Raw genomic sequence first — 576,716 nt, 5'->3', positions numbered from 1 at the left:
ACTAGTACTACAACATACATACTGGCCCTGTGGGCCAAAATACAAGCCATTAAGCCCGTACACACGTGCTACATTAAAAAAAAATGTTTTTCAGTTCATTTTTTAACATGGCACTCTTCTACAGTTCTTCTTCCTCACTCATCCTCTTTCTCCCACTGCCTCCCTCCCCTCTCACAGTGACTAATACCCCCTTCCCTCAGTCTCACATTTATCCCCCATTCACATTTGCAGCATGTTGGTCAATGGTCAGGGCTCAATTATCTAATAATATAATACCTGGCCCACCAGTGACGGTTTGCTCCGTCCTCCTCTGCTGACAGCTACTGGGCCCAGGAAGCCCTGCCTCGTCCCTGCTGGTGTGTGGTTCTGTACGAAGACACAGATCAAATTTCACAGAACAACAGTTAAAATTTAAAAAAAAGGAATTGGAACTGACACAAACAATATTAAACACAAATTCCATTACAATTAATTGAATAATATTTGTGTACTTGTGGAGTATTCTCAAACAGCCTACCAGGCGAAGGACGCGCTAAAGTCAGGCGGACCTCCTCAAGCCAATCACCCTCGTGAAGTCTCAGATGCCGACCTGAGAATTAGAGGTAGAAAGGAAATAGAATAACATTAATTGATTAATAAATTACTTACAAACACAACATGCCCTGCTAGGTTATTTTTTTATGCAATATATAACATTTAGTAATAAAAAAAAAATTAGCTATCTTTTAATGTGGCATTCAAAATTCCCAAATACAAATCACATCATTTCAAAATGATAAATAAATATAAATAAATATAATACACCACTAACATTATCTCTCACCTTTCTTCTTGAGATCTTCGATCTCACGCGGGTAAGAGGCTCTCCGGCAGAACTCCTCCTGGAGAGCCACCCAGGCTGCAGACTCCCTTTGAAGGTTAGGCCTGCTGCCTGAGGGGGTGTAGAGATGCTCCTCATCCAGGAGGAGTAGCCAGGCTAGGAGGTCCACATCTGCCTGTGTGAACCGTGGCTTCCGGGACCTAGCATCACGATCGGCCTTTGAGGAGGACGGTTGGGCTGACTCCCTATCATGATCCATCTACAATGAGAAAATAAAAAAGAAGATGAAAAAAAGTAAGTTCAGAAGCTCAGACTGGAAAGGGCTGAAGTATCCCACCCTTCACATCCCCCACTGCTGGTATATGGGAGAGAGAAGGGGAAGGGGAGGGGGTGGGGGGAGGTGAAGGGGCAAGCAGCCCCACTCCCTGTGAGGGATGGGAAGGGAGAGCCAGCCCCACTCCCTGGGAGGGATAGGAAGGGAGAGACAGCCCCTGAATGCAGGGGCTGTCTCTCCCTTCCCATCCCTCCCCCCCCCCCCCCACCACTCACCCACACACTATTCACTGGCTGGGACATGGGGGAGGGGAGGAGTCAGGGTCAGGCACTGTGTGCAGGAAGATCACAACACCCCTGGTGCCAGGGTTAGGGCACTGTGTGTGCAGGAAGATCACAACACCCCTGGTGCCAGGGTTAGGGCACTGTGTGTGCAGGAAGATCACAACACCCCTGGTGCCAGGGTTAGGGCACTGGGTGCAGGAAGATCACAACACCCCTGGTGCCAGGGTTAGGGCACTGTGTGCAGGAAGATCACAACACCCTGACCCTTGAAAATAAATCCCCCACCCTCCCGAACCCCCCCAAAGTGCCTTAAATTACCTGGGGTCCAATGGGGGGCAGGGCGGGGAAACCGGCACGCTAAAGCAACCCTAAAACCCACCCCGACCCTTGAAAATAAATCCCCCACCCTCCCGAACCCCCCCCAAAGTGCCTTATATTACCTGGGGTCCAGTGGGGGGCAGGGCGGGGAAACCGGCACGCTAAAGCAAACCTAAAACACACCCCGACCCTTAAAAATAAATCCCCCACCCTCCTGCCAGGGTTAGGGCACTGTGTGCAGGAAGATCACAACACCCCGACCCTTGAAAATAAATCCCCCACCCTCCTGCCAGGGTTAGGGCACTGTGTGCAGGAAGATCACAACACCCCGACCCTTGAAAATAAATCCCCCACCCTCCTGCCAGGGTTAGGGCACTGTGTGCAGGAAGATCACAACACCCCGACCCTTGAAAATAAATCCCCCACCCTCCTGCCAGGGTTAGGGCACTGTGTGCAGGAAGATCACAACACCCCGACCCTTGAAAATAAATCCCCCACCCTCCTGCCAGGGTTAGGGCACTGTGTGCAGGAAGATCAAAACACCCTGACCCTTGAAAATAAATCCCCCACCCTCCCGATCCCCCCCAAAGTGCCTTATATTACCTGGGGTCCAGTGGGGGGCAGGGCGGGGAAACCGGCACGCTAAAGCAAACCTAAAACACACCCCGACCCTTTAAAATAAATCCCCCACCCTCCTGCCAGGGTTAGGGCACTGTGTGCAGGAAGATCACAACACCCCGACCCTTGAAAATAAATCCCCCACCCTCCTATCAGGGTTAGGGCACTGTGTGCAGGAAGATCACAACACCCTGACCCTTGAAAATAAATCCCCCACCCTCCCGAACCCCCCCAAAGTGCCTTATATTACCTGGGGTCCAGTGGGGGGCAGGGCGGGGAAACCGGTACGCTAAAGCAAACCTAAAACACACCCCGACCCTTTAAAATAAATCCCCCACCCTCCTGCCAGGGTTAGGGCACTGTGTGCAGGAAGATCACAACACCCCGACCCTTGAAAATAAATCCCCCACCCTCCTGCCAGGGTTAGGGCACTGTGTGCAGGAAGATCACAACACCCTGACCCTTGAAAATAAATCCCCCACCCTCCCGAACCCCCCCAAAGTGCCTTATATTACCTGGGGTCCAGTGGGGGGGAGGGCGGGGAAACCGGCACGCTAAAGCAACCCTAAAACCCACCCTGCTATGGCCGGCGCCATTTTCCTTACGAAAAAACGATTTGCGACAGGAGATCGCTCCCAGACCCCCGCTGGACTCCCAGGGACTTTTGGCCACCTTGGGGGGGCCTCCTGACCCCCACAAGACTTGCCAAAAGCCCAGCGGGGGTCCAGACATTCACCACCACCTAATAATAATGAATTATTAATTCAGTGATATAACAAATCATTTAAAAAAAATTGAGTAGGTTAATATAAGAGATGACTGTAGTAGATTGAATACAGATCTGATGTTTCTGCTCTCCTCACAGCAAAGAAAAGCAACACACAAGCAGAGAAGCCCTTCTTACAAAGCTGAGCTAGTGAGTTAAGTAAGAGGATAAGTAAACATACTGGTGCCAGTGTGGCTACTTAAAAAATACACTTACCAACAATCAATTACATATATTTGAACTGTGTACAGTTCCAGCCAGGACCACCTTTCTAAAATGCACAGTGTTTGGCAAATTCAACATGCACTAGCATTTCAGGTGCCTGCTAACAAAAATAATAAACAAAGAAGTGCTGATCATCACATTACTTTTTTTGTCAAGCTTGCAACTGTTTCCATTTCACATCCCCCCAACCATTACCTCAGTGGAAACCTTGGTAACATCAATAGATAAGAGCACAGCCAGCCAATAGGAATACATATTCATTCCTAAGTGACCTTTACTGACCTGGGAAGTGTCAACACTTTGTTTCATTTTCTGTTGGTGTTCGTGAGTTTCCAGTTCCATTTCCCATCCCCCCAACCATCACCTCAGTGGTAACATCAATAGATAAGAGGGCAGCCAGCCAATAGGAACACATATTCATTCCTAACTGACCTTCAGTGACCTGGAAAGTGTTTATTTGTATCATTTTCAGTTAGTGCGCACTAACTCGAGTTAGTGCGCACTAACGGGGAGTTAGTGCGCACTAACTCGAGTTAGTGCGCACTAATCGGAAAAAACGATTTTTAACGATTTTTCAATGAAATAATCGTGCCTAAGACGATTTTCTTGCCCTGCCACACGATTTCTATCGTTAAGACGATATGGAAAACGATTCACATCCCTAGTCTCCAGGAGCACCTCCTCACTTTTTAGCCATAGAAAGGGAGCACAATTTTCAGACAGCCTTTTCACCTGGGTAAATGGCTTTTGAAACTTGGCTCTTAATGATTTATCTTCAGGAAATAGATTTGGCTGAAGATTATACCCTCCTGTGCCTGAATAAATGTGTGTGCAGGCTTCTATGGTGCACGTGCTTTTACCTGGCTCAGAAAGTGGCATTCCCAAGGGGCGTGTTTAGGGCAGGGGAATGAGATAGTATGCAGGCATTTATCACTATTTTACCTCTCTTCAACTGCCACATAAATAGCACTATAGCAGGTGAAGAGTACGTGGGCTGCTTTCATGGGGTGAACTTTGTCCTTGCTCATTTTCAAAGACAAAGAATGTGCGAGGCTTTCCTTTGAAAACTCGCTGCAATTTATCGGGCCGATTCAGTAAAGTCCGTGGGAGAGCGGACGAACGCCTGCTCTCCCGGCGCGCTCACAGGCCACTCGCCTGTGCGCGCGATTCTGTATTTAAACTAGGTTGTGCGGTAGAAACGGGCAAAAGGAGGCACTAGGGACACTAGCGCATCCCTAGCGCCTCCTTTTGACCCGGAGAGGTGGCTGTCAGCGGGTCTGACAGCCAATGCTCAATTTTGCCGGCGTCGGTTCTCGAGCCCGCTGACAGCCACGGGCTCAGAAACCGGATGCCGGCAAAATTGAGCGTCCAGTTTTCAGCCCGACAGCCGTGATATTAAGTCGGAGGGTGCACAGAAAAGCAGTTTTTAATGCTTTTCTGTGCACTTTCCCGGTGCCGGCAGAAACTAGCGCCTACCTTTGGGTAGGCGCTAATTTCTTAAAGTAAAATGTGCGGCTTGGCTGCACATTTTACTTTCTGTATCGCGCGGGCATACCTAATAGGGCCCTCAACATTCATTTGCATGTTGAGGGCGCTATTAGGTGCCGAGGGTTGGACGCGCATTTTCCGCCCCTTACTGAATAAGGGGTAAGGGAAAACGCGGGTCCAAGAGCAGGTTAACAATGCGCTCCGTCGGAGCGCACTGTACTGTATCGGCCTATATGTGCTCTAAAACTACCCACATACACTGCAAACAATCAGGGTCATTCATCAAAATGTGTTATGGCCCTCGATAAAGCCATAATGCATGTGATATTTATTGCAACTACACATTTTTCAAATTGGTGGGATCAATGAAAACAAGGCCCATTATCACCAGAAATAACTACAACGTTTTTTCCTGGTGTTAAGCCCAGGGTGACTGAAACACAATTCATATTGTAAATTCTGTTTTGGGCATGGGGGGAAGAGGAAGAGGGGGATGGAGCCTCTAGGGTGACACATATAGTTGTCAACTATTTATACTGCTATAGGAGGGCCAGCTATAGGAGGGCCAGCTAGTAACTCGAGGTGAGGTTTTGGTGGTGGTCTAGAGTTTTGGGGCCAGTTTTACATGTAGAGTGAGACATAAGAACAGCACAGTAGTCCTTGGTGAAGATTTGACATGATTTGGTGTGAGGAAAGTCACACAAAGATGAGATTTCTACAATATTCTCGCCCTAGCTTGATGGACTCTCTACCAGGGTGTGAAAACTATAACACAATTTGCAATAAACTACCTAGGCAAAGCACCAAGATAGCATGTGGTAATTCTAAAATTATCATAGCCTTGCTTCTTTTCCTTATCATGGGTGTTATGCATGCGAAAATTATAGCATTTTGATGAATCTAGGGGAATGTGGGCTATTCGAAGCTGTCCTTAAGTACCTACCACACATATAGTAAATGCGTAAACCGCATGACCATTGGTAAACCCAATATATGGTTTTGTCAATTAAAAATGACCTGTATAAGGGGTAGAAATGGAGACAGCATGATAATACTTGTGGTACTGTTTTCCTTCGGTGCCAAAAAAGTTTAGATGCAAGGTTTCCCTTCATACCACCTTGAAATGTAATTTATGATTCATTTGTATGTTCAGACAACACAACACCATCTTTCACTTTAGTCTGGGTCAGATTAAAAATGGTGGTGGTGGGAATTTCCTCTTGGCAGAAATGATCAGAAGGTGTGGGGGTAAAGTCCCTTCCAGCCCCCCACTGAAATCATTGGAGGGTGAGAGAGGAAGGATGGTCCCTCTAAGAAATCACTGAATCACTGCAGGATACAGGGAAGACACTCCCCTCCAAACCCCAGAAATCATCAGGGCAGGGGAGTGGCAACCTCCCAGATCATTTATTTATTTATTTATTTATTTTAAATCACTTATATTCCACTACTTCTGAGAATCTGATCAGTGCAGATTATAAAAAAACAATGATAAAGGCAACACGACACAATCAAAATCATTACATTTACAAACCAAGTAAAAGAAAAAAAACCAGGCATTTAAAACATAACTTTAAAATATGCAAAGAAACCAGGTCGCTCTGCCTCATCCAAATGCCTCTTCAAAAAGCACTGTTTTCAAAGCTTTTCTAAACATTTTTAAGTTCTGCTGCCCTCAAAACTGAACTGGCAATCTATTCCATTCAAAGCTGCTAAAGAAGGCTCTCGCCCTAGTTTGAACCCACCTGTACTTTTTAACTGAAGGGATAACCAACAAGTGAGTGCTCTCTGACTTCAATGCTCGCCCAGGGGTATACAATTCAATCAAATCTCTTAGCATACAGGAGAAGAACTTTTCAATAGTTTAAAGACAATGGTCACTAACCTAAATCTCACCGTCCATTTAACTGGGAGCCAATGCAAATCCCTCAATGGAGTTACATGTTCTCTTCTACATAAACCAGTTAAAACTTGGGCGGCTACATTCTGTGTCATCTACAAAATGTGCATCAACCCATCTGATAATCCAATAAGGAATATGCTACAATAATCCAAGTGGCTCAAAACCAATACCTGAACAACCATACAAAATAAGGAGGAGGTAAAAAGTTTTTTAATGGCCGAACTAATTTAAGTTTATAAAACGCGATTTTTGTGATATGTCTATCCTGTTGCTTCATAGATAGTTGGGAGTCCAAAAAGACTCCCAAACTCTTTAACTCAGATTAAATTGGGACTGCTAAATCTTTTGATAACCATACTTCTTCCTGGTTCTTAGTCTCAAAACATTTTCCTACCCACAAGATCCTGGTTTTCTTTATATTTAAAAACAAATGATCCATCAACCATGCTTGTACTCTGTGAACTATGTCTTGCAACCTGACCTCAGATATATCATCACTAGAACTACTGTTATGGTTTGTGGGTTTCGTGGACCCTTGGGCCGAGGTAAGAGTTGTTACCACCTGTGGGGAGGAGCCCCACAGGTCCACACCGTCGTGGGGTGAGGTCAAGTGCAGCAGGAGCTCTGGAAGAGAATCTGTGGGGAGGCCCTGAGGAGCGGGATGAGAGACACAGCACTGAGGAGCCTCACAGTATGCAGGTTGGGCTGAAGAGCAGTACCTGGGCAGAGACCTCTGAGAGGGTGGTGCCAGACAGGCCCAAGGAGCGGTAAGTGCGAGGCAGGAAGTGCAGGAGTTATACTGGTGAGAGAGCCCTGAGGGGCAGAGCTGCGTAGCGAGGAAGGTACTGATGCGATGATGTAGGCTAACCTGTGGAGTGGGGAAGAATGAGTCGGTCTCCAGGTGATGACGTAAGCAACCCCGAGAAGCGGGGAAGGTGTGGGTACCATCACTGTAGTAAATGAAGGCACAGCCTCGAGGAGAGGGGAATCACCGGTAATCACCGGCGTTGGATGTAGGCACTGCCTCGAGGAGCGGGGAAGCACGGAGAGGTCTCCTAAGTGGTGAGAGCATTCCCAGAGGTAACCTCGAGGAGCAGGGAAGCCGGCGAGTAGGACTCCTGGAAGGCGCAGGGCAAGCCCGAGGAGTGGGGAAGCCAGGAGAGCAAGTCTCCGGAAAGAGCGCAGGCAGGCCCCCGAGGAGCAGGTACCTGAGCCAGGGTCCAGAGTCCAAGGAGGGTCTGAGACAGTCACCACAGGTCCGAGGAGACAGGAGCAGGTAGAGTAGCGATGGAACTCATTGCCAAGTCGGTTTGCTAGGGGCGAAGGTGGTGTTTAAGAACCCTGATCAAGTGATGTCATCAGCCAGGGACGCCCCAGAGGTTCCCACTGTAGCATCTTCAAAAGAGGGCCCAGTGGTGTGCGCACACGCCTAGGAAGGCCCGAAGTTGGCATAGGTGGTGGCAGCAAACCAGCTACCATGAGGAACCTTGAGGTACGAGGTGGTAGAGGTTAGCCCCCACCGCGAGCAGGCCCAGAGAGGGGAGCAGAGCAACACAAGATGTGAGGAGACGCGGTCGTTCGCAGCTGTCTGCGACCGACGGTCATAACAACTACATGGCAAAAGAAATTGAACATCATCAGCATATACAAAATATCTGAAATTCAGTGATTGAAAAATGGCTCCTATGGGTGCCAGATAAATATTAAAAAGCATTGATGATAGTGCCAAACTCTGAGGCACACTCCATCAAATCTTATGCCATGCAGAATATGTCTCACCTACCTGCACTCTTTGAGCCCTATTGGTCAGATAAGATCGAAACCAATTCAAAACAGTGCCTCCTGGGCATAGGCACTCAACCTTTGTAGCAAAGTCTCATAATGTAAAGTGTCAAAGGCTGCAGACAAATCTTATTTATTTATTTATTTATTCATTCATTCATTCATTCATTCATTCATTCATATTTGAAATATATTCTACGAAAAACACTTGAATTTGCAATCCATGAGACAAAATAGGAAAAAAGGAAATTATCCATTTAGCATTGCCTTAACACTAGGAAGTAGGGGCTTTGCTGACATCATTGATTATGTTGTTACTGGTACAATCTGGCTTCTCTCTCAGCAGTAGCAGGAGCCCTTCCAGCTCACAATGGGGCCGATGCATTACAGTGCACTCAGCTGAGCGCACTGTATAACCACACTCGCACGCGGGTTAAATAGGCACTAATCCACCCCAATGCAAAAGGGGGATTAGCACCTATTTAACGTGCGTCCTACGCGGAGTGAATGCAATAGCGCTCATCACATGCAAATGCATATGAATGAGGCTATTAATCATTCACTCCGCATTAAAAAAAAAATTGTGTGTCTCATAAGGATGTGAATCGTTTTTTGACGATTTAAAATATCGTCCGATATATTTTAAATCGTCAAAAATCGTAAATCGGGGGAAGGGGGAGGGCGGGAAAACCAGCACACTAAAACAACCCTAAAACCCACCCCGACTCTTTAAAATAAATCCCCCACCCTCCCGAACACCCCAAAATGCCTTAAATTACCTGGGGTCCAGAGGAAGGGTCCCGGTGTGATCTTTTACTCTCGGACCTCCGTGCGTTGTAGAAATGGCGCCGGCGCTTCATTTGACCTGTCATATGACAGGGCAATCGCGTTGCCGTATGGCCGGTGCCATTTTACGCAAAATGGCACCGGCCGTACGGCAACACGATTCGACTGCAGGAGGTCGTTCCGGACCCCCGCTGGACTTTTGGCAAGTCTTGTGGGGGTCAGGAGGCCCCCCCAAGCTGGCCAAAAGTCCCTGGGGGTCCGGGAGCGATCTCCTACGCTCCTGCCGTCGGGGGACAAAAAAACAAAATGGCGCCGGCGCTACCTTTGCCCTGTCATATGACAGGGCAAAGGTAGCGCCGGCGTTATTTCTACAACGCACGGAGGTCCGAGAGTAAAAGATCACACCGGGACCCTTCCTCTGGACCCCAGGTAATTTAAGGCATTTGGGGGGGGGGGCGGTTCGGGAGGGTGGGGGATTTATTTTAAAGGGTCGGGGTGGGTTTTAGGGTTGTTTTAGTGTGCCGGTTTTCCCGCGCTCCCCCCCCCCACTGGACCCCAGGTAATTTAAGGCATTTTGGGGGGCTTCGGGAGGGTGGGGGATTTATTTTAAAGGGTCGGGGTGGGTTTTAGGGATGTTTTAGTGTGCCGGTTTTCGATTTACACGATATTTAAAAAACCCAAACTGCGACGATCCGATTCCCTCCCCCTCCCAGCTGAAATCGATCGTTAAGACGATTGATCACACGATTCACATCTCTAGTGTCTCAGACACATATTTTGCTCTCAGATATTAACGCCTGCCTGGAGCAGACCGTCGAGTTATAAAGACCGACGCCGGTAAACTCAGCGTCGGTCTTCATAACCAGCAGCCGCGGCGGGGGTCTCGTTAGCAAGGAGGCGCTAAGGTTATGCAAGCGACCCTAGCACCTCCTTACTAGCGCAACCCCCTAATTTGGGTATAGCATGGCGTCCCCCCTTGCGGGCGCCATGCACGCTTTCTGCGCTTTTTATTGCATCGGCCTAAATCTGCTTGGATCTCAAGTTTAGTATCTAGCCAGCAAAGTACTTTTATTTGACTGGACAATATGCCAACTTGAATGTCAAACATAAAAGTTCTCCTTTAAATGCTCTACATGGTATCAGCACCCAACATGTTTAAATTGCCATTTTTCTGAAATAGGTTATTGTGACAATTTGTATCTATTAATTGACTTCCACTACACTGTCCATTTCAGCTCAGTCTGGATGGGAACTACATGACTCTCAATGCTGGTGGTGGGAGTTTTGTATTTCCACTTACCATAGTATTGGGTCAGATTACTTCTGCAGCAATTGTGCTGTTCTGATTCCCCATCAAGCATTTAACTACGCCAACAAAGTAATACGCACAAATGCACATTCAGCATATTTCATGCAGTGTCCTGAATTAAGTTAATTTCAAATGTGTTTTAATTACTAATGCTCTAGGTCAGTGACTTAACAATGTCAACAAGACTATCACATACATTTTAATTATTCTCATTGAGAAATATGCGCAGGTACTTTGACTCCTTTTAAACAGAGCGTGTCACATGTTTTATTTTTTAATGTGTTTTGCTTCAAGTAAATACCTGTAATCTTCCCCTCACTGTAAAAGGAATGACATCAAATGCCTAATCTGCAACTATAAAATACAGGAATTAACTCTTATGTTTAATTAAAACAATCCATAAATCCATTCAGATAGTATGTTTTTAAAATGAATACCATGCAATTGTTTCTTCTTGATTTTGTTTGTCTAAATAATGAAATATTCTTTCTCCTCTGCTAAATGACCATGCTCACTTTTACTTTCATATCTGCATATATTTGTCATATGTCCTTCAAATACTAGCTATCACCATCATTTTCTCACAGAAAGGTTGAGTATGGTGTGCTAGCAATACATTCGTTGACAGTAACACGCACGACTTCTCAATTATCATGCACCCATTCTCAGTGCTAGCTTTCTGGGGGAAAAAAGGTGCAAGTACTCACATTCAGGATGCATGAGTTGTTGGGTTTTTTTTTGTTTTTTTTTTGAGGGGCTACAGGGCAAATCAAGCAGGTGGAAGAAAAAAATATCAGTAGTCAGCACCGGTAAGTACCCACTGAAGAAAGGCCCTTCCTATTCTACATCTAGATTTCCGCAGTGATTCTAGGGGGAGTCAGTGGAAAGACAAGACACAAGAGGTTTGGACACACATGATACTTTCTACAAGCTGCTATCTAACCAAGGCCTGGAACTAGTATTCATTGAAAGAATGAGGAAAGAAACATTTATGTTTGGTATATGCTCTGTGTTTCACACACACTTTGTTTCTTTTCTGTATGGACCCACTGAACCCGTACCAGGAAAATGTGCCCTTACAGAGAGGACTTGTTAGTGAGCGAGATAGGTAGACTGAACCATTCCTCTTCAGCACCCCAATGGAATTTCCCACATTAATTCATTCTTGTGCTTAATATGGTGACCCCCAGAGAGTTCTAAAGGCCCAGTAAATGTCCGAGAGGGTGAAAGATTTTTATCTCTGTTCTTTCTTTCCCCTGCAGGAAGAGGTACCAGCAGTGTGTTATCTGCAGGTGACCTGGAAGGACCGCTTTTCTTAGCAGAACGGGATAGGAACCTGATTCCCTCCCCCACACATATTCTTTGGGATTTTGATGCTTTCACCAAATCAGGAAGGGAGAGTTTTCCCTTGGAGAAAATCCTATTATTATGTTTCCCTGCTTTCCAGTTCTCTAGCATGTGTTCTAGGAACCCCTTTTGGAGGAAGGAGATTTTATTAACTATTCTAGTTAGAGTGCTGGAGCTGGTTTAGTACTTAAGAAAAGGAGAGTGTGCATTAAAGGAGGTACCAGGAAGAGCTGCAAGTGATTGGGATTAAAGGAGTCCAGTACCAAAATGATGTCCTACAGAGCATAGAAATCCTTCGATCCCTTTCCCAAGGGCGTGCTTGTAATGAAGACAAAGAATCTTGATACTGTATCGTAGATCATTGCAATGTTGAGAAGATATGGATTAATCTACTGGAAAATGTGTATTTTGTCAGATTGTCACCACTGGAGAGATTTTGTTTCAGTGAACTTTTATTTTGCTGGAATACCAACACTTGTGTAAAGAATAATTTTTGTGGACACTGTTTGTCCTGTCCCTAAAAGCCTTGAAACTTTGCTTTTCACTTGTTCAGAGCTTACCTCTGGGACTGCAACAAAGCCTGAGAAATCACCTGGATAGAGGCTTCAGACCAGTACATAGTCTAAGCCTTAGGACCAGAAACTGTAGGGAAAGCAAGGGAATTGAATTCAGATGATAGCCAATGCTGGACCCTGACTTTCATGATACTGATATGCAGACATTAGGGCAAAAGTGCAGGACTGCTTCTAAGGCCAAGTCAAAACGTCCATAAGCAAAATACGTTCAAGCAGCATTGTATGAAATATCAAGAAGGCCACTCACCCTATAAAAATGTTGATAGCAGTAATTTTGTTTTAGGCTAGATAGTTGCTTGGTTTTGATAGTTAATATTACTACCATTAACATAAGGTTTGGGGGTAAGTGCACGGAGCAGCAGTTACTACCCTTAACAGAAACATGGAGGTAGCCCACATAGAGTGGCAGACTGGCAGTTACTACCGTAATAAACTTGCTGGGCAGACTGAATGGACCATTTAGTCTTTTTCTGCTGTCATTACTTTGTTACTAAAAACTAGAGATGTGAATCGTGTCCTCGATCATCTTAACGATCGATTTCGGCTGGGAGGGGGAGGGAATCGTATTGTTGCCGTTTGGGGGGGTAAAATATCGTGAAAAATCGTTAAATCGTGAGCCGGCACATTAAAACCTCCTAAAACCCACCCCCGACCCTTTAAATTAAATCTCCCACCCTCCCGAACCCCCCCCCAAATGACTTAAATAACCTGGGTGTCCAGCGGCGGTCCGGAACGGCAGCGGTCCGGAACGGGCTCCTGCTATTGAATCTTGTTGTCTTCAGCCGGCGCCATTTTCCAAAATGGCGCCGAAAAATGGCGGCGGCCATAGAACAACACGATTCCATGGCAGGAGGTCCTTCCAGACCCCCGCTGGACTTTTGGCAAGTCTTGTGGGGGTCAGGAGGCCCCCCCCAAGCTGGCCAAAAGTTCCTGGAGGTCCAGCGGGGGTCAGGCCCCCCCACAAGACTTGCCAAAAGTCCAGCGGGGGTCCGGAAGGACCTCCTGCCATGGAATCGTGTTGTTCTATGGCCGCCGCCATTTTTCGGCGCCATTTTGGAAAATGGCGCCGGCTGAAGACAACAAGATTCAATAGCAGGAGCCCGTTCCGGACCGCTGCCGTTCCGGACCGCCGCTGGACACCCAGGTTATTTAAGTCATTTGGGGGGGGGTTCGGGAGGGTGGGAGATTTAATTTAAAGGGTCGGGGGTGGGTTTTAGGGGGTTTTAGTGTGCCGGCTCACGATTCTAACGATTTATAACGATAAATCGTTAGAATCTCTATTGTATTGTGTTCCATAACGGTTTAAGACGATATTAAAATTATCGGACGATAATTTTAATCGTCGAAAAACGATTCACATCCCTACTAAAAACCCAACTTTCAAACCTGTCTGCTGTACAGCCTTTGCATGCGTAAGTGGACACATAGAGATTAATGCTAGCATTTTATAAACCCTGCTGCACAGTCTATAAAATTCTACATATTTTTTATTTATTGTTAGTTTTTATGTTTCATTGTAAGCTGCCCTAGAGGCATCAGTTTGATTTCACTGTAAACCGGTGCGATATGTATATTATATAGGAACATCGGTATATAAAAATAAAAAATAAATAAATAAATAAATATTTTTGCTTTGAAAGTAAGCATATGTTTTAATATGCATGAATATTTCCAATGCTAGAAAATGCATACATTTTATAAATATACAGTATGGGCCAGATTTTCAAAGGGGTATGCAAGTAAGATACGCATGTACCCCCCCGAAAACCTGCCCGAAGTTCCCCCTGCGCGCGCCGAGCCTATGTTGAGTAGGCTTGGCAGCGCGCGCAAGCCCTGGGACACACGGAAGTCCCGGGGCTTTCCTGGGGGGGGCGTATCGGGAGGCGAGTCGGGGCAGCACGTCATTTGCGGTGGTTCCGGTCCGGGGGCATTCCGGGGGTGTGGCCGAAGCCTCTGAAACGGCTCCCGGGCCTAAGAATTGCGCGCCGATCCCGGATTTTAACAGATACGCGTGGCTATGCGCGTATCTATTAAAATCCCGTGTACTCTTGTTTGCACCTGGTGTGAGAACAAATGTACGCGTGTGCGCAAATTTGTAAAATCTACCCCATATGTGAACATTTTACGACAAAATAGTCATGACACTGTGTGAATAAATACCCAAAATTACAGGCAGATGCAGGTATTTTATAAAGTATGCATGAATACCATTTTGAAAATACTTGCGTACCATACGTGGAACCACCAGTTTGCCGATATCTCCACCAGTTCATCCAGTCTTTCTCCAGTTGACCTAGACTATCTAGCATTTTACTCTGAATTCCCATCTGTGCTCCCAGACTTCTCACCCAAAACTTGCAATTAACAGACAAGTCCGATCTCACTTGTGAGAATTGCTGAGTAGTTGTAAACATGTGCAAATAAGTTTGGTAATGTTTACATGTATTTCACTAATAAAATAGCAACTACCATCTGTACTTCTGAACCCTGCCATACAATGCCCCAGCCCACCCTTTTATCCCCTGGTAAAATATACACAAAAAACTGAAAATATATGCATGCTCTCAATGTTTATAAAGCAGCATATACACACATACATGCTACATATGCACATGCATGCTACATATGTACATATAAGCTATTTGAACATATGAAACCCCTTTGAAATTCACCTTTCAGGATATCTTGCCAGAGAATGGTGCACTGAAGTTATTTCAGAGCACTTTGGAGCAACCATATGACATGGATATCCTGAGAAGCCTAGTAGGAAAAAGTGAAGTGCCTGCATTTTAGGAACCTGGGTAAAAATACCAAGTGATTCAGTCACTGTCTTTCTCTAACCCTCATCTCTCCTCTTCTATCCTCTTCTTGCCCCCCCCCCCCAACATGTTTTAACAGTAACCTCCAAGAGATAAGCATTTTCACTTTTGTCCTCCTACGCATTGAAGTTGTTTCCTGTGTCACTGCAGCTTATGACTATGAAAGCTGAGATTTTGAAGTGAATGGCAGAGAAGCAGCAACAGCTATAATAAGGGTTCTTCCACCAGTTGGCCCAACAGTAACAGCAAACAGAGCAACAATAAGATACTCAGAATCTAATCCAGCAGCTACTAGAACAGCAGGAGAAATGGACCCAGTATAAGAATGCCAGCTAGCTAGATGTGGCCAAATCTGGTGCTGAAGGTTAAGCAGCATTAAGGGTTGAACTAAAGGGTGGCTGAGGCAGCGAGTTTGCTGACGCAGCAATAGCTAATTGATTTAGGCCCATGCTTGATAGGAGGTGCATGGGCTATCTACAGAGCTTTGGAAAACAACCAGGTAAGGGAATGTGAGAAAAGTCAAACCAGCTAGAGAAATATGATCATATTTACAAAGGCCTAAAATCAATCTGGTTGCAGTGTTCTGTATCAGTTGAAGGCACTTCAGCTGATTAGACCCAACAACAAAGAATTAGAGTAAGCATGAACTACTGATTTCAAATCATTTGCTTCCAATAAAGGACAGAGTTTCCTAATATATCTCAATGAGAAAAAAGATTTCCAAACCATAGATGAAATGAAACTATTCATGATGACAGCAGAGTCCAGCTGTACGCCCAATGAAACCACTGTGGACTTTATAGGAATCGATATTCCTGACATCATAGGTAATGCAACCAAAGAAAGAGATTTAGAGCTAGACCAAGCCACCTCAGATTTTGAGGAATTTACTTGCAATCTGTAAGACAATTAGCTATCCTATTTAAATAAATATTAAAAGAAATTAAGTCTATGGCATTCTTCCAATTTAAAAAGGTTGTAATCTGTAAATCATCTGCATAGAACGAAGGATGAAAACCCATATCCTGAATCATCATAGCCAAAGGTGAGACAAAAATATTAAACAGTAAAGGAGACAGAATGGAGCCCTGAGGGATTCAATATGTAAATTTAATCTCAATAGAAATTCTATCATCTCAATTACTTGAAAAGAACATCCTGAAAGAAAAAAGAAAACCAGTTCAGGGCTTTGTCTGCAAAGCCAATTTCACCTAGTCTTGAAATAAGTAACTGATGGTTAACAGCATCAAAAGCCACATTCATATCTAAAAACATTGTCAGGGCAATTTTCGATGTTTCAAAATTAACTCTAATATCATTACCAAGGAAAGAAGAGCAGTTTCAGTACCATGTGCCCTCTGAAAACCTGACTGACAGGGATGAAGAACATTGGTCTTGCAGACAAAGTCATTGAACTGGTTAAAATTACTTTCTTAATTACTTTTGACAAAATAGGAAGATTAGAAACTGGCCTATGGTTTGAAAGCTCTGTAGGATCCAATGTTTCATTTTTTAACCATTGCCTTTTTTAACTGGTGAGGAATGATACCTGTAGTTAATGATGAATTTATAATGACTGCTAATGGAGCTGTCAAATCCAAAATAGGATTTAATATCAGTTTGGAAAGAAAAGGATCTCATTTAGAGGTAGTTAGATGTGGGTATATTTTAAAACAAAATTCACCCCAGCTATAGAAATAGAATTAAATGCCAATAGTTGAGCTACTGAAGTTTGAGCTAACCTACATGATGACCCCGAAAAATTATCAATTTTTTTTAATTTTATGAAAAAAATACAATGAGAATTTCTCAGAAGAACAAAAAAATCAAATTGAAGGTCATGGAGGTACAGGGGGTGATAAGCCATATTAGAAACGAACTGAAATAATTGCCTTGCATGACAATCAGTCTGGTTTCTATAGCAGACTGGCTGGTTCTGTTTTCCGAATTGGTGCATTGGTGTTTTAGAGCCTGGTGTAATAATTGCATTGTTGCCTTTTCATAGGTAGGGTTGTTACTGTTTGAATGCTGGCATTTAGTACTGTTTTGATATGGGAGGTTTACCAAATTGTAATTGTAATTCGGTTTACATATGGCCTTTTGAGAGCCAAGCCCTCATCAAACACTCTTTACAATAGACTTGATACATATGGATTTAAAGTGTCTTTTTTGCAATGTCTTCTAGCTGGTACCGTAGCAGTGCATGTAAAAATAATATGTTGTGATATTTTTACCTCAGAAGACTATGAATGTCCTTTTTCATGTAAAATCTGTTGTTATAAATGCATAACTTTTTAATTATGTATGGTGAAGGCAGGAAGGAAGGGGGTGCATGGTAGTAAAGTTATTTTAGGGCATCTAATACCCTGGCACCAATCTGGAAGGATAAATGCTGGGGAAATGGAGGTAGGTTGAGGGGTTCCTGGGAGTGTGTGGCAGGATTATATTACCATTATCTGCCACGCCTCTGGGAACTCTGACCCCTGCTTTCCCCATTCTGTAGCATTTCAAATCATCAAAAGAGTCAGACTCCAAGGGGACTCTTCCTTGGCCCTCTCAATGATTTGGCTTTTGCTGTAACTTGGGGAGAGGGGGGATCACCATTTCATCCCTCGCCTCAGGCTGCAGATTACCTTGAGCCGCTCCTGCTAGTTGGCTAATAAGAAGTGAAAGGTCAATTGTGTTGAAGACGGCCAATATAACTAGTAATACTAGAACATAATCCTGACCTCCATTGAAACAAACCATACCATACTGCATCAAATATAGATACTAAAATGTTCTCAATGCTACAGTTCCTTCTAAAGACCTATCAAAACTCCATCCTTGGGTTTATCCCTGTGCTCATCCAGTAGCCATCTCCAGGTTTTGGTTTGGGCACAACTGAATAGTCTACCTCAGGTAAAGAAGACAGGTCATGCTGGCTCCATGTGATTAACCAGGATATTCTCTACCCCTCCCATTATAAGGGGAGAAGGCTGCTCTAGAGTTGTGACTTCCACTTCCTTCACTAAATTCTGAAGAAGACATACTGTGGCCCTGCTCCTTAGCTAGATCTAAATATTCCTGTAGGATGTCAGGCTTAGGCAGTAGTAACATTGGATCAGGGACAGTCATCTTCTGTATCCTCATCTGGAAGGAGATCCATCTAACCAATGCTCTTTAAAATCTTGGTCCATTTCTTGATAGTGTTAGCTTTGGCAAGAGTTAAGGTTGGGAGCTGTTTGGTAACCTCTTATTCATAAACCTCTTGCAGCACACTCTGTCCTAGACCAATGGTATGAGGCATGGCCACAGAGGGGAGGTAATTTCCTTACTTCCCTGCCTTCTGATGGTTCTTTGCCAGTGGAGATAGCATCTGAAGACTATGCAGATGGAATCGCACTGAGCAGCTCCTCCTTCATTTTATTGCTTTCTCACATGCACCAACTAATGGTTCTTCCTGGACCCCAGCTGAAACGGGTCCTATTTTGGAGGCCACTTGAGTAGTAATATCATAGGCTGAAAGGAAAAAGGCTGTGACTCCTTCCCTCACTGCAGTAATATTCAAGTCCTTTGGGCTAGATGACCCTTGGTCCGATTTAGTTGGCCCACTATTACTTCCAGATGACATGGATGGATGGGCCTTTTGAATCTACGGCAACAATTCAGTCACTACCACTTGAGGGAAACATCCAGTTGTAGCTGGAAACAACTGCATAGTGGATGATTGATGGTTAGTTTCATCCACAAACAGGGTGACCTGATATCCTTTGCATGTAAGCAATGTCAGAATCCAATGCTGATGCATGTGGCAGCATGTACATTCTATGCTCATATTGAGCATCACTCATTCCAACCCAATCACAAGTGACCAGGCACCCGGTAAGCATTTGGATAGTCAGTTCTTTGTTCAAGACAATATGATACCTGTCAGTAGCATTTTGTAGCACTGTAGATGGCATTGAAACTTTCAGGACTCGATGTCCGCTGACACCTTCCATCCCAATTAGCTTCAGTTACTTTGGTCTCTGCTGCAGTACACACAGTCCCATACTTGGCATCTCAAATGGTCAGTCTCAGCACTGCGGTCCTACTCGGTGAGTTGCAAAACTGATTGCGCAATCTACAACGACCCCCTGTCTTGGGAACAGCAAATCATGGTCCTGTTGCAAGGATCACAAAACATCTTGGGGCAATCTCAAGTGATCCTGTTGTCACTCTGATTGTGAAGACAAGTCCGGTTTGAAGAAAGGTTCTTTTATTCAGTGAAATAGAGCTCAGCATAGCTTGAAAGCACTCCTCACTCTTGTGTCTACAACCGCATCCAGCTCCTCATGCTTTTCACATGCTCAGCTGCAAATGTCACTAGCATAACAAGCGTGACTCTGACACAGCAGGCTGACACTCTGAGATGCGCAGTGCAGATGTCCTTGTGCAGATTTTACGCATTTACTGGCTAATTTTAAAAGGCATGCACGTGCGCCCATAAACATGCGTATTGGTGAGCGAGCAGAAATATGCTGCAATTTTATATTATGCACGCAAGTATGCACGCATCATTTAAAATACCCCTCTGCATGTTTGTGTGCATGTAATCTTAAGAGGCGGCTCGAGTAAATTTCCCTCATGTATTTCTGCTAGGGCTTTAGTGGCTTTTTTGCATTTATGCAGGCGGATTTTAAAACATGCTCATATGAGAGAAAAAACAGTTTTTCCAATTAGTCCATCATGTTCAGTTGTTATTGAGGTTTTTAAGACCCCTCTGATTCTTCATCCTGCAAACCCCCAGTTGACCCCGAATCCTCACTTTGTGCTGAAAGCCCTAAAACTTGAGATCTCCAGACTTGCTCCTCATCAGGTCCAGCGGTAAGGTTACGCAGATAACACACCAATGCGCGCCATGGTCAGCTTTTTTAAAATTCAGAGTTGCTCGTGTAAGTCTTGGTCCCACCTTGAAATGCCCATGCCCCGTCCCTTTTTGCCCCCTTATTCTTGATGTGTGAATGAGAATGTATGCTTGTAAATCGCGGCTTCTTAAAATTCACGTTTCTTGCGTGTAGCCTGCATATGCACGTATGTGACCATTTTTGCCTGAGCAATGCTTTTAAAATCTACCTCTAATGAGAGCTTTCCAAGATGGCGACCTGAACAGTTGTGGCGCGAGGAGCTCCTGATCCTTTTACTTTCTACTCATTACTAATATGCCTCATACAAAGCGTAAAGCCTGGGTGAGGAGTGGAGAGAGTTCTTCCACTCCTTTGGAATCATCACAGCCCAGGATTCAGAGCTTTTTTGCCGCTGTTCCGCTTCTTACACCGGGTGATTTGGTTGCAGGGGAGCGAGCTCTGGAGCGTGAGCGTACCTCCCCAACCGAGACATCTTTAAGCCCTGGTTCACTGACATGGCCGGCGCCTCCAGGACATGATGAGGAAAGGAATTTGGAGTGCCGTGGCCCAACGGAGAGAGTTCAGAGAGAGGCCAGAACATCTGAGCCAGTTGGAAACTTGAAAGGACTTACCATGCAAGAAGACAAGGTAGAACCCAGAGGTGCAGAGGGAGGAACGGGACTAGACCTTGTAGCAGGGATGAGATCCGCCCATCTTGAAAATGGCACTGGCCTAGTAGCAGCGGGAGTGGGCAAAGAAGTGAGCCAGGACTTCTCACAGCAAACAAGGTTACCTTCTGAATCTGAGATATCTCTTAACTCTATTTGGAAAGCTCTTCAGTTGTTAGAAAAAGCGATATTGGGACTAACTATTGAAGTTATTGAAGTAAAACATCAAGTTAAGAATAATGCCATTGAGATTACAACACAAAATAATAAAACTGAGAGAATGGAAAATTGAGTATTAGTAATTGAGAAATCAAATACTGTGTTGATTCAAAGCGATATTGAAGCAAATAAAAGGCTTGAAAAGATTAAGAATGCACTGAGATCACACAACTTAAGATTTCTTCATTTTCCAGTGCTAAGAAACATCTCTCCTATTGACTTATTTAAGTTGTATGTCTCTCAGATTTTAAAAATCCCAGAAGAGGTCAAGCCGGTGGTCTCAAAGGCTTATTACTTATATCCTACAGAAGAGACCCATTAAGTTGCAGAGGAACAGGATATACCTGATTTAACATCTCTTTCGAATTCTTCCCAGGATTTGGTTGTATCTTACTGCAGACCTTTACTAGTCACATTTACATTTCTGATGGATAAAAATAATGGGCCGGATTTTAAATGCCCTGTGCGCGTAAATCCGGCCGGATTTATGCGCGCAGGGCTCTTGTGCACTGGTGCGCCTATTTTGCATAGGCCGCCGGCGCGCGCACAGCCCCGGGACGCGCGTAAGTCCCGGGGCTTCATAAAAGGGGCGGGGAGGGGGGCGTGTCCGGGGTCAGGGGGCGGTTTGGGGCGGGACTGGGGGTGTGGCGATGGACCGGGGGCATGGTCGAGGCCTCCGGACCAGCCCCCGGGTCGGGTGATGGCGTGCCAGCAACCCGCTGGCACGCGCAGATTTACGTCTGCTTTCAGCAGGCGTAAATCTGCCAACAAAAGGTAGGGGGGGGGGTTTAGATAGGGCCGGGGGGGTGGGTTAGGTAGGGGAAGGGAGGGGAAGGTAGGGGGGGGGGGTGGAAAGAAAGTTCCCTCCGAGGCCGCTCCGATGCCGCTCCCCTTGTGCGCGCTGACCCCAGATTTTATAAGATATACGCGGCTACACGTGTATCTTATAAAATCCAGCGTACTTTTGTTCGCGCCTGGTGCGCGAACAAAAGTACGCGCTCGCGCAAAATTATAAAATCTACCCCAATATTTTCAAGCAATACTTTAGGAACAATCAAGCTTTATTTTTTGGACAAAATATTTGGTGTTACCAAGATTTAGTAAAGCAAACGCAATTAAGAAGGAAAACTTTTCTCAATTTAAGGGGAGAAGTTTCCGTGTAAATGTTGTTTGATGTATCAGGGTCAGCGTTAAGTATTTTTTGACCCAATCCAACTGCGAACGTTCATTGACTCACATTCTAGTCCCACATAGGCTTACTGCATTGGTGTATCATGAGAATAGAGGGGAGACTTCAGGTCATCAGATATTTCACTGTTAGATTTTATCTGTTTATCGCTCTATTATAAGCTCTCCTGTTTTGTTTCTTCTATTTTTCTATAATACAGAAGTTTAACTATAAATATACAAATATAATTTTCTTTTCATGTATTACAAAATCTGTATTGTAGGATATTTCATCAGCAAGTGGATGCTTGTAATTGTATAATGCTTAAATAAAAAATTTAAAAAAAAAAGAAATCTACCTCTTGGCACTTCCAAAATGTCCCCATGGTGGGATTGGTGGCCATCTATAACCAGTGTCATAGTTCACAAGAACACAGCGGTTTCACTCCACAACCCAACGAAAACAGTCAAAAAAAACTTGTACACTACAAAATAGTAGAGATGTCCCAAACCAAAAAAAAACAAACCCACCCCGATCCTTCACATTTAATTATTTACAATCCCCCACCCTCCCAACCCCCCCAAAACTTACCTAAAGTCCCTGGTGGTCCAGCAGGGGGTCCCGGGAGCGATCTCCCACTCTTGGGCCATTGGCTGCCAGTAAACAAAATGGCACCGGTGGCCCTTTGCCCTTACCTTGGGACAGGGGCTATCGGTGCCATTGGCCAGCCCTTGTCACATGTTGGGAGCAATGGATGGCCGGCGCCATCTTAAAAAAATGGCACGGGCCTTACGCAGGGATTCCCCAAATCCTCGGTGAAGGAATACCATGAGTCTGACAGGGAAGGTTTCCAAAAATGGATCAAAAAGCACAACACAGCAAAAATTGATCAAACTAGCAAGTTGATCCAATGAGAGCAAATCAGAAATCCTCTGAACTAAGTTAGCAAAAATAATTAACAGAAGGCAGGAACATCCTGGCTTCAGAAAGATTAACCAAAAATCCACAACAGAAATTCACACCCTAAGATTGTGGCAGGGGTTTATATACTACTGCAGCATGGTCATCTTCATCTCCTACTTGAAGTCAAAACCCAAACCTCTCTTCTCTAAATCACTCTGAACCTCCCCAGCTAGTTAATACATTTCTTTTGGTAAGGAAAACAGAGGTTCCTTACACAGGTAGGGTCCACATGTTGTGGAACAATGCATGTACTTTCATCTGTGTAAAGGGAGGCAGTTTTCAGACAGTCTGTTTACCTAGATACATTGATATTTAACCAGGTAAATGGCCTTTAAGAATTGCATTTTATGACCCTTGACCACAAAACAAGGCTATTGTTAAACAGTGTTATAAGAGAACTCTAAAAATAGAAGTCTCTTCACTAACCGTGTACTTAACAGGTCCTTTCCTTTGATCACTAAGGTGTGGTATCTTCATTTCAATGTCCTATGAATTCAATATTAAAGCCACATGACCAGTACACATAAGGGCTGTAAAACTTAAAAAGAGTACTAGCAAGTCTGGTCTTACTAAGAGAGTCTGAACTAACAGCCATCCCCACAAATTATGCAAATATATGCACTTACGTTTCTTATAGTGCCATATCTCAGTTTAATGAGGCCTTGTTGTTCATTGTAAGTTCTCTGCAAATTCCTTATTGTCCAAGTACTTTTTTGTTACTCTCTTCTCATTGTAAGCTGCCCAAGAGGTAGTCCAAGTTATTTATTGTTAGTTTTTATGTTTCATTGTAAGCTGCCCTAGAGGCATCAGTTTGATTTCACTGTAAACCGGTGCGATATGTATATTATACAGGAACATCGGTATATAAAAATAAATAAATAAATAAATAAATAAATAAATAATAAAACAGTAGCAAATCATTCCACTCCTAAGACAAATCCACTCCCAAAGGAAAATAACAAGTGTAGACATTCTTGGGCCTAGTTGACTACTACAGAAAGTTCATCCCTAATTCTGCTGACACAAGGGTCCCACTGACTGACATGATAAAAAGGGATATCCTGGAAAGGGTCATCTAATCAGAAGATTGTGAAATTGAATTTTCAAGTTTGAAGAAATATCTGTAAGATGAACCCATCTTGTGTCGTGTGGATGTGAACAAAAGTTAATTCTTTTAACAGATGCATCTGACTTTGGCCTAGAAGAGGTGCTGTAGCAGAAAATAGTGTTTTACATTAATAGGAAACTCCAAGAGAAAGGAACTATGCAGTGCAAGAAAATGAATGTTTATCTATGAAGTGAGCTATCATCTCTCTCCATTATTACCTTAAGGGGAGAACCTTCATTTTCACTACAGATCACACATCCTTCAATTGGCTCAGCAATACATAGGTCAGTCTTTCTGACCTATCTATGTGAACCATTGAATATGGACTATAAGTTATACACCCCTGAGCTCTTAAAGCTATCCATTGGAAACTTAATTCAATTGTGATTGTTAATACACTTTTACCAACGTACTGTAACTGAGTTAAAACTTGTTTTGTAATCCAACCTGAGACTATTCACAGAAAAAGGTGAAATATCAAATGTCTATAAATAAATAAACATTCGTATCAGCAGGAGTTACATTTCATCACAAGTATACAACTTCGTGATCTTCCGCAGAGCAAAAAAAGTCCACCATAACACAGATTTCCTGTCTAGAGACTGGGGTAGGGGATGAGGGGTGGTACCAGGGATTCTTCTGCATACATATGCATACATGGCAAAAACAAAGAGATATATGATGTGATGGGGTGCATAATCCTATTCAGGAAGATAGAAAACAAACAATAGAAGAATAAGGGCGAACAGAGCAAACCATTCTGTGTATGCTGTTTATGTCATGGCCCCAGGGAAAGAAGGAAAACAGTTAAAAGGGAAAACCTCTATGCTGTAGGCAGAAGGGGGAGGGCCTGGTATCAAAAACCTCATCCCAGGCAGATAGCTCAAAGAGAATGAAATCTCAAGGGAAAAGGGGAAAAGAGGAAGTCAAGAGAGTCAGAACTGCTTCAGATCAGTCTTCCCTGGATCCAGAAGGAAGGGCAGCATGGAAGGATGTTACATTTGGTACGTTCATTGTGTTGATGGTGTTTGCAGAAAACCAGGAGCTTCATGAGAAGCTTTGATTTCAGAAAACCCAAATAGAGTTCAGACCAAGCAAATGATTTGCTTATTTGCTGCTTATAGTTTACTTGCAATTGACTGGCATTGCAGCATGACTCCAGACTTCATCCCACACGAGTCCATCATGTCTGTAGCAAAAAAGAACACAAGGGATTGAGAGCACAGCCGTGGAAATAAAAAAACACAAGTCAAATTCAAGGTTAAGAACTGGAAAGTACACTTTTTTTTTTTTTTTTACATCTAGAGAGTCAGTTTCCTCAAGTAAATGGAATAGTTAACCAGAGAAAACTGCAGAGGTAAAATGAGTGGGTCGATAAGAAAGTAATTAGATACTGTCCTGAAGATACAGTACACTGAAAGGGATGAACCCTGAAACAGAAAGGTTCTTTTTTTCCCCCCAAATTTTCCACTATTTTTAATTTGTACGTGCTGTATTCCTAATTCTGAAAAATGCTTCCAGTTTCACCAGCTGCTATATATTGTAAATCACTCGGCAGCCTAACAAATGTTGACCTCAAGTTAAACTGTTTTACTGAAGCTCATCAGATTATTGTGTGTGCTCTGGATGAGCTATAGCTTCTTTACACTTTCCCTTTGTGCATGTCCCATGCCCTTCACTTGCACTTACTGCAACCAGATAACACTTCAACCACAGAAAAAATGCTTGAGAGAGGACAATTTGGAATTGGGTATTTTGTCTTGGTTGTGCGATTAGATATTATACAAGATACCTATTGTGGACTGCGAGAGATAAAGAAGGCAGTAGCAATTGCATCTGTGAATGGTTTCCAAGCAAGCAGTGGGACATTGTCTGCCAAGTGTTGTATGTGTGATGTGTGTGTGTCTGTGTGTCTGTTGGGGGGGAGGGCAGGGGATAGTTGGAGAGGGGGACAGAGGAAATGCATATTGACAACCAATACCCATTCTCCAAACTAAAAGTGAGTATTCAGGCTAAAATAAATGTTTTTATCCCCCAATGCAGGAAAAATAATGTAAAGAATATTTTTCAAGTGCAAAAATCAGATAGCAGTGTAACAACTTGTACTTTCTGATAAAACTTGTTTTTCTTTTCAACTACAGTAAGAAAGAACATAGTGAAATAAATATGACTGAATTGTCAGAAGTAAAGATGACTGAATTATCAGAAGTTTGAAACTTGTAGGCAGTTATGCGCTATTGTCAAAGCTTCAGTTGTTTCTGTCACAGCAGCTCAGCTCTCATAGGCATTTGGTCCCCACATCTGGCTCACAAACACAGGAGTGGAGGTAGAGAAAGAGCTGCTGGATAATATGAAGACTCATTTTAAAGGTGGAATATTGTGATTCAATGACAATTTTCAATTTCATTACAGTACTGTTGCATTCTGCATAAAGAAGATTTTGGAGAAAGTGTTTTACATTTTGGATGCAGTAGAGAGAATACTTGGGGGATGAGGGAGGAGAGGAGAAGGGGAAAGGGAGAGGGCAGAGGAATGTAAAGAAAAGATGAACAAACCTGGGAAAAAGAGTTTCTAGAGTTTTTAGAATTTAGTTAACTTTGTTTAGATTTTTAGATTGTTCAGGTACAGTTTTTTTTTAAAGTTAATTTTAGATGACTCTCAGATCAAAGAGATATCCTATTCCCTAATGATGCTATATCCTTTAATCTGCAGATTTATGATTTTATGATTCTTCATATACATTATATGTAACCATTCTTCCCTGGCTTTTGTCTTCTTGATCAAACATCCTTCTTTTGCACCCTCCTACATTTTCTCTACCACATTAAAGGCTGAATTTTCAAAAGCATTTATGCACATAAATCGGCTTTTGAAAAATATCTGGGGGGTTTTGGTATGCACAGAAAGGATTTCTTGGGCACTTTTATACACATTAGAAAGAGGCATTCTGGGAGGAAATTGAGTGGGAAAAACATTTATGTGTATGCTTTTGATTTTCAAAATTGTGCACATAAAGGTATGCATACACATTTATACCTGTTCCTCATGCAGAGATATACTCATACCCAATAATTTTCAAAGCTTTGAAAATTTGAAAGCTTTTCAAATTTTCAAAGCTTTGAAAATTTGGGATAAGGTCTACAAGTACTTTCTAAACACAGAATACAGCCTTATGCAAGCTGTTATAAAATTACCCTGTCAAAATGTAACATTCTCCCCTTCCTTCAGAATCTCTTCTCCCTAATCCAGAATGAAATAAAACTCTAATAAAATTAATTCTCTACATTCTGGCTCAATGAGCTCCACCTTTAAAATAAATCTGCACCTTTGATACCTTTTTTTTAGAGATTTCAGCCAGAAGGACTAGGGTGTTACATTAGGTCAAATTACTTGGGATTGGTTTGAGAGAATTCTGCTTTGATCTAGGAATAGAAGAATAAATCAGTAATCCATTTTAGGCCATCTGCAAACTGAAAACAGAACAATAATTAAGTTAATTTGACAGGGAGCTAGATTGGTAATATGTTAATGATTCTTGAGGTAATTATTTTTTGTTTGTCTGAGCTAGGTTGTTCCCTAAGCTTCAAGGTTCTATATGGATTTCACACTAAACAGTACAACTCATAAATACATACATGTATATTGTATTCTGGAAGGAAAAGATAAACCACTCCATACTTCAAAGAAACATGTCAGCAAGCTAACAGGACCACAAATAGAGTGTCTGAGTATGAAGGTAGAAGACCAATTTCACAGAAAATAGGTAAACTAAATTTACTTGCAGGAAATCTGAGGAAAAGGTAGGACTTTGGTAGGTCTTTCTCATTTCTCTCAACAGGTACCAGTACTAGGGATGTGAATCGTTTTAGGACGATTAAAATTATCGTCCGATAATTTTAATATCGTCTTAAACTGTTATGGAACACAATACAATAGAGATTCTAATGATTTATCGTTATAAATCGTTAGAATCGTGAGCCGGCACACTAAAACCCCCTAAAACCCACCCCCGACCCTTTAAATTAAATCCCCCACCCTCCCGAACCCCCCCCAAATGAGTTAAATAACCTGCGGGTCCAGCGGCGGTCCGGAACGGCAGCGGTCCAGAACGGGCTCCTGCTCCTCAATCTTGTTGTCTTCAGCCGGCGCCATTTTCCAAAATGGCGGCGAAAAATGGCGGCGGCCATAGACGAACACGATTGGACAGCAGGAGGTCCTTCCGGACCCCCGCTGGACTTTTGGCAAGTCTCGTGGGGGTCAGGAGGCCCCCCACAAGCTGGCCAAAAGTTCCTGGAGGTCCAGCGGGGGTCAGGGAGCGATTTCCCGCCGCGAATCGTTTTCGTACGGAAAATGGCGCCGGCAGGAGATCGACTGCAGGAGGTTGTTCAGCGAGGCGCCGGAACCCTCGCTGAACGACCTCCTGCAGTCGATCTCCTGCCGGCGCCATTTTCCGTACGAAAACGATTCGCGGCGGGAAATCGCTCCCTGACCCCCGCTGGACCTCCAGGAACTTTTGGCCAGCTTGTGGGGGGCCTCCTGACCCCCACGAGACTTGCCAAAAGTCCAGCGGGGGTCCGGAAGGACCTCCTGCCGTCCAATCGTGTTCGTCTATGGCCGCCGCCATTTTTCGCCGCCATTTTGGAAAATGGCGCCGGCTGAAGACAACAAGATTGAGGAGCAGGAGCCCGTTCCGGACCGCTGCCGTTCCGGACCGCCGCTGGACCCGCAGGTTATTTAAGTCATTTGGGGGGGGTTCGGGAGGGTGGGGGATTTAATTTAAAGGGTCGGGGGTGGGTTTTAGGGGGTTTTAATGTGCCGGTTTTGCGATTTTTCGATTTTTCGATTTTTCACGATTTTTCACGATTTTTCACAATATTTTACCCCCCCAAACGGCAACAATACGATTCCCTCCCCCTCCCAGCCGAAATCGATCGTTAAGACGATCGAGGACACGATTCACATCCCTAACCAGTACTCCTAGTGGAAGAAGGATGGCCAGGAAACATTGTATCAACAAAACTGTCACCTCTGTTACTTCTTCTTCTGCTTCTGTCTAGACAGATATCCTGATCCAAAGTAAGGAAACATTTCAATGCAAAAGATGTCTGAGGGTCAACTTCTTCAGAAAATAGGCTAAGAAGCATCTGGGATAATGAGGACTACATTAACAAAATGTTTATTGAGGCATCAAAGATGGAAAAATAGTCAGTCAGTAAGGCAGCTAGTAAGCAGTAGTTAGTGTGTTTATTTTTAAAAGTCTGTATGGCAACTAGTAAGCAGAACTGAGTGTTTGTATTAAAAAAAAAAAAAAAGTAGCCAGAAGCTAGAAATAAGCTAGGAGCAGTGTATACCTAAGTAAAAAGGTTGAAAAGTTCAGTTCAGTTACTCACCTTGGAAAGGTGTTGAGCTAGTGTGATTTGGTTTGATTAGGTACCAACATTTGATAATCAAGAGAGCAGTGAGTCACTCTGGCTGACTAACTGAAGTTAGACTGTTTGGATTTCCCAACCCTCCCACCCCTTGCCCACCCACCCCTAGCTCATCCTTTAATTTATAGGCAGGTGCCACTTTCACAAAAAAAACCCCAAAAACAAAAAACAAACTTTATTGAGAGTTTGATCAGTCCCTTGTAGGCCACTACCAGACATATAGAGGTAGATCTTCAAAAGATACACGAGCGCATACTTTTGTTCGCGCACCAGGCGCGAACAAAAGTATGCTGACCCCGGATTTTATAAGATATGCGCATAGCTGCGCGTATCTTATAAAATCCGGGGTCGGCGCACGCAAGGGGGTGCACATTTGTGCAACCTGCGCGCGCCGAGCCCAGCGCGAGCTGCATGTTCCCTCCGAGGCCGCTCCGATTTCGGAGCGGCCTCGGAGAGAAGTTTTCTCCACCCTTCCCCCCCTTCCCCCCCTTCCCCTACCAAACCCACCCCTTACCTTTGTCGGCAAAGTTACGCCTGCTAACTTTGCACGCGTCGCCGGCATCCCCGCTCCGTTCTCCGGTCCCGGGGGCTGGTCCGGAGGCCTCGACCATGCCCCCAAGCCGGTGCCACGCCCCCGGGCCTGCCCCCGAAATGCCGCAGGACGCCCCCGGACACGCCCCCTCCTGCCCCTTTTCGAAAGCCCCGGGACTTACGCGCGTCCCAGGGCTTAACACGCGCGCGCGTAAATCCTTCCGGATTTACGCGCGCGGCCCTTTTAAAATCCGCCCCATAGTGAATTCACTAATACATTTAAAGGACGTTAATTAGACACATTCCTACTCCCATAGCAACCTAAAACTTAACTAGGAACTGAATAAAATTGACATGAAGGCAGCAGCCCAGCAGCAAGAGGGGGGCTTCCCAGCCTTTTTTTCATTGAGTGTCACATGTATGATTTTTTACCCGCCTGTGAGAAGTTGTACATGTGCATGTGATGCAAAGAGCTCCTGGCTCTCAGAGAATGAGTCCGATCTCTGAAGGCTAGAGTGGCAGACATGGAGGAGCTGAGGCAGACAGAGAGGTATATAGATGAGACCTTCAGGGACATAGTAGCCATGTCCCAACTTCAGACTGGCAGCCCTGGTGCTGCCTTGGAGGAAGAAGGTCTCATGATTGGAGGGCATCAACCTGGTGCAGCAAGAAAGGATCCTGTAGCAAGGGACCTGCTCTCCAGGTGATGCATTGTCCTTTCGCACTGAGGATATCTCCCCAAGGCCTACTGCCCAGGAGGGAAAGGTTAGGTTGGCCGTCATGGTTGGTGATTCGATTATTAGGAATGTAGATAGCTGGGTGGCTGGTGGGCGTAAGGATCGCCTGGTAACATGCCTACCTGGTGCGAAGATGGCGGACCTCACGCGTCACCTAGATAGGATTTTAGACAGTGCTGGGGAGGAGCCGGCTGTCATGGTACATGTGAGCACCAATGACATATGAAAATGAGGGAGGGAGGTTCTGGAAGCCAAATTTAGGCTCTTAGGTAGAAAGTTTAAATACAGAACCTCCAGGGTAGCATTCTCTGAAATGCTCCCTGTTCCAGGCGCAGGTCACCAGAGGCAGGCAGAGCTCCAGAGTCTCAATGCATGAATGAGATTATGGTGCAAGGAAGAGGGATTCAGTTTTGTTAGGAACTGGGGAACCTTTTGGGGAAGGGGGAGTCTCTTCTGAAGGGATGGGCTCCACCTTAACCAGGGTGGAACCAGACTGCTGGCACTAACCTTTAAAAAGGAGATAGAGCAGCTTTTAAACTAGAACAAAGGGGAAAGCCGACAGTCGCTCAGCAGTGCATGGTTCGGAGAGAAGTATCTTCAAAGGATACTAATGATGCATTAGAATTAGGGCATCCCGACAGTGAGGTTCCAATAATAAGAAAAGTAATCCAAGTGCCTGTAACTAAAAACTCACCTGAGCTAAAAAATTGCAACTTATCCTAATGAATTAAAAAGCAGAATGAAAATACAAACAAAAAACAAACTTTGAAATGTTTGTATGCTAATGCCAGAAGTCTAAGAAGTAAGATGGGAGAATTAGAATGTATAGCAGTGAATGATCACCCAAACTCAAAAGCACCAAAATTTATGGGGAATTATACTATGCTATCAAATTGAAAATCAATGCCCCATTAATATCTTTCATCCACATAATCAGCGCTCACTATATATGCTCAAAAAATGAGTCATACAATGATCTAAATAATTTCACAATAGGCTCTGGAGTCTGTTCTGACTCCTAGTGCTAACATTTATAACAATAACTTTTTTTTGAAAGGATAGAGGAAGGGTTTCATATATTAGAGTTTTAAACCCCCATGGGTGAACTTGTTCTGTGCATAATCTGTGCATAATCTGTGCTTTTTAAATAATTTTTGGCACAAAAATACTTTAAAAGAAAAATATGCAGTTTCACTTATGGTGTATGTGATAATTGACTAAAATATTGGATGGAGGAGGTTTGGTTGATGATTATGCACGAGTTCACCCATGGGGGTTTAATACTCTAATATATGAAACCCTTCCTCTATCCTTTCAAAATTTTTTTTCTTGTTATAAATGTTGGCACTAGGAGTCAGAAGAGACTCCAGAGCCTATTGTGAAATTATTTAGATCATTGTATGACTCATTTTTTGAGCATATATAGCGAACATTGATTATGTGGATGAAAGATATTAATGGTGCATTGATTTTCGATTTGATAGCAGTGAATGATGACATAGACTTAATTGGCATCTCAGAGACATGGTGGAAGGAGGACAACCAATGGGACAGTGCTATACCGGGGTACAAATTATATCACAATAACAGAGAGGAGCACCCGGAAGGCGGTGTGGCGCTTTATGTCCGGGATGACAATAGAGTCCAACAGGATAAACATCTTGCATGAGACTAAATGCAAAGTTGAATTTTTATGGGTAGAAATCCCTTGAGTGTTGGGGAAGACTATAGTGATAGGAGTATACTACTGTCCACCTGGTCAAGATGGTGAGACGGACAGTGAAATGCTAAGAGAAATTAGGGAAGCTAACCAAATTGGTAGTGCGTTAATAATGGGAGACTTCAAATACCCCAATATTTACTGGGTAAATGTATCATCGGGACACGCTAGAGAGATAACATTCCTGGATGGAATAAATGATAGCTTTAAGGAGCAATTGGTTCAGGAACCGACGAGAGAGGGAGCAATTTTAGATCTAATTCTCAGTGGAGCACAGGATTTGGTGAGAGAGGTAACGGTGGTGGGGCTGCTTGGCAATAGTGATCATAATATGATCAAATTTGAATTAATGACTGGAAGAGGAACAGTATGCAAATCCATGGCTCTTGTGCTAAACTTTCAAAAGGGAAACTTTGATAAAATGAGAAAAAATGTTAGAAAAAAACTGAAAGGAGCAGCTACAGAAGTAAAAAGTGTGCAAGAGGCGTGGTCATTGTTAAAAAATACCGTTCTAGAAGCACAGTCCAGATGTATTCCACACATTAAGAAAGGTGGGAAGAAGGCAAAACGATTACCGGCATGGTTAAAAGGGGAGGTGAAAGAAGCTATTTTAGCCAAAAGATCTTCATTCAAAAATTGGAAGAAGGATCCAACAGAAGAAAATAGGATAATGCATAAACGTTGGCAAGTTAAATGTAAGACATTGATAAGACAGGGTAAGAGAAAATTTGAAAAGAGGCAAAAACTCACAGTAAAAACTTTTAAAAATATAGCCGAAGCAGAAAGTCTGTGAGGGAGTCAGTTGGTCTGTTAGATGATCGAGGGGTTAAAGAGGCACTTAGAGAAGATAAGGCCATCAAGGAAAGATTAAATGATTTCTTTGCTTCGGTGTTTACTGAAGAGGATGTTGGGGAGGTACCCGTACTGGAGAAGGTTAATCAAATCACGGTTAACCTAGAAGGTGTGGTAGACCTGATTGACAAACTGAAGAGTAGTAAATCACCTGGACCAGATGGTATACACCCCAGAGTTCTGAAGGTACTCAAAAATTAAATCTCAGACCTATTAGTAAAAATTTGTAACCTATCATTAAAATCATCCATTGTACCTGAAGACTGGAGGATAGGAAATGTAACCCCAATATTTAAAAAGGGCTCCAGGGGCGATCCGGGAAACTACAGACCGGTTAGCCTGACTTCAGTGCCAGGGAAAATAGTGGAAAGTGTTCTAAACATCAAAATCACAGAACATATAGAAAGACATGGTTTAATGGAACAAAGTCAGCATGGCTTTACCCAGGGAAAGTCTTGCCTCACAAATCTGCTTCACTTTTTTGAAGGAGTTAATAAACATGTGGATAAAGTGAACTGGTAGATGTAGTATACTTGGATTTTCAGAAGGCGTTTGACAAAGTTCCTCATGAGAGGCTTCTAGGAAAAGTAAAAAGTCATGGGATAGGTGGCGATGTCCTTTCCTGGATTGCAAACTGGCTAAAAGACAGAAAACAGAGAGTAGGATTAAATGGACAATTTTTCTCAGTGGAAGGGAGTGGGTAGTGGAGTGCCTCAGGGATGTGTATTGGGACCCTTACTTTTCAATATATTTATAAATGATCTGGAAAGAAATACGACAAGCGAGATAATCAAATTTGCAGATGATACAAAATTGTTCAGAGTAGTTAAATCACAAGCAGATTGTGATAAATTGCAGGAAGACCTTGTGAGACTGGAAAATTGGGCATCAAAATGGCAGATGAAATTTAATATGGATAAGTGCAAGGTGATGCATATAGGGAAAAATAACCCATGCTATAGTTACACAATGTTAGGTTCCATATTAGGTGCTACAACCCAAGAAAGAGATCTAGGCGTCATAGTGGATAATACATTGAAATCATCGGTTCAGTGTGCTGTGGCAGTCAAAAAAGCAAACAAATGTTGGGAATTATTAGAAAGGGAATGGTGAATAAAACGGAAAATGTCATAATGCCTCTGTATCGCTCCATGGTGAGACCGCACCTTGAATACTGTGTACAATTCTGGTCGCCGCATCTCAAAAAAGATATAATTGCGATAGAGAAGGTACAGAGGAGGGCTACCAAAATGATAAGGGGAATGGAACAGCTCCCCTATGAGGAAAGACTGAAGGGGTTAGGACTTTTCAGCTTGGAGAAGAGACGGCTGAGGGGGGATATGATAGAGGTGTTTAAAATCATGAGAGGTCTAGAACGGGTAGATGTGAATCGGTTATTTACTCTTTCGGATAATAGAAATACTGGTGGCACTCCATGAAGTTAGCATGTGGCACATTTAAAACTAATTGAAGAAAGTTCTTTTTTACTCAACGCACAATTAAACTCTGGAATTTGTTGTCAGAGGATGTGGTTAGTGCAGTTAGTATAGCTGTGTTTAAAAAAGGATTGGATAAGTTCTTGGAGGAGAAGTCCATTACCTGCTATTAATTAAGTTGACTTAGAAAATAGCCACTGCTTTACTAGCAATGGTAACATGGAATAGACTTAGTTTTGGGTACTTGCCAGGTTCTTATGGCCTGGATTGGCCACTGTTGGAAACAGGATGCTGGGCTTGATGGACCCTTGGTCTGACCCAGTATGGCATGTTCTTTTGTTCTTAAAAAATGAAACTGGAACATAAATTATCAATCTAGTTCCCCACCTCCCCGTCAAATTAACTTAATTAGTGTTCTGTTTTCAGTTTGCAGATTACTGATTTATTCTTCCATTCCTAGTTCAAAGCAGAATTCTCTCCAACCAGTTTGACCTAATGTAACATCCTGTTTAATCCTTCGGGCTCAATTCTCTAAAAAAGGCCTAAAAATTACTAACAATTTCTATTGAATATTAACTTAGTTAATGTTTCAGTTGTCTTGTTGATGTACCTCCTTACCTAATTTGGGTAAGAGTTTATATATTAAAATATGTCCCTGGAGTAGGTGAGAAGCTCAAACTCTTCTGATTACTTTTCCTGGAAATTTTTCTCACATCTTACCATAGAAAAATAACTTGACTTTTGCAAGCTTTTAATATACACAGAACAAGTTTAACCCTCTAATCATTTTCCTTAATATATTTTATGGACACTCAGAATAAAGTTTAACCGTGATTTTGTTCAATATACTTTAGGGACACACAGAGTAGTGTTTAACTCACTATTTTCCTTAAAACATTTTATACATATGTAAAATAAGTTTAACCCTTTAATTATTTTTCTTAACACACTTTGGCCTGGATTTATCAAAAGGCACTAAATACCACATGTAATAGAAAAAGGGGTGAGTTTTATGGTATGTGCATTGTGATAGCTTTTTCACACTTTGAGATAAGTGTGGTATTTCCTATGTATAGCCACTGGGGTGACTATGTTTACTGAGAGAGAGAGTGAAAGAAAGAAAGAAAGAAAGAAAGAGAACCTAGTCATAGCTCCCTTCAACACTAGATAAGTATTTATATCTCTATAGGAGGCCCACCTAGTAACTTGAGGTGAGGTTTAGGTATTAGTGTCGGGATTAGGGGCCACTTTGACATTCAAAGTGAGGCGTATGAACAGAACAGTGCTCTCTTGTGAAGATTTGATGACCCTCGGAGTGAGGAAACTCACTCAAAGATTATATTTGTGCAATGTTCTCTCAACCTAGCTTGGTTCTCTCAACCTTGGTTCTCTCAACCTTGGTTCTCTCAACCTTGGTTCTCTCAACCTAGCTTGGTTGAGAGAACATTGCACAAATATAATCTTTGAGTGAGTTTCCTCACTCCGAGGGTCATCAAATCTTCACAAGAGAGCATGGTTCTGTTTGTACTTCTCACTTTGAATGTCAAAGTGGCCCCTAACCCCTACACTACTACCTAAACCTCACCTCGAGTTACTAGGTGGGCCTCCCATAGAGATATAAATACCTATCTAGTGTTGGGGTATTATAGTTAGTCTCTCTCTTTCTCTCTCATTCACAGGCATTTGAGTTGAGAACACATCACAAAGTGTGATAAAGCTATCACACAGCTTCATGCTACTCAAAAAGGTGTAGTTAAAATTTTGCAAAATGGTAAACCCAGCCCACTCCTCTTTTTCAGATTTGTATACACCATACGATATGGTGCTATCGCATGTGACAAGCCCTTAACGCATGCAAAAACACCTTATAGCATTTTGATAAATGACCCTATTATGGGTACACAGAATAAGTTTAATCCTTTAACTATTTTCCTTAATGTAGTTTACAAAGACAAAGAATACATTTGCATCAAGTAACAATGGAGAAACCCCACTATGCCACCGACTGACAGCAGGAGGGTCCCAGAGGTGTGTACATTTGCTCCACCTGGCTGATAATAATAATGTACACACATATATTTCATGTACATTCATTGTGACTATCCTGAAATACAGACTCATTTGGTAGAAATGGAATGAGAATCACTGTACCAAGTGAAAACTTATACATGCCTTATGTACTTGTAAGACAGACAGGCCAGTAGGGTAGTGTTGGCATGCCAGGATGGCACTGGGAGTTATTGCTGGCCCTGAAGGCTGGAGCAACGTCTCTTCTGAAATGATTTCAGTGCTGCTCCCTATGACTGCCAGGGGCCATCACAATATATGGCAGTTATCTTTCCTCCCTGCAACTGAGTACATCACACTTGTCCCCCAACTGAGCCGATGGACAGAAGACTAAATCCAAATTTACTGCACCACAATTGTGGACCAAGCCATGGGGCTAACCCTATACTTCACTTTTTATATAGTGCCACTTAAATGCTAGAAAAATATAATGCAAATGCAGAATGTAATTGTTGTTTTTGTAAGAATAATAATTAATATTATTTTAAAATTGCTTTTTACCAATAAATCCATGCTGATTTATTGATAATTTCCTAAATTATTTTTTAGCTATTTTCTACTTCTGAAATAGATCGTAATGTATAGCTGTCTATGCATAGTATGCCAGAGGAAACTGAAGGGATTGTCAGAGGCAATCCAAGTGAAATGCGCACATTGCAGACTCCAAGGGACTGTTTTTCATAAATAAACTCCATCTCAGGATTTTGTGTTAGCTGTTGGATTTCTCTTTAATTTAGCAGCACCTCTAACCTGCTAGGGGAGAAGATGAGAAGCTGCCAGTGTTTGATTAAAATGGAAGAGCTGGTGAATAGGAAGCTTCTGCTGAACATAACCTCGGTGAAATCAGTTTTCAAAATATGCACAGAAATGTGCACAGAAGTTTGCAGAGCTTTTCACCTGCTGATTTTCCACCAGTTTCCAAAAGGAAAAAGTCACCTTTGAAAAGTAAATTGGAAAAAGTGCAGCCACAGACCTGCACTTGCTCTTTGTGAGGGTACCTTTTTCATCTGAAATTTGCATGTGCACTTTTTAAAATCAAAACTCTGCCACCAGGAGCATCAAGTGGGTAAAAGTACCTGTAGTGGCATTAGGCATGTACTTTTACCCACAGATAGGGTAGGTAGTTTTCAAAGACTCCATTTCAACAGGTAAAGAACTTTTTTACCTATGGAAATGCCTTTGAAAATTTCTTCCCCTGAGACTATTCCAGGACGGTTGGTGAAATGATAGTTTGGGAGGACAAGTGTCATTGGCGAAATTCCACTGTTTAGTTACCTTCCATAGTAGTTGAACAAAAAATGTGGCTATGTATAGTTTAGAACCTGTTGAGATTTAGGTTGTGTTTTATGGTTTATTTTTCACGGGGCATAAGGCACCAGCTCTGTTTAATGAGTGGATGCCCAAAGTTTTAAGTTGTTTGTGGTGTAATTAATTGCCTTTTCTGAACGTTACTTTGGTTTGAAGTGGAATTGCTAAGATGTCCCTGGGACCCACAAAGTGGAAGAAGGTATACCTCAAGAGGAAACAGCCATACTGCAGTGCCTATGGCTACATGACAGCAGCAGCTCACAAGGAAATGTGTATAAGCAGTGTTCCCTGCTGCATCAGTCTTGCTGATGAATCAGAGAATTTTCCAAGAATGGCAACATTCATTAGTCCAGTAGGGTTCCCTGTGGGTGACAATTCCTTCACCACATCTATGTAGGGATGTCGTTTTAAAATGACAGAACAGCAGCAAAGATATTGGGAAAGCATGTTGTGTTGTTTCCCATCCAAAATGACTTAGAAAAACATAACGGAATAACATTGAGGTTTATCATGAGTGAAACTTGTTAGCGCGTATTAACATATTTTAGCATATTGCTATTTACAAATATATGTGCCTCGTAAAAAAAATAGCATGTGCTAAAAAAACAAAAACAAAATAGAAATAAAATGAAATGAAGTAAACGAAAATAAAATAGAAAATGAAACAAAGCAAAAGCAAAATGAAAAATGTGTTGCGCTTGGAGGTGGACCCTTGTCCGGGAGCCGTGGAGAACGGCTCCCTGGTAGGGACCAGGAATCACCTGCCCCCAGGGGGCGGAGCACAGGAGGAGACAGAGGCTAGGATGAGCTTCACCACTGGAAGCCCGCGGTCCCCCCGAGTGGAGCCCATAGGGACCAGGGCCGCTTGGACTTAGGTGGGCCTTGCAGGGTCTCCCAGAGAGGTAGTAGAGAGGTGTGCCCACGAACAGCAAGGGAGCATGGTCAGACACTAGGCTGTAGGTCTGGAGGAGCAAGGAAGGCCAGTACAGCGTAGGAGATGACAAGGCAAGGGACAAAGCCAGTATCAAGAGATGTGGTCAATGGCAGCCAGCGTCAGAATATGAGGATCAGTCTGAGGAGTAGTCAACGAAGCAGGGGTCAGGTTCCAGAGGTCAGATGAGGTCACAAGGCAGGCAGAGGTCAGGATCCAGGCAGTGAACAGAATGGTCAAGGGTCAGAGCCAGAGAGACAGTCCGAGGGTACTACCTGGGGAGATGGGACAGATAGACGCTGGAACAGAAGGACGCTGGAACAGAAGGACGCTGGACAAGGCTGGAAAAGTAGGATGCTGGAACAAGACTGGAACGAGACTGGAACAAGACTGGAACAAGGCTGGAACAAGGCTGGAACAAGACTGTGAACGCAGAGGCAAACTAGTACGCTTACAGTGCCGACCCAATTGCCAAGGCAAGGAAGTGCAGGCAGGGACTTCCTTATATCGTACGTTCAATCAGAGCGCGCCGCAGAGCTTGGACCCGCCCCTCTCCCTACAAGAGGCCGAGCGGTCAGTGTGCGCCCGCATAGGGGCGTGGCCAATGCCACTGGGGACACCGAACTCTGGCGTGAGGCGCAGTGCGCAGTGGAAGACCCGGTGCAGTGGAAGGCCCAGCGTGGTGCGCAGTGGAAGGCCCGGCGACTACTGCCGCGGGACACCGAGCCCTGGAGGAGCTCACGGCTGCCGCTGGGGAGGCTGACCCATGACTTGCAGAGGAGCTAGCGAGGTGAGCAGGCCCGTGCGTGGGCCGGGCGCAGACGGAGCGCGCAACAAAATGCTCCCATGCAGACCCCTACTTCTGTATTTCCACAAAAAGTAACCTGAGATTTCATATAGTGACAGCTAGTGAGGGTACCATTATTCTGTGTTACTCAACTTTTTATGTTCTGAGATTTCTCCTTACAGCACAATCTCCTTTGGATCTGAAACAAAAATTAAACCCTTAAAGGTGAACTTTGAGAGCCCGGTGCACACCAAAATTGTGAGGTACGCGAGTATGTCAGGTTGGCGAGTGCCAAGCAAATTTTAAAAACTGCCTGTATATGTGCGTATCTCCTGATATTTGCACAAATGAAAAAGTCAAAAAAGAGGCATGGCGGCATGGGCATGGTCTGGGAGGGGGTGGTGCCTGTCGGGGAAGACCAAGAGAAGTTAGTGTAAATGCTTACATGCACAGGCGCATGCCAGGGTCCTCTACTGTTTAACATTATTTCTGCTATGAATGGCATGTAAGTCGTAAAACAAAAAAATATAGGCAGTTCAGCAGGGTTTTAAGGGTCGGGGTTAAGAGGGGAAAAGGAAGGCAATTTAAATAGTGGGGTGAGGAAGTCCTAACCCTTACCTAGGCAAATTAGGAACGAAGTGGCTTAACTAGGAATTGCGTTGGCACGCGTTTCTATTAAAGTCCCCCCACTTATTATTATTGTAGTAGAGGTGGCATTTGCACACATTTAAGCACACCTACTTAAAATTGCAAGCACTTGTGTGCGGGTACAGCCTGTTTTATACTGTATGCGCATGTATGTTATAAATTGGTTGCGGCTCTGGGCACGAGCCTGCAATTGTGCATAGATATGCTCCCGCAAGCCAGTATCAAAGTTACCATCCCAGAGATTTGTTCTTTTGCATGGCACATGTACAAAACCCTGAAAGCACATAATACAGTGACTTCTTTTATAATCAAGACAATACATATACACTATGGTCTCTTGAGGTAAATTGTTCTTTTTCTGTGTATACTGCTGGGTTCAGTTCCATGTGCGTTACTAAATTAATATACAAAGCAGGTAAATGTAGTGTTAGGAACACCTGTGCTCTCCTATTTTCCTTTGAAACCTGATAACACAGCACAGGTGGCTTCTCATTACTCTCTGCATGCAAATAAAAATATAATTTACTTTTTCCTTAAATAGGAAATCTCTCTCTCTTTCACTTTTTTACACACACACACACACACAAATACACACAAATACACATGCACACACCATATCCTTATTAATGCAGCTGACTCTCTGGAACAATTTGGTCTTTGAAAGCTAACCAGTCAATGACAGTCCTGCACATCTTGGCAATAGGCTAAAAATAGTGCCTGCATAGTATTTATCAAGCAGCAGGTACTAATTTTAGTTGCTTGCAATTTCTCTGCATTCTGCCAGCTCATTTATATTATAATGAGCAGATACAGAGAAGATAGATGAAGTCCTCTGTCTTGGTGGTTCATGGCACTGTCAGTCACACAGTGGGATCTGCTGTCTCTTGAATCTCCATGCTACAGACTTTTTTTTGGTAACAATATTTATGCACATATAGTTTATGTATAAATTCAAATTTATAGAAAGGCTCAGGAATAAGAATAGGAGCACTGACTATATCCTGAAAACTCAACAAGCTGGGTAGATCCTGAAGGCAATCTATTGATGAAGTAGCCAAGTGTACTAGGTCCATACTTAATAAACCCAATACAGTTATGAGTGAGACACTAAAAAGACCAGTTAGCAAAATACACAAATTGTAGAGAATGTGGTTAGCGCAGTTAGTGTAGCTGGGTTCAAAAAAGGTTTGGATAAGTTCTTGGAGGAGAAGTCCATTAATGGCTATTAATCAAGTTTACTTAGGGAATAGCCACTGCTATTAATTGCATCAGTAGCATGGGATCTTCTTAGTGTTTGGGTAATTGCCAGGTTCTTGTGGCCTGGTTTGGCCTCTGTTGGAAACAGGATGCTGGGCTTGATGGACCCTTGGTCTGACCCAGTATGGCAATTTCTTATGTTCTTATGTTCTTATGTAAATAAGAAAACAGGTTAGTGTTAGTTCTTATGTAAATAAGAAAACAGGTTAGTGCTACCTGCGAGGGAAGGCCCTCAGAGGTCCCCACCATCAGGAGGCGAGAAAGCAGAGGCAAACAGGGACTTTGCCAATACCAGCCCTCATTCCCTGCAGGTTGAGCCCTTGGGTGCCGGGGCCAGCTGGTCTTAGATGGGCCTCTGCGTGGATGATCCCGGGCACAGCCAGGCGTGGAGCGAGACAAGGGATGAGGATCCAGTCCAGAGGCCACAGCAGGCAACAAGAGAAGTCAGGTCCGGTCCAGGGGTCAGAGGCAGGCGGCAAACTCATAGTCATGTCCGGGCCAAGGGTCAGAGGTAGGCAGCAAACTCGTAGTCAGGTCCAGTCCAAAGGTCAAGCCAAAGTCAGTCCAAAGAGCAGGGCGAAGGAACTAAGGCAGGGCAGAAAACGAATAGTGGAACTCAAGATCAGGAACAAGTGGGAACGAAGACTGGAACTCAGGATCAGGAACAAACAGGAGAAAGACTGGAACTCAGGATCAGGAACAAACAGGAACGAAGACTGGAACTCAGGGTCAGAACACGGCAACTCAGGAACTACGCTCAGGACAAGGGAAGGCGACCTGTTGCCAAGGCAAGCTCTGACTGGCAGAGCTTGCCTTAAATACTCTGAGCCGCTGACATCATCAGTGGGGGCCGCGGGAGGTTTTCCTCCCGCGGCCCCTTTAAATCTCAGTGCGTAATGCGCGTGCACGTCTAGGAGCAGGATGCTGAGGGAGAAGGCAGTGGCGGTGTGGGCCACCAGAGGAGAGGAGACGCGGACCGATGGAGGGGAACCCCTCGCCACACCGGAGGAACTGGGGCGTGTGGCAGCGACACGGCCAAGAAGAGGGCCGCTGACTGCCGCGAAAGCAGGAGGGGCGGAGCTTGGTGCTCGGCATCGGATGGTAGGAGGTCCTGGCCTGAGGCTTCCTTGGCCTGAAATCGTAACACAAATCAAACTAAAAGTAGGAATATAAAATTCATATTTATTTATTTAAAATCTTTTATATTCTGCATATACAATATAAATTGCTCTAAGTGGATCGCATTTTAACATCTAAAAGTATAAAGGTCCATACGCAATAAATTGTTTCACAAGAATAGAATATTGATAGGGCATAGGTTAGATTATCTAGTATAGCTTATGTATTAAAGAGGCTGACCTATGACTATTCACTGCTGCAATATGCTTATGATTTCAGGCATAGGCACTGTCCCGGTAAAGTGCACACTGGCAGCCGGCCTTTATTGGAGCAGACTGGGATGGAACTAGGGATAGGCCTAGTCGTGTTGGTGCGTGCTTATTAAAAAATTTCCCTCCTTGAGCGTGTGAGTCGGCACCCATCTGCCGATGCGCGTGCTGATATTGTATTTTATAACATGCACGCGGTGAAGCGTGCCAAGAGCCACGTACACATGGACGCCCTCGCAGGGCTTTTAAAATTTACCTGTAAGTGTAGACTTGCTCTATAGGGCATCTAAACTTAGATGACACCTTATGTGGCTAACTCTGAATTAGACATATAAATTATATGGCTACTTTGCTCTGCCCCTAATCTGCCTAGTGTGTGTAACCTTTAGCCTAATAAGGGATTTATATGGTTTAATGGCATACTCTGATCATAGATACATATTCAGTGTCTGCCTCTTAGCTGCATGAGTCCCGCTTATCTGGCTAAATAATGCTGAATGCATTTTGAATATTGGGCCATTATTATATTATATTTAAGGCCTTTTTCTGTTCTTTCATAGGTCTCCTTCACCATAGGTGGGTCATTACAGACTTTTAAACCAGATACTCATGGTTAACGGAAAATTCTTATGCCAAACAGCTGTGAGAAAACAACTGCCTGAATTAAGAAAGTGTATTATCACTTATTCTTTCTGTCTCAGATGGTAGAGTTTGCCCACAAAGTATTGATTAGAATTCTTGATGGTTAAAGTTCAATCAGTGGCTTTGATGAAAAATCCGAAGTTGGTTCATTATATTTCTGAAAAACCAGTTTCGCATAGTATGTGGAAAAAACAAGCATTCTAATCAATACTTTGTGTTGCTCTCACATTGAAGTGTGACATATGAAAAATAACCATTGGAATAGTAGCCTCTGAGGCAGCTCCTGCGTGAGCGAAATGTGGCCAGAGTCGAGCATATTCCAATAAAGAATCCCTTGATACACTGATCACTACCGTTTGTTCTGCTTTCCAGCATTACTGATCCGCTTCCGCTTTGCTTTTTGGGTCCCATCTCAGGGAAGATTTCTCATCATTCTGAGTGAGGGAAATCTGATAAGGATGACATTTTGTTCTATGTTATCTCACCCTAGCTTGATGATATCCTGTTATAGAGTCCTTCAAGCTAAGGCAAGAGATCATAGTAGAAATGTCATCTTTGTGAGACTTTCCTCACTTCAAATTACATCAAATCTTCAACGAGGTGTACTGTGCTGTTCGTACTTCTCACTCTGCATGAACTGGCGCCTAAACCCTCACCATCACTACCCCCTCACCTCAACTATTAGCTGGCCCTCCTATAGAGATATAAATACTTGACTACTATGAAGGCTTTATAGATTTTCTCTCTCTCTCTCTCTCTCTCTCATATCACAGGGCCTAAAAAGTTTATTACATGTTATTATAGCACTTTCATGAATCTAGGGGTAAGTGAGGTCTCTATAGGGGCCTTTTTCTTCTGATCATACCTCTCCTTATGCTAAGCATGCAGTACTTAATCTGTCATGGTCTCTTATTTATATGTAGTTTATTGAAATTAGGTATTGGTAGTGAAGGGGCTATTCAAGGTGAGGCTGGAGATCCTGCACCTTCCCTCTGGGACAGCTGATCTCCTTCATGGCGGGACACATGCGGCAAATGCCCCCACTCCTGTTTCTCGCCATGCTCTCTAGGTATGCATGCACAACAGACTCTGATTTAAAGGGATTGCAGTGGGAAAAACCTTGTGACCCTGGGAATGACATCATGAATCCTGGCCTTAAATACCCTTGTCTTGCTTCAGTCCTTGCCTTGGCAACAGGTCTCCTATAGTCCTTGTAGTGTGAGTTGCCTCTTTGTTCCTGGTCTTTAGTTCCTGCCTTCAGTTTCTGGTCTTCGTCCTGGTCTTTGGTTCTTGTGGCCTTCATCTCATACATCAGTGCTTATGGTCAGTCTTCAGTTCTATTCTTCAGTGTGCCTTTCCTTTTGTGTTGCTCCTCATCCTCCTGCCCTGCCTCTATATCCTGCCTTTCCTTGGATAGATCCTCAGCTTGACCTCAGCTTGCTTCCTGATTTCTCTTGATCACCACCTGCCACTGACCACTGCCTGACTACTGGACTCCTCTAGAATACCACCTGCTCTGACCCAAGTCTGCCTTTAAGCTTTCCTGCACACCTGACATCACCCATAGATCTTCTCTTCATCAGCAGAGGCCCCCACCTAAGACCTTTCAGCCCTGGCACTCGAGGGCTCAACCTATGGGGAATATGGGCTGGTATAGGGGAAGCTCCAGTTGGGTCTCTGCCTCATTTGTCTCTGCCAGCCAACGGTGGGGACCTGCAGGACTCCACCCTACAGGTTGTGCCAAATCCACCTTGGTCTAAGGGTTCATGCCAGCTACATGACTTTTGTGCAGTATTTTGTGCCAGTGCAAGATTTTCAAAATGTAAAATTTCCAAAATGTAAAATTTCGAAGTCTTTTATTATGCAAACTGCAACATCTCTGTATAAACTGCAGATAGTGGAGATTCCAGAGTAGAGGGCATTATAATAGTCTAGCTGTGAAATTATTATGGCTTGGATAATGGTAATTCAAGAAGGGTTGGAGGTGGCGAAGCTGGCATAGTTTTAGCTACTGTGGTGAGCTGAGAGACTAGGATGAACCAAGACTTTGCACTTGGGAAATGAGGGTGTTTGGGGTTTAAATAATCTCACAGATTCTCATCTAATATTCTCTTTCACGTCAGTTCTTGATAGTCACGTAAGCATAGCTTGCCCCCCTGGATGAAGTCTCCTGCAGTTAAGTCTGGTAGTTCTTTAAGAAAAGCCGAACATATTTGGAGGAAAGCACCCACTTCTGATCGTGCCCAAATGTTTAGAAAACTTCTTTTGGAATTTTAACTGTGCCATGAAAGATAATTTCTCAAAACAAATCTGCGAAGTCAGTTACAATCCCAAGGTTCTTTTTAAAATTGCCAAGCGACTCACCAACTCCAATACAACCTCTACAGTCCTTACTAATGTACCTAGTGCTCAATCCTTCTCCGCCTTTTTCCAACTCAAGATTCATAATATTTGTTTGTCTTTTTTATGTTTAAACGTTTTTATTAAATTTTCAGATAACAAAACAACAACACATTATCGTCTGGGCGCGGTTTGTTCTGCCGCCGCCCCCAGCAATACTGACAGCTATCAGAACAATAACAAACTAAAAACCCTGAAACCCACCCCCCAACCACCATCAAACCAGTCCAATAAATTCCGGCACTGGATTCCAGACCAGCAACATTCGAGTCCACGTCCCGCAGTGAAATTGAAGCAAGAGGAAACTCCAGCAGTTCGAGTCAGCCTTCATCAGTCGTTAAGAATTCGGCTCCGAGCCCGGTGTGGGAGCGATTGAATATATGGTTCCCAAACGGCTAAAAATCTCTTACGCAGTTGTGGAGGTCCCTTAGAAGAGAGAGATTCCATATACATCATATTAAACAATAAGTTTCTCCACACCCAAAAGGAGGGTGGATCCACCTCTCGCCATTGCCCAAGAATGACCTTCTTCCCCACCATGCTCGCCTTTTGTATAAAAAGGCGAGTACCCAAATCACGGATCCGCAGCTCCGGGATAGAACCAAACAACAGCCACCGAGACTCTATAGGGATAGAAACCCCCAATAACCCCGCTATATATTTGGCAATACGGGACCAAAACCGCAATACCGCAGGGCAAGACCAAAAAACATGGGTCAACGTACCTGTGCAGCCCGGGCATCGAAGACAGCACGCTGAAATCGCAATATGCTGTTGAAAGGCCCGCTGCGGAGAAATGTACGCCCGTCCCAAAAATTTAAACAGCAGTTCACGATAAGCACTGTTGCTCGTAATCTGGGATATCCCCCGATAGCAGGTTTGTAACACAGTGGCTGTCATCTGAAACTCCCCGTTCGCGGTCCAACGGGCTGCCATGACCTCAAAAAAATCTAAACTGTCAAGCCTAGTTAAACATTTATAATACACAGAAAGGGAAGGGGCTTTAATCTGGGAAAGGTGCAACAACTCCTCCATCCGCTGAAAGACCCGTAGTTGCAGAAAAGCCGGCGGCAGAGATTTAATGTAATGGTCTAATTGCATATAGGGAAAAACATCTTTAGGAGCCATGCCATATAATTCCCGGAATTCGGGCCAGGTGAGTCGACGCCCCTCAGAGTGATATAGATGCCCCAAGTAGGTAACACCCAGTGTATGCCACCTCCGGAAAGCCCGCAATTGAGTACCCGGAGAAAAATCTGGATTCCCCACGACCGGCAATAAATAGGCACAAATTCGAGGTAAATGTATTTTTTTGGTAAGTGCCTCCCACGTGTGCCTAAGTGGAGCTACCAAGACGGAGTCTGTGAACACATAAGGTAAACTACGCCGTTCCAGCTGCAGAGCACAAGGGAGGGCAATAGGGAAGGTACTCGCCCGATCTGCCTCCAAGGACGTAAAGACCGTCTCGTCAAGCAGCCAGTCCCGTAGAATACGCGCGTTACACGCCAGATTATATAGCTGCAGGTCCGGGACCCCCAAACCCCCAAAGCCCCAGCCCCCCAACGCCTCTTCAACCACGCTAAGGGCATACGAGCTCTGCCTCCCCTCCAGAGGAAACGTCCTAGGGCCTTATCTAGTGCTCGCCTATCTAACCGGGCAAGATGGACTGGTAGATTTTGCAAAACGTATAGCCACTTGGGCAAAACCACCATTTTATATAAGTTCACTCGGCCAATAAGGGACAAAGGCAACGGCCCCCAACGCTGCAGTAAATCATTCGTCATCTGAAGTAACGGGGGAATATTATCTGAATAAACCGTGGCCGGGTTTGCCGATATAGTAATACCCAAGTATCGAAGCGTAGGGGAAGCCCATTGCAGGGGAAACAAACCAGACCAGGTCTCTCGCACCGACCCCGGGCCGGCCAGCGCCATGGACTTCCCCCAATTAATGCGCAGTCCCGAGAATTCCCCAAAACGTCCCATGACTTCCAGTAATAGGGAAAGCGAAGCCTGAGGGTCCGTTAAGTACACCAATAAGTCGTCGGCAAATGCCACACATTTAAAGATGGTATTGTGTAGCCGGACCCCACGTATCCCTCTCGTATATTGAATGGTCAACAGGAGGGGTTCCAATTGCAGCACATATAACATGGGGGAAAGAGGACACCCCTGTCTCGTTCCCCGCAAAATAGGGAAGGTCGCCGAACAGCCCCCATTAGCCAATATGGAAGCCTGAGGGTCAGTATAGAGCAACTGCACCGCCCTGAGAAAGAACCCTTCAAATCCCATACGGCGGAGGACATAAAACAGGTATGGCCACTCCACCCGATCAAACGCCTTTTCCGCATCGAAGCTGATCGTAAGGGATGGGGTCTGCAAGTAATGACCCAGTTCAAGAGCCGCAAGAATTTTCCGAACGTTAGAAAGGATATAACGTTTCTGTACGAACCCCACCTGATGAGTCCCTACCAAATCCGGGAGGACGCCTGCCAGGCGTTGTTTGTCTTTTTTATCGATTCCAAATTGGTTTTCAGAACCTCCTCCTACCACGCTATCAACCTGGGAAAATTTGATGTTGTTTCTAGTCTTGAGGTTGAGAATTTTATAACCAATCTGAATGACACCATCTGTCCACTTTTTCAATGCTCATCCTCTCTATTTAAATCTTTAAAAAATGTGTTCCCCCTGGTTCACTAAGCTAATCAACTTATCATTAGCTGGAGGTAATGTGTTATCACCTCTCGACAAAAGCTACTGTGCGTCTATTTTTAAAGAAACCTTCACATGATCCTTCTGACCCCAACAACTATCTGTTGCACTTGGAGGTGGACCCTTGTCCTGGAGCAGTGGAGAATGGCTCCCTGGTAGGGACCAGGAAGCACCTGCCCCCAGGGGGCAGAGCACAGAAGGAGACAGAGGCTAGGATGAGCTTCACCACTGGAAGCCCGTGGTCCCCCCGGGTGGAGCCCATAGGAACCCGGGCCACTTGGACTAAGGTGGGCCTTTCAGGGTCTCCCGGAGAGGTAATAGAGAGGCGTGCCCACGAGCAGCAAGGGAGCATGGTCGGACTCTAGGCTGTAGGTCTGGAGGAGCAAGGAAGGCCAGTACAGCGTAGGCTATAACAAGGCAAGTGACAAAGCCAGAATCAGGAGATGTGGTCAATGGCAGCTGGGGTCAGAATCTGAGGATCAGTCCGAGGAGTAGTCAATGAAGCAGGGGTCAAGTTCCAGAGGTCAGATGAGGTCCCAAGGCAGGCAGATGTCAGGATCCAGGCAGCGAACAGAATGGTCAAGGAGCAGGCCGAGGTCAGTACCAGAGAGACAATCCGAGGGTACTACCTGGGGAGACAGGACAGACAGACGCTGGAACAGAAGGACGCTGGACACGGCTGGAACAGTAGGATGCTGGAACAGTAGGACACTGGAACAAGACTGGAACAAGGCTGGAACAAGACCTGAACGCGGAGGCAAACTAGGACACTTACAGTGCCAACCTGATTGCCAAGGCAAGGAAGTACAGGCAAGGACTTCCTTATATCGTACATTCAATCAGGGCGCGCTGTGGAGCTAAGTCCCACCCCTGGCCCTACAAGAGGCCAGGCACTGGTTGGCCCGCACCATTTTTAAAGATTGCGCCGGCCATCCATTACTCCTACCATGTGACAGGGGCCGGCCAATGGCACGGATACCCTGTCACATGGTAAGGGCAAAGGGCCATCAGCGCCATTATTATCAGTGGCAGACGATGGCCCGAGAATGGGAGATTGCTCCCGGGACTACCACTGGACCACCAGGTAATTTAAAATGTTTTTTGGGGGGGGGGGGGGGTGTCGGGAGGGTGGGGGAAGCTAAGGGAGCTTTTTTGAAGGGTCGGGGTGGGTTTTTTGTTTATCGGCTCAGGCGCAGCCGATAAAAAAAACCCGATCAGGCCGCACGAAAAAGAATTCACATCTCTAATAGATATACATATAGATAAACATTTTTGGCTTTTTGCCCTTAGATCATACTGACATTACGGCCCAATTATTTTGAGTGCAATTTCATTACCTTTTTCTATGAGGGACTAATGTGACCCCAATGACTTTGCATATCCAAAAAGAGGTAAACAGGTATATGCAGAGATAAATGAGGCTGCTTAGAGCAGGAAGGGCCTGACATGTTCCTATTCTTGCCCAAGTTTCTGCTATTTGTTCTCCTGCATAGCCTCAGCTCCAGCTGTGAAAACCACCTATTTTATTCTCTGGCCTGGCTGAACCACAGTTCTGCTCAGTCTCCTTTCTGAAGTGAAGCACTCCTGCCTATTTATTTTTAACAATGAACAGCAACTTTTTTTTTTTTTTTTAATAATGGAACAGGAAAAGTGAGTGGCAACAGTCACGCTTCAAACTCTCAATGTGTTCAGTCCTTTTTGCATGCCATGGTTGACTACTTGCCTGCTGTCGGCTCATCTAAGTGTTTAAGAAAATATTTAAATGAGTGGTGACTGAAGTGTGGACAAGAAATTTGGGTTTTTTGCTTTTATATCATGTTGACATCATTCTAAGCATGCATTTCCCCTTCCTAATTCCAGCTGTTGTTGACATCAGCAGAGTGATTGCATGTCTGAAAACGGATAATGAGCCTCAGGCACGTTGTAATAATGCTGATGTCATTGTATGTACTGGAAAGGGAGTTTGGGGTTTCCGAGATATCTGGGGAATCTCAGCAACAGTCCATGAACTTGAGATATGATTATTTTTATTTTCCAATGGCAGTGAATCCATTTTTGTTGGAAAATTTTCAGTTTTGAATTGTGACTAGATTGACTGAATTGAAAGCTTGTAGTACAGTACTGTAAAATATAAAAACTATATTGAAAAAGGCAGTGGTAGCAAATTATGAAATAAAATAAAGATAAAAAAAGTATAAGAAACTGTATAATAGCAAATAATTTTATAATTGTTTAATCATGTACTGTTTTTTTATGTTTAAATATATTAAATTAAAATCAGATTTTCTTAATTAAGATAACATACAGTACTTCAGGGTTAACCACAATTTGCTGTTGACTTAGACCAGCTATTGTATAGTTATGTTAATTGCATGAACAGAGATAATGCTTGAGTGTCTTAATTACAAGGAAAAAAAGTCATTTAAATATGAATAAGTGAATCCTTGGCTGCTTTTTTTTTTGCTCAAATTTATGTCTTCTGAAAGCTCAAGAATTAACACCAACATCCATAATGTCCTGGATTTTCCTTTGAAAGGAGAGGAACTTTCTTTGCATCATAAACCAAACAGAAAATTAAAAAATTTTAACAGCAATTCTTAGAAATCAGAAATTTGTCTACGTAGCATACGTGAAAATATGGTCTGTGTCTACAGCATAAGCCATATTGTTTTGTGTACAACATTCTATTTATTCAATATTAAATATTTGTGATGCATTATTTACTTAATACTCATTCCCCTACCTGAGTACTTGGAGCATGGTACAGGATTGCTCAGTAATCTACAAACACACGGCATACAAAATAAGAAAGGTGCATAATACAATAATGCAATAAGCACGATACATAGGACAAGATACAGACTACATAAAATAGATGTGTGATAACAGACAAAACAAGTGGTAATGATAGGTTATGAGATAAAGTTTTAACATTATTGGAGCGACCTTGGGGATGTTTGTTAGCTGGATGCAGAGATGAGAAGTATCATTCTTGTCTAACGCTGAAGAATAGTATGCATTTTGTTGGCTAAAATGCACATCTAGTCAGATACATTTCTGTTCCATGTTTATGATAGATATCTGATATAAATAAGTTTTGCCTGTTTGTGTTTATGTTCCTTCTCGGTCACTCATGAATATGCTGCTCAAAGATGATTTGAGATTTTTTTTTCTCTTGGTTTTTGGATGCTGCATGTAAAAAAAAATGACCAAGAAAGGAATCTGTTTGCAATTACAGCAGAACTAGGGGAGGTGCAATCTGTTAATAAAAAACATGCCTGCACTCTGTGCACCAAATTCAGCCATCTCTAATTCTCAGTCAGTACAGAAGCCCTTGAAAGAATATTCCCACCATTTAGCAATGTACCCACTGCTCTCCCCTAGGAGTGAGGAGTTCACTGTTCATTCTGCACTTGCATCACCCTTTCCAACATGTTCCCACTGATACATTAAAGGAATTAATTGCTCATAATGATCTCACCATCTGTTAACAGAGGTTCATACCTACAGGCTGGTGGCATGTGGTGGCCTTATTCAGCAATCAATAGGAAATGCTGGGAGAACTCTTTCCCACATTGCCATCCATTGCAGCCTGAAAAGGGGAGGGGAGCCTCAGTGTTGGCCATCTGCTCCTTGTCTTTCTGTGAGAGACCTTGATGCAGTCCAGCACGGCTCTGATCTGACTCCAATCTGATTGGAATGTGGCTGATCTGAGAACCTCTCAAAGCTCTGAAAGTGAGTCAAAAGGAGATCCCCATTGTCCCGCACGGCTGAAAGAAAATGATCACTTTAAAATTCATAACTCCCAGGTGCCTGCCATCTATTCATGGGAAAAAAAAACTCTCAGAACTTCTCTTCATTAAAAACAGGAGAGGAACTTTGTGCTAAAAAGAGAGAAAAGGAAGTAGCTTGTGGGAATGTGCAGGGGATTTTCAGGCTAAACAAATGAGGAATTTGGAATTTCTGTTAGTATTAAAGGACAATCATTATAGCACTGAACTCCTTTCTTTCCTCTGCCCATCTGTATTGAGGCATACAAATGTTTTGTTTTTTTTTCTTCCAAGAAGCTATCTTTCCCTAACACTCTCTTTTAGAGCAGTTTCTCATTAACTCCTTATATTTTTTCATTCTCTGCAGAGTTTGCCTGGCTCTTTGTGTTTTTATTATTTAATATCTACGATGAAAACATTTTGATGAGCAAATCATAATCTGAAATAATAATAATATATAATGCAGTTCATCAAGGTATTTTCCCATAGATACATAATAAAAGGAAAGCCTTCTTGAATCAGACCCATAGTAACATAGTGGATACAAGACAAAAGGAACCATTTGGCCTACCCAACCTGCCCTGTTGCCCTTACCTACATTACCCCAACTCTGGTCCTCATCCTTCCTTGCTCTCTGTGCTAAGGAAATCTGCCAGCTGTCAGCCATACAAGCTTGACCTCCCTCCCGAAGGAGGTCAGTCTTTACCCTTTTTACAGTTGTCTTGGAAATATGGCCCCGGTCATCCTGCTGCCCTTGCTAGGTGGCCTGCCACTAAATACTTCTTGCTGATCGACCTGGTCACCTCTTCCTGAAAGCTTGACACAGTCATGCTGCCACTCAGTCAAAATAGAATTTGTTGAATCCTTCTTTTAGCTCCCTGCCATTCTGGAAAAATGGGCATATTCATTTCCATATCTAAACTAAAACCCAGACCCATCCATTATTTACCCTACCTCTCCATCTTGTCTGTCCTTAACATCATTCTTTGTATCTTTCTGAAGCCTATTTGAATTCTGTAAGTTTACATTTACTCTGCTGGTAGGCTTTCCAGGCATTTACCACCCTCTCAGTAAAGAAGTTATTTCCTCTGAGCCGCTTTTCCTCCAAACTTACATCATGATTGCTGATAATGGATAGTTCCTGTCCCTCTAATTGATACCGGAAATAATATACATGGGTGGATAATATATACATAAGAAACAGTGCATTAAACTTCTCTGTATTTGATGACATGTAATCCATAATATTACAAATGACCAAATAATATTTTCTATTTTATTTATCTATCTACCCGAGCAAGTGCTGACCGCGGAACTTTCATCTGTTGCTGGTAAGTTTGGACTTGCTGGAAAGAAACGCTTAAATCTTGAGGCAAATCTTGGTGCATTAAACTATTACTGGCTGCTTATATTGGAGATAATTTTCAAAAGAATTTACTCATTTAAGTGGATTTTACACATGTAAATGCACTTTACATGCATAAGTGTGCTTTTGAAAATTGCAACAATATATGCTATTGGATTATCAATAAGTTTTATGCATGTAAATGCTCTTTAAGGAGATAATTTTCAAAGGAGTTATGAAAGTAAATGTGAAATACTATCGTAGCAATTTTCAAAAGCTCATTTATGAGTGTAAAGTGCACTTAAGCATGTAAAACCTATTGACAATTTGATGACATATTTTATAGCAGTTTTCAAAAGCCCACTTACATGCGTAAAGTGCATTTACACTTGGAAAACCCAGTTTGAAACATGCAAATGCTTTTGAAAATTACCCCAATAGGCCTGATTTTCAAAAGTATTTACATACTTAAAACAGTGGTGTACATGCACTTTATCCATGTAAGTGTGCTTCTGAAAATTGCTGTAACATATGCCATTGAATTGTTGATAGGTTTTACCCATGTTACGTACACTTAATGTGGGCAAATGGCTTTTGAAAATTACTATGAGAGTATGCTGCATTTACATATGCAAATCCTTGAAAATTCATCCAAATGTGTTAATGGGCTTTTGAAAATTGCTACAATATATGCTATGGAATTATCTGTAGGTTTTACAAGCATAAGTGCACTTAGGGATGATAAATTTAAAATGAGCACTTATGCGCCAATGAGCTCTTGTATATGGGCTTACATATGCAAAAGAGGCCATCTTGCAACGTGTGCATACTTTGTAAAATGCGCGTATATAGATGTGGCCAGTTGTGTGCATAGGGACATGCACATCTGTGTGTGTGTAAGTTCACGTGCAAGTGTGCGCACGCTCAAACACGCACACTTCCGTGAGGGCAGAGCTTCCTGTTCTTCTCAGAAGGGGTATGAGACCTTGGAGGATCTGAAGGAGGCCTTCAATAGAGGAGCCTCCCACTGACATGGGGTAAGTAGTACTGGGGGGGGGGGGGCAGTAGGGGCTGGGGTAGGTAATTAGTGCATCAGGGGCAGTAGGGTGCCAGAATTATCCAAAATATAGCAGCAGACTAAATATATTTGCCTGTATAATGTTATATATGTATATTAAAATATGTTTTTTTATATATATATATATATATATATATATATATATATATATAATATTATACAGGCAAACGTATTTACTCTGGTGCTATGTTGTGAACAATTTTGGTATTAATGATTATATTAGGGCCTGTTGCATGGTTCTGCATACTCCACAAAGCTGTCCCCTCTATGTAAATGAATATTCCTGCTGCCTGCAGTGCACAGCTACCCTAATAGTGACCTAAGGGTATTAGGGCCCTTCATGCAGGCTGCCTGTGCAGGTATATTTTTGGTGCATGTGCTATCGCATCCCTTCTATGTACAGTTATAGAGTGCAAAGTACCATGCTACCCACTTCAGACTTCAGTAGGATACATGATGACATACCATTATGGAACTCCCTGTTACAGTCATAGTGCACACTCATGTTTTTCATCCTATTCCTTCTTATAGATTGAGTTCATAAAGAAGGTTTGGTGGTTGCGCCTGCATAAGAGGAGGTAGCTGGCCCGACTGCAGGCTCGGCAGGCTGAGGCTGGATGTAAGTTCTTACTCTAGCCATCTTGGCCACATTCACATGGTCTGCATAGGTCCTGTTTCTTTCAGTACACACACACATGGGTATTCTGATCTGCATGACCCTGCCTCTGCTTTCAGCTTACAAAATTCCTAATTCACATACAAAATCATCATTCACACATCGAGAATGCTCTCAGGGTCTCAGGCAGCACTGTCATAAGGTGTTCATTGAAAGTTACTCTTTTGCCTAGCTGGGGAACCTTCAGGTTCTTCACAACCACTCTAACCTTTCTTTGCATGCAAATTATATGGGCCTTATTCAGCATAACTGGTGCGTACAGCCTCATGGCCCTAGATTTCTTGCTATGTAGACAACTACCCATCATTTCAAACCCTGTCACACAGTCAAACACACAGCCCACTGCACATGCAAGGCAGCATCAAACAACAGCCAGATGCTTCAAAAGCATCAAAGCTAACTGGTTAAGGGTAGTAATTCCCATGGGTTGTAACTACTGCTCCATGATGGTTACCCCCATGCACCCTTTTCTTCATTTCTAATCTCTAACCTTTAGGGATCTGCAGTGTTTATCCCATGCCCTTTTGAATTTGTTTACTGTTTTCAACCTCACCACCTCCTCCAGAAGGGCATTCCCAGCATCCACCACCCTCTCCGTGAAGAAATATTTCCTGACATTGGTTCTGAGTCATTCTCCCTGAAGTTTCATTTTGTGACCCCCCTAGTTATACTGATTTCTTTCCAATGGAAAAGGTTAGATGATTGTGCATCATTAAAACCTTTCAGGTATCTGAATCATATCTCCCCTGCACCTCCTCTCCTCCAGGGTATATGTATTCAATGTTCAATGTATTAGACAAAGGAAACGCCTGATTTCCTGCAGTTTTTTGTTGAATGTAAACCGATGTGATATGTAAAATCGAACACCGGTATAGAAAAAAAAAATATTCAGATCCTTCAGCCTCTCCTCATAGGTCTTCTGATGCAGATATCATTTTGGTTGCTCTTCTCTAGACCGCCTCCATTCTTTCTTTATCCCCCTTCAGATACGGACTCTAGAAATGAACACAGCACTCCAAAGGAGGCCTCTCCAAGGACCTGTACAAGGGGATTATCACCTCCTTCTCCTTACTGGCTATTCCTCTCTCTGTATAGCCCAGCGATCTTCTGGCTTTAGCTATCGCTATCTTCCCTAAGTGCATCACTTTGTACTTGCCCACATTAAATTCAATTTGCAATTTACATGCCCATTCTCACAGTTTTGCAATGTCCTCTCTTGCAATTTCTCACAATCCTCTTCTGATTTAACAATCTTGAATTATTTTGTTTCTTTAGTAAATCTGATCATCTCACTTGTTCACATTTCCAGGTCATTTATAAATATAGTAAAAAGCAGTGGTTCCAGAACAGATTCATGGGGCATTTCACTATTCATCTTTCTCTGTGGCACATTTAAAACTAATCGGATAAAGTTTTCTTCACTCAACGCACAATTAAACTCTGGAATTTGTTGCCAGAGGATGTGGTTAGTGCAGTTAGTATAGCTGTGTTTAAAAAAGGATTGGATAAGTTCTTGGAGGAGAAGTCCATTACCTGCTATTAATTAAGTTGACTTAGAAAATAGCCACTGCTATTACTAGCAACGGTAACATGAAATAGACTTAGTTTTTGGTTACTTGCCAGGTTCTTATGGCCTGGATTGGCCACTGTTGGAAACAGGATGCTGGGCTTGATGGACCCTTGGTCTGACCCAGTATGGCATGTTCTTATGTTCTTATTAGGAAAATTTACCATTTAACTCTACTCTCTATTTTCTGTCTTTTAACTAGTTCCTAATCCACAATAGGACATTTCCCCTTATCCCATGATATTTTAATTTCCTAAGAAGACTCCCATAAGGGACTTTGTTAAATGCTATCTGGAAATCCAGATATACTGTATCAGCTAGCTCACCTTTATCCATATGTTTATTTAAACCATAAAAAAAAAAGTAACAAATTTGTGAGGCAAGACTTCCCTTTGTCTCATTAAACTATGTCTAACTGTATATTCAGCAATTTTATTCTTTATGATAGATTCTACCATTTTGCCTGGCATGAACATCAGACTCACTGGTCTGTAGTTTTCTGGATTACCCCTTGATCCCTTTTAAAAATTGGCATTACATTGGCAATCCTCCAGTCTTTAGGTACCATAGATGATGTTGATAACTTACAAAATTCAATAGCTGGTCCGCAATTTCATCTTTCAGTTCTTGCAGCACTCTGTGATGTATACCATTTGGTCCAAGTGATTTGCTACTCTTTAATTTGTCAGTTTGCTCTAGTACATCTTTTGAGGTTCACTTAGATTAATTTTATTTCCTTTGAATCATCACTTTTGAATATCATTTCTGGCAAGGTTATCGCTCATACATCTTCCTCAGTGAATACCAAAGCAAAGAATTAATTTAGTCTCTCTGCTATGGTTTTGTCATCCCTAAGTACCCCTTTTACTCCTTGATCATCTAATGGTCCAGTTGATTCCCTTGCAGGCTTTTTACCCCAAATGTACCTGAATAATTTATTATTATGAGTTTTGTTGCACTGCGGATGGGAGAGAGCACCAGGGGTTGCTCTCCAGCACGGGACGAGAGGTGTGTGCCCTTGCGGTAAAACTTCCTTACCCTGAGCCTCGATCAGACCTGCATGCTTCCTTGAGACCACCAACACAATGGTGGTCTCTGAATGGTCTTCCGACTGTTCCAAGCCCTTTCGGACTGCCGCTAGGGAACGGGGGAAGCAGCAGGCTGGACAGAGGACAAGCAGATGAAGACATCGAACATGATAATGCAGACGAAGACTCAGGACGTTGCAGGGCAGATGTAGACTCAAGGCATGGCAAGGTACGGACAGGCAAGGCAGGGCAGGGCAAGGCATGGCAAGACAAGGCATGACAAGGCAAGACTAAAACCAATGGTTAAAAGTCCAGAACCTCCAGGCAGACAATGTCCATTCTGGTGCCCTACTCAGCCCAGTCGGGCAGATTCATGGACCACACGAGAAGGCATCAGAACCACAGAAATCCAAGGACAGGAAGGGCAGGCAACCCGGTTACTCAGGCACTCTACTCAGTCCAACCGGACTGGTTATGGACCACACTGCAGGACAGGACCTGTCCAGGGAAAGACACATCAGGCAAGAACATTGAGGCAAGGCAGACATCAAGGTTATGGACATCAAGGCAGACTGATGAGGAAAGGGATGACTCCTTGGCGCTGTCTGATGGAAAGGCCCACCAGCACCCTACACACCCCAGCCGGTGTGGTCACGGACCACTGCGCCACTACGCACCCTACCAGCCCAGCCGGGCTGGTCATGGACCATGAGGGATGGGTCAGGCAGAGCTGAAGACATCTGGAACAGACAGACATCTAGACATCAGGAATGGGTGGACAACTGGACATCATGGACGAGCAGACAACTGGACATCATGGAACATCAAGGAAATGCAGAGACTGGAACATGGAACGAAGACACGGGATCCCACATGGAACAGAGTGCCTAGGAGGAGAGACAGACGAGGAGTCCTAGGGAGGACTTACGCCTTGTGAACGCAAAGCTGGAATGAAGACTGAAGCTTTTTATATTGATGAAGAGGTGGATCCAATGATGAAATCAGTGAAGCACCACTCCCTTGCTGTAGCTTTAAATGCTGAAGAGAGAGCCGACTTTGCCCCTAGGAGGAAGCAGGAAGCAGTACAGGACCCTGGACAGTGGCCCTGCTGCACGGGAGACTGCAGAGCTGAAGAGGTAGGCCTCAACCCAGGCCTAGGCCTGTCAGCTGCTCCCAAGCTACAGGGAGAGCACCGGAGGTGGTTTCAGGATGCAGGCAAGACCGGGGATGATGGCCCTCTTCCGTGGAGGGACCACGGTAAGGTTAGCGACCTCCGGGTCGCATGAGGGCATTGTAGGCGACTCCATGCCACAAAGGAAGGCAAGGGTGGCCTCCGGGCTGCAAGGGAGGTAGAAGTGCGGCTCGTGTCACGTGCGCAGTACACTGGCGGCCTCCAGACCGCACAAGATGACACAGCGCGACTCCAGCCACGAGGGAAAGCCCCGGCATGGCTCCTGCCGTGCTTGTGATTATGTCGAGGGTTGGGTCAGGCCCGCCGAGGAAAAGGTAAGAGCCTGCTTATTATTTTATTTATTATTTATTTATTATTTATTTATCTATTTATCTGTTTATTTATTGTTTATTTATTAATTATTATTATTATTATTTTATTTATTATTATTTTAACAAGTATATGCCTATGGGCTGCTCTGTTTCTTGTGCTTATTTTCGGGCTGATACAGAAAAACCCGCGGGAGAGCCGGTGAGCGCCCGCTCTCCTGACGCACGCCCAGGCCACTCTCCTGGGCGCGTGATTTAGTAAGAAAAAATATGCTAATGAAGGCCCGCCGTAAAAGGAGGCGCATCCCTAGCGCCTCCTTTTTGACAGAAGTGGTCATTGGTAGGTAGCCTCAATTTCATGTGTAGGGTTATTCCTATTGGTTGTGTTTTCTTGCGGAGCTTGTCCACATTGATTAGGATTACCCATCAGATCCATGAGGAACTGAGGTTTTAGGACACCTTCCTGAGTGATTTTAATTGTGTGTCGGTCTGGCAAGCAGAGCCACTTTCTAACCATGATCTGAAGTTATTTTCTGATGCTGCTGGTGGCATCGGTTTTGGTGTCTACTGCCAGGGGGCTTGGTGTGCTTCTGCATGGCTGGAAGCTTGGGTAGCAGCTAACTCAACCAGGAATATTACCTTTTTGGAGTTATTCCCTATTATGGTTGCTTTAGTCATTTGGGGTGACAGATTGTGGGATAAGAAAGTAGTATTCTGGTGCGATAACTTGGGAGTAGTTCAGGTCATTAATAAATTGACAGCTTAGTGTGTTTTTGCAGCAGATTTATTACGTGAGTTTGTGTTATGCTGCCTGCAGTTAAATTTGGTGGCTTCGGCATGTCATGTTCTGGGGGCTGATAATAAAATTGCTGACTCTCTCTTTCTTGTTCCAAGTGGGTACTGTTTCGGAAGCTGGCATCAAATGCAGATCCAGAGGAGGTGGTGATCCCTGATTTCCTTTAGCATTATGGAATCCTGAAGCATGGAACTTGTTGAGGGCATTGGTGGCAGCATTGACGTGGACTTCTTACATCAGTGGGTATTCTAAAGTGCTGCGATTTTTTTTCATCCATAGTTGGTCTTGGGGTCCTGTTTATGAAGAGTTGCTATCCGATTATATTACTTCCTCTAAGGCACAAGGTTTGTCGAGGTCTTCAGTGGCTGCTCATATTTCAGGTTTGTCTTTCTTTATTAAGGCACATGGTTGGGGTAATCCAGCCAACAGTTGCTTAGTCAAGTGTTTGTTGGCTGGATGGTTGCAGGATTTGCCTCCGTCTGTTGATGGTATGCTGCCCATCATGCATTCTATATTGTTGCGGATATGGGATTATCTTCCTTTTCTCATTTCGAAGCTTGTTTATTTTGAACTGCTTTTGTACTGGCCTTTTTTGGGGTCTTTCAAGTTGGGGAGTTGGTGGATCAGGCTGGGAAATGTAGTGATCATTCTGGATTACGGCTGCGAATGTTCATTTAGAGGGTGACAAGGTACATCTGAAAATACACCGCTCTAAGATGGCTCAGACAGGGAAGGGGATCCTGGCTTGTTTTGTCTACAGTTCCAAAGTTGCTGACTTGACTGGTCTCTAATTTCTTTATTTATTTATTTATTTATCGAGTTTTATATACCGTCGTTCTGTTTCGCCATCACAACGGTTTACAAAGTTTCGATGTTTAACATAGTTTCTAAAGATTCATCTGTCAACATAAATATTGTAGGCTTTATAAACATAGATCGTATTTCAAACTATGCGGTTTCAGTTATGTTTGTATTACGAGCTTGTATTGGTTCCACATGGTTTGCATAGGGCCAGTAGGAGTGAGGTAATGTCTGAGAATCAATGAGTGTTTTGGTAGGCTTTGGAAAACATCCAGGTTTTTAGTTCTTTTTTGAAGGTTTTTAAATTTTGCTGTGTTCTAAGTTTGGTTGGGAGGGTGTTCCAGAGTTTGGGACTTCCTAGGGATATGGCTCTTTTCCGAGTTGAGGTAAGATGTTTGGAGCATGTAAGTGGATTCTTTAATAGACCTTTGTTAGCTGAGCGGAGGTTTCTGTTTGGGGAGTGTAGTTTTATAGATGTACTTAGCCAGTTTGTTTGTTTTTTGTATATTATTTTGTGTAATATGGATAGTATTCTGTATTCTATCCTGAATTTTATTGGGAGCCATTGTAGTGAAATAAGTGTAGGAGTAATGTGATCGTGTATTTTAGTTCCAGTGAGTATTCTGGCGGCTGTACTTTGGAGGATTTGGAGTGGTCGGATGGTGGTGAGAGGTAAGTTGAATAGCAGGGAGTTGCAGTAGTCTAGGTTGGAGAAGATGAGTAGTTGAAGGACTGATTTGAAGTCGTTGGGAGATAGGAAAGGTTTTAGACAGCGTAGGTTTAGGAGTTTGTGATATCCGTCTTTGATTTTAGAAGTGATGTTCTTGAAAAATAGTTCATTGTCAATTATGACTCCTAGGTTGCAGGCAAGGTGAGATTGCAGCTTTTTGGTTCATTAAGTTTAGAGGTGGTAGTTGAGGAGTATTATTCTTTCTGTTCAGTATGATTATTTCTGTCTTATTGAAGTTTAATGTGTGATTATACTTGTATATACGTCCATCCGGGATACTCCCTTTTTGGTGCATACTGATTGCGTCCCTCTCACTAGATACCAGTTTGTTACAGTTTTGTAGAAGATATTGGGGATTCTTGGTTTAGGGAGTGGGAAGTACAGGACTCATTCTTTTCATATGGGGTGGCCACCTCAGCAACGGATTCAGGTCTGTCCGGTGGGGTGATTCGTTGTATTGGCCACTGGACGTCTAGGGCATTTGCAGCTTATGTGCGCAAGGATACATTGTAAAATTTGGATGTGTGTTCTTTACTTTGGTTTGTTTGCTGCGTTAATTTTGTTTTCCAGGTCCACATCAATGTGAACAAAGTGTTTGGCTTGTTGGCCACTTGTATGTGGTTTGGGCTCATTGTTGGGCTGCAAAGCGACCTTATGACCCCCATCTTGGTCTGGCTTGGCATGGTGTGCGAGTGAGATGGCTTGGGTGTCGTGGGATGCATTGGGACCAGTTGCTCTCGTTCATTTGGTCCTTATTATCTAAGTGGACTGCTCCAGCTGTAATGCTGATCCATCTTCAGGGCAATGCTTCAGATGATTGGTCTTGTTGTCGCCTTTTGGATGCAGTTCGAAAGAACTTTTCTGTTTTGATGTCTTGGTTGCCTGGTATGATTTTGTGTTGGTCGGATATTATTCCAAGGCCCGTTTGAATGAGTTCTAAGATTTGGGGTCACAGTAGGCCTAAATGGAATAGGCAGGTTGGTGCTTGGCTGAGTGCACACAGTGGCTTTCATGTTATGAATGCCTGGTCCTGGGATGTTTGTCCTGGCCTCTATGGAAAGGATGGGGTAAACCTTTCTGAGGTGGATGCTGATTTATTTAATAATACCATTTAGAAGGCCTTGGAGTGTGTCTTTCAGCTGGATGTTTAGGCCGCATCTTTACTTTGGGGGGAGGGGCTGGGTAGGTTTCACCTGCTCCAGATATGTAACATAAAATGTGTGCTTAAGTATTTATGTACACAAGAATTTGCTGGGGTCCCCTGCCACATATTTTTTCTTCTGCAATGGATGGCGAGTAAGTAATGAAACAAAATAAAATGATGCTAGTTAGCAGGGATATAAGTTTGGGTCTAACTGAGTAAAAGGGAGGCATTAACTGGGGGGTGGTGGGGGGGGGGGGGGTGTTAGGAAGTCCTATCCTTTACGTGGGCAAACTGGGAATGGACTGGGGAAACCAGTAATTGCATCGGCGTGTGTATCTAATAAAATCCCCCCCCCCCCCCCACTTATGCAGCAGAGCTGGCATTTGTGTACACATGCACACTTCCATATAAAATTGCATACACATGTAGGCGCTTACAGCCCATTTTATATCATTTGTGCCATATATATGCACCTGTATGACTATTTCAAAGTTATGCCCCAGATTTAAAGACATCTAATAAATAAATTAAAAAACCCTGATCACATTTAACAACCCTCACACTGAGACATACCTACTCCTTAATCAGCCTTTAAGATTTTATCAACTCAAAAAATTAAGATGCAGACAGAAGCCCAGCAGAGATATGGGGGCACTACAGTTTTTTGCACTGAGTGCCACATGTATGATTATCCACCTGTTGGTGAGAAGCTGAATAAGTGCATCTGGTACAAAGAGCTCCTGACTCTTAGAGACGTATAATCTATGGAGACTACAGTGGCAGACCTGGAGGAGCTGAGGCAGACACTGAGGTATATAGAGTGGATCTTCAGGTCCCAACTCTGGTCTACGTTCGCCGGGCCTATTTTCAAAAGGCCCGGCGATGCGTGTAAAGCCCCGGGACGCGTCTAAGTCCCGGGGCTTTACTAAAGGGGTGGTCCGGGGGTAGAGCGGGGTCAGAGGCCTCCAACCCAGCAGCAATTTGCTGCTGTGCCGGGGATCGCACGCCGGCAGTTGGCCGGCGCGTGCAACTTACTTCAGCCCCAGGGCTGAAGTAAGTTTTAAAACAGAAGGAAAAGAAATAAAACTGTAGGGGGAAAGAGCGGGGGAGGTAGGGGAAGGCAAGGGAAGGTGGGGTGGGATGGGGTAGGAAATGGGGAAAGGCAGTGTGGCTTGGCGTGGGCTGGCCATGTGCAAGGTGCCGGGGGGGGGGGGGGGGGGGGGTTGGGGAAAAAAGAGGTGAGCATGAGAAGTCGCACCCGTCTGCGACCGACGAGCGCAACATTCCTATGTGCATTACCTAGCACTTGCTCACATTAAATTTCATCTGCCATTTGGTTGCCCAGTCTTGCAGTCTCACAAAGTCCCATCTTACTTCTTAGACTTCTGGCATTGGCATGCAGACATTTTCATTCCAGGCCATTTCCTACCTGACCCAATGAGTCAGGAAAAACAGTCCATGGTGAACCAGGTCACCATGGCCTTGGAAAAGCTGGCAATACTAATGTATGTTTTGACTCACCAGCATGATATTGCCATGGTATCTAGACTGATACCCCAGCTTCTGGTACCACCCCACTACATGGGCAATTCTAAGGAGTGCCACGGCTTCGTGAACCAGTGCAGAATGCATTTGTACTACAGTCCAGTTTGCTCCTGACAGATTGCTCCAAGATCCTCAACATCCTCTCACTCTTGGGGGTACAGCATTAGCTTGTGCTTCTCCAATATGGGAGAGGGAGTGTTGTATCTATGGATCCTTGGGCTGAGGAAGGATTGGTTCTACCTGCAGGTAGGAGTTTGTAGGTTCCCACTGTTGGCAGGTGGACCCAGGTGAGGTAGAGACCCATCAGGATCTTTACCTATACCAGCGCTCATTCTCCTTGTGTTGAGCCTTTTGGTGCCGGGGCCAGCAGGGTCTCTGCTTATGGCAGGAGAAGTCCTTGGTAAGCTGGGTTGAGGGCAGGTAGCAGTCAGAGGATACCTGGGTCCAGGCAATGGTCCAAGGCAGGCAGTGGCTAAGTGTATCTGGGGTCAGGCAATGATCAGAGGCAGGCAGTGGTCAAGCATATCCAGGGTCAGACAATGGTCAGAGGCCGTCAGTTGTCAAGTGTATCCAAGGTCCAAGCTGAGGTTAAACCAGGTATTCATCCGAATAAGAATAGAGGGAAAGATAGGCAGGGTGGGAAGGCGAGGACATGAACAGGCGGACAATGTAGAAAGAGCAGATGTGTTACGGCTATGGCTGCTGTGCAACCGCCTCACCACCAGGGGTCCCTCTAGTGCTGGCTCTCCTGACAGGCCCAGTCCATCTCCCCTGTCCACTCTATGTTCTGGGCTTTCCCTTATAACCCTGCCTGACAGTTCCCTCGGTGCTTCGGCATCGAGCTCGCCTGGGCTCTCTGCTCTAGCCTTCCTTCCTTGCTTGCTGTGCGTTTGGTCCCTGGACCTTGCCTTGCGTGGCCTTTGGGCCTTATTCCTTGCCTTGCCTTGCGCGGCCTTCGGGCCTTCTTCCTTGCCTTGCCTTGCGCGGCCTTCGGGCCTTATTCCTTGCCTTGCCTTGCCTTGCGCGGCCTTCGGACCTTCTTCCTTGTCTTGCTTTGCCTTGCCTTGCGCGGCCTTCGGGCCTTATTCCTTGCCTTGCCTTGCACGGCCTTGGGCCTTCTACCTTGCCCTGCTTGCTGTGTGTGGCCTACGGGCCTTCTGTGTGTGTGTGGCCTACGGGCCTTCTGACCTGCCTTGCCCTGCTTGCTGTGTGTGGCCTACGGGCCTTCTGTGTGTGTGTGGCCTACGGGCCTTCTGACCTGCCTTGCCCTGCTTGCTGTGTGTGGCCTACGGGCCTTCTGTGTGTGTGTGGCCTACGGGCCTTCTGACCTGCCTTGCCCTGCTTGCTGTGTGTGGCCTACGGGCCTTCTGTGTGTGTGTGGCCTACGGGCCTTCTGACCTGCCTTGCCCTGCTTACTGTGTGTGGTCTACGGGCCTTCTGTGTGCGTGTGGCCTACGGGCCTTCTGACCTGCCTTGCCCTGCTTGCTGCGTGTGGCCTACGGGCCTTCTGTGTGCGTGTGGCCTACGGGCCTTCTGACCTGCCTTGCTCTGCTGCCTGCCCTGACCCAGCCTGAACCCAAACACTGCTATCTGTCGCCTGCCCTGACCCAGCCTGGACCCAGACACTGCTACTTGCCGCCTGCCCTGACCCAGCCTGGACCCAGACACGGCTACTTGCCGCCTGCCCTGACCCAGCCTGGACCCAGACACTGCTACTTGCCGCCTGCCCTGACCCAGCCTGGACCCAGACACTGCTACTTGCCGCCTGCCCTGACCCAGCCTGGACCCAGACACTGCTACTTGCCGCCTGCCCTGACCCAGCCTGGACCCAGACACTGTTTCTAGCCATTCCCGTCTCTCTCCACCTGGAGCCACCCTTCTGGGTGGTGTTCACGACTCCTGACCGGAGCCCATTCGTAACACCCAGACACTGTTTCTAGCCATTCCCGTCTCTCTCCACCTGGAGCCACCCTTCTGGGTGGTGTTCACGACTCCTGACTGGAGCCCATTCGTAACAGATGAGGATGATGACAGAAGACAAACCAGATGTGGCTGGATGAGAACTAAGGAAAGTAGGCAGTAGATGGATTTGTTGCTGAGGTGAGTTGTATTCGTGGAGCTGCCCTTATATAGGGCTGTTTAGCTGACATCATCTCTAGGGGTCTCAGAGACTTTCCTGTCGTGGTCCCTTTAAATCATGAGTTGGTACATTTGCATGCTTAGGGAGAGGCATGGTGTGTGCTGTTGGTTATGTCCTGTAGGCGGTATTCTGCCACGTGGCTGAGCAATGTTGTTCGCCTCGTTGGAGAAAGACTGGGGCAGCCAGCCATGAAAAGTAAGTGGGGGCAGGAAGGACCCCCTGCTCCATATTTTGCAGGATTTCCATAATCAATTCAAGTAGGTCTTCAATGAACCTGGATGAACCTCTTCCCTGGCCATTGTTTTACTCTGGATCCACCAGAGTTTTGTACCTTGGTCTTCAAACTACATTGGGGAGAAGATTGCTTCATGGCTATATTTCTACAAGGGCATCGTTAAATCCAACATCTGTCACTGTACAAACCCTTGCATATTGTCATACATAAATAGAGACAATCTAATATATAATAAAACTGATTTCCTATCTTAAGTAGCCTCCTCCAGGAAATTCTCCTTAGTTATCACTATGGACAAACTGCTCCCTAATCACTTATTAACCTTGATACAATCCTAACCACACAATAACATTTTTTTCAGAGCACATTTCAATTTAGCTAACCAGTAACATAAATAATTGGATATCTTGCTGAAAAATCAAGTTTTAAAATGGTGATGGAGGAGGGACCTGGTGAGAGGAGCAGTTTCATGCTGTCCTGGGCCACTTGTACAGGAGGAGGACGATCTCACCCTTTCTCTGATATCAGCGCTGTGAGCCCTGCAAAATTCAGCATGCTTGTAGCTTGTAAGGAACTGCGTATGCATGAACCCCACTTGCCATGATGCAGCCTTGTAGGTAGAGTCCTGAGACCCATGCCAGTGGCGGGTGAATGAGTCTTGGCATGGGCCAGACAATGATTGAGTCCCAACATCTATGCAAAGACCATAATGCAGCTAAAGCTAGGCAAGGACAAGACTGACAACTTGAGACTAGACTGATGGCTTGAGACAAGAATTATGGCTTGATACAAGAACTTTGGCTTGAAACAAGGCTGAAGCAGAGCTGAAAACTGCAGCGGAGCCACAAACAAAGACTGAAGCAAAACTGAAAGCTGAGAAGATAGAACCAGGCTGGAGCTGAAGTCAAGAACCAGGCTGGAATTCTTGAGCAAGACAGATGACTCAAACCAGGAAGCACAGGAGCCATGAGACCTTCTTGCTGAGGCAATAAATCCAAGTCCAGGCAGGCTAAGTAGTCCTGAGTGTGTGACATCATCATCGAGATGGGTACTTGACTCTCCCACCAATGTGCAACGAATCGTGCACACTAATGTGCATGCACACCCTAAGTATCTCTTCGCTGGTTCCTAGTATCACATGCATCCGAGCGTACAATGGTTGCTCCCTGCCACATAGTGAATGTCTGCCACTGAAGAGTCTGGAAAGGCGGCTGGATTTTAACAGTACTCCCTCCTTGAGCTCCTTCCTCAAGCCTCTTTTCTTTGGCTTCTGAAGAGATGAAGGTACTATTTTACCAACTGGGGGCTCGGGGGTCCAGACCCAGGAGCCAGAGATTCTTTGGTTTCAAGATTGGACTGAAAAACCATTCAAAGCAGAAGACTTAACTGAAGAAGAGGTTAAAGCTTGGACAAGGACTGAGACTGGTCCTGATCGACAGGCAAAAGTTCTTTAGCAGGAGGACAACACAGTTCAGAATTCATGTAGGAACAGGATGTACATTGAAGTGGCAAAGCAGGCACTTCAGACGAGGTGCTATGAAGTGAAGAGGCAAGAGACAAAGATGAAATGATATAATGTTTTCAGCAAGATGGACCCCCATTGGTCAATTTGAAAGGAATTCCAGTCAATAGATGGTCAATGATGACTCAGCCAGAGTAGTCCAAGTTCAAGATGACTGGATGCTTTAGTCAGTACATAGAACTGAATGTTAACTTGGTGAGATCGAATCTGCATCATGATGGGCGAGGAAGCTGTAGTCACATGACCAGGTAGGGGTTCTCCAGAGACAGATGAAATGACACAGGAGATGATAAAGCTGGTAGTAGGGCAACCACATTGGTGTAGCAGTGATTCTCGAATAAAAGTTGCCCTCAGCTTCGGTCAGAACTGAAGGTTTTCCATAGGTAAGACACACTGGAACCATTAGTATCAGAGAGGAAGCTGGATGGTGCAAGGCTGCCTTCCCAATGAATGTCTCTTTATAGAGATTTCTGGTCTCAGAGGGCACTGACAAAAAAAAGATCTTGTGCGGCACAGTAGAGACAAAGATTTTGCGATCTTTACCTTTGTCTCTCATCAAACAAAAGTTGGTATTACCCAATTGCATATGTTCTTCGATGGTAGCCACCTTCAGTGGTTCCCTGGAGTGATCTCCTGCACTCGGGCCGTTGGCTGCCAGTATTCAAAATGGCGCTGATAGCCTTTGCCCTTACTATGTCAAAGGAGCTACCGGTGCCATTGGTCAGCCCCTGTCACATGGTAGGAGCACAAGATGGTGCCAGCTGTCCATTGCTCCTACCATGTGACAGGGGCCGACCAATGGCACCAGTAGCTCCTGTGACATCATAAGGGCAAAGGGCCATCGGCCCAATTTTGATTCATAGCAGGCCCGAAAGCCCGACGGCCCAGAGGGAGAGATTGTTCGTGGGACCCCGCAGGAACACCAGGACTTTTAGTAAGTCTTGGGGAGGGATCAAGACGGTGGGGGAGTGGTAATACAGTACTCCAGGACCCCCGCTGGACCACTAGGGACGTTTGGCAAGTCTTGGGGGGGGGGACGGGACTCCTGACCTCCCCAAGATTTGCCAAAAGTCCCTGGTGGGCCAGTGGGGGTCCTGGAGTGATCTCCTGCACTTGCGCCGTCGACTGCCAGTATTCAAAATGCCACTGATAGCCTTTGCCCTTACTATGTCACAGGGGCTACCGATGCCATTGGTCAGCCCCTTTCACATGGTAGGAGCACAAGATGGCGCCGGATGCCCATTCCTCCTACCATGTGACAGGGGCCGACCAATGGCACTGGTAGCCCCTGTGACATCGTAAGGGCAAATGGCCATCGGCGCCATTTTGATTTATAGCAGGCCCAACAGCCCGACGGCCCGGAGGGAGAGATCACTCGTGGGACCCAGCTGGACCACCAGGGCTTTTAGTATGTCTTGGGTTGGGGTGGTTTTTTTTCTGAATCGGATTTTTTTTTTATTTGTTTTTCCGGTTTCAGGTTCGTGTTCCAGCTTCATTTTTGCTGAAAAATGATCTGTGGGAAAACGAGTTTTCCCACGAAGCACCCCAACTGAAACCCGACCCGACCCAGAAAAACTAATCTCATCTCTAGTTCCAAGATGGGTTGCGAAAGATTCTTCTTTTTACAAGTCTGTTCCTGGAATCTCAGGACAATACAAATAGCCAAGGCAATGAGTGCTTTGAGGGACAGAGGAAGGCCCAGGGCTGTAAGCTCATCTTTTATTAAGAGCATAAGGACATGCCATGCTGGGTCAGACCAAGGGTTCATCAAGCCCAGCATCCTGTTTCGAACAGTGGTCAATCCAGGCCATAAGAACCTGACAAGTACCCAAAAACTAAGTCTATTCCATGTTACTGTTGCTACTAATAGCAGTGGCTATTTTCTAAGTCAACTTAATTAATAGCAGGTAATGGACTTCTCCTCCAAGAACTTATCCAATCCTTTTTTAAACACAGCTACACTAACTGCACTAACCACATCCTCTGACATCAAATTCCAGAGTTGAATTGTGCGTTGAGTGAAGAACTTTCTCCGATTAGTTTTAAATGTGCCACATGCAAACTTCATGGAGTGTCCCCTAATCTTTCATTTATCTGAAAGAGTAAATAACCGAATCACATCTACCTGTTCTAGACCTCTCATGATTTTAAACACCTCTATCATATCCCCCCTCAGCCTTCTCTTCTCCAAGTTGAAAAGTCCTAACCTCTTTAGTCTTTCTTCATAGGGGAGCTGTTCCATTCCCCTTATCATTTTGGTCGCCCTTCTCTGTACCTTCTCCATCGCAATTTTGAGATGCTGCGACCAGAATTGTATACAGTATTCAAGGTGCAGTCTCACCATGGAGCGATACAGAGGCATTATGACATTTTCCGTTTTATTAACCATTCCCTTCCTAATAATTCCTAACATTCTGTTTGCTTTTTTTTTTTGACTGCCGCAGCACACTGAACCGACAATTTCAATGTGTTATCCACTATGACGCCTAGATCTCTTTCTTGGGTGGTAGCACCTAATATGGAACCTAACATTGTGTAACTATAGCATGGGTTATTTTTCCCTATATGCATCACCTTGCACTTATCCACATTAAATTTCATCTGCCATTTGGATGCCCAATTTTCTAGTCTCACATGGTCTTCCTGCAGATAGAGGCTCATGCCACTTGTTTATCTGCCCACACTTCCCAGTTAGAGACCCTCTGTACACAAGTAGCTGATTTGTGTGCTTCCAATAGAATCCTGGTTAAAGATAACATTTAATTGCATTCTAAAATTGAATTGTTAGAAAATTTTGATAGATATAAGAACCTACACTTTTGAATTTTCTTAGGGCTAGAAATCTATCACCATAACGCCAGGTTAGAATCCTTCGTGACCACTTCATCATTCGAATCTTTCGAAACCACCTCATCACTTGAAATTATGAATATCTTAAAAAAACTGAAACCCTCTTCACATCCCCTAGATACCATACCTTCAAACCTTCTCATGTCAATACCAAACATCATTTCAAATCCAATCGCAAAAATCATTAACTGTTCATTAACTCAAGGTAAAGTTCCAGATTCTCTCAAGCTAGCCATCTTGAAACCTCTCCTAAAAAAACCTAATCTTTCAACAGATGTACCAGCTAATTTTCGCCCTATTGCTAACCTTCCCTTCATTGCTAAGGTCATGGAGAAAGTAGTTAATAAACAACTTACAGACTACTTGGAAGATTTTAAGATCCTGGCTCCATCTCAATATGGTTTTCGAAAATCCCGTAATACAGAATCCCTTCTGATCTCTCTCTTGGATTCAGTCTTCCTTAGTTCAGAAAAAAGTCAACCTCACCTACTCATTCTCCTCGACCTCTCGGCGGCCTTCGATACGGTCAATCATTCAATCCTTCTAGACCGTCTATCAGACATTGGTATTTCAGGCACTGCCCTAGATTGGTTTCGCTCATTTCTCAGCAACAGATCATTCAAGGTAAAAATTAATAACAAAGAATCTAAGCCAATCAGTTCAAATTTGGGAGTTCCACAGGGCTCATCCCTCTCCCCAACCCTCTTCAACATTTATCTGCTACCCATCTGCTTCCTGCTATCTAAACTGAAAATCAAACATTTTGTATATGCAGACGACATACAAATTCTCATCCCTATAAAGAAATCCCTTCAAAACACTTTAATTTTCTGGGAATATTGCTTTCAGGAAATCAGCTCACTCCTTACCAAACTTAACCTGGTCATCAACAAGCAAAAAACGGAATACCTCCTCATCTCACAGGATAACAACTTCATTCCTAGAACTTTATAATTGATCACACACAAAAAGATATGACCTCTAATCCTAATCCTCCTACAACAATCCTGGACAACATCAAAAACACTTCCCATGTAAGAGATCTAGGCGTGCTTTTGGACACTCACCTGAACCTCAAAAGTTTTGTAAATAACACAATTAAAGAATGCTTTTTTAAATTACAAGTTCTGAAAAGACTAAAACCCCTTTTGCATTCACACAATTTCCGCCTTGTCCTTCAATCAATCATACTCTTCAAAGTGGACTATGGTAACGCTTTGCTACTTGGTCTTCCAGCCAACTCCATCAAGCCTCTACAGTTGTTACTGAACTCAGCAGCCAGGATACTGACCAACGCAAATAAGAGAGACCACATCACACCCATTCTCTTCAAACTTCACTGGCTTCCGATTAAATACAGAGTTCTCTACAAAGCCATGACCATCATACATAAATCCTTAAACAACTTAGCCCCAATTGACCTTACTTTTCAGTTTCGCACCAACAAATCAAAAAGACCAATAAGAAAAGCTTATCAAGGCTCCCTTTTTGTCCCTCAAGCCAAAACTCCACTAAGTAACAGAGCCTTTTCCACGGCAGCTCCTCCTCATTGGAATTCACTTCCTTCAGACCTTAGACAGGATCCCTGTCATCAATCCTTCAAGAAAAAACTGAAAACTTATCTATTTAATCTAGCATTTCCATGACTTTTTACTGTAGATTTACCATGGCAAATTCAATTTGTTTGTTTTTTCTTTTCTTTTCTTTTTCTTTTTCCTCCCTCTAATTCCTTCCTTTTTAACCACCTATCTGGTCACTCTGTTCTTTATTCCCCCTCCCTCTCATCTCCTCCTCCTCCTCTCTCATAATTTTTTTCACTCAGTTCACCCTCTCATCTTCCTCTCTCATTATTTCTCTTAGTGCTCCCATGCTCTATTTTCTCTCATTACTTCCATTTGTTATTTATTTGAATTTTTTAATCCATTTTTGCTTTTTCCTGTTAAAGATGATCAATTCATACTCTGTATTTTATTTTTTGTTCCAACAGGTTTTTCATGTTTTGATGTTCTTTGTTATATGTAATGCTTTATCAAGCAAGTTTAAATGTTCAATGTAAACCGATTTGATTTGCATATAATGCAAGAAGACCGGTATATAAAAACCAAAAATAAATAAATAAATAAATATGAAATGGTTAAGAAATACCTTATAGAGAATTTAAAGATTTCATCTCAAAGTATTCCACCAATGTGCAAGGTATATTATATTCCATCATTAAAGCGTGTATCTTCTTTTATTGATGGAACAGCTGATTTGCTGACTCCCTCACAAAATGTGGATGTATCAGCCTTATTAGAAACCTCTCAGATAGATATTATAACCAGATAGACCTTGGTTGTTACCTTTGCCCTTGAGATGGATTGGGACCTTGTTCTGAAACTTTTTTTCAAGTGCAGATCTCTCTCTCTTTTATGGGTGCTAAAGTAAGCATTTTTCCTGATCTTTGCAGGCAAAGGCAATTGCAGAGAAAGATTTTTCTTGAATCCAAGCCACGTGTCTTGGCATTAGGAGCTACATTTTTTCTAAAATGTCTTTGTAAATGTGTGGCTGTATATCAGGGAAATACATTTATTTTCTATGACCCTATACAGTTGAAAAGATTTCTAGATGATAAATCTTTCTCTTAGAACTGTTTGTATCCTTCTGGTTAATTGGTACTGAGTTTTAATTCAAAGCTATTAAACTGATACTCTTGTTTTCAATTTTCCTTCCCATTTGACTTGAGGTTAATGTTGTAAGAATTTTTCATTTATGAGATTTGTTTGTATCTTTTTCTTATTTTTTAAATTCTGTTTCCTTTACAACTTAACATTTCTGTTGTATAATGATCTGATATATTTGCTAAATTCTAATAAAAAATGGTAATGGAATGCTATATACTTGTCTATTTCTTTAAAGTCAGTAGATAATTCTATTCTAAGAGAGCTACCGCTTGAAAGGCTCTTACTCTTGTTTATGCCAGCTGTAGATTTTTAAAGGTCGGAATAACTAACCATTTTCTTTACTTGACTGTAGATTACATATTGGCGGATACTGTTGTCCTCAGTGGCTGCCACACTTACCTCTGCCACTGGACCCTCCTGGAGCTGCCCGATGCCGGCCTCCTTCACCAAATGTGACAGCAGGCTGCACCATGATATGACCGCACGTTGCTCTGTGCACGTAGCAGGATGCCACCGACTCTGGACCCCGTCCTCCCTAGGGCGCATGCGCACCAATCCCGCTGAATTTAAAGGACCAACGGCGGGAATTGGGGAGAGGCACCTCTTGATGACATCACCTCCTCTGCATTATAAAAGGCTTCGTCGGACACCCCTCCAACGCCTTGGCAATAGGTCAACTTCCTTGATGTAGTGCATTGCCTCAGCATGTTCCTGTTCTTGGCTTTGTGTTCATAACCATGCTTCTTTGTTCCTGATTTCTGTTTCTGGTTCCTGTGTTGGCAGTCTGGTCTGTGTTCCTGAATTCTTATCTTCTTCATGGTCAGCCTTCAGTACCTGGTCTTCTTCGTGAGCAACCCTCAGTGTCTCTGCTCCTGCTTGTGCTGTTCCTTGTACTTCTATCCTCTCTCTGTTCCTCGTTGCCCTTTGGATGGATTTTTGGTGTTGACCTTGGCCTGGATTCTGACTCTTATTGCACTCCACATGCCACTGACCACTGCCTGGACTCCGACTCTGATTGTACTCCACCTGCCACTGACTACCACCTGGAATCTGATTCTGATTGAACTCTGCCCGCCACTGACCATTACCAGATTTTGACTTTGCTTACCTTTCCTGTGCGCTAGACCCTGTTCTGCAACTCTATTGACTCGATGGATCCTCACCTCATCAGCAAAGACCCGTGCTTAAGACCTGCCAGCCCTGGCACTTGAGAGCTCAACTAAAGGGAATGAGGGCTGGTATAGGTGAAGCTCCAGTTGGACCTTTGTCACAACCAGCACTGCTAGCCGACAGTGGGGACCTGCGGGTCTCTTCCCTGCAGGTGGTGCCAACTCCACCTTGGTCCAAGGGTCCACATCCACAACACATAACAAGACAATTTTTCTGACAGATAGTATGCCTGATTGCATTATGGGCCCTATAAGTAAGAATAAGATTTAAAATTTAACCTAGATGAAAATTTGTAACCAACATAAGGAAGAAAGAATAAAGGTAAGTTAAAAAATGAAAGCAATTACTTTATCGGATGAGGGTGTACAAAGTCCTTTTTTGTCACTGCAGCTATTTGATTATTGTTACATAATGCTTTTGCAATACCCCTAACACCCACCCAGTTAACACTGTGGACACTGGAAGGGCCCTGACAAGTAATTTTCAAGCCTGCCTGAACCTGTGTATTTGCCTCTACATTAACAATATCCCATTCACCAACTGGGTATCCTCTTGCCTAGGGGACACTACCCTGCCCACAGGTATTCCCTGGTAATTTTTAGGGTCCCTGACATCTCATAAAACCCAAGGGTCATACAGTTTCTGGAAATGTACCTACAGACCAAATACATAAAAATGCTAGGATTATCAATCAGTCACAGAGACAGAGCTAATAATTGAAAATGTTTATTAATAAACAGTACAACAAACAGAAAAAAAGATGTAATTTGCAAACAACCAACAGGTAAAGTAACAAGGATTCATATAGTTAACACTATCTAGTTTCACTGTACTTAGTGCTGGGGGTGGGTAGAAAAGAGGTTCAGGAGAGGCTGTCTTCACAAGGATGTGTAGAGTTGGGCCTTAGCACAGAACTGGTCCCTCTGCATTTCCAGCCAAAACTGAGAACTTGTAGTGAATTCTGGGCTAGTTCTCACTAGATCTGGTACTATGCAATTAATGAAAGCCAAAGACATAGGGTTCTGAACAACAGCAATGTTGCTGAATGTTGCAACATTATACCTTCTTGTGGAGACTGGGGGAGTATGCATTCCAATCCTCACTTTGGGGAATATAGCAGGTTAACCTGTTTAAGGTGCTAGAAACTGCAGAGTACAACCGGAGTTAGGCTGCCACCTGCCTGCCAGTTCAAAGATTGCAGGGGAAAGGAGGTCTTAGTGCAAAACAAGAAATCTCATTAGGAACAAACATCCCCAGTTTTTCACAATTATTCATAATGAGAGCCAAGCCTTAAGTGATGCCGAAACCTTTTATCTTGGTCTGTGATTGAACATTTAATTTTGTAGTGGAAGAACTGGAACAACATTTGACAATCACCATTCACCCATGGAATCTCCATCTTATTACTGTAAGCCTCAGCTTATTGTCTTTCATTCACTTCATGACTGCAGGAAAACACTTATTAAAGAGTTCTATAGTTTTCTCCTAAGAATATCACTGGGACAGATATATACCTAAAATTCAAAATATCTCATGATGGCCTTGAGAGAGGTTAGGGGTAGATATTGAAAAGAATTGTTGACAATAGGGATCTCTGATGGACTTCCCAGTGCAAAGACCAAGCTTTAGAAGTGTCAGAGTCTACACAAATTCTGCTATTTGATAAAAAAAAAAACCCAACTTAAACTAATTGGCTGAATCCCCCCCCCCCCCCAATACAAAAGTCAATTAACCTGTTCAAAAACAAAGATCAATCATGTCAAAGGCTGCTGAAAGATTAAGGAGAATCAGGAAGCCTGAGCCCTCTCAGTTCAACATCATCCTCATATTATCAACAAGGACCTTAGTACTATCTCTGAACTGAATCCAGTATGAAACTTGGACTGTTCGGGGCCAAATAGAAAAATAGATATGATAGCAGAAAAGGACCAAATGGTCCATCCAGTCTGCCCAGTAAGCATGTGCTATATAGGTTACCCCATGCTTATATGTTTCCCAGACCATAAAAATCAGGGCCCTTATTGGTTGCTGTTTGAATCCCATTCCCCTGCTCCCCTGCTTATCAGTTTCCAATACTAGCCCTTGTTGATTGCTATTGAATCAAATTCCCTATTATGTCTTGCTGTTGAAGCAGAGAGCAATGTTTGAGTTGCATCATAGTAACATTCTCGTTGTTTAAAAGTAGTAACCACAGTATTCAAAAAATACCTTGTCTAGTGACAATAGACTTGATGATTTTGGCCATTACTGGTAAGATAGAAATTGGGTGGTAATTAGCACATATCAAAGCATCCAGCAATGTTTTTTTTCAGTAAAGGTTTAGCAATCACTAACTTGAACTGGTATGCAACAATGAAGCATTGACTATGGTGACTATGCATGACAAAATAGTATCCAGAAGATCTTTATGTATCCAGGAAAGGGGGAGTCTAGAACACATGGACCATTCTCCAAACACCTTACCTAGTTATTTATTTATTATTAAGTTCAATATACCCCTAATCACAACTAGTTCCTAGGCAGTTGACAATGAAACATTGCAAAACCAACACAGTTAAGCATGTCAATGCAAAGACATAAATTAAAATCTCAACCCGCTACTAGATAAATATAATCTTAAACATAGCCTCTTAAATAGCCTATCAAATTTGTACAAGCATACAGCATACTGTACTTCTAACATCAACTCCAACAATCAAATGCCTCATGAAACAGCAATGACTTAATCAGCTTACAACATTCCAAATAGCTTCCTGCCTCTTTGTAAATGGAACCTAAATGGTTCCTTGCATAGGCTGAGTCTGAGACTGCAGTGACATATGCGTTCTTAGCCTATGCAAGGCCTAGGCTTCAGTCTGCGTCTAGGCCTTGCCAGTGGATCCCCATCAGACCGGGTAAGTGGGGGCTGGGGGGATTCTGGCCCTGGCATTTTTCCAGGTGGGTAGGAGGGAGGATTGGCTGGCCTTGGGAGTCCATGTTTTCATTTTTGTGTGTGTGGTTTTTTTTTTTTTTTTACGTTTGATTTGTTTTTTTTTATACAAAAGAAATGAATCAAACATTCCACCAAACTAAAATTTGTGGGAAAGAAACTCCCAAAAATGAGCTGAAAAATGAAAATAATTTTTTTTCTTGCAGACCCCTACTTGCCATGAATGTGTCCGGCATTTTAGTCAGGGTCAGACTGCTTCTGGCTTGTGCCAATTCATAAAATATACTGTCAGATCTATATAGATTTCTCAGTCCAACACTAGGGGCATTCTAATTAAGATAGCCAGGAGTTCTACTAATAATAGCTAAGATTTAGAATATCCACACCCAAATGTTAATTTAGATAAGACTACCCCACACATATACCTACAACACACTATAGGCCACTGAATAAACAAGAACTTCTGAAGCACCAGGTCACACTGCTACCAGTGCTACATATCAATCTATCTGTCTATCTATCTGTCTATCTATCTATCTATCTATCTAGTGAGCAAGTGAGAGAGAGAGAGATGCAGATAGTTTTTCTGGGAAGACGCAAAATAGGGTGCATCATATATCCTTTTAATGAATCACCATTAGTTTTTTGTTTAACGTGCTTTTTACCTCTCCATGGGGTCCTTTATCAGATACAGCAATGTCTCAGAAAGACCAGAACTTCCTTTCACTTTCTGAATTCTTTGTAATTTGTGGTATATATATTTTATTGGATAATCAAAAGACATAGTACATGAGCTTCTAAGATCATATTGGCCCCTTCTGCACTTTCTGAAAAACTGTTGTATCTGGCAAAAGAGTCTTCATAGTGTTCCGAAAGCTTATGTGACAAAATGTGCTGTGGTTGGTTCAAGTGAAAGTTAAGAGAAAAAATGTGAAATTCCTTGTTTATTAGAACCCAAAGAATGCCTCTGGAATTCAAATAAAGCTCCTCGACTGGCCATGTAACCCGTCAGGAGTAATATTATGAAGCCAGACTCAAGGAACTAGCTTTCGCAGTGCTCAGCGACATCACAAGGACATCACAAAGGCAACGTGGCCCAAACAAAAAAATTCACAACAAAACTGAACAGCTGCATCAGATGATAATCTAAAATCTTTCTAAACTATATGGCAAATGAACCGTAGCACAAGCATAATATATAATGGCTGTCTAATAGCTCTTCTCACTTTTAACTTTTGAGTCTAAAGGCCTTGTGCGTCAAAGGAACTAACATGCGACTTTATCATTCGTGAGTTATGGAAACCCTCGCTGGTCATGGTACGTAATAATAATAATAAACTCAGTGGAAAGCTTCCAGTATAAAAAAAAGTTGTTATAGTATAAATTAGTAAGTAGTTTCTTACATTTATATTTCTATGAAAGCAAATTTTATCTGGTAGACCTGCGTCCTTGAAAACCAGTGCAAGAAAGAGGGAAAAATAATTAAAGTAGTTGGGGATTTAGTGAACATTTGGTACCACAGTTTTTCAATTAGCAGCACCTAGGAACAAACATGCCTCAGCTATTGTCAGTGTGTTGAAGGAAAAGAAGAAGAGCAAATAGCATTGGAACAGTCTGGAGCCTGGGCTCCTGGGAAAATGTAACAGGTGTGGCAGCTCAGCTGGGTGTGAGCTTTCTGGGATTAAAAAAAAAAAAAAAAAAATTCACCTCTAGACTTTACCCATAGAGTTCTGCCTTCCAACCACGGCTTCAAGTAGGAAGAAACTAATGACTTCATTACCATCTCAATTCTGGGAACTGCTCAGCCCAGACCTGAATCATTAAAGGAAAGGTATGGGACTCGGTGACCTTCTGAGATCAAAATGTTATTTAGAGCCATTCTATTAGTCAAGGCTGTAAACATGCCCTTATGCGCTGACTCTTGGGCTGTAAAATGAAGGGGAGGAAAAAAAAAAAAAAAAAAACCTTTAGGAGAAAGAAAACACATTCAGCATTCATTGTGCCACATGATTTCCTCTGGCTCCTTTGAAAAGCTGACTTCCAGTAGTACTTCCCTTTACTCTGTTCTGTGACATCCTTAATGGCTCTTGTCGGTTTCCCATTTGCAGGGGATTATAATAGGAGGGGAGGGGAGGTGGGTCTAAGCCAGGAATGATGTCAAATTTCTCAAGCAACACAAAATACAGCAAATCTCCTCTGTACTGCAGCAGTTGTTAACAATAGCTCTCCCCTTTTTATATTAATTACCCCTTGTCCTGAACCAAGAACAGAAAGAAGTAGCATGTGAGAGAGAGATTGTTGTAGGTTCTGTTTATCCGCTTAAACAATCTGTTCTTCGTATTAGTTTTGCACACTATGGAATGCTTTAGCAAATATAACTGTACTTCCAATATATTATTATTGTACTTCCATATGTTATTAGGAGAAATCGATTCCCTTTTCAGTTTACATTTTATCCTTCCATCAATGTGAACTCTAGTATGTAACCTTCTTTATGGTTTTTACCATGAAACTGTGGCGGGGGCGGGAGCGAAGGAGATGCATTTGCATTTGGGAAGTGTGGTAACATCTATGATACCACACACTCAGAAGTGACCTATTGCCCTTAAGAAATGGACAGGGATATACAACTTTTAACTATTCATTTTGAGGGCAATTTTCAAAAGCCGCAGTCAGCAAATACACACATGAATTAGGGCTCAGCCTGTGTCCTTATTCTCAATCTGGCCAATATGGATTTTCAAAAAGAATAGAACCCCATGCATGCTCCAAGATGGCTGCCAGATTGGCATACATGCTAAAGCGGTGCTCCAGGGCCATGATGAATGCAATACATGGATACACTTTTCTTTCAGAATGCAGTCCACACAGACGGCACTGCCATTGTATATGGGTTTTTGCACCAACTGCTTAAATGGCTACAGCTAAGCACATGTCAGTTTTGACTCGGTGGTTGGTTTGGTGGGGTCTGCTGGTGATTTGGGACTTTGTATATTCTCACAGAGAATTCTTTTCATCTGTGTGTACTGAGCTATGTGAACTGGAAGAAGCAGAGGAAGAGGAGACCCATCAGAAAGAATTAAAATGGCAAATTCTTTTACAACTCTGCCAGGTGTGATAGGGCAATTTAGAGACTCCAAAACAGAGAAGTCATGTCTTGCCTGTGGTTTCAAGTCACTATCACTGCTTTAGAAATTCTAACCACAGGAAGTTTTTAGATCTCTGTCAGTGACATTTGGCAGCCCTTTCTCACTGCATTAATCAGTTTATTGATACTGATATCAGAAAGACTGATAAATATATTTCTTTTCCTTGGGTAGTTTATTCAATAGTGCAGCTGCACTATTGAATATACCTCCAAAGTTAACTGGCTAAGTATTGAATATACCTCCAAAGTTAGGAAGCTAAGTACCTGATTCACGCTGAGGTAGATCTTAAATAACTACGCGTGGGCGTACTTTTGTTCACGCAACTGGCGCGAGCAAAAGTATGCCGGATTTTATAAGATACGCGCGTAGCCGCACGTATCTTATAAAATCCGGGGTCGGCGTGCGCAAGGCTGCGCAAAATCGGCAGCCTGAATGCGCCGAGCCGCGCAGCCTGCCTCCGTTCCCTCCGCGTCCCCCACCTTCCCCTCCCTTCCCCTATCTACCCCTCCCTCCAGCCCTACCTAAATCGCCCCCCCACCTTTGTTGGTGCCTGGGGACTCGGGACCGCCCTCCCGGCCCGCCCCCGACTCAGGACCGCCCTCCCGGACTCGGGAGCGCCCTCCTGGCCCGCCCTCGAACCATCACCACGCCCCCAGATGCACCCCAGACTGCTCCCTGACCCGGGATAAGCCCCCGGACATGCCCCCTCCCGCCCCTTTTACGAAGCCCCGGGACTTACGCGCATCCCGGGGCTTTGCGCTCGCTGGCAGCCTATGCAAAATAGGCATGCCGGCGCGCGAGTGCCCTGCGCACGTAAATCCAGCAGGATTTACGCGCGCAGGGCTTTTAAAATCTAGCCCTAAGGATTTTTCTCATAGACAAAAAATAGGAGAAAAGCCTTAATGAATCTGACTTTAACTTTGCTGTCTGGTCAGTGACTGAATATGGAACTCATTGTTATGATTATTATTAATACTGATTTATATTCTAGAACTAGATTAATCATGCAACATTTTCAAATTAAATGTATGTAATTTATGGAGTTCAATGGATGCTCATAATTACTGTATCAACATTTGTTTCATTTGCTACCCCCTCTTAATGTGTTCATTCTCTTGTGTCTCACTCTATCACATCTACAAAGCAAAGTCTGCTCAGAAGTCACATTGCCTTCTGAGGACTCCACTGGATCCTTAAGCTGTTCCAAGGTATGTGGTGTCAGGCTAAGGGTCCATTATGCATATGCATGATGCTAAGGAAGTAATTTTCAAAGGTGTTACAGGCAGAATTGTAACGTACTATCGAAGCAGTTTTCAAAAGCCATTTACTTGTGTAAAGTGCACGTACATGAGTAAATCCTATGGAGAATTCAATGGCATGTATTGTAGCAATTTTCAAAAGCCCACTTATTCGAGTAAAGTGTATTTACAAGTGTAAAACCCATTTTTACACGTGTAAAGGTTTTTTTAAATCAGGCCCTAAATGTTGATTAGGTAATGAGGCTGAAAGAGAAGGGTCAGGCATCAGTGCAGTGATCAGGTACTCACAAGAGTTTCAAGGGCAATAGCAATGTGTGTCTGATCTTGACTCATTGTTGATGAATGGCATTCATGCTAAGCTCCTCAGAATCTGATCATTTTTGCTCATCGTTTTATTCACCATTCTGCCTAGGTTTCTCCTAATGCTTTCTGGAGACTCGTTACTTCTGTTGTCTCACAGTGCCTTCTCCTCTGCCTCTTTGGTCTGCATTGATGGTGAGGAGGCCTACTTCCAGAAGAACTCCGGGTCTGCATCTTCCTGTGACTGCCTTAATTCATTTGGGACAAAACCAGGAAGGTAATCTTCTGCAATATGACCATCCCTGTTTTCTTCCTCTGTAGACTATGGTCTACTGGGCTCTGTCTCCTCCATGCTCCTGATTGAAGATCCCAGAGACGCGTCCTCCCTAGCATCTTCATCTCATGAAAGAAGGAAAAGTATCATGACATAGTTTAATTTCCCTAATGACTGGAAGTACACAGACAATGCTATTTCTCAAATGAGAGGCTTCTAGGATCTTGGTTCCTTGAAGGAAAGGTGGAAAGGAATAGGATACATAGCATCTAGGAAGTAACAGAGAATGGAGGCTTTGCTAGGGAAGTGGAAAGAAGTCAGAAACAACAGCCCCAGATGTGACGTGCAAGAGGCTTAAATGTAGGAAGTGCTAAAAATTAGGTCTTCACACAAAGTGTGTGTGGCTCTCAGAGTTGTTCAGAGTGGGGGATATGCTCCAGGGATGCCAGCTCCAGATGAAGTGAAAAGCCCCTGGGCTCTCTGGTGAAGGTAAACAAACAGAAATGTGGGCAGACAACATGACCTGTGGGGTCCCTGGATGTTTTGTTGTCTTTTAACAGAGTTGATAGATAAAACAATACATACTTGAACACAATATATATTCTCTGTTCTTGCAAGTCCTGATGAGTCCAAGTGCTCCGGGCTGCTCGCAGTTATTTTGTCCCAGGTGTGGAGAATCTGCTTCTCCTGGCTCATTAGTGGCACATGATAGGAGGGACTTCTCTGGAGATATGCAGTCTGCTTTTGCTTCACTTGTTTTCTGAGGGCATGCCCTTTCTTCTCCCTGTTCTGGTTGTGCATACTGTCAACTTTTTATTTAATGGACCACCACTTTTTTTAAATTTCATAAGCATTGCATTTAGTGGAGGTGAGTCCAAAAAGAGCCCTTTCATGATTAGTGATCTCTGTAGCCAATGCCATAGGGTTCACCTTCTAAGAGGAGGTTTGGCTTGGGTAGAGGAAGGCCCTGGCTTGAAGGCAATGAGAATAACCAGCAGCCAGCTATGTGTCCACTTTTGAAAGTTGCTGGGCAGGCTTATGATAAGGAACTAATTACAGTTAGGCAAAAACTGAAAGATAGACATAAAAGTGGGCAAGGCATTGTATGACTGTACCTGCAACAGAAATCAAGTAACTGCACAGATTATTTTGGGCTCCTTCAAAGCGGTTCAGCTAGCAGTGACCTGTACAGGTCCCTTGCTTGGGGACATGTGCTATCTGGATGTGTCTGTGTGGGGGGTACTTTGTTGACATCATCTAGGTAAATTAGTAAGGACTACTCTATTGAGGTGGTTATGAAGTGGAAAAGGTCATGCATTTTTCTTGTGAAAGCCTACAGTGGAAACCTCTCTGCTGTCTTCCAGTTATCCCTATATGAGTATAGGGCTCCCTTTGCAGTGCTAGTATGGAGGCTTCACAGGCCATGAAGTAGACTGGTACCTGTGTTGGGAAATATTTATTGCTGCTCTGGTACTTTGTAAACACAGATTCTGCAGGCTTAATTTATTTATTTAAAACATTTATACCCTACCTTTGCGGCATTTGTCGCTCTCAGTGGCTTACAACTGAAACATTCATAACATTTTACATTCAAGACAACACATTAACAAAAATACATCATCCATTCTTTAATCAGGAGATGTTTGCACCTATTATTCAGGCAAACATTTCAATTAGATTATTTTAATGGATTTTATTTAGGCTTGCCAAAGACAGCAATGTGTAAATTACAACTACTACAAAATGCTGTGGCCAAACTTCTGACAGGAACATATATTTCACCAATCCTTAACGGATTACACTGGCTGCCAATTAATTAGAGGGTTCAATTTAAAAATGTAAAGACTCCAGTACATATTCAAAAGGTTTGGCTGGCTAACTTTTGAAGATAGCTGATCAAATCCCAACTTTCTAAATCCTCCCCTCCCCCTCACCTCCAATGGATACATTTTCTCTGGACAAATTGTTGCTCAGTCAAAATTTATCCAGACAAAAAAGAGTGTTCCTGGTATTAAGGACATTCTGGATGCATGGTATTACTTCGGGCAGCACCAGTATTAAGCATTGACTGGACAAAGGTACCTGGTTAACTCTGATTAAATAGAAGTTATACAGTTACCATAGTTGTCTGGTTAACTTTAGATTGGATACTCAGCCAGCACAGATTCGGGCGGAATATCCAGATATTGTTAACTGGACAAATTTCCTGGTTAATTTTATCTGGCAACCACTGGCCAAATTTAGACTTCACTGTGTTCTATTCCATATTCAAAAGCATTTAGCTGGTTAATAAATTAGGGGAGTTCTGGGGGCATAACTGGAAGGAACTGAGCTAGCCCGATAATTTAGCTGGCTAAGTCTGATTAGGCCAAAGGCAGTACCCACAATTGGCTGACTATAGTTAGCCAACTAACTTTAAGATAGCCAACTATATTCAATAGTGCAGCTGCGCTATTGAATATATCTCCAAAGTTAGCCATATAGGTTTATCTGGTTAACTCTGCTATTTAGACCGGGTATGAATATGGACTTCACAGTTTTTAAGAATCTCAGCAGTGTATTGTGCCACGTGGCCACTCGAGGTCAAATCAGATAAGCCCAGATAAGATTGCAGTCACCTACGGAAGTAAAGCTGGAGGTGACAAGGAAGTGTGCATTTTTCAGTGCAATGCCTTACCTGTCGAGGAGTGTACCAAAGAAAAATCACTTTAGAATGAATATAATACAGTTCAAATGGCAGCTTAATACATGTGTATCAGGTCCCCATTTTGGTGCTTTATCCTAGACTAGGGGTGCTATGGGTCCAGATTCAAGTCCAGATGAGGAGGAAGACTTCTCTTCTGGGGGCCCTGACTATATTGATCACAATGTCAGTGACCAAGTCACATTCTAGATCAAATGCTTCCAGAAGGTGCCAGATAGTGAAAAATAACAGCAGGGAAGCCAAAATTAGAAAATCAGGAAGAAACCAGGAGTCACAAGAGTCCATCCATCCCCTACTAGGTTCACATGGGGAATGCTCAAAGAAAATACTGGAGGACATAGTTGGTGTTCAAATAAAAGATAGTCTTTACTGTAACTTAAAGAAGAGGATCCAAGTCAAGACTGCAAAAATGAGAAATCAGCATAATCCAATGATCCATAAAAAGCAAATGGTTTCTCTGTTCATCCTTCTTCTGTCATTTCCCTTCCAACTCTTGCACCTCATCCTGACTGAAAATATCCTCACTAGTGAGAGTGGGATAACTAGATTTCAGTTCCGGTTTTGGCATGATCTGGGCTAGAAAAAAATCCTCAAGCAAAATATGCAACTGTAATTCAATTATCAAAAATACAAATCTTTTGAGTTAATGGCCCAAAAGTTTACATTCTTCTTTTCAACCAATCTGTTAACGGATTGAATGGGCCAAAAGATCTTTGTACCAGCCCTTTAGGATACCTGGTGTATGCCCTTCCCTCAGTGGTCAATCAAAATTCAAAATGTTTTCCTCAAAACCTCTTTGCTAAATGCTCAAATTGCCTTCTGTGAGATCCATGAGGAATTTCTAGCTATGACTCCTACCTAAGAACATAAGAACATAAGAAAATGCCATACTGGGTCAGACCAAGGGTCCATCAAGCCCAGCATCCTGTTTCCAACAGTGGCCAATCCAGGCCATAAGAACCTGGCAAGTACCCAAAAACTAAGTCTATTCCATGTAACCATTGCTAATGGCAGTGGCTATTCTCTAAGTGAACTTAATAGCAGGTAATGGACTTCTCCTCCAAGAACTTATCCAATCCTTTTTTAAACACAGCTATACTAACTGCATGAACCACATTCTCTGGCAACAAATTCCAGAGTTTAATTGTGCGTTGAGTAAAAAAGAACTTTCTCCGATTAGTTTTAAATGTGCCCCATGCTAACTTCATGGAGTGTCCCCTAGTCTTTCTACTATCCGAAAGAGTAAATAACCGATTCACATCTACCCGTTCTAGACCTCTCATGATTTTAAACACCTCTATCATATCCCCCCTCAGTCGTCTCTTCTCCAAGCTGAAAAGTCCTAACCTCTTTAGTCTTTCCTCATAGGGGAGTTGTTCCATTCCCCTTATCATTTTGGTAGCCCTTCTCTGTACCTTCTCCATCGCAATTATATCTTTTTTGAGATGCGGCGACCAGAATTGTACACAGTATTCAAGGTGCGGTCTCACCATGGAGCGATACAGAGGCATTATGACATTTTCCGTTTTATTCATCATTCCTTTTCTAATAATTCCCAACATTCTGTTTGCTTTTTTGACTGCCGCAGCACACTGAACCGACAATTTCAATGTGTTATCCACTATGACACCTAGATCTCTTTCTTGGGTTGTAGCACCTAATATGGAACCCAACATTGTGTAATTATAGCATGGGTTATTTTTCCCTATATGCATCACCTTGCACTTATCCACATTAAATTTCATCTGCCATTTGGATGCCCAATTTTCCAGTCTCACAAGGTCTTCCTGGAATTTATCACAATCTGCTTGTGATTTAACTACTCTGAACAATTTTGTGTCATCTGCAAATTTGATTATCTCACTCGTCGTATTTCTTTCCAGATCATTTATAAATATATTGAACAGTAAGGGTCCCAATACAGATCCCTGAGGCACTCCACTGTCCACTCCCTTCCACTGAGAAAATTGCCCATTTAATCCTACTCTCTGTTTCCTGTCTTTTAGCCAGTTTGCAATCCACGAAAGGACCTCGCCACCTATCCCATGACTTTTTACTTTTCCTAGAAGCCTCTCATGAGGAACTTTGTCAAACGCCTTCTGAAAATCCAAGTATACTATATCTACCGGTTCACCTTTATCCACATGTTTATTAACTCCTTCAAAAAAGTGAAGCAGATTTGTGAGGCAAGACTTGCCCTGGGTAAAGCCATGCTGACTTTGTTCCATTAAACCATGTCTTTCTATATGTTCTGTGATTTTGATGTTTAGAACACTTTCCACTATTTTTCCTGGCACTGAAGTCAGGCTAACTGGTCTGTAGTTTCCCGGATCGCCCCTGGAGCCCTTTTTAAATATTGGGGTTACATTTGCTATCCTCCAGTCTTCAGGTACAATGGATGATTTTAATGATAAGTTACAAATTTTTACTAATAGGTCTGAAATTTCATTTTTTAGTTCCTTCAGAACTCTGGGGTGTATACCATCCGGTCCAGGTGATTTACTACTCTTCAGTTTGTCAATCAGGCCTACCACATCTTCTAGGTTCACCGTGATTTGATTCAGTCCATCTGAATCATTACCCATGAAAACCTTCTCCATTACGGGTACCTCCCCAACATCCTCTTCAGTAAACACCGAAGCAAAGAAATCATTTAATCTTTCCGCGATGGCCTTATCTTCTCTAAGTGCCCCTTTAACCCCTCGATCATCTAACGGTCCAACTGACTCCCTCACAGGCTTTCTGCTTCGGATATATTTAAAAAAGTTTTTACTGTGAGTTTTTGCCTCTACAGCCAACTTCTTTTCAAATTCTCTCTTAGCCTGTCTTATCAATGTCTTACATTTAACTTGCCAATGTTTATGCTTTATCCTATTTTCTTCGGTTGGATCCTTCTTCCAATTTTTGAATGAAGATCTTTTGGCTAAAATAGCTTCTTTCACCTCCCCTTTTAACCATGCCGGTAATCGTTTTGCCTTCTTTCCACCTTTCTTAATGTGTGGAATACATCTGGACTGTGCTTCTAGAATGGTATTTTTTAACAATGACCACGCCTCTTGGACATTTTTTACTTTTGTAGCTGCTCCTTTCAGTTTTTTTCTAACAATTTTTCTCATTTACCTCTTCTTTTGTTGCCTTCTCACTCAAGCATTTGGCATGCTCCATAGATGTTTATACTAGGGATGTGAATCGGGCTTCGGATGATTGAAAATATCGTCAATATTTAAAAAATTGTCAGAAATCGGGGGCTCCCCCGAAACGATAGGAAAACCCCACGATATTGATCGTGGGGGTTCTCTTATCGTTTGGGGGGAGGGCGGGAAAAACGGCACACAAAAATAACCCCTAAACCCACCCCGACCCTTTAAAACTAATCCCTTTGCTTCCCCCACCCTCCCGACCCCCCAAAAAACATTTTACAGGTACCTGGTGGTCCAGTGGGGGTCCCGGGAGCGATCTCCCACTCCCGGGCCGTCGGCTGCCACTAATCAAAATGGCGCCGATGGCCCTTTGCCCTTACCATGTGACAGGGTATCCATGCCATTGGCCGGCCCCTGTCATATGGTAGGAGCACTGGATGGCCCGCGCCATTTTTAAAGATGGCGCGGGCCAACAACCTTCCACCCGTCCCTCCTACTCCTGACCTTATCATCACCCAAAAAAATCTCTCTGTGCTGGAAGAGACTGAGGATGCAGGTGCGGGTGTGGGTGGGAGTGGGCAAAAGGTTCTAGACAGATGAGCAGGTGCGATGTTGCAGACCCAGGCCAGGAAAAAGGAAGCTTAAGAAGGGTAGTTCTATTGCAGTAGGGAAACTCTCTAAGCCAGTTTTTCTCTTTCACTCACACACACACACACACACACGCACACACACACACACACACACACACACAAAATTTGGCTGGCTACATCCTGCACTGAAAGAATTTTAGACCCAGTCCCACTCCAGAGCGACTAGTGATTTTGTTTGACTTGTGTCCTAGTAGAGTGCTACCAACCGGCACTGTGTGTTTGCAGCAGGAACATAAATCAGTCCATCAGTAATATCCTCTATCATCATCCTTCCAGACCAGCTTATGCAGCGTGCCTTTCATTATCAACTATATACACTCATACCAGAGAGGCAGGGAGAAAAAGAGAAAGATGTTTAGCCAGGGGGAAGGTGCTCTGACCTTTTAGGTGCAAACATAAAATCCTTTTAGCTTTCTGCCGGGTAACTTCTGAATTGACTGTTGCAAAAATGGAAAGCTCAGACGTTTAAATGTAAGGGATGCTTATTGCTTAAATGTTGCAAGAACAGCAAGGGGGCTGTGGTGTTAGTGCTGTGTGTCTCACTAGGTATGTCTATGCATTTCCTTTCATTCTCATCATCATTTATTTATTTATTTTATTTAGGCAAATTATATACCATGGTTCCAAAAGAAGATCACAATGGTTTATAAAAGCAACATTCACATTAAGGTCAACACAACATTAAAACATGTTAACTACTAAGTTTCTTTTAAATAACCTTCACGAGGTAGTCAGTGAGTTGTCTTAATACTCTTTTGGGTAGATTTTCAAAGGGTTACGTGTGTAAAATACACGCGTAACCCCCGAAAACCTACCCCTGCCTTCCCCTGCGCACGCTGAGCCTATCTTGCATAGGCTTGGCAGTGTGCGCAAGCCCCGGGATGCACGGAAGTCACGGGACTTGAAAAAATGGGCGTTCCAGGGGCGGGGCCGTGAGCGGGGCGCCAGCCCAGGGGCGTTCTGGGGGCGGGACCGAGGCCTCCGGAACAGCCACTGGGCCGGGGGATGGAGAGCCGGTGCACACAAATTATGCCCGACCGGAGGCAGGCGTAAATTCTTCGACAAAGGTCAGGGGGGGGGTTTAGTTAGGGCTGGGGGGTGGGTTAGATAAGGGAAGGGAGGGGAAGGTGCAGGGGGGCAGAAGGAAAGGCTGCTCAGCTCGGCGCGAGCAAGTTGCACAATTGTGCACCCCCTTGCACGCGCCGACCCTGGATTTTATAACATGCACGCGGCTGCGCGAGCATGTTATAAAATCTATGCCCACGTGCATGTTATAAAATCTGGCCCACTACATCTCTTAATAACTGTCGCCCATTAATAGTTCTTTGTTTTGTGATCTTAGTGTTCGTTGTGGTATGTATGGTTGGAGAGTCACACCTAATAAGTGTTAGTATGGATTCTTGATTGTACTGGCAGCCAGTGTAGACCTATCAGTGACGGGGTGATGTGGTCAAATTTCCTTGCCCCTAATAATAGTCTTCCTGAGGCATTTTGTAGTAGCTGTAATAGTTTTAATAGTCCTAAAGGTAGGCCTTCTAATAGGGAGTTGCAGCAATCTAAGTTTGAGAATATTAGTGTTTGTAAAACAGTTTGGAAGCCCTGGAATGTTAGAAAAGGTTTCAACTGATGTAAAATTTGCAGAGCTTGGAGTATCCTGTTTTAATTAATTTGTTTATGTGCTTTTTTTTTGTGTGATGTTCTCATCGATCTGTATTTCTAGATCCCACACTTGTTCAGAGGGTGTAAGGTGAAAATTACCCCGGTCTAGGGATGGTGGTTTAATTATAGTGGTTTCTCCTTAGCCACACGATTTCAGTTTTTTTTTTTGTGTTTAGAGTTAATTTAAGCTGAGTTAGCTTTTGCTGTATTGCCTTCAAGTATGTTGAGAGTTTTGATGCTGTATTTTGAATTGATCTGGTATTAGGAATGTAGAACTGTATGTCAGCATATAGGAAGAAGTTGATTCCTAGTTCTAGTAATTTACATAGTGGAAGCATATAAATGTTGAAAAGTATGGTAGAGAGTGCAGTGCCTTGAGGGACACCTGTATCGATTTTGAATGTGTCAGAAAAATGGTTGCCCAGTTTGACTTGGAATGTCCTATCAGCTAGGAAGGAGGAGAACCATTTGAGTACACTTCCGCCTATTTCAATTTTTTTCATCTGATGGCACAGCAGGGTGTGGTTGACTGTGTCATGCAAGCGAAAGACAACAACCCATTCTCCCGATGATGTGAGCAGTTGTGCTGCTAGTGATGATGCTCATTTTTTCTCTAACTTCCCCAGTTAGATTTTGACTTTTATTTTCCTTTGGAAATAATTTAGATTAAATTTTAAACTGAATGATGGTGCTAGCATTGTTTGTGCAACTGTGGTCAGAGATCTAGAACTACATTATCAGACAGGTAGTTCAAGTTTTATTTATTTATTTATTTATTTTAAGCATTTTATATACCGAGATACATTGGGAACATCATCTCAGTTTACAGATAACTAAAAATAGCAAGAAGCTTCACAGAAGAACATTATAAGAAAAAAAAATAGAGGATAAACAAGACACTGCTAAAATGAAGTGTCAACAGTAAACAAGTTTATGGGAGGGGTAACTGAGAAGGGGAAATATTTACAAGTAATAACATGCAATTTACAAAGAATTTACAGGGGGGAGAGCCCAAAGGTAGACGCTAATTTCTGCTGGCCCAGGGAAAGTGCACAGTAAAAACTGCTTTTCTGTGCACCCTCTGACTGAAATTTCTATGGTGATATTAAGTCGGAGGTCCCGAAAGTTAAAAAAAGTTAAAAAAAAAAAAATTGAAATCGGCCCGCGGGTTGAAAACCTGACACTCAATTTTGCCGGTGTCCGGTTTCCGAACCCGTGGCTGTCAGCGGGCTCGAGAACAGACACCGGCAAAATTGAGCGTCGGCTGTCAAACCCGCTGACAGCCGCCGCTCCTGTCAAAAAGAGGCGCTAGGGACGCGCTAGTGTCCCTAGTGCCTCTTTTTACCGCCGGCCCTAATTTAAATATTTTAGTTTACTAAATCGCACGCACAGGACACTGGCTTGTGCGTGCACTGGGAGAGTGGGAGCTCACCCACTCTCCCGCGAACTTTACTGTATCGGCCTGTAAATCAGGAAATTGGGGAGGACTCCAGAAACTCCAGTGCAGAGTTCCCCTTAGACTGAAGCAGGGCTTGGTGTGGTAAGGAAAGGTAGGGTTATACATACATGGTAGGGTTATATGTACATGGACTGCATGCATAAACATATGCACGGCTGTGCAATTTTATATATAAAGAGAGGACTGGACCCTAGAGTTATTTTTTTGTTTTCAACACCTCCATTTAGAAACATAGAAACATAGAAATTGATGGCAGAAAAAGAGCAGATGGCCCATCCAGTCTGCCCCATAATCTTATTTAAATTGGATTCACAGACCTTTAGTCTGGGCCCTTGCTTTGCCATTATGGTTACAACTACAATTACAATTTTGTTTTTCTACTGCTACGCCCATGTCTCTTAGTTTTAGCACCTTAGGGATCCACAGAGTCGATCCCATTTCCCTTTTGAGGTCCTTACTGATTTCTCCCTTACTGTTGTTACTGCTAATCCCCATGACTTTTGGATCTAGCACCTTAGGGATCCACAGAGTCTGTCCCAGGCCTTTTTGAAGTCCTTTACTGTCTTCATTGTCACCATCTGCTCCGGAAGGGCATTCCAGGCATCTACCACCCTCTCTGTGAAGAACCATTTCCTGACATTCAATCTGAGCTTTCCTCCCTAGAGTTTCATATCATGACCCCTTGTTCTCTTTATATCTTTCAAGTGGAAGAGGTTTGTGTTTAATTGTGGATCATTAATACCTTTCATGTATCTGAAGGTCTGTATCATGTCTCCCTTGCTCCTCCTATCTTCCAGAGCACATATTTAGGTCCTTCAACCTGTCCTCAAAGGTTCTATGATGGACGCCTTCCACCATTCTGGTTGCCTTTTTCTGGACCGCCTCCATCCTATCTCTGTCCCCCTTGAGATATGGACTCCAGAACTGAACATAGTACTCCAGGTTGGGCCTCACCAAGGACCTGTATAAGGGGATTTCACCAGTGCCCATTTTCTAACCCTCAATACCTTCATCTGTCCCATCCTCTTCACCTTATCAAGGGACCCTGGAAACCAAGAACTAAATTCCTCTCCCTCTTGATCCTGCACATTGTTTATCCTCTGTCCTTTGCACTTGCCACTGTAATTAATATATGAACAATTACTAATAAAATGCCTCTTTGTTCTTCATCCACCTTCTTCTGTGCTTGAGGTGTAGAATTCCCAGTGGTTTTAGTTTCAGTTTTGGGTGGGAGGCTGCAGGGCACCAGGGTTATCTGTTTGCTAGGGGCTGCAGAGATTCTATCAGTGACTGAATCAAGTGGTTAGGGTAGCAGTGTCTTACTGCCTAGTCACCAAGTCAAAAATGTGGGGTTTCTCCCTCCACATCCAACTGAAGCATGATTGAAGGCTGGCCAGAGATGCCATGCCCCATCTCAGATCCAATGGACATGTGGTGCAGTGTACTGGTAAGACCGATCCGCTGGATTATGGGCAGTCTTACCCAGGGACAGTCCTGTTGCTCAAGGCAACAGAAGGTGAACAGAAGAAGCGGTTTGGGGATTGTGCCAGATCCCGCCAGGGCCTCCAGATTCTTCTGGCATCCTAATTCTCTACACAGCCACTGGCCGCAGCTCGCACTCCAACTCTCCTGGAGAAATCTCTACAATTCGCACAGGAATCACAGTATATATCCTACTGGCCTGAAACACTTACTGTGAAACTAGAGGGATGTACTGGACTGTACCATTCTCTATGGGAGGGTATGGATTTGCTTTATATTAGGCAAAAGTCCTTACACTATCTTCAGGAATTTCCTCAATTTCTTGGATTTTTTTTTTTTAAATTATTGTATTTTGTATCCTACTTTCAGGTTTCTTCATTTAATATTTCTGTCCGTTGTTTTCTCGTCCATGTTTTTCTATATTTGTATTTCCTCTGTTTCTTTCCTCATAATTTTATTTTACTTTTCTATGGTGCAGTGCTGCAGACTATACACTGTGAGCTATGATTTCAATTTGCAAATAAGTAAGGAAGAATATTCAGTTTACTATTTCTGGTGCCTCTTAGGGTACCTTGGAATTTTTACAGCTGGTTTGTGAATTTTAAGCTTGTTTTTTTTCAGGGGTCAGCCTCTTCTCTTAGCTAGGAGGGAATAAGGAAGAATAAATATATAATCACCCCTGAAGCGGACATCTTGCTGAAACATGGCCATGTTGGGTATAGGATCGATCACTGTGCTAATTTTCTGTTTGATTTTATTGTAACTATGCTTTTATTGATATTAAATTTGTAATATTTATTATTTTATTATCTATTTGTTTTTGTGTATCATTCTTGTTGTTTTCATATTTATTGGTGTGGTTCACTTACCTCTATTTGTTTTTCTTTGTCTCCGTTTTGTTACTGTTTTCTTTTTTCTTTTCCTTACCTCTTACTCTTTACCAGCCTCTCTCACATTCCATCCTTCTCTTTTCCTTCCATTCCTACTCTGTCCTTTTTCACCTCCTCACTCTTTATGCCCTCAACTTCTCTCTCTCTCCCATCTCTTTATCCCTCCTCCCTTCTGCTCTTTTTCTCTGTCTTCCCTTTCTCGCCCCTCTTCTGTTTCCTGCCCTTCATCTTAATCACTTGCATGTATGCTGCTTTTCTGTATACTGGCCTGCATGACCTCCTCTTCCATTGTTAACCTCTACTACAGGGCTATGTTTAGGCCTATGAGGTGTGTCTGCTAGGGATGTGCAGACCAAAAGTTTAAGTTCATAAGTACATAAGTCGAAAGGGGGTCCCATTTGCGGTCAATATGGACATATGGAGAATTCCATAAGTTGAGTCTATGTCCATATGTGTAAATAAAAATTTAAACCCCTCACCCGCCTTAATCCCCCCCCCCCCCCCAAGACTTACCAAAACTCCCTGGTGGTCCAGCGGGGTCAGGACCCCATTCCTGAACTCCTTTGCAAGAAGCACGTGACGTCGGCGTCACGTCGGAGTGACGCGGCGTCACGTGATTCCCCTCGGGTTCGCTCCCGGAACCCTCGTTGGGCTCAAAAGGAACTTTTGGCCAGCTTGGGGGGGCCTCCTGACCCCCCCAAGCTGGCCAAAAGTGCCTTTTGGGCCCAACGAGGGTTCCAGGAGCGAACCCGAGGGGAATCACGTGACGCCGCATCACTCCGACGTGACGCGGACGTCACGTGATTCCCCACGCGTCCGCTCCCGGACCCTCACGGAACTTTTGGCCAGCTTTGGTAAGTCTTGGGGGGGGGGGGATTAAGGAGGGTGAGGGGTTTAAATTTTTATTTAGATCAACAATCGCAATTTCCAACGTATTCAACATAGCTATGTTGAATAAGTTGGAAATCCGATCGTTTAAGCCTCATCTTTTTTTTAAGTTAAAAAAAAAAATAAGTTGCGTTTTCCATTTAAGTTCAAAACGAATGCACACCCCTAGTGTCTGCTGAGGGGGTCCATCCAGCTGTGGAGCCTATTGCAGCTGCATCATTCACAGTGCACCACTGTCATTTTCTTCAAGAAAAGCATTATTTTTATAATCTAGTTTTGGCTGCTTCAAATGATTGGAGGAGAGATTGTTTCAATTTTTTAAATTTTCTTTCTCTCTCTCTCTCTCTATATATATATATATATCAGTTTTTGCAATCCAGCAGGCTTGGTTTACTTGTTTTTGCATCTTTAGGGGTACCATAAACTTATACAGCCCCCCAAAAATCAGTTTGATTAAATGTGAATCTGAATTGTGATTGGAAAGTGATTTCTGATGTGCAGGAGGTGGACCCTTGGGCCGAGGTGGGGTTGACGCTACCCACAGGGCAAGCCCAAGGGTCTCCACCATCAGCAGGTGGAGCTGGCTGACTGATGGAGGCCGGCTGGAGCTTTGCCAATACCAGCCCTTGTTCCCCGCAGGTTGAGCCCTTGGGTACCGGGGCCGGCTGGACTTATGTGGGCCTCTCTCTGAGGTCTTCTTAGGGATGATGAGATAGTCAGCCAGGGGTCAGCATCAGTGATAGAAGTAGGTGATCCGGTCCGGACTAGGCAGAGTCCAGAGACCCAGGCGCAAATGAGAACAGGAGACAGACAGAGGGTGCCCGAGTAAGAACAGGCCAAAGTCTGAGAGGCCAAGTCCAGAGAAGGTTCAACAGTAGCGTCGTAGAGCATAGGGATGTGAATTGTTTTTATAACAAATTGAAATATCGTACGACATTTCTTAATTCATAATATATATTGGTTAAAAACTAGAAACGAACATTTTTTCCCTGAATTTTTGTGAAAATCGTTTTTCTGGTTAGTGCAAGCTAACTCATGTTAGTGCACATGCTAACAAATAGCAAAAAGTAACAAAAAATAACAAAAATAAACGCACTAACCAGAAAAACGATTTTTCATGAAAAATAAACATTGATCCGGGGGAAAATGAGATTTTCTCGTGGCCAGATGAACCCGAAAGCGGGAACGATCAGGCACCCGATTCATATCCCTGGTAGAGCAGGCTGAAGTCAGGGCAGGCGGCAGGCAAGGAAGAGTGGCAAGACAAGCACGGATCAAACCAGGAGTCAGATAGAGAATGGTCAGGCAAGGCAAAAGTCAAACCAGGAGACGGGCAGGAGCGTAGTCAGATGTAGTGGAGGTCAAGCCAGGTATCAATCAGTAGTAGATAAGCAGGGTAGACACAGAACAGAGGAGCAGGAACGGATACCAGGATTAGGAATAGGAACGCAGGCAAACCAGGAACACGGAGGAAACATAGGGACAAGCAACTAAGCACAAGACAAGCATGGAGACCTGTTGCCAAGGCAAGGAAGCACTGGCTGGGCCTGGCCTTAAGTACCGGGACCCAGTGATGTTATCATCCGGGGCTGCGGGGTGGTTTCCCGCTGCGGCCCCTTTAAAAGCAGAGCCGATGCACGCGCGAGCACCTAGGGAGGGGCACGGCGCGAGACGGTGGCGTCTCCCTGCAGACCACATGAGGAGGCCCGCCAAGGAGCTGGGACATCCGCGGAGAAGCTGGAAGCATGGGGAGTGGCCCGGACATGGAGGCAGCTGCCCATGGCCACAAGAAAGGCAGAACCAGGTGTTGGAGCATGCAAACGGGGGTGAGGGGGATGGCCGTGGGCCTGCCACGGCCGGCACACGCAACAATTTCAAAAACATTAAAATAAACTCAAAATTGCTAGATTACCAGATCATGAGTTTTAGATCATGAAACACAACTGTTGGATTGGACAATCTCAATTTGAAACCCTGAATAGTCTCTAATAGACAGTAGTAGGGGATGGGGTGGAGGTGGGGGACAATTTTCAACATGATTTTTTGAGATGAAATGTCAAGCCATTTACGTGCATCAATCCACATTTTAGGCATGTAAATGGCTGATCTAACATAGCCCTGGACCATATGCACGTACTTTATGTAAAATGGGGAGAGGCATTCCAGGGGGACAGAGATTGGGGCGGAATTGCGATTTAAATAAACATGCATCCATTTTTATTTTAAAAAGTATGCACATAAGTTACCTCACTCAAGTTATGTCCTCCACACAGCAGACGCACCTTTGTGCATTGAAATCTGTGCGTGTACTCGGCCATTTATCCAAGCATTTTCAAAGCAAACTTGTGTGCATACATTTGCTTTGAGAATGTGGGCTAAAGTCTACATGTAAAAGGTTACGTGCAAAATAGAGCCCTCCCCATGCGGTTATTAAATTACCCTCCCTGGGGGCATTTCACTTTTCTTTAGCTTTTACTTTATCTCATAGTTGTGCTTAGGCACTATTTCAACTGAGTTAAATTCAGCATGAATTCTCATGTAGCCTGTGAGTGGTAAAAAAACCCAAACCAGTTGGTTGGACAAGTACTTAAACTGTTGGCTATGACAAACCCACCCAGAATCAGCAGTGATATACAGCAGGATGACAATCACCATTAGGTCTATTACCAGGTTGCTGGGGCATTGAAGAGTTATCTCATCTACTGAGGACAGCAAACTACCAAAACCAACTCAAGCAGCTAGGTATCACAGAGACCTGTGATACCCTGTCCAGTAATCCCCCTTAATGCACTTTATAGTAACCATTGTTCTTTAGAAAGTATAGACAAGGGGAAAGTCTAAGCTTTGAAGCTGTCTGCAGTGCCACCGTGGCTCTGGAGGAGGAGAGCTAATACATTTTATTCAATATCCCCAACAGCAAAGTCTGTGGAGAACTGATTTTTTTTAATCTCCATTGTGGGAGCAATCTTCAAAACAATGTATTGTTTTCCCCCTGTGGACTCTCCACAAGTTCTTAAAGGGAAAATACACGTATACTTTCCCTTTGCAAACTGGCTAGGGAAAAAAATCCCGCAGAACTTTGCACCTTCGCTTTCTGTGGATACTTTTTCCCTGAAAAGCAATGCACACAGTTTAAGAAGCAGACGGTATGTGCATTTTTGGCTGTAAGTACATTTTTTAAGACTGAAGTTTGTTCTATCATGCATAGGATGGCATAGAAGTAACAAATCTTGTTTGTCCTTCTCTGCTATGTCAACCTTTCCCTGCTATCCCCTTATCCCTCCCCTTAGCAAATCTCCCCATACTGAGTAGGCTTTTTATAGGAAATTACAACATTCAGATAATCACTTTGGGCTTGATTTACTCATATTGTTTTTGGCCTGAAGGGAAAAATTGAAGTTGTTCAGATTTTGGAAAAGAGATATTGGCCAAGCACCTTAAAAAATATTCAGCGTGTGCAGAAGGCATGGCCTCTATAGAAACTCCATATTTATTTATTTATTATGATTTATTAATCACATAGAAACATAGAAACATAGAAATGACGGCAGAAGAAGACCAAACGGCCCATCCAGTCTGCCCAGCAAGCTTCACACATTTTTTCTCTCATACTTATCTGTTTCTCTTAGCTCTTGGTTCTATTTACCTTCCTCCCCCACCACTGAAATATCTAGCTTGATTAGTTAGGGGTAGTAGGGGTAGTAACCGCCGCAATAAGCAAGCTACACCCATGCTTATTTGTTTTACCCAGACTATGTTATACAGTCCTTATTGGTTGTTTTTCTTCTCCCCTGCTGTTGAAGCAGGGAGCTATGCTGGAAATGCGTGATGTATCAGTCTTCTCCCATGCCGTTGAAGCAGAGAGCCATGCTGGATATGCATCGAAAGTGAAGCATCAGACACATTTGGTTGGGGTAGTAACCGCCGTAACAAGCCAGCTACTCCCCGCTTTGTGAGTGCGAACCCTTTTTTCTTCTCCCCTGTCGTTGAAGCAGAGAACTATGCTGTATATGCATTGAAGGTGAAGTATCAGGCTTATTGGTTTGGGGTAGTAACCGCCGTAACAAGCCAGCTACTCCCCTCTTTGTGAGTGTAAATCCATTTTTCCACATTTCCTCTTGCTGTTGAAGCTTAGAGCGATGTTGGAGTCACAGTAAGCATGTGTATGTTTATTGAATAAGGGTATTGTCTCCAGGCAGTAGCTGTCATTCTGGTGAGTCACCCACTCTTCATTGGTGGCCTCTTGACTTTATGGATCCACAGTGTTTATCCCATCTTATCACCTTTTTGAAATTACATTTTCATCCAAAGCGGTATACAGTGGTTATTAAGCATGAGGTGAGTGATATATAGTCCCCCTTTCTGTTATGAGCTACAGGTACATCTAGTACAAATGAGACTAAAACAGTGATATTGGTACATATAAATTGACAGAGATTATATAGGATGACAACCACTATAGGTCTAAGGATGTTGATGCATAAGAATAGTGCATTAGGCAGATGATTATTGGTGCAGTAGGTAATAGCAGTATTGGTTTAGATTGGTACAGTAGGTATATAAGTAACAACATTAGTGTAGATAAAATATATAGTATATCAGATATGAGTGAGATGGTCAGGTGGACAGAGTCAATTACAGGATATTGGTAGAGATCTTCAGTTTTAGTTTTTAGTTTATTTTTCCTGGGAATTTCAATGTTATAGCAAAAATAAATCAGTGAAAAATGATGTTGTGATAACACATAGGAGAGAAATCAGTGGAAAAGTCATTTTTCCATTGATATTTTTTGTTATAACATTGAAATTCCCAGAAAACAATAAAAAAAAAAACAAAACCCTGTAAACTGAATACCTGTATTTATAATAATATTATAGGTATTGCTATAAATATATCTTTGGACTCCTTCGATTGACGTATTCAAATGCAGATGTGCTTTTTATTAGGGATGTGAATCGTTTTTGAACGATTAAAATTATCGTCAGATAATTTTAAAATTGTCCAAAATCGTTAGAGTGCACGATACAATACAAATGCCCCCGATTTATCATCAGGGGCATTTGTATTGTATCGTTAAATAGGGCGCGGGAAAACCGGCACACCAAAAAAACCCTAAAACCCACCCTGAACCTTTAAAACAAATCCCCCACCCTCCCGAACCCCCCCCCCAAAAATGTTTTAAATTACCTGGGGTCCAGTGAGGGGGTCCCGACGCGATCTCCAGCTCTCTGGCCACGGCTGCGTTGAGAAATGGCGCCGGTGGCCCTTTGCCCTTATCACTGTGAGTGAGAGTGGTGGGTGATTGGAGGAAAAATAGTGAGAAGATCAGAAGCGATGCAGGTGGATAGTGAGTCAGGGGATCAGAGGTGATACAGGGAGTTTGTGAGTGAGATTTGGAAGTACTGTGGGATGTCGTTGAGGGAATGGAAGGGGCTATGCTCTGTGAATGAGGAGAAAGGAGGGGTGTGTGGCGAGGCAGTGACTGAGAGGAATGGAGGGGTTGTAGGATATGCGCGAGAAAATCAATGCCTGGGTGAGCGGTGTGATTAGATCATTCTTTACTCTTCTGACCCTAGATCTCCTTTCCCAGCTCCCCTATTTCGCATCCCCCGATCCCTCTTTTCTCCCCTCCCCTCCCCTCCCCTCCCCTCCTCTCATTTCCTATCCCTCTCCTCCCTCTGTGACTGTCCTCCTCTATTCCTTATTCCTCTAACCCTCCTGCTTCAGATTTCCTTCCTCGCCATCTCCTAATCACTTCCCCTTTCCCTCCAGCACCAATCACTAAGATCCTCTTTCTTCTAATAAAGAACTATATAAACTATCTGAACATAAAAATGTCAGAAAAGGACTTTATTTTTCTAAAGTTTTAAAAAGCACTATTTAACTCGCAAATATAAGCAAATTTGCCACAGAATTGCCACTGAATTTTGAAAATCTGCCACTGAGATGCGGTGACCAGAATTGTACACAGTATTCAAGGTGTGGTTTCACCATGGAGCGATACAGAGGCATTATAACATTTTCCGTTTATTCACCATTCCCTTTCTAATAATTCCCAACATTCTGTTTGCTTTTTTGACTGCCGCAGCACACTGAACCGACGATTTCAATGTGTTATCCACTATGACGCCTAGATCTCTTTCTTGGGTGGTAGCACCTAATATGGAACCTAACATTATGTAACTACAGCAAGGGTTATTTTTCCCTATATGCAACACCTTGCACTTGTCCACATTAAATTTCATCTGCCATTTGGATGCCCAATTTTCCAGTCTCACAAGGTTTTCCTGCAATTTATCACAATCTGCTTGTGATTTAACTACTCTGAACAATTTATATCATCTGCAAATTTGATTACCTCACTCGTCATATTTCTTTCCAGATCATTTATAAATACATTGAAAAGTAAGGGTCCCAATACAGATCCCTGAGGCACTCCACTGCCCAATCCCTTCCACTGAGAAAATTGACCATTTAATCCTACTCTCTGTTTCCTGTCTTTTAGCCAGCTTGCAATCCACGAAAGGACATCACCACAGATCAGTTGAGTTAGCCATTTTTTCTGGAAGATTTAAAATCAGCACTGCTTATGTAATAAGTCCATTCAGATGTATTATGACCAAGGGTGTCGTTAGCACCGGGTGCATGGGCCTGTATCCCGAGCACAAACAGCAATGCCACAAGTCTTAGTGGTAGCTCCCTACAGTCTAAGTAGTGTGAGTTGCTTCAGTGTCTTCATTCTCCGATTCCTGTGTCTTCATCTTCAGTTCAGTTCAGCATTCTTCATCCTTGTTCTTTAGTTCCAGTGTTTGTCATCATTGTTTTCAGTTCTTGTGATATATTCTTCAGTGTTCCACGTCTCTTCGTCTACCCGCCTTTTTTGTTCCTTGCCTTCCTGCCCTGCCTAGTCATTCTGCTTTTCCTTTGGACAGATACCCAATATTGTCCTCAGTTTGTTTCCTGGACCTCCTTGCATGCCGCCTGCCACTGACCATAGCCTGCTTATGGGACATCTTTGAATGCTGCCTGCCACTGACCCCAGCCTACTTCCAGATTTGCCTGTGCCATATATGCTCTGCCCTCAACAGATCTCCATCTCATCAGCAGAGGCTTAACCCAAGGGGAACATAGACTGGTATAGGCAAAGCTCTAGTTGGGCCTCTGCCTCAACTGGATCCACCAGCCAATGGTGTCAACTCCACCTCGGTCCAACAAATCCAATGCTACAGAGGTCCTGGCATTTACAGCAGCACACAATCAAGCTGTAAAAGAACTCTATATGTCAAAAGTATCCTTAATCTTGTTTGTCAAAGTATGGCTAATATACTGTACATTGCCTATTAGAATTTCACAAAGTTATGAGAAAATCCCTGTGCCTCAGTTTGTGCTTTTAAAACTTCAAGTGTGCACAGATTGTGTTATCACCCTGATTAATGGCAATTGCATATATTATAGAGTTTTGTTAATCTGCAAGCTTCCAAACTTTAAAGACAAGTTATGCAAAAGTTAGCCAAGAATATAGTAATTGCCATGAGTAATTGTTTATGTGCAAATAAAGTTATGTGCAAAGACAATTACAGCATTGTTGTAACAGTAACCACTCCCCGAGCCCCCACCCCACAAAAAAAACTGCTTCTTTTAGAAAAAGGTCCTGCTGTCTGCACTACACTTAGTTTTGGTGACAGCAGAAAGCTTGTAAACATCTTTAACCCCCTCCTCCCCTGTATCTCCCTTCAAAGAGCAGTTGATAACTTACATAGTTTCTTTTAAGCTGTACAGTTATTGTTTTCCTGTAAAAATAGAGTCAACTGTTTAGGCCTAGCATTGAAAACAATTGAGATTAACCTCCATAAAATAGCTATTGTAAGCTAAGAGGATAACTTTCAAACTGTGCGTGGCAGTGTATACACACATATATGGCCATACATAGTTTTACAGTAGTATTTTATAGCCCATGTATAGGATATAATATATACGCATTGTATGAAATATGCATATCTCTATCCTGCAACATACACGTGTATGTAGGTTTACGCATGAAAGCATGCAATGTATTGAAACCAGGCATATCAATAAGAACATAAGAAATTGCCATACTGGGTCAGACCAAGGGTCCATCAAGCCCAGCATCCTGTTTCCAACAGTGGCCAATCCAGGCCATAAGAACCTGGCAAGTACCCAAAAACTAAGTCTATTCCATGTTACCATTGCTAATGGCAGTGGCTATTCTCTAAGTGAACTTAATAGCAGGTAATGGACTTCTTCTCCAAGAACTTATCCAATCCTTTTTTAAACACAGCTATACTAACTGCACGAACCACATTCTCTGGCAACAAATTCCAGAGTTTTAATTGTGCGTTGAGTAAAAAAGAACTTTCTCCGATTAGTTTTAAATGTGCCCCATGCTAACTTCATGGAGTGCCCCCTAGTCTTTCTACTATCCGAAAGAGTAATGCATTGAACGCACTTAATTTTCCTACGCATTTAAAAATATACACGTAAAAGTAAAATAGGACTTACTCGTGTAATCTGGCCAATTTTAAAACATGCGTGTGTAAATGAAATTAATTACCCAATTTACCAATTAATCCAACAGTTCGCCCAGTCCTTCTCCAGTGTCACTGAGACCTTCCTTGTTCTTCAGTCTGAACTCCCCCATTTACCCAGACCTCTCAGCCAGTCAATACTGTACAACAGACACATTTAATATCACTCATGCCAGATAATTAGCAGGTATACAAATACGCTAGCAAATTGGAAAATGCATGCACGTGTCTTTTAAAATAGCAACTTACGTGTGTAAGTATTGGCCGCTCCCTGGAACACACCTAGATCACCCCTTTTTATACCTGCCCATATATGCACACAAATTTGTAAACACACAAGTATTTTTGACTTTTACAAAATATGGAGGAAGCACACCTATGCTAGCTTTTACGCACGTAACATTTTGAAAAGTCACCTTATAGAGAGCAAGTTTCCAGACTTTTCTCACAGATTAATAGTTGTTTACCGCTAGAAAAAAAAAGACCTGCTGAGAACTGCCCTTCCTTTCTATGGGTAAAAGTATGCACATTATTGGACAAGACAGGTACTTTTATTCAAAACAAAAAGGGATGGGAGAATGTGTGTTTGTGTGTGTTGTGTGTGGGGGGGGGGGGGGGGGGGAGGGGTGAATTTGGCCAACTACGGCCATCACATTGATGTTGAAATCCTACAAGACTTTTAAGCTGCATACTTTGTCCCTGCAGCAAAATACCTACAGGGTTTCAAAACTGCCCCCAAATACATAAAGCTCTGTAACAAAGTAGCACTTACCCTGTGGAGCTAAGTCTTTGGACTAAAAAACACAGCAGGTGTGTTGTTCCTCTCAGCTATTGATGTCGGATATAGCAGGCAATTTCCCTGGGCTCTAACTGTTGTGCATATACTTTAAGAGAAAGGACTACATAACATATCTAGAAGGGATCTGCAAGAAAGAGTACTCTGTGGTGTGTACAATATGCGTGTAGTCTTTTTGTTGCTGCCTGTTTTTGATATGTGATTTGAGTGACTGTTTCTTCTGCTTGCTTTGTCTTGATCTGCAATAATGAGTATCCCTTGCTGCTTTGACTCTTAGCTCTGCTCCTTTGTCCTTGGAATGCAGCTGAGAAGAAGGAGTATAATATAATTTAGCTCACAGACATTCCAGCTAGACTGACATAGCATGTACTATCTGGGTTTTGAAAATGAGGATGTAAAGTTTGGATCCTCAATGGCAGGTTCCCACCCTTATTGCCTCTTACCTTTATCTATGCTGTAGCAGAATGTGTGTGAGTGAGTGTGTGTGTGTGTGGATGTGTGTGAGTGTGTGTGTGTGTGTGTGTGGTGTGTGTGTGTGAGTGAGTGTGTGTGTGGGTGGGGGGGTTCATGGGATATGGACTGCTGTGCTACGTGGCAGTGAGACATTGCCCGCAGCTGATGAGGCAGCTCTACAAGCTTGTGAAACTGGATAAAGGAGGATGGATGCGGCAGCAGCAGGCGAGAAATGCATTGCCTTTGGTTGTGGTCCAGAAAGGACATGGAAACTCAGAACTTTAGTTGAGCAAGTGAAATAAAGCACAAAGCTGAAAAAAAGGTCCCTTTGCTCCAAACTATATCCCCCTCTCCTCTCCCCCCAAAAGCCCAAAATACTAAAGCGCACACTTAACCAAAAAGCTTGTAAACCCTGATTGCAATAAGTGCTCGCCTCGTCAAGTTATGTGATTTGTATTTTAATACTTTAGAAATCCGGGCTTTTTGTATCTATGGGAAAAATTCTTGGTAAATCTGACCCTGAGTACTTATCTCCTCAGAAATGCCAGGGAGTGATATTAACTTCCCATCATTCTAGAGGTTAAAGTGGAGTCTATAAAGAAACTTGGCTTTGAAATCAGGAATCTCTTTGCTCTCAGAGCATGAAGCAACAAAACACACAAATACATCTCACATTGCTCCACTCCAGGGCTTTATTGCTGCTGCTCTCTTCCCCCCACCTTGGAACAGTTTCCCCTCCCCTTTAGGAAGCTGCATTCATTCACAGGTTGAAGGAATTTCTTAATTCTCTTTCAACAGGGTTCCCGCCACCCAAACCCCCTTTTCCTCTTTTCTGTCTTTGCCACAGCAAGAGAAAAAGAGAGAGAAGCAGAACTTGCCCAGATGGTTGGGGACCGAAAAGAAGGAACATTTTTTCTCATGCTTTTAAAAAGAGTGCTTTCTTTCTTGCCCAATATTTAGCTCCTTCAAATGCAAATGGAGAGGTTTTGCTCCAAGGTTAGCATAACAATTATGGGAAAGCTTTAAATCTGAAGCATTTGTTTACATGATGAAAGGAGCCCACAGTCCAAAAGCTCTAAGGCCAGGGCATTTCACCAGCTATTTTCTGACTGAAGTACTGAACTGCAAGTCAATTTCAGGCCACAATGAAAACCAATTTATATCACTGTCTAAGCCAGTTTTGGAGGGAATTTTGCATTGCATGCTTTGGTAAATTAAAAAAAAAAAAATGTTCCTAAAAATAAACTTGTGATGTTTCTTTGTATCTTGATGCTTGATTACATTTTGAAGCTTCTCAGTGAAAAGGCTGCGTAGTTGAAAGCTAATTAATATTAGTATAGTGATGAGTCTATCAAGTCCCTGAGCACACAGCAGTGGCGTATATGCCCAGCTGGGGAGGCCCCAGTGTATTTGTTGCAGCAGTGAGAGCAAAGGTTGCGCCATTCAACCTTAACATCTAAACCGACACGCAATACGTTTACTCCCTCACCAGGAACATGTGCTCTTGAATAGTGTTGTTTGGTGTTTGCTGCTATAGTTTGAACGCTACATTCAGAAGACATGGGGGAAGGCAGGTATAAACTAGTAGTCAGGCGTGGGTTTATCATAGCAGTAATAACAGGTCTCAAAGGCATTAGGAATTGGAACTCATGGAACATAGTTTTCAGCTGTGTGGGATATACAGTAAAACAGCTGACTCCTGCTATTCTGATCTATGAATATCTTTTATCAGTAATAGTAGGGTGATTTACTATTGAAATTCCTGCTATGAACTCAGAAGGCATAGTTAAAGTTCTGCTGTGTATTTTCCTTAATCTACAGTAACTCTATTATCATTCATTGCGTGTTATTTGGATTTCCCTCTATTAACAGGTATTCTTTCATCACAAACTCAAAACCGAGTCCAAGTGTTCAGGGTATGTTCAGATCCAGTTTGCATCTAATTCATTTGCATAATGCCAATTAATTTTCTTGTAGGAAGACATGTGCATGTGTAGGGCTCCATTGGGATCCATACTAAGGAGTGCGGCTTAGTAGCAAGGTCATACTGTTCAGCATAGAGTAGAAGAGTGTACCATCTTGCTGAAGCATCCCCTTTGGAGGTTGCTGTAATGTTCCAATCAAGAGTCATGTCAGTCAGTGACTCCTAATGTCAATTTTTAATTGAAGTTAAACAGAGCAAGAGCTTGCATTTCTTGTTTCCCAATACTTGATTTTAAAGTCCCAAACCCTTGGAAAGTATCCTAGGCATTGGGAGAGGAATTTGCTGCTAAGTCATACTTTAGTTGCTAGTTAGCTATTTTTTGATTTTTGAAGTTATTATTTGGAATATTGTTGGGAATATTGTTCTGGCAATATATATTTACAGATTGCACACCCTTCCATTCTACCAGTATTCTAGAAAAAAGAGTTTTGCTTTGCTGACTGAGGTTTAGTGTGTGGTTTTTGAACTTTCAGTCACCCCTGTGTCCCTCAGTCTGATAAACTGCGGCGCATCAGGCAAAATTTGGAGAAAGAGTGGAAACCCATCAGATACCATACTTGGCTGGAAAGAGGAGGAGAAGAGTTACCACTCTGGTGCTCACCCAGTGAAGACTACAAAGGAAGTGTCCACAAGGTTCAACAAAAGAGGAGAGAAGAAAATTGGAGGGGTCAAGATCAAGCAGCAGATTCCCTGTATTTCAGGAGAATCCTTATAAATAAGTGCCTGGGGCAGCCTTACATTCCATCCAAGGAGGAAGAAGAGACCTTGAGGGAGAGATTCAAGGAGCATAGATTCATAACTTTACTGCTTTTAGTTGCATTATATATATGCTACCATAGAAACTTGTACCAAGTGAACATAAGAACATAATAACATGCCATAATGGGTCAGAACAAGGGTCCATCAAGCCCAGCATCCTGTCTCCAACAGTGGCCAATCCTGGCCATAAGAACCTGGCAAGTTCCCAAAAACGAAGTCTATCCCATGTTACTGTTGCTAGCAATTACAGTGGCTATTTTCTAAGTCAACTTAATTAATAGCAGGTAATGGACTTCTCCAAGAACTTATCCAATCCTTTTTTAAACCCAGCTACACTAACTACACTAACCAAATCCCCTGGCAACAAATTCCAGAGTTTAATTGTGCGTTGAGTGAAAAAGAACTTTCTCTGATAAGTCTTAAATGTGCCACATGCTAACTTCATGGAGTGCCCCCTAGTCCTTCTATTATCCGAAAGAGAAAATAACGGATTCACATTTACCCATTCTAGATCTCTCATGATTTTAAACACCTCTATCATATTCCCCCTTATCTGTCTCTTCTCCAAGCTGAAAAGTCCTAACATCTTTAGTCTTTCCTCATAGGGGAGCTGTTCCATCCCCTTTATCATTTTGGTCGCCCTTCTCTGTATCTTCTCCATCGTAATCTTTTTTTAGATGCGGCGACCAGAATTGTATTCAAGGTAGGGTCTCACTATGGAGCGATACAGAGGCATTATGACATTTTCTATTTTATTCACCAGTGGGAGCACTGAGAGGAGATCACCTTGCTGGTGGCTGAAAGGAATCAATAAGTTTTGCTTGGGAAATTTTCATTTTTAAAAGTATTGGGGCAAAGTTAACTATTGGGGAATATTATTTAGTGTGTTTGTGCTTTTAATAGTCAGTAAGGCAGCGAATAAACAGAAGAAATGTATGGCTAGTATCCTATAATGTTGTCTCTTCATGGCGAGGACAGCTGTTAATGAACAATGCAATAGAAATCTTGTGTAGATGGAAACAAGTGTTTTTTTTTCCCCTGTTTGGTAATGGCCTGACCTAACATGTCAACAATTCCTTATACCCTATCACTTTCTAAAGCATTGGCAGTTTATTTTCTGATTATGCTTATTGGAATTTTTTGTGTATGTGGGTGCTGGGAGTTTCTCCATTGATTCCTAGGATGATGAGGTGAATACGTGTTTCAGAGGATGGTACAAATACGGCAGTGTGGAGATAGAAGTATGTGCAGGTATTTTGGTTTCTTGTCGTGCTGATATTATGGCTGATGTGTGTTGTGTGTGCATTCACTAATTTTCCATAGAAGACTAACATCACCCAAGTGACTATGCATGTCTGAAAAGGAGAATGAGGCTCATGCACAGGGAAATGAGACAGTTAATGCACCCAATGGCTTAGAGTAGGGTAGGCTTGAAATGCCACATTTATATATTCATTATTGCACAATTTCGCCTTATTCAACTTTCCATGCAGCCCTTGCTTCAACTTAGAAAAAATATTTTTATTCACTGGCCAGTGTGAATAACTATTTGCATTAGCCTGCTTTCTAGTTGTTAAACAGTAGAATCAAGCCCTTAGAGCACTTTTCATTGAGAAATTTTAATAACATACCACAGGCACAAAGTCATATTAGTGCAAGGTATTTTGATTGGAGAAAAAAATGGCTCGATACATTTCTAAATGTGTATATGTAGCATTTTTTTAAAAATTCAAATACAGGTGATGTATTTAACAAATTATGTGTTTTTAATCAGTAGATAAATACGTTTTCATATTCAATCATTTGCTTCAGACACTGAGCCTTTGCGAACAATCCTATTGCTCCTAGAGATCTGGAAGAAACGTTCTGTTATTAGTACTGTAGAGACGAATAGCTGCTTCTCATTAAATGCACTGTATCACAAAAAGATTATGAAGTGCATTTTCTTGTTCAAACATAGCAAAATCCACATAATCAACAATAAAAGACTTAACAGAGAATTAAGCACATGCACAAATCATGGTTTTTGTTACTCATGGCCTTCATGTCATGTTTTGTCTCGAAGAGAGTCATCGTCCTTCTCCTCCTTCTCTTCCCTTCACCACTGCACTCTTCATAGGAGACAGAAATCATGACGGTTTGGATACAGCAGCTGAATTGGAATAAGGAGATATGCTTGTGCTGAGCATTTTGAATGAAATAATCATTATCATCACCATAATAATGGAATAATATATAGCTTCATAAAGATTTCTCCGTTGCATCCTTAGTTGTAAACCAATTTTATGGGTTTTTATTACTGGTGGCAAGTCATGTTTCATATGGCTTCTTCTACTAAATTGCCCATGTGGAAAATAGGGTGAAATGAACAGTTGTCTTTGCACAATGCTCACTTCACCTGCTATCCCCTGACCATAATGAATGCAAAAATGTCAGTGGTAATAGACAGATTGAAATGAAAAAAAAACCCCCCAAACTTCAATCTTGGCATGTGAGAGATTTGCAATCACATTTTGATTTTTCAGAGTACTGCTTGATTGGAGATTAATGTGTGGGTGGGATTGACCTTTCTCGCCAGAGCTGTTGTTTTTGCACTAAAAGTGTGAAAAACAAATTTCATATAGATGGCCTATTGCACTTTTCTTGTGATTCATATAATCACCCCTGTTAGGTTTCTTGGTATTAGTGGCATTTTCCTTATTAAACTCACCAGGGTTTCCTTCCCTTGTTTTATTTTTTTTCATTTCTTTCTTTTGTCAAGGTGGATTTTTCTCTTAGCCGCAAGGTCATTGTTTCTCATTGCTCTGCTTTTCATACAACACAAAGTGTTATTTGATTGACTTGTTTTGTTTAAGACTGGCAGACATCATTAATAATTTGTGCTTTGATAAGCAAACAGAAGTCTCCTTGAAGTTCAGGTTATGAGTCAGAGACTGCAGAGATCAAAATAATAAAACAAGAATGGATATGTCTTGGGGCCTATACATTACAACTCAATGCTAAAAAACATTTTTGCATGCATGTTAAAAATGAACATACATGCTATAATGCCATTTAGCAGCTATTGCACTAAATAAGCACAAAATGTTTAGCCTCAGTAATATGTATGCAATAGTAATATGAACATTAACCCCCAAAACTATAAAGTTTCAGCACTTTTTCCAGCTGACATCTAGTGTGTGGCTCAGTATTGTAATGATGTGCTAAATGGAGTATGTGCAGTCCTCTTTTCCCCATGGTTTGAGCTGCTTGCTTCAAACTAGATTAAAGCAAGCCAGAACATAGGGTTGCTTGTCAGTGCCTTTAGGGAGGAATGGAGAGAGCTACAGAAGGTTAAAGGAGATAAAGAGAGTTTCAGGCAAACCATATACGAGTGCGTTTCAGTTCATCTGTGTTCTGTATCAGTAAGGGTATTTGAAACAGTGGAGTGAGAGGTCATGGTTGAGAGAGGAGGGTGAACCAGCGAGGAATCTGTTCACCCTGAATCGGAAATGCACTGTTAATCTGATCATCCCTCCTTTATGAGCACCCTACAGCAGGCATGGCCAACTCTGGTCCTCAAGAGCCACAAACAGGCCTGGCTTTCTGGATATTCATAATGAATATGCATGAGAGAGATTTGCATGCACTGCCTCCATTGTATGAAAATATATGTCATGCATATTCATGTTGATATCCCTGATGTGAAAAAGCCTTCCGAAGGGGTCTTGAGAAACTCCTGTCTATCCCCGGCCATCTCTAGAGGTGAAAACCAGATCTGTTTGTGGCTCTTGAGGACTGGTGTTGGGCAAGCAATGGCTGAACAACACAGCTATGAAGGCCTCACATTTAAACGACAATAAATCTTGCCCTTAAAACAAAGCAATTGGGTGAACTAAGCTATTACTTTCCATCCCCTCAATAGGTGCCGAAAAGTTGTCTCAGACAAGGCAGAGTGTCTTTGCCTCTATTTTGTGGAACACTGCTCCCTTAGAACTACATTGTAGCCCAATTAACTTGTGTTTTTAGAAGCATATTAAGGTCTGGCTCTTTACTCAGGGCCTTTGGAAACAAGAAGTTTCTGTGTTCCCTGTCTAAAGGCCATGGTGGTTTGATCTTTTTTGTAAGAATTGTAGAGGGCTTATGATATTATACTGCTATTTGTAATATGATAGGATTCTATGGTTGGCCTATTTGTGGGCCATGTATGTGGAGGATATTTGCAGTGTTTTATAATGTATTGTTGCATATTTTTATGTCTTATTTTTTATGTAACCAATGTTTCTGCAATGGAATTGCAGTTCAGTTTTATAAAATAAACAAATATATAACAAAATAAATACACGGAGAAGCACTAAGGTCCAGACAGCGTTTGGTCTGAAACCTTGGAGCACTGTGTTCTTAGGCTGCCCTAACAATATCAAAGTGAAGGACTGAAGAAAAACAGCAAGGAAGGCTGTCTAACAAAGCCGTGAGGGCGACCAAAACAGGATTAGCAGCCAGATGTCCAAATAGTATCCTTTATTGGGTAGTAACACGAGTAAATGAACAATGCCCAACTCTGGCCAAGTTTCGCCCTCTTACAATGGGGCTACGTCAGGGGCTCAACTTGAATCGTGTTATGATGAAAATCCAAGTCTTAAAAAAGACTATGCAACAAAGGTTATGGAAAGGCTGGTTAGTAAACTCTTAATGACAGCGGTACCTCAGTTTCTCATTTCATAATCGATACAAGGGTTGCAAATATGCCGATATTCTTTGGTGTAGTTAATAACAGCAAAACACGGGCGGCAGTATGGCTTTCCCTTGTTGACTTGATTTTCATCATAACACGATTCAAGTTGAGCCCCTGACGTAGCCCCATTGTAAGAGGGCGAAACTCGGCCAGAGTTGGGCATGTTCATTTACTCGTGTTACTACCCAATAAAGGATACTATTTGGACATCTGGCTGCAAATCCTGTTTTGTCGCCCTAAACAATATCAAAGACAGCAAAAACCCTTCGTAGTCTACTAACCTATTACTTGGAATACATTTACATTGTGTAAATAAATGCCGATATATTTTTGCAATGTTCAAGTGTGTGTTGTATTCCTTTGTTGAATCCAATCTCCCTTCTCTGTTGCTCTCTGTAATCTAGTGGTTAAAACAGCAGGCTGAGAACTGGGAAAGCCAGAGTTTAAATCCCACTGATATTTCTTGTGGCCTTGACAAGTCACTTCACCCTCTATTGCCTCAGGGGGTATATTTACTAACCCACATTAAGGAGTAGATTTTATAAATTTATGCGCACGCGTTCTTTTGTTCGTGCACCAGGCGCAAACAAAAGTACGCTGGATTTTATAAGATACGCGTGTAGCTGCACATATCTTATAAAATCTGGGGTTGGCGCGCGCAAGGGGGTGCACATTTGTGCAACCTGCGCATGCCGAGCCCAGCGCGCGCTGCCTGTTCCCTCCAAGGCTGCTCCGAAATCAGAGCGGCCTCGGAGGGAACTTTCCTTCCGCCTCCCCTCACCTCCCCTCCCTTCCTCTACCTAACCCACCCCCCCGGCCCTATCTAACCCCCCCTACCTTTGTTGGCAGATTTACGCCTACCAAAAGCAGGTGTAAATCTGCGTGCGCCAGCGGGCTGCTGGCGCACCATCACCCGACCCAGGGGCTGGTCCGGAGGCCTTGACCATGCCCCTGGGCCGGCACCACGCCCCGGTCCCGCCCTGAACCGCCCCTGACCCCGGACACGCCCACAGACACGCCCCCTCCCTGCCCCTTTTACGAAGCCCCAGGACTTACGTGCGTCCCGGGGCTGTGCGCACGCCGGCGGCCTATGCAAAATAGGTGCGCCGGCGCGCGAGTGCCCTGCGCGCGTAAATCCGGCCGGATTTACGAGCGCAGGGCTTTTAAAATCCGGCCCTAAGCATTTATTATGGTAATATCGCATCATATTTTACCTCAAATAATGCAGGTATGTTAATGAACTGCTTTGCATCCATACATTTTGCAAATGCATGCAAAACAGCTCATTGTTAGGTAATTTTATGTACATAAAATAACAAGTCTTGCCTCAAAAAACACAAGCTGCGTTATTAGTCTGAAAATTAGCTTCAATTCAGGAGTTATAACTAACTTTTCCTGGGGGCATAGGGATGCTAACTCATATCCCAATACTCCTAGGATGTTACTTAAAGGTCCCCAAATGTCTAAAAGGCCCCTGTGAGACCCCTGCCCACCCCCCAGCTGCCTCTAAAGATGACCACAAATGAAAAAAGTTGAGAAAAATAAATTTAAAAGTCATGTGGTGACACTGCCTCTCCCAACCCAATCCCCCTTTTCAAAAAAGCAACCCCTTGATTCAAATATGGCCCTGCCCCCATAGTAGCAGCCTGCCATCCCACCCTCAAACATCTGACCCACCCTTGTCCTCCCCTCCAGGTATACTGGTGGTCTGTTGGGGACTAGAGTGTCCCCTAAGCTCTGCTCGCTCAACCCAACATGATGCCAGCCATCTGTTGGGGGGTCTTAGGGCCTTTTAAGAAGATAGTGGCCCTGGGAGTGATTTTTGAGCAAGTTCCCTGTGTGTGGCCCTGGGTGTGGCCCTGGGTGTGATTTTTGAGCAAGTTCCCTGTGATATTTTTTTATCACAGAATTTTTTCATGGGGCAAAATATCATGTGCATTCATTTTCCTTCTTACCCCAAGTTATTGATTCCCTGTTACATGTAACTGCTTTTCTGCACTATTGTTCAAATTGTAAAGTTTATTTAATTGCACCCCTGTTTCTTGTGAACCAGCAGGATGGGACTACCGTCTTGAATGTTGGTATATAAAAAAATAAAAAATAAAAAATAAAAAAAAATGTGCTGTCCAAATCTAATTCAGCTTTGGAAGTCCCAGTGGTGTTTTTCTCATCTGCATTGTAAACCCCTTTAGATTGTAAACCCTCTAAGGATAGTGACCAAGCTATAGTACCTGACTGTAACTTGTCTTGATCTACAAATGAAAATGCATGAGCTAAATTCAAAAATAAAATAAATAAAATGTCTCCCTACTGTACTGTATTGATTCCACATATCCCGTAACTCCTCCTGTTGCAGCAGTCACATCTCTATCTATCACCCCTAAAGCATCCCAGCCCCACACTGTATCCATCCTCTGGATGTCAGGAAAGGAAAGGAAATGTGCCAGCCCTGATTCTGGAGATACCTTGTGTACGTTATATGAAGAAATGAGAGGCCTTTATAGTGGGACCCCCATGAAAACAGAGAATCAGGTGGGGACACCTCCATAATAGTGCAAGCCTACTTGGAAGTAGAATGGCAGAGTGACCTAGTGTGAGAGAGTCTCCAAGCTATCTGAAGGGAGCTCTGTAGTTAAATAAAATAAATTGTTGACCTCAATAAAACCCTCAACTCCCAGATTGCTCTTCTGGTTCAAGATTCAAAAAGACGGTAGTGATACTTGGCCAAAGCAACCACAGCAAAAAGCAATGGTCATAATAATCATGTCTTTACCTTGGGGACTGACCCTTTATGCAACACTATAAACCTACTGTGTCTTATACATTGTGAGGTATCCAACAATATGTGAACAACAGTTGTCATATGTTACCCTTTTACTTGAGAAGAGATTTGTGTGGAATGAAAAAATGTGGACTTATGTAGAATGTTCCAAAAAGAGTCTTCTTCATTTCCATGGATAAATGTGGGATGATGTGTTATATCTCAGCACCTGTGGGTAAACGTTTACAATGTCATCTCTAGTACATCACATTCGTCTTTCAGCCACAATGCATGCTGGCAGCTGAGCCCTTTCAATAATGTATTTTAAATTTATTTTATTTTATTTATATTCCACCTTTCAGACAAGTCAAAGCAGATTGCTTTCAGATACTCTGCATTCTAAAATGTTAATACTTGGTCCAAGGCAGGAGTTAAATTTTAGGCCTTAGCCAGCAAATGTTAAATAGTAGGTGGAGAAAACATACCTACCACACCTTTTTCCTGTATGCTCACCAAAGTCTAATTGCATATGATATTTCTTCATTTTTGTGCTGTTAGATGCCAGTTTTTCTCTGCATCCACTAATGCAGGGTTTCTCCAACTTTTAAGTAGTTTGACTCCATTTTAGAACTTGAAAATTCACATTACCCCAGAAGATGACCAAAACAAATTAGCAGGGGTGCATCTCCAACCATCACTATACTCTCACCCTTCCCAGACTTCAGCTGATCCTCACTCCACATCCATCCTCTTCAGTCAATCCTCTCTCTCAGTTACAGCCGCTCCAGAGAACCTCCTCTCTTCCAGTGTACCCACCACTCTCAACCGCTTCCTCTCACCTCCCAAGCCCAACCCCTCTTTCTCATCACCTCCAACCCTGTTTTGCGACCTCCAGCTGATCCTTTTACCCCAAGTCCTTTTTATAACCTCAGCTGATCCTCTCCCCCCTCTTTCACCCTCCACAGCTCATTTCTCTCCACTTATCCCCTCCTTCCTCACAACTCTCCCTTCAAATAGCCCCTCCTACAAATACTCCCAAGGCCAGGGTCAGAGGGAACATTTTTATTTGGGTCCTGGGTTAAAGGTGGATGACAATGTTGGGGAGGGCAAGGCTGATGACGGGGCAATGCATTTGGTAGGCGCAGTGGTGAGTGAGGAGACAGGATCAATGGCAATCTCTACTGGCCCATGTACATAAAGCCCTCCCCTTGCCTTACTGCTGGTCCCAAGCCGAATGGTGATTTGCAAGTGGCAACAGCAACATTACTAATGAAAGTCAATACAGGGCCTGTGGGCTAGTATAAGCTCACAAGCTCTGCAGTGGCCTGGATCCCTTCTCATACAGGGCTTCTTGTTACCACCTGAATTCATGCAAATGCAGTGCCACTGTAAGGCTTATGAGTGCATGCTGGCTCACAGGCCCCAAATGCTTATATCCACTGCTAATGCTACTGTTGCTGCTGGTGCCTGAAGAATGCTGCCATGTGAGGCACTTATAACCCCAGCTGAAGGTTTTGTGACCCCATTTGGAGTCCTGACACACAGTTGGGAAGTTCTGCACTAATGTATTCTAAATCCAGTTCAATGCTCCACCGCCCTTGCCAGTCTCCAAGGCCTGCCAGCCTCCTATGCTGCGTACTCAGACGTCTTTTCCAAGTGGAAGGCCGAGACACTTCCGCCTCATCGACCGTTCGACTGTGCCATTAATCTCCTTTCTGGCACAGAACCTCCTCAGGGCCGTATTTATGCCCTTTCACCCTCGGAGGCTCAATCCATGTCTCAGTACATCAAAGAAAATCTGGAGAGGGGCTTCATCCGCAAGTCAACATCTCCGGCGGGGGCCGGTTTCTTCTTATTTGCGAAGAAGGATAGAACCCTTCGCCCTTGTATTGACTACCGGGGCCTGAACGCCATAACCATCAAGGACCGGTACCCCTTGCCCCTGATCTCCAAGCTTTTCAATCATCTGCAAGGCGCGAAAATCTTTACCAAGTTGGATCTCCGGGGAGGCATATAATCTGATCTGCATCAAGGAGAGAGACGAATGGAAAACAGCCTTCAACATCCGAGACAGCCATTATGAGTACCTAGTGATGCCTTTCGGGCTCTGCAATGCCCCAGCGGTGTTTCAAACACCATGAACGAAATACTCTGTGACCTGTTATATTGTTGTGTGGTCGTGTACCTCAACAACATCTTGATCTTCTCTGATTCCCTCGCCACTCACCGTCAGCATGTCGTCCAGGTACTTCAACGCCTAAGAGAAAACAGATTTTATGCCAAGCTCAAAAAGTGTCTCTTCGAGTGGGAATCTCTTCCTTTCTTGGAGTATGGCCGCAACCATCGGGACTGAAGGCACTCCAATGGTTTTTGGGTTTCGCCAATTACTACCGCTCTTTTATTCCCCATTATGCGAGTGGTCGAAGGTATGGCAGCTGAGATTCAATGACAAGAAGTGCAGAGTCATGCATATGGGGAGTGGAAATACGAATGAACTGTATTTGATGGGGGGAGAAAGGCTGATGTGCACGGAGCAGGAGAGAGACCTTGGGGTGATAGTGTCTAATGATCTGAAGTCGGCGAAACAATGTGACAAGGCGATAGCTAAAGCCAGAAGAATTCTGGGCTGCAAAGAGAGAGGAATATCGAGTAAGAAAAGGGAAGTGATTATCCCCTTGTATAGGTCCTTGGTGAGGCCTCACCTGGAGTACTCTGTTCAGTTCTGGAGACCGTATCTCCAAAGAGACAGAGACAAGATGGAGGCGGTCCAGAGAAGGGCAACCAAAAAGGTGGAGGGTCTTCATCGAATGACTAATGAGGAGAGATTGAAGAATCTAAATATGTACACCCTGGAGGAAAGGAGGAGCAGAGGTGATATGATACAGACTTTCAGATACTAGAAAGGTTTTAATGATCCAAAGACAATGACAAACCTTTTCTGTCGGAAAAAAATCATCAGAACCAGGGGTCACGATTTGAAGCTCCAGGGAGGAAGACTCAGAACCAATGTCAGGAAGTATTTCTTCACGGAGAGGGTGGTGGATGCCTGGAATACCCTTTCGGAGGAAGTGGTGAAGACCAGAACTGTGAAGGACTTCAAAGGGGTGTGGGATAAACACTGTGGATCCATAAAATCTAGAGGACGTGAATGAAGAGTGGGTGGCTCACGGGTATGACGGCTACTATCTGGAGATAATACCCTTATTCAATAAACATACACATGGTTAATGCAACTCCAACATTGCTCTAAGCTTCAACGGTAAGAGGAAATGTGGAAAAAAGGATTTGCATTCACAAAATAGCGGGGAGTAGCTTGCTTGTTACGGCGGTTACTACCCCAAACCAAATAAGTCTGATACTTCACTTTCAATGTAAAGCCAGCATAGCTCTCTGCTTCAACGGCAGAGGAGAAAGACTGATACTTCACGCATATCCAGCATAGCTCTCTGCTTCAATGGCAGGGGAATGAAGAAAAGTGGATCTATATACAGACAACAACCAACAAGGACTAAATTACATAGTCTGGGTAAACAAATAAGCATGGGTGTAGTTTGCTTACTGCGGCGGTTACTACTCCTAACTAATTAAGCTAGATATTTCACTTAGATGCAGTTCCAACACTGCTCTCTACATTAATGGTGGGGATGGAATGGAATAGAACCAAAAGGTTACTAAGAGCCAAGAGTAACAGATAAGTACGAGAAAAAAAAAGTGCGAAACTTGCTGGGCAGACTGGATGGGCTGTTGGTCTTCTTCTGCCATCATTTCATTTCTATAAGAAGGAAGTTTAAATAATTAAAGCATACTAGATAACATTATCCACTGTCCAAAACAATAAAGCATCAAAAATTCAGAGATAGATTTCGAAACAGTTTGAATTTTAGCCTTATGTTGAAGCTTGCCCATTGCGGGCAGTTTCATATCTGTAAATTAAGCAAACAGAGTTCCACCAAAAGCATATATTTAAGAAATAGTGATTCTTCAATTACTTAGAACAGACTATAGAGCAACTGCTAAAAGAATAACTAAAATCTTACAGGCAGATTTGGGTAAAGTGTCAGCAAAATATTGTGAGTGGAGAACTATAATTGGATAAGACATCTTCCCAGGGAGTGAAAGATATTACTAACATAATCCCACACTTGAGATCAAAAAGGAAACATATTTGCACATGGAAATAACATGTGTTTCCAACATACCATCTTAAGAAAAGCAATGCCAGCAAGATTTAGTGGAGGTCAAGCCAGCCTTAAAGAGTTTCAATGGAGTCCAGGTGGTACAGTGAGTGAAAAAATATAAAGATTGAGGAATGCTAGCTGATAAAAAAAGGTTTCATAATACTCAACTATTGCTCTCTCCAATTAAAAAACTTCAGGAGATATAGAAAGATCATTTTCCTATGCCTTTTTTAAACCCTACACATCTGGAGGAAGATAGAGCTCTCAATTCTTTGTATTCTTGAGAGGCCTCATGCACTGCTAAACAAAATTGTAAAGTCAATGTAAAGAGGTCCGGGGTTTGATCAAATTGGTCGTTGGGAATAGTGCTATGATGCAAGAATGTTGTATTTGAAGCCAATGAAAAAATTGACATGAGGGTAAATTAAACTTGCTAACTTACCCCTAGATTCATCATTCTGCTATATTTATATCAGAGTGATGAGGCACGAAAAAAAAAAGGGGTGAGTGGATGATAGTGGGCAGCTGGCCACATTACAGCGATGCGGTTTCGCCCACTGCGGTGCGGCCATGCCACACACTATCGCCCCCATAGCACCACAGGAAAAGGTATAGTTATTTCCCACGGTGCTGCTGGCAATAATGTGAAAACATTGTCACCCGCAGCACTGCCAGGATATAATTCCGCCCAAACCCTGCCTACACTCCTCCCCTTCCTCTAATTAGAATAATACCACTGCGATGCAGCTGGTACCACATGCGATACCAGCACATCGCAGAATAAAGAATGACCCTGTAAGGTAGAAAATGAGACTAAATCTTTCTCATCTAAGACATGGCCAATGGTCCAAATCCCATTCCTCTGCCAAATGGGCTAGTTAATCATGGAATTAGCAATTAAGAGAGCAGGACTGAACCAAAGTGATGCATAATGTCTTATATTCACTTTCCCTTTTACTAATAAGTCAAAAGCCCGCAACATTTTATGACTGGCATAAATTGTGGGAATACCTCGGAGATAAAACAGAAGTTTCATACCTGGGAGCAGTTGTAACAAGAAGGGGTCGCATAATTCCCATTCAAAAAGAAACCAGTTAGGCAGAATGGGAAGCTCTTCTTCTAGGACCAACCACTTAATACCGTAACTAGTCAAAAAGGCCTTATGATAAGAAGGAAAATCAGTAATTCCTTAGTCAATTTCAATTTCTACATTGCAATTCAGGGAGGTTTACCAGCCCAAAAAAATACGATAACCTCTTATCCAGGGAACTGTAGAAGCTTTGTGTAAGGAGATCCGTTGCCATACTTAGTAGATAATGAATCAGTGGTGCAAGAACCATTTTAATGGATTTTAACTTTCCCCACCAAGAAGCCCTAACCTCTTTAGCCTTCCCTCATAAGAGAGCCATTCCACAGGGCTGGGGCGTCCCAATAGGTGAACTAGGTGGTCGTCTAAGGATCTAGCCATTAGCGGGCAGCAAAGAGCAGCCATATGGGGCCTTGAGCGGAGCCCAACCCACTCACGGCCAAGAGGAGTAGAGATTCGGCATGCTGCGAGCAGCATCCATCCTGCTCGTAGCCGAGAAATGCAGACACATGGCAGGCTGTGATCAATGCCCATCCTGCTCATGGCTGAGAGAAGCAGAGACGCAGTGTGCCATGAGCAGCACATATCCTGCTTATGGCCTAAAAAAGCAGACACTTGGCAGGCCGCGAGCAGCTCCCATCCTGCTCGAGGCTGAGAGAAACAGAGTCTTGGTGGGCCACAAATGGTATCTCTCTTTGTGTGTGTGTTTGTGTGAGTGAGAGGGATTATATGTGTATGAGAGAGCAATGGCATTAGTGAGAGAGATGGAGGGAGCCTGTGTAAGGGTGTGGGTGTGAATGAGTCAAGGAACCTAAGTGTGTGTAAGAGAGGGGGCCTGTCTGAGTGAATGAGGTCAGGGCCGGACCTGGTGGAGGGGGGAGAGGGGAGGGGGAAGGCAGAAGGTTTGCCTAGGGCGCCTAATGCTCTTGATTGGCCCTGCTGTTCTATCCCCTTTATCATTTTGGTTGCCCTTCTCTGTACTTTCTCTAGTGTAACTATATCTTTTTTGAGATGCAGCAACCAGAATTGCACACAGTATTCAAGGTGCAGTCTAACCATGGAGTGATACAGAGGTATTATGACATCCTCCATTTTATTTGCCATTCCCCTCCTAATAATTCCTAACATTCTGTTTGATTTTTTGACCACCACAGCACACTGAGCTGATTTCAATGAAATATCAACTATGACGCCCAGATCTTTTTCCTGGGTGGTAACTCCTAAAATGGAACCTAACATCGTGTAAGTACAGCATGGGTTATTTTTCCCTATATGCAACACCTTGCACTTTTCCACATTAAATTTCATCTGCCATATGGATGCCATATCACCCATTATTCCCATAAGAATGACATCCAGCTCCTAATCCCTTTAGATAATAACCAAGGTCAAATGATTACTCGCCTCACTGAATCCTTAGAGAAAATATCAAACTGGCTACTCCAAAATAAACTAAAATTCAACCTCCAAAAGACAGAGATGCTCTGGGTTGGGAAAAAAAATGTTGACTACTTCCCCCTAAAAGTAATCTGGTGGAACAACCCTTCAGCTCAGCTCAAAAGTTTGGCTTCACACTAGATGCACAACTCTCCATCAAAGCCCAGGTCCAAGAAGTAATTAAATCAGCTTTCTTCTATTTCAGCCAACTCCACTACTTCCAACCACTACTGGACAACATTGTCTTCATAGCAGCTATTAGCACCACTGCCATTTCTCACCTGGACTAATGTAATGCACTGTGTGTGGGAATCCACAACACCTTGAACCACCACTTACAGCTTATTCAGAATGCCACTGTCCAGGTGATAATGAAGGTACATAAGTTTAGCCACATCAGCCCCCTTCTGAAAAGCCTACACTAGCTATGAACACACTTCCAGACCAAATTCAGGATACTAACCCTGACCTATAAATCTTTCAAAATCCGTACTCTGTTTTTGCTCAGCTGTATCATCGTACCCTATGAGGCTCCCAGTTCACTCAAAACTGAATGTTTGTTTTTTTTTGCAGGATAAGAAAACCCTCTGTAACATTTATCTATCTATCTATCTATCTATCTATCTATCTATCTATCTATCTATTTATTTATTTATTTATTTATTTATTTAATTAAAATAACTTGGTACTCGCACCCTCCATTACTATATCCCTCTTATGTGCCTTCTGAATTTGGGAGAATCAAGTCCCTCAAGAAAAAAAAAAAGATGAAGATGTTCTGTGTAGTCCATCACTTGGGCCTACTCCTCTTTTTGATCATTTTACCAAAAGAGGTTGAATTAGCACTTTTGAAACTATTGCAGAAAATTCTGTACTATGCATGTGCAAACTCCAGCTACGCTGTATGGTGATGCATTGTCTAATTTAGAAATAAAATGATTTCTCACAATTCTTTAGTTGGGTGTGCATACAAAAGATAATTTTTTTTAAGACAATCAGTTTCCATAATCTGTTTTCCATTGATTTGGAGGCAGTGAAAATAAGCCCATTAACATATAATTCAGTTTTGAAAACAAAATTAGGATATTAGAAAGATGCCTGGAAAACTATGTCTGCATATTCTCAAGCTACCAACTGGTTAATATTTGATAGTCTAGCTGACTAAATTCTTTCCCTAACTTTATCAGACTGGAGGCCCACAATATTTCATCACCTTCTTCATTTCATAATATGGTCAAGAAGATGTTTTCACTGCAAGAAAAATAAATGCTAAAAGTTCCCACTGATGGTAATTATAGTATTTCATAATCAGACTAGCAATTAGATTATGTCCTGTTGAGACCAAGAAAAAAAAATTGAACAAGTCAACACTGACAATTTGCAAGATAGATGAATGTCTGTCACAGTACCTTGTAATTCGGCACTCAAAGGTTATTTAATCATCATCTTTTTTTGTACTTTTTCTTGCACACAGTTAATTTGCAGAACATTTAGAGGACGGTCATTCTTGAAAACAGCAAACAATACAGTATACCTTAAGCTTTTCAGGTTGACTTTTTATTTAAAGGTCCTTAACTTTGACTGCAGACCCTGGCCTTCAAGCCAAGTGCAAATTAGCTTTAAATCAATGAAGCTTATTAAAGCACCATTGTGATTGAGCCTTTAATAGAGAGAGAAAAAACACTTGAGCACAGCAACTGAGTTGCCTCTATGAACTTGGAATATAAAGCAATGCTTTTCATCTCTGCTTTGCCCTGACAAAAACATGAAGGATTTAAGACTATTTACCTGCTGACAGAATGGAGCCCAATTTCCGATTCAATAAGAGGCTGTCTTGAAATCAAAGGCATTGCTCTGCAAGCAGCCAAATGCAGAGATTGCAAAGAAAAATAAAATAGTGGACATCAAAATATTTCCCCCAGGAGGGAATCAGTGAACAGAGTTCCCATCCTGTTGGAACAGGTTAATATGGAGGGGAATCTATTGTCAGAAACAGGCTGCATGCTAAATGTTATGCTTATAAATAAATGTAATTCGAATGCTTTTAGAAAGGTGCATAGCCCAGTGGTTCTCAAGCAATCTTCAGAACACACCTAGCCAGTGTGGTCTTCAGGATATCCACAATGAATATGCATGAGAGAGATTTGCATGCACTGCCTCCACAGTATGCAGATTTATAAAAGGCATTCTCTCATGGTATGGCTTTGAGATAAATCTTTGATAAACCAGGTCCACTTAATCTGGCAAATAGTTTAAGGCAGAGAAATAATTCAGAACAAAAACCAAGAATAGCTTGATATTCAATTGGTTGTTAGTGATAACTTAACTGGATCAGTCTGATGTTGTATATATCTGAATAAAATAATCTGGGTAAAGCTACCTGGGTAACTTTAGGGCAGCGATTTTTCCAATCAGACTTACGCTATTAAATGTATTGAGCTAATGCTGAATGTCGGCACTAAATGAATACATTCTAGTCATGACCCCAGATTGTCCCCTCCCTACCTCCTTTTTTTTTTTTTAATCTAGCTAAATTTTAGCTGAGTAAAGACTTACTCTACCTGGGTAAAATTTTGCCACTGATAAACTTTTGAGTTTATCAGGCGAACTCAAAAGTTAACCGGACATACTGTTGAAATATCAATCTTTAAGACAATATTGGACATTGCTATTACAGACAGGGCTGGATTAAGACAGAAAGTGCCCATAAACAATGGGAGAGGAGAGTTATCCTCCCCCTCTTCCTACAGGGGTGGTGTGGTGTTGGGGACACTCCCGTCAGCCCACACCTCCTCCCCTCTCTCCTCACATAACTGTTACGGTACCGCTTCTCTCCTCTAGGTGCTGGAAGATGAAGTAAAAATCAGTGCGGGGGCCTTCAGCAGCCTCGCGTGCTGATTGACCCTGCAGCACCCTGCCCCTCACACTGTTTTCCATAGTAACATGAAGCCTGTGCAAGAGGAGTAGAAGGTGTGGTGCTTTAGGGTCATTCAGCACCAGGGCTCCTGAAGGCCCCACACTGATTTTTACTTCATCTTCCGGTGCCTACTGGAGAGAAGCAGTGCCATGGTAGCAGGACATGGTGGCATAGCAGCAGTGGCGGTGCTCCAGCGCCTACAAAAATTTGGCACTGGAGACAGTTGCCTATGTCGCAAATGCCTAAATCTGTGCTTGATTACAAAGGTGTGGTTCATTGAATCTCATAAATGGGATATGGCCATCCCAGGTTATGACCAGTTGAGAAAGGATAGAGACGGTTGAAAAGGCGAAGTAACAGCTCTTTATGTCAAAAACAATATCCTAGTAACTGAAATGCAGGGGGTGTGGGTGAAGGAGGAAGCACGGGTCGGATTTTAAGACATACACACGGGCGTACATTTGTGCGCGCAACCCGGCGCGCACAAATATACGCCCGATTTTATAACATGCGTGCGCAGCCTCGCGCATGTTATAAAATCCGAGGTCGGTGCGTGCAAGGGGGTGCATACTAGCACACCTTGCACGCGCCGAGCCCTAGGGGAGCCCTGATGGCTTTCCCCGTTCCCTCCAAGGCCACTCCAAAATCGGAGCGGCCTTGGAGGGAACTTTCCTTCTGCCCCCCCCACCTTCCTCTCCCTTCTCCTACCTAACCCAAACCCCAGCCCTATCTAAACCCCCCCTAACCTTTATTTTACAAGTTGCGCCTGCCTCTGGGCAGGTGTAGATTCCACGCGCCGGCCAAGTGCCGGCGTGCGATCCCCCAGCCTAGCAGCTCTACGAAGCTCTCTGGCCAAGCCTCCGCCCCACCCCAGACTGCCCCCGCTGAGACCCTTTTTTCAAGCCCCGGGACATACACGTGTCCTGGGACATTGTGCGCATCGCCGGGCCTATGCAAAATAGGCTAGGCTAGCATAACCCCCCTATGCGCGTAAATCCAGCTGGCTTTTAAAATCTGCCCCACTGTTGCTGTCTGAAAAAAATGATGAAGGCACTTCCATTTAATCTAGTGTGGTCTCCAGGCTGCCAAATCAGACAGAAGAACTGGACAGGGATCTGGCCAAAAGGTAGGAGGAAAGGAAGAGGTGTTGCATGTTGGAGATTTTCATCTTCCAGATGTGGATTGGGGTATCCCTGCTGCAGAATTTGTAAGAAGAGGAGAGATTGTGGATACCCTTTAAGGTGTTCTGCTTAGAGAAATGGTGATGGAACCCATAAGGGGAAGAGCGATATTGGACCTGGTCCTTACAAAAGGAGATAGTACCTCTAATGTCCATGTCCAGGTTAATGACCACCTGAGCACTAGTGATCATCAGATGGTATGGTTTGATATAGCAGCCAAGATGGAGAGAAAGTGCATGCAGATCAATTTCCTGGATTTCAAAGACACAGAGTTTGTTAAAATGGGGAGGTAACTTGAGGAGGAGCTAGAGAATGGGTGAAATTGGGTGAAGTGGAGCAATAGTTGGACAAATTAAAAGAAGCTATTATAAAGGCAGCAAATCTTTACATAAGAAAAGTAAATAAAAAGAAGAGAAAAAGGAAACCACAATGGTTCTCCAAAGAAGTGTAAAAAAAACAAAGGCAAAAAGATCAGCATTCTAAAAGTACAAAAGAACACACAAAGAGGAACACAGAGAAGAATATCTAGTGAAGCTGAAAATGATGAGGAAAGAAATCAGGATGGCAAAACCTCAAGTGATAGAAAGTTTCTCTAAATGTATCAAGGAAAGGAGGAAGGCCAGAGGTGGTATTGTAAGAATTAAAGGAGACAAGGATCATTGTGTAGAGAAAGATGAGGAAAAAGCAGAAATATTAAACAAATATTTCAAATGAATGTTCACTAAAGAACACCATGGAGGAGGACCATTGCTGATTGGCAAGACTACTGATGGGAGTGAGGTAGCTACAACCCCATTTACAGAAGAGAGTATTTGGGTGAACCTAGCAAAACTGTAAGCCTGACGCCCCTGAGGCAGCTGTTTTGTCAATGGCGAAACTCAGCCAGAGTTGGGCTATAAGAATATATACGTCTCCACTTCAATAAAGTTTTGAAAAAGACAGTGGCATCTAATCCTTGTTTCTTTATCAGAGGAAGGTCATGTGAAACAAATCTTTTTGATTTGTTTGATTTAATACCTAGAGAATTAGATAAGGACTTGATGTGATTTATCTGGATTTCAGCAAACCTTTTGACACTGTGCCACATGGGAGGCTCGTGAACAAAATTAAAAGCCTGGGAGTGGGTCGAGAGTAATGGAATGGATTACATATTGATTGACTGACAGATGACAGAGAATGGTGGTAAATGGAACTTACTCTGAGGAGAGAAACATGATAAGTGGAGTGTCACAAGGACTGGTTCTGGGGCCTGTTTGTTTGATATCTTTTTGAACAACATAGCGGAATGGTTAGAAGGAAAAGTTTGTCGTTTTTGCAGATGACTCTAAGATCTGCAACAAAGAGGATACACCTGAGGAAGTAGAGAGAAAGAAAAGAGATCTAAGAAAGCTCAAGTAGTGGTCGAAGATTTAACAGCTCAGATTCCATGCCAAGAAGTGCAGAGTCGTGTATCTGGGGTGCAGAAATCCAAAGGAGCTCTATGATGGAGGGTGAAAGAATAAAGTGCATGGACATGGAAAGAGACCTTGGGGTGATAGTGTCTGATGATCTGAAGGTGATGAAGCAATGTGACAAGGTGGTGGCTAAGGTTAGAGAGATGATAGGCTGCATAGAGGTAGGCGTGACCAGCAGGAAAAGGAGGTGATAATTCCCCATATACAGGTTTTTGGTGAGGCTTCATCTGGTGTACTGTGTTCAGTTCTGGAGACCGTTTTTCAAAAGATAGAGTCAGGATGGAAGTGGTCCAGAGAAAGGTGACCAAAATAGTGTGGGGGTCTGCATTGGAAGAATTGTTAGATGAGCCTTAAGGATCTAAATATGTATACCCTGGAGGAGAGGAGAGACAGGGGAGATATAATACAGACTTTCAAATACATAAAGGATATTAATGATTCACAAGAAGGGAACCTTTTCAAATGAAAAGAAAGCTGTAGAACTAGGGGGCATAAAATGAAGCTCCAAGGTGATAGATTTAGAAACAATATCAGGAAATATTTCTTCATGGAAAGGGTGGTGGATACATGGAATGCTTTCCCTGAAGAGGTAGTGGATACAAGAATGGTAATGGAATTTATAAGGGCATGGGATAAACACAGAGGATCCCTAATGTTTAAAGGATGGAAATAAAAAAAGGGGTAACCTGTGTTAACTGGAGTAATCTGCATGGAAAGACAGTTATTACCCTAGGCAACGTGCTGGGCAGATTGCATGGACCACTTAGATCTTTTTCTGCCATCACTTACTATGTTATTATGTATATGTTGCATCTCATAGAATGTTCAAATTTTTAGCCCATCATTGGATATAGATTTTTTCCTTATTTCTAAGACTCCCTTATGTTTTTACATTTGAACTTTTAAACACCCGTGTAAATGAATCCTGATTTAGCCATGCGCAATTGCCAAGCTGATAAAATTAGTGTTGCAGTTCCTAGATATCTCTGTGTGATCTGGGATAAGCAGGTAAAGTGAAAGGAGGCAAAAAGACAGCGACTTGGATACATGAGATGTAATCAGTCAAGAGTATACATAATAGGCATGAGTCACACAGATATAGGACTTAGAACATTTTATGGCCAAAAGGTGCTCACCAAAATGTTTTAATAAAAATATTTACATCCTATGTTAAAAATATGAAACTTGAAGGAGGCCAGTTTTAAGAAGTTCCACACAAAACTTAACATAGTAATGGTATTGTCTCAAGGCTAAACTCATATTTTGCTCGGGTCCCTCACACCTCAAGCCCTGACTCTTGATGGGAATTTTTCTGCCTGGAGTAGAGAGAACAAAGGATCTGTACAGTAGGAGGAGAGAGCTGGGGCACAGCACGATATTAGGTGCAGCACCCGTGTAGTCTAGCACAGGGCATTAATATTCTGTGGTATTGTAGGACAGTCACCACTCCAACTCACATATTATATTATCAGTATGGAAGATCCTTAGTCATTTTTTTTCTCAGTCTGTGTCCCCCTGAATGAAATCATATACATCTGGAACATGCCAGAGGGAACACATTGACTATGCTCTGACACTGCTCAAAGTAAGGCCAGGAAGGTTCCTACACTCCAATCCTAAATGCTTCCATTTGAATTTTTTCAAAATGAGTTTTTGATTATGGAACTTCATAGAAATGAAAGGGAAATTGACTTAAAAATAAATGGAAAACTGTAAAACTATGAACCTTAAATCATATATTTATATATGTCATTTTAAAGAGCATATTAAATGTTCCTGTAATGATAAAATCTTTTACAAATACTCTGACTTCTGAAGAGAACAGTACATCTAAAATGGAAATTTGCATTACAAACATCACAAATCTTCATTGGTCAACTCAGAAGCCACATTTTCCATTCCATCACTCCTAGGGCTGGATGCATTGATATCTCCACAAAGGTTAATGCAGAATAAACTATAACAAGGAAGATAGACTGGACGGGAGAAAGAAATAGTTCTCTGGTTAGAAAACCACGGGAGTCTTCTGACTCATGAAGAAATGCTCTTGAAGTACAAATGCACAGCGACACCAGCAGTAAGAACTTTATTACTCTATCAAAGCCAAATGGAGGAGAGACACTGATATTTGAGCTCTATGTTTTGCCTAGAATAGTATTTCTCTCCTATTGTATTCACCTGCTTTATGGGGAAGTGAAAGGTAGGGGTGTGCATTCGTTTTGAACTTATAGGTAAAACGCAACTTATTTTTTTTTTTTAACTTAAAAAAGTGATGAGGCGAAAACGATCGGATTTCCAACTTATTCAACATAGCTATGTTGAATACGTTGGAAATCGCGATTGTTGATCCTAAATAAAAATTTAAACCCCTCACCCTCCTTAATCCCCCCCCAAGACTTACCAAAACTCCCTGGTGGTCTAGCGGGGAGTCAGGACGCCATTTCTGAACTCCTTTGCGAGGAGCACGTGACATCCGCGTCAGGTCGGAGTGACGCGGACGTCACGTGATTCCCCGCGGGTTCGCTCCGGGACCCTCGTTGGACCCAAAAGGAACTTTTGGCCAGCTTGGGGGGGCCTCCTGACCAATGTGCCATTGGTCAGCCCCTGTCACATGGTAGGAGCACAAGATGGCGCGGGCCATCCAGTGCTCCTACCATGTGACAGGGTCCGGCCAATGGCATGGATACCCTGTCACATGGTAAGGGCAAAGGGCCATCGGCGCCATTTTGATTAGTGGCAGCCGACGGCCCGGGAGCGGGAGATCGCTCCAGGGACCCCCACTGGACCACCAGGTACCTGTAAAAGGTTTTTTGGGGGGTCGGGAGGGTGGGAGAAGCAAAGGTATTAGTTTTAAAGGGTTGGGGTGGGTTTTTTGTTTATTGGCTCGAGCGCAGCCAATAAACAAAACCGCGATCGGGCCCAATGAAAAAAAACCCACATGTGAATCGGAACCGGAATCCGAACCGATTCCGGTTCCGATTCACATCTCTAGTAAATATATGAAAGAGATATTGAATATACCTTAAAATAAGTTACCACCAGTTATTAAATTTTTTTTTCCGTCCCAAAAGAAACCTTGTGCTAAGGGAGCAGTAGGTGGTTTTGAGAATGCTCCTGCAAATCTTTTTCTTGATAATCTAGATTTGTCAGCATTTTCTGAGAAATCAAAAGAAAAGGAATTTAATAGAGGTAAACGTTTAGTGAAGTTTGTTTTTCTCCAGAATTGTGAATTTTTATTTATTTATTTATTTATTTAAAATGTTTTTATATACCGTTTTTTATACTAAATGTAATCAAAATGGTTTACAATGTAACGTACATAAAAATCACAAATTAAAAATAGTACAGAGTAAGGACTTTTAAAAGAAATTAAAAAACTATATAATTCATAAAAATAAAGGACAGATTAAAAAGCTATTAGAAAGTAAAAGAATTAAGAGCAGTATGGTCCAAAAAATTTAAAAAAAGGCAATGGGAGAACATAAATAGAATATAAGCAAAAGGTAATAAAGGCAAGATTAAATTACCTCATTGATGTTAAAAGCGCATTTAAAGAGAGAGTTTTTAAACTCTTTTTAAATTCTGTCCTGCTATCAAGGTGCCTAATATTATGTGGGATCGAGTTCCAAAGCTGAGGACCAGCTACTGAGAACACGTGACATCTTGTTATGTCCAGTCAGGCAATTTTGATTGTAGGAACTTGCAGAAAGTTTTTAAGGGATGAACATAGGTTTCTAGAGGGTCAATAGATGTGGAGTTGAGAACTAAGCCAGGTTGAAGTATCATCATTTAATAGGTTATGAATAATAGAAAGAATTTTGAATTTGATCCTAAATTCAATGGGTAACTAATGTAGAGAGTATAAAACAGCCGAAATATGGTCTCTACATGACTTGCCGGTAAGGATGCGTTCTGCGTTCTGGATTAATTGTAGTGGCCGAACAGCATTTTGATGGAGACCAAAAACAGAACATTACAGTATTGATATTGATAGAGACATATTTTCGGAATGTCAAACACCATTAATTGGCTTAAAAATTTGGATTTTTCCACACCTGTGCCTTGAGATACAGTAGCAAAGTAAAAAAAAAATTCTGATCATGCATCAAGAAGTTGAACATCTTAGGCTCTAATGTGTATTATTACATTTCACTGCAAATGCATTAATTTGAATTCTGGGGTTCAATATTTTTTTTAGCCCTTTCAAATGAGGTTCTTTTTAAATAATAAGAAGTCCCTCTGAATCCTAGGGGCCAGATTTTCAAAGAGATAAGTGCATACCCCCGAAAACCTGGCCGAAGTACCCCCTGCGTGCGCCGAGCCTATGTTGAGTAGGCTCGGCGGCGCACGCAAGCTCCGGGACGCACGTAAGTCCCGGGGCTTTCCTGGGGGGGGGCATGTTGGGGGGCATGTCGCAGGGGCATGTCATTTGCGGGCGGGGCCATGGGCGTGGTTCCAGCCCGGGGGCGGGGCTGAGGCCTCCGAAACAGCTCCCGGGCCTGGGAATCGCGTGCCGGCGGCTGGCCCAGCCCGCGCAAGTTACGCCTGCTTCGGGCAGGCATAACTTGTACAACAAGAGGTAGGGGGAGTTTAGATAGGGCTGGGGGGGGTGGGTTAGATGGGAAAGGGAGGGAAAGGTGGGGGGAGGCGGAGGGAACAGAGGCAGGCTGCATGGCTAGGCGCATGCAGGCTGCTGATTTTGGGCAGCCTTGAGCGCGCTGACCCTGGATTTTAATGGATATGCGCGGCTATGAAGGCATTGTAGACTTGGATGACAGAAGGCTCTGAGAGCGTCTGGCATTTCTGTGCACCCTAGACAACATGAAACTGGTCGCGGACCACAACAATAGCAGTGCAGGTACTGGCTCAGGAATAAGGACAAGGCGAAGATACTGAGGACGTCTGGCACCATTGTGCACCCTACACAACCTGAAGTCTGGTTGCAGACCATGATAATAGCAGTATAGGCACTGGGCTCAGGATCAAGGAACTCAAACTCAGGTTCAGGAACTCAAATTCAGGCTCAGACTTTAAAACTAAGAGTGGACTTCCAGAGACTTGATCCAGCAGTGAAGACTGAAGATTCTGGACAGGACTCAGGATACAGGAACGAGAAGAAGCAAGGAACGCTGGAGCAGGAGCAAAGGCCAGGAGCAGGAACATATGAAAAACCAGGAACATGAAGACCATCGATGATCACAGGAACAAGGAAGACCTTGCAAAGGCAATACTAAACTGAAGAAAGGCCCCTTTTATAGGCCTGGTGGGATGACATCATCAGAACGGGCCACAAGACTTTTCCCACCGAGGTCCCTTTAAGAGAAGACGCTGGGGAGCCAGGCAGGATCAGAAGCCTGCGGAAGTCCAGGGCCGCTTAGAGAGCAGCAGCATCCCGGAAGGAGAGGCCGCGCAGTGAAGGAAGGGCATCATTGGATATCAACGGCCCTCCAAGGCCACACCAAAAGCAGGAACTGGCGTTGTCGGGGGTCAGCGGTGCTTCAAGTTTGCACTGGAAATCAGTGCTGTCATTGGGGGGAAAGGAGGTGAGAGAGCCGCTCAGGAGCGGCAATCGCAACAACAGTCTGCAACTAGTAAAATGATGATCTCACTACACTGTTTATCAGTAACTCCATAGACAGCTCAGAATCTAAGATGACTCCTAAAATTTATACCTCTGTATTGTTAAGTCCTGATCACCCTACCATATTTCTGGAGGGGCATATACCATAGATTTGGGTTGGCAATCTCTGGTCCTCAAGAGCCACAATCAGGTTTTCAGGTTTTCAGGATATCCATAATGAATATGCATGTGAGATATTTGCATGCACTGCCTCCATTGTATCCACATTTATTTCAATCATATTCATTGTGGATATCCTGAAAACAAGGCCTGTTTGTGCCTCTTGAGGACTGGAATTGGCCACCCCGGTCACAGATCATTTTATTACCCAAAATGCTTTTCCCTGGATTCAGAAGCAACTTACTCCTCCCCATCCACATATGTATGTTCTCTAAACAGGCTACTAATTTAAATAACTGTTCTTGTCGGTCTAATACCATATTTGTATAGATTTGAATGCCATCCATGTGTATAAGATATTTAAGTCCATACTAGCAACTAATTTTCCTAAAACTCTAATATATATATTGAATAGCAAAGATAACAAACCTGACCCCTGGGTAATCCCAAATACTAAAGTCCAAGCAGAACAATCCTCTCTGACCCTTACTTTTTGTGATCTTTCTATAAAAAATGAGACAAATCAATCTCTCACAATATCATTGACATCATGGGCTACCATACTATCCTATCAATCACAACCTTCTACCCATACACCACTGTATTCCAGTGTACCTTAATTGTGCACCCACAAATTCAAATCAATAGTATCACTGGTCAATAATTCATATGAATAAGTTTTTGCCAAGTATATGTAGGCCCCTCACTCTAAGGGTCTGTCAAATCTCACAGACTCCTAAATTGGTACGAGGCCACCTTACTTTAATTATAACATCATTTTTTTTAGGGTTTTACTTTTTATATTGAAACTTCCCCATATCAGTCAAAACTGTTCAATGGTCACTTTAACCACGTTCAATCATCGCTTTCATAACACCATAGTTAAAAGATACGAGAGGAACAATCACTACTCATCTGCTTCAACTTTAGCTGATCTGAGAGGGAGATCAGCTAAAGTTGAAGCAGATGAGTAGTGATTGTTCCTCTCGTATCTTTTAACTATGGTGTTATGAAAGCGATGATTGAACGTGGTTAAAGTGACCATTGAACAGTTTTGACTGATATGGGGAAGTTTCAATATAAAAAGTAAAACCCTAAAAAAATGATGTTATAATTAAAGTAAGGTGGCCTCATACCAATTTAGGAGTCTGTGAGATTTGACAGACCCTTAGAGTGAGGGGCCTACATATACTTGGCAAAAACTTATTCATATGAATTATTGACCAGTGATACGATTGATTTGAATTTGTGGCTACCATACTATCCACCAAGACACTGTGGTCCAAGAACTTTCACTGTGTCGAAAGCTGCCAAGAGATACAACAAACAACAAAAGCATCATCTCACTTCTCTAACAATCTCTGGAGAAGGTGGGTCAGTGCAATCAAAGCAGATTCAGTACTATGTCATTTATGAAAGCCTGACTGATAAGGGTCAAAAGCATTCTGCTCATCAAAACATTGTCCGAATTGTATTGTAACTGAACACTCAATCTATTTCCCGATGAAAGGCAAATTAAACACTGGATGGTAATTCACCAGCATGGTAGGATTTGCCTTCAAGCTGCTTCAAAACTGGTCAAATTATAGCTTCTTTTAATTTCTGAGGAAAAATACCTGTTTTGAAAGAGGCATTTATAATACTTAGTAATGTACTTATCAAACTCACAGCACATTCTCAAATAAGTCCTATGGACTCCCTTTAGACTTTACCACTTTCAAGATGCATTTTATTTCCATTAACTGGGCGCAAAGGTGAAAATCAAAAACCTAGCCCTTCCAGAACAGGGTGTTGCCTGTCCGTAAGAATCTGAATCACAGGTTCTCTCTCAATTGCAAAAACTCTTATCTTCAAGAATCCCCAAACTTTCTTGAGAAAACAATGCAATCTCTGCCAGGGCTGGTGCTAGGTTTTTTGCTGCCTTGTGCGAACAATTACTGTGCTACCCCCCCCCCCCCCCCCACCTCTCCTCATTCATTCTCTGTCCCAGGCCCACCAAAAAAAAAAAGCCTAGCTTCCTTCAGTGATGCAAACTTTAAAAACTGACCCCACTCCCCATACCAATGGCTGGTGCTCCAGGAGAACCTTATAGCTTTGCACAATGCATGCCTCCCCACCCCATTCCACATGCACACAGTTAAAAGTTATACATTTAGGAATAGATTTTAAAAGGATGCGTGCAGGCGTTTATGTGCACACGCTACCTGGCGCGCACACATGTACGCCCAATTTTATAACTTGCATGCGTAGGAGTGCGCAAGTTATAAAATCAGGGGTCGGCGCGCCCAAGGGGGTACACAATTGTGCACTTTGTGCGCGTCGAGCTGCACTGCCTTTCCCTGTTCCCTCCCAGGCTGCTCTGAAATTGGAGTGGACTATGAAGGAACTTCCCTTCCCCCAAACCTGACCTTCCCACCCCTTCCCCTAACCTTCCCCCCCCCCAGCCCTACTCTAACCCCCCCCGACCTTGGTCTTACATTTTGCACCTGTCTCTGGGCAGGCGCAAGTTGCGTGCGCCGGCAGCCTGCCAGCATGCGATCCACCAACATAGCGGCAAATGGCCGCTATGTTGGAGGCGTCTGGCCCTGCCCCCACCCCGCCCAAGCCCCACCCCCAGACCACCCCGCCCAAGCCCCACCCCCAGACCACCCCTTTTTGCAAGCCCCGGGACTTATACGCGTCCTGGGGCTTTATGCGCTTCGCCGGGCCTTTTTAAAATAGGCCTGGTGCGTGTAACCCCCCTACGTGCATAAACCCAACCCAGGTAGCCTCCCATACACACACCCATCCCAAACAGCCTCCTATATGGTTCGGGAGAGCCCAAAAATGAAAGAAATATTGCCAAAATTTTGGAAAAGTTCGTATTTCGTGTTAGTGTGCACTAACATTTTAAAGATAGTGCGCACTAACATGAAATTCGAGAACCACAAAAAAAAAAAAATAACCGGAACTGCGGAAAAAACGAAATTACCTGTGGGGGACCCGAACCGAACCACGAACAAAAAAAAAAAAAAGAAACACACCTCTAATGAAGATCACTGGTGATTTTAGTAGCCACCCTCTAGGCCGACTCCAACTGGTTTATATCTTTTTGAAGGTGTGATATCCAGTATTCCAAATGAGGTCTCATCAGAGACCTATATAGCGGCAGTATTACATCCCTTTTTCTACTGACCATTCCTCTCCCTATGTAGTCAAGCATCTCTCGAGCTTTTGTTCACATGCATGCACCGCTCACATACACACACTCTCTCTCACATGTACACTCACACATGCTGTCTCTCACGCTCACACCATGCTCTCTTATAGAACATAAGATTGCCATATTTGGTCAGACCAAAGGTCCTTCAAGCTCAGGATCCTGTTTTCAACAGTGGCCAGTCTTGGTCACAAGTACCTGGCAGGATCCCAAACAAAGTACCTGGCAGGATTCCAAAGGGTAGATAGATTATCCTTGGGATAAGCAGTGGATTTCTGCAAATCCACCTTAATAATGATTTACCAGCTTTGTTGGGTTTGTGGCATATTGTGGACTCTTGGTCGAAGTGGCAATGACTCCTCCCATGGGGAGGGGCCCCGTGGGGAACCACAATGATTGGCTAGACTCTAGTAAGCAGACACTGAGGAGAGAAAGCTTTATTGTACTGCAGCTGATGAATAGAATCTTGCCCAAGGAACGGACAGTGCTATAGTCCAGTGATATCATAGTAAGCTCAGACAGTCTCTGTAGATGATGGTCTCACCCAGATGTAGCAAAAGGTCCGGTAGTGTTCCTCAGCGCGGGATAGGCCGTGAATCTGAAGGGTGGAATGAGGAGAGCTGGAGCATAGTGATACTCACAGAGTAGCAGTGCTGATAACTTCCTTTGATAGTTGAATGAAGAGAGGGACCCGAGGCTCGAGGTGCAGAATAGGCCCTCGAGGAGCGCCGAGGGTTCCTGAAAGAAAGCAGACAGGACTCCCAGGGGGCAGGTGTACCTAAGGTTATGCAGATTTACCCCGGAGGACGAGTAGAAGCACGAGGCCTCCAAGGAGCGGGTACCCAGAGCTTCCATAGTAGTGAGATACCCCGGAGGGTAGTGAGGAATCCAAGAGAGCAGCATAAAAGGGGTTCAAGTAGCAAAACCGAAGTCCTTGATAACTCGTTCAATTGGAGCGGAGCGGAGGTTTAAAAATCTGGAGGTACTGATGTCATGCGGTGGGGCCGCCCCCGAGGTTGCCGCCATGACGTATTCAAAAACGTAGGCAGCATGCGCACGCGTGCCCTAGGAGGCCTCAGAAAGAAGCAGGGCAGACGGGGACACCCATGCTAGCTCGGAGATGCCGAGGGTTTCGGCAAACAGCAGCGGAGGCAGCCATCCTTCCAATGGAGGAGGAAAAGGGTAAAAGAGAGGTGAGGCAGCCATCTGCGACCGACGGATGCAACACTTTTCCTTCAGGAAGTTGTCCAAATCTTTTTTAAATGCAGCTACATTAACAGCTTTCACTATATACTCTGACAAAGAATTCCGGAGCTTAATTATGTGTTGAGTAAAAAATATTTTCTCTTATTAGTTTTATTTTATCAAACATATTTATTAACTTTCCAACAGAGAGACCATACATAACACAAGTTAAATTAAGTCACTCCAGAGTTAAGAAACTTATACAGTCTTAACAATTCTTATAAACAAGTGTGACAACTACTTAGGCAAAAAACTGAAAAGACATTACACCATAGCCACAATACCTTAAACAATGTACAACTTAGTAACTTCATTGTGTGTTCCTTAATCTTTGCACTTTTTGAAAGAGTAAACAACCAAGTCACGTTTACTTGTTCTACTCTATTCATTTTTTTTGTTTGAAATATTTTTATTTAGTTAAGAAGGATAAACTGTTGAACTGAACAAAAGCAACCCTACAGAGAACTATAAAACAATCCCATCTAGCAACCACTGGTCACAAGAAATACTTATCATTAATGCAAGAAAGCAAAAGATAAGAAACAGAGGAAGGAAGAAGAAGAGCAAAAGGGGGAAAGAAGAAAAGAAATAGTTACAGAAGAGAAGAAGAAAAGAGAAAGGGCCAAGGTGCATTGATTCCAAAATTACATAAGTGGTGCCTACCATTCCCTTAGGGCAGTGAGACTATGTAGTCATTGAGTGGCTTCCACACCCTGTTCCAACTGGCCATCCGATGGTATTTAAATACTTTGAAATGTGTGTACATGAATGCAAGAAGTCTAAAAAAATGAGATGGGTGATTTAGAATGTATAGCACTGCATGTCACAGGGACCGTCGCTCCCTGTGACATAGTGAAGGCAAAGGCGATCGACGCCATTTTGAAACCTCCAGCACCGGCACTGGCACCGAGGGTATGATTGAAGGGATGGCTCCCGGACCCCCCGCTAGACCACCAGGTACATGTAAAAGTTTTTTGGGGGGGGTTGGGAGGGTGGGAGAAGCAAAGGGGTAATTTGTAAAGGGTCGGGGTGGGTTTTTTTTTATCGGGCCATCGGCGCCATTTTTATCAGTGGTAGCCAAAATGGCGCCGATGGCCCGAGAGTGGGAGATCGCGCCGGGACCCCCCTCCCCCACTGGACCACCAGATAATTTAACATTTTGGGGGGGGGGTTCGGGAGGGTGGGACAGCAAAGGGGTCATTTGTAAAGGGTCGGGGTGGGGTTTTTTTTTATCTGCTCAGGCCTCACTAAAAAATTAACAATGTGAATTGGAATCAGAACCGATTCCAATTCACATCTCTAACGATCCGATTTTTTTCTCCCACCATCCGAACCTGATCGTTAAAACGATCGGGCACACGATTCATATCTCTAATTAAAACAACTATTATTACCATACTGCTGATTTTGTTAGCTTCCCTAATTTCTTTTAGCATTTCATTGTTTGTTTGTTCATTCTGGCCAGGTGGATGGTAGTACAACCCCATTGCTATTTTATTCCCCTTTTCACCTGGAATTTCAACCCATAAAGATTCAACATTGCATTTTGTTTCCTGCAGAACTTTTATCCTGTTTGACTCAATCCCCTCTTTAATATAGAGTGCCATGCCATCCCTCCATCAATTTTATCCATCCTATCATTTTGATATAATATATGCCCTGGCAACATAGTGTCCCATTATTTATCCTTTCACCAGGTCTCTTCATGCAGTGCTATACATTCTAAATCACCCATCTCATTTTTTAGACTTCTTGCATTCATGTACACACATTTCAAAGTTTTTTTTTTTGTTTGTGTTAACAACCTGCTTATCGGTTGACATGGATAATTTGTAATCTTTCTGCTCTTTATTAAAAGGCACCTTGCTTCCATAAGCTCCCTCCTATACTTTCCTATGTCATTTGTACCCACATATCCAAGACAGCCGGCTCCTCCCCAGTACTATTTAAAATCCTATTTAGGTGATGTATGAGGTGTGGTAAATTTCAGGATTACCAGCTTGAAATCCTTAGTTAGGTTATGCCAACTGCCATCATAAGGACTGAGACTGTGCTTTTAAGCCCAGCTAGTAGCAGCTAAAGGCAGAAGTACTGAAAATGCTAGGAATAATATATCTATATATCTTTACTAGCAGAAGCCTAACCATATATGGAGGTATTTAGAGTTGTTTACTCCAAAATGTTAACTGTAATTTCTTAGAAAAATGAAAGTTTGTGCAGGTATTAGTTACACTGAAATAAGTGAAAATTCTTGGAATTCAATGAATATTTAAAAAAAATGTCATACATATTCATTTGGAGTATTATATGCTGGCCAATGAGTTGTCCAGTACTTTTAATCAGTATCTTAAGATCATTTATAATGTGTGATTTATTGTTGTTCCAATCAGAGCTCTCATATTCTGGGATGCTCTTAGTAACCTGATATTTCTGTTTGTGCATGATCAAATAATAAAATAAGGAACTAAGCTAATTGCATTCTGTTTCTTTAGTAATTACAAATTTTTCTTAAAGCTTTTAAATTGGTATAGACAGAAGTGTACAAAGCTAGGCCAAGGGGCCTCCTGGATAAGTCTCATTGATGGGATTTTCCACAGAGGTCTGCCACCATCGCATCATGCATGCAGGTTACCAATCCTAATGTCCAGAAGCCATCCTGCTATCTACATTCCTAATAATGGAATCACCAATTACAGTAGTCAACCTCACCCTTCCCTCCTGGGCATAAGGCCCTGGACATATATCCTCAGTGCAAGAGGATACTACATCACTTTGAGGGCAGGTCCTAGCTACAGGATTCCTTCCTGCCTCACCAAGGTGAATCTCTCCTTCCGGTTGACCTTTCTCTTCCAAAGCAGTACAGGGGCTGCCAGATTGAAAGTGGGACTGTTCCTGAAGGTCTCCTCTTTTTAAATTTCTCTATCTCCCTCAGCTCTTCCAGGTCTGTCACTCTAGCCTCCAGAGATCAGTCTCTTTTTCTGAGGGCTAGAAGCTCTTTGCACCTAGTGCATTTGCCACATACAACCTCTCATCAACTGGGAGATAATCAAACATGTGGCATCAGTGGAAAAGACTGGATAGCCTTCCTCTTTCTGCTGGACTACTGTCTGCATCTTAATTTTATTGATTTTTTTATTGAGTTTAAATTTCTAAGGGAGTAGGGATGCAAAGCTAATCTAAAGTACTTTTAGCTTATTGATTTATTTTATATTTGACTGTCAAACACTACAATTAACCTACTTATAACTAATTACTCACCTTATTGACCCTTGTTTTTAATTAAATTCATTATGTATTAAATCTGTAGTAAATTTATAGTAAGGGGGGTTTGCGGTGTGCATGCCTTCTGATCCTCTTCTGCTGCAAAGAGAGCTAGGCCTCTGGAAACTGGGGCTGTGGAGTCTGAAGCCTGGGTAGCTCGCAATGACCTCTGGTGTTCTCTCCTGGGGGCTGCTGGGTAAGATATACAGATAAGCCATCTGGTCCTCTTCTGCTGCCTCTCAAATACTCACTGACTCACTCCTGCACTCTCTCTCTCTCGTATCTGATGAAGCTTCTGAATAAGTAAAATAAAAGCCTATGGCTCTACTTGCATTGGTGGTAAGGGGAGGTCTGTTGATGCTCCCAGGGGTGTTCCTTGGTATGGGAAGAGGTGGCTGAAAGGTCCAAATGTAGGGAAATGGCTATTATTTTTTTTGCCATGGACCCAGCATGAGGGGGTTGGCAGCAGAGAGCAGTGAGAGGCCTTCAGTCAAAGGCAGGGCCTCAGAGGCAGGGCTGGTGGGAGGGGAGCAATGGGAGAGCTTCCTACCACCAAGGTGATGGGGGTGGGTGAAGGTGGTCTGAGCGGAACAGGCCTATAAAGCCATTGCTGTTGCCATGGGGAAAAGGAGAAAGCAGAAGTGCAGGCCCATGGAACTGCAGTTGTCGCAAAAGGGAAAAAAATGAAACAGAAGTAAGTGCAGAGCCTCAAGGGAGAATCCTACTCTATGAACAGAATTGCTCCGGCCTGGTATTGGTAACAGTGGCTCTGTAGACATAGGGCTGCTGTGATCAACACTTGCCATGTGACTGGCCTGACTGGCCCACCAGGGCATGCCTAAAGTACCAATAGACCATTCCGCCCCCTTTGACATATAAGCATGATTCCCTTCTCCTGACTGGGAATTGAAAAATTATTTTGCTAGATCTCTGGGCAGACACTTGCATGCTGTGCAGCTGCCTCTCAGCTGAATGTATTTACATTGTCTTAGCAATTGGTGGCAGTTATACAACATTCAAGTCTGTATGTGATCCTGGTCCCAAAAGTGTGAATGTATACATATATATATGTGTAAATGACCTTAATCTCTAGAAGTACTTAATATCTACTAGGGATGTAAATCGTTTTTGAACGATTAAAATTATCGTCAGATAATTTTAGAATCGTTCTAAATCTTTAGAGTGCACGATACAATACAAATGCCCCCGATTTATCGTCAGGGGCATTTGTATTGTATCATTAAATAGGGCACGGGAATTATTTGGGGGAGGGCGGGAAAACCGGCACACCAAAACAACCCCTAAACCCACCCCGACCCTTTAAAACCAATTCCTTACCCTCCCCCACCCTCCCGAACCCCCCCAAAATGTTAAGTTACCTGGTGGTCCAGTGGGGGGGGGGGGGGGGTGTGTCCCCGGCGCAATCTCCCGCTCTCGGGCCATCGGCGCCATTTTGGCTGCCACTAATTAAAATGGCCCGATAAAAAGAAAAACCCACCCGACCCTTTAAATCGACCCCCCTTAGCCTCCCCCACTGGATGGCCGGCGCCAAAGATGGTGCCGGCCATCCAGTGCTCCTACCATGTGACAGGGGCCAGCCAATGGCACGGATACCCTGTCACATGGTAAGGGCAAAGGGGCATCGGCGCCATTTTTTTTTTTTTAGAACAGCTGATGCCTGGGAACGGGAAATCTCTTCCCGAGGCCCCCCTGGATCTCTCCTCTCCCCGAGGCTCCCCTGGATCTCTCCCCGAGGTCCCCCGAGGCCCCCCTGGACCACCAGGCAATTTTAAAAGGTTTTGGGGGTGTCGGGAGGGGGGGGTCGATTTAAAGGGTCGGGTGGGGTTTTTTTTTTTTAGCGGTGCGGGCCTCTCTAAAAAAAAAAATTAGCGATGTGAATTGGAATCGGAAACGATTCCAATTCACATATCTTAACGATCAGATTTTTCCCCCCCACCAGCCGAATCTGATCGTTAAGACGATCTGGCACACGATTCACATCTCTAATATCTACACGTAGAAAACAATAGATTATGGAATATGTTAAGCCTAGGTTTGTTTATACAGTAAGTTGGAATAGGAGGTTTGTGCTTTTATGCCTTGATGATGTCAGCAGTGACATCTACTAGATATAAAGGTTGAGACTGGGTATGAATATGGCCTTTTTCTGGGGGAATTGTTCTTTTTGCTTTTGGCTGTAGCTGGGGCAGGCATTAATTTTGGCGAGTAAAAATGTACGCATCGGGTGCACTTTTTTTGCCATCAGGGGAATAGATAATAGTCTCATCAACATGCATTTACATGTGATGAGCACTGTTACCTACTCACGTGATTGGACGAGCGTTTTGGATGAGCTAACCCCTGATTTGCATCGGGGGTTATGGATGTGCATCTAAAACATGTGTTGAATTGCGTGTTGAAGTGTGTGCTGCTGCCAGTGCATGGTGTTGCATCGGCCTGTATGAATGAATTCTTTGTGCTAAGGCTTTTGTTTTGCTGCTATACTCCTTTGCTCCTGTCTTTTTAAACTTTTACTGTGAATTTTGATTTGTTGAAGACACCTTCAGTTTTTGTTGAATAAATTTAGCAATATTTGAACCACCAGTCCTAGGTGTGTACTGACTTGATTTTCAAGACTTTGGGTTCTGCTGAGGTAGTGATTGCCATTAAACTGATCCTTGGCTAAAGAAGTTATTCACATGGAAAATGCATCTGTTCAACCACAGAGGGAAGAATTTTTCCCTGTCCGGTAAAGAAATTCAACTTGTGATACATTGAACCTGGTTCACTACACCATCTACTGAACCACATTTCAAGAGCCCAAGTAACCAGTGAAAGGTTTGGACTCCCAGCCACAGGTTATATTTTATGTAACCATAAGTTAAGGTTACATATAATTATACATCTCTGTTTTCTTCCATTTAGCTTCCTCTGCTCTCCCTCTTCCTTTTTGCCTTTATGTCCTTTCCCCTCCTTTTTGCCATCCACTCTGCAACAACAATAGTAATATGAATGGTCCAAGATTCATCTGAAAAGGGAAAAACGGAGCATAGGATAATATAGTATTGCGTTAAACTGGAATACTTTTACAGTCCCCTTACCCCCACCCAAATTCTCATTCTTTTCTCCTCCTCCTCTTCCTGTTATTATTTGTGATAATTGTGGGTGGATCCTTGGGCCGGTGGCAGATGACCACGCCCATGGGGGAAGATCCCAAGAGGGACCACCGGTCAGGCTCAGAGTTGGGAGACAGACACACACTAGTTCTTTTATTAAACTGTTTTGGAGAAGCACCAGAGATGGCAGTAGTGAGCCGGAAGAGCCTGGCTGGGCTGTAGTCCCTCAGGCACTGGAACAGTGATCCCAGGATGGCTGAGCTGTAAAGAAACTGAGATAGTGAGTAGGCAGAGTATGCAGAGTTCAGGAACAGAACCTTGATGGTAACACTCACACAATAGTCTCTTGGAACAGCCCAGGAGCTGGAATGAAGTGGGCCCTTGAGGAGCGAGTACCTGGTTCCAGGGAAAGCTCTGAGAGAGAGATGGTAACTCACTGGTGTTGTAGGCAACGGTGACTTCCTGGAAGAAGTTATATTCGATAGCAGGTCCGGGAACGTGGGCCCTCGAAGAACGAGTACCAGTTCTAGACTGTGAACTGAAAAGCAAGAGAGAGAGCGAGGCCCCCGAGGAGTGGGTACCCCTGGTAAAGTCCGAGGAGGCAGAGTAGCAAGGTAAGTGGAGAGCGAATCCCATCCGCAGCAATACCTGGAGGCAGCTAGGTAGGAAACCCTTTGCTAACTCGAATAGCTAGCAAAACAAGAGACCTTAAATATCTGGCGATGATGACGTCATCTCAGGGGGATGCCCCTGAGGTTCGCGCCACAGCTGGTACTTGAGACGGGGCCCTGCTGCGCACGTGCCCTTAGGCCTCAGGAGAACATGGCGGAAGGCAGCGTCTAGCCGGTCCGGGGACACCGGAGGAGGTTGGCAAGATGACGCCACGGCAGCCAAACTTCCATCAACCAAAGAGGGAGTCGCCAAAGAGGTAAGGTGGGCAGAGTGGAGACATCAGGCAGCGACAGTCACAACAGTACCCCCCTTCAAAGGGCGATCTCCTCTTTGGGTACCAGGCTTGGGTTTTGAAGGATGCGCGATGTGGAACTGACGAAGCATCTCTTTGTCCAGGATATTGGTCTGAGGCTCCCAAGAGTTTTCTTCTGGGCTGAAACCTTCCCATGATAGAAGGTATTCAAAAGTATTGCCTCTTTTTCGAATATCCAGAATCTCTTTGACTTTGAACTCTAAGTCGTCTTCTGCTTTGATGACAAGTGGGTCTTGAGATTTGGAAGTAAATTTGCTGAGTATGAGCGGTTTCAGAAGTGAAACGTGGAAAGCATTATGGATGTTGAGACCAGGTGGTAGCTTCAGACGGTAGGTGACTTTGCCAATATGTTGAATGACTGAGAATGGTCCCATATAGCGAGTAGCAAACCGAGAGGAGGGTAGTTTAAGTCTGAGGTGTTTGTTTGACAACCAGACCTTGTCTCCTGGCTTGAAGACTGTAGCTTGCGAATGGTACGCATCGTAGTACTTCTTAGCACGGTCACTTGCTTTGATTAGCATGTCCTTTGTCTGAACCCACAGATTATGGATATCATCAGCAGTGGATTGAGCTGCTGGGGATGTCACTGAGAGCTTCAGTGGAAGTGGTGGTGTTGGGGAACGTCCAAAAGGTGACAATGAATCCAGTAGATGTTGCTGGATGAGAGTTGATGGCGAATTCAGCCCATGGAAGCAATTTGGCCCAGTTATTCTGTCGGGACGTGACATAAGCTCGAATAAACTGCTTCATGGTTCGATTCATCCGTTCCGTCTGGCCATTCGACTGTGGATGATAGGCTGAGGTGTAGTCCAGAGAGATGTCAAACAATTTGCACAAGGCCCTCCAGAATCGTGCCATGATTTGGGACCCACGGTCGGATACGATGTGAGAAGATAGTCCGTGGAGGCGGAATATGTGCTTTATGAAGAGCTTTGCAAGCTCCAAGGCTGAAGGTATGCCAGGGAATGCCACGAAGTGTGCCAACTTGCTAAATCGATCCACTGTCACCCAGATGGTATTCATTCCTCTGGAAGTAGGTAAATCGACTACAAAGTCTATAGCGATGTGCGACCAGGACCATTCCAGAACTGGCAGTGGTTGCATCTGACCCCATGGTTGTCCAGAACCGGGTTTGTTCTTAGCACAATTGGTGCAGGATGCCACGTAGGAATAGGTAACTTTTTTGATGGTAGGCCACCAATACAGCTTCTGTATCTTAAGCAGGGTACAGCGTTGGCCAGGATAGCCAGCCAGCTTGGAATCGTGCACCCAAAAGAGCACTTTCTTCCTAAGTCTTTTAGGAACAATAGTTTTACCAGCGGGTACAGACTGAGTGGATGCCAAGAGGATCTTCTTCGGGTCAATTATGTGCTGTGGCTCATCAGGCACATCCTCTGAATGAAAGGAGAATGACAGCGCGTCTGCTCTTGTGTATCTATCTCCAGGGCGGTACTTCATCACAAAATCAAAACGATTAAAAAATAAGGATCATCTGGCCTGTCTGTAATTCAGACGTTGTGCGTGGTGGAGATACTCTAGATTTTTATGATCCATGAATACGGTTATTTGATGTTGAGCGCTTTCGAGCCAAGGCCGCCATTCCTCAAATGCAAGCTTTATTGCCAAGAGCTCTTTATCGCCGATCCCATAGTTTTTCTTGGCTGGAGAAAATCTTCATGAGAAGAAGGAACAGGGACGTAAGGCTTTCGAGTCTCCTGGTTGGCTCAATACAGCCCCTACACCCACATCTGAAGCATCAACTTTGACGATAAAGGGCTTGTTTGGGTCTGGATGCCGCAAGCATGGTTCTGTGGAGAAGGCAGTCTTCAATTTCTCGAACGCAGAAATGGCTTCCGCTGACCATTTTGAAGCATTGGCACCCTTGCGGGTCATCGCAGTCAAGGGTACGGTTAAAGAAGAATAGTTCTTTATAAAGCTTCAATAATAGTTGGTGAACCACAAGAATCTCCTTAAAGCCTTCAGGCTGGTAGGTTGGGACCAATTCTTGATAATCTCAAGTTTGTGAGGGTCCATTTGGAAGCTTTCTTTTGACACGATGTAGCCTAAAATGCACTGAGTCTTTGTGAAATTCACACTTAGAGAGTTTGGTGTACGGTTCGCGAAGATGGTGGAGTACTTGCTTGACATCTGCAATGTGGGTGTCCAAATCCTGGGAGAAGATTAGTATGTCGTCCAGGTAGACCACAACATTCTTGTACAGCAGGTCCTGCACGATGTCGTTCATCATATTTTGGAAAATGGCGGGTGCATTGCACAACTTGAACGGCATTACCAGATACTCGAAGTGGCCGTCTCGCATGTTGAAGGCCGTTTTCTTGAAAGAGTGAACTTCTACATAGGGAAAACTAAAAGGCAATTGAAAACACATTTGATTGAACATAAGAGTGCGCTTAAAGGAATAAGACAGAAGCGCCATTAGTTCAACACTGTATAGAACAAGTTCACTCTTTTGAGAGTTTATTTTGCACAGTTTTGGAAGTTGTTGAGCAGGATGAATGGGGAGGCAACATAAATTTGAGGCTCTTGCAACGTGAGCAGAGATGGATTTTTAAATTAAACATGGTCTCTCCTGCGGGGCTCAACAAAGAAGTAGACTGGTCCGTGTATATGTAAGTTCGTGTGGATTGGCTGGTTTGTCAGCCCTGACAAGTGAATAAGGACCTAACTTCCAGTAAAGGTGAACGAAAAATTTAAGCGCCATTTTTTTTACCTGTGTGAATTGCTGGGTTAAGCTGGGATCAGCTACAACTTAAGTCCTTTGTGAGTAGCAAGTTTTGAAAAAAAAAATTGTCTTTAAGACTAATGAGGAAAGGTGATTAAAGTGCTTTTTACAGTAGGAACAATGCTAAGTCCCCTGAAGCAGGCGTGAATTGCACGCCGAAACATTGTCAAGAATAAGAAACATTGTCAATAAGAAACATTGTCAATAAGAAACATTGTCAAGAATAAGAAACCGCAACACAGACGGCGATATTAACAATAGTAACAAAAATGAGATAAGTTGTTTCAAGATATTGAGAAATTCACTCACGGGTATTTTAAAGGGTAATATTTAGAGTAGATTTTTCTTATGAGATAAAAGTAAAAAAATACAATGAACAGGATGAAGTAAATGATGTTAAAAAAGTGCATGTAGATGAGAGGGGTTGTAGCCCTTTGTGGGCAGAGCCCAGGAGATTGAAGCACTAAATACTCTGATAGCGATTCCTGAGATTTTAACAATTGATTACTAATTTATCACTGTATTTTACAGTTTCCCTCGTATACTAAAAATCATTTTTTGGTTAGAGAATTGATGGAAACATTCAGGAACATATTACCATTCTAATATTCATTCCTTGTGTCATCATAGAAACAGTACAGAGTAAGGAGACAATGCAGTGTAGTCACTGCAATGGCAATGGAAGAGTCAATTTGCCATGACACTAACAGGATATGATGGGTGATTTGATACTGCAGTTGCAGAGGCCACCATATGGTGACATTGTTGGTAAATGCTCATATTACTAGAAGTCCGACCCAATCAGATCCTTGTTGCAGAGTACTCAACTTGCATTGCCGTTTTTATTTCAGAGCCAGATCACTGTTCTTTTACAGCCTCTTAGTTTCAGCCTGAGAAGTCAGACACTATTATTTACAGCATGTCACAAGCAGTCCAGAGTGACATTTAATTCATACCAGTCAACCTTTCACCAGAATGACAATTTGTCCAATGAAAATCATCTAGCTTTATAGATTAGAAGAATTATTTGCCCATATATATTGATTTACTTTATTTATAAGCTTTTTGCACAGAACAGTGGTTTTCTGCAATTTACACAGTACCAAAGTATTTGATTTAATTGTGTTTATGACCAATGAGCTTATATTCTACGTACACACAATTGCTAATATATTCATTGTTTATTGATTTCCCTTACTAATAATTGCAGTTCATTCATTATAAATTAATTCATTGAAAGACAATACAACTTTGATCTGTATCTACCCCCATGCATAGAGAGATACATTGATTTAGAATATTCAGTTTTTAGAATGCAGAGGAAGGCAATGCGAATACTAGGGTTTTGTATGATTTATTAAGGCCTGAATTCGAAGGAGATGTATTAGAGGAAAAGTGGCACTGGCCTATAGAAATTAAAACTATCATTTATCCTCCTGATTAGAGTGTTTGTATATGTTTATATACCACAGCTCTATACACATTACTATCCGTATTTGTGTGTGTGTGTAAAGTCTTCTCTTTTTTCAATGATTTCCTCAGCATTTCTAAACTGCCATTTTTTAGGCACACTTGAGATTTCTTATTATACGCTTCTTAGGCAGAAAGTATCTGTTAGCCAATTCTGAGAGTTATAATTTATTTGCAAGACCAGATCATGTGCAGGGCAAAGGGGAGCAGCCAGCATCATTTTGGATTTTGACACCGGTAGGGCAGGAGCAAGATGGACCACTCCTGCCTCATTTGTACCTAGGACTCATGATTGTAATGGGGCAGATGGCTGCGGGGATAGGGGCCAGCTAAGGGGGAGGTCTTGGTTGGTATACTGAGGGGAGGGCATGATTGTCAGTAGGGAAATAGGGTTTATGGGGGAAGGAATGGGGGACAAGGGGGGGGTCTTTTACTTTGTCCCCACATATTAATCTGGGCTTTTCTCAGCGGCAGAGAAATAGTCTCTTGGAGCTCTCTGGTTCTTTAAGATTATAAGATCGCAGCCTGGGGGCTGAGAGCATCAGTCAGCATATTTTACTGCCAGTATTATAGGGAGAATGTTAACCACACTTTCCATGGATTAAAGTGGATTTCAAAGATTACCTTGATCTGCTTTATGCAATTTAGATATTCATGAGCTGTTTTGCATGTATTTACATGCAATTTATCTCATGATTATTTTACATTGGGGAGAGTTTTTTTGTGATATCGGCAATGCATCATTTCAGTAGATTTCTTCTGAATCGTTTCCATTTTCTCATTGGACCAGATATACTAAGCATTTTCCCATAGATAGAAATGGAGAAAAATCTTAACTACACCTGGTACAATGTTCTTACAAAGGTATGATATTCAGAAATGAAAATAATACTCATGTTAAGCACCTAAGCAGTAGGGATATGCATTTGTATTTAATGAATAAAAAAAATGCAACAAGCGAGGTAATTTTTGATGAGTTCTGAATGGAATGAACCAAAAAGAGCCTTCTATGAAATTATCCAAAATTTTCAGGTATTTTTGTATTTGTAGCATTTTTTAAAAATGAGCCACTGCCAGGACCAGGCTTGAGGTCCTGAGGTCTGATCTCGGTGCTGGACCTGACCTTGAAGCCTGGCCCTAGCACCAAAGCCTAGGTCTGATCTAAGTCCAGCACTTAGGCATGTTCCCAGAAAGAGGCCTAGATCTGGTGTCATGGCACAGCCCTGAGGCCTGGCTCTGAGGCCTGGTCTCGGTACTAGAACTTGTATAAGAATGCTTAGAGGATGTTTTCTATGAAGCCAGACTAGTCTGGTAATGGTGAAGAAAAAGATAATTACAGTACAATGAGATTGCACTAACCAGACATAGAAATAGCCAAAGGAAATAGCCAAGGCTGTTGAAATGCAAAAATGTATGCTAAAGGTTAACTAATATGTTAAAGGGCAGCATGAAGATTTTTTTTTCTGCCTTCTGGGCTCAATTTACAAGAAATCATGTGACTTATAAGAATTCAGTCTTATTAGCATAAATGAGATAAAACTATAATGCCAAACAGTTGGAAAATATTATGCAAACAAACAAATTAGTCTATTGGTGTGTAAGTTTAGTGGTGGTGACATATTTAACTGAGAGGAACAGCTCAGAAAAGCTGAGCTGATCTTTACTCTGCATTGTCTGGTAAGCTGCAATGCTCCTATTATGAGATATTTTATAATACAAGATAAGATTGTTCTCTTACTGGCTGTTGGTATTCAGTATTTATAGTGCCACTAACACATGGCCTCAAGGCCTGATCCTGCTGCCAAGGCCTAGGCCCTGAGGCTAGGTCCTGGTGTTGAGACCTAGGCCCAATCCTGAGGCTTAGAACCAGTGCTGAGGCCTAGGCCTAAGCCTTTTAATTCTTCTCCATGTCTCAGCACTTGAAAAATGATGCTATCCACCTGGAGGCAGCACCAAGATGACAGTAGTTTTGTGCTTTTCTCCAGATTGGATGGTGGGACCAGGACTCAGGGCTGGGCTCCATCCTGAGCCTAGGCTTTGAACCTGGGTCAGGCCTCTGGGCAGGGTGTTGGTGCTGGGCATAGTCTTCAGCACTGGAACAACACCTCATGTCCTGGGCCTAAGCCTCAGTGCCTGGACCAGGCCTCAGCACTAAGCCCTGATGCTGGATGTGGCCTGGACTTAGGTCTCAATGCTGGATCTGGCCATGTTTTGACCCAGAAGGGTGCAGCCAATGCTGCAGAGAATTTATTTTTCTTTTTTTAACAGTGTTTTTTTTTTTTTGCTTTGGGGTTTTGTTTTCCAGATTATTATTATTATTATTTTTGTCAATCGAACCCCCCCAAAAAATGAAATGAACCAAATCCAAGCAACCCCCACTCCCAAAACAAAATAATGAACCAAACCAAAACCTTTGGAGCTGCACATCCCTGCAGAGCATGCTGTTTGGCTTGCCCTGTTGCTTTATCACACTGACTAGCAACCTTGAGGTCATCAGAGATGATTACTTCTCAGCCCCTTTCCTACTTGGTAGTTGGCAGTTTTTACCTTCTTAACTGAAAAATGGCTAATTTTTGTGCCCTAAATGCATGATTTTATACCTTTTTTCACTGAAGTTTTGATAGGTAGTGATAAACTTGTAATACATCTTCTAAGCTCTTGACCATTTTTTCAGCTTTTTCATGTCACCTTTCATTCTTCCAGGTGTGTTTACACTGTTTCAGATTGTTGTGCCATCAGGAAACAAGCATATTTTTTCTTCCAACCTCTCTGCAGGATATGCTAGCCAGATACATTTTGACCATGCACCCGAAACTTCCCACTCGTCCCTACTTCTTTTTATTTAGCAGGGTGGGAAATTTAAAACTCAGGATTTATCCAGCTAACTTCTGAGGTTTGCTGACAAACACTTTTGAGAGCATGTATAAGGCTACATAACATGACCATCATTCTCTTATGCCATAGAAAACAGTATTCAAAGCAAACAAGCAATTGGTTGCATCTGATAATCACCAACAATCAAAGTACAAAAGACACAGTCCCTCAGCGGTGATGCATCATGGAGTACCCTCATGCTCTGTTGGCTCTTCAGCTATGGGGAACACAAGAGACATTTTACCTCAGTTCAACAACTGTTCAGTTGCAAGCCTTGCACCTTTGGTTCCTGGCCCTGTGATACTTAGGCTTCCCTAGGGTGTAGGTGGTATGAACTCAGAGGAAGTGCCAGATAAGGGGATTTCTGCTCACAGGGTGGAAAATCCATGCTAGAGGGGGTCAGAGATGGTTGTGTTAGTCTATTCATACCTCATTGCTGTTTGCGGCAATCTACAACATCTCTATCTGATGGGTTTACAAATACCTTGTTGTCCATGTACCTTTGTTTTAATACTATTGGGTGGTTAGAAAGTAGGAGTGTGTGCAGAGATGAATTTAAGATTTTGTCACCCCCCCAGGGCACTGTTTGTGCTGCTGCCCCCTGTTACCCTCTCCCCTTCACCGTGGTTGGACAACAGGGAACAGAAGGTCTAAGGCACAGTTTTCTCATTTCCTCTGGCAGCTTGGGTAGATTCTGTGGCAAAACTTAAACAATTTTGAAGCAAATTCGAAAACATTTCCATCTTTTATATTACATTATGAAAATAAATTAGTTTTACAGTATATTTATTAGTGTTTTTTTTCAAGGGTGAAGAAAAGTGATCTTAAATATCAGTACAGGGAGGAGACCTCAGGGATAGAGTGAAGAGAAAGGGATAGGAGGATGAAAAAGAAAGAGAACCAAGGATGGGGATGGTAGGAATAGCTTTGCTCTCTCTGATTGCATCACTCATCGTACTTTGGCCTTTCGCCTCACTGTTGGGACCCTGCATGATGAGGAGATCTCCCTCCTGATCTTGAAACGATCAACACACCCTCTGGTCCTTGGACTTCCTTGGCTCTAGTTACATGCGCCACAATTTGACTGGCCATCCCTGCAACTCACCCAGTGGGGTCCTCGATGTCAAACCCACTGTTTATGGCAAGTGTCTCCATCCGTGACAGTCCTAAGTTCTACAACCCTAATGGGGTTACCTGCTCCATACTTGGAAATGAAAGACATATTCTCCAAACAAAACGCTGATATCCTGCCTCCACTCCGAAAGTTCAACTGCCCCATAGAACTCCTACCTGGAACCATGCCTCCCAAAAGCAGAACCTATCCTCTTTCACTACCAGAAACCCAGGCGATGTCAGCATACATCAAGGAAAATTTGGCCAAAGGGTTCATAAGACCATCTACTTCCCCAGCAGGAGCCGGGTTCTTCTTTGTAAAGAAAATGGATGGCACTCTAAGACCATGTATAGACTACAGAGGTTTGAATGCAGTAACTCATAAGGACCGGTATCCACTACCACTTATCAGTGAACTGTTTGACCACCTACAAGGCGCTTAAGTCTTTACCAAACTAGATCTATGTGGGGCATATAATCTAGTATGGATCCAACCAGAAGACATCTGGAAAACCACCTTCAACACAAGAGATGGACACTACAAGTACATAGTTATGCCCTTCGGGCTTTGCAATGCCCCTGCAGTCTTCCAGCGGCTAATGAACAAGATTTTCCGGGATCTTTTGTATTCATTCGTCGTAGTGTATCTAGACAATATATTAATCTTCTCCAAAGATCTGAAGTCTCATCGTTCCCACATTCACACTGTCCTCCAGCATCTCAGAGACCACCATCTCTATGCTAAATTGGAGAAGTGTATTTTTGAGCAACCCAGTCTCCCATTTCTGGGTTATATCATCTCCAACCACGGTTTCACCATGGACCCCGATAAACTCCAGGGTATTCGAGATTGGCCTTAACCAGTGGGTCTCCGAGCCCTACGAAGATTCCTTGGATTTACAAATTACTATCGAAACTTCAACACCAATTACTCCTTGCTGGCCGCTCCACTCACAGCTATGACGAGGAAGGGATGTGATCCTCGAGTGTGGAGCCCCGAGGCCCAATCAGCTTTCCATGCCTCGAAAGAGGCCTTCTGTACTGGCCCGTGTTTACGTCATCTGGATCCTAATCGCCCCTTCATAGTTGAAGTTGACGCATTCGCTATTGGTGCAGGAGCGGTCTTGAGCCAAGGGAACCCTAGTTCCATGTTCCTTTTACTCACATAAATTCTCCTCCACAGAACAAAACTATACCATAGGAGACCACGAACTCCTAGCAGTGAAATTTGCCCTCCAGGAATGGTGTCCCTGGCTTGAAGGGACCATAAAAATCTGGAACACTTAAAGGAGGCCCATCTCCTTAACCCACGACAAGCCCACTGGGCCCTATTCTTTGCATGCTTCAACTTTGAGCTCCGCTATCACTCAGCGGCGAAAAATCTCTATGCAGACATGTTCTCTTGCTCCGTCGAGCCAGAAGTCACACACAAGACTCCCAGGCACATTATTGACCCAGCCTGCATATCCATTGCCGCCACTACCAAGGTACCAGCTGGGAAAATGGTGGTTCCATGCCGTCTCTGTGAAAGTGTGCTTCGTTGGGCTCACGACTCCAAGCTGGCCGGTCACACCAGCCGAGCCCGAACCCTTGGGATGCTCCAAAGGCAATATTGGTGGCCGGGTATGACAAAGGACTCCTGAGAATATCTGGACTCCTGTCCAGTTTGCGCACAGCAAAAACCCTGACTAGCCATCCATGGGGGCTTCTTCAACCACTTCCTGCGCCCACCGAGCCCTGGTCTAGTCTGTCCACAGACTTCATCGTAGATCTGCCTCCTTCAAAAGGAAATACTGTGATCACCACAAAGGCTGGCAGGACAGGACGGCTCAGGAGCACAGGACAGAAGTCCACTGCAGGCATCTCCACAGACAGACGTGTCACCCGGAGATCCACGGCCAGCAGAACGGAAGGCTCAAGAGCACAAGAGAAGGACACCAAGGAACCTGGAACATCAGGAAGCGGGACATCAGACGACGAGACATCAGAAGACCTGGACAAGGACCTCAGGCGACGAAGACATGAGTCAAGAAGCGGACGAGATGAGGAGCTCCACGAAGAACACAATGGACCTGACAGAGCGCTGGCAGGCAGGAGCCTTCAGGGCTGAAGTAACTCCGATGCAAGGCAAAGACGAAATGCAGGAACAGCCCTTTTATAGGTCTGGCACAGGAAACAGTCTGAAGGTGGGGCCCAGGGCATATCTGGCCATGGGCCCTTTAAATCCTGAAGAGAGGCGCGGCCGCGCACCTAGAGAGGAAGCAGGAAGCTGTGCAGGAACGTGGACAGCGGTCCTGCCCCGATGTCAGCGCAGAGGAAATAGGGCTGGGCCTAGGAGCAGGCCCCGATGATGGCAGCGGCTCCTGCCGCTGCAGGAGGACCCGAGGGTGGCTCCAGCCTCCAAGCCAGCTTGGGGATTGCAGCCGCCAGCTGCGAAGATGGGCGGGATGTCTGTGGTGGCCTCCTGGCGCATTGGCAAATGTTGGCGGCTCTGTGCCGCCCTGAAGCAGGGCAAGATGGGTGGCCTCCGGGCCGCAGAGGAAACAAAGTCCGCGGCTCCGGACCGCACAGAAGGCCCGACCTTGGCGGCGTCCAGCCACGTCGGGAGCAGCAGCAGTAGCAGAGGTAAGGTGCCTACTCGCGGGGGAACCCGGGGGCAGAGTTCATAACAGTAACCCCTCCTCAAAGACCCCCTCCTCAAACCTCCTGTCAACAGCTTGAGGAAGAAGGTATCAGTCCATACCAAACAGAGGGTATCCAAGGGTCCAAAAAGCGGAAGCTGGTATTTCCGGGGACTGAAATGAAACAAGCAAGAACTGCAGAAACACAGAAAAAGACAAACCACAAGAGACCAAGAAAACATGAGACCGGGAGAACACGAGACCGAGGGAACACGCGAACAGAGACCACGTGAACAGTGAATGCGCAACCGACATACAAAAAACACAAAAGAGGGAGCAAGAGAACAGAGAGCACGGGAAGGGAGAGCATGGGAATGGAGAGCACGGGAACGGGGAGCACGGGAAACACGTGAACGGGAACAACAAGCGGAAGACAAGACAAACGAGCAACAAGCAGAGAACCAAAAGCACAAACAAGACAAGAACCACAAGAAAAGCCAGGAAGTCCTGGGGGAGGAACCCAGGGCGGAAAAACAGAACCAGCAAACCAGGTGGGGTGCAGGCGCCTCTTGCAGGTCATAAAACCCCAAGCTGGCAAACGTGACAAAAAGTCTGGATGCAAGTGCCTCCCGCGGGTCGTAAAATCCAGATAGCTGGCGCCTCCAGAACGTCGTAACAAAAATCCAGAAAAAAATTTTTGGTCCCAAAACCAGTCCAGGAACACAGACAAGACTCTGCAGACGAACTTCAGGAACAAGGCGGATCCATCGCCAGAACACGTTACCGGACACATGGCCTTGCATTCTGTTACGTGGGGGTTTTTCGTGTGCCCTTGGACCTCGACCCGATCCCAGATGGATCCAGGACCGAACTGAGGGTTGGCGGCATGTCCCAGCATGGTGGAGACACGGTCTTACCCTCTGCCAGGCCTGCAAGCTCCCAAGGCCAACAAGAAGATGTTGGAAGGTGAACAGTCCTCCGACCGTTCCAAGTCCTTTCAGACCTGCCACTTAGGATCTGCATGGAGCAGCAGGCCGGCCTGAGGATGAGGGGAGACGGAGGCCTTGACACGTAGAGATGAGACTATGACTGAGGCGAAGACATCATAGACGAAGGCTGATGTGACGGCATCACAGACAAGGGCTGATGCGAAGACATAACACCAAGGCTGATTCGAAGACATTTATTTATTTTATTTAGTACTTTTTTATACCGACATTCATGATACAGATCATATCATATCGGTTTACAAGTAACAGGGGGATTTAACATTAACCATAACATTAACCACAACAAAGAGGCAAAAGTTACAATAAAACAAGGGTAGTGGAACTCAGAAGATGAAGAAGCTGTAGTAGATAGGAAACTGTAGAATTTCACCAAGACATGACACCAAGGCTGATGCGACGGCATCACAGACGAGGGCTGATATGAAGACATGACAACAAGGCTGATGTGACGGCATCATAGATGAGACGAGGAACTTGACGAAGTCCAGATGAGCCGAGAAGCTGAGAAGGTAGACATTGGCACTGTCTCTCAGGGCACCCTACTCAGTCCACCTTCATGGGCGGACCCAATGGGCTGGTCGCCCGAGGAGGGTGGTCCGTGACCAACCTCCTCGGGCTGTCCCACTGCGCACCCTACACAGCCCGAGGAGGTTGGTCACGGACCACCCTGTCCCACTGCGCACTCTACACAGCCCGAGGAGGCTGGTCACGGACCACCCTGTCCCACTGCGCACCCTACACAGCCTGAGGAGGCTAGTCACGTACCACGAGGAGAATGGAGTGGGAGCAGGGAGGAATCCAGCCGAGGCGGGACTTCGACGATGGAGCCGGTGTCATCCAGAGCACCACAAAGGCTGGCAGGACAGGACGGCTCAGGAGCACAGGACAGAAGTCCACTGCAGGCATCACCACAGACAGACGTGTCACCTAGAGATCCAAGGCCGGCAGAATGGAAAGCTCAAGAGCACAAGAGAAGGACACCAAGGAACCTGGAACATCAGGAAGTGGGACATCAGACGATGAGACATCAGGAGACCTGGACAAGGACCTCAGGCGACAAAGACATGGCACAAGAAGCGGACGAGACGAGGAGCTCCACGAAGAACGCAAAGACCTGACACAGCGCTGGCAGGCAGGAGCCCCCAGGGCTGAAGTAACTCCGATGCAAGGCAAAGACGAAATGCAGGAACAGCCCTTTTATAGGGTTGGCACAGGAAACAGTTTGAAGGTGGGGCCCAGGGCATATCCGGCCGTGGGCCCTTTAAATTTTGAAGAGAAGCGCGGCCGCGCACCTAGAGAGGAAGCAGGAAGCTGTGCAGGGCCGTGGACAGCGGTCCTGCACCGACGTCAGCGCAGAGGAAGCAGGGCTGGGCCTAGGAGCAGGCCCCGATAATGGCAGCGGCTCCTGCCGCTGCAAGAGGACCCGAGGGCAGCTCCAGCCACCAAGCCAGCTCGGGGATTGCGGCCTCCAGTAGCGAAGATGGGCAGGATGTCTGTGGCGGCCTCCTCCCACGTTGGCAAACGTCGGCGGCTCCGTGCCGCGCTGAAGCAGGGCAAGATGGGCAGCCTCCGGGCTGTAGAGGAAACAAAGTCCGCAGCTCCGGCCGCGCAGAAGGCCCGACCTCGGCGGCATCCAGCCCCATCGGGAGCAGCAGCAGTAGCAGAGGTAAGGTGCCTGCTCGCGGGGGAACCCACGGGCAGAGTTCATAACATCCAGTTTAATGGTTTTGGATAAGGATTGTGCGTTATTCCAGGATACTTAAGAACATAAGAACATAAGAAAATGCCATACTGGGTCAGACCAAGGGTCCATCAAGCCCAGTATCCTGTTTCCAACAGTAGCCAATCCAGGCCATAAGAACCTGGCAAGTACCCAAAAACTAAGTCTATTCCATGTTACCATTGCTAATGGCAGTGGCTATTCTCTAAGTGAACTTAATAGCAGGTAATGGGCTTCTCCTCCAAGAACTTATCCAATCCTTTTTTAAACACAGCTATACTAACTGCACTAACCACATCCTCTGGCAACAAATTCCAGCGTTTAATTGTGCGTTGAGTAAAAAAGAACTTTCTCCGATTAGTTTTAAATGTGCCCCATGCTAACTTCATGGAGTGCCCACTAGTCTTTTTATTATCCAAAAGAGTAAATAACCGATTCACACCTACCCGTTCTAGACCTCTCATGATTTTAAACATCTCTATCATATCCCCCTTAGCCGTCTCTTCTCCAAGCTGAAAAGTCCTAACCTCTTTAGTCTTTCCTCATAAGGGAGCTGTTCCATTCCCTTTATCATTTTGGTAGCCCTTCTCTGTACCTTCTCCATCGCAATTATATCTTTCTTGAGATGCGGCGACCAGAATTGTACACAGTATTCAAGGTGCAGTCTCACCATGGAGCGATACAGAGGCATTATGATATTTTCCGTTTTATTCACAATTCCCTTTCTAATATTTCCCAACATTCTGTTTGCTCTTTCGACTGCCGCAGCACACTGAACCGACAATTTCAATGTGTTATCCACTATGATGCCTAGATCTCTTTCTTGGGTTGTAGCACCTAATATGGAACCCAACATTGTGTAATTATAGCATGGGTTATTTTTCCCTATATGCATCACCTTGTACTTATCCATATTAAATTTCATCTGCCATTTGGATGCCCAATTTTCCAGTCTCACAAGGTCTTCCTGCAATTTATCACAATCTGCTTGTGATTTAACTACTCTGAACAATTTTGTGTAATCTGCAAATTTGATTATCTCACTAGTCTTATTTCTTTCCAGATCATTTATAAATATATTGAAAAGTAAGGGTCCCAATACAGATCCCTGAGGCACTCCACTGCCCACTCCCTTCTACTGAGAAAATTGTCCATTTAATCCTACTCTCTGTTTCCTGTCTTTTAGTCAGTTTGCAATCCACAAAAGGACATAGCCACCTATCCCATGACTTTTTACTTTTCCTAGAAGCCTCTCATGAGGAACTTTGTCAAACACCTTCTGAAAATCCAAGTATACTACATCTACCGGTTCACCTTTATCCATATGTTTATTAACTCCTTCAAAAAAGTGAAGCAGATTTGTGAGGTAAGACTTGCCTTGGGTAAAGCCATGCTGACTTTGTTTCATTAAACCATGTCTTTCTATATGTTCTGTGATTTTGATGTTTAGAACACTTTCCACTATTTTTCCTGACACTTAAGTCAGGCTAACCGGTCTGTAGTTTCCCGGATCGCCCCTGGAGCCCTTTTTAAATATTGGGTTACATTTGGTATCCTCCAGTCTTCAGGTACAATGGATGATTTTAATGATAGGTTACAAATTTTTACTAATAGGTCTGAAATTTCATTTTTTAGTTCCTTCAGAACTCTGGGGTGTATACCATCCGGTCCAGGTGATTTACTACTCTTCAGTTTGTCAATCAGGTCTACCACATCTTCTAGGTTCACCGTGATTTGATTCAGTCCATCTGAATCATTACCTATGAAAACCTTCTCCATTACGGGTACCTCCCCAACATCCTCTTCAGTAAACACCGAAGCAAAGAAATCATTTAATCTTTTTGTGATGGCCTTATCTTCTCTAAGTGCCCCTTTAACCCCTCGATCATCTAGTGGTCCAACTGACTCCCTCACAGGCTTTCTGCTTCGGATATATTTAAAAAAGTTTTTACTGTGAGTTTTTGCCTCTACAGCCAACTTCTTTTCAAATTTTCTCTTAGCCTGTCTTATCAATGTCTTACATTTAACTTGCCAATGGTTATGCTTTATCCTATTTTCTTCTATTGGATCCTTCTTCCAATTTTTGAATGAAGATCTTTTGGCTAAAATAGCTTCTTTCACCTCCCCTTTTAACTATGCCGGTAATCGTTTTGCCTTCTTTCCACCTTTCTTAATGTGTGGAATAAATCTGGACTGTGCTTCTAGAATGGTATTTATTTTAACAATGACCACGCCTCTTGGACATTTTTTACTTTTGTAGCTGCTCCTTTTAGTTTTTTTCTCATTTTATCAAAGTTTCCCTTTTGAAAGTTTAGCACGAGAGCCGTGGATTTGCACACTGTTCCTCTTCGTCATTAAATCAAATTTGATCATATTATGATCACTATTGCCAAAAGGCCCCACCACCGTTACCTCTCTCACCAAGTCCTGTGCTCCACTAAAATTTCTCCCTCTCTCATCTGTTCCTGAACCAATTGTTCCATAAAGCTATCATTTATTTCATCCAGGAACATTATGTCTCTAGCGTGTCCCGAAGATACCTTTACCCAGTCAATATTGGGGTAATTGAAGTCTCCCATTATTACTGCACTTGATACATTCTGTTGGATAGAAAAGATTTAAACCAGTGAAGTGCTTGGTTGTGAAATCCAATATCAAAGAGTCGATTCAATGCTGCACTCCTGTCTAAAAATATTACTAGCACTTCTTGACCTCTATCAAGAGTTAAGCTATCTGACTTAAATCAAATCAGTTTCTATGCTTTATCCCTTTTGTATCCTGATTGATTAGGATGCAACACAAGAGTTTTATCAAAGAAAGTGGTCAGCTGTAATTGTACTATTTTTTCAATTATTTTTGATAGAGTAGGAAAATTTGAAATAGGTCAATAACTTGTTGGAAGATCTGGATTTAGTTTTAGGTTTTTTTTTGTTTTTTTGTACTGGCCTGACTCTGGAAATTTTGAGTGTTTTGGGTAAATTGCCATTCTTAAAGACTGGTATTTATGGTATCTAGTAATGGTGAGGAAAGGTTCAGAATACGATCTGTAATATATTTAAATGGTAGTGGATCAAATTCTACAGATGATATTGGCATTTGCTTGAAAATTATTTGAAGACTAGCTTGTGTAATTTTGTAAAAGGCTGCCAATTTATTGGTTGATTCAGATCTGATTGAGTTTATTTTAGCATGAAAGGCATTATATAAATCCTATATTGATACAATTGTGGAGGTTGGATTGTCCCTGGGTTTTAAACTGGCTATGTTAGAAATGATTTTGAACAATTTTCCTGGCTGATCTTTACTTTATTGAATTCTTTCATATAGTAGTTTCTTTTGACTTTTTTAATTTAATGTAAATAATGTTTAATTTGGCTTTAAAGTTTAAATTTGCCTTTCTGCTATTTCCTCTCAAGTTGTCTGGTCTGCCTTTTAAGCATCTTTAGTCCAGAATGATACCAGGGGGCTTTATTACTGTCTGCAATTTTGATTTAATATGAGAGAGCCACTTTCTCTAAGGCTGAAGTTAATTGGTGGCTGTTCCAGGTGGAGACCATGTCTTCCAAAGAGTTGGTTGAGAAATGTAATGGAAAATCTATGTGATGTGCAAAATCCTCGGTTTACAGATCTTGTATGTTACTAACATGGGGGGGTCATTTATCAAAATGCGATAAGGCGTTTTCGCATGCGTTAAGGGCTTATCGCATGCGAAAAGCCCTGTTAACACATGCGATAGGCCCTTACCTCAAGCGAAAATGTGTTTAACGCATGCGATAGCACCATATCGTATGGTGCGATGCAAATTCAGAAAATAGGAGGAGTTAGGGGCGGAGAATGGGCTGGGTTAGCCTGTCTGCGAAGAGCTATCGCACAGCCGTAACGCCGATTTTAACTACACCTCTTTGAATTGCGTTAGGCTGTGCGATAAGGTTTCATCGCCTTTTGCGATGTCTCCCATAAGGCCTATTTGAGGAGAATTGAAGGGCCGAGAGAGAGAGAGAGAGAGAGAGAGAGTGGATCCTAACCCCCTACACTCATTCCTAAACTCCACCTCGAGTTACTAGGTGGGCCTACCATAGGGATACAAATACCTACCTCTGGGGATGACATCTCTCTCTCTCTCTCTCTCTCTCTCTCTCTCTCTCTCTCTCTCTCTCTCTATCTCTCTATCTCTATCTCTATCTCTATCTCTCTCTCTCTCTCTCTCTCTCAAATGGTCCTCCCAGTGTTCATATGCAGGAAATACAACAGGTCTGACACCTATCGCAAATTCAGATAATGTGCACTAACTTAGCTCTTTGCATAGCTAATTAGCGCAAATTGTGATAAACTGAATTTTTGCATAAACCACGCCCCTTTTGCTATCGCATGCGGTACTTACCGCATTTTGATAAATCCAGGCCATTAATTTCTTTTTTAATTGGAAGAGTTATTAAGAATTTCTGATTTTTAAAAAAGGTGATTAGAACATGATTAGTCCAAGTGTAAGGGATAAAGTCAAAGTGCTTGGTATTAGAAGTAACTTATATGTAGAAAAAATTAAATTCAGGGTGTGTCCTTTGGTGTCAGTTGGTTGTTTGATCTGCTGAGTAAGGGAATGATCAGTCATAGCTGAAAGAAAACAGGAAGCTACAGATTTTTCTGGATCATCAATAAATTGAAGTCACCTAGTAATAGCAGATGAGTAATTCTCATGGCACTTTCATTTATTAGGGTGATTAGATTGTGAACATTAATATGAACGGTGACCGTGGCAGCTGATATATTAACAGAAGATTAAACCTTGAACTGCCGCTAACTTGAAAAAAAAAAGATATCCACTATCTGTTTTTGTATTTAATGAAAGTGTTTTAAAATTAAGTGAAACATAAAAAATTACAGCAATGGCACCGTTTTTTTCTCTTAGGTCTGTCTTTATGTAGGTATGAAAAATTAGGTGGACAGACTTGTTTCAAGTAGGAAATTTCTCCTGGTTTTAGCCAGGTTAGTACCTGAATGTAATCCACTTTAAACGCTAAAAAAAGTGTGAAAAGCAGAATATAAATCTAAATAAATAAATACAATTATACAGAGAATTTGTATACCTTGTGTGAGAATGATATCAGTTAGTAGAGGAGACCTGTTTATTATAGAACGAGAAGTGATCAATGCACACTTGATTTAAGTGAAAGGGATATGTTCACTGGAGGTCTGCTTAAGAGACAGATATGAAAATAAGGTGTGATATCTTTAAGCATGGTTGGCCTTTTGAAAAATGGGTAGACAATGGTATTTAGGGCTGTTTTTGCCCTTTCGAGTTATTTTTGGTATTGATTGAAAATAGGGCATTGTGATGGAAGTTAAAAAGAGTGAATAATGAAACAGAGAAAAGATTACAAAATGCTGATGCAATCTTGATAATAATAACTGTTAGTGAACACCTACCAGTTAAAGAGCGCAGAGCTGCACATGGTTAAAGAAACTAACAATAGTAACAAGCAAATTTCTTATCAAGTCCACATGAAGTATCACAAAAAGGGACACTCCTTTTTGGTGCTCCTTTGGTAACCAAGAGAGGCAAATATACCTGCTCCGGCATCTGAGCAGGTATATTTAAGAAAGGGGAAGGTTTGACATCACTAGGTGGTTGGAGCTTCATGAAATATAGAGAAGGTACGTTAGTGATAATTCAATGCAGAGAGAATGAGACAAACCTGCAAAACAAATTAAAGCTATGAATCCAACAGTTCTCAGTGCTTCCCAGGAGAAAATGTGGGACTGAAATATAGAGTGGATATCAAAGTAAGAAGAAGTAAAGAGTCAAATCGCTAAAGGAACTGGTTGAGATCATTGGAGAACTGATATTGGAGAAGGTCACAAATTTATTGCAGCTCAGCTTATGATAATCAATTGAACTATTTTCACTTTTGGGTTTGTAAAGAAATCAGTAAACCTAGTGGTCTCTGCTAGCTGCATTGCACAAATCCATTCCTTTTCATCACTTATAAGGTCAAAAATTCTTTAATGATATCAGTTTTACAATGGACACCTCTGAATATATCTGTAACACCACCTCTCTAACCCCAATCCACCTCCCGAAAACTGACCCAGAATCAAAGTGCCCCCTTCCAATGGTGCATATATAGAGTATCAGACTGAGCCTTATAAAGAGTCTCTCTCTCTCTCTCTCTTTCTGCCTCCCTCCCTCCCAGTGGACGCCTGCACTGAACAAGGAGCAGTAGTAAAGTGGCACAAATGGAGAGTATTTTATAACCTATGCACATAAGAGTAGATTTTAAAAGGCCCACGGGCCGGGCAAATTTTCAAAGGGGCCCGGCCACACACGTAAAATCCGGTACGTGCATAAGTGCCGGGCCTCTTTGAAGGGATGGGGAGGGGTGGGCTGGGACAGCGCCGTTGATCGCTATCCCAAAGTCTCACACGCTGGCAGCGCAACTTACTTCAGCTCAGGAGCAGAAGTAAGTTGTAAAACAAACAAACAAAAAATGATAGGGTTTAGGGGGTGGGGAGGAGAGGGGAAGAGGGAGGAAATTTAGGTAGGGGGGTAGGGAAATTCCTTCCCAGTCCGCTCCCTAATTGGAGCACACTGGGAGGAAATGGGAAGGCCCGAATGTGTCACTGCGTGGAAATTGCGAAACTCCCCCCCCCCCTTGTGCATGCACCCGCACATAAGCACACGGATTATATCAGCGTGTCCATGTGTGTATGCTGGTAAGCGCGCATATGGACGTGTGCATGCACGTTTGAAAATCTACCCCATAGGTTATAAAATAGCACATATTTTTGTGCATGGCAAATTATACGCATTTATTGGCAGATGCACAACCCTTTTAAAATCTACCTTTAAGATTTACTTGCATTTGTAGCTTCTTGGATAACTCTTTTGCTAAAATTCCAGTTACAGTCATTCTCTGATATATTCGTCCTTTGGATCTTGAAACTTAACGTATCTAAAAATTCATACATTAGACCAAATGTAGACACCTACTGAGTCCCCTTGTTAGAAACACATGCTCATGGATGATATTGTTCATTAAACCTCATTACACCTTCGTAATTATTTCTCTCTTCTTCTGCAACAATAGTAAATGAACTGTAAATGCTCTCAGTTTCATTGTCCATTATAGAAATCAAAGAGCAACCCTGGACTTCCTGTGATTCCGCTTTCGGTTTTGTGCCAGTCCTGAAGATCTGAAAGCACTGTTTCTAGTCAGGCCAATCTGCTGTCTTCTCTAAGCAAAAGCTCTGTGGAGGGTCTAGTTTCAGCATCTTTACCAGATCAGATTTATTTTACTTCTTGCACCATGTCATGGGCATCAGCCGTTCATTCACAGATGAGAAAGGAGGGAGTTTAGTAAAACAGGGACTTGTGACTGTTAACTTCAGAATTTACAATAACCAGGCTTTGCATGTTTCTCCCAGTAATCCGCCTCTTTATTTCCAGGTTAATTCGTTGTAGTGCCACTTAGTGATGATCCTCTGCATAGCACAGCATCCACTTCCAGGTTAACTCTTTCATGACAACATGGGAGGCGTATTTGTATTTGGGATAAACATATGATTAAAAGTGAACAAGAAAAAGAAAAGAGAGCGTAAACTTCTCAAGAACAATGTGATAAAGAGCTGTCCAACTGCTTGACCAGGCCAAGAAACAAACATTTCAGAAGAATCCAATATACTGAGACCAATCCAACCATTTATTTTTATGTTTATATTCTGCTACATGCTAGTAATTATTTGCTTGGTAACATCGTTTTCTCTTTATTGTGTTTTGAGTACACATCCCATTAAACTAAGAGGTGCACTGGTTGCCTTGTGCCGCCTCTGTTTTCATGGCCATGGTCATTACTTCTGATTCTGAAGTGTGATTTGTGTAAAATGTCTCATAGCAACATAACCCATCTGCTTAGCAACAAGGACAGGACAGAAAGGATGGGAGAAAAACTTTTGTGTTTTGATCTTTGAAAGTAAAAATCTGATAAATAATGTAGAATTTTCGCTAAGCACAAAATAATAAAAAAAGATAGTTACATCCAATGCCCTATTTCTGCAAATAGATCTAGATATATCTTGAACTTATAAACAATGTAGCTTTTAGAAACAGCAAGAGAGATTTTAAAAGGTATTTTGTCATGACTGCATCCATAGTTGTTACATTATGGGTACAATCTAGTGCTATTATGCTGGGTAACTGCTCCATGTGAGTTATTCTGCTTTCTAAATGCCGGTCCTGCTGTTAGTGTGTTTTGTCCTTTAAAATAAGATGTTCAGCAGTGCACAGCATAAAGAAACTCATTTGGGATTATTATCGATAAGACGATGTTTATGCTGTATTTTTCTTTTGTGAGTAAATGTGACCTACATTCAATGCTTTCAATAAATAGGGCTATAATAGATTTTTAATTTGTCTTGAATTAATTTGTAGCATCGTAGAAATGCATGGGGGATAGGCATCATATTTATTTAAAAAAGGACTTTGAACAAAAAACATTTCAGTGAAAAGAGGAAAAAAATAACAGGTGCTCTTTTGATAGGTGGTGCTTGTGTGATTAATCTTTATAACTAGGTCCTATTCACAGAACAAAAGCAGATACAGTGGGGCTTGCTCTAATGAATAACTGTTAGAGGAATTGCAAAGCAGTCAGTGCCAACTAGAAAAATAAGTAAAGAGTAACCAAACACAAGCACAATACTAAAAAATAAAAAAAATAAAACCCTACTCTTATACCTGGGGTGTCATTTGAAGGTAAGCCCCATGTCATGGTAAAGCATTGTGTTTGCTGCAATATGATTATCACTTGGTTATTTCTCTCAGGCCAGATCATTGTTTTTAGACTGATCTGTACAGTGTGAACCTGATTAAAACTGCCATGATGGTGCATGTCTATTGCACAGAAGGGGAAAAGAAGGCAGAAAAAGGCCAACTTTTCCACAGCATATCTCTTCACTGCACCAAAGGCATGTGCAAGCTGGAGTAATTTAGACTGAATTCGCATTGCATCTACTGTATAAATGTAATGCGCTTAGGAGGAAGTGGTGTCTGTGTCTGTAGCAAAGGACCGGAAGACTTGTCTGCATTCTTCTCTCAGCAGCCCCAGGAGAGGACTCCGCAAACTGTTTAGGCTTTAACTTCCATAGCCCCTACACTGGTTTCGGCGGCAGAGAACTGGAAGGCTCATTTGTATGCATTTCCTAGTAGCCCCATCAGAGGACTCCAGAGGATTCTGGGAACCGTCTAGGTTTCAGCTTTTTCAGTACTCTTCCTAATAGCAAAGGACCTGAAGGCTCATCTGCATACTTCTTTCAACAGAGTACTCTAAAGGACACTGCAAACCATTTAGGCTTCAGCCCCCACAGCCCACCTTTCACATTTCCCCCTCTTTCCAGGGGCACAGAATTGGAAGGCATGCACCAACACACTATGTCCTAGAAATTTTCAAAATAGGTTTATTTATTTAATATAATAACAGGGAGTCAATTCAAAATAAGCTTCAATAAGATATGTAACTGGGCAGTTATAAGTAGATTAATTATAGTCCCTGGACAATCACTGACAGAAACATATAAAATAAAGCAATAGATCAAAAGAATCATATATAAGTCATATATATGATACTTTTGATCATGTATAAGTGTATAAGTCAATCTCATGTATAGATCTAGGGTATTTTTCGGCCCCAAAATCAAGATTTATCTGTCACCCATGGATAAGTGTTGTGCTGGAGGTGGACCCTTGGCCTGGTACAGAATTGGTCCGGCCCTCCGGTCAGACATGGAGAGTGCCTGCCACCAGCAGAAGGAGACAGAGGCTAGCTGGATCTTCACCAATAACAACCCGGGGTTCCCTCAGGTTGAGCCCTTGGTTACCCGAGCTGCCTGGTCTTAGGTGGGCCTCGCAGGGTCTCCTAGAGAGAAAGTTCAAGGGAGTGCCCTACACGAACAAGGATGCATTGTCAGTGTGCAGACAGGGAAGTCCAGAGGTCGCAGTAGGCCAGAAGAGAGTGTCCAAGTGTATAGCGAGGATCAAAGCAGGAGTATCAGTCCATGGTCTGCCAAAGCAGGGTTGGTAGCAGAGTTCAATCCGGGCATAGTCAGGTCAGGCAAAGGTCAGGTTCCAGGTGACGATCAAGAGTAGTCAGGTCACAGGCAAAGGTCAAGTTCCAGGTGGCGATCAAGAATAGTCAGGTCACAGGCAAAAGGCAAGTTCCAGGTGGCGATCAAGAGTAGTTGGAGTTCAGGCAGAAGTCAGGTCAGGCAGCAATCAAGGGTAGTCAGAGAACAGGCAAAGGTCAGTACCGTGAGATCAGTCCTAAGGGTACTATCAGGAATGGAGAGATGAAGGAACAGGAGATGCAGGAAATGGTGGAACAGGAGACACAGGAGATGCTGGAACAGGAGACGCTGGAACAAAGGAACTGGAACAGGAGACACATAAGCAAGACACTGGAACGCAGGAAGGCAAACTAGAGACACCGGATTGTACGACCAGACTGCCAAAGCACCGTTCAGGGGAACGGGACTTCTCTTTTATACAGTGGGAGTGTGATGTCATCGGGGAGCACCGGGTTCGGGTTTCCCGCGCTTGATCCTTTAAGTAGCATGACGTCAGCTATGCGCGCACCTAGGGGAGGGGCCGAGGAGCAGGAACACGCGGATCCCCTCCGGGAGCTCTGCTGTGAGACCGGCGTTGGAGACAGTGAGCAGGGCAGCCAGGGATGCTGCAAACTCACTGCAGCGGCAGAGGGAGTAAGCCCAGAGCTGGTAGACGGATGGGAATGGTGAGCAGGACCAGCTGCAGAGCGAACGCGGCCGGGAAGTGCAACAATAAGTTGAGGGTTGTTAAGGGTCTGCTAGGGAGTTAGTATTCTGTTAGGAATCTGCTCCTGTGGTAGGAGGAGTTAGCGATCTTAGTTATGAGCGAGCTCCTCTGGAGGGAGGAGCTAGCTATCTGTGATGGTTAAACTCCTATGAAGGGGAGGAGTGAGCAAGCTGGTTGTGAATAACACCTCAAGAGGGAGGAGTTAACAATCTGTTATGAATCTCCGTATGGAGTTAGCAATCTGTTATAATCTACTCCTGAGGAAGGAGAAGTTAGTATACTGATATGTTCATAGCCAGAACTGGATGACAGATCTCACATAAGGTCTTTAGAAAGCTCAGTAGCTGGAAAGGGTTAGGCCCTTGAGGAGCGAGTACCTGGTTCCAGGGAGAGCTCTGAGAGAGCAATGGAAACTCACAATTGTCTGTATCTGTGATAGCTTCCAGGCAGTAGAGAATCTTCAGAGTGTTCAGGAACATGGGCCCTCGAAGAGTGAATACCGGTTCCTATGTGCAATCTGAAATAGAGAAAAGAGAGTGAGGCCCCCGAGGAGTGGGTACCCCTGGTAAGTCCGAGGAGGCAGAGTAGCTTGGACGAATCCTTGCTAACTCTTCCGTAGTTGAAGTTGGAAGAGAGATGGTGGCAGCACCAGCAAATCAAACAGGCTGGTAGCTAGAGATATCTTCTTCGGAACTAATTGTACTGTAGTGCTTCAGACACATCCTCTGAAAGTGCTTCCTCAGTCCTGAGGAAGGATATACTCGTCCTTCTAATGGCACCGAATTTCTAGATCCAGGCACCAACGTGAGAGATCCAGGGATGTCCAGTCAATAGAGATTGGTGCATCAGCAGCCAGGGAAACCCCAGGACGATACGGTGCATAGCCATTTCCAGTACAAAGAAGGAGATGGTTTCTGTAAGGAACGTGACAGATATCTCTCGGTAAATAGTCCGTGAATATGGATAGATGTATCTTCATCGGATCTATAATGTGCTGTGGAACATCAGGCACATCTTCTGAGTGAACGAGCATGCCAGCACGTTGCTCTGGTATTTCAATCTCCAGATCGGTGTGCGAAGCAGAGATACACAAAGTTCTTGTGATCTGTGAAGACAGTAAAGATGTAGAGCGCCATCTGACCATGGCCAAAATAGCAACAGCTATGTATATCAGCAGCAAAGAGTAAAACTGCTGTGGACGTCATTAAGATCCTCAAGAGAAGTGGCGATGTAAAGGAACGTCCAAAGGCCACTTCAAGTTATGATGCAATAATGGATCTTCTAATTTGAGTAAGGGACTCCTCAGATCTTCCGCAAGACGTCTGAGAATTAGGTTGCCTCCTGTCCCTGAGTCCAACAGGGCAGGGGTCTGAACCGCAGCTGGTTCAGAGGTCACAGAGACTGAAGGAGAGAGCGGAGGAGAAAATGCAGTATGGCCCAAGAACAGTCCTCCCGCGGGACTTTGGCCCGTCCATTTTCTGGATGAATGGGGCATGTAGAAACATCATGGCTGGGCTGACCACAGTACATGCATAGGCCGTGCTTCTTCTGAAATCTTCACTCCTTTGAGGTCAAGTGACCATGACCAAGTTGCATGGGTTCGTCTTTATCAACAGCAAGAATTGCTGGACTCTTCCGAGGTGCAGGGGTACTGGCCTGTTTCACCACACAGGAAAAGGATCTAGGTATCATTGCTGAAAATACATTGAAATCTTTGATCAGTGTGCAGCAGTAGCCAAGAAAGGAAATAGAATGCTAGGGATTATTAGGAAAGGAATGGAGAATAAAACAGAGAATATCATAATGCCTCTGAGTATTGTGTTCTGAGTATTGTGTTCAGTTTTGGTCACCACATCTCAAGAAAGATATTGCAAAATTAGAAAGGGTACTGAGAAGGGCGATCAAGATGATAAAAGGGATGGTACAATTCCCCTATGAAGAAAGGCTAAAGAGGTTAGGACTCTTCAGCTTGGAGAAGAGATGGCTGAAGGGAGATATGATAGAGATCTATAAAATGAGTGGAATGGAACAAGTAAACGTCAATCAGTTGTTTACTCTTTTGAAAAGTACAAAGACCAGGGGACATACAATGAAGTTACTGGGTAATACATTTAAACCTATTAAGAGAAGATTTGTTTTACTCAATGCAAAATTAAAATCTGGAATTCATTATCAGAGGATGTGGTGAAAACTGTTAGTATAGCTGCGTTTAAAAAAGATTTGGATATTTCCTAGAGGAAATGTCCATTAACAATTACTAATGGAAATTTACAGAAATCCACTGCTTTTCTTGGGATAAGCAGCTTGGAATCTATCACTTGGGATCCTGTCAGGTACTTGTGACCTGGTTTGGCCACTGTTGGAAACAGGATACTGGGCTTGATGGACTCTTGGTCTGACCCAGTATGGCAATCCTTATGTTCTTATGAATCAAAAAAAGCTGCCTAAGAAAATACCTGAAAATTTTTGGGTAGTTTCATATTCGGGCAATTAAAAAAAAAATGGACCTTTGCTTCACTGGCTGGGTGTTTTTAGCCAAAAATGCCCGGACTAGGTGCAGAGCCCCAGTACAGGGTCAGGCACAGTGACAATGCTTAGACCCAGCTGGGCCTTTTGCCAAGGCCTAGACCCAGCAGCAAGACATAGGTCTGGGCCATGCCCAGTGCAGAGGCTTAGGCTGGGGCCAGAGATTTCCCCCTCTGTAAAGCTGACAGAGCCAGGGAATTCCCACCCCAGCTCCCACTTCCCCCTTCTTGGATCCTGCTAGAAATGGGCAGGACCTAGGCACAGTCACTCCTGTCCAGGTCTTGGAACTTTAGAAATGGCACCATTTACTTGAAAGATGGTACTGAAGTGATGTCACTTTGGTGCCATCATCCAGGCAGATGTTGTGTTTATAAAACTCTGGGACTCAGGCAGGAGTGACTGGGCCTCGATCTTGCCTATTTACAGCAGGGTATGGGAAGGACATAAAGGTGGGAGATCCCTAGCCAGGGCATCTTTACTGAAGGGAAGGGTCCTGGCCCTGGTAATATGCCTGGAGAGGGTCTAGACCTTGGCACTGTGCCCAACTGGGATCTAGGCCATGGAACCGGGCCCTGGCAATTTTTTGGTCTCGAAAGGTATAGCTAAGGACACTGAGGCCCATTTTATTGTTTTTATTTGCTTTGGAATTCTTGGTTTTGTTTATTTTTCTTGTTTAATTTTTTTTTTTTCAAAAATGAACTTAGTCAAAAAAACATTAAACAAATGAAACAAAAAATCCTCCCTAAAACAAAAAAATAAAATAAACTGAAAATTTCAAGGCTGCACATCCTTAGCATGTATATGTAAATTTTCATTTAGTTTTGTTTTTCATTTCATTTATTTTCAGTTTGTTTTGTTTATTCCATTTTCTTTTGCTTACCCAAAATTAAATAATCAAAAAAAGCAAAAACACCCTGAAAAATAAACAAAACTTGCACCCTCTCCTGATTCCAAATCCGCTTAATCAAAGGCCCCTAGAACTCTCCAGCTAAATTAAAAACCAAAAAAACCCCCAAATTCTGAGTCTGGGCCCTGGTCCTTCTTTCTGCCCACCAAACCTGTTTAATAAGCAAAGGTCACCCATGGCCCACGGCCTCCTGAACTCCCCCACCCAATATTTACCCTTCTGCAGATCTGTAGGTGTTCCAGGGGCAGGAGCTATCCACTGTTATTCCTTTCCTATTGCTCTGATCAACCCAAGGCTGGTGCCATTATGTTGTATGGCAGATTTTGACTGGGTAGATTGGCTACCATTCTGGAAATCCAGAGCAACAGGGCAGGAGGGACTGGGGATTGCTCCTATCACTGGAAGGTCTATTGACCCACAATAGGGTAAGAGCTGGGGTGGAGGGAGGTTGAGGGTCCTGGGGACAAGAAGATATCTTTCCATAAGCAGGTTTTATGGGCAGGGAGAGGGAGTGGGATTCAGACTTGGAGTTTTCTTTTTATCTTCAAAATGAAATAAAAGAAGAAAACAACATTTTGTTCATTTTGTTTCATTCTGCTTTGAAAATGAAACAAAGTGCAATAGGAGGTGTTCTAAGAATAGGAGGCATCAGGCTAAACCAGTACTGCGATCCCTTTCAATTCCGATGACTGTCTGCAAATATTTTTGCAAAACCTACTGATTTAGATGAATCATAGGAAATATAAAAAATACCATAGTGGGTCAGACCAAAGTTACACCAAGACAGCATCCTGTCTCTCATAATGGCCAATACAGATCATAAGTACCCAGTAAGATCCTCAAAATGTATGGAATCCATGTTGCGCAGGTCTACATCGATTTCTTGGGTTAGATTGATCCTTAAGTATTGCCCACCATTAATGCTTTTAGGGCCAAGTGAGATGACATAAGGATCATTGGATGAAAGTTCTACTGACTCTCGGGTATCGATGAGAGGGTGTCATACCATGGCGAGCTGCAAATGGAACATGGCAGTCAGCAAGGCCAGTGCTAGAAGGCAGTTCACAATAGTGACTCCCCGTAACAATGTACTAATGCGAGATTTGTCAGATGTACATGGATCACACCTTTATATTTCCCATGAGAGGAGGCTGAAATCAAGCATCCTCTCCATATAATGACCAATCCAAGGATCCATCATTATCCTTGGGGAGAAGTTCTGCGGCTAGCAGAGGATCATGGATGTTGGTAAGAAATGAAGTATTAGACCACGCCATACCCAGAGAAGTTTGTGACTAGTTATGGTGGTCCACAGCACCACTGAACACTGGCAGACTCTGAGAAGGGCATCTCAGGCTAAAAGATTGGTTTGGTGGAAAATAAGTGCCCTTTTTGGCCTGTATTATCCATATGTGCCTGTATGTGTCATTAAGTACGTGGCAAGGCAACGGGAAGAGAGGATCTTTGAGCATGCTGACAAATGCATAATCAAGGATAATATGACAAAGAGTTCATGAGGTATCATCCCGACTACCCCAAAGAATTAGAGAATAGGGTGAGGGAGATGAAATTTAGATGTAATGTTCTCAAGTATGCTGTGCGATACCATCAATGGGATGAGTGGGTGGACAAAGTACAGATTGAATGCAGGTTGCCCAATGGAGCTTTGGTCAAGAAACCCCATCCAGATCACTATGATCCTCTCCCTCTGGCAGATGAAGATGACAAGGGATATGAGTGATCCTTTTGTTAATATTAAACATTTACATTACTGATATTATTATTAATGATGATAGGTTTAAAGCTGAGCAGTGCATTCTAGTTGTGTTTAGTAGTCTTTGTGGGAGGGTGTGTTTGTGCTCCTTCTGCTGACTTTTAACCATCTACCTCAATCTTCAAGCAAGTGGTACTGGCAAGTCAAGCATCATTGAAGATAGTAGAGATGTGAATCGGAACTGAAATCCGAACCGATTCTGGTTCCGATTCACATCTCTAGAAGATAGTGTATGATGCTGGGATTTCATGGTTACCATGAAGGACTAGCAGTGTGCAGTTGCTCCCATGTACAGGGGTGGGAATGTACACTTATTGTGTTCTATAATTAAGAACAGTTGGGGCATGTGATTGTATTTTGATATCTCTAACTTATATACTACGTAATGGTATTGGATGTGATTGATTAGGTTACCCCATCCGTATCTTATTGTGTGGTTGCTACAACTTCAGAATGGTACAGTTATTAAATGATTGCTAGTTAAACATACTATAAATGGGTTACTAATGAAAACTTTAGAACTCTAAAATAATGGAGAAAAACAATAAAAATATACTTAAAATAAAGATGTTCAGTTTATTTGTAACTCCTTTCCTTGTTAATTATTGATACATTGGTGTTGTTATTTTGCCAGTCTGAGGTTATGAGAGAAGCAAGGATCCTAGAGATACTGGTTTGAATCAGAATTCTACGTATTTGGACCCGTAATATTTTTATAGGAGTTCAGAGGCACAGATGTAATCTGTTCCCTTTCTTTTCTCTTTCTGAAGATTTTTGGATATTTCTTTGGGGTCACAAATACTTTCTGTTTAAGAGTATTCAGGTGGAATTCCAGGTGCAGTTCTCCCTGGAATTTCCTGTTTGTATAGTAGAAAGTCAAGTTTCTAAAAAGGAGAAATAATACTTGAAGAGAATGGTTTTTGAGAGGTGTGGAGATTTTTTCTGTAACTGTTCCCTGCCTTGCAGGTATGAGTGGCTCCATTTTTGGGACAGAACCATCTGCATTGGTGGTCTTCCCTATATCTGGATTGGTGAAAGAGGCCTTATGGTGCCTAGATTATAGATGGTATTTTTTTTTGCTATTATTTTGTGGTGGTTCCCGCTACCATAAGCTTATGTGAAAAGAAAATAAATTGTCAATAGAGTTTCTGTCCTCATCCCTGGAGATGGGCCTAAGTAAAGGTTTTTAGAGTGTGCTGAAGTTTTCTGTAATGTTTCTTGCCAGTGCTGGCATGGGTAGTGCTGCTGTTGGTGGGACACTTCCCTCCTTGCCAGTAGGTGTTCCCTGTATTGGGTTGTTGGTGGAAGGAGCTTGAGAGCCCAATGTTTTTCCCACTCCTTTGAGTGGAAGATGCTAAGGATGCCTTTCTAATGGTGAGGTCTTCTCCAGGAGACCTGGTAAATGTATTTTTGCTATGTAGTATTTTTCTGAATTTTATGATGGTGGTCACTGCTACCATACTGTAGTACTCAGAATTTGGGGTTGGTCCCTGCTATTCCATACTATTATTGGTAAGAGTTGAAGAGGGAGTAAAAATTTTATTTATCTATTTATTTATTTATTTATCGAGTTTTATATACTGTCGTTTGGTTTCGCCATCACAACGGTTTACAAAATAAATTTACAAAGGTGCTCTTCCTCAAGGAGAATGTGGAGTGTTGGTAATAGACCATTCCATACCCAGAGATTGGGGGCGGGGGGGAGGGAGGGTTTGAATGTGCCAGTATATACTGTGTGCTGTTTGCTAACATGCATTACTTAGCAAACTGAAAAATCAGAATAATTTTGGTTTGTTTAGGAATGAGTCCATTTTTTATTTGGATTCATTTATCAAGATTTCCAATTTGGGTAAAATGAATGCACATCCCTATCATTTAGTAGGTGTGTGATCTCTAGTCTGTATACGCAGTGCTGTAACCAGGTACATGCACAGCTGGCTAAGACAGTGGACGTAGCTGCTTCCATTTCACCAGCAACATATGGACCAGCCAGGATACGACACATGCTTATGTCTCCCTGATGGCACATTGGTGTCAGCTGGATGAAGTGAGGTCAGGCAGAAGCTCTGGTGGGGGTGTGCCAATAGATTACGTATGGGCTGTATTTCACACCTAGATAATGGGCCAGAGCCATACCTTGGTCCATTTCTTAGCAGTGATAAGAGGGATGATGGAGGGCTGATGTTTAGGCTGGAAACACATGACTGTTCCTGGTGGCAGGAACATGATTAGGGAAGTGGATGATGAGGGCTACTGGAGGATCTGATCCTTTGCGCATTTGCTGCATCTGAGTCTAAAGGACTTCTTGGGACTAGGGAGGTAAGGAGGGTGGTGGCTTTTTCCTGTAACCTAGATTGGATACTTTTTGAAACAGGATACTGGAGTTGTTAGACCCAGTATGGCAGTTCTCATGTTCTAAACACACCATATGGTAAACACTAGACCACAGGTTATCCCATGTTCTAAACTCAATAATATCTCTCCATTTGTCAGTACCAGCTCTAGCATCATCTCTTGTTGAGTGAGATCCTTAACAATATTGCTTGATAAATATTTTCTGCAAGGATTCCAGTAAACCTCTGCTTACTGTAACTGAACACTTCAATCTATATCTGAAGCTTTAAGTTCCCCATTAATAGCAACTCTTCTTTGTTACCTATCTTTGGATGGTTTCTAGTCACTCCATAATTACTTCTTCTACTGTTGATCGCAGACTATAGATTACTCCCAGATAGTTATTATCCTCCTTAGTTTTTTTCAAGACAACCCACAATGGCTCAGTTGCTTCTTACTCATGATGTACATTGGCTTTTAGTTTGTCCCTACCAGGTAGACCTTCCTCATTTTTACTTACCCTGTCCTTTCTGAAAATAGGATATCCTGACATGGCCACTTCCTGGCTTTGATTATCAAGGAAGCTTGGATCAGCAACTGTAACCACATTAAGTTCTTCTTTCACTGTGATAGTACATAAGAACATAAGAAATTGCCATGCTGGGTCACACCAAGGGTCCATCAAGCCCAGCAGCCTGTTTCCAACAGAGGCCAAACCAGGCCACAAGAACCTGGCAATTATCCAAACACTAAGAAGATCCCATGCTACTGATGCAATTAATAGCAGTGGCTATTCCCTAAGTAAATTGGATTAATAGCCGTTAATGGACTTCTCATCCAAGAAATTATCCAAACCTTTTTTGAACCCAGCTACACTAACTGTACTAACCACATCCTCTGGCAACATATTCCAGAGCTTTATTGTGCGTTGAGTGAAAAAGAATTTACTTCGATTAGTCTTAAATGTGCTACTTGCTAACTTCATGGAATGCCCCCTAGTCCTTCTATAAGAACATAAGAAAATGCCATACTGGTTCAGACCAAGGGTCCATCAAGCCCAGCATCCTGTTTCCAACAGTGGCCAATCCAGGCCATAAAAACTTGGCAAGTACCCAAAAACGACATCTTTTTCATGTTACCATTGCTAGTAATAGCAGTGGCTATTCTCTAAGTGAACTTAATAGCAGGTAATGGACTTCTCCTCCAAGAACTTATCCAATCCTTTTTTAAACACAGCCATACTAACTGCACTAACCACATCCTCTGGCAACAAATTCCAGAGTTTAATTGTGCGTTGAGTAAAAAAGAACTTTCTCCGATTAGTTTTAAATGTGCCACATGCTAACTTCATGGAGTGCCCCCTATTCTTTCTACTATCCGAAAGAGTAAATAACCGATTCACATCTACCCGTTCTAGACCTCTCATGATTTTAAACACCTCTATCATATCACCCCTCAGCCGTCTCTTCTCCAAGCTGAAAAGTCCTAACCTCTTTAGTCTTTCCTCATAGGGGAGCTGTTCCATTCCCCTTATCATTTTGGTAGCCCTTCTCTGTACCTTCTCCATCGCAATTATATCTTTTTTGAGATGTGGCAACCAGAATTGTACACAGTATTCAAGGTGCGGTCTCACCATGGAGCGATACAGAGGCATTATGATGTTTTCCGTTTTATTCACCATTCCCTTTCTAATAATTCCCAACATTCTGTTTGCTTTTTTGACTGCCGCAGCACACTGAACCGACGATTTCAATGTGTTATCCACTATGACGCCTAGATCTCTTTCTTGGGTTGTAGCACCTAATATGGAACCCAACACTGTGTAATTATAGCATGGATTATTTTTCCCTTTATGCATCACCTTGCACTTATCCACATTAAATTTCATCTGCCATTTGGATGCCCAATTTTCCAGTCTCACAAAGTCTTCCTGTAATTTATCACAATCTGCTTGTGATTTAACTACTCTGAACAATTTTGTGTCATCTGCAAATTTGATTATTTCACTCGTCATATTTCTTTCCAGATCATTTATAAATATATTGAAAAGTAAGGGTCCCAATACAGGTCCCTGAGGCACTCCACTGTCCAATCCCTTCCACTGAGAAAATTGTCCATTTAATCCTACTCTCTGTTTCCTGTCTTTTAGCCAGTTTGTAATCCACGAAAGGACATCACCACCTATCCCATGACTTTTTACTTTTCCTAGAAGCCTCTCATGAGGAACTTTGTTAAACACCTTGTGAAAATCCAAGTATACTACATCTACCGGTTCACCTTTATCCACATGTTTATTAACTCCTTCAAAAAAGTGAAGCAGATTTGTGAGGCAAGTCTTGCCTTGGGTAAAGCCATGCTGACTTTGTTCCATTAAACCATGTCTTTCTATATGTTCTGTGATTTTGATGTTTAGAACACTTTCCACTATTTTTCCTGGCACTGAAGTCAGGCTAACCAGTCTGTAGTTTCCCAGATCGCCCCTGGAGCCCTTTTTAAATATTGAGGTTACATTTGCTATCCTCCAGTCTTCAGGTACAATGGATGATTTTAATGATAGGTTACAAATTTTTACTAATAGGTCTGAAATTTCATTTTTTAGTTCCTTCAGAACTCTGGGGTGTATACCATCTGGTCCAGGTGATTTACTACTCTTCAGTTTGTCAATCAGGTTTCCCACATCTTCTAGGTTCACCGTGATTTGATTCAGTCAATCTGAATCATTACCCATGAAAACCTTCTCCATTACGGGTACCTCCCCAACATCCTCTTTAGTAAACACCGAAGCAAAGAAATCATTTAATCTTTCTGCGATGGCCTTATCTTCTCTGAGTGCCCCTTTAACCCCTCGATCATCTAATGATCCTACTGACTCTCTCACAGGCTTTCTGCTTCGGATATATTTAAAAAAGTTTTTACTGTGAGTTTTTGCCTCTACAGCCACCTTCTTTTCAAATTCTCTCCTAGCCTGTCTTATCAATGTCTTACATTTAACTTGTCAACATTTATGCTTTATCTTATTTTCTTCTGTTGGATGCTTCTTCCAATTGTTGAATGAAGATCTTTTCGCTAAAATAGCTTCTTTCACCTCCCCTTTTAACCATGCCGGTAATCGCTTTACCTTCTTTCCACCTTTGTTGATGTGTGGAATACATCTGGACTGTTCTTCTAGAATGGTATTTTTTAACAATGATGATGCCTCTTGGATATTTTTTACTTTTGTAGGTGCTCCTTTCAGTTTTTTTCTAACAATTTTTCTCATTTTATCAAAGTTTCCCTTTTGAAAGTTTAGCACGAGAGCCTTGGATTTGCACACTGTTCCTCTTTCAGTCATTAATCAAATTTGATCATATTATGATCACTATTGCCAAGCGGCCCCACCACCGTTACCTCTCTCACCAAGTCCTGTGCTCCACTGATATTTAGATCTAATTTGCTCCCTCTCTTGTTGGTTCCTGAACCAATTGCTCCATAAAGCTATCATTTATTCCATCCAGGAACGTTATCTCTCTAGCATGTCCCGATGATACATTTACCCAGTCAATATTGGGGTAATTGAAGTCTCCCATTATTACTGCACTACCAATTTGGTTAGCTTCCCTAATTTCTCTTAGCATTTCACTGTCCGTCTCACCATCTTGACCAGGTGGACGGTAGTATACTCCTATCACTATAGTCATCCCCGACACACAAGGGATTTTTACCCATAGAGATTCAATTTTGTATTTAGTCTCATGCAGGATGTTTATCCTGTTGGACTCTATGCCATCCCGGACATAAAGCCCCACACCTCCTCCCGGGTGCTCCTCTCTATCATTGCAATATAATTTGTACCCTGGTATAGCACTGTCCCATTGGTTATCCTCTTTCTACCATGTCTCTGAGATGCTAATTAAGTCTATGTCATCATTCACTGCTATACATTCTAATTCTCCCATCTTACTTCTTAGACTTCTGGCATTAGCATACAAACATTTCAAAGTTTGGTTTTTGTTTGTATTTTCATTCTGCTTTTTAATTGATAGGGATAAGTTAGAATCTTTTAGCTCAGGTGAGTTTTTAGTTACAGGCACTTGGACTATTTTTCTAATTATTGGAACCTCACTGTCGGGATGCCCTAATTCTAATGCATCATTAGTATCCTTTGAAGATACCTCTCTCCGAACCATGCGCTGCTGAGCGACTGTCGGCTTTCCCCTTTGTTCTAGTTTAAAAGCTGCTCTATCTCCTTTTTAAAGGTTAGCGCCAGCAGTCTGGTTCCATCCTGGTTAAGGTGAAGCCCATCACTTCGGAAGAGACTCCCCCTTCCCCAAAAGGTTCCCCAGTTCCTAACAAAACTGAATCCCTCTTCCTTGCACCATCATCTCATCCACGCATTGAGACTCTGGAGCTCTGCCTGCCTCTGGTGACCTGCGCGTGGAACAGGGAGCATTTCAGAGAATGCTACCCTGGAGATTCTGGATTTAAGCTTTCTACCTAAGAGCCTAAATTTGGCTTCCAGAACCTCCCTCCCACATTTTCCTATGTCGTTGGTACCCACATGCACCACGACAGCCAGCTCCTCCCCAGCACTGTCTAAAATCCTATCTAGGTGACGTGTGAGGTCCGAAAGTGTAAATAACCGAGTCACATCTACTCGTTCAAGACCTCTCATGATCTTAAAGACCTCTATCATATCCCCCCTCAGCCATCTCTTCTCCAAGCTGAACAGCCCTAACCTCTTCAGCCTTTCCTCATAGGGGAGCTGTTCCATCCCCTTTATCATTTTGGTTGCCCTTCTCTGTATCTAAGTTAAGGACATTTTTAGACAGACTATGAGCATATATATGTACAGGTATAGACTGTGCATTTTACAAATATACCCTAGGCCTTATTTTCTAAGGCTATCGCACGCTTGCACTACCAGCGCAAGAGTGCGATAGCTAGAAAGCTTAGTGCAGGGCTGCGCTAGCTACATCGGGTCGAAGTCGGCCCCGGAAGAGGAGGAGTCAGGGCATCACTGGGGCCGACTCCATGAAGACGGTGCCGACAGCGAAAAGGTAAGGAGCCTTTTCGCTGCCTACTTCGCACTGAATAACTATACCTTTTATGGTGTAGTTATTTGGCGCGATGCCGGCAGCGATCACACCGCGGCAATGCGATCGCTGCCAGCTAGCGCAGGACTGCCCCCTGCTTCGCCCCCCAACCCCTTTTAGCACCGGGATTCACTAAGCCTTGCAGCATTAGTGAATCCAGGCCTATATCTACAAAATGCTAGACACAGTAGCTAAGATCCCAAATAATACTGTTGCTGAAAGAAACAAACACATTGTGATATTTAAATACCTCACTGTATACAGATAACAGTGTATAGGGATGGGCCCAGAACCACTGAAGCTAAGGTCTGTGATAGAAGAGCTCATTATGTTTTGGCCATGGATGTGTGTGTGTGTGTGTGTGTCTGGGGGTTACAGTGGGAGAAAATGTGGTAGTTTTTAGGATGTTGCAGATGCTGGCAGTACTGTTCTTTTCTCTGCTGCATCCCAACTGTCCCTCTGCCTCTGGTACTTCCATTCTTGCTCCCAAGTTTCTCCTTCCAATAAGTCAGATTATTGGACTTTAAAGTGATACTCCCTTTCACCAGGATTCATCCAGGATAAAAAGCAAATAAGGATCCAGCTGGCCGAAGGGTTTGAGCTGATTTTGCAGTTTAATCTGAAAAGAGTTCATGAGCATCAGCACTTCTAGTGCCAGTCTCTGCTCCTTTCAGAATCCTTATAACATCTCCTCCAAAATATTTACTATGGGGATGACCTTGCCCAGGGTGGCTGTTGTTGAATTCAGATCCTCTGTGGTATCTTCGAAGGACTACAGGAGTTGTACTGCTTGTATTAAGTGTAACCAATCTGGATGCCCCAGAGGGTGCTCCACACTGATCTCTATGTTCACAGGCAACTCATGAAGGGGTCTCTGTTGCTCCACTAAGCTTTGCATCCTTAGGGCCTGATTCATCAAAGCATTTTCCCGTAGACTCAGAATGGGAGAAATGCCTTAGTGACTCAGGCCCTTAGATAGGAAAAATTCTATCTGGTGCATACATCCTGAATAAGCTAGTGCACAGGCGCCCCAACTCATTCCTGTTTCTCCCAGAGCTGTTGCCCACCTTCACACTCAGGTTAAAATACCCACTATATTTATTAGTTCCCACAAAACATCACTAACTCTAGGAAGTCCCTTACTCTCAGGTGCATCAAGTATGTAAAGTATGAGATCCCTTGGTAGCCCTCATCATCTACTGTCCTCATCATGGTCTGCCACTTTCTGTAAAAACAAAACAAAAAACAGGAACCACCATGTGTTTCTAGTCTAGAGATGTATATCGTTTTTTGTTTTTTTTTTCATTTCGTGGTTCGGTTCGGGTCCACCATGGGTAATTTAGTTTTTTTGCTCAGTTCGGGATTTTTTTTTTGTGGTTCCCTAATCTCATGTTAGCACACACTCACATTTTAAAGTTAGCGCGCGCTAACTCCCGTTAGCGCGCACTAACACAAAATACGAATTTTTCCAAAATTTCGGGAAAATGTATTTCGTTTCAGAGCACTGCCCGTCCTTGAAGAGAGTGTGTTGGTGTTTATGTGAGGGGATGTGTGATTGTATCTGTGAGCATGTGGAGGGTGCATATATGCAGACGTAAAAGTGTATTGGGAGTAATGATGGGTGTGCGGGTGTAGAAGTGTGTGGACTGTGGGCTTGCATGGGGCTGGGTGAGTGTAGTTATGGTGGCCATGGGGGTGTAGGAATGTGTGGGTGTATGTGGGTATATATGGTGTGGGTGACAAGTGAGTGGGGTGTATAGGGATATGGTATCATGGTATGTATGTGGCTGTAGGAGCATGGATGGCATATGGAGATGTGTGCATATGCATGTGGGAGATGTGGATTTGTGTGGTCATGTGGAGGTGTGGAGATTATGTGGAGGTAATGAGTGTGTGTACAGTTAGGTGGAAAAGTGGATAGGGTATAGGAAGAGATGGGTTGGGTATGTATATATAGGACTGTGTGGTTGTGTTGAGGAGTGGATATGTGTGTGGGATACATGTGTACGGATCAATGTAGGAGGGTGCAGGTTATTGGCTTGTGTGGAGGGGGTTGTGCGTGAGTGTGTTCATTTATATGTATGTAGGCGGGAGTATGTGGTATGGGTTATGAGGAGTGTGACTTTGGAAATTTTGGGGAGGAGACTTTGAAACCACTTTTTGATGCCATCTGCTAACAGTTACTTTAATTGTTTTTCCTTTTTTTTCCCTCTGCCTGTGTTACTTTGGGCCAAACTGCTGGAAGGATGAGGGAGGAGGTGTTTGGAATGGATTGGTAGTAAACATGCTGCAGTTTTAATTGTAGCCCATAGAACAGGGGGTGCTCAAACCGGGCCTACGGGGCCCCCCCCACCCCAGTCAGTCGGGTTTTCAGCATATCCAGACTGGCTGGGAGTTGGGGGGGGGCCCCGTAGGACCGGTTTAAGCACCCCCTGCCATAGAAAACAATGCTTTTATTTTTTGAAGGTTTGTTTCTCTGAAGGTACTGACCCAATACTTCTGATTTTCAACCTCAGCCGAGATAGTCACATTTTCTTCCCACTTGCCAAATTTGGTTAATTTCTGTTCCTTTTCTGGAGAGTTATTGTGCCTACGGACGGACAGATTCCTTTTTACACAATCGATACAACTTTCCTTTTCTTGGAAAGCTTAAAAAGATTTACTCTGTGTGCGTTACCAATATCTTTTAGGTGTTTGAATGTTCTTGTCTTTTCTTTTCCTCTAGGAAATACTGTACATATTTAGGTCCCTTAAGTCCCATTTCATATGGCTTTAGGAGCAGATATTACAACATTATGAGCGCCTTCCTTCTAGCCTATGCATATCCTTTTGAAGATATAACCTCAAGAACCAAGGGGCTGATGCAATAAATGGGTGCAGAAAATGGGCGCTCTGTTGAGCGCCCGCTTTCCTAATGCGTGCCCAGCCACCTTTCCTGGGTGCACGATTCAATATTTAAATGAGGGGTCGCGCTGCCAAGGAGGTGCTAGGGACAAATGCGCACCCCTAGCGCCTCCTTGGCAGTGAGCGCCCAGGAGAGGTGGCTGTCAGTGGGTTAGGAAACGGTTGCTGAATTTTACGATCGTGCATGTGCTCAGCCACGGGTTAGGAAAATGGATGCTCATTAATTGAGTGTCCATTTCCCTAATCTGACCGCTGGCACTTTAAAAAACATTTTCTTAACCTTTTGGTTCCACCAACTTAATATTGCCCCAATATTAAGTCAGAGGATGTACAGAAAAACAGTATTTTCTGCTTTTCTGTACAGTTTTATGGGCTGCTCAGAAATTAACGTGTTAAGTTCTGAGTGTAAAAATGTGCAGGTTGGTGCACTGGTTTTTTTTAGATCTGGGGAGAATAACTAATAGACTCATCAATATGCATTTACATGTGATGAGTGCTATTAGTTTTGCAGGGGGGGGGGGAGGGGTTGGACACGTGTTTTGGAAGTGCTAATCTCCTTATAGCATAAGGGGTTATAGATGCGGATCCAAAACTCGTGTCCAGTCACGGGTTAAACAGTGCGCTCGGTCCCTAATTGTGGTATTCTGAGTGAGAGCCCACTAATGGCCTGAGCAGAGGCAATATCAAATTTTTATTTCTACTAGTTATGTCTCTCCCTATTCACCACAGCATCTCTTTGGCTCTGGCCAGTGGCGAACTAAGGGGGTGGGGGGTGCCGTCCACTCTGGGTGACAGTCAGGAGGGGGTGCCAGCTGAGAGGTTGGTGGCCGCAAACTGAGCCCAACTCGCTTACGGCAGGAGAGGAAGGTCACCAGGCCGTGAGCAGTGGAAACGGGAGCCAGTGGAAGCACTATGCAGCCGCCTAGAGAGCCATGGGTCTGGGGCTGGCACCTGCATAGTCTTTTCTTCTTCCCACCTGTGCAGCATGGAAGAGGAAGTGGTGGGTCTGCAGGGGTGGGAAGAAGGAAAGGTCATGCAGTCATGGCCTGAAGCAGGAGGAAGATCAGCGCGTGTCCCAGGTCATCGCAGGAAGAGGCGGCATCGGCATTTGAGTGCACATGGGGCAGCAACAGTGGTGTTTCCCCTCCCCTACCACTGGGGCAGGAAGTAGAGCCACATCAAACCATAATGAATGAACAAGTTGTTGGAAACTTCAAAAATATTCTAAATCTTCCATGATCTAGTTAAAGCTGTGCTATTAAATAATACAGTCTTCGGAACATCAATACTATAACCTCTTCAGTTCTTCTAGGCTGCTTGTAAAGCTAGGTCACCTAGTTGATTGTAGGATAGCATCTCAATACTACACAAAGTCCAGGATACTTGCAAGTCTTCAAACAACTGCAACCTCAGAAAGATGTATACAGGCCCCATATTAAAGCCTTCAACAAATGGACCCTATATAGCAAGCAGATGACAAAACAACGAACAGCAAAAAAAAACAGAGAAAAATATCTCTAAGATAATCTTGGTTTACAAGTTACAATCCAAACCTGTTCATTTGAAGATAGTCTCATTTGCATTAGACCTCCATACCACTGTAACATACTTCGTCTGAAGATGGCTGAATAACAGGTGGCTCTAAAACATACTCACTGGAACTAGCTGTTTCTTCAGGTGGTACATCCTCTTGTCATTCAGTGTCATTTTCCTCTGTAATTTCACTTTGACATTTTGGGTCTATATTCTCAAGACATGATGCCTGATGGTCATCTCCCATCCCAAATTGTGTGGTGTTCTCAGTTGATGGAAGTCCCTTCTTTCCCTCTGTAGAAGTTCTTCTATGCCCTCAGGGCATGATGCCATCTCTCATGAATAGTGCAGTAAGATCAGTGGCACTTTTTTTCACAGTAGTGACTTCCCAAATTCTTTTCCTTGTAGCTCCTGAATGGGGCTGGCATCATCTTCTATCTCCTTTTCTTCAGGAGTGGTATGAATTTCAACTTAAATGCCTCTTTGGAGATGATGGGGCCCTCAGTGACATTCAGCATCCATAGACACTGAAACCTACTCCAGAGGCCCAGGTTCGAAAAACTGCTGCTTTAACTTGGCACTGTCCCTTTAAGAAATCTCCATTTGGATCTGAGGCTGTCTCTTTAAGAAATGTTCTGGGCAGTCTCAGCTCTTTCTTTCCAATCTGCGGGGCTTCAATTTCCTTGCAGTGATTATTAAATCAAGCAGCTGCTTTTCCCCTCTGTCAGCAAGTGCTCCAGAAGCCACAGCACTTTCAGGGTCCCTCTCCCTTGCTACAGCCTCACAGTCTCCGGGAGTCCTGCACGATCCTGGCTGTCCCTGTGCAGTGCCGGCTCCCTCACTGAAGTCCCGCTCATCAGGGAAGCATCACGATCCATGGCAGCCCCATAGCAGCTTCCTCTTTTCAGGCACACGTCTGCATTGCACCGCCACTTCTTCTGCAGTAGTGGAGGCTCCTTTAATGCCACTGGCACCAAAGGAGGTAGACAACAGCAGAAGTTCCTCTTCTCACCTTTCTATGGTCATCTTCTTCAGCCGCATTTCTGCACCAAACCACAGGCACTTCTCTTCTTCCCTAGCTCCTCCACTCTTCTTCCCTAGCTCCTCAAGGTATAAAAACAGCTTCTGCATACAGATTCAATTTAGGTTAGGTAGTACGTCTGACTCTAAAGCGATAAGGACAGTATTCTCCCAATTGAATTGACTCTTTGCTCCTATGCCTTTGACTTGTTGACCCAATAACTGGATTTGATTGGTCCATTGAAAGCTAGCAGAATATAAAGGCCAAGCCAGTAAATAGGATGCCTAATGGTAGAAGAACACTCCCTGCCCAGTCTTTCCTCCAGAAAGCTTTTAGCTCTTTCTTGCTCCTGTCCTGGGAGAGAGCTCTTTTTTCTTGCCTCACTTTCTCCTCAGTTCTGGAGAAGAACTGCCCACAGGGTTGCATGGGCCTGTATGACTTTGTGAGCTGGTTAATAGATACCTAACCTTTGGATGGCTCACCCAACCCTGAAAGCTCAGGCATCTAGAGCGGCAAATAATTTCTCGCTCCGCATGGTTATTGCCCAAGTCTACACTCTTCATTATGGGAGCCACAATCCGAATTCCCCCCCCCCCCCCCCCCCCATTTGGGTACCTCTGCCATCTCTTTCAAGGTTCATTCTATCACATCCCTGCTCTCCTCTAAGGTCTGTGTTTTTAGGTCCTTCAGTATCACCTGACAAAGCTCGTGATACAGTGTATCTGAGCTCCCCCCCCAGCATGCTGCACTGTGGCTTGAGTCACAGTATGAGCTCCATGTCTTTTTTTTTATTTTTTTAACTGTAACAGCATAATAATTTAAAAGAACACGTACCATGTTATAGATGTCCTAAGAAAAGGCTTAAAATGCCACAGGAACAGTGACAGGACAGGCTTGGTCCCACTTTCCTGCTGCATTCTGTCTTAAATATTCATAATCTTTGGCTGTATCAGCACAGTGCCTTAATAGTAAAAAAAAAAAAAAAAGAGTATTTTGAAGAGGGAAGGATTCTGCAGAGCCTGTGATACTGCTAATGGATTTCAAGAAGATGCTAATGCATTGTAGGAGGCAGCAAATTGGGCTTTTAATGCAGAGAAAGATTAGAAAATATAATTATATAAAAGCAGCTGGAAGAGGCTTGAGAAAGTTCTGTGACTGCACGGGTGCAGTGTGTTGATGAAGAGAATGACGGCTCTGTGAGGTATCCGCAGTTGTGGCAATGTGAGAGTGAGTTCTGAAAGAACATTTTGAGATGGTATTATTGAAACAGCCATTCCATGAAATATAAAGTAACAATTAAATACTGTAAAGACGGAGGCTGACAAAGCCCATGTGGCCTTTTATTTGGAATAACACTTGCTTAGAGAAAAACAAGCTTTTAAATCAGGAGCTGTGTGCAAGGTTTGATTAGAAATAGCATGTTGGAACTGTCAGACTTGAAAGAAGCAAAGTTATTTTTAAAGCCCCGTGGAAGGAAAGACATTAAACAATTCGTGGCACCCCAGTAGGGCATGGAAGATTGATTATGGACCCTATCTGCATCTTTTTGAATTTCAAAAAATAAAAAGGGATGTTGCTGTAAATGTGGATCCTGGTTAGGTAAGGCATCATCAGACAGGTTCCTGAATTAGCTGCTGGGCTGATCTTGCAGGTGAATACGATTTGACATCCTGCAGTTATGCCTGTTGAAAATGATTTATCTTGTCAAGATTAAAGCATGATACAGTGAATGCTAATATTAGAACACCAGGGACAATAATCAAAAATTTTTTAAATGGGTAAACATTACATTTGGCTGATAGAAAATACCTTGAGATGCCATCAGCAAAAGCCATGCATTTTCAAGATACAAGGCAACGAACAAAGTCTCTCGGGGGGTGCTATGCTTTGGAACAGTTTAACAGATGAGCCTTATGAAATATCTGCTTATAAACTGTTTCAGAAGGCAGTTAAAACTGTTCTGTTTTAAAGAAACATTTCAGTAAGTGCAGTTTTCTTTTTAGTAATTTTAATGTCTGTTGATTTGTGATTTGTTTTATGTTATCTTTTGTTTTTTGTTTGCTTTGTAATCCGCCTAGCATGACATAGTCAATAAAGGTGGAATATAAATATTTTAAATAAATAAATAAATAAACATTTTACTCTTGAATTTTCAAAAGGAAATTGCACAAAGTTTCCCTTTGCAAATGTTCTAGCTTTGTACCCGTGGGACTGCAAGCTCCCCACAGGATTTATTCATTATCCTCTCAATGATCATTTCTAGGCAGGCATGTCAGAAAATATCTTAATATTTTGTGCTTTATTGATAATTACTTATATTTAGTGAAGTCAGTAATCAATTAGCCATAAAAAAAAACATGTTAGCATTTAATACCCATAAGCCTTTACTTTTAAAAACCATGACATCGGTCATGGCTGTGCTGAAAAAGCTCCAGCACATAGCTTTCACCTTTCCCCTACTTAAAACCTCAAGATTTCACCTTTGTCCCACTTTCAGACTTTGAGAGTACAGTTGTTTACCACTTTCTCTTATCTCAAGTAAGAAAACACCTGCATTTTATGACATTGAGCATCCTAGAAGCAGGTGTCATGATTGACCACCCTAAAAACAGATGGCCAATAAATTAAGCGTGACTCTTGTGACAGAAGGGAGTGAAAAAGATTTTCTCTTAGAACTACAAAAGAAATCCAATTAAAAATCAAAAATGGGCGAAGCTATAAACAGAATAAGAATAAATCCTATATTTTACTGTTCTGATATGAAAAATTGATTGAACCATAGTCAAGGTCTTCTTCAAAGGCTAAAATATAGATGTGTTGATGGAAGTGTAACAGCGACCCTGGATCAAAGGGTCTTAAGTGTATAAAACAGTGGCAGTTTGAGGGAGAGGGAGAGGTGCTACTTAGACTTTCTTCGCACGTGATTGAGAGAGACACAGAGCGGGGTGCTTCAGATAAATTGGTAAATATAATTTTTATTCAAGTATATGAGAACCTTTAAATTGCTATTGTTTCTACATTGGCAGATGTATTAGAAATGTATTAATTTCTAAAAAAATGACATTAATAGACATTTATCTGATATTAATAATTTCAATTACTTTTTTAATGGTTCTTGCATTGATTGTAGGATATACTCTGGTAAAGTTAAGATTTGAACATAAAAGTGATTCTTAGTCATTTAGAGATATTTATTCATGCCTTTCTGTATCTGTGAAATAAAGAAAATATTTTTACAATAAACTGACTGGTTTATTTATGCATGATGTGCTGCAAGAATTAAAGGTTAATAAAAAATTTCTGTGGTAGATTCGAACACACCTCTGAAAGTAAACTTTTTGTCTCAAGGCAGAAAGGGTAGGGAAATAGAAGTGGAAGTGGGATATTTTATCCAGGCAGGATTCCCTGGTTTTAAATTCTGCTAAGGGTAGAAGCCTCAATACTTCCATTCAAAATTTACCACAGGCAAAGATAGAAATCTCAATTTGCTGGAGATTATCCAATGACCGGCAGGGTGGTGGGAAAAGGGGAGGACAACAGGAGTGAAAGGATTACAAAATAGCTGGTGAAAAGAGGTGAGCATGAGGAGGACTGAGTGCTGAATAAAGTGGATGAGCAGAGGGAATATGCGAATGGCGAAAGTGAGTGAGCAAAGGATGGGTGGTATGCAGTAGGAGAACATTACGGGGCTATTCAGCAAACTATGCAGGCACTTATATACATGCAAACACCTGGTCATGTATATGTTAAGCACTGTGGTATCCATCAAGGGCTTTGTATGGCACTTTAAGCTTGTGAAACTTGTTTGGCGCAGGTCATAAAATGCATTGCCTGTACATAAAAAATGGATGTGTATGTACGTATTTTAATAAGAAAATCAGTCTGCTAATGAAGCAATCTGCTTTCCAAGAACTTTAAGTGGTAATCATTAATGCAAGGAAATCTGCACGACTCATTACATGGACAATTATATAACATATTTTTGCACCATTTCTGGACCTCGCATGGTTATCACACCATAGAAGATTGATGAAGAGATAGAGAAAGAGAGTTCAGCCAGGGAGAGTAGGATAAGGATAAGGAGGAGGAATGTGGCAGTAAAGTCAGGGGTGACTAACCAACTGAAACAAGGAGAGCATTCAGGCAATCACAACCTAGACCAGTGGTGGCCACCTCTGGTCATCAAGTGCCACAAACCGTCTTGTTTTTCAGGATATCCACAATGAATATGCATGAGATAGATTTCCAGGCACTGCTTCCATTGTATGCAAATATATCTCTTGCATAATTCTTGTGTATATCCTGAAAATCAGACCTGTTTGTGGCTCTTGAGGACCGGAGTTGGCTATCCCTGCCCTAGAATATTCACAGCCCAGTCAATCCTGTAGGACTTACAGAAGGGAGACGTGCGTAATCTGCAGGCAACAACTGATCACAGTAGCTAATATGGGGTTGGATGAATTGCTGAAGGAGACCTCAGTCATGTAGGTCTCATTTCATACCTGGCCTTGTCCATCTCCTGAGCTTCTTACATTTTCTTACCTCTGAGTCTTTTCTAACTCTTGTCTGTAGTTGAATGAATATGTGCAACATACCATCTCTAGATATTTCCATTGGGTACTATAAGCCATGAAAAGACAAATTATGAGTTATATTAAAATTTTGGGCTTTTGATGCCTTGACAGAACTGCGGAGAATGAAGAAATTATGATCACCTGGGATATTTGCATTCTCTTTGATAAAACATTTGATGCTAGAAAATTGGACATTGTAGTAAAGGGGAAGAACATAAGAACAACATTGCTGATAGAAATGTCAATAAAAAGGTAACCATTTTGTAACTATCTGTGCATTTGAGATTCTTGTGTTCTTCACAAGAAGCTCTCCTATGTGTTCAATCACCTGCAACTATTCGTTATGTAGAAACCTTGAGGTGAACTTTTTCATGTTTTGGCTCTAGGCTCTAAAATTCTTCTCCATCTGCTTTAAAGATGTGCAGAGATTACTTGCTGTTTAGAAGTAATGTTCTCTTTGATATAATACAAGAATGTTCTCTTTGATATAATACAAGTATTAAGAAAATCATAACCAACATACCCTGGCTTAGGAGTGAGATTTATGCCTGTCATATGTACAAAACAAACCCATTTGGAGAGACTACCCCTGAGAGGTTATGCTAGAAAATGTCTGCCTATCTACATTTTCTACTAACTCTATTCATATATCTCCACTCCTTGGTCCAGCTGCTTGCTTCCTGCTTCCTCTTTCAGTGTAATTGACCTCAAAACTACATGCAAAATGTTGATTTTAAATGTTATTGTTGGGAGCCCAAGAAACTGAATGTAGATTTGCACGCATTAATGAAGCAGATACATTTACGAGGTTAGGAACATAAGAAATTGCCATACTGAGTCCTTCAGGCCTACTATTCTGTTTCCAACAATGGCCAATCCAGGTTACAAGTACCTGGCAAGATCCCATATGGTAAAGAGATCCCATGTTACTATCGCACAGTGATAAGTAGTGGCTATTTCTTAAGTCTACTTAGTAATAACAGTTTACTAACTTCTCCTCCAGGAATTTGTCCAAACCTTTTTTTAAATCCAGCTATGCTAACTGCCTTAACCACATCCTCCAGTAATGAATTCCAGAGTTTGTGTGTGGAGTGAAAAATAATTTTCTCTGATTTGTTTTGAATGTGCTACTTACTAACTTCATGAAGTGTCCCCTAATCTGTAATTTTTTGAGAGAAAATAACCGATTTACATTTACATGTTCTATTCTACTCATGATTTTATAGATTTCTAAATCCCTTCTCAGCCTTCTCTTCTGCAAGCTGAACTTTGGTATCTATGTGCAAATATTTATTTTTGCATCTGCTGACATTTCTGTGCAATTTTAGTGAAAACTGAGTAAAGTTTGTTTTTTAGGATTATATAAGACAAAAACCATAAAAAAGTGATTTCCATGCTTACTTACTTGGCTTTAATAAATAGGCCCAGATGTGAATGGAGAGCATGAGACAAGCAGGTGAGAAGGGGGCATAGAGGTTTGGCATGTCCTTCTCAATTCCTCCATCCATTTACCTTTCTCACTACAACATTATCCCTTCTTTTTTCTTTCTTTCTTCTCTTCTGATACTATACTTTTCCATTTCCTTTTCCTCCTCTCCTGTCTCACTCCCCTGTGTTTTCTTCATCTCTATTCCCCTCCACTTTTCCTTTTCTCCCTTACTTTTCCAGTGCCTCTTTAACCTTTCTCCAGTAAGAAAGCATTGTGTTTCTTCTCTTGCAACTGGTTGTAACCGTACATCTGCTTTGCTCTTATGTAGCTATGACCAGCGTCAATCACATTTTCTCTCATTCCATTTGACCATTACAGGTTCTGACAATGCAGGAATCTCAACATCTTTCCCCTTCATTTCATCTAACGTGAGTTTCCCCCGCCTGCATGAATGAAAGCAAAAGATTGGCTTCCAATGTGGAATACGCTCAAGGCCCAATACTTCCATTAGGCAAACTAGGTGGTCGCCTAGAGCACCAAGATTTCAAGGGTGGCAAAATCCTGCCAGCATGAGGACTAGAGGGGAGCCGGACCAGAGCCAATACCACCAAAGCAGGGAGCATTGTGCTAGAGCCACTGCCACCAGAAAGAAAGAAAACTGAGCTGGAGCTTTTGCCAATAGTTAAGTTGGAGGGGGTTGGGAGGGTGAATAACCAGAGATTCACCTAGGTTGCCAAATAATCTTGCACTGGCCCTGAATGAATACGCTCATGCAATACAGTGTAATTGGTATGTGTGTGTGACTGTTCTCGCTCAGGACTTTGAAAATTTCAGCACTTTCTTTCTGTTGTCTTGTTGTGCAAGCATAAACTCTAATTACCTTCTGCTACACAATACTTTGCTAGTGTATATGATGTAAAAAGTAGAAAGATGCTTCTAATGTTAACTATTACTTGATTACGGATCAGTGGCAAAATATGGTTCTTGCTATATTTTTGTGAATTTAGCTCCTATCCCAAGGTCAACATCCCAGCATTTTTTTTTAATTTAAATGTGTTTCTTTTCTACCTCATTGTGTGGAGTGTACTGACAGCTTCTTCATTCTACCTTAAGGAGCCTGGCTCAGGGTTTTAACCCAGTCATCCTTAAGGCAGAATGCCTCTTATCCTCCCTCTCTAGACTATTACAACCTACTACATACTAGGGATGTGCAGAGCAAAAGTTTATGTTCATAAGTCCACAAGTCGAAAGGGGGTCCCATTTGCGGTCAATATGGACATATGGAGAATTCCATAAGTTGAGTCTATGTCCATACGTGCAAATAAAAATGTAAACCCCTCACCCTCCTTAATCCCCCCCCAAGACTTACCAAAACTCCCTGGTGGTACAGCACGGAGTCAGGACGCCATTTCTGAACTCCTTTGCGAGGAGCACGTGACGTCGGCGTCACGTTGGAGTGACGCGGCGTCACGTGATTCCCCGCGCGATCACTCCGGGGGACCCTCGTTGCACCCAAAAGGAACTTTTGGCCAGCTTGGGGGGGCCTCCTGACCCCCCCCCCAAGCTGGCCAAAAGTTCCTTTTGGGTGCAACGAGGGTCCCCCGGAGTGATCGCGCGGGGAATCACGTGACGCCGCGTCACTCCAACGTGACGCCGACGTCACGTGCTCCTCGCAAAGGAGTTCAGAAATGGCATCCTGACTCCCTGCTGTACCACCAGGGAGTTTTGGTAAGTCTTGGGGGGGGGGGGATTAAGGAGGGTGAGGGGTTGAAATTTTTATTTAGGATCAACAATCGCGATTTCCAACTTATTCAACATAGCTATGTTGAATAAGTTGGAAATCCGATCGTTTTCGCCTCATCACTTTTTTAAGTTAAAAAAAAAAAAGTTGCGTTTTACATTTAAGTTCAAAACAAATGCACACCCCTACTACATACCTCTTCCTCATTGATATCAAGTAGATTGGATGAATGCTGTTGTACGCATTCATACGCCACAACGCAATTTGCGCTCAGCTGGAAAGGGATTTCTTACCATTCCCTCTGTTCCTACGGCCAGACGTACCTCTGTCAGGGACAGGGCTCTTTCTCTGGCAGGCCCGGTTCTTTGGAATGCGTTACCGACTGATCTGAGACTCCAGGGTGATAGGAAGGAATTTAAGAAAGCTTTAAAAACCTGGTTATATGCAGAAGCTTTCTCAGCAGATACCAGTTAAAATGTGCTCTTATCTTATGCTTGTTAGTTTCTTTTAAACTGTAATAGGTTATTGTATTAGTCATACGTAAAACCTAGTTTTATTTCTTTGTACATGCTATTTTAGTTAGTTTTTATAAGTGTTTTATGTTATTATGCCCCATTGTATTCTATGTCTGATTTTATTATAATGAATCAATGTACACCGGTGTGAAGGTTTCCACCAACATCGGTTTAGAAAAAAATAAATAAATAAAATAGATATTTAAATTTCCTAATGAAGTTCCTTAAAAATTGCAGCAAGAATTCTCACCTTTTCTGATCCAAGCATGAGATGAGTGAATGGAAGATATACTTCCTTTTTAGATATATTTTTTGTATTTTTTAAACATAATTGAATTATGAATATATATGAAAAATGTATGAATGGACATTAGCTACAGCTGAAGCCATAGGGGTAGCCTGCGCATGTGCGTCCATGTGTGCGCGCTACCCGGTGCACATACATGGACATGAGATTTTATAACATGCACCTGCAGGCGCGTGCATGTTTTAAAATCGGGGGTCAGCGCGTTGAAGGGGGTGCACAATTGTGCACCTTGTGTGCACCGAGCCCACACTGAGCCGCACTGCCTTCCCCGTTCCCTCCTAGGCCGCTCCAAAATCAGAGCAGCATCGGAGGGAACTTTCCTACCCCTCACCCCACTTTCCCTTCCCTTCCCCTAATTCCCCTGCCCCCCAGCCCTAAGCTAAACCCCCCCCCCAAAAAAAATTGTCCTACTCTGTTGCGCCTGCCTTGGGCAGGCGCAAGTTGTGCGATCCCTGACACAGCGGCAAATGGCCGCTGTGCCGGGAGCCTTTGACCACGCCCCGCCCCACCCCCACCCCTTTTCGAAAGCCCCAGGACTTAGACGCATCCCGGGGCTTTACGCACATCGCTGGGCCTTTTTAAAATAGGCCTGGTGCGCGTAAGTCCGGTTACGCGCGTTACATTTTAAAAATCCGGCCCTTAATTAATAGTGCTTTTGCTCACAAGTTCAGACCCGGCGCCACAGAGTGTGCAAATTGTGCAAATGCACAGGGCAGCACACCCAGTGGGGCGGTGTCGGGAGCAGCTCTTGTGGCCACTGTTGGACTTGATCGCACTGGTGGTGGAAGAAGTGGCGGCTCATGGTGCCCCGGTGGGCCAGGTCCCACTGGTGGCAGAAGAAGCAGGAGGCCACAGTAGAAGAGGAAGACTGTCCTTTAACTCCTTCTCAAGTGCTGGCCCCATGGAATTAACACTCGCGGTGCTAACACTTCCTGTATTCTCATCTCGTGATGACTGCTGAATTACCTCGGGGGTCAGCGCATGAAGAGGAGCTGAAGAATGGTTGCTCTCCACAAAGAAGAAGGTACAGGCTGGCAGCAGCAGCCGAGGAGGAATGACCCATGGACCCTGACTGCCTGGTCTACATGTGTGTGTGAGTGAATGGGAGGCTGCCTGTGATGAGTGTATGGATGTGTATGAATGGGAGTCTGCCTGGGATGGGTGGGTGTGTGAATGGGAGTCTGCCTGGGATGGGTGTGTGCTGTGCTGAAAGGGAGCCTGCCTGGGATGGGTGTATGTGTGAATGGGAGTCTGCCTAGGATGGGTGGGTGTGTGAATGGGAGTCTGCCTGGGATGGGTGTGTGCTGTGCTGAAAGGGAGCCTGCCTGGGATGGGTGTATGTGTGAATGGGAGCCTGCCTGGGATGGGTGTATGTGTGAATGGGAGTCTGCCTAGGATGGGTGTGGGTGTGTGTGTGCACTGGCAAGCAAGGGAATCTTCCTGGGATGGGCAGGGTGTGTGTGTGTGTATGAGAATGGGAGCCTTCCTGGGATTTGGGTGGTTGTGAATGGGAGCCTGCTTGGGTATGTGGGTATAAATGGGAGCCTGCCTGGGTTGTGTATGTGTAAGAGAGAGACAGACAGAGAGAGAGAGAGAGAGAGAGAGAGAGAGAGAGAGAGAATGGGAGCTGCCTGGGCTGTGTGTGTGTGTGTGTGTGTTTGTGTGTGTGTGAGAGAGAGAGAAAATGGGGACAGTAGATGGATTCCAACCTGCCAGCAGCTGAAATGAAGATGATGGCTGATGCTGCTGGTAGATCCCATCAAATAAAGAGCTGGAGATGCTTGCGAGTTTGTCTGAGAGCAAGTGTAGATGTGTATGAACTGTGCGTTTATATATATATATATATATATATATATAAGAAAGAGGAGAAAGTTTGTGCAGCCCACTTCCACTAATCCATGACAAATCTCAGGGTGACTGGAAATCAAAAGTTCCCAGATATGGAGAGTGTGAATTTTTAAAATCTCTTTTAGTTTTCTTTTTCAGGTGTTATTTGATATTTCTGTTGTTTTGAAATATTTTATTGGTGTTTGGGATATTTTAAAAAACTTGTATATGAGTTTTTAATTATTTGATCTTTTATTCATTGGCTTTTTTTGAAATAATTTTATTAGCATGCTTTAAGTATTATGATTATGTATTTATTTTATTTCTTAATTTTATTGTATGACGTTTGAGAAATGGTGATGGTTCTGTTTTTTCATTGTTGCATTGCATTGAGTGTCTGGCTTTTGTGGTTTCCAGTTCAGTTTTTGTCTGTTCGTTTGTATTTCTACTTTATAGGTGCTCTATTCTGTATTTAGTGAGGGTCTGTTTATGTTCTGTATGTGTGACTGAGGTGAGGCGTTTTCCTAATTGGAAGTGTATTAGAGTATTTGGGCTTTCAGAGAGGGAAGCCTACACCCAACACATGTCACAATAGGCGTAATACCATATGGGTTCCAAGTGCATTTTTTGCAGGGATTTCTGGTTGGCTTCACAGCAGTACATGTAAATATAATGTAAGTGATATTTTTACCTCAAAATACTATACTTTGATATTTTTCATGTAAAATATAAATGCATAACACTTAACTGTGTGTGTGGAATGGGAAGGGGGTGGGGGGGGGGGGGACATTGTGCAAGGCTATAAGGTTCACCTAGGCCAGGGCACCTAATAGGGCCCAGGACAGAAAATGAATGAATGGGGATGGGGGGACAGCACAGTAATTGTTCACACAGGGCAGCACAAAAGCTCACAAGATTCAAGCACATGCTAATTTAATCCTTTTATGTTCTTGATTTATTTTTAAATTGTTTTTATGTTGCTTTTTGTGATTTTCCTGAATGCTTTGAAGCAGCTATGTTCAACCCAGATACACAGATTACCTTACACACATCAGATCTGTTTGGTACATATTGATTATGATCTCACAAATTATTGCACACAACACAAGGAGAAGCAATTCTATTTATGACATTCTGTAGATTCTGGAACATGGTCACCCAGCAAAATTATAAGGGATACAAATAAAACTTTCAATTCTAACAGTTTAAAAACAAAATGCTTAATGAATACATTGTAAATAGTTTTTATGTGCTTTTTAAAAATATTTACACAATGAATGGTGGATACAGTTTGTTTTTATTAAAATCAGAAACAGTTCTGCCCCTTCAAGTGTTCCATGATTACTATACTCAAAGATTTCTTTGCGAGACAGTTTGTATGACTTGTTTTGTTATTTTTTTTCTGGGATCTTCTAACATGAATTATTATTTTATTACCTGGCAATTTTTCTCTCATTGAGACAATTTGGCACAGGGGTGCATGTCGCCACTGCAACCGAGATGCCAGAATTGGGTTCTGAGTTTTCCGGAATTTGATCTAGCATATGGCCGGCTCTTTCTCTTTGATATAATATGAGGTAGGGATATTTATAATAGGCTTACTTATGAAAGGCAATGGCATCTGAAACATCAGAATTGGGTCGTATGATTGTTACCCCTGATGTTAGGAGAAAATGGCCAGGTTTCAACTTTTCTATCATTGCTTAAGATCATGAGAGGTCTTGAACGAGTAGATGTGAATCGGTTATTTACACTTTCAAATAATAGAAGGACTAGGGGGCATTGCATGACGTTTTCAAGTAGCACATTCAAGACTAATCAGAGAAAATTCTTTTTCACTCAATGCACAATTAAACTCTGGAATTTGTTGCCAGAGGATATGGTTAGTGCAGTTAGTGTAGCTGTGTTCAATAAAGGTTTGGATAAGTTCTTGGAGGAGAAGTAAATTAACTGCTATTAATCAAGTTTACTTAGGAAATAGCCACTGCTATTAATTGCATCAGTAACATGGGATCTTCTTGGTGTTTGGGTAATTGCCAGGTTCTTGTGGCCTGGTTTGGCCTCTGTTGGAAACAGGATGCTGAGCTTGATGGACCCTTGTTCCATCAAGCCCATTCACATATGTTCTTATGTTCTTATCTGGTCATTAAAAGTGATATCTATTAGAAGGAAACTCAGGTTCATTTATGATTTGATTTTAAATGATAGAGTGGATGTTTTTTGTTTTAGTGAAATCTGGTTAAATGAGGAAGACTCCTTTCTGTTATCTCAAATCTGCCCTCCCGTTTATTGTATTAGTATACAAATAAGCAAGAATAAGAAGAGAGGAGGGAGTAGCTACAATTTATTGAGTCCCTTGGATTAGGAAATATTAATGTTCACAAAAACAGTGATCAGCAAAAGCAAAGGTATTCATTCAGCGAGCAGTTAGGTATTAGTCTATCAGGTGATTTTTCTACCTCTAATTAGAATTATTGGAAGTAGTGAGACAGTTGTCCCTAAACTATATTTATTTTATGGAGTTTAATGTTCATGGGGAGAGATCCAACAGTGGATATGGGAGGGAGTTTTCAGAATCTATGAGGAGATCAGGTTTTGAACAATTTATTACATAATCTACATATAATGCAAGGCATTCATTAGACTGGATATTTTTATGTGGGGAGAATTGCATGCAGATTAACCAAGCAGAGTTTGAGGCTGCTTGTGAGAAGTTGGGAAAATATCTCAGTGAATGAATTAGTAAATTCTTGGCAATCTGAACTGGTACATCTTAGCGATTTACTAGTTCCATTAAAATTACGTACTTTGAGAAATTAAAGAACAGCTCCCTTGTTTACAGAAAAGCTTAAGACTTTGAAGTTGGAGAAGTATAGATTAGAGTGTAAGTGGCGCCAATCTAATGACATAGAGGATAAATTGTTGTGCAAAATCTACATTAGGAATTAGATTAATTATAAAAGGGAAGAAGTAGCTTTTTTTCAGGGAAAATAGCGGCAGCACAAATTTCACAGAGAATCATTTAAGGTTCTACATGAATTGTATCATATTCCAACAACTGATTTTTCAGCTTTATTATTGTGCATTTGTTTCAAATGAATGTGGAAACACGATGAATGAGGCTATTTTCAATTTATTATGAGTGTAACAAACAAGAAATGGCCTCCAACAAATATACCTCATAATTTTTGGAAAGTTTTGTAGTAGAGATCCCTTGGATTCCTACTATGAACAGGTGTACAAGCAAATCACTTTTGTTTTGGGAGGAAACATAATAAGCATAGGGGTAGATTTTATAATTTTGCGCGAACAAAAGTACGCTGGATTTTATAAGATACGCGCGTAGCCGCGCGTATCTTATAAAATCCGGGGTCGGCGCGCGCAAGGGGGTGCACATTTGTGCAACCTGCGCGCGCCGAGCTCAGCGCGCGCTGCCTGTTCCATCCGAGGCCGCTCCAATTTCGGAGCGGCCTCGGAGGGAACTTTCCTTCACCCTCCCCCCACCTTCCTTTCCCTTCCCCTACCTAACCCACTCCCCCGGCCCTATCTAAACCCCCCCCTTACCTTTGTTGGCAGATTTATGCCTGCTGAAAGCAGACGTAAATCTGCGCGCGCCAGCGGGCTGCTGGTGCGCCATCACCTGACCCGGGGGCTGGTCCGGAGGCCTCGACCACCCCCCGGGCCGGCGCCATGCCCCCGGGCCCGCCCCGAAACACCGCGTCACTTATGGAACGCCCCGACACCGCCCCGACACGCCCTTTTTACGAAGCCTCGGGACTTACGCGCATCCCGGGGCTCTGCGCGCTCCGGGGCCTATGCAAAATAGGCGCGCCGGCGCGCGAGGGCCCTGCGCGCATAAATCCGGCCGGATTTACGCGCGCAGGGCATTTAAAATCCAGCCCATAGTGTGGGGAGTATAGATCCCCTATGTAGAAAAGAGTATTTGGTTAGTTCCTCGGGTATATGAAGCCAAACTGCCATCTTACTGGGTTCTAATGAGTATTCTATCTTGAATATTGCTAGGTAGGTGCAGTATCATGGCAATATTGCACAATATGTGTGATATTTTGCATCTCCCCGTCCACATATCCTCCCTTAGTACAATGACCTTCTTTGCATGTGATTTGCATGCATGAATAATACAAATGCATGCAATGAAGGCCATTACTAGCCAATTTTATATTAATATTTTATTGTGGCCAACTGAGAAGATGGTCAGCAGCGATAAAACATCTACACCTATTTGAAATGCATTAGATGTGCGACAGGAGGTTCGGGACCTTATCGTGGATCCTGAGTCTCCTGCCACACATTTAAAGCAGCAGGAAAAAAAAAGTCATGGCCAAGCGGGGAGGTTGATTGGGGATCAGTGATAACCCCTGTCTCAACCTGGGGCCACCAGTCGAGGGGGCCCTGACACCCTAAAATGCAAAAAAGATAAGAAAAGAATCATGAGGCGATGGCCTTGGCCCCTCTTCCCCCTTCCCCAAATAATACAATAAAATATAGCCCCGGCCCCTGATACCAATATCTTCCACTCCTGGCCCCCTCAAAGTCCCAACATTCAAACCTCCTACCCCTGGCCCCCTGAAGTCCCTCAATTAAACCCCCCCACCTCTGTGAAGTCCCAAAATATAACCCCCATCCCAGCCTCAAAGTTTCTCAATCAAACTACCCACTCCCCAAAAAAGGTGTAAGACCTCCATCCACTTCCCCTTGCACCCTCTCCCCACCCATGATACCCCTCCAGAATGCCCCATATCTTAACTTGGATCCCTCATTGGGGCTGGGTGTACCTTCACACCTGGCCTGATTGGCAGCATTTTCCAAAAGGGCTTCGACCCTTCCAGGTGCTGTCTGCAGCAAGCTTCTCAGCAATGCCACTGCTCAGGAGATCTAATACCCCCAAAGCCATAGCAGAATCCTTGTGAGCTGCTTCTCTGCTTCGGGGCCCAGTAACCTGAAATGAGACCACTGAAAATGCAACAACACATCAGCAATGGCATTCCTCGACTTGGGCATATACTTTGCTTTGAAAATAGTGTTACTACAAAAACATTATAAACTAGCTCTCTTAGCAATTTAAGGCCTGGATTTATCAAAATGCACTAAATATCGCAAGTGATAGGAAAAGGAGTGTGTTTGATGGCAATAGGCAGTTTATGCTATCAGGGCTGAGAGAGAGAGAGAAAGAGAGAGAGACTAGCCATAATCCCTCCTACTAGATAGGTATTTATATCTCTGTAGGAGGCCCACCTAGAAACTCGAGGTGAGGATTAGGTATTAGTGTAGGGGTTAGGGGCCACTTTGACATTCAAAGTGAGACGTACGAACAGCACAGTGCTCTCTTGTGAAGATTTAATTACCTTTGGATGAGGAAACTCACTCAAAGATGAGATTTGTGCAATGTTCTCTCAACCTAGCTTGTTATTACCCAGGAAGAGAGTCCATTAAGCTAGGTTGAGAGAACATTGCACAAATCTCATCTTTGGCTGAGTTTCCTCACACCGAGGGTCATCAAATCTTCACAAGAGAGCACTGTTGTGTTCATACGTCTCACTTTGAATGTCAAAGTGGCCCCTAGCCCCTACACTAATAGCTAAACCTCACATTGAGTTACTAGGTGGGCCTCCTATATAGATATATAGATACCTATCTGGTACAAGGGCACCTCAGATATCCTGCCTCCTCCTCTGCAGGTAGGTGCTGTGGCCCTGCTGGCAACCCGGCCCCCTGCCCTTCTTTCGCTGATGCTTGCAGCGGCCCCTGCTCCCTGCCTGGGGCCTCCTGGAGAGAAGGGTGGAGGTAGTAATGCTGAAGGGGGCCTAGGTGAAGTAAGAAAATCCCTCCCCGACGCATTCAATGATAAGTCGAGCGGGAGCCCTGCAGCCGCCTGCTCCTCACTCTGAGATATCTCTCCCCTGGAGGCTGCCCTATCTCTGGGCCACTTTCGCCCAAACTAGAAGCCAGGGGCTAGGTGCTAGGGGGGCTGGGTGGGCCTAGCCCTGCCTCCCCAGACACAGGCCTAGTGAATCTTGCCGCTACCGACATATGATGCCCTCCTTTATCCTGAGTTGCTTTGTGCACTACAGGCCTACCTCCTCGCTCGCGGCCCCTCCACATTTCTTTTTTTTTTTTTTATATGTGCCCTCAATGTATACCCGATTCCACTGGAACACTAAATTAGGGAACAACTGGCCAAGCGTGCCTCTTTCTTGCTGATCCCAGCAATTGTGGCGGTCAGTACAGCCACGTCATCAACCCCCTTACCAATCCAGGACCGAGGTTTGAAACCCCGCTCTCCCGCAACCGTTAATCCTCACCCCTCCCTTCCCTTCCTTTCCTATTCGCTCACTGCCTCTCGTCTCTCATACCCCCTTTTCCCCCTCCCCCTCCTGATTCCTGGCCTACCTTTTTCGTGCAATTTTACCAATGTTATGCCAGCGGCGCAGGACAGGCCTGCCCCACTGGTCTTTTATTTCTATTTAAGTCCCCAAAGCATTAATGTACACACATTGACTTTCTTTTTTTGTAATTTCCCTATAGAAGAGGACTGAAAAGTTTTTGTCAATTAATCTGTAGGCTGTTTTCCTATAGCTGTAAAGGACATGTTGCTTTTGTTACTCTTTTTATAACCTTTCCTGAGTCTGTGCCCAATGCTACATTGCTACTCTGCTGTAGTATGACATTGTTTTAATAGGGTTTAATTTAATTAAATGAAAAAAAATAAAACAACTCTGGCACTCCAATGATATTGTTCTACAGGGAGCTGTATTATACTCAAGTCAGAGCTTTATTCTAAAGGTCATACTACTAAATAACTACTGAAGTCAAACAAAGCCATGTATTGCCATTTGACTTGTGCATAGTATTCCCCCCCCCCCCCCCCCGCCTCTGTATCATTTTCTATTATAAACATGAAGGTAGAAAAGAATCACGGTAACATATTAGCTGAGCATGGAAGAAAAAATACTTTGCACTAGAAGTGTGCAGAGAAAATATTTTCATTTTGATTCAGTCATTCATTTTGTAGGGCACTTCCATTTGGTTCATTAGCTTCAAACTTAAAAAAAAAAGTTTATTCATTTTATTCATTCATTCAGTCATTTACCATTAAATTCTATGGGGGAAGCACTGCACCATATTTTGGGCTCCGAAATTGGGTGTTTTGCATCAGACCTAATAAAATTGATGGGTAGAGATCATCAGAAAGGTGGAGACGTGCCAACTCATTAGGACTATGTCAATGTGGCACCGAAGATGGTATGAATAGTCTAAGGCACCATAAAGGGGCAAAGGGGTACCAGCAGGAGCAGAAGATCTCTAAGGCAGGTTATCGCAAGCACATTCAGCTGTGTTGTCAAACTTCCCAGTCCCCTGCTGGACCAGTAAAATGGAACTCTTCCTCCGCTTATAGCCCGGGCAGAACACGGCAGGAAAGCTGGAGTCAGCAGCACTCGCAGCATGATCTCTTCTTCCTGCCCCCCCCCCTCCCCTCCCCTTGGCCTGGAGGAGGAAATGAAGTGCAGCAGCCCCGCACGTGGGAAGAAGAGACCCTATTAGGTAAAGTCTTTGCAGAGTGGGCCCAAAGAAAATCAGCGGCGCCGGCCCGAAGAAGAGCAGCATCAGCCCGGAGCTAAACAAGGAGCAACATCAGCCCCCATGGCCGATGGGACTACTTTCTCAAGATCACGAGGGCTGGAAGAGGAGGCTGTTGCTGCCGCTAGTTCAGTGGGGAGAGAGTAAGTGAGTCAGTGAGCGTATGTATGTGTTTGACAGCATGAATGCAAGCGATAAAGAACCTGTTTGTGTGATTGAGTAAGTGTGTAAGTGTGATTGAGAATTTGTATGTGTAAGTCAGAGCATGTGTATGTATGCTTAAGAGCCTGTGGGCCGGATTTTAAAAGGGTTACACGTGACACGTGTAAAGGCCCGGGACGCGTATAAGTTTGGGGCTTTACAAAAGGGGTGGTCCGGGGGCGGGGCCAGAGGCCTCCGACAGAGCGGCCATTGCTGCTGTGTCGGAGGATCGCGTGCCGGCAAGCTGCAAAAGGTAAGATAATAATTTTAGGGGTGGTTAGAGTAGGGCTGGGGGGGGGGAAGGTTAGGGGAAGGGGTGGGAAGGTTAGATTGGGGGAAGGGAACGAGGTAAAGCAGCGCGGTACACAAGGTGCACAACTGTGCACCCCCTTGCACGTGCCGACCCCTGATTTTATAATTTGCCCGTGCCTGCATACACAAGTTATAAAATCAGGCGTACATGTGCGTGCGCCGGGTAGCGTGCACACATAAAGGCCGTGTGCGCTTCTTTTAAAATCTACCCGTGTGTATAAGAAAGAGAGCATGAGTATAATTGTGTGATTGAGAGCCTATGTAAGTGAGAGAGAGAGAATGTGTGTGACTGAGAAAAAGAAGAAATTTGAAAACACCCCCTCCCCCCAATTTACAATAATCTCAGGGCACCTGGATATCAAATGTTCCCAGGTATGAAGAACAAAGCATTTTTTAATCCTTAATATTTCTAATTATTGCGTCTTTGTGCCTGCTGTTTTGAAATATTTTATTGGTGTTTAGACTTTTTTGATATGAGTTTTTAATTATTGGATATTCCATTCATCAGCTGTTTTGAAATAATCTGTTCTTTTTATTAGTATGGTTTTACTGCTATTGATTTTTTATTTCTTGCTTCAATTTATGAGGACTGATGATTTCTCTTTTTCCTTTGTTGCACTGCATACAGAGACTCTGGCTTGTTCCGGTTTCTAGTTCAGTTTTTGACTGCATGCTTCTATTTATGCTTTTGGTCTCTTTAATCTCTGTTAGGTGAGGGTCTGCACATGTGATTGAGGGGAGATATTCTGCTGGCGTGTAGTTTCTGTGTAGGGTTCTACAGCAGCCTGACTTGTTCCATTTTCCTGATAGAAGTATTGGAGTTTTAAGGCCTGGTGTGATATTTTCAGTGTTGCCTTTTCTTAAGTAAGGTGGTTACTGTCTGAGTGCTGGAAGTTGGTGCTGTTCTGGTATGGGCGGCCTACTATTTATATAATTTATGTTCAGAGAGAGTACTCTTATTTTTTGCCTTATGTCATTCTTAACAATAAAAGTAATACAGGGCCTTTTTTAAAATTTCTGCAGTAGATTATAATCAGCGGTGTGTCATGCATGTGAAAACCATCTGTCAGGTGTGTCCCAACTGAATAAAGGTTGAGAACCACTGCTCTAAGGCACCATCAGAGGAGCAAAGAAGCAGAAAGAGTGGGAAGAGCAGCCCAAGGTTTCCAAAAAGGGCACAACAGTTGCATGACTGCTCAAAAGCAGCACGAGAAGCAAAGTGGCACCAAGAGTGGCATCAACGTCCTAAGACAATATGAAGAGAGAACAAAGTAGGAAAGGTGGCATAAATAACTAAGCTTTATACTGGTTTAAGTCATTTCTAAATATTTTCAAAAGGCCCAGTGACACACGTAAAGCCCCAGGGCGCGTGTAAGTCCCGGAGCTTGCAAAAAGGGGCGGGGTGTGGATGGGGCAGGATGGTCTGGGGCAGGGCGGGGGCGTGGCCAGAGGCCTCCGAACGGCCGCTGTGCTGGTGGATCACACACCTTCAGTCGGCAGGTGCGTGCAAGTTACGCCTCTGGCAGGCGTAACTTCTGAGATAAAGGTACGGGGTTTTTTTTCAGGCTCGGGGGTGGGACAGGTAGGGGAAGGGAGGGGAAGGTGGGGGGAACGGGGAAAGCCAGCTGGTCTCCCCGAGGGCTCGGTGCGAGCAAGGTGCACTAGTGTGCACCCCCTTGCGCACGCCGAGCCCTGATTTTATTACGTGCTCGCGGCTGTGTGCACATATTATAAAATCGGGCGTACATTCGTGCGTGCTGGGTAGCGCACACAAATGTACGACGCGCGCGTACCTTTTAAAATCTGCCCCAATATATCTTCCCAGTAGCCTAGACAATGGTGTTCCTCAAAGCTCTGCGCTTTCACCTATTATTTTTGATTTATAACTTACAACGTTGATACAGAGTTTAGGTTTTACTAGTTATTTTTATGCAGATTATTGCAAATTGAGATCCTTGTGCATAGGATTTCTTGAATCAGTTCAATAAGAGGTCATCAATTAGCTGAAAATATCAAAATTCAAAGTAAACTTCAGCAAGTTTGAGGTCATTTGATTTACTAAGAAACATATATCCTTTTAGCCTTCTATTCCTGTCATATCTGGTACCTCTATTCAAGTAAAAGAGGTTATTATTACTCTTGGAGTGAGATTAGATGCTTCCCTGAACTTTAGCATACACATATCTTATGAGATGCAGATACATTTCTTTTTTTCTTGATTCTTCACATTTAAAGACCTTAATTCATTCTTTCATCTTAAATTATTCATACTATTACAATTTTTAATGTCATGGTCTTTCATCTCATCAAATTAGATTACAAACAGTTCAAAATACAGCAACTAAGTTGATTTTCTGTTGCGCCCCTGCCCGCGCTTCATGTGGACAGGGCTTCAACTTGCGGCCTGTCCTGCTGCCAAAGTTGTTTCTCGCAGCAAGGAGGCCACAGCTGAAGCCGGGGCCTCGCCTGAGGCAGCCGATGCCAGGTGCCCCGGCAGCCTGGCCGCCATCTTGCCGGCACAGCAGGAGCCATGCCTGGCCCTTGCCTCGTCCGGAGGCCAACTCCCCCATAGGGGCCTGCCTGCGGCCCAGTCCTCTTTTCTCCGATGCAGCAGGACGGCGCCGATGTCATCGGGGCCTGCCCGGAGGCCTGCTTCCTCTGCTCCGTCTCTTCCCTGCACAGCGGCAGGGTCGCCACTGTCCAGGGTTCTGAACATCCTGTTCCTACTCCTCCTAGGGGGCAGGCCCGCGGCTCTCTTCCCTTCTTAAAGGGACAAAGAGGTGTGGTCCTCCTAGCAGCTCCTCCCAAGGAGTTGCCCTCTCAGCCCTATAAGAGGGCCCTGCTTCATTCCAGCTTTGTCTTCGCATCAGCTCAGATGCTCCTGAAGACGTCTCTTCACCTGATGTCTGTTCCGGAGTCTGGATCCTGATGTCTGATTCCGGAGTCTGGATCCTGATGTCTTATTCCAGAGTCCAGATCCTGATGTCTGATTCCAGAGTCCAGATCCTGATGTCTGTTCCTGAGTCCAGATCCTGATGCCTGATTCCTGAGTCCAGATCCTGATGCCTGATTCCTGAGTTTGGATCCTGATGTCTGTTCCTGAGTTCGGATCCTGATGTCTATTCCAAGTCCGGATGCACGTGAGTCCAGGTCCCAAGGTCTGCTCCTAGTTGGATGTCCATGAGTCCAGATCCCGATATCCGTTCCAAGTCCAGACGTCCATGAGTCCAGCTCCTGATGTCTGTTCTAAGACCAGACGTCTGTGAGTCCAGATTCCAAGGTCTGTTCCAAATCCAGATGTCAGTGAGTTCTCCTGATGTCTGTTCCAAGTCCGGACGTCCATGAGTCCAGATCCTGAGGTCCGTTCCAAGGTTCTGTTCAAAGTCCTGCAGTCCGTTCCAAGAAGTTCAAAGATTCTGTTCCAAGTCCTGCAGTCCATTCCAAGTCCTGCAGTCTGTTCCAAGATGATCCAAGATGATTTAAGATGTCACAAGTTACAAGATGTCTGTGAGTCCTCATCCCGTGATGTCCCTTGTCTCTCTCTTGATGTTGTCCCGGTCCTAATGCTCCAGGTCCGGTAGGATCCGTGCCTCCGGAGATTCCCTGCTTTTACTCCGAGCTTTCTAGCTTCAAGCTTTTATCTGTTCCCAATTCCAACTCTGGAGGATCCTAGGGGTTTCCACTACCCTATGCTATGCGGCTTCCTGAGCTCGCCCCAATCTCCTCGTGGTCTGCGACCAACCATCCGGCTGTGTAGGGCGCGAAGGGGACAGTGTGGTCTGCGACCAGCCCCACTTGCTGTGTAGGGTGCCTGAGGGTCTTGCTTATCCCTGCCTGTGTCTTGTTCTTCTTTCGAGTCTACAGTGTGGTCCATGACCAGCTCCATGTGTAGGGTGCCTGAGGGACTTGCCTTCCTCATCCCAAGTCTACGTTCCAAGTCCCAAGTCTTCATCTCTACATTCCAAGTCCCAAGTCTTCATCTCTATGTTCCAAGTTCCAAGTCTTCATCTCTACATTCCAAGTCCCAAGTCTTCATCTCTATGTTCCAAGTTCCAAGTCTTCATCTGTACGTTCCAAGCCTTCAGCTCTGCGTCTCAATGTCCCAAGTCCCAAGCTCTATGTCTCAAGTCCCAAGCTCCACGTCATTCTCCTCAAGAGTTCCAAGTTCCAAGTTCCTATGTTTCAAGTTCCTAGTCCTAGCCAGAGACCTACATGGTAGTCCTGTATTCCTAGCTCTGACCAGCTCTGCTCCTGCCCATTCCCACACACACACACATCACCACGGGTGCGACTCATGTCCTGACCTGAGCCACCCTGTGGTCCAAGGGATCCGCTCTCCCAAGAGCCAAGTGATGCGCTGAGCCCACACCATTGGCCCCTGAAGGCTGCACTCGCAACAGGATGCGAAGACCAGAACTCGATGTGGTGTGCTGGGCTCAGTGTTGGACATTTGTCTTGATTCTGAAGTCTGGCTTAAAAATATTTTCTAACTTCCCTGGATGTTTCAGAGTTCCTGTTTTTGTCCCTAGTTCCTGAACTTACTATGAACAGTTTGTTAGCAATAATCAGTTTGCTACAAAACATTTTTTGCTCGCTTGCCTTCTTCTCCGTACCTGATCCAACTTGCAAGAGTCTTCGAATTACTCCAGTTCCTGTTCTTCCAGATCAGCAATATAGGTTCAGATGTCCAAATGACCTGCAGGAGGTGCCTGCAACCTGACCCTCTATCAGCCGGCTCATGCTCCATAGCCTCTTACAACCAGCAGGAGGTGTCTGCTATCTGACTCTTCCCTTGTCAGTCCCACAGTTCCCTTGATCTTCAGGAGGTACCTGCAAGCTGTTCCTATCAGCCAGGACAAGTCCTGAGGTTTGTCAAGCCAACGGAGGGAGTCTCTATGAATTTGAGACCTTCTCCACTCTTCCATAGAGAAGTGTTATTACCCCTGGGTTCCAACAACCTGCAAGAGACACCTGCACCCAGGTTCTTCTCTGATCCCTATTTGATTCAACATTCTCCAGTCAAGAATCGTATGGACATGAACTGTTCCTGTCTGCGCTACTCTGCCGCTTCCCTGCTGCCTGCAGGAAGCTTTCCTTCTGCCCCGATGTTTTGTGTATAAGAGTCTAGCCCAGTGCTGTGGCTCCTCACGGGGCTCCTCCCTGTGGGCGTGGTCATCTCCACAGCACCCAAGGATCCACTAAAACACACGTAATAACAACACCTTGGAGACAAAAGGGTACCCTGATCCATCAGGATTTCCTTGGGCAGCCCAAGTCATAAAAAAACTCCATTAGGGCAGTTGCCATCATTGGGGTCTTCATATTCCATAACAATACTGCTTCCGGATATCTGGTGGCATAGTCTAGTATAATGAGAATGTATTTATTTTCTCAAGTTGACCTCTCTAGTGGCCCCACAAGATCATGCCTGCTCTTTAAAAAGGGGACTTGATTGGAGGAATTGTTATGAGAAGTGCTGCCCATACTTGGGTAGGCTTTGTGAGCTGGCAGGTATGGCAGGACCGGCACACAACTGGACCTGTTCATGAAGGCCCAGCCAATGATCACTGGGTAGGGTAGCCAAGGGAGTATGCTCACCTCAACCATATCTTAGCTGTCTGGGGTCTTTTGTCATACCCAGCTTGTGGGATATTGTTGATGGTCCCCATAAACACATTTCAGGATCACTAACTTGTTGTGGCCAATTTGGAAACACTTCACTAAGTCTCTCTGAACAAGTGTTTTCATACTCCCAGAGATACCAATGCTTATGTTAGAATACCATGTAGCTGAACAGAAATCATTAATATAGAAACTCCCTAGCTGGAGACATCCACAAAGTTACAAAAGTGTGGAGTCACAGCATTAATGTTCTTTGCCTCATCTTCCCTGCAGAGATAGTCCCTAGTGAAATGGCTCCTTTCTCCAAAACTAAAGCATGGTGGGTTGTCTGAGGAATGCAGGTGAGGTGAAAAGTCCTTCTGGACCTGCACTGCTGACTGTCAAGACTTCTGAGTATTAGGACTTCGCCATCTTGTATCCGAGTTGGGGGTTTTCTTTTGGAAACATGGTGATTCAGAGATGGTTTGGGCCTGATGAGAGGCCTCTGCTACTTCTAGGGCCTTTTGAACTGTAAGGCTTGGATGTCAGAAAACCCACTGCCACATGGATGGGTCGAGGCTGTCGAAGCAGAGAGCAACGCTGCAGTTGCATGAAAATCATGAAAGCTAATTGGTTAAGGATAGTAATCTCCATGCCTTTGGTTATAAGTAGTAGGTGCCGATCTATGCTAGTTACCCCCATGCATCCTTTTTCTCAGTTTCTAACTCTAGCCTTTAGGGATCCATGATGTTTATCCCATGTCTTTTTGATTTGTTTCATCTTCATCACCTCTTCCGGAAGGGCATTCCAGGCATCCACCATTCTCTCCATGAAGAAATAATTCCTGGCATTGGTTCTGAGTCTTCTGAAGTTTCAAATCATGATCCCTAGTTCTACTGTTTTGCTTTGTACCTGAAGACTGGAGGGCAGCCAATGTAACCTCAATATTTAAAAAAGGCTCCAGGGGCGATCCAGGAAACTATAGACCAGTGAGCCTGACTTCAGTGCTGGGAAAAATAATGTAAACTATTCTAAAGATCAAAATCACAGGGCATACAGAAAGACAAGGTTTAAAGGAACACAGTCAGCATGGATTTACATGTAAGTCCATAAATTTTGTAATATCTGCATATGAAGGTAATTACCAGTTTTACCAATTAGTCTACCAGTTTGCCCAATCCATGTGCAGGTCATTGAGACCCTCTTGATTTTTCATCCTGAACTCCCTTCAGTTTTTCCAGACCCCCCACCCATTCATTATTTCACAATAAATAAAAATAAATAAATACAATAAAGACATTAAAAGGTAGATTTTAAAAACCTTGCGTGTGTAAAAATGACTCGTAAGTGGCCTGAGCAGAAGCTATGTAAATTTAAAGCTGAAACTGCATTGTACAAATCAACTCCTTTTTATCACTTATAAGGTCAAAAATTCTTTAATGATACCTCTGAATGTGTCTGTAACACTTATCCCAACCCACCTCCTAAAAACTCACCCTGTCTCAGTGCCCCCTTACAATGGTCCATATATAGAGTTTCAGACTGATTCACCTAAAGAGTCTCTCTCTCTCTCTCTCTCTCTCTCTCTCTCTCATATCAGTGGCATGCATACAGCTCCAGACATAGAGAATATTTTATACATGGGTGTACACAGTGCTTTTAATATCACTTATGCCAGATAATGTGCAGGTGCAAATATACACAAGTAAGCTGCCAAATCTACATGCATAAGTCTCTTATAAAATAGCAACTTAACTAAATAATTATTGGTCCTGAACCAGAATGCCCCTTTTTTACATGCATATACACATGAACTGTATTTACATTGATATATTTGAGCTTTATAAAATAGTATATATGCAGGTACATGCGGTTTATATTGTATATGCTAATTTTTCCACACACAACCTTTTAAAAAATCACCTTATACTTATGTTCTTATGTTCTGTGCAGTGCACTGCAGAATGATTCCTTTTTTACAAAAAAGAAAAAGTTAGAAAGTTAAACAGAAGCAACAAGGCTGGAAACCTGGTAAGTCTCTTTTAATCTTCACTTGTCATTGTGCTAACCTCATTGCACTTCACCAGACACTCAAAGACAAAAGAACTGCTTTAATCTTCTCACTTCTACCTTCCCCCAGTGAACAGAGAAAGAATAGTGCCACTGCCTCTGTCTTTATAATACACAGGCCGATTCACCATTAGCCCCCATTTGGACGCACCATTAGCCCCCATTTGGACGCACCATTAGCCCCCATTTGGACGCACATTTTCGACGCGCTATTATTACCCCTTATACATTAAGGCCTAATAATAGCATGTGGAAAACGCGCGGCCAACCCCCCCCAAAACTAATAGTGTGCTCAACATGCAAATGCATGTTGATAAGCCTATTAGTTAGTCATGCTCAATACAGAAAGGCAGGAGTTAATTTCGGCAAGCACCGGGCAAATGTACAGAAAAGCAGAACAAACTGCTTTTCTGTACACCCTCTGACTTAATATCATAGCGATATTAATAATTAATTAAGTTATTTTGTTTTGTTTCTATAATTTGTATTTTGTAAACCGTTTTGGTCTAATTCGTTTGAAAAGACGGTATAGAAATATTTTTAAATAAATAAATAAATAAATCATAGCGATATCATAGCGATTTCATAGCGATATTAAGTCGGAGGCCCCAAAAATAAAAAAAAATAAAAAATCTTAAAAAAAACAACCCAAAATCTGCTCGCGGCCCACGGGTTAGAAAACGGACGCTCAATTTTGCCGGCATCCGTGTTCCAAACCTGTGGCTGTCAGTGGGTTCGACAACCGACGCCAGTAAAATTAAGCATTGGCTGTCAAACCTGCTGACAGCCGCTGCTTCCGCCAATAAGGAGGCGCTAGGGACGCGCTAGTGTCCCTAGCGCCTCCTTATTAGCGTGGGCCCTCATTTGCATACTGAATCGTGCGCCCAGGAGAGTGGCCTGGGCATGCGTTGGGAGAGCGGGCGCTCGCCTCGGAGCGCCAGCTCTCCCGCGCAGTTTATTGAATCGGCCTGACAGTAAGACCACTGCAGCAGAGAAGATTAAAAACAGCCCTTTACCAGTGCCAAAGGCAACTTTTATAAAGCTTTTTTGAACTCTCAGGGAGCTTCTCAATTCCAGATCCTTCTCTACCAACTGCTAGGGAGGAAATAGAGAGTTTCTCGCACATGCTCAGATCTTTCAGTGGGAGGACAGCAGCATTATGTGATCCAGATGGAAGCTATAGGCTAATTAAAAAGATACTTTACTATTTGTCCTCCATCCAGTTTCCTTGCCAACTTGCCACTACTTGCCCATGTCCTAGGAGGCTGTGATATCACACAGGCTACAGTTGGTTTCTATAGTTCCCAGTTAGACTTTACACCTGTTTGGTTTGCTTAGCACAGCCATAGACTTGAATAGATAACAAACAAATGAGATAAAAATGTTTGTTTATAATTGTGGGAACCCTCCATTCATTTCAGGGGTCCAAAAAATAAATGAAAATGGATTCATTTGTTGCCTTTTATCCATTCATTTAAAAGAATGCAGATCCCTAATACAGAAACATAGAATATGATGAGAGATAAGACTCATAAAGCCCATTTAGTCTGCCTGGTTTCATTCTTGGGGAAGTGCCATAGACCACAGTTGATCTTTGGCTTACCCCCTCGCATATTTGCAACTAAGGATCCCTTGTACTTATCCCAGATTTTCTTGAATTCTGTTTTTGTGACCGCATTCATTGGGGAGGCTGTTCCATGCATCAAATGCTTTTCCCGTGATGGAACATTTTCTGATACACTCCTGAGCTACCTCCTTTTGTTACATCTTGTTGTAGAGAATTCATTCCTCTGAGAAACTTGTATTCTCTAGAGCAGCGGTTCTCAACCGGTGTGTCGCGACACACCAGTGTGTGTCGCCAACCACTGGCAGGTGTGTCGCACACTTCCTGCTCTCCCGCTGCTCTTCCCTCCCTCTCCTCACCCCAGCAAGATGCACAGAATTCTTCAATGAACACTGCTGCCGTCCCTGCCCGTGCTATCAGCACATTCCACCCCCAAGGGGAATGGCAGCAGTGTTTGTGGAAGCCAGCAACAGCAGCATGGCCTTTTCTTCTTCCTGCCCTTGCAGCCTGGAAGAGGAAGTGATGTTTACGAGGCATGAGGGAAGAAGAAAGGGCCATACATGCTGCTGCTGCCGCCAAAATCATATCCCAAAGCTCCCCCCTCCGGCCCCGCAGCGGTAAGAAGGCAACACTCAGCTGTTTGCCTGTGCTACGATCATCGTGGCGCAGAGCAGTCAGCTGAGAATGTGGCCAAAGAGATTTCCTGCCACGTGGCTCTTTGGGAAATCCGTTGATTAGCTGCCCGGATCGCTGATAAATGAAGTGGCAAGCCACCTCCCAGATAAGATCAGTGCTTGGCTCCTGCTGATTGCATGGAAGGTGGGCATTAAAGGCACTTTGCACATTTCAGTGATCTAATCACTGTCACAGGTAATTTCAATTACGGATGCTCTTCCTCGGCTGGATGTAGTGAGCCATTTGGCAGACCATTGCTTTACTAATTATCGGCCTATAACTGTCCACTTAGTGAAAGGACAAATTTCTAAGTAGATACTCTCAGTTGGAGCCTGCCCAATGCCGCAGTCCTGGGACAACTAATCGACACGGATTTCTCAAGCATGGCAGAAAATCCCTATGGCCACATTCTCAGCTGACTGCTCTGTGCCACAATGATCGCAGCACAGGCAAACAGCTGAGTGCTGCCTCCTTACCGCTGCAAGGCCAGGGGGAGTCACTCCTGCTGCAGTTCCCAGCCTGTCATGATTCTGTTTTAATAGCGGCATTCCAGCTGCCTTGTGCTGTAGCTGCCATGTGTGCTGGGGGTGGGAGTGAGTGAGTGAAACAAAGAGAGTGAGTCAGCATGTGTGTAAGTGTGTGAGAAAATGTGTTTGAGACTGTGCGTGTAAGTAAGAGAGAGAAAACATGTGTGAGAGCAAGGGACTGGTCAGGGAGGTGACTGGTGAGTGTGTGAGAGAGAGATTAGTCAGGGAGGTGACTGGTGTGTGTGTGTGTGTGTGAGAGAGAGAGAAAGATGACTAGTGTGTGAGAGACAGAAAGTATGTGTGTGTGTGTGTGTGTGTGTGTGTGTGTGTATGTGTGTGTGTGTGTGTGTGTGATAGAGTAGTCATGGGCCCTAAGGAAGAGGACCATGAGGACAGAGCTTCAGCAGCTATTGCTGCTTCTGGTGTGTGCTATTGGCCTACAAGAGAAAGGAGTAGGAGAGTTGCAGGAGAGGGTAAGTAAAAGTGGCTTTTTAAGTTTATCTTTCTTGATTAACTGCCATTTTAAGTACTGGGTATTGTGTGATGTGTCTGCTGTTTGAAATATTTTATTGGTGTTTAGAGAATTTGTAATAATTTTGTAAGTTTTTAATGATTGGATGTTATTCTGTTTATCAGTTGTTTTGAAATATATTTATTATTCTAGTTTTAGAATTATTTTCTATTACTTGATAAATGTATACATAGAAATGTGGAGACAAAAACTGAACTGGAAACAGCAAGAAGCCAGACTGAGTGTATGCATTGCAACAATGGAAAAACAAAAACATTAACTTGATGGTCACTTTATTCTGTTTTTGGTGAGTGTCTGTCTGTGTTCTGCATGTGTGACCCAGCTAAGGGTGTTCTGCAAGCTTGTATTTTCTGTGTAGGGATCTATAGCAGCTTGGCTAATAGGAGATGTATTGGTATTTAGGACCTAGTTAAATATTTGTAGTGTTGCCTTTTCATTCGTAGGGTTGCTACTGTTTGAATGAGTTCCATAATGCAGGTTTAACTTTTTTACATTAGTTTGTGTACATTATTGCAGAAACTGGGAGTCTGTTAGGTGCTATATTTCATTTCTTCAGTTTTGCACTGAATGCAGAGTGGCTTTGTGGGATTTTCATTCCAGTTTCTGTCTCCATATTTGTAATTTGTGGTCTTTCTGTACTTGGTGAAGGTCAATTCTATGTATGTGGCTGAGGTGAGATATTTTATTAGCATGTAGGCATCTGTATCAATATTATTTGTTATGTTTTCTCAATAGGACATGTATTGGTAGTAAATTACTGTTTTTTCATAAGGAGGGCTATTGTGCCTGGTAGGAGGCAGTGTTTATGTTGCTGTTACTGAGATGACACCAGAAATATCTTTTTTATATGGTAAATTGACTAGGAATTTACCATACCAAAACAGAACAGATCATAACTAGGGCATGTCCTAGTTCTGTTCTGCACCCATTGTTGGGGGGTGAGGATGGTTCTTGTAGATAGAGAGTATATGTTTACATTTAGCCCCTGGACGATCATGTGTTCAGTGTGTCATGCATGTGAGAACCATCTATCATGTGTGTCCCAAAAGAAAAAAGGTTGAGAGCCACTGCTCTAGAGGAAAGGCGAGATATGGGAAATATGATAGAGACATTCAATTATCTCAAAGGTTTCCATGCACAGGAGATGTACTTTTTCAATAGAAAGGAGGCTCTAGAACTAAGTGTCATGTGATGAGGTTGAAAGGGAGTAGACTCAGGAGTAATCTTAGGAAATATTTCTTTACAGAGAAGGTAGTGGATGCATGGAACAGCCTCCCAGTGGAAATGGTGGAGACAAAAGTATTTGAATTTAAGAAAGCATGGGATAAATACAGGGGATCTTTAAAGAAGTGATGAGAATTATAAAGTAAAATTAATTGGACAGATGGGCACACTGATGGGCCATGCGGTCTTTTTCTGCTGTCATGATTCTGTATGTTTTACATGTTATTATGCAAGTTTAATACATTTGAGGAATTATTGCATCTTACTTAGAAATAATCTTTGAAATCAGTATAGGTTTGACTTTATTTTTCTGTTTTTTCTTTGTGTGTGTGTGGGGGGGGTTATTCCACTGTAATCAAATGTCTTTGTGTGAAGAAAAAGGAAGTCATGAGTGTCACCCACAGCATTGTAAAGAAATCTAGTACAGTATTTTGGTATTTCTCTGCTTTGATGAGAGCTTCTTAATAATCTGCTAAGCTCAGAATTATTTCTATGTCATGGTTTGCACAAAAATAATTATCGTCACTAATCATCTCTTCCTATACCTCATATTCCTCCAGTTCCATGCACTGTCATCATCATTCATTACATAAGATGAGCGGATAAGGCTCTTAAACTATGAGAAGCTGAGGATATCTCTGTTTTGTTCAATTGCTTTTTAAATGAAGAAAGTGAATTTTAAAAGCCCAACGTGCACAACAATTAGGGGATGCACAAATATGTTGGGCTGGCTCGGCGAGCGGATTTTACAACCCGCCCCGATATGCGCATATCTCCCACGCACACCTCAGAACTTCTTAAAAGGGGGTGGGGCATGGGTGGTACACGGACGTTTCGACAGTTGAACCAGAAATTTATGCATAAATATTTACGCGATTCGATGCATGCCAAGGTCCCCTGCCGCATTAATTTTATTTCTGCTATGTATGGCGTGGAAGTAAAAGAATAAAAAAACAATGAGCCATTTCAGAGGGGTGTAAAGGGTCTGGGGTAAATGGAGGGATGTACAGGGTATCAAACCAGGGGGGTTTTGAGGACCTAGCTGTTAACTGGGCGAACTGGGGAGGAACTGATAAAACAGGCAATGGCGTCAGCATGCATCCTTTTTATAATTTACCCACTTACGTGGTAGAAGCGACTTTTGCATGCACAAGCACACGTCCATTTAAGATTGGGCACACTTGTGTGTGCGGCCAGGTTATTTTATAACATGCGCGCATATACACGTGTCTATTATAAAATAGCCGCATCCCTGGGCACGAGCTGATGAGCACATGCACATGTGCGCCCGCGCGCCAATTTGAAAGTTATGTCTTAATTCTTAAAACAAGAGGAATAGAAAATGATCAAAATGCATGAGAGACATAAAAGAGAAGAAAAGGGTTTTTATTTTCTGGTGGTGCAGTTTGAGGACCTCTCCTTAGACCTCAGCCTAGGTTTGGGCTGAGGTCCCAGTGCTGGGACCCAGGCCTCAGGATTCAGCCTTCCTTGGAATCCAAGAGATCAGGTAAGATCTTTATTTTTTTTTAATTTTCAGGGGCCTTGGCTGAGACCTCGGCATTGAGGTCGGGCCTAGACCGTGGTCCCAGCTTTGGGCCTTGGCCTGTGCCTGAATGTGATACTAGCACCTCAGCCTAGCCTAAAGCTAGGCCCAATGCATTTTTTTTTTATAACAAAATAAAGAATAAGGTTAGTTTCATTCGGGAAGGCCTCCGATTCGGTTTGGGGCCTTCTGAATGAAACGAATTAGCCTTATTTTTCATGTTTTGCAGTTTAATTTTAAATGAATGCACATCTGTAATAGAGCATTTATTTATTTATTTTTATATACCGACATTCGGTCTGAGATATCACATTGGTTTACATTCAGGTACTGTAGGTATTTCCCTATCCCCAGAGGGCTTACAATCTATGTTATGAAACTTTCATTCCTTTCCATTTGTTAATTTATGTTAATTCACGAAGTAAGTGCAGTATACTAGTGATTCGGTCCATTCTACGGTGTAGAAGAGGTGTACTTTTGTATTTATTATATTGGATATTACACCTCCGAGTGGAGCATTGTATCAATTGTTTCTTCAGCATATATGTAAGTGCTTTATCCAATATCAGGGATATAGATTCATCTTTTATAATTCTAAGCATTTATATTTTTTTCTTAGGGACATTAGCCTACTATTACACTGTTTCTTCCTGAGTATCTATATATGGGAGTATCATTTGTGCAGCATTTTAATAGTAAGATTTATGTGTTCTGCATTTTTTGGTATTGTTTGTTAATATTATATGGATTTTTTTCTATTTTTCACTATACAGTACTAGATTTTCCCTTCAAGTTGTCAGTTAGCAGACATTGATGTCACTTAAAGGTTTTGAGGTCCATATTTGGCTGCTGGCCAAATTGCCAAGTTTGCCAAATAAACGTATTTGTTTTAGGTGATTTCAATCCTGGCCCTTCCATAGTTAACACAAAACAGAAATATTTGTTAAGCAATTCTGCTTTTTCCTCGTCAGCCTGTACATATTCCTTCCCTTCACCTCTGCCTCTCACAATGCCACTTTTGCACTTCCTCCTATCGCTAACATGTCTAAAAATAAATCTTGTACCCCATTCTACTGTATTTGCTATTTTTTCTTCCATTTGCATCTTTGCATTCCTGACTGTTTTCCAAGCTTCTCTTAGCTTTTCCAGATATTGTCACCTGTCTTCCTCTTTCTGCAATCTCTTGTAGTTTATGAACACTAACCTTTTTTCCCTTAGCTTTTCAGTTACTTCTTTAGAAAATAATAGCGGCCTCTGTTTCCGCTTACTTTTTTTTACTTTCCTAATTGTATCTTTCCTAACAGTACTTTTTTTTTTTACTTTCCTTACAGTATCTCCTAATTTTTCTACTGCTCTTCTACTTCCCCTAAATTTTCTCATCCACCTAACAACTCCTTAAGGTAGTCCTCCATTTTAACATAGTTAGTTTTCCTAAAATCCAGGATCCTCACCTTTGAATGAACTTTCATTGACTATGCTCTGATTCTGAACCACACGATTCAGTGGTCACTGGATCCCAGATAATCATCCACTACAAATCAGAAACTCTGTCCTCATTGGTGAACACCAAGTCCCGTATCACCCCCCCCCCCCCCCCAACATGGGGTCCATTACCAGTTGACGGAACAGTTCTTCCTGCAGAGAATCCAGTACCTCCCTGCTTCTAGAAGACATTGCTGCCGGGATTTCCCAATCAACATCTGGCAGATTGAAATCCCTTAGCAATAGCACCTCCTGTGTTGTAGCAATTTTGTGAATATCCTCCATTAACTCTTTATCCATTTCTTCTGTCATTGTTTATTTCTGAAATGCTACTTTCCCAGCCCTGAGAACAAGATGTGTTACATAAAGAATTGTATACATAATATAGAATAGTTGTTAAGATAGTCAGAGTTGCTCGCAGTAGTTAACAGTCCTTGCAGAGAGAAGGTGAATCATATAAATAGTACACCTAGTGTAAGCTACTCACTACATAAGGTAAGGTGCATTACATAAATAGAGATGTTCATTTTTAACCCCTCTTGGTTTGGGCTTAGTTTTCGGGCCCCCGCGGGAAATTTTGTTTTTCCTGCGTTTTTTTTTTTTCCATGGGTACTGATTTTCGTGTAATTTTGTTGAAATTGTCTAATTTGTGAAAAACAAATGCACATTTCTAATAAATCATACTTAAATGAAGGACTAGGGGGCATTCCATGAAGTTAGCAAGTAATACATTTAAGACTAATCGGAGAAAATTCTTTTTCACTCAACGCACAATAAAGCTCTGGAATTTGTTGCCAGAGGATGTGGTTAGCGCAGTTAGTGTAGCTGGGTTCAAAAAAGGTTTGGATAAGTTCTTGGAGGAGAAGTCCATTAATGGCTATTAATCAATTTTACTTAAGGAATAGCCACTGCTATTAATTGCATTAGTAGCATGGGATCTTCTTAGTGTTTGGGTAATTGCCAGGTTCTTGTGGCCTGGTTTTGGCCTCTGTTGGAAACAGGATGCTGGGCTTGATGGACCCTTGGTCTGACCCAGCATGGCAATTTCTTATGTTCTTACCTCATGGAATAGAGTCTCAAGTGGAGTTTGTGACCTTAGCTAGTATATAGTATATAAATAGATCAGTTTGTATACTTGGTGAAGTACAGTCTTTATTAAGGTTTGAATCTTTAGTTGGGGTACACTGAAGGGCTAAATACAGAGTCCTTAGTAGGCTTTGTATCCTCAAAGGGGATCAAAATATATTTCAAAGAGCCAAGTTCTGGGGCAAATCTGATGCATAATGGCAGTGAGTTCCACACAGTGCTGGGACTGAGCCTGCAAAAGGTCTCTTCCTGGTGCTAGTGAGGCCTGGGTTTGGGAGCACATTGTGCTGGCAGGTCTGTAGGGAGTGAGAAATTTCATGAGGTAGCCTTTTGAGCATTTTAAAGGCCATGACTAATAATATGAATTTAGAGCCTTAGGAGATGGTGTAGGGTTTTAAAACAGAGGCTATGTGTTTGAATTTCTTAGCCTTCACTATCGTGGCCACACATATCACAGCATATATCACAGGACCCCATAATCACCCACATGGGAAAAACATTCAACATAGGGCAATCATACTCATGTTCCTCCTCTAATGTAGTGTACATTATTCAATGCAGAAAATGTAAAGAAGTATGCTATGTTGGTGAGACAGACCAAATGTTGAAGGCAAGAGTCAGTTCACAGACATAAGATCAAACACCTCATGGAAGATGAAGGTGCCACCTCTGCATCAATGACCTTATGATAGGGATAATGAATGGAACATTTAAAACAATCCACTAATACAAGACTTTTGAAGCTAAAATCATCAACTTTGGAATTGACAAAAAGGACTCAGTGAATACCCAATCCCATCAAACCCCTCCTTTCACTTACCCTATCATTGGAATGCCTTTATGATTCACTTATTTTCCTGGTAATCATCATCTTTTGTTGATTGTTCTGACCTAAGAGAATATTAGCTCTCAAAAGTCATTCAAGAAATATATTAAATTAGTCCAATAAATGATGGTTTCACTTTATATATTTTTATGTTATCTTTATTTATAAACCTATATTTCTGTGCGTTCAAGTGGATTAACACAGGAACCACACTGTTTTATTCTATATGAAACAAGGGACGATATGCCTTACACTATTGGTGCCACTTTGCCACAGTCCAGCACAAAAATGTTTATGCGATGCCCCCTGCTATGCAACTTTACTTCTGCTATGGATGCCGTGCAAGTTATAAAATAAAGATAATTAGGCAGATCGGTGGGGGTTTAAGGGTCAGGGACAACTGGGGGGAGTGAAAGCTATTAAACTGGGGGGGGTGGGGGGTTTGAAAGACTTCTCTCTTAACTGGGTGAACTGGGGATGAACTGGTAAAACTGGAAATAGTGTCAGCACGCGCCCCTTTTAAAATCCTGATTTACGTGGTAGAAGCGGCATTTGTGTGCACTTACGCGTGCCCACTTAAAATTTGGCGCACATGGTCAGGCTATTTAATAACATGTGCACAAATAGGCAGGCAAGTTATAAAATAGCCTCGTCTCTGGGCGCAGGCCGACAAACACGCAAGCCTGTTTGAAAATTACCGTCTTTGTATAAATTTTCTGGTTTAGTTTTCTTTTTGGGGGGGGTTCACTGCTTCACTTGTTATGTTCGTGTTTACATAAATACAGTATCTGTACAACAATGAAGAGAAAGTTAAAAATAACAATGGGCTTTGATAAATATAATCATTATAACTGCCTGTGTTGAAGATAAATCAGAAAACATGCCTGAGCAAGATGCTGCGTTCCTTTAATAATTTCTCCTGTGCTTTCCTGAGTCTCAGGTGGTGCCCCTCGCCAAAATGAGTTAGCCACCCTTATATGGGTTAGATAAATCTTCAGCCTGACTGACAGCAGAGATTCCTGCAATAAATTATGAATCTGTCTTGGGTCAGCCCACTATTCTTTAATTTGAAAGTTGTATTTCAGTTCCGTTGTCCTTCTTTCCTATGTCTTTTTAAAATTACCAAAGAATAAATGCAGATAAGTCAAAGACTGGGTGCCCTGTCTTGGAGAAATTCTGTCACACAGGTATGTGTGGTGTTAAATTTAAATATAATGTTGGCTTACCCTGGTTTGGAGAGACAATTTGATCAGCGTCACATATTTGTTGGAACATTTCTTGTACTGGATGAGGCACAGCACATTGCTGGATTTGAAAGTGAATGGTTCAGGTTCTTCTGTGGGTTTGTGGAATACAGTGAAGATGGTAGATTTGTATACAAATATGTTTGCAGGTCTTACATTCCTTCCTATTACATGGTAGAGTTCCTTTTGGTTCTGTTTCATGGTTAGATGATAGTATACTTCTGATGAGTGGTACGACGACACAGCAAGATGCTGAACAAAGAGGGGCGGATTTTCAGAGCCCTGCTCGCCGGTGCGCCTATGTTCAATAGGCGCACCGGCGCGCGCAGACCCCGGGACTCGCGTAAGTCCCGGGGTTTTGCGAGGGGGGCGTGTTGGGGGCAGGCCCGGTCGGCGCGGCGTTTTGGGGGCGTGTCGGCAGTGTTTTGGGGGCGGGCCCGGGGGCGTGGTTACGGCCCGGGGCGGTCTGGGGGCATGGCCGCACCCTCCGTACCCGCCCCCAGGTCGCGTCCCGGTGCGCTAGCGGCCCGCTGGCGCGCGGGGATTTACGTCTCCCTCCGGGAGGTGTAAATCCCCCGACAAAGGTAAGGGGGGGGGGTTTAGGTAGGGCCGGGAGGGTGGGTTAGGTAGGGGAAGGGAGGGGAAGGTGAGGGGAGGGCAAAAGAAAGTTCCCTCCGAGGCCGCTCCGATTTCGGAGCGGCCTCGGAGGGAACGGGGGTAGGCTGTGCGGCTCAGCGCGCGCCGGCTATACAGAATCGATAGCCTTGCACGCGCCGATCCAGGATTTTAGCGGATACGCGCGGCTACGCGCGTATCTACTAAAATCCCGCGTACTTTTGCTTGCGCCTGATGCGCCAGCAAAAGTACGCCAATTCGCGCGGTCTGAAAATCTACCCCAGAGAGAACATTCCAGTATAAGCAAAATAGAGATACAGCAGTAGCAACAGGCAGGGCAGCAGCTAAAAGAGTGGCAACACAGTAAGTGAAGTATGTGCATTGCTTCAATATAGCTGTTCACTGAGTCCTCCTGCCACTAGCATGGAAATTGGGATAACCTAGCTTATTTAAATAAAGACCAACTTTTCCACCAACTCCGGTGGCAACCTGTGAACTATGGGGACTCACAATGTTTCCTTTCATTCAGAATAGACATTCACCAGGCATGCTGGCTGGAGGAAAGGAAATGCTAGGTGATCTTGGCAAAGTCCGGCCAGACCACAGTCATGTATGCCACCAGGTGCGCGCGTATGTTTTTAGAATCTACCTCAATGTGTGCCCAGCCACCTCTCCCTGGCAGGCAATCCCATATTTAAATGAGGGGTCACGCTAAAAGGAGGTGTTAGGGATGATTTTATGCCCCTAGCACCTCCTTGGCCCAGGAGAGATGGCTCTGTTAGCGGGTTCAGGAAACCGACAATTTTATGATAGCCATTGGTTAGGAAAATGAACGCTGTTAAAATTGAGCTTTCGTTCTCCTAACTGGACTGGTTGGCACATTTATTTATTTTTTTTTAATTTTTGGTTTCTCTGACTTAATATTGCTAGGATATTAAGTCGTAGGGTGTACAGAAAAGCAGTATTTTCTGCTTTTCTGTACACGTTTTCGGGCTGCTCAGAAATTAACACCTGCCCTTGATTTCTGAGTGTAAAATGTGCAGATTGGCTGCACATTTTACTTTTGGTATCCCAAGTGACTAACTAATAACCTCATCAATATTCATTTGCATGTGATGAGCGTTATTAGTTTCCAGGGGGTTTGGCCACACATTTTTGATGCGCTAAACCCCTTACAGTATAAGGGGTAAGAATTGCATGTCGAAAACACGCGGCCAACCATGTGTTAAATAGTGCACATGGCCGAGCGCACTTTACAGAATTGGTCCGACAGTGTATGTGTGGGAACTACTGACTGACTCCTTTTGCATACACACAAAAAACTGTGAGAAAGAGAATAAACCAGGAAGGCTGGCAAGACTGCTCTTCCCTTTACTTCAATGTGTCTGCAGATTACCAGTATAATGCACTGTACTGCATCAGACAGACACAAAAAAAATCAGTGTTCACTGGCACTGCTTCTGTATCTCCAGTCCTGCTTTGCCCCAATGAATAGAAAGATAGCAGTGCTTCTGTCTCACTGTCACAGTGAGTGAGAGCACTATAGCTGCAGCAGTGAAGATAAGATAGAAAAAACCTTTTGCCAATGCCAGAATTTTTCTGTATTATTTTTTTAAAGCTTTTCTTTCACGCTAAAAGTACTTTTGGAAACAAGCTTTCTCTGCAAAATGGAGTTTCTTTGCACATGCTTAGACCTTTCAGTATGAGGATGACATCACTTGATCCATATGGAAGCTATAAGCTGATAATAAAAAATTCTTCACCTTGATTGGTACTCCATCCCGTCTATTTGCCTAGTTCTGCCACCTAAGGTCCAGCCTGGCTGCTACCTCATAAGGCAAGGGGCAGGTGTTAATTTCTGAGCAGCCCGAAAAAGTGTACAGAAAAGCAGAAAATACTGCTTTTCTGTACACCGTACGACTTAATATCCTAGCAATATTAAGTCAGAGAAACCAAAAATTAAAAAAATAAATAAATGTGCCAGCCGGTCCAGTTAGAAGAACGAAAGCTCAATATTACGCATGTAACCCTTTGAAAATATACCCCAATATTTGTTACTTATAATGCAATGTAATACATCTAAATTTGTGTTATGTGACTTATTTTAAAAGGAGAATTTCTAAGGAGAAATTCATATCTTAGAGGATACTTCATCTTTCTTCATATTCATTCCAAGCTACAGAACTTTAAAATTGTCAGTTTTAGATATCAAAATAACTTGTCTACACAGTACAATATAAAGAGAGCAATATCTTATCATCCCCTTTGCTAATGTCTGTTACTCAAGAGTATCTCTGTGTCTGCATTCAGTAGGATGCCTTCATGTTCCCTCTATGCGGAACAGTAAAACAAGGGAGCTCCTGTCAGTGTCTCCCTCCCCCAGGGCAAGATCATTCAGCTAACAATAGTCACAATCCCTTTTTGAGAAGTGTTACTATGAGCTGGTAAAACTTAGATTACATCAGTCCATTTGGTAAAGTGCCGTACCTTTCTGTTTCATCAAACCTTACCTCTCCTGGATGCAGAACAGTACATTGTCACATAGAAAATAATATACAACACTGTGAAATGCAAAAAATAAAAGATAAATCTAAAACAAGATCCAGAATTGGAGAGGGAGGAAAATAATTTTTAACTAGCAGTATGACTGCTGAAAACCAATAAATTTGATGATTGAAGTAATAAGACACGTGAAATGACTTTTAAGTCCACTACAAGCTCCATACAATAAATTTCATATGACATGTAGGCTTTTAGTGTAGGCATGATTTATTACAATCTGCAGGAAGCAAGCTTTCATAGATTATCTCTCAAGTGGAGAAACATGATTCTGTATTTCTAAAAATTAGTGCAGATCTGTAAATGCTACTAACATGGCAGTTCAAAGGTACTGTGATATCTGGTTAAATTATAGTTTGGAAATGCGAAAAATATAGACGCTCAACCACCACACTAATGGAAAGAAGTCCCAACATAACCATTATCATATTATGTCAGCCAGTGCCTCCTTCAGGGAATCTTTATAAAGTGTGAACTGGTTCACACTTTCTTGTCCTTTAATATGTATATAAAATATTAATTTTAAGTAAGATTTATACTGATATATTGTATTAAAGTTTTTAATTTTTCTATTTTTAGATATTGTACTTTGGTGTTTTTTGGTTTATGAATTGATAATATTTAGCAAAAATTTGTATATACAATGTTTATGTTTTGGTCCCAGTCGCAAGCCTTGTGACCGGGTCCTTACCTGACTCTCCCCGGTGACAGCGGCGGGAGGTTCGGGCCTGTCCAGGCTATGTGGGTGTTTGGCAGCAAGACGCGCAGCTTGCCGAGCCAGTTTGGGCCTTCTCGCGGCAGGCCTCTGATTCCGGCTCCTCCCTCTCTAGGCACGCGCGCGGGAAAGCCCAATTTAAAGGGCTTTTCCCGCCAGACCGAGGCCCGCCCACTGAAATGACGTCAGATGCCGGCTAGTATTTAAAGCCGGCGTCTGCTCCCATTCAGTGCCTTGCAACGAGGTTCTCCTGGTGAGTGCTAGTTGCGTTCGTGTTCCTGTCGTTACTGCTCCAGTTCCTGATCTTTGGATTCCTGTTCCTGCTCCCGACGTTCCTGCTTCAGCTCCTGGTGTTCCGGTTCCGCTCCTGCTCCCAGTGTTCCCGCTCCAGCCTCTGGTTCCTGCTCCAGTTCCAGCTTCTCCGTCTCCGGCATCCTCCGTCCCTGATTCCTCTGGTTGGATTCTCTGGCTTTGACTCCAGCTTGTTCCTGGTTCCGTTCCTGCCACCTGCCTCAACCTCGGATCGTCTCATCATCTTCTATGCTCATGATCTCCTAAGTCCCAGCAGTCTGGGAATTCATGAGCTCCTCTCAGGGGGTCCGCTGGCTTCCAGGGTGAAGTCTCCAGGATCTACGTGTGTCCTGACTCCATCCACCAGTCTACTTTCTTGCCGCAGAGTACCGACTACCGTGTGTCCTGACTCCTTCCACAGTCTACTTTCTCGCTGCAGAGTACCGACTACCGTGTGTCCTGACTCCGTCCACCGGCCTACTTTCTCACCACAGAGTGCTGACCACTCCTATCATCTCACTCTGCCAGGCCGGCCCAAGGGTCCACTGCTATACCCGCAACAGTTTACACAACATTCTCCCTTTCTTTCTTAAATTATAGTTAGTTCATACATGTCTGGGTATCCAAACAATTTGGTAAATAATACTAAACAATGAAATGCACATGTCACTAGAGATGTGATTCGGCCAAACCTTGTGGTTTGGCCTTCGTTATCGGCCCATTGTGGGAAAAGTTGTTTTCCCGTGATTTGGGCTTATTTTTTCGGCTGCCCCGAAAAAAAAACAAAAAACAACTACCCCAACCCTTCCAATTCAATTAACTACAACCGGCGCCAATTTAAAAAAATGGTGCGGGCCATCCATTGCTCCTATCATGTGACAGGGGCCGACCAATGGCACTGGTAGCCCCTGTCACATGGTAAGGGCAAAGAGCCACCGGTGCCATTTTGATTACTGACAGCCAACGGCCCAAGAGGGGGAGATCGCTCCTGGGACCCCGCTGGACCACCAGGGACTTTCAGCAAGTCTTGAGGGGTTAGGACAGTGGAGGTTTGCAATTAATTAAATTTGAAGGGTTGGGGTGGGTTTGGGGTGTTTTTTTTTTTAATGTGCCCTTTCTCCCCCCTCCCCCCCCCCAAAAAAAGATAAGAAAACCACATGAAATTTTGTGGGTTTTCCTTTTGTTTCGTCAGCCCCCCCCCCCCCCCCCCCCGAAATGCAACAAAATAGGAAATATCGTGTTTATTTCCTATTTCGTTGCAAAAGAATGCACATCCCTACAAGTCACTGATTGGATCTTCTGAATGTATTTAATGAAAGGGAGGAAAAGAGTATAGAATACCATTTAGATAAACCATATTTTACAGAATCAAAGACAAGAACCATATTCACACTGTATTTTTAACTTACTTCACGTAGGAATTCCCTCACCTTTCATATAATAATTTTACTTTTCCTAGTTAGGGTATATATGTTGCTCTTAGCCCATCTCAAAAACTCTATTATATTTATAACAGTAATAATAACAAGAGAAAACATAAAGAGATTGGTTCACTCCTATTCAGGACTTATAAAAATTCCTGGTAAAAAAGTATTCATCGCATAGGCCAAACATAAATATTTGTATCCTACATTTGGAAAAGGTAGATGAGATGCCCCACATATCTTGGAAAAACCAAATATATTGTGTAATGTATCATCTTTCCACTTCCCCTTACACCCACCAGGGACTGAAGCTATGGTTGCCTGGGGGTTCTGATAGACACTGCATAGTTCTTACCTGCACTCCATGTGTTCCCCTTCCCAGGTAACCAGTCACACACCAAATAGGGTTCGGCTTGCTTTTGGATAAATATCCTGCCCACAAAGCTATTCCCTGAGAGCTTTTCTGGGGACACTATGACTTCACAAAACCGGGGTCTCACAGATCCTAAAGAAGTGCTCATAGAATATACATACAAAACACTTAGATCTCCCAGCTTCTCACTTATTTGAGATACAACTAGTCTCAAGTACAGTGGTAATAAATTAGAGTTTATTATTTAAAAAAAAGGAGGAAAACTGAATGAAAAAAAAATCACACAAAACTGCCTTGCAGCAAGCAGAGAAGAAGGAAAAGGAATTATATAGTATCCTTTACTTTCTATTGAACATAAATGCAGCAATGCCCTATCTTAGCTAACAGTGACAATTCTAGAAAATTTGGGAATCCGATTCCAGCTGTATGTCCATTTTTTTTTATCAGCTGCTGCCGACCAATTGTCACTTTTCACATACACTTTTTAATTGAGATACTCTTCAAACAGCAGCAGTGACATTATCAGCTGTCTGCTCAGAATAACTCTTTCAGCACCAGCTACTGGTACCTGTGGAACACTGCCACCTGTTGCCCTATAAAATTAGTTTTAAATGTCAAGCAAACATTGATGGGGCCGATATTCAGTTCTACAGCATGACCAGAGTTAGCCGGCTAACTCTGAATATTGGCGTTATCCACATAACTTATGCAGCTAACTCCACTTCTCCCCAAAACGCCTCCCACCTGTCCCTGGAATGCCTCCAACTTATGCAGCTAAATTCTAGCCGCATAACTCATTATGCGGCTAGAATTTAGCCACATGCAACATTTAATATCACCGGTTAGCCATTTAGATGGATAACTTTTCAGTTATCTGTTTAGATGGCTTTTGAATATCAACCTCATTATTTATAATCAAACTAATGTTGTGCTACATGTCCCTTTTACATGAATTTTTAAGGTGATCCTCACCCTCCATCCTGTAATACTGTATATTAGCAGCTATATTACAATATGTATAAGCCTGTTTATTTCATTTCACTTCTATAAACCATTGTGATGGTGAATTAACTTAACGACAGTATAGAAGAGTTTTTAAATAAATAAACAAATAAATAAATAAAATAAATAAATAAATTTCAAATATGCAGGTGATGGGGACCATAATGGAAACTCATATGGCATTACATTTCTCAAAACGTTTCATTGTTAACTCAGAGGAGCATTATCTCAAACAACAACCATGCAAACTTTTGGCATACTTCAGATACACAGATGATATGCGATAAACATTCTCTTAAACAATTCTGAAAGACCTACAACTTCCACTTCTTCATGAAGCTCATCTTGAAATACTTGAACACTAAACCTAACTTCTTAGACACTAGGGGGCGGATCCAAGATGGCCGCTCTATAGATCTGCTTGGCATTGGCTCTCTCGGAAGTATAACTTTTTTTTTTTCTTGTTGAAACTTTACCAAAATGGGAAGAAATTGAAAGCCTAGGATGGAGCCCTACTCTGTGGTCCCTCTGACTCCTTTCTCCAGCTTAATGGATGCCCACGTTGTGCGCAGCAGCCCAGCATCGGGCCCTCAGCTGCTGGGGAGTGGGGGAAGGGAATCTGATCTCCCCTCTCTCCAAGGCTCTCTGTCACCTTTCAGCCCCATCAAAGAAACACCGCTGGATAATCCTGCCACTATGAGAGGGGCCCTAGAGTCGAGGGAAACACCACCAGACCAGAGTGCCTCTGAGTTGAGCCCTGCGGGGCATGACAGTGCAGCAATAGCTGCAGTGAGTCCTGAATTCCAGCAAGGGCAGTCTGGTTTGGGAGGAGATGTATTGCTGGCAATGTCGGGGAGTTACCTTTTTTGAGAATGCCTATTGTGTTGCCTGCTGTGAAAAGACCCACAGTATTCTCCCTTGAGACAATATGGGAAGCCATTGTGGAAATGAGAACCTCAATTTTGCAACAAATAACACCTGTTATAACTAAATGTAAAGAATTGGAGGAAAAAACAGCAGTTCTGTCTAATACAATAACACTATTGATCAACAAGTCACTTCTATAAGAGACCAAGTGAATGGAATACATCGAATACAGTCAATGATGACTAAAGAAAGGAATAATTTGGCTTTGAAAATTGAAAACCTGGAAAATATGGTTAAGAATGGTGTTGGGTTTGTGGCATATTGTGGACTCTTGGTCGAAGTGGCGATGACTCCTCCCATGGGGAGGGGCCCCATGGGGAACCACAATGATTGGCTAGACTCTAGTAAGCAGACACTGAGGAAAGAAAGCTTTATTATACTGCTGTTGAAGAGTTGAATCCTGCCCAAGGAACAGATAGTACTGCAGTCCAGCGATAACACAGTAAGCTCAGACAGTCTCTGTAGTTGATGGTCTCAGCCAGATGTAGCAAAGGTGTGGCAGTGTTCTGCAGCGCGGGATAAGCCGAGCACCTGAAGGGTGGAATGAAGAGAGCTGGAGTGTAGTGATACTCACGGAGTAGCAGTGCTAATAACTTCCTTTGGTAGTTGAATGAAGAGAGTGACCTGAGGTCCAAGATGCAGGATACCCTGAGTAGAGTAGGCCCTCAAGGAGCGAGTACCTAGGAGCGTTCCTGAAAGAAAGCAGACAGGACCCCCGAGGAGTGGGTGTCCTTAAGGTTAGGCAAATTAACCCCGGAGGGCGAATAGAAGCGAGAGGCCCCTGAGGAGCGGGTACCCAGAGCTTCCGTAGGAGCGAAATACCCCGAAGGCCAGTGTGGAATCCAAGCGAGCAGCTTAGAAGAGGTCAGAGTAGCAAAACTGAAGTCCTTGCTAACTCGTTGAATTGGAGTAGAGCAGAGGTTTAAATACCTGGAGGTACTGACTTCATGTGGTCGGGCTGCCCCCGAGGTTCCCGCCATGATGTATTCAAAAATGTAGGCAGCGTGTGCGCCCTAGGTGGTCTCAGGAAGAAGCATGGTGGACGGGCATGCCCATGCTGGCTTAGAGATGCTGAGGGTTTCAGCAAACAGCAGCAGAGGCAGCCATCCTTCCGAGGGAGGAGGAAAAGCATAGAAGAGAGGTGAGGAAGAGCGGTCGCAGCCGTCTGCAACCGACGGACGCAACAAATAGAAATTTGAGATTTATTAATTTTTCTCAAGTACCCCTAATCCCTCTTAGGGAAATGTTTAGGAGGTACCTTATTGAAATTCTCCAGGTTTCAGAAAATGCGATTCCACCAATATCTAAGATCTTTTACTTGCCAAAGTTCAGAAGTAGGGAGGAACAAGGTGAAGGAATAATACCATTGGTACCGGTTCGTGAACCAAGTGTGAATATCTTTGCGGTACTGGAGATGTCTGATTCAGAGTTAGCTGTTCCAGCTACACTTATAGTGACTTTAGCACTTGAACCAGATAAGGAATGGCTAATGAGACTCTATTTCAGACACAGGACTGAGTCCTTTCCACAATGTAAAATCAGAGTGTTCCCTGATGTCTCACGGGAGACTCAAAAAAAGAAAAAATCTTTTCTCCTGTTGAGGCCACAGGTTTTGCAGATTGGGGGTGTTTTCTTCTTAAAATTTCCATGCAAGTGCATGATAAAGTATATAAATAATACATATATATTTTATGATCCCCCACAGTTAACTCAGTTTCTAATAGGGAAAACCCCCATGATGCTAGCAACGCCCAGTCCTAATACATAATGTTCCATATAAATAAAGTATGGTTGCCATTTTTGTCTATTGATATTACTTGATGAAAAAAATTGTTTTAGATTGAGGGTAGGTCTGCTCCCCATATATGAGGACTTGTATTGAGAAATGAATGATGTTTACTTGGTAATTTGTTTTTCCTGTCTGTATATTTAATTATTCTTATTCTTATTTCGTTTCAAGATTTGTATCTTGTGATTTTTGAAAAAGCATAAATAAAAAATAAAAACTTCTTAGACACTATTATTATAAAAATATATAAAATGGTAACATAGTAGGGATAGGTATTAGTTTGAATCCAAATGAGAAAATGTGACAAATGAGTTGATTTTTTCTTTTGGTTTGTAGCAACTAAACTGAAATAAGGAGGCCCCTGAAAAACTAGAATCTTTTTTGATTCATTCAGTTTGGTGTCATTAAAATCTTTGAGGGAAGGAAAACAATTCAATGTTTTACTTCAAGCCAGACAGAGCAAAGCCTATTGGAGATGGGACCAAGAAGGAGCAGGGCTAATCATGTTCCATTTTTGGGACCCCTTCATTCATTTCAGGAGGCAACAAATGAAACAAATGTGGGTGCATTTGTTATGTTTTACCAATTTGATTCAAATGACTGCACATCTCAAGTAAAATGTGAGAAGCAGGAAGTAGTGGGAGCACTTCTGCCCTGGATTATTCAGGATGTAAACACTTTGGGGCGGATTTTCAGACTCCGCGAATAGGCCTACTTTTGTTTGCGCTCCAGGCGCAAACAAAAGTACGCTGGATTTTAGTAGATACGTGCGGAGCCGCGCGTATCTGCTAAAAACCTGGATCGGCGCGCGCAAGGCTATCGATTTTGTGTAGCCAGCGCGCGCCGAGCCGCGCAGCCTACCCCCGTTCCCTCCAAGGCCGCTCCGAAATCGGAGCGGCCTTGGAGGGAATCCTCTAACGCCCTCCCCTCACCTTCCCCTCCCTTCCTCTACCTAACCCACCCGCCCGGCCCTGTCTACACCCCCCCTTACCTTTCTCCGGGGATTTATGCCTCCCGGAGGGAGAAGTAAATCCCCGCGCGCGAGCGGGCCTCCTGCGCGCCGGGCCGCGACCTGGGGGCGGGTACGGAGGGCACGGCCACGCCCCCGGACCGCCCCGGGCCGTAGCCACGCCCCCGTACCCGCCCCCAAAACGCTGCCGACACGCCCCCGAAACGCCGCGACGACCGGGCCCGCCCCCTGACACGCCCCCAACACGCCCCCCTCGGAGAACCCCGGGACTTACGCGAGTCCCGGGGCTCTGCGTGCGCCGGTAGTCCTATGTAAAATAGGCTCACCGGCACGGAGGGCCCTGCTCGCCTAAATCCGCCCGGTTTTGGGCGGATTTAGGCGAGCAGGGCTCTGAAAATCCGCCCCTTTGTGTTCCACCTTTTTGATGCTATATTTGGAACAATGGACAGCCCTTCATTATTGTCTCTGGAAACCAAGATAGGCGTGAATTGACCACCTGGGGTTTCACAATTAGTTGTACATACTGCGGATGGTAGAAGCCCTGAAATCATTCAAGGATGCCATGTTGGATCTGTTTTGAACAAGAGCCACTGTGGTCAAGGTTATCCCCATAGTCAATACTCTGAAGGAGAAGATAGATGGTTTCAGCCAGGAACAGTGTCTGAAACCAGAAGTGTTACAGCTCATGGACTGCCTGCAGCTGTACCTGGAAAGAAGGTGCAATCCCATTACCTGTAAGGATACTTACATGCTAGCCATGCTTGCTGTGTGACCTATAGGTAAAAGGGCGTGTCACCCTCCAGTTCAACAGGCTCATTACTTTGAAAGAGATGCTGGTAGCTAGAGTGTGGGATTGGGAGCACCAGAGAAAGAGAAGTGAGGATGCAGTGGAAGAAAGATTGGGCACCACACTCAGTCCTGTCCACATAGATAGCAACCTAATAGCTACCACTTCCTCATCCACTTTTATCTGCCACAACCTAAGTGGATCTCCTGACACAGGCCATAGCTACAGCAGAAACCATAATCTCTCCCAGCGCTGATAACCTGTGCATAAATTTCAGTCACATGCTATATGCAGAGCCCATAAAGGACATGGGCATAGACCCATTGGCTTACAAGGAACACAAGGCCATGGTCTGGCCTGAATTAATCAAGGTGACCCAGCATTTCCTTTTCTATCCACCAACCAGTGCACCTAGTGAATGAGTATTCTCAATGGCAGGGGACATCATGAGTCCACATCATTCATCACTGGTATCAGAGTTGGTGGAAAAGTTGGTCTTCCTTATAATGAACAATATTGGATATATATATTCACTTCTAGTTTACAAATTAATATTCTACAAAACACCTAAATTTTGAATATTGATAAAGAGGCATCAAATGGGTAGCTAAGATTTAAAACCTTTTTCTGCCTCATAATCAATTTTTGAAAATTTGTTCTTGCATATAAAAAGTCCACGGACCTCATACAATTTGGTCCTTGCATATGAAAAAATCATAAGTCTTATGGATTCTATCTACAAAAGAGCCAGTCAGTGGTTAATGAGCTTGATACTCAACTTCAGCAATTACAATCTTGATGCAGGCCATTCGGAATGAAGTGAAGAGGTTGAAATATATCAAATTTAAATGAGATGAGCAGGATTACCAGACAGGGACCATGTATCCATGGATGAGGTAAAAAATTCACCCTCTACAGAAAAAATACATTATCTTTGCAATTATCTCTGATGAATTATCCAGTGAAAATAATTGAGGATCAAGTGATACACAAAATATTTTAGGGCAATGTCAGCAGATGTCATGCAGGAGGGGACAAATGAGTGAGTGAATGAATGAGTGAGTCAGAAAGCAGACCCTCACAAGGCATTGGATGTCTGGAATATTCAGTTATAAACATCTCTAGTGTGGACCTTGAACCTTATCAAATTATGGATCTACAGAAAACGTTGATTTTAAAAGACCGACACACGCCAAAGACAGGAGATGCATACATGTCTTGGGCAGGCATGTGCCATGCAGATTTTAAAGAGCACGGGAGTCCGCACTTATCTCCAGGTTCATGCACATGGGTGGGAAATGGACATTCTGGGAAGTTAGTTTGAAATGTGCGCATAAATACTTAAGCAAACAAGCATGCGTCGGGGTTCCCTACTGCATAGCTTTACTTCTGCTATGGATGGCGTGTAAGTATTAAAATAAAAAAAAACTAGCTGTGTCAGCAGGGTTTTTAGGGTTGGGGATAAAAGGGGAGACTGAATAACAGGAGAGGTTAGGAAATCTCATCCATAAACTGGGAGCGAACTGGGAAAAAGGGCTATTGTGTCAGCACGCGTATCTAATAAAATCCACCCCCTACACTTACACAATAGAGCCAACATTTCTGCGCACATGCACACATCTATATAAAATTTTGCACGCATGTACGTGGGTACAGCCAATTTTATATCATATGTGCATTTATGTGCATATTTTATAAAAATAGCTGCATCTCTGGCTGCAAGCTCGCATACACACATGCATGTACCACCGTCAAAGGACTATTCATTGTACCGTTGATGAAGATTGATGTTTTTCTAGCTCAGGCGGCCTTAGCAAAAATGTTTATGCTGCTATAGTTGAAATTAATTTTTTACAGACTCGGCGGAATCTTTGAATGATATGTCTGTGGTACGGAATAAATCATATTTGACCCCACCAGTTCCATTAGATATATTGATAGCCTTTGAAAGGATGATAACAGCTCAAATGTCTACTATTGTTCATGCACTTCATGATTTTGTAGATCTTGATTTTATCCTTTTTATGGTTTTAATTGCATACTTTCTTAAAATAAACCTCTCTCTGCTGGGTCTTCCTGATTTTCTATGTGAGTGGCAGGAAGACTGAATGCACAGTTGCTGTAAACCAGTGCCCACACTTTTTGCCATCAGCGTCTTGCTTGCTTCTGCTGCCCATCCTGCCTCTCCCACTATTCCTTTTATTCACTTTCATGTAATGTATTTATTATGACCATATAATGATCTCTGTATACAATTTATGAATGTCAGATAGCGTAGCATTTGGACTTTCCTGTGACTTCATTAAGATAAACCTCCCACTGCTGGTTTTCCCTGAATTTCCATGCAAATGGCAAGAGGACTAAGTGCACAGCTACACTGAAACAATGTCCACATTTTCTGCAATTAGTTTCTTGCTGTGTTGTTGCAAGTTACCCTTCTGGCCAACTACTGCTGTCCTGCCTCTCTCTTGGTTGCACTAGGGTCATTTGGTTCCCAAAATAAAAGAAATAAAAGAAAAAAGAAAAGAAAAACCTTCTTCTCCCTTGCCCCACTTTGGATGCCTTGGGATCTTGGCACCACTACTACTGCTGCTGCTCTGTCTGTGCCTCCTGCCCTGGTTATCTCTTGGTCGAGCACTTTGTTGTGTTATCTTGCCACGGTTGCTGCCCATCCTGCTCCTCTCTCTCTCTCTGCCTCCCTCTTGGTTCAGCACCTTGTTGTGGGATTGTGTCACTATGCTTAAGTTACTGGCTGACTCGGCACTCCAGGCTTTAGGATTTTGATCTCATTCTTCTTCCTGTTTTTATCCCTCACTCTATGCCTTGTTGTGTTTACCAATGTGCTTGCTGCATTTCCTGTCACTCACTGCCTTGCTTGTTTATGCCATTGCTCCTGCTACTCTGCTCCTCTCTTGGTGCTTTCAGGGGAGCGTGGCATGCTGGGGACTCTTGTTCTCTACTACAAGAATCAGTGTTAGAAAAGACGCAGCAAGGGGAAGACAGTCTCCAAATTTGACCCTCCAGCTCCTTCCCCACTGATGCCATAGGCAACCTACGTCAGGACCATTACAGGTTTCCTTTCTTCTGGCATTACCCTAGACTGGAATAATTCACCATTTTTCTTCCAGCAATGTAGCTGGTTTAATTAGGTTTTTGCCCTATACACAGATCCAAGAACCAATTTTCACATCAGGACAGCTATGGACCTCCTCCAGAGATTTCCTCCGGTTTCTCCCTACCCAGAGATCGTAAGTTCACCATCTTTCAGCTACTAGATGGTTTGATTAGTCTTTTGCCCTTATACCACTTCTGCTGTCCCCTTCAATAAGTATTAGAAAGGTGAATGAGTGTGTTTAGAATTTGGAATGAGGGCATCCTGTTTTGACCTCAAGTCCTTCCAACATGCTGTGTCATGGATGCAAGTCACACATTGTAAAAAGGATAATGAGGCTCATCCATAATAAAATAAGGCTGTGCAAATTTTACATTGTTTTCATGAGATATACAGGTCTCCTGAGCTTCAGTGAGCTAGGGCTTTATTTTGTAATTCTAAGTTTTTATGGTCACTCTAGTATATTTATTGCATGCAGTTTTTTATTTGACTAAGATTATGAATATTCTTCTGAATTTGGATAATTTGAGCATCATTGCCCAAATTTTAAAAGGCCTGTATGCATAAAAATGGGGGGTTACGTGCATGGCAGGGCCTTGTGAGCTGTGCGCATTTTAGAACGGACCTGGCCACGCGCGTAACCCCCGATACATGCACAAGTGCTGGATCTGCTAAAAGGGTCATGCCTGGGGGTGTGGTCTGGGCAGGGAGGGTCCGGGTGGAGAGCGGCTGGAGCAGCGCCAGCAGCCGGCCAGCGCACAGAGTTACTTCTGCTCCAGAGGAGCACTAAGTAGCAAAACAAAAAAAATTGAACATAGGTAGGGTAGGTTTAGGGATTGGGGAGGAGAGGCGAAGAAGAAGGATGGATAGAGTTAGGGTTAGGGAACTGGGAAAGAGGCCAATTATGTCGCTGCACGTAACTGAAAAATCCTCCCCTGTGTGTGCGAATGGGGCATCCGCCTACACATGCGCGTGCCGATTATAAAATCGGGTGCACATGTGCGTTTTTTTTTTTTTTTTTTTTAAATCTATCCCTATGTGCTCATATCTGCACTAAGTTAAACTTACAAACTCTCTCAAATTGCTATTTATTATGAGCAAATCATGGTTCACTCAATTGCTAATGTAAAATGGAGTTATTTGTTACAAAGAATCTTTAAAAAGAAAGAATGACAGAGAACAAATTCTGAATCAGCAAGCATAGCCTGTGTTCCACAGATTTGCAGAAAGTAGGGACTTTTCCATTGATATTATGCATGAATGATAATTTCTGAAAACTAACAGCAGCATTAACAAAAAAAAAAAAAAAATTCTCACCCAAGGCTAAATTACAGTATGTGTGAAATAAATATTTTAAACAAATGTCTTTGATACATTTGCATGCTTTTCCCCTGCACTATGTATTGTAATTAGTAAATGTGCAATAGAAACATTATCATAGGATGTGCACTTGTGAGGAATGTGCCTTTAGAGATAGCAGATGTGCATTCTTTGCTGCAGGTCATTAGCTGATAGTGAAATGGTAGTGCCTTGAGTATTAGGGATGCCTTTTGTTTCCCTTGCTACTCACACGCCTGCAGAAGCTTTATGTAGTGTGGTGTGGTAAAGCAGATGGTTGGCTTAGTTCTAGCTGATACTAATTGTCTTCCCTTGAGTTGGATCATAATGTACATAGCTACAACATTATCTACCCCAAAGGTGTCTCCATGTAGGGTTCTGAAGGATTATAATTAATTGCATTCCTGTTTTGGTAAAGGCACTAGAAATGCAGTTAGTATTAATAATTTCATTTTAGAGGAAATATGTTCCAAGTGTTAGGAAGAGTGCTGAACTGCTTATAGTTGTCTCATTTTTTTTTTTTTTTGTTAGTTTCCTCTTTTATTTCAGTAGCTACAATATACGGTAGTTACTTTAGGATGTCATGGAAACCTCATGAGGAATACAGGGTTAAACAGGTTACTACCTGGAAGGCTTAGTAAATATGATTAAATACTCCATAGGATAGGAGTATTCTATTTTTAAAGATATAGAAAATTCAGAGTGTATTATAGTTTATAGGCAAATGAGAACATAGGCAATCAGTAGCTGATACCAGGTTTTTAAGGGCTATCATTTAGTTGGCTTTCTGGGCAGTATGTGGGAGGATTTCATCATGGTTAATGACGAAGATGAATTAATAACAAACATTTTCCCTTCCATATTCTGTTTATTTCCTGTTAATGTTACAAATCAAGAGTTATCACATGATATTTTCTGTGGCATAAAAATATCATCTTTAAAGCTGAATGGGCAAAGTGGATCACAGAGCAAAGTTTTGGGAATAATGCATGATCTAGGCAGGGCAAGATCTCTCTTACAAGAGTCATTCATGCTACGGATTAGATTATTTTAAAGCATCCATAAAATTCAGATTGTGGTGCTATATTAACATTATATTTGTTAGAGAGTAACTCCTCCAACTTAGTAGAATGGTTGTTATTTCTCTGTACAAAACAATAACAATGTGCAAAATAAGACAAGAAGTTGCTTATCCAAACATCAACCTTCTAAAAAAACAACCATGCCAGGAAATTATAAAGAACTAAAAATAAACAAATAGTGAGAAAATTGGCATGGTCCTACCCCTAAATCTGTCTTATTCAGACACTACACTGTTCAATAATAAAAACAAAAGACTGTAATAATTAATACCCTATAAAAACACAGTGCAATAATTTTTAATCAGATATTCTGTGAATAGTGAAATAAATGAACATCTTAAAATAAAACCCAATCTATGCATGTATCAACATCCAGATGAATGTTGTCTGTTCATAGAAACATAGAAATGATGGCAGAAAAAGACCAGTTGGCCCATCCAGTCTGCCCAGTAAGCTCCCACACTTATTTTCCCATACTTATCTGTTTCACCAACCACCAAGTTCAGGGCCCTTGTTTGTAACTGTTTCATTCAAATTTCCTGCCATCCCCTGTCATCGATGCAGAGAGTAATGTTGGACTTGCATCAAAGGTGAGCATAAGGCTTAATGGTTAAGGGTAGTAACCTCCGCATCAAGCAAGTTAATCCGATGCTTGTTTACCCAGACTGCACAGATCAATGCCTTGTTGGATCTTGTCTGAATGTAAATCCTCTTTTCCACATTTCCCCTTGCCATTGAAGCAAAGAGCAATGTTGGAGTTGCATTAATCGTGTGAAGGCTTATTGAGTAAGGGTAGTAATCACCAGGTAGTAGCCTCCATTCCAGCAAGCCACCTCCATGGCTCTTCTCTTCATTCCCATCCTCTAGCCTTTATGGATCCACAGTACTTATCCCATGCCCCTTTGAAATCCTTCATAGTTTTAGTCTTCACCACTTTCTCTGGAAGGGCATTCCAGGCGTCCACCACCCTCTCGTGAAGAAAAACTTCCTGACAATGGTTCTGAGTCTTCCTCCCTGGAGTTTCAAATTGTGACCCCTAGTTCTACTGATTTTTTTCCAATGGAAAAGGTTTGTTGTTGACCATGGATCATTAAAACCTTTCAAGTATCTGAAAGACTGTTTTATATCACCCCTGCTCCTACTCTCCTCCAGGGTATACATATTTAGATTCTTCAGTCTCTCCTCATAAGTCATTTTATGAAGACCATCCACCTTTTTGGTCGCCCTTCACTGGACCGCCTCCATCTTGTCTCTGTCCCTTTGGAAATATGGTCTCCAGAACTGAACACAGTACTCCAGGTGAGGCCTCACCAAGGCCCTGTGCAAGGGGATCATCACTTCCTTTCTCTTACTAGATATTCCTCTCTCCATGCAGCTCTTCTGGCTTTAGTTATCACCTTGTCACACTTTTCCCCGACTTCAGATCGTTAGACATTATCACCCAAGGTCTCTCTCCTGCTCTGTGCACATTAGCCCTTCACCCCCATCAAATACAGTTCTTTCGGATTTCCACACCCCATATGCATAACTGTGCACTTCTTGGCATTGAATCTCAGCTGCCATATCTTCGACCACTCCTCCAGCTTCCTTAAATCCTGTCTCATTCTCTCCACTCCTTCCGGTGTGTCCACTCTGTTCCAGATCTTAGTATCATCCACAAAAAAGACAAACATTATCTTCTATCCCATCCGCAATGTTGCTCACATAGATATTGAATAGGACCGGTCCCAACACCGATCCTTGCGGCACTCCACTTAACACTGCTCCCTCTTCAGAGTAAGTTCCATTTACCATCACATATTGTCTTCTGTCCGTCAATCAGTTTGCAATCCAAGCCACCACTTTGGCACTCACGCCTAAGGTTCTCATTTTATTCACAAGCCTCCTGTGCTGAAATCCAAGTAGATGACATCGAGCGCTCTGACAGGACCTTCCACTGGTGAATATAATGCTGCCTCTGGTCCAGCAATTCTTCTGACTGTAGATAGTTCACTATTCTTTCTTTCAGCAGCCACTCCATTACTTTTCCCTCCACTGAGGTGAGGCTAACCGGCCTGTAGTTTCCAGCCTCCTCTCTGCTCCCACTCTTGTGAAGCGGGACCACCGCCACTCTTCAATCACTTGGCACCACTCCTATTTCTAGGGATCTATTGAACAGGTCACACAGCAGACCCGCCAGCACATCTTTAAGTTCCCTCAGTATCCTGGGATGAACCTCATCAGGCCCCATGGCTTTGTCCACTTTCCGTTTTCCTAGCTCTTCCCATATATTATCTTCTATAAACGGAGTTACATCTACTCCACTCCCCTCCAGTTTCTTAACTAGCGATGGTCCTTTTCCAGGGTCCTCTTTAGTGAACACTGAACTGAAGTATTCGTTTAATATTTCTGCCATTTCTTCGTCTCTCTCCACACATTGATCCTTTTCACCTTCCAATTTCACTATACCACTTGGAACTTTTCTCCTTTCACTGATGTATCTGAAAAATGTTTTGTCACCTCACTTTACCTCTTTAGCAATCCTTTCTTCTGCTTGAATTTTTGCTATCTTGATTACTTTTTTTGTCTCACTCAGTTCCACCAGATATTCTTCCTTGTGCTCCTCCCTTTGGGATCCTTTATATTTCTTAAATGCTGTTCTTTTAGCTTTAATTTTATCAGCCACCTCTTTTGAGAACCAGATAGGTTTCATTTTTTTCTTGCTTTTCTTTACATTTCTAACATATAGATTATTTGCCTTGGTAATTGCTCCTTTTAGTTTGGTCCACTGTTGTTCCACATCTCTCTTGTTCTCCCAGCCTTCTAGTTCTTCCTCCAGGTACTTCCCCATTTCATCAAAGTCGGTGTTTTTGAACTGTAAAGCTCGGGTCTTCGTGCTACTTCTCCATATCCTATTTGAGAAATGAAACCATACCGTTTGATCACTGGTGCTGAGGTGGGCAGTGGGCACCCACCTGGACATTAGAGACATTTTCTCCATTAGAGAGGGTACAGTTAATTCTAATCTTTCATGTTTCCACAGTTATAAATTGTCACTTAACACTAAAGAATGTTCTTGCTTCATTTTTCTTTATAAGAACAGCTTTTCGGGAAGATGGAATGGTATCAATCTGTACTAGATATACTTGCTCTTATTAAAAATGCCTTCAGTTCATTCCACATGCAAGTATTACCAGCATCTGTGTGGTAGAGCATGATGGCGCAGATACTGCCAGTCGATATGCTGGTTGAGTTGAGAAAGAATTCAGCTATTCTAGCCCTTATTTGCTGCAGATAAGGTTCTGGATACTTTCATGAATCAGTAGTTTTCAATCTAGTCCTTGAAGGCACCTGACCAGTCTAGTTTTTAGAATATCCACAAATGGGGGATGATTTTCAAAGCCATTTACACGTGTAAACAAACTGTTTGAGACTTGCATGCACTTTGTTCCCCAAGCAGGTAAATTTTAAAACTCACATTGGTGCATCCATGCATGCATGCTTCCTGGCGAGCACACACGGATGCACCCATTTTATAACATGTGCATGCCCCACTCGTGCGCAGGGGGGAGGAAGTTTTGTATAAACTGCGAGGTGATACAAGTAGGCCTGCCCCAGTTTCCTAAACCCCTACCTAAACTTCCTCCCTTTTCCTTTCTCCTCCCCGACCTCTAAACCCTACCTATTGACTCTCATTTTTTTTGTTCAAGAACTTACCTGCTCCTTCTGAGCAGTAGTAAGTTCTGTACGCTAGCCACCCCACCTCCAGCCCACCTCTTTGATGGAGCCCCGCACTTCTTCACATATCGGGTGATAAACACGTGGCTGGACCATTTTTAAAATGTGCTTCGCCACACTCGGCCCGGCCACACGCGTATCTCCTGTGTTTGTGCGCACCGAGCTTTAAAAATCTACCTTAAGGTGCGTACTTTTAGCTGCATTTAGGGAAGGATTTCTGGGGGGGGGGGGGGGGGGGAGAGATCAGAAAAATAGGACACACAGACTATTTTTCACATTCATGCATCATTATTTTGCTTGTAACCTCTGCTGGTACAAAGAGCAAGTACAGCATTCCATGGGTGCTTTGTATAAATGATCTGGAAAGAAATACGACGAGTGAGGTAATCAAATTTGCAGATGATACAAAACTGTTCAGAGTAGTTAAATCACAAGCAGATTGTAATAAATTGCAGGAAGACCTTGTGAGACTGGAAAATTGGGCATCAAAATGGCAGATGAAATTTAATGTGGATAAGTGCAAGGTGATGCATATAAGGAAAATAACCCATGCTATAGTTACACAATGTTAGGTTCCATATTAGGTGCTACCACCCAAGAAAGAGATCTAGGAGTCATAATGGATAACACATTGAAATCGTCGGTTCAGTGTGCTGCGGCAGTCAAAAAAGCAACAGAATGTTGGGAATTGTTAGGAAGGGAATGGTAAATAAAACGGAAAATGTAATAATGCCTCTGTATCGCTCCATGGTGAGATCTCCACCTTGAGTACTGTGTACAATTCTGGTCGCCGCATCTCAAAAAAGATATAATTGCGATGGAGAAGGTACAGAGAAGGGCTACCAAAATGATAAGATGGAATGGAACAGCTCCCCTATGAAGAAAGACTAAAGAGGTTAGGACTTTTCAGCTTGGGGAAGAGACGGCTGAGGGGGGATATGATAGAGGTGTTTAAAATCATGAGAGGTCTAGAACGGGTAGATGTGAATTGGTTATTTACTCTTTCATATAATAGAAAGACTATGGGGCACTCTATGAAGTTAGCATGTGGCACATTTAAAACTAATTGGAGAAAGTTCTTTTTTACTCAACGCACAATTAAACTCTGGAATTTGTTGCCAGAGGATGTGGTTAGTTCAGTTAGTATAGCTGTGTTTAAAAAAGGATTGGATAAGTTCTTGCTATTAATTAAGTTGACGTAGAAAATAGCCACTGCTATAACTAGCAGCAGTAACATGCAATAGACTTAGTTTTTGGGTACTTGCCAGGTTCTCTTCTTATGGCCTGGATTGGCCATTGTTGGAAACAGGATGCTGGGCTTGATGGACCCTTGGTCTGACCCAGTATGGCATGTTCTTATGTTCTTAAATTTCAAAGGCAGGCACATGCATACTTTTGAAACTTGATGCAAAGTCCATAAGTAAAACATACTTGTGGGCTTTCTTCCAAAATGGATAATCTGAAAAACTGCCCTGAGGTAGGATCATTTTCGAAGCCATTTCTTTGTGGTTAAACAGTGCTTTACTCACAGAAATGGACTATAAAAAATTACCTGTCTTATATGTGGCTAAAAGCACCAGTGTAGGGACTCTATGGATGCAAGTTTACCTGTATTATTATTATTATTTATTATTTTTACTATACCGGCTTTCATGACATGGATCACATCAAACCGGTTTACATTTAACAAAGTGTGCAAGATAAGAGATAACTCAAACAACTGTAACAAGAGCATTGTAAGGAGAGTGACAGTTACAATAAAACAGGGAAATAAATAACTGGGACTTGGAGGTGAAAAGAGGGGGATTTAACTTACAGCAACTTATTTACAAGGTTACAAGATTGAATCCGATTAAATGTGATTTGTATAGTAAATGATAGTGTTAATAATGTGAAGGTGATGGCAGCGAATGACAAAGTTTGTAATTTAAAACCATTTTTAATAGTGTGGTTGAGATGTCGGGTGTAGGTCTCAGTCGGAGCTTGGATAGTGTGGTTAAGATGTCTGGTGTAGGTCTCAGTCAGGGATTGGAAAGGCTTTTCTAAAAAGCCAAGTTTTCAGCCTTTTTCTAAATGTTGGAAGGCAGGGTTCTTGTCTCAGGTCCGCTGGGATGGAGTTCCATAATTGTGGACCTGCGGTTGAGGCATTCCTGGGGGCAAGGCAGGAGAAGGTTTTACACTTGTGTGCATACGTTTGCATTTTTTTAAAGTATCCATGTCATTTTTCCTTGGAAAAACTATCTGCATAAAGTAGCAGGTGTAAATGAGTGCAGATGGCTTTTGTGGGATAATTTCCAAAGGGAAAATATGCACATATTTTCCATTTTGAAAATAAGTGTAAAGTCTGTGGGTAATTGACTTTGCATCAGTGCAGGCAGTTAGAAAATTACCTCCTAAATATGCATGAGATATATCTATATGCACTGCCACTACTGTATGCAAATATATCTCTTGCTAATTCAATGTGGATATCCCAAGAACCAGACTGACCAAGAGGTCCCTAAGGATCAGATTGAGATCCATTATTGTAGATGATGGATTTCTTGTGTGGACAGGATTACATGATGAACTTTTAGTTAATCATGCTTTTCTCAACTGTAATAATATCCATTTGGAATATAAATTGTCATTTGTTGAGATTGGTTTTCTTGATATGTTGATGTTCCATGACAGCAACTGTATACCAGTAGAATATGAGCTATAGGGAGGCTGCTCAATCATAGTAATAATAACATAAACAAGTGGTCAGGAGCAAACAGTTTTCCCGTAATTATTGCGTTCACCAAAAGTTTATTTGAAGTGATATCATGTATAGCCCTATGTTTTTATTATACTATATTATAATTCAATTGTACTACATGTTCCTTGTACCCGCCCCATGGCGACAGTTCAGTTCCTATGTAAACCGGTGCGATATGTATCCTATACAGGAACATCGGTATATAAAAGATAAAAATAAATAAATAAATAAATAAAGAAGACAAAAACATTATTTATTATAAAAACATAAAAATGAAGGTGTTATAGAAAAAGACATGTAAAAAATAGTATTGATTCAAGATCAATATAAATGAAAACAATGTATACTCATGGACAATTTGGAGTTGTAAGGCAAAATAATTGTAGTCTATCCCTGAAACATAATTCTTCCCTTACATGGCCGTGTTTCGGCAAAACTGCCTGCTCAAGAGGATATCGAACATATGATTATGATATACAAGAAATTGAAGATGTGACATATACTTTCAAGGTGTCTCTCAGTTTTGTACTCTCATAGGTAGAATAACAAAAAAAATGGGGCCACAGCTGATATCCACACAATGTGAGAAATGTGTAAAAAATGTGCCATATCTTGAAAACATTTTGAGGAAAGAAGAGTTATCAAAACTGAAATGTCAGAGTTTAGAAATTATGGGGCGGATTTTAAGAGCCCTGCTCGCGTAAATCTGCCCGGATTTACGCGAGCAGGGCCTTGCGCGCCAGTGCGCCTATTTTACATAGGCCTGCCGGCGCGCGCAGAGCCCCGGGACTCACGTAAGTCCCGGGGTTTTCCGAGGGGGGCGTGTCGGGGGCATGTCGGGGGCGGGGCCGATCAGCGCGGCGTTTTCGGGGCGGAACGTGGCGTTTTGGGGGCGGGCCCGGGGGCGTGGTTTCGGCCAGGGGCGGTCCGGGGGCATGGCCGCGCCCTCCGGAACCGCCCCCGGGTCACGTCTAGGTGCGCCAGTGGCCCGCTGGCGCGCGGGCATTTACTTCTCCCTCCGGGAGGCATAAATCCCCCAACAAAGGTAGGGGGGGGGGGTTTAGACAGGGCCGGGGGGGTGGGTTAGGTAGAGGAAGGGAGGGGAAGGGAGGGGAAGGTGAGGGGAAGGTGAGGGGAGGGCGATAGCGAATTCCCTCCGAGGCCGCTCCGATTTCGGAGCGACCTCGGAAGGAACGGAGGTAGGCTGCCCGGCTAGGCGCGCGCCGGCTACATGAAATCGGTAGCCTTGTGCGCGCCAATCCAGGATTTTAGCAGATACGTGCGGCTACGCGCGTATGTACTAAAATCCAGCGTACTTTTGTTTGCGCCTGATGCACCTATAAAAGTACGCGAAGGCGCGCTTTTTGAAAATCTACCCCTATGTAAATAACGTTTTTATCCAATGAGCAAATTGGTATGATATTTTGAGACTCCTAGTGGCATATCCTAGAGTAGATCTGGGCATATTCTGTTGAGTTCAGAGGCAGGGTGTATTTGAAGAAAGAAAGAAAGAGGAGGCCAGAAATGGGAGTGGCACAGAGACTGAAATGGAGTGTGCTCAGTAAGCTTCCAACATGGAATAGGTGACATCTATCTAGGTTCCTAGCTGTGCTACTTAGTGCTTTTGGGGAGATTCATGCAGAGCTCATAAGAGGACTCTCACCCAACATCTGGTGCCCTCAAAGACCTGCAAGTCCGCGGACTGCTCAAGAGATCTGGTGTGGCAAAATTACCTGCTAGTTCCCAGAATTGATGATTATCAGGCAAGTGGAAGGGACACTGCTGACTCCTCCCTGTTGACGTCACCATCTAAGTGTCTGGAGCCTTCTAAGACCTGCAAGCTTACAGTGTGCTGCTGTCAGTGCACAGCCTAAAGCATGAGCCAAAGGAGTGTGCCCCTTATGAGCCCCATGGATCCTTGAGGTGTTCCTTTGTTCTGCCTCCCTGGATGGATTATTGCAAGTAAACTAATTTGGCAGGATCATGGGTAAGAAGAGAAAGGGACAAAATATGTTACCATCTGCAGAAGATGTAGCCCTTGCTTCTGTCCTTCTGGACTCAAAGGTCACCACTCCCGTAAGTCAACAAGTTGGGGGCACTCTAGGAAGGACTCTGTTGGTAGAATCTCTGGTGTCACCTTTGAGTAATGTGTGTCTTCCTAGCCCCGAGAATTAGAATCTTCATTCACAACCTCTCATTGATACTGTATCCTCCCGACTGTCTACTCCTGAAGCTTGTGAAGTGGGAGCAATCTCCGGGACTCATTAAAGGGAGTTTTTTTTGCAGAAAGTTCTTTTTGGGAGATAGGGGAAGATGAAAAACCAACCTCCCCAAACTCCATTAGAGTGGTCAAGACTTCTGGACCTTATAAAGGGGTGGCTTCTTCCCCTCCACCTCAATCTATTTCTTCTTCTTTAGTTCCAGTTGCCTTCTCTGAATCTCAGAGGAATACTAATATTTATTTTTCAAAGAATATTTATGTAGGTGACCTAGCTCTTTCTCTGCAGCGTATTGAAGGTATACTAGAGGGATGTGTGACTGAGTCCCATAAATCTTTGTTGGATATGGATAGTCAGTTTAGCCTCTTAGGATCCTTTTTTTTAAATTTTATTTTTATTGAATTTCAATCAATTTTTACACTCAAACAATGTTACAATTAGATCTTGAACAAATCAAGAAAAAACCCATAGAAGATAAAGCCCTGTTAGGGCTATTCTGTAACAATCATCTGTTAATATTTATAGGCAAATGGAGAGGGACAAGAATATTTAAGGCAGATTCAAAGAAAAACAATTACAAATAGCATAGCATCATGCAATCATATTTTCTTTAACCAATTCCATCTGAAGGTTTTTAGGAGTGTGAGTCCAAATACTGTCTTAATCGATCCACATCAGAAAAGACATATCTATTATTTTGAAAAATAATTAGACCTCTGCATGGAAATCACAGATAGAACTTAGCGCCTCTTGCTATTACTTCACTTTTCATACTTAGGAATAATTTCCTTTTTTCCTGCATCGCTCTTGTTATATCTGGAAAGATTCTTATTTGTTTCCCATAGAAAAGAACTTGTTGCTTTCGAAAATATAACTAATATTAAATCTCTGTCCATTACCTGAGTAAATGTTACCAATAGAGTTGACCTCATTTCTATATTAGTTTCAAACGATTTCTCTAATATTTCAGAAAGATTATCATTTGACTCCTGAACTTGATCTCCAATATCAGATTTTGATGGTATATATAGGCGTAGATTTTCAAATGGTTGCGTGTGTAAGATACACACACAACCCTGGAAAACCTACCCTTGCCTCCCCCTGCATGCACCGAGCCTATCTTGCATAGGCTCGGTTGTGCGTGCAAGCCCCAGGATGCGTGTAAGTCTTGGGGCCATTCCGGGGGTGGGACTGAGGCCTCCAGAACAGCCACCGGGCCGGGGGATGGAGAGCTGGTGCGCGCTAGTTACGCCTGCCTAACTTCAACAAAGGTAAGGGGGGGATTTTAGTTAGAGCTGGGAGGCCGGTTAGATAGGGGAAGGGAGGGGAACGTGCTGGGGGGTGGAAGGAAAGTTCCCTCCGAGGCCGCTCCGAAATCGGAGAGGCCTAAGAGGGAACGGAGGAAGGCTGCTCGGCTCTGAGCGTGCAAGTTGCACAATTGTGCACCCCCTTGCACGCGCCAACCCTGGATTTTATAACATGCGCGTGGCTGCGCAACCCGGCGCGAACAAATCTACGCCCGCATGCATGTTATAAAATCTGGCCCATAATGTTTTTGACAAAATTGGAATAGTTGCTTCAGTAAGTCCCAGTATGTTTAGAAAATAACTTTTTAAAAGATCTTTAGCTGTAATCCATTTAGTTCGAGGAAAGTTAAGGAACCTAAGATTAGGCTTCCTCAATTCATTTTCAAAAAAGTCCACTTTCTTCTTCACACTGGAATCCGATTTTATTAACTCACTTTGTACTTTTCACTTTTTTAAATTCCACATCAATTTCTTTCACTTTTGCCTCAATCTGTATAGTCTTTTCCTCCTGCAATTGAGCTTTCCTTAAATTTTCTTTAACAGTATTACTTAAGTCCACAACATTTTTACTTAAAGCTGTAATTGCCTTCCATATTAACTCCAATGTTATTTTTTCTGGCGTTTCCAAATGCAGTGGTATTAAGACTTTTAATTCGGACTTTTCTCTCCCTACCTCTGAAGGCTGCCTCTCCAACGCCGACCACGATTCCTCCTCGCTCGCACCCCTGGAGCCCTGAGACAACGGGCTCTCCAAAGCAGGCAGGTCACCAGCACCACATCTCTGGGGCAGCGAGGTCTTTGGGGTTAGCTAATATTCTGTCGGCGTTTCTCGATGTTCTGCCCCCAAATCTCTATGTAGGCCTGTTAGAGGAGGTGGAACAGTTGGCACACCAGGACTGAGGGATGTTTCATCAAGCCGGGATTCCACTGGCTGCCCTTCAATGGAATCTCCTGCAGCCCCCTCCTACCAGTTCCTGTTGCATGGCTGTCCCGAAGGCCTCCTCGATTCCAGGTTGTCTTGTAGAAGAAATTGGTATAGAGGTAATCTCACGTATCTTAGCCTTATGTTTTGTGTGAGGCATTTTTAGGAAGGTAAATCATGAGGAAAAAGGCAATATTCTTTAGACTTTCCAGGAGCCGAGGGACCTGCATCTTGCTATGCGGCGGCCATCTTGCCCTCCCTTAGGATCCCTTTTAATCATGTTTTAGAAGTTTCATCTATTCAAGGATCCTTGGTAAAGATAAAGGGTATGATTTTAAAAAGCATTTTCATGTGTAAAACTGGCTTTTACTTGAGTAAATGCACTTTATTCGAGTGGGCTTTTGAAATTTGCTACAATATATGCCATTGAATTGTCTATAGGATTTACTCAAGTAAGTGCACTTTACTTGCGTAAATGACTTTTGAAAATTGGTATGATAGTATGTTACAATTATACGCATAACTCTGTTGAAAATTACCTCCAATATGTTTCTTTGTAATAGACTTGAAATCTTGAAAATTCAGTTAGATATAAAAATATAAATTTTGTTAATTTTCCCAGAAGTAGATTCGTATCTCTTCATGAGATGGTTAAAAAATATTTTACTGAGATTTTGAAGATATTGCCTCAAAACATGCGTCCTTTACATAAAGTATATTAATTTTTGCTAAAAAAAAAATTGCCTGCCTCTCAAGTAGGAGACATTGACATATTGGTTTCATCTGATAGGTTAGACATTTCTGCTTCATTAGAAAATTCTCAAGATGATATAATCGCTAGAGAAACCTTGATAGTTACTTTTGCCCTAGTTGCAGAAAAAAACATTTCTACAATTAAAATCCCAGAGTTTAGGCTTGGGTGCTTCATATTTTCTTAAATTTCCCTGCAAGTGTATAATAATATATCAAGGGAATAAGCTTATTTTTTATGATTCTGTACAATTAAAAATGTTCCTTGATGATAAAGGTAATGCGATATAGAAATTTAAGTTTTATTTGTTAATTGTGAAGGATTAGCTGAGTTTACAAGATATGCTTGCAATCTGTTATCTGTCTCTCCAATTATGGACTTTAGTTTTTTCTTATAATATTATTCTTCTTATTGGTTTTCTTGTTTATTTTGCTTCTCATAAGAAAACTTTGCATGTACTGCAATATTTTGTTGTAGTTCTTTTTTTAAATTCAATAAATAAATAGTTTAAAAATAAGAAACATTTCCAATACAATCATCAATAAAATGTCTTACTTTTACTGTCACAGCATTATTTGTAAATCTTTTAAAACAATTTCATAGAGGAAACTGAATTTAAGATAAACAGATGAAGAAGGTTAATGAAAATATATTAATTTTTGTATATTTATAATAAATTCATATCATGATATGAATAAAACAATCAAAAAAGAGTAATATCCAAATCAAGGACAAGAAATCCATCAGTATATTAATAATTGTGTATATTGTGGTTCAATAGATTTTCATTATGGGTTCTGAAAGAATAGGGAATACAAGAGTCGATCAGATGCAATTAATTGCAAAAATACAACTCATCTGCTAAAACATGAAAGTGTGTACTTAATTATGTTTCCCTTTGTTTCTGAATAAAGGTTAATAAAATACATCTGATCAGTATTGAGGAAAAGATACCTCCCCCCCCCCTCCCATGTATCATTCATAAGACACTTATCTAATTATTGGCCAAAGACACAACCAGCTGCACTGTTTGTTAATCAGCACACATTGCAAGCTCAGCTGAGTAAAACTCTATTTGTGAGCAATCTAAAACCAAAATAAAGTAATGAAACAAATCCAGAATGATCACTCTAATTAAATTATCATTTAGTCAATATGGAATGAAAACTTTATGAGTGAGGGGGCTGTAAATTCTGAAATCCACTTGACCTCTACCTGGTCTTTAACTTTTCCATGTGCTTACAAAACCCCCTGCTAGTAACTCTTTATGGACTGGAAAGAAAAGGACATGTTTCAAAGAAGAAAGAGGAACTTTTCACCAAACTACATTTCAACTCCCCCCCCCCCTTGCGAACAATACAGATAATTAGATTACAGCTTGCAGGTATTAAGCTTTCTGCCACCACTGGCTGTTCCCTTCAGAACAAAGCAGAACCATCAGTCAGAGGGTTAATTGGCAGAAGCTGCTGATGACATGCATGCTCCATAGTTTAGTCTGAGCCCGGGTGACTTGATGAGCCAATGAGACTTTTACTTCCTGTTTGTCTTTGATCTGATCCCATGGAGTTTTATGCAGATACACAAAGAGCTCACCCCCCAAAAAATGTTCTGAGCTGTTCAGGTTTTCTGGAGGATAGCAGGACCACACTGGTTGCAGAGAGATAGGAAGGGAGCAAGGCCCTTGGAGAAGTATCATTTGTCAGAGTTGGAGGGTGCCAGAGGGGAGTCAGAGGTACTGGGAGTTTCCCATGCTAGAGATGTGCCAAAAGTGAGACCCCATCTCATTGATCCTGCAGGAATGGGAGCTTTACTACAGGAGGTGAGGGAGACAGAGATAACTGTAAGTTCTGATCCTTTTCCTACTGCCAATAAATTCTATAGGGAGAGAGGCAAGACACTTTATCAAGTATAGGACATGTGGACAACAAAACTCTGTGATAGTCACTTGTCTCTTGAGTTTGGGGTAAATCACTACCACAAGAAAAACATTGAGAACCCCATCTTTTTTCATCATAGTGTGCAGACCACATTCCAGGGGAATATTTACCCGCTCAAGGAATTGTATACAAAGGGACTCTGGTTAATATTTTAAGAGAGATATGTACTTGTAGAAAGGGGTGAAGGTTTTTTTCCCCCTTTCCTGGGCTCTGGTAGAATTGTCTTGAGTAGGAGACAAATGCTTTCCCTTTGCCTCTAATTATTTTTCTATGTGGCAGAGCATCCTGTTTTAATGGTATTTGATTATTTCTAAGGTACCAAATTGTCAGCTTGTTGAAACGCTCATTAATTACCTATGTATATTTCATTTCATTGACGGTATTTTCTCTCCATTCTTTGTTTGCCCTTATGCTGCTTAAGTAAAACTGTTCCATAAACATTTATATTTCCTGGTCAGTGTGGTGTGATTAACTGGACGGTCTGGAGTTGCCATCACTGCCCAGGAATTCCCAGAGGAGTATCCCCGGCATGGTATGAGGGCTGCCAGGAGACTCTGCCCTACCCTGCCCCAGGTTTATGAAGCCGTACTCTTACACTCCCCTTCCAGTCATTGGGCTCAGGGCGTCTATTTCTTCTAGGGTGATACCGCCGCCCCCACCCTTGGCTCCCAGTAATCTGAATACCTCAGAAGGGATTACAAATATGAAACAAAAATGTAGTCAATAAAGAGGGCGAAAAAATTTCAATTTAAGACCATTATAGTGTTTTTCTAGCTGGACCATAATGTAAAATTCCCTTAATAAACCAACATATGACCGACCTGAAGGGGTAATAAAATGCGATACATCATCAAAGTGGGCCTGGACGATACTGACGTTTACTGTTAAATACGCAATAACATGAAACAGGTTTGAAAATCCATGCTGTACAGATCATAATGAAATTGACTGCAGTACCCGGGAATTCCCAGATATAAACGTCAGTTGTGTTTCTGTACCCTAACGTTATAGACTGTGGTGTTAGGTATGCAGTGCTGGAAAACCAGTTAAGAGACACACAATTCAAAGGGGCCCACACAAGTGGTTAACATCTGTTTAACATGACTTACTGTGATAGAAATATATCTTGACAAAATATGTATGTTCAAAAAGATGTAAATCCCCAAAAGTAATATAAAGCTTTCTATTCCAGAGATCTCACTCTGAATAAATGGCTTACATGCCGGCTGGTGTGCACATCGGGTACTACAGCAAACTCTTCTTCCATGGTAATAATTAGAGACATATCACTGGCACGAAGTCTTTTCAAGGCCTTTAGGGTTTTCTTAATTCTGGGGCTCTTCTGCACATTAGTCAATCACACCAAAAATCACTTTCTACTCCAAAGCTGCTATTCAAAATGAAATCTTTATTGAAAACTGGTGGCAGGGAAAAACAAAATCCAGCAAATCCAGAACACCATGGCGGTGCATCACATAAGTCCAAAATTTGTACAAAAACCTAAGCATGGTCTCTTCTCACACCATTTCCCAAATTAATCAGCTCTTTGTGGGGCAGGTAACCTTCCTCCCTGGGCTCTCCCAGTACCTTTTCAGTGGTGGAATCTTCTTCTCTCTTCCTCAGTCTCTCACTTCTGTTTCTCTCTAGCGCCTTTTGATTGAATTCCCAGATCAGTTTTTGACTCCGTGGATTTTCCTCTCCTGGTACACTCATCCAGTTTTCTGAAGAATCCCCTTTTCTTAGCTCTCTTGAAATTCTCTTCTTAATTCAGGAACTTTTTCCTTCAGCACACTCTGGACTCCCAGGACTTCAACCCCTCTGGAATCCTGTAATTCTCCTGCTTCTCTTCTCCCAGACCTTCCCTGCCGCCCACCAATTACCCTCCACAAGGAGATACATCTGCTCCTTCAGCCCTGTGCTAAGGCTGATTCTCGATTCCCTCTCCCCTGTATCACATGGGCACAGGAGTTTTGATAACACTCATACTCCTTCAAATGGGGAGTGGTACACTACACCAACAGATATACAATACACTGACATCAAACTATGGGGCAGATCCTGCTGAGATCTGACACACTATGCTGGCAGGATGACCTGCTGAGGCCACAATTGCTATACCAACCAAGGACATATACTACTAGGAGTGGACTGATTTTTGAGTCTCCTTACATCCATATGTAAAATAGCGATTTATGCATGTAAATCATCCATTTGAAAATTACTCTCTCTCAATGCTGCTAAAAGTATGTGAATTGTTCCCAATGTGGATAAAAGTATATCAGAATACACAAGATTGGTTGCATATGATACAGTCACGTTGGAGTTTGTCACCTACTTTTGTGAACCATAGTGTATGTAGTTCCCTACAGCAACATGATAAAGGCCATTGATACTTTCTGCTCCCATGCATGCAAGCTGGAAGGCAGCATTATTGGAAATCCAGCCCAGGAAGAAGGGAGAAGTAGGAAAGAATGAAGATTTCAGGATCTGGGGGCATAGAATCCAAGATGAAGGGAGGAAGGAGCCAAATTATGGGGTGCAGTGGTGAGGGAAAGGGAGTTATTGCCATTCTTCTCCAGTCCTGCCTCTTCTTTACACCCCTAACCATTCTCTAAACTCCAACCCAGTCTGGCATACACAATACATCTGGCACAGATCCCTTCTCTCTCACACATACAAAAACGGCCTCCCACCCATTCCTTTCTGACACCCATTGCCCCCAGCTGATCCCTTCACTCCCAATGATTCCCCTCTCAGCCCTTCTATCCTCTCTAAAATGATCTTCCTTTGCTCTCCCAGCCCTCTCAACCTACCAGCTGATCCCCTCCTCTCATCCCTCCCAATGATCGCCCATGCACTCCTCTGCCCTCCACCACAATAATGCCATTCTCATTTCCTCCTCTCTACAGCCCCCAACTCCAGTTCCACTCACCTGTTCTCTCCCTCATCCCCATTTCATACCTGTCACTGCAGCTGATCCCAGCCAGCAGGAGGAGGAGAAGAGTCATGACAGGAACAGAACGGGAGGGGAGGGGCTGGATTAGGGAGCTCAGCAGTATTTCCTTGTTCTGATCTCTTCCTTCAAATCTCACCTCTCCGTTCTTATTCTTTGCATGATATCTGGGAGAGGTATGGATTAGAGAGCAGCACAGCCTTTTATTAAACTCTATTCTATCCCCTCCTGTTTTCTGCACACTGATGAAGAGAGGGGAAGGACTAGTATAATCCATCAGTTCAGCAGATATTTTGCTTACATTAATTATAGGACATATTAGTTTTTTCCTCATGGGGAAAGTAATATGACTGATTTCCAGTCGTTTGTTGGCTAACTGAATAGTTGTGATGAGAATTTAAATTTGAGATCCCATGTGCATCAAGTATCAATTTTGATCACCAGTGGTCTGCATGATTTTACCATTACCATTTATACAAAATAAACTGACAGGAGCGATCTATTTCATTTTAGTAGTTGCCATCCATAGCATTTAGGGAGCAATTTTCAAACTATGCATTCTGGGGCAAAGTCCATAGGGATTTTAAGCTGTGGACTTTGCCCCAATTTTCAAAACTGAGGTATGCACATACCTTTGCTTTGAAACATGTTGTGGGTACAAAGTACTTGAAAAAGCAAATGCAAATATCTGCAACAGGTACATTTTTAATGGAAAAGATTGCAGGTACAATAGAAAATACAATCTATGCATGTTATTTTTCCCCTTGCTAAAACATGCCGCTGGTAATACCTTCTCCCTATTTGTGCGGGAGATGCTCTAACTTCTCCAGAATATTGATTATGACGTTAACCACACTCATGCTGGCTTTTATGGAACTTAAATCCTCCATGGCATCCTTGAAGGGCTTCAGGATTTCTACCATCTTCATCATGTGCATTCAATCATGATGCCCCAGGGAGCAAGCCACACCCATGTTGATTGCCAGAAATAAGTCATGAAGGCCAGGGGAATCTCTCACACTCTCCACTACCTGCACTTTCTGGGATATGTTCTTGGGCTTGCTGCCTACTGGGGCTGCTCATTGGATAGCATGCTAGTAACTAGGCTCCCCAAAATACACGAGTCATCTGAATTTGTATTTTCTTTATATATCTGCCGTAGGCACTGCTCAGAAGGAAACAGGGGAAGTGCTGAGCTAGTTGTGTGCTTCACTCCTAGTGATCTCCCCACCACTGCCGATGCTGATGCTACTTTCCACGGACTCTGACCTTACACCCTAGTAACAGTGGAGACAGCAGCAGGTAGCTGCTATTCCAGCTTCTTACCTGACCTTGCTTCTGAAGCTGGTTTTCCCTTCCTAAAAAGATCTCTCTTTATCTTGATTAGGGGACTCTAGTCTTATCACTACTATCAAAAGTAGTGCTGCTTGTGCTGGTCCTACTAGATCCCTGTGGAGAAAAAAGCCTTTTTTCTTTCTCTCCCATTGTTGTTGCTATGGCTACCCTTTTATGCCTATGGTATGATGGAATTTGAAAAACTCCGATCACTGGTAGTGACGAGGGGGTTTCAATGTTAGACTGTAGTGTACTGCACACGCAGCACTAGAGTAGACACATACACAGCAGAACACAGTCACATTTATCATAAACAAAACATGTCACAGTCTGCTTGCTGCTTACATACTTATAGAAGTAACTAACTGAAACAGTTGGTGGAAGAAAAACACACACAGTACATTGACTCCTTTCCACATACTGAAAGTCAGAGATGAAAGGCTGCTGTACCTGGCTCCAGTCAAAGTAACTGCTTTATATCACGGCTGTGAAACATCTCTCTCTCTCTACTGTGCTGTAGACACATTCTTACAAAGGATGTGAATTCATTTGAAGTAATGTATAAAATGCAAAGAAAGAGGCCATTTGTGATTTGTTCAGAATGAAACAAACTGAAAATAGCCTCTGACAAAAATACCCCAACATTTTCAGGTACTTTCATATTCGTACATTTACCCAAAAAAAAAAAAAAAAAAAGGTCCTCGTGTGGGCTGAGCCTAGGTCCAACATCGGGGCATGGGTACCATCTCCAGGGCCCAAGCCTAGGCCTAGGCCTGATACCAGGGCCTAGCCCAAGACCAGGTGCCTTTGCTGAGTCCAGGCCCCATTCCTGGTGCCATTCTAGGGTCTGGCCTGAGGCTGGGTCTCATTGTCAAAGCCCAAGCCTAGACCCAGGCCCAATGCTGGGTCACCAAAGCACATACCTAGGCCCAGACCCAATGCCAGGCCATGGCTCAAGGCTAGGTTCTGTTGCCAAGGAATAGGCCCAAAGCCAGGTCCCAACACAGAGACCCAGGACCAGGTCTAGGCATGACGCCAGGTCTCTTTGCTGAGGACAAGGCCTAGGACCAGGCCCAATGCTAAGTCCCATTGACAAGGACTAGGTTACCAGAGCTCGGCATGAGGCTGGGTCCCATTGCTGAGGCTCAGGCCTAGACCTAGGCCCGATGCTGAGGCCGGACCAGAGGCTGGGTCCCATCACCTAGGCTTAGGCCCAAGTCCAATGTCTAGGCCTGGAGGTCCAGGACCAGGCATTCCAAAATAATCTTTCTTTTTACAATGCCAAAAAATGACATCATCCACTGGAAGGATGTGCCACAGTGATGCCATTGTGGTTACCTTCCTCCCAAGAGGACAGCTCCATATTGATATACGGTTTCACATTTCAGTGGCCGTACATCAAAATGATGGCATCCACTCAGAAAGAATGTGCCATAGTGCTGTCACTTTAGAGCATCCTTTCAGTGAATGGCATCTTTTTTTTTTCTATCCAAGAAGAAAGAAGACATCAGAAGACCTGGTCTTGGACTCTGGACCTGGGCTTCAGGAACAGGACTTGGCCTTGAGCCCTGGTGTTGGGCCTGTGCCTTGGCAGCGGGACCTGGCCTCGGCCTCAGGTCAGGTTCCAGCTTCACACCCAGGCCTCTACATTGGGTCAGGCCCTGGCATCAGTCCTAGGCCCGATGGGACCCAGCATTGGGCTGGGCACCAGGTCCAGGCCTCGGCAATGGGACTTGGCACTATCCTTTTCGTTGGGACCGATGCAATAAAAGCACGCAGTAAAAACAGGTGCTCATGTTGAGTGTCTCTTTTCTCCTAATGCATGCACATCCACATCCCCTGGGCACCAGATACAATAGGTAAAAGGTGCTGCATGAAATAGGATGAGCTAGGGGCTGGCGTTTAATTTGCCATGTTAACAAGGCGCATTAGGCAAGTGGTAATTTATTGCTCACGGGGTAATAGCTAATAGCCTCATCTACATGGAATTTACATGTGATGAGTGCTATTATCTACACCCGAGTTTGGATGTGCTGATACCCTCATGCATCTCGGGATGTCCATTTCCATGCACGGGATGTCCATGTCCATGCATCCAAGACACGCGCCCAACTGCTCGTTAAGCTGTGCACTAAGCTGGGCACACTTTATTACATCGGCCCCAAAGGTTTACAAACAAGTCAATGGGGGGCCTAATGATTGCTTCCCTTGTTGACTTCAATGTAAATCAAAAAACGAATGGCAACAACGAATAATTTTTTTTTTTATTTGAAATGAACTTATGGATGACTGTGACCTATAAAACAAAAAAATGAACCGAAACAAAATTTTTGTCTCTGCACATCCTTAATTTACACCTATTGAATGATGTTGTAACCCTGAAATAATCAACAGATTTCAATGTCTTCTCTGACATAGTACAGTGACTCTGTGACAATAGACAGCAGTCAAACTTGCTTTCTTCTTCATTTATACATTTTTTATTTAACTTTTTCTTTGACTTTGAGAAACAGCTTCAGAATTTTAACACCTCTGTTCTAAATCCAATAGAGAAATGACTGAACAAAAGGGTGACTTTTCAAAGTCAAGTTTCTCATTCGCTTTTAGGTTAAAAAAAAATGAGAAAGTCACATAGCCTGGTTGAAAAAGTGCTTCACTTTAATTGGTTCTCCTCCTTCCATTTTTCTTTGCTCCATCCCCCAATCTGCAATCTGGCTTGATGAGAAATAAACTGCAGCTTTCCTTGCCTATCTGAAAACTAATGAAACAAAAATTTTCAGGCATTTTCAGAGGTACCATTCATTCAGTTTGGAAACAGTGGACTGAACAAAAGAACAGGGATGTGCATTCATCTAGGACGAATTAGGCAATTTCAACTAAATTGCCTATTTCGTCCTGGTTCAGGGAGCCCGAAACCCGAACGAGTTTTTCTCAAAATTTTGGGAAAAATTCATTTTCGGGTTTAGTGCATGCTAACGTAAAAAATATTAATGCGCACTAACGGGGAGTTAGCACGCACTAATCCGAAATTTGGGTCTTCCCGAATTTAAAAGGCCCGAACTGTGGGAATTACGAAGCCCAAACCAAAAGGCTCGGACTTCGCACATCTCTACAAACATTTGTCAGGTTTTACCCTCTTGCTTATTATTACATTGTCTAAAACAAAAAGAATATATATGCTCAACTCATTTCTTTTATATGCAGAGGGAAATTTTCTGACTGTTTGCTTTGGAGCAAAGCCTAAAAGGTATTTTTTTTACCCCCAGACTTTGCAGCAAGTTTCAAGGAGAGAGTGATGTGTACTTTCTCTTTGGAACTTGCCATGGATAGAAAGTGCCTGTTGACTTTTGCTCCTCCTTTCTGTGCAGGTAGATTTTGTAAGGAAAATAACACGTGTAGACTTGACACTATCGTCCAAACGTGTTATTTTTCTGTCCTGCCCAAGATGCACTCTCCCTGGGAATGCCTCCCCAAATGCAGCTAGAAGTAAGCACCTGATGAACAAGTCACATATTTTTGGTCAATTTTCCCGATATACGTAAATCACTATTTGCCTACATACACAGCATTGAAAACTGTCCTCACAGTGTACAGTAGCTCTGAGCTGCTCTTGGATTTCATTCATTGATTCTGCAAAGCCGTCCAAGAAATGTTCTGGGGAAAGAATTAGAAATACAGTATTTATAAGCCTGAGACTTTTTTTTTCCTTAGTGGATGTCAGCAAGTATGATCAGGAATCTGTGTTAACAGTTCCCCCCTTACAGCTAAACACACAGCTTAAAGACCTCTGGTGGAGTGAGGCAGTTATCTTTTTAAGCCTGCCTCTTTGCATCCCTCTGCTGTACATTCTGGCCTCATTAAGATGCTATTCTGCTTCTCCGCTTCACAGTGCTGTTATCGCCCCCCAGACGCTGAGAGCAGCTGTCCATGAGGTAAGAATCACAGGGCAATGTGAAAAGAAGCCTCAAAACCACAGTGTCACATACCATGGCTGCCAACTACCCTGTTAACAAATACAGGGCCCTGGTCATTAAAGAGCATTAAAAACAGGCTAACTATCATTTTAAATGTTCTTTGCTATCCTGTATCAAATGCAGGATTTACTAATGGGCATTAAACCCTTTGTAAATCATTTCATTTATTCATTTTGTTGCTCATCTATGTATAAAAAGCACCCAGCAGCATGTTCAAAGTAACCGAGAAATGCACTACAAATCCTGCATTTGCAGCAGTAACATATTTCTGCAGCCTTTTTTTTTTTTTTTTTAAATGACATTACCATTGGGATTCTAGAAGGAGAACACTGACTTTGGAGAGCTCATTGCTACAGGCAAACAAAACTGACTTGTTTAAAAATGTAATGTGTTTAAATATAGAACATCAGATTCAATGCCAAAAGATGCAGTCATGCTTTTACATAGAAACACAGGAACATAGAAATGACGGCAGAAAAGGACCAAACGGTTCATCCAGTCTGCCCAGCAAGCTTATGGCAGCATCAGCCACGCCTTACAGGTCTCCCCCATTTATCAAACTGTCAAAATCAGGGCCCTTTTTGGTTGCTGTTTGAGTCTAGCTCCCCATTACCTCATGTCATTAAAGCAGTTGCATCACAAGTATAAGCCTTATTGGTTAAGGGTAGTAACAGCCACATCAGCAAGTTACCCCCATGCTTATTTGGTTTCCCAGACCATAAAATTCAATGTCCTTGTTGGTTGCTGTTTGAAACTAAAGTCCCCTTTTCCTCTTTTATTTATTTAAAAGCATCTCTATACTGACTGTACTGAAGATGATGATGAACCAGTCTGAGGTGTAGGAACTCAGAAGTGGATCTTGTAGCTGGTACTGCAATACCCCGCAGCACAGGGTGTACTGGAACAACTTCTACTGAAGAGGAACTGTAGTGGCCCGAGGCATGGGGTACACCGCAGAGACGCTTCAGTAAAGCTGGTATCGCTGAAGTCTGTAGAAAGGTACTCACAGTGGTAGTTCCAGGAGAGTGACCTTAGAAGTGGGTCAGGTCGTAGTCCAAGGCAGGAAGGCCATCCGAGGAGCGGATACTCAGGAACGCGGAAGAGCCCCCGAGGAGCGGGTACCCAGAGCAACCACACACCAAGAGCAAGTCTGGAACAGGAAGTCCAAGAATTGGAGCGGATTCAGCAACGAGGAAACTCCTTGCTATCTCGTAGTAGCAGCGCGTTGACGTCATCGGGAGGGGACGCCCCCGAGGATCCCGCCATGTGCGCAGGGCTTAGGTGATTCCAGAGACAAGATGGCGGCCGGCAGCACCCACGCCGTCCCGGGGACGCCGGCGTTGGTTAGCGGAGGCCGCCATTCTTCCTAGGATTGATGGTGCAGGGAAAAAGGAGGTGAGCGTGAGAGGTCGCAGCTGTCTGCAACCGGGCGTAACAGAATGGTTTGGGAGATAAGTTTCAAAGGCACTTACATGCATAAAAACCAGCCTTATGCATGTAAGTGGCCTTTTGAAAATAGCCCAGGTGGGAAAGACCATAAAAGTATATGTGGAACATGACTGATTGCAGATTTTTATTAAATAGGCACTCCCGGGGGTGGAGTTGGAGGGGGATTGGGGTGTACACAAATACTTTTGATTTGTAAAAGTGTGTGGGATAAGTTACACTTGTTCCCATGCAGATGAAACTAATCCGCAGATAAGTCACCAAGTGTACCTATCATAATCCAGGAATTTTCAAAGCAGATATACACGTCTGCTTTGAAAATTCAGGCTAAAGCCTGCTTGTACTTTTTACCCACAGGCTACTGAAAATAACCTTGACTGTGTATGCCGACAAAGTGAAGAAATAAGGATTTGTTTTGTAAAGAAAAAAAGCATTGAAAAGGACGTTTTTCCCCATTCTGTTCTTATGGAAAAATATTTATTGAATATAAGGCCATTAGGGAGTGATTCATTGATGCTTTTATCTCATTCAGTGTATATGGAGAAAAAAAAAAAAGACTAACTAACACAGACCCTAAAGTCAAGCCAGACTTCTGAATTTGGCGCTGGATCAATTTTCCTATCAAGATGCCTGCTTGTTCAGAACTCTCTGGGTCTGACTCAAAGTTTCTTGGTTTATAACTGAGTCTCTGGATTCCATGTTGAATTTGTAATGGAATTGCGGAATATAAGATTAGTAAACAAATAAAATTTAAAAAATGGATTTGACCCGCAGTTTCTGTTCTGTACAACAAAATGGTGCCAGCGCCATTTTTGAACCAGGACACAACATGGCAGGAACAACTGAGGATGTCTCCTGCCCCTTTCTACCTTGCAGACCCCAGGAAGGGGATAAGAGATAAAGGCCCAGGGATGGGGGTGAGGAGGTTGAATTTTTGGTGGGGTACTGGAAGTACACTCTAAAAAAAAAAAATGGAATCAATCACTACATGCCCTGAAAAGGCAGTGCAAATATGCTTTTTGGAGCGTTATGGTCTGAGTGACCAGCATACAAACATAGCAAATTAGAGAGAGAGAGACAGGGTTAGCTTTTCAATGTGGCCTTCAAAGTAAGGGCCTGATTTACTAATGCTTTTCTCCCATACTGTGTCTATGGGAAAAACGCTTAATAAATCAGGCCCTAAGTTTCCGAAAATCCAGGGAGCATTCAGTCAGTCAAGAAAGTGTTTTCCAGTCAAATTAATGTACATTGAATCAAAGGTGGAAACCACAAAGACTAGTGGAAGTGATTTGTTTTAAACATTTCAGCCTCATACTCACTGATTCTCTCCTTTTGGGGTAATGGGATGAGACACACCCCCCCCCCCTCGCTTGTAGTCACTTTCTCCATTTTCCTCCAGGTCTCGGGGTGGGGCAGGAAGGCCTGAGCTGACCACATGATGCAGGAATTTGAGGGCACCATTCATTGGCCATTTTGACTGCATTTGCTGTAACAGCGGCTAAACAGAACTTTTCAGTCTTCTTTTTAGAACACATGTCACATTTTTCTGCAAACCTACAACTTTTGCTTTCTGACAAGACTCATTATGTCTGTGTGTAGAGCAATGAGAAGGGCCCTGACAAAGTGTGCACACAAACACATAGTTCCTTATTAGTATATAGATAGAGACATAGAAAATGATGGCAGATGAGCAGAAGGCCCAATTTGTCTGCCCAACCTGATGCAATACCACTAAGTATAATTGTCCTTGCCCTTATGATGCGCCAGGTATGTCCCAATTACAGAGGAATTAGGGTTCTTAGTAGTCTTGGTTGAACAGATGGTGTAGTGGACCTAGGAGTGGGAATTCTCTCACTGGAAAGGGTGGTGGACCAGACCCCTCTGTAGATGGGGATTCTCTCTCTTGTGTTGTACTTGTGTTGCCAGAGGATGTGGTTAGTGCAGTTAGTGTAACTGGGTTCAAAAAAAGTTTGGATAAGTTCTTGGAGGAGAAGTCCATTAATGGCTATTAATCAATTTTACTTAGGGAATAGCCACTGCCATTAATTGTATCAGTAGTCATCAACAAACCTCTTTCCCTTTTAAACAATTCACCAACTTAAAACATATAAGGGAATACTTATTTGGTGGTTGTCTTGTACGGTGGTTGGTAAATAAGGATAACCAATTTGCAGTTATCCTTTTCTTAACCTCCGTATCAGTGGCATGGGATCTTCTTAGTGTTTGGGTAATTGCCAGGTTCTTGTGGCCTGGTTTTGGCCTCTGTTGGAAACAGGATGCTGGGCTTGATGGACCCTTGGTCTGACCCAGCATGGCAATTTCTTATGTTCTTATGTACTGCTTGGGAAACTGGCTTGGAGCAACCTGCAAATGCTTTCATTCCCCAGACTGGCACCTTATAGAAAGTTTAGACATGCAGTCATAACTGGGGTTCCAAATAGTGCAGTATTTATTTATAGAAGCAGAATATATTTACAGCTTCCATCCAAATTCATTGTCACAGTGCAGACCGATAACTTCCCTTCTCAAATAATAGCAGTAAGAACAATCAATATGCCCCAATAGGCACACATTGCAGATGCACCAGGCCCAAGATAGAATGCAGGCTTTCAGTCAGTCAGTCAGTCAGTCAGTCAGTCAGTCAGTCAGTCAGGGAGGAATTCAGCAGTACTGGTTTAGGTCTCCTCTTCTAAGGGCTGATCTGCCTTTATCCCTTAAGTGCTTAGGCCTTTAACCATGAGGATCCTGACCCTCCTTCTGGCTCAGCAGAGAAAATAGTTACTTACAGTTCTTAGAGGATGAACCAAGCCAGTTCCTGGAAAAAGGAGATACTGCAGCATGCACTGCATAATCCTTCTAGGGGACTGGAAGACTAAATGATATAAAAAAGAAACAAAACATGAAATTTCATTTGTGTGCACTATTTGCAAATAGTATAAAAAAAAATAAACACACACTATTTTCCAAAACAAAAAAGGAAACTATACTAAATACATGGAAAATTGTAAAAAGCAAAATGAAATCAACCTGAAACCAAAATTTTTCCTCTGCACACCGCTACTTCTCATGCTGGGGGAGGAACGTAACAAGAGAGGCTGTTTATTCTGAGCTGGTGTCTCTGGAACTGCCAGAACTTTATGTGGTTTCTACATTATTGACTTCTAAACCTGTGCACATAATTTAAAGTCATATGCACTCACTTGCAACAGATTAAGACTACCTGTACTGTTCCAGACCAACTATTTAAATAATGAGTTGCACTCACACCTTCATATCTAAGGATTCTGTATGCTTATCCCATGATTTTGTGACCTTATGTTATTCTTTTGGCTTTTGTGGTGAGTGCTGGATTACCATCAAGTAGAATGGTGCAATCCCCAAAACTGACATTACATTACATATGCTGTCCCACTTACTAATCACCCTTGCTGTGAAGCAATGCTTCCTTATGTTACTTTTGATTTTACCTACTTTGAGCAGCATATCATGACCTCTTGTTCTAGAACTTTCCTTCCACTGAAAAATGTTTGCTTCTTCTGCAGTATTTATACCTTTGAGGAATTTGAATTTCTCTAATATATCCTTCCTTCTGCCCTTATTTAGATCCTGATGTGTCATTTCATAAGGCTTATGATGCAGATTCTGTGCCATTCTGATAGCCTTTATTTCAACTGCCTCTGCTCTCTCTGTGTCAAGGGCAGCTGGTATTAAAGGAAGCAATTTCCAAGCACCCGTGTACCTAGAAAGTATTGGGTATGTGAGCACACATAGTCCTTGTAGTTTAATTGCCTTACTCTGTACACATGCACAAACTGCCCATGTACATCGGCACCTGCTGTTTCTATGGGCAGATGGTTAAGGAGCTAAAACAGAGTGTGTATATTTGAAAATGCAAACTGCATGCATACTGGTTACTCTTTCAACCTAAAACATACCCCGGGAATATCTCTGGATTAAACAGTAAGCATGCTGTGAAAGCCCGGACATAATTCTAGCCACTGTGAGGGGACAGTTTTCAACCAGAACAAATTACTTGGGTAAATCCCTATGAAGATCATGTTCCCTATTCGATAGAGCAACCACGCCATCAAAACAAATCAATCCTCCTAAAAAACAGAAAGAACCAGCTATCTCAGGGAAGCCCAGGATCTTTCTTCTTTGGTGTGGTACTGGTGCTCCCAGTCCATACATTTCATAGCATGGAAAGATGGCAGGGAAGTTTCACTCCTTTGCTCTAGACTGCAGCATGAGCTTTGGAGGTAGAGCCAAGCTGCTGCACAGAAGGGGAGAATCCATGAGAGGAGTCCTGCCACCAACAGTAAGGATGTCTTTGCCACCAGCATGGGAGAGACTTCTCAGCCAGATGGAGCCAAGCCCGTGCTGGTTCTGCCCGTCTGGAGCTCATAGGAGGAAGCCAAACTGCGTTACCAAGCCTATGGAGGATGAAGGAACTGAGAGTGGCCACTGTTACGAGAGGAAGATAGAAGGATGCAAGACCCTGCTGTAATTGCAGGAGAGGGTTCAGCAGAAGAAGAGAAATAGTAGGTATTTATTTAATGGGATTTCTAGCCCATTTTAACTGTTACATGTATTTTCGTAACCAAAATTGATGGATAACCAAGTGGAAGGAAATTTAGTAAATAAATAAATAAATAAATAATATATAAAATAACTGTGCAAAAAAACAGATTATAAAACATAAAATATATCAAATAATATACATAATCCCTTCCCATTCACAAATACTCACCCAACAACACACAACTTAACTCCCAATAATACAAATTAACCCAGAAATATACAACAAAATAAAACCCAGCAAATAAAATATTGAAATAACATATATATAAAGAAAAGCGTACTTAACTTAAAAGATACCAGGAGTAGATAAGTCATTATAGAATTGGAGCACCTTTGAAGATAAATATGCTTTTCTTTATATGGTGAACAATAAGTAGCCAATATAATAGTGATTTAAACAGAAATATTGTATGGCATTTGCACTTTTGGACTAAATCCTGCACATTGCATCTCTATGTGACTGAGGATTATAATTGCAAGCATAAGAGTTTGGGTTTGAAATACGAGTTTCCATGTAAACCCAGTGCTATATGAAAGTCACAAAAAGGGATAGTGTATAATTTTATCAGGTAGCATTGTTACTTGGGATCACTGCCAATACATTGCTTTCTTGAAGGTGATGGGAAAATTGGTTCACAGGAGACTGAAGGTGAGGAGAAGATAGAAGCAGGGGCAGGAGAGGCTAGAGAAACAAAGGGGCTATGAAGAGATGGGACGGAACAAGGGAGAAATGAGACACCACCTTGCTGTACCACTTATTTCAGCATCCACTGATCTGTATCCGTCTGTAGGTAAGGCTTCCACGATTGGGTACAAAACTCCAGGTGCATGGCCCAGGGAAAATAAAAGGAAGCGAGTCCCTGGAACACTGAATTTATAGTGCAGGGGCTACCATGATGGATTGGGCCCCCAAAGTTTGGGGCCCAGGGAGGTCGCCCCTATTCACCCCTATCCCCTCACACATGGACGGGCCTGTCTAGGTGATGTCTCATCAGTGGCATATACAGAGGCACTATCACCTTCATTTTAGTAGCTGTTATACCTCGTCCTATATACTCTAGAATTCTAGCATTTTTTCATTACTTAGTTGCTCTGGTTGACTTTGTTAGGTCTTTGAATATGTTCACGAGAACTGTTCAGCTGCTCTCTGCATTTGTGCAACCCCATTGAAGTCAATGGAATTTCTGCTTGCATCTCCCTGCATCCTGAAAGTACTCATTCTACATTTACTTTCTCTTTCTCCTCTACTTTATTCCAAGAGAGGTTTTTCTCTCTTGCCTTTATTTTTCTCCCTCCAATTGCTATAATGCTCTCTCTCAGATAATACTTCCCACTTTGTTCTCCCCATGTCATGACTCAGACCCCTTCTGCCCTTCTTTCTTTCATCTTCTCCTGTCTTACAACACACATTTGTTTCACCTTTCCCACATTCTCAAGCACCAATTCTCACACTGGTCCCCCACCATTCTACTCCCTCCACTTCTCTCGCTATTCCCCCAACATTGCCTTCTCTTGCACTCACTCTCTACCATTCTCCCTTTCCTCTCTGATTGCCACTTGGTCCCAAAAAGATGCAATACGCTTAGCACACATACATTTTTTGTAAGGAGAACGAAGAGGGTGCTACTGATTTCCTTCTGTTGGGCGACTACCTTTTATTCTCACTCTGCTCTCAGAACCTGCTGGATTACATTAACTCCGCCTTGGATGGTGAGGTCAGTCATGCTATGCTCTTTGATGAGTCCTCAAAGGTGAGTGGTGGACCAGCTCCAGACTGTCTGCAACTGCAGACCCTCCGGTTACGCTTGAACTCATCTATCTCCCCTTAAGCTACCTCAATGCAATGAATTGCTATAAAGATTTGAGTCCAGATCCACTCTTTGGAGTAAATTTTCAAAGAGGTTTTACGCATAAAAATAGCATATGCGTGCATAATAATATGCACTCGTAGATGTGCTATTTTATAAATGTTGAGAGAGCGCATGTATTTTACTGATGGAAAAAAGGGGTGAGCTAGGGGCGTTCTGGGGCGGGGTTGAGAAGTATGCATGGTAATTGCTATTTTGTAAAAGATCTAAGTGTATACAATACTAAACATATTTGTATACTTTTATATCTGCTAATTGACTGGTACAAGTAAAATCAGACTTTTCATCAGCATTTTTTGGGTGGGAGGTCTGGGTGAATTGGTGGGGGTTCAGGGTGAAATGCTAAAGGGTCTAGGTGGAGATGGATTTGGTGAAGTAGCAGAGGTATCGGTGAACTGGTGATTTCAAGTATGTGCAAGTAAGTATTTTTTAAAAAAGTAAACGCATACTTTACAAAATACGTGCCTCCACATGTACATGTAATAACACAGATTTACATTTTATATTTTTTCATGCCTAAATTGCATGCATGTATGTTTTATATCAGGCTTGGGGGAAACCTGCACAGAGCGGCAGTTACTACCGTAAGAAACTTGCTGGGCAGACTGGATGGACCACTTGTTTTTTTTCTGCCGTCGTTACTATGCTACTATGTTTATAAAATAGATAGCGAAAGTAAGCATTTTCTTGCATTGGAAATATTCAGGAATACTTTCAGATCAGAACTATGCAATATGTTATAAACTGTGCAGCTCCCACCACACGGTTTATAAAATACTAGGATATATCTCTACACATCCACTTCCGTGTAAAAATGCTGTACTGCAAATAGGTTTGAAAGTCGGGCTCCCTGTGAGCATAATTATTGGTCCTGAACTGCTCATCATAATGTTGGAAGAAATTTGCTATCACATCTTGGACCAAGACCTGCCCATCCTCCGAATAGAAATTAGGCTTTCTTGGGCTTCCTCTGCTCTCTGTACAAACAGTATGCCAAGGTAGTTAGTATAGCATGCATCCTGTGATGATGTTTCTGCCTGCATACTCTGAAAACCTGAATTATAGCTGTAGTCTGGTACACTCCAGGACATATTACAGTCCAGGCTCTTTTTCAGGAGGTACTTACTGGTGCTGAGTACTGGCACCTTTTTCCTCTACCTGATTGATTTGCCCTGTACTCCCTAAAAAAAATAAATAAATAAAATAAAATGCATCCTACATGTAAGTACTGCCACCTTTTATTTCTGATCACAAATATGGCTAGAAGCCTACTTGTCTTCTCTGTGTGTTGATTCATGAGCTAATCTTTCTCCATGACTTCAGGCTCCCGATACCATGCTGGAGAGAAAGTAATCCCGGAAGGAGTGGAAAGCAGCATTTTTTGCAGATGTGTTCATTATGCACATAGGGGTAGATTTTAAAAAAGCGCGCCTTCGCGTACTTTTGTTGGTGCATCAGGCGCAAACAAAAGTACGCTGGATTTTAGTAGATACGCGCGTAGCCGCTAAAATCCTGGATCGGCGCACGCAAGGCTGCTGATTTTGTGTAGCCAGGGCGCGCCGAGCCACGCAGCCTGCCACCGTTCCCTCCGAGGCCGCTCCGAAATCGGACCGGCCTCGGAGGGAACTCGCTTTCGCCCTCCCCTCACCTTCCCCTCCCTTCGTCTATCTAACCCACCCCCCCCGGCCCTATCTAGACCCCCCCCTACCTTTGTCGGGGGATTTACGCCTCCCGGAGGGAGAAGTAAATCCCTGTGCGCCAGCGGGCCGCTAGCGCGCCGAGACACAACCTGGGGGCGGTTCCGGAGGGCGCAGCCACGCCCCCGGACCGCCCCGGGCCGAAACCACGCTCCCGGGCCCGCCCCCGAAACACCGCGTCCCGCCCCCAAAATGCCGCGCCGATCCGACACGCCCCCGACACGCCCCCCTCGAAAAACCCCGGGACTTACGCGAGTCCCGGGGCTCTGCGCGCGCCGGTAGGCCTATGGAACATAGGCCTACCGGCGCGCAAGGCCCTACTCGCGTAAATGTGTCTGACTCTGTTTGAGTGTCCAAATGAAATATTTTACTGCAGGTAATCAAATATGTAAATTATACAGTTCCAAAAGTTCTTAGTACCACGTATGATCTTTCTGTTACAGTCTTCCTCTATCTGTGCAAGGGGTCTCTTTCTAACAGGAGAAGGGAAATGCTCACTAGGGATGTGAATTCAGGAGAAATGAAATAGGAAATGAGACAAAATTTCCTTTTTTCTTCCAGGTTGTTTTCAAAATGGGACAATTTAAGTTCTGATGAAATTGTTGGAATTTCGTTTTGATTTGAAAATTAGAAAAAAAAGTCACCTGTTGGGCCTAGGCCTGAAGCCAGGGCCTTGCATAGGAATAGGGCAAGACCCAAAGCAGGGACCCTGGTCTACATCAGAATGTGATGCTGGTGCCTTAGCCTAGACCTAGGCCCAAAGCCAGGACCTTGTCCAAAACACAAGCAAAGGCCCAGGACTGGGAAATTTCCCAACACCCACTTACCTTATCCATCGAGAATCGGATGCTGCCTCCAGGCCCTGTCCCAATGCTTAGGCCTCATCCCCCAAGCCCACTCCAGATGCTGGGTTATGATGCCTAGGTTGGGCCATGTCTGGAAGCCGGGTCCCAATGCCTGGGTCTCAACTTAGGCCAAGGCCAAGATCCAGGTCTGACACTGGGACCCAGTCTGGAGTTCAGGTCCCAATGTCTGGGCCTCGACCCAGGGCCAAGTCTGATTCTGGAGCCTGGCCCGGAAGCCAGGTCCCAATGCTGGCCTTGTAGTTACATATGTTCTTTCTTCAAAATGAAGACTGTCCGCTGGGGACACACCAGGGAAATTAACTGGTACACCCTCTTCAATGGAAGGTGCCATTTTTGTGTACAGCCTCTGGATTGGGTCATGTTGTTGGGCTGGGTCCAGGCCAAGGTCCTGGCATTGGGATCTGGACTCTGGGCCTGGGTCTGGGCTCTAGCCTAGGCCGAAGCCTCAGCCTTGAATAGGCCGAGGCCACGGAGACCTACCACTGTTTCAGCCTGCACAAGTATGAGGCTTCCTCTTAGTCCTTGCCAGCGGATCCCCACTGGACTGGGTAACTGGGGGCCGGGGGGGGGGGGGAGGGGAATCCTGGCTCCGGCATTTTTCCCAGGAGGGAGGGTGGGAGGGAAGCTTCAATTTTATTTTGGGCCATTTGGGGGGGGGGGGGGGGTAATGTTTGATTTGGTTTTTTCACATATATGAAAAAAATCAAGCAATCCACGGACTGAAATTTATGGGGAAAAAACCTCCTGAAAATGAACCGAATAATGAAAACAAATATTTTTCTTCTGTACATCCCTAGCAGGAACCATGCCACATGCTGACTCCAGCCTTTTCTTATGCAAGTTCAATTTTTATTAACATAAACAGTAAACAATAGCAACATTAACTGCCTACCTTTGCAGTAATCTTACAATATAACTTCTTTGAGAGGGTTAGGAGCTCCTACTCCTGGAGATGTGGGGGCCTCTCGATCCCAGCTGGGCTCTGCCTCTTAACCTGCCCAGCAGGATCCTGCCCACAATGCCCTCTCCCTCTATGGAATTGAAGGTAGAAAAGGCTTCCAGTCTGGTCCTGCACAGGTTAAGGAGAGGTAGTAAGTCCTCTCCTTCACATTTTCTCCCCTCAGCTTGGAACCAATGGTCCGAGCATTTTCAGTCCCTCTGGATCTCATCCAGGGTAGTGTTTCAAAACTCCACTCCCCTTTGTCTGGCCTCTCGCCAGCTAGACTTGGAGCCAGGTTTCTAGGGTCAAGCTCACCCCCCACACATTAAGGTTACCCAGATAGTACTATCACCACCACCCACTGAGCCCTTTGCCCAGTGTCTACCCATACATAGTCCTTTATCTGACCTGCTCTGGAGCTCTGAGTTCCAATTTTCCTCCACTAGGTCTCTTGTGACTTCTCTTGGGTACTGCTGCTGTGGTTTCCCTTCCTCTTGTCTCACAGCTTTTTTATGCAGACTATGTGCCACCTCCTTCTGCATTTATTTCTCCAGCAGTCCTTGCTTGTTCTGCACATTTTCAAATTCTGCTTTTTTTTCTTTCCTGGAAGCTCTTAGCTCTCAATTCTCTTTCCAGACCTGGAACTCTTTTTTGCTGAAGAGAGTCTTGGAACTGACTCTCAGCAGACACATTATTCTCAAGACTAGCAGGCTTCTCACCCTGCTCTTGTAGTACTCTGGCTAGCTCACATGTCTGGCTTCTCTGAGAAACTTTTCACATTTCCTCTCTTTCTTTATTGGCATGTCTGCTGTTTCAAGTTTCTTTTTCATGGTGTCTTCTTGCATACTCTCCAGAGTATCAATTTCTTTTGCAAGAGCCGACCTCTCAGCATCTTGGTTGATTTTTAAACTTCCCATTACATTTTGCTGTTTGGACTTCAGTTTTAACTTCCAAAGTTCTATCACCTCTATATTCTCCTTGTTACCCAAGTTTACTTTTTCCAGATTCCTTCTCTCTGGAAATCTTTTTCACCCTGCTTTGCAGGGCATTAACTTCCTTTTATTGAGACTCTCTGGGTTTTTTAAACTTTCTGGCCTTCTGATGCGTCTGGCTCTGTGCCTTGAGGGGTGAACGCAGAGCGGCAATCTCCCCCTGATCCCTCTCTTATTTGGCCTGTGCCACCTGTTTCTGCAATACCTGCATGGTGCTTTCCAGAACTGCTGCTTTCTCTTTATGTTCTTGTACACTCATGTACTCTGTGCTGGTCTGGCGCTGCAAGTTTGCTAGCTGCTGTGCCAACCTCACATGTGCTTCAGTCAGTTGTGCACCCTCCTGCCAGACTGACTCTTCTCTCTCTTGGGTCTTGTTCTCACTGAGGGCTACCTGCTATGCATGGGCTTGAATCTCAGCATTGGTGACGTCCAGTTCCTAGGGATGTGCATTCGTTTAGAACGAATTAGGCAATCTCATCTTAGAAAATGGCATGGGCCATCCATTGCTCCTTACATGTGACAGGGGCTGACCAATGGCACCGGTAGCCCCTGTCACATGGTAAGGGCAAAGTGTCACCTGTGCCATTTTGATTAGTGGCAGCTGACGGCCCGAGAGGGAGAGATCGCTCCCGGGACCCTGCTGGACCACCAGGGCTTTTAGTAAGTCTTGGGGGGTATAGGGATGGTGGGGGTTGTAATTAAGTAAATTTGAAGGGTTGGGGTTTTTTGTTTTTTTTCGGATCGTTTCCGAAAACAAAACGAAAAAAAAAAAAAATTGTGCAAATCCCTACCAGTTCCCGTGTCTTGGCTTACTTCTGGCCATGACTCCGTATGGGTTCCTCCAGCAGCCTCTGCAGCTGGACCATGTTCATTTTCATGGCAGCAGTTTCCTTTATATGCAGCGCTGGTGAATATAGGTTGGGTGCAGGTGGTCTATACTCTGTAAGAGCTGCTCCTTTTCCAGCTGGCTGTTTTCCTGCTTCCTGGTTGCATACTTCACCTATGCCACCAGGCCAGCGACTGCAACCTCATATGCTTTCCTTAGCTCAGTGTGCAGTCACAGTAGCACATGCTGAGTCTGCTTTGCTGCCACCAGCTCCTGCCTCAGCTGCTCACTGGCCGCTCGGGCATCCTCCACTTCTGTCAGAGAGCTCTGGGCTTTTGAGGTCTGAATGGAGATCTGGGTACTTGCCAGGTTCTTATGGCCTGGATTGGCCACTGTTGGAAACAGGATGCTGGGCTTGATGGACCCTTGGTCTGACCCAGTATGGCATGTTCTTATGTTCTGGTCCCTTGAGCTTCTGATCTGTTGGCAGCAATTTAATTCTAATGCCACCACTTCCAGGTCCTTCCTAAGGATCTCCTCTTGCTTCTCTGCTTGGTAGTGCAACTGCTTCTCTGCTTCAGCTCCTTCTGCAAACCCACCGCTTGGGTTTACAATTCTTGCACTACTTTGAGAGTCTCTTGTTTCTGTACAGACTCTTCATCGACTCTGGCTATCTCAATCTACAGTGCCTTCTGCTTAAAGGACAGCTGTAATAAACACTTTAGCATGTTTCTCTATTAGCTGGCTTTCTTCTTGCAAATTCAAATTCTGGCCCTGCAGAATAGGGTTCGTTCCTCCCCCTGCAGGAGTTGGACTGAATGGCTCTGTTTCTTGCTCTAGTGCCAGCTGCACCCAGCTAACTTCTTGTTTAGCCATCTCTGGGTCTCTGTTGGGTATCCTCAAGGAGTGAGAGCTCCTCATATCTCCTTGCCCAGGTCTTCAAGGCTTCTTCATTTGTCTTCTTCCATTCTGCTACTGCCTGTGTCCACTTTAGCTTTGAGTTCTGGTAGTGCTGAAGTGCTCCCTGTAAATCAGCCTGTAAATGTCCAGCTTCTTCACCTTGAGTTGTTTCCTCCTCATGCTGCTCTACTGGCGGCCTTGACTATTATTATTGATGTGTCATCTCTTTCTTTCACCCCCATCTTCAGGCTGTTGGCTAGCATCCTTACCAGTATAGGCTTCCACCTCTCCCACATAAATGCTGGCCTTAGCAGGTTGATCAGGTCCTGGCTGAGGGAAACCTGCAGCGGCCTGAATGTGCTGTTGCTTCTTCTTCTTCACATCCTGTCGCCCTTCTGTTGCGCCATAAACTTTTCTCATGGCTTTTTCTACTTTCTCTACACTTTTGCATCTGCAGCATCTCCTTCTGGTCTTTTTGTCATGTTTGCATCTGGGCACTTTACAGCACCTTTCTCTGGGCTCCCTCTAGTGCCTCCCTTGGGTATCACTACAGCACCTGCATCTGGCTCCTCTGCAGTATTACTGCATGGCCGGCCTGAAGCCTCTCTCTCAGGCCTCTCTGCCATGTCCCTCTCTGGTTCCCCCATGCTGCCTCCCAAAGGCCAATCAATACTGCATCTAGGAGGCCATTCAGTATTGCCCCTTTCTGGGCAGTCTATTTTGCTTTCTCCAAGCCAGGCTGTGAAGCTCCACCATGAGCTTTCTGGTATCTCAGACTCCATCACTGCCAGTTCCTTTACCTGATTTTCAAGCTGTTCTTGCAACTTAGGGTCTATTTTGGCTTCTGCCCCTTTGCTGCTTTCAGCTTTCTCTGGCATTTAGTCCCTCTAAAGGGTTGAGCTGCAGTCAGGTGACTCAGTGAGCTACTGTGCAGCCTCTGCTTCTATCTTTATCTCTGCCAGACTGATAGTAACCTGTGCCCAGTGTGCTTCCCGGACCATCTGGTTCATCATGGCACTCTCGTGTCCCAATGCATGCTTTTCTGTGGGCTCTTGCCAGTCAGGATCTGGTCTGATATCAGCTGTCTTCCTGCTTCCTCCAAATCAGTCCCCCTTGAAGGATAGAGCAGACAGGTGACTTATTTAGCTGTGGTGTTCTCTCTACTAAGTCCAGTTCTGGTTTTACTTTACTTTAGTCAAACTAGCAGTTATATGTGTCTTGTCTGCTTCCTGTTTTTCCCAGGTGTTTGTCCAGAGACTCTTGTATTTCAAGACACTTTCCTGCAGCTGCTTTTGCCCTTTTAGGAGGCTCTGACCAGTATATTTACTTGAGTCGTGCTTTCCCTTGTCTGTTAAGTCACAGTTTCTTGCTGGAGGGTTTACGTCCTGTGCACACACTAGCAGTTTCTCTTTCTGCCAGGACCACACTCTGTCAACTCCATAGCTTTTCTATACCACTATTTTTCTCTCTCTTTTTTTTTTCTTCTGCATAAAAAGGTAAAACAAATTAAATTAAATTAAAAAAAAAGAGAAAAAAATCATCCTGCTTTTCCAGCACTACCCTCACAGAGTATAAGACCTAACTCCAGACAGAGCTTGCCTCCTTTGCCTACAGTAAACCTAATCCTGACTTCCTTACAGAGCCCACAGACCACTTTTGGTTTTAAAGATGGAAAAAAAAAGTGGAATTTTCTTGCATGTTCTTCTTGGATCCAGCAAACTTTAAAGTTTCAGCTCTGCAGCCCTAGTAGCACTTTTCTTCTGTCCCAGCTGCCTTCGTTAGACAGGATTACACAAGCTTTATAATTCTTTTCTGCTTTGCTTCTGTGTGCTCCCTGAGCTACAACATTTTCAACTGCTTTACTCCTGTGCTCTTGTGCACACTTCTAAGAGCACTGCTTTGCCTCCAAACTTCTTGGCAGGCGACACCCAACAAACTTTCTTTCACAGTCTTCCCTGGAGATTTGGTTTTCCTCTGTGTCTTGCATGGAGGAAAAAAAAAAAAAACATCCTGACACTATATGTGAGGATGACCAAGCAATATCTTGTGGGCTGGAGCAAGAACCACGCTGACTCCAGCCTTTTCTCATGCAATTTCAACTTTTATTAACATAAACAGTATAGCAACAATAACCTTTGCAGTAATCTTACAGCATAACTTCTGAAAGGGTCAGGATCTCCTGAAGATGTAGGGGCCTCTGGATCCCAGCTGGGCTCTGCCTCTTAACTGGCCCAGCAGGATCCCACCCTCAAAGCCCTCTCCCTCTATTGAATTTAAGGTGGACCAGTCATCCAGCGTGGTCCCACACAGGTCAAGGAGAGGTAGTAAGGCTATTCTTTCACAGTATCCCTAAGAGGAAGTTGTAATCCTCACATAACGTTAATCTCTGCATACATACCGGTTAGGGAGATTAAACATATGGAAACACATAAGAGTTTTTTTCTTGTGTTGCGCCAATGATTTGGAATGACCTGCTAAAGAATTTTCATGTGCATACTGATTATTTGTCTTTTAGGAAACACTGTAAGGCTTTTTAAAAAATTTTTACCGATGCTTGTAAATATTCTGTATTAATTACTGTTTTAGTTAGGTGTTGATTCGGTTGATGATGCTGTTAATGAAGGTGGGGTTTGGGAGTTTTATAGGATTTATGTATTTTATTTTTGCTCAAGATTTCTTTTCTTGTTGTACGTCACCTAAATGCTTTGTGGATGGCTAAGGTATAAATCAAAATAACTAACTAACTAAATACATTGCTTGTATACTGAGGTTAATGTTAGCAAGGTGTGGCTCTTTTCTGGGGATGAAGGGATGTGAGGAGGAGGAGGATGAGAAGGTCAGAATTTAAGGTGATGTTTATTTGTCAGAAGGTATGCCCACTAGGGAGAGGCATTCCAGGGGGTGGTATTGGGGCTTATGGGCATTCTTTAGTATTTTAAAAAGTATAGGGGTAGATTTTACAAATTTACGCCGGATTTTATAAGATACGCGTGTATCTTATAAAATCCGGGGTCGGCGTGCGCAAGGGGGTGCACATTTGTGCACCTTGCGCGCGCCGAGCCCTGCGCGCACTGCCCGTTCCCTCCGAGGCTGCTCCGAAATTGGAGCGACCTCGGAGGGAACTTTCCATTCACCCCCCCCCGCACCTTCCCCTCCCTTCCCCTACCTAACCCACCCCACCGGCCCTATCTAAACCCCCTCCCTACCTTTATCTTAAAAGTTACTACTGCCTCTGGGCAGTAGTAACTTACATGCACTGGCGCGGCCACGCCCCGAAACGCCCCTGAGCCAGAAACACGCCCCCGGACAAGCCCCAAAAATGCCACGTCACTCCCAACACGCCCCCCAGGCAAGCCCTGGGACTTACGCGCGTCCTCGGGCTTGTGCGCGCCGCCGAGCCTATGCAAAATAGGCTTGGCGCGCGCAGGGGGGTTTTAAAAGGGTTATGCACGTACCTTATGCGCGTAACCCTTTTAAAATCCGGCCCATACAATTGAGTTCACTTGCACAAGCTTTGCCCTTGACAAGGCAGGTGTAACTTTGTATAGGTGAGTTTATTTGCATACCAGCCCACATATGAGGGAATTTTAATAGCAAACCTATGCCCCTAAATTTTGCTTTGAAAATTTGCTTTGAAAATTGTGTGTAACAGATTTTACATCCTGAACAGTTCTAAAATTACCTTCCCTATGCTCAAGCTGGTGAAGTATGTTTGCGTTTCATTTCATATTTTTCTATTTCAAAAAGCCTGAATTCTTATGTTTATATAGCAATTGTGGTGTACAATAACCCTCCTGTTATTACAACAATAATGTAAAGTTCATTTGCCTTATTTATATGTTTTTAAGTTGATCCTAGTTGTATTTTACTCTATAATTGATTAATCGTTTGACTTGTTCCATGTAAACCGCCATCCCGGTGATAATTATCTTGTTACCTGTGAACCGGAGTGATATGTATTGTATACAGGTCGTTCCGGTATATAAAAAACCAAAAATAAATAAATAAATAAACATGGGGGCTCTGAGAAGCAGCTGTGTGTCTGTGTTATAAGCTAAAATGCCATCAGTGCAGTCCTTCTCAATTGATACGCCTGTGCATCTAGCAGAAAACCAGAAAATCTACCTGGTTTTCCTCAGTGTTAGTGCACTGTTGACATAGTGCCCTTATTATATGATGGCATTAGTTGTTGGTACGTGTTCAGTAATATTCCTCTGACCCTTTTCTGCATGTGCTTGATGTCATAGGTCAGGGATGCATATCCTAGAAAGGAGAATGGGAGGAGGGGACAGTAAAATGAGGGAGATAAACTCATTTGTGACTGAGAGTAGGGACAGCTGCATGAACTCCAGTTATATGAAAGCGATAAGGTATACTGCACCCCAGTGGCACCCTTTTTGAATTCAGAACATGAAGCTGCAGTATTTATTTACATTCACCCTATATCTGTGCATAATCTTTTTTGCACACCTCTGAATTTTCCAGAATGGAGGCCAGGATGGTTTGAGCTGTACAGAAACACAGAACAGGTCGACAGAAAAAGACCATACAGCCCATGCAGTCTGCCCATCTCCCTCAGAGATCCTCTCTGCTTGTCCCTGTACTATGACCTATGACCAAGTGTTGAATATTTTTCAGTATTAATGCATTTAGCAACAGCTTTGCAATTCTGTTTGCTTCTTCTTCTTTAGACTTAAGACCAGATTTAGTAAAAGAAAAAACATTCCAAACAGTGTGCAAGTGAAAATGTCTGCAGAAAGCGCTGTGGGACTTTTGTCTGGCAGAGCTCTATTTAAAAACTGGGCAATCATCCCACAGCGCTTTCTGCAGATGTTTTCGCTTTACTTTGGAACTGTATTTCTTTCCTAAACTTGCAAGAAATAAAATCCTGGAAACAGACTAGAATGGCAGATAAGGCCGTAAGGCCCATCCAGTCTACCTAATGCAGATCATTTTTCTGTGCCATGGACCCTAGTTGACCTCTGGCTTGACTATCTCTTCTTCACAACTAAGGATCATCTGTGCCTTTCGCATGCCTTCTTCAATTCTGGAAGTGTTTTTGCTTTCAGTATCCCCCCCTGGGAGACAATTCCATGCATCCAATGCTCTTTGCATGAAGACAGTATTTTCAGTTTTCTAATGAACAAAAGATTCACCATTTAAAAATTGTGCAAACTTTTGCAGGTGTAAGCCTCCTCCCCTCAGGAAAGGGGGTCACATTTCCATGCCCTGCAGACAATGCGCCCACTTTTTGCAGTGGTGAGGAATGCAAATTCTGGGATGGAGATAAGGAAACCTATAGGTTCTTAAACTGTATCACTTTGGAAAATAAAATGGTCCACACTGAATGCTGTATTCCAGAACAGAAAAAGAGCGCTTACTTAAAAGAATCTGAAGTTCAGTAGGTACAGATTACAAAGCTCACAGCAGGAAATAGTTCTTTAAATCTCAAAAAACTCACTTAAAGGCAGATGAAATTCCTTATGCTGCTTAAGTATCACTCAGTAGAGATGTGAATCGTGTGATCGATCGTCTTAACAATCAATTTCGGCTGGGGAGGGAGGGGATCTTATCGTCATGGTTTTGTTATTTAAAATATCGTGTAAATCGTAAATTGGGGGAGGGCGGGAAAACTGGCACACTAAAACATCCCTAAAACCCACCCCGACCCTTTAAAATAAATCCCCCACCCTCCCGAACCCCCCCAAAATGCCTTAAATTACCTGGGGTCCAGAGGGAGGGTCCCGGTGTGATCTTTTACTCTCGGGCCTCCGCTGCGTTGTAGAAATGGCACCGGCGCTACCTTTGCCCTGTCATATGACAGCAGGGCAAAGGTAGCGCCGGTGCCATTTTGTTTTTTTGTCCCCCGATGTCAGGAGCGTAGGAGATCGCTCCCGGACCCCCGCTGGACCCCCAGGGACTTTTGGCCAGCTTGGGGGGGCCTCCTGACCCCCACAGACTTGCCAAAAGTTCAGCGGGGGTCCGGGAACGACCTCCTAAACTTGAATCGTTTTGCCGTACGGCAAAACGATTCGAGTTTAGGAGGTTGTTCCCGGACCCCCGCTGGACTTTTGGCAAGTCTTGTGGGTGTCAGGAGGCCCCCCCAAGCTGGCCAAAAGTCCCTGGAGGTCCAGCGGGGGTCCGGGAGCGATCTCCTACGCTCCTGACGTCGGGGGACAAAAAACAAAATGGCGCCGGCGCTACCTTTGCCTTGTCATATGACAGGGCAAAGGTAGCGCCGGCGCCATTTCTACAACGCACCGCAGGCCCAAGGGTAAAAGATCACACCGGGACCCCCGCTCTGGACCCCAGGTAATTTAAGACATTTTGGGGGGGTTCGGGAGGGTGGGGGATTTATTTTAAAGGGTCGGGGTGGGTTTTAGGGTTGTTTTAGTGTGCCAGTTTTTCCACCCTCCCCCTTCCCCCGATTTACGATTTTTGACGATAAATCGGGGGAATTCCTATTATATCCCGCTTCTAACGATTTTTGACGATTTAAAATATATCGGACGATATTTTAAATCGTCAAAAAACGATTCACATCCCTATCACTCAGTGACTCTGGAATCTCTTCGGATTCTCCCAAAGCCTCTGAATCTTCAGCTCCAAAACAATTGTAGGGAATCCTCCTTGGGGATGGCTGTATCAGTTCCTTCACCAGTTCTTCCTTTTTGTTTTTTGTTTTTTTCTGTCTCTCTTGGAATTAGGAACCCAGCTTGGATCTGAATATCCTGAGACTTCACGGAACCCCTCTTCACCTTAGAGATGGGAAAAGAGAGGCCAACAACCCTCCCTCCTCCATAAGCCCAGCGAGAGCCACAGGCCCTTAGCCGCCTCTCACTGGATCCTCGGAACAACCCCTGTCTAGAATCTGACCTGCAAAACTCCAAACACAACCTCAGATTCGCCATGCTCCCCTCCCCCCACACCTAATGGCTTATGACGTCATCATTTCTACTTTTGTTTACTGACTCCTTCTTTAGGCCAGTGCTTCCCAGCCCTCTCCTGGAGGCTCATCTAACCACTCTGGTTTTCAGGATATCCATAATGAATATGCATGAGATAGATTTGCATACATTGGAGACCCAGTGCCTTGCAAATCTGTTTCTCGCATATTCATTGTGGTCCTCCTGAAAACCTGACTGGCTAGGAGTGCCTCCAGGAGAGGGCTGAGAAGCACTGCTCTAAGTGAGGGACGTCCCTCTCAGTGCTAGGTGACACCACTTCCCCAGGAACCTGCCATTACTGGAACATTGCCAGTGAAAATATAATGGTGCCTAGTTGGCCACACATAGGCTTTTTTTTGCAGTTTTTTTTTGGGTGCTACATTGGCTCAAAATTAAATCTGGTCCCGAATTTCTGCTGGCGTTATTGAAAATTGCATTCATTCAGCAAGAAGTGCTGTACGTTTTTGTTGTTTTTTTCCTTACATTTTTGTGGGAGTCCTGCTCTTTCCACAAAACACATAGCATGCCATTATCTCAAGGATGTCACATTTGAAACCTTGTCACCCTTTTGTGCCATGAGAGGTGTGCCATTTTTTTCCAATGTGCCTTCTTGCTCTTTTGTTGGCTGGAAGTAGAAAATAGGCATACAGCTTGTGTTTTGCATTCTCTGAATGTACCACACAGTAATTCTGCTGTCTGAAAACTCTGTAACGTCAATAATTGATGCACTTGAGAAGTGGTAATTAAATTAGTTAATTATGCTGGTAAAATTACATGCAATTATGTGACTGCAGGGTATGTTTAGTAAATTAGGCTTTCCCATGCTCACTACATATTGTCGTGCCAATTCTGTTCCTTGATGATTAGGTAGCTTTTGATACTTCTTAATTGATTTAATACCTGGATCTTCATTAGCCCTTGATTGCTATGCATTGTATGTCTGATTTTTTTTTTCTGAGATTTGTGAAATATCACTGGTCAAAAAAAACTAACTGTTCCATAAAGATTTCAAATCATGAAGTATCTACAAGAAGTTTAAGATGTGTGAGTGTTGCAAATCATTCACTCAATATGGGACCATCCCATGACAATAGACTGAACAGCTCAAGATCTCATTCTGCCACCTTGTTGATAAGAGCCTGCAAGACTGCCAGTCTCACAAAATTAGGATTGTTATCTGGCTCCATGTCACAAGGAACAGGCTAATCCAGTCCTGGCTTTACCCCGCTGCTTGCAGGGATTCCAAGCTCTGATTTTCTTAGGTAAATCAATGGGACAATCAGAACTACAAGTTCTTACATGCAATGGGGGTAAAGCCAGGACTGGATTAGCCTGTTCTTATAACATGGAGCCAGGGGGCAACCCTACAGAAAAATTCACATGCAATAAATAACGTCATCAGCCTCAATCTCATGCAGAATAAGAACGTTAACACATCATCACTGCTTCCCACTTTTCATAAACTATTATGACAATTAATTTTCAAAAAATGTGAGATGCATTCCTGATATGGGACAGCTTTCCTTATCCTGATGCTAGTAAATTAAGGAGAAATTATGTCTTACCTGTTAATTTCCTTTCCTTTACTTATGCTACACCAGTCCAGAACCTAAGGATACATCCTCTCATCCAGCACAAATGGAGGCAGAGTTCTAAAAAACCTTTTTTTTTTTTAATAAATGACATCACTAGAATATAAGTGATTAGAACACATTCAACCAGTGTTCTGCCTCCAGCCATTGGATGGGAGTTTAGAATTTTTTGCTCTTGTAGCTGATAAAGAAGAGAATTTATTATTTTATACTTTCAGCACCTTAACTAGTGTCAAAAGACTTTAGATTATGGCCATGCTCTCGTGGATAGTTCTCCTGCCGTGAGGCGAGCCCTAGAGACTAATTTATTCACGCCTTTGCCATTTTTGCATTGTAAGGAGGAGAAGTCTCTACTCTCTAAATCAGCCAGTATTTGGGGATTTAGATCGAGTTACCTGCATTTCAGCAGAGAATGCCTGTGTCCTGCCACAGCTGAGAGCGTAGAGGGGTTTTATTTCTACCATGTCAGAGATGGTCAGTCGTTAAAGCAGCAGTTGTGGGGCAAAGCATAATTCTGCTGAAGGATCCGTATGCTCTCTGTGCCGCAGTAAATTGGATCACCTGAACTAAACACTTCAACGTCAGCAAAGAAAGTAATCAATGCGGTTGTCAAGCAAAAGCTCTTGTCTAGGGCAGCTTCGGATTTGGGGGAGCCATCAGCGGCTGCCATTCTAACGGCTGCCTTGGATGCGGTGGCCATTTTGATTGACATTTTGATTGACCTTATGTACTGTCAATAAAAGAATATGTGAATTTATGATGAACACTTTCTATGATGCAACCCACATTATAATGGAAAGAGAATAAAACTTGCTTAGATAGGGTGAATATGATTTATCTGGGGGGTTTTGTGTGTTTAGTTAGAAAACAGTTAATTGGATGCAACACTTACACTTAGGTTACATGCACATATATAGCTGGCACAAGAACTATATGGGCCAGATTTTAAAACGTACGTGTCGTTGTCAAGAGGAGGTCCTATTTTAAGTCAGGGACCTCCCAAGTTACTTCCTGGTCTTGATTTTTTATTTGATTCAAAGCAGGAATCCTCTGGAAGTAGTGCTGGAGTTTTTTCTCTTGAGTTTTTAAAGTTTTTACGTCAATCATTTCATGCCTTACAGGATGGGCATGGTATTTCAGAGCCTGTCCATAGTGATTTGTCTGCTGAGGTTTTTAGATATAAAAAGAGAAAAAGGATAGATGCTGATGAGACAGAATCATTTTCTGTGGATTTGGTCTCTCCTCCTTATTTTAGGATGGAGGATGAGAAAGGAGGAAGTGCTGTTGAATCTTTAGCAGAAGTTGAGATTAATTCAGGAGAGGATGAGGAGGAAGAGATAATTTGTGCTGGATGAGAGGATATACCCATAGGTTCGGGACTGGTGGAGCAGAAGGAAGAGGAATATCTCATAAACGTGTATGAAAAAGGAAATAGCTGATGCAAACTTTTTTTTTTTTAAATATATATTCATTTTTACCCTGCACTCATGAAATACCCTCAAGAATGAAAAAGGAAACTTGGGTATAGAGGAGGTTTTCCATCCAGCCTTTTGGTCAAGGGAACTTATGTATATCTTGCCTGATTGTCCAGAGAGGAGAGAGGACATTCTATCAATTTTTTATTTTTTTTTTTTACAAAAGCAAAACGTTGCCAGTATTTACACTTCATTTTTTGATGCTTACTTTTACTTTAACTACTTGTAGCTTACTCTTTGCGCTGGTAAACTATGGATAATTTACACTTCCAGCACTAGAAGAAGACAGAAGTGCACTGGATTGCAGGGAGTGGATGAGTTCAGACCTCGCTCCTGGCAGGGTTTGTTTTTTTTTAGTATGGAGGTGAGATGGGGGGTTGCGGAGGGGATGGGGGGGATATGGGGAGGACTACTAACACTGTGGATGGGTGAGAGGGAGTGGAAGAGGGAGAGGGAACAGCTTTCAGATAAACATTACTGGGAATGGGGGGGGGGGGGGGGGGGGAGGGGGTTGGCAACCTGCCTACTACAGGAGTTGTACACATTTTAGAACACATTTGGGAATAGGGGGTGCATGGTCCAAGAGGCCCATATAAAAAATTTGTGGATCGGGAGGGGAAGAATTGAAAGATATCCGGGTAAGTAGGGAGTTATCCAGTCACACAAGACAGGTTAACTTTAGACCTAACCAGCTATACTCAAAAGCTGGCTGGTTATGTTTAAAGTTAAAGGGCTAGTGGTAGCCAGATAACTTTAGGTTGGTTTAAACAGCAGGATGTTTATCCCGCTGAGTATATGGAAAACGTTGTCCAGCTAACTTTAGCCGGATAACTTATCCACTAACCAACCTACTGAATATGGATCTCATAATAGTTTTTAGAGGGAAACATCTTGTCTGGCAGCTGTGCCACAACTAACCTCACACAATGGGGAAACAAGAAGCTGAGGATTAATGGCAGGAAAAGCTTCCAGCAGAGAAGAAGCGTCATATAGGTGCAGTAAGCTGTCTGCATCAAGTTCTAATCATTCAACCAAAATCTGATTATGTCTATGAAAGTAATAGGTCTGTCTTACCCCCACAGTGAAGAAGGTCAGCCTGGAGTTTAACAGGTGTCTGAAGTTACTATCTTCATCTTCATCTTCCCCCTTCTTATACCAGCTCTCCTTCCCAGTAGAGGTCAGCTAACCTCCACAAGGCTTCCAGTGTCCAGCTGTATATCCCTTCGTCACTGTGCCAACAATTATATCTCTGGAAGCCCCATTTGGCAATAAAGGCCTTCCTGCCAGAACATCTATTTATTTATTAATGATTCATTTCAAATATTTCTATGCCACCCACTAACCAAGGCTTTAACTGGCTTACAAAAAATTATACAAAGCATTCATAATAAAATTAAACAAACAATTCACAGAAACAAAAGTTCAAATTAATCTCAATATGTTCCCTACAATTCAACCATTGTTAAAAAAAAATCAAATTTAGATCCATCTAACCCTATACATTATTTCCCAATCTCCTCGCTATCCTTTCTGGCTAAAATCATCGAGGTAACTATACAAAAGCAGTTGGAATTTTATTACAGGAGCATCAAGAGTTGGACCAGTTCCAGTTCAGCATTTGAAAAGGGCTACATTTAGAGATTTCCTTACTCTCTAGTACTGATGTTTTTAGGAGGGATCTGTACTGTGGTCAAGGCTTTGTGCTGGTGCTGCTTGATATCTCTGCAGTCTTTGATATGGTAAACCATCAACTTTTATTGTATAGAATGCAAGAGTGTGGTACAGGTGAGACAGTGCTTCAGTGGTTTGATTCTTATCTTACCAACAGAACTCGTAATTCTGAATGGCACACTATCCATACAGGTGTCCCCCAGGGCTCGTCCTTGTCAGCTATGCTCTTCAACATCTTCATGGCTCCTCTTTGCAAGTTCCTGGCCAGACAATGCTCTGCGTGGGATACTGTCTGTATACGGACAATATTAGGTTCCTCATCCCTGTTTTATCATCTTGGGCCACTACCTTCTGCCGTAAAAAGATGGTTAGGTCATAATGAACAAAACTGAAGATATGATTTTGTGGAGATAAGGTAAGGCCTGCAGGCAGAGGTCTAAGACCCCTTTCTTTTTTATGTTTGAAGATACATGGGATGGCCGTCTGGTTCTGTGCATTCACCTTAGAGGAGCAGTACAGGGCTTCACGACACAGCAGAGCTAGCTCATCCGCCTCTCCATTCCCCTCCCCCTTAGGTTAAGTCCACAGGTACTGGTGGCCGGCAGGACTTTTTTAGCATGCTATATAGTACTGGCAGCGGCTAGGAAAGGTCAGAGTCCAAGCGCAAGTTAGGGCAGGGGGAGGTCAGTAAAGCCAAGGTAGACGTCAGTCTGGGTCAGCAGCAGGAGATCCGTCTGAGGGAGGCTGACTGGGAAATAAGGCAAAGCAGGACCAAGGTAGAAACAGGGTAGCACACTTAGGCAGGAACAGGGTAAACACAAGCAGGTACAGGGTAAACCAGGGGTTCAGTGCAGGATACATACAGGAGAGCCCAGGGAAGCAGGAGGGCCACTGAGACACCCAGACAGGACAGGACAAGGACAGGACAGAGACACCAGAACATGCTAAGGTATACACAGACACAAGTGTAACCTCTGTGTCAAGGGGCCATCTTCCCAGCCCTGAGGAGCATTGGATGTGCTCACCCAGGGTGGAGTGTACTATCTCTCAGGGAGCAAGCTGGAGGTAAGACAACCTGTTAGGCCAAACTGACTGAAGACACATTTATAAAAACTCCACTGTCCACGAGTCCCAAACTCTTACTCTTTCTCAAACTTATTCTTTGGGCTGCAGGTTACTCCCCGAATCTTTTGAAACCCCAGTTCACCTCACCTATGGTCAGTTTTTGTAGAGATCACTCCCAATGCACAGAAGGCCTGGTTCACCTTTACACAATTTATGATTTTGCTCACTTCTTTTTCCGCAGAAGGCCCTCTCAAATCCACTCCACACTCCTCACTCCTTTTACCTCTCAGTCTCTTTCATTCTCATTTATGAACCCCAGGGGCTTCCTGGTTAGTTGTCTTTTTCTGACAACAACATCTCAGATTGTTACTCACTCATTAGAAGCTGTTAGGATTTCAGCCACTTCCCTTCTGGATCAGCTATGAAGATAGTGCACCCCCTAGTCCTTTGGAGCCAGTGCTAGTCTCGAGCTCTGTGAAGAAATAGCCAGCTGCAGCCTCTCCCTTAGGCCCAGCCAACCTCTCCCCCCAATGCAGTTCCCCAGAGAAATCTCCAAGTTCAGAATCACCTCTTTCTCTCTCAGAAATCCTTGACTTCTGCAGTACTTTTCTAAATCCAAGAGATCTGGTGATACGCTCAGATGATCTTTCACACTTGTAATCCACTTGCACACTTCCAGTAGTGCTTCTGGGTGAAGCACCAGTTGCTGTCCTTTCTCTCTCTCAGTGGCCCTGAACCCTCCAGACGCTCACAACCCTTGACTTCCTTCCTCAGTGACCGGTCTCTTTCACAGGCCACCGCACCAGGGCTGGTGCAAGGGTCTGTAGCTTCCTAGGCAGATCATTGTAACAGTGCCCCCCTCCCCCCCCCCAAGCCCACCCTGAGTTGAATGTGCCCTCTGACAGTGGTAGGTATATAGGGTTACATGGTCACCCTCTTACAGTTCTCTCTCTCTCTTTCTCTTGTAGCAAGCACTCCCTGACAACTATCCCCTCGTATTTTGAAAATGGCACCCTCGCATGCCCTGGTGGCACCCCACCCACTGACACCGCCCTAATAGAAAAAAAAGAAAGCATTAAAAACATACCTCTTCATGGAAGTGTTTGGAAAGCCTGAGCTTTCTCAGTAGCAGTTAACTTAACCATACAAGAGGCTATTCAAAATCAATACCCAAACACTAGGAGGTTTTAATTTTAATTATTTGATAGTTTAGTTGCTATATCTCTTTCTTTCTGCTTTTTGTAAAATAATAGTCAACTATGTTATAACTTCTTGATTTACCCCAAAAATTTTGTTTTATTGATCAAGATGCAGATTGTATTTTTATTCTAATTTCATTTTGTTTTATTATTTTTATTTTATATTTTATTTAACTTGAATTTTTGTTTTGATTTCTAAATTTATTATTATTGTAAACTGCTTTGTCAATCTTGTATTGGGAAAACGTTAAATAATAAATAAATAAAGCAACAAACAAACAAATAAATAAATAATGGTTGCACTGGCCCTGCCATCCACACAGATTTATTGCAGACACAAAACTTCAATTACTGGTACAACTTCATGCTTACCACTCACTTAATTATCAATGCCATCTCAGATTGCAGCTATGTTCAAAGCCGACTATTATTATGGGATGCTTGCTGATCCCTCTTGCTACTTTGTGCGGTCTTTTCTTTGAATTTAATATCCTCTGCTAATATGGTTAAATGGAAAGAGAAAGTGAGAAGTTATCCTGCTGAGTCTGTATGTAAATCACCCTTATGTGGGTCCGCTTCCGATTTAAGTTAATTCGCAGCTGAGTGAAATGTTTGTGACATGTGAGAACCCCGATGACTTACATAAAGGGACACATGAATATCCCCCTTCCAAATTGGGTATTTAGATGTATATCTATATTCTTATAAATAAAACTATAATAATATATTACCCAGTTAATGTTGCTCCTGCAGGTCTGGAGGGAAAGCAGAGGTAAAAAAATATAGGATAGAGGCAATATTTAGATTACTAGTTATCTTTATATATATTTTATTTTTTATTTTTCACAGCATTTCTACCAAAGATGTAACATTTTTTTTTATCAACATCTACAAGCAAATTATTTCTTCTACAATTATTCTCAGATAAGTAATAACAAATTTTTTCTTAAACCCTTTATCAACTTTTTTCTATTACTCTTCTAATATAAACCTTTGTGACTGATGCTTTGTGTTATTTTGTCTCTTTGTTCTTTTCTTTTAGGTATGCACAACAATACTTTTCTGTAGTCTTCTCCTTTCTATTAATGCATCACTGTAAAGGTAAGTAAAAGTTGGTTTCTTTCTTTATAATTTTATGCAATAAACAAGTTTGTTTATATAAACACTTAGCTGTTTTTTTCTTCTTCTTCTTTATTTTTTAAGTTCTCCTTTCTTCTTGTAGTGAGTGTAGCCTAGAGTAAGTTGAATCTTCTTCCTTTTTCCTTTCTGACTTTTACTACTACCTATCTAATACAAAATCAAAAAAAGAAACTATATGCCTAAACAAATAGGGGCGGATTTTCAAAGGGTTACGAGTGTATATTACGCACGTAACAGCGAAAAGCCGCTCCTGTGCGCGCCGAGCCTATTTTGCACAAGCCCGGCGATGCTCGCAAGCCTGGGGATGTATGTAAGTCCCGGGGCTTGAAAAAATGGGTGGGGCATGGGTGGGGTGGGATGGTCTGGGGTGGGGCGTGGGCGTGGCCAGGGGCCTCTCCACTGCTGCTGGAGATTGCGCTCGGCCGGCGCGCTCAACCTACACCTGTCCAGAGGCATGTGTAAATAAAAAAATAAAGGTGGGGGAGATTTAGGTAGGGCTGGGGGGTGGGTTAGATAGGGGAAGCGAGGGGAAGGTGAGGGGGAGGGAACGGGGAAAGCCATCGAGGGTCTCCTAGGGCTCGGCGCGCGCAATGTGCACAAGTGTGCACCCCCTTGCACGCGCCAATCCCGAATTTTATAACATGCATGCGCTGCACGCGCATATTATAAAATCAGGCATAGATTTGTGCGCGCCGGGTTGCGCGCACAAATCTATAACCGCACTTACGTTTTAAAATCTGGCCCATTTAGTTCTTGTGCCAGCTATATATGTGCATGTAACTTAAGTGTAAGTGTTGCATCTAATTGTTAACTGTTTTCCCAGATAAATCATATTCACCCTATCTAAGCAAGTTTTATTCTCTTTACATTATAATGTGGGTTGCATCATAGAATGTGTTCATCATAAATTCACATATTCTTTTCTAAGAGTGCGCTATTCACAGGTATCTCTTAAAGACAGACTTCTTAATAATACAGCTTATGTCTGTATTATATATTCTTCCAATATCTTCAATGTCTCTTTGAATTCTCATATGAATTTTTAATCTTTTTACACTTAACAGTCATGCAATCTTATCCCTTTTTTTTTTTTTTGACAGTACATAAGGTCACTGTCAACAATAATTTTACTTGTTCACAGTCTCTCTAATAAAGCTGTCATCAATCACCAGCAGGACAGCTGTTTTCTTAAAATTATCTCTTTTATTTGCTTACCCACATGCTTATTCTTCTAATACTTGCCAAATTATAACTTCTTGTAATCATCTAAGCAGGACAGAATCAAAGACCATGTGGAGTATTCATGCAGCACTTCCTTCCTCACTGAGTTTTGCTTAAGTTCTGTGTAGTTTCTACAACTGTCACTTGGTTTCTAGAAGTCTTTAGAGTGCACCGTGATGTCACGGGCACTATTTTTTGAAATAAGCATACATACCTCTTTACCCTTTTATTTAAAGTATTTTCTTTTCACATTTCAATATTATAGAATCCCTTATGATCCTTTCCCTTAATTTTCTTATTTTAAACTGTGCTACACTTTTAAATTCATTTTTGCACTTTGACTTTTAAAAGTACTCTTATGCAGACCTTGTCACCTGTAACTAGGGAAGCCAACATGATGTCAACCCTAGCTACGACTCTAGAATTTTTAGCCATTGCGATTCCCAATTTTTTTTAGTTTACCGGGCTCTACCAGTGACCATAGGGGTGTTTGGAATGACCCAACTATTTAATTATATTTTATTCTTTTTATATTATTAGTATAAAAAGTAAGTTCTATTACCTAGATCAATATTTCTTATGTATTACTATTTTTTTCTGCCCATTCAAACCTCCTATCTGCCATAAGTTACTCAAAAACTTTCTTTTAATTTTAATTCAAATTTAGAATTCTTTTTAATACTCCTCAAGTTTCTATCAGCCTTATTAAAACTACCACTATAGATTAATATAGACCTTTTCTAATTTTAAACCCTTTTTGTGTACTTTTTATTAACCGGTTCCTATCTTAGCTTTTTCATAATTTTTAAATTACTGTAGAACTGAAAAGTTGGTGTCCATCTAATCTTCAGACTTTTCTCAGTTGTACCTTACTTCTATTTATTTTCCATTTTTCCCACTTTTACATATTTTTCTCCTTTTTGAGGTTCCCACCCCCTGGGAAAACTAAGCCCTGGTGATGTCACTGATGACCTCACCAGGACAGGCTTAACGGTCATGACATAGCCTGAGTACTGCTTCTGTTTCAAAAGTCCACTCTATTTTTTTCTCTTCATGTCCTTGATGTTGAATTGCAGCGGAGAGTAAGCCACTGGCAGTAACAGCCCTCGGAAACACAGCTGACTCCTGCTGGCCAGATGATTCTCCCTGCCAGTCTCTCCTCTCTTCCTGACACCTGTCCTTTTCCCTTCCATTTTTCTCCCCTCTCTCCCGAGGATCAACAGCTGCAGCGGTCCAGAGGAAATGTGGTCCTAATCCTTTCATCAGTAGCACTGTCTCGAACGGCACCCCTTTCCATTTCGGACCTCCTCAGGATTACAGTGGTAATCACGGCTCTGCTGCCCTTCTTTTTCTCTTCTTTTTTTTTTTTTTTAACTCAAAGTGGCAGATCTCCACGGCAACATGGCAAACTCCACTTCAAGCAGCAGTAGGCCCGACTAGCGCCGCTACGGCACTCTCCTCTAACAGGGCTCTCCTTTTCTGCCATCGAACATGGCCCTGCTCTCTCTCCCCTCGCAGCAGCAGTGGCAGCGGTGGAAAAGCCCTCCCCCTCTGAGACAACCAGCCCTGTGTCTTACCTCCTCAGGCCCGATCCCAGCGGCGGCAGCCCCATAATAGTGCCCAGAGCTCTCAGGGACAGCAGCCCTTACAAACGCCACAACAGTGTTTTCTTCAACCTAGGCTCGCCCTTAGCAATGGCCCAGCCTTTCTCTTGTTCCCTGCAAGCTCCACTCAGCCAGGGGGTGCAGAAGCTTGCCCCGACAGCAACTCTGACCCTCCCCACCAGCATCAAGGTAATCACGGCAACTTCCTCTTGCTTCCTTTTTCAGCAGGAAACAGCAGTATCCAGTCCTGGGGCTCCAACAACAGCAGCTACCTGCCAGCTCTCCTCATCAGTAAGACCCCCTCCTCATGCTGGACCCGGTCCCATCAATGCCTAGGGGGCTCTTCTCTGGTAAGTATTTTTTTTTTTCAATTTATTTACTTTTTTAGGCCTATTTACATCTGCATGCTTTCAGCTCAGAGCCAGTCGAGTAATTTTGTTGTGTCAAGGTGTCCATGCCACCTGCCTCTATCCCAGTCACAACCTGGTTGGGATTCTCTAGTTAAATAAGAAGCTGAAACACTGGTTGCTTCCTCCACTGCCTAGGACTGGTTTGCACTCTATGGACCAGGTTCTAGGAAACCAGGACCCACTGCCACTTTTGACCGTAATCTGCAGCTGGGGTTTGTACTTCCCCATTTACTAGGGCTGCAACTACATCCACCCATGGCAGTGTTTATTTAAAGCACCTGACCTGCTGATTCCCTGAGTGTATCCTGTTCTGGGGGGGGGGGGGGGGGTTGTCTCTATCACTCCTATCCCAGGTCCATCAGCTCAGGCTTGTCCTCGGGGCTGCTCAACAACTCCACCTCCATCTCCTCTGTCTCTTCTCCTGGTTCTAATATAACTCCTTCTTATTCCTGCCTCACCCCTCCTTCAGACAAGTTCTCAACCTTCTCCTATCGCACCTGGGCTTTCTCCTCCCCTCAATGAGGTAAAGCCTGGGTGGCTCTTCCCTCTCCTGAACTCCCTGTGTCTTCTGGGAGTTGAAGTCTGAATCCTATTCTGGCTTTCTTTTACTTACTGGATCTCTTTCCCACTTCCTTACAGCCTGCCTTCTTTTATTGACCAGGGGAATATAATATTCATCACAGTTGTTAGAGGGCATTCCCAGCCCAAAATTTCCTCTGTGAGTCTGCCTTGCAGAGAGACAGCAGAGAAGCACTTTCTACCACCCCCTGCAGCATTGGTCACCTAGTTGAGCCTGGAGGAAAGAAGGACACCAGCAGATCCTGCTGAGGAAGGTCTTGGGGCTATGTCTGATGTGCAGTCTCTGTCCCCAGCTGATGACATCATCTTATCCGTCGTGTTGATGAGGGCCCAGATGGAAGCCATGGTTAGGGAGCTCTGAGGAGCTGACAGTTGGGACACCAGCAATTGCTCGTTTGGGAACCTAAGAGACCAGGATGGATCATTATTGCAGCAAGCATTGGGTAAGATGACACGGTTTTCCATTACAATGTCTAACTAAACCACAAGTTTACAAATTTGAGGAGATAAGGCTAGCTTTGAAGGCCTATGAAGAAGGCCTGTGAAGAACTTTGTTAGCTCAAATTGTTCAGGTAGCTCTGAAATTAAAGAATATTAATTTAAGACTTGGTGAACAGAAAAAATCTTTGGCTGAGTGTTCCAAGAAAGTGAATATAGAGGCGCAGAAAGCTGTGCAACTTTAAACTAATGTAACTGCTGTGATGAAAGATAATTTTATGATTCATAGAAAATTGGAGAATCTTGCCAATATTTCTAAAGCAAAAAATCTGCGATTGATCAATTTTCCAAAAATTGATATGATTTCTCCAAAAGAGATGTTTAGGAAGTACTTAATAGAAGTTGTAAAAGTTCCAGTTGAATCAGTTCCATCAATTGCTCATGCTTTCTATTTGCCTGCACTTAAAAAACTGGAGTTTCAGATGGAAAATTAGTTTCATTTATCCCTTTTGATACTGGAAATTTAACAGCCTTTTTAGAAGATTGGTGAAAGTCAAATTAATGTTGCAAATTTAGTAGTTAATTTGATATTGGAACCTGACAAGGCTTGGATAATGAAGTTATTTTTCAAGCATAGAGATAAGCTTTTTTTTATCATTGCAAAATTTGAATATTTCCTGATATGGTTCATGCCACTCAGTTAAGGCGAAGGCAGTTTTTGCTGTTATAACCTAAGGTGTTGTAGATTGGTGCTATATTTTTCTTACAGTATCCTGCAAAATGTTTAGTTTGGTACTGCAATGTTAGTTACTATTTTTTAAGCCAAACCAATGAACTTCTTGGTTCCCTTGCTTAATATATAGGTATATTCTTCTATATAGTAAATGGGCTGGTGATTCAGTGAGCATCCCTATATTTCTTTTATTGTAATCCCTCTAACAAAATTAGTGGGTTTTTGTGTATTACTTTAGGATTTTGGTTTTTCTTGTTATTTATAGGGGTCCATGTTCATCTGCTGTATGGCTTGGCAAGTAAGTTGGGTAAACTTATCCAACTAATTTAGCTGGGATATTCAGCAGTGTGGCAGTACTGGATAAGTTTATCCTAATTCGTCCTGTTTCGGGAAACCCAAAAAACAAACGTAATTTTTCAGAAATTTCAGAAAAATTCATTTTTTAGGTTAGTGTGCACTAACCTGAAATTTCGGGTTCCCCGAAAAAAAAAAGCCTGAACCGCGGAAAAAACAAAATTTTCCGCTGCGGGCCGAAACCGAAGCCCGAACCTATTGGTTCGGGCTTCGCACATCCCTATTGATAACTTATCTGGTTAACTCGACTCCTCCCCAATCCATCCATTCCCTGCCCCCTGAGTTATCCAGCTAAATATTTAACCAGATAAGTCATTTATCCAGCTAAGTGGCACCCACTGACCGTAGCTGGATATTCAGCAGCACCACTTAGCCAGATAAATCTGACTTATTTGGTTACGTTGTTTTTTTTTTTAAATATAATCGGGCTCATTCAATTTCTGTACAAGATAAGTTTCTTGGAATATTTGTTTAAAGATAATAAAAAAATTTTTTGAGAAAGGAAAAAAAAATCTGGCTAGTATAAGCTACAGCTGTTAAGACCTCTAAAGAGCCTTTTAGACAGAAATGATTTTCAAACAATAACCCAGGCCACGATTCTTCCTGGCCTGGACTATTGTAATGTGCTGTATCTTGAGCAGTGGGCAGCCAGGCACATGCCTTATGAGCTTTGCAATTGTAACAAAACTCTGCTGCCCGTTTAATTTCTGGGCTTAGTAAAAGAGCAAATATTACACCTGTGCTGCAGGTTCTTCCTACCTAGAATTAAAAAGTTTGAAAGTTCACCAAATGTGGTGCGGTCCTAGTGTGTACTTGTGAAGCCTCTGATGCAGTGCTCCAGGATCATGAAACATGATATCGCATCAGATGAAAATGAAGATATGAAGCCATGAAGTACAAGGCATTCTGTTAAGGGAAGTTATTTCTTAATTTTGACAAGGGATTTCTTTTCTAGTTTTAAATGCAAGATAAAAAAACCTAAAAATATTGGAAGAAATGAATCAACATGTTTTAGTCATGTGTAAGAGAGACTGATGATTATAAATGACCTGTAAAGCACTATTGGTCTGAAGCAATAGTGACCGTTGCACAGGTGGTTTGAGGGTCTCATTAGCAGCAATCTAATATTTTGCCGCATGTTTGTGAAACTATATATATATATATATATATGTGTGTGTGTGTGTGTGTGTGTGTGTGTGTATGAAAGAATTTATTAAAAATCCAGTCGATTGGGATGCATTTATGTACAATAATTGCATTATGCTATTTACACACATAAGTGGTAAATTTTATGTGTGCAACTTTTGAAAATTCACCTTTAAAGGAGTAAAATTTTCCTGCCAGAAAAAATGTGCTCCTGTTGATGAGTGCACACAAGGCTGACTGAATGGAGTCTAACATTACCTGAATATCTGGAAACCCTGCTATCTGAAAATAAAAAGGAATCTTGAGGGACTAAATAGTACATTGCTTGGGCAATAGGGAAATTATAAAATGTCCCTACCCTGACTATAAGAGCCGGCAGCACTTGATGTGGTATCCTAGAAAAAACTTGGATGATCCTACTTATTTCTGCCCAAGTAGTTTGGAAAGTGCCTGAGACAAATTGTAAATGAAGATCACAAGGAAGTTAAACATGAGCAAAGAGCTATTATGTATACTGGCTGTAGCAGCTCCAGGTCATCCTTTAACTCTGCAAGTAACTTGCAGGATAACACTGCTAGGCAATTGTTATCTTTCAATGCTATCTCTCTCAGTCATCTCAAACCTGGCAATTTTGGCTCTAAAAAATCTTCTCCTTCCTTTTGAACCATCACCACTCAGGCAAGCCTAAAACACTTCCTACATTTCTGGGAGGTCGAGCGGACCTAGTGTCCAGTCGGCCAATGTAATGTGGGCCCAGGAACGCTCCAGGAGCAGGCCCAAGGTTTGACGGTCAGAAGAGGGGGGGGGGGGGGGGGAGTAGGCTTAGGTGCAGGGTCATGCCCAGGACAGGGAACAGTTAAGGGTCAAGGGGGGGAGGGGGATGCATGGGGAAAGGAAGGAGCCGAATGGCTTCGGGCAGGAAGTCCCGTGGTTGGTCAGTCCCTGGAGCTGCTGAGGTGCTGGCTGGCCATGATAGGCCAGTCGGCATGAGGTCAGAAAAATAGACTGGACTTTCAAGGCTGCATGCTCTGGCTCAGTCACTCTCGGGAACCAGCAGCCAGCTTGGTCGCTTCGGGGTCATGCTGGCGAGGCCTCAGTTGGGCGCTAGGACTGTTAACGCCAGGGAGGTAGGAGTTGTGTACCCTCGGAGGTGTTGGTGCCTCCGTCAGCCGCCATCGGGTTTCTCCCACGGTGCCTGGAGAAGGAAGAAGTGCTGCCAGTGTTAGGCAGTGAGGGACGCGTGCGGGAAGCTTTCGGTCTCGGGAGAGGCTGCCTGTTGGTCTCCTGGCGACAACGGGGTGGAAGCTGCCAAGCAGCGAGGTGACTTTCCATTGACTGGTTATTTGAGCAGCTGCTTTCGAAAAAAAAAAAAAAAGAAAAGAAGAGCAGCAGCTCGGGCAGCTTTGTGCTGTTTGGGAGAGGTGCAGCGGACGGTGAGAGAGCCCGTGGAGAGTCGTGATGGAGTCTGAGGAGGCGGCATTTGTGCCGGGGGAGTTGGAGGTGGCTGGAGCCAAGCTGTTCCTGGAGAGTGGTGCCTCGGAGAGGGAGGCAGACCCGGTGAGTACATTCTGTGCTCCTTCCCTTATCGTCACTCCTGGCGGGAGGTCTGTGCTCCCTGCAGTACCGGCCCCATTGGGGGTGGGCGGGGGGGATAGAGGGGAGGTCGTGGTGCCAGCTACTTTGCCTGTTGGTGGTTTAGCAAGGGGAAGGACCCCACGGGCCTCCCAATCCCAGTCATGCACCCGCGGTGGAAGCAGGAGCTGGGGGGGCAGGGGATCCTGGCGTAGCTCAGAGTAGGAGAGGGGGGCAGGGGAGCAGGGCCTGTTGCTGCGAGGCTGGTTGGGGGAGGGGCGGGCGGCACCTCAGTGACCCTCGGGTTGGGTTCGGCGGAGCTTCCCGGGTTTTCGGATGTTGGACTCAGGGTCCAGCCGGGGCCCGTGGTGCCTTTCCCTATGATGCCATCGCAGGGCTGGGGGAGGCCGGGTTTTGTGTTGGCATGGGGCAGAGCTGCAGCGTGGTCCGGGGTAGTGGGAGTGGCCTGGCGTTGGAGGTCAATGGGAGGACGGGCGGTCCTCTATGGTATGGTGGGATGAGAGGCAGTCCGTGGCTCTCAAGGCATTTTCTTCAGCCCAGGAGAGGCCCTAGGGCAGGGGGCATGGGTGGATGGAAGTGGCTCGGCACGCATCGGGTGCAGGGGAGGACAACTTGGCCTGTACAGCGCAGGGGAGGTCCACTTCCATGCATTGGAGCCCCTCCGAGGGCTAGTGCCGAGCAGGGGTACCTGGCCGGGAGAGTGGTGTTCTGGCTCTGAGTGGCCCTGATGCAGGGGGTTGGAGAGGGTCCCGGGGAGGGACCTTGCCTGGTGGTATGCTGGTAGTTCTGCGCTCGGGAATGGACAGAAAGTGGGGTATAGCGGCGGGTATGGTGCCTCCTTCTGTGCCTACCTTTGTTTCTCTGCAGGGGGTGTCGGCGTCCCAGGATGTGGAGGAGCCAAGTACACCGCGGCATGAGGACTGGCGGAATGCAACGGCCTCAGCGGATCGGCAGGAGCAGGAGGTTCGAGCGGGATCACCAGGTCCGGTGGTGGCGGAGCCGCCCCCGCAGGGTGAGTTTGTGTTTCTTCCTAGAGGCAGCTCGGGGGAGGACTTAGGGGCAACAGACTTGATCGCCGACGAGGGGGGTGCCGGTGCGGAGGGGGTGCCAGTCCGAGAGGCCGGGGAAGTGGGGCGCAAGGGTGCTGTTGCCGGTAAGGCCAAGAAAGCAACCAGCAAAAAGTCCAAATCAAAGAGGAAGCAGCCACGGTCTAGTTCGTCGGAGTCTTCCTCTTCGTCCTCATCTTCTTCATCTTCCGTCTGACTCAGTGGTACCATCGGTTGCTGGATCCAAGGTCGGAGCGACTGATAGGGGTACTCCAGCTCTGGCTGCCTTTTCCGAACTATGGGAGGAGGTGCCGAGATCCCTGCGAAAGAAGATACGGCACCGGAAATTCATTGATATCTTTCAGCTGTTGGAGGGCCAACGCGGAAAGCGGAAGGAGAAGAAAAAGCGGGGGAGAGGTGATCACTTCCCTGGAATCCAGAAGAAGGTGGCGTGGAATGTCCATAACTGGATGTGGTCATTCCTGCTCTTAGTTAGCGTGATTGGGCACCGGGACCCGTCTCAATCCGGCCCTTTGCTATCGTACGCCAACGCGATTTTGGCCGCGAACAAGGCTTACAAGGGGTGGTTGTGGTTGAACTACGAGGAGTGTTTTCTGGACCGTATGGAGGAAAATAGGTTTATGTCCTGGGGCACTCAGGACGTGGGGCTGTGGTTGACACAGATGACCTCAAAAGCGCATCCGGGCAGTTTTGGGGTAGGGGTGTTGCAAGGGGTTTTTATTACTCAGCCTTTCTGACAGGGGCTCCCCTCATGTAGCGTGGGTAAGTCGGGTCAAGGAGGTAGCGACATCTATTGGCGGGTCAACCGATCCACGTGTATCTTTCCAGATTGCAAGTTCCGGCACGCATGTGCCAATTGCAGCGTGGGGCACCCTGCCTCTCAGTGTGTCAAGCGACAGGGTGAGGGCCCCGATTCCACCCTTGGTTCCAAAGGTCCGGGTAAATGAGATGGCTGGGAGGGAAGCCACCCCCATATGGATCGTGGCACTGATGCCATGGCTGAAGAGCTACCCAGTGGGGGGGCAGCCTTGTTGTTGTCACGGGGCTTTACGGAAGGTTTTCATATCCCATGCGAGGGGTGGGGTAAACTGTCCGTCGGTCAAATGGTTGCTTGGGGTGGTGGCAGATAAGTTAAAGAGTGTGATTGACTTAGGTCGAATTGCCGGGCCTTTCGTGTCTCCCCCGTTTTGGATTTGGTGCTGTTACCTTTGGCGGTGGTACCGAAAAGGGAGGCAGGAAAGTACAGGTTGATTCATAACCAGTCATTCCCAGAGGGAGAATCCGTGAACAATTTCATTCCAAGGGAGTTGTGTGTGGTTCGGTATGCCTCATTTGATTCAGCAGTGCCGTGATTAAGGAGTGTGGTCCAGGTGCGTTGATTGCCAAGGTCGACATAGAGTCCACATTTCGTCTGTTGCCAGTGCACCCGGAGAGTTTCCGCTTGCTTGGTTTTCGATTTAACAAGACATTTTATTTTGATAAATGCATGCCGATGGGATATTCAATCGCGTGTGCCTAGTTTGAGGCATTCAGTTCCTTTATTCACTGGGTGGTGGGGAGGATTTCCACGTCAGCGAATATCGTGCATTACGTGGATGATTTCTTGTTTGTTGGACTGTGGACTCAGGCGATTGTGGCAATCTGCAGGGCTGTTTTCAGGAGGTCGCGGACAACTTCGGGATCTGGCATCAGGCAAGATGGAAGGATCATGCACTAAGTTGGTTTTCTTGGGAATTGAGCTAGATTCTGTTGTGAAGGTGTCGCATTTGCCGGTGGACAAAGTCAACAGGATGCGGTCTTTGGTGAGTGGGGTATTGCATCGGTCAAAGTTGTCTCTTCTGGAATTACAATCGCTGGTGGGCAGTCTTAATTTTGCTTGCTGGTTGATCCCGATGGGCCGGGTATTCTTACACAGGTTTTCATGTGCCATGTCTGGCGTTAAGAAGCGTCATCATCGTATTCGCATGACTGCAAAGATATGCGAGGACCTGCACATCTGGGACAGGTTTTTAGTCGATTTTAATGGGGTGGCATTTTGGCAATCTGACTCCATGTCCAATCAGGATCTGGATCTGTTCACTGATGCTGCCGGTTCCATGGGTTTTGGAGCCTATTTTCAGGGATCATGGTGCGCAGCCAGCTGGCCGGAGGCATGGGTGGTATCCGATGTCACAAGGACCATCACATTTCTGGAATTGTTTCCAATCGTGGTGGCGCTACACATTTGGGGTGCACGATTGAGTGGTAAGAGGGTTGTTTTCTAGTGTGATAATGTGGGCATGGTGGACATTATCAATAAGAGAGCTGCAAGGTGCCTTTTGGTATCTGAACTGTTGAGAGAACTGATATTTCACTGCATATCATAAGAACATAAGAACATAAGAAATTGCCATGCTGGGTCAGACCAAGGGTCCATCAAGCCCATCATCCTGTTTCCAACAGAGGCCAAAACCAGGCCACAAGAACCTGCAATTACCCAAACACTAAGAAGATCCCATGCTACTGATGCAATTAATAGCAGTGACTATTCCCTAAGTAAAATTGATTAATAGCCAGGACTTCTTCTCCAAGAACTTATCCAAACCTTTTTTGAACCCAGCTACACTAACTGCACTAACCACATCCTCTGGCAACAAATTCTAGAGCTTTATTGTGCGTTGAGTGAAAAAGAATTTTCTCCAATTAGTCTTAAATGTGCTACTTGCTAACTTCATGGAATGCCCCCTAGTCCTTCTATTATTCGAAAGTGTAAATAACAGAGTCACATCTACTCATTCAAGACCTCTCATGATCTTAAAGACCTCTATTATTATTTGATTGTTTTTATATACCGACATTCATTGGAATATATCACATCGGTTTACATTATAACCGTGAAAACTAGTAGGACTAGGAGTCTTACTTTGATACATTGTAACATTGCAGAACATAGATAACTTAATAATTTAATGAGCTAAGGAATATAAGGATTATAACTGTGAGAACTAGTAGGACTAAGGAGTCTTACTTTTGATACATTGTAACCTTGCAAAAACATATAAAACTCAATAACTTAATGAGCTAAGGAGGCTTATCAGTGCACTATAACATAAAAGACATTGAACTTAAGATTGAGGTTTCTTAGAAGTGACCTTATGGGCATTGCTAACAGTGTGGCCGACTCTCTTTCTCGTTTCAAGTGGGAGTTGTTTCGAGAGTTCGCCCCGGATGCAGAACCATGTGGAGCTTCGGAGCTGTCTTTCCTTTGGAAATTTGGTTCACCGAAGCCTGGAAATTGCTGCGAGCATCATTAGCTCCATCCACGTGGACAAGTTATGTAGGCAGCACCCATAAAGTCGTGGTGTTTTTGTCTTCTGTGGGCTGGAAAGGGGGGTCCGGTTTTGGATGTCTGGATGTTGCGTTTTCTTGAGCATGCCCGGCTAGAGGGTCACTCCAAGGTGGTGGTGAGTTGACAGCTATCGGGGTTCTCTTTTTTTCATGCAGGCCCATGGGTGGCATTTTCCATTGGAACGGTTTGTGGTTCGGCGGTTGTTGGTAGGTTGGGCAAGGGAGGCAGGGCGGAGCGTGGACAGGTGGTTGCCAATCACGCATGGCATTTTGTTGCAGTTATGGGACGCCCTGCCAGGGATTTGCTCGTCACGGTATGAGACGGTTCTTTTTCAGGTGGCGTTCATGTTCGTCTTTTTTGGGGCTTTCAGGGTCAGTAAACTCGTGGCCCGGTCCGCTACTAGCTATCCCGGGTTACTGGCACAGCATGTAGTGGTTACTAGCCGGTGGTGTTGTGCATTCCCAAGTCAAAGACTGACCAAGGGGGCAAGGGGTTGTTGGTCATGCTGCAAGCGGTGCCTGGTTTGCGTTCCTGTCCGGTGGCCAACGCGGTGCGATATTGTATGTGGCAGGTTCCGGGAGCGGTGCAGTTTTTGGTGCACTTGGACCTGCGGCCCTTAATGAAGTACCAGTTCGAAATGGTGCTTCGGTCAGCGCTTGCAGCCATCGGGTTGGATGTTCGTCGCTTCAGGACTCAATCCTTTCATATCGGGGTGGTGACGTCGGACGCTGTGTTGCCTGGAGGTGTGATCAGAAGGATTGGCAGATGGAGGTCTGATGTGTATGAGGGGTACGTATGTCCCGGGCCTTGGCAATTTTGAGCAGTACCTAATTCTCTCCTTCCAGGTGCGAAACCTGCGGAGAAGTCCGTTTGGATTGTCGGGCATTCATACACCTTTTGGGCTCATAGGCATGCCTGCGGATGACCCTATGGGCCTCATTTGGACTTACACCGCAGGGGGGTTCGGGTTCACTGGTTGGGGTGTCGTGGGATGGTGTGGGACGAGTTGATTCCCTGCTTGCAGTGGGGTCGAGAGCAATTGGACCAGCCACAGGCACTGGTGATTCATGTGGGTGGCAATGATTGGGGTAAGATGCCAGGGCGGCATTTCATCAGCATGGTCCGTAAGGATTTGATGCTGGCATCTACACTGTATTCCTCTGCGGTTATATGTTGGGCAGATATAATTGCAAGCCTGCTGAATTGGGAAAGGTAATCTGGTGGAGAAGTAGGGTGAAGGCTAATCAACAAATTGGCTCATGGCTGGTGCTGTTCGGGGGGGCCGCCATATTCGGTTTGAATGGTTCTGGGGGGAGAGCAGGGGGCTGTTCAGTAAGGACAGGGTTCATCTTTCCTTCATCGCTATGGATTTGTATCTTAACTTGATTCAGGAGGCCTTGGAGGAGCTGTTTCCTCTGTAACTGGGGCCGCAACTTTGGGGAGTCACGGATATTTCATATCCGTGTCTATGGCAGATGGCCCGAGCCACTACAGCTCATGTTTGTTATTTGTTAAAGATTGTTTCCTGCTACACTTGTATTGGTTGACAACTGGGGGGGGGGGGGGGCAGTTGTTGGGTACAGGGCTCTTTGCTGGAAGGCGGCGGGGGTTCATTGGCCTGGCTCCTTGCTGGCTAGTGGCGGGGGTCCACTGGGTTGGCTCCTTGCTGGGAGGAGGTGGGGGTCTGAACTCGGTACAAGGGCTGGAATGTCGAGCCACGTGGCTGGTGTTGACCGTCTTGCTGGCGAGTGGCGGACGGTTGGGGGGTTTCATTGAATCAAAATTGTTAATGTTATGTGCAGGGCTCGGTCCTCCCTGGTGTTAATAAAGCTGTGGCCTTTGTTAAAGCCAAACTGCTGTGTATTATTGGAATCTATCCAGGATGCTCATCTTTAGAAAAAAAGATAATTACTTCTTTTAAAGGGCCAGTAGTGGGTTGTCTTCCTAGGCTTCTCCTGCTGATGTCCTCTAGATGTTTCCTCTTCAGTCCTATAAAGAGGGCCTTCCTTCACTCAGACTTCGCCTTCTCAAGGAGTTGGTCATGGAGTCGGACTACTCCTGGATCTTCAGTTCCAGCTCTTTGTCCCAGGAGTCCTCCGTGATCCTTCTTCACTTCTTCAAGGCACTCTGTTCCTTGTTGGTACTCCTTGTCTTCATCCATGGTTCCTGAACCTTCGTCATCGTCTTCGTTCCATGTTTTGGTCTCTCGACGGATCCCGTCCTCTTGCTTCTGATGCCCTGATGTCTCCATGTCTCCAGATGTCCAGACGTTTCCCTATCTCCGGATGTACAGACATCCCCTTGTCTCTGGATGTCCAGACGTCTCTGCCCTCTGATGTCTTTGTCTGTCATATCCCTGAGGTCCTCCTCTCTTGAGGTCCCTGATGTCCACATGCTTAGATGTCCTGATGTCCCGAGGTACCGGTGTCCTTTTGTATCCAATGTCCTACATTCCAGCCCTGATGTTCCGAGTCCTGATCCTGACGTAACGTCAGTCCCTAGCTCCGGGCCCAGCATTGCCTCACCCCAGTCCTCGTCTCCAGCTGACCTTCCTGGGAGTAAATCTGTATATATCTGGTTTCTGAGTTTGGTGGCTGGAGCCCTCTTCCAATTGGATCTGTCTTCGAGCAATGCCCGGATTCCTCCCTTGTCCTGAGCTTCAGTCCTGCACATGTTCCGCTCTCTGCGTGGTCCATGACCAGCCTCTTCAGGTTCTGTAGGGCATGTAGTGGGACAGGGTGCTCCGCGACCAGCCTACATCGGCTGTGTAGGGCGCCCTGAGGGGCAGTGCCTGTCTAAGTCTCTTGAGCCCTTATCCTCATCTGATTCTTCCCAAGTTCCAAGTCCTCATCGGAGTATCCAGAATTCTCACCTGACTCTCTAGAATCCACCTCTGATCTTCATCTATGTCTGAGCATCTTGCACCTGAGTTCCAAGCCACCTCATGTCCTCGTCTCATCTGAGTTCTAAGTTCCAAGTTCCAAGTGTCCTCATCTCGTCTGAGTTCCAAGTTACCTCTTGTCCTCGTCTTGTCTGAGCTTCCAAGTACCAAGCATCCTCATCTTGTCTGAGTCTTCAAGTGTCCTCGTCTCATCTGAGTCCCAAGCTCCACCTTTCTTTGTCTCATCTGAGTTCCAAGCCACCTCATGTCCTCTTCTCGTCTGAGTTCCAAGCCACCTCACTTCCTTGTCTCATCTGAGCTTTCAAGTACCAAGCGTCCTTGCCTCGTCTGAGTCTTCAAGCATTCTCATCTCATCTGAGTTCCAAGCTTCACACGTCCTCGTCTCATCTGAGTCCCAAGCTTCACACGTCCTCGTCTCATCTGAGTCCCAAGCTCCACATGTCTTCATCTCGTCTGAGGCTCCAAGCTTCCTCGTCTTGTTCAGGTCTTCACCCTTGTCCAAGTCCGAGGTCCCATCTTGTTCCTGGTTCCAGTACCATCACCTGTCCTCGACCTCTGTGCATCCTGCCGCATCTGCCACTCCCCAGTGGCAGGTCCAAAAGGGCTATCGAGTGGCTGGAGGGCTACCCCAGAGACCAGCATTGCATTGCTGGGTCTATACTGGTGCATGCAGGTTTGGCAGAGGTTAGGGCGGTGGTCAGTCTGCTCCTCCCATGCTTGGACACATCTTGCCTGCCGCGGTGCTTCCACGGACCTCCTCTCTGCAGTCGCATCGTGGTCCAAGGGCACACATCTCCCCGGAATTGGGAGCACTCCCTAACACTCCCGCATCACTCACAGCACAACCTCCACCCCATTTTTATGAATTACTCATTAACCATTTTATCTATGATATCCGAAAGCAACGAGGATGTTTGTGTAACCTGCAACTATATTGTGTCCCGGAATTGGCAGGATTTCTCAAAGGGATTAGGATTTGGGCGTATTTTCCATCTTGGTTCCTCCACTCTCCATGCTTTTGTGGAGCTTCAAAATAAAAGCATGGGATTCACTCTGAATCCAACTGTCTGATTTCTTCCACATGTAACACAGCAGCTGAAAATTCCAGTTAAGAGGTAGTTGTTACAGATCAATAAAATCCCCAAACTGCCAGTACATCAATGGATATTTATTCTGTCTGATGCAATACTGATTATCCATATTAGGCAATGCTACTCATATCTTCAGGATTTCACTAAACTGTGGACTAATGCAATCCCATGATACCACAAAAGGATGTTTTCTCCCAATAAATCAGCTGGGATTTCCTTCCCTGGAGCTTACAAATGCTGTAGAGGGAGCTGGGTCCTCTAGGGTTGGATCTTGCCTGTTCCAAAACTCTCCAAGGAGTGAATCATCTAAAACTGGAGCATGCTCGGATAAAACAACACAAACATAAGAACATAAGAACATGCCAATACTGGGTCAGACCAAGGGTCCATCAAGCCCAGCATCCTGTTTCCAACAGTGGCCAATCCAGGCCATAAGAACCTGGCAAGTACCCAAAAACTAAGTCTATTCCATGTTACCATTGCTAGTAATAGCAGTGGCTATTTTCTAAGTCAAATTAATTAATAGCAGGTAATGGACTTCTCCAAGAACTTATCCAATCCTTTTTTAAACACAGCTACACTAACTGCACTAACCACATCCTCTGGCAACAAATTCCAGAGTTTAATTGTGCATTGAGTGAAAAAGAACTTTCTACAATTAGTTTTAAATGTGCCACATGCTAACTTCATGGAGTGCCCCCTAGTCTTTCTATTATCTGAAAGAGTAAATAACCGATTCACATCTACCCGTTCTAGACCTCTTATGATTTTAAACACCTCTATCATATCCCCCTCAGCCGTCTCTTCTCCAAGCTGAAAAGTCCTAACCTCTTTAGTCTTTCCTCATAGGGGAGCTGTTCCATTCCCCTTATCATTTTGGTATCCCTTCTCTGTACCTTCTCCATCGCAACTTTTATCTTTTTTGAGATGTGGCGACCAGAATTGTACACAGTATTCAAGGTGCGGTCTCACCATGGAGAGATACAGAGGCATTATGACATTTTCCATTTTATTCACCATTCCCTTTCTAATAATTCCCATCATTCTGTTTGCTTTTTTGACTGCTACAGCACATTGAACCGATGATTTCAATGTGTTATCCACTATGACTCCTAGATCTCTTTCTTGGGCGGTAGCACCTAATATGGAACCTAACATTGTGTAACTATAGCATGGGTTATTTTTCCCTATATGCATCACCTTGCACTTATCCACATTAAATTTCACCTGCCATTTCAATGCCCAATTTTCCAGTCTCACAAGGTCTTCCTGCAATTTATCACTATCTGCTTGTGATTTAACTACTCTGAACAATTTTGTATCATCTGCAAATTTGATTACCTCACTTGTCGTATTTCTTTCCAGATCATTTATAAATATATTGAAAAGTAAGGGTCCCTATACAGATCCCTGAGGCACTCCACTGCCCACTCCCTTCCACTGAGAAAACTGTCCATTTAATCCTACTTTCTGTTTCCTGTCTTTTAGCCAGTTTGTAATCCACGAAAGGACATTGCCACCTATCCCAAAACTTTTACTTTTCCTAGAAGTCTCTCATGAGGAACTTTTGTCAAACATTAACAATTACACAAAGGGTGCTCATGCACCATTGTAATTGGTAACCATGGGTTACATTTTGTTCCAAAGGCTTAACATCAACCCACCTACTATCATGTGAACTTTCCAAAAGTCACAGAGCTTGGAAGAAGCTCCTACAGTGTGGTACATAAAAGGTCATGTGAGCCATCAGTGTTACACAGTTGGGATGCTGTCTTCAGAGAGCAATTAAAGGTAATAATTTCCTTATTTCTTGTCAGCAGCGATCTGGTGACTTTGTTCCTTCAAGGACCAGAAAAAAATAATAGGATTTTGTTGCTGTTTTCATACTTATTTGTGTGTGATACTGTATACCCAACATATTTGAGGGTTTTTAATATGTATTGGATTTATAGTTTGTATTGAAACTCACTTTGATATATTTAGAGAAGGTGAGACATATAAAACAATACAATATTTTAACATTTCTTCAGCCCTTTTCTCTTTCTGCAGGTGCTCTTGGTCTTTGGGTTTCTATGGTATGGTCTCCTGTTCCTCGTTGTCTGTAATATCAGATACTTGTTCCTCCTTTTACCTCTTTGTTGATGGTACCTCTTGCAGATTTAGCACTACCAGCTGCTTCAGCAGAAATCCATAAGTGTTCTGTGGTGCTCTGAACATAGCATCCATACAGGCTATTTCTGCTGCTCCTTGCAGGCTACATGCTGGATTACCTATATTCTGTTTGAAATGTGACAGCTTGATTAGGAGCAATCAGTAACCTAAAGGTGACACACTTATTAGGACTTGATTGATTATAATTGCTTCCCCTTGGCTTGTACGTGGTACAAAACCATTTTGAAATGCAGTGGCAAACACTAGATTTGCCTCACAGGATTCTGCTTCTGCTGCTGTGGCTGGCAAGGAAGCTGCCTTTAACTTTACCTGGAGCAGCTATCAAATCTCATAAGCTTATATCAGATCAGTTTAAAGATAAAAAATACAAAAGTAATGAACCAGGTGTTTTTTTTTTCCTCAAAGCCTGAAGTGATAGTTGTACTGTCTAAATTAGAGGTGATATGTAAGAGTTGGGTTGTTAATTTATTCATTCATTCATTGCAAGAGAATATTCTGATACTAGCTAGGTATACAGCCCGTGAGCCGTGCTTGCATTTCCTTGCCTCACGTACAAAGAGCAGCATCTTGAATGCTAATATGCAAATAAGATTGGGAGAATAATGAATTCCATATTTAAGGGCAAGAAGCCAAAAAAACGGTTGCTCACATTTTGATCTCCACATTTCTTCATTTAAACGTGTTTGTGATGAGGTAAAAGTCACTTGCATGAAATTGGCAAAAGAAGAAGAACTGGATCATGCTAGTAGGCACTCTAGCAGCCCAGCACAAGAAGTTAAAAAAATGAGGCTGACAGGGAGTTTGGGGCAAAATTCTGGGAAGATGGGGGTCCTCAGTTTTACCCGCTGGTTCCACCAGAGGGCAGTTGGGAGAGCTACAAAAGAACTAGTTTTGCATCCTGGAGTGTGATGGGTAAGGAATCAGGATAGAGTCTAAGGTGAGCACTGAATGTCAGAATGAACCTTTGACAGCCTGCGGAGCCCAGGAAAGCAGGAGGACCGGAAAGCTTGAGAGGAGCTGAGCTTGATCACAGTTGGGGGAAAAAAAGGAGACAAGGTATAGTGTCTGGAATGAAGGGAATTTGAAGGTGTAACTTTCAGATCTGAGTTTATGCCCACAAATGGATTATTTTAAAACTGACTGAGGTATTTTGTACACATAAGTCTGTGCACAAACTTTTATGCTCACAAAAGATAAGTGTTTTGGGGGAAAGGAGAAGGGGTGGGTGGAGTTGGTTTCTTGAATCGTTTTGATTTTGAAAAGTACGCATAGAAATTAATATTCTAAAGCAGGGGTCGGGAACCTTTTTGGCTGAGAGAGCCATGAACGCCACATATTTTAAAATGTAATTCCGTGAGAGCCATACAAGACCTGCCAAATTAATTTACTACAACCCCCCACCCTCCTGACCCCCCCAAGACCTGCCAAAAGTCCCTGGTGTTCCAGCGGGGGTCCAGGGCTCGCAGACAAATCTTTAATAAAAAAGTAAAAATCTAACAAACTCCCCCACCCTCCTGACGCCCCCAAGACCTGCCAAAAGTCCCCAGTGGTCCAGGGCTCACAGACAAATCTTTAATAAAAAAGTAAAAATCTAACAAACTCCCCCACCCTCCTGACGCCCCCAAGACCTGCCAAAAGTCCCCAGTGGTCCAGGGCTCACAGACAAATCTTTAATAAAAAAGTAAAAATCTAACAAACCCCCCCCCACCCTCCTGATGCCCCCCCCCCCAAGACCTCCAAAATTAATTTACTACAACCCCCCACCCTCCTGACCCCCCCAAGACCTGCCAAAAGTCCCTGGTGTTCCAGCGGGGGTCCAGGGCTCGCAGACAAATCTTTAATAAAAAAGTAAAAATCTAACAAACCCCCCCACCCTCCTGACGCCCCCAAGACCTGCCAAAAGTCCCCGGTGGTCCAGGGCTCACAGACAAATCTTTAATAAAAAAGTAAAAATCTAACAAACCCCCCCACCCTCCTGATGCCCCCCCCCAAGACCTCCAAAATTAATTTACTACAACCCCCCACCCTCCTGACCCCCGCAAGACCTGCCAAAAGTCCCTGGTGGTCCAGCGGGGGTCCAGGAGCGGTCCAGGAGCGATCTCCTGGACTTGGGCTGTCGGCTGCCAGTAATCAAAATGGCGTCGACGGCCCTTTGCCCTTACAATGTCACAGGGGCTACCGCCGCCATTGGTCGACCCCAGTGACATAGTGAGGGCAAAGGGCCATCGGCGCCATTTTGACTATTGGCAGCCGACAGCCCAAGTCCAGGAGATCGCTCCCAGACCGCTCCTGGACCCCCGCTGGACCACCAGGGACTTTTGAAAGGTCTTGGGGGGGTCAAGAGGGTGGGGGGTTGTAGTAAATTAATTTTGGAGGTCTTGGGGGGGGGCATCAGGAGGGTGGGGGGTTTTGTTAGATTTTTACTTTTTTATTAAAGATTTGTCTGCAAGCCAGATGCAGCCATCATAAGAGCCACATCTGGCTCGCAAGCCATTGGTTCCCGACCCCTGTTCTAAAGTTAAATCCTGCAAAGAGAAGGTATAACTACATGCGAGTTAGAATGTTATTTCAGATCATTTTCAAAGCAAACTTACGTGCAAAAGTTTGCTTTGAAAATTGGCAATACCTATGCAGTTTTGAAATACATAAATCACACGGGTTGCTATAAAATTGCCCTCTCAAAGTTGTGGGGTAGTTCAGGGCTTAAGGACAGGACCATGGCTTGCTGACCGAGGCACAGGATAAATGGGGTTCTGCTTCAATCCTGTAGCTCAATAGCTTGGCTTGCATAGTGCTTTCTTTTAACAGCCACTTATAGAACCAATATCTTTCTCTGGGAAAGAGATCACAGTTGCAAGAGACTCACAGTGAGCCAGAACAACAATGCAGGCCTGAGATGAAATGTTTTGCAGAGAACCTCCAGCATCCAGGAGACTGTGACATCCAGTTGCAATTCTCCAAACCAATTTTTTCTTTGTGGTGAATCATGCTTTTCTAGGCTTCTGATGGGCAAGCAGTGGAAGAGTTCAAATAGTTTAGGGGTGGCCATCTCCGATCCTGAGGTCCACAAACAGGCTAGATTTTCAGGATATCCACAATGACTATGAATGACATAGATTTGCATGTGCTCTTTCCACTGTATGCAAATCTATCTCATGTATATCCACTGTGGATATCCTGAAAACCTGGCCTGTTTGCAGCTTTCGAGGACCAGAGTTGGCCACCCCTGAAATACGAGGGTAAGTCAGTAAGTCACAAACATACATGGGATTAATATTCTTGAAATTTATTTAAATGCAAAAGATGAATTATTTACTGTGAAATATACAGAATATAGTCACAGTTTTTCTGGAAAAACCAACTACTTTTCAACATAATCGCCGCGAACATTTATCCCAGCGTTTGAAAAGTCCGTCAAAACCTTCTGCGTAAAAGTCTTTTGGCTGGCATCGTAACCAGCGCTTCACCTCTTGTTCCATTTCTTCATCGCTGGTGAAATGTTTACCACCGAGATGGCTTTTCAGTTTGCCAAACAAGTGAAAATCGCTGGGTGCCAAATCCAGACTGTATGGTGGATGTTCAAGAACTTCCCAGTGTAGGTTTGCAATTGTCTGACGAGTCTCATTCGAAGTATGTGGTCTGGCATTAACGTGAAGAATCAGCACTCCTCTTTTTTCCAGATCTGGGCATTTTCTACAAATAGCTCCTTTAAGCTTTAATAGAGCAGCACAGTAGGAAGCCGAATTAACAGATTCACCGCGCTTCTGAAAACTGGTTAAGAGTATCCCATCTCAGTCCCAAAACACAGTCAACATCACCTTTCCTGCAGAAGGCACAAGCTTGAACTTTCTCGGTGTCGATGATAGTGGATGCTTCCACTGCATGGAATCACGTTTCGCTTCTGGTTGATAGTGGTGCACCCACGACTCGTCACCAGTAGCAATACGTGCCATCATTGATTCACCTTCGTTTGCATAACGGCAGAGATTTTCCAAACAGACACCCATCCGGTTGTTCTTATTGTCTTCGGTCAGCTGTTTGGGAACCCATCTTGCACAGACTTTGCGAAAGTTCAATGCATCGTGCACTAAGGAATATGCTAATCCATGAGAACACCCAATTTCTTTGGCAACTTCATCAATTGTTACCCTCCAGTTAGCACGAACCATCTCTTCAACCTGCTTCACAGTTGCCTCTGTCGCAATCTCTACAGGTCGACCAGGTCTGGTTTCGTGGTTCACGTTGGCACGTCCTTGTGCAAATTTATCGGTCCAGTTATAAATTGCTTTATGCGAGAAACATTTCTCTCCATATACTGGATACATTTCTTTATGAATGTCTTTTGCCACTAAGCCCTTAGCCCATAAAAATCGGACAACAGCACATTGTTCTTCGACCGTACAATCTGTCAACATGGCAGCCATTTTCCTTGTATACACAGCCCCTGCGCATGCACAGTTTAAATAACTATTTATGTACATAAGCACTTCTAAGGTGCTGCCATCTATGGAATATGACAACATTACAGATATATGTTTTCTTACCTTAGTAGAGAGTAGGGATGTGAATCGTTTTTGAACGATTAAAATTATCGTCAGATAATTTTAAAATCGTTCTAAATCGTTAGAGTGCACGATACAATACAAATGCCCCCGATTTATCATCAGGGGCATTTGTATTGTATCGTTAAATAGGGCACGGGAATTATTTGGGGGAGGGCGGGAAAACCGGCACACCAAAACAACCCCTAAACCCACCCCAACCCTTTAAAACCAATTCCTTACCCTCCCCCACCCTCCTGAACCCCCCCAAAATGTTAAGTTACCTGGTGGTCCAGTGGGGGGGGGGGGGGGGGGAGGTCCCAGCACGATCTCCCGCTCTCGGGCCATCGGCGCCATTTTGGCTACCACTGATAAAAATGGTGCCGATGGCCCAATAAAAAAAAACCCACCCCGACCCTTTACAAATTACCCCTTTGCTTCTCCCACCCTCCCGACCCCCCCAAAAACCTTTTACATGTACCTGGTGGTCTAGCGGGGGGTCCGGGAGCCATCCCTTCAATCATACCCTCGGTGCCGGTGCCGGTGCTGGAGGTTTCAAAATGGCACCGATCGCCTTTGCCCTCACTATGTCACAGGGAGCGACCATCGCTCCCTGTGACATACTGAGGGCAAAGGCGATCGACTGCCAGAGTTTAATTGTGCGTTGAGTGAAAAAGAACTTTCTCCGATTAGTTTTAAATGTGCCACATGCTAACTTCATGGAGTGTCCCCTAGTCTTTCTATTATCCAAAAGAGTAAAAAAAACGATTCACATCTACCCGTTCTAGACCTCTTATGATTTTAAACACATCTATCATATCCCCCTCAGCCGTCTCTTCTCCAACTGAAAAGTCCTAACCTCTTTAGTCTTTCCTCATAGGGAAGCTGTTCCATTCCCTTTATCATTTTGGTCGCCCTTCTCTGTACCTTCTCCATCACAATTATATCTTTTTTGAGATGCGGCGACCAGAATTGTACACAGTATTCAAGGTGTACCATGGAGCGATACAGAGGCATTATGACATTTTTCGTTTTATTCACCATTCCCTTTCTAATAATTCCCAACTTTCTGTTTGCTTTTTTGACTGCCGCAGCACACTGAACTGACGATTTCAATGTGTTATCCACTATGACGCCTAGATCTCTTTCTTGGCTAGTAGCACTTAATATGGAACCTAACATTGTGTAACTATAGCATGGTTTATTTTTCCCTATATGCATCACCTTGCACTTGTCCACATTAAATTTCACCTGCCATTTTGATGCCCAATTTTCCAGCCTCACAAGGTCTTCCTGCAATTTATCACAATCTGCTTGTGATTTAACTACTCTGAACAATTTTGCATTATCTGTAAATTTGATTACCTCACTTGTCGTATTTCTTTCCAGATCATTTATAAATATGTTGAAAAGTAAGGGTCCCAATACACAAAATATTACTAGTGCAAGTATTATAAATGAAATCAGGGAATGCACATTTACATAATACATGGCTCTTATACTCTATAGAAGAAAGACACCTATAGCATTATAGTAAAAGATGAATTTTTTAGAATTGTGTAACATTGAATATTAGCATTTTTGCAGTTTATAACCAGAAAACCACAAACCCCGCCCCTTCACAGAATTCCCAGTTCAAGCAAATTGAAAATGAATTCCCCCATTTCCCATCTAACTTCTGGCCAGAATATTTGCATAAGATTTTTCAGTTCATCCTCATGTGATTGCTGAATAAATTAATTTCTCTGCAGCTCAGTTGTTTCAGTTGGATGAAGAACACATTTGGAAGATGCTTAGAGAATCCACAATGACTTCCAGTGGTCCAGGTGGACCAGATGATCTTCACCAAAAATAAAAATGTCCTCTCTATTTTGAATAAATCATGACAAATCTTCTGATTATTCCCTACCACTAAGTTTTCCTACCACTAAAAGGATTTAAAGACTACGCTAATACTGTTTAGCTAGCTAGAAAATAAACAATCCAAACTTAATTGCTTTGCTAAAAAAGCAACAAAAATGTTATACTTGTTTCAGATGACTGAATAAGAGAGCAGCCAAATAGCAAACTCCCTGCACTCAAGCTGCAGATAAGTTTCACCTCATAGCTATATCTCTCTGCTCTCTGTTCAAATACATATTTTAAAGCAATAGCTGTGATTAAGAATTGCCATTAGTACTCTGTTCCCTGCCTCTTATTAGCTATGGGGGTATGAATAAGTAAGTAATGGTTTTTCCAGAGGTAAGTCTTGTCAAATGGATCTGATTAAATTTTTTGATTGGGCGACAAGAGTTGTGTCAGGGGAAATCACTAGTTATAGGGCATTTAGATTTTAGTAAGAACTTTGACACGGCTCCTCATTGATGACATAAACAAACTGTTGATTTGGACCCTAAAGTGACTAACTGGGTTAGAAACTGGTCGAGTGGAGGCAACAAAGAATTGATAAATGGAGTTCACTCTGAGGAGGGGAGTGTTATTAGCAGTGTGCTGCAAGGATCGGTCTTTAGACTGGTTCTTTTCAACATTTTTGTGGGCAATATCGCACAAAAGGTTTGTCTTTTTTAGGATGATACCAAAATCTGAAACAGGGTAGTCAGCCAGGAAGGTGTGGAAAACATGGGGAGGGATCTATCAAAGCTCAAGGAATGGTCTAGAATGTGGCAACTAAGACTTAGTGCTAACAAATGCATTTGCTCTGCAAAAACCCAAGGAAGTAGTGCAGTATGGGGTGACATTTTTCTAAACATGAAGGAAGAGCAGGATCTGTGGGTTATCTTATTTGATGTTCTTAAGATGGCCAAAGCGGTAAATAAGGCAATGGCAAAAGCCAGAAATATGCTTGGCTGCATAGGGAGAGGAATGGTCAGCAGAAAAAAAATGATATTGCTCCAGTGTAAATCTCTCATAAGACCTCATTTGGAATACTCAATACAGGTCTACAGATTGCATATTTAAAAGGTTATAAACCAGTTAAGAGTCAGCCCAGAGGATGGCTATTAAAAAAATCACCATGTTCTTTATTCTAAAGCATATAAGCATATAAGCATATAAGGGATAGACATAAAGATCTAAACATGTAAACCCTAGAGGGAAGGTGGGTTAGGGGAGATATGAAAGCAGTATTTAAATATTTCCAAAGTTTTCATGCATGAGAGGTGGGCTCATTTCAATGGAAAGTTGACTCTACTTATGTGATGAGGGTGATGGGGTAGACTCGTGTGTAATCTAAGGAAATATTTCTTTACAGCGAGGGTAGTGGATGCATAGAGCAGCCTCCTTGTGGAGCATTTGAAATTAAGAAATCATGGGATAATCACAGAGGGTCTTTCAGGGAATGGTAAATATTAGGGATGTGCAGACCAAAAGTTTATGTTCATAAGTCCATAAGTCGAAAGGGGGGGTCAATTTCGGTCAATATGGACATATGGAGAATTCCATAAGTTGAGTCTATGTCCATACGTGCAAATAAAAATTTAAACCCCTCACCCTCCTTAATCCCCCCCCCCCAAGACTTACCAAAACTCCCTGGTGGTCCAGCGGGGAGTCAGGACGCCATTTCTGAACTCCTTTGCGAGGAGCACGTGACGTCGGCGTCACGTCGGAGTGACGCGGCGTCACGTGATTCCCCGCGCGTTCGCTCCGGGACGGTCAGGAGGCCCCCCCAAGGCTCCGGGCGGTCAGGAGGCCCCCCCAAGCTGGCCAAAAGTTCCTTTTGGGTGCAACGAGGGTCCCGGAGCGAACGCGCGGGGAATCACGTGACGCCGCGTCACTCCGACGTGACGCCGACGTCACGTGCTCCTCGCAAAGGAGTTCAGAAATGGCGTCCTGACTCCCCGCTGGACCACCAGGGAGTTTTGGTAAGTCTTGGGGGGGGGGGATTAAGGAGGGTGAGGGGTTTAAATTTTTATTTAGGATCAACAATCGCGATTTCCAACGTATTCAACATAGCTATGTTGAATAAGTTGGAAATCCGATCGTTTTCGCCTCATCTTTCGCCTCGTTTTCGCCTCATCCGATCGTTTTCGCCTCATCACTTTTTTAAGTTAAAAAAAAAAAAAGTTGCGTTTTACATTTAAGTTCAAAACGAATGCACACCCCTAGTAAATATTGTAAAGCTGAATAGTTGGTGTGGATGGGTAAACTAGATAAGCCATATGGTCTTTTTCTGCCATCACGTTTTTAGGTTTCTAACATATAAGCTTAACTAAGTTCTGATATAACAGTCTACTATTTCAGAGGAGAGGTTAATTATCGTGTTTTGTATTAAAAAGGTAGTCAGAAAGGCAGACAAAAAACAGAAGTTTGTGTGTTTGTATTTCCCAACCCTCTCACACCTCTCCCACCCACCCCTAGCTCATCCTTTAATTTATAGGCAGGTGACACTTTCACACTATAAAAAATAAAAAACATAAAAAAAATTAATCAGTCTTTTAACATAAATTCAGAAATTGCCCACACCTTATCGAGAGTTTAATCATTCCCTTATAGGTCACTACTTGATATATAGCGAATACACTAATACATTTAAAGGACTCTATTTGAATGCAGTCCTACTTCCATGGCAACCTAAAACTTAACTAGGAACTGAACAAATTTAAATTGAAGGCAGCAGTCTAGCAGCAAGAGGGGGGCATCCCAGTCTTCTGTATCGAGTGTCACATGTATGATTTTTTACCCGCTGGTGAGAAATTGTATGTGTGCATCCGATGACAGGGCTTCTGACTCTCAATGAGTCCAATCTCTGGAGGCTAGCGTGGCAGACCTGGAGGGGATGAGGCAGACAGAGAGGTATATAGATGATGTTACACTTGCCGGTCGCAGCAGCCCCATGGTGCGGTCCTCTCACCTCCCTGCACAAGCTTCAGGCTTCAGCTCCTCATCGCTGGCGGCAGTGGGCAACCAGTCTCGAACTCAGACTCCCGCCAGCAACTACGACCCTGCTCTCCTTCCCGGGACCTCCAGCTAGGATGCCTCCACTCCTTGGGCCTTTCAGTGGGCCTCGCGGAGAGATGCCACTGGCAGCGTGCTGCCCCCCTCCCTAGGCACGCGCACATCAGTGAATGATTTAAAGTGCTTGCGGTGGGAGCCTGGGCGCGGACCTGGATGCTGATGTCAGATCCTTCAGCACAGAAATAGTCTGCGCTCCTCAGCGTCGCCTTTGCAACAGGTCTCCTTGGCCTGTTCCTGGTTTCCGATTGCTCGTTGCTGCAGTACTTGTTTGTTCGTGTTTCTGATTCTCCAAGTTCCCGGTTCCTGGTTCCCGTTCCACTGTACATCTCGTCTTGTTTTGATTGACTTCCTGGATTTGACCACTGCTTCACCTGACTTCGCCTACCTGCCTTCTCCAAGCCTGACTACTGCTTTGTCCGACTTTGCCTACCTGCCTTCTCCAAGCCTGACAACTGCTTCGTCCGACTTCACCAACTTGCTTTCTCCAAGCCTGACCACTGTTTCGCCTGACTTCACCTACCTGCCTTCCCCAAGCCCGGCCTCTGCTACGCCTGACCATGCCTGCCTTCTCCGTGTCTTGACTATTGCTATGTCTGACCACGCCTGTCTTCTCCATGCCCTGACCATTGCTATGTCTGACTATGCCTGCCTTCTCCGTGCCTTGACCATTGCTATGTCTGACCACGCCTGCCTTCTCCGTGCTTTGACCATTGCTACGTACGACTTCACCTCAGCCTCTCTTGAGTCCAGAGTTCCACGTTGCTTGCTACATCTTCCAAGTGCCTCCCACTTTTACTCAAGTTTGACAGTGATGCCTCTGTCCCTATCCTCTGGACACAGACTATTAAGGCTTTGGCCTTCCTTTGCTCAGGCATCTTCAGTATCCTCCTGTTCCCTGGTGCTTGGGTTTCCGTTCCGCATCCTGTTCGGGATAGGATCATGCCACCTGCTGGCTGCTGTCTCTGGGCTGAACCAATTACTACTGATACCCAACCTTGAGGCCCGCCTAAGTTCTGCTGGCCCCGACACCTGAAGGCTCAACCCTAGGGGAACGTGGGCTGGTATAGGTTAAGCTCCAGTGGCCTCCAGCTTCAGCCCACTCCGCCTGCTGCTGGTGGGGACATGTAGGTTCTCGCCTAAGAGTTGCATCAACCCCACCTCAGCCCAAGAATCCACCTCCTATGCAACAGGTTGCAAAGGCCATGGATTCAGTGGAGCCACGTGCCCTCAAGGTCATCCCAGGCCCGGCTTCAAAGGTGCAAGAACAGCAGCTGTTCCTCAGGGCACTGGCCTCATCCATGGATTATCTTCATGCCCGGGTCAACACTTTCATCAATAACTTGGTTCCTCCTCCTTTACAGCCACCCCCATCGACACCACATGCCTTACTGGCACTCCCAGCGCCTCCACGTTTCAATGGTGACTCCAAGCTCTGCAGAGGATTCATAAACCAGTGCTATATGCAATTTGCTCTGCAGCCCTCTGTCTTCCAGGATGACCTAACTAAGGGCACGTTTATCTTGACTTGCCTCAAAGGGAAGGCCCTGGCCTGGGCTTCGCCCCTGTGGGAACGCTCGGATTCCTTGCTAAGAGAACTGGTTCGATTTGAGGCTATATTCAAATGGACCTTTGATGATCCAGTGTGGCATGCTGTAGCAAGCACCAACCTATCTCATCTTCGTCAAGAACAACAAAGTATTTTTGATTATACAATAGAGTTTCGGACTTTGGCTACTGAGCTCACTTGGCAGGAGGACTGCCTTCGAGCTATCTACTTGGATGGTCTCTCCTCACAGTTAAAAGATGAGCTGGCTGTTCGGGAGCTCCCCTCCTCCTTGGAGGACCTTATAGATTTGACAGGCCATATTGGCCTCCATCTTCAAAAGCATCACCGGGAGAGTTGGATGCTCAAGAGGCCGGTGCAGGTTCGCTCCCGCTCACTACCTGTTACTAACCCCACATCTAGTTTCAGCAGAGTGGTCAAGGCGGAAGAACCCATGCAATTGGGTCGAGGGTGGCTGACACTGGAAGAGTGCCTCCGGAGAAGACAGGCCGGCTTGTGTCTGTATTGTAGAGCCCCAGGCCACCATCTACAAAATTGTTCCATCTGTCCAGGAAACTCCAGAGCCCAAGTTCCGTTGAGGGGCCATTGGGTGCAACTTCTCCAGCCTCCCAACTCTCAGTTCCAGTCACACTAATTTGGGACTCTCGGTACTTTCTGTGCCTTGCTCTGGTAGATTCTGGAGCAGGAGGTAATTTTATCCTCAAAGATCTTGTATAACTCCTGGGTATTAAAACCTGTTTGCTTAACCCTTCCTTATGCATCACCTCTATCTAAGGAGAGCCACTTCCAGGTCATATCACTTTGACCATCAAATCTGTCCAGTTATGTACAGGGGCCTTACACATTGAGGAACTCGAGTTACTGGTGTTGGATAGGTCAATCCATTCTATTGTGCTTGGACTTCCTTGGTTACAGAATTACTGCCCCCAGTTTAATTGGACTTTGCTACAAGTGGTAGAGTGGGGTCCAGCCTGTCACCAATCCTGTGTGCAGAAGGTGACTCTATCTTCAACGATTCTTTTGGTTACCACCTCTTCTGGTATACTGCCTTCATATGCTGCTTATGGGGATGTATTTTCTAAGCAAAAGGCCAATCTCCTCCCACCTCTCTGTCGGTTCGATTGTCAAATCGACCTCCTTCCTGGAACTAAGCCTCCTCATGGAGGCACCTTTCCTTTGTCGATACCTGAGACGAAGGCTATGACCGAATACATTTGGGAGAATCTGGAAAAAGGGTTTATCCGTCCATCCACGTCACCCGCCGGAAAGGGATTTTTCTTTGTGACCAAGAAAGATGGATCACTCAGACCGTGCATTGATTAACGTGGTCTAAATGCTATCACCCGTAAGGATAAGTACCCTTTGCCATTGATTTCTGAACTATTTGATCATCTCCAAGGTGCTACCATCTTCACAAAACTGGATTTACGTGGGGCTTATAACTTGGTGAGAATCTGCCCTGATGACATCTGGAAAACTGCCTGTAATACTAGAGACTGCCATTATGAATACTTGGTGATGCCTTTTGGCCATTCCAATGCACCAGCTGTATTCCAGCAAATGATGAATGAAATTTTCAGAGATCTGCTATATATTAAGATCATGGTCTATCTGGATGATATCCTCATATTTTTGAAGGAGCTCGATACCCACTGGACTGACGTGCGAATGGTGCTACAACGCCTACGAGAAAACCACTTGTTTGCAAAATTGGACAAGTGTTAGTTCAAGAGGTCCAGTTTACCATTCCTTGGCTACATAATCTCTCCTCAAGGCTTCTCCATGGATCCAGACAAATTGAAGGCAATCTGGGATTGGCCACAACTAGTGGAACTTAAAGCGCTACAGCGCTTCTTGGGATTCCTTAATTATTATCACCACTTTATCCCGCATTACTCCACACACTGGCTGCTTTGATGGTCCTTACCCATAAAGGCCAAAATACACGGAATTGGCTGCCCGAGGCCGTTACTGCTTTTCATCATTTGAATGAAGCCTTCCAGAAGGGATCCTGCTTATGTCACTCTGATCTGACTCGTCCATTTTTAGTCGAGGTAGACGCTTCCACCATTGGGGCTGGAGTCATTCTAAGTCAGCATACTGCTTCTGGCACCACCGTCCATGCTCCTTCTATTCTCGAAAATTTTCTTCGGCAGAGCAGAACTATAGTATTGGGGACCGCGAGCTACTCGCTATTTAATTGGCACTTGAAGAGTGGTGCCCATGGCTTGAGGGCACACAACATAAATTCACGGTGTTCACTGATCATGAAAACTTAGAACATCTAAGCCACGCCCAGTGCCTCAATGCCCTTCAAGCTCAAAGGGCCTTATTTTTCTCAAGGTTCGACTTTGAGCTCCTTTACTGTCTTGCGGATAAGAATCTCCGGGCAGACACCTTATCCCAGTCTTTTGAACCTGAGGACATCCCCAAAGAGCCAACTCACATCATCAACCCAGCCTGTATTTCCTTGGCTGCTACCCATCTGGTCCCTCCTGGAAAAACTGTGGTGCCCTGACAACTCCGGGAAAGAGTCCTTTGCTGGGCACATGACTCCAAATTTGCCAGCCACCCAGGACATGCGTGAACTCTGGCACTGCTCCAGAGGTTTTTTTTGTGGCCTTCTCTGATCTCTGATGCTAAGGTATACGTCGATTCCTGTAATGTGTGTGGACTACAAAAACCCCCGGTCAGGCGACCTTGGGGACTTTTACAACCACTTCCAGCACCCGAAGAACCGTGGACTTACTTATCTACGGATTTCATCGTAGATCTGCCTCCTTCTAAGTGTAATACCGTGATATGGGTCACCATAGACTGTTTACTAAAATGGCCCATTTTGTACCTCTTCCAGGCCTACCATCTGCACCAGAGCTAGCACGTCTCTTTTTCCATCACATTTTTGAACTGCATGGCCTACCAGTGGCTAGTGTTTCCGATGGAGTTCCTCAATTCATCGCCAGATATTGGCACCCCCTTTGCCGAAAATTCGGTATTAATATCAGCCTCACGACTGCCTATCACCCCCAGGCCAACGGACAAGCTGAACGAATGAATCGCTCTCTGAAGGCATTCCTGCGGGCCTATATCAATGACCAACAAGACAACTGATCAGACCTCTTATCCCACAACTCTCACATCGCCACAGCTACTGAAACATCGCCATATTCTATAGTCTATGAGAAACAACCTCGACCACCTTTACCCATACCTCTCTCCATGCCATCTTCTGCAGCACAGGCTACTGTGAATACCCTTAAGAAATTATGGGAACAGACGAATCTTCGCCTGCGCCAGACCGCTTCCCGGGCCAAGAAGATTGCTGACAGTTATCTCCGCGCAGCTCCTAAATTCCTTCCTGGTGTGACAGGGTCTACGTCCCAAACCCGAGAGGTCAGTTAAAAATCCCGGAATCAAAAATCAGAGGGGGGGGGGGGGGGGGGAGGAAGGAAAACACAGCGAGACCGAGACAGGGAAGTATCCTGGTTCCTTCCCCCGGTTGCTATTGAGACAGAGGAACCACAGGTGTGGGAGGTTAAGGGTGGAGCTCTAGAAACCAATCCTTGGTTTCAAGGGGAGGGCCAAAGTGAGGGTGGAACCTCCTGAGCCAATCGCCTAGCAGAGGAGGAGGAGTTTACTGAGTATAAGAGAGACTCCCTAGCCCAGCAGTTTCAGTCTCCTGCCGGGGACTGAGGAAGAAGGACCTTGCTACCAGCTGCTCTAAAAGACTGGAACTTTGGTGCACCTGCTCAGATGGAAGATGGATGGCCGGCGAAACTTCAAAGAAGGTGAGCCGGTGGATAAAGAATTTGTTAACTATTTGGATTTACCTACCTAAAAGGACATTGTTTCAAGAAAGACTGCTGGCGGGTAGTTGTATCTATTGGGACAAGTGGAATATCTCAGAGATACGGTGGGAGGTGGCAGTTAGGCCCACTCTGCCTGCTGATGGTGGGGACCCATAGGCCCTCGCCTATGGGTTGCATCAACCCCCATCTCAGTGCAAGGATCCACCTCCTATGCAACAGATGAGACCTTCAGGGACATCATAGCCAAGTCCCAACTCCAGTCTGGCAGCCTTGGTGCTGCCTTGGAGGAGGAAGTTCTCATGATCTGAGAGCATCAATCTGGTGCAGCAGGAAATGATCCTGTAGCAAAACCTGCTCTCCAGGTGTGCATTGTTCTCTCTCACTGAGGATGTGTCTCCCAGGGCTACTGCCAAAGAGGGAAGGGTTAGGTCAGCCATCATAGTCGGTGATTCGATTATTAGGAATGTTGACTGCTGGGTGGCTGGTGACATGAGGATCGCCTGGTTACATGCCTAACTGGTGCAAAATTGGTGGACCTCACAGGTCACCTAGATAGGATTTTAGACAGAGATGGGGAGGAGCCAGCTGTCGTGGTAAATGTGGGTACCAATGACATAAGAAAATGTGGGAGGGAGGTTCTGGAAGCTAAATTTAGGATCTTAGAAAGCTGAAAGTCAGAATCTCCAGGGTAGAATTCTCTGAAATGCTCCCTGTTCCATGTGCAGGTCCCCAGAGACAAACAGAGCTCCAGAGTCTCAATGCATGGATGAGACTATGGTGCAAGGAAGAGGGATTCAGTTTTGTAAGGATCTGGGGAACCTTTTGGGGAAGGGAGAGTATTTTCCGAAGGGATGGGCTCCACCTTAACCAGGGTGGAATCAGGCTTCTGGCACTAACCCATAAAAATGAGATAGAGCAGCTCTGAAACTAAATCAAAGCGGAAAGCCGACAGTCGCTCAGCAGCACATGGTTCAGAGGGAAGTATCTTCGAAGGATACTAATGAAGCATTAGAGTTAGGGCATCCCAACAGAGAAATTCCAATAATAAGAAATGTAGTCCAAGTGCCTATAATTAAAATTTCACCTGATTTAGAAGATTCCAATTTATCCCTGTCACCTGATAAGCAGAATGTTAATACAAACAAAAAACAAACTTTGAAATGTTTGTATGCTAATGCCAGAAATCTAAGAAGTAAGATAGGAGAATTAGAGTGAATGATGACATAGACTTAACTGGCATCTCAGAGGCATGGTGGAAAAAAGATAACCAATGAGATAGTGCTATACAAGGGTACAAATTATAACACAATGACAGAGGTGGCGGGGTGGTGCTTTATGTCTGGGATGGCATAAAGTCCAACAGGATAAAGATTTTGCATGAGACTAAATGCACAATTGAATCTTTATGAATAGAAATCCTTTGTGTGTTGGGGAAAAGTATACTGCTGTCTACCTGGCCAAGATGGTGAGATGGATAGTGAAATGCTAAGAGAAATTAGGGAAGTTAGCTAAATTGGTAGTGCAGTAATAATGGGAGATTTCAATTATCCCAATATTGACTGGGTAAGTGAAACATCAGGACATGCTAGAGAGATAAAGCTATTGAATGGAATAAATTACAGTTGTATGGAGCAACTGGTTCAGGAGCCGACAGGAATACCTCTTAGCCTGGGAGAGTTATGGGGCCAAAGAGAAGCAATGGGAACCATCCCACAACATTCTCGATAAAGAGCTTCTCAGGATTTTCCACAGGACCTATCCTGAAAAGCCACGGCCACGTAGAGGGAGGCCTAGAAGGGGGGGTACTGTTGTGCACCCCGTCTGTGCCTGACCCGCACACGGGCCTGCTCACCTCGCTAGCTCCTCTGCAGGTCACAGGTCGGCCTCCCCAGCGGCAGCCACGAGCTCCTCCAGGCCTTGGCATCCTGCAGCGGCAGTTGCTGGGCCTTCCACTGCACACCAGGCCTCATGCCGGAGTTCGGCGTCCCCAGTGGCATTGGCCATACCCTACACATGCGCGGACCTCCTGGCCTCTTGTAGGGCCAGGGGTGGGTCCTAGCTCCGTGGCGCGCCCTGATTGAATGTACGATATAAGGAAGTCCCTGCCTGCACTTCCTTGCCTTGGCAATTGGGTTGGCACTGTAAGTGTTCTAGTTTGCCTCCGTGATCATAGTCTTGTTCCAGCCTTGTTCCAGCATCCTACTGTTCCAGCCTTGTCCAGTGTCCTTCTGTTCCAGTGTCCTTCTGTACCAGCGTCTGTCTGTCTTGTCTCCCCAGGTAGTATACTCGGACTGTTTCTCTGGTACTGACCTTGGCTTTCTCCTTGACCATTCTGTTCACTGCCTGGATCCTGACATCTGCCTGCCTTGAAATGTCATCTGACCTCTGGAACCTGACCCCTGCTTCACTGACTACTCCTCGGAATGATCCTCAGATTCTAACCCCGGCTGCCATTGACCACGTCTCCTCATTCTGGCTTTGTCCCTTGCCTTGACATTGCCTACGCTGTACTGGCCTTCCTTGCTCCTTCTGACCTACAGCCTAGAGTCCGACCACGCTCCCTTGCTGCTCATGGGCACGGCTCTCTACTACCTCTCAAGGAGACCCTGAAAGGCCCACCTAAGTCCAAGCGGCCCAGGTCCCTACGGGCTCCACCCGGGGGGACCGTGGGCTTCCAGTGGTGAAGCTCATCCTAGCCTCTGTTTCCTCCTGTGCTCCACCCCCTGGGAGCAGGTGCTTTCTGGTCCCTACCAGGGAGCCATTCTCCACTGCTCCAGGACAAGGGTCCAACTCCAAGTGCAACAGAAACTACTGACTTACATTATTTTCTTGGTAGATAAACTTTTAAATCAACTGTTTCCTTTAAATTTACACTCAATTTTTCTAAGTATTATATTTTCAAAGACTCTGCCAACCCTCTCTTCCCCTGGGAGACTGATTGGGTGGGTTTCAGTCCCTTGTTTTCTGGTTTTGGAAAACCCAACAGGAAGGAGAGCCAAACATTCCTCTCGTAGCCCCTCTTTTGTGAACTTGGCTCCTTGAGTAACACCAGAAACCCCATATCTTAATAGCCACCATAGCAGGAGAGACACTACCCAAAAGTAGTGGAGTACATTTTGAATATCGGGCTCCATATGGCCCATCCAGTCTGCCCATTCACTTCTAAAGCTCACTTTTATATAGGTAGTTGCTAGGATTATTCACTCCTCTATATATAGCATACACTCCCCCTGGATTTCTTTAATACTGAAAATCCACACCCCTCCATGATCCCTTAGGTTCACAGACTAAATGCTACTCAATGTTCCATCTCTGAAGCTTTCCCATCTCATGAAACCAGACAATGGACCCTTCTCCTTGGCAGGTTCACTCCGGTAGAATAGCCTACCAAAGGAAGTGGCATGCCTCCACGAAAGAATCTTCTTTAAAAAAGCATTAAAGACCCACCTCTTTAAAAACACCTTCCCACCATGAAGAGACAATTTATACTCCCCAACAGTACTCCCTTCTGGAGTTCAGTTAACCCCCCTCAAATTGCCTATAAATCCTCCCTGTGCTCCCTAATGCTCATGTTATCCTCTGTTTGTGAGATGAGCTTCGTTTTTCTAGCTTGGGTCGGGTTTCAGTTCGGGCGCTTCGTGGGAAAACTTGTTTTCCCACGGATCGTTTTTCGCCAAAAATGAAGCTGGAACCCGAACCCAAAACCGGAAAAACAAATAAAAAAATCCCCCCAAATCAGAAAAAAACCCCAACCCTTCACATTTACTGTATTGCAACCCCCCCACCATCCCGATCCCTCCCCAAGACTTACTAAAAGCCCTGGTGGTCCAGCAGGGTCTGGCGAGCGATCTCTCCCTCCGTGCTGTCGGGCCTGCTACGAATCAAAATGGTGCCGATGGCCCTTTGCCCTTATGATGTCACAGGGGCTACAGGTGGAATTGGTCAGCCCCTGTCACATGGTAGGAGCAATGGACGGCCGGCGCCATCTTGTGCTCATACCATGTGACAGGGGCCAACCAATGGCACCGGTAGCCCCTGTGACATAGTAAGGGCAAAGGCTATCGGCGCCATTTTGAATACTGGCAGCCGACGGCCCGAGTGCAGGAGATCGCTCCAGGACCGCCGCTGGACCACCAGGGACTTTTGGGGGTCCTGGAGTGGTCCTGGCGTGATCTCCTGCACTCGGGCCATCAGCTGCCAGTATTCAAAATGGCGCTGATAGCCTTTGCCCTTACTATATCACAAGGGTTACCGGTGACATTGGTCGGCCCCTGTCACATGGTAGGAGCACAAGATGGCACCGGCCGTCCATTGCTCCTACCATGTGACAGGGGCTGACCAATGGCAACGGTAGCCCCTGCAACATCGTAAGGGCAAAGGGCCATCAGTGCCATTTTGATTCGTAGCAGGCCCGATGGCACGGAGGGAGAGATCGCTCGCGGGACCCCGCTGGACCACCAGGGCTTTTAGTAAGTTTTGGGGAGGGATCGGGATGGTGGTGAGGGGAGGGGGGTTGTAAGAAAGTAAAATAGAAGGGTTGGTGGGTTTGTTTTTTTTTTTTAAATAAATTGCTTCTCCCCCCGCACTAACCCAACAAACGAATTTTCCCCGAAGTTCGGGGAAAATCCGTTTCGTGATTCAGGTCCCCCGAACCACTACGAATTAGGCCATTTCATTGAAATGGCCTAATTCGTGATAAACGAATGCACATCTCTACTGTTTGATATTATTCATAATGCCATAACTACTCAATAGCTACTTCTTTGACTAATTGTTTACTGTATACCTGTTAGCTCCATGTATGCCATATGCTTATTATGCTGCGCCACGTGGAATGTGCATGGTATAGGATCTATAGTTAAGTGCTTTAAAATAAAGCAAGCTTTTCAGAGATGGGGGATACACATGGCGATGTTGCAGGAAACACGGCTTGATGCCATTGAGCATAAAACTGTGTAGGCAATGGGTGGACAAGGTGTACTCTGCCCAATCGTGCGCTAAAAAAGCAGGGGTGGCAATCTTGCTTGGTAAAGCCATCCCTTTCCAGGAGACTAGGATTATTACAGATGAAGCATGCTGCTATGTAATTGTAGAAGGTGCTCTGTATGGGAAGCCGATTGCACTTTGCAATGTATATGCCCCAAACAACTATGACCGTGCATTCTTCTTGCATCTTGTAAAACTCCTGTCACTACTTGCGTATCTCCCAATGGTGGTTGGTGGGGATTTTAATTGTGTAATGGTGGTTTAGAAAGTCTCATTTTGGGGTGACTGTGTCCCAGGGTTCCAACAAAGTGGTCCCATATCTGTGTAATACGCTAGACTTGGTGGATGCCTGGCGGATGTTACACCCCTTAGACAAAGAATTTACACATGTCTCTAAAGCTCATGGCACCCAATCCAGAATAGATTATTTACAAGTGGATAGGGGGACTTTCTCCAGGGTTGTGATGGCACAGATTGGGACTTTGATAATATCGGACCATGCGCCTATCTGGTTCGACTTGGAAGGGTTTCGGCCTGATTAGGTGAAGCGTGCTTGGCGTTTCCCCAAATTTTTGTATCATGATCCTCAGTTTAGAGTTTACTTGCAAAACAAATGGGATGATTATGCAGTGTTTATTCCGGGCCATCAGGCCTCTCCGATAGTATTTTGGGAAATGGCTAAAGCAGTCCTGAAGGGGATATCATTTCTTATTTGGCCTCTAGGCGGAAAGCTCTGACATTGGAAATTTTATTTATAGAAAAACACCTCTGTACAGCAAAAAACGGATATGATCACAGTCCGAATGCACATACATGATGCCAGTTGTTTAAAAAATACAAGTAGCTTTAAATATGTTGTTCCACCAAAGGGCAAAAAAATGATTGATATATTAACAGGGTTAATTTTTTCAGCATAGGAACAAGATTGGTAGAACACTGGCAAATCTGTCGAAACATTGGAAGGGAGGGGCTCTAAATACATTACCACATTACGAGATAGTACGGGATGATTGGTGAATTATGGGAAGGATATTAATAAGAATTTTAGAGAATTATACCAGGAACTTTATATAGCTGTGAACCGGGGATCTCACATTATCTTCGTTCTGTGGGATTGCTCCACTTAACGGAAGAGCAGCTGAGGCAGTTAAAACAGCCGTTTCAGCTGCAAGAAGTCGCACAGGAAATTAAGGAGGCTAAGATTCTCAAAGCACCAGGGCCTGAAAGTCTCCCAGCCGAATTCTGTAAACTGTTAATATCCAAATTGATGGCCCTCCTGGGCAATATGCTTTTACACTTAGTTGATATGCAGAGGTTTCCTCTTACAGCAAATAGTGCCATGATAATTGTGATGCCTAAGGTGGGGCATGTCTTGACTTCTCCTGCCTCTTATCGGCCCATCTCTTTTGTTAATTTTGATGTAAAGCTCTTAACGAAGATTATGGCAAATAGGCTGGTAAAATTTCTTCCAGGGCTCATAGGGTCAGAACAGGTAGGCTTTGTTCCGGGTAGGTATATTACTATGAATATACACAAAATTATCGCGTCTCTGATCAGTTGTAGATGTCGCCATCTCCCATCCATGCTTCTGAGCCTGGATGCTGAAAAGGCATTTGATAGGTTAGATTGGAGTTTTATGTTAAAAACCTTGGAATTCTTTGGGATTTCTGGATATTTTCTTTAGGTAATACTTACTCTCTATTATGACCACGAGCTTATGTGTCCGTTAATGATTGCACATCGAAGGACCTCTCTTTGGGTAGGGGACTGGGCAGGGATGCCCCTTGTCTCCCCTGCAATTTATTCTTTCTTTAGAGCCTTTTTTATATAGGCTTCGTAATCATGGAGAGATTGCAGGATTCCCATAGGAGATCGTTACAGATCCTGCTTTTAAGATGTCTATTTTTGTGGACGATATTCTTCTACTCATGGCTGAACTGCATGTCTTCTTGTCAGCCTTTCTGAAAGAAGTAGACGTGTATGGGAGGCTTTCAGGTTTCAAGCTGAATTTGGACAAATGTGAGGTTCTCCTGACGGATAGGGATTTAGGACACAATTGGGTTGGGAACTTCCCAATGCGGTGGGTCAACGATTCCTTTACATTTTTGGGTATTATTCTATTGATTTGGATAATCCATATAAGGTTAATTTTCAGAAATTACTTCAGCCTTCTCAGGTGACTTTGTGGGCTTGGAATGATTTCCCTCTTTCTTTATGGGATAGGATAAATTTATTTCAAATTATTCTTTTTCCTAAATGGCTGAACTTGCTTCAAACCATTCCTTGCTATTTCTCCAAGCATGAGGCTTCTCAGGTAGAAGTTTTAGTACAGCATTATGTCTGGAAGAATAAGAAACTCCTTATCCCCTGGGTTAAGTTACAACATAAGTGGGACCAAGGGGGACTAGGTTTAGCAGATTTGAAATTGTACAATGCAGCCTGCAACCTGCACCATGTGGTGGACTGGTTATTGGGAACCAGTTTTATTCCCCCACTGACCTTGAACGAGAACTCTTTTTTCTCATGTAACAATCTGGGATACCTTTTGCACTCGTCTTTGATGGACATTCCAAGCTATTTTAGAGAGGGTCTCCTGGCTACTCCTTAATTTTATCTTGGCGCTATTTCTATGCTTTCTTAAAGGTAAAGAGTAATGTCTGCCAGTTTTTACCTTTGGTGGACAATGCACAATTTTTGCTGGGGGTTTCAAATGTGACTTTTAAGATTTGGGCGACCAGTGGACTATGCCTGATTGCCCAGTTTCTGGATGAGGAGAGAGGTTTTAAACCATTCCCGTCTTTAGGGGAGGAATTTGGATTAGACAATGAACACTACTTTGCTCACCTACAAGTTAAAAGTTTCATTAGGCCTCTCCAAGTGGGAGGGAAACAAGAGGACAGTATTATCAGATATATTTGATGTTGAAGATCCCTCTAGACATTCTATTTCTTATTTTTATAAACATCTCTTGGATTTAAAGCCACCTCTGTTATCCAGTTGGAAATCTGAGCTTTCCATAGATTTATTATTTATTTATTTATTTATTTATAGTTTTTATATACCGGGAGTTCCTGTATACAATACATATCACTCCGGTTTACAAATAACAGTAAAAACTACTGCCGGGGGCAGTTTACATGACTTAACCCCAATACACTCTTTGCTTTAAGCGTATAGCATCTCTTATTTGTAATGTTGACCTACAGGAGTTTCAATATAAGTTTCTTATGAGGTACAATTATCCGCAAGTGTGGGCTTTTCACATGAAACTTGTGACCTCTGCAGTGTGTATAAAATGCAATCAAATGACTGGTACTTTAGGACATCAGTTCTGGGGATGCTCTAATATTGCTTCTTTCTGGAGGTTGGTAATTCAGTATATCTGCCAGGTCACAGGTATACATACCAGTGTACTGCTTTTTGATAACCTGCGGGGCATAGCTTTGAGACAGAGGTTTAAAAGGCCATGGATCTGGAAGGTATTACCGCTTGCAAAAACAAAAAAAAAAGTCTATTTTGAGTTACTGGGTTGGTAAGGACCGCTGAATCTTACATTTTGGAGAATCAAATACATCTTATGTGTATTAATGAGAAGTATGTTAAAAAAAAAAACTGAGTTGACTAGGAAGCAAGACTTTTTTACTTATCTGGGAAGCATATTTTATTTACAGACATTGCCACATTGGTCAAGGAGCCTTGTCCTCAATGATGGCTAAGTTTGTTATTCTGTTTGTCTGTTAAATTGTTTGACTGGGACATCCAGGAAGGTTGGGGGGGAGGGGATGGTGTGGGTGGGAAGGCAGTTTATATGATGAAGAGTGTCATGGTACATGTACACATATGGGGTCACTGGGAAGAGTCAACCAGTGCTTCCCCATTTATGTTTCTGTTACTCATTGACAAATTTCATTATTATTATTATTTGTAATTTTTATATACCGATCTTCTTGCATGAAAAAATGCAAATCAGGGGCCGGTTTACAGTGAAACTGAATAAGCAGGAAATCTAATTCCTTAGTCTGATACATTGAACATCTAACAACGAAACAAATGTTCACAGAGCAAAAGGCTAAACAACTTAATAATGATTAATTTAAAAGACAAACATAACTAAATTTATTTTAAACGAGGCACAAAGGTTAGCACGAAGGGGAGCACAAAGGGGAGAGCCCCTTTGGCGCGCGACGCCCGATGGACCGGCATTGTTTACCGGCTCTGACGCTAGCGTGGTGATGTCATTGGGGGCGGTTCTATTTCTCTCTGAGGAATCCCATTGTTGACAGTTTCATGGCGATTTTTCAATTTTTTTCACTTTTTTCAGCCCGGGATAGTTTCTCGGGGTACCCGATGTTGGTGGGTTGCCACTCACCTTCCTTGCCCGATGGACCGGCGTTGTTTACCGGCTCTGACGCTAGCGTGGTGACGTCATTGGGGCGGTTCTATTTCTCTCTTAGGAATCCCATTGTTGACAGTTTCATGTACTATATATCTGATTTGTTGAAAATTAATACACGCATTTAAACTTAAAAAAAGCCGCAAAATATGCATGTAGGTACCCATACATGCATAAGAATAAGGGGGAGGAAAAGGGATGGGGCATGGGTGTTTCTAGGCGGAGAAAGGACTTACACACATAACTCAGAATTTTAAAACCGAAAACCCCAGCGCGCGTTACCTAGATATCTGCATAACTTTACTGCTGCTCCTGATGGGGAGCAAGTCTGTAGATCTCCGAGTTTTAGGTTTTATAGAACAGGGTGAGGAGTCTGGGTCAACTGGGGGGCAAATAGGATGAAGAACTAGAGAGGTCTGAAAGTCCTCACTATTAAGTGGACAAACTGGTGGACTACTTGCAAAACTGGGAATGTTTTAAAATTCACTGTCATACATGCGTAGAAGCTGACAAGCTCCTATTGAAGACACATGTATGCAAGCTATGCTCAAGTAACATCTTAAAATTAGGAGCATACTTATGTGCAGTTTGTGCATTTTAAAACATACACACGGAAGAGTGCACATAATTAAAAATGCCAGCGTATCCTTGCCCATGCACCAATACGCACATGTATGAACGCGCACTCATTTTAAAATCCACCTCCTAAATGCATTCCTGCCCTCTATTACATACAGAGACATTTCCCTTTCCAACAGACATTTAGGGGAAATTTTGAAAGCAATGTCCAAGGGTAAATAAGTGTTTCCCTACAGATAAAAGACTTTGAAAATCTCCCCTCCCCCTTTAATGTCTGTGTGAGAAAAGGGGCAGGGACAGGTCAGGGAAGTGAGTGGACGCAGGGAGGGTTTCATTTTGAAATCTCTGCGAGTGTTTTCACAGGCGCATGCAGGCACAAAGGGGTGGATTTTAAGAGCCCTGCTCGCGTAAATCCGCCCGGATTTACGCGAGCAGGGCCCTGCGCGCTGGTAGGCCTATTTTACATAGGCCTACCGGCGCGCGCAAAGCCCCGGGACTCGCGTAAGTCCCGGGGTTTTCCGAGGGGGATTTACGCCTCCCTCTGAGAGGCGTAAATCCCCCGACAAAGGTAAGGGGGGGGGGTTTAGACAGGGCCGGGGGGGTGGGTTAGGTAGGGGAAGGGAGGGGAAGGTGAGGGGAGGGCAAAAGAAAGTTCCCTCCGAGGCCGCTCCGATTTCGGAGCGGCCTCGGAGGGAATGGAGGTAGGCTGCGCGGCTCGGCGCGCGCCGGCTATACGGAATCGGTAGCCTTGCGCACGCCGATCCAGGATTTTAGTGGATACGTGCGGCTACGCGCGTATCTACTAAAATCCAGCGTACTTTTGTTGGCGCCTGATGCGCCAACAAAAGTACGCCAAATCGTGCTTTTTGAAAATCTACCCCAAAGCCCTCAGCTACTTTTGTATCCACATTATGCACGCCGAGCAGATTTTGAAACGGAAAAGTCTGCAAAGAGAAACCCTCTCAGGTTTCACAATGTTGTTATATCGTTGTAATCTGCCTAGCAAGGATGTCCATTAATGGAGAAATAGAAAAATGTTTTAAATAAAATAAATAAACAATGTGACTTTGTTAGGATATTTTTCGCTTTTATTTTTTTTGCAGTGGGGGAGGGGATCAATGAATATTTGAGAGCAGTTATGGTGACAGAACTCACAGGTTAGTATTTTAAACTGACCCCCTTGTCTCTACAAGCTGTATTCCTCTTTGTGGGTGTTTTTGCTTGTAGTTTGTTTTGACCCAGAGCCCTTTATTTGGGGGGTGGAGGGGTGTGTGTGTGTGTGTGTGAGGAGGGAATAAATCAATGCCAACCTCCAGAATATTAGAATTTTCTTATGCTGTATCATGTTGGAGGGCGACAGAAACAAAAGTGTTTTTATTTGGTGCCTTATGAATCATTTTCTGTAACTTTCTTCCCAGCGCCCATTCTAAGCGTCACCAAACTGTGAAAGCTGTACAACAGTGCAGTAGGAGTATATTGCATGGCCTTCAACCTGCCATTAAACTAGAGGTGATTCTCGTCAGAGTGTCATTGTCTCTCAGTTTGATCTACCACTGCGTTAAGCACGATAAAGAAGGCCCCCAGGACATTTTGTGTTTTTGCAGTATGCATTTGGGGTTAAAAAAAAAAAAAGGGGGAGGGGTGTTTCAAAAAACAGTAATGGAAGAGAAACACATGCTTTTGAAATGTGGGAAAAGCATGCTTTTTTTTTTTTCCCCAGTATGCTGGAACAATACGTTTCTGGGAACTGGATGCACCTGGCTGTGCCAGGGAGGGTCAGAAGCTGTGGGTAGCTTTCATACCTCGAAGGTGACTCATGAATTCAGCACACACACAAAAATAAACTTAATAAAAGAGAGAGGCTGTTTTGTTCTGCCCGGCCTGGTGACGTGGTTCTTTTTAAGATGACCAATTATGTGAGCAAACAGCACTGCCAGCAAGCATCTCTGCTGCAGTCAAATTAATTAAGCGATAATAGTTTGTGCCAGTGACGACTAAAACTCACACACTTCTCAGTAAGGTGGTCATTAAGTGTCTTGAAAGTATTTAACTCCTAAATGGAGAAATGAAGCAGCATCATTGCACAATACAGAAAGTTAGAAGGGAAAAGAATAACAACATTCGTGCTCACTGTGGATACAATTTTTCTAAGGGAGATTTGCTTTCAAAAAATCTTTTTTTGTTTTTCGGAGGGTGAGGGGGCCAGCAGTGTCCTCCTCCTTCTTGGGGCTACCAGTTTAATCAGAACATAGGGCGGGGTTGGGCACCCAAACCATTCATTTGCCACTTCCTTGGTTTTATATCCCCTCCCCACTCACTTAGCCCAGTTTTGATAACATGGGAACACTTTAGAGACTCCCCACAAGGGTTTTCCCTTTGAAAATTCTGGTCGGCGGCGAAATGCTGGCATTTTGTACCCATGCACTTTGCGCCTGCTTTGAAGCAGATGTGTGTGAAAGTGAGCAGGGGAATTTCATTGTGAAGTCCCTGTGGGCACTTTCTCTAACCCCACCCTGTTTCTTTTTTCTCTGCAGGTAAAAGCACGCATGTTGTGAACGGCGCGTGTGCCTTTACCCACACCGAGGAGGAAGGTCAATTTCCATGCAAACTTTTTTTTTTGCGCGGTTAAGCATCCTTTTACCTGCGCAAAATGTTTTGAAAAAGACCCTCCCTGAGGCCAATTGTTAAAACCATTTCCTCTAGTACACCCATGTAGCCCTCGGTAAAAATTGCCTGGCTGAAAATTGCTCTCCTCTGCCCAGCCAAAAGCATGAGCCGGCTTTCACAGTGCACACTTTTTTTTTTGCTGAGCGGTAAAGAGCCGCATTCCTTGGGGTATGTATTCAGGTCAGGGGAAAAAAAGAGGGCACCTTCACTGGATCTGCAAATGAGCACATTTGGCTGCCGGCACAAGAGGAGGCGCAAAGCCACAATGTACCTGGCTAAAAGTGCCTGTGCGCCTTGCATACAAAGCAGGCGAGTCAAACTTGAGCTCGTTCATGTCACTTTTTGCAAGCAGTTTTCTTCAACATGCTATTTACTCTTGCTTATTTGCTTTAGAATTATATATTATTTAGTGCTTAAAAGTGTTTATTATTTTTACAGCTCTCAGCTGATGCTATGTTTGGTCCAAGTTGAGGGTGAGGCCAAGCACCACATGAAAGTATTGCACCAAAAGAATAGTCAGCCAAGTTGGGACTGACGATGCCTAAAGAAACAGCCTGCACTCTCCGAGGGGATACAGGTGAGTGCATTGTTTGTTGGATCCGGTTAAAGGTCATGTCCAGGAAATCAAACCAAATGTATCCAGGCAAGGAAAAACACAGGGACAGAGACAGGAACAGATACGAGGCAGGAAACAAAAAACACATAAGACGCAGATGCATGTACTGAAAGGGGCGTTGAAGCAGGGCCAGAGGAATAGGTTACTCTGAGCTGTTGAACCTGCAAAGTCGTGGCAGAAACAGGAAGTAAATATTACTTATGAATATAAGTTGTGTACAGAGGACCAATTATAAGAACATAGGAACATGCCATACTGGGTCAGATGAAGGGTCCGTCAAGCCCAGCATCCTGTTTCCAACAGTGGCCAATCCAGGCCATAACAACCTGGCAAGTACCCAAAGATGGTTCTGCAAAGATGGGCGCCATCACAGTCAAGGTTACTGAAGTTTAACAAATTCCAAAGAGTTCAGGCCCAGCCTGAGAGGATAAGTCACTGGGTAAGAGCTTTGTGCTGCAACCCCTCAGCTCCCTTGCACCCTAGTTGAATGACCTGAGAGTTGCCATTTTGTATAAAATGTGTCTACCTTCATTGTTTTGTTGTGGTACTCATTCACATCATTTGTACACCACAATTGTGGGAGATAAGTGTTTTCATTACTGCAGATGTACTGTTAAGATAGGAGATGGATACATTATTTATTTTTTTGATTTATATTCTGCTTTTTGGTACTTCAAAGGTATCTGCCTATGCCCAGAGGGCTTGCAATCTAAGGGGAAGATTTATGAAGCCGTGATATTTTATCGTGGGAGGGGTGAAATATTATGGGGGGGGGGGGGGGATGTCTCTGCGATATTTAGCCCCTTCCCAACAAAATATTGTGGCGGGTTCCTGGCAATATTTTAGTTCACAGTAAATCTCTGCAAGATAAAACATTGTGGCAGGGGCCCAAAAAACAAGCGATGGTGGCCCAATTCTTACAGGGCCATCATAAGTTTAAAGGGCCCCCAATGCACAAAAATCACCCCTAAAAATGCTAAATTCCTCAATGGGGGTCTTCTTGAGGTGGTGCAGACTCAAAATTAAAAAAGTTAAATAATCTTAGAATTATGCAACAATGCCCCTCCCCTTTCTCAAACAACTCCCATTGTGTTAAAATAATGCCTCCACAATTTTCTGGGAGTAAGCGTTAAGAGACAAAAATATGGAGCATAAAAATTAAAATAGTCTCTTACGGAAATAGCTTAACATAGATAGCTTAACATACATACCATAACATACATACATACGGAAATAGCTTAACATACATATCATCCAAATATTTTACTCCTGAGTTATGGGACTTACTTGAGGAGAGGAGGCTAGAAGCAAACATTTACGGGAATCTAAGAACATCTTTAACTGTTCAGGATAAAAATATATGTAGACTTCATTATTTAATTTCAATATTCATTTGCTCCTTATTTTTGTCTCTTAACACTTACTCCCAGAAATTGTGGTCTAGGTAAAAATGATAGATTTACTGGTATGTAATAATATTTCTTTTTTGTAATATGTTTCATTTGTTGCTGTACAAAGTATATGTTACTTTGTAAATTTTGAGAAAAATTTAATAAATAAACAATTAAAAAAAAAAAAGCCTCCATCCACATTAACCTTCCCTTCAACCCCCCCCCCCCCCCCCCAACAGATATCCTCTCCTGACACCTCCTTCCCAAAAGAGAACACAATCCCTGGTGCCTAGTGGACCAACCCCTGCCCACCTTAAATTCTAAAAGTACCTCATGGAAGCAACATTAGTAGTTCAGTGGCTAGCTTCAGGCCAGTTGATGTCATTTTGAGAAATGGCATCGACCTAACTTTTCCCCATAACACGATAGGAGTAAAGTCTGCAGACTTTCAATGTATCTATATTTTAAAGTGCTTTAAATTTTTGGAAAATCACATAATAATAATAGTAATACCTTTAACTTGTACAGAAAAAGAGATTAATTTTGGATGTGAAATGTAGTTTTTTATTTTTGGAATAAAAAAAACCCCAAGCTAAATAAAGCTCTGCTAAATGGTGTTACGATCCTGATCGCGAAGCCCATCCCATGAGCAGGCCCTCCACTTACTGCCTGACTCTACCGCCACTGGCCCGATGCCGCAGGATTCCCTTGAGGTGGCCTATGCCGTCCTGGCTTGCTGCTGCCACCTCTTTATGGTCCGATGCTGCCCTGTGAAGCAGGAGGGACATTGCCAGATTGCTTCCTCATGGCCTTAGTGCCGCCGTCGGTCCTTTTCTTCGTGGCTTGAGCACCGCTGCTGGACCTCCCAAGTGGTAGGAAGCTGCCACCGCCGCTGCTTCCATCTTTGCGACCTGTGCACTGCTGCTAGGACCTCTTACGCGGTGTGGAAGCCACCTCCAGGCCTGCTTTCCATTGTGGCAGGATGCCGCCGCAGGTCTCTGCTTCCTGGCTTCCTCTAGGCACGCGCTTCTGCTTCATATTTAAAGGGCCAGCATGGGAAAAGCCCGCAGCCCCACCGGATGTCAGCTCCAGTCCATTTCCTGCTTCAGCCCTATAAAAGGGCTGAGTTTCTGTTCCTCGAGGGCTTCAAACTGGATTCCATGGTCGTCCATGTCTCCTCCCTTCTGGTCAAGGTCTTCCATGGTCTGCTCCTGTCTTGATGGCTTCGTGTTCCATGTTCTTCTCAATCCTGATGCGTCTGTTAGTTCCTAGCTCCGGGTTAAAGCCAGTCTCGCCGCCGGACCTCGCCTCCAGATTACCATCCTGGGAGTAAATCCGTATTGATCTGGTGTCTGTTTCTGATCATTGGAATCCTCTTCTGGCTGGACCCTTCTTTGAGCGCTACCCAGATTCCTCCTTCATTGCATGTTCCAAGTCCTAATATTCTTCATCCAGAAGTCCTGATATCCAGAAGTCCAGATGTTCCTCGTCCAAGTCCTGATGTTCCAAGTCCAGTTGTTCCTAGTCCAGAAGTATCTGATGTTCCATGTCCAGATGTCCTGATGTTCCTGATGTTCTAGGTTCCAGTCCGGATCCTCATGAATCTGAGTTCCAAGTTCTGCTTTCCAAGTTCAATGTCTTGAATCCTGACATCCTATGTTCCACTCCTGATCCTGATGTGTCCGCTAGTTCCTAGCTCCGGGTTCAAGCCTAGTCTCAGCGCCGGACCTCGCCTCCCGATGACTATCCTGGGAGTAAATCCATATTGATCCGGTATCTGTTTCCAGTCATTGGAGTCCTCTTCCAGCTGGACCCTTCTTTGAGCACTGCCTGGATTCCTCCTTTGTTTCATGTTCCAAGTCCTGATGTTCTTCGTCTGGAAGTCCTGATGTCCAGAAGTCCTGATGTACCTCATCCAAGTCCTGATGTTGCAAGACCAGATGTTCCTAGTCCAGAAGTACCTGATGTTCCATGTCCAAATGTCCTGATGTTCTTGATGTCCTATGTTCGAGTCCTGATCCTGATGTGTCCGCTATTTCCTAGCTCCAGGTTCAAGCCTAGTCTCGCCCACCAGACCTTGCCTCCAGATGACCACCATGAGGGTAAATCCGCATTGATCCGGTGTCCATTTCTGGTCATTGGAGTCCATTTCCGGCTGGACCCTTCTTTGAGCGCTGCCCGGATTCCTCCTTCGTCCTGAGCCTCAATCCTGCGCATTGTCCACGACCAGCCCTTTCAGGTTGTGTAGGGCGTGCAGTGGGACAGGGTGGTCCATGACCAGCCCAAGGTGGGCTGTGTAGGGCACCCTGAGGGGCAGTGCCTTCCAAGTTTCAAGTATCCTCGTCTTGTCCAAGTTCTAAGTATCCTTGTCTTGTCCAAGTTCCAAGGACTATCGAGTGGCCAGAGGGCTACTCTCGAGACCAGCATTGCATTGCTGGGTCTCATCGGTGCGTGTAGGTCCAGTGGAGGGCTGAGCCAGCCTTGTTCCTGCACCACCCGTGTTCATACCTGCTTACCTCTTGCGGTGTGTCTTGGGGCTCCTCCCTGAGCCACGCCATGATCCAAAGGTTCACAACTTCCCTGGAGATAGGACCGCACCTCCGCGCTCCCAACAAATGGTTTCTGGTCACACTTAAAATACTCTCACTTAAAATACACTCACAGCTTAAAATACATTTTACAAAATTTATTTTACACAGGGTTAATTTACTAAAAGTCACAAAAAGCTATTTATATATTAACCTGATTTAACATGCATGAAAATAGTGTCCTATTCACTATGGGGTAAATATTCAGCCGCTAAACAGCTATTTAAGATACCGATATCCATCTAACTTAACTGGGATATTCAGCGGTGCATCTGTGCTGCTGAATATACCTGGATAAGTTACAAATAGCCAGATATGTGGTATCCTGCTAAATTTAGACCTGCCTTATGGCGTGTCTAGAGTTAGCTGGTTAAGTTAACTGGCTAACTCCACTCCTCCCTAGAACACTTAACTCCCACCCTAGGAACACCCCCGACTTTACGCAGCTAAATTCTGGACAAATAATCCGTTATCCAGCTAGAATTTAGCTAGGTAAGCCTTTTAAATATGTGGCTAAGTCATTTAGACAGATACCTTTCCATTATCCGTCTAAATGGCTTTTGAATATGTACCCCTATAATTTAATGCATGCACTAAAAGGTGAATTTTTAAAGAGATGCACGTGCATAAAATAGCAGATGCGAGCGCAAGTAGAGCTTATTTGCGCTACTGCTATTTTATAAATCTCGCACATACGTGTGTAAATACCTGTGCATGAATAACTCTACTCGTGTAGAAAAGGGGAAGATTTGGGGCAGGTCAGAGGTATTCCAGGCAGGAGCCAACATTTACACTCAGGAATCATAATTTTATAACTTGCGAAAGCAGCGCATTTAGGGCTGCTACCTGTGCATATTTACTTCTAATTTATCAGATGTAAGTCAGTATAAAACTCATTATAGCTAAAAACTGACTGGGTGAGGAGCCTGGGTAAACCTGGGGGGAGGGAGTACAGGCTGAAGCACCAGAGAGGCTTGGATGACATAGTGATAGACTGGATAAAATAGTGTGCTCACTAGTGTGGATAAAAGACAAGTCCTAGGGAAAGATACGCGAATAACGTTTCCTCATATAACTGCTTAAAATTAGGAGCACATCACTATAATTTCTCTACAAGATTTTTGCTTGTGATTATTGAAAATGCTGATAAAAAATAAATAAATTAGGAGCATACATATGCGCACTAGGAAGTAAAATTTAAGACCCGCACGAGGGCACACATGTGCGCGATTCCCGGAGTGCGCACATTGACAGGGAGATTTTATAACATAGGCACATATATGCGCATATACGCATCCATGTTATAAAATTGGCTAAACATGCATACATACATGTGCACATGATTTTATCTGCATGCAAATGGCAACTTGAGCATGCAAATGGGGAGAATTTTAGCGGATTCGTATGCTGATGCAATTGCCCATTTTCCCAGTTCATTCTCAATTTGCCCCAGTAAAGGAGCGGACTTCCTAAACTCCCCCCCCCTAGCTAACTTGCTTCCCTTTTACCCTATTAGCCCTGACCCTTCAAACCCCGCTGACTAGCCTGCTTTTTTTTGTTACATGACTTACACGCGGTCCATAGCAGAAGTAAAGTTACGCTGTAGGGGACCCCAATGCGTGCAGGCGTGCATAAATACTTATGCGTAGACTTCATGATGCAGTCCTGGCCCGCCCCTGCCCCTCCCAGGCCATGCCCAGCCCCAGATTTTGAAATCCGCGCAGCGTGTGCCAGGCCGAATCACATGCATGTTTCCCAGCTTTGGCACATGTAGGGGATTTAAAAATCAACAAGCAGGAGTACTTTATGTAATGCACTTGAGCAGACGATATAAAACTCTTGTGCAAGTGTGCTCACGCCTACATACAGGCATATATGGGTGCACGTATGCTCGTTTTGAAATTGCCATCTTAGGCACTTGCTAAAAACTTCATTTCCCTGAGACACCTTCAAATTCTGTCCCATTCTTCTGGGTTAGAGGTTCTGTCAAAGGGTCAGATATCCCATTCCTCTTGTATCCAAAACATTTGCAACAGCAATCTCATTAGCGTCCTCAGATCTCGGTCCTGGAAGAGAATCAGAAGCTGAGGTAGCAGGATCTCCTCCTACACCCTCTAAAACAATCAGAGACGGACACCATCCCTTTGCCTTGATCTTCATAAGGAGCTGTCGGTGGTCCAAATCCTTTTGTTATCAGTGCAGGATAAATACCAATACCCTGGCACAAATGCTCTGCCAAAGGCAGCTCATGCTTGATGAGCTGTTGGATGAGTGCCCAGAGTAGTCTTCCACTTCTCCTGAGTGTAAGAGCTACAGAAGGGAAGGAAAGCAGTCTCTCTCTCCACTGATCACAAGCACACAATTGTCACCAGAACTCTCTTCTGCTACTACAATTTCAGCCCAGCCTTGCTCAAATATTGGAGAAGATATGGTAGCAGAGGAATTCATAGGCCTGAGATAAGTGTCACCATTGCTATCTTGGACGCAGCTCTGTTCTCTATGCTGCCTTCTTCTTTTTGGCAGCATGTGCCAAAACTTCCTTCATGCAGTGAAATTCCTTTTAGGCCGACTCACTCTCAGAGGCACCAGGGATCCAGCTAACAGCGGTGTTTTACCTGCAGAAATGAGCTCATGTGGGGTAATTTTACCCGCATTGTGTGGAGACAGTACAAGGAATGAGGGTTAGTTAGGTCAGAAGAGGCAACTACAAGTATTTTCCTTTAGAAAAGTACCCACAAAGAAAGCAGGTGCATAGCAGGTGTATCTGATACAATTTTAAAAGGCAATGCATGCTCATATGTTCCCTTTGAAAACTGGTGCAAAGCCCATAGGAAAGACTATCCATGAGCTTTGCACCAGTGTGAGCAGATTTGAAATTAGCACCCTTCGGATTTCAAAATATAAGCAGTAGTGAACCGTTTGCCGTGAGCACTCAACATAAAGGCAGAAAAAAAATATCGCCAATGGGTTTTAGTAGTGCCTCTTCTTTATTTAAAGGTAAGGGCTTGATTCACTAAAAGGTAGATTTTCAAAGCCACACGTGCGCGCGTCCATGTGCATTCGTTTCCCAGCACCTGCGCATGAACGCGCCAATTTTATAACATGCGCCAATTTTATAACCCTACCCTTCCTACCTTTTCCTCTCTCCTCCCTGATCCCTAACCTAACCCTACCTAGCCCCTAATTTTTTATTTTAATGCTTACTGCTCCTCTGAAGCAGAAGTATCTTCCGTGCGTCGGCCGGCTGCCAGCGTGAGCTTCCCCGGGTCAGCGGCTAATGGCGTGTGGCCGGGCCCTTTGTAAAACGCATGTGGTGTGCACAAGGCCCGGCCACGCATGTAACCCCTGAAATTTACGTGCGTGGCTCTTTTAAAATTGGGCTTTAAGTCTTTTTTCTCATTCTGGGTCTATGGGGGAAAAGCCTAGTAAATCAGACCTTATGTTTGCCAACTTGTTAATATCAGTTGTTTTGTGCTGGTAATTAATTTTCTGCTCCAAATAAACACCTCCATTTTTAATGGCTAAATAATTAGCACCTGCATAATTAATACCCTCTGAGTCCAATGCTAGTAACTCAAAATTGTGTTGAAGAAACGTACACAATGTTGATGTATTTGCTAGATATTCCATAAAGGTCTACATGCCATGATTTTAGCATGTTTTGGAGAATGCCAATGCAATAATCAAATAGCTTGCTTTCATTCTGCTCTTATAAATATACAATTATCATTTAATAAAATATCCTTAGCTTTGTGAAAATCTAGAAATAAGAAAAAATGTTCCTAAATGCAATCTCCGGGAGAGTCATTAGCATGTCTATAAAACAGCAGATTTGTTTTCCTTATAAAAGGAGTTGGTTTGATTGGATCTGCTGAATTAAACACTAATACTATTGTAAGTAAAACAAGAGGAGCTGGAATTTGCTTTTGGCAAGATATCAAATCATAAATAAGTGAGTCACAAAGTCTGTAAAGATGTGATATGCCTTTATATGGTTTCAACTGGGTAACTTCTGACATACTGTAAAATAAAACTATCACTTACACATAGAAACAAAAATCTGAGCCCTTCAGAATGTATGTGTATGCAAGGGCAAAGACCTACCTCACAGCCCTATATTGTGCAATTAACTCAGACTGTTTAAATTGCTTTAGACTGCCGTGTATCGCACATTATCCGTATTACCTGCATCCTGCATTTCACAGAGGATCAAAACTTGGGTCTCTATCCAGCTATGTTAGAAGCTGGCAGTCATTCTCTGGCTTTTGCTAAAGTAAAGAATATATGCAGTTATTTATGGCATCTACTGAGATGTAAAAATTAATGTGTGTGTCTTAAGACTGCAATTTGGCAGAAAAATATAAGAGAGCAAAATAGTTCCGAATCTACTACTCTTTTATCTGAGATGGAAGACTCTTAATCCCCCCCCCCCCCCCCAAAACATCTGCTGGACTAAAAGCACAGTCTTGGTTCAGTATCTGTCCTAGCATTTACTGCTGTTCATTCTTCAGAAACAAACATGCTAAAAGTTGCTGCTTTCAAAGAAATAAAAGTGTTTTTTTATTTTCCTAAAAAGTACTTGACATAGAACCAGAATGAATGAATTACTTGACTAAATCAGACAAGCATTTGTTCTTAATTTAGATGCCTGGCACATAACTTACATTTGACTTCAGAAACCCAAAATAGAGTGAAAAACAGACTCCTCTTATAATTGCTGTGTTTCATACTGCTGTGTATTAGCCTAGGCAAAAGAAAATCTATTTTTAAAGCATTATTGATTCTGACTCTTGAGGAGTCAATTTCAAAATTGTAAAACATATCAAACGCAATCATCCTTGTCTGATAGGCCTCCAAACTAGAATTGCAGGAATATTTATTTATTTAAAATCCTTACATTCTGCAGATTTGATAGACCATGCTAAGCGGATTACAAAATAGCATAAACAATATTCAGGACAAACAATAACAGACAAACATAAAATCAAACAGAGCCATAGTCAGGCAATGTAGAGCCCATGGCCAAGTGAAAAACTGTGCCCTTGCCCATTACATAAAACATAATACCATGAGTTGGGAAACTTTGTTAAATGTTTGTACAGTAATGTCCATGGCCAGTGCTCTAGGAAAGCCTTTCAGCCTTGTATCTCCCACCTCATCACACCCTCCTCACAGATAATTAAAATTATGCATTTATGATAACAGATTTTACATGAAAAAGGACATCCAAAGCACAGTCTTCTGAGTTAAAAATATCACTTTAAATATGTATATTATATTTACAAAACCCTGCAAGAAAGCAAAAGACAGTTGGAACTCTTATGTTATTAGGCCTATTGTAATACATCTTGGGCATGGGCATCACCCTGAGAGAGCCACAAAAAAAACAGAATTACAATGCAATAAACTGTCTGTATCAAAACAGTACTAACTGCCAGCAATCAAACAGCAATAACTCTACCTATGAAAGTTAACACTGCAAATATTACACTAAGCCTAAAACACCAATACAACCCTATTAGTAAAACAGAACAAGCCAAGCTGCTATAGATCTCTACATACAAACTACACATTATTGGAATACCTTACTCAGTCACACATGCAAAACACAGATAGACCCTCAAAAATAGAATAAAGAGACAATAAAGTATACATAGAAATGTACGGGCAAAAACTGAACTGGAAACCTCAACAAGCCGAATTCTATATGAATTGCCATAATAAAAAAACCCAGAAGCATTACCATTTCTCATAAAACAAAATTTGTAAAACCATACCAATAAAAAGAATAATTAAAATCTAATAAATAGATTAGCATTCAATAATGAAAAACTCACATTAAAAAACCTGGAAAAGCGATTTAACTGGAGCTATTACCGGGAAACCTACTCTACATGTTGGTTTTAGTATACTACTAGCGCTATATCAAATGTTAACTTACGGACCAACTAAGCATGTTTAAGTTTCTCTTATAAGAATTAAAAGTTTAGTAGTCATTAGCAGTATTTGTATTTTCGAGGTATTTATTGAACTATTGTATCTGTGCAATTCTGTTCTACAAGCTCTGTATGTATGTTTTAAAACATTTCAATAAAAATTATGTGGAAAAAAAAATTTCCAAACATCAATAAAATATTTCAAATAATACATCAAATAATACTCAATAATTAGAACTAATAAGGATTTAAGAAATCACCCATTATCTATATCATGCAACATTTGATTTCCAGAAACCCTAAAATTATCATGATTAGCAGGCAGAGAGGAAGTGAGGTCAGTCTCCCACACACAAACTCACTCTCTCTCTCTCCCATATGAATATACACCTGTTCTCTCTGTCTCCCACATACATGGTCTCTCTCTCACTCTCCCACACAGTCTTGCTCCCCTTCCCCCCACTCCCGAGAACTCTAAGTCCACTCTCCTCTCTGACACCCTACTCCCCAGGAGTTTTAATCCCCAGCCCACCCCCCTACTCTCAGCAATGTTGCTTCCCAGATGCCTCTCCCATCCCAGAAACCCCACTCCCCAGCAGTCTTGCTCAACAAGCCCTCCCCTCCCAGACCTCCACTTCCCAGCAGTCTTTCTCCCTAGCCTCCTATCCCTTTCCAGCCCCCCTACTCCCCAGAAATCTTGTTCCCCAATTCCATGATTTCCTGAATGCTGCTCACCCCTGTGGGGTTCTATCATGATCCCCTCATTCACCCTCTCTGCTCCTATAGAATGGAAGGATCACAGCCTGCAGCGTGGGCTGCTTCCTCCACCTGATGATGTCATTCAGGCACCGGCAGCCGGAAGGGATGAAGCAGCCCACGCTGCAAAACTGTGATCCTTCCATTCTTCAGGAGCAGAAAGAGTGAATGAGGGGATCATGATAGCACCCCGCGGGGGTGAGCAGCATTCAGCAAATTATGCATCGTCCCACTGCCGCCAATGAGATTTCTTCCGTTTTTGGCTGCACCCCAATTCCGATGCCTATGAGTTGAAAAGCAGTGTGGCTCTGCCAGAATCATCAGTGTGGCCAGCAGGCTTCGCTGCTGTTCCACTTTACTGAGGCCGCTCATGGCGGCAGTGCTATAATGCCTTTCGATAGCGGTGCCTATGGCCATAGCCATATTGGTTGAAATCAGGTCATGAAACAATCATCACATCCTACATGAAACAGTTTATACCCTTAAAACATTATAAAATCCTATACAATGTCATCAAAACATCATAAAATCTCAAATAAATGACTCCTGAAAAAAATTAGGTTTCCAACCCTTTACAGAAACCTTTCTAATCTTCAATCAGATGTGACTCATTAGGTAAAAAATTCTATAATGAGGGGCCTACTACTGAAAAAGTACACACTGCATTGCACACAAACACACACATACAATCAAGAATATAGCTTAGCTTTAGTTCTGCCATGAGAATTCTCAGGTTAAATATATTGACAAATATCCAGTAAATAGGGACCTTCATTTTTGGTTTTTATTGTTCTTTATTTCCCTCAGGAATTTATCATTGACAAAAACAGGAGAAAATCAGTTGAAACAAATGACTCATTATATTGTGTCTTCCCTAGAGATCCTATCATTACAAATTGAGGCACAATAGAGTACACATTATTGGTGAAACCTCAGATATGTACAACCACCTGTGAAATGTTCATAGCCTACTACAATGTATACCTGGAAGCACCAATTTTGCAACTACAAAATTATTCTTTTAAGAATGTCATTTTTGAGTGCCTATATCTAACCTATACCATGATGCTGGGATATTGGGACAGGGTGGAATTTGTGGCCACGAGGATTCTCCAGCCATTTTGCAATGCAGTGGGTTTTTTTTTTAATTTTATTTTTATTTGAATTTAATCAATAAATTAAATATATACATATTTGAAAGCAAAATAGGCTATACAAACAATAATTACACACAGAATTTAAAACAAAGAGAAGAAAAAAAAAAGAAAAAGACTAAGTTGTAAAACCACAAAAAGGCCTCAAATAATAGAGGGGAAGAAAAGGGTCTTAGTCCAAAGACTGAACCCCCCCCCCCCCAAGTATGCACAAACAAATCATGGTAAAACCCAGAGCAGGAATGCACTAAAAGGGGAATTTTAATACCCGCGCGCAGGCATCCATGTGCAAGCGGTTCCTGCTGCGCGCACACGGACGCGCCAATTTTATAACATGCGCGCGTTGACGGGGAGCATGTTATAAAATCCACTACCCGCTCGTGGCAACACGATAGTCCTTTTTCCCAGTTCCCTTCCAGTCCACTCCAATAAAGGACTGGGAGGGAACTTCCTACATACCCTGCCTGACTTTTCCCCTATTCTCCCTGACCCCTAAAGCCCCTCTAACTAGTTTTTTTTTAAATTTCAATACTTACCTGCTCTCTGGAGCAGTAGTAGGTTGCATGGGCCAGCCAGCTGCTAGCACGTGCTTCACCAGGACAGTGCCTAATGGCGCTGTCCCGGCTCACCCATGGCTCGCCCATACATAACATAGAAACATAGAAATGACGGCAGAAGAAGACCAATAGGCCCATCCAGTCTGCCCAGCAAGCTTTCACACTTATTTTCTCATACTTATCTGTTACTCCGACCACTGCGTTCAGGGCCCTTATTGGTAGCTTTTTGATTCTAATTTCCTTCCACTCCCACCATTGATGCAGAGAGCAGTGTTAGAGCTGTATCAAAGTGAAGTATAAGGCTTAATGTTTGAGGGTAATAAATGTTGTATCTAGCAAGTTACCCCAATGTTTGTATACACATACTGCTCAAATCAATGCCTTGTTAGATGTTGGCTGGATGTAAATCCTATTTCTTCATTCACCCTGCCATTGAAGCAGTAAGCTGCGCTGGATATTCTTTCTAAGTGAAGTAACAGGCTTAAATTGGTTCGGGGTAGTAACTGCCACAACAAGCAAGCTACTCCCATGCTTATTTGTTTACCCAGACTGTGCAATTCAGTCCTTTGGTGTTGTCTGAATATAAATCCTTTTTTTTTCATTCCCCTGCCATTGAAGCAGTGAGCTGCGCTGGATATGCTTTCGAAGTGAAGTAACAGGCTTAAATTAGTTCAGGGTAGTAACTGCTGCAACAAGCAAGTTACTCCCACGCTTATTTGTTTACCCAGACTGTGCAATTCAGTCCTTGTTGGTTGTTGTCTGAATGTAAATCCTCTTTTCTTCATTCCCCCTGCTGTTGAAGCAGAGATTTATGCTGGATATGCATTGAAAGTGAAGTATCAGGCTTAATTGGTTTGGGGTAGTAACCACCGCAACAAGCAAGCTACTCCCACGCTTATTTGTTTACCCAGACCGTGCTACTTTGGTTGTTGCCTGAATGAAATCCTCTTTTCCACATTTCCTCTTGCCGTTGAAGAATAGAGCAATGTTGGTTGTTGAAGAATAGAGCAATGTTAGTTGTTACCTGAATGCAAATCCTCTTTTCCACATTTCCTCTTGCCGTTGAAGCATAGAGCAATGTTGGAGTCTCATTAACCATGTGAATGTTGAATAAGGGTATTAATCACCAGGTAGTAGCAGTCATTCCCACAAGCCACCCCCATACCTCTTCTCTTCATTCCCATCTTCCAGGCTTTATGGATCCACAGTGTTTATCAGGGGTGTGCATTCGTTTTCGACGTATTGGCAATCCGCAATGTATATATCCCTATTTGTTGTAGTCATGGGGTCACGAAGTCAGCTCTTCTGTGCATACCGGGAGATATGCATGTGGCCACAGGCCTTGGAAAAAACCTGCATCAGACATGCAGCCCAGCCATGCATATATCTCCACTTTTTATGAATGCTAGCTTTTGAAAATCGGGACATAAGAGAGCTGAGGCACACCATTATGTCTGGTGTCAAAGTATCTCAATGCGTGGAATCAAACAATATATATCTAATGGCATTCAAGACCACCAATCATTTACAAGGGTGTTGGACTATACAGGTGGCTCCCGAACAAGTGACCTCTGATCCCATGGTCAAAAGTTTCTTCTTCACTCCTGCGTCACCTTAACTAGATCAGGAAAGATCCAAATGTTTCACCCTTTAAATAAGACCTCTCGATAACGAAAGAAAAGATGAAGAATGTGGTCTCTATCCTGTAAAAACACAAAAGAAACCAATAAAGTAGCTCTGGAAAAGGCTGTTGTCCCTGAATTTTTAAAAAATCAGTTAGATCAAGAGGAGTGTTCTGTTCTTCTCTATCTGAATACTTCTTAACAGATGGTAAATACAATTTGTTTTGGATAGGAGGCAGATCTGATTCTGAAATTTGCAACACATTCTTCATATATGATTTAAACATCTCAGTAGGTAAAATCATTGGAGTCTGAGGAAAATTTAAAACATGTAAATTCAAGTTCTTAGAAAAATTCTCCATGTTTTCAACCCTTCATGAGACAGATGTTAAATCCATAATTTGTTTAACCTGTAACTCTTTAATCTGGGAAAGAGAGGCCTCAAATTAGAAACACTATTTTCACAAGATGATAAACGCTGGTCTTGATTTTAGATTTTGGAATTTGGAAGACTATTTGTAACCAATGAGGCAACAGATTGCTCAGTGGTCACCATTGCAGACCAAAGTCTATCCAGCATCACAGTAGAAGATTTAGACAACACAGTTCTAACCTGAAAGGAGGAGATAACTTCTTAGACCTCCTGTGATCTGGCACCCAAAGACCCATGCAACAGAGGAACGTTACCCGATGATGAGATCTCAACAGCCATTCCTCCAGCCTGTCTCTCTAGCCCCCAGAGATGATGACAAGCTTCCACCACATCTCGCTGCATTCCACTCGCGGCAGGGAACAGACAGGTGCTGACCGATGATGCGGTGACATCACTGGAATCCCATTCACATGTTGGCATCTCAACCACCGCAAGGGCGGCAGCACCTGGGGGCCGCGGTATCGACTGGTCTTCGGGGCTTAGCGAAACTTTAGCCTTTGACAAGTCAGCAGCCCCAGAGCTGGACAAGTCGAACTCTGATACCGGCAAAGGCAGAATGGGTGAGTACTCCAGCATGGTGGTTTGCTGGGATGTCCCCACAGAAAGAAATCTCCTCACTGTACCATTCCTCTTGCCCATAGCTACAGAGGAAGTTGAATTAAGCAAATAAAGTAGAAATAACAAGGGAAATCTCAGGAGCTAGAGCATGCACGTCTGCTTAAGGCACCATCATGACACCCCACCCCCCCTTTCAATATAGGTTGGAGCACAGAGAAGTTAAATGATTTTCTTCAGGTTCCACTGCAAGTAATTTTTCTCTCTCTCACTCACACACACTCACACATACACACACACAAAAACACATACACTCTAAGAACATGAACATAAGAACATGCCATAATGGGTCATACCAAGGGTCCATCAAGCCCAGCATCCTGCTCCAACAGTGGCCAATCCAGGCCATAAGAAACTGGCAAGTACTCAAAAACTAAGTCTATCCCATGATGGTGTGCAGCAGTTGGAGTCAGTTTATGAAGAAAGAAGAAGATGCTGTTGTCACTGTTCTGAGGCCTGGGCTCTAGTCCTGGGTATGACCCTAGGTCCAGGTATCGAGACTCGGCTTCCAGAGCAGGCCCCAGCATTGGGAACCAATCTCTGGGCTATGCCACAGTGTTGGGCTAGGGCCCAGGCCAAGGCCCGGGAATTGGAACCCAGACTGGCAGCTTCTTTGGATATCCAACAAATCAGGTAAGTGAAAAAGTTTTTTGAGGGAGAGGGATGGCTCAAGTCTTGGCTGGGGACCCGGCATCAGCCCTGGCCTAGCCCGAGACCCAGCATCATGCTTAGGCCTAGGCCACAGCCCGTCTTTTGGCCTTGGAGCTAGGCCTAGGTTATTCAGCTTGGAAAAGAGACGGTTGAGGGGGATATGAGAGAGGTCTTTAAAATCATGGGAGGTCTTGAATGAGTAGATGTGAATTGGTTATTTACACTTTCGGATAATAGAAGGACTAGGGGGCATTCCATGAAGTTAGCAAGTAACACATTTAAGACTAATCGGAGAAAATTATTTTTCACTCAATGCACAATTAAGATCTGGAATTTGTTCCCAGAGGATGTGGTTAGTACAGTTAGTGTAGCTGGGTTTAAAAAAGGTTTGGATACGTTCTTGGAGAAGTCCATTAACTGCTATTAATCAAGTTGACTTAGGAAATGGCCTCTGCTATTACTGGCACCAGTAGCCTGGGATCTTCTTAGTGTTTGGGTACTTGCAGGTTCTTGTAGCCTGGTTTGGCCTCAGTTGGAAACAGGATGCTGGGCTTGATAGACCCTTGGTCTGACCCAGTATGGCATGTTCCTATGTTTTAAAAGAATGCAACAGATAAAGTTTGTTTCATTTGGGGGGCCCTACAAAGGCATCAGCTCTGTGGGTACTGTAGATGCCTGAGCACCCCAATACTGTCTCTTGCACTCTTGTAGATTGGGAACTGAGAGCTTTATGCTGTAGGGCTGTGGGGGAGGGCAGTAAGGATGTGCTTTTGTCTCCCAGACACTTCTACCTTTCCCTGCAGCCTATTGGCTGACTTCAGTATGTGGGCTGCAGGGCAAACAGAAAGGAACAGCCTTATAGAATAGACAGGCTTCCTGATGTGTAGTGGTGATGGAGATGGCTGCTAAAATAAGGTCTAGGAAAGGGATAAGGGAGCTATAAGGAGAGTGAGAGAAGGGCTGCATGAACTGCTGGGAGCAAGGAGGAGAGATAATGCAGGCCGGGAGATGGAAAGATTGGTTATAAAATGGGATACTGGCTAGAGAGAAAATACTGTTTGGCGTGCCTGGGAGAGAAGCTAAAAGCAGAAATTTTGGCAGGAAGAGGAGGCACGGAACTGTGAGGAGAAGATGGACTGGGAGAAGAGGGATAGACAGACTGTGAAGGGATGGGACAGTAGCAAAGAGGACACTGTTGTCACCTGTATTTTATGTTTATTTGATATTTTATGTGGTTATTATTCTCCTTGTTATTGCTAAATGTGTTTGCATTTTTTTTGTATTTTGCTATTTTATTTGTTTATATTTATATTGTGATTTTATTTTATTGTACATTGCCTTGATTTTATTTTACAGAGACAATTTATAAAATAAACTAAAAAAAACCTGTAATATGATAAACACATTATAAAGGGTAGAATAAAGAGAAAAGGACTTGAACAAATGGAATGCTTGTCAAGGTTTTTGAATCTGTGCTTTAAAAATATAAAATCATGAATCTGGGGCACAAAAAAATCTATTATTTGTTTATTAATTAGGGGGACAAGAATTGGCAACTGCAAAACTGGAAAGGGACTAAGGGGTAATCATCTCGGATGACATGAAGGTTGCCAGTCGATGTTACAGAGTGGGAGAGAAATCTAATAGTTCTGCAAGCTCAGGGGCATAAGGAAAAGTATCAATAGTAAGAAGAGAGATGTAATATTGCCCTTTTATAGGCCACTATTAATACACCACCTCAAATAAAGGTGAATTTTCAAAAGAGCTCTATGCATAAATGTAACATGCTATCATAACAATTTTCAAAAACCATTTACGTGAGTAAAGTACACGTATGTAAGCAAATCCTATGGACAATTCAATGGCATATATTGTAGTAATTTTCAAAAGGCCACTTATTCGAGTAAAGTGCATTTACACATGTAAAACCCAGGGTGACGCATGGAAATGCTTTTTAAAATCAGGCCCTTAGTATGTTGAGTTCCGGAGGCCATTCCTTCATAAGAACACTGAAAGAATGGAAGCAGTAGAGCGTAGAACAACCCAAGTGGTAAGGGGCAGCAACATACAGGTCGATACTGTAAGACCGCGGGAGAGCGGACGAACGCCCGCTCTCCCGGCGCGCGCACCAGCCCTTCGCCGGTGCGCGCGATTCAGTATTTAAATGAGGTGACGCGGGAAAAACGGGGAAAAGGAGGCGCTAGGGACACTAGCGCGTCCCTAGCTCCTCCTTTTTGTCAGGAGCGGCGGCTGTCAGCGGGTTTGACGGCCGACGCTCAATTTTGCCGGCGTCGGTTCTCGAGCCCGCTGACAGCCACGGGCTCGGAAACCGGACGCCGGCAAAATTGAGCGTCCGGTTTTCGGCCCGACAGCCGCGGGCCGAATTCAAATTTGGTTTGTTTTTTTTTTTTACTTTTTTTTACTTTTGGGGACCTCCGACTTAATATCGCCATGATATTAAGTCGGAGGGTGCACAGAAAAGCAGTTTTTACTGCTTTTCTGTGCACTTTCCTGGCGCCGGAAGAAATTAGCGCCGACCTTTGGGTCGGCGCTAATTTCTTACAGTAAAATGTGCGGCTTGGCTGCACATTTTACTTACTGGATCCCGCGCGCATACCTAATAGGGCCATCAACATGCATTTGCATGTTGAGGGCGCTATTAGGTGCTGTGGGTGGGCCACGTGTTTTCCTCCCCTTACTGAATAAGGGGTCAGGGAAAACACGCGTCCAGAGCAGGCTGACAGTGCGCTCCGACGGAGCACACTTTACTGTATCGACCTGTTTGTGAGGCATAATGAATAAAACTGCATTCTCTGGAAGAAGGAAGGGCAAGGGGGATATTATAGAAACACGTAAATATTTAACTGGCATCCATAAATACTATAAATGCTATAAAGTTAGAAAGAAAAATGTTCAGAGGAAATACTTCTTTACTGAGAGAGTGATAGATACCTAGAATAGCCTAACAATAGTAGTGGTGATAATCTAAATTATGACTGAATTTAAACAAGTATGGGAAATATATAGAGGATACAAACCATCCTGCACTAAGCTAACTGACACCTATGTAAACTGTGTGGTATTCTACTACAGTCAACTGATGATTCCTCTCTGGAACCAATGTTATGATCCAATTTTTCATATTATTATGAGACTGTATGTATGTATTTATTTAATTATTTAGTGAAAGGGCAAAATTGTTGCAATAGTCTGTGGCCTACTCCCTAATTTTACTGAGGCCCTAAGGCAGGCCAATAGATCCAATTGGATCTGAACCCAAAACCATAAATGTGGATCACTCAGAATGCATTCAGGTAGCTTTGTTTCCCCACAGTAAAACCTTTGAATTTTGAGACAAACTCTTTTGAATATCAGCCTCTCTGGAGTCTTGGCTCAGAACAGTAGCCTGGGCATTTGAGGGCTTCTTTGAAGTCAACTGTTCATTTTGTTTGACTACAGAGCTCTGATACAACTGAGAGGGTGCTCACCACCTGATTCTCTATTCTTATGGGACCCCCTAGTTTCCTCATATTATCCTCACCAAGCAGTACTGGGGCAAAAGCCAGCCCTGGCCCCAACATTCAGAAGGCTTATAGAAAATGAATGATTGCATGTGGGGATGGATGTGGCAGGGCTGAGATATTTTGTGTGTGTGTGTGTGTGTGTGTGGGGGGGGGTTACAGAGGAGATGTGGCTGCTACTACAGGAGGAGTTATGAGAGATGTAGCATAGAGGAAAAGAATAACAGAGAGAGAGAGAGAGGAGATAAAAAAAAGGAGAGACACCAGCACACACAAAAGATGACATTCCTAAGAACATGGGCTTTGAGGGGGCATAAGCTGCTGATTGCAACTGTGTTTCACACACCATTATTGTTAAATCCACATATAGCAAAAAAAAAAAAAATCGTACTGAATACTAGAGATGTGAATCGTGTCATCGATCGTCTTAACGATCGATTTCGGCTGGGAGGGGGAGGGAATCGTATTGTCGCCGTTTGGGTTTTTAAAATATCGTGAAAATCGTTAAAATCGTGAACCGGCACACTAAAACACCCTAAAACCCACCCCGACCCTTTAAAATAAATCCCCCACCCTCCCGAACCCCCCCCAAATGCCTTAAATTACCTGGGGGTCCAGCGGGGGTCCAGAACGACCTCCTGCAGTCAAATCTTGCAAAATGGCGGCGCAAAATGGCACCGGCCGAAGACAACACGATTCGATTGCAGGAGGTCGTTCCGGACCCCCGCTGGACCCCCAGGTAATTTAAGGCATTTTGGGGGGGTTCGGGAGGGTGGGGGATTTATTTTAAAGGGTCGGGGTAGGTTTTAGGGTGTTTTAGTGTGCCGGTTTTCCTGCCCTCCCCCTTCCCCTCCCCCTTCCCCCGATTTACGATTTTTTGACGATAAATCGGGGGAATTGGTATTGTATCGTGGCTCTAACGATTTTTGACGATTTAAAATATATCGGACAATATTTTAAATCGTCAAAAAACGATTCACATCCCTACTGAATACCTTTTAGAAATTATGTATAATGTGGAGGCTGATGCCCCTGCAGTTATTGGATGATTTTCAGACAGTTATTTGGGCGGTACTTTTAAATGGGCTTGGTTATTGTAATGGAATTTTCTTAGGCCTTCCTGCATCTCTTTTGTGAGCACTTCAAAGAGCACAAAATGCAGCAGCACACCTGGTTATTGGGGAAGCCAGATAGCAATATGCTTTGCAATCTTTTCCCTGACTGCCAGTGATATGGCACATGAAGTTCAGCACAGATCATCACATTTTTAGATGTAATGGAATAGGAATGCAATAAATAAATAAATAAATAAATAAATAAATAAATAAATAAGAATTTGCTTCTGGCTTACAAGGTATTACACTATGTTTTCCAGCATGGATGAGTGCCTCTTTGAAGGTGTGTACTCCACCATGGCTTTTAAAATCTCAGGGAAAGAATTTGTTAGAAATTCTATCAGCTACTATTTTCACCTTTGTGAGACCAGAATTGTGGAATACCTTACCTGACGACAATCTATCACAGGGCTGCATCAAACTATTATTAAAAAAGTACAAAGGCTTTTTATTTAAACAGGCCTTACAGTTATTGCAGGTTATTATGGTCTATACATGAAGATCAGTATGAGCAGATTTTAAATATGGATTTTATCTATTTATTATCATCCAGTTTTAGGGAGTCATTTATCAATCTACAATATTTTACCAAGGGAGGGGCAAAATATTGTGGAATGGGGATGCAATATTTTACCCCTCCCCAGGAAAATATTGTGGCAGGTTTGTAGGGTGGGTTTGGAGTACAAGGGATGATTTGGGCCCTCTCTAGGGTCTATTTTCTATGTAAGGCGGAGTGAGAGCAGGTGGGGACCCCTAGACACCAAGGATTCTATTCTATGGAATGGTGGGTCTTGTGGGGCTAGAGGGGATGCATGGCTGGGAGTTTGAACTGGGAGGGGCTTATTTTATTCAAAGGGGAGGTGTTTTAGGAAGGGGTATGGTGTTGCTGCCATATGCCATTAAAAAGATTTATTTTTATTTATTTTTACTACAAGGCTGCCTCAGAAGGTGGCAGGGGTAGACAGGGGAGTCTGTCAAGACTCCCGGAGGGGGGCATCTAACACTTTGGGAGGGGGGCCAGTTTTTGGCCAAGTTAGTATCCCGATGCCCCTAGAGATTTATTCTTGTATCTACAACTCCTGACTGAAGACAGAGGCAAAGAATCAACGTAGTTTTTTTTTTCTATTTCTTGTGCCTATCAAAAGTGTCTGGAAACAGCAAAATTCTAAATCTGTCCCTGCATAGTCTTCCTTTTTATAGTTAAATGCTATGCAGTGGTTATTTCAAATGTTTTGCATTATGGTCACTGTTGCCAAGCAAATCCACCACCATTATCTTTTGCACCAGGTCCTTTGTTCTATTGAGAACTAGATCTCTCATCAGTTCCATGACCAGCTTCTGCATGAAGCAGTCATTGAGGGCATCTAGGAACTTTACCTCTCTTGCTTGTCCAGATATGACATTTACCCAATCCATACTCTTATAATTGAAGTCTCTCATTATTATTGTGTTGCCCATTTCAGTTTTGATACCTCTGTGAGGGTAAGAGAGATACCCATGCCAAAAATAATATTCAAAGGTGATAATTCAGAGGAACTGAAACAAATCTCGATGAACCTGGAAGGTATACTAGGGCAAATTGATAAATCACCTGGACCAGATGGTATATATCCCTGAGTGCTGAAAGAATTGAGAAATGAGACTGCGGACATGCTATTGGAAATTTGTAAACTATCATTAACTGGAGGGTTGCCAATATATGAAGACTGGAGGGTTGCCAATTTAATGCCAATTTTTATCAAGGGATCAAGGGGCGATCCAAGAAACTATAGACCACTGATTTTGACATCTGTGCCAGGTAAAAAGATAGAATCTATCATAAACAACAAACTTGCTAAACATATTGATAAGCATAGTTTAATGGGACAAAGCCAACATGGATGTAGCCAAGGGAAGTCTTGGCCTCACAAATTTGCTACATTTTTTTAAGGTGTAAATAAACATATGATAAAGGTGAGCCAGTTAATATAGAGTATCTGGATTTCCAGAAAGTATTTGATGAAGTTCCTCATGAGAGACTTCTTAGGAAATTAAAAAGTTATGTGGTGGGGGTAGTGTCCTATTGTGGATTGCCAACTGGTTAAAAGATAGAAAACAGAGAGTAGGACTAAATGGTAAATGGAGAAAAGTGAATAGTAGAGTGTCCCAGGGATCTGTTCTGGGACCACTACTTTTTAATATATTTATAAATGACCTGGAAATGGGAACAACAAGTGAGGTGATTAAACTTGCGAAGGATACAAAATTATTCAAAGCTGTTAAATCATAAGAGGATTGTGAAAAATTACAAGAAGACCTTGCAAAATTATAAGATTGAGCATGCAAATTGCAATGAAATTTAATGTGGACATATGCAAAGTAATACCCTTAGGGGTAGAGTTTAAAACTTGCACTTGTGCTAGCGTGTCCATGTGCATGCGCTACCCGGCGCACACACATGGACACGCAATTTTATAACATGCCTGTGCAGGCACGCACATGTTATAAAATCGGGGGTTGGTGCATGCAAGGAGGTGCACAATTATGCACCTTTCATGCTCCAAGCCTGCGCCGAGCCGTACTGCCTTCCCCCGTTCCCTCCCAGGCCGCTCCAAAATTGGAGCGTCCTGGGAGGGAACTTTCCTATCCCCCCACCCCACTTTCCCTTCCCCTACATCCCCCGCCCTTTCCCCCCTACCTTTTTCTTCTTTATTTTTTTGTTTTAAAACTTACTTCAGCCCTGGGGCGCGATCCCCGGCACAGCAGCAAATGGCCACTGTGCCGGGAGCCTCTGACCCCGCCCTACCCCCTCCCCACTCCTTTTTGCAAGCCCCAGGACTTACACGTGTCCCAGGGCTTTATGTGTGTAGCCGGGCCTTTTGAAAATAGGCCCGTCGTGTGTAAACCCGGTTACGCGCGTAATCTTTTGAAAATCCGGCCCTTAGAGAAAAGTAACCCAATTATGGAATCACAATGCAAAGTTCCAGATTAGCAATTACTAGGGATGTGAATCGTTTTACGACGATTAAAATTATCGTCCGATAATTTTAATATCATCTTAAACCGTTATGAAACACAATACAATAGAGATTCTAACGATTTATCGTTATAAATCGTTAGAATCGTGAGCCGGCACACTAAAACCCGCTAAAACCCACCCCCGACCCTTTAAATTAAATCCCCCCACCCTCCCGAACCCCCCCCCCCCCAAATAACTTAAATTACCTGGTGGTCCAGCGGCGGTCCGGAACGGCAGCGGTCCGGAACGGGCTCCTGCTATTGAATCTTGTTGTCTTCAGCCGGCGCCATTTTCCAAAATGGCGCCGAAAAATGGCGGCGGCCATAGACCAACAGGATTCGACGGCAGGAGGTCCTTCCGGACCCCCGCTGGACTTTTGGCAAGTCTTGTCGGGGTCAGGAGGCCCCCCCCAAGCTGGCCAAAAGTTCCTGGAGGTCCAGCGGGGGTCAGGGAGCGATTTCCCGCCGCGAATCATTTTCCGTACGGAAAATGGCGCCGGCAGGAGATCGACTGCAGGAGGTCGTTCAGCGAGGCGCCGGAACCCTCGCTGAACGACCTCCTGCAGTCGATCTCCTGCCGGCGCCATTTTCCGTACGGAAAACGATTCGCGGCGGGAAATCGCTCCCTGACCCCCGCTGGACCTCCAGGAACTTTTGGCCAGCTTGGGGGGGGCCTCCTGACCCCCACAAGACTTGCCAAAAGTCCAGCGGGGGTCCGGAAGGACCTCCTGCCGTCGAATCCTGTTGGTGTATGGCCGCCGCCATTTTTCGGCGCCATTTTGGAAAATGGCGCCGGCTGAAGACAACAAGATTCAATAGCAGGAGCCCGTTCCGGACCGCTGCCGTTCCGGACCGCCGCTGGACCACCAGGTAATTTAAGTTATTTGGGGGGGGGTTCGGGAGGGTGGGGGATTTAATTTAAAGGGTCGGGGGTGGGTTTTAGCGGGTTTTAACGATTTTAGCGGGTTTTAACGATTTTAACGATTTATCACGATATTTTACCCCCCCCAAACGGCAACAATACGATTCCCTCCCCCTCCCAGCCGAAATCGATCGTTAAGACGATCGAGGACACGATTCACATCTCTAGCAATTACCACTCAGAAAAAGGATCAAGGCATCATCTTTGAAAGTATTTATTCATTTATTTAAAATCTTTTCTATACCGTCGCTAAGTTGTATACCATCGCAATGGTTTACATGTAGGCACATAAATTAATATAGGTGAATGCGTACTATAGTACATTCTAACAGGTGCCACAAATGGTTCAGTTACAATATATCATTAAAGACATCAATTGTTTAGTGAAGCAGGTCATGATCAGGTGTACCTGTAAGGTACTGTTCATGGGTAAAATTCATATTCATAGTGTTTACAATTATGTTTATTGTGATATAGAGTTCATAGATTATTATAATGCACATTCTTAGAATAGTGCTATGTGCTGGTGCTCTTCTGCCTATTCCTGTATATTTTCTATTCTCCAGCCTCTTTATAAAATGCTTGTTTAAAAAGCCATGTTTTAAACTTTTCCTAAAGTTTTTGAGATCTCTTTGTAATCTGATCTCTAGAGGCATTGTGTTCCAAAGTGTGGGGCCTGCTAAAGATAAGGCCCTTTCTCTCACTTGGGTTAGTCTCGCTGTCTTTACTAAAGGAATGGTTAAGAGTGCTTTATTTGCTGATCGAAGGTTTCTGTGTGGGATGTGTACTCGTAATGCTGTGTTTAGCCAGTCCGATTTTTCATCATGTATTAGTTTATATATGGCCACAACAGCACTCAAGCACCTAATTTTGAAAAAAGGGGGAAGCTAACTAACATGTAATAGATATATAAGCTACAAACCCACAAAATAAAAACTATATAGTGGTGTAGGTACACAAAATAATCTCATTCCATGGCAGACCTCATACGGGGCATACGTATCTAATGCCAATTCGCAGTAGTACAGCAGCAATATAATCATTGGTCTATTGCCCGATAAGGCAATAGACCAATGATTATATTGCTGCTGTACTACTGCGAATTGGCATTAGATACGTATGCCCCGTATGAGGTCTGCCATGGAATGAGATTATTTTGTGTACCTACACCACTATATAGTTTTTATTTTGTGGGTTTGTAGCTTATATTAGTTTATATATGGTACATAGGGCTTTGTATTTAATTCTATGTTCAATAGGTAGCCAATATAATTCCACCAGGTTTCAGTTATATGGTCCCTCCTTCTTTTTCTGGTTAGTATTCTAGCTGCTGTGTTTTGAAGTATTTGAAGTGGCCTTAATGTTGTATTCGGGAGTCCTAGTAAAAAGGCATTACAGTAGTCCATGCTGGAGAATACTAGTGCCTGAAATACTGTTCTGAAATCAGCTAGTGTTAACAGTGGTTTTAGTTTTCTGAGTACCATGAGTTTTGCATAGCCTTCTTTTACTTTTAGCGATATGTGCTGTTTTAGATTGATTTCTCGGTCCATTATTATTCCAAGGTTTTGTACTTTTTCAGCTAGTTCAATTTTCTGGTTGTCTTTGAGGATTATTGGAGTTTGGATGATTTCAATATTTTTCCATTCTAAGTATAGAAATTCTGTTTTTTCAATATTAATCACAAGTTCCATTCGGTTTAGCAGTTGTTTTATAATGTCTAGGTACATGTTAGCTAGGATTAACATTTTCTCTAATGTGTCCTCGATTGGTAGAATTAGTTGAATATCGTCTGCATAAATGTAATGTATGATTCCTAGTCCTGCTAGCAGGTGGCATAAGGGCAGCATGTATATGTTAAAGAGGATTGCAGACAGGGCTGATCCCTGCGGTACTCCTGTTTTGAGATTGACTTTTTCTGATAATACGTTGTTGATCTGAACTTGAAAGAACCTATTATTTAGATATGAACTGAACCAGTTTATTGTTTTGCTGTGTAATCCGATTTCTTCTAGTCTTTTTAGTAGTATTTCATGGTTTACTCTGCCAAAGGCTGCTGATAAGTCTAGCATTATTAGAATGTAATGTTTACCACTATCAAAACCTCTTAGAATGTTATCTGTTAGCGAGAGAAGTAGTGTCTCAGCGCTGTAGTGCTTTTGAAATCCATGTTGAGATGGATAAGGTATGTTATTATTATCTAGGTATTCAGCTAGCTGTTTCTATACTGTTTTTTCTATTAGTTTAGCTATTAAGGGAATATTTGAGACTGGGTGGTAGGGGGGGTCACAGTTTTTTTTCTTTATGATTGGTTTTATAATTGCCCCTTTCAGTATATCTGGCATAGTTCCTTCTTCTAGGGATAGTTTTATGATCTTAGCTAATGTAGGGGAAACTGTGTTAGCTATTTTCTTAAGTTCAAATGTTGGTATTGAGTCGATTTTGTGTGGAGCCGGGTTTATGTTTTTTAGCATGTATTCCACTTCCATCTCGGATATCTCAATAAATAATGACCATTGGTTAATGTCTCTTTTTTTCATTTTAATTTCTTGATTAGTAGTGTTTGGAAGTTTGTTTCTTAAGTTAGTAATTTTGTCACTGAAAAATTTGGCAATTTCGTTACATTTTGATTCTGGTAGATTTTGTGGTGATTCTTGTTTGTCATTGGTGAGATTTGATACTATTGAGAATAAGGTTCTTGGATTGTTAGCAAACTTTTCTATTTTATTGCTGTAGTATTCTTTCTTAACATTAAGGATTCGTTGTTTGTAAAAAGCTAGATGTTTTCTGTATTTAGTTAGGGTATCGGTTGTTTTGTGTTTTCTCCATCTTTTTTCCATTGACCTGAGAGTCCTTTTTGCATCTTTTACTTTTTCATTATGCCAGGGATTATTTTGTATTGCTTCTTTTTTATGTATTGATTTGATGGGGTTTATTTCATCAGCTATTTTTTTGGTTGAGTCTAACATTGTTTCCATAGCTGAACTGCAGTTGTTGTAGTCAATATTTGTTAGTTTTTCCTCTAGTTTGTCATTTAGTTTTTCAATATTAAAAGGTGGTCGATATTTAAAGTCTATGGGGTGGATTTTCAGAGCCCTGCTCACCGGGAAGCCTATTTTACATAGGCCTACCGGCGCGCGCAGAGCCTCGGGACTCGCGTAAGTCACGGGGTTCTCCGAGGGGGGCGTGTCGGGGGCATGTCGGGGGGCGGGCCCGGTCGTCGCGGCGTTTCGGGGGCGTGTCGGCAGCGTTTTGGGGGCGGGTACAGGGGCGTGGCTATGGCCCGGGGCGGTCCGGGGGATGGCCGCGCCCTCCGTACCCGCCCCTAGGTCGCGGCCCGGCGCGCAAGAGGCCCGCTGGCGCGCAGGGATTTACGCCTCCCTCTGGGAGGCGTAAATCCCCCGACAAAGGTAAGGGGGGGTTTAGACAGGGCCGGGTGGGTGGGTTAGGTAGGGGAAGGGAGGGGAAGGTGAGGGGAGGGCGTTAGAGGATTCCCTCCAAGGCCGCTCCGATTTCGGAGCAGCCTTGGAGGGAACGGGGGTAGGCTGCGCGGCTCGGCGCGCGCCGGCTATACAAAATCCATAGCCTTGCGCACGCCGATCCAGGTTTTTAGCAGATACGTGCGGCTCCGCGCGTATCTACTAAAATCCAGCGTACTTTTGTTTGCGCCTGGAGCGCAAACAAAAGTAGGCTATTCGCGCTCCTTTTAAAATCCGCCCCTATGGGTTTATAATTTTGTTTGATTTGAAGTTTAAGGAATTTTACATTGGAATGAATAAGGAAGTGGTCTGACCAGGGAATTTGCATTTAATCAGTTTTACAGTGTTCTAAACAGTTGTGGTTGATGAAGGTGAGATCCAGGGAGTGTCCAGCTTTATGTGTTGGTTTGTCTGTTATTAGTGAGAAACCTAATGCTGTCATAGTGTTTATTAGTGTCTGGCATGTATTTGATAATGGGTGGACGTCCATGTGAAGATTAAAATCTCCTAGCACTATGGTAGGTTTACAGATGATTAAGTGTGTTGTAAGGAACTCAATTAGTGGTGACATATTTAATTCTAGGAGGCTTGGTGGGCAATAGATAAGGCATATTTGTACATTATTAGTATAAAAAAATGGCAATTTAATGATTTGGGGGGGGGTGTTATTGGGATTGGTTTACATTTAAAAGTTTTTTCAGTAATTAGTAAGAGTCCACCTCCGCACTTATTTATTCTAGGGACTGAAAACACCTCGTAATTTCTATGTGCTATTTGATTTTTTAGAACTACTTCTGATTTTTTTTAACCACGATTCAGTTATTGCAACGAAGTTTGGTTTATTGTCATACAGTAAATCCGTGATGATTGGGAATTTTTTTTGCAACTGATTGTGCATTTACTAATAGAAATGTTAACATAAGTAAGTTGTTTATGGCAGAGTTTTTTGAGATGGGGTCCTTTTTATCTGTATAAGGTTATTATTGTGTGAGGTTTTCTTTGTCTCTTTTGTTATATATCTATTTTTGTTCTTTAAATAATTATTTTCATATTTACCTTTGCTCAGGCAGATGGTGATTGGTTGTTTAATTGGTACTTCACCTTTCTTGTCCAGGTTGTTTTCGGTTTCTCAGGGGTGTACAAAGGGGCATGCCCCTTTGTTGTGCTCCTTTGGTGCGCGACACCGGCACGCGGCGCCTCCGCTTCCCTCTTCACAATTTAAATCCCCCCTCTTGGCACGCTTACCGACGTCGGTGATGTCAGTAGCATCAGCCAAGGGGGAGGAGCGCGGCAGCACTTCCAGAGTCCTCGGGTGTGATGTGGACAGTGTCTGTAGGGAGAAAAAAAAGACAAAAGGCAGGAAAACAAAAGAAAAATGCGGTCAAATAGGAGCACAGGTAACTCAGGAATGGAGACAGGGAGAGAGGGAGGGAAGAAAACAAATGGGAGCCTTCGGTGGTTTTCAGGCAGGTCGGCAGCTTGGCAGAGCGCTGATACATTGAAATCTTCTACTCAGTGTGTGACAGCAGCTAAGAAAGCAAATAGAATGCAAAGGATTATTAGGAAAGAAATGGAGAATAAAACAGAGAATATAATAATGCATCTGGATCGCTACATGGTATAACCTCAGCTTGAATATTGAATGCAGTTCTGGTCACCACAGCTCAAATTAGAAAAAGAAGGGTGACCAAAATGATAAAATGATGGAACAATTCCCCTATGCAGAAAGACTAAAGAGGTTAGGCCTCTTCAGCTTGGAGAAAAGGGGAGATATGATAGAGGTGTATAAAATAATGAGTGGAATGGAACAAGTAAATATTAATCAGTTGTTTACACTTTCAAAGAATACAAAAACTAGGAGACATACAATAAATTTTCTAGATGATATATTTAAAACTAATAAGAGAATTTTTTTTTTTTTACTCAGTGCATAGTTAAGCTCTGCAATTCCTTGCCAGAGGTTGTAGTGAAAGCTATTAATGTAGCTGCGATTAAGAAAGGTTTGGACAAGTTCCTGGATGAAAAGTCCGTTAACCATTATTAAGGTGGAGTAGCAGAAATCCACTGCTTATTCTTGGGATTAGCAGAATGGAATCTGTATTTCCCTTGGGATCCTGCCAGGTACTTGTGACCTGGATTGGCCACTGTTAGAAACAGGATACTGGGCTTGTTGGACCTTTGATCTGACCCGGTATGTCAAGCCATATTTTCTTATGCAAGTTTTTAACTTTGCAGGTTGGGGTAAAGTCTGCGACTAACTTTTACATGCAAACTTTACCATACAGTTTCAAAGCAAATTTATACAGATAAGTTTTCTTTGAAAATGCTTGAATAATTGCCATTTGCTGGGTGAAAAAGAACCTGCAAAAAGTTACATCTTCTTTTCGCAGGGCATAACTTGTGAGAGTTAACTTGCATGTAATTCTGAAAACAAAAAAATGTATGCATAAAGTCCCAACTCCATCTCCTGGAATGCTTTTGTATGCCAATGCATATGAAAGTATTTATGAATTTGGGTAATGTGCATATTTTTAAGCGCATTGAGCCTCGGCTATTTTATAGTAGTCGTTTACATATAAATGGCTCTGAAAATCAGGCCCCACATTTCTACCATATGTAACCCCTAGGCGGGATGGATCCTTTACTTGGCATTCAGGGGCAGATAGAAAGAAATATGGAACTTTACTGCATGACTTCTCTCAATCTCTATTCAACTCTTTCTCCCTACCAGATAACCTTAACCTGAGGCCACGAGTTCCAATTTGTCGGGACGAACAATAACTCTTATACCCAGTTCATTTTCCTTTGCAGTTCAAGCCCCGTTTCCATCCTTATTTCACAGCATCTATAATTATACAGTCACAGCATGCAATAAACACATAACATAGAACTGGTGGTTTCCAACTTCAGATCAGTTAATATTTACACATCTCGCATTCAATTGATTAGCAGCAATAAATATTAAGGCAGCAGACAGACAGAATAAACTTGTGGCTCCACTTCTTGCAAAGTCTCTATTTCTAGTGGAAGCTCTATATTTACACAAAATTCCTTCTTGTATCGAATTTATTAAATTCCTCAAATGTTGAAGATTAAGGGGCGGATTTTCAGAGCCCTGCTCGCGTAAATCCGCCCAAAACCGGGCGGATTTACGCGAGCAGGGCCCTGCACGCCGGTAAGCCTATTTTACATAGGCCTACCGGCGCGCGCAGAGCCCCGGGACTCGCGTAAGTCCCGGGGTTTTCGGGGGGGCGTGTCGGGGGGGCGTGTCGGGGGCGGGCCCGAACCGCGTGGCATTTTCGGGGCGTGTCAGGAGCGTTCCGGGGGCGGGCCGGGGGGCGTGGCTACGGCCCGGGGCGGCCCGGGGGCGTGGCCACGCCCTCCGGACCCGCCCCCAGGTCGCGTCCCGGCGCGCAGGAGGCCCGCTGACGCGCGGGGATTTACGCCTCCCAGAGGGAGGCGTAAATCCCCCGACAAAGGTAAGGGGGGGGTTTAGACAGGGCCGGGCGGGTGGGTTAGGTAGGGGAAGGGAGGGGAAGGTGAGGGGAGGGCAAAGGAAAGTTCCCTCCGAGGCCGCTCCGATTTCGGAGCGGCCTTGGAGGGAACGGGGGTAGGCTGTGTGGCTCGGCGCGCGCCGGCTATACAAAATCCATAGCCTTGCGCGCGCCGATCCAGGTTTTTAGCAGATACGCGCGGCTCCGCGCGTATCTACTAAAATCCAGCGTACTTTTGTTTGCGCCTGGAGCGCAAACAAAAGTAGGCTATTCGCGCTCCTTTTAAAATCCGCCCCTAAAGTTTTAGTTTAATCTTCCTTCACTCCCCCAATTTATTTTCTTGCTTCTTCCTACTGGAGGTGGTCAGAGTATACACACAGTCCCAATATTTAATCATAACTCAGTCCCTGATTTAATACTCATCTAGAAATCCTCTTTAAATACTTTAACTCCTTATCAGCATCTCAAGGCTACGTCACTCTCCTTATTGATTTTTTAACTTCTTTATCAATGTCTGGTTGGTACATCTCATCCCTTTATATTTTGTCATGCACTTCTCCACTCCGGTGCATTCACCCTAGCAGATGGCATCAGTTGACAATAGAAGAGCCAAAGAAAGAAGATGCAGAAGAGGAGCTCTGAGGTCTGGGCTTTGGGCCTGGATCTGACTCTGGACTGAGGCCCAGGTGTCAGGGCCCAGCCTGTGGGTCAGGCTGTGGCCTAAGCTGAGACCCAGACCTCACATTGCCAACCTGAACTGTCTCAAAATGATCTCTGAATGATTGCATCATAACAGACTAAAACTAAACCCTCAAAAAACAAAGGTACCATGGAATGGCGAAAATGACCACAGTCACTCAAAAGTTTCTATGGATTCAACCACCCTACCCTTCAGCTACCAAGTCCACAGTCTAAGCTTCATATTTGATTCCAAAATCAAAGATAAAACCCAAATTCTATCCATAACTAAATCAACATTCTTTAAATTCTGTTAAATAGGGATGTGAATCGGGTGCCCTATCGTTCCCGCTTTCGGGATCGTCTGGCTGCGGGAAAAAATCGTTTTCCCGCGTTTCCCCGGGTTTTTTTTAGTGAAAAATTGTTTTTTAGGTTAGTGCGCGCTAACTCATGTTAGCGCGCACTAACAAAAATAGCAAAAAATAACAAAAAGTAACAAAAATAAACGTTTTTTTGTTAGTGCGCGCTAACATGAGTTGGCAGAGGGTAATACTGTGTGCTGCCATGCTGGGACACGCCGTCAACCCTCGGTTTAGCCCTGGATCCATCTGGGGTCAGGTTGAGGCCCAAGGGCACAGAAAACACCCCCCCGTTTCTAACACACAAATACCCAATCCTTCTGAAAATAATTGGGTTTTTCTTTTTCAGGAAATATTGCATGGTATTTTCTGAAAATTACCCCTCCCCTCAAAAAAAACCTCCCTCCAAAAGTTCCATGAAATGAAATTTGGGTAAAAAACAGCCAGAATATGAATGAAATAAACCAAACAAAAAAGAATTGTGGCTGCTTATCCCTAATGGATAGTAAGAGATAAAAACTGCTTTGTTATTGCCTAACACATAAATCTGAAGACCATTTCTTCCCTCCTCTCCCTAATCCCTCTCCTGTACTAACTTAGAATAAGTTTATACTAAGTTTATGTAAGTTAGTTTTCCAATAAAGGAGCAAGTCTTTGCTCTCAGTGTGCTCATATGCACTTATAAGGAATAATTGTTAATTAAGTGGCTAAACCATATCATGCTTTAATGCAATTGTAATGTAATGTAATGCTAAAATTGTCACTAATGAATTCTCATTTTGCCAAATCCAATCCTTGGCTGTCACTTGCTTTCTAACAGCCTATCCCACCTTGAAGGGACGGCGCTGGCCTGGGCTTCTCCCCTGTGGGAACGCTCAGATTCTTTGTTGAAGGAACTGGCTCAGTTTGTGGCTGTTTTCAGACGGACCTTTGATGATCCTGGGTGACATGCTGTGGCAAGCACCAGTTTATTTCACCTTCGTCAAGGACAAAGAAGTCTTTTTGATTATACCATTGAGTTTCGGACTTTGGCTACCGAGCTCGCTTGGCAGGAAGACTGCCTTCGAGCTATCTACCAGGATGGACTCTCTCCGCAGCTAAAAGATGAGTTGGCTGCACAGGAGCTCCCTTCCTCTCTTGAGCACCTTTTAGATTTGGCAGGTCAAATTGACCATCGTCTTCAAGAGTGTCACCGGGAGAGTCGGATGCCCAAGAAGTCTTCGCAGGTTCGTTCCCGCTCACCACCAGTTACCAACCCTGCATCCTGCAGCGACACTAGCGTGGTCAAGGTGAAAGAATCTATGCAGTTGAGTCGCGGGCAGCTGATACCGGAAGAACACCTCTGGCGATGACAAACTGGCCTGTGTCTGTATTGCGGAGCACCTGGCTACCATCTACAGACTTGTCCAATCTGTCCGGGAAACTCCTTGGCCAAGTTCAGTAGGGGTCCTGAACTTGGGTGCAACCTCTCCGGCCCCTCAACTATCTGTACCAGTTACTCTAATCTGGGACTCCCAGGCCTTCCTAGTTCTTGCTGTAGTAGATTCCAGAGCAGGAGGTCATTTTATCCCTAAAGACCTTGTACAGGTTTTGGGTATAAAAACCCGTTCACTTGATATGTCATTATGCATTGCTTCTATCTACGGAGAGCCGCTACCCAGCTGAATCTCCTTGACTATGGAATCTGTCCAGTTACGTACTGGGGCCTTACATCTCGAGGAACTTGAATTGCTAGTATTAGATAAGTCTATCCATCCTATAGTACTTGGGCTCCCCTGGCTACAGAAGCATTCCTCCCCAATTCAACTGGGCCTCATTGCAACTGGTAGAGTAGGGCCTTCCATCAGTCCTTCCATCAGTCCTGTCTCCAGAAGGTGATACCATCTCCTGTGGTTCCCTTGGCTACAACGTCCTCTGGCATACCTGCTCCATATGCTGCCTATGAGGACGTGTTCTCTAAACAGAAGGCCAGTTTCCTTCAGCCTCTCTGAAGGTTTGATTGTCCAATCAATCTCCTTCCTGGAACCACGCCTCCTTGAGGATGCACCTATCCTTTGTTGTTGCCTGAGACAAAGGCAATGACGGAATATATTCAGGAGAATCTTGCAAAAGGATTTATTTGCCCATGTACATCACCCACTGTGGTGGGATTCTTTTTTGTGACCAAAAAGGATGGGTCACTTAGACCATGTATTGACTACCGCGGCCTAAACGCCATCACTCGTAAGGATAAATATCTCTTACCGCTGATTTCTGAATTGTTTGCCTTCAAGGTGCCTCCATCTTCACGAAGCTGGATTTACACAGGGCGTATAACCTGGTGAGAATCCGCCCTGATGACATTTGGAAAACTGCCTTTAACACCAGGGATGGTCACTACGAATACTTGGTGATGCCCTTTGGCCTCTGTAACACACCTGCAGTATTCCAACGAATGATGAACGAAATATTTAGAGATCTATTGTACACCAATGTCATGGCTTATCTGGACGATATCCTCATCTTTTCCAGAGATCTCGACACTCATTGTGCCGATGTATGGACCATCCTCCAGTGTCTTCGTGAAAAACATCTGTTTGCGAAATTGGACAAATGCCTGTTTGAAAAGTCCAGTTTGCCTTTCCTTGGCTATATAATCTCTCAGCAAGGCTTCTCCATGAGCTCAGCTAAATTAAAGGGAATCCAGGATTGGCCTCAGCCAGTGGGACTTAAAGTGCTCTAGCATTTCTTGGGATTTCTCAACTACTATCCCCACTTCATCCCACATTATTCAACACTGGCTGCTCCTCTGACAGCCTTGACTCAAAAAGGCCAAAATACATGAAACTGGCCACCTGAGGCCATTGCTGCCTTCCATCATTTGAAAGAAGCCTTCCAGAAGGGGTCCTATCTATACCACCCAGATCCAATTTGTCCATTTCTAGTCGAAGTTGACACCTCCCTCATAGGGGCTGGGGCCATCCTAAGTCAACGCACTGTCTCTGGTACTATAGTTCCTTGTTCCTTTTACTCCCGTAAATTCTCATTGGCAGAGCAAAATTACAGCATTGGGGACCGTGAATTGCTCTCCATAAAGTTGGCTCTCGAAGAGTGGCGCTGGTGGCGAAAGGGCGCACAACATAAATTTACGTTGTTCACTGATCATAAGAATCTGGAATATTTGAGACAAGCACAACGTCTCAACGCCCGCCAAGCTCGATGGGCCTTGTTTTTCTCAAGATTTGATTTTGAACTCTGCTACTGCCCAGCCGACTGTTGCGTCTGTCGGTCGCAGACGGCTGCAACCGCTCTGCCTTACCTCTTTTTCTCCTCTTTCACTCTCTTTGGGCAAGATGGCTGCCTCCAGTGCCGAGTCCCATGGTCTCGGCATTTCCAAATCAGCATGGGCATCTCCATCCGCCATGCTCACTCCCGTGGCCTCCAAGGGTGCGAGCGCACACATCTCCTACGCTCAAATACACATCATGGAGGGAACCTTGGGGGCGGCCCAACTGCATGACATCAGTACCTCTGGGTATATCTAGCCTCTGCTTCCACTACCATCTTGAGTTAGAAGGACTTTGATTTTAGCTACTCTTACCGCTCTAAGCTGCTCGCTTAGATGCTGCTTTCACTCCAAGGGCTTCGCTCCTGTAGAAGCTCTAGATACACGCTCCTTGGGGGTCTCTCGCTTCCAACTACCCTTCGAGGTCCTCTCTAACTAAGACAACCACTCCTCGAGGGTCTTTCTCTCTCTTCTACATTCAGGATATCAGACCATATCGCTTCTCGAGGGCCTACCAGCCATTATATCCTGCACCACGGACCTTCAGTCCCAACTTTCCACCATCAGGAAAATGCCATCATTCCTGTGAGTACCTCTATGATCTGGTGCTACAGCTCCATCCACCAGCCACGACGTTACCTGCACTGCAGGCTCCCACCTATTGTGAACATCTGGGTGAGACTTCACATCTGAGCCTGTTGAACATACTGGCCCTTCTTGGATCAGTGCCTTACCTTCCTGCTTTCACCATCTATCTACAGCAGTACAATAAAGCCTCTATCCATACTGTGTCTGCTATCTGAGTTCAGCCTATCACAGTGGTTCCCCACTGGGCCCCTCCCCATGGGCGAAGTCATTTCCATTGGACCAAGGGTCCACTATGCCACAAACACAACACCGACAAGAATCTCCAGGCAGACGCCCTATCACGGTCCTTTGAGCCTGAAGAGATTTCGGAAGAGCCAACCCATATAATCAACCCAGCTTGTATCTCTTTGTCTGCCACCCATCCAGTTCCTACTGGAAAAACAGTAGTGCCCTGATGACTCCGAGAAAGAGTTCTTCGCTGGGCACATGATTCCAAATTTGCCGGTCACCCAGGACGAACGTGAACCATGGCACTGCTCCAGCAGATCTTATGGTAGCCTACATTGGTCTCCAATGCGAAAGCGTATGTTGAATCCTGTAATGTTTGTGCACAGCAGAAACTCCCGGTCGGGCAACCTTGGGGTCTTCTACAATCGCTTCCAGCACCCAAAGAACAGTGGACTCACCTGTCTATGGATTTCATCGTGGATCTGCCACTTTCTAAGGGTCACACTGTAATATGGGTCACCATAGACCACTTTTCTAAAATGGCCCATTTTGTACCTCTGCCGGGCCTACCATCCGGTCCAGAACTAGAACGATTATTTTTCCATCATATTTTCAGACTGCATGGTTTACCCACAGATATCGTTTCAGATCGAGGTCCTCAATTCGTTGCCAGGTATTGGCGCTCTCTCTGCCAAAAATTCAGTATTAACATCAGCCTTATGACTGCCTATCATCCCCAGGCCAACGGGCAAGCTGAACAGATGAACCACTCTGTAAAGGCTTTCCTGCGCACTTACATCAATGACCGACAAGGTAACTGGTCAGACCCCTTATCCTGGGCACAGTTTTCTCACAACTCTCACATCGCCACAGCTACTGGAATGTCCCCATTTTCAATTGTCTATGGGAAGCAACCATGACCACCATTACCCATACCTCTATCTGTGCCTTCTGCAGCATACGCCACTGAGGATACCCTTAAGACACTATGGGAATAGACAAATCTTCGCCTGTGTCAGACCGCCTCTCGGGCCAAGAGAACTGCTGACAGTCGACGCCGCTTGGCTCCTGAATTCCTTCCTGGCCAGAAGGTCTGGTTAAGTACCAGATACATCTGACTTCGCATTCTGTCGCAGAGATTGGCTCCTAGATTCATCAGGCCTTTCACCGTTACCCGCGCATCGTACCTGTTATATACCAGCTTCGGCTGCCTCCTACACTGGGTATACATAATATATTCCATGTATTGCTTTTAAAGCCTGTGATTTTGTCTTGGCCTGCCCGGAAGGCAGAAACCGACAGGACGTACAAGGTCCATGAAGTCCTAGACATCTGCTGTAGGGGCCGCCGATGGGAATATCTCCTTTCCTGGGAGGGATATGGACCCGAAGAGAATTCGTGGAGCCAGTTCGAAACGTCCTGGATAAGATCCTCCTCTTGAATTTCCACTGTGCCCATCCGGGCAAACCCCAACCTCCAGGAGGGGGCCATAAAGAGGGGTATTGTTACGCGTGCCACCCGTGGCAGCCCTGTGGTGCTGCCCTCTCACCTTCTCAGATTGACTCCAGCTCCTGGCTCCTCTTCACTGGCAGCGGTGGGCCACCAGCTCTGACCTTGGGTTCCCTCCAGTGCCTCCGGCCTTGCCACGCTACCCAGTGTTGCCAGCCAAGATGTCCCTGTTCATCAGGCCTCTCTGCATGGCCTACAGAGAGACACCGCCATCAGCGCTGCGCCCCTTCCTAGGCACACGCGCACGCATCAGTAGTTCCTTTAAAGGGCCTGCAGCAGGAACCTGGCCGCAGACCCAGATGCTGACGTCAGACTCTTCAGCGTATAAAAGCTCAGGCCTCGTTCCATAGCATTGCCTTTACAACAGGTCTCCTCATACTCCGAGTACTCGTTGCTGATCCTAGAATCGTCTCATCGTTATGTTCCTGTTTTCCTGTGGTTCCAGGTTCCTGTTCTCCTAATTCCTTTTTCATCTATGTGTTGGACTGACTCCGCTACACCTGACCACTCTTCAGCTTCTCTCCAGCCCCGGACCTCCACTACGCGTGACTACTCTTGAGCTTCTCTCCAGCCCCGGACCTCCGCTACGCCTGACTACTATTCTGCTTCTCTCCAGCCCCAGACCTCCGCTACAACCGACTTTTCTTCAGCTTCTCTCCAGCCCCGGATCTTTGCTATGCCTGACCATGCCTGCCTTCTCCGTGCCCTGACCATTGCTTTGATTGACCACACCTACTTTCTTCATGCTCTGACCATTGCCTCGATTTACTACACCTGCCTTCTCTGTGTCCTGACCCTTGCTTTGAACGACTACGATACAAACTTTCCTGTGTCCAGAGTTCTACATTGCTTGCTACAACTTCCACTTGCCTCTGGCTCTGATACTCGCCTGTCAATGATGCATCCCCTTGCCTATCCTCTGGACTTGGACTTAAAAGGCTTAGGCCTTCCTTTGCTTGTGCGCCTCCAGTTACTCATTGTTCCTTTGGCACCTGAGTTTCAGTACCGAATCCTGTCCAGGATAGGACTACCCCATCTACCGGCTGCTGTCTCTGGGCTGAACCACCTTCCATCTCTAGCTATCCCTGAGGCCCACCTAAGTCCTGCCGGCCCCAGCACCCAAAGGCTCAACCCGAGGGGAACGAGGGCTGGTATAGGTGAAGCTCCAGCGACCTCTAGCTTCAGCCCACTCCACCTGTTGATGGTGGGGACCCATAGGTCCTTGCCTACGGCTTGCGTCAACCCCACCTCAGCCCAAGGGTCCATCTCCGATGTTGCCATGCATAGTTAAAATCCTGTTTAATTTTAGTTTTATCAGCCTGCATGAATTTAAAAGAAGTAGTAAACATCTATATCATTCACTGCTATTTATAAAATATGGACTTTATGAAGAATAGAGACAAAGGGGGATTCATAAGAGCTTTCTTTGGACAGAGGACTTATAAAAATTATAAGAAGTAAGAAAAGCTAAAGGAAACATGGGGAAGGGGGAAGAGAGAATAAAAGTTAATAAAAACAGAGAAGGGAGACTTTTCACAGTCTCCATGCAGCTTGCTAGTCCAAGGGTGCTTTCCTTAATTATTGATCATGTCTGACCTTGAACTGAATAATCAACTTGGATTAATAGCCTTTAAGAATTTGTAAATGGGCATCACCCATTATAAACATAGCTTTTTAATAGTGTTTAAATCAGTGTGGGTTTACAGAGCATTTTACACAAGGCAAAGTTTAATCATATCTCATGGACAAATATTTAGATTTGTCTAATGTTGGTTTTCTGATTTGCATGAAAAATTATATGTGTATATGCGTGTATACAATTCTGGATAATTTGTTTTGTTCAGTTACGTGCAAGAGCAAAGTTTAAGGATATTTTTTATTTTTGTATAATAAATAATGGCATTTTTAAAATATACAATAGTGTGTGTTCCACATATGAGTGAAACACAACATTCTTTCTTTTTTTTTTTTCTAAAAATAAGTCAAATTCAGGCTCCTGTAGCCTGCTGAAGTGAAGTTAATGCGTTATTCCACCCTTCCATAATATTTCAAATTCCTTTCCCATCACCCATGTCAAATTAACAGGTCTGTAGTATTAGATCTGCTCTTTCCAGTATCTTGGAATCTTTCCTCTTTCAAGAGATGACTGAATAAAACTGTGCTGGGGTACAGTCAGTAACTCTCTGAATACCCGCAATATTCTGACATGTATGTCGTAAGACCCTATTGCCATTTCTGCTTTCAATTGTGCTAATACATTAAGAATATGTTGCATCCATCGGTCTTCAATGGCTTCGCCCCAGCTACCTCTCTCTACTTGCGACTCCTCCCGCTCACCTTGGACCGATGGCCGCCGTGGTGTCTGCTTCTGCTTGCCGTTCTCTCCGGCATCCCCAGACCAGCTTTAGTGTTGCCTCCCACCATTCTCCTTCAAGGTACCTCTAGGGCGTGCATGCGCATGCCGCCCTTATCTTTATCTTCACGTTGGCGTGAACCTCAGGGGTGTCCCCCTGTTCTGATGTCACGACTCCAGGGTATATCTGCCTACAGTATTTGCTAGCTTGTTGAGTTAGCAACAGGATTCGTACAGATGGGATTCGCTCTCCGTTCCTAAGCTACTCTGCCACACCAGCTCTACCTGGAACTCTTACTACCCTTTGGGGTTGCTAATGGGGTACCCGCTCCTCTGGGGCCTCTCTGCTTCTTTCAGGTGCTATCAAGAAACCGGTACTCACTTCTCGAGGGCCCATTTCCCTTTGTCGCTGCCTGCAACCGCTACCCTTCTACTTGGAAGAACTAACTTACAGTCACCATCAGTGAGTACAGATAACATCTTTCTCTACAGTACTGCTTCGCCGGAATCAGGTACTCGCTCCTCGAGGGCCTGCTCTCTGCTCCAGTGCCAGACCTCTCGTCTAGTGGAATTTCTGCTACTGCTAGTGAGTACAACACCACTGAGTCTCTCTGCTCTAAGGGATCAGGTACTCGCTCCTCGAGGGCTTGCTCTCCCTGTCTCGGAGCTCTCCTATTTCTATTTGGGTCTCTGAATGCTAATCTTATTGTGTACTCATATCTCTCAGTCTCTTTCCACTAAAGCACTACTCTACAGAGGATCCGCTGTTCCAGCGTTCTGTGAGAGACGCGCCCAGCCGGGCTCTACAACCACTACTCACTACTGCCACCTCCGGTGCTTCCATAAACTGTTTAATAAAAGATTCAAATCTGTGTTTGTCAGGAGTTTAGCCTGACACTGTGGTCCTTCACGGGACTGCCCCCGTGGGCGTGGTCAGCTGCCACAGTGTCCAAGGATCCACCCAAACACCATTAACCATAACAGAACATAAGAAGTTGCCATACTGGGTCAGACCAAGGGTCCATGAAGCCCAGCATTTTTTTTCTAACAGTGGCCAATCCAGGCTACAAGTACCTGGCAGGTACCCAAAACATTAAGTAGATCCCATGCTACTGATGCTAGTAATAGCAGTGGCTATTTCCTGAGTCAACTTGATTAATAGCAGTTAATGGACTTCTCCTCTAAGAACTTATCCAAACCTTTTTTAAACCCAGCTACACTAACTGCACTAATCACATCCTCTGGCAATAAATTCCAGAGCTTAATTGTGCATTGAGTGAAAAAGAATTTTCTCCTATTAGTTTTAAGTGTGCTACTTGCTAACTTCATGGAGTGCCCCCTAGTCTTTCTATTATCTACCTGTTCTAGACCTCTCATGACTGTATAGAATTCTATCGTATCCCCCTCAACCATATGTAGCTGAGTTTAAAAAAGGTTTGGATAAGTTCTTGGAGGGGAGAAGTCCATTAACTGCTATTAGTCAAACTGACTCAGGGAATAGCCACTGCTATTACTGCATGGGATCATCTTAGTGTTTGGGTGCTTGCCAGCTGGTACTTATGGCCTGGATTGGCCACTGTTGGAAGCAGAATGCTGGGCTTGCTGGACACTTGGTCTGACCTATTAAGGCAATTTCTTATCTTCTTATGTTCTTAACTGTGCTGAGGAGGACAATTGAAATCCCTGCTGCACCTGGGGAAGGTAGCCAATGCCTCCTCTGCCTGGGGAAAAAAAAAAAAGTTCAGGGGGCTGTGCTGGACAAGAAAAGCTGGGCGGCCTGTGCCAGGGACAGAGAACAGAGGAGGGGATGGGGCGAGAGGGAGCACTCAGAGCAGCTCAGAGGGGAGAATAGAGATTTTGCCAGAAGGGCTTGGGGAATTGGCATGATGGGAGAAAGGATGGCTAAAGGAGAGAGGGGAGGGGAGGGATGAGGAAGTAAGTGGGCAAGTGGAAATTTGAGGAATGAGGGGGGGGGAGCAGGGACTCTGATTGGGTGAGGGAGGGAGAATGGCTCAGGTGGGGAGAGAAGAATTGGGACTAATGGGAGAAAAGCCTGGGGATGGAAGTAGGGGTTTGGATTGGGGAGTGGGGATAGAACACAAGCAGGGATTAGGTGGAGCAGCAGGAATGTGGGAAATGAAGGGAAGTGGTGAACAAGTTATTGTATATTTTTCATGCAAAATACATTTGTTGTTATAAATTCAGACTTCGCTATTCATACTACTTTACAGTGTTCATTTTCTAAAGTTGATTGTGTGTGTAGGGGTGGGCAGGAGGCACATAGCTGAAGTTTCGCCTAGGATGCTTAATATCCTTGCATCTGCCTGAGCCGATGCTGCACTCAACCACCACTCCCTTACCCCCACAACCAGCAGCAGGAGTCGCATATAAGTGAACATAATCTCCTGCTGAAGTGGGGCGAGTCTAGCAGCTTATTGTGAGATCGGCCCTGCAGCAGTAGGAGTTCACGGTGCATCAACGCAACTGCTACTATGGTCCATGTCACAAAGAACCTGTGATCTGGCAGGCTGCCACCACGGAGCCCACCTCGAGTTACTAGGTGGGCCTACCATAGGGGTACAAATACCTATCTAGGGAGAGGACACTAGGGCTTGTCTCTCTCTCTCACCATTTAAAATGGTCTCCCAGTGGTTGAATGCAGGAAATATAACAGGTCTGGCAGATATCGCAATTTGTGTTAACTTAGCTCTTTGCATTGGTAATTAGTGCAAATTGCAATAAACTGTATATTAGCATAAAACACACCCCTTTTGCTATCACATTCAATACTTACCACATTTTGATAAATCCAGGCCTAAGTTTGTACCTGAGGCAATGGAGGGTAAAGTGACTTGCTCAAGGTCAGAAGGAGCAACAGCAGGACTTGAACGCTGGTCTCCTCATTCATAGCCCACTGCTGTAACCCCAGAGGGCTTACAATCTAAGGGGGTCATTTATCAAAATGCACTAAGGCATTTTTGCATGCAAAAAGCCCTGTTAATGCATGTGATAGCACCATACTGCATGGTGTGATGCAAATTTAGGGGTGGGGAGTGGGCTGGGTTTGTGAGTCTGCAAAGTGCTTTCACACAGACTTAACTACAACTCTTTCAGTTGCATTAAGGTTTTATTGCATTGTCTCCTACAAGGCCTGGTTTAGTTGATTTGAAGCTCCTGGAGCACCAGCCTAGCCATGGGGTGAGGGAGGGGGAGGGAGAGAGAGAGAGAGACTAGCTGCAGTGTCCACTCCCTAGATAGGTATTTGTATCCCTATGGTAGGCCCACCTAGTAACTCGAGGTGAGGTTTAGGTATTAGTGTAGGGGTTTAGGGGCCACTTTGACATTCAACGTGAGACATACGAACAGAACAGTGGTCTCTTGTGAAGATTTGATGGCCTTCGGAGTGAGGAAACTCACCCAAAGATGAGATTTGTGCAATGTTCTCTCAACCTAGCTTGATGGACTCTCTACCTGGGTAACATCAAGCTAGGTGGAGTGATGGAATTCTTTTCAAGTTACATTTTTATACTAAGGTTCTGCATAAGTGGCTAATCATATACCAGCTACAAAAACCTTGTTGTGTTTTGGAAGTCTACAGCTGAGTGTCCCACAGCTAAGAGAGCTTGTTGACAAGTTTCAGAGTTGTTCTAATCCAACTCCTTTTTGTGTCTGTTACCATGTGTCTAAGCCTCCCTCCTGAGGGGGAGAAGGGGAAGGGGAGAAGAATGAGCATGATATCATTGTAATGAACTGCAGCATGAAGAGGCAATGGAACAAGAGCCACAAATCTGGAAGTCAGAGAAAGAATGAAAAGGTTATCAGACCCTTACTGTGAAGGTGATTAAATGACTATTGAAGAGATGAGTCAGGTTAGCATGTTTGCATTTGACAACCACCCTGCTTACTGCCAGTGACATACTGTGAAGTATCACTTCCCACATGAAAAATGGCATAGTTCTAAAATGTTGAACTTTGATTGAAAAAAGTCCTTAATTGTAGAAGTTTGACTAAAAGAGGGATTTGTGTTGCAAATGTGCTGATACACATTCTTATAAAAAAACAAACAAACCAGATCCTCACCCAGAACAATAAGGGGATTAGAACATTTGGTAACTTGCTTTCAGAACAGAGAAAAAAATCAATGCAGGATGGAAAAGCTTTCACTTGTTTTCTTTTCATAATCCTGCCTGGGTCTCTGACCTGAGGCTGAGAGATGATCCCTCCAGGCTGTGTAAAAGCAAATAACTGGTCATGGGCATAGTTGAACTGGAATCGCTGAAAGACAGAATAACTAAGCAACGAGCAAGCTATGAGGCTAGTTGAGCTATAAACCCAAGTAAAGGAAACCCTTTCCACCAGGGAAGAAAGCCTCAAGGCATTAACTGTACAAAGGCAACATTGGGTCCCCAGGAGGGTGCAGATCCCAGTGACTGATTGGGAGGTGATGTTAGGACTCCAGGAAGATGGGGATGCCAGCAGCATATCAGGAGCCTATGTCAGGAGGAAATGTAACCCAGTGAAAGACTGGGAGGTGATGTCAGGTTCTCTATGAAGGCATGGACCTTAGAATCACATTGGGAGGCACTTTCAGGTCCCCCTAGGAAGACATGGGCCCCAGTGATGGATCAAGGTGAAACATCGGGAGGCTGTGGACCCTAGCAGCAGATTGGGAGGTGATGGGTCTCACAGGAGAGTACAGACACTAGGAGGGTGTGGACCCCAATGGCAGACTTGGAGATGGATTCAAAGTGCTTAGGAGGGTGTAGATCACAGTGGTGGATTGGGAGATGGAGTCAGTTACCCTAGGAGGGCACAGACCAGTTAGTAGAGCAGAAAGAAGTGGAGCAAAGGAGAAGCCAGGCACAGAAGTCTGGACAGTATGAACAGAATTACTTATTAGCTCAGTTGAGTTTCTTCATATGGATGAGACTTGGGGTACAGTGGTAAGGAAAATGAGAAGAGGGAAACTGTATTGGATCAAGGAATATGCAAGAAGTCTTTTCATTTTTATGAGGTCAATATTTAGCATTACTTAGACAAATAAGTATAGACTTATCTGGCAAAATGGCAGTGAATGAATATCCGGTCCCATTCAGCAGCTGTCATTTAGCTGATTAAGTAGTTGTCTGGCTAAGTAGTTAGCTAGATAAATGGAGGGCATGATATGGACATTCTGGGGAGGAGCTACTTATCTGGCTGGGCCAGATAAGTGTTATGATATCGAGGTGTTTGGTGGATTCTCAGGGGCAACAGTGATGGTATCTCCTACAGGGAGGAGCCCCGTAGGGAACTGATGCACCGGGTTAGACTCAGATGCACAAATACAGAGAATATATCTTTTATTATACAGCTAGAGTGGTCCACTAGAGGTGGCAGCAGAGAGTAGATTAGATAGCAACAGTCTGTGATCCTTGGCGTAGGAAACCCATCCCACAATGGTGGTGTAAGGCCCCGATGCAGATGTCCAGTAAGGCACTGTAGGAGAGACAGACTGGCAGATGATATAACACACTCCCTGGTAGCTGAGTAGAGTTCCCAATAAGCAGTAGAGAGAGGATAGGTATTAACAGCCTGTAATCCTCGGTAGAGGAGACCCGTTCCACAATGGTGGTGTAGGAACCAATGCAGTTGAGCAGCGAGGAGCTGTAGATGGACAGACTGGGAGAAGTTGTACTCACTCTCTGTAGCTGATAGGTAGTGTTCCAGCAGGTTGAAGAATTGGTATCAGGCACCAGGATAGGCACACAGGCCCTCGAGGAGCGAGTACCTATATTTAGGATAGGCACTTGGAAATAAGCAAAGGGCCCTCGAGGAGCGGGTACCCAGGTTAGTAGGACCCCGGAGGGTAAAGGTGGATTCCAGCAGTATAGAAGCATCAGAACAGCTTCAGACCAGAGTGAATCCAATCTGTTGCTAACTCGGCGAGAATTAGCAAATGGGAAACCTTTTGAATATGGACGCAGTGACGTCACTCGAGGGGGACGCCCCCGAGGTTCACGCCAACACTGCTACAAGATGTGAGGCATGTGTGTGTGCATGTGCCCTAGGAGGCCTCAGGTCAACATGGCGGGACGCCGTGCCAGAGCTGCTCCGGGGAAGCCGGAGGGTGTGGCAAGGAGATGCTACGGACTCCATTCTCCCGAGGCTGGTGGAGAAGGCAGAAATAGAGGTGAGGCATGACTGTCGAAGCCATCTGAAACCGATGGATGCAACAGTACCCCCATTCAAAAGGCCTCCTCCAGACCCCCTACCTGGTCTTGGTTTCCGAGGATGTGAACGATGATACTAGTTCAGCATCTCTTTGTCCAAAATGTTAGACATCGGTTCCCACGAGTTATTTTCTGGTCCAAACCCTCCCATGACAGGAGGTATTCCCATACTCTTCCTCTCTTCTGTACATCAAGTATAGCATCTACTTTGTACTTGAGGTCCTCTTCTGTGTCAACAGGAGGGGGATCTGGTGTCTTGGTGCTGAATTTGTTGAGTATGAGTGGTTTCAGTAATGAGACATGAAACGCGTTATGGATCTTCATTGCTGGAGGAAGTTTGAGATTGTAGGAGAGATTGCCCAGATGTCGGAGGATAGGGAATGGTCCGACATAGCTTGGAGCGAAGCGAACAGATGGCAACTTGAATCTAAGGTGCTTCATAGACAACCAGACCTTATCACCAGGCTTAAGTTCAGGAGCCTTGCCATGATGCATGTCATAGTCTCGTTTTGCTCGAATTCCAGCTTTGATGAGCATCTCCTTTGTCTTCTTCCAAAGATGTTGAATTTCATCGTCAGTGGCTTGTGCTGCCAGGGACGATACTGAAAGTGGAAGTGGCAAAGGTGGAGAAGGTAGTCATCCATATTCCACTTTGAATGGTATTGATCCAGTAGATTTTGCTGGATGAGAGTTGATGGAAAACTCAGCCCACGGTAGAAGTTCAGCCCAGTAATTCTGGTGTGAAGAGACATAGGCTCTGAGGAACTGTTTGAGGGTATGTTTCATCCTCTCAGTTTGGGCGTTGGATTGCGGATGGTAAGATGAAGTGAAGTCAAGAGTGATATCGAACTTCTTGCAAAGAGCCTTCCAGAATGTGGCTGTGAAATGAACGCCTCTGTCTGAGACTATGTGCTTGGGTATTCTGTGCAGATGGAATATGTGGCTGATGAAGAGCTTTGCAAGTTCACTGGCAGATGGTAAGCCAGGAAGCACCACAAAGTGAGCCATTTTTGAGAATCTATCCACCTTTACCCAGATAGTGTTGTTGCCCCCGGAGAGGGGTAAGTCCACCACGAAGTCCGTGGCGATGTGAGTCCAGGTCTCATCCGGTATGGGTAAATGTTGTAGTTGGCCCCAAGGACAACCGGATGGAGGCTTTTGTCTGACACAGTTGGTACAGGCCGCTACTTAAGCGAAGGCGTCTTCTCTCATTGACGGCCACCAGTAGAATTTTTGCAGCTTTGCCAGGGTTCTCCATTGACCGGGATATCCAGCCAATTTAGAATCATGAGCCCATGCTAGTACTTTCTTCCGGAGGTTGGCAGGCACAATCGTCTTGCCCGCAGGTACTGGATGAGTGGCTGAAAGAATGACTCTCTCAGGTTCAATGATGTGTTGCGGAGCGTCAGGCACATCCTCAGATAGAAATGAGCGAGATGGGCATCCGCTCTGATGTTTTTATCTCCAAGTCTATGATTGAGGTGCTGGGCATGATGAAGGTATTCTAGGTTTTTATGCTCAGTAAAAACCATAATCTGGTGTTGAGCACCCTCGAGCCAGGGTCTCCACTCTTCGAATGCCATCTTCATTGCAACAATTCTTTATCTCCGATTCCATAGTTCCTCTCAGCCGGTGTGAATCGTCTGGAGAAGAAGGAACATGGCCACAGGATCTTGGAGTCACTGGTTTGACTTAATACAGCCCCTACCCCAACATCAGAGGCATCCACCTCGACAATAAAGGGGCATGTAAGATCCGGGTGATAGAGACATGGCTTGCTGGAGAAAGCATCCTTCAGCTTTTGTAAAGTGGTGACAGCCTCCATAGACCAATTGGCAACATTAGCACCTTTCTTTGTCAGAGCTGTTATGGGCACAGTTAGTGAGGAATAATTTTTAATGAAGGTTCAATAGTAATTTGTGAACCCCAGAAACCTCCTGAGAGCCTTTAGACCAGTAGGTTGGGACCATTTCTGAATGCTCTCCAGCTTTTGTGGGTCCATCTGGAACCCCTGGTTAGACACGATGTACCCTAGGAATGGTACAGACTCCTTGTGGAATTCACATTTTGCCTGCTTAGTGTATACACGGTTCTCCCACAGTCTCTGTAACACTCTCTTGACATCCGTAATATGGGTATTCAGATCTTGAGAGAAGATCAGGATATTGTCCAAATAGATAATGACACATTGGTAGAGTAGGTCGCGCAGGATGTCGTTCATCATGTTTTGGAAGACAGCTGGGGCGTTGCATGAGCCGAAGGGCATCACCAAATACTAAAATGTCCGTCCCTGGTGTTAAAAGCTGTCTTCCATTTGTCCCCTGAACGAATGCAGACAAGGTTATATGCTCCTTTAAGATCCAGCTTGGAGAAGATCTTAGCCCCTTGTAGGCAGTCATACAGCTCAGAGATGAGTGGTAAGGGATAGTGGTCTTTGACCGTGATCTCATTTAGACCACGATAATCAATGCATGGATGTAGGGTTCCGTCCTTCTTCCCCACAAAGAAAAACTCTGCTCCTACAGGAGAATTGGATGGCCTTATGAAACCTTTTTGTAGATTCTCTTGGATGTATTCTGACATCACTTTATTTTCCACTACCAAGATGGGGTATACACTAGGGGTGTGCATTCATTTTTGACATATTGGAAATCTGCAACGTATATGTCCCTATTCGTTGTATTTGTGGGGTCATGAAACATAAGGCGAACCCCCACAAATACAACGTATCTAATGAATAAACCCTCCACCCTCCTGACCCCCCCAAGACTTACCAAAAGTCCCTGGTGGTCCAGCAGGGGTCCTGGAGCGATCTCCTGCACTCGGGCTGTTGGCTGCCGGTATTCAAAATGGTGCCGATAGCCTTTGCCCTTACTATGTCACAGGGGCTACCGGTGTCATTGGTCGACCCCTGTCACATGGTAAGAGCACAAGATGGCACCGGCCATCCATTACTCCTACCATATGACAGGGGCCGACCAATGGCATCGGTAGCCCCTGTGACATACTGAGGGCAAAGGCTATCAGCGTCATTTTGAATACCGGCAGCCAACAGCCCGAGTGCAGGAGATCGCGCCAAGACCCCCGCTGGACCACCAGGGACATCTGGTAAGTCTTGGGGGGTCAGGAGGGTGGGGGGTTATAGTTAATTAAATTTAAATGGTTGGGATGGGGATTTTTTTGGGAAACGAATACATACGTACCTAATGAATGGATCGGGGTCCCCTGAGAATGGATGCAACGGATATGGCTCCCCACGAATACGAATACCGAATGGGACTAATCCGTCCCTGCTGCACATCCCTAGTATACGCTTCCCTTGGGTGGTTCAGTAATCGGTTTCAAGTTGATCGCACAGTCATAAGATCTATGTGGGGGAAGTATATCAGCAGCTTCTTTAGAGAACACATCTTGAAACGATGCATATTGAGGTGGTAACCCAGGCATCAATGGAATTGTAGGCATACAGGGTAGTGGTGAAACTTCCTTCAGGCATTTGTCATGACAATCTGGGCCCCAACATGAAAGCTCCAGTGTAGCCCAGTTGAATTGAGGCATGTGCTTTTGTAGCCATGGTAACCCAAGTACTAAGTGGTGCATAGCCTTTTCGAGCACGAAGAAGGAAAATGGATTCCGTTTGAAGAGCTCCAATACTTAAACTGACCGGTTCCCTTTGTAGGGTTACTTCACCCGGTAAGGGCTCCCCATGGATAGAGGATAATGGAAGCGGAGGCTTCATAGTCATAGTGGGGATTCGAAGATGTTCCACCAGACATCTCAGTATAAAATTCCCTCCTGCCCCGGAGTTCACTAGGGCAAGAGTCTGGAATTCAAGTGGTCCATTTATCAAGGAGACTGGCAGAGAGAGTTGAGGAAAAGGAGCAATTAGACCTAAGAAGAGTCCTCCCACAGGACTTAGGTCTGCCCGTTTCCTGGACAGATAGGGAATGTTTGTAATGCATGGCCTGCTTGACCACAGTACATGCAGAGGCCTAATCTTCTCCGCGTTCTTCTCTCCTTAGAAGTCAGGTGACTGTGGCATTGTTGCATAGGTTCTTCTTCGCCAGCAACTGCTTTAGACTGAATAGGCTTAAGTAAAGTCTTGACTTGGATTTCTCCCTGACTAGGCCTCTTGGAACCTTTAACCTCTTGAACCTTATCCCAAAGTCAATGGTCAATTCTTGTGGCTAACTTCATCAGGTCCTCCAAGGTCTCAGACATTTCTTGAGCCGCCAAATCATCTTTCAGTCGGGAGTTCAGGCCTTCAAAGAAAAGGGTCTGCAGGCATCCCGAGTCCCAGTTCAACTCTGAAGCCAAAGTCTTAAACTCGATGGCGAAGTCTGGTAAAGGTTTATTACCTTGCTGTAGATGAACTAATGTGGATCCTGTGATTGTGTATCTTGCAGGGTCATCAAATACGGATTTGAACACTTCCAAAAACCCAGTAAGATCCTTCAGGATGGGGTCATCACGCTCCCACAGTGGAGAAGCCCAAGTTAGTGCTCTTCCGTCCAGATAATACAGGATATACGTAGTCTTGGCATAGACTGTGGGGAAAATTGTTAGGCTGAAGTGCAAAATGCATACAACATTGGTTGAGGAATCCCCTGCATCTCCAGACTTCTCCAGAGAAGTGAATAGGAATGGAGAGGGGTACAACTGTTTTAACCGTCAATTCTGGCGGTGTTTCTTCTTTACCTGAGGTAGTAGAAGCGTTCATCTGTGAGTTCAGTAGATTAAAGGCCACAGTCAAGTTTTCCAGCATGCTCTGTTGTTCAGTGATTCACTGGGCCAGACCTGGAATGGCCTGCAACGCGGTGAGCTGAGCCGAATCCATGGAGTTAGCAATCTGTTATGACATCGAGGTGTTTGGATTCTCAGGGGCAACAGTGATGGTATCTCCTACGGGAAGGAGCCCCGTAGGGAACTGATGCACCCGGATAGACTCAGATGCACAAACACAGAGAATATATCTTTTATTATACAGCTAGAGTGGTCCAATAGAGATGGCAGCAGAGAGTAGATTAGATAGCAACAGTCTGTGATCCTTGGCGTAGGAGACCCATCCCACAATGGTAGTGTAAGGCCCCGATGCAGATGTCCAGTAAGGCACTGTAGGAGAGACAGACTGGCAGATGATATAACACACTCCCTGGTAGATGAGTAGACAGAGTTCCCAATGAGCAGTAGAGAGAGGATAGGTATTAACAGTCTGTAATCCTCGGCAGAGGAGACCCGTTCCACAATGGTGGTGTAGGGCCCGATGCAGATGAGCAGTGAGGAGCTGTAAATGGACAGACTGGGAGAAGTTGTACTCACTCTCTGTAGCTGATAGGTAGTGTTCCAGCAGGTTGAAGAATTGGTAGCAAGAACCAGGATAGACACACAGGCCCTCGAGGAGCGAGTACCTGTATTTAGGATAGGCACCTGGAAATAAGCAAAGGGCCCCCGAGGAGCGGGTATCTAGGTTAGTAGAACCCCGGATGGTGAAGGTGGCTTCCAGCAGTGTAGAAGCAGCAGAGCAGCTTCAGACCGGAGCGAATCCAATCTTTTGCTAACTCGGCGAGAGTCAGCAAATGGGCAACCTTTTGAATATGGAAGCAGTGACGTCACTCGAGGGGGACGCCCCCGAGGTTCGCGCCAACCCTGCTATAAGATTTGAGGCGTGCGTGCGTGCGCGCCCTAGGAGGCCTCAGATCAACATGGCAGGACACCGTGCCAGAGCCGCTCCGGGGAAGCCGGAGGGTGCGGCAAGGAGACGCTACGGACGCCATTCTCCCGAGGCTGGGGGAGAAGGCAGAAATAGAGGTGAGGCATGTCGGGCGAAGCCGTCTGAAATTGACGGATGCAACAATAAGTAGTGATATTCAAACTTATCCAGTTAAGTTAACTAGATAAGTTAGACCTGCTCAAAGGCAGGTCTAAATTTAGCCAAATAATGCTTATCCTGCTAACTAGAAATTTATTCAGTTATAATCAGTGGCCTACCCATACCACTGAATATTCTGTGTCATTTAGCTGGATAAGTCTTATGAGCTATTTCTTATGGTTATTGATTGTATTATGGAATTTCTACATGCATTGGGTTTCTTCTTTTTTTTCAGTTACCACTTCAATATCAATTGCAAGAGCTTCTTCAGGTGGAATAGGCTTAAAGTACATGGTGGGGTGCTAGCCTGAGTAGGAGTGAAGCACTAGCCACAGGTATGCCTGGTTATTCTGGAAGTAGACCTCGCTAAACCTGAAGTGAGGCTCCCCATGAGGTATAGTTGTGGGTACTAGTAGTAATAAGTTGAAGAACTCTGATTGTATCCTGAAACACTTGATTTGCCAATATCCTTTGAAGATACCTCCCTCTGAGCCATGCACTGCTGAGCAACTGTTGACTCTCCCACCCCATGTTCTAGTCTAAAAGCTGCTCTCTCTATTTTTTAAAAGTTAGCATAACCAGCTTGGTTCCATTTTAGAACCATCCCATCGGAATAGGCTCTCCTTCCCCAGAATGTTCCCCAGTTCTTAACAAATCTAAAGCCCTCTTCCCTAGCCATTGTTTTCATCCATGTATTGAGACTCTGGAGCTCAGCCTGGCTCTAGGGTCCTGTGCATGAAATGGAGAGAATTTCAGAGAATGCAAGCCTGGAGGTTCTAGATTTCCTAAGAGCTTAAATTTAGCCTTCAAACCTCCCTCTTGCACCTCCCTAAGTCATTGTTCTCACATGCACCATGAGAGCTGACTCCTAACCAGCACTCTCTAAAATCTTATCTAGGTGGCACATGAGGACTGCTGTCTTTCCAAAAGGCAAACAAGTTACCAGGTGATCTTCATGTGACAGTTAAAAATTTACAACTTATATGTCTTTACTTGATAAATAGTGGATTTATGTTCCTAGTAAATATATAATTTATATATTGTTTAAATACAATGTAGAAACATAGAAGCTTGATGGCAGAAAAAGACTATATGGCACATCTAGTCTGTCCATCAATGCAATTTAAATTTATCTAGCCTTAACATTCCCATCACGTCCTTAGAGATCCCTTGTATTTATCCCATGCTTTCTTGAATTCAGATACTGTTTTTGTCTCCACCACCTACACTGGAAGGCCATTCCATGCATCCACCACTCTCTCTGCAAAAACATATTTCCTAAAATTACTTCTGAGTCTTCCTCCTTATTCTATGCCCTCTCATTCTAGACCCTCTTTTCCTTTGAAAGAGGTTAACCTGTGCAAGGAAACCACTGCGTTATTTAAATACCTCTATCATATATTCCCTATCTTGCCTTTTCTCTAGGGTATACATGTTTAGATCTTTAAGTCTATCCATATATGCTTTAGAATGAAGACCACTGACCAATTTAGTAGCCACCCTCTGCACTGACTCCATCTTGTTTATATCCTTTTGAAGGTGCAGACTCCACATTTGTACATAGTATTCCAAGTGAGATCTCACCAGGGAACTTTACAGAGGCAATATCACCTCTTTTTTTCTGCTGACCATTCCTCTCCCTAAGCAGCCAATCTTTCTGGCTTTTGCCATCACTTTATTCACCGTTTGGCCACCTTAAGATAATCAGATACAATCATACCCAGATTCTGCTCTTCTTTTTCGCTTAGAAGAAGCACACCTCCAATATTGTGCCTCTCCCTGGGTTTTTGCATGCTAAATGCATTACTGTGCATTTTTTAGCATTAAAATCTTACCTGCCAGTCTTTAGACCATTCTTCGAGCTTTATTAGATCCCCCCTCAGGTTTTCCACACCTTCCTAGCTGTCTACCCTATTACAGATTTTTGTATCATCAGCAAAAAACAAATCTTTTCAACAATCCTTCCACTATGTTGTCCATGAAAGTATTGAAAGGAACCGGTCCCAGAACTAATCCCTGAGGTACACTCTAGTAATTCCCCTCTTCTCTTAGTAAACTCCATTTACCACTACCCTCTGTCATCTCCCACTCAGCCAATTTCTAATCCAGTCAGTCACTCTAGGTTCCACACGAAGGGTGCTCAATTTATTTACAAGTCTTCTATGTGGAACCATGTCTGATGTCATTTCCTGATTGAATGCAGTCGCTACATCCAATTGGGTTAATATTGCCCTAATGAAGAATGACAGTTCGAAAGATGGACCTGTATTGGTGGAAGTTTGAAGTGTGTTTCATGTTGGTGAAGGAGTCAACAGTGTTTCACGCTGAGTGATGTTGGGAATATTATTTGCACAGAATTTTATAGAGAAAAGAGAATCCACCATGGGAGTGCATTTAATAAGATAAGTTATGACTTTTTTTGAACAGTATATTGCACAATTAATTGACTCTTATCTGCAAAATGAAAAAAAACCCCACAAAGAAAAGAGACTAATCATTATATATAAGGCTGAAGTCTGTTGAAGTGTTTTAATACACTCTGCTGATGAAGCCTAGTATGACGGTCTATCTTTACATGTACTAAAAATTGTGGTTTAGGTGGTGTATTGAAGGCTATTGTTGTGCTTGGGGGTGGATCCTTGGCCTGAGGCAAGGGTGGAATGGCTCCTGAAAGGGAACAGGAGGTAACTGGCCCCAGGGGGCGAAGCACTGAAGGAGACAGAGGTTAGGTAGAGCTTCACTACTGGAAGCCCGAGATCCCTCCAGGAGGAGCCCGTAGGGACCCGGGCCGCTTGGACTTAGGTGGGCCTCGCAGGGTCTCCTGGGAGAATGATAGTCTGGTGTGCCCACAGTCACAGAAGGAACTCGGTCAGGTTTGAGCTGGAGCAAAGAGAACCAGAACAGAGTTGGTGACGTCAAGGCGAGGAACAGAGCCAGAATCTGGAAGCGTGGTCAAGCAAACGAAAGGTCAATGTCCATAGATCAGTCCGAGGAGTGGTCACCAAAGCAGAGGTCAGATGCCGGAGGTCAGATGTAGTCAAGGGCAAGCAGAGGTCTAGAGGCAGGTGGCAGACAGGCGAGCAGGTCTGGAACTGGCTGAGGTCTTTGAGGCAGGCTGCAGACAGGCGAGCAGGTCAGGAACAGGCTGAGGTCTTTGAGGCAGGCGGTAGACAGAGGGATGAGTCAGGTACAGGCTGAGGTCTTTGAGGCAGGAAGCAGACAGATGGACGAGTCAGGAATAGGCTGGGATCATAGACAGGCGGCAGGCGGGCAGGCAGGTCAGGAACAAGCCGAGGTCAGTACCAGAAAGACATTCCGAAGGTACTACCTGGGAAGACAGATAGACGAACACAGGAACAGGTAGGACTCAGGAATGAGGATGCAGGAACAAGTCAGGAACAGAACTGGAATAGAAGGATCCTGGAATGAGACTAGGGACATGCAGGAACAAATGCAAAGACAATCTAGCAGAGTACTAACCCAATTGCCAAGGCAGGGAAGTGCAGTCAGGAACTTCTTTATATTGTAGCTCAATCAGGGCACGCCGCAGAACCCGGTCCCACCCTCAGCCCTACAAGTCTCAGGGCAGGCCGTGCGCATATGAGCGTGGCTAGCATGGAGGAAAACGCCGAACCTCGGCGTGAGGCCTAGCAAGCTGCGGACCACCGGGGCCTAGCTGGACTAGCCACCACCGCAAGGGAGGTTGACCCAGGGGCCGCTGAGTGACTATGCAAGTGAGCAGTCCCGTGTGTGGGATGGCCACGGGTGGGGCACGTAACAGTATCCCCCCTTCCAGGCCTCCCCCTATGCGGCTGTGGTTTCTCAGGGTGCGGTCTATGGAAAGTCTTCAAAAGATCCTTATCGAGAATTTTTTGAGATGGTTCCCACAAATTCTCCTTGGCCCCATAGCTCTCCCAGGCTAGGAGGTATTCCCACTTGCCTCGCTGTCATCGGACGTCAAGGACTTCTCTTACCTGGAGAGATGTGTCTGGTTCTGCAGAGACACACGGAGCAGGAGGGTCTTTACAAGAGGGTCAGGAGAGAACCAATGGCTTCAATAGGGACACGTGGAATGTGTTATGGATACCCAATGAACGAGGAAACAGCTCTTACTTTTCTGATTATCGGAAATGGTCCTATGTATTTAGAAGTCAGGTGATGCGAGGGTAGTCCTAGGTGGATGTGTCAAGCACTTAACCATACTTTCTGGCCTGGATGAAAGAGTGGAGCAGGTCGTCTATTAAGATCAGAAGAGCTCTTGGCGCGTTCTGCAGCTTGTGCCAGTCGTTCCCTTACTCGGGTCCACACGTGGCAAATGGTTTGAGCCATGGATTGAGCAGCTGGTGACGGAACCGTCAAGGGTACATGAAGAGGCAGACGGGGCTGATTTCCGAAGACTACTGCAAATGGGGATGTGTTGGTGGCTGCTGCGACATGAGTGTTATGTGACAGCTCAGCCCAGGGGAGGAGCTCCGACCAATTGTCTTGTAGATCATTAATGTAGGAACGTAGAAATGTCTTCGAGGTCCGATTGGTTCTCTCGGCCTGCCCATTCGCCTGAGGATGGTAGGCCGATGTATAGTTCAGAGTAATATTGAATTTTCGACACAAGGAACACCAATATTTGGCAGCAAACTGTGGTCCCCAGTTGGACACAATCTCCTTGGGGTGTCCGTGAAGACGGAAAATATTCTTCAGAAAAAGTTTAGCAAGTTCCGGGTCTGAAGGGAGACCGGCCCTACGAATCTCAGGGCAGGCTGTGTGCACACGCGTATGGGCGTGGCTAGCATGGAGGAAGACACCGAACCTTGGCGTGAGGCCTGGCGTGCAGAAGAAGGCCCGGTGACCACCACCGCGGATCGCCGGGGCCTAGCTGGACTAGCCACTACCGCGAGGGAGGTCATCCCGGGGCCTGCTGAGGAACTATGCAGGTGAATGGTCCCGTGTGCGGGACGGCCGCGGGTGGGGCGTGAAACAGCTATATTGGTTTTCACCTACACTATTTATATCTCTCGGGACCTATAGTGTTTCTGAACCATGTCAATGGCCATACTGAAATCAAAGTACACTACATCAAGCATTCTCCCTTGATCCAACTCTCTGATCATCCAATGAAAGAAATTGATCAGATTTGTCTGATAAGATTTACCTCTGGTTAAACCATGCTTTCTAGGAACATGCAATCCATTGGATTCCAGAAACTGCACTATCCTCTGTTTTAGCAGCGATTCTATTAATTTACTCACCACAGAGGTCAGACTAACTGGCCTGTAGTTCCCAACCTCCATTTTTCTGAACAGGAACCACATCAGTCCCTCTCCATTCATCCAAAATGATATACTACTCTAAAGAAGCATTGAAAAATATCAGGCAGCAGAGCTGTCAGAACTTCTGTAAAATTCCCTTAATACCCTAGGATGTATCTTATCTGAGCCCATCGCCTTATCAACTTTAAATTAAGTAACTCCTAACATGCACACTCTTCTGAAAAAAGATTAAGTTTTATCTCACTTCCAATCTAATTTATGTTTGTTTTATGTGGTCCTGCTCCAGACCCTTCCATACTGAACAGAAATATTTGTTAAGCAATTTTGCTTTATCCTCATCAGTCTCTATATATATCCCTTCCCTTCACCTCTGAATCTTACAATGCCACTTTTGCAGTTCCTTCTATCACTTACCTATAAAAAAAAATATTGTCCCCCATTTTACCATATTATCTATATTTTCTTTTATTTGAATTTTTACATTTTGTTTAGCTTGTTACATGTCTAGCTATTGTTTAGCTTGTTACACAAAAATATCACACTATCTATTGTTTATGGTGATACCATTCTCCCAGTTTTAGTTGATCCAAGTTAATATTCCTTGTTCAATGTAATAGCATTCTTACATGCCTGTTAATGTTAAAATGTAAACCGAATTGATTTGTAACTTTGCTACATGAATTTCGGTATATAAAAATGCTAAATAAATAAATAAATAAATAAATAAATAAATATTCCTGATTACTTTCCTAGCTTCCCTTAGCTTTTCCAGATGTTGCTTGTCTTTTACTTTCAGTGATCACTTATAGCTCATGAATGCTGATCTTTGATCCCTTACCTTTTCAGCTACTTCTTTAGAAAACCATAGTGGCCTCTTTGTTTTGTTTTGTTTTGTTTTTTTTACTATTTTTGTATAGTGAGAGGCAGATTCCTGTCCTATTTGCGGTATATAAAAACTTTTAAATAAATAAATAAATAAATAAATGTGAATCTTTATGCAAAATTATGCAGATTTGCCACATAATTTTGAAAAACCAGCCACAGTATTTGCTAAACGTTTCTGCAAAATCATGAAAAATCTGCTGTAGAAAATGGGGGCTATGATTATTACTATGTATTATTAGGCCGATACAGAAAAATGCATGGGAGAGCCAGCGAGCGCCCACTCTCCTGGCGCATGGACCAGCCGCTCCTCCTGGGTGCACGATTCAGGAGGGTGGCCTATGCAAATTAGGGCCCAAGGTAAAAGGAGGCGCTAGGGACACTAGCGCATCCCTAGTGCCTCCTTTTTGACAGGAGCGGTGGCTGTCAGTGGATTTGACAGCCGACACTCAATTTTGCTGGTGTCGGTTCTCAAACCTGCTGAAATTGAGCGTCCGTCTTCCGACCCACGGGCCGCCAGCTGATTTTTACTTTTTTTTTTTTACTTTTGGGGCCACCGACTTAATATCGCTATGATATTAAGTCGGAGGGTGTACAGAAAAGCAGTTTTTTCTGCTTTTCTATACACTTTCCCTGTGCCAGCCGAAATTAACGCCTGCCTTTGGGCAGGCATTAATTTCTGAAAGTGAAATGTGCGGCTTGGCTGCACATTTTACTTTCTGTATCACGCGGGAATAACTAATAGGGCCATCAACATGTATTTGCATGTTGCGGGCGCTATTAGTTTTTGGGGGGTTGGACGTGCGTTTTCGACGCGCTAGCTTTACCCCTTATACAGTAGAGTGCTCACCGGCATAAAGGAGTAAAGCTAGCGTGTCGAAAATGTGCGTCCAATCCAGGGCTAACAGTGCACTCCACCTGGCTAACAGTGCGCTCCACACACATGCAGGTCGATAAACACAGTCATACAGGAGCGCACTGTACTGTATCGGCCTGTATGAGTGTTATTTATCAATCTGCTGACTTGTTCATTTTTCACTCTGTGTGTTTACTTATTTAAATTGTAAACCTCACATCAAAAATAATTAATAAGCATTTTAATTAAATCATGTTATGTTTAGTTGCCAATTTTGGTAAATATATGTTGGAGTCCCGGGGAGTACCGAGTATACCAGTATGTATGAGGGTTTATACAGTAGGGGCACAGGTAAGAGAAAAGTGGTAGTTCTACATCAGTACAGTGTATCCAGGCTTCATCACCAAAAATAGAAATGTATATTTATGCAGTCAAGTTATCAAATCTAGAGTGTAAACACTCCTCTGGTAAAATCCTGTGTCCTTTTGTGCCTGGCTCATAGCTGGAGGAGGAACTACCAGGGAAGATTAGGCACTGTGAGCTGCAGAAGGCAATGGCAAACCAGTATTCTGCCAAGTTAAGGTCATAGACACCACACACACCTAATCCTCCACAGCCAAATATGGGTATTAAGAGAATTAGAAAGACAAACAAACAAACCGACAGCCCATGTGAGCAGTCAGAAGAAGGAAGTACTCCAGGATTCTTTTCCTTTGACCGGTGTTTGTTCAGGTTAAAGACTGGAAAGTGGAGACAGATGCTTTTTTTTTTCATGAATTGGTCATTCATTTTCATTGTTCTCAGAGTTGTACCTTTCCTTAGCTGTCAAGAATGCTAAACAATAAACATCTCTGTAGAGAAATAGCATTCAGATTAGAAGGAGCTGAATGGAATCCAGCGGATTGCTGGTTCAATTAATCAACTTGATGGAGTTTTGGTTAGCAAGTTAGTTAACATTTTTTTTTCTTAAAGTTCTCACAGGGGCAATTACAGTTTCTACACATGTTTCTATACATGTATGAATGTATGTAGGGAACACAGAGAGCCACATAAATGTTCATACAACAAAGCAAAGCCTGCCTCCTTTACTCTTCTGGATGAATTCAAAGCAGAGAGTAAAATATTTACTATTATTTTTAGTTTTTTAAATTCATCTTGCAGGAAAGTTTCTCTTTCTGATTAGAAACTGATAAAACCGAATACAGGTGTGTTTATGTTGGGTGATGGGAAGAAATTTATGGGCAGAAGCTTCTACAGTGTTGCATGTAGGAATATGCTTTGCAAAGTGTGATATTTCAGTCATTTATGCCACATCCCTTGTGAGTTAGAGCAATTATTTGATTGTGGCAAATTATTGGCATGTTTCTTTGTGTTCATTTGGCTAAATTTCCCCTCCCTCAATAGGCTGAAATTATCTAATAAAGTAGATATGGGGAGGACTATTTTTCAAAAAGCATTTTACTCATGTTAATCAGCTGTCTGAAAATTGTCCTCAGAGACTCATAATTTAAATGTTTGTGGGATATTGTAATCCCAATTTTCAGTCTCCATCAATGTAAGGCCTCTCATGTGATATGTTTTAAAAGCTAAGGTTTAAATCCCGCTGCCACTTCTTATGACCATGAGCCAGACACTTCGCTCTCCATTCCCTCAGGTACAAATTTAAGGCCTCGTTTACTAAATTTTTCCCTAAAGTCACAGAATGGGGAAAAAAGCCTTAGTAAATCAGTCCCTTAGAGCCTAAATTTCAAACAACTCCGTGCGGCCACATATATGCATGCATATGTTCGCATGGAGATCTACGTTAGTATTTTATAATCTGCGTGAATCAGATACATGCCTTTTATAAAATATGCATACATCTACTCCCCACTCCCCAGCATTAAACAATTAAAATACATATATGCAAGTATATTGCACACACAAAAAGAGGTCAGATTTTTCTTGCATAAAACCCGATTTCTGTGAGGATGTTGGTATATTTTAAAACATGTGCACGGAATTGAAATGAACACTTATCTGATTCCTCACTCAGTCTTTCTCCAGGTCATCGAGATTCTCCTGGCTCTTCAGCATGAACCCTAGACCCCCTTCCTAGCTAATAGTATACTTGAAACTAGACTGATATCAATTGCACAAGATGATTTGCAGGTGTACAATTGTGCAAGTTGCCAAATGTACACATGTAAGTCTCTTTTAAAATAGCAACTTACCCACATAACTGTTTGCCTCACCGCAGCACACCCATAGAGCTTCCTCTTTGTGGTTTGCATACATATGAGCAAGTGAAATGTAAAGTACATGTGCACTTTTGATGTTTATAAAATCATGATTACACCAGTACAGGTTACTTACATGCGTGTATGCTAATTTTCATGTGCATAAATCTGTAAAACTTCATCCCTTAGGGCCAGATTTTCAAAGGGGTACGCGCGTAAGATAGGCACGTACCCCCCGAAAACCTGGCCCAAACACCCTCTGCGCGCGCTGAGCCTATGTTGCATAGGCTTCCGGCGCGAGCAAAGCTCCGGGACATGCATAAGTCCCAGGGCTTTCCTTGGGGGGGGGGGGGGGGGGGGGGCGTTTCGGGGGGCATGTCGCGTTCAGCGCGTCATCCGGGGGCAGCGCCGCGGGCGTGGTTTCGACACGGGGATGTTCCGGGGGCATGGCCGCGGCCTCCGGACAAGCCCCCGGACTGGAACTTGCAGTGCGGCAGCCGGCCCGGCATGTGCAAAGTTACGCCTGCTTTGAGCAGGCGTAACTTTCATGATAGAGGTGGGGGGGGGGGTTTAGATAGGGCCGGGGGGGGGGGGTGGGTTAGGGAGGGGAAGGGAGGGGAAGGTGGGGGGAGGGCGAAGGAAAGTTCCCTCCGAGGCCGCTCCGATTTCGGAGCGGCCTCGGAGGGAACGGAGGCAGGCTGCGCGGCTCGGCCTGATGCGCGAACAAAAGTACGCGTGTGCGCAGATTTATAAAATCTGCCCCATAGATTGTAAGCCTTCTGTGGATAGGAAAAAGTACCCATGGTGGTACCCGAATGTAATCTATATTGAAGTGGCTGACCAGTCACAGAAAGGCAGAATACAAATTAAAAATTAAATTAAATTAAGCTAAAAGCGAGGATGGTTTTTTTTGACAAGAATTTCAAATTGAATAGGGTGCAGCTGCATTCAGGATGAGGGAGAACAGAAGCTGAAAAGGGAAGAGGATTACTGTACTAACAGGTCAAAGTATTAATGTAAATCTACAAACCTACCTTCCAAGCTGTCTCTAGTCTTTAGCTTCATACACCATTCACATCAATATTCTCCACTTTAAACAAAATCTAAGTCTCTGGTTTCCATTATTATCCTGTGCTCAATAGCTTTTTTGAAACATTGGACTTCACAGCTCTCTCTTGCAGGAGTAGCCTAGTGGCTATAGAAGCAGGCTAAGAATGAGGGAAACCAGGAATCAAATACCACTTCTCTTACTGACTTTGGCTAAGAAGCAAGGAAACCGTTACATATTGCGCAGGTCAGCCGTCCTGGCTGGCGGCTGACCCTGCTTACCTTTGCTGTGGTGCGGCCGACGGGGTTCTGGGGCCCACCGCTGCCTCTGGAGCTTGCCGCTGTCGCTTCGCAATCAGCCTGCCCCTCCTCCAGCCGACGGCATGGCGGGATGCTTCAGGCTGGCTCGGTGTGACCTGCATGGCGTCCATTGCCACCAGCATTCAAGTGGCTCCCTAGGCACGCATGCGTGCATGTCGTTTTCTTTTAAATTAAAGGACCAGTGTCCAGTAATCTCGCAGCCTTCTCCAATGTCATCATTGCCTTGGCAATGACTTTCCTGTGACTCCTTAGCTTCCTGGGCTTCCTGGACTTCCTGAGTTTCCTGAATATCCTGAGTTCCTGTCCCATCCTGTTCTTTGGACTGACTCCTACCTTGACCTTTGCCTGGACATCAACCACAAGTATCACCACCTGCTTCGACCTTTTCCTGGACATCAACCATGAGCATCACCACCTGCTTTGACCTTTGCCTGGACATCGACCATGAGTATCACCACCTTCTTTGACCTTTGCCTGGATATTCACCACGAGTATTGCTGCCTGCCTTGACATCAACCACAGAGACCCCACGTAAGTCAAGCCGGCCCCAGTACCCGAGGGCTCAACCTCTACGTGGGCTGGTAGTGTAATACAATTCTGGAATTTTGTTTTATATATTGTTGGTGCATCTTCATTATATTTGATAAGAAGCAAGGAAGCCAGGATTCAAGTCATAATCTTCCACTGATGTTCCTTGTGACCTTAGGCAGGACACATCATCTTCTATTGCCTCAGGTACAATTTAGGGGCTTATTTACTAAAGGTTTTCTCCCATTGTGCACCTATGGCTAAAATGCTTAGTAAAAAGGACCCTTAGATTGTAAGCTCTCTGGGACAGGGATGTACCGACTATATCTGTTTTGTAACTCATCTTCAGCATGGGTATGAAAAGGCAAGCACATAAATCCAATAATCCAGATCCAACTACATTTTCTGCATCCTGCAGTTGAAACCATAATTTGTAATCTTCAAATCCAGACTGAAAACCTGTCTGTTGGCATCCATGTACATTATCAGACGCCTTTATTCCTTCTCTTCCTCCAATTCTATTTCATGATTTGTTCTGCTCAGTTGAATTTGCCTCCGCCCCTGTTTCACTGATCTGAGTGAGCTGCATTGGCCAAACCTGTTCTACAAAATAATACAGAAAGGTTAACATAAAAATAATAAGGCAACACCTTTTTATATGACCAATATATATGTTTCTTTACTAGCTTTTGGGATTTATTACTCCCTTCCTCGTGTTGGAATACAAATAATAGTAATGGACCTCAGTAATAAGAGCAAAACAAAAGCAGTTCCCAAAATGTATTTTGAATCTTCTAAAGGACTTCAGATCTGTTGCTATCTCTAATTAGTACAGGTAGCTGGGTGAGTGCACATTGTAAAGGGAGAGAATGTTTTTGGATTATGAACTTAGGTGAAAGCAGCTTTCTAATACAATGTCCTGTTTGTTGCACTTCAGCAGAAATTGATAAGCAGACTTTGCTTTCTTTGCTTCACATGCTTTTTTTTTTTTTTTTTGCCTTTAGGAAAGATTCCAGCTTTTGTACAGCTAATGTTATATTTCCCAGTGCTTGTGACAACCTATAATTTTTTTTTCATTATTTGTATTTTTCTTATTTTACTACTATTTGCATGTGATTTGTTTTGACAGAGCCAAAGGGACCTAATTTACCATCTTTTCAAAAAAATATTGATGTTAGACCTAATCAAGGATGGGTGAACTTAAACAGTAGCATATCTCCATTATCAATAGACTCTATATCAGCTTCATTTGGGAAAAATAGCGAACTGTCAAAACCCCGAAGTTGCAGGCTAACAATTGTGAACAGACACTATTAAAAATAAACTGAAACATTTAGGGCCTGGTTCTTTAAAAGTTTATAGGAATTGGGAATGTTTCCAGGGCAGAGGAGGGAAAAGGAGAAGGCTACGCCTCCTTCATTAAAATGTGTTTCAGTGAGCTCCAGAACAAGGAGCCTAAATCCCCAGACTTGGCAGAGATACTGTAGAGCTGTTGGATGCAATGGAGCCGCTGCCCGGAAGGTGCTTCCTGCTTAAAATCCTTTTACTTTCCAAGGAGCCCTTTAAAAATAATGAAGGGAGGAAATGTCTAAGAGAGAAATAATTGTCATTTATAGCTGACCGTGAATGCAGCCATGGGATTAAATTGCTGTTGGACCGCTCTAACAACCTTCTCACTGTCATCTAGCAGCATTACCATCTCCATGAGCAGGTGCAGACCATTAAAGTACGATATTCTTCACAGAAGTGTCCCATGCTCATTTTTCCAAGTGCAAGATTGCTGTATATATGCATATACAGTATCCATGTTATATAAAAAAAAATACCTACTTGATACCTCTTGCCATTTCCTTTCTTTGGCACAAAGATGAGTGCCATTAAGAAGGATAATTTCTATACTTTATTTTTTTTGTTGCTGGGTTTAATAAAGAGACATCTGTAAACAAAAATGGCTGGTTCTTTTTGATATACCAAAAATAGTTGTTTTGTTTATGATCATTAACAAATCACAGAGCCGCCTAACTTCTGGAGTTAAGAGGGGAAGAACTTTTCTCTGCTTAATACTCATTTTTAGCACTAAGCAGCTAAGTTTAGCCATCTAACAGTGGCACATAAAAAGCTAGTCTAACAGCCTCCAAGATTAGCTCCCTGATTGCTGGCAAGCAACCCCACTCCCAGCCTCTTGCAGTTGATCTGGAAAATACCCTCTCCCATTCTGAGATCGCCCCTTACAGGCTCTTCAGTAAGTGCCGTGTGTCCCTACTCCTTCCCCAGCCAGTCCCTGCATTCCCCCACCCAGATTGTAATTATTGCCCTCATCCCTATAATCAACATCTCTAGGGTTTAGTGTTCTGCCCACCCCCGCAAACAAAATGTCTAAGGAGGACCTTACAACTTTCAAGATATGGGGGTTCCATTATGAGGTTTGGGTCAAGTTGAAACCCTTAGGCTTCATATTTATTTATTTTACATTGCTTATAGAATACACACTCCAATGATCATGTCAGTTTACAATAAATGTAAGGTAGTACTTGCTAATGAGGGAAACAATTGTAGGGGTGATCTTGGCAGTTGAGCCAGAGCACTTCCACACAGGAGGGTCGGACAGGTCGGCATGGATACTGGAATGCAGCATATCCGAGCTGAAATTTTGTGAAAGGCACTGAATGCAGCCAATTGCACCGTCATTCAATGCTCTCTGTCGATTTTACTGATGAGCCAGCACTATATAAAGATCAGCACGAGGAGACCAATGCATTTTATTTCCAGCGATGCTGTGGGGAGGTGGGCTTGGTGTAAGAGGAGGCTGCACTGAGAGATAGACTAGTTAAGGAAAGAAAAAGCTAATTATTCTTTATTTTGCTGCAGTACCAGGGCCAGCTAGTCCTGTTTCTTTCAAGCTGTTTATTTAGGTGATCTGACTGAGAAGAGAAGCAGTGCCAGGGAGAGAAGCAGCTACAACTCACCATTAGGGTGTTGTGGCTGGCTTGGAGAGATATATTATTTTCAATTTCATCCATTTTTCTGGAGTAACAAAAATTCCAGCTTTTTTAAACTGATTTTTTTTTAATTCAAGTCACTTAGTCTCTCTGTGCACTGGGCTTCAGTGGGTAGTGGTTAGTTTTAACAGACTGAACCTAACTATTGGGTGGGTCTGTGCAGTCAAGTGCCCAGGAAGTCTGCCTCTTTTGTGCTTACAAGCAAGCAGCCTCTGTGTGCACACCACACACATTAGTGCACAGCCAGGCACTGTGACAGTGGGCAGTGGGTATTTTTAACAGACTGAACCTAACTATTGGGTGGGTCTGTGCAGACAAGTGCCAAGGGAGCCTGCCTCTTTTGTGCTTACAAGCAAGCAGCGTCTGTGTGCACAACACACACATTAGTGCACAGCCAGGCACCATGACAGTGGGCAGTGGTAGGCACTATTCAGTGACATTAAATCCATAATGTCAGTGAAAGATAGATATAGTCGAGTGATTGGGACTGGCAGAGGAGGCACCTCAAAAGACACTAGTGCAATACCACCAGTACAGTTAAAAAGGCACCTGTCACAATCTAAACTCTTTGTAGGGGCTGGCAGTTCCATCCGGAAAAAAATGAAATCTGACCATGATGCATCACCATCGCCACCACATGTTTCTGGCCCTGTAGTTTTGGAGGTGAGGGAAGGGGAGGCAGAGTCATGCCAGACCAAATGTAGACACCCAAAAGTAGCAGGGGGACAGAAGTCTCGACTAACACTTAGCGTTGACAAGGTAGCGCAGTCACTGTTTGCTTCAGATTCAGATGAAGAATCTTCTTGTGTGGGATTCTCATCAGAAACGGAAGAAGTAATAGGTGAAGAATCTTTGGTAGGATCAGTTAGTCCTGTCTTAGCCTCCACTTCAGTGCAGCAGGGAAGAGATTAAAGTGATGATGATGAGGAGGAGGAAGAGCAGTCAGCACAGGCACAGAGCATGGCTGAGGCCCCCCTGGCATTGCTTCTCAGGGTGCACCCACTACCTCAGCTCTAGTGCCAGCATCCACCCCCAAGGCTTTAGAGAGGGGAGGATCACGAAAGACATCTGCGATCTGGAGCCACTTCAAAGTGACGGAAGACCCGCATTATGCTCTGTGTAATTACTGTGGCAGGGCTACTAGCAGAGGCAAGCAAATGGGACATCTATCTAATTTCAGCATGAACCATTATATGAAGAGGCAACGCCCAACAAGATTACTGCCATCTGGGGATGGTGGCAGTACCAGTCGGGGGACCCCTTCCAAGCAGTGTGCAGTGGTAGAAAAGCAGCAGAGTCAGCCCATGCCCTCATCCCCTTCTAGTAGTCAGGTGGCAGGCCAGCCACCCCCTGACATATGGCAGAAGTGACAATCCACCATGGAGGAAATGGGGTGGAGTGCGGTAACACTATCCCGGGGTAGGAGGCAGGCAGCCTCAAAAGTTGTAACCAGGACCATTGGGGATATGATTACCCTTGATGACCAGCCCTTGCAGTTAGTGGCAAATGTTGGTTTCAAGCGTTTTCTGAAGGTCGTACTTCCAAATTACAAGGTCCCCTCCAGAACCACATTTAGTAGAAAGGTCATCCCCAGCCTGTACAAGCAGTGTCACAGTCGCATGCAAGAACTGCTAGCTAAGGCAAAGGGAAGAGTGCATTTCACCTGCGATATCTGGACCGCCGTGAATGCTGCACACTCTTTCTTTTCTCTGACAGCACACTGGTGGGATATGGCTGAGGCAGGGCAGCCAGCAGCTCTATTACTGAAGAAGTATCAGGGTAGAGGTGGGCTTTACTGCACACCCACCTGACGGACCAGGCCCATACCGCAGCCAATATTCTAGCATGCATCAGACAGATGCTGGAGGGCTGGCAACTACACCAGCGAGACAGGAAAACTCAGGCAGGGTTCTTTGTCACAGACAATGGTGCAAACATGGTTAAGGCAGTAAATGACGGACACTTTAAGAGCATCCGATGTTTTGCACACACTCTGCACCTGGTAGTGAAGTCAGCTCTGGGGTTGGATTCCAATGACAAAGAGAATGAATACCTGCATAGGTTAATACACAAGTGTAGGAACATAGCAGCACACTTCCACAGAAGTGTGAAGGCGGGGCAGGTTCTCCGACAAAAGCAGACAGATTTGGAGATGCCTCACAAATGTCTCATTCAAGACATTGCCACCCGGTAGAATTCCACCTTTATGATGCTGGAGAGGTTACTGGAGCTGCAGACACCCCTTCATGAACTTTCTGGTACAATGGATATAGTTGTGCAGAATCCCCTAGGACATCATGATTGGTTAGCCGGCTGAGGGGGGATATGATAGAAGTGTTTAAAATCATGAGAGGTCTAGAACGGGTAGATGTGAATCGTTTTTTTACTCTTTCGCATAATAGAAAGACTAGGGGGCACTCCATGTGGCATGTGGCACATTTAAAGCTAATCGGAGAAGTTCTTTTTCACTCAACACACAATTAAACTCTGGAATTTGGTGCCAGAGGATGTGGTTAGTGCAGTTAGTATAACTGTGTTTAAAAAAGGATTGGATAAGTTCTTGGATGAGAAGTCTATTACCTGCTATTAATTAAGTTGACTTAGATAATAGAAATGTGCAGAGGGACGACATACGTTGCATTCGTGATTCGGATTCGTCGGGGAGCAGATACGTTGCATTCGGCCGTATGGCGCCCCGATGCATTAATACGGCGATTTCTATTCGTGTGCCAGCTAAAATTCAAATTAACTACAACCCCCCACCATCTTGAACCCCCCCAAGACTTACCAAAACTCCCTGGTGGTCCAGCGGGGGGTCCGGGAACCATCCCCTGCACTCACACCCTCGGTGCCGGTTTCATCATGGCGCCGATAGCCTTTATCACAGGGGCTACCGGTGCCATTGGTCAGCCCCTGTCACATGGCCATCGGTGCCATCTTGTGCTCCTACCATGTGACAGGGGCTGACCAATGGCACCGGTAGCCCCTGTGACATAGTATGGGCAAAGGCTATCGGCGCCATTTTGAGTAGTGGCATCGGACAGCCGGAGTGCAGGAGGTCGCTCCGAGACCCCCAGGGACTTTTGGCCAGCTTGGGGGGGCCTCCTGACCCCCACAAGACTTGCTAAAAGTCCAGCGGGGGTCCGGGAGCGACGGTGCCGACGGTCGTCCCCTGTGACATAGTGAGGGCAAAGGTAGCGCCGACGCCATTTTGAATACTGGCAATATGGCCTGAGTGCAGGAGGTCACTCCCGGACCCCCGCTGGACTTTTGGCAAGTCTTGGGGTCATGAGGCCCCCCCAAGCTGGCCAAAAGTCCCTGGGGGTCCAGCGGGGGTCCGGGAGCGATTTCCTGCACTCGTGACGTCGGATGCCAGGAATCAAAATGGCGCCGATAGCCTTGCCCTTACTATGTCACAGGGGCTACCGGTGCCATTGGTCAGCCCCTGTCACAGGGTAGGAGCACAAGATGGCGCCGATGGCCATGTGACAGGGGCTGACCAATGGCACCGGTAGCTCCTGTGACATAGTGGGTCAAAGCCTATCGGTGCCATTTTGATACTGGTACCGAGAGTGTGTGAGTGCAGGGTATGGTTCCCGGATCCCCTGCTGGATGACCAGGGAGTTTTGGTAAGTCTTGGGGGGGTCAGGAGGGTGGGGGGGGGTTGTTTAAATTGGCGGACGAGCAATTCGGCGAAAATTCGTTGTATTCGTGGGGAATCACGAAACGTTTCGCTTTCCCCACGAATACAACGAATAGTGCAACATACGTTGCGGATCGCCAATACGGTGAAAACGAATGCACACCCCTTACGAATTCACATATCAACGTATCGGGGCACCTTACGTCCGAATGCAACGGAAATGACCCCTGACGAATACGTATCACGATTGCAATGAAAATCATTTGGCTGCACATCCCTTGTACCTGGGCCCACCAGCCCACAGGCTGGACACTCTAGGCCACTACATCCTGGAGGTCCCTTCCTTTACCAACCCCACGCAGAAAGGTCAGGAAGAAAATGGCAAGCTGCCATCAAATCCTTCCCCTTCTATACTTCCTCACATGCCTAGATTCTTAAGGGGACATCCACCGCGCATTTCAATGCTCACTTTTTTGTCAATGCCATCCTGTGGTCATTTGCTATTACTACATGTACCAACATCCAAACATTTCCCAAAAGTCCCCCCCCCCCCCCCATCCAGAACATCTTGTGCAACTAGAAAGCAAAAAGAGGGTCAAATCTGGGGGTCTCCCCACATCTTCCTGCTGATCTGGGTAATTTGGCAGCTCTGATGTTTTGTGGCTAATTTTTCAAACACAGATTCCCTTGGGTTCTGCCTCTTTGTTCGTAAGCCAGCATAGCGTATGTGCAGTAAAAGCAGCCTTGCCCTTTGCACCTGCTATTTGTGCAAGTGTTCGAGGAGAGATAAAATAGTGTGCGTGCTTTTGAAAACACCAGCTAGGTACACTGTTTTCATTCATCAGCCCAGATGTGCCCATGCTTTGGAAACTTGTGCATACTTTTAGCTGGGTGGAGGAGGGCAATTTTCAGATCGGCCAATTTACTCAGGGAAGGGATGTTGCAAAATCTCAGACAAAAGCAATGAGGCAATATGTTGCATGAAAGCTGTCTGATACCCCACTGCCCTGTTTTTGTTTATTTGATTATGTATAAGGACAATACCAACTTGTGCTAGGATGTCTTAACATGGTGGCACAGTACTGTTCTCATTGTTTCAGGGGCAGGTGGCAGTTTTTTACCCCATAGTGTTAGGCTACCTATAATCCCTGTTGGGCAAGAGCATTATTGCTGACACATTGTGTAGTTCTACAAATTTGCTCCATTCAAAGAGGCAATGTGTAAGTGTGTTAAGATATCCATACAATATTTAATGAAGGAAAAAGCCTTGACCTACTGGAAAAAAAGGATACTTTGTTTGCACATATACACATGAAGAAAGAATACCTTATTGTGCTTTAAACATTTTTATTGCAAGGAAGTGCAAAACTCCTTTGGTCATGGAATTTGCAAAGACCTTGGCAATGAAAAATTGAATATATTCAAGAATAACCGAGTGTGTAACAGTTGAATGCATTCAAAGGCGTACACCATCTCAGCTGTATGGCTACTTATCACTTCCAGCTCTCCAGGGTGTACACGCTAAACATATGGCTGATTTCATGGCATTGAACTAGAAGGAAAAAGATGGTAACGTGGCAGCATGAAGTAAGAATGACCTTCCACAAATATTGCTCTTGTCTCACAGATTTACTTACTGCTTCTAATTAATCGAGTGCCAATTGGAAGAGGAACAGAAACACCACATTTATAAGGAAAATTAATTAGGAAGACAAAATGCATTACTAATCTGTAACACTGGAGCAAAACCAATCTATCCCTTTATTACTCAGATTTGATATTCAATATATTCATTTCGGGGGGTAATACTCAAAGCTATTTATATGCATAAAACACAGGTTTATGTGCATAAGTGGTTTGTTATAAAATTGCCCAGGATTTGTGCATATTGATTTATATGTGAAACCCTCCATGCATAAACTGAGGGTTATTATGTGCATGTTGCAATTATTTAACACATACAATACATGTGTGCACTTTTAAAAAACAGGTGTAGAAATTATTCAAATCTTTGCATTAAAAAATGTGTATTTACTGAACATATGCATATCCTTTTGGGGTGGTGGCATGTGCTATTTTATAAACTGTGCAACTTCTGCTGTGCAGTTTATAAAATACAAGTTTATTTATCCTTCGGCGCATCTACTTATGTGTACATGTGCTGAGTTATATACACTAATGAAAATTACTTTGCATATGTACAGTATTATATCCAGTTAAAGCTATAAGAGTTAGTATATATCACTTGAACGTATTCATATAGCAGAAAAAAGATGTCCCTATTTCTCATTGCTGCTTTTGCTATGCCTGTGCCTATTTTTTTTTTTTTTTTTCGCCTCGGCTGCTCTTTTTACCCACATTAGAATCTGTAAATTTTGAAATGACAGGCTGCGGCATATCATCAGGTGACAGATCGTCCTGCATCAGCTCTGAAAAAAAAAAATGGGTAAAGTTGTCATCTGTCTGGTTCACCTCACATTCCCTGTCAGCTTCGCTGCATACCAACTGCATGTCACAGTCATCTGAGCAAGATGAATACAAGGGGTGTAAACATCAGCTTGGGAGCCAAGTCAATCAAACATACGACTGCAGCCACACAGAAGCTCTTGTTCTGAAGAAAAAAAAAAAAACATTGCGAGAGAGAGAGAGAGAGAGAGAGAGAGAGAGAGGTAGAGAAACAATTAGAGAAAGAAAGAGCAAGAGAGAACAAAAGGAAAGAAATAAAGAAAGCAACGGCTTTCAATGCCTTCACATATGGTAATGACTATTTAGATTAATTGAAATAATTTCTGGAGTTAATTAAGTATGCCACATGCCTTTCCTTCCTGAGAAAATGGAAGATTCCTGAGGCTTTCAAATTGTTATTTATTCAGGTACAATTTATTCAGGTAATAATTTATGTGCAATCAATGAATTCAGTCAAGAGAGTATCTGATAAGTGGGAAGGATACATATCTTGCAAATTGACTTGAGCTAGTTGTGTGGAAATAATTAAAATGGTTTTGTATAATAGGAAGGTAGAAGAGGGGGGGGGAAAGGCCTATGGTGGCAATCTGAACTGCAGCATAGTCCAGAATGTAGGTGAAATGGTGTCTGAATGTACTGAGACCTGGTGTTTTTTTGTTTTTTTTTAATCATTGGGTGGAAAATTAACTTTTCCACCCAAGATGACTCTCTTCGTAATCTAGGAGATGGGATGGAATATGTGAAAATAGAATCATTCATTCAGATGATATAGATCGATCTTGAGCTTTTCAGAATTTGATAATGCATTACTTCACCATTCACAGTAAATACACTGTAGTAAAATGGCTATTGGATATGTAAGTTTGTAAGAATAAAGGCCATGAATGTATCATTTGCCTATTTGGGTTAACTCAGGAGGCCGATGTACTAAAGTGTGATGAATTTCGCAAAGTCTGCTTCATGGGTAAAAATGACAATACTTGCACATAAATTGCTCTTAGGCGGACGATTTTTTTTTCTTTTTAAGCAGGAAGCTGATGTTGCAAAATGTTTCGGCTTTGCATATAGTAAGCATAAGTTTCTTCTTGCACAATTTTATGCAACTTCAAAGTTAGTGAGCTGTTTTGATGCACAATCGTGTCAAGCAACTCACTAATTATGCTTGCAGAGCTAAAATAAGCATTATAATACCTTTTGCAGGCCAGTTTTCATTAAAAAGATAACTACACCTCAATGCAGGGGGATAGTAGTTATCTTTTATGTGAAGTTACTCTAGAAAACATCTGTATATAAGTTTTCTACAGGACTAGATTTGTGTAACGTGCCCCCCTCCCTCGTGGGGGTGCACCAAATAAAGCGGGATCACACAGTTCCCAGGGCTTTCCCCTACTGACTGCCCCCCACCACCACTTGAATGCCAGGATTCAAGTGGTGGTGGGGGGTGGGGGGACAATTTCAACCTCCCTTGGCCCCTGGTGTCGTAGTGGATAACACAGCCTCTGGCATTTAACTCCCACCACCCTCTCTTGTACAGCTGTGACCACACTGTAAATTATCTGAAGAAAGTACCCCCAGGCTAAGCAGCACAAAACTGGAAAACTATGGCATGGCAGCAATGACCACCATGAAAAATTCAGACAAAACACTCTCAGGACAGGCACACCAAAGTGTCTTCCATCACCTTAGATAAGGGAGGTCCACCGATGTGGAAGGTATCATCCACCAGCGGAACCCTCCCATACCTGCAAGGCAAGGGACAACTACAGAAAAAAAAAATACTGTGAAAAATCTTATAGTATCACATCTCCAGCGAAAAAAAAAAAAAATCCCCTCCTTTATAGCATTTGAGATAGGCTTATGGTGGTAGGGACGACTGCAAAATTCTCACCAATTAGTCCACTGACCACTTACTCCTTGGGGAAGAAGTAGAAAATGCATCAGAATAATTCTGCGACCATGGTAAAAAGTAAACCATAGTAAAACTGTAAGGTTTCACTCTGTGAAGAAGTCTGACCCAAACCATTAAGCCCTTGCTGCACTCATATCAAAATCTCAGATCAAATAATAGTAAACTTTCAGTGTGAAATAAGGAGTTGCAAATAAATATACTGAACACCTTTTATCTTCTATAGTTTTTAAATCATTTTTTTCTATTTTTATAGAGGTTTTCAAACTGGCATGGGCTAGCCCTTTGCCCTACCATGTAACAGGGGCTGCCCAAATGACACCGGTAGCCCCTGTCACATGGTAGGGGCAAAGGGATGCCAGCACCATTTTGACTAATGGCAGCTGCGGCCAAGGACCAGGAGCTCGCTCCCAGGCCCCCCGCTAGATTTTTGGTGAGTTCTGGGTGGGGTTTGGGCAGGTGGGATACAGTAGGCAGGGGAATCCCGCATGTGGGGGGCTCCATATTTTAATAAATGGGAAAAAGTGGGGTGCAGTCTGGGTTTTGTTTTTTTAAATGAAACCGGTTAAATGAAAAAAAAAAAAAAAAAGATTCGGGGGTAGCCTGAAAGTGGCCCACTCAGAACTGAAAATGAAACCTCAACAACTTTTTTTAAAGGTTCCACCCTTAATATGTATTGCGCCATCCGTAATAACATCCTTATCTAATACAGGGACCCACTCCATAGAGAGGGCCTCAAAGAATGAAATTGTTTTTGCTTGCATTTATTACAAGAACCTTAATTAAAACCAAACCCCAGATTTTCATTATATATCAAACATACTAAATAAACCTTACCAACCCTTCATATGAGATATCTATAACTCTTTAGTCCACATTATAGCAGCAGACATCTTAGCTTTAACTCACTGTCTTTGGTGGCTCTTGATTAGCCAGGTGCTTGTAGGCTGAGGTAGATAGTTGTAAATATCTGTAAGAGAACACAGGGAAAAACATCCATCCCACAAAGGCTATCTATAAACAAGGCATAACAAACACACCTCTTCAAACATTAAACTTAGGAAACAACTCTGATATCAAACAAATCTTCTGAAGTTCATTTCGGTAGAATAAAAGAATTCAATCATATCTCAAATCTTCTTCACTTACAGGAGGGATAGGGTCATAATGGTCGGGTTGGGTTCCTTGACCAATGCACCGTTTAGCAACTAGTACTTAATTTGAGCTCTGTCAATCCAGCTATCCCATTGGTGGCATTTCACAGCATTCTTGTAAACATTGCATCCCACCTTCATATCTAGAATCTTTAGTCAATGCAGAGGAGCAATCTGGATGACTTAGCACAAATTCCATATTGGTCTTATCTTTGATAATGCATTTATCTACATGTTCTAGGATCCATTCCTTTGATGTCTCTCTACATAATTAATGACATATAACAGTACGTAGGGGCAGTCCAAGCTGAAGAGAGCTCTAACTTTCTGCCAAACCATTCTTTCTGCTTGTGATACACTCCTTAAGGGCTGCCCATATTCTACGGTGCTAGGGGCAACCCATTATTGGTCCTACACTTCTCTGTCTACTAATCCTACAAGTATGCTGCTGGTCGCCACCCTTTGGTGATACATCATCACCAAAGGGTGGCGATGGGCCTGCTGATTGATCACTTATGAAGAGGACAACTGACTTCAGCCTCCTCCTACAGGAAGCACAAATGTATAGTCCATGCACATCGGGTATAATTCTATTGTTATAGTCAGGCTCTGCATTAACACATTGCTACAAGTGGTCACTATTGCGAATCTTCTCCTGACTCTAGCCTCACTGACTGCATATTCCACTTACAAGAATCACAGTTATGACTTATAACGATATGAGCTCCTTTCTATGATATCCAGGAGTCCATGGAACTTTCATCAGATGATATTGGCCTCATTTTACTTGGCCCACTTAACAAAAGGGTGTGTGTGTGGGGGGGGGGGGGGGGGGGGGAGAGAGAGAGAATCTTTGTGAACTAATCGACCAAGCAAGCCCAGGTAATCGACGCAAGTCTTCACAATACAGGCAAACCTCGTTCCATCCAAAGCTCTTTGATCGCTTTTGCCATGTTGGTTATCTCACACCCCATAAAGGCTCTTCTCACATGTTCTCAGCTGTTTTTATTCTCTTCAATAGCCTTCTTCACCAACATCAGAGACCTTGGTTGGGTCTGTGGGAAGAATTCATCTCCCACCCAGGCTGTGGGGAAGGTCAGCCATGGTTTTCCAAGCTGTAACACCCCAAAGTGTGATCCCAGATCAAAGGCCACATCCACACTATCTGGCTCTTCTTGGTGTCTCTCCCCTTGGGTGGGGCCCACCAATGTCAGCCCATCCTCGTGCCTGGGTGGTGATTTATTTCTTTCATTTTACATTCCACTTTTTCCACAAAGTTCCACATGGATTACATAAATACATACATACATAATAATGTAAATTAAAACATATAAAACATCAATATGAAATTAAAACATTTCAGATTCTTTAAACTACTGCAGACTCATCCTTTTCATGTGTCTTAGGTATAACCAGAAAACACCTATAAAAACATTGCCTTCAATTGTTTCTGAAAATTTAAATAATCTTGTTCATTGCAGAGTTTCAAAAGACAAAGAATTCCACAACTGAAAAGCAGCCTCAGAGAAGTCTTTCTATCTTGTTTTTTGCAAATTGTATAATGATAGAAGGAAACATTAATAGCCCTTGTGATGAAGGACGCAAAGCTTGAGAAATAACATTCCAACTTATCCTAGCTTTTAAGCAAAAGATTTCTGAATATATTGATTTATGTATAAGTATAAGAATTTTAAAATTAATATGAGCAGAGATTGGGTGGCAATGCAGATCTTTCATATATGAGGATATACTTGTGACTCAATGTAAACCAAACAGTATTTGAACATCTGCATTTTGAACTAATTGCAGCACATGAAGCAAATAGTTAGGCATTCCCAAATATACACTTTACAATAATCAAGATTAGTTAGTACAATAGCCTGTACTACTGATCAAAAATCTTCTATAGATAAAATTGTACGTAATGGTTTAAACATGCATAGCTTATAAAAAGCAATTCTTGAAATCTTTTTTACTTGGGATTTAAGAGAAAGGTTAGAGTCAAATAAAACACCTAAATTTCTAACCTCATTAGATAATGTAACTGTAAAGAAGCAAGAAAGCATATTATTTGAACTCCTAGGAGGTTCTTTCTTCTTGAACCAAATGACTGAGGTCTTATTACAGCTGAGAAATAGACCATTTGTACTCACTCAGTCTTTTCAAGTGAAATAGATCTATTAAAACCTTTATATGGAAATTCACCAATCTTCTTAACTAGGAATATAAAATATATATGCATCTGCATATATTTTATATAACAGGCCATGAGATGTCAACATTTTTCCCAAAGGCTACATATAAATATTGAAAAGAACAGCAGACAATGCAGATTCCTGAGGGACCCCTGCAAAATTCATACACCATTCAGAGGAGGTGACATTCAACTGTACCTGCTGACTTCTACCTTGCAGATGGGAACAAACCATTCTAATACCCTTCAACCTATACCTATAACGTCGAAAGCAGTAATTAATGACAAACAATATCAAATGCAGAGGATATATCCAGCAGCACCAAGATCCCAGTTTTATTACTTCTAATATACAATACACATCATCTAGTAAAGAGAGTAGAGGGATTTCTGTCCCAAAACTTTTCCTGAGGCCAAATTATACCTTATCAAATAAGCTGTTTGCCTTCATAAAATCATCAAGTTGGGTTAAAACCCAATTTTCTAGACCTTTACTAACAAAGCATAAAATAGATATTGGATGGTAGTTCAGTAAAGCAGCAGCTGGGACAGAATAATCTTTTACTATTGTCCTTACAATTGCTTTCTTTAAAGCTTAGGGTACTATAATTTCTGACAGAAACAAATTAATTATCTCAACCATGTGTTTTCTAATATATCAATCATGTTTTATTTATAATTTAATTTTTATTAAGTTTTAAATCATATTATGATACAAACTCAAGTATATCACAATAAATCATAATAATACAATATTTAAGGTAATTTACAAACTGAAATTAAGACCACATATCAATGAGAGACAGCCTAAACTTAATCATACTAACGATAAACTAAAAAGTAATCTACTTAAATGAGACTACCTCATCCTAATCTAGCCTCAACCTGAAGGAGAGGCTTCTAGGAAAAGTAAAAAGTCATGGGATAGGTGGCGATGTCCTTTCTAGGGATGTGCAGCAGGGATGGATACATTCGATTCGGTATTCATATTCGTTGGGACCCAAATCCGTTGCATCCGTTTTCAGGGGACCCCGATTCATTCATTAGTTACATATGTTATTCGTTTCCCATTAAAATAAAAAAAAACAAAAAACATCCCAACCCTTTAAATTTAATTGACTACAACCCCCCACCCTCCTGACCTCTCCCCAAGACTTGCCAAAGTCCCTGGTTGTCAGCGGGGGTCCTGGAGCGATCTCCTGCACTCGGGCCGTAGGCTGCCGGTATTCAAAATGGCACCGATAGCCTTTGCCCTTACTATGTCACAGGGGCTACCGGTGCCATTGGTCGGCCCCTGTGACATAGTAAAGGCAAATGCTATCGGTACCATTTTGAATACCGGCAGCTGATGGCCCGAGTGCAGGAAATCGCTCTAGGACCCCCGCTGGACCACCGGGGACTTTTGGCAAGTCTTGGGGGGTCAGGAGGGGTGGGGGTTTTATTCGTTATGATACGTTGTATTCGTGGGGGTTCGCCATACGTTTCAGAACCCCATGAATGCAACGAATAGGGACCTATACGTTGCGGATTGCACATTTGTTCAAAACGAATGCACATCCCTAGTCCTTTCATGGATTACAAACTGGCTAAAAGACAGGAAAGAGAGAGTAGGACTAAATGGACAATTTTCTCAGTGGAAGGGAGTGGGCAGTGGAGTGCTTCAGGGATCTGTATTGAGACCCTTACTTTTCAATATATTTATAAATGATCTGGAAAGAAATATGAGTGAGGTAATCAAGTTTGCAGATGATATAAAATTGTTCAGAGTAGTTAAATCACAAGCAGATTGTGATAAATTGCAGGAAGGCCTTGTGAGACTGGAAAATTGGGCATCAAAATGGCAGATGAAATTTAATGTGGATAAGTGCAAGGTGATGCATATAGGGAAAAATAACCCATGCTATAGTTACTCAACGTTAGGTTCCATATTAGGTGCTACCACCCAAGAAAGAGATCTAGGCGTCATAGTGGATAACACATTGAAATCATCAGTTCAGTGTGCTGTGACAGTCAAAAAAGCAAACAGAATGTGGGAATTATTAGAAAGGGAATGGTGAATAAAATGGAAAATGTCATAATGCCTCTGTATCGCTCCATGGAGAGACCGCACCTTGAATACTGTATACAATTCTGGAAAAGGTACAGAGAAGGGCGACCAAAATGATAAGGAGAATGGAACAGTTCTCCTATGAGGAAAGATTAAAGAAGTTAGGACTTTTCAGCTTGGAGAAGAGATTGCTGAGGGGGGATATGATAGAGATGTTTAAAATCATGAGAGGTCTAGAATGGGTAGATGAGAATCGGTTTTTTACTCTTTCAGATAATAGAAAGACTAGGGGACACTCCATGAAATTAGCATGTGGCACATTTAAAACTAATCGGAGAAAGTTAGTTTTCACTCAACGCACAATTAAACTCTGGAATTTTTTTGCCAGAGGATGTGGTTAGTGCAGTTAATATATCTGTGTTTAAAAAAGGATTGGATAAGTTCTTGGAGGAGAAGTCCATTACCTGCTATTAATAAAGTTGACTTAGAAAATAGCCACTGCTATTACTAGCAACAGTAACATGGAATAGACTTAGTTTTTGGGTACTTGACACTGGCAAGTACCCAAAAAATGGATTGGTCTGGATTGGCCACTGTTGGAAACAGGATACTGGGCTTGATAGACCCTTGATCTGACCCAGTATGGCATGTTCTTATGTTCTTAATTATCTATTATAAAGGTTTTAAGATGAGAAGGATCTAAGAAAGCAAACTTGTTCCCTGAAATCATACCATCAATCATGTTAATCACCCTAAATGGACAAGGGTCCAGATTGCTATTAGTTTACCAAATTGTAGGTAAAATCTTTGCTAGATTTTGGAATGTAAATGGGTGAAACAACTCTGATCATGTAATCTGTACATCATTTCTGCAGGTACTCATTACACTGGCCCCAATCATAGTGCTCAATGAGATTCGTATATTCCAAATTTTAATCTGAGAAAACAGAGCTAAATCCTCACTTTATGGCACCTTCTCTCCCACTCCAGAAAACAATTCCAGGGCCTATTTATAGAATTTGTTATCAAGCATTCATAATAAGCACGTTAAGAATTATTGTTAGGATTTGTAGGTATGTGGGCTGAGGTGAGAGATGGTACCGCCCACAGGGAGGAGTCCTGTGAACCTCACCGTCGGGAGGCAAGGTCTCAGCTGATGTAAGACACAGCTTTAGAACGGGGAGTGCAGGAGAAAGTCACAGAGTCTGTATGGTGGGGTATACCCAAGGGGAATACCTCTGTAGTGAAGACACGGCTATGATCCGCAGAGCGTGGTACACCGAAGAGGCTCCTCAGTAGAGATGATACAGTAGTGGTCCGTGGAGCAGGGTACACCTGTGAGGGTTCCTCAGTAGAGACGATACGGTAGTGGTCCGTAGTGCGGGGTACACCGATAAGGGTTCCTCACTAGAGATGTGCAATTGTTTATCACGAATTAGGCAATTACAAAGAAATTGCCTAATTCGTCCTGGTTCGGGGGCCCCGAAACCCGAAAAGGATTTTCCCCGAACTTCGGGGAAAATCCATTTTTCGGGTTTGTATGGGGAGAGAGGCACTTTTTTTTTTTTAAAATTAAAAACCACCCCAAACTTTAACTATAATAACACCCCCCTCCCCCATCCCATCCCGATCCCTCCCCAAGACTTACCAACATCCCTGGTGGTCCAGCGGGGTCCCGGGTACCATTTGTCCCTCCGTGGTGTGCCCAGTGTGCTAGTGCTAGCCACGCTCAAAATGGTGCCGAATAGCCTCTGAACTACTATGTCACAGGGGCTACCGGCGCCATTGGTCAGCCCCTGTCACATGGTAGGAGAACCGACCAATGGCGCCGAAAGCCCCTGTGACATAGTATGGGCAAAGGCTATCGGCACCATTTTGATTATTGGCAGCCGATGACGACATCGCTCCAGGACCCCCGCTGGATCCCCAGGGATTATTGGCAAGCTTTTTGGCAAGCTTTTTGGCCAGCTTGGGGGGGCCTCATGACCCCCCCAAGGCTTGCCAATAATCCCTGGGGGGTCCAGCGGGGGTCCTGGAGCGATGTTGTCGTCGGCTGCCAATAATCAAAATGGCACCGATAGCCTTTGCCCATACTATGTCACAGGGGCTTTCGGCGCCATTGGTCGGTTCTCCTACCATGTGACAGGGGCTGACCAATGGCGCCGGTAGCCCCTGTGACATAGTAGTTCAGAGGCTATTCGGCACCATTTTGAGTGTGGCTAGCACTAGCACACTGGGCACGCCATGGAGGGACAAATGGCACCCGGGATCCCGCTGGACCACCAGGGATGTTGGTAACTCTTGGGGAGGGATCGGGATGGGGGGGGGGGTGTATGTAATGTATTAAAATTAATTTAAATGCGTGGGGTAGGTTTTTTTTTTAGCTTTGTTTTCCCGCGTCGTTTTTTGGCCCGGTTTCGGTTTTCCCCGTTTAGTTTTTTTTTTTTTCAAAAAAACTAAATGATAAAAACCGAACTTTACCACGAAGTATCCGAGTCAAAAAACAACCCGGTAGCAAAACAAGAAGCACATCTCTATTCCTCACTAGAGATGGTACAGTATAGGGCCGCAGAGCGGAGGTACTCACAGTAGCGAAAGTTCCAAAGAGAAGTCCCGAGGAATGGGGCAAGCAGCAGTCCAAGGCATTAGGCTCTCCGAGGAGCGGATAGCCAGAGACGAGGAAAGGGCACCCAGAGCGTCTCACGCCGAAGAAGCAGGAAATGGAACGGGAAGTCCATAATGAGCAAAGCGGATTCAGCAATGAGGGAACTCATTGCCAAGTCATCGGTTGGCAGGGCCAGCCGGCTTAAGTGTCCTGGTGGGACGCTCCCGAGGTTCCCGCCATGACGTGCTTAAGACTGGCCCGTGTGTGCGTGCCTAAGGAATTCCGAGGGCAAGATGATGGTCGTCAGCATGCATGCGTCCAGGGAGGCCTGTGAATGGTAGGCAGGCCGGCAATAGCTGGTGGATGCCGCAAATCTTCCCAACGGAATCAATGCTAGGGATGTGCAGAGGGACGGCATACGTTGCATTCGTGATTCGGATTCGTCGGGGAGCAAGTGCGTTGCATTCGGCCGTATGGCACCCCGATGCGTTAATATGGCGAGTTATATTCGTGTCCCAGCTAAAATTAAAATTAACTACAACCCCCACCCTCCTGCCCCCCCCAAGACTTACCAAAACTCCCTGGTGGTCCAGCGGGGAGTCCAGAAGCCATCCCCTGCACTCTCACACCCTTGTTTGCCGGTTTCATCATGGCGCCGATAGCCTGTGTCACAGGGGCTACCGGTGCCATTGGTCAGCCCCTGTCACATTGTCACCGGCACCATCTTGTGCTCCTACCATGTGACAGGGGCTGACCAATGGCACCAGTAGCACCTGTGACATAGTATGGGCAAAGGCTATCGGCACCATTTTGAGTCCTGGCATCAGACGGCCGGCATGCAGGAGGTCGCTCCGGGACCCCCGTTGGACCCCAGGGACTTTTGGCCAGCTTGGGAGGGCCTCCTGACCCTCACAAGACTTGCCAAAAGTCCAGTGGGGGTCCGGGAGCGACCTCCTGCACGCCGGCCGTCCGATGCCAGGACTCAAAATGGCGCCGAATGCCTTTGCCCATACTATGTCACAGGGGCTACCGGTGCCATTGGTCAGCCCCTGTCACATGGTAGGAGCACAAGATGGCACCGATGGCCATGTGACAGGGGCTGACCAATGGCACCAGTAGCCCCTGTGACAAAGGCTATCAGTGCCATGATGAAACCAGCACAGAGGGTGTGAGTGCAGGGGATAGTTCCCGGACCCCCAGCTGGACCACCAGGGAGTTTTGGTAAGTCTTGGGGAGGGGGTTCAGGAGGGTTTGTTTAAATTTTTATTTAGGTGGCCGAATAAAACAGAAATCCATTAAATTCATGGGGAGTTGCGATGCGTTTCGCCTCCCCATGTATTTAACAGATAGGACAAAATACGTTGCGGATCACAAATACGTGGAAAATGGATGCACACCCCTAATCAATGCTGTGAAGAAAGAGGTGAGCAACAGCGGTCACAGCTGTCTGCGACCGACAGGCGTAACAATTATAAATAAGACATTTATACTTAGATAGTGCGCTGTTATAACCCTGCTTGTTCTGTTGAGAATTATATTTGCGCCATTTACATTCTTTCTTTTTAACCAATTTTAGATGTCTGCTAATTCTTTAGTAAACCAAGAAGCATATCTACTGTGTATTTTTTAATACACTATCTTAATTGTAGCAGCCGCATCAAAAAAAGTTTAACAGTAGAGTTCCACCAGTCCACCACACATCCCAATGTTCTCTCAATTTATCCTCTACACAAGCATTTTTAAACTTATCCTTATCCAGAACTTTTCTTCAGAACGGCTTACATAGTTTGATCTAACAGTTGGTTTTTCTTCTTTAACACTAAACAACAACAATTCGTGGTCTGACCATGGAATAGTCATTTCTTTTTTTTACAGATAATACTATGCTGTCTTCATGAAAATGGCCAGGAACTAGAACAAAATCAAGGATATGTCCAACCTTATGAATAAGAATATCATAATAGAGCCGATGTAATAAGACCCGCGGCAAAACAGGCGCTAGTTATGTGCATGGGATTTGATCACCGCTCATGGCTAAAGCTGCCGCTTCCGCGGGATGTAAAAAAATTAAATTATGCAAATAAACTGCACACAGAAATCCGCACACTCATGAAGAAATGCGCGGTTAGGCCCTATATAATAAGCGTCCGCATCCGTGCCGAAAACCCACGCATAAAGCAAGCGAGCAAATGTGTCTCCCTATTCAAAAAGTATGACCCTAGAATATATTTTTAATATTTCAAATAACTCTGTGCTGCATAAAACATGGTAGATATTTACATGAGTGACAATTCATACCACATGGCAGCGAGATAGGGGCTCAGGAGAGCACAAATCTGGATGCTCGGGCACCCAGATAGGAGCTCAGCTGGGCGCGAATCTGGCCACTCAGGTGCCCAGAAAGGCGCCTAGCTGATTACCAATCTTGCCACTCGGGCGCTGAGCTAAGCGCTCATCTGGCCCTGTATCTGTCTGCTCCGGTGCTGAGTTACGCGCTCAGCTGATCACAAATCTGGCAGCTCGGTCGCCGAGAAAAGCACCTTCCTAAGCTGGCTGCTCAGATGCCGAGAAAAGTGCCTACCTGAGCTGGCTTCTCAGGTTCGTAGAAAAGCGTCTACCTAAGCTGACCACTTGGATGCTGAGATAGGTGCTCAGCTAGGTGCTTTTCAAGCCACTCGAGTGCCAATATAGGGCCCCCCCAAGTTGGCGCTGACACTTAACGCATGCCCTCACCGTGGCAATAAAAAACCTGCATTAAAAAACCCACACTAGCATTGCAGCGGCTCCCTGCATTACCTATGAATAGATAATTGCCTCCTTTGCATACCATTAGCATGCACTCATGCAGAAAAAAAACACAGGTCTGTAAGTGCATTTGTACGCGCTTTTCTCCTATGCACAAAACCCTTATTACATCCCCTTATAGGGCTTTGCACAGAAAAACACACGTACAAACGTGCATACAGGTGCACACAAACCCACAGCAGCTTCAGTGGACCTTATTACAATGGTCCCAATGTATGCAAGGATGATTTAAACTTTCTCAAATTTGGAGCACAATCATCATAAAAATGTAAAATTAAGTGACAAATTTGAACATTGGAACGGTAACTTTAAAATGAATGTGCAGATGCCTGTATATGCAAGCATGCGCAAGCGCACATATTCAGGAATTTTAAAACATGCACGCAATTGCGCACATATGATTTAAAATATACCTATTTTAAATCATATGTGTTTCTTTTTGGGGGCCCCAAAATGTATTGGAAGGCCCCCCAAATTAAACAAATCCTATTCATTATATTCTATTAAAAAAAATCTCTTGTCGGGCGTATGCCTAGGCCCAAAGCCAGAGCTTGCCTACGGAATAGGCCGAAGCCTAAAGCAGGGAGCTTCAGCCTATGTGTGAGCGCAAAGGTGGTACAATGGCCTAGGCCCTAGCGTGACGCTGGGGTTTTGGCTGAGACCCGAGCAAAGACTTGCCCCCATGAAAAAGTTTGCCAGGATTGGGAAATTTCCTGACTCCACTTACCTGATCCAGCAGGTATCCGATGCCATGGCCATGCTATGTCCCAATGCCTGGGCCTCAGCCTAGACCAAAACCCAGGCCCAGGCCCAAAGCTGGGATCAGTCTAAAGACCATGTCCTGATACCTGAGCCTCAGCCTACACCCAGGCCCAAGGCTAGGTCTCGACACCTGGGCCTTAGCCTAGGCCAGTGCCTGGGCAGATGCCAAATGCTGAGGCCCGGCCCGAGGCCTGGGTCCATTCCTGACATCAGAGCCCAGCCCAGAGATGGGTCCTGAGACACATGAGCCTCAGCCTAGACTAGAGCCCAAGCCCATGCTCAAATTACTGTATAGCAAAATAGTGTCCTCCACTGAGGAGAATGCATTGGAATTAATTTACTCTGGCATGTCCCCAGTAGATGGTGCCATTTGAAGTAGAAAGAAGACAGAAATTTCTATGAGGCCTGGGTTTCGACCTATGGAGAGGGTCTGATCCTGGGCTGAGGCCCAGAAATCGGGACACAGCCTCCAGGCCGGGCCACAGGATTAAGCATTGGACTGGGATCTGGCCTAGACTCAAGCCCAAGTATTAGAACCTGGCCTCTGAGCAGGGCTCCAATGTTTATTAGATATCCCTAACCATAAACCATATGGCTTGCAGACTCTCAAGATAAATAACTATCTGTTGCAGGAGCAGAGTTGTGGAACAAATTACCATTAACATTACACAATGAGGAATGCTCTAAGAATTTTAAGAAACAACTCAAACTCATTTGTTGACTTGGCATTTTTTTCACAAATTTATTTCGCAGTGAGAGCAGAAGTTTGTTGTTTTATTTTAAGTTTATTTTAATGTGTCATTTTATATTTGTGTTTTTTATGATTTATTTTATTAGTTTTACTATGTTTGTCTTTGTTTCTAGTGGAAATTAGAGATGTGAATCGTTTTCCATATCGTCTTAACGATAGAAATCGTGTGGCAGGAGAAGAAAATCGTGTTTGGCACGATTATTTCGTTGAAAAATCGTTAAAAATCGTTTTTTCCGATTAGTGCGCACTAAATCGAGTTAGTGCGCACTAACGGGGAGTTAGTGCGCACTAACTCAAAATGATACAAATAGACACTTTCCAGGTCACTGAAGGTCAGTTAGGAATGAATATGGTTTCCTATTGGCTGGCAGCCCTCTTATCTATTGATGTTACCAAGGTTACCACTGAGGTGATGGTTGGGGGGATGGGAAATGGAACTGGAAACTCATGAACACCAACAGAAAATGAAACAAAGTGTTCACACTTCCCAGGTCAGTAAAGGTCACTTAGGAATGAATATGTATTCCTATTGGCTGTCTGTGCTCTTATCTATTGATGTTACCAAGGTTACCACTGAGGTAATGGTTGGGGGGATGTGAAATGGAAACAGTTGGAAGCTTGACAAGTGATGATCAGCACTCACGTGACTAGAACTTCTTTGTTTATTATTTTTGTTAGCAGACACGTGCATGTTGAATTTGCCAATCACTGTGCATTTTAGAAAGGTGGTCCTGGCTGGAACTGTACACAGTTCAAATATATGTAATTGATTGTTGGTAAGTGTATTTTTTAAGTAGCCACACTGGCACAAGTATGTTTACTTTTCCTCCTAATTAACTCACTAGCTCAGCTTTGTAAGAAGGGCTTCTCTGCTTGAGTGAGGGTCAGGCAGCTCCCCCCTGTCTGTGAAGCCAGCCTCTCACTAGTAATGCAGGGAGGGAGCTGTCTCAGACTTCACCATCCTCCCCCCCCCCCCTCACCCACACACCATTCACTAGCTGGGACATGGGGGAAGTCAGGAGTGAGGGTCAGGCAGCTCCCCCCTGTCTGTGAAGCCAGCCTCTCACTAGTAATGCAGGGAGGGAGCTGTCTCAGACTTCACCATCCTCCTCCCCCCCCCCCCCCCCCCTCACCCACACACCATTCACTAGCTGGGACATGGGGGAAGTCAGGAGTGAGGGTCAGGCAGTTCCCCCCTGTCTGTGAAGCCAGCCTCTCACTAGTAATGCAGGGAGGGAGCTGTCTCAGACTTCACCATCCTCCCCCCCCCCCCTCACCCACACACCATTCACTAGCTGGGACATGGGGGAAGTCAGGAGTGAGGGCCAGGCAGCTCCCCCCTGTCTGTGAAGCCAGCCTCTCACTAGTAATGCAGGGAGGGAGCTGTCTCAGACTTCACCATCCTCCCCCCCCCCCTCATCCACACACCATTCAGTAGCTGGGACATGGGGGAAGTCAGGAGTGAGGGTCAGGCAGCTCCCCCCTGTCTGTGAAGCCAGCCTCTCACTAGTAATGCAGGGAGGGAGCTGTCTCAGACTTCACCATCCTCCCCCCCCCCCCCTCACCCACACACCATTCACTAGCTGGGACATGGGGGAAGTCAGGAGTGAGGGTCAGGCAGCTCCCCCCTGTCTGTGAAGCCAGCCTCTCACTAGTAATGCAGGGAGGGAGCTGTCTCAGACTGGTATCAGGGTTAGGGCACTGTGTGCAGGAAGATCACAACACTCCTGGTATTAATAGGGATAGGGCACTGTAAGAGATGACTGTAGTAGATTGAATAAAGATCTGATGTTTCTGCTCTCCTCACACCAAACAAAAACAACACACAAGCAGAGAAGCCCTTCTTACAAAGCTGAGCTAGTGAGTTAACTAGGAGGAAAAGTAAACATACTTGTGCCAGTGTGGCTACTTAAAAAATACACTTACCAACAATCAATTACATATATTTGAACTGTGTACAGTTCCAGCCAGGACCACCTTTCTAAAATGCACAGTGATTGGCAAATTCAACATGCACTAGCATTTCAGGTGCCTGCTAACAAAAATAATAAACAAACAAGTTCTAGTCACGTGAGTGCTGATCATTACATTACTTTTTTTGTCAAGCTTCCAACTGTTTCCATTTCACATCCCCCCAACCATTACCTCAGTGTTAGCCTTGGTAACATCAATAGATAAGAGCACAGCCAGCCAATAGGAATACATACATACATATTCATTCCTAAGTGACCTTTACTGACCTGGGAAGTGTGAACACTTTGTTTCATTTTCTGTTGGTGTTCGTTAGTTTCCAGTTCCATTTCCCATCCCCCCAACCATCACCTCAGTGGTAACCTTGGTAACATCAATAGATAAGAGGGCAGCCAGCCAATAGGAACACATATTCATTCCTAACTGACCTTCAGTGACCTGGAAAGTGTTTATTTGTATCATTTTCAGTTAGTGCGCACTAAATCGAGTTAGTGCGCACTAACGGGGAGTTAGTGCGCACTAACTCGATTTAGTGCGCACTAACACGATTTAACGATTTTTAACGATAAATCATTAGAATTTCTATTGTATCGTGTTCTATAACGATTTAAGACGATATTAACATTATCAGACGATAATTTTAATCGTTGAAAAACGATTCACATCCCTAGTGGAAATTATACATATTGTAAGTTGTAATCATTAGGTATGTTTTATTGTGAGCCGCTCATAATTTTAGATGATGCAGCATATACATTTTTCAAATAAATAAATAAATAAAAGGAGGAGCAAAGGGCACCAAGAATAGTTGCATAAGCAAACTAAGGCTCCATGAGATTAGCAAAGCTTCATGAACAGTGTCCTGAAGCCAGAAGAAACACTGAAGGAGGTCTATAGTGGTCCTGACATGCAAATTGGTCATCAGGCCTGGCTATAGAGGCAAAAGACTAATTGAACCATCTAGTAGCTGAAAGATGGTGAACTACTATCCCTTAGCAGAAAAAAGGCAGAGAAAATTTCTGGAAAATGTCCTTAGTGGTCTTGATGTGAAAATCAGTCCTTGGACATTTTTATAGAAGTGAAAAACTAATCAAACCAGGTAGATTGCTCACCAAATAATATTGACTGGGTAACTGTAACATCAGGACTTGTTAGAGACATAAAGTTCCTGGATGTAATAAATGATTGCTTCATGGAGCAATTGGTTCAGGAACCAATAAGAGAGGGAGCTATTTTAGATTTAATTCTTAGTGGAATGCAGGATTTGGTGAGAGAGGTAATGGTGGTGGGGCCATTGGCAATAGTGATCATAACATAAAATTTTAACTAATAGATCAAAAATTTCATTTTTTAGTTCCTTCAGAACCCTAGGATGCATACCATCTGGTCCAGGTGATTTGAAACTCTTTAGTTTGTCAATCTGGCCTACTACATCTTTCAGGTTCACAGTGATTTCGTTCAGTTCGTCTGACTCATCACCCCTGAAAACCATCTCTGGAACTGTCATTTCCCCATATTCCCCATATTCTTATTTGGATTCAAACAAATGCATATCTCTACTAGACATTTTTGAAAACCTCAGTTACCTAGGTTTACTCTGCAGCTTCATGTCTATAGGGAGAGGCTAAACCAATTTGTGGTTCATTTTTCTTAAAAAATTGAAACTACAAGCCATCCATGCAATGGATACAAACCCAAGATTGGCTCAGCCTCTCCCTGCAGTCATGGAGCTATATGTTAACCTCACAAGTATCAGGGTTGAAAAGCACCATATTTTGTCATGTTCTTTGCCTGCTAAAGAAAAGTTTCCATATCAAGCTCTCCGGAAGCATGAAAGCAAGCTATTTTGATGACCAATGACATGATTGGTTCAGAAATTGAAAATACCATTCTGTGCTGATTTAGAGGCTAATATAGTAAGGTGTGCCAAAATTACAATTTTCCATGTGTAAGTCTCCTACTGGAACTATATGTAAATGTAGACTGAACTTGCCTCAGCTACCGATAATATTCCTGTTTCCAGCTATTGGGGGTTTTGCATTTTTGGTGCCCTTCCACTACTTTTGTCATCACCTTTTTGAGATGTGTCTCAGGGGGTTTAAATTGCCCCTTGAACATGTGCAGAGGGTCTTTCTTCTGCTACAAAGGATCAAGGAGTTTGGTGAACCAGGTTTTCCAAGAAAGGGGTTTGAACGTTTGGAATATTTTTGTCTTGAATAATTTTCTCTAACGAGACCCTGTGATACAGCTTCTGACAGACAGACAAACCCTTGTTCTAGAAAGGGCAGGGTTCCTGGTTTTCATCTTTGTACTCAGTTAACGGCAAAGGGGGAGGATCTGCGGGAACATGTTTTGAGAAGCTCTGGAGATATCTATTTTTGAACAAAGGGATTTTTTTCATTCTATTCTTGTTTGGCTGCTGGTTGTTGAAGAGAACTATGCGCTACCCTCCAAGGGGAAAGGATGTTGGAAGAGGATTCTGGTTCAGTTAAAGAAATGAGAAGGATTAAAGATTGTACCATAGTCAAAGAAACCACTGTTTTTTTGGTTATGATTTTCATGTTATTCATAATTTTTGCTATCTTAACTTTGATTAGCCTTTTTAAGTTAAAGTAGAATTTTTTCAGTTGAACAGCACAATTGGACTCTGTGCTTCATTTACACTTGTGTTTGCCCTTTGAGATGACCTGCCTTGTGAGTATATACTGACTAGTATGAGAGAGTGGTATGAGGGTTAAATGTCAGAGACTGTGTTATCCACTATGACATCAGGGGCACAGGAGGTTGAACTTCCCCACCGCCAGTTGAACCCTGGCATTCCCAGGAGCTGCTGTGAGACATGTTTGCATGTAAGAGAGGTCCAGGACAGTAGTGGACAGCTCTGGGAACTGTGTGACCCCCTTTATTCAGTACACATTCAGTGGTGTGATTTTGAAAGTGTGGGGGATATGGCTTTAAAATGCCTTCTGGTTCCATCCTTTCCCAGGTGTCTATCTGCTTGTATTACTCTGGGTGAAGTGTTAAAAGGTTGAGGGAGGACTTTTGGAATGAACACCAGTCAACAATCTGCAGCTCTAATTGTTTCCCATAGAAAGCAACAGGGATTTATTTTTAGTGGCTTGGCTCTCTGTAAATATTGAGCTGTTATTTCTGGTTTTCAAACTCTACTACTATGTGAAGCTTTCAATTAATTCAAAACAAACATACATGAGAAACAAGAGTCTATGAGAAGCGTATTATTGAAAAGTGGCTAGGATTTGAAAGCAGCCTTAAAAAGGTGAGTTTTTAGAGTGGATTTACAATGCATGCCAATCAGCTCAAGACCAGGGAATACTATACTTATCAAATAAATGGGTTACCTTAACATGTGCAAGCTGCATTATTTGATCAAAAGTAAGCTATGCCTCAAGATATAGAACTAACGTTCCCTGGAAGCATGGACATAAATGCACAACACAGTTCTCCTAGGCTCGGTTCAGCCAGCCCCAGTCAGCCACCTCCACCTCTCATGGAACATGTAAAAATTGATGAGAATCTATTGAGACCCTCTTTCCCACCCCCACTCTCTCTCTCGCTACAGGATTATGTAGCCAGAGTGTAAAAAATGTGAGCTGGAGTAGCCCTTCCCATGTCCTCAAGTCCATTCCCTTGTTCATGATAAGTTATCTAACTCCCCCCCCCTCCCCCATTACCTTGAGGGACATCCCACCATTCTACTACCCCAATCCATTTACTATTAACCCTGGTAGTCGAGTGGAAATGGCCACAGCAGTACTTAGACATCCAGGGCCAGCAACTCCCTTTTAAAATGGTGCCAGCTGGCTTTGGGGACACATTTGCCCTTGTAACATTACAAAGGGGTGCTGTATTAGACCTTCAGGGTTAATAGTAACTGGATCAAGGTAACAGAGAAGGGGTGGAGAGCCAGGAAGGCCAGAAAATCTTTTTCATGAATAAAAGGAGAAGCTTGGGGTTGGGGAGTTGTTATCACCGGCTCATTTACAATCAGTTTTCTACACTTGGCAGATTAATCCTGCAGAAGGGTGTTGGAAGATGAAGTATCAATAGATTCCCACCAATTTTAACTCTTCACTGGGATGAGGTATCCAAGGACCAAATGGTCCCTTTAAAAGATGGTGGTCCTAGAATGTGGAACAGCCATTCCATAGTGTTTATTTGGGGTTGCTTTGCTATGATTTTTTTCCCGGAGGTATTTTATTTCTGGGAAAAATACAGCAGGATTCACTCGGGAAAAATATTGCAGCTTAATAAATCGACCCCTATTGTAAGTGCTCTGGAGACAGGAAAGTACGAACAGTGCCTGCCTCCAACACTATAAGTTCCTGTGAGCTAGGGGCAGATCCACCGCTTGTCAGTGTGGTAGGGCTGCACTGCCACTATTATGTCCTCAGCCCCACACCCTCCTAAGGTCAATCCTGTATATAATCTCATCCTCAGCAAGGAAACCACTCACAGCTTGCACACGTCTCACCTATCTACTAGATTGCAACTGAAATGTTGGTTCATGATGTCAGTCCTGTGTGCTACAGTCTCTGCACCATTAAATTCTGTCTGCAGTTTGGCCTTCTGAGATTCAGAATACTTAGCCTCTACAGGTTCCTTCCTCCAGTCCAGGCAGATGCTTCCTCACACAAAGGTTTGTGCAGCATGCAGCACAGTACAAGCATTGGCCGAAGGAAAGGGGGAGGAAGTCCCCTCTGCAATCCAAGCAGCAAAAACAGGTTTTCAGAAGGTCAAATGCCAGCTCTATAAAAGCAATGAGCACAAATTGCACCCCTTCTTTGAGTCTGCAGATGAATGGATAAGCTGAATTAAAGAAGCAAGCCAGATTTTAAGCAAGTCTGTCTTGAACTGGATTCTTCTCTGACTCCAGTAAGGTTTTGTGGTTGCGTTAGCTGAGCACAGAGCTGAATGACAGACAATCTACCCATTACTAGCCAACACCCTCAGTCTCCTTTCCGGTTCCCAGTCTTTGCTATCCCTAATATTAACACTCAGTATCTTGTGTCAGTCTTCACTGGTTGAGCCCTACATCTCCAGCAATGGAAGCTTCCTCAGATGACCTCAGTGTAGTCACAAACCTGATCTTTGAAAAGTAAAACTGCCTGTTAGAAAACCAGCAATCTGTTTTTTCCCCCCCTGTGGAAAGGCATATGGATTTATGGACTTTTCTTTTCAAGCGAAGAGGATTATTATCCTGCGATAACTCATTGCTCTGTACTGAGTAATGCTGCTGTGTGCAAACAAAAAAAGTCATTCTTTTTTTACAGCAAAAACAAAAGCTTGTTATTGACTGTGCAATAATAAAGAGGCAAAAGGAACCAGAATTGAGGATTCTAGTCTAGCTTGAGATCCATTAATCATACTCAACTTTCCAATAACAAAAATAGAAAAAAAAATAGAATTGTTGGAAAATACATTTCTTGTAAAAATATCACAGCACTGAAGATGGTAAATATCTGAATATCTGAATGAAAAGCAAAATAATTATTAAAGGAAAAAAAATGTACTAAAGTACATTCTAAAGTTTTAGAATGTACTTTTGTTTGAAATGAACATTTTGTATGTTTTTCATTTTGTTTTGTTTTCCACTAAGCAGCTACCAAATAGGTTCAGGCTCATTTCACTTTTTTTTCTACTTTGCAGCTACAAAAATGGATTCAGGACACTGGTTCTCTCCTTCCCAGGAGCCTGCCAACACTAGCCCAACCCCCAGGATACCCCTTACTCCTTCTGTGTGTTGCTAAAGTCTAAAGGGAGCAGGAATTAATCCCTGTCAATCTAGACAATTTTTCAAAATGGTGCTTGCTGGCCGAGGCTGGCACCATTTTGTTGTATGGAGGTACCTTTATACTCTCTGAGGGTTTTCAACACCCATCCAGCAGCAAGGATGAAGAAGAAGGAGAAAGATACTCCTCTACTATCCAGAGGTAACTTAGGAGGCAAGAAAATTGCCCCCACCTGGTATCTAACCACAATCCATATGCATTCAGTATTCAGAAGAGATTCAAGGAGGTATCCAACAGGTACAACAGAGTAATAGAGAAGAGATGAAGTTGGAGAATTCAGGATCAATCATTTGATTCCAAGGTATTTGAACTGGGAATTATATTGGAAAAAGAACATCATAATTTATAATAACCCAGAGAAACTTCACTTCTAAAGCAAGAAACCTGTGAGGGAGTCGGTTGGACAGAGGGGTTAAAGGGGCTCTTAGGGAAGATAAGGCCATTGCAGAAAGACTAAATGAATTCTTTGCCTCCGTGTTTACCAATGAGGATGTTGGGGAGATACCAGTTCCAGAGATGGTTTTCAGGGGTGATGACTCAGACGAACTGAACAAAATCACTGTGAACCTGGAAGATGTAGTAGGCCAGATTGACAAACTAAAGAGTAGAAAATCACCTGGAGCGGATGGTATGCATCCTAGGGTTCTGAAGGAACTAAAAAATGAAATTTCTGATCTATTAGTTAAAATTTGTAACCTATCATTAAAATCATCCATTGTACCTGAAGACTGGAGGGTGGCCAATGTAACCCCAGTATTTAAAAAAGGCTCCAGGGGCGATCCGGGTAACTATAGACCAGTGAGCCTGACTTCAGTGCCAGGAAAAATAGTGGAAACTATTCTCAAGAACAAAATCGTAGAGCATATAGAAAGACATGATTTAATGGGACACAGTCAACATAGATTTACCCAAGGGAAGTCTTGCCTAACAAATCTGCTTCATTTTTTTGAAGGGGTTAATAAACATGTGGATAAAGGTGAACTGGTAGATGTAGTGTATTTGGATTTTCAGAAGGCGTTTGACAAAGTCCCTCATGAGAGGCTTCTACGAAAACTAAAAAGTCATGGGATAGGAGGCAATGTCCTTTCGTGGATTACAAACTGGTTAAGAGATAGGAAACAGAGAGTAGGATTAAATGGTCAATTTTCTCAGTGGAAAAGGGTAAACAGTGGAGTGCCTCAGGGATCTGTACTTGGACCGGTGCTTTTCAATATATATATAAATGATCTGGAAAGGAATACGATGAGTGAGGTTATCAAATTTGCGGATGATACAAAATTATTCAGAGTAGTTAAATCACAAGCAGACTGTGATACATTACAGGAGGACCTTGCAAGACTGGAAGATTGGGCATCCAAATGGCAGATGACATTTAATGTGGACAAGTGCAAGGTGCTGCATATAGGGAAAAATAACCCTTGCTGTAGTTACACGATGTTAGGTTCCATATTAGGAGCTACCACCCAGGAAAAAGATCTAGGCATCATAGTGGATAATACTTTAAAAACGTCGGCTCAGTGTGCTGCAGCAGTCAAAAAAGCAAATAGAATGTTAGGAATTATTAGGAAGGGAATAGTTAATAGAACGGAAAATGTCATAATGCCTCTGTATCGCTCCATGGTGAGACCACACATGGAATACTGTGTACAATTCTGGTCGCCGCATCTCAAAAAAGATATAGTTGCGATGGAGAAGGTACAGAGAAGGGCAACCAAAATGATAAAGGGGATGGAACAGCTCCCCTATGAGGAAAGGCTGAAGAGGTTAGGGCTGTTCAGCTTGGAGAAGAGACGGCTGAGGGGGGATATGATAGAAGTCTTTAAGATCATGAGAGGTCTTGAACGAGTAGTTGTGACTCGGTTATTTACACTTTCGAATAATAGAAGGACTAGGGGGCATTCCATGAAGTTAGCCAGTAACACATTTAAGACTAGTCGGAGAAAATTCTTTTTCACTCAATGCACAATAAAGCTCTGGAATTTGTTGCCAGAGGAGATGGATAGTGCAGTTAGTGTAGCTGGGTTCAAAAAAGGTTTGGATAAGTTCTTGGAGGAGAAGTCCATTAATGGCTATTAATCAATTATACTTAGGGAATAGCCACTGCTAGTAATTGCATCAGTAGCATGGGTTCTTCTTAGTGTTTGGGTAATTGCCAGGTTCTTGTGACCTGGTTTTGGCCTCTGTTGGAAACAGGATGCTGGGCTTGATGAACCCTTGGTCTGACCCAGCATGGCAATTTCTTATGTTCTTATGTTCTTATGCACATTCACTGAAAGAATAAAAGAAGATTCAATACAGGGATCACAGAATCACAAACTAACTATTTTGACTTGATTTATGGAGAATCACTATAAGAGATTGTACCAAGTGCCATTTTACATTTGAACTGCTTCATTAGTGATAGAAACAAACAAATCCTTCTTGGAAGGAAAGAAAGTGAACCCAAATTTAGCAAAACAGTATAAGTTTTTATTTCACAAACTTGCAAGTCTTACAAAGTAGATAAACCCTGTAAACATGTACATGATTATTTATACATTTCTTTGGCTTTCAGAACTCTTTTCTTTACCTCCCCCCTTGTTACCCGATTGGCTATACCCTTATCTTCTTGGGGTCCAGTAGCCAATTACTGAACCCCTTTGTCCATGCAGCATGACTCGTGCTGGACGCATGCTGAAACTCATGTCCTGTTCATGCTGTGCTTATCTCCCCAACTCCTTCTGCTTGTCCAATCCTGTTCCTGACTCTCCTCCCTCTTCCCTTTTTGCTGAGAAAGCAACATTTTCTACTGTTTACACAAAGCCCCTGCTGCTAAAGCTACCCATGAATTGGGAGTCTTATGCTAAGCCTTATCTCTTTGTCTCCTTCTGTTTATACAAAGCCCCTGCTGTTTTCCTCCCTTCACACTTGGTACTGAAAAAGCAACATTCTATATTACTCACAAATTCCCCCCTTTTCTCTTTATCAACATGTTGCTTTTTCATTTACCAATTTCTACATGTTGCCTCCAAGGTTTCCAACATTTCAATGCCCTTTGTTCTTCCACCTGTTTTTCATCATCTAGCAACATCATGTTATTTGAGTATGGGGGGAGGGCCTAATGGCATTTTCTTAGCTATTGCTGTCTCTATTAGTCTTTGTACCAGTCCTCGGACACATGGGATAATACAGCATCCTAATGCCACTAATACCCCTGCTACTACTATTAATGAAGTAATTTCACAGTTTCCCAAACCAGGATTCTTATCCTATGAGTACATTATCTATACCAGAGTTCTCTGCCAGTTCTTCTGCCAAGGTGGTGAGTCCTTTTAGGGCCTTTGTAATGGTCCCATCAGGGTTCGTATTATTGGGTATAAAGTACAACGTTTTCTTCCAGAATTACACATATCCCACCCTTCTCAGCTAATACCATATCTAGGACCATTCTATTCTCCCAGGCCATCCTGCTAGTAGCATCTAATTGTTTCGCAGTGCCCTTCACTGCATCCCAGGTATAATTGATAAATCTTTGCTGATTGTAATATATGCAATTAATCCAGTCTACATTCTTGTTTATCATGACCCACCAAAAGAGGGAAGATTCGAACCCTGCTACTATTTGATTCTGTGCTTTAAATTAATCAGGGACTCCCCGGGGCACTCCTATAGAAACTATGTAAACTCTTTCATCAAAGGAGGTGACAAGAACATCTCTCCTTACCCTTTACTCATTGCTTTCTCCCTTTGAAATGTCAAGGTGAATGGGATTGCCAATTGGATAATAGCACAAGTACTGGTCCAGTTCATGGGCAATGCAGGCCTTATCACTCTTCCTCCGCAGTACCACCACAGGTCAGCTCTAGCCACTCTCAGAGTCGAGTAGTTTCCAAATACCCTTTTTCCGTTTATATTCCGTATCTCAGTACAAGTTTACAGTTCTCCCACTGACTGGGTCAACCCCACTCCCCGCTGTGAGAGACAGGCCATGTGATTCCCAGTACCTCGGGAGAAGGCTGGAGGCACTCATACATCCTTTGGTTTTAGAGCTGGAAACAGGAGCGCCAGAGATCTGCAAGTTTCATTGTTCCAGGCCATTTCAGCTTGGTACAGGGCTAGTATGCATTCGAGACCTTGAGCATGGTTCCCCCACCCAAAGGGAAATGGTAGTACTTGTGCTATTGGTCGCCCTGAAGCACAGGAATAACAGTTGTTCTTGTTCAGGGTCTGTACTGTATATTTTATCCATTCTACCCAGGCATTTATCTCTCCATACCCTGTCTCTACCTTAATGGTCTGTCTTAGGTCTTTTATGGTTACTACCTTCACTACCTTGGGGTCGTTTAGCAGGGGTCTAAATGGTTGAATCCCTGGCATTACTGTGGAACTTGTATTAAGGTCGAGGGGTTCTTTAACCAATACTGGAAGCAGCAAACTAATGGGTCCTTCCCAGTTACTGATATTCCCATTCCAAATTTCTTGGTGTGCAGTTCCCCTCTTTTTGTCTTTGCCCTGGTAACTGTCAGAAAAATATGATTACATTTCTTGTCAAAACATTGTGGATTGATTGAGCCATTAATTATGGAGATTAACTGTCTCAATTCCTTGTCTCTGTGTCCAGCGAATGCTACCCATCCCTTTGCTTCTGTCGTCCACCCCACTTGTTCCCATGTGGGGCAATATGTATTATAGCACATGTACTTGTCGCTCCCTGTGTATGACTGCTGATACTCAACATTCCCACAGTCTACCAATTTGCACACATTGAAAACAGCTGTTTGGGGCTGGTTTTTTGCATTCAAACATATTGTAAATTTTATGGGGCCCCCGTACTCATCCGTCCAATGCCGAGAGCCAACTTAGCCAGGGACTCTTGCATAACCACTTCTGATCCCAGATTCCACCCCTAGCCATCCAGCTGTTATCATCATTCCTATCATATTGCTCTTAAGGGGATACCTTATCCCTCCTGTGTCACTCTCATACTCTCTTGGGTTGAGGCAGACATAACTGACCTCCCCTTGATATACTGCCGCATGTTCCTTCTTTTCCCCACACAACCTTTTTTTCTGTACCCAACAAAAGATAATTAGTTCAATAATAAGTAGTATTACCAATATCCCAATTTCTAATTCCTCTGTCTACAAGGCTGCTTCCTTGGCTGCCTCGTCTGAAAATTGATTCCCCCTGGCCTCTGGGGTGGTGGCTTTCTGATGGCCAGGTACATGTACCACTGCCACCTCCCTAGGTAGCATCAGGTGCTCCAGTGACTGGAGAACCAATTCTTCATGTACCAGTTCCTTTCTCTGGCTATTTATCAATCCCCTTTCTTTCCAAATCCTTCCAAAGGTGTGAACTACACCAAATGCATATTGTTCCCTCCACTCCCTACATCAGCTGAAGTGCCCTGCCCAAGGCGTACAATTCAGAGGTCTGAGAAGACCAGGTATTGGGTAGTCTCCCTGACTCTATTACTTCCAGGGTTTCCCTGTCCACCACAGCATATCCATTATGCAGTTTCCCTTGAATGCATCTGGATGATCCATCCACGAATACTCTCCTTCCCTGTTGTAAAGGTTTATCAGCCAGGTCCGTTCTGACTTTGGTCTGGTACTCGATTATGTCCAAACAATCATGTGTGACATCTGTCCCTTCCCCCTCCCCTATTGAGAGGAAAGCTGCTAGGTTTACACAGGGGTTTGTGGTTAGGATTAAATCATCCTGTTCTATTAGAATGGCCTCATCTTCAATATTCTGGAGTCTGTGAGCCACCTATGGGCCCATTGTGTCAAAATAGACCTGACTGAATGTGGGGTGCTCACCACTAATGCGCTCCCAAAGGTCAATTTTCTGCTTTCTTCTACCAATAAGGCTGTTTCTGCGATGGCCTAGACACAACTCAGCCATCCCCTGGATCCCAGATCTAGAAAGTTGGGGAGGAACGCTACCAGGTGTCTCTTTCCTCCCCATATTTGTGTGAGAACTCCCAGGGCTGCTCTATCATCTACTGTTACAAACAGATGAAAAGGCTTTTCCAAAGAGGGTAAAGCCAGAACTGGGGCGGAGATTAAATCTCTCTTTAGGTCCTTTATAACCTCCTCTTCCTTTTCTGACCACTGCAAACTAGTCCCTTTCTCAGTCAATTTTGCATAGAGGGGTTTAGTCTTATGCATATGAATCTATCCAAAGCCTGCAGTACCCTATTAATCCTAAAAATTTCCTCAGTCCCTTTTAGGTCTTTGGTATGGGCAATTCTATTATTCTCTGGATTCGTTCAGGGTTTATTCTCCTTTTTCCTTCACTGATTAAATGTCCTAAATATTTCACTTCCTTTTCCACAAAATGTAATTTGGTCTTGGATACTCTTAAACCTTGCCTGCCTAGGAAGTTCAATAATTGATTTGCAGCTGTCCTTACACCCTCCTGTTTTTTTCCTGAGACCATTAGGTCATCTATAAATTGCAAAAGGTGTATCCCCGGAGGCAACGGGAATTCCCACAACACCTGCTCCAGAACTTGTCCAAAAAGGTTTGGGTACTCTGTGAAACCCTGGGGGAGAACCTTCCATTGAACTGTTGTTTTCTCCCTGTATATGGATCCTCCCATTCGAAAGCAAATAAGTCTCGGCTTTCTTCAGCCAAGGGGCATGCCCAGAAAGCATCCTTTAGATCTATCACGCTAAACCACTTGTGGTCTCGCGGAATTCTACTCAATATGGTGTATGGATTTGGAACTACCGGGTGTCTGACCTGTACTATCTTGTTCAATTCCCTCAAATCTTGCACCAGCCTGTAACTACCATCTGATTTTCTTACAGGCAAAACCGGGGTGTTGTACGGTGACATGCAGGATTCAATTAACCCGTCCTTTAACAGTTCATTTATAACTGGCTGAAAACCCTTTCTTCGCTTCTGTTGCATCCGTTGGTCTTCGACGGCTTTGCCCCTACTACCTCTCTCTACTTATGGCTCCTCCCACTCACCTTGGACTGATGGCCGCCACGACGTCTGCTTGCCGTTCTCTCCAGCATCCCCGGACCGGCTTTGGTGCTGCCTCCCGCCATTCTCCTTCAAGGTACCTCTAGGGCACATGCGCGCATGCTACCCTCATCTTTATCTGCATGTTGGCGCGAACCTCAGGGGCGTCCCCCTGTTCTGACGTCATGACTCCAGGGTATATCTGCCACTGGAGCTCGTTGAGTTAGCAACAGGATTCGTATGGATGGGATTCGCTCTCTGTTTCTAAGCTACTCTGCCACTCCAGCTCTATCTGGAACTCTTACTAGCCTTCGGGGTCATTAACGGGGTACCATCTCCTCGGAGACCTCTCTGCTTCTTTCAGGTGCTATCAGGAAACTGGTACTCACTCCTCGAGGGCCCATGTTCCCTGTGTCACTGCCTGCTACCCCTACCCTTCTACTTGGAAGAACTAACTTAAAGTCACCATCAGTGAGTACAGAAAACATCTCTCTCCACAGTACTGCTATGCCAGAATCAGGTACTCGCTCCTCGAGGGCCTGCTCTCTGCTCAGGTGCCAGACCTCTCGTCTAGTGGAATCTCTGCTACTGCTAATGAGTACAACATCACTGAATCTCTCTGCTCTAAGGGATCAGGTACTCGCTCCTCGAGGGCCTGCTCTCCCTGGGGCAGATTTTCAAAGGGGTATGCACATAAGATACGCATGTCCCCCCCGAAAACCTGCCCCAAGTTCCCCCTGCGTGCACAAGCCCCGGGATGCGCGTAAGTCCCGGGGCTTTCCTGGGGGCACGTGTCGTGGCGGCGCATCATCCGGGGGCGGTGCCACGGGCATGGTTCCAGCCCAGGGGCATTTTGGGGGTGTGGCCGAGGCCTCTGAAACTGCTCCTGGGCCGGGGAATCGTGTGGCAGGCGCACGCGAGTTACTCCTGCCTTGGGCGGGCATAACTTTTCCAACAAAGGTAGGGGGGTTTAGATAGGGGAAGGGAGGGGAAGGTGTGTGTGTGTGGGGGGGGGTGTGTGGAAGGAAAGTTCCCTCCGAGGCTGCTCCGATTTCGGAGCGGCCTCGGAGGGAACGGAGGCAGGCTGCGCGGCTCGGCACACGCAGGCTGCCAATTTTGCACAGCCTTGCGCTTGCTGACCCCGGATTTTAAAGGATATGCGTAGCTACGCGCGTATGTATTAAAATCCAGCGTACTCTTGTTTGCGCCTGGTGCACGAACAAAAGTACACGCGGGCGTACTTTTTTAAAATCTACCCCCCTTTCTCGGATCTCTCCTATTTCTATTTGGGACTCTGAATGCTATTCTTATTGTGTGCTCATAACTCTCAGTCTCTTTCCACTACAGCACTGCTCTACAGAAGATCTGCTGTTCCAGTGTTCTGTGAGAGACATGCCCAGCCGGGCTCTACAACCACTCCTGCCACCTCTGGTGGTTTCATAAACTGTTTAATAAAAGATTCAAATCTGTGTTTGTCTGTCTGGAGTTTAGCATGACACTGTGGTCCCTCATGGGACTGCCCCCCGTGGGCGTGGTCAGCTGCCACAGTGTCCAAGGATCCACCCAAACATCATTAATCATAACACCTCCAGAGAGTTAGGGTACTGCCTTTGGCACACTACTTCTCCTTCTTGTTTCAATTTAATTTTTAAAGGTGCAATATCTAAACCTCCCAGGTTGCCACCTCACACCCAGACTTCTGAGTCTATCTTTTCCTCATCCTGGGATCAGAGGAGATTCATATGGGTGGTCAATTGAACTCCCACAATTTGGATTTGTACCCCCAATTGTAGTAATAGGTCTCTGCATAACAAGTTACATCCTGCCTTGGGAAGGTAAAGGAGACTCCCTGTGATTTCTCTGTCTTGATTTCCTATAGTGGTCTCTTCTAAAACTGGAACTGAGAATCCTTCTCCCTTCACCCCCGAAACTGTCAGTTTCTGAGGCATTACTCTGACCCCTGTCGGTAAATGTATGACTGAGGATCTAGCGGCCCTTGTATCTACTAAGAAAACTATTTCCTCTTTTTCTGGTCCTACCTTTAAATTTATCAAGTGCTCTCGGAAGGACCTTTAACTAGCAGCCTCTGACTCCCCTATTCATCTTCACTTTCGACCACTGAGAAGATTTTCCCTTCTTTCTGTGTCTGACAACACTCTCTCCAAAGTGTCCCATTTGTCCACATTCAAAACATCCTGCTTGATTAGGGTTCTACCCTCCTCTGAAGCCAGGGCTTATGCTGAAGCCCCTATCCCTCTGCCCTCGGCCTCTTCCCCTCTGCCAACTTCCTCTCTCTCTGTCTCGTCTTCCTTCCGTTCCCTGCACTCCCTTCTTGAATATTTCATTCACAGTAGTCATCATAATTTTAGCTTTTGTTTCTGCTTTTCCTCTTCCCTCCTTACAAACACTTTCTGGGCCTTGTTCAATAATTCCTCAATTGATTTTTCATCAACTCTCTATTTTTTGTAATTTCATTTGAAAGTCAGGCCAGCATTTGGTGACAAAATTAAATTTCAACAGACCCTGGCTTACTGGGTCCTCCGGGGGCAGTCCGGAGTACTGTCTCTTCCTTCCCCTTACTCATTCCAAGAACACCGAAGGGGTTTCCTCATGCTCTTGCTGTATTTCAAAAGCTTTTGCTACATTCTGGTTCCTAGGTACCGCTTCCCTAACTCCCCTCAAAATGAAACTCCTTAAGTCACTCATATGGGCTCTGCTGCCTCATTATTATCCCATCGGGGGTCTGTATTAGGGTACTTTTGCTCTGTGGAGAGAACCTCTGTGTTCCCGGGAAGGTTTTCTCTTTCCCATATCCTCATACCTGCTGCCCTAATCATAGCCCTTTCTTCTCCCGTAAAAAAGATACTATTGACATCAATTCTGCCCACGTAAATATATTAGGGCCCAGAAACTGGTCTAACTAATCCACTAACCTCTTGGGATCATCTAATAGGAATTTCATTTCCCTTTGAAAGTTTCTCACGTCCCCACTAGTGAGAGGACCACTCACGTATCCAATATTACCATTGCCCATGGGGACATCCCTGAGGGGGAGCAATATCTCTTTTTCCTTATCCTGGGATACTTTCCTCCTTGCCCCTGTGTTATTCAAGAGGGGACTTTTTCTATATCCTTTTTAACTGATCTAGTTCTTTCCTCATCCCTCCCAGTGCTCCCGAGAAACAATGTCGGCACCTCTGGGACTCTTCTTCCTCTTCCTCTTGTGCCCTGGCCACCACTTCCTCTACCTTATCCCACATATGTTCTTTTGGGAGGGGGGGAGCATAGGCCCCCGCCTCCTCTTGATCTCCTATTCCAGGACCACTATTCACAGGCCCACCAGTGTAAGGTGGTGGGGGGCCTAAACTGGGAGTGGATTATTGTTCCTTGTGAGAAGGTGGAGTGCATTATTTGGTGGCAGCAAATAATCTAGTGGGTCCCATTTCTTTTTCTCCATTTCCCAGGAAGGGTCATTTTTAGGAGTTATCTTGGGCTGATATTTTATGGGCAGCATTGTCTCTCTGTTCCCTGTCCAGCAGGTGGTGTAGTCCGCCTTTTTATGAGAAAATGGTGTTTTCCCATTTACATACATATTTAATGTCTGACATAACCAGTTTTCATCTGCACCATATTTTGGCCAGAACACAGCCAGTGGTTTTATGTTCTGTCTGTGCCATTCAAAACAACAATACTTTATCATTTTCTTTTTGTTTTTATTTCTTGTACATGATCTGTCCTCCCAGGACCTTAACATCCTCCCCAACACCCTGGTCACCCAAGCAAGAGATCTTGGAGTAATAATTTTCAACCATCTTAATTTTAAAAAATTAATCAATCACACAACCAAGGACTGCTTCTATAAACTACAGGTACTAAAAAGACTTAAACCGCTTCTGCACTTTCACGACTTCAGAACTGTCCTCCAAGCCATTCTATTTTCCAAGATAGACTATTGCAACTCTATTATGCTAGGTCTCCCCACCTCCTCCACCAAACCTCTTCAGATGCTTCAAAATGCGGCTGCTAGAATCCTAACAAACACCAATAGAAGAGACCACATCACGCCCATCCTCAGAAATCTGCACTGGCTACCAATAAGCTTTAGAATTCTACACAAGTCCCTCACCATCATTCACAAAACCATTCACAACCAAGTCCCTATCGACCACTCAGACTCCACATCTCTTCAAGACCCATCAGAGAAGCTTACAAAGGATCCCTGCATGCCCCCCCAACCAAATCCACACATCATTCAGCCACTAGAGAACGGGCCTTCTCAATTCCCAGACCAACCATATGGAACGCTATTCCCCCTGATCTCAGACAGGATCCCTACCTGTTGACGTTTAGAAAAAGACTCAAGACCTGGTTGTTTCAACAAGCCTTCCCCTAATCGCAGGTCTGCTTCAGTTACTACTGCCTAATATTCGGTACAATCCATCTCATACACTGTTAATAATTGTTATAATCACCGAGTTACTTCCGCTACTGGCTTCTTCTTCCCCCCAGTTCCATTACCCCTGTTTTATTGTAACTTTTGCCTTTCTCCGCTATTTTAATGTTAAAGTTATAACCCCCAGTTCCTTGTAAACCGACATATGATCTGTATCATGAATGTCGGTATAAAAAAGCACTAAATAAATAAAATAAAGGACTATCTGGAGGAATGTGTGAGGGGGCTTTATCATCCAGCCCCCCTTTCTTTTTATCCCTGGCCACCTTATTTCCTATTGTGGATTTTCTGGAATTCCTCTTTCTTTCTTCCTTCCTTGCACTTCGTCCAGATCCACAATCCCAACCACCAAGGTAATACTTTAATAGTCAATTTTTCTGACCTTCGTCCATGCAGGGAGTTGCCTGGTTGCAGCTGTGCCTACTTAGTCTCTCTCTGAGACTGTTTCACTAAATTTACCATCTCAGGATCACTTGTCAGTCGAGACACCGACCCCCTTGTGGTGAGTCAAGGACTGTTGAAATCAATTGCCAGGTTCTTGTCGCCTGGTTTCGCCTCTGTTGGAAACAGGATGCTGGGCTTGATGGACCCTTGGTCTGACCCAGCATGGCAATTTCTTATGTTCTTATGTTCCTTTCTTCAGTCACCGGTTCTCAGTGTCTGCGATGATGTGGATCCCGGGCGAGCTCCCATTTGATAGAAACAAACAAATCCTTCTTGGAAGGAAAGAGAGTGTACCCACGTTTAGTGAAACAGTATAAGGTTTTATTTCACGAACTTGCAAGTATGGGTGTCTTACAAAGTAGGCACACCCTGGAAACATGTACATGGTTATTTATACATTTCTTTTGACTTACAGAACTCTTTCTTTTTTTTTTTTTACCTCCCTCCTTGTTACCTGATTGGCTATACCCTTACCTTCTTGGGGTCCAGTAGCCAATTACTGAACCCCTTTGTCCATGCAGTTTGACTCGTGCTGGACTCATGCCCAAACTCATGTCCTATTCATGCTGTGCTTATCTCCCCAACTCCTTCTGCTTGTCTAATCCTGTTCCTGACTCCCCTCCCTCTTTCCTCATGTTGAGAAAGCAACATTCTTCTACTGTTTACACAAAGCCCTTGCTGCTGAAGCTGCCCAAGAAGGGGGAGACTTGTGCTAAGCCTTATCTCTTTGTCTCCTTCTGTTTATACAAAGCCCCTGCTGTTTTCTTCCCTTCATACTTGGTACTGAAAAAACAACATTCTATATTACTCACAATCAGTAACGTTGTGTTGGAACATCAGCTTTGTGTGCAACTTTGTTTATTGGCATTTATTAAAGGGCATTACAAGTAACACCCAGGGCCCAGGTGGTTACTGCCTACCATGTTGCATTGGAGGTGGACCCTTGGGCTGAGGTGGGGTTGACGCAACCATAGGTAGGGACCTATGGGTCCCCACCATCGGCAGGTGGAGTGGGCTGAAGATAGAGGCCGCTGGAGCTTCACCTATACCAGCCCTCGTTTCCCACGGGTTGAGCCTTTGGGTGCCAGGGCTTAGGTGGGTCTCGAGGTTGGTTTGTGAAGAAAGGTGGTTCAGCCCAGAGACAGCAGTCGATAGGTGGCGTAGTTCTACCCTGGACTGGGTTCGGTATAGGAACTGGAGGAACTTAAGCAAAGAAAGGCCGGAGCTTTGTAGGCCCATGTCCAGGGAATAGGCTAGAGGAGGCATCACTGACAGGCTGGGATCAGGGCCGGTGGCAAGCAATGTTGAATTCTAGACGCGAAGAAATCTGTAGCATAGTCAACCAAGGCAATGGTCAGGGTACCAAGAAGGCAAGCGTAGTCAGTCGTAGCAGAGGTCCGGAGCTGGAGATCGGCTGAAGAGTAGTCAGTTGTAGCAGAGGTCCGGGGCTGGAGATCTGCTGAAGAGTAGTCAAACAAAGCAGAGTCAAAATCCAGAGAGTCAGTCCAACGCATAGACAGGGAAAGAACAAGGAAGACAGGAACCAGGAACCACAGGAGTCAGGAACACGAAGTAGAGAGGATTCTCTAATAGCAACGAGTACTCAGATTACAAAGAAACCTGTTGCAAAGGCAACGCTATGGAGCGAGGCCTGAGCTTATATACACTGAAGAGTCTGATGTCAACATCCTGGGCCATGGCCAGGTTCCTGCCGTGGCCCTTTAAAAGGATTAGCAATGTGCATCCGCATGCTTAGGGAGGGGCGCAGCGCTGATATCGGCGTCTCTCCAAGGGCCACACAGATAGGCCCGATGAGCAGGGACATCTTGGCTGGCAACACTGGGAACCATGGCAGAGCCGGAGGCACCGGTGGTGACAGACAGGCACAGTGGTTGAGGTCAGGCCCTTGTAGTAACGTAAGAGCCTGACAGATATGCACGGGGTCAGGCCTTTGTAGTGATGTAAAAGCTAGACAGACAGGCACAGCTGTTGAGGTCAGGCCCTTGTAGTGATGTAAGGGCCAGACAGACAGGCATAGCGGTTGAGGTCAGGAATGTGCTGATATTATCTGGAGCATAGGAGGCAGTTGGAGCTGCTGCAAGACTTTAAATTGCTTTTATTCATCTTGCCATTCACAGGGAAAATCTGGAAACCCAAGCAAAGGCATGTTTATTTTCAAAAACACTAGCATTTCCACCAACTCTGGTGCCAGCCTCGATCGATGAGGGCTCATGATATCCCCTGTCATTGAAAATACACGTTCACTGGGTGCACTGCTTGGTTGGTGGACATGACAGATATCGCTGAGCCACTTTGGCAAGGTGTGGCCAGACAGTGGACTTGTGCACACAATAAGCCTGCAGATCTGTCTCCATGTCTTCTGTGCGCTCTATGAGATACAGTGTCACTGACATTTGTGCTGGTGTCTCCTTTGCTTGGGTGGGCCAAGAGTCCTTCTTGTCAGCTGCTTTCACTCTAGCCTGTGCCAGAAGAGATGATTTTTTAGGGACAACATGGCTTTGGAGTACTGAAGTGGAGGAGGAAGTACTAGCTGTCGCTGACAGAGTACTGCTCCTGCTTGGGCATGCACTATTCTCTGAAGTGCCCGCTGTTTCCTCCTCTGCTTCATGCCTAATCTGTCTCTGCCTGTGGTGCTCCTTCATAGACCTTTCCTAACTGCATGTTCTTCACAAATGTGAAACAATCGGACTGTAGGGTGTGGTGTTTTGTTAAAAGTCTGCTTCTGCAGGTGCAAGAGAGATTAGGACCCTCCAAATTTTCCTCCAGAATATTAACTATAGGGATGACATCAGCCAAGCTGGCACTTCTGGAACTCAGCTCCTCCATGGCATTTTTGAAGGGCTGCAGGACTTTTACCAGCTGACTCATGACTAACCAACCATAATGCCCTAGGGGACTCTGCACACCTATGTCCATTTCCACAGAAAGTTCATGAAGGGGTGTCTGCTGCTCCACTAACCTCTGCAGCATCATATAGGTGGAATTCCACCAGGTGCCAATGTCTTTAATGAGACACTTGTGAGGCATCCCCAAATCAGTCTGCTTTTGATGGAGAACCTGCCCCACTTTCACACTTCTGTGGAAGTGTGCTGCTATGTTTCTGCACTTGTGTATTAAGTCCTGCAGGTATTCATTCTCTTGGTACTTGGACTCCAACCCCAGAGCTGACTTCACTACCAGGTGCAGAGTGTGCACAAAACATCGGATGTTCTGAAAGCCCCCTTAAGATATTGCCTTTACCATGTTTGCACCATTGTCGAAACCTGCCTGAAGATTCATGTCTCTCTGGTCTAGCTGCCAGCATTTGTCTGATGCATGCTAGAATATTGGCTGAGGTATGGGCCTCGTCCGTCAGGTGGCTGTGCAGTAAAGCCCACCTGCACCCTGATACTTGTTCACTAATAGAGCTGCTGCCTGCCCCTGTCTCAGCCAGGTCCCACCAGTGTGCTGTCAGGGAGAGGTAAGAGTGTGAATCATTCATGGCGGTCCAGATATCGCAGGTGAAATGCACACTCCCCTCTGCCTTAGCTAGCAGCGCTTGGATGCGACTGCAACACTGGTTGTACAAGCTGGGGATGACCTTTCTGCTAAATGTGGTTCTGGAGGGGACTTTGTAATTTGGAGCTAAGACCTGCAGCAAACGCTTGAAACCCACATTCTCCACTACCTGCAGGGGCTGGTCATCAAGGGCAATCATTTCCCTGAGGCTCCTGGTTAGAACTTTTGAAACTGCCTGCCTCCTTCCATGGGGTAGTGCCACCGAACACCACCCCATTTCCTTCATGGTGGGTTGTCGCTTCTGACACATGGCAGGGGGCTGCTGGCCTGCCACCTGACTGCTAGAAGGGTCTGAGGGTGTGGGATGAATCTGCTCCTTTTCAACCACTTTACGCTGCCTGGAAAAAGGGATCCCCTGACTGGTACTGCCACCATCCCCAGATGGCAGTACTGTTGGATGTTGCTTCTGCATATGATGCATCATGCCAAAATTAGTTAGATGTCCCATTTGCTTGCCTCTGCTAATAGCCCTGGCACAGTATTTACACTGAGCAAAACGCGGGTCCTCCTGTCACTTTAAAGTGGCTCCAGATCATAGATTTCTTTCATGATCTCTCCTCTATAGCCTTTGGGGTGGATGCTGGCATTGGAGAAGCAATGTCAGGGACTCTGCCTGTGCTGACTGCTCTTCTTCCTCATCATCATCAGTTTTCTCTCTCTCCTCCAGCACTGAAGTGGAGGCTAAGACTGAACTAACTAATCCTCCTAAACCTTCTTCAGCCATTAATTCTTCCATTTCTGATGATGATTCTTTATCTGAATCAGAAGCAAACACTGACTGCACTACATTGTCAGTGCTAACTAGAGTCTGCTGTCGCTCTGCTGTTTTTGAGTTTTGCTCTTTTGTCTTGGATGGCTCAGCCTCCCCTTCCCTCACCTCCAAAACAACAGGGTCAGAAACAGGTGGTGGCGGTGCATCATGTTTAAATTTAAGTTTTTTCTGGATAGAACTGCCTGCTCCTCCAGAGTTTTTAGATTGGAACAGGTCCCTTTTTAACTTTAATGGGGGACTGCCTTTTGAAGTGCCTCCCCTGCCAGTGCCAATCACTTGACCATGTCTACCTTTCCATGACATCATGGATTTAATGTCACTGCCTACTAGGAATTTCAATTAAAAGGATTATTTCTTTATTGGTGACTTAACACCTCTGTAACAATATATCAGGCCGATACAGTAAGGAGCAGTAGGAAGAGCTGCGTTAGTGCCGGGCGCACCCGCGGTTGCCGCATGCACAGTCCGGCTCACCTACCGCTCGATACCGTATTGAAATGTCATGCAAATGCAAGCTGCTTCCTAGAAGCGTCCGTGAAGCGTTAGGCCCGCGCAACCCATTTTACTGTATAGAGTGCTATACAGTATCCTGGGTGCACTGGCCTAATGCTTCACGAACACACTGGTATCTGTCATTTCAAATGACAAATGACATTTGAAATGACAGGTACCAGGAAGTGGACGGTTCTCCTACGCTCGGGATTGCCAGTCCTCTCTCCCCTCCTCCCGAAGCAAGGTGCAGGGAGGGGGGGGAGAAAGACTGGTGAAACGACATGTAAAGTGTAAAGCAACGAAGCAACTTACTTTTCTTGCAGCCCTCCTCCGGAGATGGACCGCAGCTCCTCTGCCTCCCGGGGGGCAGCCGGCGCTGAAAACGGCCCCGCCGGCAAAGATGGATGCCTGCACAGGCGAAAGCGGCCCCTGTGCGTGCAATTTGGCCGCTCAAGATGTGACGTCACATGCCATGACGCCAAACGTCGTGACGTCACGCCTTGAGCGGCCAAATTGCACGCACAGGGCCCGCTTTCACCCGTGCAGGCATCCATCTTTGCCGGCAGCTGCCTCCGGGAGGCAGGGAAGCCGCAGTCCGTCTCCGGAGGAGGGCTGCAAGAAAAGTAAGTTGCTTCGTTGCTACTTTTTTTTTTTTTTTTCGATTTTTCCGCTTTTGTTGCTTCGGGAGGAGGGGAGAGAGGACTGGGGCTGCCCCGGAGACCAGCATCCATGGGCACGGCCAGGGCAGGTGAGCGGGGGCTGGGGGAAAGTTTGCCGCCTACCCTTACCCCTGCCTCTAACGCAGGGGTAAGGGTAGGCGGTAAGTTAGCAGGTTAAACACGCGGCAAAACTGCAGGTTAAAAAAGCGATAGTCGGGGCGCGCGTTACTGTATGGGAGGGAATAGCTAATTCGGTCGTTTACATCTAATATACATGCCGTGGGCGGAAGCGGTTACCCGGTGATTTAAAGAGGCGGTAAGAATGGGTTAAAGGGGATAGTGTATCGCGGGTTGGACTAACGCGGCCGAAAAGTGAGTAGAAAGCGGGTTAGAAGCAGGGTAACCGCGGCCACACTTTACTGTATTGACTTGTATGTGAGTGTGGAAAACTACATACACACACAGACACACAGTGCAGTGCCTTGCTGTATACTACAACTGAGACTGCTCTGTGTGCACAAAAACTGAAACTCCAGATAAAACACTGGTAGCCTCAGCCTGACTACTCCTGCTGTGAGTCTGCAAGCCAAATTCCTACAGCACTGTGATGCTGCTTGAAGTTGTTGTTCAATGAATGCCCACTACTAGACAGCCACTGCAAATCTCTCACTATCTCCCACCCACACCACCCAAACCCTGCCTGCAACCTACCCCAGGGGGGTAAGATCAGCAGCAAAATGCCACTGCTGGCAGCTTGTCTAAGTGGGTAGACAGAGAGACAGTCCGAGTTCAATAAAAAAAAAAGCCTGGCTGCCTGGCAGGCACAGCAGCAAAAAAGAACAAATATCTTCTTTAGCAATAGCAAATTGTAGCAATAGCAATTGAATAATGATTTGAGACACTCTGACAGGGCTCAAACAGCAAACAACCTTCTCAGATAGAACCCAAGAAGAAAGTGCACTGTGGTATACTTGCTCAAGGTAGAAAATACAGCAGGAACAGCATCATAGAGCAGTGAATGGCTGAATTAGAAAAATGCTTTGCTCTGATACATTGGCATTCTGGTCTCCCTGCCAACCTGTCTGACCCATTCTATGACAGGGCTGTGAAGTCACTTATGAGACACAGGAAAGGGCTGATGTTGCTATGGATACTCCCACATGACCTTCTCCTATTTCAAAAGACTGCTAAGAAAGCACTGTGAACCAAACAAATGAAACTGATATGATATGTTTCATTCGCGGGGGATCGCCATTCATTTCGTGGTCCCACAAATCAAACGAATAGGGACATATTCATTGTGGATGCCACATTCTTTGAAAACGAATGCACATCCTTAGTCTGGGTCCAATCCGCCTTAATGCAGGACATTCTGGGTACAGGGCATCTCCTCTGAGCAAGAATAAAGTCTAAGCTCAGAGGAGAACAAGACAGGCCTCAGGGAGAAGAAGGCAGCTCCTTAAATATATCTGACCTACTGATGTTGAAGTACTACAAGGTAAGCAATTTGAATTCTGTTTGTTGTTAATTGAAGAATAAATTTGTGCAAGAGAGAAAACTGGAGTCCAGACTGTGATTCTTTCCTCCAGCCAGCCATAGACAGCTCATGATCTGTGACATATGGTATCAGTGGTGGAATTTTCTGTACTAAGCGACTACTCAGGCAGAAGTCGAAACCTCCTACGTAGAAGGTCTAGAACAGTGGTTCCCAACCCTGTCCTGGGGACCGCCCAGCCAGTTGGGTTTTCAGGATGTCCACAATGACATTTTTGAAAGTATCTGCACTGACAGGAACTTTGCTTTACTGAAGGAAGAGAGGATTTTTTTTTTCAGAAATTGTTTGCTCTAAGCACTGCACAGAGAAATTCTAGGGAAAAGCACACTGAAGGAAACGAGAATATTTTTTGAGACAGCGTTTTTCTCTATGTACCACACAGAGAAACACTACTGCAAACACACACTGAAGAAAGAGAGAGTTTTTGAGAACATGTTTGCTCTAAGCAACGCAGAGAGAAACACTGCAATAAAGCTCAGAGAAGGAAAAAAAAAATCCTCTAGAGGTTTTTCATTTCCTGGAACTGTCCACTCACACATACACACCCAGTGTTGGTGTAAGGCCAAACGGGCTATCCCCACCTGTATAGTCAGGTGTCAAGTGAGTAAGGGCCGGAGAGGACAGCATGTTATTTTGTTTTCCTATCCCTGGAAAATAAGCAAGGGCTTATTTCCTAGGGAGGAGAAGGAAGATGAACCGGAGAGCTTTGGAGAGGTGGAGTATAACATCCAAGAAGTTCTCCAGGCCCAGAGAGAGAGAGTAAGATTTAAAGTGGCAGCTGCTGGTCATGGAATTTCAGAAGATAGCCACAGAGGTGACCCACTGGGAGGCGGACCTACAGCAAGTCACCAGAGAGAACTAGGGCAACATGCTCTGGAAAACCTGGAGAGCCTGAAAGCAGAGGAATGCAGCAGGGAAAAGTCTTAGAGGGGCACTGCAGGGAGGCCTGAAGTCTGAGTAACAGGAAGGCCCTGTAGGGTGCCCAAACACTGAAGAGAACCTGGGAGAGGGCAATGCAGACTCCCCAGAGGGGGGGGGGGGGGGGGGGGGAAGTACCAAGGAGCCTGAAAGGGACTCCACCCTGGCCAAGGTGGAAAAGCTAAAGTAGCCAACTCCAGTCTGGAGAGTTCCAGAAGCCCTGGGACCCAGGAGGATATTTCCCAGTTTGGACATAGTGGCAGCAAGTATGGAGAGAGTGAGCAGCTGTGGCTGAGCATAACACACTTCCCCACTGGCAGCAATGATAAACAAGAAAGAAAAGGCTCATGGGGCTTGGACTTACAGGCTTGTCTGTATTACGGACAGAATAGAGAGACTTCCCTGCTGGAACAGATAATAAAACAAAAGCCAGAAGGAAAGGAATCCTACACATTGTTGCGAGCAGGAGGACAGCACCCTCAAGTATGGCTATCCCACTTATCAAGGGCGGTGCGACCCAGGAAGCTGAGGGGATAAAGCCTGAACAAAAGGTCAATACTGAGGCCATGGTAGAGGTCTGGAGCCCAGAGGTCCAGCAGATGAAGAACAAGCCAGACTTTGTTGGGGGAAAAGTCGCCTGCTACCCGTCAGCAAGAGGAAGAGACAAAGGAAGCCAGAACTGGTGAGAAAAGTGAGTTCCCGGGAATCCAGCCCAGAGAAGTCAAGATCCCAGTAGAGGCTGGTGAAATGGACATTCCAGGGAATGGCACTCTGGGATTAACCAGGGTGGGTCACCCAGAAAACCAAGAGGGCTTGAGGGGGTGTAAGGAAGCCTCATATAAAAACCCTGAAGGTTGGGGGAGGGGTACCTTGGTAGAAGAAGACTAATCTATCCTCGGTGAAGAGAATACCCAGTGTGTAAAGTGCAACGTTGGGAATCCCGTATCCTAAAAAAGGCACGGGTGAGATTGGGAAATAGGGTGTCCTGGGTTGAGAGAGGAACCAAGGGCAAGCGTAGTGGGATCAGTGGGTCATAGTCCTAGTAGGAGCATTCGCTCAGTTAGGAAGCATTGAGCTGAGTGGGAGGGTTATATGACTGAGTGCCCTATAGAAACCCTCAGAACACCTTAGACTGGTCCCAACAGTCTGGACCTGGACCACCTTAATGCAGGGCATTCTAGGTACAGGGCACTTTCTCTGAGCAAGAATAAAGCCTAGGCTTCGAAGACAGCAAGACCGGCCCCGGGGAGAAGGAGAAGGCAGCTGCTTAAACATAACTGACATACTGATGTTGAAGTAGTGCAAGGTAAGTAGTTTGAATTCTGTTTATGTGAAGAATAAAGTTGTGCAAAAGAGAACACTGGATTCCAGTCTGTGATTCTGTCCTCCAGCCAGCCTTAGACCACTTGTGCTCTGTCACAAGATAGAAATAGGGAAAGTCCTGGGCAGGTTCTCATTGATAGAGGTAGGAGACAGGGAGAGTCAGGAGTCCCTGAAACCAGCATCCAGCTGAAAGTGCCTTATTCTTTTGCAAATTGCTCTCTAGGGGACTGACTGAATAAAAAACCAAACATATATTAGGAAGCTGTGCTTACTTTGTTGCTAGTGCTTCTTTTTAAACTTATAGTTCCACTCACCCCAGTTGCACTCACTCCAGTTGCAAATCCAAGTATGAAGCAGTTCCTTCTATAATTGTTCTCAAGAGGATACAGTTGTCTCTGTACTCTGTTCTAGCCGTAAGTGCCAGATCCGTGGGTACTTGCGCACCCCTAATATTTTTTTCTGCACTCCTGTGGATTGGGAGCTGAGAGTTCTGTGCAAAAAGACCACAGGAGAAATCAAGAAGAAAATTATTAATTCTCCCTGTTACTCTTCCAACCTCCCCCTGTAGCCTATTGTTATCTGTGAAATATCTGCCCAATGGGCTTCAAGATGACCAGAAAGCAGTAGTAGTGTAAGACAGACAGCATTCCTGACTTTGGTCTGCCCTAAGGTGCCATGGAGATGAAGAGGGCTGCTGATAGAGGTACTGGGAAAGAGGAACAAAGAGAGACAGAGGCGCTATGAAGAGCTGAGAGAACGTCTGGGAACTGGTGAGAAGAGGAAAGGAAATGCTGGCTGGGAGATGGGAAAAAGGGGCTGCAAAAGTGGATACTAGCTGAGAGAGAATACTGCTGTGAGAATCTGGAAAAGAACTGAAAGGAATCCTGGTTAGGAGTTGAACAGTGAGGGGAAGAGGGACTGACAGTGAAGTTGTGGGAGAGGAACAGACACAGACTGTGATGGCAAGAAGGTCTGGAAGAGGGGCTGAGGGAGGGGACATAATCTGAGAGAAGGGGAAAGGAGCTAAAGAAGGGAGGAGGGGATGCAAGATGAGAAAGAGGACATAGGCTGTGATAAGAAGAGGAGCTGGGGTGAAGGGTTAGGTGAAAAGAGCTTAAGAGGGAGAGAGAGGAGCAAAGAGAACTGGGAAAGGAGTTGTGTGGGACAGAGAGAAGAGGGGCTCATTGGGGAAGAAAACTAATAGATGGGCAGAGAAGAAGGTATGAAGGGGTGAGGAGAGGAATAAAAATGAAAGGAGTGGGTGAGACTAGGAGGAGGCGGTAAGAGAAGAAGACAAGGAGCTGTGGAGAGACATCCTGCTGATAGACATGGAGGAAAAATGATAGAAATCAGCAAGAAATGAGAAGAAAACCAGACAATACGTTTTTAAAAAGAAAAATGTATGCGACTGCAGAGAGGAAACTAAGAGAAAGCCAAGTGCAAGCAGAGACAAAGGATAGATTTTACATTTGATGAAGATTTCTCTGCTAGCTGGTATGGGCCAGGGGTAAGAGGCAAGGTGCTATCTGCCTTTTTCTTCCAGCCTTGCAGTCACCAGGGTAAATACAATAGTTTACTGGAATAATGGGGAGGAGAAGTTGTGGTGGCATACAATACCACAAGCTGAAAATATCTTTCTTACATATTGCTCACATTTTGGCAGCTCCAATTTAAAGAGGGGCTATGGTCAGGACTTGAATGGAGGGAATACTGTTTCCCTCCTTCAAAATAAAATATAATTTTCCTGTTTATATACACAACAGGAGACAGCACTTCTCTGGGGTTTTCAAGTTGAAAGCAGGAAGCACTACATGTAGCTATGGCCCTGGAGCTGGAAAGATGCTGACTGAAAGAATGTATTCTGTGAATGACAAACTTGAATATCATAAAGATTGATAGAAACATGGACGATTTCCAAAGAAGCGCTTTAATATCAACCTACAGAAAAGTGACCCAGGCAAACTTAGAAAAAGATGAACTGATAGTGATCTATAATTAAATTGGAACAGGCAGTGTTGGCTAACCTATGATAGATGATAAAGGTTGTATTAACTAGAACATCTCTTTTGGTTTAGTTATGTGGACTTTTTTTTGTGGAATTCTTTGAGTCTCAATGAAACCATCACTGCAGTAGAAAAAAAAGTTACTGCAGAAGAAAATTTATTTTAGAAATATTTAATCCTGCACTGTCTGCCATTCTAAGCGGGTTATATGGCAAGCATGCATAATTAAAAACATGTCAAACAATAAAAAAAACATTACATACTACATATTATCCAACACTAATACATAAATAAGCCTGTATAATTCAGCCTGGTCAGCACTTTTCCTCAAAATGACTGAACTCATCAAATTTCACAACCATCTGTTTTCTATCTCACCAATGCAAAAAAAAAACCTAAACCCAAACTTCTGTCTTTTGCTGTCAAATTAATAATGAGTAATAGGAAGGATGCATCTGCTATTCAGCTCACTGCCTGGTAGACTGCATTATTCCTAATCTATAGATAAGAGATGGCAGTGACAGAGAGATATAATAGGTAGAGGCAGTATCAGGAAAATTTAGGAGTTTGTTTTATATCTATCTCTCTCTCTCTCGATATATATATATATATATTAGGGATGTGCAGAGCAAAAGTTTATGTTCATAAGTCCATAAGTCGAAAGGGGGGGTCAATTTCGGTCAATATGGACATATGGAGAATTCCATAAGTTGAGTCTATGTCCATACGTGCAAATAAAAATTTAAACCCCTCACCCTCCTTAATCCCCCCCCCAAGACTTACCAAAACTCCCTGGTGGTACAGCAGGGAGTCAGGACGCCATTTCTGAACTCCTTTGCGAGGAGCACGTGACGTCGGCGTCACGTCGGTGTGACGCGGCGTCACATGATTCCCCACGCGTTTGCTCCGGGACCCTCGTTGCACCCAAAAGGAACTTTTGGCCAGCTTGGGGGGGGTCAGAAGGCCTGGCTTCCTGACTCCCTGCTGTACCACCAGGGAGTTTTGGTAAGTCTTGGGGGGGGATTAAGGAGGGTGAGGGGTTTAAATTTTTATTTAGGATCAACAATCGCGATTTCCAACTTATTCAACATAGCTATGTTGAATAAGTTGGAAATCCGATCGTTTTCGCCTCATCACTTTTTTAAGTTAAAAAAAAAAAAAAGTTGCGTTTTACATTTAAGTTCAAAACGAATGCACACCCCTAATATATATATATCGATAGATAGATAGATATAGATAGATATAGACAAATTACATAGACTGAGATAGATAGATCAGTCTAATTAAGATATAGGTTATTAGTGGTGATGGAGGGATGAGTTTTCTGGTTTTATTGATCATTTATTATAATTTAAATTAAGGAGTTTGTAATCTTTCGATTTGCTTTATTGCGAATTCAGTATGCTTTTTGTGGTTTGACCTGTTTTTGTGTGTGTTCGACATGTTTAATTATGCTTTGCTATATTTTACGTTTTGATGCATTTTACTGTCTTAATACAACAAAGCATATCAAAATCAGTCATTTGTTAAATATTGAATGTATATTACTTATTTTTAGTGGAAATGGATTATAAACATAATTAATAAATCTAAATGACCATTTGTACAAGTATCCTGGCTGTTTTTTCTATGGTTAGTTTTGTGAACTATAATACATTTTATATCCAATGTTGAAATGTCAATAAAAATTTGAACAAAAAAATAGAGATGTAGGTGATAAAAAGAGCAAAGTTACATTTCCCCATGGGGCTTGCAGGCCCAGGGGTACTTTATATCTGTGGCCTTGCAAGCTCAGTTTTAAAATGAAACTCCCTGTAGAGTTTCCCTTGAAAAATGTGACCTGCAATGTCCACGGCGCTTTGCACCTGCATTTTGTGAGTTTGAATCTGGGGGAAAGTATGCACAGAAACTTTAAAATCAAATCTCCGTGTGAACATTCCTTTTCCCCACAAGTAAAAGTACACAAAGGCTGGGCAATTTTCAGAGGCCGATTTTAAGTGAGTAAATATGTGCTTACCAGCATTAAATTGTTTGAAAAGTGCCCTCAATGTGCACAAGGTTTGGTGTATTTATGGCTCCATATGCAGATTTGCTTATTATTCTACAGAGAGCCAAAAGCAATTTTTTTTTTTTGTCGATCCTGCTTATCAAGCTTTTCTGGGTATATATCTAAGTCAGTGCTCAGATTGAAATGTCATGCTATTTTGTGGGTAATCGTGTATTAGTACATGAAATGAGCAGTTAAAAGACAAAATTTTATTTCATCAAAACTGCAGTTTCATTCCAGTTTATGTTACATTTGTCATTACATTTTGTTGTCAACTATCTTCAGGAGATCATATCAAGTTAATATCTTCCTTGCGTGTCTCTGAGCTTCTATATAAAAGCTTCTCCTTGTGACTTGAAGTTCAGTGAATATCAAATACATCAACATGATCCATCATTACAATTCCCTTTCTAGCCAAGCCACGACTGTAGTAATCCTTTGGCTGATGGGCATGGTGCACAGCTCCTTCTGCAGTTAGAAGCAAGTACATCTGTCAGTGAGTAGTAGGCATAAATCTTATGTCTGATTGTCTGCTTTTAGTCTTGTTAACTAACTTTCTTCTTTTTAACCATTGTCTTACTTTATGAAATACCCCAAGTCTCTTGTCCTGTATGTTTGTCTTATTAGATTGTAAGCACTATTGAGCAGGGACTGTCTTTTTGTATGTTTGTACTAGAGGTGTGCATCCGTTTTCCCACGTATTTGTAATCTGCAACTTATTTTTTGCTATCTGTTAAATACGTGGGGAGGCGAAACCCATCGCGACTCCCCATGTATTAAACAGATTTCTGTTTTATTCGGCCTCCTAAATAAAAATTTAAACCCCCCACCCTCCTGACCCCCCAAGGCTTGCCAAAAGTCCAGCGGGGGTCTAGGAGCGACCTCCTTGCATGCCAGCGTCCGATCCCAATACTCAAAATGGCACCGATCGCCTTTGCCCTTGCCCTCACTATGACGGCGATCGGCGCCATTTTGAGACTCAAAATCGCCGTCTGATACCAATACTCAAAATGGCGCCGATCGCCGTCATAGTGAGGGCAAAGGCGATCGGCGCCATTTTGAGTATTGGGATCGGATGCCGGCGTGCAAGGAAGTCGCTCCCGGACCCCCGCTGGACTTTTGGCAAGTCTTGTGGGGGTCAGGAGGCCCCCCCAAGCTGGCCAAAGGTCCCTGTGTGCAACGGGGGTCCCGGAGTGACCTGCCGTCCGACGCCAGGACTCAAAATGGCGCAGATAGCCTTTGCCCATACTATGTCACAGGGGCTACCGGTGCCATTGGTCAGCCCCTGTCACATGGTAGGAGCACAAGATGGCGCCAGTGACCATGTGATAGGGACTGACCAATGGCACCGGTAGCCCCTGTGACACAGGCTATCGGCGCCATGATGAAACCGGCAAACGAGTGCAGCGATGGCTTCCTTACTCCCCGCTGGACCACCAGGGAGTTTTGGTAAGTCTTGGGGGGGTCAGGAGGGTGGGGGGTTGTAGTTAATTTAGTAGTAACGTATTTACAGATCAACAACTTATTGAATTCTCCATACTTCCGCATGAAACAGAATTGACCCCCCACGAATACTTATCACGTACGCAACGAAAACTTTTTGCCTGCACATCCCTAGTTTGTACAGCGCTGCGTATGTTGTGTAGCACTATATGGGCTGGATTTTAAAAGCCCTACGTGCATAAATCCAGAGGATTTGCACGTGTAGGGGGGGGGTTACGCGCGCCGGGCCTATTTTAAAAAGGTCCGGCAATGCGCGTAAAGCCCTAGGACACATGTAAGTCCCGGGGCTTGCAAAAAGGGGCGGTCTGGGGGCAGGGCAGGGTGGGGCGGAGCCATTGCCGCTGTGTTGAAGGATTACGTGCCAGCAGCCTGCCAGCGCGCTCAACTTGCGCCTGCCCAGATGCAGGCGCAAAAGGTATGATATAAATTTTGGGGGGATTAGAGTAGGGCTAGGGGGGGAAGGTTAGGAGAAGGGGTGGAAAGATCAGGCTAGGGGGAAGGGAATGGGGGAAGGCAGCGCAGCTCGGTGTGCTCAAGGTGCACAATTGTGCACCTCCTTGCGTGTGCCGACCCCTGATTTTATAGCTTGTGCGTGCCCGCGCGCACCCTTTTAAAATTTACCCCTATGCATTCAATCTTTGAAAATGCAAAAGCAACATGCATTGTTGCCACTCTCCCCCAGCCTAACTCTGTCTACCAATTGCCCAAGTAAAAGAACATAGGTTATTGATCCCTGCATGAACTTTTTACCTGGGAAAAAGGGGCATAATTTTCAGACAACCAGTTAGTTCTGGAAAATGGCTTCTGAAAACTGGATGCCATTATAGCATGATGAATAAAACTGCTTCCTTCTCCCTTTCGCTAACCCTCTCCTTTTCCTTTCTCCTGGGAAAGCTTGGAATGCTGCAACATTCCCAGCCCCCACTACCTCAGAGAGCAAGACAGGTCCAAGAACCAAATCTGGAGATCACACATGCAAAACCCATTCTAAATGTCTAATCTAAAAATTTTTGTTTTTAGAAAGTGGAAGGGTGCCACTTTTTGCTAATGAATTACTTGGCAAATGAAAAGCTCCTAGACCCGCTCCTACTCATACAAGAATTTATTTTCCAGATTTTTAAAAACATTGTCCTAGAATGGGCAAAGAGGTCAGAGAGAATAAGGAGTTGGACGGGAGAGAGGGAGGAGATGGGAAAGGAAGATAAAAGCAAAAAGTGTAAAACAGTAAAATAAGCAAAGGAAATCATGAGAAAATAATTTAAAAAAGATGGGTAAACTTAGAAAAATACAAAAGCAGATAGAAAAATGATCAAAATAATAAAAAAGAAACAAAAGAAAGTCAGGCAGGTTGGGGTGGAGTTGTATTCAGCTCCTAAAAAATGTTGGCTTCCACCTAAGTTAATCTTTTTTTTCCCCCAGCCCTTACCATTGTGATGTGTGGCCTGTGTGCCTGTTTGGTCTATGTCCCTGTGCGGGGGGGGGGGGGGGGGTCTGTCTGCTTGGGTCTCTCTCTGTATCTGGGTGTGGTGTATCTATGTCTGTCTCTGTGTCTGTCTGTCTTCTGCCTGGGGGTGTTCTGTCTGCTTGTGGTATGTCTATGTCTCTGTGCCTGTCTAGGTGTTCAGTTTTAGTCTCTCTCTGCAGGGTGTTTTGAGTCTCGGTTTAGAGATTCTTTGTCTCTGTGTGTCTAGGCGTTGATCTCTGTGTCTTTTTGTCTGGGTGTCAGTTTCAATCTTTCTCAATCTGGGTGTGGGGTGTCTCTCTCTCTCTCTCTGTCTCACTGTCTCTCTTACGCTCACTCCTACTCTCTCTCACTCCCACTCCAGCTCAACATAGCTTTATTCGCACACCGCAACCTCCGCATCCCCAGCCTCCTTCATTCATTTCAAAAATGGTGCCCTCATGTCCACCTACGGCGCCCCATGCTGGCCACTCTATATGCCCATGTGTATGTGTGAACTTACTCCTTAGAGCAACTTGAAGAGAAACAAAATAGGGGCTTTGAGCCACACACACACACATACATACATAAAGGATTATCTACCAGGAAGCCACACTGCCAACCAGTGGCTCAAAGCTCCAGTTTTGTTTCTCTTCAAGTTGTCCTAAGGAGTAAGTTCACACATACACATGGGCATAGAGGCGGACACCCTGCACTCATATAAACACAGACACCCCGCACTCAGACTAACAGAGAGCAAAACAGGCAAACACATATTGAGATGAATTTAAAAAAAACCTGATGTGCATTCATTATGGGATGGGCTCACGTGCGTTGAGTGGATTTTAAAAGCTGCCAAGATATGTGTATCTCCCACAGCGCACACATCATGAAAACTTTCAAAAAGGGGGCAGGGAGTGGGTGTGGTATGGGTAGGGCGGGGCATGGACCTAAGATGTGCATGTAAATACTGATGCGACCTGGCATGTGCCGAGGTCCCCCTGCTGCGTAACTTTACTTTTGCTATGGATGATGTGTAAGTTAAAAAAAAAAAAGAGAGAAAATGAGGCTATCTGCAGGTTTTTAATGGTCAGATAGGGGGAGTCTTAACTGGGCAAACTGGGGACTAAGTGGTAAAACTGGGAATAGTGGCAGTGCATGCCCCTTTTAAAATCTCCCAATTTAAGCAATGGACGTGGCATTTGCACGCACATGCACGTGTCCACTTTAAATTTTGCACACGTGCATATGGCCAGGCTATTTTATAACATGCACACATATGTAATAAAATGGCTGTTTCCCTGGGCGTGAGCTGATGTATGTGCGCCAATGTGTGTATGCGTGCCGGTTTGAAAGTTACTGTCCCAATATATATATATATATACGGTATATACATACACACTTATACTTGTATACTATAATCCATCTTGGGGGGGCTCAACTAATTTCATGAGTGGAAGGGGACCGTAGCACAAAATGTTTGCTCACCCCTGAAGTAAAGGTCGTTCTGTATGTGTGACTGAGGTGCATTATTTCTGCTAGTGAGTAGATTCTCTGCAGGAATTTGAGGAAGTCTGGCCTGTTCCGGTTCCCCAGTAGGTGGAGTATTAGTTTTTAGGGCCTTGTGTAAAATTTGCTTGCTGTCTTTTCATAGACAGGGTTGCTGCTGTTATGAGTCCTGAGAGATAGCACTGTTATGGTACGGTATGTCAAGGTTCTAGGACTCTTTTTCTTTGTTTTTCAGGGGTTTGTGTTACTTCAGAAAGTGTTTAAGAACATAAGAAATTGCCATACTCAGTCAGTCTGTGGGTCCATCAAGCTCAGCATCCTGTTTGCCACAGTGGCCAATCCATGCCACAAGTACCTGGCAAGAACTCAAGAGTAAATAGATCCAGTGCCGGTTCAAGGATGTCCAGCCGCCCTAGGCAGTGACATCACTGTGCCATCTCTCTCTCTTTCTCTCTCTCCTGAATTGTATTTGTCTCACCTTCATAGGTCCTGTCCACAATGTCGCCAATCTCTACATCGCACCGTGCAACTCCTTCACTTTTAAACATGGCACCCTGCCCACGTCCAGCACCCTAGGCAACCGCCTAATACCGCCCACCAGCCCACCATGTTGCTAATGCTCTGAAATTTGTACTAGCTTTCCCCAAGTCAGCTTGGTCAATAACAGTTTATGGACTTCGCCTCCAGGAGCTTGTCCAAACCTTTTTTAAACCTAGCTATGCTAACTTCCTTAACTACATTCTCTGGCAATGAATTCCAGAGCTTAATTGTGCGTGAAAATAATTTTTGCCTATTTTGTTTAAATGTGCTGCTTGTTAACTTAACGGAGAGCCCCCTAGTCCTTGTATTTTCTGAAAGACTAAATAACTGATTCTCAATAACCTGTTTTATTCCTCACATGAATTTATAGACCTCTATCTTGTTCATCTTCAGCCATCTCGTCTCTTAGCTGAAGATCCCTAACCTATTTAACCTTTCTTCATAGAGAAGCTGTTCCATCCTTGTTATCATTTTGGTCACCCTTCTCTGTACCTTTTCCAGTGAAACTATATATTTTTGAGATGTGGCAACCAGAATTGCACACAGTACTCTAGGTGTAGTCTCACCATGGATTGATACAGACGTATTATGATATTCAAAGTTTTATTCTCCATTCCTTTCCTAATAATTACTAACATTTTGTTTGTTTTTTTGACCACTGCCACACACTGGGCGAAGGATTTCAAAGTATTATCCACTATGACACCCAGATTTTTTTCCTGTATGGAAACTCTTAGGAACCTAACATCATGTAACTCTAGTATGGATTACTTTTCCCTATTGCTCTTGTTTACATTAAATTTCTTCTGCCATTTAGATACCCAATTTCCCAGTCTTGCAAGGTCCTCCTGCTTGTTATTTAACAGCTCAGGATAATTTTGTGTTATCTGTAAACTTGATCAATGTGAGATAATTTATGAATATATTAAAAAGCACAGATCCCCCCACCAATCCCTGAGGCATTCCACTGTTTATCTTTCTCCACTGAGAAAACTGACCATTTAGTCCTTCTCTGGGTTTCCTATCTTGTAACCAGTTTGCAATCACAATAGGAAATTGCTTCATATCCCATGACTTTTTAATTTTCTTAGGAGTCTCTCATGGAAGACTTAATCAAACACCTTCTGAAAATCCAAATACACCTGGTGCTCACACTTATCCACTGGCTCACCTTTATCCACATGTTCAAAGAATGCAGTAAGTTGGTCTGGTATGACTTCCTTTCTGTGAATCCATGTTGACTGTGTCCCATTAATTCATACCTTTCTATATATTCTGTGATTTTCTTTAGAATAACTTCCATGATTTCTTCTAGCACCAAAGTCAGGCTTTCTGGACTAGAGTGTCCCAGATCACCCTGGAGCCCTTTTTAAAGAGCAGGGCTACATTGGTCACCCTCCAATCTTCAGGTACAATGGACAATTTTAATGAGAGTTTACAGATTATTAGTAATAGATCTGTAATTTAATTTTTTAGTTCTCTCAGAACTCTGGGTGTATACCATCTTGTCTGGGTGATTTGCTACTCTTTAGTTCAGTGGTTCTCAACATTTTTTCTGTTGGGACACACCTGGCAAATAGTTCTCACATGCATAACACACTGAACCCATGACTGTCACAGGGCTAAAATTAAACAATCACTCTACATTCACAGGAACCCCCAACAATGGGCATAAAGCAGAACTAGGACATTCCCCATACAAAAAGATATTTTGGTGTCATCTCAGTAACAGCAACACCAACTCTCCTTACTACCAGATACAATAGCCCTTCTTATGAAAAAATAGCAGTTCCTCACCAATGCATATCATATTGAAAAAAACACAACAAATAAGAATTATACAAATGACCACATGTTAGTAAAATATCTCACCTCGGTCATACACACAAAACTGACTTTCACCAAATACAGAAAGACCACAAATTACAAATATGGAGACAGAAATTGGAATGGAAATCCAACAAAGCCACTCTGCATCAGTGGCGTAGCCACGGGTGGGCCTGGGTGGGCAGGTGCCCACCCAACTTAGACCCAAGCCCACCCAACTAGCACCGGAACTGCAAGGCTGTCGCGGGATCCCATCCCCGCGACAGCGAACAAGAGAACCCACGCCTCGCGCGCCATCACGGCACACGTGGGGAAGCGCTGCTGCGGCCGTATGGCCAACCGGTCTTCATGTTCGGGGGGGGAGTGGAAGCGCCGCGCGCAGCTTCCGCTTCCTCCCCCCAATGCAGGAAGATCAGCTGCCTCTCCTGCTGCCACCCGTTCTCCTGCTATCTTCGGGCCAAACGGCCGCCGAACTTCCTGTTTGGGGGAGCGGAAGCGCCGCGCACAGCTTCCACTCCCCCAAAGCAGGAAGATCAGCTGCCTCTCCTGCTGCCACCGGCCTCCTGCTATCTTCGGGCGTCGGGCCGTACTGCCCGCCGAACTTCCTGTCGGGGGGGGGAGGGAGGAAGCGGAGGAAGCGGACGTTCCCCCCCCCCCCGACAGGAAGTTCGGCGGGCAGTACGGCCCGACGCCCGAAGATAGCAGGAGGCCGGTGGCAGCAGGAGAGGCAGCTGATCTTCCTGCTCTGGGGGAGAAAGCGGAAGCTGTGCACGTGCTTGAATGTGTATGTGTGGATGAGAATGGGAGTGTGTGTGGGTGAAAACTGGAGCCTGGGTGTGTATGTGGGTGAGAATGGAAGCTTGAATATGTGGGTGAATGGGAGCTCGAATGTGTGTATGTGTGGTTGAGAATGGGAGCCTGGGTTTGTGGATGGGTGAGAATGGGAGCTTGAATGTGTGTATATATGGGTGAGAATGAGAGCCTGGGTTTGTGTGGGTGGGTGAGAATGGAAGCTTGAATATGTGGATAAGAATGGGTGCTTGAATGTGTGTATGTGAGGGTGAGAATAGTACCTTAAATGTGTATATGTATGGATGAGAATGGGAGCTTAAATATGTGTGGGTGAGACTGGGAGCATGGGTTTGTGGGTGAGAATAGGAGTCTGGGTTTATGTGTGTGGGTGAGAATGGGTGCCTGGATGTGCGTCTGTGTGTGCATAAGAATATAAGCCTGGGGAGGGGTGAGAAAGTGAGAACTTGAATGTGAGCTTGTGGGGGGGGGGGGGGGAGCATATGAGAGTGACAGCTTGAGTGTGTGAGAGGGAGTCTGTGAGAGAAAGCGTGTATGTGTGTGTGTGTGTGTGTGTGTGTGTGGAAGGGAAGAAGACAGTAATAGGAGAAAGACACTGAAAAGGAATTAGGAAATGAGCTATAAGGGAAAAAATGGGAAAAAGAGACCAGGACCAACTGATTAGAAAAATACAAAGATCAGACAACAAAGGTAAAAATATATATCTATATTTTGAGATGTTAGCAATTTAAATATAAGCAACACAACCGCTCTCTCAAAATTTATGGACAGGTAGGAGCCGTGTATAAAATCGTAATAATAAGAAGGCTAAAGTACCACAAATCACCGTGAATTATGTTTGTATCATTAAGTAAACCTCATACTTAGGTGTAGATGTGAATGCTATGCTGCATAATTTGGCATTATTTATCAGTAAAAAAACAACTAGTAGACCTGCATGCCTACAGCCCACCCATGTTAACCTTGTGCCCACCCAAAAAATCAATTCTGGCTACGCCACTGCTCTGCATGCAGTGCAAAACTGGAGAAATGGAAACAGAAATATGGCATCTAACACACTCCCAAGATCTGCAATAATGCACACAAACTAATCCGTACAACGTTATACTTGTATTATGGAACACACTCAAACAGTAACAATGCAACTTATGAAATGGTAGGGATGTGCAGAGGGACGCCATACGTTGCATTCGTGATTTGGATTCGTCGGGGAGCAGATACGTTACGTTCAGCCATATGGAGCCCCGATGCTTTAATACGGCAATTTCTATTCGTGTCCCAGATAAAATTAAAATTAACTACAACCCCCCACTCTCCTGACCCCCCCAAGCTTTACCAAAACTCCCTGGTGGTCCAGCGGGGAATCCGGGAACCATCCCCTGCACTCTCACACCCCCGATGCCGGTTTCATCATGGCGCCGATAGCCTTTGTCACAGGGGCTACCGGAGCCATTGGTCAGCCCCGTCACATGGTCATCGCGCCATCTTGTGCTCCTACCATGTGACAGGGACTGACCAATGGCACCAGTAGCCCCTGTGACATAGTATGGGCAAAGGCTATCGGCGCCATTTTGAGTACTGGCATCGGATGGCCGGCGTGCAGGAGGTCGCTCTGGGACCCCCGTTGGACCCACAGGGACTTTTGGCCAGCTTGGGGGGCCTCCTGACCCCCACAAGACTTGCCAAAAGTCCAGCGGGGGTCCGGGAGTGACCTCCTGCACGCCGGCCGTCCGATGCCAGTACTCAAAATGGCGCCGATCGCCTTTGCCCTCACTATGTCATAGGTACCGATGGTCGGCCCCTGTGACATAGTGAGGGCAAAGGCGATCTGCTGCCAGAATTCAAAATGGCGCCAATAGTGCTCCTTAAGTTGTATGAAGCATCACTTTACACCTTTCATATATTTTTTCAAACGTTTGTTTTAAAGATTTTCAAATGCTTCAGGATGTTACACAAGTGAGACAAATTCAGTTAATTACATATATATAAAAATATTAATTAAAAATTTTAAAAAAAATTGGAAATTAAAACAAGTTAACAAAAACAGAAAATAGAAAATGATTTGAGTGCGGGTTAGTTGATGTGATTGTTAGTCTAAGGCCCAGGCATGAGAACCCACCTCTGGTCGTGTCACGGTGATGGCCTGGTTCTGGGCTGAGCACCGACCTAGGCTCGATGCCACGACCACGACCCGGCCTGGGCCTGGGTATGGCCAAAGTATCGGTCTTGATTAGGCTGAGGTTGTATTGACATATGACTCCCTCGGCCTATGCAAGGTTGAAGCTTCACCTTGCACCTAGGCCTTACTGGTGGATCCCAATGGACTGGGCAAGTGGGGGCTGGGGATCCTGGCCCTGGAATTTTTGTGGGCGGGAGGCCTCATTTTCACTTTTTAGCTGTTTTTTTTTTGGTTTGATTCATTTACTTTTCACAAATGAAACAATTCAAACAATCCACGAACTGAAATTCATGGAGGAAAAAAAAATCCTCCTGAAAACAAACTGAAAATGAAAACACATTTTTTTTTTCTCCTCCACATCCCTAATGTCCTTACCCCTGTACCTTGTCTGTCCTGACCAGCATCTCTGGTTCCAACCTCAATCTTGGACTTTGACATACCCTTTGCTTGCCACCTGGACCTGACCCTACCCTTGAACGTGGACTGCACTTTGCCTGCTGACAGCCCTGACTCTTGGGCTGTCTCTGGACTCTGTCTAGCTCCCTGAAGCTACTTATCCTGCCGGCCACCAGAACTCAACGTCCCAACTCACAAGGGAAGTGGCTGGTTCAGGTGAAGCCTCAACCTGGCCTGTACTAAAGTGCGTTCTCCAGCTCTTGGCACAGATCGCCAGGAGGCAGCACCAACTGTGCTGCAGCAGGAAGGGCTCACACTCAAGCCGTTTCTTACATTTGTGACCAACTTGGCTTTGATTACTGAGATGGGAAGAAAGTGGTAACTGACAGAGTGATGCTACTACTTGCACTACTCTCTTAGGTGACTACACTTTCCTGTTTTATATTCCCACTGTGCCCACTGACCCTGCTGTTTACATACACTAGCTACCAGCATTTCCTTCATGAATGTGAGATGCTGGGACTGGAGATCAAGACTCCCTTTCACCCATGGATTACAAAGTGTGGCAAGCAAGCATGTATGTATTGCTTTCTTTCATAGGTTTTACTCTCTTGCATCTGCTGCTGCAAGGAATCCGTAAACTGTAGTACCTCTGCTTCCATTCCCTCTTGCTTACAGAAGCCCTTAAAACTTTTCCTCCAGACTATTTACTATAGGGATGACCCTGTCCAGGGTGGCATGTCTGGAACTCAGATCCTCCATCCATGCCATTCTTGAAGGGCTTCAGGATTTCCATCAACTACTTCATCACTATCCAATTATGATTCCCCAGAGAGTGATCCATACTATTTCCAGAGATAGATCATGAAGGGGTCTGCCACTCCACAAACCTCTGCAGCATTATATAGGTGGGAATCAATCCAGTGGGTACCAACATCTTGATTCAGATGCTTGTGAGGCATTCCAAATTCTTCCTGCTTCTCACAGAGAAGCTGGCGTCCATTTCAATAGACCCTGTACCTCTGTATCAGGTCCTTCAGGAATAGATTCTAGTGCATCACCCACTGCCATTTGCAGTAAATGTGCAAAGCAATGGTTACACCCCCCCCCCCCCCTTTGCAGCTTCACATCATGACTTCTCATTCTAGAACTTTCTTTTCAGTGGGGAAAATAAAATATTTGCATCTTCTTATTTAGACCTTTGAGGTATTTGAATATTCCTATACATGCATGGTATCCTGCAATATTAACACCTAAAATACAATGCTACCCTCATATTGCAGAACTGAGTTTTTGGATTATTTTTTCTTATTTTAGTTTGTGCTGACTCCAAACCAGTTCACAAAAATGTCATGAGGTTCCCACCTCAGAAAAAATGCTTGTGTAGGCTGCTTTATTTTGGCTCTTTGAAAAATCTGTCGAAACATAGTAATCCCAGTGAGTGAGAAGGGATAACCTATGAATACAGTTGCCATGTTAGTTTGTGCAGGTGCTGTTTTTTGTTAATGTCCTGGCGCATGTATTGTATTGTTACACAGTTCCCGTAGTCAAATATTTTTGGCAGTGCGGTTCATCATGCAAACCATTACAAGTCAGGGCATGGCATTTGCATGACTCGCAGAGACATCTCGTTTTCTGTTTGTATTGAAAGGTGGCTTCCGTTACTCCAGGTCACAATATTAATCACCAGTGAATTCCTCATGAGCAAAAATCAATGTGTTATTCTCTTTTTGTGGATTGTTTGCTTACCTGCTGCTTTTGGCTCATATTACTTAAGAAGTATTCTGAAATAATTCTAAACCGCATCAAGACAGAGTGTTCTCTGAACATGTCCTGGGATGATAAAATGTATGTCACTGAAGCTGCATTTTTCCTGCTATTTCTAGTTGAAATGAAGCACTTTAGTAAAATTCTTAAGCAAAACAATATAATGGAAACCTTATATATTTTTCTTTTTTTGCTCACATCAGTTAAAAGATCTTTTCCATTTCATGTGCAGCTCTGCAGGGCCGGTGAAAAGTAACTTGTGAGATCAAAGTAGGATGCTCTCAAGATTGTGGAACACCTAATGTGGCCATATCATGCCGTATTGTGCTCCTTTTCAACAGCTGAGGGTGAAAAGAAGGTCAGTTTAATACACTGGGGACATATCAAAGGCAAATATCTCTGGACTACATAGGATTACTTCAGCTATTGTGTTATTTCCTCTCTTACTTTCATGGATGAAGCTCTTAGGATGAATGTAAAAGCAGCATAGATAATGCATTCTTCTTTTTCCCTAGAAGGGCACCTTTCAAATTGTGCACAGAAGTGTAAATTCTGTGGGTACTTTTTACCCAGAGACTTTTACATCAATTTTCAAAGGGAAAAATGTCTTCTTTGAAAATTGACTCAGAAACAGTCTGCTCACAGTCGGGCACCTGCTATTTATATGCTTTCTTTTTGGGAAAATATACACACATGCTTTTGAACCTTCAGAAGTATACATGTATGTGCAAACTCCTCTTCAGCCCTGCCACCGGGAGCACCTTCCCAATTTCACATAGTGTTACTATGTGCATAATTTTACACACAGATAGGGTGGGAAATTTTCAAAGACCCCATTTCCACTTATAAAACACTGTTTTACAGCCAGAAATGGCTTTGAAAATTGACACCTAGATGATGGTTCCTTCATTTTAAAGGAGCATTTCATATTAGCCAAAAAAAGGTTGGCTCTACTGAATTACTTAGCTGTGGCTCTATTGTACCTCTATACAGTGTTGCATACTGTGATGCCCTTGGAGCGGTCTATGGCTAGAGTAGGTCGCAGAACAGACCAGGCTGGAGAATGGTCTGCTTTTCATCAGTTTATTTTCAAAATCACATAACAGAAAAGAAGCAAATGGCTGCTTACCTCAGCAGACTGACATGCAAAGCAAAATGTCCAGAACAAACACAGCATTGGATTGCAGTTTCCTTCTCCTTCCTAGGACCTCTCTAACTCTCTCAGGGCCTCACCTTTGTATCCCTTACCTCAGGGAAATGCCCCCACCCGAGGATCCCTTTCCTGTCTGTCTTAAGGTGGACAAGGCCAGATAGCTGGAGCCAGTCTGTTAAGGCAGTCTGAGGCTTTCTAACACATATACCTTTTGGACTCAAAGGAAAAAAGATACACTTTTAAAATGTGTTGGCTGTAACTTGTAGGAGAGAGTATGGCCTGCTGGCTGATACCTGATAAGAGCTAGCAAAGAATATCTCATAGGTTTCTAGCAAGTGAAATTCAGGAGTAGTGTAATATAACGCAGAAGGATAAATCTCCATGGGACAGAGCCAACCAGCACCCATTGCAGGCCAAATATCTTGTTTGCGGTACGATAAAAAAAAAACATGGGAGACTTCAATTACCCCAATATAGACTGGGTAAATGTATCATCGGGTAACGCTAGAGAGATAACGTTCCTGGATGGAATAAATGATAGCTTTATGGAGCAATTGGTTCAGGAACCGACGAGAGAGGGAGCAATTTTAGATCTAATTCTCAGTGGAGCACAGGACTTGGTGAGAGAGGTAACGGTGGTGGGGCCGCTTGGCAATAGTGATCATAATATGATCAAATTTGATTTAATGACTGGAAAAGGAACAGTGTGCAAATCCAAGGCTCTCGTGCTAAACTTTCAAAAGGGAAACTTTGATAAAATGAGAAAAATTGTTAGAAAAAAACTGAAAGGAGCAGCTACAAAAGTAAAAAATGTCCAAGAGGCGTGGTCATTGTTAAAAAATACCATTCTAGAAGCACAGTCCAGATGTATTCCACACATTAAGAAAGGTGGAAAGAAGGCAAAACGATTACCGGCATGGTTAAAAGGGGAGGTGAAAGAAGCTATTTTAGCCAAAAGATCTTCATTCAAAAATTGGAAGAAGGATCCAACAGAAGTAAATAGGATAAAGCATAAACATTGGCAAGTTAAATGTAAGACATTGATAAGACAGGCTAAGAGAGAATTTGAAAAGAAGTTGGCTGTAGAGGCAAAAACTCACAGTAAAAACTTTTTTAAATATATCCGAAGCAGAAAGCCTGTGAGGGAGTCAGTTGGACCGTTAGATGATCGAGGGGTTAAAGGGGCACTTAGAGAAGATAAGGCCATCGCGGAAAGATTAAATGATTTCTTTGCTTCGGTGTTTACTGAAGAGGATGTTGGGGAGGTACCCGTAATGGAGAAGGTTTTCATGGGTAATGATTCAGATGGACTGAATCAAATCACGGTGAACCTAGAAGATGTGGTAGGCCTGATTGACAAACTGAAGAGTAGTAAATCACCTGGACCGGATGGTATACACCCCAGAGTTCTGAAGGAACTAAAAAATGAAATTTCAGACCTATTAGTAAAAATTTGTAACTTATCATTAAAATCATCCATTGTACCTGAAGACTGGAGGATAGCAAATGTAACCCCAATATTTAAAAAGGGCTCCAGGGGCGATCCGGGAAACTACAGCCCGGTTAGCCTGACTTCAGTGCCAGGAAAAATAGTGGAAAGTGTTCTAAACATCAAAATCACAGAACATATAGAAAGACATGGTTTAATGGAACAAAGTCAGCATGGCTTTACCCAGGGCAAGTCTTGCCTCACAAATCTGCTTCACTTTTTTGAAGGAGTTAATAAACATGTGGATAAAGGTGAACCGGTAGATATAGTATACTTGGATTTTCAGAAGGCGTTTGACAAAGTTCCTCATGAGAGGCTTCTAGGAAAAGTAAAAAGTCATGGGATAGGTGGCGATGTCCTTTCGTGGATTGCAAACTGGCTAAAAGACAGGAAACAGAGAGTAGGATTAAATGGGCAATTTTCTCAGTGGAAGGGAGTGGACAGTGGAGTGCCTCAGGGATCTGTATTGGGACCCTTACTGTTCAATATATTTATAAATGATCTGGAAAGAAATACGACGAGTGAGATAATCAAATTTGCAGATGACACAAAATTGTGCAGAGTAGTTAAATCACAAGCAGATTGTGATAAATTGCAGGAAGACCTTGTGAGACTGGAAAATTGGGCATCCAAATGGCAGATGAAATTTAATGTGGATAAGTGCAAGGTGATGCATATAGGGAAAAATAACCCATGCTATAATTACACGATGTTGGGTTCCATATTAGGTGCTACAACCCAAGAAAGAGATCTAGGTGTCATAGTGGATAACACATTGAAATCGTCGGTTCAGTGTGCTGCGGCAGTCAAAAAAGCAAACAGAATGTTGGGAATTATTAGAAAAGGAATGATGAATAAAACGGAAAATGTCATAATGCCTCTGTATCGCTCCATGGTGAGACCGCACCTTGAATACTGTGTACAATTCTGGTCGCCGCATCTCAAAAAAAGATATAATTGCGATGGAGAAGGTACAGAGAAGGGCTACCAAAATGATAAGGGGAATGGAACAACTCCCCTATGAGGAAAGACTAAAGAGGTTAGGACTTTTCAGCTTGGAGAAGAGACGACTGAGGGGGGATATGATAGAGGTGTTTAAAATCATGAGAGGTCTAGAACGGGTAGATGTGAATCGGTTATTTACTCTTTCGGATAGTAGAAGGACTAGGGGACACTCCATGAAGTTAGCATGGGGCACATTTAAAACTAATCGGAGAAAGTTCTTTTTTACTCAACGCACAATTAAACTCTGGAATTTGTTGCCAGAGAATGTGGTTCGTGCAGTTAGTATAGCTGTGTTTAAAAAAGGATTGGATAAGTTCTTGGAGGAGAAGTCCATTACCTGCTATTAAGTTCACTTAGAGAATAGCCACTGCCATTAGCAATGGTTACATGGAATAGACTTAGTTTTTGGGTACTTGCCAGGTTCTTATGGCCTGGATTGGCCACTGTTGGAAACAGGATGCTGGGCTTGATGGACCCTTGGTCTGACCCAGTATGGCATTTTCTTATGTTCTTATGTTCTTAAAACCTCAGAGACCAAATTTCTTTACTTACTTCAACATTTGCATGGTTCAAGATTTTTGCAGGCTATTGCAGAATCTACTAGGCCTATTTAAAGAGAATGGAAAGAAAACTGGAACTTGCTAGAGGAAAATTACCTCCAATATTCACTTTTTAAGCAATTCAATATAGCTAAATTTGTTAACTGAAATATTGTTTGTTATGACTGTGAAATAAAATGACATCATGTCTTCTCCTAATGTATATTCTTTAAATGAGAATTAGATAATTCAAGATTCATATTTTATTAACATTATCTTGGCACAATCATCTCACTTAATTGAATTCAAAGATATTTTTACCTAGCAGATGGGTACACATGGCACATTAGTATTTTCCAGATAAAGATATTAATTTGTTAGGAAATATTTTGCATTTATTTTTATTGCATTCCATTCTTGCTAGGATTTTAAGACTTTATAGTTTAATGTAGCCTGCATTAAACCTGTAGTTTTAAAGATGACGCTCCAATGCACCACTTTTTGGTACAGTTCAGGTAGGTTGTAATACCTTTCAAAGAATTGATAAAAAATAGATGCTGTTTTACAGGAGCTTTCTAGACCAGTGTTTCTCAGCCCTACACAGGAAACGTACCTGAATGGTTTGTGTTTCTGATGTCTGTAATGAATATATTAATTTTATTTTTTTATTCACGAACATTTGATATTCCACTTTTTGCCAAATATGGTTTCAAAGTGGATTACAGACAATTTAAGACTTAAACAGATAATAAAAGCTAATCTACTTAATGCTGTATCCCATTGTAATGATGTAAGGTCCAGGTGAGGGAAAAACTTTGTATTTCCTAATGTACATAACGGTGAATTTTAAAAGCTTGGCACTCACCAAAATCGGGAGATGCATGCATAAGTCGGGCTCCCGAGTGCCCACCAATTTTTAAAAGCTGCCGAGAGGCGCACATATCTTCCACTCTGGGCACATCTCACTTGATTACAAAAATGGGTGTGGTCTGGGTGGGGCATGAATGTTTCAGAGCATGGCCAAGAGATGTGCACGTAAATACTTGCACACCTTAGTCAACTGCTGCGTAACTTTATTTCTTCTATGGAAGAGGTGTAATTTAAAAAATAAAAGAAATTAACCATTTCTGAATGGATTTAAGGTGTCTAGGGTAATTAGGGGGAGTTCAGGCTATCAAACCATGGGGGTTTGGAGGACCTAGCTCTTAACTGGATCATGTGGTGGCCGAACTGATGAAACTGGCAATGGCATAGACACGTGTCCATTATAAAATACCCTGACTTACACAATTAAGAACTGCACACCTATGCGCACGCCCATTTAAAATATTTTATAACATGTGCGCATGTGTGTGTGCAAGTTATAAAATGGCCACGTATTTGGGCGTGCTGTGATGCACATGCACCAAAGTGAGTCTTTGTGCCAGTTGGAAAGTTATCGTCTAACTGAGGAAGGGCCTAGTTGAATAGCCATGCTTTTGCTTTTTTCTGGAAAGAAAGATAGTTTTATTCCAGGAGGATGTGAACCTCATTCCAAACCTTGAGAGCAAAGCAGCTGAAGGCCCTAATTCTTGTGCATTTCAATTTGGCAGAAGTCAAGGGTGGGGAGGAAAGAAAGACCTTTAGAGAGGATCAGAGCTCTCTGGCAGGGATGTAGGAGGCAAGAAGATGAGGTGAGATACTCCGAAGCCTGATTATTTTCAAGGCAAACCCAGGGTTCTGAATTTAATCCTGGTTTTGAGCAGTAGACAGTAATGTTTAACAGATGTGTCTTATTTGATCTGATGATTTGGCCCCTTCCGGGATTGTGGCTGCCGTGTTTTGCAGAAGTAGGATCGTTTTCAAGCAGGTCTGGGAAATACTGTTCAGAAGAGAGTTACAGTAATCTAGGCAAGTGGTGATGAGTGCATGGATAACCGACACCAGGTTGTGCTGACTGAAGTAATTATGTAGTTGCCAAAACTGGCAACAGTACATGAAAGATGCTCTGATTACCTTAGAGATGTGGAATTCCTTAATGAGATTAGGATTAAGATGGACCCCTAGGCTTCGTTTAGTGTCTTTGGGTTGGAAGGAGATGCCTGAGAGAGGGGGGTTGCCTCAGAGGCTTAGCCAGAGGAGTTCAGATTTGGAGGGATTACATTTGAATTTGTGGTTACTGAGCCATTGGGCTATTGTCATCAGACAGTTGTTGGGATTGGTAATGGAAGAGGATTGGGTAGGTCCAAGTTTACTGCAAAGTTGGATGTCATCCATGAATAGGGGACAAATAATATTGTAGGATAGAATCAGGTCAAAGATAGGATGGATGTAGAAGTTGAAGAGAAGAGGGGAAAATCAGAGCCCTGAGATACTCCACAATTGAGGTTTCTTGGAGTGTAGTGTCTGTTTGTTAGCCCATGTGATGGATTGAGTTCTGTTGGACAGAAAAAATTCAAACCACCTAAGGACAGTATCTTCGATGCTTATATTCTCTAGGCATGGAATCAAAAGGCTGTGATCAACCATGTTGAAGGCTGAAGAAATATGTTAGCATATATTGGAGATCCAGTGTATGGAAATCTACCTCATGCATATTCATTGTGGCTATACTGAAAACTCCACTGGCTATGTGTGCCTCCAGGACAGGTGTGGGAAACAATGATCTAGACTCCCTTCTCTGGATGACATACAGCTAAAGAAAGGATATGTGTGATCTCAAACTCATATGCTTCAGGTACAACATTTTGTTTTTGCTGCTCCTTAAGGGGAGTCACAGTCTTAATTTGGATGGGTTTAAAAAAAGGTTTGGACAAGTTCCTGGAGGAAAGTTCATAAACCATTATTAACATGGACTTGTGGAAATCCATTGCTTATCTCTGGGATAAGTAGAATGGAATCCATTTAGTTTTTGGGATCTTGCTAGGTACTTGTGTCCTGGATTGGCCATTGTTAAAAACAGGATACTGGGCTTGATGGACCTTTGGTCTGATCCAGTATGGCAAGTCTTATCTTCTTATGGCAAGTCTAAAAATAATTTATTTTGATGTATATACTTTTGATATCTATGGCCCTAGATGGTTTACATTTTAGAACATAAACATTCTGTAATACACACGTGAAAATCGTCCAAAAATAATCTCAAAGAAACTGAGTGTAAAAACACTAAATCATTCAAAAGAATAACACTCAACCTCTGAAGTTTTAATGTTCAATAGGCACAAAAGCTTAATTTATAAGGACTTTCATAACACCGAAGCAGTTACTTGGTTAAACAAAACTTTGTCCACTACAGCGGTCATATATAATCATTGGTCCAAGAATTTATGTATTTTTGTCCATTGCCCGTTGCTTATCAAACCACTGTGAAGTATCAAAAATGTAAAAATAGCAGTGCTTACTTATGCTCTAAATCCCATTGTGCCTGACATGGCACCATGTTTCAAGAGACTTGGTTCAGGGGCTTTTAAATGCAAATTAAAAAAACGCAAACCTGTGTTCCTGTATTGGTGCGGCGTTCTTGCTTCAGGAGTTTTAATTTCAAATTCGAAAATGTCAACCTGTGCTTTCTGCAAGTTGATATAAAGAACACATAAACAGGTAGGTAAATTAATTGATATAAAACATTCATCAGAATCATAGCTGGAAATGAATCCAAAGTGAATATCTAAGGCGAAGTGTAAAGGCAACACATTTACTGTCTCAGCACGGCATCCCAAGCAAAAATCAAGAAGGCTTAGCTGCTCACAGCTTCCCCTCTTGCTGCCATTGTGCATATGAGCTGATGACATACAGCATCCTTTTAATAGTGATCGCCAAGCGAGCACACCCTGATGACATCACCGAGATTTTCACTTAAAGAAAAACGGCCCATTCAATTTCCTTATTCAGCCCATGTGGGGCCACTGTATTCATACAAAAGATCGAAGCTTGTTCCTTTTTGTAGCAAATTGAGAATCCTATTCCTCCCACGCCAGTGTTTTTGCACATTCTCTAAGATGGCCCAATAGATGTCTGAAAAAGGATATTGGAATTCAAGGAAATGGGCAACCAAAGGTGCTTCCATTTTTCTTGTTTGTAGACAACTTTTACATTCAGTCATACGCATCCTCAAAAATAAAATCCCAAAATAAAATAAGCCACATGGGCAGCTCAGGATGTAGACAGCAAAAAATATTCTACAGGAGGTATCAACAATCATGAGAGAAGATATACCAGATTGTAAGGTGACAAAGTCTTGTTGAATCATAAGCATACACCAAAAACATCCCTCACAGTTGATGTCCAAATCAGCGTTAAACATAGGCTGAAAATTTGAGGCTCTAATGACTTGATCGCGGATATTACGGCCCCTTGAGAAGGCGAATCTAATCGCCTCTTGAAACAGAGGATGAGTACATTGTATAAATCGGGCCAATGTCTATGAATTGATCTACATATCAATACTGAAATTGTAGAATGTCTTAAGACAAATGTCTGTCTGTCGGATGGATCTTATTGTTGCACTGGAGGTTGACCCTTGGCCTGTTGCAGGATTGGTACGGTCCTCTGGATGGACCCAGAGAGCACATGCCACCAGGAGGTGGAGCACACAAGCAGACAGAGGCTAACTGGAGCTTCACCAATAACAGTCCAGGGTTTATGCAGGTTGAGCCCTTGGGTACCTGGACCACCTGGACTTAGGTGGGCCTCTGGTGGTCTCCCAGAGAGGTAGCGGAGGGGTGTGCCCACCACGAACAAGGGTGTACAGCTGATGGAGAATGGATGGACTAGACCCGAACTGGAAGCTCCGGAGACCTCAGGGAGAGGTTCTCTGGGTGAGACAGGCAGCACCTGTGGGTCTAGTCAAGAGGAAGCTGCAGTTAGTTTCCAAGCAGGTTGGTCTGGTAGTCACAGTAGGCCAGAAGAGAGTGTCCGAGCGAAGCGCAAGGGTCAGAGCCAGAATATCAGTCCAAGAATTGTCAGCCAAAGCAAGGGTCAATACCAGAGTCAGTTCCAGATTGGTTATGAAGCATCAGTGCACCCTGTGTAAGTAAATGATCCACCTGGTTTATATCATGAGCCTTCCAAACCTCGAACAGCGAAGGGTTCAAACATGTTGGGAAATGTATATTGTGAAACAAATAGGTAAGATACAAATATGAATAATTAGCAACTAGTTTAGATTTCCATTGAGACCACACTTGAAGTGTAGTATGCAATGCATATGGGTAAACAGTTCAATGGGTGCCACGTGCTACGAAGTTGCCAGGGGAGAGCAGACAAAGGCATCACCCCTATCATTGCTTGTTCAAACTACACTCACTGTTTCAAAGAGCGTATATTGTGGAGATCCTGTAAGGCTCGAAGCTGGGAAGAGGCATAATGCCATAATAAGTTAGGGACCCCCAAACCGCCCCTGGGTGGATGCCTCCTCCAAATAAAATTAAATATCTTTTTGTGCCAGGACTGTAAAATGGCAGCTGATATAAAAATTGGAAGGGAAAGAAACAGAGATTTAAAAATAAGGGAGAATGTTCATTTTAATAACCGCTATATGGACCAGCCAAGAAAAATGTTCTTTACTCCACTTATCCAGGTCTTTAGCAATTGTTTTTACCAATGGGACATAATTTAGATTAAATAAATCCATAACAATTCATTAAAAAAATCAGCCTATATGACCCACAAAGAGTGGGGGCTCTGCCCGGTTTAACCCAAACTGAGATCCCAGCAACATTAAAATGAGCTGCAGAGGAACCCTCTTCCTGAATAAAATTAAACATATCAGTCAGAGGGGACAGCAAATTATGAGAAAATCTTTTATAATATCCACTAGAGAACCCATCCAACCCTGGTGATTCACACGCCTTTAATGTGGTAATAACATGTAAGGCCTCAGAAGAACTAATTGGCTGATCTAAATATTGTTGTTGATCAGGGGTTAGGGAAGGTAGAGATACAGAATAGAGATAAGTAGCAATATCACTTTCTGATATACCACTCTCAGAGCTATACAGCGAGGCATAGACTTTGGAAAAACAATCCCTAATGTCTGCAGATTTGGAGCCATTTCTCTACTTGCAGTCTTACTTTTAGCTATAGAGCCCTGAGCATGGAAGGCCTTCAATCGCCTAGCTAAATAATGGCCAACCTTGTTTCCTCCCTCAAAATATGCTTGTTTAATAATCTCAAACTGATGGATCCATCGTCCATCATCCAGCAACTGCAGCTCCGATCTGGCTAAAGACAGTTGCTTAAAAACAGACTGATTCTGCTTGTGTGTAGGAGACAATTGAGCAATTTTGGCCATCAGATGATTAAGCACCCTTTCTTTCATGCAATGTGCAGCATGTGAGATCAAGATACCCCACATAACTTCCTTTGAGCAATCCCATACTATCCCCTGGGAAATTGAAGAAGCAACATGCATTAAAAAATATTCTTTTAGCTGCTCTTCCAAGTATTTAGAAAAATGTTCATCTTTTAGGAGAGTTTCATTCAGTCTCCAGAAACCTTAGCCACTATCCAAATCCTGCAAGAGAATATCTAGCCAAATAGGCACATGATTTGACCAAGTGATATTTCCAATACCCACTTCCACTTCTTGTTTCTGCAGCAATTTATCAACCAAAAAATAATCAATAGGGGAGTAAGTCCTATGTGATGAAGAGAAAAAAGTGTATTTACAAGACCTAGAATACCTCTGCCTCCAGCTATCTACCAGACCCATTTGTGACAGTATTTGAGATAAAGATTTCCTCAGTCCAAGAGCTGTGGAGGAAGTTTGGGAAGAATTATCTAAAAGTGGATATCAAACAAAATTAAAATCCCCTCTTAATATTACCAAACCCTCAGAATTAGAAGGGAAAAGGTTCATCCAGCAATTGTAGAAAAGAACCTTGGTCAGTGTTGGGTGTATATAAATTAATGAAAGTAAAGCTATCTTTGTCCACCCTATATTTTACCAAAATATATTGACTCTTGGAATCAGGTAACTGAAGAAGCATTTCATGCATGAAAGTGAAAGATTAAAATGCCTACATCAGAATATCTGGCACCCCTGGTACTAGCTACAAGAAATACATGCAGGTAATCCTTTAATGAAAGAAGACTCTCATGCCATTTCCACAGATGAGTTTCCTGCAGAAACACAATAGAAGCCTTATAATAGGCCACTTCCTGAGAGAGAAGCTGGCACTTCCCATATGAATTAAGGCCTTTGACATTAACAGAGAGTAGTCTAGTCATCATGAAACAATAGAAAAGTGGAAGCCACCAAAAAGTGTGCCTTCAAGCTACTTCCCACACAAGAAACCATAAATATCTGTCGCCTCCATGTATGTGTAAAGCAGAATGATACATAAGAAAAAAGAAACCTCCAAAAATCCCCCCCCCTACATAAATTATAATCTGCCTGACCTCCTGGGCAGATTCCACCTTCCCTAAGGGACATCGCTGATAGACCCAGACAGAGTCACTACAGACCCCCCTCTCCCCAATTATTGAGAAATAGCAGAAGAAAGAAGAAACATATAAATATCCATTGCTGAAACACAGCAGAAAATAACAATATGGCATCACATAACATGAAAACAGCCTAGAAATAGTTAATTCCAATACCATGACTACATTAAATAAGCACTGAGATTACATGGCAATTAACACCCAAACTGAGAAATTAGTAGTGTCCCTCAGCCTTGATCCATCAGAGCTGACCAGGAATCCTCTGACTGGTGCCACAACCGCTGTCCTCCTTTGCCGGCCTGCTGATATCTGGGGAATGCATCAGCCTTCCCAACACTGGCTGTCATTTTAAGAACAGAAAAAGAACTGGTAAATCTGCTTGCTTGAAAGCTGCCGCTGTGTCCTTTGATTGTGAATTAGAAACCAAAAGGGAATGTCGACCAATACTGGATATGTTCATCAAGGCCCAGGTCACCTCTCTCAGCTCAAAATGCTTGTGTAGTGTGAACGGTGAAAATTAATTAAAAATTCCAATTGCATGCCTTCCCAGCATAAGTCAGGTTGTTTCCTTGCAACATCATAAATTTGAGTCTTTTGAGTGAAACTGTGGTGGCAAATAATAATATTATTCTAGATCAGACAGACATCCGAGTTTGCCATCCAGGCAGATACATTTTCTTTCCAATCAGTCCTCAAAACAAAGATTCTTTAAGTTTGAAATTATTTATTGTACAGATAGATTCTACTTACAATTGTTACATCTCAAACATAAGCCCCAAGGCAAAGATCTTTGGTAACTGGAAATAGGATAGTAGGAGGGAGAAGAAGGTCTCTTGAGTTGCAGGAGTTAATTTATGGTGGAGGTAGGGAGCTTGAGGGATATGAGGCTGATTTAGTCTTCAGAAGAAGGCAGTAAAAAAGAAGGTAAAAACTCGATTGTTTCAGGGAGTTTTATAGAGCGCTGCTGATTCTGAAGCCCGCATGGGCAAGACTGGGCTCTTGTCGAGAGCTGCTAAGGGAAATGCCTCCACAAGCAGGGGGCAGGGGGGCAAGGTCCAATGGCAGTGAGCCTAAGAACCATGTGACGCAGGGGAAGCATGAAGGGCAGTCCCTTGAACCTATAAGGTACCTAGGAAGATTCAAGTTAGATTGAGAGGCATTCAAGTTCTTCCGATAGTGAGAGAAAGCGGAGGGGGGAGGGAGCTTCTCTTAAGGGCAAAGGTTCCTCTTAAAGGCAAGGCTCACAGACTTTTATCATGGCTTACAAAAAGTGTTTCAGTATCAAGAATCCTCAGAAGGAAGGACTGCACTAAACACAGTTAAACTACAGTACATACAGATAAAAACATGTACCCACTGCTGGGGACAGAACAAATATCTCTGGTTCAGTTATCTGTTTTAGGGCCCAGAGTCCTGTGCATTTGCTCAATTTGGATGGGAGAAGAGGAACGAGCAGAGACTCTTCCAGTGCAGAATTGGTTAATATGAAGAGAGCTAATTTTTTCAGCAATTGTTCTAGCATTGCTGTAGGCTGCATTCTCCAGTATTCCTTGGATCCTTAAATTATACCATTGAGAGCAGTTTTCTAGGTCTTCCAGTTTTTTCGCTAAAAGAACACACTTGGCTTGTATTGCTTTTTGTTGCGCTACTAAAGTAGCCATAGAGACCACCTGACTATCCACCCTCGTGTCCAGCTCATCTACCTGGGATCCAAAGGCAACCATATCTTCTCTCACTTCTGAAATAGAGACTAGAAGATCCATTTTATGTTGTTTCATGTCTGCTCTCAACTCTAAGAACTACCCTCATTGTTCCTCTCTTGAAGGCAGTTCAGTGTGCTCAGGGCTGGAAGGATTTGCCAAGGAAGCTAACTAAATCTGGCCCCTCCAAATCTAGCCTGACCACTCTCATTGGCCAGAAACTCAGAGGCATGCTTATTATAAGAAAATTGCTTTAGGTCTGCCATTTTGCATTTCACTCCCATCTGAGTAAGTAAAGAAGCAATATAAATGTATAATCACCAGAGAAATCACACTAAAAATACAGAAATGTGATGATATAAATAATCGAAGGGTAGAAGCTCCTTGTTCAGGCATCTATCCTGGTCAGTCGTGTTAGAGCTCCCCGGCCTTGCCTCTTTCTACCATGGACAGGCCCTATAGCTTAGGTGTTATGATTCGAGGGTCCTGGGCAGATTGGCGTGGATCCCAGTGGTAGCCTGGAGCTGGCAATTCCTAATCCCAAGCCTTTCTTACCCAAAGTCTGTGGGCCCAATCAACTCTGCTTCTTTAGCAGAGTTTGAAAACAACAGACTTTAAATCCTCAGTAGCAGTATTTGAAATAGCTGTCTTAAGCACTGCAACGCACTGGGGATTGGAAATAAATCTTAAATTCTCAGTGCTCAGCAGTGCTTGAAATAGTCTTTAAATCCTCCATAGCAGTGCTTGAAATATCCGTCTTTGAATCCTCCGTAGTGCTTGAAATATCAGTCTTTAAATCCTGAGTAGTACTTGAATTATCAGTCTTTAAATTCTCAAATTCTCATTAGGGTAATCAACCAAGTAAACCAGAACTGCTTGTGTTTCACTATCTTTCCTCTCACTGAAACACAGTCTATATAGTTCTTCTAGCTGTGGCAGTGCTCCCAAAATAATAGTCCTTTAGGTTCATAGAACTCTCAATAATGTTAGCTTTTGGAGCTTACCTTTAATCCATTTCCAGAATCAGGTCTGGCAGGATGTCTGAAGTGTCTATAGGAATGGCCACGTCCCCAATCTCTGCAGTTTCTTCTATTTCAATGGGCTCTGCAACTGGCAACTGCTCCTCCTTGGTTTTCTTCTCTCCAGCAAATACCAATATTCCCAATTTATTACAACTGGACATCTACACACCCCCCCCCCCTAGCTCTTGGAACTTGGGAAATGTAGTCCAAGGCATCTCCTTTCACATTCTTGGGCTTCTAGGCTTCAGCTGAGCCATATTTATTTGAGATTTTGGGGGATTTATTGTGCAGCATAGGAACTGGGGAAACTTTTGTCCCCTCAATATATCCATACTGTAACATTTATAAAATAGCATATATATACCCAAACATTCTATTCATACATGTAGAACCCCTTTGAAACTTCAAAATGGGAAGCAAGTCTAATGGGTTTGAAGGCAGAGCTTTCCCTCATATTGCATTCTGAAATCTTTCAGAATTTTTTTAAACTGAATAAAAAACAGGACAGTGCACTGTCCCCAGTAGGCTCCAGTGATGAATAACTACTAAAGTGTAGCACATACTCCTTAAGGAACAGATGATGAAACACAAGTCTGGACATGAGACATACTTCCCACAGTTGATTTTAGAAGCCTTTGGTTCCTGTTGGGACATTGCACTGTGAGCTTTTAATCTTTTCATGAAATGCCAAATAAAGTTTTCTAATTATGTTATTGGGAATGTTTGGTTTTTTTTAATATACAACCTTGCCTTTACCTTTTAATCTTATGGTATTTCCCAAAGGGTCTGTATCTATCTACTAATCTGCAGTGTCCACATTAGGAACTACCCAGAAGTAGTAGTGACAGAATGCTGACAAATATCCATATCTTACTTGAATGTATGCTACCACTCTGCAAAGCAGCCTAATCAGCTGGATAGTGGCACTGGTGGTTCTAATTAGCCTGATGTAATCTGTGACACTATTAGTCTTACTCTTCTGTAATAATATGTGATAAGCGATGTGTAGTAAGATATATGATAGATGAGGCTATATTGTGCTGGAGGTACTCTAAGTATCCACAGCTCGTGTTCCCTCTGTTCTATTTCATTGTTTATCTGCACTGTTTGCCTGCACTATATTTATACAAATGAACAACTCTGAATTTATTGTTGGCTTTGAGCAAAGTGGAAATTAGCATTTCATTGCATGTTAATGAAGTGCTAATTATCCTTGTTAATCACTTTCATGCAAACCGCATTGGTGCAGTTCACCTATATCTCCCAAGAGTACAGTGGATTTCAAGTGTTTCTAGAGTAGGGATAAAGAGGCTGGGCATTTATCTAACATTTTTCTTTCGCTTGCATTCCAAAACTCTATTCAGGAAGATTTTGTTTTCTTACTGATTGTTGTCTCTATAAAAGCCCTTATTAAATTGGGACCATAGTTTGTGCCTCCTGCCACTGTGCTACTGCTTGTAGCATGAGGCAGTGGCTTCTTGATAGCAGAGAGAAAGTGATATGATAAACGTTAACAGGTCTTGAATTGAGATAACAGTAGCCACTACTGAAATTTAATTTAATTTTACATGTTTCATTTCTATTCTACTTTTTTAAAAAAAATCTGATTGAGCACTTCAAGGCAGATCACAATAAATTCTATGCCATAACACTCAATCAGGGTAACATAGCAAATGTTGGCAAAAAAAACCCAACCCAAAATGGTCCACCCACTCTGCCCAGCAAAATGTTTGGGATTATGACTGCCACTTGGGGTAGGTTATCCTAAGGATAACTCCATCCAAGCTGTAAAAGCAGATGATGGCCAGATCTCTCTCTCTCTCACCCAGCTTTATTTATTCATTCTTTCTTCTGTTGCACAGAGGGACTGCCCCAGCTGTAGAAGCACAAGAGTGAACTGTCCCTGCTCAACTGTGTTGGATTCGTGGACCCTTGAGCTGGCAGGGACAGATGAAGACTCGCCGTGGGAAGGCCCACAGTGGATGTCGAAGCTGGGAGGAGGCACTGAACAGGAGACCAGAGGGATCTTCACCACTGGAAGCCTGAGGTCCCCCACAGGAGGAGCCCTTGAGGACCCGAGCTGTTTGGACTTATGTGCGGTCTCCTGTGGGCCGGTGACGGAAGATGAGTTCCAGAGGATCCAGAAGAGTAGAGCGAAGCCAGGAGGCCAACTGTAACTTCACCACTGGAAGCCTGCGGTACCCCCCGAGAGGAGCTCATGAGGACCCGAGCCGTTTGGACTTAGGAGGGGCCTCCTGGAAGTAAGCCAGAATCTGAAGCCAGTAGTCAGAAGTCAGTAATCGGAAGCCAGTAGTCAGAAGTCAGAAGCCAGTAGTCAGAAGCCGGGGACGGAAGCCAGTAGTCAGAAGCTGGGGTCGGAAGCTAGTAGACGAAACAGCAACTAGTAGCTCTCACCAGAGAATGAACTTTTTGCAAGGCAAGGGAGAAGGGCGTCCAGTTGAACCCCAAATTTCCTGCAGAGTGCCTTCCAATACTTCGCCGTGAATTGTGATTCCCGGTCAGAAGCAATATGAAGGGGGAGTCTGTGAAGGTGAAAGATGTGGTGTGTGAAGAGGTTCGCGAGCTCAGGTGCTGTGGGCAACTTGGCGAGAGGGACGAAGTGGGCCATCTTCGAGAATCTATCGATCCTGACCCATATTACCATTTTTCCTTCTGAAGCAGGTAAATCCACAATGAAGTCGGTGGACAAATGGGTCCATGGTTTGGTGGGGATAGGTAATGGTTGAAGGAGCCCCCACGGGCGACCAGTCGGTGTCTTTTGTCGAGCACAGGTCGGGCAGGAGCTGACGTAGAGGTGAACATCTTTCTTTACCTGAGGCCACCAGTAATGTTCGGTCAGCAGATCCAAAGTTCATGCGACCCCCAAATGCCCTGCGGTCAAGAAGTCATGAGCCCAAGACAACACCTTCTTGTGCAGGTGCACGGGTATGACCATTTTACCCATAGGAACCACCTCTGAAGCTGAAAGAAGGACCTTGGCTGGATTGAGGATATAACGCGGTGGATCCGGGTTATCCTCTGTTTCAGCTGTGCGAGAGAGGGTGTCCGCCCTAATGTTCTTGGTGGCTGACCTGTACCGGAGGAGGAAATTGAACCGGCTAAAGAAGAGCGACCATTGGGCTTGTTGAGAATTAAGGCGCTGGGCTCGGCACAAGAATTCCAGGTTCTTGTGATCCGTTTAGACAATCACTGGGTATTGGGCCCCCTCTAGCCATTCCCGCCACTCCTCCAGTGCGAGCTTGATGGCCAGAAGCTCCTTATCGCCAATACCATAATTTCTCTCTGCCGGAGAGAATTTTCGGGAAAAGTAAGAACATGGTAGAGGGGGGCGCTCTCGCGCTGAAACAAGATGGCTGCCTAACTCTTCTGCTCCGTGAGACTCCCGTCCATTCTGTGCCACATAGCCTATATTTTTGTATATATTTTCATTTCTTTTTCTCTTAGTACCAGGCTTACGATGACTACTCCAAAGTCTGGTAAGATAGAAGCTGCATTCGCGGCCGCATCGGGTACTAAAAGGGCTAAACAAGATCCGCCTACGCCGGACAAGGCCCCACCACCAAAATCTATGGCGTCCGCAGAATTAGTGCTCACCGAACTTAAACACTTGAAAGAGATGATACAAGTTAATATTGACGCAACATCAGCGATTAGATCGGAGTTGCAGATAGTGACATCGCAATTGGGTTCTTTTCAACTCAAACTAGAAGACTTGGAAACGCAAACTGCGTCATTACTAGTAGCTACTGCACCGCTGCCGCGTATTACAAAAGATATCGAAAGATTACAAAAGGAAGTTGAAGACTTATCAAACAGGAATCGTCGGAGTAATGTGCGGATACTGGGCATGCCAGAAGGAGCTGAAGGTACGGATATGATTACCTTTCTTACTGAACGTATCCCATCCTTACTGCATATTACTTTTGAACAACCCTTCGAAATAGAGCGCGCACACCGGGTTCCTTCTAGAACCCCACGTACCTCAAAATTTCCTCGGCCGATTATTTTCAAGACTCTCAGATATCCGCAAGCTCTACAGATCTTAACCACGTCTCGCGCTAAGGCCCCTCTTATGTACCAAGGGCAATCGATATTGTTTGTGCCTGACTTAGCAAAATCGACAGCGGACCGCCGGAAGGCTTTCCTTGCCATGAGACCGCGCCTACAAGCTATGGGGGCAAAATATGGTATTCTGTACCCTGCTCAATTGAAAATTACTATCTCTAACCAAACGAAATTGTTTCACACAGTTAACGATGCTGAACAATTTTTGAAAGAACACGACGCAGCTGCCGAAATGATAACCTGACTAAATGCTGACTTGGGTATTTTTACCTTTCCTTCTGCCGTTTGACGAGGATCTTTCGGTATACTAATTGTTCTCAGCTGCACGATGCAAAGGAACCGTACTACTTTCTTTTCGGATTCCTGGATACTTCTACTGCTGATTTTTTTTTTTTTCATTCCAATATATTTTCCAAAAGACAATGCCTGCATTAAGGCTCTATGTGTTATGGTACTTTCTTTCAACTCCCAGGACTGGGATTATTTTCTTTTGTTTTTTGAGTCTTACTACTGAATTATGGCTGCCATATTGTTCGTTTATCACCTGACTCACGATGGGTACTATACTGCCTTGATTTGTTGTCAACGGCAGCTGATTTCTTTCCGTCTGCATTATTTTTCCTTTACTGGCATTGGTCAATAGGCTATGTGGTGAAGATATTATGATAGCTACTCTGCTGACATGGATGCGGAAGGCGAGGAGCCATTTGTTGGCGGAGAGGCTCATTGACTTACACTGTTTGATGTGTTGCATCACTATATCTACACTATTGAATCTTCCATCAATGCTCTTGTTCTGCTTGGCAAGCCCAGGAATTATGGATGGAAGCTCTTCCTCTGCTACTTTGCACTTTTACTTCAACTCTCTGCTTTTTCCTTCTTTTGAAGACCCATGGGTTCAATTATTCTTCACGTTTTTTCGGGATGGCCCAGTTGCTCTGTTCTTCACTGTAGTTTCATATTATGGCGACTCTAATCTCTAATTTCAAGTTGGTATCGCTCAACGTCAATGGTTTCTCACACCCCATCAAAAGGAAGAAAATTCTTAGTTATCTACATTCACTTCAAGTTGATATAGCACTGATCCAAGAAACTCACTTAACCCCAGTGGAATCGAAAAAGCTACAACAACAATGGGTTGGACAGGTTTGCTTTAGTCCTGCACTCAAGAAAAAACGGGGCACGGCTATTCTGCTACACAAACGATTGGGAGCTCAAGTTGTTCATCAACAGTCCGATCCGGAAGGTCGTTGGAATCTTGTGCAAATCCTTCTGCAGAATGAGAAGTTTACCATTCTAAATTTGTATGCACCTAATCAGGACGATCCCAATTTTTTCCAAATGACCTTCACTCACTTACTAGATCTGGATCCAGCTCCATTCATTATTGGCGGAGACTTCAACCAACCTATGGATCCATTCCTTGATAAAAGATCACATGCTAAAATCTCAATATCTAAATCCACACAAGTCCTTAAACATTTGGCTAGCACATATGGGTTATCCGACCCTTGGAGGATCCTCAACCCTACGGCACTTGATTTTAATTTCTTTTCTTTTCCTCACTCATCCTACTCAAGGATAGACTATTTTTTGGTCTCCAACGCCTTGATTGCTAGGATTCAAGATACTGAGATACATCCCATACTCGTCTCAGACCATGCAGCGACGACCTTCACTTGCGCTTTTCAAATTCCTATCCAGATAGATCGTCAGTGGCGCTTTAACTCCTCTCTTCTGGCTGATCAGACCTTTGTTACCTCTCTTCAACACAAAATGGAAGACTACTTTCATCTTAATATTCAACCGGATACCCCTTTCCCTACCGTTTGGGAAGCTTTTAAAGCAACTATTAGGGGAGAAGTTATCAGTTATACCAGCTATAAACACAAGCTTCATAAAGCGGAAATGTCAGATCTCTCCCAAGAAGTAGACAGGTTGGAAAAAGCTCACATTCAGAATCCGTCTCCCACTACTCTCAAAGCACTAATCACTGCTCGTTACCGATATAATCAGTCTCTTAGTGCACAAGTGAAACTTCACTTATTTCATACAAAAGCTCGATACTATGCAGAAAATAATAAATGTGGTCATCTTCTTTCCTCTCTTTTGAAAAAACGAATGGACAAGAAGAAGATTGTAAAAATTAAATCTCCATCTCGAACATTATTGACCTCAGAAGCTGACATCTTACAAGCATTTCGAGACTTCTACGCGACTCTATACCAATCAGAGATTGATTTTTCTCCAACACAGTTATCCAACTTTCTCCATACCCTGCCACGTTCCCCACTCTCAGATGCTCAATCGATGCAATTGGACACCCCGATTACCCTGTCGGAACTGAAAGTGGCTATCTCCTCTTTGTCTTCAGGGAAAGCTCCGGGACCGGACGGCTTCACCTCTGACTTTTTCAAGACTTTCCAGCACACTTTAGCTCCTTATCTGCATAAGTATTACTCTTCTATGTTAGATCACCCGCAATCCGCAACCGTATTCACTGAGGCGTCAGTGATAGTGCTTCCAAAGCCAGGGAGAGATGATTCAGATATTGCTAATTATCGCCCAATCTCCCTTCTCAACACAGATTACAAAATTTTTGCAAAGATCTTAGCTACAAGGCTGTCCACTCTAATGCCCTCTGTCATTCATCTAGACCAATCCGGTTTCATAAAAGGTCGTCTGATTACTAATAATTCCCGGCTTTTCCTCCAACTTAGTCATTCCCAATTTCATTCATCTATACCGTCAGTAGCAGTATCATTAGACGCAGAAAAGGCATTCGACAGAGTCGAGTGGCCTTACTTATTTCATATCTTGCAATGGTATGGCGTCGGACCTAAATTTATTTCTTGGATCCAACATGTCTATCATTGCCCTTCTGCGTTTTTATACATTAACAACCGGCGATCTACTCATTTCCCACTTTATAGAGGAACGAGACAAGGTTGTCCCCTCTCCCCACTCCTTTTTAACCTGGCTTTGGAACCGCTACTCACCGCCATACGTATTAACCCTGATATTACGGGAATCACGGTAAATACTGATGAGTTCAAATTGTCTGCTTACGCTGACGATGTTCTTCTATTTCTCACAAATTCTGACTCCTCCTTACCTGCACTGTTCTCGACTATATCTGAATATTCTTCCCTCTCTGGATATAAAATTAACTGGCATAAAACAGAGCTGCTGCCACTCAATTATACTGGTTCAGTAATAGATCTTACACAGTACCAGATACAAAAAGTTAAACAAGGTCTGAAATATTTGGGGATTCGATTTTCACAGATCCTGATGATACGGTCACCCATTGTGCAACAGCCATTTTGCAACAGCTTAGAGATACCACACTTAAATGGTCTCCTTTATATTTAACCTGGTGGGGCCGTTTGGAAACAATAAAGATGGTACTTGCCCCTAGACTCAATTATATTTTGGCTATGATACCAATTTTCTTCCCGGCTGATTTTTACTCCCATGTGGACAGGATCCTGACCTCATTTCTTTGGCGTACTAAAACTCCCAGGATTGCTTTACGAAAATTGAAAGCGAGTAAACAGGAAGGAGGAGTCGGTTTTCCTGATTTTTATAAATATCACCAAGCATTTATACTGCAACCTGGCTTCTTCTACTTTTCCTGCTTTTTCCCTGATCTAGAAAGTCCCAGGTGGCTTGTCTTGGAACACAATCTTTTAGCTCCGTTACCTATAGAGTGTTTTCCTGGTATTTTGCTCTCTTTCTTTAAGGACCCAAATCCTATCTTGTGCTCGTTACATAAGGCATTTGGGGACCTGGAAAGGCTGCGCCCACCACAACGATATACTTGGAAATCCACAAAATACAGTCCGATTTGGTATAACTCTCTTATCTGTATTAACAACCGTCCCTTTCATTGGCCTTTATGGAGCGGAGTTTCCATTTGGTTAGTATCTGATGTTTTTGATGGCCTTAACTTCCGCTCCTTCTCATCTTTGCAAGATCAATTTGCCTTGCCCAGCTCTCAATTTTTTGCCTGGATGCAGCTCAAACACACTTTCTCGTCATTGCAAGGCACTACCATATATACTAATGAAACTCCGTTTTTATTGGAGATATATAGAGAGCATGGTCCGCAAGGACATCTGGCTTCCAGGATATATAAGTTACTCAGAACTTTGTCCCCCACTACATTTTCCTCGACGCTGTCTAAGGTGTGGTCGGAGGATGCAGATATTCCTATTTCCCCAAATGCCTAGAAACATATCTGGAATGTTATGATGTGTATTTCTCTATCAACGAGTATGACCCAATCGGTTTTTTTTATTATGCATAGGGCGTTATGGACTCCGTGGAAGCTTCATCGAGCCGGAGTATCTCTTAATCATAATTGTTGGTCCTGTGATCACCCAAAAGCCACTTTACAACACATGTTATATTCTTGCCCATACACGCTCTCTTTTTGGCGACAAATTTGGCATAATGTTTCTACCATCCTCAATTTGGATATTCCATTATCCTACTCCCTCACTATTTTAAAAGGAGCACATCCAGCTGTTTCTTTATCACCAGCTCAATGTAAACTTCTCGATTTTCTTCTCACAGTTGCGCATCATAACATTCTATCCAATTGGAAACGGAGTGATTTTTTATCCGTGTCCCTTTGGTGGAACTCGGTCTGTCTTTTTGTGAAATATGAAAAGGCTATGGCTATCAAAGTTAGACGCCTTGCTTCCTGGTCACAAGTGTGGAAACCTATGGACGTTTATCTTACTTCTCATCCTAATCATGTCTCCTAATACCCCCTGCTAGCTGGTCCATTCACCACTTATTGGGTCTCCACTCTTTCTTTCACCTCCTTCCTTCTTTTCTTTCTCTTTCTTTACCTCCTCTTTCCTTTCTTTCTTTCTTTCTCTTTTTCTTCCTCCTTTTTATCTTATATCTTCTCTTAGTCTTTACTTCTCGCTCTCTCTTTTCTCTTGTTTTTTCATTCCTTCTTTCTGGTGCCTGCTTTGCTAATGGCCACTTTTGCATAATCACCTTGCTAATAATGTCTTTATTCATGGTCATGTTTTTTTTTTTTTAAATGTATCATGATCTTATCTATACTTGAGGTATGTACGCAGTTCTTAGTTTTTGTATGCTTTTCAATTTATAATGGTTGTACATTATATATCATGTTTGATTTTACCTTGTATGGCACCATGTATACATAATTTCTTAATAAAAAGATTTCAACTCAAAAAAAAAAAAAAGAACATGGTAGAGATTTGCCTTTTGTGGATAACTGGCTCAGGACAGCCCCTACCGCAACATCCGATACGTCTACCTCCATGATGAACTAACGCTGCGGATTAGGATGGTAGAGACAGACATCGAGGAGAAAGGCCTCTTTTAGTCTCTGGAAAGCATCTATTGCGGTCTGGGACCAATTCTTCGCATCGGCACCCTTCTTGGTAAGGGCCGTAAGCGGGGCCAGCATCCGGGATTAATGGGGTATAAACTGGCGATAGAAATTGGTGAAACCCAGGAAGCATTGTAGGGCCTTGACCCCTACCGGCTGTGGCCAATCCCGAATGGCCGCCACTTTATCAGGGTCCATATGGAAGCCCATGGAAGAAACTATATATCCGAGGAATGGCAAGGATTCCTGCTCAAACTGGCACTTCTCTAACTTGGCGAAGAGACGATTGTCCCGAAGTTTCTGTTGGACTTGCTGCACTTGTACACGGTGCATGGACAAGTCCTTGGAATATATCAACACGTCTTCGAGGTACACGATAACCAAGGTATGCAACATATCCCTCAAGGCCTCATTCAAGAGGTTTTGAAAGACTGCAGGGGCATTGCACAAGCCAAAGGGCATAACCAAATTTTCGTAGTGCCTGTCTTTAGTATTGAAGGCGGTCTTCCACTTGTCGCCGGGTCGTATCCATATCAAATTGTAGGCACCCCAGAGGTCCAGCTTGGTAAAGACCTTCGCTCCCTGCAGCCGGTCTAGTAGCTCTGGAATCAGAGGCAGAGGGTACCAGTCCCATCACGTGATGGCATTGAGGCCACGGTAATCGATGCATGGACGGAGTGAGCCATCCTTCTTGGCCACAAAGAAGAACCTGGCCCCAGCAGGGGAGTTGGAGGGCTGAATGAAACCTCTGTCAAAATTCTCTTGAATACATGTAGACATGGCCCGAGTTTCTGGAAGCGAGAAGGGTAGACCCGGCCCCTAAGAGGTGTAGTGCCAGGGACCAGGTTAATGGCACCGTCAAAGGGTCGGTGTTCCGGGAAAAGTTCAGCCTTCTCCTTAGAGAAGACATCTTCAAAGTTTTGGTACTGTGGTGAGAGTGCCATGGGTGTGGTCAAGAGAAGCACAGTGGGACGAAGAATACTCGTCAGGCAGGTATCAAAACAAGACGGGCCCCAAGCTGCGATCTGAAGATTATCCCATTGTATGACTGGGGAATATTTCTGTAGCCAGGTTAAGCCCAGGATGATGGGATGCATGGACCACTAGGAATAGCCTAATGGTTAGAGCAGTGCACTATGAACCAGGAGACCAGGGTTCAAGTCCTGATGTTGCTCCTTGTGACCTTGGGCAAGTCACTTTACCCTCCATTGCCTCAGGTACAAACTTAGATTGTAACCCCTCTGGGGATAGAAAAATACCTACAGTACCTGAATGTAAACCGGTGTGATATCTCGATTGAGATCGAATGTCGGTATATATATATAAAAAAAAAAATAATATTAATATAAGGAAGGAGATCTCTTCCACGTGCAGGAGACTGGTACGAAGGACCAAGGGCTTGGTGCAGGTAGTAATGCTCCCCGGAAGGAGAGTACCGTGAATCGAAGACACCCGAATAGGAGGAATTCAAGGTTGGACCCCAATCTGTAACTGCTGGACGAGGTCTGCAAAAATGAAATTCCCTTCGGCTCTGGAGTTGACTAAAGTCAGCGTATCAAATGTATCCCCAGGGTAGATGAGGGTAACCGGTACAGTACATGAAGAGGCGGAACAAGTATTACCTAGGGTCAGCTCCCCTTTGATCCCTAGGTTCTGCTGTTTCCCGGCCACTCACCACATTGGGCTAGGAAGTGCCCCTTGCCACCACAATAGAGGCACAGCCCCTTGGGCGCGGCGTCATCTTCTCTCTTCCTGTGAGATGGGACTTTGACCTATCTGCATAGGATTGGTTTCCGGGAGAGGCTGGGGAGGAGGATACCGGGCCCAGAGTTACTGGGTTTACGACTGGGCCTCCCTTCCCGAAAACGGCGTTGGATATGGCGGTCCACCCGTCCAGCCAGATCGATCAGGCTATTCAGGTCATCCAGGAGGTCTCTTGTCGCTAGCTCGTCTTGGAGTCTTGAAGAGATACCTTCTAGGAAAATGCCATGGAGGCTGTCATCCCCCCAGTCTAGCTCGGCTGTGAGTGTATGGAATTCCACCACATACTCGGCAAGGGGCCGGTTACTTTGGCACAGCTGAAGTAATTCGGAGGCGGCAGTGGGCCTGCGAGAGGGTTCATCGAAGATGTGTCGGAAGGCAGAGACAAACTGAACCAGATTCCCTAGAAGGGGATCTTTATGCTTCCATAGCGGAGAAGCCCAGGCCAGGGGCTTCCCGTCCAACAAGGAAATTATATAACTGGTCTTAATCTGATCCTTCGAAAACTGGGAAGGCAGCAGATTGAATCGGTTGAAACACTGATTGAGAAATCCGCAGCAGTACTTCGCTTCCCCTGAGTACCGTGAAGGTGCCGGTAGTTGTGTGGGCGTTACTGGTCCGAGGATGGCCACGGCAACTGGTACTGGAGGCACAATCGCAGGAGGTGCATCTAACCGATTGGCCAGTCTCTGTACGGTCTCCATCAGGGAATCATTGCAGATTTGCTGCTGTTTCAATCGCTGAGCAATTCTGGGAATGGCCTTTAAGCCTGTCACATCCGCCGGGTCCATGGCCTTGCAAACTGTTGGATTCGTGGACCCTTGAGCCAACAGGGACAGATGAAGACTCACTGTGGGAAGGCCCACAATGGATGTTGAAGCTGGGAGGCGGCACTGAACCAACCAGAGGGATCTTCACCACTGGAAGCCCGCAGTCCCCCTGAGAGGAGCTCGTGAGGACCCGAGCCGCTTGGACTTAGGAAGGGCCTCCTGGAAGTAAGCCGGAGTCTGAAGCCAGTAGTCGGAGGCCAGAGTCAGAAGCCAGTAGTCGGAAGCCAGTAGTCAGAAGCTGGGGTCTGAATCCAGTAGACGAAACAGCAACTAGTAGCTCTCACCAGAGAGTGAACCTTGTTGCAAGGCAAGGGAGAAGGGCGTCCAGCAGTGTTATATATCTGCACTGTCTGACGTCATCCTGAGAGGTGGAGACTTCCTTTCCTGCGCTGGGCCCTTTAAATGTCCGGGCCTTGTGTGCGCGCGTGCCTAGGGGGCAGGGTTTGAGCAGACGTCAGAGGCATCTTCCCTGCAAAGAGGATACAGCGCAGGAGGCTGCAGCCTGACCAAGTCTCAGCCACGCTGCTGCTGCCGCCAGATACCCGGAGGAAGGGGGAGGGCTGGCCCGCAGACCTCTGCGGGTCGAGCACGCAACAACTGTCATCATGAGTGAACTTGATCAAACATCATTGAAGTAATATAAATAACCAGATAGCTAAACCATATGGTAACTGTAAGATATGCCCAGATGGATCTCTTGATGGTTGCTACTGGTACTCTATGCAGGTTACTCTCATGTAGAAATATTATACCAAAAGCTACCATGGGGGTTATATTCAGTAAGCTGGCATTAAGACAAGTTAACTGGCTAAAGTTAGCTGGATAACTTGCTCTAGATATTCAGAGGGATAAAGATCCTTCTGAATATATTCACCCAAGGGAATTCACCCAAGGGAAGCTTGCTGGGCAGACTGGATGGGCCATTTGGTCTTCTTCTGCCGTCATTTCTAAGATATCCAACTACATGTAGCTGAATAAGTAAAAAATCTAATCAGCTATGTTTGAATATAGCCTTATGTGGTCGGATAACTTGCCACTTAACTGGATATCTTTCAAGATATCTGGTTAGAAAGCATTGTCAAAAAAATAAAAATAAAAGATGTGAATGGGTCTGCAGCCAAACGTCTCCCTCCCCCCACTGAAATTTCAGAGAAAGCCTTGTCAGGGGGTGCAGCCCCCCCCACCAAACCCCTTGAAATGGCCAATCATCCTAGGGTCTACAGATCGGGCCTTCTCCGCCCCCCCCCCCAAAAAAAACCCCCCTCTTTTTCTCATTTCAGTTAAAAAAAATCGACATTAAAGCCCCTACAGACACCCCACCCACCTGGGGAGAGGATCAGACCAAAAAGCTTTGATAATTGACCTCGCTAGGTTATTCTTGTTCTTCAATTCTATCCTCTAGACACTAGGGAAATTCTTGAGGTAATTTTCAAAAGGATTTATACATGTAAATGTAACTGTATTGTAGCAATTTTCTAAAGCTATTTACCCATGTAAAGTGCATTCACACAGGTAAATCTTATGGATAATTCAATGGCATATATTGTAGCAATTTTCAAAAGGTAAAATGCATGTACAAGTATAAAATCCATTTTTAAGCATGCAAATCCTTTTGAAAATCAGGCTCTTTGTGTTTATCCCACTTCTTTTCTTCACCACCTCTTCCAAGAGGGATTCCAGACATCCACTACCTTTCCACAAAAACATATTTCCTCAATCTACCCCCTTGGAGTTTCATAATTATTTATTTATTTATGTATTTATAAATATTTCTATACTGCGTGTTCTAAATAAATCAGGGCAGTTTACAAAATAACATATATAATAAAAGTTAGGTTTCCAAAATACACACAGCTTAACATCATAATTGCACGTACTCAACATAAGAACCTTGCCAAAGTTGCTGCAGATTAGTCAGTGCCTTTTTAAATCTTCAAGGTTCTTTGAATAGCTCACTGTGCTGCTCTTCAAACTCTGTTTAAGCAACCAGGTCTTTAAGGTTTTAAAAATAAGTTGATGTCAATTATGGTCCTTATCTGTTCAGGCATAGAGTGCCATATGGCTGGACCAGCCACCGAAAATGCATGATCTCTAACCTAACCAATGTATGCTTAATGAACTGAACTGATGGGACTTCCAGCAAGCTTTTATTTTGAGAAACTAATATTCTAGATAGAGTACATATCTGCAAAGTAGCACCCAGCCATGGCACTTTATCATAACTGGTTGGCTTATGCATCAGTTTTAATACTTACTTTATATTTTATCCTTTATTGTATTGAGAGTCAATGCAGTGCAGCCAGAACTAGCATAATATGGTCGCATTTTTTAAAACTGGAAAGCATCTGTGTTGCTGCATTCTGTAGTTTCTCTAAGGGGTGGAACAAGGAGTTTGAAACACCTAGCAAAAGCAACTTATCAAAATCAAAGATGGTGAAAATCAGGGAATATAAAACAGTTCTGAACTCCTCTTTATCCAAAGAATGTGTAGTTGTCTAAGCATCTTAGCTTCATGTACCCTGTCTAGATTTGATTCTTGATATGTGTTTTCATGGAAAGGTTAGACCCAAGTAATATCTCTAAATCTTGAATTGCTGATGGTATTTGGATGCTATACCCATTGAAATCCAGTTTTACAGTCCAATCTATTTACATAGTTCATGACAGCATAATCTCGGTCTTTGTGAGATTTAATGATAGCCAATTGTACAGCACTCATTTGTTAATTGCCCCCTATAGATTTTTAGAAATTACATAGTGGCAGGGAGGGAATGTTTTATGAGAATGAAAAACTGGATGTCTATTTTAATTTGATGTCTATGGTATGACATTGATTATACATCGCTTTGAGCAATTCTTAATTGGGAAAAGCCATCCATAAATGTAGTTTAAATAAATAAATGAAATTAAATACATAAATGAAAAGATTCAAATCCAAGCCAATAAGTAGTTTACACAGTGGAATCAAATAAATGAGTGTTAAAAAGCATAGCAGACTGGGCAGAACCTTGTGGCACGCCTGTTTGAATTTGCTTGCACTTAGATGTGTTTGAACCAATGCATTTCGTGACCCCTAGTCCTACAGCTTGCTTTCCAATGGGAACAATTTGATTCTTGTGCATTATTAATAACTTTTAGGTTATTTAAAAGTTTGTATCATATCAATCATTTATTAATATTTAAAAGATCCAAGTTAAAGGGGTGAAAAATACATCATTGGTTAGGTTTAAGGGCAGTATGATATTAGTATGCATTATTATTGTAACCATATTATCAGGGGAAACTATGCTTAGTTTAGGGTTCTTTATCTATTTAACAGCTTTTTTATACCGATATTCGTGGGTACATCATATCAGTTTACATATAATTTACGGAAATACAAAAAGCAGGGGTCAGGGGTCACGGGGGAAGAAGGAAAACGAGGAAGAACTAAGGACCGGCGGAAGCAGGCTGAAAAAGGACAGGAAGAACTTATAAGAGGAACCGTACCTTGAAGTAACACAAAACAGCAACAGAAGTTACATGAAGTTGCCAATAAAACAATATACAATCTTGAAGAAAGTACAATAAAGTTTGTAAAACAATATACAATCTTGAACAATGTACAATAAAGACAAGACAAGGGGTCTTGTATCAGCACGGGGAGGGGCAGGAAGGTAGGAGGCAGTGGGTGGGAGGGGGGGCTACGGTTAAAGGGGGGGGAGGGCTAGGGTTACAGGAGTGGGAAGGAGAGGGGGAGGGGGAAGATGGCTGGGGTAATTAGATGGTGCCATGGACCATGAATGGAACATCATAGGGAGGATAACATTCAACAAATCCATATTTTCTAACATATACACATATGTAGGTTCATGCAGATTTAATATAGTATTTTAGAATCTGGTGGATATATCTGTACAGCTTCTAAAATAGATATATCCACACCTCTGAAAATCTGCGCATACTTTTCTATACACACACCATTTTGTACATATTTAGGAACTTTGTACGTGTGTACAAACATCCAGCCACAGAAGGTGTACCTTCTAGTGAAGGAAGTTAAGGTCCAGCACATCTTATATTGGAAGGAGTCATGGAAAGTAGGATTCTACTCAGCCCTGGATTTTTGAATAGGCACCGATTTATTCCTGTGCCTAGGATGGCTAACATTTAGGAGCAACAAGCTGGCTGAGATTTGCTGCTTTCCAGCTGTGTGTCTGTATGTGTGGGGGGGGCAATGGAAGGTGACAGCACTAAAAGAGCCTAGAAGTGGCAAAATCCTAAATCTTTCCTTGATGCTATTAGAAGCAGACCTGGGAGAAAATCCACCACTGACTCAATGCAATCTTCCACAACAACAGGAGTGTGCATGACCTGAGTCACCAGTGGTGAGACCTCCGATGCCAGGTCAAGAAAAAAACAGACAAGGATGAGGAATGAGGGGCCTGCAACCCAAATTTTATTCACCCAAGGTGTTCGTGAGGCAGTTATGAGAGGTGAGGGAGAGTTGGACACCTCACATTCTCAAGGTCAAGAAGGTGTGCTATGTTTGCATGCTATGACTATAAAACTGTGTAATAGCATATATACAAAAACTCACTGGAGCACCGCTTGCACTCAAAATATGGCAGCGTTCACGAAAAGTGCAAGAATAAGTTAGATTCCTGGTCGAGAGTTCTTGCACTTTTCGTGAACGCTAATAGCATATATACAACATATATATATATATATATATATATATATGTTGTATATATGCTATTAGCCAAAATGCGCTTTGCCAAGCACTGATCATGTTCAATCAGTTTTACAAAATGTTAAATCATTACATAACGAGACCCCTACTAGCTCCTCACAACAATGGTCTGGTTTAGGGTCAGCGCGCACAAGGGGGTGGACAATTGTGCACCTTGCGCGCACCAAGCCGCGCTGGCTTCCTCCGTTCCCTTCCCCCTAGCCTGACCTTCCCACCCCTTCCCCTAACCTTCTCCCCCCCCCCCCCCCCCTTGCCCTACTCTAAGCCCCTAGTGATCTTTATTTTACCTTTTGCGCCTGCCGGCCGATTGCCAGCACAAAATCTCTGACACAGTGGCAAATGGCCACTGTGCCAGGAGCTGCTGACCCCACCCCCACCCCAGGCCACCCTGGACTGCCCACACCCATGCCCTGCCCCTTTTCTTAAGCCCCGGGACTTACACACGTCCCAGGGCTTTATGCGCGCCACCGGACCTTTTGAAAATAGGCCCGGCGCAGGTAACCCCTCTACGTGCATATATCCCCGAAAATCTACCCCAAAGGTTACAGGTAAACACATTTCTTGGAAAGACCCATGAGTTCCTTGATTTCCCCTCCCCTCACGCCTCTCCTTTTCAGCCTGCTGCAGTGTCCACTCATTGGGAGATGTCAGCCACCAAACACCAAGTCAAAAAAAAGAGAATACAAGTTTGAAACAGGCTTATTAAATATCAGTAGTAAAACTGCACATTTTTTATGATGTTTGTGAATGCGTTCTTTATAAAATAGCAATATAGGCACAAACTAACAAACCATGACTCCTGACATGCCCCCAAACGCGTCCACTTTGTTCACACATACTTTTGCTTATGAATACGAGGCTATGCACATTTGTCACCCTTTTGGAAAATCGGGTGTACATGCATACGCTGCACATAAGTGCATACAAGCTATTTTCATGCATGAAACCCCTTTGAAAATTTAGGCCTAACTGTATAGCAGCGTATAACTCCTGGGTCAAACTAGGAAATAACGTCAGACTATGCTGCTCATGTGGTTACTTACTAAGGTGACTTTATTTACACGGAAAAGTTAGATAATTGCTACATTTTACAGGAAACTGTCTGTGAATACAGAACTGGACTTTGTATACAGCAATGGAACTAATGGCTTCCAAATTCAATAGTGCACTCCTTAGATTAGACTGTTCTAGTCTTTTATTTCTCCCACAAAAAACAAGAGAATTTCTAGCATTTAGCTGAATCTGTCTCTGTGAGCTAATATTCCTTTTTTAGTAGACAAAAGCTCCTGTTTGCCTCAGCTTTCTGCTTTGTGGATTCAGTGCAGATTTTCTCTCTCCTTTGGTTGGTAAAACAGCCTTTACTCACATATTTAGGAACTGACTAAGGAAAGAGCTTCTTGGAGATAGATTCATCTGAAATATTCTACATAAACTTCACTAGACAAAACATGTCCAGCTTTCTTTTTCTGGTATAGCAGATCCTCTCTGCACTCCTGCTCCTTCTCTTTCTGGCTCACTTCCACTTGTACTTGCTCACTGAATCCAGAGCATGCTCAGATACTCTTTGGCTATAACACTAGGGGTCTCCTAAGCTGTAATAAAGAATATTTTTTGAGGTTTAGTTCTAGTTTTCAATCTTGTCTGAAATGTTCACATTTTCTTCCTGCATGCCAAGTTTAGTGAAATTCCATCCCTTTTTTGGAGTATTATTTGGCTTACAGATGGACAGACAGAGAGACAGATGGACACTGATCCCTTTTATATCAATTCTTTCCAGCATTTTGTATATTAAAAATCATAAAGACATCAGTCTGCCAGAAACTGAGAAAGTGATAGAATTGCTGCACAAACATGCTGGCAGAGAAATGCAATCCCAATTCGGAGTAAGGGCTAAATTCTGACGGGTCCATACAAATCCCAGGGCTAAGTCCCAATATTCCAATCACCAGTCTGTAAAGGGGGTACCCTAATGAAAAATGTTAAAATAAGACTTACCTAATCCTTGGGCTCCAGGGAGGGTGATGATGTCCTAATTTGGAGAGGCCTGAATTGAGAGGGCTGAGGGCTGAGGGCAGTGTCAGCAGCAGGGCAGAGGTTGATGATAACACTGAGCCAGGCTGCAAGGAATTTCCAAAGGCTAAAGGCCAGAACCGGTCAACTGAAGGGCAATAATCTGTAAAAAAGAAAAAAAAAGAACAGAAACCAAGATCAGAGAAGGATAATAAATAATAAGAAGAAAGCTGCCTGAGAGAAAAAGAAGGGCATTTTGACTTAGAGCACCGAAATGGCTGACAGAAGAAGTCACTGTCACAAAGGGGTGTCAGGCCAGATGAAAAGAGTGATTATCGTGGCAGAAGGGGTCCAGTGTGAGGAGAGCTGAGTCACTTACAATGAAGAGAGACATAGACAGACATACTCGCATAATTTTGGTGCCAAAAAGAAAGGATAAAAATGCCAGGTCAGCTAGGGAAAGGAGCCTGAATTGACTACTAACACTGACCGCCACTAGAGAGGGCCGCATTAAAGAGAGGGCATTGGAAGAAGAGAGCCTGCACTGTAGACAAGTGAGGCATTGGGCTATGACACTGCCATCAGAGAAGAGAACTGCGGGAAGATGCAGAGAAAAGAAAGGGAGCCGGCAACAAAAGAGGACAGGATTGTGGCTGCAGTTCAAGCCTCCTCTTTGCTACTAACGCCAAGCCCTGCTAGTTAACTCCGTGAAGCCGCTCGAGACTGAAGCAGAAAAGAGAGGCCCGCTGAAGAGGGAGACAGAGAGATGCAACCATAAGAAAAGAGTGAGAAGTTAAAGAAAGAAAACCAGGAGGATTAAGCTGACCGGCAGCGGTCAGCTGGGATAAAGAAAGTTGGCACTGCCAGCAGGGACAGACTCCTGGGAATAAAGCCACAAATAAAAGAAGAAAAAAGAAGCTTACCTCTGCAGCTGCCACTGCCTTCGCCAGATCTGCTTAGGTGAGTGACTTTGGACCCCTTATGCTTTTTTTAATAGTATGTTAGCTATTGTTATGAAGCTCTAAGGTAGAGAAGAAGCTCAGGCCAAGATAGGGAATGTCACCAGTGACATCATTAGTTCCCCCTTGACACATCATCACCAAGGGTGCGACAGTCCCACAACCAAGTTTGTTAGAGAAGTCATATCCAGGTAAGCTTCCCTGGAAAGTGGTCAGCGTATGTAAACCAAAGATAGTTAAAGCACAGAGACCGAATTTGAAATTTACAAAAGTTTAAAAGTCATCAATAACAGTAAAAAAAAAAAAAACAACATCAGTACTGTTAAAAGAAAAGAAAAGCCGAAAAACAACAATAAGGACAGTAATCAAGTAGCCCATAGCACCATTTACTGGAGTGACATCAAAAGCAGGACTACATCTAGATACTGAAAGAAAGTGACAATTGAAGTAAGAATCAGTTAGTAGTTGGCTTGCAATAGGGAAGGCGGTGCTGTACTATTCTCCATATTGTAAGGCCTACAAGTCAAGGGAAATTAGTTTATTTAAAAGGATAGCTTTGTAGTGATTAGTGTATGACTGAATGGAGTGTAGGTTATATCCTATTAGGTTAATTTAAGTAGAAAATCCTAAGATTTTTAAAATTATAGAGTTGTAGTGATTATTAAAACAATTCTAGAGAGTAAGATAATTTGTTAAATTGGTAAAGAAAAGGTTAATAGAGAGTGAAAGTGGACTGAAGAATTACAAAGCAATTCTTTTAACCTAAGGGTAAGGCAGAACAATTATTATTTAATTTAATAATTAGATATATAACAGTAACAATAAGACTGCAGCACTATACATCAGGGTACACACTGATGAAGTAGATAGGTTTTGAGTTAAAGGATAGTGTATAAGCTAACTAAGGGGGGTCATTTTCTAAGTCTATCACTCGTGAAAAGTCCCTTTTCGTGTGTGATAGCTTGCTGGGGGCGGAGTCAGGGAGGGGAAGATTTGGGACGGCGAGGAGGCGAACGCAGCGATAAAGTAAGCTACGTTATCGTCGCCAGTAGCACGTCCAATAGCATCACCTTTCACGGTGGCGCTATTGGGTGCGAAAGCCGGCAGCGATAACACCGCAGTGGTGCGATCGCTGCCAGATTTCGCAGGCCCTCCCCCCATTACCACTGGATATACCATTCTCTGTGAGAATGGAAAATCCAGGCCTAAGAGAAAGAAGTAAAAAATGAAAGAAGAAGAAAAAGACAACCTGAGCAGCAACAAAAACAAAGAAGAAAACAGATAAAGATAGTACAAGAAACAAAAGCTAAAGACTAGCCAGGCTTGAGCTCAAATTCATATAGTAAAAAGACTCATAACCGACAACACAGAAGTTAATTACCTTTATAAAGACTTTCATCCAAGTAGAACTGAAATAGAAGTAAAAAATCAAATTCTAAAGACATTAAAACAGATGCATTTTTTTGAAACAAAAGAATAAAACAGAAGGAATTTATGTTGATACTTATCTGCTAATTTAACATTGATGTTATGGTAGTTGTTTGGAGTTTCTGGTATACAATTCTTGGTGAAAGTAGATCCTCTAAGAGAATATTTGTTGATGGGAACATATAATTGAGTATGCTATAGTTTGAGCAAATGTTAAAAATAAAATTCAAACATAATTTGAATAATAATAAGCCTTCATTTAAATAGATTTGTTTTTGATGTTGAACCGTATTACTGTGCTGGAACATTGGTCTTTATATACGACTACAAGATATGACATCTATATCTGCCATGACACAAGTCTTTGACCCACACAGTATAAGGTTTACACTTCCATTTTGCCCTGGGATGTGGGTTCTTGGGGGAAAGGATATCGGTGTGGGTGAAATCCCTTCCGTGCATGTTACTTTGGTCCTTTGGAGAAGGTACACTGACAGAAGAGGCTGTACTCATTGAATGGATGTTCAAATAAAAATGTATTGTGAATTGGTGCAACATAATTAAGATGCATAAATAATATGGAAGACTATTTTCAGCTGCTTTGCGGCTTGGCTAGTTAGCCGGATAAACTTATCCGGCTAACTAGCAGGGTATATTAAAATTAGCCGGATAGGTTTAACCTGCTAACTTTAGGACAAGTCAGTGTCACAACCTGAGTTAGCCAGATATATTATATATAAATATCGCAAATCCCATTTCAGGTATATCGCACAGCTTAACGCCAGGAAAAAAGGTGTAGTTATTTCCGGCATTATAATGTGTGTTATGCTCTCGCACAGAACGTTAAATGTCCCTCATTTTCATAAACCCTGCCCAAACTCCTCCCCTTTGACTAAAATTTAAAAAATTGTATATGCATCTTGTGATGCGATAAATAACGCTTGCGTTATGGAGTACAGATTTAAGGCATCTCTATCTCTGGGGAGTGTCCATCAGTATGGGGTCCTGAGACTGACTTGCTGTCCAGGGAGTGGACTAATAAGTGTCCCAAGTTGGCTGGGGGTGTCCTAGGTGTGGATGGATTCCCTTTCCCACAGTACCTAAGGTCTAAGGGTAGTCCCAGTCTTCAAAACCTGGCAGTGCCCTGTGTCTCGAGGGGAAGACTTATTTTTTGGAGGTGGGGGGGGGGGGGGGGGATTCTGCTGATGACAAAACTTCACTTTTCTCTCTCGCTTTCCTCTCCAAAAATGGATCGCCATAGACCTTCCTTGAGGAAAGGCATCTCACTGAGAAGACAGTTCTAAATGCTTCCCAGATGTAGGGTAAGAAAGGGAGGCAGAATAAAGGAACTTTATTTCCTGATCTCAGGTAGAAAAAAGCAAAACATGTGGAAAATATATTTACATAATAACATACAGGCCAATTCAGTAAAGTCCACAGGAGAGCGGACGAATGCCTGCTCTCCCGGCGCGCGCACCGGCGAGTAGCCGGTGTGCGTGATTCAGTATTCAAATGAGGCCCGGCAGTAGAAACGGGCAAAAGGAGGCGCTAGGGACGCTAGCGCGTCCCTAGCGCCTCCTTTTAGCCCGGAGCGACGGCTGTCAGTGGGTTTGACAGCCGACGCTCAATTTTGCCGGCGTTGGTTCTCGAGCCCGCCTACAGCCATAGGCTCGGAAACCGGACGCTGGTAAAATTGAGCGTCCAGTTTTCGACCCGACAGCCGCCGGCCCATTTAAAATTTTTTTTTACTTTTTTTACCCTTTGGGACCTCCAACTTAATATCGCCATGATATTAAGTCGGAGGGTACACAGAAAAGCAGTAAAAACTGCTTTTCTGTGCACTTTCCCTTTGGGTAGGCGCTAATTTCTGAAAGTAAAATGTGCAGCTTGGCTGCACATTTTACTTTCTGCATTGTGCGGTAATACCTAATAGGGCCCTCAATATGCATCTGCATGTTGAGGGCGCTATTAGGTGCCGTGGGTTGGACGCGCGTTTTCCGCCCCTTACTGAATAAGGGGTAAGGGAAAACGTGCGTCCAAGAGCAGGTTAACAGTGCGCTCCGTTGGAGCGCACTGTACTGTATGGCCTGATAGTAATGACGGCAGAAAAGGACCAAATGGTCCATCCATTCTGCCTAGAAAACTTCTTATGGTAGTATCTTAAGGGTAATAACTAACTACTGCTCTGTGCAGTTATTCCCAAGCTTTATGATAACCCATCAAAAATGTGCTGCTAGCAACATTTTTATTGAGTGATGAGGCTTTTTGAAAATTCAGACAGTGCCGACGTGCTTTGCATGGACTTGGCTTTAGAAACAGTCCTGTGCTTTTTCATTTCTGTCTGTGTATCAGTGCCCCAGATGGTAAAAGGCAGGGCCCATGTTGGTTGTCGTCTGAATCCAATTCCTCTTCAACTTCCTCCCCTCCCCCCCCCCCCCCACACTTTAATTAAAGCAGAGAGTGATGATGTAGTTGCGTCAAAAGCATCAAGGCTTATCGGTCTCTCTCTTCAACTTGAGATAACTGCAGACCCTCGATCTGGATGAAGAGGCATGCAGGACCCTTCTGGCAGTCCTTGGCAGTCCTTGGCAGGGGGACAGCCTCCCAGTAAGGTACAGATCTCAGACAGGAAAACTCAGCCAAAAGGACAAAAAAATTCTCATTTATTGCTTCCTTCCAGCCCTATAAAGGAGTTGGTAGGTCAGTGCCTCTCCCTGTAATGCTTCTGATCATTCTAAAAGAAACTCTTCACCACCACACTACTTACTAAACTCCTCTCCTTTATTCCTCTAGGAGCTTACCATTCCAGGCAGCCTCAGAGGAAGTGCATACTCTTCTCCTAAGCTTTCTAACCCCATGATGGAACTAGGGCCATCTTGTGGAGACCCAAAGGGTATACGAGGCATGCTTTAATTCTGTTACTGAGCTGGCTCCCTGAACGCACATTGGAACCCATATCATTTAAATTTTGTGCCCTAGACAGTAACAGGGATTTATGTTTTAGTGACTGTGAAGATCCTTGTTTTATAATGGGCCACAATTGCCATTAATTACATCAGGAATTTTTCATAAGCATTGGCCCAGCAATAGGAGAGGAGGAGGAAAGTGTTACGCCCGTTGGTCGCAGACAGCTGCGACCACTACTGCTCACCTCCTTCTATGCTTCTCTGACTCCATGGGGTAGATTGGCAGCCTCTGCTAGCTACCGACGATCTGTCTACCGCTCCCAGGCCTCCCGGGTTGGCATGGAACCGCCGACCGCCATCTTGCCAACAGGTCCCTCTAGGCATGCGGACGTGCACACGGGCCAGTCTTATCCACATCATGGATGGAACCTCGGGGGCATCCCCGCCAGATGATGATGTCATCACCTTTGGATATTTAAACCTGCTAGCCCTATCCTAAGATGATTTGGCAGAGTCTCATCCTTGCTAATTCCGCCTTGCTTCCTGAGGACCCTGCGTTCCAGTTCCTGTTCCAACGTGGATGTCTCAGGTACCCACTCCTCGGGTGCCTCTCTCTTGTCCTGGCTATCCGCTCCTTGGAGGGCCTGACGCCTGGTACTCTGCCTGCCCCGTTCCACGGGGCTTCCCTGGAACCAACATTGGTTTAACTGCTCCACAGACTTCTACCAATGTTACGGAGGTATTCCCTCTGGGCACCTCCTATTCCACTGACCCTTTGACTCTGGGTCTGTGTAACCTTCTCTCTGGCACCCCCCGCTCCATGGGTAGTGCTTCTATCTCTCTAATAAAGACTTTATACTGCTTCCGTGTCTATCCTCAGCTGAGACCTAGTCTCCCAACAGTGAGGCTCACGGGGCTCCTCCCTGTGGGTGGTACCACTTCTCACTTCGGCCCAGGGTTCACATACCAACTAATATTACAAAATCCCAACAGAAAGATTGATACTGTTATAACAATGCTTCCCTTTATCAAAGAGAAGAAATATGAAAAAGTGTGGCAATTCTTTCTGTGTTCTGGTTTTGGTTTCAGCTTATTATTTCCTTCATGCATATAAAAAGTGTAATGTGAAAGGAAAATGAAGATGCTGCTGACATGTTTCAGATCTTGAGATGCAATGTACAGAAGCAAAAAAGAAAAAAAAAGTAGAAACATCTAGCCACCTGGGAGGAAATAAAAAATGAATGTGTTGAATAAAGAGGGAAAAAAAATCAACTGCACCTGGGATGTTGGTTACCAAAGACATATATTACTGCTTTAAATATTCAGAAGCCAAAAGTAATATTTATAAAGTGCTGTCTATGTGTACAGCTATAAGTTCTCTTCTTAAAATAATTTACTATCCATATTTGAGCACTGGGAGATTAATAAGTGACTTATTCAAAGTCACAACATTAGCAGTGCGAAGGTTCTGTGCTCTAAAGAATACATTGTGCTGTAAGATGAACTATAATTACTAGCAAAACACATAAATGTAGATTTTCAAAGCCACGTGCACGCGCATCCCTGTCAGTGCAGTTCCGATTTTATAACATGAGCACGTCGATTTTATAACATGCCGATTTTATTACATGAACCCTTCCAAAAACAGAAAAAAAAATTAAAGGAGCTTCCCAGGGCGTCCTGAACCCCCTTACCCATCCCACCCAGCCAGAAAAATGCCAGGGCCAGGATTCTGTGTGATCTTACCCGGTCCAGGGGGGATCCATAGCTGGGACCTTGTGTGGGACCTAGGGCAAGGTTGAAGTGACCTATCAGGGCCTACCATGGCCATAACCTACAAAAGACTGAGGCTTTCACCTTGGCCTAAGTGTTGGGGCTAGCTGGTCCTGATGCCTAGGCCCAGGCCGAAGCCTCGGCCTTACATAGGCCTAGGCCACCGTAGGTCAATGTGACCTTGGCCTAAGCCCTACACAAGGCCCAGGCTTGGAGGCCTGGACCCAATGCCTGGGCCCAACCCCAACCCCATGACCCAGCTTGGAAGCTGAGTCCTGACACTGGGGCCTGCTCAGAGTCCAGGTCCTGATGCCGGGGCCTCAGCCTAGATCAGTACCCTGGCCCAGGCCTGATGCCATAGTCAGCCTGTAGGCCAGGTCCCAATGCCAAGCCCCTCTTCCTGGACCCAGGTCTGATGCTGTGGCACGACCCGGAGGCTGGTTCCTGATGCCTGGGCCTGGACCTCATCCAGAGCCCGGGCCCAGACCTGATGTTGCGTCCTGGCCAGGAGACTGGTTCCTGATGCCGAGGCCTCACCCCAGACCTACTCCTATTGTTGGGGCCTCAGCCTGGACCCAGGTCCATTGGCAGGGTCTGGCTTGAAGACCAGGTCCTGATGCCTGGATCTCGGCTCAGGATCAGGCCCAGGTCCAGAGTCCAGGAATTGGAGACCCTCTTCAGCAACTTCTTTCTTTGGCATCTTCCTTGCCAATTGACAATGTCTGCTGGGATTGTTGCGCCGGAGTTAACTCTGACACAACAACACCTGCAGATGGCGTCAGTTGGCGAAGAAGATGCCAAAGAATGAAAACACTGCAGTGGAGCCCCAAGGCCTGGGCTCTGAGCCTGCCCCTGGGCTGGGACCTGGTTCCGGGCCTGGGTTTGGCCTGAGGCCCCCCCATTGGGCCTAGTCCGAGCTGAGGCCTCAGTTTCGGGACCCAGCCTCTGGACGAGGCCATGGCATCAGGCCTCCCAGGCCCTGGCCTAGGCTGAGGCCCTGGCATCAGGACCCAGCCTCCGGGTTAGGCTAAGGATTGGGTCTGGGCCTAGGCCCAGGCATTGGGATCCGGCATCTGGGTTGGACAGCAGCATTGGGCCTGTGTCTGGGCTGAGGCCCTGATATCATGACCCGGCCTCCAGTTTGGGCCGCAGCATCGGGCCTGAGCTTATGCCAAGGGTCCAGCTTCAAGGCCCAGGCTAGGATGCGTCATTGGATTTGGTAAGTATGGGGGGGTCATCAGGAAATTTCCCAGGCCTGGGCCTTTTCTCGAATCTTGCCCTAGGCCCCAGGATCATCAGGCCACAGCCTCTGTGTAGGTGAGGCCCAGACATCAGGGTGAGGCCGAGGCACCGAAGTTGTATTCAGGCGTAGCCCAGTTCACCTGCTTTGGGTCTTGGTCTATTCCCTACGTGAGACTCTAGCTTTGGGCCTAGGCCTAGGCCTGACCAATGACATTTTTTTAAAAATAAGTTTTCAAAACAAAATGAGATTCTGCCAAACTTTTGTTGGAATTTAACTTAATCTGTTTTGAAAACCATGTGAAATGAAATAAGAAATTTCACCTCATTTTCTATTTTATTTCTCCCAAATGCCCATCCCTACTTAAGATTCTTGGGGAATCTCTATCTCCAGTTCTCTGCGGGTATCTCCTTCTTTTGGGCTCTTACAGCCCTGTGCAACCCTCTATTTAGCATGCTCTTTCCCCCAAAAAGCTGGGGTTTTGGCAAGGGGAAGATTCAAAATTGCAAAACCCATCTCCCAATGCCTAATGATGGAAAAAATATTGGGGATTTTATAGTGACAGGCAAAACCCCCTTCACAATAGTAAGAGTCCATACAATCTAACACTCCTAGAAATATCTTTCCCTGCTCCATTACGAATAGGACCAGATAATTTTCAAAAGAATTAACCCAAAGGAAAATTGCACCATCCACCCTTCAGCAGCTGAAAGCACCTGCACATTTCACAATGCATATAGTAGGTGAGGCTGGAAAGCGATGCTTGGGTGAGGAAGGCAAAGCATGCAATGGGATTCCATTTTGAAAACTCTTTGAATACTGCTGTAAAGGAGATACAGTGTCTGAAGGTACTTAGCTATTCCAAAGGGAGTCTTTCTGGAGAAGTCCTGCTGTGGTGCCTGCTGTCACAAAGTTTTAATATTAGACCCAATGTCTTTTACATGTTTAATTTAATATGTTATGTTGGAATCTGATTAGCACTGTCCTGAATTACTTTGATTCATAATGATACGAGTGATTTAGAGGATTAAGGCTTTTTGTCTCATTCTGGAATCAAACTTCATAAGAACATAAGAAATTGCCATACTGGGTCAGATGAAGGGTCCATCAAGCCCAGCATCCTGTTTCCAACAGTGGCCAATCCAGGCTACAATTACCTGGAAATTACCCAAACACTAAGCAGATCCTATGCTACTGATTCCAGTAATAGCAGTGGCTATTCCCTAAGTTAGCTTGATTAATAGCAGTTAATGGACTTCTCCTCCAAGAAATTATCCACATTTTTTTCAAACCTAGCTACGCTAGCTATGCTAACTACACTAACCACATCCTCTGGCACCAAATTCCAGAGCTTAATTGTGCATTGAGTGAAAAAGAATTTCTCTGATTAGTTTAAACGTGCTTCTTGCAAACTTCATGAATTTCCCCCTAGTCTTTCTATTATCTGAAAGAGTAAATAACCGATTCACATCTACTTGTTCTAGACCTCTCATGATTTTAAACACCTCTATCATATCCCCCCTCAGCCATCTCTTCTCCAAGCTGAACTACCCTAATCTTTTTAGCCTTTCCTCATGGGGGAGCTGTTCCATCCCCTTTAACATTTTGGTCACTCTTCTCTGTACCTTCTCCAGTGCAACTATATCTTTAGATGAATCAAATAGAATTTTACACAGTACTCAAGGTGTGGTCTAACCATGGAGCGATACAGAGGCATTATGACATTTTCCATTTTATTCACCATTCCCTTCCTAATAATTCCTAACATTATGTTTGCTTTTTTGACTGCTGCAGCACACTGAGCCGACAATTTTAAAGCATTATCCACTATGACACCTAAATCTTTTTCCTGGGTGGTAGCTCCCAATATGGAACCTAACATCATGTAACTACAGCAAGGGTTATTTTTCCCTAAATGCAACACCTTGCACTTACTTGTCCACATTAAATTTCATCTGCCATTTGGATGCCCAATCTTTCAGTCTCGCACGGTCCTCCTCAATTTATCATAATCCGCTTGAGAATTAATTAGTCTGAATCATTTTGTATCATCTGCAAATTTGATTACCTCACTCGTACTCAAAAGCTTAGTCAGCATTTAGATGTGTAATATAAAGCATTCACATGGACAGATTTGCTGAATCCACATAACTGGATTTTCTGCCCCTGCCCCTGCCTCTGAAAGTACACATGCACTTTCACAAAGTGTATACATCTGACTGCATAGGAAAGTGGACCTGCAGGGGGTGCTGGGAGACCTGGCTGAAAAATATTTATGTGCATTTCAATTAAAAAAATGGATGCACGTAGTAGGCATGCCACTTTTGCATGTACTTTATGCCCTGATTATTTTGTAAACCACTCTGATATCCATGGAAGGATGGTATACAAATATTTGTAAACTGATAATTTGACACTTTTCAAATATATGCACTTGATTCCAGTATGCCCTATCTTCCAGTGATAGTTTGGGTGCCAAAACAGGCTCGAGACACTATCAGGCAGAAATGGAATTCCACCATGGAAGAAGAGTGAAGCTGTCAGCGTAGTTTAGTAGAGCAGTGAATACAAGACTACTTGCAATCAGTGAATCCCCTTGATGCAGATCCTATTACAAAACACAGACCTGTGTCAGGGAGCATTGTTGAGAAGAGCAGTTGTGAATATTAATGGAAGAAGACTGCTAGAAGAGAAATGTGTACCATTTTAATTGCAGTAGCTGAAAAAGCAAAAAATCAGACAAAGTGATATCCACATGATTATTTATAAGGCAATTTGAAGGAGGATTCAGTTGGGACTGCCTAGTATGATGGTCTTAAGAAGTTGTATGAATAAGAAGTACATGGAAAGAATCATTATTATTCCAATCTGGATTTGTTTTTGTCCTCCATTTTGTGACGTGTTCTTGCCATGTGACAAATCAATATTCATAGACAATATATGCACTAGCTACCATGTGTATGAGAATTGGCTATCTTTGTAAAAATTGAAAAGTACACGTGCACATTACAGCTAATACTCTATAGAAAATTGACTAAGGGTGTTCAAAGGAGATTTTTGGTTTAATTTAGTATTTAGTTCATTGATAGAGGGGGGATTTTTTTGTGGGTTTTTTAAAATGTCTTTTATTTTTTTAACATAAGAACATAAGATATGCCATGCTGGGTCAGACTAAGGGTCCATCAAGCCCAGCATCCTGTTTGCAACAGTGGCCAATCCAAGTCACATGTACTTGGCAAGTATCCAAACATTAGATAAATCACAAGCTATTTTTGCTTATTAGTTACCGTAATAGCAGTTTATGGATTTTTCCTCTAGGAACTTATCCAAACCTTTTTTAAAACCAGTTACACTAACTGCTATAACCACATCCTCTGGCAATGAATTCCAGAGATTAATTATACGCTGAGTGAAAAATAATTTTCTTCGATTTGTTTTAAATGAGTTACTTGCTAACGTCATGGCGTGCCCCCTGGTCCTTCTATTAGTGCACATTGTTTTACAAACACACTAAAGGCAAAATTAAAAAAAAACAACCAAATCTCCTGAGCATTCTTCCATCTTTCAAACTCTTCCCCCCTCCCCTTCCCCTGCCCTGGCCACCTCTTCCATCCCTTCCCTGCATTTTAACCCACAGCTGTGAGGTCCAAAGGGGGCAGGAGCAATCCAGCATCGTTCATGGCCTATTGGTGCTGAATGCCAAAATGGCACTGGCTGACCTAAGGTTGATACCATTTTCGAGTTAAAATTTCCTATTTCATTTTAAATGCAAGCACATCCCTAAAATTTACCCTACTTTGTCTATGGGAATGCTCTTGAAAAAATATGACCCTAAGTAAAAAGATGGTCCTAACCACTCTAAACGGTGATACACCTTCAGAAATGAATGAACAACCAGGTATTAAAGTATCTTAATGATGTTTGTTCAACTGAAAATCAATTATTAAAAATAAAAGCCTAGAATCATCATTTTGCTATAAATATAGGAAAAATAGTGCAGGGCAATTTTCTGGTATTGCTTTACATAGGTATTTTACTGCAATGTGTATTAAATTTATTGCAACTTTTGTTATTTTCACATTGCAGGCTGAGAAGTCCATGGCATGCTGAGAGAGAGAGACAGAGAAAGCCTCTGCAGAGTCTCACCAAAAAGTTAGCTATCTATACCACTGTAAGAGGGGGCACCAATAACTCGGAGTGGAGTTTGGGGGGAATGATTTGGGTTTTGGGGAGCAGCTTAACATGCACAGTCATACGTTCGACCAGCACGGTCGCCATCAGTGAAGATTTAATGTGATTTGGAGGGATGAAAGGTGAAAGAAGAGTAAGAACATAAGAACATGCCATACTGGGTCAGACCAAGGGTCCATAAAGCCCAGCATCCTGCTTCCAACAGTGGCCAATCCAGGCCATAAGAACCTGGCAAGTACCCAAAAACTAAGTCTAGTCCATGTTACTGTTGCTAATAATAGCGGTGGTTATTATATAGGTCAACTTAATTAATAGCAGGTAATGGACTTCTCCTTCAACAACTTATCCAAACCTTTTTTAAACCCAGCTACACTAACTGCACTAACCACATCCTCTGGCAACAAATTCCAGAGTTTAATTGTGCATTGAGTAAAAAAGAACTTTCTCCGATTAGTTTTAAATGTGCCACATGCTAACTTCATGGAGTGCCCCCTAGTCTTTCTATTATCCGAAAGAGTAAATAACCGATTCACATCTACCCGTTCTAGACCTCTCATGATTTTAAACACCTCTATCATATCCCCCCTCAGCCGTCTCTTTTCAAGTTGAAAAGTCCTAACCTCTTTAGTCTTTCCTCACAGGGGAGCTGTTCCATTCCCCTTATCATTTTGGTCGCCCTTCTCTGTACATTCTCCATCACAATTATATCTTTTTTGAGATGCGGCGACCAGAATTGTACCATGTTGCCTCTACCTTGCTTGATGCACTCGCTAACTAGCTGCAATCAAGCTAGGTAGAGAGAACATGGAACATATCTACTCTTCTTTCACTTTTCATCTCTCCAAATCACATTAAATCTTCACTGATGGTAACTGTGCTCTTCATGCGTATGACTGTACATGTAAAATTGCCCCCCAGAACACACCCTCCCCCACAAACCTTACCCTGAATTTCTAGTGGCCCCTTTTACAGTGGTATAAAAAGTTCAAAAATTAGTGGGCCTGCAAATTAGTTGCGTCATTTCAACTATATGATGATGGTCATGCCTTTTCCTTCAGTTCATGTAGTCACAAGCAAAGTATCTTTTTATAGAGTGATTACACAGTGCATTACAATCAAATGGTCCATATGTTTGAATTAATAGCAATTATAGTCTGATATTTATTTCCTAATTAAAATTACTTAGATGGCAGGAAGAAAGAGTGAATGGACCACTAGCCACTTCTATACTGCAAATTCCTCTGAAATTGATTTTCATTTTCAGGCAGTCCTGGTAAGTTATTCAGATAACTTATACTAGATATTCAGCAATATATCCAGATGTTATCCAGATAAGCTTGTCTGGATGACTCTAGGGCTAACTCATGGGCATGATCATTCTTATCTGTATAATGTATCCAGATAACTCATATCAAAGTTTCTGGGTGAGTTTCTGGCTAAATTTGGCCCACCTGAAAAATGCCCCCAGAAAACCTCCAATTTATCTGGGTAAGTTTTTTATTTGGATTATCCTGATAAATCAGACCTGGTCAGTACAGTAGGATGTTCAAATCTACTGGTTGGTGTGGATAAGTCCCTGTTGCCTGAATATTAACCTCTCTTTTTTCTGTGTGATACATGGAGAGGATTTGTAGACTGGATGAAGGAAAGCTGTGATGTGAGTGGCTCCCTGAAGCCCATGTTAACCAGCACAGAGATGTGGGTTCAGTTAGTATGAGCTGCAGGGGATCAGACTGGGCAAAAGAGGGAGGGGGGATCAATGCAGGGGCCACTCCCCCAGAATCCAGTTGATTCTGTCCCTAACCCCAAGTGAAGCCCAAGTTAACCTTCTTCATCTCCCATCTGTGGAAGTTCTTCAAGTTCATAACGCATCCTTCCAAATTATTGGAGCCCCCGACATCCACCCCCTTCTCAGGATAAGGAAAATGGGGGGAAAGAAGAGGAGAAAAGCATCCTATCTCACTTATGCTGCTAAGTGGAAGTGATGCCACCCTGCAACACGCGAGTCAATTGATGAGACTGTAAAGCTACTATTAAGGGAGGATGGGTGAAAAGGCAAAAGCAAGGTAGGCCACTCTTCTCCTCCTCCACCTGCCTCTTCCCTGATCCTCATGAAGGAGTTGGTGGGGGGAGCTCTGATACTTCAGAAGGAAGCAGGGTTGGGCTTCACTTAGAGATAGGGGGAGGAGTTCTTCTCTTAAGAGGTATCTGCTGGATGAAAGCGTAAGAAACACAATGCTTTCCTCTATAAGCTATTTGCTAGAGTGCTGACCCCCCCCCCCCCCCCACACACACACACACATACTGGGGCAGATTTTACAATCTACGCGCGGGCTGCCGCGCACATGTTATAAAATCCAGGGTCGGCGCATGCAAGGGTGTGCACAATTGTGCAAATTGCACACGCCGAGCTGCACAGCCTGCCTCCGTTCCCTCCGAGGCCGCTCTGAAATCGGAGCAGCCTCGGAGGGAACTTTCCTACCGCCTCCCCCCACCTTCCCCTCCCTTCCCCTATCTAACCTACCCCCCAGCTCTACCTAAATCCCCCCACCCTTATTTGAGAATTTACACCTGCATCTGGGCAGGCGTAACGCGCGGTCTCTCAGCATGGCGGCTGTTCCGGAGGCCTCAGCCCTGCCCCCCGAATTCCCCCGCGGGCCTGCGCCCTGCCCCCGGCCCCATCCCCGGAACGCCCCTTTTTCTAAGCCCCGGGACATATGCGCGTCCCGGGGCTTGTGCGCGCCACCGAGCCTTTGCAAGATAGGCTTGGTGCGCGCTGGGGCAGGTTGGGGCAGCTTTTCAGGGGTTACGCGCGTAACCTTTTGAAAATCTGCCCCAAAGTGTGCTAGCAGTTAACCTCATCTCTAAAGGCGAACTTAAACTTACCACTGCTGTGCAGATGAGCTAAATTTAACTCAACCTAGCAAATATAATAGTAATAAGTAATACATTCATTATCATGGTATATTGCATATTTAAATTATCCTTCACATTAAATTTTCATACAATTGCAGTATTTTTAATGCAGCCCTTGGAGGGGTATTAATGTCCTGTTAGTAACACAGATGGATGTTGATTACTGAATGTTTTCAGTAAATACATTTTGACACAAATTAGCACATGTGTTCATGGTAACACACTTTTCCTTTAACAGATAGGCCCTTTCAGAGGTCATTTTCTAAATAAAACAGATTTGGGGTTTGGTCCAGTTGTAGTCTCCACCTTCCATTTTTTCCCAATGAGAGGATGCAAGTTAAAAAAAAAAAAGGCAGAAAATCACTATTGGGCCCTTAAGTTTACTACAAGGGGGAAACAAGAAGAGAATGGGAAAAGAATAGAGAAATCAACATCCTGTACAATGTAGCAGCAGAAGTCCAGTCTTTAAGTTGAAATAAATAACTTTGCCAACATGTATATTAAGGATGCGCCTTGTATACAAACTGGGTTTCATGCAGAGGCACCTTTTCATTTTCCCAAAGCTCAAGAAATTGATGATCATTTTTCTTGGAAAGCCTGCAGGGAGCACCAACCTTTGAAGGTTCCATAGTTCAGCATCCCAGAGGGTGAGAGAGCTTTTCTTCACATCTGTAAATTCTTCATATTGGCTGCATTGCATGACACAAGCATATTAATGGTTTGCAAAGGCAGCATCTAATTTAATAATGCAATTACTGTGTGTAGCCTCAGTGGCTTTTGAACAGAAATAGTTTTCTGTTTTAGCCACGGTGATTCTTTAATCTCCACATTTTTACCTAATTAAGCCCAAACAGAAAACTCTGTTGTATTATAGCATGAAAGATTCTGGTGCCTGGTGTTCTCTGCTTCCAAAACAGATCACATCTGATATCAGGAGGATTCATTTTTGATTTTGGAAAATGAATATTAGTGGCCAGTGCCCCAAAAAAGCCAATGAAAATTTTCATTTTCATTTGTTTTCATTTCCCTTAAAGACAAGCAAAACTGCAGGGATTTCTTTCTTCTCAAATCAGCTAGCACACGAAGCATAGTGCTTAGCCATGAGTAATGCCACACTTGACCCTAGATTGACCAGTGCTAGGGCAGCAAGAATTGAAGCAGGACCAATCAAGGTGAAACATTTTTTAACCGGCCTATTCTGGCTGGCATCTCCATGGATTGATAATAGCTGCCTCTTTTTTTTTTTTTTTAATCAAGTTCAACGTGAAAGTACATTTGAGCCAGGCACCATTTTATCTCACTTGTGTCTGGGCTGCAGAATAGGATGGGTGGTTATGTATATTTTTAGCTCTGATGGTAGCTGAGTTAAAATTGAGAAAAGAGAAAACACTGTGAAGACTGAGACTAGAAGAAGTAAACATGGTGGTGGGCGCTAGCTCTGCTGTTTCTTGTACAGTCACATACTTTGCTACCGTGTGTATCTGTTTTGCATTGGACTGTGGCCTATGCCTATGCGAGGCCCCAGCCTCAGACCTAGGCTGAAGCACCAGTGTTGCACTTGGGCTTAAGTCATGGCCCTTGCTTTGTATCTCAGGTTATTGCCTAGGCGAGGCCCCCAACCTTAGAACTAGGCCTAGGCCTGATAGATGATTTTATTTATTTATTTATTTTTTTGTTTTTGAAACAAAGCAAGATTGTGATGAATTTTTGTCGGAATTGAAATTTATCATTTTGAAAATGACCCAAAAAGAAATAGGACACTTTGTAGTCATTTCCTATTTTATTTCTCCCGAATGCCCTTCCCTAAAAGAGACTACAGCAGATCCTGGAAGAAACGATTGATACAGAGGAATCATGTCCAGGCTTCTCAGAATCAGAGGAGACAGAAGAGCTTGTTACTTTGGAGAAAATGAGGGGGGCTCATTTCTAGTGTGCTATTTTCCATTGAGCAGGTAGAGGAGACCCTTTCCTTTATTTGGAGCCTTTAGGGTTCTTCCACTAAGACTGGCTGCTTTTCGCTTCTCATGATGGCTTAGTGTCTTCATGCCATTGTTGGTGCTGCTTTGACCCTCTATAGGTGCTTTGGGGGTGGTGGGTTCTGCCATTTTTGGGGCTTCATTCCCTTTTCATGGTGCCCTGGCCTGTTCATGCCACTCTTGGTGCTGTTTTGCATTGGGGTCTTCATTCCACTATTCTTGGTGCCCTTTATTCCTCTTTTAGAGACTTGGGGTTTTTTTTTTGGGGGGGTGGGGGGGGGGGGGTTGCCACTTATGCTGCTGCTTTCCTCCTCTCATGCTGCCTTTGGGTATGGCTGCCTCTTTTTGGGCTACTTTACCCTTCCATCATGCCTTGGACTATTCATGCCATTTATGGTGTCAATTTGACACACTCTTGGTATCTGAGTTCTTTTCCCCCTTTTTCCCACACATTTTTTTAGAATTCATTTAAAAAAACAAACAAACCCAGTTTGGGAGCCACAAATAGGATGCATTTCTTCCCTATTGACTTTAATGGGAAATTATTGAACACATGAACTGAACAAAAATCTTTTATTTTGTTTGGAACAAACAAAACAAATTTTGGGAGTATTTGAAATGAATGAACAAACCAAAATGAAAATTTCTTCTGTGAACATCCCTCATAAAAGAACCTCCAGGCAACATGACACTATCAGTATTAAGGCCAGAAAACTACTGTTGACTATGAAATGTTAAAGTAACAGTTAATCTGGCTGACTCAAAAGGCATCTCAAATGAGATGCTTCTCCAATGGCATATAGTGCTAACATATAGTGGTATAGAATCTTAAGAATATAAGAACATAAGAATATGCCATACTGGGTCAGACCAAGGGTCCATCAAGCCCAGCATCCTGTTTCCAACAGTGGCCAATCCAGGCCATAAGAACCTGGCAAGTACCCAAAAACTAAGTCTAATCCATGTTACCGTTGCTAATAATAGCAGTGGTTATTATATAAGTCAACTTAATAGCAGGTAATGGACTTCTCATCCAAGAACGTATCCAATCCTTTTTTAAACACAGCTATACTAACTGCACTAACCACATCCTCTGGCAACAAATTCCAGAGTTTAATTGTGCGTTGAGTGAAAAAGAACTTTCTCTGATTAGTTTTAAATGTGCCACATGCTAACTTCATGGAGTGCCCCCTAGTCTTTCTATTATCCGAAAAAGTAAATAACCGATTCACATCTACCAGTTCTAGACCTCTCATGATTTTAAATACCTCTAACATATCCCCCCTCAGCCGTTTCTTCTCCAAGCTGAAAAGTCCTAACCTCTTTAGTCTTTCCTCATAGGGAAGCTGTTCCATCCCCTTTATCATTTCGGTTGCCCTTCTCTGTACCTTCTCCATCGCAATTATATCTTTTTTGAGATGCGGCGACCAGAATTGTACACGGTATTCAAGGTGCGGTCTCACCATGGAGCGATATAGAGGCATTATGACATTTTCCGTTTTATTCACCATTCCCTTTCTAATAGTTCCCAACATTCTGTTTGCTTTTTTGACTGCCGCAGCACACTGAACCATCAATTTCAATGTGTTATCCACTATGACACCTAGATCTCTTTCTTGGGTAGTAGAAGGAAACAAAAATAATCTCACTTATTTCAAGCTTGTTATGTATTAAGAACAGTTGTGTTTCTTTCCTGTATTGTTACAAACCCAGGGGTAAAAAGTAGGTGGTCTTGGGGGCAAGGTAAGGTTGGGGAATGTAACAATAAACATAGTTTTCCATTTTCAAAACTACTAGGCACATTATTTTTCATGGAAAAGATACTCACAGAAATAGGAGATACAATCTATGCAGGTATTAGAATCCCTAGGCAATTTTCAAAGAGAAAGCATGCTCACATTTTCCCTTTGAGAACTGATGCAAAGTCCACTGGTAGTTTGCAACTCTAGAATATATTTTAAAACCCCGGTGTGCGAAAATCCCGGACCTTACATGAGCCGGGCCTATTTTCAAATGGGCCCAGCCATGGGCGTAAACCCTGGTACGTGATTAAGTGCCGGGGCCTGAAAAGGGGGCAGTCCAGAAGGCGGAGAGGGGTGGTCTGTGGGCAGGGAGAGGCTGGGCTAGAGGCGCCCATTTGCCGCTGTGCCGGGGGGGGGGGTGCGCACCGGCAGTCGGCCGGCCCTCGCAAGTTGCTTCTACTCCGGAGAAGCAGCAACATAAACAACAACAAAAAAGGTACGGGAGATTAGGTTTAGGGGGTGGGGAGGAGAGGGGAAGGGGAAGGGAGGCTAGGGTAGGAGGTAGGGAAGTTCCCTCTCAGTCCATTCCTTAATTGGAGCGGACTGGGAGGGAACTGGGTAAAGCTTAAAATGTGTTGCTGCACAAACCTAGCTAAAATCCACACCCCCCCCCCCCCCATGTGTGTGTGCAGATTACAAAATCTGGCGCACATGTGCAAGTGGCCCGCCAATTTTATAACATGCAAAAAGAGATGCAAAAGTCCAAGTTTATAGCTTTTTTTTGACAATTATAAGATAAGATCTAGGCTGGCAGTGTTGCACCTTGCCTGCAGAGGGACATGGGTTTCATTCTTGGTTCAGGTCTTCCACTGCCTGGGATAGCTAGGGCTGGGAATGCTGGGCAGGCAGCGTTCATAGCTGCTGGATGGGAGAAGCCAGCGTCATCATGCAATGGTGATACCTAATAATGGGCTTTAGGGCCCTTGATTGCAGGGTTTTGAAAAAAAAAACCTTAGTACATGGCAATAGGCTGAGGACTTTTGCTACAATGACTGCACTGAGTTATTTGAGAGTGGATGTTAAAGGAACAAATTCCACACAGAATTAATGGAGCCTATTTTCTGGTATGTGTGTGTGCATAAATATGCGTGCACAAAGTTACACCTGCTCCCGAACAGGTGCAGCTTTGTGTGTATGTGCCAGATCTGTTCTCACGCACACCCACACATTTTCAAAGTGGATTTATGTGCAAAAAATCAGCGTTGAAACTTAGGCCTAAAATCTACGGCTAAAAGTACTCACAGAGTTTAGCCTATGCAACCTGCTTGATAATTACACTCTGAACCTAGCTGTTATCTACTGTGCCTTATGGGTTTGTCCTTGAATGTGGACCTTAACTTGCTGTATCACACTTTGAGCAATGCTAGATGATGATGAAATAAATTGATGTTGATGATGATGTTAGAAACAATGAAACATGATGGCAGAATAAGACCATATGGCTGCCCATCTGCACCAGTCAAGTCATACTGTTCTTCAATCCCTACCACTCCTTCAGAGATCCTCTGTACCTATTCCATGCTTTTTTGAATTCAGATACTGTCCTTATCTCCACCATTTTCACAGGGAGACTGTTCAATGCCTACTGTGCATTGATACTTTGGAGGTATTTAAATGTCTCTGTCATATCTAAGCTAATGATAATGATAAACATTTTTCCTTTTAGAAGATAAGCTAAAAAATAAGGAAATCAAAGCTTCAGGTAGCTGCTAATGAAGGATCAGGGTGCCAGATCCTAGCCTTGCTTCCTATTAAGCTGGAAGCCCAAAGGTGCAGGAGAAAATGAATGCATCAAAAAAGCAAACGAGAAAGTCTGCATATTATCTTCATTTTTTTTTTTAATGAAAACCAATCCAACTGAGTTTTTGTAAAACCAGGACCAAAACAAAACACAACATTTTTTTATACCAACACACAGGCAATGGACCATTGTTCACCTGTGTGTGCAATCTACATTTAGTGCAACATAATAATATGTATTCATGTGCACAATGTAATGTAACATTCTGCATAGCAACACACAATGTGATCAACAGCAAAATTTGAATGCAGAAAACCGTTAGGGTTGTGCATAGAAAAATCATTCATTTCACGTTTTTATTTCATTTAGTTTGCCACTTAGTGTCATTTCATTAATATCATTTAACAAGTTATGTTGTTGAATGTAGGGCTTCCATGGCATTGCTGGAGGGCTTTAGGATATATGTAACCAGGCCTGACACCCTGAAGGGGGTCCAAACCTACGTTGACCTCGATAGAAAATGTATGAAGGAATGTCTGTTGCTCCACTAACCTCTGCGTCATGAGGTAGGTGGAAATCCACTGGTGTCCACATCCTGAATAAAGTGATTCAGGGGCAACCCCATTTCTGCTGTAGCTGCTGTCCACCTTTTATGCTCTACTTAAAATGCCCCACAAATTTCCTGTACCTCTCTATCAGATTCCGCAGGATAAAGCTGCTGCCTTCTTTGTCTCCCAGCTTAATGGCATCCTTAACTACTAGGTACAGTAACAGGTGAATTTTCAAAGGAATTACATGTGTAAATGTAACATTTTATTGTAGCAATTTTCAAAAGCCATTTACACATGTAAAGTGCACTTATGTGGATAAATCCAATGTACAATTCAATGGAATGCATTGTAGCAATTTCCAAAAGCCCATTTGCACAAGTAAAGTGCAGTTACACTTGTAAAACCTAGTTTTATTTGTGTAAATGCTTATAAAAATAGGCCCTAAATGTGCAAAGCATTGGATTTCTTTGCAGCGTCATCAACCATTGTCCTGATCATGTTTCTGCCACCATTTATAATGAAAAAACAGGAATATTCCAGTCTCTTCAGCTTAGTCAGACCTCCATTATCCCCCTGATTGCCTCTAAGATATGGGCTGAGGTATGTCTTTTATCCATTACCTGGGTTATGTAGAACAGCCCACCTTTAACCTACTGGTATGGCCTCACAAGAGCTACTGCCAAACCTTGCCTTGTCTAGCTGCCAACAGTGTGCCACCAAGGAGAGATAGAAATGTGTAATATTTTGGCTAGTCCAGATGTTCCTGATGAAATATAGGGATGTGCTTTCATTTTTAACAAAATAAACAATTTCAATGAAACTGTCTCATTTCATTTGTAAAGCAAAATGAGTGAAAATTTGAAGACATTTTTTTCCAAGTTTCGTTTTAGTGCACACTATTTGCCAATAATGCACACTATTTACCATTAGTGTGCACTATCACAAATAGAGAAATTGCACACTATTTGCAATTAGTGTGCAACAATGACAAATAGTGTGCACTGATATGAAACATGTGAAAAACAAAATGTCCTAACAAAACCTACCCCCCCCCCCCCAAAAAAAAGACCACTTGAAACAAAATCAAAATGAAAAAATATCTATATGCAAATCCTTAGTGAAATGTATGCTGCTCCCCTCTACATTGGCCAGCCACACCCACATCCAGGCAGTCTTGAGGGGCTATGTTGGACATCACCTATCTAGTAAATGTTGTCCTGGAAAGCACTTTGTAAATGGGAATTAAAAAGTGGAGTATTCGCTTAAATCCAATGTTCTCAACAACTTGCAGGGGCTTTGCACCATATCACCACCTTCGATGCTATTTACCTCTTACCCCAGGACAGTGATGTGGAGCACCACCCCATCTGCTCCATGGTGGCTTACCACTGACAAGAGAGCGGGGGCTGCTGGCTTACAGCCTCACTGAGCTTGAGGAGGGTCAGCTTGGGAAAGGGATTTCCTCTTTCCTGTGACTTTCCTTCTGAAACGGCAGTTTACTGTTGATTATGTATTCGCTAACTCAGATTCTGTCTACCACTGTTCTGAATATCACAACACTAGCTTTGCATGGAGAGAAAGAGCAAGTTGACACAGTACAGATCACACACTGAAAAATAAGACAATCTCTATGAGATGGCATACCTTTCCTAAAGACACACACTACAGTAGTCTGACAGTGACTGTGCCAAGTCTCATCCCTGCTGATATATCATTCTAAAATGAATAGCTTTCAGCTTTTAATATCACTGCATAGTTGGAATATCCTGTCATTTTTATTTTTTGTTTTGTTTCAATTTATTGTGCACTAAACAACTTAGTGCATGCTAAATTGGAATTGTGTGCACTAAATGGGATCTAGTGCACATTAAAACAAAACAAAATGGAAAAAAAAGACAAAAAAAATTTAAAAACTATATTTTGGGCTGCATAACCCTAGTGCACAGTGCACAGTACCAGGGGCAGCAGAACGCCTTTTTGGTTGGGGGGCCAACCAAGTTCCTCCCCTAGTTCCACCCCAACTTCACCCCACTGCCAATTTCTTAGTTTATGATTATGATTAATGTCATTCTTTGTCATTCCTAGACCTACCAATAAAATACTAGTAAACTAGAAACCAGATTGGTAAAAAGTAGCTAAAACCATATTGTTGCACGGCTTTGTCAGCATAACTGGTGATCCTAAAATTGGTGGGGAAAGAGGGGTAACTCATATACACACACACAGTTGTGCTGTCTCAGAAACTGACACATGTTCACATTCTCTCAGTCATGCACACTTTCTGAGATGCTCAGGCACTGACATACTCTCTCACTCTCTCAAACACAGACAAACTTTCCCCGATACTCTGACACACACACACGCACACACACACACACACACACACACACACACAATGCTTATTCTGCTGCTCATCTGCTCACATATAGGTGAATTTTAAAAGCCTAGCGTGCCCTAAAACTGGGAGATATGCACAGAAGTAGGGCCAGCACGTTCTGCATGGATTTTACAAGACATCCACATATGTGCATATCTCCTGGTACATGCACAAAATATTTTTCCTGAAAAATGGGTAGCATGGGTGTGGTATGGGCAGGGCATGAGCATTTCTGGACTTATGAATGAAACCAGCGAGTACACACCCAAGTGCATACTAGGGTCCCCTACTGTGTAACTTTACTTCTGCATTGGATGGCATTTAAGTCCTAAAACAACAACAACAAAAAAAAACAGGTTAGTCAGCGGGATTTTAAGGGTAGGGGCTGACAGGGTAAAAGGGAGGCTAATTAACTAGAGGGACTTAGGACGTCATATCCCTTACTGATCAAACTGGGAATGAAATGGGGAAACTGGTAGATGTTGCGTCGTGCGAATGTCTTCCAAAATCTCCCCACTTATGCAGTAGAGGCGGCATTTGCGCACACATGCACACGTCCATATAAAATTGTACTCACAATGGCACCTACAGCCCATTTGATACCATGCTCGCATATATATGCGTATGTTGTAAAATGGACGTATCCTTTGGTACAAGCTAGCCTACTTGCCTAAATGTACGCCCACGTACCAGTATCAAAGTTACCGTCATGGTGACTATCCCCTCCTCTGTACTACCCAACTAAGGGTACTAAAGCATCATTATGTAAAGTTCCTGCTCTTGTTGCCAGCCCTTAATCAGCCTGCACCAGCCCCTTTACACGTACTTTCCCTTCTTAGGCGCTCACAGTCCCCCATTTCATCTGTCTCTGGCCCTCTGCACTGCCCTTCTCTAAGATCAGCCCATCCAACTTACACAAAGTCCTGACTAGCAGGGCAGAAAACTTCCCCGATTCCCTGCAGCCAAAAAATGATTAGTGATGATAAAACATGGCTCTCACCTTGTCTTCTGTTCTGCTATTGACAGCCTGTCATAGTGTGATAATAAAGTTGCAGCTCCAGCTTATTTTTTTTTTTTTTAATGCTGGCTGTGATTTGTTCTCCTTCCAGAAGAGAGAGCTCATCTGTGATGTCATCAGATTATCCAGGATGGGGGTTGGAGAGGGAAAAGGGAAGAAACTGAACCAGCAGAGCCTGTTTTGAGGAGAGAGGGGGCAGGACGAGTAAGCACGACACTCTAGCCAGAGGTCTCATTCTCTTGTGCTCTCCTGCAGCTCTTTAGCTGGAAGAGGTCTTACTCTCTGCACTATAGCCAGGGGAGGGCTCACTTTAGTGCACTTTCAGCTTCCAGAGATGCTTGGTAAATAGGGAGCCCAATGGAAATTTAGGAAAAGGGAGCAGTCGTTGCCGGTGGCAGCCCTCATTATGGGGGAGCTATGGCCGCCCCTTTTCTGTCTCCTATGCACACAGTACTAAGCAGCAATACGCAGAGCCCTGAAGTTGTGATAAGCTGACAGCACACTTTCTCTCAATTACTTTTTATACACTTTTCCTTGAATTCTCATATCTGAGAAGAAAGGAGCTTCACAACCTATGTGTTAACTCTCTGAAATCAATCACCCAAGGGTCCCAGCATGGATTCTGTTATAGCTTAGCTTTCGTTTTCATTTCATTTGAAAAAAGATAGCATTCAGGCAAAACGGGAGAGGCTGGTTTTGAAAAACTGATTGTGAGTGATTGGTCTTGCTTCCTACCCCATCTTCCACTGGGTCTTGGCTGAGGCTAATTAGAAAAGAAATGCATTCTTAATGCTTCTCCCATAGACTTTGATGGCAAGGAAATGAAATAAAAATGAAACACATTTTTTTGTTTGCAACGCTATTTTGTTTCATTAGCAAAATGAAAAAATAACTCTTTTTCATTTCATTTTGAAATGATTGCACATCCCTAGAAACCATCCAGTAAATGTAATGCAAATACCATTACAGGCGAGAATTTGATATTCACCTATATTACTATGTCTGTAGCAAACCTACTTTGGAAATGGACATATAATCATCTTGCTTGCACTGTAAAAAGTCTGATTCCAAATGTTCTTATCGTTCCTGCCTGAACAATCAAATTATGCATATTTGTAAAACAACTAGAGAGCACAGTTTTAAGCAGGATTGTACATCTTTTGTTTTCACAATATGACCAGTTTGTTGAAAATCACAAGCACGATATCAAAAAGGACACTTTGCCAGCTAAATTTTTAGCCGGACAAGTCAGGGGCAGAGAATGGGCAGATCGTGGAAAACTTGAGTTGGCTGGATAAATTAGTCGGCTAATTCAGTTTTCAGAGTCAGCTGGCTGATTATCTGGCCAACTCTGGTCGGGCCACAGCTCTGTCTCCACATGTTTAAGTGGGTTTTCGCAGGGAACTGTGTTTAAATGTCTTCTAACTGGTCAGAAGAGGTGCATTTACAAAAGACAAGATGCAATTGCATGAACATACAACGCAACAGTTGGGGAACGTCTAGTGATTGCCACCATGCACAGGTGTTTGAAGCAGAAATGGAAGATTCAGCAGATTCAGACTTGTCCAGGAGTCAGTTGTCAGGAATATTTGAAAAAGGAAAAAGGAAGATTGATTACTAAGCACTTTTTTTTCTATACCAGATGTCACAGATGTGAGCCCTTGGGCTGTGGTGTGGTTGACACAGCCTAGCAGGTGAACCTACTAGGCCCATGCCGACAGCAGGTGGACTCGCTCTCGTAGGTTGAGCCCTTGGATTCCAAAGGCCAGCAGGGCTAATGCAAAAGTCCTGTATGGAGCGGTCAGATGATGTCAGGTAGAGGGCAGATCAGGGCAGGCAGCAAGAAAACAGTGTCAAGGTCCAGGGCAAAGTTGGGGCAGGCAGCGAGAAAATGATGTTGAGGTCCAAGCAGGGTTCAGGGCAGGCGGCAGTCCAGTAGAGTAGTCAGAATTTGTAGCCAGGGTAAGAACCAGGAGTCAAACAAAGACAGACAGACAAGACAAGACAAGGCACTGAGGACCAAAACACAAGCAGGATAAGGCAAGGCAACAACAAGGCAGGGCGGACAAGGTAACAGCAAGGTAGGAAGACAATGGGTAAGGCAAAGAAACAACGAATCAACATGCACTGCAAGAGCAAAAGGACCTGTTGCTGAGGCATTGGAAGTCCATGAAAGTGATGTTTAAATGGCCCCAAGGCCTAACATCATCAGATGAGGTCACAGCAATGTTTCTCGCCGCAGAGCCCATAAAGTCCAGGGTGGCATGATACAGCTAGAATGAGGCCCAATAGCAGCATTCCTGCCCTGAGGAGAAAGACTTGCCATCAGGGTAGGTTGGCAGTGTCCGGGATGAGTGCAGCTGGTTGTGGGGGCTTCCTGCAACCGGGCAAATGTTACACCAGATGTGAGAATCAGAAGAAGAAATTTTAAATTATTGAGTCACAGTTATAATTTAAAGAATGCTACATAAATCTTGGTTGCCTCAATTTTGACTTCTAAAGCTGCCATGCAGAATTTCAAATCAACAATTTATTATTATTTTTCTATTTATTTATAGGTATTTGATATTCTGCACTTTACCACAAATGGCTTCAAGATGGATTACAGACAATGACACATACTCAAATTGCCTTCCAATTTATCATTGCCTCTTTCTCTAGGTTTTTAGTCTAGAGAAATTTCAAATTATGTTTCTGCCACAGTTTTGCTATGATAACATAGCCAAACTGTGGAGGAGTCAGGCACAGTTCAGTATGAAGCACTGGTGCTTCATACTGAACTGTGCCTGACTCCTCTAAATGACAACATTGGAATGGGCGAGGTACTACCTGCACGTTGCGACAAATGCAGCTCATGCTCTAGGCCTGATCAAGACAGCCCTCTTTCTGGAGGTTTGCAGCAGCCAACACTTGTCAGATTGGCAGTGGCTTTTCTGACCCTGGTGAAAGAGTCTTTGCTACTTGAGGACTCATCAGTTGCTGATGTTGCTTGCAGTAGTGACTCCTGTAATGGAGATAATTCTCTCTGAATAAGAAAGGAGGTGTAGTACTAAAACTATGATTACATAAGAAATACTGTAACGCTGCAAGCAGTGACAATTCTTTATTAACGTTTTCTATATCAATAGTGCTTGAACAACAGAGCCAGGCACACAATATTTGGAAATCAACCCCTAATGTTAGTAACTCTTCCCGTTTTCCCTCTGCCAGTTTCCTCTTTCTCCCATCCCTATCCTACCCCAGAAATACAACCACACATGACAGTTCAGAGAAAGACATATATATATATTGTAATGAATGATTGCAGCATACAGAGATTTAAAATAACCCATAAATTTGCATACAATAACTCGTATATTTAAATAAAAATAGAACAAAAACCTAAGTGAATTATACATTATGGAAAGATACCCCCCTCCCCCCCCGGAACGCCCAGCAATGCCTTTGAAAACCTTCCTTGACACAGTGCTGTTACGTGGGGACTTTGTCCCCTCTTTTTTCATTGTGGGATTAGTTGTAGAAGTCAATCATCTGATGAATTGCTACGAGATGTCCATTAGAAGTCTCCATCTTCACTGTCTTCTTTGTCACGGTCACCTTCTGAATTGGGAATACAGTCACAGATAAGTGGAAGCCCCGCCCTCTCTTTTAAATATTAGGACTGGCCAGACCATCCCATTATTGTACACTTTTTTGGGGGAAGGCCAAAACATGGCCCTAGAAGAAGGTCAGGAAATGGGTCACCATGGCTGTCGCTACTGAGCTTAGCTTTTCTGACACATGCCCTATATAGATACCAATATCCACCACTATGATGCAACCAAAAGGAAACTGCATGTCCCATCCCCCAGCACAAGAAGTCCAGGGAAAGAATTTTCCAGAACATAGAGGGGTACATTTTAAAACATAGCGCGCGCGCGTACTTTTGTTCTGGGGTCGGCGTGCGCAAGGGGGTGCACATTTGTGCAACTTGCGTGCGCTGAGCCCTGCGCGCGCTGCCCATTCCCTCCGAGGGAGGGAACTTTCCTTCTGCCTCCCCCCACCTTCTCCTACCTACCCCCCCCCCCACCAGGCCCTATCTAACCCCACCTACCTCTGTCACGAAAGTTACGCCTGCTCGAAGCAGGCGTAACTTTGCGTGCGCCGGGCCAGCTGCTGCGCTCCATGATCCGGTCCGGGGGCTGGTCCGGAGGCTGCAGCCACGCCCCCGGAACACCCCCAGGCCGAAACCATGCCCGCGGCACCGCCCCCGGATGACGCGCTGAACGCGTCACTCCCCCTCGACACGCCCCCCGATGACGCGCCGACCACTTCACACCCCCGACACGCCCACCCCAAGAAAGCCCCGGGACTTATGCGCATCCTGGGGCTTTGCGCTCGCCGGAAGCCTATGCAATATAGGCTCGGCACGCAGAGGCATTTTAAAAGGGTTACGTGCGTACCTTATGCGCGTAACCCTTTTAAAATTCGGCCCATTGTGTAGTGGATGGAAAGCTCAAACCGTGAGAGGAGACAAAGATAGTGGGAGCAACAGATAACCAACCTAAACTGGCTGCCAGGTTGCCCCCTCCCCTCATTGTTTGAATTTTAAATCTCATTCATATTCTTTGTGGATATCCCAAAATCCTGAATGTCCTTGGAGCATGAGTATATGTTTGGGAAATCTTATTCCACGAGGTAACTGGCCTTGTATGATCATGTTTATAACTCTTCCCTTAACTTTTGAACGTTTATCAGATTTCATTCAAATTTTTGCCACAAATAGTAGGGCATTCCTTGAGCCTTTTTTTATTTGCCACTGATGCTATTTAAATTATACTTAGAATTGGATTTACTGTATGGTTTTTAGCCTATTTTCTTCTAGAGAAACTTATCTGATAAGATCATATCTGTGTGTATGTGTCTTTCTATTTTGTTGGACTCCCCCGCCACACCCTAATAACATCTGAACTGTTCATCCAATTTTGTTCATATTTCTGTAACTAATAGCAAAGTAGCTAATGATCCCCTTTCTTCCTCCCCTGATTCACATATTTAGGTGCTTTTGATGCCACCAACACTTTAAATTTCTTTTTATTTCCTATATGAAAATAGTCCTGTTCAATTGAAATTTCAGGTCAATCAGAGCACACTATGATGTTATCAAACATTTCAAAAGCTGCCCTGCCATTGGTTATTATTGTAAATCACCTAAATACACAGAAACCTTCATTCCTGCTCCTAGTGACATTTCAGGAGTTTCGAAGATGATACTATTTGATGCTAAAAGTACAAGGATAACTGCTCTTCAGTGTTGCACATAAAATGAATGCCCACAATCCCACCCTTCAGTTTTGTTAGGTTGGAGTTATATTGAATTTAAATTGAATATTAACAATACTTAGCATTATATATTTAGGAACTTTATAGAGTCACTAACCACATCAGTGTTTCAAAAAGGCTTCTGTTTTTTCAACTGGAAGAGTGTTTACGATTGTGATCATGAATAATAACTCTAGTTGAACTTTAGTTCACTTATTAATTTAGTAATTATTAATTATATAATAACTGCATCTTTTTTTTTTTTTTTACAGACATTCCCTCTGCTCATTGTAAGAAGTATTAGGTAAATGAATTAAAACACTTCTATGACTTTTTGTATACAATCACTTCAATTTACCAATATTAATTCACTTATATAAATTTCAAGTCAATCATCTGATGAATTGCTACGAGATGTCCATTAGAAGTCTCCATCTTCACTGTCTTCTTTGTCACGGTCACCTTCTGAATTGGGAATACAGTCACAGATAAGTGGAAGCCCCGCCCTCTCTTTTAAATATTAGGACTGGCCAGACCATCCCATTATTGTACACTTTTTTGGGGGAAGGCCAAAACATGGCCCTAGAAGAAGGTCAGGAAATGGGTCACCATGGCTGTCGCTACTGAGCTTAGCTTTTCTGACACATGCCCTATATAGATACCAATATCCACCACTATGATGCAACCAAAAGGAAACTGCATGTCCCATCCCCCAGCACAAGAAGTCCAGGGAAAGAATTTTCCAGAACATAGAGGGGTACATTTTAAAACATAGCGCGCGCGCGTACTTTTGTTCTGGGGTCGGCGTGCGCAAGGGGGTGCACATTTGTGCAACTTGCGTGCGCTGAGCCCTGCGCGCGCTGCCCATTCCCTCCGAGGGAGGGAACTTTCCTTCTGCCTCCCCCCACCTTCTCCTACCTAACCCCCCCCCCACCAGGCCCTATCTAACCCCACCTACCTCTGTCACGAAAGTTACGCCTGCTCGAAGCAGGCGTAACTTTGCGTGCGCCGGGCCAGCTGCCGCGCTCCATGATCCGGTCCGGGGGCTGGTCCGGAGGCTGCAGCCACGCCCCCGGAACACCCCCAGGCCGAAACCATGCCCGCGGCACCGCCCCCGGATGACGCGCTGAACGCGTCACTCCCCCTCGACACGCCCCCCGATGACGCGCCGACCACTTCACACCCCCGACACGCCCACCCCAAGAAAGCCCCGGGACTTATGCGCATCCTGGGGCTTTGCGCTTGCCGGAAGCCTATGCAATATAGGCTCGGCACGCAGAGGCATTTTAAAAGGGTTACGTGCGTACCTTATGCGCGTAACCCTTTTAAAATTCGGCCCATTGTGTAGTGGATGGAAAGCTCAAACCGTGAGAGGAGACAAAGATAGTGGGAGCAACAGATAACCAACCTAAACTGGCTGCCAGGTTGCCCCCTCCCCTCATTGTTTGAATTTTAAATCTCATTCATATTCTTTGTGGATATCCCAAAATCCTGAATGTCCTTGGAGCATGAGTATATGTTTGGGAAATCTTATTCCACGAGGTAACTGGCCTTGTATGATCATGTTTATAACTCTTCCCTTAACTTTTGAACGTTTATCAGATTTCATTCAAATTTTTGCCACAAATAGTAGGGCATTCCTTGAGCCTTTTTTTATTTGCCACTGATGCTATTTAAATTATACTTAGAATTGGATTTACTGTATGGTTTTTAGCCTATTTTCTTCTAGAGAAACTTATCTGATAAGATCATATCTGTGTGTATGTGTCTTTCTATTTTGTTGGACTCCCCCGCCACACCCTAATAACATCTGAACTGTTCATCCAATTTTGTTCATATTTCTGTAACTAATAGCAAAGTAGCTAATGATCCCCTTTCTTCCTCCCCTGATTCACATATTTAGGTGCTTTTGATGCCACCAACACTTTAAATTTCTTTTTATTTCCTATATGAAAATAGTCCTGTTCAATTGAAATTTCAGGTCAATCAGAGCACACTATGATGTTATCAAACATTTCAAAAGCTGCCCTGCCATTGGTTATTATTGTAAATCACCTAAATACACAGAAACCTTCATTCCTGCTCCTAGTGACATTTCAGGAGTTTCGAAGATGATACTATTTGATGCTAAAGTACAAGGATAACTGCTCTTCAGTGTTGCACATAAAATGAATGCCCACAATCCCACCCTTCAGTTTTGTTAGGTTGGAGTTATATTGAATTTAAATTGAATATTAACAATACTTAGCATTATATATTTAGGAACTTTATAGAGTCACTAACCACATCAGTGTTTCAAAAAGGCTTCTGTTTTTTCAACTGGAAGAGTGTTTACGATTGTGATCATGAATAATAACTCTAGTTGAACTTTAGTTCACTTATTAATTTAGTAATTATTAATTATATAATAACTGCATCTTTTTTTTTTTTTTTACAGACATTCCCTCTGCTCATTGTAAGAAGTATTAGGTAAATGAATTAAAACACTTCTATGACTTTTTGTATACAATCACTTCAATTTACCAATATTAATTCACTTATATAAATTTCATGTGTTTTTTTTTTGTTTTTTACTGGTATCCTTTCCATAGTAGGATAATCACAGGTAGGTATATAATTATTTCTTATAATTTTTTCTACTTTATAACATTTTATAACATTTCTATTCTTTTTTTTTTTTTTTTGCAGTGTAACCTTCAATTTCAACAGGTAAGCATATACGGGCGGATTTTAAAAGCCCTGCTTGCGTAAATCCACCCGGATTTACGCGAGCAGGGCCTTGCGCGCCGGCGCGCCTATTTTCCATAGGCCGCCGGCGCGCGCAGAGCCCCGGGACGTGCGTAGGTCCCGGGGTTTTTGGAAGGGGGCGTGTCGGGGGCGGGACCCGATGATGCGGCATTTCGGGGGCGGGGCGTGGCATTTCGGGGGCGTGGCGCCGGCCCGGGGGCGTGATCCAGGCCTTCGGACCAGCCCCCGGGTTGGAGCACGGCGCGCCAGCAGTCCGCTGGCGCGCGTTGATTTACGTCTGCTTCTCGCAGGCGTAAATCTACGGACAAAGGTAAGGGGGGGGTTAGATAGGGCCGGGGGGGTGGGTTAGGTAGAGGAAGGGAGGGGAAGGTGAGGGGAGGGCAAAAGAGAGTTCCCTCCGAGGCCGCTCCGATTTCGGAGCGGCCTCGGAGGGAATTGAGACAGGCTGCGCGGCTCGGCGCGCGCCGGCTGCCCAAAATCAGCCGATCCAGGATTTAGAAGATACGCGCGGCTACGCGCGTATCTTATAAAATCCAGCGTACTTTTGTTTGCGCCTGGTGCGCAAACAAAAGTAAGCGAACGCGCTTTGAAAAAAAATCTACCCCTTACTTTCCCTCATTTATTATAAAGTTTACCCTTCTAAGGGTTACTTTTCAAGCAGCCCACATAGCTGCAAAGTTCACAGGTCCTTCTTACCCAGGGAAGGCAAACTATTCAGGTAGTTTCTCACTGGGTAAAATGCACCTGTGGCCTTTGCACCTCAATTTCATGCAAAACACTGCAGCTAAATTTTTGTGTGCCATTTTCCTAACCTTGCCCTCCTCCATCTTCCCAGGCATGCCCTTTCCTGCCCAGCGAGCACATTCACCCAGATACATTTGATTTACCCAGGTAAATGGCTTTGAAAATGAGCCTACTAATGTGTATTCATTCTAGCCAGGATTATGTTGGGTCCCTTTTAGCGAGCCCACGTGAAATGACAATGATGATGATGATGTCTTGATTGAAGCTCCTCTCCCAGTGACTGGAATCTCGATGCAGCTCTCCTGCTGATGCTGATGCAACTCTGGTTGACAGCTGTAGCCTCGTGACTCTTGTAGTTACTGGCTGCACTCCCTGTCTTAGGGGGAACAATTTCCAGAGCCATAGATGTGTGTAAATAGCAATTTACATGCATAAATTGGCCATCTGAAAACTGCTCTCCCTTAATGTGGATAAAAGTAAGTGTGATGTAGAACAATGCTCATACCTTTAGCCATGTTAAGAGGAGGTGTAGCTGGGGTCGTGTTTTGGCCAGGGAGGAAAATGCATGCAAATTGCATTTTCTGTTCTGCATGTTATCGCACATGAAAAGAACACACAGAAAAATCTGGTGCAAATGTGTGCAATTGCCCCTTAAATAAAACCTCAACTATGCTTTTGCTTTGCAACACATTTTCTGAATTAACCTGTATTATTTTGTCTAGTCTCTGAGTGTGAGTATTCTGTTTTCTATCTAAAAATAAAATAAAATATTCCCTAGTTGTAGTCTCCACTTTGCAATATATCTTTCCTTTGTAGCTTCTCTCTTATACATAACAGGGTTTGTTTCAGAAAACTATAACTGTTTGTTATTAGGATGGTGAACTATCAATCAGTAACCAATGCTCATCAGCATTAATGTCACTAAATTGCATTAGATTACATTTTACTTTAAATTTATATATTGCCCTTCTCCAGCAAAGGACCCAGGCTAGCTTACCACTTTTGAAAACATATGCATCATGTACAGTTTATCAAATACTAGGGATGTGCAGACAAAAAGTTTGCGTTCATAAGTTGATAAGTTGAAGGTGAGGGTCGATTTCGTTCAATATGGACATATGGAGAATCCCATAAGTTGAGGGTCTGTCCATACGTTCACCGGTTCCCTAAATAAAAATTTAAACCCCTCACCCTCCTTAATCTCCCCCCAAGACTTACCAAAACTCCCTGGTGGTCCAGCGGGGAGTCAGGAAGCCATCGCTGTTTTCCTTTGCGAGGAGCACGTGACGTCGGCGTCACGTCGGAGTGACGCGGATGTCACGTGTTTCTCCGCGCCTCCGCTCTGGGGGGCCTCCTGACCCCCCCCAAGCTGGCCAAAAGTTCCGGTTGGGTCCAACGGGGGTCCCGGAGCGGAGGCGCGGAGAAACACGTGACGTCCGCGTCACTCCGACGTGACGCCGACGTCACGTGCTCCTCGCAAAGGAAAACAGCGATGGCTTCCTGACTCCCCGCTGGACCACCAGGGAGTTTTGGTAAGTCTTGGGGGGGTCAGGAGGGTGGGGGTTTAAGTGTTTATTTAGGTTCAACGTATTCAACGTAGCTATGTTGAATAAGTTGAAAATGTGATGCATTGCGCATCATCACTTTTTTTAAGTTAAAAAAAAAAAAAGTTGCATTTTACATATGCATTCAAAATGAATGCACACCCCTATCAAATACATCGTATACATCAAAAATATCAAATGTAATAGTATATATACAATAGCTAAACTAAAAGGTCAATAACTATCCTTTCCTTTCACCACCATCCAAACACCACTAAAAGTCTCTCTGCCCCCCTCTGGTCTGACCCGAGGCACTGACTCTTGGGGACGACCAGCCCACCCACAGCAAGCCAGCTCTTGCAGTTGGTCTTTGATGACTTCAGCGGAGGGGTGTGTGGTCAGTCCTGCAGCACATGTACTAAATAGCCTGAAATAGTTTTCGATATGGTTTTGATTGTCTTGGCCACAATGGCAGTAGTTTTGTTTTTCTTTTTTAAACATAGCCCTCACCTTCACTTTAAACTAATTGCTCTCTCTAGCAGTTATTGTCTGCCAATATGCCCTGTTCTAACAAGCAGGGGCTCTACAGGTTTCACAGAAATATAGATCCTTGCATTATTGACAAACATTCTCCTAGAACCACCCCTCAAGGTTCCAGGACCAGGATTTTATAAGGTTCCCTGGTGTAAAATTGGTAGAAAGTATGTTACCAATCTAGAACTCATCAAAGCTTGTTTAAATTATCTGAACTCCACATCTGACCTGGACTGATGTGAAGATAAAACTGACAATCAGATGTATTCCTACATTTGCATCCAAGTTGTTTATAACTCCAGCTTCCATAAACTTCAACATTCTTATCATTACAATTCCAAAATATAAAGTTCCATTTGACTCACACTTTAAAAGAAAAAAAATAAAACCAAGAAAACCATAGACCTTGACCCTTAATTTTCCTATGTGCCAAATTTCTTATACAAATTAATTTTTATCCATTTTAAGACACATAAATAAAAGTAAAATAGTTTTCTTGCATTAATAATAAAGATTATTCTGAGTCTTTTAAGCTATCACTTGTCCAGATTAGTCTAATATTTATTGTTAAAATGTCAAATAAAATTTTACTGAGATTAAGTCACTTCAGCAGCTTGCATAGGTGATAATGAAAGGCTATCAATATGCTAATTTTATTTAAATTACAGGTAGACTTGTAATGTAGTGATATTCAGAATCAGATCCTTAGAATCTAGCAACCAAATGCAAAGTATTAAGATATTCTTCATATCCTTTTAATAAAGGAAAATTAAACTAGTCACGGAGACTGTTCCATTAGTTGCATAGGAATCAATGGAATCAAATTTCAGTGGGAGACCTGATGTAAAATCACCACATTTCCTTAACTTAGGAGTGATACTGTTGGAAACCTTATAAGTTCTCAGACTATCCCTTATTTATTGTATCCTCCATTTTGTTCAGTTTCTGTGCATTGGGAACATGGAGAGAGCCCTGGACCATGCAAAGCCCTATGACCTTCCGGGCTTCCCACATGGCTTTTGGTTTCTTTGCTTACACAGGGGTTCTTCTTGCTTAGCACTAGCAGTACAGTCACACAACCCATAAAAATCACTCCTCATCCCAGTCTGTTGTTAAAAAATAACTTCTTTCCGAAGAGATTCTGGCACACCGCAGCACAATGCACCAGCACTGGAACACAAATCCACAAATGGAAAAGATAACTCTCAGTCTCTTCTCACATTCTCTCCCAAACTGGAACCCTTCCACTGTGAGCCCTCCCAATACCTGTGGAGTATTGCAAATCTTTTTTCTTCTCTGTTACTCTTTCTATTTCTGAAGTCTCTGGCTGATTTGAGTTTGATTAGTCTTTGACTCTATGGACTTCACCAGGCAGGATGCCTCTCCTCTGGTACCTCCCAGTACACTCGTCCATTCTCTAAAAGATCCCCTTCTCTCTAGGTCTCCTCAGAAGAAACTTATCATTAGGAACATTTCTTTATTCCACTCTATCTGGACTCCCAGGAACTTTATCTCCTGTGGTCCTCTCTCTCAGATTAGGCCTGGTCAGCCTCTCCATAGGTCCCCACCACATCCTTCAAGCAGAATCACTTCTCGTCTCCTGAATATTTCTGTGAAGGGATAGGACCACTGGTGTCACTCTCTGTGAAAAGGTGGCACTAGCACACAGCATAACTTCAGGGCTTTGTATGCCTCTCCTTACTGCCCTTCCCTCATGGAGTTGCAGGGGTTTTAAACTTTCACTATTAATCCTCTCATTTGGAAGTGGTATACCTCCTTATCACACTGGCACTACACTGGTATCACACAAGGGCAAAGGTCTAGTGAGACCTCTGTCAATTGGGAGGGCACTCAAACCACCTGAAGCCACTGTTTGTTTAGGGACAAAAAATGGGCAACCCCCTCCCCCATACATACACATTATGCTCCTTTGATCTGCTGAGGCCAAGTGGTTGCTACTGGAAGATTTTAGAGTCCTATTTTACCTAAAACAAAACTATTAAAGAAAGTGACTGCTTTCACGGTTTGCCAGGTTGATGTCATCAGTATGTACCATGCGACATGTCATTTCCCTGAGGCTGTCCATCACATAGCAGTTATCTCACCAAAAGAAAAGCTGACAGGTGTGGCTGACAAATGTGGCAACCTATCGCCAAGCCTCTCCACAAAATCAGTACATCACTTTGTCACCCATGTGGCCTGATGCCACTAAGCATGTGATATTCATCATCGGGATCTGTTATGTAACCATGGCAAAAGACACCAGAGGCAGGCAGAGCTCCAGAGTCTCAATACGTGGATGAGACAATGGTACAGGGAATTGGGATTCAGTTTTGTAAGGAACTGGGAAATTTTGGGGGAAGGGGGAGGCTTTTCCGAAAGAATGGGTTCCACCTTAACCAGAGTAGAACCAAGCTGCTGGCACTAACTTTAAAAAAGAGATAGAGCAGCTTTTAAACTACAACAAGGGGGAAAGCAGACAGTCACTCAGCAGTGCATGGTTCGGAGAAACGTATCCTTGAAGGATACTAATGAAACAGGAGAGTTAGGGCATCCTAACAGAGAGGTTCCAATAAAAGCAAACATAGTCCATGTGCATAAATGTAAAAAATCACCTGAGCTAAAGATTTCCAAATTATCCCTAAGAACTGAAAAGCAGGTTATTAATACAAACATAAAACACATTTTGAAATGTCTGTATGCCAATGCCAGAAGTCTAAGAAGTAAGATAGGAGAGTTAGAGTGTAAAGCAGTAAATTATGAGATTGACATAATTTGCATCACGGAGACATGGTGGAAGGAGGATAACCAATGGGACAGTGCTATATAAGAGTACAAATTATATTGCAATGATAGGGAGGATCAACTTGGTGGGGGTATGGTCTTTATGTCTGGGAGGGTATAGAGTCCAACAGGATAAAGATCATACAAGAGACTAAATGCTCAGTAGAACTTTTGGCCAGTTCCTTTTGGGCCGAACGAGCGTTCCGGCGCGACCCCGCGGGGAATCACGTGACGCCGCGTCACTCGACGTGGCGCCGACGTCACGTGCTCCTCGCAAAGGATTGCAGGAATGGCGTCCTCACTCCTCGCTGGATCATCAGGGAGTTGTGGTAAGTCTTTGGGGGGGATTAAGGAAGGTGAGGGGTTTAAATTTTTATTTTGGATCAACAATCGCGATTTCCAACATATCCAACATAGCTATGTTGGATATGTGGGAAATCCGATCGTTTATGTCTCATCACTTTTTTCAGTTAAAAAAAATATATAAGTAGCGTTTTACATATGCGGTCAATACGAATGCACACCCCTACTGGAAACTCAAGCTGGAATCTGCTGAAGGAAAGGATAGTGAACTATTTACAATCCAGTGGGCTGCTGGATCCGAGGCAGAATGAATTCACCAACGGAAGTTTCTGTCAGACAAATCTGATTGACTTTTTTGATTGGGTGACTAGATCAAGGAAGAGCACTTGATATGATTTACTTGGATTTCAGCAAAGCTTTCTGATACAGTCCTGCATAGGAGGCTCGTGAATAAAATGAGAAGCTTGGGAGTGTGCGTCAAAGTGGTGGAGTGGATTAGTATCTGGTTGACTGACAGGAAATAATATGTAATGATAAATTGAACCTGCTCTGATGAGAGAATGGTGCTAAGTGGAGTACCTCAATGATCGGTTTTAGGACTGCTTCTATTTAATATCTTCATGAGCGACATTGTGGAGGGGATAGAAGGAAAAGTTTGCCTTTTTGCAGATGATACTAAGATTTGCAACAGAGTGGACATGCCTGAAGGAATAGAAAGAATGAAAAGAGGTTTAAGAAAACTTGACAGCTGGAACTCAAAGCCGAGAAGTGCAGTGTTGTGCGCCTGGGGTGTGGAAATCCAAAATAGCTGTATGTGATGAGGGAGGGGGGGGGGGGTGAAAGACTATCATGCATGGAGAAGGAGAGGGACCTTGGGGGGGGGTGATTGTGTCTGGTGATCTGAAGGTGATGAAACAATGTGACAAGGCAGTAGCTAAAGCCAGAAAGATTCTGGGCTGCATAGAAAGAGGAATAGCTAGCAGAAAAAGGGAAATAATAATGCCCTTGTACAGATCCTTAGTGAGGTTTCACCTAGAGAACGGTGTTCAGTTCTGGAAACCGTATCTCAATAACGATAGAGACAAAATGGAAACAGTCTGGAGGAAGGCAACCAAAATGGTGGGGGGTCTGTTTCAGAAGACCTACGAGGAGAGGCAGAAAGATCTAAATATATTTACCCTGGAGGAGAGGAGGTGCAGGGGAGATATGATACACACCTTCAGATACCTGATAGGATTTAGTGATACACAGGCTTCAAACCTTTTCCACTGGAAAGGAAACAGTAGAACTAGGGGTCATGATATGAAACTCCAGGGGAGAAGACTCAGAAGAACCAATATCAGAAAATATTTCTTCACAGAGAGGGTGGTGCCTGGAATGCTCTCTCACAAGAGGTAATAAAGACGAGAACAGTTAATGAATTCAAAAGGGCATGGGATAAACACTGCGGATCCCTAAAGACATAAAGAAAGATATGGTGTAACAGTTCTACATAGAAGTAATCTGCACAGAGCAGCAGTTACTAGGAGTGGGAAGAAGAACCATTTTTGTTTTGTTTTTATTTCATTTTAGAGGTTTTGATTTTCTATGACTCATTTTGTCAAATGTTTATTTTATTAAAAAAAATGAAATAAACATTTAAACAAAAAAACAACTCCCAAGCTCCCCACCTATCCTTCCCAACACACAAAAAAATGCCAGAGCCAGGATCCTCCCCATCCCACACTTACCCGGTCTAGGGGGATCCGATGCAGAGGTGTAGTCCCAGACTGAAGCCTGGGCCTTTTGTACGGCATAGGCTGATATTGCAGAGACCTACCACAGCCTAGGCCGAAGCTTCAGCCTGGGCCTAAGTATCAGGATGATCATGACACCTAGGCCCAGCCTGAAGCCTCAGTCCTATGTAGGCCTAAACCATAGTAGGTCACCATGACCTTAGCCTATGCCCTGCGCAAGGCACAGGCTTTAAGGCCTGGATCCGATGCTTGGGTCTAGGCCAGGGCCCAGGCCCAATGCTGCAACCCAGTCCAGAGACCAGGTCACACTGCTAGGGCAAAGGACTGGACACAGGCATTGGACACAGGCCCAATGCATGGAGCCTGCCTAGAGGCTGGGCCCAAATGCCTGGGCCTCGGCTTATGCTAGGGCCACGCCACCACCCAGTCTGGAGACCAAGTTCTGATGCTGGAGCCTCAGCCTACACTGGGGCCTGGGCCCAGGCCCATTGCGAGGACCTGACCCATTGGCTGGGTCCTGAGACTGGGGCCTCAGCCCGGACCCAGGCCTGACACCAGGACCTGATTCAGAGGCTGGGTCCTGATGCCTGGGCCTCAGCTAAGGGTCAGGCCCAGGCCTCAGAGCCCAGGCCTCAGAGCCCAGGCCTCAGAGTGTTCCTCTTCCATATTCTTTTCTTTGGCTTATGAAGCCAATTGCAGCTGTCCCCTGGGGTTGTGCCAGAGTTAAATAACTCCAGTGCACTCACCCCAGCAGATGATGCTATTTTGATTGTCATCATTGTATGGCATTGCTGTACATCAAAATGGTGCCGTCGTCTGGGCTGAATGCACCAGAGTTTATTAACTCTGGCCTGAATACAGAGGGAGGCATCAGCTGGATTCAAATACCAAAGAAAAGAAGACGAGTACTCTGAGGCCTGGGCCTGACCCTGGGCCAAGGCCCAGACACTGGGACTGGGCTTCCAGGGTGGGTCACGACATCAGACCAAGGCCCAGGCATCGGGACCCAGCTGACCCAGTGCCACCATGGCTTTTGGTCTAGGACCCAGTATCAGGATCTGTTCTCTGAACCTGGCTGTGGCGTCAGGTCGGGTCCTGGCATCGGCCCTAAGTCGGGGCTGAGGCCCTGGCATTGGAACCCAGTCTCTGGACTGGGTCATGGCATCAATCCTGGGCCTGGGCCTTGGCCTAGATCGAGGCCCAGGCATCAGGACCCAGCCTCTATATGGGCCTGGCCTTGAATCTGTGACTCTGGATCCTCAAAGTTTTTGGGGTCTCAGTTTTTGGGGTCTCAGTTTTTGGGGTCTCAGTTTTTGGGGTCTCAGTTAAGCTCACAGCGTTAAGCTTGGCACTTGGTCAAAACCCCGGTGTCACACTTGGGCCTAAGCTGCGATTTGAGCATCGGGCCGCAGCCTCCTCCCATCTTCAGCCTCTGGCAGTTTGGGTTCCGCTGGCAGCCCTGCAGCCTCCTCCCATCTTCAGGTACCAGTAATTTGGATTCCACCAGCAACCCTGCAGTCTCCTGCCATCTTCAGCCTCCAGCAGCTGGCAACTGGTACCTGATTGGCCTGTCCCTGCTCACTGGGATTAGGTAAGGCACATTGCAGTCTGCAGGAAGAGCAGGACTTTGAAGATGAAAATCCAGACAATTTCCGGTTTTTCAGTGAGATCTCTGGTTTCCAGACATAAAAGCATAAATCCTGACAATCCGGGAAAAATCCAGACAATTGGCAACCATACTTCCTTTCCATTCCTTAGCTAGTCCAGTACCTCCTTGCTGAGGATGGATAACCTCCTCTGGCTGTAGCCTCAGCAGCAAAGCAGAAAAAAAAATCTGCATGGGGTCTATTAGACTGTGCAAGCTCTCACAGGCCCCAAAGTAGCCCTGCCCCCCTCCTCCGGCTTGGGCTTCTTGTTACCAATAAAACTTGTGCAAGGGTCAGGATGCTGCAAGGCCTGTGAGAGCATGCACTGTCTAATAGGTCCTGGGTTGATTTTTTTCCATTGTTGCTGCTTTTGCCACAACAGATAGGAGATATGATAACATCTGATAATGCCCCTTAGGATGTAATGTCCAGGGCAGCCTTGCTGCTTGCCCCCCAGGCCTGGCACTTGTGGGTGTGCAACCATGCAAATATGGGGGCGGCTCATAGGTTTCACTATGGGGTGGCAAGTGCCAGATCCATTAGTAGCAATCCACCTCCCCCCCCCCCCAAGCTGGCAGTAGGAGTCGTGTTTGACTGAACGTCATCTCCTGTTGCCATGGGCCAATCTTGGAGCTCTTACCATGAAATTGGCTCCGTCGCCACAGCAAATGACATTTGATTAAACATGACCCTTGTTGCTGCCCAAGCCACAACATGGCAGACTGTCCTGGAGTACATCCCACGGTGGCCAAAGAGAGAGGGAAAACCCAGCAGCTGCCAGTGAACCCCATTCTACTGGCAACCAAAGATCAAGGAACTTGGAGGGGCCACCACAAAGTCCATCCATAGCAGCCACAGAGAAAGAGGGAGGACCTGGCAGCCAAAAATGGACCCCTTCTGGCTGGCAGCTGAAGACTGAGAGGTCTTGCAGGCCACCACAGAGCTCATCCTATGGTGACTGATGAGAAAGGAGGAAGACCTGGTGGCTGATAGTGGACCCCAACCCACTGGTGGCTGAAGAAAAAGGGCCAGGCCCTGAGAGATTGTGTGACAGCTTGCATGTGTGTGTGAGAGAGACAGCCTGTGGGTGACAGCCTGTGCATGTGTGGGTGACAGCCTGTGTGTATATGTGTGCATATGAGAGAGAGCCTGTGTGTGTATGGGTGCATGTGTGTATGTGAGAGAGAGAGAGAGTGTGTGTGTGTGTGTGTGAGAGAGAGAGAGATTTTAGAAAATATTTTTTGGTGAAATTAAAAATTCTGTCAGAATCATTTCCATCTACTTATAGGGTGTTCTTTCTCCCAACTTCGAAAAAGTGGAGATCTGAATAGTCCCAAATGAAGATTTTTACTCTTCACTATTTTAGAACTAACTGCATTATTAGAGATCTCTGATGAATTTCAAAATGTTTTTTTATGCAACATTAATTGTGAACTTTGTTTTAGAACCTGACCAGGATTGAGTATTTAGATCATTTCTGTTTAAAAACTACTGGTTTCTTCTGGTTAAAACTACTCAGTGGAAGAAGATATTGTATCTGCATATGGCATCCAATGTTCTACAGCTAGAGGGTATTGTAAGGCTATTTTTTGTTCATTCCATTTGGAATGAACAGAAATAACCTCATTCATTGTATTTTAGGCATTTGTTTTAAATGATTTATTTCAATGATTGTTATTTAATTAGTTTATTGTAAAGCCTGTGATGTTCAGAACGTGCCACGGTATATAAAAATCCTGAAATAAATAAATGACTTCACATCCCTAATAGATAGCAAGCCTGGATATATATATATATATATATATATATATATATATTTGTTTTTAATGCTAAACAGAAACTGGAGCCAGAGTATAGTTGCAGATACGTTGTAATTCATTTTTGTTATAAATAGGAAAACAAAATGGCCTACCTGCACGCATTCCATGCGGTTTGCTCTTCAGATAAGGAGACACCAGTTATTGAAGGAGTTTCCTATCCTGCTTTAACTTGTTGCTTTCTGTGTTGTTGTGAAGCATCCTGAGTTATTTCTTTTTTCTCTCTCTCTCTTTCAGCCTTGGTCAGAAATGCTTCTGCTGTGTCTCAGGGAGCAACAGAAGGAGAAGGAGGAGGAGGAGGAGCTCTGGCTGTAGAAGAAAAGTGATAATTGTTAAATTTTAAATTATAATTGTATGTAATATTAGATCACCTTTTTGTTGATTATGTCTATTGCAACTCACTCTGGGATGAAAGGCTGAGCCTGCAATAAAGTGAAAAATAAATAGATAAATAAATTCCACCCCACCCAGAGCCACCAGAAGTCCTGCACTCTTTTTTCCCTCCCCTTTCGTGCAGGAAGGGAAAAACATTTTCAACACATTTTCTTTATTTATAAAGATAAATATTCTTCATGTTTTTTTACACCTGGTTTCTCTTAGACTTGGGGCCTCATTTACCAATGTCACATTGGTAATGCATTAAGGGGTGTTTCCCATGCAAATGAGACTTTGTTTGTGCAGTGGGGAAACTTCACGTGCTGATTTGTACAAATTGGATAGAAACAATGTGTGAGAGAGAGAGAAAGAGAGAGAGAGATGCTATAGTATCAACTCCCTAGACAGGTATTTGTATCCCTATGGGAGGCCCACCTAGTAACTCGAGGTGGGGATTAGGTATGAGTATAGGGGGTTGGGGGCCACTTTCACATTCAACATGAGACGTACGAACAGAACAGTGGTCTCTTGTGAAGATTTGCTGGCCTTCGGAGTGAGGAAACTCACTCCAAGATGAGATTTGGGCAATGGTCTCTCAACCGAGCTTGATGGACACTCTACCTGGGCAACAACAAGCTAGGTTGAGAGACCATTGCCCAAATCTCATCTTGGAGTGAGTTTCCTCACTCCAAAGGAATGAAAGGTAGAGGGCTAAGTATCAAGAGTATGCAAAGTGTCCATGAAGTGCTGCAAGGATTGTACTACTGTCTCTCTAAACATGGCAAGGAACAGCTTCAAAATAAAACTGTGTTTTTGCAGTTTTTTTTCTGATTCTTTTCCAATTGAATGTGATAGAGTAAAAAGGAAAGAGGCTGGCCTGTGCTAGATTTCCATGGGAGAAATGAAAATAGAACAATATTCATTTAGTTATAAACATGTGATATTCCACCTTTTGCCAAGCTGGTCGCAAGTCAGATAACTATCAAAATAATGGTTAAATTCCTGGTATATTTGTGACTCAGTTTACAATAAGCACAGGGAAACTCAAGGAGAAGGCATATAAAGCAGAGGCATACAAGATATGAGGCAAAAATACATTTTTCCTCTTGTAGAGACCCACTGCCTTTTTTTTTTTCTCTCATCCCTAGCTTAGGCCAAGGTTAGGATTTAGGTAGGAGTAGGTTGCAGACCATCCCTTGCAGGCACCTCTTATGAGGCTGCCTGGATTGGCCAGCAGCTTGCATAAAAGTGGGCAGGGCACAAGGAGTGGGGTGACAGTTTGGGTTTCTTGTTCTAGAGGTTTGGAGACACTTTGGAGATCGCCCCCAGTGTTAGGTTTCACAGCCTGATACCAAGGGAAAGATATTCTTGGCCCTGCATCCCATGGTCTGCCAGGGAGCATCTCTGGGGGTGGAAGAGAGTTTTTGTGAGAGTCTGTGGATTTGGATTTTTGTGTGGAACCTGGTTGTGCTTCAAAAGCTTCTCCCCCCTGCCTGGAGGAGGTCAGGATAGGAACTGTGATTCCCCGCCTGCCATACAGAGAAGGGGGAACAGTGTCTTGCCAATGGAGAAGCGAGCTGTAGCTTTTTGAGAAGAGTTTTGTTCCTGTTTAGTTGGGAGGAATTTTCGCCCCAGTTCCTGCCCATGAGAAGATTTTGAATTTTGTATTATGGGACCTTCTAACCCAGAAGTCCAAAGTAACATCAGAGAAAGAGATAGGAGCTCTCATTAGGGGACCCCTTTCTATCTCTCAGGAATGTTGGGTCTATTTCTGTCATCTGAGGGACGCAGGCAGCCATCAGAACTGAGATAAGAAGGACATCTTGGATTTGGTTGGTTTTGTGAGAAGATCAGCTGGAGCTTTCTGTTTGCTAATTAGATTTGGAAGGGATTTTCTAAAACTTGTAAATCTAACTATGGTCTAAATGTGGCAGTTAAGCAAGTGACAAGCATCTGATATTGATATTCCAGTAAATGTACAAAAAAAAAGCCCCACCCTGTTCAGAAATATTGTTTTTAATTGCATACAGATAGGAACGGACCACGGAATGCGCAATTCTAAGTAGGCAGGCAACTATGTGCCTAAATCCTGTTTCCCCCGTGTAAGTCAGGATATTTTATAGTGGGCGCACGTCCACGCCATTGCAACTTTCACCAGTTCGACTATCAGTTTGCGCAGTTAAGAGCTTAGGTCATCTAAACCCCTCTGGTTTGATAGCCTGAACTTCCCCCGGTTACCCCAGAACCTTTAAACCTGGTAGAAATAGCTAATTTGTTTTCTTTTTTAAGTTACACCTCCTCCATAGCAGAAGTAAACTTGGACAGCAGTGGACCTGGGAACGCGCCGGAGCATGTAATTATTTACACGCACATCTCTTGGCCCCGCCCCACCCAAGCCACACCCCTTTTTGAAATCGAGTGAGTTGTGCACCCAGCAGGAGATACGCACAATTCCGGGAGGCTGAGTGCCCGAGCGCGACTTGTGTGTGCATCTCCCGAATTTGGTGCCTGCTGGCTTTTAAAATTCACCTTATAATTTCTATGCTGGGTTCATTTGCTATGGGTGTGCTAACAACAGAGATGTGCATTTGTTTTCCCAAATAATGAAATTGCCTAATTTGGTATGGTTCAGGGAACCGAAAAACGAAAGGAATTTTTCTGAAATTTTGGAAAAATTCATTTTTCGGGTTAGTGCCCACTAACTTTGACCCCCTTAGTGCACAATATCGGGAGTTAGCGCGCAGTATCCCGAAAATCGGCCCCTCCCCCCGAAAAAAAACCCCCGAACCACGGGAAAAATGAAATTTCCTGTGGGGGGCCCCAAAATGAAGCCCGACATGATAAAAAAGCACGATGCACATCTCTAGCTACCAATAGCTTTGCCAAACCTATTGGAAACAATTTGCATGTGAATATTCTAGTTTCCCATGCATAAATTAACTGTGTGACATATCTGTAAAATGCCTTTAATCTAGCACATTGTTTGCATGCACCTTCCCTATCTTTTATGGAATCAAGGTTATGCTGAAACCATTCCTCAGGTAATATAGGCAGTATATTGAAAAATGGCTTTTAAAATAGTGCATGCTGTTGGGAAGCCAAAGCAGTGGAGTTTGCTTGCCATTGTTCTTTGCTGAATGCCTGCTGCAAGTAATGGCAAACTTCAGCATCTCAGCAAGGAGCTGCAAACACAAGCACATCCTTTGCAAGAAGCAAGCCATTATATGTACTCAGGTGATTTACCCAAAGTACACTGTAAATTTGTTGGCGAGATGCTTGCAGGAAAGTTTTAAAATCCCTTTACAGTAGCTCGAGCAGCAGTATGCCCTTGTACGTGACCAAATGCTGCTGGCACTGAAGGCGTCAGAGAAAGTGACTCATAAAGAAACCTCAGCAGGAGCGGGGATTTAGACTGGCTGGAATCTAGTGAATAATTGCAAATTTGGGAGCTTATGGTAGGTTTGCAAATCTACTGGCTAAGTGAGACTGAAAATAGTTCACAGCCCTCTTCAAAATAGTTTACCCATCAAAATAATATGCAATTGGCTTTCTTACTAAAATTTTACTTTTCCGTTTCTAAGGAGGAATAACATTTGCAGAGGAGTGACACATTTATTTCATAGCAATTGATTTGCTCATCCTATAGGAACATATAGACTGTTTACCGAAAGCTCTCTCCTGCATTCTTATCTTACCCTTTGATATATACAAAGAGTCACTCCAAATTCCAAAGGCCAAAACCTACCAACATAAATCCTTGAGTCTCAGAGCCTTCTCATCAGCAGGTCCAGCTCTCTGGAACTCGATCCCACCTGATTTGAGACAAGAGCCATGCTCTTTAACATTTAGGAAAAGACTAAAAACTTGGCTTTTCAAAAAAGCATTTCCAAGCCTTGAATAAAACCTCCTCTCACTAGCACTAACTCGTATGCAATAATGGAATGTAAACACGAATCAACCAACCTCAAACCCTCTCTCACTAATTCCTGCTGAATATTTATCATACTATTACCATTCACAACTGTCATATTTATTCATTTGATTACCTATGTACCGTTTCATAGTCTTATTTTTTCACTTGCTATTCTAATGTATCAATAGGCTGAAATGTAAATATTGTGCTGTTCAATTTCTCCCCTTCCATCCCAAGTTTATTTTCCTTGTTTTTTGTAACTTTCCCTCTCCCTTTTTCTGATTCACTGTATTTAAAGTTCAAGGTTCTTATTGAAAATATTGTTTTTTACGTTACGTTATGCTTTACACTCCTTGTTATTTGTAAACCGGGTTGATGTGATGCCTATCATGAAACTCGGTATAACAAAAACAATAAATAAATAAATAAAATAAATAAAATATATGTAGGAATTGAGCAACATACTGTACATTACACTTGAAGTGAATGGAATATAACCGTGTACATGCCTTTAAAAGCCTTTATGACATCTTAAAAGGAAAAAAAAAATCAAACTATTATGCGATGCAATAGTGTTACTAAGGTAACCATCTATTTTTTTTCATGAAAAACAGAACAAATGGCATTTGAAGCCCAGAGAAGTTATCAATGTGCCCTTTACTGCTGGCCATGAATTCAAGCAAGTTCTATAACCTCATTTTTTGACATGAATATATATATATTTTTTTTTATGGTTATGAATTCAGTATTTACTTTGTAATTATCCATGCTGAGTCTTTTTTTTTTTTTGTCTGACCCACTCCAGCTCTTTCTTCAGGAAGGAACTCCTCTGGAGCAGAAATGAAAGGCAACTGGATGCATATGGAGAAAAAGGAGATCTAATGAATTACTACAGAAAAGAGTAAATTATATGGAGAGCTTTTCTAGGTACATCCTGTGAATTTTTCTCACAACAGGACAGGTTTTTTTTATTTGGGGAGGTCTTGATGTTACAAAAGTATTCAGTGATTTTATTTAAAAAAATAGATGTAACACATTTTTTTATGTCAGGGGAAGTAAATAAAGGATGTCAGAATCAGATGGTTGTGAAGCACAAGGTTTGTACACAGCGCAAAAAGTCAACAAAGCTAATTTTTGGCATTTTTTTGGGAAACCGTTTAAATGTGATTTCAAATAGTGATGAACAAGGGGCCTGATTTATTAGGGCTTTCTCTCATTCTGTATCTATGGGAAAAAGCTGAGTAGATCAGGCCCAAAGATTATACAGATGAACACACTTCAGAGCAAAATATGTTCCTTCCCTTCATTCAGCTGCACTTCAGCTCTTTGAAGATGTTTTATTTTATTCTAGGATGCAATGATTTGCATTGTTTTTCAGAGCCTGGAATCCCACAAAAGCTCTAGGCCATAATTACCTAATGCATCTAACTGTCCCTCACAGATGTTTCTCTAATCTGTTCTTAAAAACTAGGGGAAAATGTCTAGTTGTGGTTAGTTATTTTGGTTCGTTTAACTTCCCAGTTTAATTTCATTCAGTTTGGGTCTAAAAATTGTATTCATATAATTTATTCATTATCCATTAAAGTCAAGGGAGAAGTAATGCATCTTATTTTGGGCTCTAACATTGGGGTTTTCTATCCATCTTTAAAGAAACTTGCAGGTAGGCATCAGCAGCAAAGGAACAGCACTCGGCTTTTGCCAAACCTCGGTATAGAAAAAACTTCAAATAATAAATAAATAAAATTAAGAATGGGGCAAAGTGGCACTAAGAGTGTTATGAATAGCCCAAGGCACTGTGATAGGAACAGTGTAGCCCAAAAAGAGGTATAAAAAGACACCATAAGGGGGGCAAAGCAATCCAAACAAAAGCGAGAACACGCCAAAGCACTATGCAAGAGGCAAAGTGGTACCAACAGAGGCAAGAATTCCCTAGGAAACCATCATAGGGACTGGGGGCACCAACAACAGTAGCACAAACACTCCAAGGCACCAGAAGAGGAGCAAAGGGATCCAACAATAATGACAAAAACACCACAAAGCTCAAAAGAAGGAGCAAAATGTACCTATAACAGTGTCATGAACAGCCCAAGATACAAAAAGAAGTGCAAAATAGCACAAGTAGCACAAACACCATAAGGCACCACGAGGGGAAAAGCAGCACCTACAGTGATCCATACTGGATCAGACCAAAGGTCCATTAAGCCCAGAATACTGTCTCCAGCAATGACCAATTCAGATCACAGATGCAGATCCAGACTTTCTTGCACATAACCAAGAATATGCAGTGGCTTTTCTAAGTCTACATAGCTAATAATGGTTTATGAACTTGTCCAAACATTTTTTAAACCCATCAACACTAACTGCTTTCATCATATCCTCTGGCAACAAATTCTACAGTTTAATTGTGTGCTGAGTGAAAAATTAATTCTCTGATTTATTTTAAATGTGCTATCTATTAGCATCATAAAATGTTCCCTAGTCCTAGTACTATTTTTTTAAACTCTTTATTTAAGAAAGCACACAGGTGTACATGCAATGAATTCAAAAGGCAGAAACAGTACTATAAAATTGTACAGATATCTCAATGTAATTCAGCCACATATATCCTAGTGCTATTTTAAAGAGTAAATAACCATGCCCTGTTTACTCATTCCACCTAACTCATTATTTTATAGACCTCTATCACATCTCTTCTCAGCCATCACTTGAAGAACCCTAACCTGTTTAGCCTTTCTTGTAGGGGAGCTCTTCTATCTCATTTATCATTTTCGTCATCCTTCTCTGTACCTTTGCTAGTTCCATTCTATTTTTTTTTTTTTAGATGGGGATGACTAGAATTGCACTCAATACTCAAGGGGCAAATGCAACATGGATCAATACAGAGGCATTATGATAGCCTTTCTTATTTTCCATTCCTTCCCTAACAATACATAGCATTCTGTTTGCTTTTTTGATTGCTGCAGTGCACTGGGCTGAAGATTTCAAAGTATTGTCCAGTGTCCACAAAGATTCAAGATCCTTTCCCTGTGTAGTGATGCCTAATATGGAACTTGGCATTGTGTACCTATAGTTTGGATTATTCCTCCCTATATCCGTCACTCTGCACTTGTCTGCATTTAATTTCATCTGCCATTTAGATGACCATTCCCCCTGTCATGCAAAGTCCTCTTGCAGTTCACAATTGTCTAGTAGTGATACAACTTTGAACTATTTTGTATCATCTGTGAATTTGATCACCTTTTTTCAGATTATTTTCAGCAATCATTTTCCCAATGTACCGTGCAGGTAGGGACACCCAAAGGCATTGTAAGAAAGGTAAAGCATCATGAACAATGAGAAGAAGCCAGAGTTGACTCTAGAAAAAGCTGGTGGTAGTTGTGATATAAATTCCCTATGGCATCAATGGGGGAAGGTGTCGGGAGGGGACAGGAGGGGTAGAGAAGGGGTGGAATCAGGTTTGAAGATTGACTTCCCCTTTGCTGTGCCTTTTCTTATGCTTGTAATGGGGGACATGGCTCTTAATCCTAGCATGCTAGCTCCACATATTTGACCACCTTGCTCAAATTTGGGGAAGTATGAACTGAATCAGAACAAATTTTAACATGTCCATTAACATTTTTTGCACCTATAACTAACATGCTCTGCTTAGAGGAGAGTGGAAAAGTTCTAGGAAGAGAGTGCTGAGATCAGGCAGGGGGAACAGAGAATACTGGAATCAAGGCAGTGCTGGGGTTGTCCTGGGGGGATAATAGTAGACTTCAGGGGATGGTGCTTCCAGTTGCCAAATAACTTCCTTTTAATCTACATTACTTTTGTGGGTTCCGAACCCGCAAACGTAATGTAGATTAAAATGGATAATACTAGAGTCAGGTTGGGGAGGCAGAAATTTCTGGAGTCATGACAGTTCTGAGAATGGGCTGTGGTCAGAGAGTGTGGGAAGAGTGTTGTGGGAGGACTTTTTTAGACATCAGTTGTTTTTTAGTAAATTTCACTTATTTTGCTTGGTTTTTTTTTGTTTTTTTGTTTTGCTCTGGACTCATCCAGGACTTCAATAGCATGCTTATCATCTTGCTTGTTTCATGGTACATAAATTACAAGTTCCTTGTTGATCACAATCTTTTTAAAGTAATCAATAGTTTACATGCTCCAGTGTTCATGGAAGGGAGAGATATACATATAGAAACATTTCACCAACATGACTGGAGCACCTTGAATTGGGGCAGCAGATTCTTCATGTTGTATTGGTCGACCATCGCCATGTTGTCTGAATTCATGGCCCATTAAAAATGGATGTCCTTTAGCATGGTGCAGTTGAACAGTATGTCCTGGATCTTCATCTTGATATCTTCCAGCTTGAGAGCAGGGGAGTCAAGGGCAGCAATTGCCTCTATCATAGTGTTGTATGGTGCCACGCAATTTTGTTTCACTCCAAGAACTCAGACAGATTGGTGATGAACTCTACCGTGCCTGTGTCATGTGTTACCAATCCTGACATTCAAGACCCTGAGAAAAAACAAAGGCAGTAGAAGCAGAGGAAAAAAAAAAGACACCATAAGGCTCTAAAAGGGGGACATAACAGCAGTAACATTGATGTAAAACCTCAAAACCAAGAAGAATAGCATCAGTACTCCATGTCACCAAAATAGGAATGAAGTAGCACCATCAGTGGCAACAACACCCTATGCTCCAAAAGAAGAGTAAAGGGAACAACAACAACAAAAAAAAAAAACAGGCATGAGGACTCCAAGGCACCAAAATAGGGGAAAATCAGCATAGTGATCTGAAGCCAAAAAAAAACTCTGGAGAAAGTCCAAAGCAGTCCTGACATTCATATTGGTCCTCAGACCTGGGTATAGAGCAAAATACTAATCTAATCATCTAAAAACCAAAAGATGGTAAATGTACTATACCTGGAGTAGGCAAAGCTAGAGGAAATCTTAGGAGGAAGTTTGTAATGGTTCTGATATAGTCTCCCTATTGTATCAATGGGGGAAGGGCCAAAGAGGTCATGTTTAGATATTGATGACCCCTTTGCTGTGCATGTGCTGAAGTAAAAACACCCCAAAATTACCAACAGCACCAATCCCCCTTCCCACTGCTGAACTGAGAATATATGTCATACATAAGACTGCCATTCAGTTGTCCAACTCCTTCAGACTGAGGCTCAGAGCTTGGATGGTGTTAGGCCAATAGTGGCCCATGTTCACAGGAATGAGGCCTTCTCTTAGTTATTTGTTTGGGAATGCTGCCTAAAATGGCTGGTATAATCTATTCAAATACTGGACAAGACCAATAGTCAGTAAATGTCATATGGGAATTGGAAAAGAACTTTGAAGAAAGAGAAATTTTAAGAGATAAATGGATAAGGTCAGAAGAGTACACCCAATGGCACAATTGGTTAGAACAAGATGGCGAATCTCCTATGTGATGTGCATCCAATCCTGGCATCCAAGGCATTGAGTAAAAGGCAAAGCAGTAATAATGGAGGCAAAATTGTTGCAAGGTTAAAGAAAGAAGGGCAAAGCAGAAGGAGCTTTGACATTTAGGTTAAGAAAAGCACAGCAAGACAAGTGGCATGTAAACCTCAAGACACCAACAGAGGTGCAAAGTGGTAACAACAGTGTCATAAACAAACAGTACAGTGGACCTGGAAAGGTGCAGCAAGTACATAAAGCATCAGATTGGCATGGCAACATTTACAGTACAAAGCGTAAAGGAATTTGAAAGGAACTTTGAAGACTGCAGGAGCGGAGGCAAAAGGACCCAAAGGGCACCAAGAGAGGTACAAAGCAGAAAGAGCATTAGCATTAAAACCCCAAAACACAGGTGCAGAGCAATGCAGCAAGAAGAGAGGTATCAGCAGCACCCCAAGCTTAGCACATGGAGTAAGGCAGCAAGCTAGGGGTTTTTAGTGTTATAATGCACCCGATAGGATGAACGCACACACACACACACACACTAGGGATGTGCAGCAGGGACGGATTCGTCCCATTCGGTATTCGTATTCATCGGGACCCAAATCTGTTGCATCCTTTCTCGGGGGACCCCGATCCATTCATTAGTTACACATGTATTCGTTTCCCAAAACAAACCCCATCCCAACCCTTTAAATTTAATTAATTACAACTCCCCACCCTCCTGACCCCCCCAAGACTTGCCAAAAGTCCCTGGTGGTCCAGCAGGGGTCCTGAAGCGATCTCCTGCAATCGGGCCATCAGCTGCCGGTATTCAAAATGGAGCCAATAGCCTTTGCCCTTAATATGTCACAGGGGCTACCGGTGCCATTGGTCGGCCCCTGTCACATGGTAGGAGCACAAGATGGTGCCGGCCGTCCATTGCTCCTACCATGTGACAGGGGCCGACCAATGGCACCGGGAGCTAAAGCAGCGAGGAGGCCCTCCTCGCTGCTTTAGCTGTATGAATTCCACAGCTGTCTTGAAGCTTTCATTATAATTACAGACTGTCCCTCCCGACGCAGCCTACGGGCGAAACACGGGGTCCGTGTCGGGGGACCCTGAAACAGTCATTCAATTGTGCATGTTTTTGAAAATTGGAGTGGCGACTTTGAACATTTAAATAAATAATTTTGATGAAGATAAAAATTGGACCTACATTGTTCTTTGCACTCCTTTGTGGACTGTGTATCGATTGTGGAGTGCAATTAGCTCCTTCTCTTATATTTGGATATCAATATCCTTAGACATTAGAGAGGGGTAAAGCAGGAAGAACAAAGGCATCAATATACCAAAGCATCAAAAGAGGGTTAAAGTCACCAACAACAGTGACAAAAATACCCCAAGCAACTAAAGCAGGGGCAAAGGGCACCATTAACAGAGGCATGAACACTCCAAGACACTGTCAGAAGGATAAAATGGTGCCAGAACTAGCAAAAGTTCTCCAAGACACAATGGAACAGGAGCAGGAGCAGGCTGGGCAGTTAAAACATCTATCTATATGCTCTGTAATTGTATTTATTTATTTTAATAAAAAAAAGCAAACAGAGAAATAAATAAAATCATTATTACAACCATATCATATGGCAAATAATCAATAAAATATATGAAAATATATGTAGCTTTTCAACCACTAAAATCATAACAATAAAATGATAGGGGTACATTTGTAACATCATATATGAGTTAGCTGGAAAATCTAAATATGTGCATAAGTACACCAATTTTCAAAGTGGACTTATACATATATTTATAAATCTACTTTGAAAAGTATCCCACCAAATCCATCCATACAGATTACATCTGCTAAAATGTCTGTACAAATTTCCTGTGAAAATTTTTGTGCATTATTTTTGTGCTTTTGAAAATTATCCTCAAAAAACCTATTCCACCTACACCATATGTGAAGAGAAAACAAATTTTAATCCAGTAAAAACACACATAAATGACCAGTAGGACAGGTTTGACATGAGGCTACTAATCCCACATAGTTATTTCAAATTACCCTTCACTATTGGCTCCAGCACCTTGGCAAACAGCCATGTTTTTATGTCTATCCTAAATGGTAAAAGATTAGGAATGGGTTGAATAATCCTTGGGCAGTATATTCTATGCAGATGGAGCTATATTTTGCTGTTTGCAGAAACAGGGATCCAAATACATAGAAATGATAGGGATGTGAATCGTTTTTTGACGATTTAAAATATCATCCGATATATTTTAAATCGTCAAAAAATCGTTAGGGCCACGATACAATACCAATTCCCCCGATTTATCATTAAAAAATCGTAAATCGGGGGAGGGCAGGAAAACCGGCACACTAAAACCCCCTAAAACCCACCCCCGACCCTTTAAATTAAATCCCCCACCCTCCCGAACCCCCCCCCCCCCAATGCTTTAAATTACCTGGGGATCCGGCGGTGGTCCAGAACGGCGGCGGTCCTGAACGGCCCCCTCAATAGAATCATGTTGTCTTCAGCCGGCGCCATTTTTCAAAATGGCCACCGCAATATGGCGGCGGCCATAGACAAAAACGATTCAACGCAGGAGGTCGTTCTGGACCCCCGCTGGACTTTTGGCAAGTCTTGTGGGGGTCAGGAGGCCCCCCCAAGCTGGCCAAAATTTTCCTGGGAGTCCAGCGGGGTTCCGGGAGCGATTTCTTGCCGCGAATCGTTTTCGTACGGAAAATGGTGCCGGCAGGAGATCGACTGCAGGAGGTCGTTCAGCGGGGGTTCCGGACCGCCGCTGAACGACCTCCTGCAGTCGATCTCCTGCCGGTGCCATTTTCCGTACGAAAACGATTCACGGCAAGAAATCGCTCCCGGAACCCCGCTGGACTCCCAGGAAAATTTTGGCCAGCTTGGGGGGGCCTCCTGACCCCCACAAGACTTGCCAAAAGTCCAGCGGGAGTCCAGAACGACCTCCTGCGTCGAATCATTTTTGTCTATGGCCGCCGCCATATTGCGGCGGCCATTTTGAAAAATGGCGCCGGCTGAAGACAACACGATTCTATTGAGGGGGCCGTTCCGGACCGCCACCGTTCTAGACCACCGCCGGATCCCCAGGTAATTTAAAGCATTTGGGGGGGGGTTCGGGAGGGTGGGGGATTTAATTTAAAGGGTCGGGGTGGGTTTTAGGGGGGTTTAGTGTGCCGGCTCACGATTTTAACGATTTTTCACGATAGTTTACACACCCAAACGGCAACAATACGATTCCCTCCCCCTCCCAGCCGAAATCGATCGTTAAGACGATCGAGGACACGATTCACATCTCTAAGAAATGAGAAGAAAAGAAGAAGCTGGCTTGACCAATACTGACCCCAATGAGTTAGATTTATTGACAGCTCTGCCTTGAGTAACAGAAGAAAGGTTGCACTGAGTGCAATGGTTTTACATTGTGATGTATTATGATGAGCTGTTCAAACTTGAAGAAAAAAAAAAGTTTGCATTGCCCAGTAAAGTTGCCTGATGGTTGTGGCAGAAAGATGCCTTTTTGCTGAGAAGGAAAGATAACTTTATTGAAAGAAGAGGCTTTTACAAAACAAACAGTTGCTTCTTTTTAAAGGTATATGGTCATCACATGCACATAACTGGATTTATGTTCTTTTTAGTATTAAATGTACCAATACATTATTGTACTATAGATGCTGTTGGTTCTTCTAACAATTTTCTGTTGAATATGATACTCAGTAAAAAATCACAAGGAGGATTTATTTTTACTCTGTACATCTCCTGAAGTCTACTGGTGTATTGAAGATGTTGAAGCCTAGTTTGCTTCTAGGCACGAGTGCATTAAATTCTAGAGAACTGTAGTAGTAGATCACAAATCTCCAATCATTCTTATGTCTTCATTATGTAATTAGATTACTTTTGTTGTTCTGCATGTAGAAGAGGGGAACAGATTTGCTATTTTGCTCCGGATGACTGCTAGCAGCAGTGTTTGTTGTTAACAGAGACATTTATACCTAACCACCAGTTGGCAGGTGTTAACACTTTGTTACTTGCTATTCCCACATGCTGAGGGCTGCGGGAAGGCTGCCAAACTTTCTGGATCCTGTTACTCTTCAGTTTTTCCAATAAAAAGAAGCAATAAAGAAAGGATAAAAACAAGGCATATCATAATAGAATAGATTGCAATTTTTCAATATCCATTTCAACAAAAGAAAAAACATTATACCTCTCATTCTTCTAGATGAAAAATGATTTATTTTAGGAATGTAATGAAATCACAAAAGCACTTCTAATGTTTATAGGTACATGTCTTAATTGTTTGCTTTTATCTTTTTTATTTCTAAGGTATTTGTTTTATGAACATTAGTGTCTTTGCTATTCATACTCCAGATTTGTTCTGCTTATAAATATAATATTTCAGCTGCACTGGATTTCTACATAATATTTGGTTGTTTCAATTTCTCCAATCGAATCATACTTAAGAACAGTGGTGCTATAGTGTGGCAGACCTTTTTTTAGTGCAAAGAAATACAGAATAAACCACCCTCTATATTGAAAACACATTAAAATGTAGAAACCCAAAAGTACTTTCAATTGACGAGGGTGACACTATAATTTTTCATATTCAGTTATAAAGGGCACTAATAATAGATATGACAAAACTAAAAAAAACCTTAAAAATAGGCAAGGATATGTTCTTTGTCAATTTTTAGAAAAAATGCAAATAAAATATGTAACGTCCATAGCCATAAAAGTCCCACAATTCTATATAATGTTTTGGTCACCTGTATATATGAAAATAAATCTCAGTCTGTAAGTATTTACTACTATTACTTCTATAGCGCTGCTCAGTTTGTGCAATGCTGTTCCAAAATATAAAAGACAGTCCCTGCTGGATAGAGCTTACTATCTAATCAGGACAAACATACAATCTTGGAATGTCTGGAGAACAGTAAAAAGCAACAGAAAACATTTCTAGTAAAAAAAATAAGACAGGAAAAGGAAAAAAAAGGCATGAATATTGCTGAAATAGTACAAAATGGGGGTAATCTTGCAACTAACAGCAATGGTCTGAGGAAAAACTGTTAGGATGTGTAAGCACAATAGTATAATTTCAGTTCAATTTTTTGTTTTGTTTTGGGTGGGGGGGGTTGTTGTTTTTTGTTCATTTAATATTATTTTTAGGTGTGGTTCCTAAACCAAAAAAAAAGTTAAATCCCCAAACCCTACAAAACAAAAAAAACAAACAAAATAGTTCTCCCAGAGGCCTACCAACCAGTGTTCCTTATAAGTTGTGCACGTGCATGCATACATAATTTTTTATACTCCTTAGGACACCAGAAAGCCAGTGGGGCAGCAGTCCAATGAAGGAAGCAAGGTTGGCAGAGCCACAGCAGAGGCCACCCTGCTGCGGCCAAAAAACGAAAGCAAGGCCAGTGAGGCTGCAGTGGATCCCATCCCACCGTGGCCTGAAGAAGGAAGCAAGGCCAAGGCAATCAATGGTGAACAAATCCTATTGTGGAGTCCATCCTGCCATAGCCTGAAGAAAGAAGCAGGGCTGACTGGGCTGTGGTGGAGCCCATCCCACTATAGCCCAAAGAATGAAGGGGAGGCCCTATGTGCATATGTGTGTGTGTGTGTGTTTATTTGTGTGTGTGTGTACGTGTTGTGTATGCATGAGAGGGAGAGCCCATGTGCATGCCTGTGAAAGCCTGTATGTGTGTGTGTGTATGTGTGTGTGTGAGAGAGAGCCTCTCACAGGCATGCACATACACATGTGTGTGTGTGAGGGAGAGAGAAACTATGTATGTGAGAGAGAAAGAGTGTGTGTTAGAGCATGGGCATATATATGAGAGAGGGAATGAGTGAGAGAAAGAACATGTAAGTCTGAATATGTGTGAGAGAAAATTGTATATTATAATTCATGATTAATATTTCTTGATTTTGTTATTTGATATTTTTATGAGGAATGGTAATATTGCATTGCATACAGCATCTGGCTTGTTGCAATTTCCAGTTCAGTTTTGTTTGCACATTTCTATTTAAGCTTTATGATCTCTTTATTCTGTATTTGTCTCCAACAGTTAACTGACACCTGTGGGTATATTTTGTGTAATTGATGAGGTGCTGAATATCTTATATTCATTTTCTAAAATTGTTGATGTAATGCTCTCAAATAATTTAAAAAATATATTTTGTTAGGTGGCTAAAACTGGCCAGGGCATTATTATAAATAAGACCCTTAGGAGTTTTTATTGTAAGGCCTTGTAGACAAGATGCCAGACACAATTAATAGCAGGCCAAGGTATGAATAATCTAGGAGTGTGCTCTATTTCTTGGTTATTTTAGGAAAAATTTGAATTTTGCATTGGAGAGTTTGTTGTTCAATTCAGCTGATGATATGTGAATCAGTGATACATGATTGATAGAAAATGTTAACAAATGTTTTATTATTTTGTAGATACAGCATTTCTGTATGAGAATGCATATTTCTATATTTCAAAGGTCAGCACTGGAGTGGTGAGGGTGAATGGAAATATGCTGAGGTCAGAAGGAGAGATAAAAATGGTAACTATCAGACTGGTGCGCACATGTGTGGAAGAGCGTCAGCCCGCACTCAGGGACATGGCTATTTAATAACTTGCACATGTATATTCACTCTTATTAGAAAATAGCCTTGCCACATACACATTGTGCCAAATTTTAAGTGGGCACATGCATGGGTGCGCAAATCCCGTTTCTACCATGTAAATCGGGGAATTTTAAAAGAGGCGCATGCCGATGCCATTCCCAGTATTACCAGTTCATCCCCAGTTCACCCAGTAAAGAGATAAGTCTTTCAGCCTCTCCTGGTCTGTTAGCCTTCACACCACCCAGTTAGCCCTAAACCTTAAAACCCCGTAAATCTGCTTATTTTTCTTTATTTTTTTAACCTACATGTCATCCATAACAGAAATAAAGTCACGAGGCAGGGACCTTGGTGCACGCCAGTTCACTTAAGTATTTATGTGTACACTACTGGTTCACGCCCCAAGCACCCATAGTCCACCCAGACCACACCCACTCCTCACCCCTTTTTGGAAACTTTCTAGATGTAAGTGCTGCCGGAGATACGCTCAACACATATGAGCCTGACTTATTCATGCATCCCCTAATTAATGCATGCACTGGGCTTTTAAAATTCACCTTAAATTGTGCTCTCTCCCACTAATCCATGTCAATCTGAGGGAGGGGGATGTGTTAGCCCTTCTCCCTCATTCTCCCAGTCTTACTTCACTTTTTGCCCCTGAGGAGCAGGGATTAGTCGAAGTGGGGAAGTGGGGTGCCATCAATGATTTTCACACAGGATACCATGGCCTGGAGAGAGAGGAGGCCCAATGGGACACAGTGGGCTCCATCCCACTGTAGCTTGAAGAACACACAGGATAATGTAACCAAAACTTTTTTCTCACAGAAATCCAATCATTAGAGGGAAAATTGATCCCATGCTAGATGTCCTTTTAGCATGTATATTAAATTTTCACTGGCTTTCATGTTATCATATTCTCTATTTCTGTCCTGCCATATATGACAGAAGACCCCTTATGATCTGGAATGCTCATGAGTAATAACATTTTTCTTTCTCCCCTTTTAAAGCTATTATACATATCAAATATCAAAATTGTGCAACCAAATTTTCCATCCTAAAGATGGTTTTATGCGTGTTTTAGAATTATTAATTTAGAAATGTATTAGAATTCAGTTTAGATTAAATATAAACTGCATTATTGTTATTGATGATGATCACTTCCTGAGAATCAGGGACACTTGTTACCTGGACAAATAAAAAATGTAAAATTATTGATTGGAAAATATTAAAAATAAATGTCATATATTTAAAATCATGCTAATGTGATGATTTCTCCTAGTTGCTTTATCTTCTCTGGTTATAAACTTTGGAATATATCTTTTTTTTCTTTTGTTATACCAAAGTTTCAAGTGCCCTTTAATGCCTGGAGCAAAGAATAATGTCAGCCAGTGATTGTGATCCTCAGCTTTATTGTAGTCATTTTTCATGGGTTTTGAATGTTCTGCAGAGTTATTGAAATCTTTCTCACGAAAGAAGCACAAAGTCACCTTATCAGCTGAAAACATGGCTTTTTTTTTTTTTTGTGGGACTGAATCTATATTTTAAAAAATCAGCATCTCCACAAGTAAGTGACTCAGATTAACTTTGCCATTACTTGTACATGAACTATTAAATTGTCTTACTTGTGTGTGTAATACAATTTTCACTACAGTGAGTTACTGCTTTTTTTAGACAATAAAATACTTATCTATGAATACCGTCATTTCTTGCTTTTCTTACAAAAGAAAAGCATGAGCTTCTAGGTGCAGCAGTGCTGATAATGGGAATGTCTATTATTTGGATGTCTGGGTGTCTATTAACCCTGTTAAGTATTTTGGAGAGAAATAAAAGTGATGTATAATCAGTCCTTTCACCAGAAGCATACAAACAGATTTATAAAACAAGTAGAATCCTTTAATGGTCTAGATTTTTGTGTTTTTGTATGGAGCTTCCTTTTTGCTAGCTGAGTCCTAGGAGAGGGTCACAATACTATTAACACTGCAGTGAAAATGGATTATTAGTTGTCATTGTTGAGTCAAGAGACTGCTTTTAGAGAAGGTGGTTTCTGGTTTGGTCCTAACTAGGTTAAACATCCTCATACTTTGACCTTTTTACTATTAGGTTATCTTAGTGAGGGATAAGCAGATGGATTGCAAGAAAAAATGTGTCTTTTTACAGGTGACACAAAGATCTGCAACAGAGTGGACACTCCTGAGGAAGTTGACTGAATGAGAAGTGATCAAAAAGAATTTGAGAGTGGTCACATACTTGGCAGTTAAGATTCAATGGCAAAACATGTGTAGTCATACATTTGGGGTGCACAGATCTAAGGGCCTGATTTTCAAAAGAATTTACAAGCTTAAAATTGGGTTTTACATGTGTAAATGCACTTTACTCATATAAGCAGACATTTGAAAATTGTTACAATATATGCTATTGAATTGTCAATAGGTTTTACCCATGTTAAGTTCACTTAATGTGGCTAGATGGCTTTTGAATATTTCTAGTATATTATGTTACATTTGCATGAATAAGTCCTTTGAAAATTCACCTGTTAGGGAGCAGTACATGTTGGAAGATGAAGAGCGGATGTGCTCTAATCAGGAGAGAGATCTCAGGGTTATAGTGTCTGATGATCTCAGGTATTAGTAATATAAGTATAAGAGTATACTGTAGCCGGTGGGATACTGTCTGCTTCTCTCCCCCCCCCCCCCCCCCCACCCTGTGAGGAGTGATAGCACTACTGAAAATTGCCAATGACATAGTGTGGGCAAAAGTAGCGCCGGCGCCATTTTGAATATTGGCAATACGGCCCGAGTGCAGGAAGTCGCTCCCGGACCCCCGCTGGACTTTTGGCAAGTCTTGTGGGGGTCAGGAGGCCCCCCCAAGCTGGCCAAAAGTCCCTGGGGGTCCAGCGGGGGTCCGGGAGCGATCTCCTGCACTCGTGACGTTGGGTGAATGGAACCAAAATGGCACCGGCGCTACCTTTGCCTTGTCATACGGTAAGGGCAAAGGGCCACCGGCGCCATTTCTATTAACGCAGCCATGGTCCGAGAGCGGGAGATCTCGCCGGGACCCCCCCCCCCCCCCCCCCCCACTGGACCCCAGGTAATTTATTTATTATTATTTATTTATTTAACTTCTTTTACTATACCGACACTCAAGACCAGGTCTTATCGTACCGGTTTACATTAGAACAAGGGGAAAACCAATTAACGTATAGGAGGAAATTTTGTGGGCGGTTCGGGAGGGTGGGGGATTTGTTTTAAAGGGTCAAGTGGGTTTTAGGGTTGTTTTGGTGTGCCGATTTTCCCGCCCTCCCCCCTCCCCCGATTTATGATTTTTTGATGATAAATCGGGGGAATTGCTATTGTATCACGGCTCTAATGATTTTTGATGATTTAAAATATATCTGACGATTGTTTTAAATCGTCAAAAAACGATTCACATCCCTAGTACTCGTAAGGCCCGTCTTGGGTATTAATCGCAGTTTTCCACTCATCTCCAGGACGGATTCTGACTAAATTGTACGCTCCTCACAAGACCAAATTTGTGAAAATCTTCACTCCTTGAAGCCGATCAAGGAGCTCCGGGATTAACGGGAGCGGGTAGCGGTCTAGCTTGGTAATAGAATTTAGGCCTCGATAGTCTATGCACGGCCTCAGTGAGCCATCTTTCTTGCTGACAATAAAGAAACCTGCCCCTGCAGGTGACTTGGACGGGCGGATAAAGCCCTTGGCCAGATTCTCCGCAATGTACCTGGACATGGCCCGGGTCTCAGGTATGGATAAGGGATAAACCCTTCCTTGGCGGGGGGTGGGGGGGGGGGGCATAGTACCAGGTAGCAAGTCTATAGCACAGTCATATGGACGATGCTGCGGAAGGATCTCCGCCTTGGTCTTGGAGAATACATCCATAAAGTCCTCATAAGGTGCAGGAGGACCCATGGCAGCGTGCATCAAGGGAAGTGCGGGAGACTTAGGCACTTTCATAGAATTAGCTAGGCAAAAAGGGCTCCATTTAACAATCTGTAGCATATCCCACTGAATCGTGGGTGAGTGTTTCTGTAACCACGGCAACCCTAGCACCACAGGGTAGACAGCCTTCTCCAACAGTAGGAAGGCTATCTCCTCCGAATGGATCGCCCCGGTGCGGACCATAATGGGTGCTGTGGCCATCTGGACAGGTTCTGGAAGAAGTGTCCCCTAGATAGAGGTAATTCGTAATGGGACTACAAGACAAAACAATCACATGGTTCAAATCACATCTAAATAATAGAACATTTCAAGTTCAAATTAAAAACACTCTATCCGAAAAAATTACCCTAAAAACAGGAGTCCCACAAGGGTCAGCACTCTCAGCTACGCTTTTTAATATATATCTATTGCCACTATGCCATCTCCTCGCCGGACTAGGAATCATTCACTATGTCTACACTGATGACATCCAATTAATCTTACCAATAGATGACACTATTGAACAAACAATGGGTTTAGCCATTATGTACCTGGACATAGTAAAGCAACTATTAAACCAAATGGAACTGATAATAAACATCGATAAAACTGAATTCATACACTTAGAAAGGAAAAGCATGAATATTACACAAACTCCAGTAATCTTCGATAGCAACCTAAAAATCGATTTAGCCAAAAACGTTCGCAATCTCGGAGTAATAATTGACAATGAACTGAACCTCAAACAACACATATCACTAAAGGTGAAGGAAGGGTATGCAAAACTCATGGTACTCAGAAAGCTAAAACCATTATTCTCGCTGCCAAACTTTCGTACAGTGCTTCAATCGCTGATATTTGCAAGCACTGACTACTGTAATGCTTTACTACTCGGCCTACCCTATTCTACTGTAAGACTCCTGCAAATTTTACAAAACGCCACAGCTAGAATTCTCACTGGGAAAAGTAATAGGGATCACATAACAGATACTCTCACCACTCTACATTGGCTACCCATTGAACAAAGAATACAGTTCAAAGCACTCTGCACAATACACAAACTTATCCATGATGAAAAGGCAGAATGGCTGAACACAGCACTTCGAGTCCACATTCCATACAGAAATTTAAGATCAGCAAACAGAGCACTTTTAACCATTCCATCTGTGAAAACAGCAAGACTTACCCAAGTCAGAGAACGTGTAATGGCTCTGTCCGGCCCCATTTTATGGAACTCCATGCCCCTTGAACTTAGACTTCAGAGTAACCATAAATGTTTCAAAACACAACTCAAAACCTGGCTTTTCAAACTAGCCTTCAACAAAGAGAGTGACGCAAGCATGTAAACAAGAATAAGCGGACATGGGTTCCATTCACCCAACGTCACAAATTCCAGTTACTACTGGAAATTAGCTCACCACTAATTTTAACTGTAGTCAAACCAACAGGATATATTGCTATAAAACATACAATCCCCCAATTGATTTTCTTCATATGCATAATCCTTATAATAAACTATATTAGTCTATATTGCTTGTTACCGAATAGTACTGGCACCACCTATGTAAATTATGATCCATATTCTCTTTGATATTGGTGCACTATTGTAAACCGTTATGATGGTAAATAACTTAATGACAGTGTATAAAAACTCTTAAATAAATAAATACATAAGTCTATGCGTAGGGATACGCAACTGGGAGACTAAGTCCTGCAGGATGAAATTACCTGGGCTCCGGAATCCAGGAACGCCATCGTCTCAAAGGAGCCTCGGGATATTCCAAGGTAACAGGGACAGTACATTGAGGAGCTCTAGCACAGCCTAGAAGGAGCTTCTCCCGACCTCCTAGGCTTTGACATTTTCCACACGCTCCTGGCAGCGTGCCAACAAGTGGCCCTTCTGGCCACAATACAAGCACAACTTCAACGAACGGCGACGTTGCCTTTCTTCAGCAGAAAGCGGGACCCGTCCCAGCTGCATCGGTTCGCAGGTGGGAGCGTCTGGACGAGAAATCTTGGACAAGGGCACAGGTCTTGGCCCACGAGCCGAACTATGGCGAGAGGAGCGTTGCTCCTTGGCCCGTTGTTGTAGGCGGCGGTCAATGCAGGCAGCCATCTCAATCAAGGTGTTGAGGTCCTCCGGCAGATCAAGAGCAGCAATTTCATCCTTTATGCGTCCGGAGAGGCCTTCCAGGAAGATGGCCTTAAGACTACCATCTTGCCAACCTACTTCTTGGGCTAAAGTCCGAAACTCCATTGCATAATCTGCCAAGGAGTGAGCCCCCTGACGAAGATGCAGCAGGTCAGACATAGCTGTGGCTACTCGGGCGGGCTCATCAAAGGCCTGGCAAAAGTTCGTGATGAACTGTTGTAAGTCCGTTAGTGAAGAATCATTGTTTTCCAAGAGGGGAGAAGCCCAGATTAAGGCTTTCCCATCAAGCAGGGACAGTATATATGCCACTTTCACCGCATCCAATGGAAACTGCCGAGGCAGCAAGGATAACCGTACAAAACATTGGTTCAAGAAGCCGCGGCAGGTCCTTAAATCACAGGCGTAATGAGAGGGTGCTGGTAGCTGAGTCACAGAGGAGCTGTGACCCTCGGGGGCCCTGCCAACGGAAGGCAAGGACTCCAGGTGCGAAGATAGCTGTTCCACCGTGGCTGCCAAGGTATCTATGCAGCTCTGCTGCTGTAGCATCTGCCGGGCCATCCCGGGCAGATCCAAGGGAGCGGGTACATCCGCCGAGTCCATGGCCTTGCAATCTGTTATGGGAGTCTCTGTTTAGTGGACCCTTGGGCCAACCTGCTGGAGACTGGGAAAGGTGGTCAATGTCTCTAATGAATAGCAGGCCAGGAGGCAGATGTTCAGGCAGGACGTAGATGCTCTTCACCCTGGAAGCTGGTACTCCCCCAGGAGGAGCCCGTAGGAGCCCAACTGCTGGGACTTAGGTGGCTTCACCCTTGGAAGCTGAAGCCCCCCCTGGGAGGAGCCCATAGGGGCCCGGCCGCTGGGACTTAGGCGGGTTGTGGATCAGGACAGGTAACTGGAACCAGACTAGGACAGTAGCAATACTGTAACTGGGCTCAGGTTCTGGAAACAGGCAGGAACTGTAGCAAGAATCGGGTACTGGAACCAGGCAGGAACTGTAGCAGGATGCGGGTACTGGAACCAGGCAGGAACTGTAGCAGGATACGGGTACTGGAACCAAGCAGGTACTGTGGCAAGCAAGCAGGAACCAACCAGGTACTGTAGCAGGCAGGCGGGAACCAAGCAGGCACTGTAGCAGGCAGGAAGGAACCAAGCAGGTACTGTAGCAAGCAGGCAGGAACCAGGCAGGTACTGTAGCAGGAATGGAGCGACGAAGCAAAGCGAGTCACTCCGGGGCACTGCGCAACAGGAAACCGGGAGGCTACCCCGTTGCAAGGCAAAGACTGGATGGCTGCGGCCGGCTTATCAAGGCCACAGCGTCTGACGTCAGGAGTTGGGCGGAGTCACCACTGGCAGGAAATGGCCTAGAAAAGCGCCCAAGTGGCGCACGCATGCGCCTAGGAGCCAGGCGTCCAAGGGAGGCCTCGCAGCAGCGCAGCCCCAGTGGGGGCGCCGCCAAACAGGCTGCAACCCAGGCCTCTGGAAGCGGGAGCAGGTCCGGGAGCCTGGAGGTAAGGGCCTGGCCGCGGTGCTCGCGGCCAGAACCACAACAATTCTTACCAAAGTTCATCATCTCTGTATTTCTCTGCTGAAATACAGGTCAAGTATCCATTTTGTGAAGTCAGAATTCATATTTTGTGGCATAGTAGTGAAACTTCTGGTATCTCCCAACAAAACAGTGTGATAAGGTAGTGACCAGAGCCAGAAGGATGCATGGGTATATAGGGAGAGATATAATCAGCAGAAAAAAGGAGGCAATAACACTTCTGTACAGGTAATTGGTGAGGCTTCACCTAAGATACTGTGTTCAGTTCTGGAGGTAATACTTCAAGGATAGAGAGATGCTAGAGATGGTTCAGAGAAAGACAATCAAAATGGTGTGGGGATTGTACCAAAAGCCATATAAGATGATACTTAAAAATCTAAATATATATACACTAGAGGAGAAAACACTATACAAATAGCATTCAATAATACATCTCAATTAATTTTACAGTGGCAACAAAGCTTAAAGCTAGCTGCAAAGGAACAACATAACACCAGACATGCCAAGTTGTTACTTGTTTATGTGTGTATTTGCTGGGTCATATTTAATCATTGGTCTTGGGTCAATGTCCCTTTTTTGACTTTTTTAAAAACGTTTTTTTTTAAGTAAAAACAATCACTTCCCTTTTGTTGCATCAAGGGGCAGCAGCAATCCAAATCAAACATTGCCTGACACAATGTTATGTTTTGAGTGGAGCTCTGCATCAGGGGTGAATTTTCAGCAATGATGGCGTCTTTATCCTGTTGCGCCCATCGATTGCAGACGGTTGCGACCTTTGCTGCTCATCTCATTTTACCCTGCAGCTCGTTTCTGTCTCAGTTGGTTGCCTCTGCCTCTACATGTCGACCACCCTGGAGTTCACGGGATGGCGTGGGCAATCCCGGAAGCCATTTTGAATCTGGTGCGACCTAGGCCATGCGCGCGCATGCCTGCCTCCTTCTTAACCACGTCATGGCGGGAACCTCAGTGCATCCCCTAAGCATGATGCCATTGCCTATGTGTACTTAAGCCTACCAGACCTTCCTACCTATGAGTTAGCAAGGGATTCCATCTTGCTCAATTCCGCTACCCAGAGACGCTTTGCCTTGCTGTTCCTGCATTCCAGTCTGAGTGACTCAGGTACCTGCTCCTCAGGGGCCTTGCTGCACTTGGGGCTATCCACTCCTCGGAGAGCCTTTTCTGCAAGTCTCACATTCTCCAACCTTGTGCATACATCTCGCTGCTACTACAGACGAACCCTCCAGTGTGCCCGTGCCTCGATATTCCACTGTGAATATGACAGTAGCGTCTCTGCTATACTTCAGAGTGAGTACAAGATCTGCTTTACTCTCTTCCTCTCTGCACGCTGTGTGGATTCTCGGGTTACCCTGCTCTGAGGACCACTACCGGATCCATGCTGTCTTGTGCCTACTTCCAACACCAGCCTCCAGCCTACCCCACACTGTGGACCACTACCAGAGGTACCCTTCACAAAGACTATCAGAAGGAAGTATTCCCCGGGTTACCCCGTTCTGCAGGCCACTACCAGAGAATCCAGCTAGAGACTCTACTCTGGACTGTGTTTAATAACCTGCTCTTCAGGTTACTTCTGCTGTATAATAAAAACCTCTTGCCTCTCATGTCCATCACTGCTGAGACCCCGCCTGTCGTGGTGAGTCCCCACTGGGCTCCTCCCTGTGGATGGAGTCAGCTCTCATCACGACCCAAAGGCCCACTACCAAGTACAAACATAACAATTGCTAACTCCATGGACCTGGCTCAGCTCTAAGCCTTACAGGCCATTCCTGGCCTGGCCCAATGGATTTCGGAGCAACAGAAGACTTTGGAGACATTGGCATCCACCTTTAATCAGCTGAATGCCAGACTGAATACTTCTCCTACTTCTGACCAGAAAGCATCACCCCCGGTGGTTACCGGGTGTACTACAGTTCCTTTGCCTGCCCATACTCATTTCTCAGGAAACTCCCTGTTGTGTAGGGGCTTTCTAAATCAGCGCTATATGCAATTTTCTAGGGATGTACAGAGGGACCGCATACGTTACATTTGGTATTCGTATTCGTGGGGGGGCAGATACGTTGCATTCGGCAAGAGGGGGCCCCGATCCATTCATGCGTTCCATTCTTATTCGTTTCCCGGCTAAAATTTAATTAACTACAACCCCCCACCCTCCTGACCCCCCCAAGACTTACCAAAACTCCCTGGTGGTCCAGCGGGGGTCCGGGAGCCATCTACTGCATTCATGCCGTCGGCTGCCGGTATTCAAAATGGCGCCAATGGCCTTTGACTTTACTAAGTCACAGGGGATACCGGTGCCATTGATCGGCCCCTGTCACATGGTAGGAGCAATGGATGGCCTGTCACATGGTAGGAGCAATGGATAGCCTTTGCCCTTACTATGTCACAGGGGCTATCGGTGCCATTTTGAATACTGGCAGCCGACGGCCCGAGTGCAGGAGATTGCTCCCGGACCCCCGCTGGACCACCAGGGACTTTTAGCAAGTCTTGGGGGACCTTCCTGACCCCCACAAGCCTTGCCAAAAGTCCCTGGTGGTCCAGCGGGAGTCCAGAAGCGATCTCCTGCACTCAGGCCGTTGGCTGCCGGTAATCAAAATGGCGCCGATAGCCATTGCCCTTGCTATGTCACAGGGTCTATCGGCACCATTTTAAATACCGGCAGCCAACGGTGTGAGTGCAATAGATGGCTACCGGACCCCCGCTGGACCACCAGGGAGTTTTGGCAAGTCTTGGGAAGGGGGGTCAGGAGGGGGGCTGTTTAAATTCGCTCCTTTAGATGGCCGAATAATTCGGTGAAGATTCGTTGTATTCGTGGGAATCGCGATACGTTTCGCTTCCCCATGAATACAACGAATATGGCCCTATACGTTGTGGATTGCCAATATGTTGCAAATGAATGCACACCCCTACACTTTTCCTTATAACCACTGTATTTCCCTACTGCAGTTACCAAGACGATGTACATCTTGTCCTTGTTGGATGGAAAAGCCCTGGCCTGGGCTTCACCGCTATGGGAATGCAATGATCCAGTCCTGAATGACTTGCCTGGCTTCTTGGCTCTCTTCAAGTTAGTATTTGATGACCCTGCATGCCAGTCTGTAGCCGGTTCAGCACTTCTATACCTCCAACAAGGGACAAAGCCACTCCCGGACTATATGATCGAATTTAAGCCTCTGTCTTCTGAACTCCTATGGAATTTGGGTTGTTTACGAGTTATCTTCTTTGAAGGCCTCAACTCCCATATAAAAGATGAACTTGCCACATGGGAGTTGCCTGATATTCTAAGTTCTATTATTGACCTCTCTGGATGGATTGACCGTTGTATTCGAGAGCGATCTGGTGAGGTAAAACCTCTCAAGAGACACCCCTCCAGATGTAATCACCCTCGCTCCTTGCCTTCAGTTCCAGTCCAGGCATTATCCTATCCTGAAGAAGAAGATGAACCCATGCAATTAGGTCGTAGCCACTTAACCA

The 576,716-nt window shown here is 43.7% G+C and overlaps 3 long non-coding RNA genes across 3 annotated transcripts; 2 read left to right on the top strand and 1 right to left on the bottom strand.

The window, feature by feature from the left end:
- Positions 1–26,246: 26,246 nt before the first annotated feature.
- LOC115086197 lies at positions 26,247–75,991 on the top strand. Its single transcript, XR_003855144.1, has 5 exons — positions 26,247–26,307; positions 36,956–37,041; positions 54,224–54,253; positions 55,877–55,964; positions 74,895–75,991. It is a non-coding gene; the product is annotated as an uncharacterized LOC115086197 (long non-coding RNA).
- A 188,064-nt stretch (positions 75,992–264,055) lies between these two features.
- On the bottom strand, positions 264,056–276,509 carry LOC115086196. The gene is made up of 3 exons (XR_003855143.1): positions 276,274–276,509; positions 268,700–268,785; positions 264,056–264,147 (listed from the first exon to the last, which is right to left on the bottom strand). It is a non-coding gene; the product is annotated as an uncharacterized LOC115086196 (long non-coding RNA).
- A 35,314-nt stretch (positions 276,510–311,823) lies between these two features.
- Positions 311,824–549,966, top strand: LOC115086195. The gene is made up of 7 exons (XR_003855142.1): positions 311,824–311,929; positions 340,241–340,379; positions 535,694–535,725; positions 537,859–537,890; positions 538,110–538,130; positions 539,005–539,060; positions 549,515–549,966. It is a non-coding gene; the product is annotated as an uncharacterized LOC115086195 (long non-coding RNA).
- The last annotated feature ends 26,750 nt before the right edge of the window (positions 549,967–576,716 follow it).

This window comes from Rhinatrema bivittatum, chromosome 2 (assembly GCF_901001135.1).
Source record: "Rhinatrema bivittatum chromosome 2, aRhiBiv1.1, whole genome shotgun sequence".
NCBI lineage: Eukaryota > Metazoa > Chordata > Amphibia > Gymnophiona > Rhinatrematidae > Rhinatrema > Rhinatrema bivittatum.
Note: the sequence above shows the minus strand (reverse complement) of the source record. Positions and strands in the feature narration are given on the sequence as shown.